The following is a 561,584-nucleotide window of genomic DNA, read 5'->3' on the forward strand; positions in this document are numbered from 1 at the left end:
TTCTTGTGGAATTATTTTGGTCTGACATCCCATAAAAAAGTGGCAAATGTGTCCTTTAAATATGTAATGTAATATTTATTTGACAGACATGCGTATGTCTGTGCAGTTTGCTTTGTGGTGCAGGACACGAGTGGAGCTGTTGACCTGTCGAGGAGTTGCAGGTCAGCCAGCCAGACAGCCATTACTCATAAATGTGGCTGCTTAAAGACGGATTGACCTTTTTTTCCCTTAAAAAGCCACACAAGTCGTCTCCATTAAGTGTGCACTGTCCTGATTTTTTTTCTTGCCTCTGTAGTCACTATGCTTACCACATTTTTTCAATCTTCCTGAATATTCCCTGATTGCTGTATAATTTCCTGTTTGTACTTTTTTGTGTACGTTCCAGTTAGCTGAGATAGATGTACCAAATTCTATATACTATTCCATATTCTATATAACCTTTGTAGCTGTATTCAATTATTTTGGTTCTTTTATGTAACTCACTGTAAAATTATGTTTGAAATCACTTTTTTTCCATCAGTTGCACATTTTTTTTGTGTAATATAAACGTAAAGCATCATTAGTTATGAATCAATCAAAAAGGATATATTGGATGCCAGCAGATAGGGAGATTTGCTTTGTTGCTCAAGCAGCTTTTTAGCATAAAAAATAAAAAAGCATGGTTTACAGAACAAAAGTAAAGTATTCTAAAAGTAGCAAAAAATGAATTTTATTACAACTGTAGCAAACTTTTGTGTGAATTATTGCAAAGAGTTTCATTAACAGTGCATGTTACAAAATAATTGTTCTAAAAAACGGCTCTTGTTGATAAAGTTGTTCCCTCTAAGAAACATTCACAAGCAGGACGGCATCAAACTTCAGGTGCACCTCAGTTATTTTCTTTCCTCTGTTTTCCCAGCTTGACTTGTCTCATGCAGCTCCATTCCCCACATGCCTTTGCAATTACTTGGCACAAGTGCACGGCCACAACGCTGTGGCCTTCAGCAGAGGCAAACGAATGTTTTGGCTCCCCAGTAACCTGCATCACCACAGGTTTTAATATCAACAGTTGTAAGGTGTTTATTGAACTAAAACACATCATTTTCTATGCATGCGTATGTGTGTGAGCTGTGTGTCACCCCAGGAACCTTGAGTCACGAATAAATTGACAGTTTTTAACATTGACCTTTTTGAGGAACCAAAGCTGTGTCATTCCTGGAAATACCAAATATAGCTTCAAAGGATCAAATTTGAAAGATGTTAGTTTGCTATTTGCTAATATAAAACTAAACAGTTTATTTTTAAAAGGGTAATGCGTTTAGGCTGAGAGGACGACAATCCATGCCAAAAAGAACTGTTTTAAAAGACTGACTTTGATGAAAACTGTGCATTTAACATGTTCTTGTAGCATTTCTCTCGTGATGGAAGGCATTTATGAAGAAAATGAAGCTCAAATTGTATTTATTTATCTTTATTCATATCGTTGTAAATTAGGAGGACTGTGGGACTGTGGGAGAAAAGCCAAGAATCCAGATCACACCTGGGATTCAAACTATGGCCTTCTCATTGTGAGAGAGGTGAGAGTGCTAACCACTGCACCACCATGGACCCCGAAAACTGATGCTTCCAGTGAGATTTAGGTAGAGCTTTAGATTGGCAAGGAACAACAGGGTTTTTTTTTTGCTATTGCACAAGGTCCATCTCTTTTCCAATTGAAAACATAGAAATGCAATTCTGCCCTGTGCAATTCTCCACAATACGTCTTTCATTTCCCATGAAAGTGAAGCTGTATCATGTTGAAGGTTGACAGACCAGAACAGTCAGGAGCTCCAGCTGAAGCAGAATAATTTTTCTCAATGACGCCCACATGGAGATGCTATCGGAGTTTGAGAAGTCTGCTTGGTCTCTCTCCTCACGTCTGCAGTCCGCACACAACAGCAGGTATAGTAGCGGAGTGTGTTGGAGTGCTGTGGAGGGAAGTGGGGAACAGTGTCTGTGATTGTGACTGTATGGCCCCACAGCTGCCCTGGGAGTCCAAATCTCCCCTACAGCGCATGTTTTTGAGTGGGGGCTTTTTTTCTGTAGATCCTGTGTCAAATACGACCATTGAAGGTTTTTTTTCAATGTGCCTCATTTAGTTTGATGAACATTCAGAAAATGGGTCAAAAGGACTAAAACACTTAGAAAAAAAACTCCTACTAAAGCAATAAATGCATGAAGAAAAATAAAAACCACACAATAAATAACATGATGGGATAAAGTTCAGATTTAGCACAAGAAGCATTTCTGTAAGATGTAAACCAACCATAAACACCAGGATGTTGTAGTATTGCTACTATGTGTGCTTTTTAGAGGTGGGAGGGTGATGTTTTTTCAGCGAGCAACCAAGGCAGATGGGTGGAGTAAATTGGACCACTGGGGAATGTGAAATGCTTCAAAGGGGGCTGAAGCTGTTAGGAGAGTCAGGAAGGATTGAAATATAGCTGCTTTTTTTCAGAGCGGCTGTAGAGAGCTTGACTTGAGCCACAGGTAAAACTGGAACGATTGACTCTGAGAGGATATTTTTCTGCAAAATGATTTGCTGATGCCGTATGAAGAAAGACTCTAAAATAAGAGTGCAACAGGGACCATGGCATCCTCAGCTCTGACCAGTCTCTCAATGATGAGTCTGCTCAGCCTCAGTTACCTGACCTGGGACCTGATGAGCCCTAACCAGCTGGAAAACACACCAGATCAAAGTTTTAATGACCGAGCTTCTGGTGTTCAACCTCCTCACATCATTTTTATCATGACTGATGACCAGGGGTTCAATGATATTGGTTATCACAGCTCAGACATCAAGACACCGACGCTGGATAAACTGGCTGCAAAAGGGGTCAAATTAGAGAACTACTACATCCAGCCCATCTGCACACCGTCTCGAAGTCAGTTCATCACCGGCAGGTAAACTGTTTCAACTGTTATTTCTCTAAACTATTCACTGTTTTATCACTTTCACTTGTACAAAAGATATTGTTAACTAGGGAGATGATTTTCTAAATGTATCCAAAATTCGTCTGTCTATTTAAGTAAACAAGAGGGTTTTATTTCAAAAAGCAGTTATTAAATCAAACATTGTTAAACAACACTAAGAAATATGGAGAAAAACTTGCACAAATGCAAAATACTGGATCAAACACAAATTCAACTAAAAATGTATTGACTTGGTTACAGGAAAAACAAGTAATGCAAAATTGATTTTTTTTAGTTAAAAATTAGTTGTATTCCCCCAAATTCAAAGTAAATCATAAGTTAAAATATACAACATTAAAATAAATGTAAAATATCTAGTTTTTTTTGTGGTGCACAAAGATTCAGTAAGTAATAACTTCAAATATGATTTCTCTTTGTTAAAATTCTAATGTCATTCATTTAGAATTGCAGCAGCACATTTTTAAATAAAAGTGGATGTAAGAAACTAGTGGAGGAAGCATCCTAAATGCAAGAGACTGGGCTAATGACAGAAACTTTACAATAAAAAAAAAACAACAAAAACCTAAAGACCGAATCCAATGAAAATGGGGTTTCTGGTGTTTTGAACATGTTCGTGTACCATTTTTACTGATGATAAAGGACAGATATGAAGAAAAATTAAAGGGCCAATATTGTGTTATTCTCAAGCCTTTTATAGTAAACAATATCCATGTTCATGATAATTTTTTAGCTTTGGGACCCAAAAGAACGAATTTTTGGTATAAATATTGGTTATTTTCCCAAGTTCTTTTTACTTTACTCTCAACTTCGCTCCTAGGGGGCGCTGCCCATTTCATGATGTAAACCTGCTTGACGGCCTCAGTAGCGTCGAAAACAAATAACATCCAAACTTTTGCAAAAATGGATGTGCATATTGTGCAAATAAAAGAAAAGAGATTTTGACTAACACTGCTCCACAGAGAAAGTGTTAGCCTGTGGGCGGTACTGGCCGTGCAGACTCTTCCTAGAAGTGGCTGTGCCTCACTCGTCGACATCACCTTGTGATGACCTGCTTGTTTATGAAGTGATGTGTTTTCATGGATTGGGAGGGCTGATGCTCGGAGCGCAGGTTTTTAGAGGAATACTCAGAAATGTGTGAACCAATCAACACACCACTTTAGGGTTTCTTTTCGTGAGGAATGAAAATTATAATACACTTAAAAGCTCCAACAATTTATTGTGTCCTTTAAGGCCCTTAAAGCTTAAAATTGCATTTCTGTGTATTTCCTTATTCAAATAGTTGTGATGCAGGAGCAGAGCAAAAAAATGCAATTGAAATTGGCGGGGCTTAAGCTCCATGCTCTGCTCTAGATTCACGAACGTCTTTTTTTTCCTTGTCCGAGCTGGCATCTGGCTAAAAACTGTATTGCAGGACAGCTCCTATTTGTTTACCATTACACCAGTAATTTTAGGTTAGGTTGTGTTGGGCTGTAAGCTAGCAATAGAGAGTGTAAACAAAGGGATGATGGGAAACAAATGAAGGCTTAATCTGTGCCAACTGTACCACCCACAACTCAGAGGTGGATTTCTAATGAACTGCTGCTGCTCTGCAGAAAATTTTTATTTTGGCTAAAAACAGTATAATCATAATTAAAAAAGACAGCAGAAAATGCTTTGAAAATAGATTTAAAGATGATTGGAGTGGGACTTAAAACATTTTTCAAAACAATTAAAACACTTTGGTCATCAAATCCTAAAGAAATATTTAGTGTTTTTTTAAATTCATGCTGATAAAGCCCCCATTTGAGTTACTCCAGTCATTACAGATATGTTTTAGCCGAAAAAATCATGCATTCAGATGTTTGTGTATGATTCCACAGGTACCAAATCCACACTGGTCTCCAGCACTCCATTATTCGGCCCCGCCAGCCCAACTGCTTGCCCTTTGACCAGGTTACCCTCCCTCAGAGGCTTCAGCAGCTTGGTTACTCCACTCACATGGTGGGCAAGTGGCACCTGGGCTTCTACAAGAAGGAATGTCTGCCTACTCGCCGGGGGTTTGACACATATTTTGGCTCCTTAACGGGCAGCGTGAACTACTACACCTATAGCTCCTGTGACGGTCCGGAGCTATGTGGCTTTGACCTCCATGAAGGGGAGTCGGTTGCCTGGGATCAGGGAGGCAAATACTCCACACATCTGTTTACGCAGAGAGTCCGTAAGATCCTGGCAAGACATGATCCTCAGTCTCAGCCACTCTTCATCTTCCTCTCCTTCCAAGCCGTCCACAGTCCTCTACAGTCTCCAAAGGAGTACATCTGTCCGTACAGCGGGCTGGAGAACGTTGCACGCAGGAAGTATGCTGCAATGGTTTCAACTGTAGATGAGGCTGTCCGGAACATAACCTATGCGCTTCGCAAGTACGGATACTACCAGAACAGTGTTCTAATTTTCTCCACTGACAACGGTGGCCAGCCTTTGTCCGGTGGAAGTAACTGGCCGCTCAGAGGACGAAAAGGTACCTACTGGGAGGGAGGTATTCGAGGTCTTGGATTTGTCCACAGTCCTCTTCTGAAGAAGAGGAAGCGGGTGAGCAAAGCTTTGGTTCATATCACTGACTGGTATCCCACACTTGTGGGATTAGCGGGTGGGAATGAGTCTATGACTGATGGCCTGGATGGATATAATGTTTGGGAGGCCATAAGTGAAGGGAAGGAGTCACCAAGATTAGAGATCCTCCACAACATTGACCCCCTCTTTAACCATGCTCGAAGTGGCTCCCTGCAGCAAGGATTTGGGATTTGGAATACCGCCGTTCAGGCTTCCATTCGAATGGGAGACTGGAAGCTCCTGACAGGAAACCCTGGACATGGAGACTGGATCCCCCCACAGGTTCTTCCAGGTTTTCCAAACAGGTGGTGGAACCTGGAACGTAACATGGAACCTCAAAAATCAGTGTGGCTTTTCAACATCTCAGAAGACCCCTATGAGCGATTTGATTTGTCAGAGCAAAGACCAGACGTTGTAAAACAGCTGTTAGCGAGACTTGCGTACTACAACAGAACCGCAGTGCCTGTGAGGTTTCCTTCAGAGGACCCTCGGGCAGACCCCCACTTAAATGGGGGGGCCTGGGTGCCCTGGGTGGCAGATAAAATGGAAGAGATTGAATCGACTGTTTACCTGAGGAAAAACACAAACTGGAAGAAGAAACCTAGTTTGTACAAACGCAGATCATTGTTCAGGAGACTAAACATTCTTTCCAACAGAATATAGGACGAACAAGACTTTCAGATTCATTTAGGTCAGAAAACTTGTGAGTAATATCAAAGTATAATAATAAGGATATCGTCACTGTGAAACTGATCAGCTGTCACCAAGCTGTAGATGAATTTCCTGTTTTCTTGCATCTAATCAAATAAAAAGTGACTTTTAATCCACCAAAGTTGATGGAAACCATACAAATTTGTAATATTCTATTTTAAAAACGGGTAGAAAAAAGAACAAACAAACATATTCCATTCAGACTGTAAAGGATCTTCTGAATGTTAAATTCAATCGTGTTCTTGTTAAAGGGAGTAGCACTTTTCAAAGATCATTCAAATGGAGAATGAAGCTCTTGATTCAAATCTCGTCATCACTTGAAAAACCATATACCAGTACATTTTTTATACCTTTTTTGCTTATTAAATACTCTGCTGTGATCTTAAGTATGTCCGACACATTTGACACTTACTTTGTATTTATTTGATCTTCAAATAAAATATCTTAAAATTTGGAAGTTTCAGAAAAAAACAGAGGCAAATCAACATTAAAAAAAAATAAATGAAGCAACTATTTTTGGGGGTTCTATTGCCCCATCTCCCTTGTAGCTCCACTGAACACAAAAGAAAAACAATAATGTGTTTATAACTTTTGAACCAATTCTAGAATTTAGCTCTAAATTTGTCTGAAAGCTTTAATTACACCTTGTTTTACATTTTTGGGGGCTAATTTATCTGGGAACATCTCTTTAATAGTGTTGAATAATACAGACATTTAATCAGACATAAAATAGTAATAACAGATGTGGAATATAAATGCAGGCTCAATCAATTTCCTGTCCAACATTTATAAGTCTATTACTTTTGTGTTATTTTTATAAAAGAAAAAAATGAATCGTAAACGGTTGAGATAAACACTGGCTCAGAAATCTATAGCTTGGGATTTTCCATGTCCATTCCTTATATTGAAAAATGTTTCACACATACAATTTCACATATTTTGCCATAAGACATTTACCTTATTATACCATTAACACTTTTTACATAATTTCTTTTTTTCACTTGATGGCTGTCAGGTTTCACTTGCAATTGAACTGAAACATACAATCGATTCAAGGGGGATCAAAATAAACGGACTTCAGAAAAACAAAATTATAAACTTATGTGCAAACTTATGTGCTTTGGGTTTTTCAATCCTCTTGATACAATTTGTGAAACGTACCACTCTGCCTCCTAAAACTGCAAGCAACCAGGCATGTTTGCACAAAGTAAATCAGGTTCTTTTTATGTCCTTGATTCAAAGTGAAACTTCACCATAACAGTCACAGCGAAGCAGAGCATCTCAAAAATCGCTCAAATTGGCACTTCCATTCTTTATGGCAAGGAAGATGCAAATTTAAGATGAAACCAATGTTGTGAATTTGTTTCTGTCTTATGTTTAAACATGTGGATGTGTTGCTGGCAGGATAACAACCGAAATGAGTTGCTTTAAAAAAGCCAAGAAAAATCTCTCCCTGCTTGAGAATGAGATCCTCCCAAGGATTGTGGTTTGTTTGAAAGAGAAGTGAAACGGTTGATTTTATTTCCGTTTTGTTTTGCACAAGCCAGCGTAGTTTTACCACACCTTTACTTGTTCCTGTCTACGTGTTGGGCAACTCGAAAGCTGAGCTTTGTAGCTCATACATCTCTTGTTTTCATCTGCACACACACATTTATTTTTTACAGCCTTCTAATATCAAACCAGATCAACAGAGAAGAATGAAGCAGTTCCTTCTTTTTGCCCTGTTAGCCGGAGCAACACACGGTAAGATTATCCACATTAAAAACTGAAAATGTAAACAAGATAATTGATATGATCTTTTTATTGCTCTTTTTGATCAAACCTTTTTTCAGCGTTTTTCCCACCTGCTGAGACAACGTGTATCTTCATAGAAACCGTAATTACTTGCTCTCCCATTGTTGGGGGGTCTGTGTACATCCAGCTGATGTCCAATGCCAGCAGCTACATGCTGCGTTTTGACAAGAACACCACTCGTATCTTAACGCTGAAAAAGGGAAATGTGAAAATACACGACGACTACAGGGACAGAACAGAATTTTTCATCAACAATGGAACATTCAAGATCACAGAGATGAAGAAGGATGATTCAGGTTTATACACGGCAAAGATCTACAGCAGTGATGGAGCCCACCTGAAAGACTTCAGCTTTGCCCTGGAAGTCAAAGGCAGGTATTCATGTTTTCACTAAAATCTTACCTTGGAATGAGTTGAAATTGTAAGAATTTATATTAAATAAAACTCTTATGCCTTAGTCGCACACACCCACACGGGGGTTGTGGGAACGTTTTGACTTAGGAGGGGTTGCATCTTAAAGGGTGCGCAGCTGTGTCTTGCTGTTCCCCTGTGGCCCATGTGGCCACGTCAAGGGACGTCATCAGTATGGAACTTAACAGAGTTGTGTGTGTGGTGAGTCTATCGTACAGTATTTTTAGTGATGTTACACAAAATTATGAGGTACATGTGATGCTGTAGTATAGTGCCTTCACTTCCACACTATGCAATTGTTGCACTCACAGGGTGTGCAGGTGATATGTATCCTATAAATATGTAATTTGTAGGGTGTTCACACAAACTTCACTCGGATTTTCTCATTTTTCTTATTTCTAACAGTCAGGCTGAAAGCAAGGAGTCCGGACTAATCATTTGATCGGCACCCTTGTGCAGTGCAAAGGTTTCGGGGCAGTAAAAAAAGAAAATCCTGCATCCCTCCTACCCTTACTTACCTTACATGTTGTTTAAGTGTTTGCTACAACATGTAGCCTGGAGCATGCCTGTAGACAGAAATGTGCATTACTCTACGGGTTCACCAAGTAGTCTACGATCTTAAAATTTCGTATCTCCCCTGTAAGGGCAGTTGTGACTAAGGCATAAGTAAGATACTTTTCAATTCAATTCAATTCAATTCAATTTTATTTCTATAGCCCAAATTCACAACAACAGTCGTCTCGATTGACTGGTGCAAGACATCACCTTTTGCCTGCAGAAACATTAAACACATATGAGAGTTACTACAAAAAAAATGTAGTATGATAAATATATTGCTAATGTGCATGTAAAGCAAGACACCCTTTCCAACCATTAATAGGAGGTGTGAATAGGTGGTTATTGTGGTACAGGAACTGGCAGTAGCCTAGACGCATTAAGAAATAACAACCAGGCCACTGACCTGTTTTTTTCACTGATGCTGTTAAGGAGATTATACAGAGAAAGCAGAGACGTGTATTTTATGACAAGTAAGGTTGACAGCATGTTGTTTACTGAGAAAGATATTTCAGTCAATGGTTTGAAAAGGTTTTTGTAAGTTTACTGGTGGACAAAAATTATTTAAAAGCAAAGATCAAGTATGTAAAATAATTAAAACTATATAATATGTTGTGATCTGTTTTTATTTTGGTATAGATAACATCTATAAGATCCTGATCATATGCCTCATTCCCTTGGGTGCTCTCCTGTTGGTAGTGTGCTGTATAGTGTGCTGTTGCTGCATGTTCAGGAAATTGAAGTCAGGTAAGATGCAATGTGCTCGTCTGCAAAGAAAAAAATGAACAAAAGGCCTCCATTTTAATGCAACCAATTCACTTCAATCATTTTGTTTTAGGTAGAACTGAAGAACAGTCAGAGCTTGGACTTAAATGAAGCTGGAGGACCACAATCTTCAGAAAACTGAACCACAGACTCAAACAGCAAACAAGACCTTGTTTTTAATTCAAATGTTGTTCCATAGTTGAGGTTAGAAACCTACTCTGATGTAAATAGCATTTTTGGTGTTTCTAGCTTGTAGATGTGAAATTTCTCAGATGATAGAGGACAAACTGTAAATAAAGACAGTTTACAATTTCATATCTGAGTATTTGGTAAATGGTAAATGGCGTATATTTATATAGCGCTTTCTACCTTCTTACGTAGGCCCAAAGCGCTTTACAGTCACAGACTCATTCACCCATGCACACACACATTCACACAGTGATGGCGGCTCCGCTGCCGAACACTGGCGCCAACCTCCCACCAGAGGCAAGGTGGGGTTCAGTGTCTTGCCCAAGGACACTTTGACATATGGGCGTGCAAGGCGGGACTCGAACCTGCAATCTTACGATCATGGGTTGTTAAACAGGGGCAGATGAAAAAAATGTTGGAAAAAGCTTGTAGTTGCTACGTAGATACAAAAATCAACAGGCCACAAGTTCACTCTATTCTGATGCATCCACTTGCAGACAAATAGATCCATGTACCGGTACGTCGTCATTTCCTCGTTTGAGCTGGCATGTGGCGCGAAACTGTTCGATTGCATAACTCCAATATTGCTCAGCCTTTTGTTGCATTGATAATGTTAGTTTGGGGGTGTGAGGGGCAGTAAATGAGTGGAGAAGGTTATGCAAACAGATGGATAATGGGAAGTGGGGAAGTGGCTTATTCCACGCCAACACTCACAGGTCAGAGGCGAGTTCATATTGAACTCCTATGAACTTTAGGACATTAAAACTATGACCTAGAAAAAGTTAGATATTGCCTAAAAACAACATAATCATAATTAAAAAGACAATCAGTGAATCTTTAAGCATTTTCTACCCAGTATCATTGATTTTTTAAAGATGGCAATGAAGAACCTGTAATTATATATTTTTTGTCGTTTTTTTTTATTCTTCACTAAATGTATTTATAACCCGTTGACCTGTTTTTTTGTAGATTCCTTGTGGTAGATTTTGTAATTTTGAGATTCAGGTAAAGTTTGATTCTGTTATGATCAAAAACAATCAGCACTTTATTTAGGACATGCTTTGATGTTTTTCTCATGAAAAAAATCTTTGTGGGGAAAGAAAAGCACTGTTTCAATTCCTTCATAGATCAGAGCGAAAGGTAAAAAACTTGCTCAATATAAATGCTCAACCTCAACCGACCTTCTTTGCTTTCGTTTTCACTCTTTGTATTTGTGAAATGTTCTAGTTTTGAAGGCCTTTTGGTTTTACTGCACTGTTTTCTCCTCACTGATGGATGCCTTCAAAAGCCATTGTTCATGTTGTTCCTTTCTTACAGTTTCCTGAAAGTTCTGCCTCTTCTAAGCAAACAAGAAAACAAGCACAAAGGGATCTGATAAAAAAAAAAAACACTGATATGATGGGACAACTTCAAAGATTGCACATGAGTGTATCAACAGGTCACCTACTATTTTTTTGTGGAGTGAATTTTACAGATGCAGAGGAGAATTTAGAAAAATCCATTTGGTTTGTGTTTGTAAAGATTCTTTGGTTCAGACACAGATATCAAACTTTGCAGGTGCTCAGCTTCAGCTCAGTGTTTAATTGTAGTGATAGGTTGTTAACCAGCAACTGACCACACTCTGGCTTGGCTTGGGGGGGTGGTCCCTTTGCCTGTGCTGGGGGGGGTTGGGGGGGGCGCTGCTTGGGGGGGGGCCCAGCGGCGCGAGATGGGCTTCCCGTCTACACCTGGGGCTGGGATCGGCCCTTCCCTGGCTCTGGGGCGGGACGGGACAACCCTCTTGGGGCCCCCGGTCGCTCTGGGTGTCATCCGCTTCGGCTGCGGGGTCTGGGGTTCGGGTGGGGTGGGGGTCTTGTCGGCCCTGTCCTGTGGGGGGGCATTCTGGAGGAGGGGGGGGGGGCACTATTGGTACGGGGCAGGGGGGGTTGACGGGTCGGGGTCTCCGCTGAGGCCATCGGCGGTTTCCCCGGCCGGTTCGCTGCCTCGGTCCCGTCGAGGCCTGACCAGAGCTCTTCTAGGGCCGGCGTTTGGGGGTGGGGGCCTGGGCTTGCTCCGGGGGGGGCCGGCGCTTTCTGGCTCCCCTCTCTCTGTGTGGGGGTGGTGGTGCTGGGCCTGGGGTGTCTGCGCCTCCGGGGTGGGGCCCCGGGGCTGGGTGGGCCTGGCCCCCTTGCTGGAGGGGGGGGCGGGGGACGGCTGTTTGACCACCGGGGGACAGTCTATCATCTGTCCCCAACTTACCCCCTTCCTCATATAACCTCATAATAGGGTGAGGGGGTGGGGGGCTTAGCCTGCGATGAGCCTTGGGGGGGGTTTACTAGGCAGTGGCCCCCCTCCTGTGGTTGCCGTATGGAGGGGGCCCCCCCTCTTTCGGTTTTATTTGCACCTTAGACATGTAGGGCCCTTGGTAGGGGGGGTGCTTGGACATCACTGCCAGCAAGCAGCGGATGTCCTCCTAGCACCCTACCTGCCAATTTTAACCGCACCTTAGACATTTAGGGCCCCTTGGTGGGGAGGGTGAGGGGACATCACTGTGAGTAATCAGGAGATGTCCCCTTAGTGCCCTACCCGCCAATTTTAACCGCACCCCCCTTAGTACACACACCCCTCCCCCCTCAATATATACATCCCAACATAAACACACACACATGCACACACACACCCTTTCAAACACACATACACGCACACACATTTTGCAAGGAAGGTGGGACCTGGGTCCGTCTGTCCCCTGCCTCTTCCCTGGTGGGGGGTACGGGCCCCTTTGCAGCGGCGGCCGTGTCCCCGGGGTGCTGGCTTCCTGGGCCCGGCGGTGCTCTCTCCGCGCGGTGGGGGGGTTCACATTACATCTGAGCCGGGGGTGTCTGGTCCCTGGGGGGTGGGTTCTGGTCCTTGCTCCTGGGTGCTGGGCCCCGCCAAATTTCAAACTGTGGCCGAGCCTGGTCGGGCCATATTTACAACACCCCTTGTGGGCCCTCTTTTTTCCCCGGGGTTCCCCCCTCCTGGGCGGGGGCGGCGGGCCCCTGCCTCGCTCCTCCCTGGACCAACCGTGGGCCGGGCGGGTGGTTGCCTGGAGTGAGGAGCGGGTCTCCCTTGGGGGGTCCTGGCTCGTACCTGGGGTTGGGGCGGGGGGATGCCCGGAACTCCTGGGTGGTGGTGGGGTGCTCGTTTGGGGCTGTGGGCGTCCTTCTCCGGTGGGGCCCTGCGTTGGGTTCTCCCGGCGCGGCGGGGGGGCTGCTCTCCTGGTTGGGCTGGGGCGGCGCTCTCTTTCCCTCCGTGCGTCCCTGGCCTCTGGCTCTGGGGGCCTTGCGGCGGCCCTGCTGGCCCTGGCCTGGGTGGCGGTCTTGGTCGCCCGGGCGGCGGTTGTTCCCTGCCGGTTCCCGTGTGGCGTTGGGGGGATTCCGGCTGCGGCTGCCGCTGCTGCTGCGGTGGGGGTCTTGGGGTGGGGATGGCTGGGCACTCTCCCTCCTTCTTTTCACGTTCCACCATCCATTTTAGAAGAACATAAACACTCACCTGAGCTCTGGTGTTAGCTCACCTTTGCACTAACAGTTTGCATGACTGAATGACTGAAATATTTCACACTAGTTGGTTTTAAGGCATAAGTATGCGTGTGAACACTATCTGTTTTGTGTACATGTCGACAGGTGGACATTTTTGCAGCTAGCAGGTGTGTTTATAACATTTGAGTGTGTGTGTGGACAGGCTCCGCCCCTTTTTTTTTTTTTTTCTACATTTGAACCTTACCATAATGATTAACAACCAGTAAACTTGTTGCTTTATGCTGCTTCATGGTCTTATTCCCCTTCCCCTCCTATTATCACCCCCTACCCCCCCTCTCTCTAACGTCCCTCTCTCTTCTTCCCCTCTTTCCTTTTCCGTCCGGTCCAACACCAAAGATTTTCAGACATGATTGAAATTAATAAAGTTTGGCCTCAATTACAAAAGGGGTTTATTCAGACACACCTTTGGTTTGTCTGAAGATTAATAACCCCTCTTGTTAAATTAAAATATGTCCAACACAAGAGGCCCTCAGCTCTCATCTGTCTGCCCAGCTGTTGGACAGGACAATTTAAAAAAATAAAAAAATAAACAAAAAAAAAACCAGCAACTGACCACAGCGTGTTTTCTTCCTTTTTCACCTCGTTCCACTTTAATAAAGCCAACAGTAGCTGTGAAAAAGCATGTTAACTGCATTATCTGTCATGGACTGGGGTGTATTAGTGTTGTCAAGTCTGAAGTCTTGCCCATTTTGAACCGAACTGAGACAATTGAGTGACATCTGTGGAGACTGTGCGGCCGTTTTTAGTTTAGAAGATGATTAGTTGGTGAAAATTCAATTCAATTCAATTCAATTCAATTCAATTCAATTCAATTCAACTTTATTTGTATAGCCCAAAATCACAACAACAGTCGTCTCGATGGGCTTCGAAGTAAAACATGAACTCAAAAGGATCACGAATACAAAGAGTTCAATAGGAAAATACTAAAATGAACTAACAAACTGACTAAGCTATACTGGCATCCCTGCCCTTAGATCCCCCTTCGCGGTAAGGAAAAACTCCCAAAAAAACCGGATTCCAGAAAAAACGAAGAAACCTCAGGGGTGCCCACATGAAGGAGGGATCCTCCCCCAGGACGGACAGGCGATTTACCAGAACTCTTAGAGAAGAATTAACTTATCTAAATCTACAACTACATATATAAAAGTCCAGCAGACGAGCTTCATCCAGCCGTGGTTGTGGGGACAGTCAGGGGCGTGAGTCGAGCCGGAGACAGGAACCACAGCCAGGTGTAGGAGCAGGAGCAAAGGCGAGGTAAACGGTCAGGAACTGGAGCACGGATGAACCAACTGGAATCTGGAAGCACTCCCACTCCCCAGGAGCGGAGAGGAAAAGAGGGACAATACATGAATCGCACTGTACCAGACAGAGGGATGGAGAACTAAATGATAATTATGATCAAGAATAGAGGCGAGGAAGGGTAGAAGTAAAAAAGGAAAGAGGACAGAACCCCAGTGCACCATAGTTACCCCAGCTTCAACTTCTAGCAGCCTTTTAAAAGAAATAGTTATTAAGTTTAATTTAAACAAATTAACATTAAGTTAAATAATCTCTGAATACTAACTAGAATGACAGTAAGCCTGTCCAAAGAGGAATGTTTTAAGTCTAACTTTGAATGTAGAAACTGAGTCGGCCTCTCTTACATGAGCTGGGAGTTTATTCCATAAGACAGGGGCTTGGTGACTAAACGCTCTACCTCCAACTGTACTTTTACTAATTCTAGGAACCACATGAAAAGTGGGCAGAATTTTCCACAGTATTCTAATTTTCTGAAATCCTGCTTCATAGGTTTTATGAGGTGGACCCCCAATGTATGTTAAAACATAAACAAATAAAGACTTAAAATCAATTTAACAGTATAGGCCCTGAATCCATGTTCTTTGAAAGTTCTATTTTTTGAATGGAATTATGGAAGTGAATACATTTTCCATGATACTTAATTGTTGGAAAGGGTCTGTATTTAGAAAATCGGATATACCGGGCTCCAAAAACACACCGGAAAGACCTTTTTATCCTGCAGGAAACAACATCTGTACCAACCAACGAGGATGTTAGGACTCTGACCATAGAACACATTGGCAATAGCTACTTATAGTTATATCTGTAGCAATGGGAATCTTGTTTCCCTCTTCCAACTATTTTCAGAAGTATGATGTGTTTCAAAATTGAAATTGGCTCGTGAGAAGGCTGGGAGCACGTGATGCTGTAGTATCGCGAGAGCCGACGAGAGGAGTGTGGTGAGTTTACTTGGCGGCGCGTAAGTTGTGAACAAACATTTTTGATTTATTTAATTACACCGCCATATTTAAATAATCCAGAAAGTTTAAAAAATAAAAATCTGAAAAAGTTTGTCAAGCATTTGCCAGCCTGGATGACCTGGAGGACCTGGAGGATCTGGAGAATTACATCGACGAGTGTTTCAATACCTGCCTCATGAAGAAATCCAACACCGCCACTCCGTCCACCAAACGCAACCGTCCCGAAGACTCCCCGGGGGCTGTCTCCTCTCCAGGCAGCAACATGAGTGATATCCTGGATTCAATTGATAAAAGGCTCTCCAGCCTTGATTGCCGTTTAAATCTGCTGGAGATCCTCCATAAGGAATTCCAAGGTCTGCGAGAGTCTCTGGAGTTCAGCCAACAGCAGGTGCAGGAGCTCGCAGCGGAGAACCAGGCCCTCAGAGAGACCGTGAAGATCTTGGGCCACGACACCGCCCGTCTCTCTGAGGAAAACCGATCCATCAAGGAAACCCTCCTGGATCTTCAGGCGAGGAGCATGAGGGACAATCTAGTGTTCGCAGGGATTCCAGAAGAGGCAGGGGAAGTCCCGGAGAACATTGTTAAGTCCTTTATAGAGGTCCACCTGAAACTCCCCAAGGAAGAAGTCCAGAAGATCTCCTTCCACAGGGTTCACCGGCTCGGAGGAAAAAGGCCGGACAATCAGCGTCCCCGTCCTATTGTTGCTAAATTTGAACATTATAAACAAAAGATGCAGGTAAAAAGCAGAGGGCGCGAGCTGAAAGACACACATTACAGCGTGAATGATCAGTTTCCAGGCGAGATCCTCCGCCGTCGGAAAATCCTCTTCCCGCTGAGGAGGAAGCACCTGTCTGCTGGAGCACACGCGGTGGTTGCTGTTGATAAACTTTTTGTGAATGGCAAGCTGTTCCGGGACCCAGAGGTAACACCCTGGCTGTGCTGAAGGCTTTCAGAGGCGCACTGACATCTGCGCTGCCCAGAAGAAACCCGCAAACTTATTTAATTGAATAGGAAATAATCGGATCATCAATAATCCACACCTCTCAGGAAAAGTGTTTTTTCTTTCTCTCACATTCATGTTTCTGTTGTTGTTTCGTTGTTTTTGTTTTTTGTTCTTTCTCTTTCCCTCTCTCTTTTCTCTTGTCCCCCCCCCTTCCCATGTCCTCATATGTGAATCAGGTAAAGTCAACGCAACCACGGTGAGTATTTATTTATGCACGGAACGGGCGCGCGCGCATACTAGCGCGCATAAGAGCATGCACACGCGATCCCGCACACACACGTTGATAAACTGCAAAAACCTCACTTAGGCTCACACAGGACGCACGCAACATGCAGCTCATAGCCAAGACACGTTCACCCACAACGCACAGCGCTTGTCAGTGTAGCAGGAACGCACAGCGTGCACGCGCACACGGACGGGCACACGCACTATTTAGCCTTGCACTCTCCCGGTTAGAACAGCTATGAACAGTCTTAACATCGTTAGCTGGAATGTGCGTGGACTTGGTTCTGGGCCAAAGAGATTGAAAGTGTTAAATCACCTGAATGATCTTAAAGCAGATATAGCTCTGCTGCAGGAGACCCATTTATCATTATCAGCTGGTCATCTCCTGTGCTGTTCCCAGTATCCAGCTATGTATTCTGCCAGTTTCAACTCCAAACAAAGAGGGGTTGCAGTTTTGATTAATAAAAATGTTACATTTACTCATAAGGATACAGTTACTGACCCAGAAGGCAGATTTGTAATCATTAATATATCCATTCAGAATAAGGACTTTTGTATAGTGAGTATTTATGGTCCTAATGTTGACGACTCTTCCTTCTTTCACAGATTCTTCACCTCACTCTCAGTTCACTCTGACTCCACAATCATTATAGGAGGAGACGTCAACCTTGTTTTGGACCCTGAACTTGACAGACTCAGCACGGCAGCAAACCAGCGTACATGGCAGTCTGCAAGTATTCTAAAGCAGTACATGAATGATCTGGGTCTCTGCGACGCTTGGCGCTCATGTCATCCAAGCACTAAGGGGTTCACCTTTTTTTCTCCAGTTCACCATTCACAATCTCGTTTAGATTATTTATTAGTCAGTAACTCCCTTTTGAAAGAAATTAAAAGTTCCAACATTCATCCAATTATTATCAGTGACCATGCACCAGTTTCTGTTACTATTTCAAGGGAAGTACCCAGACCCTCGGGTTCAACCTGGAGGTTTAATACGTCTCTGTTAAAAGACCAGGAATTTATTGAATTCTTTAAAAAAGAGTGGGCAACCTTCTTAGAATTCAACGATACTTCCGAAATATCACCAAGTATTCTTTGGGAAGCAGCAAAAGCAGTCATGAGAGGGAAAATCATCTCTTATTCAACGCATAAAAACGCAAGGAGAAAGCAGATTTATTAGAATTAGGAAATAAAATAAAAACTCTGGAGACTGCTTATGCTGCTTCTGCACAGGAACACATACTGGGGGACCTGAAAAATTTAAAGCTGCAGTTAAATGACATCATCAATAAACAAACACAATTCCAGATACAAAGGCTTCGACTGGAAAGATATGAAAACTCAAATAAATCTGGCAAATTTCTAGCTAATCAGCTTAAAATTAATAAAGAAAAATCAACAATCACTTCGATTATGGACCAAACAGGGAATGTCACCCATGACCCGGTAAAAATTAATAATGCGTTTAAAGACTTTTATCAAAACTTATACACTCCACAGATCAATCCATCAGAACAAAGCATCAACTCATTTCTCAACAATATAAACCTGCCCAAGTTAAACGAAGATCAAATCACAAATTTAGACTCTCCGCTCTCGTTGTCTGAGCTTCATGAAGCTCTGTTACGTATGCCTAATGGTAAAGCACCAGGGCCTGACGGCTTTCCTGCAGAGTTTTATAAGGAATTCTGGGAACAACTGGCACCAACGTTTTATAAAACGGTAAAATTTATCAATGAAAGCCAATCTCTACCACCTAACATGAACTCTGCCAACATTATCCTTCTTCTAAAACCAGACAAAGACCCCACGAGTCCTTCAAGCTATCGCCCCATTTCTTTAATTAATGCAGATGTAAAAATTATCTGCAAAGCACTAGCACAGAGAATAGAAAAAGTCACTCCTCACATAATTGACTTTGATCAAACTGGATTCATCAAAGGCAGACACTCGGATGACAATGTCCGCAGACTCGTTAACATAATAGACTTTGCCACCATCAAAAACCAGGAAATGACTATACTATCACTGGATGCTGAAAAAGCCTTTGATAGAGTAAATTGGAAGTTCCTCATTGCTGCCCTCCATAAGTTTGGGTTTGGAGAATCATTCATCAATTGGATCAAAATATTATATCACAACCCCAATGCATCAGTTAGAACTAATAAACAGACTTCCAACAGGTTTTTTCTTGGAAGAGGAACTAGACAGGGTTGCCCACTCTCCCCCTCGCTTTTTGCAATATTTATTGAGCCTCTAGCTGCAGCAATAAGACAGAATGAGAGTATTAAAGGAATTAAAACCAAACACAGCCATCATAAAATTAGTCTCTATGCAGATGACATATTACTGTTTTTAAGTAATATACATTCTGTAAATGAAACGGCAACAATCATTAATGAATTCTCTTCTATATCAGACTATTCCATTAATTGGAATAAATCTGTTTTATTACCACTGAACAGTAATGCGGAGCAAGGACTCACAATACCAGTTAAATCAGGCAATATAAAATATCTAGGTATTTATTTTTCCCCCAAAATATCAGAACTGGTGCTGCTAAACTACACCCCATTACTGAAAAACATACAGGACGACCTAACACGCTGGACCAACCTGCCTTTGTCCCTTATGGGCAAGGTAGCCACGGTTAAAATGAAAATCTTACCCAAAGTTAATTATCTCTTCTCAATGATTCCCACACAACCGCCATTAAAATGGTTCAAAACATTAGACTCATCCATATCAAGCTTTCTATGGAACAATAAACCTGCAAGAATTAGTCTAAAAACTTTAAAATCTGCAAAAAGCTGTGGAGGATTAGAATTACCTAACTTCCACAATTACTTTCTTGCAAATAGATTACAATACATCTTAAAATGGTTAAAAAATAATCCAGAAACCAACTCATGGTTAGACTTGGAACAGGCGTTATGTGGAAAGATCAACCTGTCAGATCTTCCATTTATTAGTCAAATAGTTAAAAAACAGGATTGTTTTCAAAGTATTAATATAAACACGACTTTAACAGCCTGGTGGGAATTTCTCAAAATATCAAAATCATCAATTCTACCGTGCAAAATGACACCCATCTGGAACAACCCGGACATCCTTATTAACAAAAAAATGATTCACTTCCCAGCTTGGCAAGCAGGGGGCATAAAACAACTAGAGCACATAATTATTGATAGAAGATTCATAACTCCCCAGGAACTTCAAGACAAACATGGAATATATAACTTCTTGGAATATCAGCAACTTAAATCAATTATTACTAAAAAGTTTAAATACAGAGACAACGATTTAAAGCTACCAGATGTAGTTACCACTCTGATCAATTTCTCAATGAATAAAACTCTCTCCAAAATATACAAACTTTTATGTAATTTAGATAACAATATTTCACTTCCGACAACAAAATGGGATGCGGATTTGAGCATCAGCACAGATGAAAGTTTTTGGTCAGAACTTTGTCTAAACACCTTTAAAATGACAAAAAATCCAAATCTGCAGCTAATCCATTTCAAAACTCTTCACAGAATTTACTACACTGGACAGAGGATGTTCAAGATGGGTCTCAGTAACTCAGACATTTGTCAGCACTGTGACAGTAATCTACCCGACAATTACATGCATGCACTATGGTTCTGCACGCCTGTCCAGGCTCTCTGGCAGCAGGTATGTGCCGATCTATCAGTCTGGCTTAAGGTTTCAATCACAGCTTCACCGTCACTTTGTGTGCTTGGTGACATGAGTGCCATCGATGTAGAAGGAGGATTAGGCTCTATCATTTTCATAACTCTTTGCATTGCTAAAAAAACTATTTTAATAAATTGGAAAAGCAAAAAAAATATAAATATAAGTCAACACAGAAATCTGCTGCTTGATCATATCAGCTTGGAAAAAATGTCAGCCCAAAGTTCAAGTAACTTTGAAAGAATTCGGTCTCTCTGGTCTCCCATAGCTAACTCCGTGACTTAGGGGGTGGGGGGGGCATGGTCGTCGCTGCTCCTTGCCCTTCTGCCGTGGGCCGGGGTGGGGGTCGGGGCCTCCGGTGCCTGGCCGGGGGTGGTGGGGGCTCCGTTGGTCGGGGGGTCGGGTCCGGCGCCTGGGTGGGGCGGCCTGGGGCGCTGCGTGGTCCTCTGGGCTTGGGTGTGGGGGTGCGTGGTGGGGGGGGTGGGGTGGTGGTCTGGCTTGGCTTGGGGGGGTGGTCCCTTTGCCTGTGCTGGGGGGGGTTGGCGGGGGGCGCTGCTCGGGGGGGGGGGCCCAGCGGCGCTGGATGGGCTTCCCGTCTACACCTGGGGCTGGGATCGGCCCTTCCCTGGCTCTGGGGCGGGACGGGACAACCCTCTTGGGGCCCCCGGTCGCTCTGGGTGTCATCCGCTTCGGCTGCGGGGTCTGGGGGTGGGGTGGGGTGGGGGTCTTGTCGGCCCTGTCCTGTGGGGGGGCATTCTGGGGGAGGGGGGGGCCACTATTGGTACGGGGCAGGGGGGGTTGACGGGTCGGGGTCTCCGCTGAGGCCATCGGCGGTTTCCCCGGCCGGTTCGCTGCCTCGGTCCCGTCGAGGCCTGACCAGAGCTCTTCTAGGGCCGGCGTTTGGGGGTGGGGGCCTGGGCTTGCTCCGGGGGGGGGCGGCGCTTTCTGGCTCCCCTCTCTCTGTGTGGGGGTGGTGGTGCTGGGCCTGGGGTGTCTGCGCCTCCGGGGGTGGGGCCCCGGGGCTGGGTGGGCCTGGCCCCCTTGCTGGGGGGGGGGGCGGGGGACGGCTGTTTGACCACCGGGGGACAGTCTATCATCTGTCCCCAACTTACCCCCTTCCTCATATAACCTCATAATAGGGTGAGGGGGTGGGGGGCTTAGCCTGCGATGAGCCTTGGGGGGGGGGGTTTACTAGGCAGTGACACCCCCCTCCTGTGGTTGCCGTATGGAGTGGGCCCCCCCTCTTTCGGTTTTATTTGCACCTTAGACATGTAGGGCCCTTGGTAGGGGGGGTGCTTGGACATCACTGCCAGCAAGCAGCGGATGTCCTCCTAGCACCCTACCCGCCAATTTTAACCGCACCTTAGACATTTAGGGCCCCTTGGTGGGGAGGGTGAGGGGACGTCACTGTGAGTAATCAGGAGACGTCCCCTTAGTGCCCTACCCACCAATTTTAACCACACCCCCCTTAGTACACACACCCCTCCCCCCTCAATATATACATCCCAACATAAACACACACACATGCACACACACACTCTCTCAAACACACATACACGCACACACATTTTGCAAGGAAGGTGGGACCTAGGACCATCTGTCCCCTGCCTCTTCCCTGGTGGGGGGTACGGGCCCCTTTGCAACGGCGGCTGTGTCCCCGGGGTGCTGGCTTCCTGGGCCCGGCAGTGCTCTCTCCGCGCGGTGGGGGGGTTCACATTACATCTGAGCCGGGGGTGTTCGTGTCCCTGGGGGGTGGGTTCTGGTCCTTGCTCCTGAGTGCTGGGCCCCGCCAAATTTCCAACTGTGGCCGAGCCTGGTCGGGCCATATTTACAACACCCCTTGTGGGCCCTCTTTTTTCCCCGGGGTTCCCCCCTCCTGGGCGGGGGCGGCGGGCCCCTGCCTCGCTCCTCCCTGGACCAACCGTTGGCCGGGCGGATGGCTGCCTGGAGTGCGGAGTGGGTCTCCCTTGGGGGGTCCTGGCCCGTACCTGGGGTTGGGGCGGGGGGATGCCCGGAACTCCTGGGTGGTGGTGGGGTGCTCGTCTGGGGCTGTGGGCGTCCTTCTCCGGTGGGGCCCTGCGTTGGGTTCTCCCGGCGCGGCGGGGGGGGCTGCTCTCCTGGTTGGGCTGGGGCGGCGCCCTCTTTCCCTCCGTGCCTCCCTGCTCTCTGGCTCTGGGGGCCTTGCGGCGGCCCTGCTGGCCCTGGCCTGGGTGGCGGGCTTGGTCGCCCGGGCGGCGGTTGTTCCCTGCCGGTTCCCGTGTGGTGTTGGGGGGAATCCGGCTGCCGCTGCTGGTGCGGTGGGGGTCTTGGGGTGGGGATGGCTGGGCACTCTCCCTCCTTCTTTTCACGTTCCACCATCCATTTTAGAAGAACATAAACACTCACCTGAGCACAGGTGTCAGCTCAACAGACTGAATGACTGAAATATTTCACACTAGTTGGTTTTAAGGCATAAGTATGCGTGTGAACACTATCTGTTTTGTGTACATGTCGACAGGTGGACATTTTTGCAACTAACAGGTGTGTTTATAACATTTGAGTGTGTGTGTGGACAGGCTCCGCCCTTATTTTTTGTTTTTTTTTTTACATTTGAACCTTACCATAATGATTAACAACCAGTAAACTTGTTGCTTTATGCTGCTTCATGGTCTTATCCCCCTTCCCCTCCTATTATCACCCCCTACCCCCCCTCTCTCTAACGTCCCTCTTTCTTCTTCCCCTCTTTCCTTTTCCGTCCGGTCCAACACCAAAGATTTTCAGACATGTTTGAAATTAATAAAGTTTGGCCTCAATTACAAAAGGGGTTTATTCAGACATACCTTTGGTTTGTCTGAAGATTAATAACCCCTCTTGTTAAAGTAAAATATGTCCAACCCAAGAGGCCCTCAGCTCTCATCTGTCTGCCTAGCTGTTGGACAGGACAAGTTAGAAAAAAAAAAAAAAAAAAAAAAAAAAAAAAAAAAAGAAATTGGCTTAATTAATGGATAAAACTTTAACACTCTGTTGTTTAAATGTGTAGTATTATCTATGCTCTGGTTTAGTTTTGATGTATTTTGTGTAACTCTGTACACACATCCGTATCACAGACAAACCAGCTGCTCTAACCACTGAGAAACAGTCACTCTATCTCTATAATTTGTGTGATGTAATGTTTTTACTAAAAATCACAAGTTGCATGTCCTGAATATCTTTTTTTATGCATAAAGGGAGGCAGTGCTGGTGGTGGGGCTGTGGTTCAAAGGTAGACCGATCAACTTCTGATTAGAAACTCACTGGTTCAGTTCCCGCTCTGCCTGCCCACATGCCAAAGTGGGCTTGGGGAAACCGATGATGATGATTGGTCGTGGTGGTCTGGTAAGTGCCACCAAAAACAATTTAAAAAAAAGAGCAAACATTTGTCCACTTTTAGACGAGTATGTGAGTGTTATCAACAAGTCTGTTAGCAAAAATACTAGTTTCACATTTGTCGTGTGCCTGTTGCTTTTTTTCTATCACGTGTTTTTGGCCTTGAATAGACATTTTGTAGAAGAAGTCATTGCATAGCAGATATGTTCAAGTTTAGAAGCAGCTTCAGATAAGCAGATGCTGATAAGTAAATGGACAAATGTGGTCAAACAGCAACTAGAAGTCTCACGACTTGCTTTTATTTCAAAAACTTTGATGTGTGACCCAAGAAATATAAATTTCTTGATTTGGTTTTTGATTGACCCTTTGGGGAAACTAAAGTAATGATGATGGGATTGTCTTTTAAACATATGGTTTTTTGTTTGTTTTTTAATAATATAACTTTTCAAATGGTCAACACAATAGGTCAGATTAATAGTAAAGTATAGTTTACATCATAGTTTAAAAACATTAAACATTAGACATAAATGACCAAGACATTAGATCCCAGAAATGTGTGTTAATCACAAAAAACTTTCTTTGATAAAAATTGCTTTGCAGGCATTTAGTAATTCTCAGAAGTCTCCTCCCCATTTTTCAGTCACTTTTTTTGTCCCAGCGATCAGTTGGTCACTAGTTTTCTTCTGAGGTCGATAACTGTCAGCACATTTCACAGTGTTGAAGGACACATTCACATTCCTTAAAACAACAACGGTAAACAGCTGTCGCTGTTAAACTCTGGTGAGTAAAGAGACATGAAAACTGAAAGCTGGACCATGTTGCTGTATGATGTATATTTAAATCTGTTTTTCCTTTATAGATTTTTTTTCACAGCAGTTTAACAAATATTTGTTTGTTTTAAGCATATTACACTTGATTTCTAAAAATCTTAATTGAAAAGAAACCGAAAGCTATCGATTTACAATTGATGTTAACTTCGTAAGCAGTTTTGATACTTTACCTGGGAACAAAAATCATTAATGCAGGTGTTGTTCAGACAGGTTTGTCAACAGTTTCTTAATTTTTCAGCAAAGAAGAACCTCGCATGAAACAGACCCTTGAGAAACGAGGAATTTAATCTAGAATAATGGGCTTAACTGGAACTAATTCATCTCTATTCATTTGAAATTGCACCATTTGAAATTATTTTTCTGATTTACAATCACACTAGATTTTTTATATTCTTGTTTTTAATCTTTAAGTTATGTGACAGTTACAGATAATGTGAAAAATCTGTCACATCAGCATAAGAAAGATTGAAAAAGCTATAATATATGTAATAAATGTTTGAAATGCATGAAGGCTAACTTTCAGTTATGCATAATAACCCACATGGCGTGCTGCTATCAGGTCTTTATGTCTGTCTATTAGACACATGATTGTTTCTTAAAAAGTCAGTATTTTTTATTTTACTTCAGGAATACAAAATGATTGATCTGTGCAGGATGACTTTTTGACTAAATTATGATCTCTTCTATTTTTAAACCTGCAGATTTCACACTGGAAATTGTTTTTCTTCTCTGGCTCATCAGTTACAGAATATAAGTGTAAATTACCATTTGGTAACAAAATGAAACATATTTTTGGATTGCTAACAATACTACTTGGAACATCTTATGGTAAGTCCTTTCCATTAGTGTTGAAAATGATCCATTCCTGTGAACCGCAAACTGCAGAAATTATATTAGATAACCTTGATATTAACGTTGGTGATGGAAATTTACTCAATTATTAATACAAAAATGTCTGTTGAACTAAACATCATTACTAAATAACTGTAAGCTGTATCATTTGGGAATATAAAAGAATATAAAAGTTCAGTTCAGTGACATCTTACTGTTTTTTAACAGGTTTGATTAACGTTAACAACACTTTCAACGGGTCTCAGACACCTAAACTGGCGGTTGAGACAAACAAGACTCATTGGACCGAAGCAAAATCAAGGGTCCCACCTACAGAAGCACACAGAGGTAAAGAGTTAGAGTCACTGTCAACAGTCTTAACACATCACACATCTTTAAAGAAAAATGTAACTTCAAACCCAGCGGAGTCTCTAAATGATATAAAAAAATCCACTGGAGTGAGGACAGCATAAGTGCATGATGCAAACTTGACATTTTTCGATTAGTATGAAACATTTTGTTTATCACTTTACATTTTTAAAATATATATATAAATCAACTTGAAATCAAGAGACACTACATCAAAGTTTACATATTTAAAAGAAGATTTAGTCCCAAGCATTGTTGTTGAAATGTTCTTTTTCCTCTTAAAGACTTTCTACACAGATCAACAGACATTTTGTCTTTGTTTTAGGTGTTATATTTATATTGGGATTTAAAAAAAAAAACTCCAAATGTGAAGATTTTTTAACTATCCGAATTTCCAGGTGTGGTGACCTACTGTGATGGCAGACAGAATGGAGCTCAGTGTTATGGAGCTTTGGGAGGAACTGTTTCTCTCCAGCTGATGGACGACTTCTCCCAAATACATATATACCAGTTGTTAGCTAAAAACATGAATTTACTACAAGTAAGAAAATCTAGACCACTTGAGATGCAAAACAGAACTTCATTTTTTCCCTCTAATGGAACATTTTGGATCCATAACCTGAGCAGGAGTGACAGTGGTGAATATAGACTTCAAACATTTGATTCAAATGGAACATTGGCAGAACCTCGCACCTTATGGTTGTTAATACAAGGTAAATATATCATTTAATATTTAATAGATCATTGTACATCCAAAATCTGGCTGTATGTGGACAATCTACGCAATAAGTGTCAAAGTTAGTGTTTAGTTTTTCCACATCTCTGCTCTTCATCAGAAAGATTGTGAATAAAGGTGTGTGTTCTTCTCAGCTCCTGTGTCCTCCGTCTCGCTGGTCTCTGAGTGTTTGTCTCAGGGAGAGATGAAGGTGTCCTGCTCCTCTGAGGGAGGGGACAGTCCTCAGTACAGGTGGACTCTGAATGGAAAGTCACTGACAGAAGCTGAGCTGCTTTCTGGAAACAAGCAGACAAACATCATCACTTTGAAACAACACGTCTCAGGACGTCTGGTCTGCTCCTCCTGGAACCACGTCAGCTCTGCTTCTAATGCGACATACATCTGTACCTGTGGTGAGTTAGAGGAATAAAAAACATAACAGTCAACAAATTGATTGCTGTAATCATTTTGTTTATGGATTATTTTGCTTTCTCACAGGCTTCATTCCTATTAACTGCACCAAAAGGACTCTGTGCTTTGAACCAGCAAAAAGCCCACCAACAGAGAAGGACAGAACTGTGGGTAAGGAGTCGGACACCAAAAACCTTTTTCAAATTACATCACACATATTTCAAATTAAACACAACAGAATCTCTTCTTATCAGCTGAACCAAAGTCCAGACCAGCATTATTGCAATTTTTGTGGTGCAGGGGTAGAGCGGTCAACCTCAGATCAGATGATTGCATGTTCAGTTCTCAACTTTCCCACCTATGTCTCCTCGGGCAAAACACATAAACTCCCATTGCTCCCATTGGTGGTTGGAGGTTGGCGCCAGTGTTCGGCAGCCCAGCCAGTGTGTGAATGTGTGCGTGCATGGGTGAATGGGACTGTGACTGTAAAGTGCTTTGGGCCTTTAAGGAAGCTAGTAAAGTGCGAAACAAGTACCCACCACATACCATTTTAATGCTAATTAAACATTGATAGATGTTACATTGGTAACTACTTAAGTCTTCTTTATAATTTAAATACTTTTTCTTGGTCGTTGATCTAACATTTTGTGTCGTCTTTGTGTCTCTAGTTCACGCAGATCCGTCCGTGCTGAGATGCAGTCTGATGTTTCTGTTTTCTGTTGTTTCCTTTGTTGGAATCGGCGTCTATTTCAAGTGGAAGAAGATTAAATCTGAGAAAGCTGAACAGTTTGCTGCAAGACACAGAAGAACGCTTTCACAGCGTTTCTTAACAAGTGTACAGGTTCTGTACGATAACATTCAACCAAAATCATAATCTAGTATCACATTCAAGTTAAATGTTCTACACAAAGTTTATGACTTCTATGACATGACTGTAACTATACTGTACAAGCAGAGTAAAGTCATTGTTTTTAATATGATTCCTAATAGACTTAAGAGCAAAATGTTTTCATCGCTACCATCTTAACACCTTGGTTCTCATACAAATATACATTTGTAACTTCTGTTTTGTAAATATTTTAAGCTTATTCTTCAAAAATGTGTGATTTAATTTGGAAAACCTTGATGACATTTTTGTATGTGCTGGTTTCCAAAACATTTGGTGTACTTTTTTACTATGGCTTTATGCAGCCAGCTTAACGTGGCATTGAAACTAAAAGTGGGTGTTGAAAAATAAAATATTTGTAACTGTTAATTCAAAACTTACATTTTAAACCACAAATTACATTCAATAAAATGAATATGCCATTCAAGTCCAACTTATTCTGCATTTTTAGTCGATTGCTTTCTCTTCTTACGCTTTTTAACGCTATTTTTACTCCCAAATCTTTTGTTTTTCAATGCCAAGTTTTTGTTTCAATTCTATGTTAAGCTAATGTCATTGTAAGCCCAGATTTCACACACTTAATATTAATATGACAATAAAACTCAAAAATAAATGTTTTGTTCTTAGCATACATGTTCACGCATGTGACGGAGCGGCTCCGTCTCTCGGGCTGAGCGAACACCGTGAGCACACATACACACACACACCCACACATGTTGGTGCGCGCGTCCACGTCACAATCAAACATTTCGCTGTGAAACCATAGTTTCTTACAATTCACCTTTCATTTTTACAGTTTAGACCTCGGGTGCACACTTGGTCATCAGTAGTTTTAAGCATACACGTGCTGGTTTGCGGCGCCTTCCGTCCGTGAAACCCGGGTTCGACTCCGGGCTGCTCCCTGTTCCCTTCTCTACCTCTGCCGGTTCCAAGCCCGGTTTGAGAAGGTTGCGTCAGGAAGGGCATCCGGCGTAAAACATTGCCAAATTTACCATGCGACTTGTTCGCTGTGGCGACCCCTGATGGGAGAAGCCGAAAGTGGAAGAGAATACATAGAACCGCTTACTCACGGCAGCCCAGCAGCAGCTCAGCAGCAGCGGCGTCTTAGCCACGCCCCCTCCGTTGACAGCCAAACCGAGGGATTTGTTTTTTTTGTTTATATATTGTTGTAAATCTTAGGAAACAGCTGTTCCTAATTTATCTTGTTTTTGTTTCTCGTTTTTTCTTTGTATAATTTAAGTTGAATTATTTGTGGCTGAAGTTAATGTGATGGACATTATTTAATTATTGAAGGAAATATGAAATGTTTTGAGAATAACTTTCTTTACAATTTTCTAAGTAAAAGGCCTAATTATGTGGGAGTGGCAAGAGGTACATAAGAAGGCGCCTCACTCTCACAATGGCAGAGGAAGCCTCACTCTCATCATTGCAGAGGGACTGAGAGGTTGAGAGAGAAATGGGCAGAAGGAGTGCCATTCAAATTCACAATTGAAGGTGATATGATCTGAAGTCAGATGAATTTATGTTGTTTTACTTTCATTCCTGCTTTATTTTTGTGTGTCTCCCAAAGACTCTATTAAAAAGGGTCAAAACCCTATGAAATCTCTCCTGGCTTGCCTACCAGTTTTTGTTTTTGCATTTTTTCTGAATTTCTTGAGAGAACCCCGCGACATTTGGTGTCAGAAGTGGGATGGCAAGCCGTAAAAGGAGGATTCAGCTTCCAAAACGAAGGAGTGGATTACGGTCCCAGAAAGACTCCCAGCATCCTGAGGCAACTGTGGACCAAGCTTGGGAAACAGCACCATCTACGCCATCTGAAGAAGAAATGGAGGCACCTCCAAAGCCAGGTCCCTCTGGTACTTCAGGGAGTGACATGCTGACCATTATGAGGGATTTCTTGACTGCTCAGCAAAAGAGAGAAGAAGAGCTTGTGGCTTCACTTCACCGCCTGAGCGGATCCCTCCAAAGTAAAGTGCAGCAACCGCACATCAAAGCTCCGTGCAAATCAAAGAGCAAAGGACCATGAACCCCCAGTACATCTACAGCAAGCAGCCCAAGGTATACTCTACCAACTCCAGCATCACGTCGTTTGCCGGACACTGAGACGTCATCACCTGGCTCAGAAGACTCTGACAGCACTGCACATCCTAGGGGTCTTTTTTCCGATCCAAAAATTCCCCCTTACCAGATGGGGGAAGACATTGAAAACTATCTGATGCGCTTTGAACGCATCGCTAAAACATGGAAATGGCCGAAAAAAGAGTGGGCATGTCGTTTGGTTCCACTGCTGTCTGGTAAAGCCCTGGAAGCCTACACAGCAATGGATGAAGACCGAGCCCACTGCTATAAAGACTTGAGAGCAGCACTGTTGGCTAAGTTTGACATTTCACCAGAGACTTATAGGCAGCAGTTCCGCTCAACATCTGTGCCGCATGGTAAAAACCCGACAGAAACCTACCATCGCCTGAAGTCTCTCTATCGCCGTTGGATCCAGCCGGAGCGGCACACCAAGGAACAGATAGGGGAGGTCATCATCTTGGAGCAACTACTGCGGGTGTTACCAGCTGATGTCAGGACCTGGGTGAAGGAGCATGAGCCGACAGAGGGGATCGCAGCAGCAAAGTTGGCTGTCCAGTACCTCAACGCCAGGAGAGGAGGGCCAACTCTACGCTCCATGGGGGTAACATCTCAACCAGCCCAGCTGTTTCAGCAAAGACTGTCGAGGAGGGAGAACGCTCCAGACGCTCCAGGTACCACCAATAAGGCAGCAGGCCAACGATCATCTGGTAAGGACATTGTGTGCTTCTATTGTCAGCAACCAGGACACAAAGCTTCAGTGTGTCCCATTCGGAAATCTAAGGTCACTGGTGCATGTTATCCACCTAGACCTAGGGGTGAGCACCCTGATGGTAAAGACTTTAAAGGTCAGAAATATATTGATGTGACTGTTAATGGACAACTGATCACTGCTATGTTGGACACTGGAAGCTTCATCTCATTGATAAAGCGCAGTTTGGTGCCAACGGGGGCTCTGGATTATAGCCAGAAAACAGACATTCTTTGTGTTCATGGGGATAAGCATCTTTATCCTAAAGCTGAATTAACTGTATGTATTGATGCTCAGGCCTATCTATTAACGTTTGCCGTGGTAGACAATTTACCTGTAGATGTTATTCTCGGATGTGATTTACCTGTGCTCATGGACTTGCTGAAAAAAACAACTGAGCCACTGAACATAATGAAAACCCACGGTGAAGTTGATGTGAAAATTTCTGGGGCTGTACTCACTCGAGCCCAAGCTAAAGCTAATGTGCAACATTTGCCTGATTTTGATTTTGATGACAGCCTTTTTGAGGGTGGTAAAATTAGGCTAAGGAAATCTCGCTCCCAAAAACGTTTCGAGAAAAAACTAAACTTAATGAGCCCAGAGGCAACAGATTTTGTGGGGATGAAACACGGGAATATTTCTGATTTACAAAAGGAGGATAAAGATTTGAAACCTCTGTTTGCTAAAGTCACACAAAGTAATGACAAACTCTTTGTGGAGAAGTCACAGTTTATTGTTGACAACAATGTCCTATATATGGCTGAGGGTGAACAAAGGCGTCTTGTTGTACCTGTTATTTGTAGGCCACTTGTTATGCAGCTCGCTCACACCGTTCCATGGGCAGGACATTTAGGTCGTCATAAAACATACCTTAGAGCAGCATCTCGTTTCTACTGGCCTTCTATGTATACAGATATACAGAAGTATTGTGCCGCATGTCCTACCTGTCAGAAAACATGTCCAACCCGAAAATCAAACAGAGTCTTACTCCAACCACTTCCTGTTATATCCACTCCACTCCGAAGGATTGCCATGGATATAGTCGGCCCACTTGTTAAAAGTAGTAGTGGCCACGAATATATCCTTGTTGTCTGTGACTATGCAACCAGATTTCCTGAAGCCTTCCCACTGCGCACCAGCACTGCTCCCACTGTTGTCCGAGCCTTGGTTCAACTGTTTTCCAGAGTGGGGATCCCAGATGAGATCTTGACCGACCAGGGGACTAACTTTACTTCCCGGCTGATGCAGCTCTTCTACAAACACCTTGGAATCTCTGGTATTCGAACTACACCGTATCACCCACAAACGGATGGTTTGGTGGAGAGGTTCAATCAGACACTCAAAAAGATGCTGCAGAAGTTTGTGGATGACACAGGTAAAGACTGGGATCGCTGGTTGCCAGTTCTTCTGTTTGCCTACAGAGAAGTTCCTCAAGCCTCCACAGGATTTTCCCCTTTTGAGCTCCTGTACGGGTGGGATGTCCAAGGGCCGTTGGATCTACTCCGGAAGAGTTGGGAGGCTCCGTCTACCACGCCTGCAGGCAAAGGGGTAATACAATTTGTGTTGGAGATGAGAGAACGACTACAGAGGTATCAAGAGGAGGCAGAAGTCAACCTGCGTGAGGCCCAAAGGAAACAAAAGACTTGGTATGACCAACAGGCCCGTAACCGTGAGTTTCAACCTGGGCAGAAGGTTCTTCTTCTTCTCCCTTCCTCAACTCATAAGTTGTTGACTAAATGGCAGGGGCCATATGTCATTACTCGGAAGATGGGTCCGGTCACCTATGAAGTTCACCACCCTGAAAAGAAAAAGTCAAAACAAACATACCACATCAATCTGCTGAAAGAATGGAGGGAAAACCCAGGTCCGACTCCTACGAGAGCCATGCTGGTGAGAAAAATCAACTCCGAAGAGGACAGCGATGAAGATACTAGCTCTGGTGGTTCAGCCGGTCTGGCACACCTCCCACCCAAACAAGCAACAGAACTGACTGAACTGTTCAAAGATGTTTCCTCACTGTTTGCAGATAAACCTGGAATGACCTGCTTGATTGAACATATCATCAGACTGAAGAATGGGCTTCCGATCCGCCAACGTCCGTACAGAGTTCCACAGCAACTGGTGAGCAAACTTCAAGATGAAATAGAACAGATGTTGAGGCTTGGGGTGATCGAGCCTTCCAATTCAGAGTGGTGTAGCCCAATGGTCATTGCCTTCAAGAAGGATGGTTCTCTGCACATCTGTATTGATTTCAGGAAACTCAACTCCATCTCTGAGTTTGACACCTATCCCATGCCCAGAATAGATGACCTGCTAGAGAAGATTGGACCTGCAGAATACATCACTACCCTTGACCTGTGCAAAGGGTATTGGCAAGTCCCTCTGGAGAAGACGAGTCGACCGTACACTGCATTCCAAACACCTGCAGGGTTATTTCAGTTTACTGTTATGCCCTTTGGTTTGCATGGTGCCCCAGCCACCTTCCAGAGGTTGATGGACAGAGTGCTACAGGGATGTGGCCACTGCAGTGCAGCATACCTTGATGATGTGGTAATCTACAGCAAAACATGGACAGAGCACATGCAACATCTCTCCTTGGTTCTAGGACGCATTCAAGAGGCTGGCTTAACACTTAACCCTTCCAAGTGCAGATGGGCCCAGCGAGAGACCGAATACCTTGGGTACCATCTTGGAGGAGGAGAAGTGCGTCCACAAGTGGATAAAGTGGAGTCGATCCGAAACTGTCCTAGACCAAAAACCAAGAAGGAAGTGCGATCATTCCTAGGACTGGTTGGCTGGTACAGGCGTTTTGTTCCACAATTTGCAACCATGGCAGCTCCACTTACATCTTTAACTAAGAAGGACCAAAAGAACCCAGTTCAGTGGACAGAGGAGTGTGAAAAAGCATTCACAACACTGAAAGCCTGTCTGTGTTCATCACCGGTCCTGCGAAGTCCCGACTTCAACCAAAGATTTCTGGTGCAGGTGGATGCTTCGGCCGTCGGCCTGGGAGCGGTGCTGGTCCAGGGGGAGCCAGGAGATGAACATCCAATATTGTTCCTTAGTCGTAAGCTTCAACCACGAGAAACCCGATATTCTACTGTTGAAAAGGAAGGTCTTGCAATTAAATGGGCATTAGAGAGTTTGCGATATTATCTGCTAGGTAGAGAATTTGACCTAGAAACAGATCACAGGGCCCTCACCTGGATAAATTCGATGAAAGATCATAACAGTCGTCTCACACGTTGGTACCTATCACTTCAACCCTACCGATTTGTTGTGCGACATCGATCTGGCCCCACCAATGTAGTTGCAGATTTTCTCTCCAGGTTGCCGAACATCGACAACCTCCCAGAGGGGAGGGATGATGTGACGGAGCGGCTCCGTCTCTCGGGCTGAGCGAACACCGTGAGCACACATACACACACACACCCACACATGTTGGTGCGCGCGTCCACGTCACAATCAAACATTTCGCTGTGAAACCATAGTTTCTTACAATTCACCTTTCATTTTTACAGTTTAGACCTCGGGTGCACACTTGGTCATCAGTAGTTTTAAGCATACACATACATAGAACCGCTTACTCACGGCAGCCCAGCAGCAGCTCAGCAGCAGCGGCGTCTTAGCCACGCCCCCTCCGTTGACAGCCAAACCGAGGGATTTGTTTTTTTTGTTTATATATTGTTGTAAATCTTAGGAAACAGCTGTTCCTAATTTATCTTGTTTTTGTTTCTCGTTTTTTCTTTGTATAATTTAAGTTGAATTATTTGTGGCTGAAGTTAATGTGATGGACATTATTTAATTATTGAAGGAAATATGAAATGTTTTGAGAATAACTTTCTTTACAATTTTCTAAGTAAAAAGCCTAATTATGTGGGAGTGGCAAGAGGTACATAAGAAGGCGCCTCACTCTCATCATTGCAGAGGGACTGAGAGGTTGAGAGAGAAATGGGCAGAAGGAGTGCCATTCAAATTCACAATTGAAGGTGATATGATCTGAAGTCAGATGAATTTATGTTGTTTTACTTTCATCCCTGCTTTATTTTTGTGTGTCTCCCAAAGACTCTATTAAAAAGGGTCAAAACCCTATGAAATCTCTCCTGGCTTGCCTACCAGTTTTTGTTTTTGCATTTTTTCTGAATTTCTTGAGAGAACCCCGCGACACGCATGACAGAGAAGTTTTGTGGACTCAGTGCACAACAAGTGTGCAAATGACATAAAACACACAACAACCAAGCAGGAGAACTGAATGAAACAACGTAACAAGTTTCACCACATGGGCAACCAAACAAAGTCACCAATGCATACAACCAGAGCAAAAAGCACACTGACAATATGCATTGTAAACACACACAAGGTAATGTCACAGGGGAGTACTGCTGCTGGTACAGCAGGACTGATCCCAAACAAGCCCATCAATATGTTATGGTTCAGATAGCAATGCCTCATCTTGGTCCAGGACAGTGGTCTACAACATTAACCCCAAAAGAGCCTTTCAAGTTATTAGCAAGTTCCTTTCAAAATAAAATACACTCTGCATTAAATAAAATCCTCCTACCTCAGCAGATTTACTGGTACTAGAATTTACAATGCAAGAAAGTCAAACATGGTGTTTTTTTTTTTTTAAATATGAGTTTTATGTGCCTTCATCTTTCTTATACTAACAAATGTAAACATCACAACATTTGTCTAGAAGCATTTTTTTCAAGTTAACAACATAATCTAAAAAGAATAAATTAAAAATGATAAATCACTCTGAAAGTAAGCTAAACCTTTTACCATCATTTTGCTCAGTTTTCTGACACGTAAACATAAATTACTAATCTTAATTAATTTAAAACAAATTAACCAAAACTACAAACATATGATTTTCAGAATATTTGCATAAATGCAAACATTCTGAATAAACCATAGGTTGCAAGCAGGTTGGAATGGCTGTGTGATATGTGGCAAATGAGAGTCAGGAAGAATGAAAGGGAAGGTGACGAAGACTGTGGGGACAGCAGCAACGTTGCTGGTTTATGAGAAAGAGACAGGAAGCAGAGCTGAAGATATTGAGGTTTTTGTTATCCAATCTACTGCTTAAGTTTGTTTTTCTCAGGGTTGGCTCTGCTATAAAGTTGACTGCTGGGACCGTTCTTTTAATCTATCCAAACAACTAACGAGAATTAAAATGTACCACAGTGAAATAAAGTCAAGAGAACTCGACAGCTACGGATCAATTTCTGGGTTATGAGCGCCCTTTAGTGTCCAATGTTTGTCCTACTAAAGGTAATGGTCAAAGGTCTTTACATTTTTATTTTGTCAAACACATCACCCTACATGCTTGATTAAAGATAACTCAATGTCTTTATGTGAATTAGGACTATGAAAATGCAATAAAGCTACAATTTTTAAGTTGCGGGATTTGTGTTGAATCATCCAAAAAAATTACAATAAAAGAAAATCAAACATGCCAAATACTTAAGCACTGCACTGAGCTCAGTGTGAAGTATTGTTTATATCACTCTGACCCAGTCATCAACAACTCACAAAAAATGTGATTTTAGCACTATTACAAAACCTTCTGACAGAAAAAAATAATCTACATTCCTTACACAAAGTGATAGTCACAACACTGATGTGTAAATGTCACAGAAGAAAATCAGCAACAGGTTCTCTTAGATAAAACCAGAATTCTTTGGTTCCCTTTAAGGGATTACAATAAATTTACAATGCCCGTTTTCTTCTCATTAAATTGATCACCTCTAAACGAGAAAACTTACAAACATAACTTTACATTTATTTTGATACATTTAATTACATTCATTCTAAACATGAAGTGCTGATACAAACGTCCATTTGACGAGACAAAACTATTGCACAAACAAGAGGTTAAATATGCTTAATAATCTAGAGTCTTAAAAGAGGAAGTGACATCACAACTAACAAGTCTCTTATAATTGGTGCTTCATTTAGTCAGTTGATAAGGATTTCATATGACAGACATCTTCAACACCTCCCTGATGCAGGCAGTGGTCCCCACCTGCCTGAAAACCGCCACCATCATTCCAATACCCAAATCATCCACAGTGACAGGTCTGAATGACTATCGGCCGGTTGCCCTGACACCGATAGTCATGAAATGTTTCGAAAAACTGGTCATGACCCGCATCACAGAATCCATCAACATCACCAAGGACCTGCACCAATACGCATACAGGTCAAACCGATCCACAGAGGACGCCATCTCCTCTGTGGTCCACACAACCCTCACCCACCTAGAGAACAAGAACGCGTACGTTCGACTGCTCTTCGTGGACTTCACATCAGCTTTTAACACCATCATCCCGCAGACCCTCACCCAAAAACTACACACACTTGGACTGAACCCCACTCTGTGCAACTGGGTCTTGGACTTCCTGACAGACAGACCGCAGTCTGTAAAAATCCGCAACGTCTCCTCCTCCCCGATCACCCTCAGCACGGGCTCCCCCCAGGGCTGTGTGCTGAGCCTCCTCCTGTTCACCCTGCTGACGCACGACTGCACAGCGAATAACCCCAGCTGTCTGATCGTGAAGTTTGCGGATGACACAGCTGTGGTTGGACGCATCACCAACAACGATGAGTCCGACTACAGGCAGGAGGTGGAACATCTGGAGAGCTGGTGCAGAGACAACAACCTCTGCATCAATGGGAAGAAGACCAAGGAGATGATCGTGGATTTTAGGATGGACAGATGCCCCCCTCCCCCCATTCACATCGGAGGGGACGCGGTGGAAGTGGTTTCCAGCTTCAGGTATCTGGGCGTGCACATCTCCAGCGACCTCACCTGGAGCACCAACACCTCCTGCCTGGTCAAGAAGGCACACCAGCGCCTTTATTTCCTGAGGAGGCTCAAGCGAGCTGGGATGGGGATCCCAGTCCTGACCTCCTTCTACAGGTGTGTGGTGGAGAGCGTCATGACATCCTGCATCACGGTGTGGCACGGCAGCTGCTCTGCGGCAGAGAGGAAAGCTCTGCAACGAGTGACCAAAGCTGCACAGAGGACTGTGGGCTGCAGCCTGCCGTCCACCACTGACATCTATACGACCAGATGCAGGAAATTGGCCTCTCGCATCCTGAAAGACCCCACTCATCCCTCACACCCTCTGTTCTCCCTGCTCCCCTCAGGCAGGAGACTGAGGAGCATAAAGAGCAGGACCACCAGACTGAGGAACAGTTTCTTTCCTGAAGCAGTCAGACTGCTGAACTCCGGTTGATCACTGCACCCCCCCCCCCCTCTCTATGGACAACAAGCTAATTCCCAAGTGCAATATCACAGGGCTGTGCAATACTTAACATAATATACTGTGCAATTTGAAAAATACTTCTGTGCAATACTCATCAGGAACCACACCATAACAGACTGATATCTCACTGACATTATTATTGATATATATTATTTATGTCTGAATGTAAACGGCTGGCCCGGGACCAGAGAGCCTAATTTCGTTTTATCATGATAAAATGACAATAAAGTTTTCCTGATTCCTGATTCCTGATAAAAAAATGTATCAAACCAAAAGATAACATTGATTTGCTGAATCTGTTGTTTTATAGACAGAACTCTGAGTATAATAATAAAATCAAAATTAAAAATTTACTTTTGCATGGTTTGGTTGAATGTTGATGTACAGTGCTTGTTCATTTTCATAGAAATGATCTGAAAACATTCTTCTGTGTCTTGCAGCAAACTGTTCAGCTTTCTCAGATTTGATCTTCTTCCACTTGAAATAGACGCAGATTCCCACAAAGGAAACAACAGAAAACAGAAACATCAGACTGCATCTCAGCACGGACGGACCTGTGTGAACTAGAGACACAAAGACGACACAATATGTTAGACCCATGACCAAGAAAATGATTGAAATGATGAGATACTTATTTTGAAAAAGACAGGATTTATATGTGCAATACACTATATACTCATGAAAGTAAAATCCTTAATTGCCTCATATTTATTTTTATTCTCTAATAACAGTGTAAATAAATATGGACTCTTTTAAAATATTATACATATTTTCACAGGTAAAACCTTGTTCCAGTTTTACCTTCATGCTGGACTTTGGTCCAACAGTTTATAACAAAATCATTTGCAGACTCTGCTGTGTTTGAGTTTACTGATTGGTTAACAAATGTGTGATGGAAGAAGTTTATTGGTGACTCTGACTCCTTACCCACAGTGATCTGTGTCTCTGTTGGTGAGACTGTTGTCGGTGGTTCAACACACAGAGTGTTGTTTTCCTGAAACACCCACTTTGATATCTTCGTCCCATTAAAGGTGCAGTTTATGTAAATGAAACCTGTGAGAAAACAAAGTATATGATGTACAGAGTAATCTCAACTTTTCAAAGTTTTTATTCCTCTAACTCACCACAGTTATTGATGTTTATCTCTTTAGAAGCAGAGCTGACGTGGTTCCAGGAGGAGCAGACCAGACGTCCTGAGACGTGTTGTTTCAAAGTGATGATGTTTGTCTGCTTGTTTCCAGAAAGCAGCTCAGCTTCTGTCAGTGACTTTCCATTCAGAGTCCACTTGTACTGAGGACTGTCCCCTCCCTCAGAGGAGCAGGACACCTTCATCTCTCCCTGAGACAAACACTCAGAGACCAGCGAGACGGAGGACACAGGAGCTGAGAAGAACACACACCTTTATTCACAATCTTCCTGATGAAGAGCAGAGATGTGGAAAAACTAAACACTAACTTTGACACTTATTGTGTAGATTGTCCACATGCAGTCAGATTTTTTGTATAAATATCACTTCAAATATCAGCTGATAAAAACATATTTACCTTGAACTAATAACTGTAGGGTGTGGTTTTCTGCCATTTTTCCATTTTAATCAAATGTTTGAAGTCTATATTCACCACTGTCATTCCTGCTCAGGTTATGGATCCAAAATGTTCCATTAGAGGGAATAAATGAAGATCTGTTTCTCATTTTAATCACAAGTGATCTATATTTTCCTCCTGATAGTACATTGTCTATTTTAGTTCTCAACAGGTATCTGGGTATTTGTGAGAAGTTGTCCATCAGCTGGAGAGAAACAGTTCCTCCCATAACACTGAGTTCCATTCTGTCTGCCATCACAGTGGGTCACCAAACCTGGAAGATTTGAAAGTTAAGAAAGAAAAAAACAACATATTATACATAATAGCTATTTAAAGTGAGATCACAACACAGTTATATAAATCTAAATGTAAACATTATCAGGTTAAAAGTCTGTTAAAGTTTAGTTTAGTTAATTTTTTTTGCTTCAGTCTAGTGAATCATATAAATAAAAAAGATCATATAATAAAATAGGAAGAAAACATATTAAATCAGAAAAATACAAGCAGTTTTATGTATCTGTTTCTGGATTGATTAATGGATTTTAATTCGATGACTATTAGCATTTGGTTAGTAATTACCTTGAACTGATAACTGTAGGATGCGGTCTTCTGTTATTCTTCCATATGAATCAAATGTTGTAAGTCTATATTGACAACTGTCATTCCTGCTCAGGTTATGGATCCAGAATGTTCCATTAGAGGGGAAAAATGAAGATCTGTCTTGAATATAAAGTGGTTTATCTTTTCCTCCTGATAGTACCATGAACAATTCGTATCTGGGTATTTGTGAGAAGTTGTCCATCAGCTGGAGAGAAACAGTTCCTCCCAAAGCTCCATAACACTGAGCTCCATTCTTTCTGCCATCACAGTGGGTCACCACACCTGGAAGATTTTTAAGTTTCAAAAAATAAATTAAAATTATGCACATCATCGTTATTTAAAACAAGACCACAACATAGTTCTATCAGAAACCAGACATCAAGATACAGTATATGGAAGAAAAGTCTGTCAGACTGATCTGTACCATTTTTCCTGATCTTTTAAGTAAAGATTGTCATCATCAACTATGAAACTAACAGTTTAAATCATACCATGATAATGCTTGAAGATTTGAAGTTTGAATTGATACATGGCTTTCATTTTTTTGACTAGTAGTACTTGGTCAATAGAGCTCCTAGAAGAATTTACAGTCTCTGGATTTTATATTAAAAGAAATATCTGTTTTCTTAAATTAATCCATAATAAATCATAAAAAATCTTAATGTAAGCAATAAAGGACAGAATTTGATGAGTAAAGAACAGCAGACGAGAACTCACCATCAGTGACTGTGATCAGCATCAGCAACAGTCCGATCACAGATGTCATTTCTGCACAGTTCAGTCTGTCGACTCTCCTTAAGCTTTTCTCAGACTTTTCCTGAAACCAGAAATATTTATATTTTACTCTGCACAATCTGCAGAGATTCCTTTCAGTGAGGCTGCTGGAGGTGTGAACACTTTGACCAGACAAAATTATTGCTGTAGCTCCATTTTTTTCCCTTCCTCTTTTAGATTGTTGGCAGACAGCAACTGCTGAAAGGGAGAGACAGAAAAAACCCATATTGGAAGAGAAACAGCTTTTGAGGTCATTTGTTGCAATATTGTATCCCTTTCATTGCTGCCGAGCGACACCACCAGAAAACTAAAAAACAAATAAAAGAAGGACTCTAAGACATAGGAAACAGAGACATGTATTTTAAGAAAATATTCAAATCCTATTGATATAAAAAAAGAGGGTTTCAAAGGCCTATTTTAAAATAGGAAATTTACAACACAAGGATAAGTAGACAGATGCTTATATGTATATATATATATATATATATATATATATATATATATATATATATATATATATATATATATATATATATATATATATATATATATATATATATATATATATACATATATGTATAAAAAAATCATTGTTTTTGAAAGCTGAAAAAAGTTTTTGGAAGCAAAAAAACAGTTTTTGAAAGTCAATATTTGTGTTGAAAGCGCAAACATATTTTTTTAAAAGAAAATATTTTTTTTGGAAAGCAACTATTTAATATTTTTATTCTACTTTGAAAGTTTTGTTTGCAATGTCTTGGCATATATCACTTCATAGTTTAGAGCGGCCAAAAAAATAACAACACAAACTACTCCCACCGCACAATTCCTAATTTTGTTATTTGTAATTGCAACAAACCAAAAACTAGTTTAACAAATAATATAATTACAAGGAGCTTCACCTCTTACCTCAGTCACAGCCCGCAGCAGCCTGCCCTCATACTTTCTCATTGCCAGTTCACAGGGATTTGTCTACTCGTTGTAGGGTTCTTCTAGTTGAGACAATTTAGTGTTTCTGATCCAGTTATGTTCTCAATCATCTGAACCTGGGAAAACCTTAAGTGGCCGCAACAGTACCCACCGTATCCTTTCAGTTTTGCACTCAGTTGGGTGGACAACCTTTAGGCAAAAGCACATAAGAAGAAATGCCTTAAGTAACATCAACCGCCCATTATTATTTAACCCTGTCATGCAAAAACCCATATCCCATAATCAGACTGCTCTTGTGAAAGCGTTTCGTCCCACCCTGTCCTTGTGTAGCAATTCTGTCAACAGCTTGTTAGCCAGCAGTATTTACTGTTCTCTAAGGTCAATGCCCAGCAGAGAGACTCTTCAAATAAAAAACGATAAGATGCAGCAGTCATCCGAAATTAATGTGAAATAAGGTGAAAATAATCCTTTTTATTATACTGTTGATGCAAAAAAAGAACAGAACACAAAAGAAAAGCATCTCACACAAAATTTTAACAATTTAAGTTGAACAACAACAAACCTATCCTGCACAAAACAGGAACAAAAAGGACAGAATCAAAGGAACTCAAAATAAAGATATATTAAAACAAGAATGAGTAAAGAGATAGAAAAGGAGAGAAAAAGCTGAGGGAGGGAAAGAGCCAGGCTGAGGGGAATTCAGCTGAGGGGCCATTGCTCATTTTGGAGAGTCACAGTTATCAAACATTTTCTTTAGATGTTTTCAAATGCATTTTTTAAACTCTTTAAACAATAGAGACTAAAACTCTGCTCAAACCTTACATTAAAACATAACAAAAGAGAATTCACAAAACATTACTGAGATCATATCTAATTGTGATAAACCGTCTTGCAGAAAACAGTGTGCGGTCTCACATTGTCCTGACTATTTTCACCAGGGTCTGTTTTAGTACCATGAAGTAGAAAAACTGTTTCTTTACAGAGAAAGTATTTAAAGTATAACTTTTGAGGTGCATTTCCTTTGGTTTATTAACTCCAAGGTCATCTGGATCCAACAAGTGAACCCGGATGCTGCTGCTGCCCAGTGGTGGACTCAGCAGTTTGGGGGCCCCAGGCGAAAAATAACTAGGGGCCCTCTGCAGCGATTGAATTATAATTTTTTTTTAAGAAGCAATGGGGTAAAAGTTCTTCCAAATCTTTTTGGCTATCTGTCAAGGTTTTTTTATGACAAAGTAAAAAAATAATGAGTGTGGAATTTATTTTGGAGAAGTTTTAATTCTTCAGCTCTGCTCCCCAAGTACTTTGGAGGACCGAAACAGAAGAGTGGAGAGGCGGTGCTAAAATGTGTGTCGCCATGGCGTTTGGCTGCATATGCCTTGCTCTATATGTGTTCAAGTAGTCTCACTAGCGTCATTACAGCTTGGGCATTGTGCTCACTTTTTTAGGCAAGTCCTAATGAGCATTTTTGTGAAACTGAAACAATATACCTCTCCTGATTCATAGATGGAGAGGCGTGTCCTGCCCGGCCCACCCTATGGTGCTGGAGGGGCAGAAATGGGTAATTTTGAGAATATTTCTTTATTTTTCTTATTGATTCCATTCCAAAGTGTACTGTTTTATTCCATCATACACATATTTGTTTCTTTCACCTTCTTTAGTAAAATCTGATAGAGCATGGAATGCAAATACATTAATAAAGCAACTGCATCAGTGAGGCAAATGCAGCCAAACACTGTGGGGACAAACGTATCAGCTCCGCTTCTCTACTCTGCTGATGTTTCGGAGTGCCCACCACTACACGGTGGCAGCAGCTGCACTTGGATTCAACCCTCAAAAATGATCCAGCTCAATACTTTTCTGGATAAAAAGAAACACTGACAAACTAAAACATTTGAAAAATAAATGTTATCTAAGGTGGTGCAAAAGAAAATAAAAAAAGCTCTGTAATGTTCATCATAGATACTCTTCAACTTTGACTTCAACTCCTTAAAACTTTGTAGTGCCTCCTTAGACTGAATGGATACATCAGAGGACCATTTTAGATGTTTTAGAGACAAATCTAATCAAACGTTGTTTATTTATTTAAAATGAAGGGAAGCAGATTGAGCTGGTTTGGACACACCGAGAGGAGGAACAGTGTTGGGAAGACGAAAGAGAAGGTTCCCTGGTGGTAAAAGGAGGACATGCAGGTGTTTGTTGTGAGCGAGGACGATGGAGAGGAGAGGTGGATGATTCACAGTGGCGCCCCCTAGAGGAAGCAGCTGATAGACAAAAAAAGAATAACTTTATTCTTTACTCTTTCGCTTCAACACGAGTCATTTAAAAATGCCAAATGGGGGTAAAATGCTTTTTCTTAAAGCCTCTCTAAAATAAGTTTTAGTGCAGTAAAGAAAATGTAACCCTGATCCTCACACATTAAATTAAAAGAAGCGATTTGCAAACAATGATCATTAAAATTTAACAGCTGGGTTGCTTCAACCTAAAACTAATCTAAAGCTCAGTTTGGTCTCACTAAGTAACTAAACAAAGTCACAAAAAGGCAGACCATGTTGCAGTTTACTTATACACATTTTGCTGTTTCATGTTCTTTTAATTTAAGACAAAACGTGTGAATGTTACTATTTTACGTTTCAGAGCCCCCCAAAAAAACTTTCACAGAGCGAAACAAGTAAACTACAAACCCCATGTTTATGAATGCATTCTGAAAGTAAATGGTATATGTCTCGCTCGAAATGTCATCAAAATAAAGATTAGTCCTCAAAATATTTTGTTTTGTTGGATTTTCCACCGAAAAATGAACGAGCATCCGCCATATTTTTTGTTCACGGCACGCAAAACCTCAAAAGTAACGTGATCATGAGAAGGCTCATGGAAAATGAATAGGAAAATGAAACATATCCATCTCACAATTTAGGGGGTCGTTACTGTAGAAGTACTACGTTTTTCCATGTGGACAAACTGCAGGTTTGGGGACGAGACTGGGTTGTTTAAGAAGTAAAATACTACATATGTGTGAAATGGACGAAAAAAATCTGTTTTCATAAAAAGGCTGACATTATTTTGCTTACTGACTCTCAACTTTTCTCATGAACACTTTGCATGTTTAAATTGTACAAATTGTTTGTCACAAATTGTTTGGCCTTGTCATGTAGTTTATAAAATTAACCTAAATGATATTGTTAATAAAAATAAGTTTCTATAACTGAACTAAAATGAAGACAATAAATTCTCTTGGCATGTGAAGAACTGTTTTCATCAAAATCTTTTCAGAAGCAGTTTGTTTTTGCAATTCTTATGTTGATAGTTCATGACTGCACAGTTTGTGTGAAACTTTATTTCATTCAGTTTGATGATATCCTTCATCCATCTCTTTTTTAGACTCGGTTAATCCTGTATTGGGGTCAAAAGGATGCCTAACCAGCTACTGGACAAACGACAGGTACACACTGGATGATTTGGCAGTGCATCGGAAGGCGGAACTTTGTCCCATTTAGAAACTTGCCCTTTAATCTTTGCTGTTACTCAACTTTTAATTTGTTAAAGATCAAGTGTGCACTTCTGATTCAACCCTCTGCTTATCAATACAGACCCCTTTTTGTTGTTTTGTTGGCCATACTATAAGGACCCCATAAAACTAAACCTGAATGACCAGAAGTGTTAACATGTGTCACAAAAAAGAAAAAAGTTTGATGAGGAAACAAAAGCTGCTTTTTATGAAGATGCAGATAACTTTGATCCTTTTTCAGAACCAGCAAAACATTATCTTACTTGACCTTTTGACTGAGAAAGGAAGCGGTTTGTCACTTTTTTTTTTCTGCACTCTTCAAGGATGTGTGTTCGCAAACACTAAATAAAGGAGATCAATGTTCTGCCATAAGAATATGGATTAAAATGTGCATCTTTTTGTTTTTGTTACAGCAGTTTTCAATTATCAGTGTTCTTTGATTGAACATTTCATCAGACTACAGTCAGTAAAACAAAGCAAACGAGACAATTTACTCGTCTCTCTATGACGTTTTTTCCTGCAAGTTATTTTTTGTTTTCACATTATGTCCTGCTACTTTCTAACTATAGTGACTATAGTTTCTAATGTTAAATTCAAATTTTGAGGTCTCAAAAGCTGTTTTATTTTAAATATAGAATCTCTATCTCTTATCAGGATTTTTCTGCTGACGATGAACTGGGGAGGTAAAACTGAGGTCAATCTCTTTCTTCCTGTCAGCCACCCTCCCCCCCCAAAAAAAAAACCAAAAAAAAAAAAAACCAAAAAAACGGAGTATAGCGAAAATCTGTCTGGACGGTGTGTTCACACCATCACCTCCAACAGCCTTGCTGAAAGGACTCACTGCAGATAAATATAAATAATTCTGGTTTCAGTAAAAGTCTGAGAAAAGCTTAAGGAGAGTCGACAGACTGAACTGTGCAGAAATGACAGCTGTGATGGGACTGTTGCTGATGCTGATCACAGTCACTGAAGGTGAGTTGATCATCCCATTCTTTTCTTTATTTCCATTATTAGATAATGCGTTATTAATCACATTCAGTAAAAAACATTTAAAAAAATGATGAACTTTTTTTATTTAAAACCACTTGCTTCCAGTCTCTTTAGGAATCTTTCTTGACCCAAACAACAAAACTCATAAAATCCAAATTAGTGGTTTGCACCAAAATCAACAAATGTATGTGCAATTTCATTACTTCTGAGTCATGACTATCTTTAATTTGAAAAACTGTTGAATCATTCCCTCAACAGAAATCAAAATCATTTATTGTCATTACAATTGTAATTGCAACAAGATTCGAGCAGCTGAAAACAGACAGAGGATGTCAGTTGTTCAAAAACGAAGTAGAGAGTGTGCTAATATATAGATGTACATGGATGCAACTGTGCAAAATGCAGTTTATAAGTAGAAACTGGTAAAGGTAATGTATATAAAAAAATGAAATAGAATAAAGAAAAACAAAAATAGTACACTAAGGAGTAACAGGTAAAAGTCCAATTGCAACCAGGGTACAGAATCTGGGACTTGGGTGTGGTGTGCTTATGTTTAAAGGTGTTAAATGGGTGACAGAAAAAGCCTTGTTCTGATGGACTGTTAGCATCTGCCGGAGTTTCATCTATTATTGCAAATAATAGATCCATCTGTGTCTTTGTTTTCCTTGTCCGAGCTTGCATCTGACTCAAAATTGTGCAACTGGAGAGCTCCAATATTGCTCGCCATTTTTGTGGCACTGGAGTGTTGGGGTTGTGAGGGGCTGTAATCCAGCGAGAGACTGTGTAAACACACGGATAATGGGAAACGGGGGCAGTCTTATTCCACTCCAAATGCTATGCCCACAATTCAGGGGCAAATTTTTAATGAACTACTGCCTCTCTGCCAAAACTATGTCCTGGAAAATGACACAGTTTTTTAAAATTTTGGCCAAGAACAGCATAATCATGATTCCAGTATAAGACCACTGGAAAAACTTTAATAGTGGATCAAAAATATACCATCTGCTGTACTGAAGATTTTCCACAGACCTTTTCTTGATATTTGGTTTTATATAGACATAAAAAATGAAATAGACAGGTTTTTTATAGAACAGCGGTGTGATCTTTTTTTTTTCTGACTTCCAGGTGTGGTGACCCACTGTGATGGCAGACAGAGTTCAGTTCAGTGTTATGGAGCTTTGGGAGGAACTGTTTCTCTCCAACTGATGGACGACTTCTCACAAATAAAAAAAATGAGGAAGTGGCTGATACCAAGTACATGGTTGTAATATATAGAGGAAAAGATCAAAAATATTCTCATGAAATGCAGAACAGTTCTTCATTTTTCCCCAGTAATATGACAGTTTTGATCCACAATCTGAGCAGAACTGACAGTGGTGAATGCACACTTACAAGCTATAACTCAGATGGACTTCAATTATCAACCCAGACCATAGACTTGTGTGTTCAAGGTAAATGTTTTTTTCACTTTTAAAACATATTCAAACATCAGTCCTATTAGTCGGCCAGCAAGGTCAAGAGGGCAGCAGCCAAAGCAACGGTGTGCAGATCTCCTCAAAAACTTTCTCTAGTTCAGTCAGTGGAACTCCAAGTTGCTTTCAGACTAACCAATGTCACAGAGATAGTCAAGGTGCCCCTATGTGGCACCATGTGTATACCTTTGTGACCTTGTATGGTGGTAGGGGACAGTGCCTCTGCACTGGAAAACCAGAGAAGGCTCTTCTTTTACGAGGAGATCAGCTTCCCAGGAAAAGCAATCTACAGGGTACTGAGAGGGGAGAATTAAGATAGTCGTTGAACCTCTGACTATGAAAGCAACAGTGTAGTGTAGAACGGTGTTATGCCGCCAATTCATGTATGTCGCTAATTTGCAACATACCATTATATCCCAGATTGCACTGAATTTAACATCACCTAAGAACAAAAAGAACATTGGATAATATGTTTTTATGGAATTGGTAATAATTAAGGCACGACGGGGATACAGTTATTTAACTGCTCTGCTCTTCATCAGAAAGATTGTGAATAAAGGTGTGTGTTCTTCTCAGCTCCTGTGTCCTCCGTCTCGCTGGTCTCTGAGTGTTTGTCTCAGGGAGAGATGAAGGTGTCCTGCTCCTCTGAGGGAGGGGATAGTCCTCAGTACAGGTGGACTCTGAATGGAAAGTCACTGACAGAAGCTGAGCTGCTTTCTGGAAACAAGCAGACAAACATCATCACTTTGAAACAACACGTCTCAGGACGTCTGAACTGCTCCTCCTGGAACCACGTCAGTTCTGCTTCTAAAGAGATAAACATCAATAACTGTGGTGAGTTAAAGGAATAAAAACTTTGAAAAGTTGTGATTACTCTGAACATCATATACTTTGTTTTCTCACAGGTTTCATTTACATAAACTGCACATTTAATGGGATGAAGATATCAAAGTGGGTGTTTAAGGAAAATGACACTCTGTGTGTTGAACCAACAACATCACCAACAGAGACACAAAGCACTGTGGGTAAGGAGTCGGAGGGCCATTATTCTCCATCCTTCACACATTTGTTAACCAATAAGTAAATGTGGACAAGCTTGAAGGTAAATCAAATTCTTCCAAATTAAAATATAATTTAGGCCATATTAAAACAGTAAACAAAATGTATTAATACTCTGTAACAATGGTGTCCAGACTGCATGGTGGCAAAGTGGTTAGCATCCTTGCTTTATGGAGAAGGCTCTGGTTAAAATTCCATCAGTGGCCTTTCTGTGTGGAGTTTGCATGTTTACCTCTAGTAAGTTTTGTGCAGCCACTCTGGATTCTCACAAAGTCCAAAAACATGCTTCATATATTAACTGGGGACTCTCAGTTGTCTCTTAGCGTGAAAAAGCCAGTTTGTATTGCACACATAAATCTAGTCTTCCTCAATGCAGAATACTATAAATAGAATCTCCTTTGTAATTTAAAAACGTTTTCTTGGTCATGGATCTAACATATTGTGTCGTTTTTATGTCTCTAGTTCACACAGATCCGTCCGTGCTGAAATGCAGTCTGATGTTTCTGTTTTCTGTTGTTTCCTTTGCTGGAATCGGCGTCTATTTCAAGTGGAAGAAGATCAAATCTGAGAAAGCTGAAAAGTTTGCTGCAAGACACAGAAGAAAGTTTTCCGAGCATTTCTATGAAAATGAACAAGCACTGTACAGTAACATTCAACCAAAATCATGGAAACATTTCAGTGGAGAAGCTTGATTTGTATGGATCATTTTGATGAAAACATAGCGTTTTCCAAACTGATTTTAGGATTGCATGATGTGGAGGAAATTACATTGATTGTACAAAATATGCAAGCAAAGACAGGCAGATCAGTCTTTCAGGCTCCTTGATGTAAAACTTGAGATGAAGCTCAGTGTGAAGTATTGTTTGTGCCCCTCTGCCTTTATTACCTAGCTGTGTATTTGGACCTGAGCTTCTGTTACCTGACTCTGTGTCTGACTTTGTTTGCCTGCCACCTGCATCGACTCTCAACTGGATCTTAACTATCCCGTTTTTCCTCTGATGATCTCATGCCTGTTATTAACCGCTGCCTGTCTGAGCCTGATTTATCTTTGTGGACTTTTAGCTGAGCTAATAAACCTGCTGCATTGGAATCAGCCGTCTGCCTGTTTTTGTGACAGTATTGTTCATTTTAATCCAGAGAATTCTAGTTTTTTCAAAGAAAACCTGTGGGAGATTTTTTTTGTGCTAATGTTTGCACATCATGGTTCCGACTCTTCAGTAAAAATGGTGCTGCACCAAAGTCAATGACTGTCAGTTACTGTAAAGAATGTACAAGATGTTTTTCAGAGTCAGAAGGTTCTCTAAAACTACAGAAACCACATTTTGTATGAATTACTAATGACTTTCTCCTCAAACCTTTTATTTAAATGGGGATTAAAGGCGGCAAATGCATGACAGCATTAAAAATAAATAAATAAATATACAAAATGTGAAATGAGACAGGAGGACAGGCTAGTAGGTGGGGATCCCCCAGTTTACCATGGGAGTCCATGGGGGTGACAGAAATAAAAAAACTGAATAAATGAAGCCTCAGAGACAGAAATCCTTGCTGTGAAACTTTTGTATGTAGGTCCTCTGATTTCCTTTTCTTTTTCTTTATGTTATATATTGTGAATTTCACTGTTAGAACATTAGAACATGGGAAAACCTCTGCAGTAACTTTCTGTTTTGGTTTCCTTTGTTTTAATGCTTGAACCAGGTCACAACCACTGAATGTACATAGGAACTGGCCTGAAAGACCCCTCCCACTGGGGTTCAAAATAAGCACCTGCTGATGCCAAAAAGCCAAAATCCCATAGACTTCTATTAGGAAATAAACAGCCATTTCTCAGTAATTCTACTTGTTAGAATAATTATTCTTTAACACGTTTTTGTTAATCCTAATTTTTTCAATTTTTTTTATTGTATTCAGAAAAATATTTGAAACACAAGAGGCCTTCAGATCTTAACTGTTTGCTTAGCTGTTGGATAGAACAAGTTAGGGGGGAAAACAAAACAAAAAACTGATCACTTTCTTTTCTTCCTCTATCTTAAGTCAGACGCTTTTTTGTTTCTCCTTTATCACACCCAAGCCTTCTCTCTTTTTAAATGCACAAAAAAAGAAGTCTATGTCTATCCTTTGTAAAAACATTGCAGCAGTTCCTCATATTGACTAGTTTCACTATCTTTGAATTCTTTGTTAGACTGATGCGTCTCAACCTAAATCTGAAAGACTTTCAGTCGGGGTTTAGACCCCACCACAGTACGGAAACTGCACTAGTTAGAGTCTCTATTGACTTGTTATTGGCCTCAGAAAAGGGACTACTTTCTATTCTGGTCCTGTTAGACCTCATTGCAGCCTTTGATACTATCGACCACGGTATTTTACTCCATAGATTAGAGCAGGACATAGGGATCAGAGGATCTGCTCCCCAGTGGTTTAAATCCTATCTGTTCGATAGGTATCAGTTCGTTAATGTAAATGGACATTCCTCTCAGTGCACTCGAGTTAACTATGGAGTCCCACAGGGCTCAGTCTTAGGACCCATCCTGTTTACGCTTTATATGCTACCCTATGAAACATAATCAGGAAACACAGAATTAATTTTCATTGTTATGCCGACGATACGCAGTTGTATTTATCCATGAAGCCTGACCAGAATGACCAGATAGAGAAACTGAACACCTGCATCAGTGACATCTAGACCTGGATGACAATTTATTACCTCCTCTTGAACCCAGAAAAAACGGAGGTCATTCTACTAGGTCCTAAAAACCTCAGAGATGCTCTGTCTGTTCAGATAGTCTCCCTGGATGGCATAAGTATAGCCCCAAATTCCACAGTTAGAAACCTTGGGGTTTTATCTGACCAGGACTTATCATTTAAGGCTCACATATCTCAGGCGTGTAGAACTGCCTTTTTTCACCTGCAGAATATTGCTAAGATCAGAAATATACTTTCTAAGAGTGATGCTGAAAAACTCATCCATGCATTTGTTACGTCGAGGCTGGATTACTGTAACTCCTTGTTAGCAGCGTGTCCCAAGAGTTCCTTAAGAAGTCTCCAGCTTGTTCAGAACGCAGCAGCTAGATTATTAGCAGGAACTAGCAGAAGAGATCACATCACTCTTGTGTTAGTTTCGCTCCATTTTTTCCCAGTTGATTCTAGAATCAAGTTCAAAATCCTCCTGTTAACCTATAAGGCCTTACATGGAATGGCCCCATCCTATATTAAGGACCTCATAATCCCTTACCATCCAATAAGAACACTTCGCTCGCAAAATGCAGGACTGCTTGTGGTTCCTAGAATTAGTAAAAGTACGGTTGGAGGTAGGGCGTTTAGCCACCAAGCCCCTGTCTTATGGAATAAGCTCCCAGCTCATGTAAGAGAGGCAGATTCAGTTTCTACATTCAAAGCTAGACTGAAAACATTCCTCTTTGCACAGGCTTCTTGTCAGACTAGTTAGCATTCAGAGATTATTTAACTTAATGTTTATGTGTCTAAATTAAACTTAATAACAATAACTATTTGTTTTAAAAGGCTGCTAGAAGTTGAAGCTGGGGTAACTATGGTGCACTGGGGTTCTGTCCTCTTTCCTGTTTTTACTTCTACCCTTCCTCTCCTCTATTCTTGATCATCATTTATCATTTAGTTCTCCATCCCTCTGTCTGGTACAGTGCAATTCATGTATTGTCCCTCTTTTCCTCTCCCCTCCTGGGGAGTGGGAGTGCTTCCAGACTCCAGTTGGCTCATCTGTGCTCCTGTTCCTGACCGTTTACCTCGCCTTTGCTCCCGCTCCTACACCTGGCTGTGGATCCTGCCTCTGGCTCATCTCTGGCTCGTCTCTGCTCTGTACCTGACCGAGTACCTCCTCTCTGCTCCTGCTCCTACACCTGGCTGTGGTTCCTGTCTCCGGCTCGACTCGCACCTTTGACTGTCCCCCCAACCACAGCTGGATATAGATCGTCTGCTGGACTTTATATATGTAGTTGTAGATTTAGATAAGTTAATTCTTCCCTCCTTCATGTGGGCACCCCTGGGGTTTCTTCGTTTTTTCTGGAATCCGTTTTTTTTAGGAGTTTTTCCTTACCGCGAAGGGGGGTCTAAGGGCAGGGATGCCAGTATAGCTTAGTCAGTTTGTTAGTTCATTTTAGTATTTTCCTATTGAACTCTTTGTATTCGTGATCCTTTTGAGTTCATGTTTTACTTCGAAGCCCATCGAGATGACTGTTGTTGTGATTTTGGGCTATACAAATAAAATTGAATTGAATTGAAACACAGAAAAACGTCTAATTTGGTTTAAAATGTACTTTTGTTTCCAGCAAACATTGTCTGACCATTTCATTCAGTTTTTATGAAGAGTAGCAATTTTAAAACACTTTATTTGTCAAACAATTGAACATTTTTAAGAAATCCCTGCTCCATGTTAAAATAATTGCAGAATTTTTTCCAAGCATGTTTGCATGTCCTGAGTCGTAGATTTTATCTTTTTCTATTATCACACTGTGCTTAAAACAACATGCCAGTTAGTTTTTTTTGTTTTCTACACCTTTCTAAATAGGATTACTAAAAGTGGATGCAAAACTTCATGACACTTCCTTTCTCCCTGTCAGTGTAAAAAATGTGTAGAACGAGCCTTTGTCTGGTCAGTGTTCACACCAACAGCCTCGTGGACCTGAGCTTCTGTTGTATGAACTGTGTTCATACAGCTGATGAGTGATGTCTCAGGACTGAAATCCTTTATGTTGTGAGACTTTTGTATACAACTTGTCATGTTTCGTCAGTCTTATCTTATGTCCTGAGTTGTGCACTTTCAGTCAATGTCTGTCACCTGTGTTGTCTCGTGTTGCACTTCCTGTTTTTAGTCTTTTAGCCTGTTTTAGTCTTCCCTGATTGTTTCCACCTGTGTTTCCCTTACTTATGTCTTAAATAGTCAGAGTCTCCCCTTGTCCTGTGCCAGTTTGTCTGGTTGTATCCTGCCATAGCAATCAGGTTAAGGCTTGTAACCCTTGTGCTATCCTAGGCACTTTAACATTGGGACTTGGGTCATCTAGACCCACTAGACAGTGCTCTGAACCTTTTTTCTTCAATGATTTGTGATCTTCACTGGTGTCCATGGATTACATGAAATCTTTCCACCTTTGTCATGGTAGGGAGAACACATCCATATAAGGGTGGGGTCATCTAAGATAGCACAAGGGTTAAACTCTGCATCTGAGTTCTGTCCTGACACATCCTCTTAATTTATGTCCATTTTCTTTAGCAAATGTTGGGTTCCATTGTGAGAACATAAGAATCTGAGTTAAACTCTCTTCTAATGTCATGTTTTCGTTTCTAGCATTTGAACTAGGTTGTGTTAAAGTGCATGCGTTGCTCTCCATCAGTCCAAAGAAAGAGAAGAATTTACATAGTTCAAGAACGCTCAGGAGGAGTGGCTTGTTGTTAAAAAGAGAACCGGTTACAGCTGTCAGGGTAGGAGTCTGAGTGGAGAAACAGACGTTGGTTAACCTTTGTGGAGCAATTTTTGTGCTCCGTTCTTGCATTAAAATCAAGAATACTTTCACCTTGGCGCCTCTGCTCAATTATTTCCTGACGGGACCCACGACACAGTCCAGTTCACTTATTACTAAATTCAGCTTCTGTCTTTGGCTTTTAGGGATTACGTTGTAGTCTGTTGGTTTATGATCCAGAAAGTTTGAGTTTTTTTCCTTGTTTTTTGGGGGAGTTTTGACATAAAAAGTATTGCATTGTGATCAGATATTCCAATTAGAAAATGATAAGTTTCTCATTTTTCAGGCTTGTTGGTAATGATAAAATAAATTATAGTGAGGGAGGTTAGTCTGATAGACTTATTTATAAGATGAATAAATCTGAAATGATTGGTTATATGCTTAAGGTTTTAACCTCTTTCTTGTGGTCACATATAGTTATAAGCTTTTTGATTTCCTGCTATTGGCTTTGAACAGTAAAAAGATATTTTTTGAGAGTGAAATGTTAACACCAACAGATTCTAATTGAGCCTCTTGAGGTGATTCTGTTTCAGCACATTTAACATGATAAAATACCACCTCCTTTTCCTCCCACTCAATCTTTTTTACCTGTTTTCAATCAATCTTTCCAAACATCCAATTACTTGGTTCAAATCATTAGACTCATTCATTTCCCAATTCCTTTGGGAAGGTAAACCACCAAGGATCAGTTTGAAAACTATTCAAAAACCCAAACTTAGAGGACGACTCGGCCTACCAAACTTCCAGGACTACTACTCCACGAACAGATTGTTTTATGTCCATAAATGGCTTAATCCTGGTGTGTTAGATGAATCTTGGCCACATATAGAACAAAATCTCTGTGATAACCTAGATATTTCTAATTTACCTTTTTTCAATTCTAAAATTAAACACAAATGCTTCAGAAGTTTAAACATCAGCTCATCTCTAACAGCCTGGTGGGCGTTTCTTAAAAAAAACAACCTCACATTATTTCAATGTAAACTCACCCACATTTGCAATAACCCTGACATTTTAATTAACAAAAACATGATTCATTTTGCTTCATAGAAGAAAAAAGGGATCCACCAGTTTCAGCATATAATTCAGTAAATCATGAGTTTTAAGTCTTTAAATTTGCTCAATCATGTCTGCAAATGTTAAAAACTTTTGTAAATCAGTGCTCCAAAAAAAAACCCACACGAAATGAATTGATAAATTATGAAAATATAATCAGAATTCTGTTCAAATCGGAATAATTAGCTTAAAGCTAAATTAGCAAAAGTAGTTTAGTGGAACCAAACAAAGCAAAAGGGTTAAAGCTTTTGAAGAAACTCTAAAATATAGTTTTTAAAATGTCTTCCACTGGCATTGCAGAAATTCAGTTGAAATATCAGACATGTATTTTTAACAAAAGATGATTTAAGATCACTTAAAATTAGACCAAGTATAGTTAAGTGTCATTTTCTCCACTTTGGGTGAAACTGAAACTGTTTGCAGCTCTGTGCTAATTCAAAAAAGAATTTCTTACATTTTGTTACTCCTTAACTAGTTATTTCCTCCTGTCTTTTAGGAATATGAAGGAGAGCAGGAAGATGATTGTAATGGAGACATTCACATCTGTGACAAATATATTAATAGTCCTTTTAAAACACTCAGGGAAAAACACCTGCTGGTTTTACACAATCAAGAACATTTCAACATGTTTTATTTCAACTTCTGGCCTGAACTTCTTTTTACAGATGATTTTTGTTAGAAATGTTGAAAAAATAAACATGTTTTTTAATAAAGCTACCAAACCTACATCAGTTCAATCTGTGTTCACCAAAGCTAAAAACAGCATGAAAAAGAGGAAAGAACTTGTGACACAGAAATGACTAAACTTGATGAAATCTGTAGACAAATGAGTCTGTTGTAACCGTCTTTGTCTTTCTAAATTGTTTGTGTTCTGAGTGAAGTTTGTGCGTTTTCTTTGTCTCATGGGGTCAGAAGTGGCTGTTTGGTGAGCTTCCTTCTTTCTTCAAGAAGTCTGGTGGGTCATTCAGTTCCGTTTTCAGCTCTGATCGCTGCCGAAAAATGGAAGCCGTGGTCCGACTGTTGTTGCTGTTAGTAGGAGTCGCTCAGGGTGAGTCAATGTTTTGAAGTTTTATCTGACAGAAACTGAGTTTCTCTATCAAAAGTTTAAAAACTAGAGAACTCTTGTATTTTGCTTTTTCCAGCTTAGAATTATTTGAACTACAAATATAGAACGTTTACTGCGACTGCACAAGTGTGACATAAACATCAAAAGCCCAAACTCTGAAAAGTGCTTCTGTCACAAACAAAAGAACATCAATTTAGACTAAACAGTTGAAAACTAAAATTCTAAAACATTTGAAAGGATTTGCTGTATGTATTTATGTGGTCCCACATTACATAGAAACATTGAAACTAATAACGGTACTTTTTCCTTTTTAGGTACAGAGACTTTCTGTGATTCAAGACAGGATAAAGTTCAGTGTTATGGAGCTGATGGTGGAACTGTGTTCATACAGCTGATCAACAAAGACACAGAGACAGACAATAAATTTGAATGGAAGAAGGATAACTTGGTATTACTTAAAGGGAAAAAAAATTCCATACTATCTAATGAATTGGAGAACAGATCTTCATTTTTTTTCAACAATGGAACATTTATGATTAAAAACCTGAGTAAAAGTGACAGCGGTGAATATGAACTCACACTGTATAACTCAGAGGGAAAGATTATCAAAAAACGGTCTACAAGGTTAACTGTTAATGGTGAGTTCCTACATTTTTGCATAAATTGTTTTTAAAGATCTTAATCTCATTATATTGTGAGTGAACAAAGTAAAAAAATCTCAAGTCAGTTTTTATGTTTGACACCAAATAGATGCAGAAACAAACTGTTATGTTTTATTGGTTTCTAAATTTTATTTTTGCTTCGCTGTGGGTTTATTTTGAAAATATTACCCCAAACTCAAAAGTACTCCTGTGTCATCTTGGCTACAGTGAACTTGTTTTTAACTTTAATGCTGATTACTTGTCTTCCAAGAACACATATTTCTGTTGCAGTTCTTTATTTGTTTTGTCTTCCAAATAGAAAGGAATCCACTGTCCATCCTGGCTGTCTTGCTTTCACTTCTGTTAATCTGCTTAATTGCTGGAACTGTTGTCATCTGTGTCTTGAAAAAAAACAAAAACAAAGGTATGAAGCTCATCTTTTATTTCATTTTGGTCATTTCACTTTTTCATTTTTTTAAATGAATAGAATATAATACTGTTAGATTTTAATTGAGTAAAAGTCATTTAAATGAACAAATTGTAACATTTTCTCTTCAATCACAGGTGATCATCAAATAATCTATGCTGAAGTTCAGATGAAGCAGCAGCAGAAGAAGAGGAGCGTCTCTGAAAAGTTAGAAGTGGAGGTGGAGTACAGTGAAGTGAAGTTTGCAGAGCGCCCTCATCAGACTGAGCCTGCAAATTATGAAGCGTAAGCAGATCGTGGTTTCAGATGAAGCTAAAGAAGAGTTCATTAAAGGTCAAATGAACAGCGGAGTCAGTGGAAAAGATTCCCTGGACTCCCGTGTTGATTTGTGGTTTTCTATTGCAGGTTCAAAGGAGATTCAAGTTGAGGAAGATGAAGAGATCCGCAGGATCTTCCTAAAAGATGCACTTTGATCTGTTTGTATGCAGCTGCCCTGATTTTCTCTTCTTTTTCTCTATATTAATGTGGGTTACATTGAGAGAACATGAGAATGTGAGGAAACTGCTGTAATTTCTTCCTTTGGCTTCTTTTTGTTCAGTGCTTGATATATGGGCCTCGAAATAAGACATCTTAAAAGCTATTCTATGTTATTTAAAGATGGTATTGTTTGTTTTTCATCATTTCTCAGTAACACAAAGCAGCAAATTGATCAAAAGAACCACATGATCCACAAAATGGAAAAACAAGCTCTGTTTGTGATGAACAAAGGAAAACGTTTGGAAGCTTCTTGATAACAGCTCACATACTCACTTACATATGTTTTAAAGTTATAGAAAAGAAACCCAGACTCTTAAACTTTAAATGATTGCAAAAAAGGATAATATGAATTTAATAAAACATAAGCAGGACCATCACTTCTTCTGTCTGGACAAAGTCAGTCAAAGTTGTTCCAAACTGAAACTTAACTCAAACTCAGTTTGTTGTCTCTAAGAAAAATCAACAAAACTGCAAAAATTCACATCCTGAATGTGATTCAGAGGCAACCAATTAAAAAATTGAAGCCATCGTTCTCCAGATTCCTTAGTTTCATATTCTTTTGATCAAGAAAGTAGACAGAAAAGCACACTACAGATGTGAGACTGAAAAAAAAACTCAACTGTTTTCTATACTGTTAGTTATTTGTGTTTCATTTGCTTGTTGACTTTCTGTTTTTTGCACCTGGATGCTAAGCATGTTCTTTCTAGTTGTGACATGTACAAAGTCCCTAATCTATTAATTAGCATGTTGTTTAACCAACATCAAGGATGGACACGTCATTAGCCTTTCAGAAGCAGTTTGTCTTTGTATTTTCTTTGCTGATGGTTCAGTGCTGTGCAGCATTTGTGAGGATAGAATTTTACGTTGTTTGATTATTTTGCTCTTTTTGAAAATTCTCTTTTTTGCAGATGCACAATTTATAAAGTAACAAATAAAAATTTGTAGAAAAAGAAAAACGTGTGTGTCCTTTTTATTCATAACGAACCAGTTTGGATTAGTCTCTGCTTATCAACATAGACCACATTTTTGGGTCAAACTAGACTTGGATAAATTGTGTGTACAATGAAAGAACGTTACAAAAAGAAAGAACAGTTTTTTTTTGAAGAAGAGGCAGAAACTTGTTCAGAAGCAGCAACATGTCATCTTAATTGGCATTTAGAAAGGAAGCAGTTTATCTTTTTTCACCATCAAGTCATTATGTCTTACCGATAACTTACCGTGCTGCACTTGTTAAGGAAATGTGTTCACACAAACTAAAACGCAAAGATCAGTGTTTTGCACACTGACATAAAAATAATGATTAAAATGTGAAGTTTTTCTGGTTTGATACTAGAAGAAAGAAAACCAAATGAATCCTGACCCTGTTTGGAGCAAAGACTTGATGATACTTGTAGATCTTCTTGGCTTTAAACCAAAGAGTTTCAAAAATCAGACATTTTGGGTTTAACGTGTAATTTTTCTTTTGCAACAGTTACAAACATTGTGAATCACACTTGTTAGCTGGGACTTATCCTTCATCTTTATGATTCTAAGATTCTAAAGCCAAAAATGTTTTCAGAAGCTGAAAATGCAACCACAAGGGGGCACAAATCAGTGCATTCATGTCCTCAAGCAGCAAAATGGGAAAAATAAACCCTCCTAATGAGCATATTAATACTTTCCACAGTCACAAACATTTACTACTAATTTTGGAGAGTTTGATCCTAACGTGACCCACAGGTGATGCTTAAACGTTACTATAACCTTATTAAGCCTTAAACTGTCTTTAATCTAACAATGTTTTAGCAGGTTATGTACAGGAGGCCAAAATACTAATAAAATGCAATAGATTAACAGAACTCACACAAACACACTATTTAAATTGAGTTCTTATCTATTTTTTGTAAATAATCTCATTATCTCATCATATTCTCTGGTCATTTTTCCAACACATTTAAAATAAAAGTTTGACACACTGTATTGATCTAAAGTTTGAAGATTTTTTCAGCTTAATTCATGAAATTGGATTATTTTTACCAAAGTTTCTGCATATCTTGAGGTGTGGGGTTTATTCTCTCCTTTTAATTTAACTACTTGTTAAACTACTCGGTAAATTCTTTATTTGTTTTACATATTCCTTTTCAGATTTTTTTTATTTTTTATTTCTGTCACCTGGAAGCTTCTCCATAGTTTCAATAGTTAAAACTCAATTTGAAATGTTTTAAAATTTAGAATATTTCCATCTGTCCCTCTCATCAGGCATTTTCTGCTGACAACCAAAAGGGGAAGTAAAACTCAGATCACTTCCTTTCTTCCTGTCAGTCTAAAAAAAGGAGTAGAGTGAACCTTCGTCTGGTCAAAGTGTTCACACCGTCACCTCCAACAGCATCACTGAAAGGACTCACTGCAGATTGTTCAGAGTAAAATATAAATATTTTTGGTTTCAGGAAAAGTCTGAGAAAAGCTTAAGGAGAGTCGACAGACTGAACTGTGCAGAAATGACATTTGTGATCGGACTGTTGCTGATGCTGATCACAGTCACTGATGGTGAGTTGATCATCTCATTCCGGATTATTTATTATTATGATTTATGATTTGTTATTGGTTGTATTTAGCAAAAAACATTCTTAAAGAGCAAACGTTTCTTTTATTTTAAAAATCCTGGGACTTCCATTTCATCAAGAGCCTCTTTTGACCAAAAACTAACAGTTGTAAAATTGAAGTTAATTTTTCAACCCTAAAATAGATAAACATGCATTACTACTTTATGAATTTATATATTTGCTTTACAGATCTTTTTATTTGAGTGATTCAGTCAACAAATTCAAAGAGTAACTAACTAGAAATTTTTTTAACAGACTTTTAATCTGTTTATGTTTATATTTAGATTTATGTATAACTGTGCTGTGATCTTACTTTAAATAGCTATAATGTATAATATTTTGTTTTTTCTTTCTTAACTTTCAAATCTTCCAGGTGTGGTGACCCACTGTGATGGCAGACAGAATGGAGCTCAGTGTTATGGAGCTTTGGGAGGAACTGTTTCTCTGCAGCTGATGGACGACTTCTCAGGAATACATAGATACCAGCTGAAAGCTAAAAACGTGAATGTACTATCAGGAAGAAAAGATAAACCACCTGATATTAAAATGAACGATACATTTTCATTTCTTCCCTCTAATGGAAAATTTTGGATCCATAACCTGAGCAGGAATGACAGTGGTGAATATAGACTGATAATATTTGATTCAAATGGAAAACAGACAAAAATCCACACCCTACAATTATCAGTTCAAGGTAAATATGTTTTTATCAGCTGATATTTTAAGTGATAGTTATACAAAAATATCTGACTGTATGTGGACAATCTACACAATAAGTGTCAAAGTTAGTGTTTAGTTTTTCCACATCTCTGCTCTTCATCAGAAAGATTGTGAATAAAGGTGTGTGTTCTTCTCAGCTCCTGTGTCCTCAGTCTTGCTGGTCCCTGAGTGTTTGTCTCAGGGAGAGATGAAGGTGTCCTGCTCCTCTGAGGGAGGGGACAGTCCTCAGTACAGGTGGACTCTGAATGGAAAGTCACTGACAGAAGCTGAGCTGCTTTCTGGAAACAAGCAGACAAACATCATCACTTTGAAACAACACGTCTCAGGACGTCTGGTCTGCTCCTCCTGGAACCACGTCAGTTCTGCTTCTAAAGAGATAAACATCACTAACTGTGGTGAGTTAAAGGAATAAAAACTTTGAAAAGTTGAGATTACTCTGTACATCATATACTTTGTTTTCTCACAGGTTTCATTTACATAAACTGCACTTTTAATGGGACGAAGATATCAAAGTGGGTATTTAAGGAAAATAACACTCTGTGTGTTGAACCAACAACAGTCTCACCAACAGAGGCACAAAGCACTGTGGGTAAGGATTCAGGGTCACTAACAACCTCTCCTTTTAACACAGCCTACAATCAAACTGTGAGTCCAGGCACAGAGGAGCCTTGGTACATTTGTAAGTGAAATATTTCTCTGCTGTAGGTGATTCATGAAGTTCCTCTTGTTTTTATTTTTTTAAAGTAAAATATTTCCTATTTTCTGACTCTAACCTGCTTGTTTGAACAATTTTTCACTTCAACAGCTTATCTACCCATTCTAGTTGGTGTTCTGTCTGCTCTATTAATCTTATTACTAGTTGGAATTGCAATGATTTGTACCAGGAAGAAAAAACCCATTGGAAAAGGTATAAATCAACACTGTTATTTCTTTTTGGATGTCTGATTCCACATAAATATATATATGTGTGTGTGCTCCTCAGGAGAGGTGGGGGATCAAGAACTCATTTACGCTGATGTCAGGATTGTGAAACAGCAGAGCAAAAAACAGACGCGACCACAACCACGTGAGGACGTGGATGTGGAGTACGGCCAGGTCAAGTTCAGGGAGCGACCTCAGCACATGGACACTGCTGCAGATGTGTGCGTTTATGCAATGGTCCAAAAAAGACAGGGGACCTGAGAGGGAGAAGGAGGGAAAGCAGCAGATGATTTTGCCTTTGAGTGGATGAATTTTGTTGCTTGTAGCTTTATGAACCTTTTTTTTTAAAAGATTTTTTGTGCTTTCAGAGCAAGTTTGTATGCAGAAGAGGGACACTTTTCTGTTTAATTATTAGGATGTTTTTATTGTGTTTATTTTTTCTATTTTATACAATTAAACTTCAACTTGTCTTTATATTTAAAAGCGTTTTTAAAAGGTATTTTTAATACATAAAAAGAAAAATAGATGCATAGTTTGCACATAAATTACACTCAACCTTTTGCACATTTTTTCCTAATTTTTAGAAACGATTGTCTCTTGAGAAATCATCCTCTAAAGTGGAGGATTTAGCTTGTTCCTCTGACAGCTCTGGCTTTGTTTCTTTTTGAACAGATCTCAAAATGTTGCAACCACAGTATTAGTTCATTCTTAAGTAAAAATAACCCAAACGCATTGAGCTCATCTTTTCTGACCCCAAATATATTGACGCCAGTGAGCTCAGAAATCTATTGACTGAGGAGGAGAATTACTTTTTAAAAGATGCTGTGTTGCTCCCAAGCTCTTTATATTTTGTGAAATAGGAGCCAGTAAGCAAAAACAAAGCTAGTGTCAAATTCTGCAGCTTCATGTTGAATTGAAAAAATAATTAGCAGGCTGACTGATGATGGGGGGAGTGCTGTATTTGTGATCTTCTATCATCAAGTCAAGTTTTCTATTTTAGTCTTTGCAACTTCCTGTGGAAAGTGTTTGCATGCTGATGATAGATATTAGATCAGTCTAATCAGGTTTTATTATGTATTTTATTAAATGAAGTACAGTTTGCAGTTTTTGCAGATTTTCATATTTGTAGTTTGTAAAAAATCAAATAAACAGAGAGCTTTGATCTTTTTTTAAACTAAATGTTTTTAAATTGACTCATGTTTTGGGGTCAAACTATTTTTAGTTGGTGAATAAGAAAATAATGTGCTAAAATATGCCATTTATCATTTAAAATATGTCAGAAAATATTCCCTCCCGATTCAGATTTTAGAAAATAAAATCTTTTAGTCTTTACTTCACCTCCCTGTAATGATCTACCTTACAGATTGCTGCATCTTGTAAAACATCATATAAACCATTACATTTTAACTCATAAAGTGAATAACAAAACCACAGCATAATCTTGGATCTGGCTCTGACACCAGCAAAAATAATCGAAATATTTTTAATGCTTTTTGTTTTGTGTTCTGAGTAAAAGGGAGTCCCATCAAATTTCCTGTCTTGTTGATAAATTTAAAGCTTCTAAGAATTCGCTTGAACCCGTTTAAATAGAAAAACTGTTCATTGTGAAAATAATTCATTAGAAATTCAATTTGATGGGTTAAAGATGAAAGAAAGAAAATGAAAAAATGATTATCCAACACTTCCGATTCAGTTTCTGCAACATTTTGGGGTTCTGATGCTTGTATAAAAATGTACTTGCTATGATTACTTTTGAATGTTTAAAGATATTTATACTGTTATGATTTTTACTTAACATATATCAGACATTTTTCTTTCTGCTTTTTTACGTCCTGCTATGCAGAACTGCATTTTTACAGGGTTGACTCATTTCTAAACAAAGGTTACTGAAGACGGTTGGTGTGATAGTTTGTGGTTAAATTTTAACAGCAATACAGAGCGTTCAAAGTGCCATAAAATACATTTATGATGGGCTGCTTGGTAGGATTGTCCTGACATAACTAGTTTTTCGGTGATCAGGCACACACTAGTATTCAGTGCTTTACCTTTTTAACAGCTTAGATACTTTTTTTGTGAGTACTTGTGTTTTACGTTTTGTGTGAGAGGCTGAAAATCCTGAGAGGCAGTTTTACCCCAACAAGTTTGAGTTGCAATCAAACCTTCATTCTTGACTCTTAAAGCCATGTGATATCAAATGCTGTGATGTATTTTATTTGGCTTATTTTACTCTGTAAAGCATCAATTCAATAAAAATTTTTTTAAAAACTGTTCACATTTTGGTGATTAAATAAAAGAATGCACAGATGGATCCAGAACACAGAGGAAAATGTATTTTTACAGTAATGAGGCAAAGACTGCATAAAGCAGGAATTGCATAACATTGGAAATTAAAAATAAATAAAGGAAATGGTCTCTTTTTTTCTCTCACACTGAAATTTTTCCGATCATCTTTCAAAGTTTGAAATCATCTTATTTCCATAGCTTAATCTGCACTTTCTTGTTCCTCTTTTGCTTTTTATATGTATTGAAAACAGACCAGCTGGCCAAATGTTTTCTTATAATATTTGAGTGAGCACTGACTGGGCAGAAGGAGCCGCAAAGACAAGGGATCTTCTCTTTTTCGCTAAAATCCCACACAAAGGCTTGTGACAGGCTGATTTAGACATTTCATGGCTGTCTGACAGAAAGTCACATGCTGGATGGTTGAGCAATGTTGCATGCCTTGTGGAACATTGCTCAATTCTGAACTTTTTTGTTCCAACATGACTATTTTTACAACAAGCTGGTCTAAATTTGCATTGCCACAGATATAACCTGTCTCCTAAAATCTGAAACCTTTTTAAAAGATAAAATATTGTTTTTTGCTCAAATCTACTGGATTGCATTTTTTATTATATATATGTATGTATATCTGAGCGCTCTTGCCTCACAGCAAGAAGGCCCCCAGTTCAAGTCCCGGCTGGGGGACATGAAAAAACACAACATTAATGGGGGACCTTTCTGTGTGGAGTTTGCATGTTCTCCCCGTGCATGTGTGGGTTTTCTCCGGGATCTCCAGCTTCCTCCCACCGTCCAAAAACATGTTTCATAGGTTGATTGGCAACTCTAAATAGACCGTGAGTGTGAGCACGAATGGATGTGTGATTGAGGATATTTTACCCTGCGACAGACTGGTGACCAGTCCAGGGCATCCCTTGCTTTCACCCAAGTGGCCGGGATAGGCTCCAGAAACCCCGTGACCCCGAAAGGGAATAAACGGTAAAGAAGATGAATGAATATATGTATATCCAATATAATAGAAAAAAGAGCTTTAAAACTGAGAACCATGCCTCTTTTTAAAAAATTTTTCAGCTTTCCATCTCAGTTTGAACTCTAATGACATCAGGATTAAGACTGGATCATTTCTGTATAAATTGTTCGCAGAAGGAGCCACCAGTTTGATTGTGTTTGGTAAAAATCAATCAATCAATTTATTATTTGTATAGGACTTTTTAAGCAGAAGCAACCAAAGTGCGTAACATAAAATCACATAAAATGATACGATAAAGAATCAATGAAAGCAATAAAAAAATAAAACAGTATAAGAATAAAATTGACAAGCTGACCCACTAAATTCGCTCACTGGAGTTGAAAGCCTAGCAAAAAAGATGAGTTTTTAAAAGTGACTTAAAATTACTGACGGTTCTGGCAGACCTCACAGAGATGGGGAGAGCATTCCAGAGTTTAGGACCTGCAACTGAAAAGGCTCTGTCTCCCCGAGTCACAGAGTCCTGGGAACCATTAAAAGCATTTGATCTTCAGATCTTAGGATCATGGACGATAAGCATATAACAGCTCAGAGAGATACAGCGATGCCAGACCATTCAGACATTTAAAAACCAAAAGTAAAATCTTAAATGTGGTCCTAAAAGACACAGGCAGCCAGTGAAGAGAGCGTAAAAGTGGAGTGATATGCTCACACCGTTTGGTCCCCGTTAACAGGCGGCCCGCCGAATTCTGAACCAGCTGGAGACGGCGGAGCAGAGACTGGTCAATACCACTGTAGAGAGGGTAGTCCAGTCTGGAGAAGATTAAAGCATGAATCACCTGTTCCACAGCATGAGGGGGTACATATGGCTTAACTTTGCTTATTAGCCTCAAGTGATAAAAACTAGACTGGACTACTGCACTGACCTGCCTGTCAAATTTAAAATGCCTGTCAAGGTTTACCCCAAGATTCCTAATAAAAGGAGCATCTGAGGGGTCCAGGGGGCCAGCAGCAATACAGCAGCCTGTCAGGAAGTCTGTCTTTCCATAAACGAACACCTCTGTCTTGTTTTTGTTCAGACAGAGGAAGTTCAGCTCCATCCAGGATTTGATTTCTGCCAAGCACTTCTGTAAATTGCCCAGACCCTCAGCTCCTCCAGACTTTGAGGGAACATAGATCTGGATGTCGGCATAGCAGTGGAAGGAAAACATTATATTTCCTAAAAATGGACCCCAGTGGCAGCAGATAGAGCGAGAATAAAATAGGGCCTAAAACTGAGCCCTGGGGTTCTCCATGCTTGAGGGGAGCTTCTGGAGAAGAGTACTGTCCTCCTTGGACAGAAAAACTCCTGCCACATAAATACGACTTGAACCAACTGATTGCTGTGCCCTACACACAGACAGAGTGCTCCAGTCGGGATAATAAAACACTGTGATCCACTGTGTCGAAAGCAGCAGTAAGATCTAAAAGAATTAAAACAGTGGAGGCCCCAGAATACACAACTAAAAGAAGGTCATTACACACCCTGTGCAGAGCGGTTTCAGTGCTATGACAGGATTTAAAACCAGACTGAAACTTCTCAGAGATATCATGTTTTGTTAGATGGTCCTGTAATTGAAAATAAACCACCTTCTCTAGAATTTTTGAAAGAAAACATAACTTTGAAATCGGCCTAAAGTTTGAAAGAAAATTAGGGTCCAAGTTATGCTTTTTCAAAAGGGGCTGCACAACAGCATGAAAGAAAAATGTAACAAGAAAAATGTTTTTCAACAAAAAGCCAAATATAAACCCCTTATAAACTTTTAAACAGACAAACAATAAAAGTCATATCTGTTAAGAATCTGTGGAGATTCAAACAAAAAACTGAAATGGTTCATGAATGCTCTTTAACTCTGATCAGTGCAACTTGTAGAGCTCTGCATTGGAAAAGTCAGCTGGTGCAGCATTAATGAACCATGTTGCTGCAAATAATTTGTTTTCTGAAGAACTTACAACAAAACAATATTTACATAATCAGAAACTGTTCAGGTTTGCCAATCCATCTAGTACTTTTCAGATTTGATATCTGACACCATGTTGCTGCTGGGACTGGGGGCAGCGTGAGCGTCGGCGTGTCCACCCAGCACAGGTGGAGTCGGAGTCGTTGTGGAGGCCTGCTGGGAATGCTGCAGTTTTTTCCTGGTCATCTTCCTCTCTTTGGCACGTCTGTTCTGAAACCAGATCTTCACCTGTAGCACACAAACAGGATGGGGGATGACGGGAAGGTGTTGATGAAGTCAATATTTAAAATTTGCCCAATAACATTTAAGAAACTGTGAGTTTTTTGTGTGTGAATACTTTCACTCACTGACTTGTCGAACTTTGTTTAAATAACCTTAAACTGACTGAAAACAATGGGGGGTTGGAGGTATTACACGCAATCATCAGTTTGGGTTATTTGAGGGAAAAAAAATAGCAACAATGCGTGCTTTGTAACAGGAACGTACGCTGAGTCATTTACCTTTTTGGATGATGAATAGAGCTACAAAGGTTTTATTAAAAGAACACAATACAGTCATACTTCATCTGCACAAGCAAATCAAATTCTCAATTGATATTTTTATATTTAAAAAAATACTGTATAGAGAATAAACACTGAACTTGAATATTATAACAATATTATGTAATAGTAATGCATTTTATTTAACCCTTGTGCTATCTTAGATGACCCCATCCTTACATTGATGTGTTCTTCCTACCATAACAAAGGTGGATAAAGGTGGAAAGATTTCATGTAATTCATGGACACCATCACAAATCATTGAAGAAAAAAAGGTTCAGAGCACTGTCTATAGTAGTGGCTCTAGATCAGTGTTTTTCAACCTTTTTTGAGCCACACTTAACCTTGACAAAAATCTCGTGGCACACCAGCATCCAAAAAAAAAAAAAAAGCAGAAACTCATAGTCTGTATTGATCTACAGCCGCCTCCCCCAACCTCGCGTGCATTGTTGTTATAATTGTGGCAGAAAAAGCAGGAAGTTGCAGTTGTTTTTTCTAAAAGATGAAATAAAAGTTAAGTTAGAAAAATTTAAAAACTGTTTTATGTGTGTTTGTTGTGGTTTCAAATCGTTTAACAAGGAAGACTCATTGCGCACCGAGGCGCTGTCCCTTTAACCCAATGCATTATGGGAGATGTCACTTCTTCTGTCTGCACAAAGTCAGTCAAAGTTGTTCCAAACTGAAACTTAACTCAAACTCAGTTTGTTGTCTCTAAGAAAAATCAACAAAACTGCAAAAATTCACATCCTGAATGTGATTCAGAGGCAACCAATTAAAAAATTGAAGCCATCGTTCTCCAGATTCCTTAGTTTCATATTCTTTTGATCAAGAAAGTAGACAGAAAAGCACACTACAGATGTGAGACTGAAAAAAAAACTCAACTGTTTTCTATACTGTTAGTTATTTGTGTTTCATTTGCTTGTTGACTTTCTGTTTTTTGCACCTGGATGCTAAGCATGTTCTTTCTAGTTGTGACATGTACAAAGTCCCTGATCTATTAATTAGCATGTTGTTTAACCAACATCAAGGATGGACACGTCATTAGCCTTTCAGAAGCAGTTTGTCTTTGTATTTTCTTTGCTGATGGTTCAGTGCTGTGCAGCATTTGTGAGGATAGAATTTTACTTTGTTTAATTTTTTTGCTCTTTTTGAAATTTCTCTTTTTTGCAGATGCACAATTTATAAAGTAACAAATAAAAATTTGTAGAAAAAGAAAAACGTGTGTGTCCTTTTTATTCATAACGAACCAGTTTGGATTAGTCTCTGCTTATCAACATAGACCACATTTTTGGGTCAAACTAGACTTGGATAAATTGTGTGTACAATGAAAGAACGTTACAAAAAGAAACAACAGTTTTTTTTGAAGAAGAGGCAGAAACTTGTTCAGAAGCAGCAACATGTCATCTTAATTGGCATTTAGAAAGGAAGCAGTTTATCTTTTTTCACCATCAAGTCATTATGTCTTACCGATAACTTACCGTGCTGCACTTGTTAAGGAAATGTGTTCACACAAACTAAAACGCAAAGATCAGTGTTTTGCACACTGACATAAAAATAATGATTAAAATGTGAAGTTTTTCTGGTTTAATACTAGAAGAAAGAAAACCAAATGAATCCTGACCCTGTTTGGAGCAAAGACTTGATGATACTTGTAGATCTTCTTGGCTTTAAACCAAAGAGTTTCAAAAATCAGACATTTTGGGTTTAACGTGTAATTTTTCTTTTGCAACAGTTAAAAACATTGTGAATCACACTTGTTAGCTGGGACTTATCCTTCATCTTTATGATTCTAAGATTCTAAAGCCAAAAATGTTTTCAGAAGCTGAAAATGCAACCACAAGGGGGCACAATTCAGTGCATTCATGTCCTCAAGCAGCAAAATGGGAAAAATAAACCCTCCTAATGAGCATATTAATACTTTCCACAGTCACAAACATTTACTACTAATTTTGGAGAGTTTGATCCTAACGTGACCCACAGGTGATGCTTAAACGTTACTATAACCTTATTAAGCCTTAAACTGTCTTTAATCTAACAATGTTTTAGCAGGTTATGTACAGGAGGCCAAAATACTAATAAAATGCAATAGATTAACAGAACTCACACAAACACACTATTTAAATTAAGTTCTTATCTATTTTTTTGTAAATAATCTCATTATCTCATCATATTCTCTGGTCATTTTTCCAACACATTTAAAATAAAAGTTTGACACACTGTATTGATCTAAAGTTTGAAGATTTTTTCAGCTTAATTCATGAAATTGGATTATTTTTACCAAAGTTTCTGCATATCTTGAGGTGTGGGGTTTATTCTCTCCTTTTAATTTAACTACTTGTTAAACTACTCGGTAAATTCTTTATTTGTTTTACATATTCCTTTTCAGATTTTTTTTATTTTTTTATTTCTGTCACCTGGAAGCTTCTCCATAGTTTCAATAGTTAAAACTCAATTTGAAATGTTTTAAAATTTAGAATATTTCCATCTGTCCCTCTCATCAGGCATTTTCTGCTGACAACCAAAAGGGGAAGTAAAACTCAGATCACTTCCTTTCTTCCTGTCAGTCTAAAAAAAGGAGTAGAGTGAACCTTCGTCTGGTCAAAGTGTTCACACCGTCACCTCCAACAGCATCACTGAAAAGACTCACTGCAGATTGTTCAGAGTAAAATATAAATATTTTTGGTTTCAGTAAAAGTCTGAGAAAAGCTTAAGGAGAGTCGACAGACTGAACTGTGCAGAAATGACATTTGTGATCGGACTGTTGCTGATGCTGATCACAGTCACTGATGGTGAGTTGATCATCTCATTCCGGATTATTTATTATTATGATTTATGATTTGTTATTGGTTGTATTTAGCAAAAAACATTCTTAAAGAGCAAACGTTTCTTTTATTTTAAAAATCCTGGGACTTCCATTTCATCAAGAGCCTCTTTAGACCAAAAACTAACAGTTGTAAAATTGAAGTTAATTTTTCAAACCTAAAATAGATAAACATGCATTACTACTTTATGAATTTATATATTTGCTTTACAGATCTTTTTATTTCAGTGATTCAGTCAACAAATTCAAAGAATAACTAACTAGAAATTTTTTTAACAGACTTTTAATCTGTTTATGTTTATATTTAGATTTATGTATAACTGTGCTGTGATCTTACTTTAAATAGCTATAATGTATAATATTTTGTTTTTTCTTTCTTAACTTTCAAATCTTCCAGGTGTGGTGACCCACTGTGATGGCAGACAGAATGGAACTCAGTGTTATGGAGCTTTGGGAGGAACTGTTTCTCTCCAGCTGATGGACCACTTCTCCCAAAAACATTTATACCAGTTGTTAGCTAAAAACATGAATTTACTACAAGTTAGAAAATCTAGACCACTAGAGATGCAAAACAGAACTTCATTTTTTCCCTCTAATGGAACATTTTGGATCCATAACCTGAGCAGGAGTGACAGTGGTGAATATAGACTTCAAACATTTGATTCAAATGGAACATTGGCAGAACCTCGCACCTTATGGTTGTTAATACAAGGTAAATATATCATTTAATATTTAATAGATCATTGTACATCCAAAATCTGGCTGTATGTGGACAATCTACACAATAAGTGTCAAAGTTAGTGTTTAGTTTTTCCACATCTCTGCTATTCATCAGAAAGATTGTGAATAAAGGTGTGTGTTCTTCTCAGCTCCTGTGTCCTCCGTCTCGCTGGTCTCTGAGTGTTTGTCTCAGGGAGCGATGAAGGTGTCCTGCTCCTCTGAGGGAGGGGACAGTCCTCAGTACAGGTGGACTCTGAATGGAAAGTCACTGACAGAAGCTGAGCTGCTTTCTGGAAACAAGCAGACAAACATCATCACTTTGAAACAACACGTCTCAGGACGTCTGGTCTGCTCCTCCTGGAACCACGTCAGCTCTGTTTCTAATTCGACAAACATCTGTACCTGTGGTGAGTTAGAGGAATAAAAAACATAACAGTCAACAAATTGATTGCTGTAATCATTTTGTTTATGGATTATTTTGCTTTCTCACAGGCTTCATTCCTATTAACTGCACCAAAAGGACTCTGTGCTTTGAACCAGCAAAAAGCCCACCAACAGAGAAGGACAGAACTGTGGGTAAGGAGTCGGACACCAAAAACCTTTTTCAAATTACATCACACATATTTCAAATTAAACACAACAGAATCTCTTCTTATCAGCTGAACCAAAGTCCAGACCAGCATTATTGCAATTTTTGTGGTGCAGGGGTAGAGCGGTCAACCTCAGATCAGAAGATTGCATGTTCAGTTCTCAACTTTCCCACCTATGTCTCCTCGGGCAAAACACATAAACTCCCATTGCTCCCATTGGTGGTTGGAGGTTGGCGCCAGTGTTCGGCAGCCCAGCCAGTGTGTGAATGTGTGCGTGCATGGGTGAATGGGACTGTGACTGTAAAGTGCTTTGGGCCTTTAAGGAAGCTAGTAAAGTGCGAAACAAGTACCCACCACATACCATTTTAATGCTAATTAAACATCGATAGATGTTACATTGGTAACTACTTAAGTCTTCTTTATAATTTAAATACTTTTTCTTGGTTGTTGATCTAACATTTTGTGTCGTCTTTGTGTCTCTAGTTCACGCAGATCCGTCCGTGCTGAGATGCAGTCTGATGTTTCTGTTTTCTGTTGTTTCCTTTGTTGGAATCGGCGTCTATTTCAAGTGGAAGAAGATTAAATCTGAGAAAGCTGAACAGTTTGCTGCAAGACACAGAAGAACGCTTTCACAGCGTTTCTTAACAAGTGTACAGGTTCTGTACGATAACATTCAACCAAAATCATAATCTAGTATCACATTCAAGTTAAATGTTCTACACAAAGTTTATGACTTCTATGACATGACTGTAACTATACTGTACAAGCAGAGTAAAGTCATTGTTTTTAATATGATTCCTAATAGACTTAAGAGCAAAATGTTTTCATCGCTACCATCTTAACACCTTGGTTCTCATACAAATATACATTTGTAACTTCTGTTTTGTAAATATTTTAAGCTTATTCTTCAAAAATGTGTGATTTAATTTGGAAAACCTTGATGACATTTTTGTATGTGCTGGTTTCCAAAACATTTGGTGTACTTTTTTACTATGGCTTTATGCAGCCAGCTTAACGCGGCATTGAAACTAAAAGTGGGTGTTGAAAAATAAAATATTTGTAACTGTTAATTCAAAACTTACATTTTAAACCACAAATTACATTCAATAAAATGAATATGCCATTCAAGTCCAACTTATTCTGCATTTTTAGTCGATTGCTTTCTCTTCTTACGCTTTTTAACGCTATTTTTACTCCCAAATCTTTTGTTTTTCAATGCCAAGTTTTTGTTTCAATTCTATGTTAAGCAAATGTCATTGTAAGCCCAGATTTCACACACTTAATATTAATATGACAATAAAACTCAAAAATAAATGTTTTGTTCTTAGCATACATGTTCACGCATGTGACGGAGCGGCTCCGTCTCTCGGGCTGAGCGAACACCGTGAGCACACATACACACACACACCCACACATGTTGGTGCGCGCGTCCACGTCACAATCAAACATTTCGCTGTGAAACCATAGTTTCTTACAATTCACCTTTCATTTTTACAGTTTAGACCTCGGGTGCACACTTGGTCATCAGTAGTTTTAAGCATACACGTGCTGGTTTGCGGCGCCTTCCGTCCGTGAAACCCGGGTTCGACTCCGGGCTGCTCCCTGTTCCCTTCTCTACCTCTGCCGGTTCCAAGCCCGGTTTGAGAAGGTTGCGTCAGGAAGGGCATCCGGCGTAAAACATTGCCAAATTTACCATGCAACTTGTTCGCTGTGGCGACCCCTGATGGGAGAAGCCGAAAGTGGAAGAGAATACATAGAACCGCTTACTCACGGCAGCAAATACGAGTTGTTTACTAAAAACGTGAAAGTACTAACAGGAAGAAAAGATAGACCACCTAATATTAAAATGAACGATACATTTTCATTTCTTCCCTCTAATGGAACATTTTGGATCCATAACCTGAGCAGGAATGACAGTGGTGAATATAGACTGATAATATTTGATTCAAATGGAAAACAGACAAAAATCCACACCCTACAATTATCAGTTCAAGGTAAATATGTTTTTATCAGCTGATATTTTAAGTGATAGTTATACAAAAATATCTGACTGTATGTGGACAATCTACACAATAAGTGTCAAAGTTAGTGTTTAGTTTTTCCACATCTCTGCTCTTCATCAGAAAGATTGTGAATAAAGGTGTGTGTTCTTCTCAGCTCCTGTGTCCTCCGTCTCGCTGGTCTCTGAGTGTTTGTCTCAGGGAGAGATGAAGGTGTCCTGCTCCTCTGAGGGACGGGGCAGTCCTCAGTACAGGTGGACTCTGAATGGAAAGTCACTGACAGAAGCTGAGCTGCTTTCTGGAAACAAGCAGACAAACATCATCACTTTGAAACAACACGTCTCAGGACGTCTGGTCTGCTCCTCCTGGAACCACGTCAGCTCTGCTTCTAAAGAGATAAACATCAATAACTGTGGTGAGTTAGAGGAATAAAAACTTTGAAAAGTTGAGATTACTCTGTACATCATATACTTTGTTTTCTCACAGGTTTCATTTACATAAACTGCACTTTTAATGGGACGAAGATATCAAAGTGGGTGTTTAAGGAAAATAACACTCTGTGTGTTGAACCAACAACATCACCAACAGAAGCACAAAGCACTGTGGGTAAGGAGTCAGGGTCACTAACAACCTCTACTTTTAACACAGCCTACAATCAAAATGTAACTCACGGCACAGAGGAGCCTTGGTACATTTGTAAGTGAAATATTTCTCTGCTGTAGGTGATTCATGAAGTACCTTTTGTTTTTATTTTTTTAAAGTAAAATATTTCCTATTTTCTGACTCTAACCTGCTTGTTTGAACAATTTTTCACTTCAACAGCTTATCTACCCATTCTAGTTGGTGTTCTGTCTGCTCTATTAATCTTATTACTAGTTGGAATTGCAATGATTTGTACCAGGAAGAAAAAACCCATTGGAAAAGGTATAAATCAACACTGTTATTTCTTTTTGGATGTCTGATTCCACATAAATATATATATGTGTGTGTGCTCCTCAGGAGAGGTGGGGGATCAAGAACTCATTTACGCTGATGTCAGGATTGTGAAACAGCAGAGCAAAAAACAGACGCGACCACAACCACGTGAGGACGTGGATGTGGAGTACGGCCAGGTCAAGTTCAGGGAGCGACCTCAGCACATGGACACTGCTGCAGATGTGTGCGTTTATGCAATGGTCCAAAAAAGACAGGGGACCTGAGAGGGAGAAGGAGGGAAAGCAGCAGATGATTTTGCCTTTGAGTGGATGAATTTTGTTGCTTGTAGCTTTATGAACCTTTTTTTTTAAAAGATTTTTTGTGCTTTCAGAGCAAGTTATTATGCAGAAGAGGGACACTTTTCTGTTTAATTATTAGGATGTTTTTATTGTGTTTATTTTTTCTATTTTATACAATTAAACCTCAACTTGTCTTTATATTTAAAAGCGTTTTTAAAAGGTATTTTTAATACATAAAAAGAAAAATAGATGCATAGTTTGCACATAAATTACACTCAACCTTTTGCACATTTTTTCCTAATTTTTAGAAACGATTGTCTCTTGAGAAATCATCCTCTAAAGTGGAGGATTTAGCTTGTTCCTCTGACAGCTCTGGCTTTGTTTCTTTTTGAACAGATCTCAAAATGTTGCAACCACAGTATTAGTTCATTCTTAAGTAAAAATAACCCAAACGCATTGAGCTCATCTTTTCTGACCCCAAATATATTGACGCCAGTGAGCTCAGAAATCTATTGACTGAGGAGGAGAATTACTTTTTAAAAGATGCTGTGTTGCTCCCAAGCTCTTTATATTTTGTGAAATAGGAGCCAGTAAGCAAAAACAAAGCTAGTGTCAAATTCTGCAGCTTCATGTTGAATTGAAAAAATAATTAGCAGGCTGACTGATGATGGGGGGATGCTGTATTTGTGATCTTCTATCATCAAGTCAAGTTTTCTATTTTAGTCTTTGCAACTTCCTGTGGAAAGTGTTTGCATGCTGATGATAGATATTAGATCAGTCTAATCAGGTTTTATTATGTATTTTATTAAATGAAGTACAGTTTGCAGTTTTTGCAGATTTTCATATTTGTAGTTTGTAAAAAATCAAATAAACAGAGAGCTTTGATCTTTTTTTAAACTAAATGTTTTTAAATTGACTCATGTTTTGGGGTCAAACTATTTTTAGTTGGTGAATAAGAAAATAATGTGCTAAAATATGCCATTTATCATTTAAAATATGTCAGAAAATATTCCCTCCCGATTCAGATTTTAGAAAATAAAATCTTTTAGTCTTTACTTCACCTCCCTGTAATGATCTACCTTACAGATTGCTGCATCTTGTAAAACATCATATAAACCATTACATTTTAACTCATAAAGTGAATAACAAAACCACAGCATAATCTTGGATCTGGCTCTGACACCAGCAAAAATAATCGAAATATTTTTAATGCTTTTTGTTTTGTGTTCTGAGTAAAAGGGAGTCCCATCAAATTTCCTGTCTTGTTGATAAATTTAAAGCTTCTAAGAATTCGCTTGAACCCGTTTAAATAGAAAAACTGTTCATTGTGAAAATAATTCATTAGAAATTCAATTTGATGGGTTAAAGATGAAAGAAAGAAAATGAAAAAATGATTATCCAACACTTCCGATTCAGTTTCTGCAACATTTTGGGGTTCTGATGCTTGTATAAAAATGTACTTGCTATGATTACTTTTGAATGTTTAAAGATATTTATACTGTTATGATTTTTACTTAACATATATCAGACATTTTTCTTTCTGCTTTTTTACGTCCTGCTATGCAGAACTGCATTTTTACAGGGTTGACTCATTTCTAAACAAAGGTTACTGAAGACGGTTGGTGTGATAGTTTGTGGTTAAATTTTAACAGCAATACAGAGCGTTCAAAGTGCCATAAAATACATTTATGATGGGCTGCTTGGTAGGATTGTCCTGACATAACTAGTTTTTCGGTGATCAGGCACACACTAGTATTCAGTGCTTTACCTTTTTAACAGCTTAGATACTTTTTTTGTGAGTACTTGTGTTTTACGTTTTGTGTGAGAGGCTGAAAATCCTGAGAGGCAGATGTAGTGTAAACTGCCCAAAAGGGCAGAAAGACTAGCGTCTCTGAGCTTCATTGTTTTGTTCACTTTTTCCACGGTCTGATACCCGATTCTGTGGAAAGCTACACTGCTATAGACGAGCTTTAGCTGGTATTTTTGTTAGAACTGAGCGACTTTATGAGCTAAATTGGAACGAGGAAATGAAGGCTTTAACCACTTCTGATTGGTCAGACTGCTGACATGTGATTAAGCCTTCAAGAATGATTGGTGGAGATGGTTAACACTAGAACGCCCAGGATTTTTCACTCCCCCTGCAGCGTCCAGAGCACAGCCAAATGGCTGGGTGGCTCGAAATGACTAAAGGCCTGTTCACACCGGGACGAATTTCGCCGGCGATTTTCGCCGACGTTTAACGCCTCGTGACTAAACAAAGGGCACCAATGTGAGTGTGCACACCGAGGCGAAAAAACGCCAAGCGCCAAAGCGTCAAAAAAAAAAAACGCCTCGGGTTCGTTTTTTTTTTCCGACGCGTCGCGTCGAAATCTATTCGACCAATGAGAATGGCGCTTTTGCACACGTGTCTGGAGCTTCTGAAGTTACAGTAAAACACAACTTGGGGGCGCTCAAACACAAAACTGCCTTGCTGAGCCCACATACCAGCGAAGAAGTTAGACGCCAAGTAGTGTCTACACTGCCGCGAAGAAATAATGACGGACATTCTTAAATATCCCCGAACCAAGTACCAGTTGGAGCTACTGATGCTTGAAATATTCATGTTTTCTTTGTATGATTCTGACAAGCGCGTAAATACTTGCTCTCTTCTTCTGAGTGAAAAGCGACTTTAAGAATCGTAAAGTTGCGCAGCGCCACCTTGTGTACAGGAGTATTTCTGTTTACATTAAGCGCCATCTAATGTCAGGGAAGGAAATTGCATGTTCGCTCGCCTCATCGGCAGCGAAAATCGCCTGGGTGTGAACACAAAAGACGTGGCGAAAAACGCTGGCGAATAACGCCTGGCGAATATTCGTCCCGGTGTGTACGGGCCTTAATTCAACAGCCTTCATTAGCCACCTTTCATTTGTAAATGCAGCACCAACTACCTGATCATCTGGATGAAGACATGTCCTAGCTAACCACATTCTTTACTCAGATCAGGGTGGGGGAGGTTTTTTCTGCTTCAAAAGAGCCTCCAAGCTCTGACAAACTTTGACTCCCAGTTTGTCAACTGAAAAACCAAGATGCCTTATTTTTACTACCCTGAGCAGACATTGAAAATGATCCTGGAGCAAGTCAACCCATTTGACTCTGAGGGAGAGGAGATATTCCTTCAGCTGGACTCAGACTGATATTTCTTTTGATAAGATTTCATGAACATCTTGTTCTCATTTGCTGATTCTAGCAGTTGTCTATCCATTTATTTTCTGTCCCTGCTCATCCTGGTCAGGATCACAGGGGTCTGCTGGAGCACATCCCAGCTAGTCACAAGCAACTGGGGAGGGGTACACCCTGGATGGGTCACCAGTCCATTGCAGGGCCACATAGATGAATAACTAGGCACACTCACATACACACCTATGAGAAATTTAGTCATTTAATTTAACCACATGTTTCTTGGACTGGGGAGGGAAAGGAGGCCTATTTGACATGTTTTGGAATTTATAGTTTCGACTAGAATTCAACAAAAAAAATTAAAATAAAAAGGGGAAACAACATATATCTTTACATTGCTGAAGGTTTTCATTGCTCAGACCTCAGAAATCAGATCACATTGCCTCTCCATCACAGCACAATTGAATGTTACACTGCTGAGGAAGAGCCTACTGCTTTGGTCAGAAGTACGGTGTCGACTCGCTTACAGAGTTTCCTGTGTTTCATCACTCTGGACATGCTTCAGACTATTAGGGACTGTACTGTTCAGCATGAACGTCAGACAGAAGATGACAGCTGGTTCATGGCCCTCCCTGAACTAATGGGGTTCATTGCCATCCTCCTTGTGAGGGGGGGATAAAACTTCCATCCATGCAAAACGCAAGATGCAAGATCGTTGGCGAAAATGGGAAATCCACTGATCTAAAAAAACTATAGTCAGAAACCACTTGAAAGATATCATGCGCCATTTACACTTTGATGTCAAGGGCACGTGCATGGAACAAGTTGGGACTGACAGGTTTCCTGCAATCTCCAATGTTTGTGGGTTTGTTGTTGCCTACTGCATCAAACTTTCAACCCAGGCAAAATTCACTGAGAGCTTCCAGAATCAGTAAACAACCTTGTTGATTGCTACAAGTATACCATGTGGCAAATGCAGAAAGGAGATTTTGAGGCAGTACCAAGTATGTGCAGACAAGTAGTGGGTTGAAGATATGACTTTGACCACGTGATTTGTTTGCTTGAACATTTCAGTATTATGTCGGTAAAGAAGTGTCTCTTGTGCATGAACAATAAATCTCATCCAAAAAAGAAACACCAAACTGTGGTGACCTCTTACTAGAAGTGACAATAAATATATAGTGAAATAGTGGGAAATAGTGAAAACTTGCGCAGCAACTTGGCTTGTCCTTTTTGCATGCCAATAGAACAACCTGTTAGGGTAGAAGAACAATTGTTAGGGTAGAAGATGTCCATGATAGAGTGAGGTGGAAAAGGATGATTCGCTGTGGCGACCCCTGATGGGAAAAGCCGAAAGAGAAAGAAGAGAACAACCTAATGGCTGTGCTGTTCATGTGCAAACTATGTTGAAGGCTGCTCTTTGGGCATGTAAATTTTGACTAATACAGCCACTTGGCTGTCCCTTGGACATTGTAGGTAGAAAAGCCAAATGGCTGCCCTACGGACGTTCTAGTGTTAAAGGGGCGGGACTTTTCCCGCAAACAGCTTTACTTGCAGCTAAATCGCGGTACAACGTAAAATCGCTCGCTAAGTAGTTAGTCCAACTGGTGTTACCGTAGGTCAGTGGTTCCCAAACTTTTCCTGCAGGGCCCCCCTTTCTGAAGATTAGAATATTTTCGAGCCCCCCCACACTGACACAAACATACAAATCCTTTGTTTCTAAACTCCACCGCGCCCCCCTGCAGTACCTCGGGGCGCGCCCCCCAGTTTGGGAACCACTGCCGTAGGGTGACGTCATCATTGGTCGAAGGACCCCGAGAACATCCGGCAGCACGAGTTGATCCGGTACCCACACCGTCATTCTTATCAAAATGTCTTTAATAGAATCAAATAAACACAAAGAAAAAATAATTTTATGATCTTTCATATTCCTAATTTTTCAGTGTTTTATCAGGGCCTGTGTGGATGAACAAAGAGCTGATATCCTAGAGATGGGTAATGTTTTTAGATTAGTTAATGAGGGCAATTTCCCACAGCACACTTGACCATCTCCCACAGCACACTAGTGTGCCGCGGCACACTGGTTGAAAAACACTGCTCTAGATGACCCAACTCCCAATGTTAAAGTGCCTAGGATAGCACAAGGGTTACCAGCGCCTTTCAAAACACTCAAGGATATCGTACAAAAAAAAAATCACAATAAAATTACTTAAATAAAAATGTTAATAACACGATAAATAAATGGACATCTTAATTAAAGGTTATGAGTCTGGATTAAAAATTGGTAAAGGAGTCAAAGGAGGCAATGATGTGATGGAAGTAAGGTGTTCTGGTGGAGAATACGAATAACTCTTGCATGCATTACACTATAAAAAGGTACAGGCATGTTCATAAAATGTTGGGAGTAACTTGTTTCAAAAGAAAAGTATTGCACCAACAATTGCATTGTGTATATTCTTGTAACATTTTACTCACTACGTGTTTAGTAACTTTCATATTACCACACATTTCCCGCCTTAAATGGAATTTTATATAGCTGCAAGCCCCAATCTTTCACAGAGGTACTGGCTTTGTTTTTCTGGTCCTGGTTATTTAAGACACACCGTTGGTGCAGGAGTTCCCTCTTGAATTTAAATGAGCCAAGAGTTTTTTTTGTTTCTTTGTTAAATAGATCTCATGAGTGTTGCGACAAAAGCTGTTTCAATATCCACCTTAAGCAATATCTGTGCCCACAGAGATACATGGTGTTGGGCGATAAACCATCATATCTATCCATTTTATCAAGAAAGATGTGGATCTATAGTTTTTGACCGCCCCTTACTTAAACGCTATGGGGATAACATCTGACCAAATCATTCTTGCCATTTCTTGTGCAAGAAATGCCATACTGTTCTATAATGACTTTTTTTAGAACTTGTTTCCAATAAGGTTAAATTTTTGAGAAAAAAAATGCTATCTTGTGTTGTGTTTTGTTAATATTTCACACTTTAATAATTCACTTTCCACATATATCTGTATGTGAATGAAATGCTTGTCACGTAAAAAGAAGAACTAGTTTCTGGTTTCATTATAGGTTAAAAAAAAGACGGAACCAAAACTGCAAAGAAAAGATGTGTTGTGAAGATGATAAATGGGAAGAATGTTCAAAGTAAGGAAATATGAAGTTTTTGTTTGACAGACATTATACAAAGCAGAGGATTTTTCAGCTAAAGTACATGTACAGTTTCCAATGTGGTTTCCTGATAACACATAAACAAATTTCAGACAGGAAGCCAATAAGTTGTGGCTAAAAGTAACTTCATGATGTAGCGGTTATACTGAAACTCCTTCTCCAGTTCTAGTCGCTGGTGGTCCGTGTACACCACCCTGTACTTGTCTTTAGTCCGAGTCTTTCCTCCTGCATTACAATAACAAATACATATAATTATTAGGAAAAGGAAAATCTAAGTTTGAATGATCAAATCCTCTTTTTTTGGACTGCAACAACGGTTGTCATGGCTGTGCACCCACCCAATAGACAGAGAGAGTGGGGAGAGCTCAGAATGAGTGGCCTCAACTATTTATTTAGATTAGCTTTTTTTATTTAAACATGCTGTAATAAAAAGCATTCAGGGAAATTGATTGAGCCCGGAAATCTGCATTAGAAATATTGTTAGGGTAGTAAATCTTTGGCTTGAATTGGAAACCATCTTTCATTCCAACAGAATTTCCACGCTTCAGAGCCACGACCGGAGAAACCGACTGTGGCCGGCCGTTGAGAAGCCAGGAGGAAGAACAAGCTGCCGTTCTTTGTTGGAGAACGTGCCTTTGTTAACGGCAAAGAAATCCTGCCACCTTTTATTTTTATTGTTATTTTATTTTTTTAACTTGTCCTGTCCAACAGCTGGGCAAACAGATGAGAGTTGAAGGCCTCTTGTGTTGGACATATTTTACTTTAACAACAGGGGTTATGAATCTTCTGACAAACCAGAGGTATGTCTGAATAAACCCCTTTTGTAATCAAGGCCAAACTTTATTCATTTTAATCATATATGAAAATGTGTTGGACCGAACACAAAAGGAAAGGAGGGAATAACAGAGAGGGATGTTAGAGAGGGGAGGGGGTAGGAGGGTGATAATTGGGGAGGGGGGACACCATGAAGCAGCATAAAGCAACAAGTTTCTGGATGGTTATAATCATTATTGTGAGGTTCAGATGTACTACAAGTCTATAAGGGCGGGGCCTGTCCACTCATACACTCAAATGTTATAAACATACCTGTTGGCTCCAAAAACGTTCACATGTCAACATGTACACAATACAAATAATGTTCCCACACGCATACCTAGTACTAGTGTAAAATATTTCATTCAATCACACAAAATATTAGTGCAAAGGTGAGCTAACACCTGTGCGCAAGTGAGTGTTTATGTTCTTCTGAAGTGGATGATGGAATGTAAAAAGAAGGAGGGAGAGTGCCCAGCCACCCCCACACCAGCAGCAGCGAGAGCAGGGAGGCATAGGGGGAGAGAAAGTGCAAGCTCCAGCCCAGCCAGGAGAGCAGCCCCCCCGCCGCACCGGGAGGGCCCAACGCGGGACCCCGCCCCAGAAGAGTGCCCACAGCCCCAGACAAGCACCTCATCACCACCCAGGAGTTCTGGGAATCCCACCACCCAAACCCCAGGTACGAGTCAGGAACCCCCAAGGGTGATCCGCCCCACGTTCCAGGCAGCCACCCACCCGGCCCACGGTTGGTCCAGGAGAGAGTAAGGCAGGGGCCAGCCGCCCCCGTCCAGGAGGAGGACACCCAGGGTAGGAGGAGGAGCCCAGGAAGTGTTTTAAACATGGCCCGACCAGGCTTGCCCACAGTTGGAAATTTGTCAAGGCCCAACCCTCAAGGGCAAGGACCAGAACCCACACCACAGGGACACGGACACCCCCAGGCTCAGATGTGATGTGATGTGATCCCCGGCTCTTGGTCTTGCCAGAGAACTCAGGGATCCCTCTCCCTGCGTGGAAAGAGGGCTGCTGGGCCCAGGAAGCCAGCACCCAAGGGACACGACCGCCGTTGCAGAGGGCCCAATACCAGGGATGTTGTAGGGGACAGAGGATCCGAGGTCCCACCTTCCTTGTGAAAGGCATGTGCGTGTGTTTGTGAGGGTGTGTGAGTGCATGTATGTGTGTTTGTATTGGAGTGTGTATTTTAGGGGTAAAAGGTGTGTGTACTAAGGGGGTGCAGTTAAAATTGGCGGGTAGGGCACTGAGGGGACATCTCCAGATTACTCACAGTGATGTCCAAGCACCCCCCCACCAAGGGTCCTACATGTCTAAAGTGCAATAAAAACTCAGAGGGGGAAGGGGGGGTCCTAATTGCAGGCTGAACCCCCATCACCCTATTAAGAGATTATATGAGGAAGGGGGTAAGTCGGGGACTGCTGGTAGACTGTCCCCCGGTGGTCAAACAGCCCCCCCCCCGAGCAAGCCCATGCCCCCGCCCCCAGGCACTGGCCCTTGGAGAGCTCTGTCTCTTGGTCCTCGGTTCTCACTGCCAACCAGCCTCAGCGGAGACCCCAACCCGTTAAACCTCCACGGTCCTGTGCCGATAGTGGGCCCTCCACCTCTCCCATGGAGACCCCCCTACCCCCCACGACAGGGCCAACAGTCATTGTCAGTTCAGGTAGCACTGCTGTTGGACCAGTAAAGTCAAAACTTGAATGATTGCTTTGTGCTTGGGAGGACGTTTTGTTCGTTAGCCTTGATATCTCTTCCTCTAATTTCTTGCTTGCAGTCTGAAAAATCAGCTTTAAAGCTGCATGCTGCTCTTTCAGACTGGTTTAGGCAGCTGCATCTTGATTGGTATCATCACTAACTTTCGTTTAGCTGTCTCTTTCACTTCATTTGCATGTTTAATTAAGCGGTCCAAATATGTATGTGCTACCTCCTCATCTTCATTTTCCATTGCAGTGTCAACTGCTTGACTAATCAGCGTATGCTTTGTTTTTCAGTTGAGATTTTTGCTTGAAAACACCCCTCTTGCAGTTGGTCCAGCTTTAGCTGCAGCAGAACTTCACTCAGCTGGTCCTGTAGTTCCTCCAACTCCATCTTTGTGTGTTGTCCTCCGATCTCTGCTCTTCAACAGCACAGCTGATCCCATTTCCGAAACCAGTGTTTGTAGCACACTTGAAAGGATGACCCGGACAAATGTTTTTTTTTTTAAGTTAGCTTTTAGTGAGCAGCTGGAACACAAGCAGCACACAGTCAATTTCTGTCTCCGAGTCCCATTAAACAGGCTCAGCAGCTCTTCTGGCCCGCTCCATAAAGGAAATCTCCCCCTTGTGGTGAGACAGAAGAACTGCTGTACATTCTTCAGTAAGCTGAGTGCTGTTCTATAATCATGAGCCTCACTGATAACATTATAAAAGATATACCCAAAATATATGGGGGTGTATGACAAATTTGGCAACATTTATAAATTTGGCAACATTTATTTCTTACCCCTACAAAAATATACAGGATAGACAATATACTGAGCCCTTGATCTGTCATGGATAAAATAATTAATATCTTGCTCCCACGAAATAATATCTCGTTCCTAAGCAATAATTAAGATGTGCGAACCAAATTATATCTTGTTGCCACAAAATAATATTCTGTTACCACCCATCAATTTGTGTGAACGAAATAAATATTAACGACATAAGTCATTCAAAAACACGGATGTGAGCAATATTTGGATTTCCAGTAGATACCTTCACATTTCTGTCTGTGTGTGTCTCATTACATTGCATGGAAGACTCGGATTATGTTTAGAGATTAAATGTATTTATTTTATAAAGCACAGAAGCATGGGTAATCACGTTTTCATGTCTGGATTCATTCACATACGCACTCCATCCTGCTGAAAAAGCTGCTTTCTGCAGCACCCTCCGTGTGTCTGTGGCCCACATTTGTACAAGAGGGGAAAAATAAAAACAAGAATGATCGATATATTATTATAACCTCAATGAAAATAAGAAAAATATTATAAGATTTTGGGATGCCCAAGCTTGCTGCTTCGCCACATCGGACATAGCTCCTACGAGCTCCGGCCCGCCGTGGAGCTCTTTTGATGTCATGCCGGCATTCAGGCAGCCGGCTGGCCGGTAGACATACAGGCAGCGGATATTGTAGTTAAGGGTCAAATAGTAATAATGATATTCAGGACTTGTCTTTTATTAACATACTCTTTACCAGTCAATTTACATCTGAAGGCTAGTAGGCTAAATGCTATATGTAGCCTACTGTATCATCCCATTTCAAAAGTCATACACTAGACATTATTTTAAAATGTGGGATCTCAGTCTCCAATGTAACATGTATTGATTTTATCATGTCTGACCATAAGTGTGTTTCATTTTCTCCAGAGCCAAGTGGTAATCCTCCTCAGTCTAAGCCTAATTTCAAAATTGCCCCTTTTAGGTTGAGGAAAGTCCAAAATAGATCCTTGCCTTGGATAACTGACAGTATTCGCAACTTGGAAAAAAATTCTGTCACAGAGCTGATAGCAAGTGGAACACTTCTAAATCAACTGTGGACATGGAAATCCTGAAACATCACATGAATAATTTTAACTGTCAAATGAAAAAGACAAGATCAAACTATTTCTTGCAATTAGTAGATGCTAATAGAAATAATCTCAGGGTACTTTTTACGGTCAGAAATCAGATAAGTGAAACCCCACCTACTAGCAATTTACCAACTTTCCCAATAATCTGTGAGCAATTTGCAAATCATTTTATTAACAAGATAAATAACATTAGGTCCCAGATATCCATTACCAGATCTTGGTGACCTCCTATTCTGCCGACTCCAATTCAATTCAATTCAATTCAATTTTATTTGTATAGCCCAAAATCACAACAACAGTCGTCTCGATGGGCTTCGAAGTAAAACATGAACTCAAAAGGATCATGAATACAAAGAGTTCAATAGGAAAATACAAAAATTAACAAACAAACTGACTAAGCTATACTGGCATCCCTGCCCTTAGACCCCCCTTCGCGGTAAGGAAAAACTCCCAAAAAAACCGGATTCCGGAAAAAACGAAGAAACCTCAGGGGTGCCCACATGAAGGAGGGATCCTCCCCCAGGACGGACAGGCGATGTACCAGAACTCTTAGAGAAGAATTAACTTATCTAAATCTACGACTACATATTTAAAGTCCAGCAGACGAGCTTCATCCAGTCGTGGTTGTGGGGACAGTCAAAGGCGCGAGTCGTGCTGAGAAAGGAACCACAGCCAGGTGTAGGAGCAGGAGCAGAGACGAGGTACTCGGTCAGGCACAGAGCAGAGACGAGCCAGAGATGAGCCAGAGGCAGGATCCACAGCCAGGTGTAGGAGCGGGAGCAAAGGCGAGGTAAACGGTCAGGAACAGGAGCACAGATGAGCCAACTGGAGTCTGGAAGCACTCCCACTCCCCAGGAGGGGAGAGGAAAAGAGGGACAATACATGAATCCCACTGCACCAAACAGAGGCATGGAGAACTAAATGATAAATGATGATCAAGAATAGAGGAGAGGAAGGGTAGAAGTAGAAGATAAAAGAGGACAGAACCCCGGAGCACCATAGTTACCCCAGCTTCAACTTCTAGCAGCCTTTTATGACAAATAGTTATTGTTATTAAGTTTAATTTAGACACATTAACATTAAGTTAAATAATCTCTGAATGCTAACTAGTCTGACAATAAGCCTGTGCAAAGAGGAATGTTTCAGTCTAACTTTGAATGTAGAAACTGAATCTGCCTCTCTTACATGAGCTGGGAGTTTATTCCATAAGACAGGGGCTTGGTGGCTAAACGCTCTACCTCCAACCGTACTTTTACTAATTCTAGGAACCACAAGCAGTCCTGCATTTTGCGAGCGAAGTGTTCTCATTGGATGGTAAGGGACTATGAGGTCCTTAATATAGGACGGGGCCATTCCATGTAAGGCCTTGTAGGTTAACAGGAGGATCTTGAACTTGATTCTGGAATCAACTGGGAGCCAATGGAGCGAAACTAACACAGGAGTGATGTGATCTCTTCTGCTGGTTCCAGCTAACAATCTAGCTGCTGCGTTCTGAACAAGCTGGAGACTTCTTAAGGAACTCTTAGGACACGCTGCTAACAAGGAGTTACAGTAATCCAGCCTCGACGTAACAAATGCATGGATGAGTTTTTCAGCATCACTCTTAGAAAGTATATTTCTGATCTTAGCAATATTCCGCAGGTGAAAAAAGGCAGTTCTGCACGCCTGAGATATGTGAGCCTTAAATGATAAATCCTGGTCAAGTAAAACCCCAAGGTTTCTAACTGTGGAATTGGGGGCTATACTTATGCCATCCAGGGAGACTATCTGAGCAGACAGAGCATCTCTGAGGTTTTTAGGACCAAGTATAATGACCTCAGTTTTTTCTGGGTTCAAGAGGAGGTAATTAATTGTCATCCAGGTCTTGATGTCACTGATGCAGGCGTTCAGTTTCTCTATCTGGTCATTCTGGTCAGGCTTCATGGATAAATACAACTGCGTATCGTCGGCATAACAATGAAAATTAATGCTGTGTTTCCTGATTATGTTTCCTAGGGGTAGCATATAAAGCGTAAACAGGATCGGTCCCAAGACTGAGCCCTGTGGGACTCCATAGTTGACTCGAGTGCACTGAGAGGAATGGCCATTTACATTAACGAACTGATACCTATCGGACAGATAGGATTTAAACCACTGGAGAGCAGATCCTCTGATCCCTATGTCCTGCTCTAATCTATGGAGTAAAATACCGTGGTCGATAGTGTCAAAGGCTGCACTGAGGTCCAACAGGACCAGAATAGAAAGTAGTCCCTTTTCTGAGGCCAATAACAAGTCATTAGAGACTCTAACTAGTGCAGTTTCCGTACTGTGGTGAGGTCTAAACCCCGACTGAAAGTCTTCAAAGTGGCTGTTGTCCTGTAGGTGGCAGTAAAGCTGCTTAACTACAACTCTTTCTAGGATTTTAGAAATAAAGGGCAAGTTTGATATTGGTCTATAGTTGGCCAAGATGCTAGGATCCAAACTGGGCTTTTTCAGAAGAGGTTTAACAACTGCATATTTAAAAGACTGTGGCACGTAACCCGTTTCCAGAGAGGCATTTATCATTGTTAATATGGGATCATTAATTAGGGGAAAAGTTTCTTTAAAAAGTCTAGTGGGAATTGGGTCTAACAGACACGTTGAGGATTTGGAGGACGTAATAATTGATGTTATTTCCGCTTGATCCACAGCAGTGAAGCAGTCTAATGTTACAGAGGTTTCTATGGATGCCTCCACTTCTACCGCTTCAGCCTGCTCTGGGCTGATAGTAGGAATAACTTGATTTAACTTATGTCTAATATTTGAGATTTTACTGTCGAAAAATGTAAGAAAATCATCAGAGCTGAGAGAAACAGGAACATGTGGTTCTACTGAGCTCTGACAGGGAGTTAATTTAGCAATAGTGCTAAAAAGAAATCTTGGATTATTTCCATTCTCTGATATTAAGGTTGAATAGTACTGGCTTCTAGCTCTACGCAGGGCTTTTTTATAATTTAAAAGGCTATGTTTCCAGGTATTCAGAGACTGCTCTGAACCGGAGCGGCGCCATTCCCTTTCCAACTTACGGGTTTCTTGTTTAAGAGAACGAGTTTCAGCGTTAAACCACGGTGCTACTCGGTTTTGTCTGACGAACTTAGGTTTCAAGGGGGCAACAACATCGAGTGTACTCCTGAGAGCTTGTAAGGCATCATTAACAAAGTGGTCATTTATATTAGGACTGATAATATGGGAGCTGGTCTCAGAGTATTTTCTCAGAATATCACTAAGTACTGGCTGAACTGTGTGTTTAAACTCAGACACAGAACGGTCAGTTAAGGTTCTTCTAAGCTGTTTCTTATTCACTGGAGCAGAAGGATGTTCCAGTGTAAACTGGAAGGTAATCAGAAAGTGATCAGAAATGATGGGGTTAAGAGGAAGGACACTCAGCTGGCTGATCTCTATACCATAGGTTAGAACAAGGTCCAGGGTGTGCTTATGACAGTGAGTGGGTTCATTCACACTTTGGGTGAAACCAACATCATCTAATAAAGCTGCAAAAGCCTTTCCTAGGCAGTCACTGGGGTCATCAACATGAATATTAAAATCCCCTAATATTATAGTTTGATCAGAATCTAAGACAATAGTCGATAGGAAGTCGGAAAACTCAGTTAAAAATTCTGAATATGGGCCGGGGGGGCGATAAATAATTATGAGTAAAACAGGCTTTGGAGTTTTCCTGTTTGGGTGACTTAAAGACAATGTGATGTTTTCAAATGAATTATAAGCATTTTTAACTTTAGGGCTGAGAAGTAAGCTAGACTGTGATATTACTGCCAAACCCCCTCCTTTCCCTGAAATCCTGGATTTCTGATAGTTAGCATAAGTGGGGGGGGGTTGCTTCATTCAATCTAACATAGTCATCCTGATGGAGCCAAGTTTCTGTTAAGGCTAAAAGACTAAGGTTTCTATCAGTAATTAACTCGTTGACTAAGAGGGACTTGGAGGAAATGGATCTAATGTTTAATAAACCGCATTTAATGACATCATGATTCTGCTTGTGAGAACTGCTGTCTGTCACTTTTAAGTTTCTATGACGCGCTCCTTTCATTTGTCTTTCAGCATATAAGCTAAAGCTCGAACCTGCTTGACTTTCCCTGCATGGGTTTTGCACCGGCACTAACCCTAAGGGAGGCTCAGAGGAGCGTTTTCCACTACTGTACATTCTTCAGTAAGCTGAGTGCTGTTCTATAATCATGAGCATCACTGATTACATGATAACATGATAAAAGATAACATACCAAAATATATGGGTGTGTTACAAATTTGGCAACATTTATTTCTTACCCTTACATATGCTGTTCAGACAATATACTGAGCCCTTGACCTGACATGGATAAAATAATAAATATCTCGTTCCCACAAATTAATATCTTGCTCCAACAAAATAATATCACGTTCCCAAGCAATAATTAAGTAGTGCGAACCAATTTGTATCTTGTTGCCACAAAATAATATTCCGTTCCCACCCATTAATTAATTTGTGCGAATGAAATAATTATTCACGACATAAGTCATTCATAAACATGGATGTGAGCAATATTTGGATTTCCAGCAGATACCTCCACATTTCTGTCTGTGTGTCTCATTACATTGCATGGAAGATATTTAGAGATCAAATGTATTTATTTTAAAAAGGACAGAAGCATCGGTGATCACGTTTTCATGTCTGGATTCATTCACATACATACATGGATTCGTACACATACATCCTGCTGCAAAAGCCGCTTTCTGCCGCTACCTCCCTGTCTCTGTGACCCACATTTGTTCTAGAGGGGAAAAATAAAAACAAGAATGATCGATATATTGTTGTCTCAACCAAAATAAGAAAAATATCATAAGATTTAGGATGCCCAAGTTTGCTGCTTCGCCACATCGGTCGAATCTCCTACGAGCTCCGGCCCGCCGTGGAGCTTTTTTACTTGTCATGCAGGCATTCGGGCAGCCGGCTGGCCGGTAGACAGACAGCCAGCTGATATTGTAGTTAAGGGTCAAATAGAAATAATGATATTCAGGACTTGTCTTTTATTAACATACTCTTTACCAGTCAATTTACATCTGAAGGCTTGTAGGCTAAATGCTATATATGTAGCCTACTATATCATCCCATTTCAAAAGTCATACACTAGACATTACTTTGACATGTGGGATCTCAGTCTCCAATGTAACATGTATTGATTTTATCATGTCTGGCCATAAGTGGATTTTATTTTCTCTAGAGCTAAATGATAATCCTCCTCAGTCTAAGCCTAATTTCATTTACTCGTGTCTTCAACTCATCTACTGCGGCAAAATTTGGAAATGTTTTCTTGGCCCCTTGGGTTTTAAATCCTAAAGCAAACAGTATTTAATCAAATTTAAAGTCCTACACCAAATTGCCCCTTTCAGGTTGAGAAAAGTCCAAAATAGATCCTTGCCTTGGATAACTGACAGTATTCGCAACTTGGAAAAAATCTGTCACAGAGCTGAGAGCAAGTGGAAAGCTTCTAAATCAACTGTGGACATGGAAATCCTGAAACATCACATGAATAATTTTAACTGTCAAATGAAAAAGACAAGATTAGACTATTTCTCGCAATTAATAGAAGCTAATAGAAGTAATCCCAGGGTAATTTTTAAGGTCAGAAATCAGATAAGTGAAACCCCACCTACTAGCAATTTACCGACTTTCCCAGTAATCTGTGCACAATTTGCAAATCATTTTATTAACAAGATTAATAACATTAGGTCCCAGATATCCATCATCAGATCTTGGTGACCTCCTATTCAGCCAAATCCACCTGTGAGGCCCACAGTGGTCTTTGAAGCTTTTCAGTCAATCTCCCTCAACACTCTTTCTGAGACTGTTCATAAAATGAAACCATCCCATTGCTCTCTGGACATTATGCCAGTTAGATATTTTAAAGACATAGATGGATCCGTTAGCTCCCACATATACTGTTCCTAATGAACACATCTCTTTCAACTGTAGCTGAATCATAGTGGCTATGATTCGGGCAACTCAGGCAGGCTTTTACTTAGGGCACTCCCCTAGGGTGGGTCAGTTAATCAACTCACCTGTGCAGCATCCTATTTAAGTCCAGGTGTGTAAGTTGTTCATCCTTCTTTACTGCAGCACTGCTTTCTTTGCCCCACCCTCCTCCCCGGCTTACACCTGTGAGCTCCGTTAGGGGTAGTTATTACCCAAAAGTTTATGGAAATTTGTCTCTTGGAATTGCACGGAGTTCTATGCCAAACTAAAGTGAAATGGAAAGTGAAATGCAAAGTTAAAGGAAAGTGAAATGCAAAGTTAAAGGAAAGTGAAATGCTAACTTGAAGGAAAGTGAAATGCTAACTTGAAGGAAAGTGAAATGCTAACTTGAAGGAATGGAAAATGCTTACTTGGAGGAAAGTGAATCCTAACTTAAAGGAAGGTGAATGTCAAAGAATGTGAAAGCAACAAAGTATGTGAAAGCAAACTAAAAGATGTGAAAAATAAATATTATTACTACTGCAAGAGTTGTCTGACTGAAATGAATGACCTTTTAATTGCTGCGTACTCTGGAAAATTATCCATTTTAGTTCTTTTAGATCTCAGTGCAGCATTTGATACAGATGACCTCTCAATTTTGTTACATCTGAAATCTTGGGTTGGTTTTTCTGTCACAGTTCTTAACTGGTTTTATTCTTATTCATCTGACAGGTTTTTTACACAAATGTACCAATTTATACTTCATATACAAATGTATGCTGATGATTCATTAATATGTATGCATGCACTTGGAAATAAAGCATATTTGTTGACCTTAACCTTCCATTTATTATATGACAGCGTAAATACAAACAGCAAATACTTTCAAATGTTGCAAATTATTTAATTTTTCAACTATTATCAAACTTTATTATTTCATTGTTCATCACTGTCAGAAAGATGGTGTAACCCTTGTGCTATCCTAAGCACTTTAACATTGGGAATTGGGTCATCTAGACCCACTAGACAGTGCTCTGAACCTTTTTTCTTCAATGAGTTGTGAACCTCACTGGTGTCCATGGATTACATGAAATCTCTCCACCTTTATCCACCTTTGTCATGGTAGGAAGAACATATCAATGCAAGGATGGGGTCATCTAAGATAGCACAAGGGTTAAGCAATCATTGTGGTTTTGTTGGAACATTGACTCACAAAAGTTTCAAATCTTTGCAGATATAATTCAGCAAATTTAGAAACATAAAATCTTTGATAAAAAAAATTCCACAAAGAGGCTTTGGAAGAATCTATTCATTTTTATTTAGCATCAGCAGTTCTTCTGACATCCTATTATATTTTTTTTTCTATTTATTTAAGAAAATTGAAAATGTCCGTGTCCTGACATTAGGATATTAAAATATATCTTGTTCCCACAGATTAATATCTCGTTCGCATGAAATACTATTCCGTTCCCACAAGATACTATTGCGTTCCCTCGAAATACTATTCCGTTCCCTCGAAATGATTAAGTCGTGCGAACGCAATAATTAATCCGTTCGAACGCAATAATTGTTTACGTCATAAGTCATTCACGCGGATATGCTCTCTTTACGCCGCCGCTTTGCAGCCAATCATTGGCCAATCACCATGTCCCTGTAACCGAGGTGTAACAAGACCAATGATTGGCCGCTAAGCATGCTAGGAAACGTGACGTACTGCTATGGTTGTTATGCTACGAGCCAAAGGTAAGTGCATTAGGTGAAGCAGCCAGCTTAATATGATATTTTTCAGATTTTCATCGAGACAATAACAGATCGACCATTCTTGCTTTTATTTTTACCCCTATTGAATGCTCACAGAGACACGGAAGTAGCGGCAGGAAGCGGCTTTTGCAGCAAGATGACGGAAGGCATACCATCAGGATGATGTGAATGAACGTGAATACGATGGATGCTTTTGTGCTTTTTAAGATAAATAAATTTGTTCTTTAAACATCCTCCGTGTCTTCAATGCAATGTAATGAGACACAGACAGACAGAAATGTGAAGGTATCTGCTGTAAATCTATGACGTAAATTAATAACAGGACAAATGATCGGCTAGTTAGCATGTAGCCTAATAGTCTTCGAATGTAAAGGGACTGACTGCTAAAGTTAATAAAAGACAAGTCCTGAATATTATTATTCCTATTGGACCCTAAACTAGCTCAGCTGTCTGTCAATAGACCTGCCAGTTGCCCAAATGCCGGCATACATCAAAGAGCTCTGCGGCGGAGCTAGTAGTAGCCTAGCAGGAGCTATCGTATGACAAAGCAGCCTAGTTATCATAAATCTTTTGATATTTTTCTTATATTCATTGAGACAGTAATAAAGTGATCATTTTTGTTTTTTATGTTCCTTTTTTGAACGAATGTGGGTCACAGAGACACGGAAGTTACCGCTGAAAGCGGCTTTTGCTGGCGTACAGAGAGCATATCTGCGTGAATGACTTATGACGTGAATAATTATTGCGTTCGCACGAGTTAATCATTTCGAGGGAACGGAATAGTATTTTGAGGGAACGGAATAGTATTTCGTGCGAACGAGATAATAATCTGTGGGAACAGGATTTTAATCTGTGGGAACAAGATATATTTAAATATCTTAATGTCAGGACACGGGCTCCATAGTTTTGAATAGTCAGACGTGAGATAATAGCTTCACTGAAAAATATCTACATGATAATTCACCACTAGAGGGCGCCCACACTGCAAAAAACAGTCATAATTTTCAGGACTTCCTGACTTTCTTTAATGGATCATTCTGGTACCATTTATTTAGTGGTTTGTTGTTGGGATCCATAAAGAGATTCTCAACAAGAAGTGATTCAGTCCCAGCAGTCACATTTGCAGCACTGAGAAAATTAAACTCCAGCAGCAGAAAGAGTTTTCAACCCTTGTGCTATCCTAGGCACTTTAACATTGGGAGTTGGGTCATCTATACCCACTAGACAGTGCACTGAACCTTTTTTCTTCAATGATTTGTGATCTTCACTGGTATCTATGGATTACATGAATTCCTCTTCACCTATATCCACCATTGTCATGGTAGGGAGAACACGTCAATGTAAGGGTGGGGTCATCTAAGATAGCACAAGGGTTAAGTGTAACAATATTGTCTGGATATCTCCACAAATACAAACAAAGAATGGTTAATGCAGACAAGATGATAACATGTTGAAACCTGTGATCTTTTGTTGTGGAAACCATGATACAAACTTTATTTTTTTGGCTTTTATAAAAACATTTACAACAAACAAATTTTACTGACGAAAAAAAAAAAATTACAAGCATTTTTCCACATGAAACATCCAACACAGACATGCATCTTTACCTTAAATGACAGGGCCTACTTAAAAAACATGCACTTTGTCAACTGGAACTGTTACCAAAACCATTTTTTTCTTTGTTTCTCTTTGTTATTTTAGATTACATAAAAAATCAGGCATTTGTCTGGTCATAGTCATTCATTACAAACAATTATTTCCTCTATGCAAACTGTAAAGTTCTCTCAATATAAAGGAGCAAAAGCAAAGTTGAAATCAGAATGTGTTGAAGTACAGGATAAACTATGTATAAAAGACAAAAAAAAGCGCATTAAGAAAACCTGAATTAAAAAAAACCTCAACATTACTTTCAGTCATAACATCTTCTAAAACATAAAAAAATGCTGTACAAGTTACAAATATATTTACATAAGATGTAGTAATTAGAAAATAAAGCTAAAAAGATTTTTCATATTTAACAGCACTAAACCTAAAGACTGATCTTCCTGTATTTGTTTGCATAATATTTACAGTCAATGACATTTCATATATGTCATGAAAGTTTAAAAACAGATCAGAAATCTCAGAAGGTATGGAAATTCATTAAAATGTGTTTTTATTGATATTGTCCAGACAAATCCAGCTTTTCCTCTTGGATGTTACCATGATTTTGGTTAAACAGTGTTAAACTTTACAGTGTTTGTTCATTTTCATAGAAATCCTCTGAAAACTTTGTTCTGTTTCTTGCAGCAAACTGTTCAGCTTTCTCATATTTGATCTTCTTCCACTTGAAATAGACGCCGATTCCAACAAAGGAAACAACAGAAAACAGAAACGTCAGACTGCATCTCAGCATGGACGGATATGTGTGAACTAGAAACACAAAGACGACACAATATGTTAGATCAACGACCAAGGAAATTATTGAAATGATGAGATTCTACTTTATAAGTACAGATAATGTAATGTTGCTGTAAAAACTGAAATTAGGTTTTGAATCATAAGTGTTCCATTTAAAAAAAAATGTAAAGTATGTCTCTGTGTCTTCGTTGATCAGCTGTATGAACACAGTTCCACCATCAGCTCCATAACACTGAGCTTTATAATGTCTAGAATCACAGAAATGTCTAAACCTGAAGAAAAGCATCTTTGTTTAAAATTAAGAGATTCTGCGTTTGGTAAATTAAGGAAGACTGGGTTGTAATGTGCAATAAACTAAAAACAAACCAAAGTGAATTTTCTTAATACTTTGTAAAAATGTCTGTTTCTCTGATCCATTCATAACAGATTATAAAAAAATGTTTACTCTTTCAAGATATGACATAATATCTTCAGTTTTAACTTCATGTTGGACTTTGGTTAAATAGTTTATAAGAATATAATTTGCAGATTTTGCTGTGTTTGAATTTACTGATTGGTTAACAAATATGTGATGGATAAATGCTGTTAGTGACTCTGACTCCTTACCCATAATGCTTTGCGTCTCTGTTGTTGGTTCAACACACAAAGTGTTGTTTTCCTGAAACACCCACTTTGATATCTTCGTCCCATTAAAGGTGCAGTTTATGTAAATGAAACCTGTGAGAAAACAAAGTGTATGATGTACAGAGTAATCACAACTTTTCAAAGTTTTTATTCCTCTAACTCACCACAGTTAGTGATGTTTATCTCTTTAGAAGCAGAACTGACGTGGTTCCAGGAGGAGCAGACCAGACGTCCTGAGACGTGTTGTTTCAAAGTGATGATGTTTGTCTGCTTGTTTCCAGAAAGCAGCTCAGCTTCTGTCAGTGACTTTCCATTCAGAGTCCACCTGTACTGAGGACTGTCCCCTCCCTCAGAGGAGCAGGACACCTTCATCGCTCCCTGAGACAAACACTCAGAGACCAGCGAGACGGAGGACACAGGAGCTGAGAAGAACACACACCTTTATTCACAATCTTTCTGATGAAGAGCTGAGATGTGGAAAAACTAAACACTAACTTTGACACTTATTGTGTAGATTGTCCACATACAGTCAGATATTTTTGTATATATATCACTTCAAATATCATCTGATAAAAACATATTTACCTTGAACTAATAACTGTAAGATGTGGTTTTCTGTCATTCTTCCATTTGAATCAAATATTTGAAGTCTATATTCACCACTGTCATTCCTGCTCAGTTTATGGATCCAAAATGTTCCATTAAAAGGAATAAATGAAAATGTATCTTTCATTATTATCACAGGTGGTGTATTTTTTCTTCCTGATAGTACATTCACGTTTTTAGCTTTCAGCTGGTATTTATATATTCCTGAGAAGTCGTCCATCAGCTGGAGAGAAACAGCTCTACTCAGATTCTACTTTAAAAGTACAGATAATGTTGGAGTCCAACATAAAAACTGAAATTACGTTTTTAATCATAAATGTTCCATTATTGAAAAGAAAACACAGTTCCACCATCAGCTCTATAACACTGAACTTTATCCTGTCTAGAATCACAGAAACTATTTACGTAAAAGAAGCATCTTTGTTTAAAATTAAGAGATTTTGCGTTTAGGGATATTAAGGAAGACTGGGTTGAAATGTGCAATACACACAGAGTGTGGTTTTCCTTAAACACCCACTTTGATATCTTCGTCCCATTAAAGGTGCAGTTTATGTAAATGAAACCTGTGAGAAAACAAAGTGTATGATGTTCAGAGTAATCACAACTTTTCAAAGTTTTTATTCCTCTAACTTGTTGTGATATTATGCAATGACTTATGTTGACCACTAGGTGGCTCACCGGTTGGTAGTAAAAGTGGTGATATAGAAGAAGAAAGTGGCATGGTGGATGTCACACAACGTGGCTAATAAAAGAAGTGACTGAAAGCTAACTGCCTCTTCATCATTTTGGAAACACGAACATTACATGGTACCAGGAGTAAAACTTAAAGGACGACATGGATTTGAAACCACCGGAGAGTTTGAAACTGACGGGAAATGTCGACGAGAACTGGCGCACCTTCGAGCAGCAATTCCAGCTGTATGTTGCAACAATGGAACTCGAAACGAAGCCAGATGCTAGAAAGGTAGCGTTACTGCTAACGATAGCAGGGCCACAGGCCATTGAAATATTCAACACGTTCGTGTTCGACAATCCTGGTGATGAAGAAAAGTTGGATGTTGTTATGGGCAGATTCGACGCGCACTGTTCTCCGAAGAAGAACGAGACGTACGAGAGATACGTGTTTCGGTCGCGGACACAGAGGGGACAAGAGCCGTTTGATAGCTTCCTGACCGACCTCCGTTTAAAAGTGCAGTCCTGTGATTTCGGGACTCTGAAGGACTCCATGATTCGGGACCAGATTGTTTTCGGCGTGGAGAATAACAAGATCAGAGAGAGGCTGCTTCGAGAGACTGAACTGACGCTGCCGGGGGCCATTAAGATTTGCCAGGCCAGTGAGTTGTCCCACAAACATGTAAAGACGTTTAATGAGATGTCTGCGGTCGCCTCAGCGCAGGTGAGCGACGGTGCTGCAGCGGTCGGAGCGGTGACGTTTCAGCGGAAAAGACGCATGCAGACCCGACCTGCACAGCAGCAGCAGGAGGAGTTCAGCTGCAGGACATGCGGTTCGCAGCACAAGCCCAGACAGTGTCCAGCTTTTGGTAAGCAATGCTCCAACTGCCAAGGCAAGAACCATTTCGCCAAGCAGTGTTTCTCCAAACGAAAAGAGGGAAGGAAAGGAAAGACTGTAAACTTAATTGAAGAGCCAGAGCTAGGTGACACTTTCTTTGTTGGAATGGTAAATTGTGAAAATGAACAAGAAAATAATCCACTCAAGGAAAATAATGTCACTAAAGAGGATAAATGGTTAGCTCCACTAATGATAAATGGGACTGAAGTCACTATGAGATTGGACACGGGTGCAAAAGCAAATCTCATCAACATGGCTGACATAAACGCAATGCAAAATAAACCAGAAATAAAGAGGAAAAGTTGTGGACTGAAAGATTACAATGGGCAGCCAATTAAATGTTTGGCACATGCAGACTGAGTGTGTCAGTGAAAGGAAAAGTGCACCACCTATTCTTCTTTGTTGTGAATGAGGGGACGTGAATCACTTCTTGGTGACAGAGCTTGTGAAGAATTGGGACTTGGGGGGTGACCAAGATGGCGCTCTGAACAGTCGTGTTTGGCTGAGCTCTGCAAACCTAACTGTTTTTTGTAATAATACACGGTGAGCAAAGACCCTTTCTTGATTTTTTTTTTACCTCTTTACAATTTCTTTATACTTTTTGCATAGTTCTCAAAGCAATATGAGCAAAGCCGAGAAGAGAAAGACGGAACTCAAGAAATCGCTAGCGAGTGTTGGCTCTGTTAGCAAACCTGCTAACGTTAGCCAACCTGCAAAGCCGTCTGCGTCGAGTAAGACTACTGATGCTAAAGTCAAATTAATTGACTCAATGCATGACTACATGGAGGCAGTTTCGGAACCATTCCTAATGGAAGAAGAAGACTTCCCTGCTCTTCCCTGCACACCCACTGCTTCCCCAGCTGGTAAGCTGAGAAAAGTCACAGAAACGGAGACAGAGGCTGTTCTTTCTCAACTCTCGTCACTTACACAATTGATAAACTCGAGGTCAGACCAGTGGCGGTTTTTGATATGGGCGATGTGGGCGGTCGCCCAGGGCGGCAATACATAGGGGGCGGCATTTGCCGTGCCTGAGGCGTTACACATAATGTGCTACATACTATATTCGAAGAGGAAGCTTAGAGCTTTTAATTTGAAAATGCTTCAGCAACCGACGCTTAATGCTGTTAGTTTGACACATCAGACTCTTAAGAATGTCTTCCTCCTATTTGCTCTTCACACTTATGGTGCAAAAAAAAAACAAAAAAAAAAAAAAAATACCTCAGAGTGAAACAACGTAAAACAGGCACATGAAAAGGAATTAGGCAGAACAAACATCCGTGCTCAACCCAATAGACCTTTTTCACACTTCCGCATTTTTCGACCGGAAATACGTCAATGACGTGTAAAACAACTTCCTGTTAGCGTAGCAGCAGATATGAAGAATGGCAGAGTCGAAGAGTTGCAGTCTCTGTTGCGTTCCAGGCTGTTCGTCTTCCAACCAAAAACAGCCTTACCTTTCATTTCATTATTTTCCTGTGGATCCAAACCTGAAACCCAAATGGATATAGGCGATCCGAAGAGATGAAGGGCATAGTTTTAATGTAAACACAGGTAGCACCCTCTGCTGCCGGCACTTACTAACTTCGCTCCGGGATTGTGGTGCGGCTGCGTCGTTCGTCGCCTGAAGAGTGGTGTTGCCCCGAGTATTTTCCCTTGGAACAACTTTACTGATCCTTTGAGAAGGGAGTCAGAATATGACAGAACCTCAAACGTCAGGCTATGCAGCTAAGCTGTGAAGATACTAGCGACATGGTGGCTAAGCTAAGACAGTAAAGATGGATCACGACTACGTGACACACCCACCTGCAGGTAAGGTTGTTCATAATGTGTTTGGTTAACGTTAGTCAACTATGTGTACCGTTATTGGATACATGCATTTCTACCTGAACAAATTAATATTTATAATAAAAGATGTTCATGCTCTCACCTATTTTAATTACATGTATTTAATCACTTTTGAGCATTTTGTCATTTTGTAATTTCCTTAACAAAAATAAATGAAATGTATTTGTAATTAAATACTTAACATACTTTTCAAAACATGATTACTGTGTTGTGTTGAAAGGTAGCATTAATATATTAAGACTGATTTTTAATTTCTTTATCTTCACAGGTGCTCTGGATGAGGCTTTGGATTACATCCATGACTTAGAAGCCAAGTTCCTTTGCTGGAGCCAGGAGACGATGTCATGGCGGACAAAAGTTCCTCGTTCAAGACCTCCTAACTGACATTGGATCTAAGATCATCATTCCACCTTTTAAGCTTTCAGCTCAATTCAGCAAGGAGGAAACAGAACAAACCGCAGCCATCACCCGCCTCAGAATTATGGTGGAAAGAGTGATCAGTAGGATAAAGTCCTTTCACATCAGGAACTCTCTGTGCCGCTCACACTGATGGGCAGTGTGAATCAGATCTGGCTTAACCGCCGTGTTTTGGCAAATTATCATGGACTTTTTTGTTTTGAAGAGTGAATTAATGTTTGGTATGTAAATAATGTATAATGTGCAAATAGTATGGAAAAATTTAGTGTTTCCACATATTCTTAAAATCTAATTAAATATAATTGTTATATTCGTAATATTTTTCTGTTGAAATGTGACTGACTACGCAAAAAAATTAGATGAACAAATAAAACAATTTTGGTCAAAATTGTGCCTCGTTTAATTTTTTGGTATGCAAATAACATCAAACATTTACAATAAAAAATAACATTACAGATCAACAGTAAGACAGAAGGCTGAACTGATTGTTAAAGACAAGTGTAATTTAAGGTATGCATTCATGCATTTGCCACAATATATATCCAAGTTCTCTTTCATTCCATCTCAGAAACCCATCCAACCCAGCCATGAGAGGTTGGGGCTGCACCTGGCATAATCTGCTTCCAGATGCCATCATATGGATCTGGCTGTGGTCCTACACAAGAGAAACACAACACACAAAAGTTAGACATAAGTGCATAACTACATTTCAATTTAATTCATTATATCTGCTGTAACCATAATTTGGTTAGTCATAAGATTAAAAAAAAAAAAAACTTAACTTGCTCACAAAGCAACAAAAAGTTAATCACCTGTATGCCTTGTACAGTGTGGACCTCTGACCGTCCCTGCCAACTGTTTTGGGTTTTTGCACCATCAGCTCACTAACCGGTTCAGGATGGATTCCCTTATAAGTAAAAGGCAGAAAGCAATTAAAGTCTGTAGTAACTACTTGGGGTGTTTTTATAATAATTTAGAGTTGTTATGGATACACATACGTTCTTAAAAAATAATGACAATATGATCACAAACCCACCTGTGCCATCTTTGCAAGCCACTCGTGCAGGCCAGGGGGGTGGAGCAGCCTGCAGACCCAGCTGTGAATAATGTGCGGTCTGGAACAGGATGGCAACTATGTGATTGCAAAATCCTTTAGCAGCCACACAACTGCAGACGAAAGCTTTCAGGTTGGCACTTTCTGCGTCCAGTGATATCTAGACACAATAAATTATATAGGTTAAAATTAGGACATACTTATGTTGCTACATCAATGTTCAGAATGACATGAAACTATAACTGTCAATAGGGTGACCAGATTTGAGTTTGTAAAAAAGAGGAGTGAAGTGAGTTTGTGAGATATTTCATCGAGAGTAATTGGTGTTCAGAGCTGCATACATGAAGCAAATATAATTACATTTCATCTATGTTCAATGTTATTTTATTATATAAGTATCAAAAGAGAGGACATGTCCAGGAAAAGAGGACTTCTGCTCACCATACTTTCAGAAAAATAATACTAGTAAGTGAAGAAAGTGCCGCAACCGCAGCAAAATGAACACGCATACGGGCAACTTAACATTTCTTATTTACAGCTTCACCAAATTTTTGGGTGTTATGTTAATCTCATGCCTTTTCACTTAAACATACACACAACATATTCACTGCGATGCCTTATATTACAAATTAATAACACCAGGATTTACAGTTGACGTAAACACACAGAGTTACCGGTGATGCGGCTATGGCTAAAGCTAGCTGAAGCTTACCTTGGTAATGGTGGATAAACTCTTCGTGGACGAATTTATATCCCATGTCCAATTTGTTTCCTTTAGTGGACGATTGCATCTTCACACTCTTCATCACATCGGTGCTGGTGAACTTCGGAACACAACTCAGGCTCTTCGAAAACACTCTAGGCTCTGCCATTCCTCCGCCAGCGAAGCACAAACCGGAACTAGGTTTACACGTTGATGACGTACTTCCGGTTTTTGCGAAAAAGGTCTATTTCGAAGAAAGCAGGCAATGGAGATTATTTCCCACAAGTCTTTGCTCCGACACAGCAGACCCGATGCGCACGTGACCACCGCCCTCTGCTGCAAGACGCTTGCGGCCACACCTCTTTGCGGTAGTCTTTGGAACATAAGTCAAAAAACTCGAGAGGGGAGCGCAGCTCGCCGGTGGCTGGCTGAATCACACTAACAGGTGATTGTCAGATAGAAAAGGACTCCCAATCAACTCTGAGCCGCAGCTGCGCCTCCCCTCATAGAGACGGAGCCGCGTGTGTCAGAGGGAAAGGGAGGGGGAGGGGGGATGAGCGCAGACCATTTTTTTAGGATTCAGTTTTTTTGGAGGATTTCTACTGTTGGTGTTGCACAAATTTAGGGAAATGCCAAATATTTTTGGAGTAATCCCACTGATGAGTTCTATGATTTAGTCTTTAATGTTTTATAAGACCTAAACATATTAATCACAATAAGTTTTATTTTTTAGATCTAATCCCTCTGATATGTTTCACAAAGACACACACAGGACGTCACACATTAAGAAATTATTGCTAAAAATGAAGCAGGAGTCCAGCTCTAAAAAAAAAATGCTCAAAAAAATGATGAAAGAGCAACAAAAATGGAATTATTTGATATGTAATTTCTTATTAATATTTCCAGGCTTTCTTTGTTTTGTCCTGCAGCATGTTCATATTTGTATAATTTTGACAGAATATATTTCTATGGAGAACAAAATATTACAAGTTATTTAAGGTTTAACTTGAGTTATTCTGGATTAATGTTCCTGTTTTTATTCATATTTATGTTCAAAAATTTCAGTTTAAAAGGTTTAAAAGTTTAGCTTTAGTGTGTTCAGTAAATGTTTATCTTCTTCGGCCCAAAACCTTAAGCGTGTTTTTAACTTAGGCCCCCTGTGTGACTGAGTTTGACCCCCGCTGTAATACGAGTCTAGAAAATTCATGCATTTTTTGAGTAAAATGGCTAAATAGAGGATAGGGAACACAACAGGATGTTGTCAAATTTTGTATGTGTGCAGGGGGGGGGGGGGGGGGGGGGGGCACTGGTGGGGTTACTCGCCCAGGGAGTAAGTTAGTGTAGAGCCGCCACTGGGTCAGACACTCTGGAAAAGTTAATTAGCGGCAACTCCAGAGAGATCTCTGAGATGAAAAAAGCTGTGCAGGAGAACTCCATGCAAATCTCAGCTGTAAAAGACTCCGTTGATGTTGTTTGCACTGAGATCAGTGACATGAAGAACAGAGTGGTCCACGCTGAGGCACAACTGGAGAAATATAAAACAATCGTGGAAACACAGGAAAAAAGGATCTCCCAGCTGGAAAGCTACTCCCGCCGCTGGAATCTGAAACTTCGCGGTTTGGCTGAGAAAGAAAATCAGAACGTGCGGCAAGAAGTGATCCAGATCTGCCAGTCTGTTCTACCGGAGGCGAAAGACAAACTCCCCGATGTTGTGGATACGGTACACAGACTCGGCCCGAAGAGACCGAACAACAACCAACCGAGAGGGATCATCATCCAGTTCACTGCGAGGATTCACCGCGATGCTGTCTGGCGCGCTGCAAAGAAATCTGCCTTCCTGAAAGAACACAACCTGAGGATGGCGGAGGATCTGTCTGCTGAGGACCGCGAACGGAGAAACCGACTGTGGCCGGCCGTGGAGAAAGCCAGGAGGGAGAACAAGCTGGCGTTCTTTGTTGGAGGACGTGCCTTTGTGAATGGTAAAGAAATCCTGCCGCCTTAACGAAGGCTGCAGATGTGGAAGCTGGATCTGAACGTTTTTTGCTATTTTCCACATTTATCAAAAATGATACTGTTGCTTAAAATTTGATTTTATTTGAGCTCATAAGCTATTGCATTCAAGCTGCTACTTTTTATTTTAATTTTTATCTTGCTTTAATTTTGTTTTTGATATAACATTATAATGTTATTTTAAGTATTACACTATACTTAAATGTGAATTAAGTAGCAGCATTGTGGGTTTTATTTTTATTTATTTTTTTCTTAAAATATTTACTCTTATGAGTAAGATGGGACTAATAACGCCCATCACTTTGGTGTTATTTCATAAGCAAATAATTATTGTTAGGGTCTTAGTTCACAGCGCTTTAGTATTGGTTTGCAGGTTCTTATCCTCTTTCTGTTCCTAAGCGACCAAAAATCCTTAACTCAACTTCTTTTTTCTTCTTCTTTGGTCTAAATATCTTTTGTTTTTGTTCTTTTTTTCTATTTCAACTTTATGTCTTTATCCATTATTTCTTTAAATGCGAGAGGTTTAAGAAACAATGTTAAACGTAAAGCCATTTTTTTGTTTTGTAAGCAGTTTAATTCAGATTTTTGTTTTATCCAAGAGTCCCACTCAACTGAACAAGACAAATCCTTCTGGAGGTCACAGTGGGGAAATGATGTGTGGATGTCACATGGTACAGAGCGAGCTGCTGGTGTCTGCATTCTCAAAAACAGATTCAATGGAAAAGTTTTGCTATCTGACAGCGATAAAGATGGTCATTACATTTTTATGATACTTGAAGTAGCCCATTCCGTCTTTATTCTAGTCAACGTGTACGGGTTCAACTCCCGAACAGAAAATAATCTTCTCTTCAATAGACTAGAAACACGTTTATAAACACATTTATATTTAAATACCCAAAGTCTTTTATAATATTTGGAGGGGATTTTAACACAGTTTTTGATAATTCTATGGATAGATGGCCTCCCAGGAGTCCAGACTCTAACTCTCCTATAAAGTTGTTTGCACAAAATTTAGATTTAATTGATTCTTGGAGAGACTCGCATCCAAACCAAAGAGCTTATACATGGTGTAACAAATCACAGACCAGACACTCACGCATTGATTTCTGGCTTACTTCTAAAGACTTAAAAAATGTTAAAACAGATATTCATGCCACACCGCTTTCAGACCACAAAACAATTCATCTAACCGTCCCTTTGTCGAGCTCCTCTGGCACCAAAGCTTCATACTGGAAGTTAAACGGCACCATTCTTGAGCATCTGGAGGTGATTTCTGAAACTCATCGCTTAATAAAACTTTATTGGAACAAAGCACTAGCTGAACACTCATTCTGTAATAATTGGGAACTTTTGAAATACGAACTTGGTAAATTTTTTAGAAAATATAGCTCTGACTTAACAAAAAAAAGAAGAGCTGTTGAGACAGATGTAATACAGAAGATTGCTCTTCTTACATCTAAGCCAACAGATGTCCTAGATGAAACGGATAAAACAGCTTTAATAGACTTACAACACAAGTTAGATGACATTTATAAGCGCAAAGCAGAAGGAGCGTTTATCCGATCTAGGAGAAGGTGGATTGAAGAAGGAGAGCAGAACTCTGCCTATTTTTTCAGGCTAGAGAAATACCAGTCCAATAGCAATTCTGTTTCACAATTAAATATTAATGGGGTCATTTCTGATGATAGAAGTACCATAGCAAAATATTGTTCTGATTTTTATAGTAAACTCTATTCTTCCAACTATTGTTCAACATCTGCCCTTACCTTTCTTAACACTGTCAATAATATTACTCCAGTGAGTGAAGCGGACAGAGTCTGCTGTGATGATGTCATCTCTTTGAATGAGGTTACAGATGCTATAAAATATCTGAAAATAAATAAATCTCCTGGAACAGACGGCCTTACTGCCGAGTTCTATAAACAGTTTTCTGACAATTTAGCCCCATTTTTATTAAAAGTTTTTGAAGAAAGCATTAACAAGGGTGCACTCCCTCCCACGTTATCTCAGGGACTGATTACCTTGATCCCTAAACCGAGAAAGGATCCTCTTTCCTTAGATAACTGGCGACCAATCACCTTATTGAATTGTGATTATAAGATATTGGCTTTGATTCTTGCAAATAGAATAAAGCCAGTCTTAGATACAATTATTGATGAAAATCAGTCTGGGTTTATGCAGAATCGTCATATCTCAAACAATATTAGATTAATTTTAGACATACTAGATTACTCAGAACTCGTGCAGGATGACAGTCTCATTCTTTTTCTAGACTTTTATAAAGCCTTTGATTCTTTAGAACACAATTTTATTATTGCTGCTTTAAATAAATTTGGTTTTGGTCAATTCTTCTGCAATGCTGTTCAAACTTTATATGTCAATAGTAATAGTTCTATAAAACTCGCCAGCGGAACTTCTCCTAGATTCTTCTTGAAACGTGGGGTAAGGCAGGGATGCCCCTTGTCAGTCTATCTGTTTCTTCTTTCTGTTCAACTCCTTAACCTACATATCAAACTCAGCCCATTAAAAGGTTTAATTGTGGCTGAGAGGGAAATATTCATAAGTCAACTAGCAGATGACACTGCTCTCTTTCTCCGAGACGCTTCACAAGTAGCTGTGGCGATTAATATCATCCAGTCCTTTTCTAAAGCTTCAGGACTTACCCTTAATTTAAATAAATGTGAAATTCTGCCTGTTAAAAACTGTTTGCTTACATCTATCCAAGGTATTCCTGTAAAAACATCTGTTACGTACCTTGGTATTCAAATCACTAAAGATATGCAATCCAGATGTTCTATAAATTTCTCTCCAATAATAGATAAAACCAAAAAAACCCTAAACCAATGGCTGCAAAGAGATTTGTCTTTGAAGGGCAGAGTTCTGCTTACGAAAGCAGAAGGAATCTCTCGTTTGACGTATGCAGCTCAATCTCTACAGGTTAATAACACAGTCTGCAATACAATTAATAGAATATTATATAACTTTCTATGGAGAAATAAAACTCACTATATCAGAAAATCTGTTATTTTAAATACCTCTGATAAAGGCGGTTTAAATTGTATTGATTTTACTGCCCTTAACAATACACTCAAGGTAATCTGGATTAAGAAATATCTTAATAACTCCACATCTATCTGGAACTTTATTCCACATTTTGTATTTTCAAAGGTAGGAGGCCTTAACTTCCTGCTGTGCTGTAACTATAGTATTCCAAAAATCCCTTTGAAACTGTCAAATTTTCATCAACAGGTTCTCTTAGCCTGGGCTCTGATCTACAAACACAACTTTTCTCCACAGAGTTGTATTATCTGGAATAACTGTAATATTGTCTATAAAAGGAAAACTCTGTTTTTAAATAATTGGTTTAATAATGGTATAATTTTCCTCAATCAATTATTCAAAGAACCTGGATTATTATATAACTACTCAGATTTCACAAAGCAGTATAAAGTACCAATAACTCCCAAAGAATTTGCAGTAGTGTTTGATGCCGTCCCATCTGGGCTTTGCATGTTATTCAGGGGTTTCTACAGCGCTCCGCCTCTGACTCTTCATCCTCCTGATGTGCTCAAATCTCCTCTGGGTAATTTCTGCTTCACTTCCGCTAAACAGTTGAACTCAAAAATCAGAGCTTTGTTTCAAGATAATTTAGTTTCTGTTCCATCAGCTATCTTTTATTGGGCTAATTTCACTTCTAACATTGATTGGAAAAAAGTCTGGTCTTTACCACAAAAATACTTCTTAACAAATAAAGTCAAAGAAATCTTTTTAAACTCCTACACAGATTTTATCCAGCAAAGCATTATTTAACTAAATTTAAGGCTGACATAAACACCAGTTGTACTTTCTGCCAGAAACAACCTGAAACCTGCTCTCATTTATTCTGGTCTTGTGAATTTACATACAGATTTTGGAAAAACATTCACAAATTTATCACCGATTCTATTTTTGCTGACATACAACTTTATTATAAAAACATACTTTTTGGTTTTCATAGCTTTGATGTCAAAGACCGTGATGCTTTCTTTTGTGTAAACATGGTATTATTTATCGCTAAATTTCATATACACAAAAGAAAATTTTCCAATAAAAAACCGGATTTCTTTGTGTTCAAACTGGAACTGCAGCATTATTTAAACTTAATTTCTGCTTCAAAAAATACAAAAGCTCAAAAAACAATTAGCATCTGTAAATCTTTTGGACTGCTGACATAGATTTACTCTCGCATTTTCTCTTTTCTCTTTATTTTTTTGTTTCTTTTTATTTCTTATTCCCTTTTGTGTTTATTATTAATAATTAGTATTTTTTAAAGAATGCAACATGTTTGTTCTGTATTCAGAATTCTATTGTACATTATATGTGCATAATTGTTGTATTTTCTTGTTTTGTAAGTTGCAATTGTTCAATAAAAAAAAAAAAAAAAAAAAAAAAAAAAAAAAAGCTGAGGTTATCAACTTCCTTAGCCTCAAACTTATCGTGGGAGCTAGCATAACCTGCTTTCTGGAATACCCCCCTGGTGGTAAAAGTACGGTGGCCCAGAAGGGTCACAACACAACACATTAACTTTATACACAACACACTAACTTTACACACAACACATTAACTTTACACACAACACATTAACTTTACACACAACACATTAACTTTATACACAACACATTAACTTTACACACAACACATTAACTTTATACACAACACATTAACTTTACACACAACACATTAACTCACAACACAACACAATAACTCACAACACAACACAATAACTCACAACACAACACATTAACTCACAACACAACACAATAACTCACAACACAACACATTAACTCACAACACAACACATTAACTCATGGCCCAGAAGGGTCACAACACAACACATTAACTTACCTCACAACACATTAACTCACAACGGAAGTAAAGCAGCAATTGAAGTGCTTTTATTCTGAAATTTCTACTGGGCTGAGCAGCTAACTACCTAACAGAAAGTAATGTCACAGTGAGCTGTGGAGGGAGCTGCACGCGCGCTCCTCTCCTCTCCTTTTTCCGCTCCGTCCTCTCACACAGGCACGTGCAGTCCCCAACACACACGCACACACAGGACGGAGCGGAAAAAAGGAGAGGAGCGCGCTTGCAGCTCCCTCCACAGCTCACTGTGACATTACTTTCTGTTAGGTAGTTAGCTGCTCAGCCCAGTAGAAATTTCAGAATAAAAGCACTTCAATTGCTGCTTTACTTCCGTTGTGAGTTAATGTGTTGTGAGGTAAGTTAATGTGTTGTGTTGTGACCCTTCTGGGCCACCGTATAAAAGGAGGACATGCAGGTGTTTTTTTTTTTTTTTTTTTTTTTTTAATTGAACAATTGCAACATACAAAACAAGAGAATACAACAATTATGCACATATAATGTACAATAAAATTCTGAATACAGAACAAACATGTTGCATTCTTTAAAAAATACTAATTATTAATAATAAACACAAAAGGGAATAAGAAATAAAAAGAAACAAAAAAATAAAGAGAAAAGAGAAAATGCGAGAGTAAATCTATGTCAGCAGTCCAAAAGATTTACAGATGCTAATTGTTTTTTGAGCTTTTGTATTTTTTGAAGCAGAAATTAAGTTTAAATAACGCTGCAGTTCCAGTTTGAACACAAAGAAATCCGGTTTTTTATTGGAAAATTTTCTTTTGTGTATATGAAATTTAGCGATAAATAATACCATGTTTACACAAAAGAAAGCATCACGGTCTTTGACATCAAAGCTATGAAAACCAAAAAGTATGTTTTTATAATAAAGTTGTATGTCAGCAAAAATAGAATCGGTGATAAATTTGTGAATGTTTTTCCAAAATCTGTATGTAAAATCACAAGACCAGAATAAATGAGAGCAGGTTTCAGGTTGTTTCTGGCAGAAAGTACAACTGGTGTTTATGTCAGCCTTAAATTTAGTTAAATAATGCTTTGCTGGATAAAATCTGTGTAGGAGTTTAAAAGAGATTTCTTTGACTTTATTTGTTAAGAAGTATTTTTGTGGTAAAGACCAGACTTTTTTCCAATCAATGTTAGAAGTGAAATTAGCCCAATAAAAGATAGCTGATGGAACAGAAACTAAATTATCTTGAAACAAAGCTCTGATTTTTGAGTTCAACTGTTTAGCGGAAGTGAAGCAGAAATTACCCAGAGGAGATTTGAGCACATCAGGAGGATGAAGAGTCAGAGGCGGAGCGCTGTAGAAACCCCTGAATAACATGCAAAGCCCAGATGGGAACATGCAGGTGTTTGTTGTGAGCGATGACGCTGGAGAGGAGAGGTGGATGATTCACAGTGACGCCCCCTAGAGGAAGCAGCTGATAGACAAAAAAACGAACTTTATTCTTTACTCTTTCGCTTCAACACGAGTCATTTAAAAATGCCAAATGGGGGTAAAATGCTTTTTCTTAAAGCCTCTCTAAAATAAGTTTTAGTGCAGTAAAGAAAATTTAACCCTGATCCTCACACATTAAATTAAAAGAAGCGATTTGCAAACAATGATCATTAAAATTTAACAGCTGTGTTGCTTCAACCTAAAACTAATCTAAAGCTCAGTTAGGTCTCACTAAGTAACTAAAAAAAGTCACAAAAAGGCAGACCATGTTGCAGTTTACTTATACACATTTTGCTGTTTCATGTTCTTTTAATTTAAGACAAAACGTGTAAACGTTACTATTTTACATTTCAGAGCCCCCCAAAAAAACTTTCGCAGAGCGAAACAAGTAAACTACAAACTGTATGTTTATGAATGCATTCTGAAAGTAAATGGTATATGTCTCGCTCGAAATGTCATCAAAATAAAGATTAGTCCTCAAAATATCTTGTTTTGTTGGATTTTCCACCGAAAAATGAACGAGCATCCGCCATATTTTTTGTTCACGGCACGCAAAACCATAAAAGTAACGTGATCATGAGAAGGCTCATAGAAAATGAATAGGAAAATGGAACATATCCATCTCACAATTTAGGGGGTCGTTACTGTAGAAGTACTACGTTTTTCCATGTGGACAAACTGCACGTTTGGGGACGAGACTGGGTTGTTTAAAAAGTAAAATACTACATATGTGTGAAATGGAGGAAAAAAATCTGTTTTCATATAAAGGCTGACATTATTTTGCTCACTGACTCTCAGCTTTTCTCATGAACACTTTGCATGTTTAAATTGTACAAATTGTTTGTCACAAATTGTTTGGCCTTGTCATGTAGTTTATAAAATTAACCTAAATTATATTGTTAATAAAAATACGTTTCTATAACTGAACTAAAATTCATTCATTTTCTGTACCGCTTTGTCCCTTTCGGGGTCACGGGGCTGCCGGAGCCTATCCCGGCCACTTGGGCATAGGCAGGGGATGCCCTGGACAGGTCGCCAGTCTGTCGCAGGGTAGAATGTCCACAATCACACACCCATGCACTCTCACACTCACACCTATGGACAATTTAGAGTTGTCAATTCACCTATGAAGCATGTTTTTGGACAGTGGGAGGAAGCCGGAGATCCCAGAGAAAACCCACGCATGCACGGGGAGAACATGCAAACTCCACACAGAAAGGTCCCCAATTGATGTATTTTTCATGTCCCCCAGCTGGGACTTGAACCAGGGGCCTTCTTGCTGTGAGGCAAGAGCACTAACCACTGCACCACCGTGCAGCCTGAACTAAACTGAAGACAATAAATTCTCTTGGCATGTGAAGAACTGTTTTCATCAAAATCCTTTCAGAAGCAGTTTGTTTTTGCAATTCTTATGTTGATAGTTCATGACTGCACAGTTTGTGTGAAACTTTATTTCATTCAGTTTGATGATATCCTTCATCCATCTCTTTTCTAGACTCGGTTAATCCTGTATTGGGGTCAAAATGATGCCTAACCAGCTACTGGACAACCGACAGGTACACACTGGATGATTTGGCAGTCCATCGGAAGGCGGAACTTTGTCCCATTTAGAAACTTGCCCTTTAATCTTTGCTGTTACTCAACTTTTAATTTGTTAAAGATCAAGTGTGCACTTCTGATTCAACCCTCTGCTTATCAATACAGACCCCTTTTTGTTGTTTTGTTGGCCATATTATAAGGACCCCATAAAACTAAACCTGAATGACCAGAAGTGTTAACATGTGTCACAAAAAAGAAAAAAGTTTGATGAGGAAACAAAAGCTGCTTTTTATGAAGATGCAGATAACTTTGATCCTTTTTCAGAACCAGCAAAACATTATCTTACTTGACCTTTTGACTGAGAAAGGAAGCGGTTTGTAATTTTTTTTTTTTTCTGCACTCTTCAAGGATGTGTGTTCGCAAACAGTAAATCAAGGAGATCAATGTTTTGCCATAAGAATATGGATTAAAATGTGTATCTTTTTGTTTTTGTTACAGCAGTTTTCAATTATCAGTGTTCTTTGATTGAACATTTCATCAGACTACAGTCAGTAAAACAAAGCAAACGAGACAATTTACTCCTCTCTCTATGACGTTTTTTCCTGCAAGTTATTTTTTGTTTTCACATTATGTCCTGCTACTTTCTAACTATAGTGACTATAGTTTCTACAGTTAAATTCAAATTTTGAGGTCTCAAAAGCTGTTTTATTTTAAATATAGAATCTCTATCTCTTATCAGGATTTTTCTGCTGTCGATGAACTGGGGAGGTAAAACTCAGGTCAATCTCTTTCCTCCTGTCAGCCAACCCCCCCCCCCCCCCCCCCCAAAAAAAAACAACCCCCCCCCCCAAGAAAAAACGGAATATAGCGAAAATCTGTCTGGACGCTGTGTTCACACTATCACCTCCAACAGCCTTGCTGAAAGGACTCACTGCAGATATATATAAATATTTCTGGTTTCAGTAAAAGTCTGAGAAAAGCTTAAGGAGAGTCGACAGACTGAACTGTGCAGAAATGACAGCTGTGATGGGACTGTTGCTGATGCTGATCACAGTCACTGAAGGTGAGTTGATCATCCCATTCTTTTCTTTATTTCCATTATTAGATAACACGTTATTAATCACATTTAGTAAAAAACATTTAAAATAATGATGAACTTTTTTTATTTAAAACCACTTGCTTCCAGTCTCTTTAGGAATCTTTCTTGACCCAAACAACAAAACTCATAAAATCCAAATTAGTGGTTTGCACCAAAATCAACAAATGTATGTGCAATGTCATTACTTCTGAGTCATGACTATCTTTAATTTGTAAAACTATTGAATCATTCCCTCAACAGAAATCAAAATCATTTATTGTCATTACAATTGTAAATTGCAACAAGATCCGAGCAGCTCAAAACAGACGGAGGATGTCAGTTGTTCAAAAACGAGGTAGAGAGTGTGCTAATATATAGATGTACATGGATGCAACTGTGCAAAATGCAGTTTATAAATAGAAACTGGTAAAGGTAATGTATATAAAAAAATGAAATAGAATAAAGAAAAACAAAAATAGTACACTAAGGAGTAACAGGTAAAAGTCCAATTGCAACCAGGGTACAGAATCTGGGACTTGGGTGTGGTGTGCTTATGTTTAAAGGTGTTAAATGGGTGACAGAAAAAGCCTTGTTCTGATGGACTGTTAGCATCTGCCGGAGTTCCATCTATTATTGAAAATAATAGATCCATCTGTGTCTTTTGTTTTCCTTGTCCGAGCTTGCATCTGACTCAAAATTGTGCAACTGGAGAGCTCTAATATTGCTCGCCATTTTTGTGGCACTGGAGTGTTGGGGTTGTGAGGGGCTGTAATCCAGCGAGAGACTGTGTGAACACACGGATAATGGGAAATGGGGGCAGTCTTATTCCACTCCAAATGCTATGCCCACAATTCAGGGGCAAATTTTTAATGAGCTACTGCCTCTCTGCCAAAACTATGTCCTGGAAAATGACACAGTTTTTTAAAATTTTGGCCAAGAACAGCATAATCATGATTCCAGTATAAGACCACTGGAAAAACTTTAATAGTGGATCAAAAATATACCATCTGCTGTACTGAAGATTTTCCACAGACCTTTTCTTGATATTTGGTTTTATATAGACATAAAAAATGAAATAGACAGGTTTTTTATAGAACAGCGGTGTGATCTTTTTTTTTTCTGACTTCCAGGTGTGGTGACCCACTGTGATGGCAGACAGAGTTCAGTTCAGTGTTATGGAGCTTTGGGAGGAACTGTTTCTCTCCAACTGATGGACGACTTCTCACAAATAAAAAAAAATGAGGAAGTGGCTGATACCAAGTACATGGTTGTAATATATAGAGGAAAAGATAAAAAATATTCTCATGAAATGCAGAACAGTTCTTCATTTTTCCCCAGTAATATGACAGTTTTGATCCACAATCTGAGCAGAACTGACAGTGGTGAATGCACACTTACAAGCTATAACTCAGATGGACTTCAATTATCAACCCAGACCATAGACTTGTGTGTTCAAGGTAAATGTTTTTTTCACTTTTAAAACATATTCAAACATCAGTCCTATTAGTCGGCCAGCAAGGTCAAGAGGGCAGCAGCCAAAGCAACGGTGTGCAGATCTCCTCAAAAACTTTCTCTAGTTCAGTCAGTGGAACTCCAAGTTGCTTTCAGACTAACCAATGTCACAGAGATAGTCAAGGTGCCCCTATGTGGCACCATGTGTATACCTTTGTGACCTTGTATGGTGGTAGGGGACAGTGCCTCTGCACTGGAAAACCAGAGAAGGCTCTTCTTTTACGAGGAGATCAGCTTCCCAGGAAAAGCAATCTACAGGGTACTGAGAGGGGAGAATTAAGATAGTCGTTGAACCTCTGACTATGAAAGCAACAGTGTAGTGTAGAACGGTGTTATGCCGCCAATTCATGTATGTCGCTAATTTGCAACATACCATTATATCCCAGATTGCACTGAATTTAACATCACCTAAGAACAAAAAGAACATTGGATAATATGTTTTTATGGAATTGGTAATAATTAAGGCACGACGGGGATACAGTTATTTAACTGCTCTGCTCTTCATCAGAAAGATTGTGAATAAAGGTGTGTGTTCTTCTCAGCTCCTGTGTCCTCCGTCTCGCTGGTCTCTGAGTGTTTGTCTCAGGGAGAGATGAAGGTGTCCTGCTCCTCTGAGGGAGGGGATAGTCCTCAGTACAGGTGGACTCTGAATGGAAAGTCACTGACAGAAGCTGAGCTGCTTTCTGGAAACAAGCAGACAAACATCATCACTTTGAAACAACACGTCTCAGGACGTCTGAACTGCTCCTCCTGGAACCACGTCAGTTCTGCTTCTAAAGAGATAAACATCAATAACTGTGGTGAGTTAGAGGAATAAAAACTTTGAAAAGTTGTGATTACTCTGAACATCATATACTTTGTTTTCTCACAGGTTTCATTTACATAAACTGCACATTTAATGGGATGAAGATATCAAAGTGGGTGTTTAAGGAAAATGACACTCTGTGTGTTGAACCAACAACATCACCAACAGAGACACAAAGCACTGTGGGTAAGGAGTCGGAGGGCCATTATTCTCCATCCTTCACACATTTGTTAACCAATAAGTAAATGTGGACAAGCTTGAAGGTAAATCAAATTCTTCCAAATTAAAATATAATTTAGGCCATATTAAAACAGTAAACAAAATGTATTAATACTCTGTAACAATGGTGTCCAGACTGCATGGTGGCAAAGTGGTTAGCATCCTTGCTTTATGGAGAAGGCTCTGGTTAAAATTCCATCAGTGGCCTTTCTGTGTGGAGTTTGCATGTTTACCTCTAGTAAGTTTTGTGCAGCCACTCTGGATTCTCACAAAGTCCAAAAACATGCTTCATATATTAACTGGGGACTCTCAGTTGTCTCTTAGCGTGAAAAAGCCAGTTTGTATTGCACACATAAATCTAGTCTTCCTCAATGCAGAATACTATAAATAGAATCTCCTTTGTAATTTAAAAACGTTTTTTTGGTCATGGATCTAACATATTGTGTCGTTTTTATGTCTCTAGTTCACACAGATCCGTCCGTGCTGAAATGCAGTCTGATGTTTCTGTTTTCTGTTGTTTCCTTTGCTGGAATCGGCGTCTATTTCAAGTGGAAGAAGATCAAATCTGAGAAAGCTGAAAAGTTTGCTGCAAGACACAGAAGAAAGTTTTCCGAGCATTTCTATGAAAATGAACAAGCACTGTACAGTAACATTCAACCAAAATCATGGAAACATTTCAGTGGAGAAGCTTGATTTGTATGGATCATTTTGATGAAAACATAGCGTTTTCCAAACTGATTTTAGGATTGCATGATGTGGAGGAAATTACATTGATTGTACAAAATATGCAAGCAAAGACAGGCAGATCAGTCTTTCAGGCTCCTTGATGTAAAACTTGAGATGAAGCTCAGTGTGAAGTATTGTTTGTGCCCCTCTGCCTTTATTACCTAGCTGTGTATTTGGACCTGAGCTTCTGTTACCTGACTCTGTGTCTGACTTTGTTTGCCTGCCACCTGCATCGACTCTCAACTGGATCTTAACTATCCCGTTTTTCCTCTGATGATCTCATGCCTGTTATTAACCGCTGCCTGTCTGAGCCTGATTTATCTTTGTGGACTTTTAGCTGAGCTAATAAACCTGCTGCATTGGAATCAGCCGTCTGCCTGTTTTTGTGACAGTATTGTTCATTTTAATCCAGAGAATTCTAGTTTTTTCAAAGAAAACCTGTGGGAGATTTTTTTTGTGCTAATGTTTGCACATCATGGTTCCGACTCTTCAGTAAAAATGGTGCTGCACCAAAGTCAATGACTGTCAGTTACTGTAAAGAATGTACAAGATGTTTTTCAGAGTCAGAAGGTTCTCTAAAACTACAGAAACCACATTTTGTATGAATTACTAATGACTTTCTCCTCAAACCTTTTATTTAAATGGGGATTAAAGGCGGCAAATGCATGACAGCATTAAAAATAAATAAATAAATATACAAAATGTGAAATGAGACAGGAGGACAGGCTAGTAGGTGGGGATCCCCCAGTTTACCATGGGAGTCCATGGGGGTGACAGAAATAAAAAAACTGAATAAATGAAGCCTCAGAGACAGAAATCCTTGCTGTGAAACTTTTGTATGTAGGTCCTCTGATTTCCTTTTCTTTTTCTTTATGTTATATATTGTGAATTTCACTGTTAGAACATTAGAACATGGGAAAACCTCTGCAGTAACTTTCTGTTTTGGTTTCCTTTGTTTTAATGCTTGAACCAGGTCACAACCACTGAATGTACATAGGAACTGGCCTGAAAGACCCCTCCCACTGGGGTTCAAAATAAGCACCTGCTGATGCCAAAAAGCCAAAATCCCATAGACTTCTATTAGGAAATAAACAGCCATTTCTCAGTAATTCTACTTGTTAGAATAATTATTCTTTAACACGTTTTTGTTAATCCTAATTTTTTCAATTTTTTTTATTGTATTCAGAAAAATATTTGAAACACAAGAGGCCTTCAGATCTTAACTGTTTGCTTAGCTGTTGGATAGAACAAGTTAGGGGGGAAAACAAAACAAAAAACTGATCACTTTCTTTTCTTCCTCTATCTTAAGTCAGACGCTTTTTTGTTTCTCCTTTATCACACCCAAGCCTTCTCTCTTTTTAAATGCACAAAAAAAGAAGTCTATGTCTATCCTTTGTAAAAACATTGCAGCAGTTCCTCATATTGACTAGTTTCACTATCTTTGAATTCTTTGTTAGACTGATGCGTCTCAACCTAAATCTGAAAGACTTTCAGTCGGGGTTTAGACCCCACCACAGTACGGAAACTGCACTAGTTAGAGTCTCTATTGACTTGTTATTGGCCTCAGAAAAGGGACTACTTTCTATTCTGGTCCTGTTAGACCTCATTGCAGCCTTTGATACTATCGACCACGGTATTTTACTCCATAGATTAGAGCAGGACATAGGGATCAGAGGATCTGCTCCCCAGTGGTTTAAATCCTATCTGTTCGATAGGTATCAGTTCGTTAATGTAAATGGACATTCCTCTCAGTGCACTCGAGTTAACTATGGAGTCCCACAGGGCTCAGTCTTAGGACCCATCCTGTTTACGCTTTATATGCTACCCTATGAAACATAATCAGGAAACACAGAATTAATTTTCATTGTTATGCCGACGATACGCAGTTGTATTTATCCATGAAGCCTGACCAGAATGACCAGATAGAGAAACTGAACACCTGCATCAGTGACATCTAGACCTGGATGACAATTTATTACCTCCTCTTGAACCCAGAAAAAACGGAGGTCATTCTACTAGGTCCTAAAAACCTCAGAGATGCTCTGTCTGTTCAGATAGTCTCCCTGGATGGCATAAGTATAGCCCCAAATTCCACAGTTAGAAACCTTGGGGTTTTATCTGACCAGGACTTATCATTTAAGGCTCACATATCTCAGGCGTGTAGAACTGCCTTTTTTCACCTGCAGAATATTGCTAAGATCAGAAATATACTTTCTAAGAGTGATGCTGAAAAACTCATCCATGCATTTGTTACGTCGAGGCTGGATTACTGTAACTCCTTGTTAGCAGCGTGTCCTAAGAGTTCCTTAAGAAGTCTCCAGCTTGTTCAGAACGCAGCAGCTAGATTGTTAGCTGGAACTAGCAGAAGAGATCACATCACTCCTGTGTTAGTTTCGCTCCATTGGCTCCCAGTTGATTCCAGAATCAAGTTCAAGATCCTCCTGTTAACCTATAAGGCCTTACATGGAATGGCCCCATCCTATATTAAGGACCTCATAATCCCTTACCATCCAATAAGAACACTTCGCTCGCAAAATGCAGGACTGCTTGTGGTTCCTAGAATTAGTAAAAGTACGGTTGGAGGTAGGGCGTTTAGCCACCAAGCCCCTGTCTTATGGAATAAGCTCCCAGCTCATGTAAGAGAGGCAGATTCAGTTTCTACATTCAAAGCTAGACTGAAAACATTCCTCTTTGCACAGGCTTCTTGTCAGACTAGTTAGCATTCAGAGATTATTTAACTTAATGTTTATGTGTCTAAATTAAACTTAATAACAATAACTATTTGTTTTAAAAGGCTGCTAGAAGTTGAAGCTGGGGTAACTATGGTGCACTGGGGTTCTGTCCTCTTTCCTGTTTTTACTTCTACCCTTCCTCTCCTCTATTCTTGATCATCATTTATCATTTAGTTCTCCATCCCTCTGTCTGGTACAGTGCAATTCATGTATTGTCCCTCTTTTCCTCTCCCCTCCTGGGGAGTGGGAGTGCTTCCAGACTCCAGTTGGCTCATCTGTGCTCCTGTTCCTGACCGTTTACCTCGCCTTTGCTCCCGCTCCTACACCTGGCTGTGGATCCTGCCTCTGGCTCATCTCTGGCTCGTCTCTGCTCTGTACCTGACCGAGTACCTCCTCTCTGCTCCTGCTCCTACACCTGGCTGTGGTTCCTGTCTCCGGCTCGACTCGCACCTTTGACTGTCCCCCCAACCACAGCTGGATATAGATCGTCTGCTGGACTTTATATATGTAGTTGTAGATTTAGATAAGTTAATTCTTCCCTCCTTCATGTGGGCACCCCTGGGGTTTCTTCGTTTTTTCTGGAATCCGTTTTTTTTAGGAGTTTTTCCTTACCGCGAAGGGGGGTCTAAGGGCAGGGATGCCAGTATAGCTTAGTCAGTTTGTTAGTTCATTTTAGTATTTTCCTATTGAACTCTTTGTATTCGTGATCCTTTTGAGTTCATGTTTTACTTCGAAGCCCATCGAGATGACTGTTGTTGTGATTTTGGGCTATACAAATAAAATTGAATTGAATTGAAACACAGAAAAACGTCTAATTTGGTTTAAAATGTACTTTTGTTTCCAGCAAACATTGTCTGACCATTTCATTCAGTTTTTATGAAGAGTAGCAATTTTAAAACACTTTATTTGTCAAACAATTGAACATTTTTAAGAAATCCCTGCTCCATGTTAAAATAATTGCAGAATTTTTTCCAAGCATGTTTGCATGTCCTGAGTCGTAGATTTTATCTTTTTCTATTATCACACTGTGCTTAAAACAACATGCCAGTTAGTTTTTTTTGTTTTCTACACCTTTCTAAATAGGATTACTAAAAGTGGATGCAAAACTTCATGACACTTCCTTTCTCCCTGTCAGTGTAAAAAATGTGTAGAACGAGCCTTTGTCTGGTCAGTGTTCACACCAACAGCCTCGTGGACCTGAGCTTCTGTTGTATGAACTGTGTTCATACAGCTGATGAGTGATGTCTCAGGACTGAAATCCTTTATGTTGTGAGACTTTTGTATACAACTTGTCATGTTTCGTCAGTCTTATCTTATGTCCTGAGTTGTGCACTTTCAGTCAATGTCTGTCACCTGTGTTGTCTCGTGTTGCACTTCCTGTTTTTAGTCTTTTAGCCTGTTTTAGTCTTCCCTGATTGTTTCCACCTGTGTTTCCCTTACTTATGTCTTAAATAGTCAGAGTCTCCCCTTGTCCTGTGCCAGTTTGTCTGGTTGTATCCTGCCATAGCAATCAGGTTAAGGCTTGTAACCCTTGTGCTATCCTAGGCACTTTAACATTGGGACTTGGGTCATCTAGACCCACTAGACAGTGCTCTGAACCTTTTTTCTTCAATGATTTGTGATCTTCACTGGTGTCCATGGATTACATGAAATCTTTCCACCTTTGTCATGGTAGGGAGAACACATCCATATAAGGGTGGGGTCATCTAAGATAGCACAAGGGTTAAACTCTGCATCTGAGTTCTGTCCTGACACATCCTCTTAATTTATGTCCATTTTCTTTAGCAAATGTTGGGTTCCATTGTGAGAACATAAGAATCTGAGTTAAACTCTCTTCTAATGTCATGTTTTCGTTTCTAGCATTTGAACTAGGTTGTGTTAAAGTGCATGCGTTGCTCTCCATCAGTCCAAAGAAAGAGAAGAATTTACATAGTTCAAGAACGCTCAGGAGGAGTGGCTTGTTGTTAAAAAGAGAACCGGTTACAGCTGTCAGGGTAGGAGTCTGAGTGGAGAAACAGACGTTGGTTAACCTTTGTGGAGCAATTTTTGTGCTCCGTTCTTGCATTAAAATCAAGAATACTTTCACCTTGGCGCCTCTGCTCAATTATTTCCTGACGGGACCCACGACACAGTCCAGTTCACTTATTACTAAATTCAGCTTCTGTCTTTGGCTTTTAGGGATTACGTTGTAGTCTGTTGGTTTATGATCCAGAAAGTTTGAGTTTTTTTCCTTGTTTTTTGGGGGAGTTTTGACATAAAAAGTATTGCATTGTGATCAGATATTCCAATTAGAAAATGATAAGTTTCTCATTTTTCAGGCTTGTTGGTAATGATAAAATAAATTATAGTGAGGGAGGTTAGTCTGATAGACTTATTTATAAGATGAATAAATCTGAAATGATTGGTTATATGCTTAAGGTTTTAACCTCTTTCTTGTGGTCACATATAGTTATAAGCTTTTTGATTTCCTGCTATTGGCTTTGAACAGTAAAAAGATATTTTTTGAGAGTGAAATGTTAACACCAACAGATTCTAATTGAGCCTCTTGAGGTGATTCTGTTTCAGCACATTTAACATGATAAAATACCACCTCCTTTTCCTCCCACTCAATCTTTTTTACCTGTTTTCAATCAATCTTTCCAAACATCCAATTACTTGGTTCAAATCATTAGACTCATTCATTTCCCAATTCCTTTGGGAAGGTAAACCACCAAGGATCAGTTTGAAAACTATTCAAAAACCCAAACTTAGAGGACGACTCGGCCTACCAAACTTCCAGGACTACTACTCCACGAACAGATTGTTTTATGTCCATAAATGGCTTAATCCTGGTGTGTTAGATGAATCTTGGCCACATATAGAACAAAATCTCTGTGATAACCTAGATATTTCTAATTTACCTTTTTTCAATTCTAAAATTAAACACAAATGCTTCAGAAGTTTAAACATCAGCTCATCTCTAACAGCCTGGTGGGCGTTTCTTAAAAAAAACAACCTCACATTATTTCAATGTAAACTCACCCACATTTGCAATAACCCTGACATTTTAATTAACAAAAACATTATTCATTTTGCTTCATAGAAGAAAAAAGGGATCCACCAGTTTCAGCATATAATTCAGTAAATCATGAGTTTTAAGTCTTTAAATTTGCTAAATCATGTCTGCAAATGTTAAAAACTTTTGTAAATCAGTGCTCCAAAAAAAAACCCACACGAAATGAATTGATAAATTATGAAAATATAATCAGACTTCTGTTCAAATCGGAATAATTAGCTTAAAGCTAAATTAGCAAAAGTAGTTTAGTGGAACCAAACAAAGCAAAAGGGTTAAAGCTTTTGAAGAAACTCTAAAATATAGTTTTTAAAATGTCTTCCACTGGCATTGCAGAAATTCAGTTGAAATATCAGACATGTATTTTTAACAAAAGATGATTTAAGATCACTTAAAATTAGACCAAGTATAGTTAAGTGTCATTTTCTCCACTTTGGGTGAAACTGAAACTGTTTGCAGCTCTGTGCTAATTCAAAAAAGAATTTCTTACATTTTGTTACTCCTTAACTAGTTATTTCCTCCTGTCTTTTAGGAATATGAAGGAGAGCAGGAAGATGATTGTAATGGAGACATTCACATCTGTGACAAATATATTAATAGTCCTTTTAAAACACTCAGGGAAAAACACCTGCTGGTTTTACACAATCAAGAACATTTCAACATGTTTTATTTCAACTTCTGGCCTGAACTTCTTTTTACAGATGATTTTTGTTAGAAATGTTGAAAAAATAAACATGTTTTTTAATAAAGCTACCAAACCTACATCAGTTCAATCTGTGTTCACCAAAGCTAAAAACAGCATGAAAAAGAGGAAAGAACTTGTGACACAGAAATGACTAAACTTGATGAAATCTGTAGACAAATGAGTCTGTTGTAACCGTCTTTGTCTTTCTAAATTGTTTGTGTTCTGAGTGAAGTTTGTGCGTTTTCTTTGTCTCATGGGGTCAGAAGTGGCTGTTTGGTGAGCTTCCTTCTTTCTTCAAGAAGTCTGGTGGGTCATTCAGTTCCGTTTTCAGCTCTGATCGCTGCCGAAAAATGGAAGCCGTGGTCCGACTGTTGTTGCTGTTAGTAGGAGTCGCTCAGGGTGAGTCAATGTTTTGAAGTTTTATCTGACAGAAACTGAGTTTCTCTATCAAAAGTTTAAAAACTAGAGAACTCTTGTATTTTGCTTTTTCCAGCTTAGAATTATTTGAACTACAAATATAGAACGTTTACTGCGACTGCACAAGTGTGACATAAACTTAAAAAGCCCAAACTCTGAAAAGTGCTTCTGTCACAAACAAAAGAACATCAATTTAGACTAAACAGTTGAAAACTAAAATTCTAAAACATTTGAAAGGATTTGCTGTATGTATTTATGTGGTCCCACATTACATAGAAACATTGAAACTAATAACGGTACTTTTTCCTTTTTAGGTACAGAGACTTTCTGTGATTCAAGACAGGATAAAGTTCAGTGTTATGGAGCTGATGGTGGAACTGTGTTCATACAGCTGATCAACAAAGACACAGAGACAGACAATAAATTTGAATGGAAGAAGGATAACTTGGTATTACTTAAAGGGAAAAAAAATTCCATACTATCTAATGAATTGGAGAACAGATCTTCATTTTTTTTCAACAATGGAACATTTATGATTAAAAACCTGAGTAAAAGTGACAGCGGTGAATATGAACTCACACTGTATAACTCAGAGGGAAAGATTATCAAAAAACGGTCTACAAGGTTAACTGTTAATGGTGAGTTCCTACATTTTTGCATAAATTGTTTTTAAAGATCTTAATCTCATTATATTGTGAGTGAACAAAGTAAAAAAATCTCAAGTCAGTTTTTATGTTTGACACCAAATAGATGCAGAAACAAACTGTTATGTTTTATTGGTTTCTAAATTTTATTTTTGCTTCGCTGTGGGTTTATTTTGAAAATATTACCCCAAACTCAAAAGTACTCCTGTGTCATCTTGGCTACAGTGAACTTGTTTTTAACTTTAATGCTGATTACTTGTCTTCCAAGAACACATATTTCTGTTGCAGTTCTTTATTTGTTTTGTCTTCCAAATAGAAAGGAATCCACTGTCCATCCTGGCTGTCTTGCTTTCACTTCTGTTAATCTGCTTAATTGCTGGAACTGTTGTCATCTGTGTCTTGAAAAAAAACAAAAACAAAGGTATGAAGCTCATCTTTTATTTCATTTTGGTCATTTCACTTTTTCATTTTTTTAAATGAATAGAATATAATACTGTTAGATTTTAATTGAGTAAAAGTCATTTAAATGAACAAATTGTAACATTTTCTCTTCAATCACAGGTGATCATCAAATAATCTATGCTGAAGTTCAGATGAAGCAGCAGCAGAAGAAGAGGAGCGTCTCTGAAAAGTTAGAAGTGGAGGTGGAGTACAGTGAAGTGAAGTTTGCAGAGCGCCCTCATCAGACTGAGCCTGCAAATTATGAAGCGTAAGCAGATCGTGGTTTCAGATGAAGCTAAAGAAGAGTTCATTAAAGGTCAAATGAACAGCGGAGTCAGTGGAAAAGATTCCCTGGACTCCCGTGTTGATTTGTGGTTTTCTATTGCAGGTTCAAAGGAGATTCAAGTTGAGGAAGATGAAGAGATCCGCAGGATCTTCCTAAAAGATGCACTTTGATCTGTTTGTATGCAGCTGCCCTGATTTTCTCTTCTTTTTCTCTATATTAATGTGGGTTACATTGAGAGAACATGAGAATGTGAGGAAACTGCTGTAATTTCTTCCTTTGGCTTCTTTTTGTTCAGTGCTTGATATATGGGCCTCGAAATAAGACATCTTAAAAGCTATTCTATGTTATTTAAAGATGGTATTGTTTGTTTTTCATCATTTCTCAGTAACACAAAGCAGCAAATTGATCAAAAGAACCACATGATCCACAAAATGGAAAAACAAGCTCTGTTTGTGATGAACAAAGGAAAACGTTTGGAAGCTTCTTGATAACAGCTCACATACTCACTTACATATGTTTTAAAGTTATAGAAAAGAAACCCAGACTCTTAAACTTTAAATGATTGCAAAAAAGGATAATATGAATTTAATAAAACATAAGCAGGACCATCACTTCTTCTGTCTGGACAAAGTCAGTCAAAGTTGTTCCAAACTGAAACTTAACTCAAACTCAGTTTGTTGTCTCTAAGAAAAATCAACAAAACTGCAAAAATTCACATCCTGAATGTGATTCAGAGGCAACCAATTAAAAAATTGAAGCCATCGTTCTCCAGATTCCTTAGTTTCATATTCTTTTGATCAAGAAAGTAGACAGAAAAGCACACTACAGATGTGAGACTGAAAAAAAAACTCAACTGTTTTCTATACTGTTAGTTATTTGTGTTTCATTTGCTTGTTGACTTTCTGTTTTTTGCACCTGGATGCTAAGCATGTTCTTTCTAGTTGTGACATGTACAAAGTCCCTAATCTATTAATTAGCATGTTGTTTAACCAACATCAAGGATGGACACGTCATTAGCCTTTCAGAAGCAGTTTGTCTTTGTATTTTCTTTGCTGATGGTTCAGTGCTGTGCAGCATTTGTGAGGATAGAATTTTACGTTGTTTGATTATTTTGCTCTTTTTGAAAATTCTCTTTTTTGCAGATGCACAATTTATAAAGTAACAAATAAAAATTTGTAGAAAAAGAAAAACGTGTGTGTCCTTTTTATTCATAACGAACCAGTTTGGATTAGTCTCTGCTTATCAACATAGACCACATTTTTGGGTCAAACTAGACTTGGATAAATTGTGTGTACAATGAAAGAACGTTACAAAAAGAAAGAACAGTTTTTTTTTGAAGAAGAGGCAGAAACTTGTTCAGAAGCAGCAACATGTCATCTTAATTGGCATTTAGAAAGGAAGCAGTTTATCTTTTTTCACCATCAAGTCATTATGTCTTACCGATAACTTACCGTGCTGCACTTGTTAAGGAAATGTGTTCACACAAACTAAAACGCAAAGATCAGTGTTTTGCACACTGACATAAAAATAATGATTAAAATGTGAAGTTTTTCTGGTTTAATACTAGAAGAAAGAAAACCAAATGAATCCTGACCCTGTTTGGAGCAAAGACTTGATGATACTTGTAGATCTTCTTGGCTTTAAACCAAAGAGTTTCAAAAATCAGACATTTTGGGTTTAACGTGTAATTTTTCTTTTGCAACAGTTAAAAACATTGTGAATCACACTTGTTAGCTGGGACTTATCCTTCATCTTTATGATTCTAAGATTCTAAAGCCAAAAATGTTTTCAGAAGCTGAAAATGCAACCACAAGGGGGCACAATTCAGTGCATTCATGTCCTCAAGCAGCAAAATGGGAAAAATAAACCCTCCTAATGAGCATATTAATACTTTCCACAGTCACAAACATTTACTACTAATTTTGGAGAGTTTGATCCTAACGTGACCCACAGGTGATGCTTAAACGTTACTATAACCTTATTAAGCCTTAAACTGTCTTTAATCTAACAATGTTTTAGCAGGTTATGTACAGGAGGCCAAAATACTAATAAAATGCAATAGATTAACAGAACTCACACAAACACACTATTTAAATTAAGTTCTTATCTATTTTTTTGTAAATAATCTCATTATCTCATCATATTCTCTGGTCATTTTTCCAACACATTTAAAATAAAAGTTTGACACACTGTATTGATCTAAAGTTTGAAGATTTTTTCAGCTTAATTCATGAAATTGGATTATTTTTACCAAAGTTTCTGCATATCTTGAGGTGTGGGGTTTATTCTCTCCTTTTAATTTAACTACTTGTTAAACTACTCGGTAAATTCTTTATTTGTTTTACATATTCCTTTTCAGATTTTTTTTATTTTTTTATTTCTGTCACCTGGAAGCTTCTCCATAGTTTCAATAGTTAAAACTCAATTTGAAATGTTTTAAAATTTAGAATATTTCCATCTGTCCCTCTCATCAGGCATTTTCTGCTGACAACCAAAAGGGGAAGTAAAACTCAGATCACTTCCTTTCTTCCTGTCAGTCTAAAAAAAGGAGTAGAGTGAACCTTCGTCTGGTCAAAGTGTTCACACCGTCACCTCCAACAGCATCACTGAAAAGACTCACTGCAGATTGTTCAGAGTAAAATATAAATATTTTTGGTTTCAGTAAAAGTCTGAGAAAAGCTTAAGGAGAGTCGACAGACTGAACTGTGCAGAAATGACATTTGTGATCGGACTGTTGCTGATGCTGATCACAGTCACTGATGGTGAGTTGATCATCTCATTCCGGATTATTTATTATTATGATTTATGATTTGTTATTGGTTGTATTTAGCAAAAAACATTCTTAAAGAGCAAACGTTTCTTTTATTTTAAAAATCCTGGGACTTCCATTTCATCAAGAGCCTCTTTAGACCAAAAACTAACAGTTGTAAAATTGAAGTTAATTTTTCAAACCTAAAATAGATAAACATGCATTACTACTTTATGAATTTATATATTTGCTTTACAGATCTTTTTATTTCAGTGATTCAGTCAACAAATTCAAAGAATAACTAACTAGAAATTTTTTTAACAGACTTTTAATCTGTTTATGTTTATATTTAGATTTATGTATAACTGTGCTGTGATCTTACTTTAAATAGCTATAATGTATAATATTTTGTTTTTTCTTTCTTAACTTTCAAATCTTCCAGGTGTGGTGACCCACTGTGATGGCAGACAGAATGGAACTCAGTGTTATGGAGCTTTGGGAGGAACTGTTTCTCTCCAGCTGATGGACCACTTCTCCCAAAAACATTTATACCAGTTGTTAGCTAAAAACATGAATTTACTACAAGTTAGAAAATCTAGACCACTAGAGATGCAAAACAGAACTTCATTTTTTCCCTCTAATGGAACATTTTGGATCCATAACCTGAGCAGGAGTGACAGTGGTGAATATAGACTTCAAACATTTGATTCAAATGGAACATTGGCAGAACCTCGCACCTTATGGTTGTTAATACAAGGTAAATATATCATTTAATATTTAATAGATCATTGTACATCCAAAATCTGGCTGTATGTGGACAATCTACACAATAAGTGTCAAAGTTAGTGTTTAGTTTTTCCACATCTCTGCTATTCATCAGAAAGATTGTGAATAAAGGTGTGTGTTCTTCTCAGCTCCTGTGTCCTCCGTCTCGCTGGTCTCTGAGTGTTTGTCTCAGGGAGCGATGAAGGTGTCCTGCTCCTCTGAGGGAGGGGACAGTCCTCAGTACAGGTGGACTCTGAATGGAAAGTCACTGACAGAAGCTGAGCTGCTTTCTGGAAACAAGCAGACAAACATCATCACTTTGAAACAACACGTCTCAGGACGTCTGGTCTGCTCCTCCTGGAACCACGTCAGCTCTGTTTCTAATTCGACAAACATCTGTACCTGTGGTGAGTTAGAGGAATAAAAAACATAACAGTCAACAAATTGATTGCTGTAATCATTTTGTTTATGGATTATTTTGCTTTCTCACAGGCTTCATTCCTATTAACTGCACCAAAAGGACTCTGTGCTTTGAACCAGCAAAAAGCCCACCAACAGAGAAGGACAGAACTGTGGGTAAGGAGTCGGACACCAAAAACCTTTTTCAAATTACATCACACATATTTCAAATTAAACACAACAGAATCTCTTCTTATCAGCTGAACCAAAGTCCAGACCAGCATTATTGCAATTTTTGTGGTGCAGGGGTAGAGCGGTCAACCTCAGATCAGAAGATTGCATGTTCAGTTCTCAACTTTCCCACCTATGTCTCCTCGGGCAAAACACATAAACTCCCATTGCTCCCATTGGTGGTTGGAGGTTGGCGCCAGTGTTCGGCAGCCCAGCCAGTGTGTGAATGTGTGCGTGCATGGGTGAATGGGACTGTGACTGTAAAGTGCTTTGGGCCTTTAAGGAAGCTAGTAAAGTGCGAAACAAGTACCCACCACATACCATTTTAATGCTAATTAAACATCGATAGATGTTACATTGGTAACTACTTAAGTCTTCTTTATAATTTAAATACTTTTTCTTGGTCGTTGATCTAACATTTTGTGTCGTCTTTGTGTCTCTAGTTCACGCAGATCCGTCCGTGCTGAGATGCAGTCTGATGTTTCTGTTTTCTGTTGTTTCCTTTGTTGGAATCGGCGTCTATTTCAAGTGGAAGAAGATTAAATCTGAGAAAGCTGAACAGTTTGCTGCAAGACACAGAAGAACGCTTTCACAGCGTTTCTTAACAAGTGTACAGGTTCTGTACGATAACATTCAACCAAAATCATAATCTAGTATCACATTCAAGTTAAATGTTCTACACAAAGTTTATGACTTCTATGACATGACTGTAACTATACTGTACAAGCAGAGTAAAGTCATTGTTTTTAATATGATTCCTAATAGACTTAAGAGCAAAATGTTTTCATCGCTACCATCTTAACACCTTGGTTCTCATACAAATATACATTTGTAACTTCTGTTTTGTAAATATTTTAAGCTTATTCTTCAAAAATGTGTGATTTAATTTGGAAAACCTTGATGACATTTTTGTATGTGCTGGTTTCCAAAACATTTGGTGTACTTTTTTACTATGGCTTTATGCAGCCAGCTTAACGCGGCATTGAAACTAAAAGTGGGTGTTGAAAAATAAAATATTTGTAACTGTTAATTCAAAACTTACATTTTAAACCACAAATTACATTCAATAAAATGAATATGCCATTCAAGTCCAACTTATTCTGCATTTTTAGTCGATTGCTTTCTCTTCTTACGCTTTTTAACGCTATTTTTACTCCCAAATCTTTTGTTTTTCAATGCCAAGTTTTTGTTTCAATTCTATGTTAAGCAAATGTCATTGTAAGCCCAGATTTCACACACTTAATATTAATATGACAATAAAACTCAAAAATAAATGTTTTGTTCTTAGCATACATGTTCACGCATGTGACGGAGCGGCTCCGTCTCTCGGGCTGAGCGAACACCGTGAGCACACATACACACACACACCCACACATGTTGGTGCGCGCGTCCACGTCACAATCAAACATTTCGCTGTGAAACCATAGTTTCTTACAATTCACCTTTCATTTTTACAGTTTAGACCTCGGGTGCACACTTGGTCATCAGTAGTTTTAAGCATACACGTGCTGGTTTGCGGCGCCTTCCGTCCGTGAAACCCGGGTTCGACTCCGGGCTGCTCCCTGTTCCCTTCTCTACCTCTGCCGGTTCCAAGCCCGGTTTGAGAAGGTTGCGTCAGGAAGGGCATCCGGCGTAAAACATTGCCAAATTTACCATGCAACTTGTTCGCTGTGGCGACCCCTGATGGGAGAAGCCGAAAGTGGAAGAGAATACATAGAACCGCTTACTCACGGCAGCAAATACGAGTTGTTTACTAAAAACGTGAAAGTACTAACAGGAAGAAAAGATAGACCACCTAATATTAAAATGAACGATACATTTTCATTTCTTCCCTCTAATGGAACATTTTGGATCCATAACCTGAGCAGGAATGACAGTGGTGAATATAGACTGATAATATTTGATTCAAATGGAAAACAGACAAAAATCCACACCCTACAATTATCAGTTCAAGGTAAATATGTTTTTATCAGCTGATATTTTAAGTGATAGTTATACAAAAATATCTGACTGTATGTGGACAATCTACACAATAAGTGTCAAAGTTAGTGTTTAGTTTTTCCACATCTCTGCTCTTCATCAGAAAGATTGTGAATAAAGGTGTGTGTTCTTCTCAGCTCCTGTGTCCTCCGTCTCGCTGGTCTCTGAGTGTTTGTCTCAGGGAGAGATGAAGGTGTCCTGCTCCTCTGAGGGACGGGGCAGTCCTCAGTACAGGTGGACTCTGAATGGAAAGTCACTGACAGAAGCTGAGCTGCTTTCTGGAAACAAGCAGACAAACATCATCACTTTGAAACAACACGTCTCAGGACGTCTGGTCTGCTCCTCCTGGAACCACGTCAGCTCTGCTTCTAAAGAGATAAACATCAATAACTGTGGTGAGTTAGAGGAATAAAAACTTTGAAAAGTTGAGATTACTCTGTACATCATATACTTTGTTTTCTCACAGGTTTCATTTACATAAACTGCACTTTTAATGGGACGAAGATATCAAAGTGGGTGTTTAAGGAAAATAACACTCTGTGTGTTGAACCAACAACATCACCAACAGAAGCACAAAGCACTGTGGGTAAGGAGTCAGGGTCACTAACAACCTCTACTTTTAACACAGCCTACAATCAAAATGTAACTCACGGCACAGAGGAGCCTTGGTACATTTGTAAGTGAAATATTTCTCTGCTGTAGGTGATTCATGAAGTACCTTTTGTTTTTATTTTTTTAAAGTAAAATATTTCCTATTTTCTGACTCTAACCTGCTTGTTTGAACAATTTTTCACTTCAACAGCTTATCTACCCATTCTAGTTGGTGTTCTGTCTGCTCTATTAATCTTATTACTAGTTGGAATTGCAATGATTTGTACCAGGAAGAAAAAACCCATTGGAAAAGGTATAAATCAACACTGTTATTTCTTTTTGGATGTCTGATTCCACATAAATATATATATGTGTGTGTGCTCCTCAGGAGAGGTGGGGGATCAAGAACTCATTTACGCTGATGTCAGGATTGTGAAACAGCAGAGCAAAAAACAGACGCGACCACAACCACGTGAGGACGTGGATGTGGAGTACGGCCAGGTCAAGTTCAGGGAGCGACCTCAGCACATGGACACTGCTGCAGATGTGTGCGTTTATGCAATGGTCCAAAAAAGACAGGGGACCTGAGAGGGAGAAGGAGGGAAAGCAGCAGATGATTTTGCCTTTGAGTGGATGAATTTTGTTGCTTGTAGCTTTATGAACCTTTTTTTTTAAAAGATTTTTTGTGCTTTCAGAGCAAGTTATTATGCAGAAGAGGGACACTTTTCTGTTTAATTATTAGGATGTTTTTATTGTGTTTATTTTTTCTATTTTATACAATTAAACCTCAACTTGTCTTTATATTTAAAAGCGTTTTTAAAAGGTATTTTTAATACATAAAAAGAAAAATAGATGCATAGTTTGCACATAAATTACACTCAACCTTTTGCACATTTTTTCCTAATTTTTAGAAACGATTGTCTCTTGAGAAATCATCCTCTAAAGTGGAGGATTTAGCTTGTTCCTCTGACAGCTCTGGCTTTGTTTCTTTTTGAACAGATCTCAAAATGTTGCAACCACAGTATTAGTTCATTCTTAAGTAAAAATAACCCAAACGCATTGAGCTCATCTTTTCTGACCCCAAATATATTGACGCCAGTGAGCTCAGAAATCTATTGACTGAGGAGGAGAATTACTTTTTAAAAGATGCTGTGTTGCTCCCAAGCTCTTTATATTTTGTGAAATAGGAGCCAGTAAGCAAAAACAAAGCTAGTGTCAAATTCTGCAGCTTCATGTTGAATTGAAAAAATAATTAGCAGGCTGACTGATGATGGGGGGATGCTGTATTTGTGATCTTCTATCATCAAGTCAAGTTTTCTATTTTAGTCTTTGCAACTTCCTGTGGAAAGTGTTTGCATGCTGATGATAGATATTAGATCAGTCTAATCAGGTTTTATTATGTATTTTATTAAATGAAGTACAGTTTGCAGTTTTTGCAGATTTTCATATTTGTAGTTTGTAAAAAATCAAATAAACAGAGAGCTTTGATCTTTTTTTAAACTAAATGTTTTTAAATTGACTCATGTTTTGGGGTCAAACTATTTTTAGTTGGTGAATAAGAAAATAATGTGCTAAAATATGCCATTTATCATTTAAAATATGTCAGAAAATATTCCCTCCCGATTCAGATTTTAGAAAATAAAATCTTTTAGTCTTTACTTCACCTCCCTGTAATGATCTACCTTACAGATTGCTGCATCTTGTAAAACATCATATAAACCATTACATTTTAACTCATAAAGTGAATAACAAAACCACAGCATAATCTTGGATCTGGCTCTGACACCAGCAAAAATAATCGAAATATTTTTAATGCTTTTTGTTTTGTGTTCTGAGTAAAAGGGAGTCCCATCAAATTTCCTGTCTTGTTGATAAATTTAAAGCTTCTAAGAATTCGCTTGAACCCGTTTAAATAGAAAAACTGTTCATTGTGAAAATAATTCATTAGAAATTCAATTTGATGGGTTAAAGATGAAAGAAAGAAAATGAAAAAATGATTATCCAACACTTCCGATTCAGTTTCTGCAACATTTTGGGGTTCTGATGCTTGTATAAAAATGTACTTGCTATGATTACTTTTGAATGTTTAAAGATATTTATACTGTTATGATTTTTACTTAACATATATCAGACATTTTTCTTTCTGCTTTTTTACGTCCTGCTATGCAGAACTGCATTTTTACAGGGTTGACTCATTTCTAAACAAAGGTTACTGAAGACGGTTGGTGTGATAGTTTGTGGTTAAATTTTAACAGCAATACAGAGCGTTCAAAGTGCCATAAAATACATTTATGATGGGCTGCTTGGTAGGATTGTCCTGACATAACTAGTTTTTCGGTGATCAGGCACACACTAGTATTCAGTGCTTTACCTTTTTAACAGCTTAGATACTTTTTTTGTGAGTACTTGTGTTTTACGTTTTGTGTGAGAGGCTGAAAATCCTGAGAGGCAGATGTAGTGTAAACTGCCCAAAAGGGCAGAAAGACTAGCGTCTCTGAGCTTCATTGTTTTGTTCACTTTTTCCACGGTCTGATACCCGATTCTGTGGAAAGCTACACTGCTATAGACGAGCTTTAGCTGGTATTTTTGTTAGAACTGAGCGACTTTATGAGCTAAATTGGAACGAGGAAATGAAGGCTTTAACCACTTCTGATTGGTCAGACTGCTGACATGTGATTAAGCCTTCAAGAATGATTGGTGGAGATGGTTAACACTAGAACGCCCAGGATTTTTCACTCCCCCTGCAGCGTCCAGAGCACAGCCAAATGGCTGGGTGGCTCGAAATGACTAAAGGCCTGTTCACACCGGGACGAATTTCGCCGGCGATTTTCGCCGACGTTTAACGCCTCGTGACTAAACAAAGGGCACCAATGTGAGTGTGCACACCGAGGCGAAAAAACGCCAAGCGCCAAAGCGTCAAAAAAAAAAAACGCCTCGGGTTCGTTTTTTTTTTCCGACGCGTCGCGTCGAAATCTATTCGACCAATGAGAATGGCGCTTTTGCACACGTGTCTGGAGCTTCTGAAGTTACAGTAAAACACAACTTGGGGGCGCTCAAACACAAAACTGCCTTGCTGAGCCCACATACCAGCGAAGAAGTTAGACGCCAAGTAGTGTCTACACTGCCGCGAAGAAATAATGACGGACATTCTTAAATATCCCCGAACCAAGTACCAGTTGGAGCTACTGATGCTTGAAATATTCATGTTTTCTTTGTATGATTCTGACAAGCGCGTAAATACTTGCTCTCTTCTTCTGAGTGAAAAGCGACTTTAAGAATCGTAAAGTTGCGCAGCGCCACCTTGTGTACAGGAGTATTTCTGTTTACATTAAGCGCCATCTAATGTCAGGGAAGGAAATTGCATGTTCGCTCGCCTCATCGGCAGCGAAAATCGCCTGGGTGTGAACACAAAAGACGTGGCGAAAAACGCTGGCGAATAACGCCTGGCGAATATTCGTCCCGGTGTGTACGGGCCTTAATTCAACAGCCTTCATTAGCCACCTTTCATTTGTAAATGCAGCACCAACTACCTGATCATCTGGATGAAGACATGTCCTAGCTAACCACATTCTTTACTCAGATCAGGGTGGGGGAGGTTTTTTCTGCTTCAAAAGAGCCTCCAAGCTCTGACAAACTTTGACTCCCAGTTTGTCAACTGAAAAACCAAGATGCCTTATTTTTACTACCCTGAGCAGACATTGAAAATGATCCTGGAGCAAGTCAACCCATTTGACTCTGAGGGAGAGGAGATATTCCTTCAGCTGGACTCAGACTGATATTTCTTTTGATAAGATTTCATGAACATCTTGTTCTCATTTGCTGATTCTAGCAGTTGTCTATCCATTTATTTTCTGTCCCTGCTCATCCTGGTCAGGATCACAGGGGTCTGCTGGAGCACATCCCAGCTAGTCACAAGCAACTGGGGAGGGGTACACCCTGGATGGGTCACCAGTCCATTGCAGGGCCACATAGATGAATAACTAGGCACACTCACATACACACCTATGAGAAATTTAGTCATTTAATTTAACCACATGTTTCTTGGACTGGGGAGGGAAAGGAGGCCTATTTGACATGTTTTGGAATTTATAGTTTCGACTAGAATTCAACAAAAAAAATTAAAATAAAAAGGGGAAACAACATATATCTTTACATTGCTGAAGGTTTTCATTGCTCAGACCTCAGAAATCAGATCACATTGCCTCTCCATCACAGCACAATTGAATGTTACACTGCTGAGGAAGAGCCTACTGCTTTGGTCAGAAGTACGGTGTCGACTCGCTTACAGAGTTTCCTGTGTTTCATCACTCTGGACATGCTTCAGACTATTAGGGACTGTACTGTTCAGCATGAACGTCAGACAGAAGATGACAGCTGGTTCATGGCCCTCCCTGAACTAATGGGGTTCATTGCCATCCTCCTTGTGAGGGGGGGATAAAACTTCCATCCATGCAAAACGCAAGATGCAAGATCGTTGGCGAAAATGGGAAATCCACTGATCTAAAAAAACTATAGTCAGAAACCACTTGAAAGATATCATGCGCCATTTACACTTTGATGTCAAGGGCACGTGCATGGAACAAGTTGGGACTGACAGGTTTCCTGCAATCTCCAATGTTTGTGGGTTTGTTGTTGCCTACTGCATCAAACTTTCAACCCAGGCAAAATTCACTGAGAGCTTCCAGAATCAGTAAACAACCTTGTTGATTGCTACAAGTATACCATGTGGCAAATGCAGAAAGGAGATTTTGAGGCAGTACCAAGTATGTGCAGACAAGTAGTGGGTTGAAGATATGACTTTGACCACGTGATTTGTTTGCTTGAACATTTCAGTATTATGTCGGTAAAGAAGTGTCTCTTGTGCATGAACAATAAATCTCATCCAAAAAAGAAACACCAAACTGTGGTGACCTCTTACTAGAAGTGACAATAAATATATAGTGAAATAGTGGGAAATAGTGAAAACTTGCGCAGCAACTTGGCTTGTCCTTTTTGCATGCCAATAGAACAACCTGTTAGGGTAGAAGAACAATTGTTAGGGTAGAAGATGTCCATGATAGAGTGAGGTGGAAAAGGATGATTCGCTGTGGCGACCCCTGATGGGAAAAGCCGAAAGAGAAAGAAGAGAACAACCTAATGGCTGTGCTGTTCATGTGCAAACTATGTTGAAGGCTGCTCTTTGGGCATGTAAATTTTGACTAATACAGCCACTTGGCTGTCCCTTGGACATTGTAGGTAGAAAAGCCAAATGGCTGCCCTACGGACGTTCTAGTGTTAAAGGGGCGGGACTTTTCCCGCAAACAGCTTTACTTGCAGCTAAATCGCGGTACAACGTAAAATCGCTCGCTAAGTAGTTAGTCCAACTGGTGTTACCGTAGGTCAGTGGTTCCCAAACTTTTCCTGCAGGGCCCCCCTTTCTGAAGATTAGAATATTTTCGAGCCCCCCCACACTGACACAAACATACAAATCCTTTGTTTCTAAACTCCACCGCGCCCCCCTGCAGTACCTCGGGGCGCGCCCCCCAGTTTGGGAACCACTGCCGTAGGGTGACGTCATCATTGGTCGAAGGACCCCGAGAACATCCGGCAGCACGAGTTGATCCGGTACCCACACCGTCATTCTTATCAAAATGTCTTTAATAGAATCAAATAAACACAAAGAAAAAATAATTTTATGATCTTTCATATTCCTAATTTTTCAGTGTTTTATCAGGGCCTGTGTGGATGAACAAAGAGCTGATATCCTAGAGATGGGTAATGTTTTTAGATTAGTTAATGAGGGCAATTTCCCACAGCACACTTGACCATCTCCCACAGCACACTAGTGTGCCGCGGCACACTGGTTGAAAAACACTGCTCTAGATGACCCAACTCCCAATGTTAAAGTGCCTAGGATAGCACAAGGGTTACCAGCGCCTTTCAAAACACTCAAGGATATCGTACAAAAAAAAAATCACAATAAAATTACTTAAATAAAAATGTTAATAACACGATAAATAAATGGACATCTTAATTAAAGGTTATGAGTCTGGATTAAAAATTGGTAAAGGAGTCAAAGGAGGCAATGATGTGATGGAAGTAAGGTGTTCTGGTGGAGAATACGAATAACTCTTGCATGCATTACACTATAAAAAGGTACAGGCATGTTCATAAAATGTTGGGAGTAACTTGTTTCAAAAGAAAAGTATTGCACCAACAATTGCATTGTGTATATTCTTGTAACATTTTACTCACTACGTGTTTAGTAACTTTCATATTACCACACATTTCCCGCCTTAAATGGAATTTTATATAGCTGCAAGCCCCAATCTTTCACAGAGGTACTGGCTTTGTTTTTCTGGTCCTGGTTATTTAAGACACACCGTTGGTGCAGGAGTTCCCTCTTGAATTTAAATGAGCCAAGAGTTTTTTTTGTTTCTTTGTTAAATAGATCTCATGAGTGTTGCGACAAAAGCTGTTTCAATATCCACCTTAAGCAATATCTGTGCCCACAGAGATACATGGTGTTGGGCGATAAACCATCATATCTATCCATTTTATCAAGAAAGATGTGGATCTATAGTTTTTGACCGCCCCTTACTTAAACGCTATGGGGATAACATCTGACCAAATCATTCTTGCCATTTCTTGTGCAAGAAATGCCATACTGTTCTATAATGACTTTTTTTAGAACTTGTTTCCAATAAGGTTAAATTTTTGAGAAAAAAAATGCTATCTTGTGTTGTGTTTTGTTAATATTTCACACTTTAATAATTCACTTTCCACATATATCTGTATGTGAATGAAATGCTTGTCACGTAAAAAGAAGAACTAGTTTCTGGTTTCATTATAGGTTAAAAAAAAGACGGAACCAAAACTGCAAAGAAAAGATGTGTTGTGAAGATGATAAATGGGAAGAATGTTCAAAGTAAGGAAATATGAAGTTTTTGTTTGACAGACATTATACAAAGCAGAGGATTTTTCAGCTAAAGTACATGTACAGTTTCCAATGTGGTTTCCTGATAACACATAAACAAATTTCAGACAGGAAGCCAATAAGTTGTGGCTAAAAGTAACTTCATGATGTAGCGGTTATACTGAAACTCCTTCTCCAGTTCTAGTCGCTGGTGGTCCGTGTACACCACCCTGTACTTGTCTTTAGTCCGAGTCTTTCCTCCTGCATTACAATAACAAATACATATAATTATTAGGAAAAGGAAAATCTAAGTTTGAATGATCAAATCCTCTTTTTTTGGACTGCAACAACGGTTGTCATGGCTGTGCACCCACCCAATAGACAGAGAGAGTGGGGAGAGCTCAGAATGAGTGGCCTCAACTATTTATTTAGATTAGCTTTTTTTATTTAAACATGCTGTAATAAAAAGCATTCAGGGAAATTGATTGAGCCCGGAAATCTGCATTAGAAATATTGTTAGGGTAGTAAATCTTTGGCTTGAATTGGAAACCATCTTTCATTCCAACAGAATTTCCACGCTTCAGAGCCACGACCGGAGAAACCGACTGTGGCCGGCCGTTGAGAAGCCAGGAGGAAGAACAAGCTGCCGTTCTTTGTTGGAGAACGTGCCTTTGTTAACGGCAAAGAAATCCTGCCACCTTTTATTTTTATTGTTATTTTATTTTTTTAACTTGTCCTGTCCAACAGCTGGGCAAACAGATGAGAGTTGAAGGCCTCTTGTGTTGGACATATTTTACTTTAACAACAGGGGTTATGAATCTTCTGACAAACCAGAGGTATGTCTGAATAAACCCCTTTTGTAATCAAGGCCAAACTTTATTCATTTTAATCATATATGAAAATGTGTTGGACCGAACACAAAAGGAAAGGAGGGAATAACAGAGAGGGATGTTAGAGAGGGGAGGGGGTAGGAGGGTGATAATTGGGGAGGGGGGACACCATGAAGCAGCATAAAGCAACAAGTTTCTGGATGGTTATAATCATTATTGTGAGGTTCAGATGTACTACAAGTCTATAAGGGCGGGGCCTGTCCACTCATACACTCAAATGTTATAAACATACCTGTTGGCTCCAAAAACGTTCACATGTCAACATGTACACAATACAAATAATGTTCCCACACGCATACCTAGTACTAGTGTAAAATATTTCATTCAATCACACAAAATATTAGTGCAAAGGTGAGCTAACACCTGTGCGCAAGTGAGTGTTTATGTTCTTCTGAAGTGGATGATGGAATGTAAAAAGAAGGAGGGAGAGTGCCCAGCCACCCCCACACCAGCAGCAGCGAGAGCAGGGAGGCATAGGGGGAGAGAAAGTGCAAGCTCCAGCCCAGCCAGGAGAGCAGCCCCCCCGCCGCACCGGGAGGGCCCAACGCGGGACCCCGCCCCAGAAGAGTGCCCACAGCCCCAGACAAGCACCTCATCACCACCCAGGAGTTCTGGGAATCCCACCACCCAAACCCCAGGTACGAGTCAGGAACCCCCAAGGGTGATCCGCCCCACGTTCCAGGCAGCCACCCACCCGGCCCACGGTTGGTCCAGGAGAGAGTAAGGCAGGGGCCAGCCGCCCCCGTCCAGGAGGAGGACACCCAGGGTAGGAGGAGGAGCCCAGGAAGTGTTTTAAACATGGCCCGACCAGGCTTGCCCACAGTTGGAAATTTGTCAAGGCCCAACCCTCAAGGGCAAGGACCAGAACCCACACCACAGGGACACGGACACCCCCAGGCTCAGATGTGATGTGATGTGATCCCCGGCTCTTGGTCTTGCCAGAGAACTCAGGGATCCCTCTCCCTGCGTGGAAAGAGGGCTGCTGGGCCCAGGAAGCCAGCACCCAAGGGACACGACCGCCGTTGCAGAGGGCCCAATACCAGGGATGTTGTAGGGGACAGAGGATCCGAGGTCCCACCTTCCTTGTGAAAGGCATGTGCGTGTGTTTGTGAGGGTGTGTGAGTGCATGTATGTGTGTTTGTATTGGAGTGTGTATTTTAGGGGTAAAAGGTGTGTGTACTAAGGGGGTGCAGTTAAAATTGGCGGGTAGGGCACTGAGGGGACATCTCCAGATTACTCACAGTGATGTCCAAGCACCCCCCCACCAAGGGTCCTACATGTCTAAAGTGCAATAAAAACTCAGAGGGGGAAGGGGGGGTCCTAATTGCAGGCTGAACCCCCATCACCCTATTAAGAGATTATATGAGGAAGGGGGTAAGTCGGGGACTGCTGGTAGACTGTCCCCCGGTGGTCAAACAGCCCCCCCCCCGAGCAAGCCCATGCCCCCGCCCCCAGGCACTGGCCCTTGGAGAGCTCTGTCTCTTGGTCCTCGGTTCTCACTGCCAACCAGCCTCAGCGGAGACCCCAACCCGTTAAACCTCCACGGTCCTGTGCCGATAGTGGGCCCTCCACCTCTCCCATGGAGACCCCCCTACCCCCCACGACAGGGCCAACAGTCATTGTCAGTTCAGGTAGCACTGCTGTTGGACCAGTAAAGTCAAAACTTGAATGATTGCTTTGTGCTTGGGAGGACGTTTTGTTCGTTAGCCTTGATATCTCTTCCTCTAATTTCTTGCTTGCAGTCTGAAAAATCAGCTTTAAAGCTGCATGCTGCTCTTTCAGACTGGTTTAGGCAGCTGCATCTTGATTGGTATCATCACTAACTTTCGTTTAGCTGTCTCTTTCACTTCATTTGCATGTTTAATTAAGCGGTCCAAATATGTATGTGCTACCTCCTCATCTTCATTTTCCATTGCAGTGTCAACTGCTTGACTAATCAGCGTATGCTTTGTTTTTCAGTTGAGATTTTTGCTTGAAAACACCCCTCTTGCAGTTGGTCCAGCTTTAGCTGCAGCAGAACTTCACTCAGCTGGTCCTGTAGTTCCTCCAACTCCATCTTTGTGTGTTGTCCTCCGATCTCTGCTCTTCAACAGCACAGCTGATCCCATTTCCGAAACCAGTGTTTGTAGCACACTTGAAAGGATGACCCGGACAAATGTTTTTTTTTTTAAGTTAGCTTTTAGTGAGCAGCTGGAACACAAGCAGCACACAGTCAATTTCTGTCTCCGAGTCCCATTAAACAGGCTCAGCAGCTCTTCTGGCCCGCTCCATAAAGGAAATCTCCCCCTTGTGGTGAGACAGAAGAACTGCTGTACATTCTTCAGTAAGCTGAGTGCTGTTCTATAATCATGAGCCTCACTGATAACATTATAAAAGATATACCCAAAATATATGGGGGTGTATGACAAATTTGGCAACATTTATAAATTTGGCAACATTTATTTCTTACCCCTACAAAAATATACAGGATAGACAATATACTGAGCCCTTGATCTGTCATGGATAAAATAATTAATATCTTGCTCCCACGAAATAATATCTCGTTCCTAAGCAATAATTAAGATGTGCGAACCAAATTATATCTTGTTGCCACAAAATAATATTCTGTTACCACCCATCAATTTGTGTGAACGAAATAAATATTAACGACATAAGTCATTCAAAAACACGGATGTGAGCAATATTTGGATTTCCAGTAGATACCTTCACATTTCTGTCTGTGTGTGTCTCATTACATTGCATGGAAGACTCGGATTATGTTTAGAGATTAAATGTATTTATTTTATAAAGCACAGAAGCATGGGTAATCACGTTTTCATGTCTGGATTCATTCACATACGCACTCCATCCTGCTGAAAAAGCTGCTTTCTGCAGCACCCTCCGTGTGTCTGTGGCCCACATTTGTACAAGAGGGGAAAAATAAAAACAAGAATGATCGATATATTATTATAACCTCAATGAAAATAAGAAAAATATTATAAGATTTTGGGATGCCCAAGCTTGCTGCTTCGCCACATCGGACATAGCTCCTACGAGCTCCGGCCCGCCGTGGAGCTCTTTTGATGTCATGCCGGCATTCAGGCAGCCGGCTGGCCGGTAGACATACAGGCAGCGGATATTGTAGTTAAGGGTCAAATAGTAATAATGATATTCAGGACTTGTCTTTTATTAACATACTCTTTACCAGTCAATTTACATCTGAAGGCTAGTAGGCTAAATGCTATATGTAGCCTACTGTATCATCCCATTTCAAAAGTCATACACTAGACATTATTTTAAAATGTGGGATCTCAGTCTCCAATGTAACATGTATTGATTTTATCATGTCTGACCATAAGTGTGTTTCATTTTCTCCAGAGCCAAGTGGTAATCCTCCTCAGTCTAAGCCTAATTTCAAAATTGCCCCTTTTAGGTTGAGGAAAGTCCAAAATAGATCCTTGCCTTGGATAACTGACAGTATTCGCAACTTGGAAAAAAATTCTGTCACAGAGCTGATAGCAAGTGGAACACTTCTAAATCAACTGTGGACATGGAAATCCTGAAACATCACATGAATAATTTTAACTGTCAAATGAAAAAGACAAGATCAAACTATTTCTTGCAATTAGTAGATGCTAATAGAAATAATCTCAGGGTACTTTTTACGGTCAGAAATCAGATAAGTGAAACCCCACCTACTAGCAATTTACCAACTTTCCCAATAATCTGTGAGCAATTTGCAAATCATTTTATTAACAAGATAAATAACATTAGGTCCCAGATATCCATTACCAGATCTTGGTGACCTCCTATTCTGCCGACTCCAATTCAATTCAATTCAATTCAATTTTATTTGTATAGCCCAAAATCACAACAACAGTCGTCTCGATGGGCTTCGAAGTAAAACATGAACTCAAAAGGATCATGAATACAAAGAGTTCAATAGGAAAATACAAAAATTAACAAACAAACTGACTAAGCTATACTGGCATCCCTGCCCTTAGACCCCCCTTCGCGGTAAGGAAAAACTCCCAAAAAAACCGGATTCCGGAAAAAACGAAGAAACCTCAGGGGTGCCCACATGAAGGAGGGATCCTCCCCCAGGACGGACAGGCGATGTACCAGAACTCTTAGAGAAGAATTAACTTATCTAAATCTACGACTACATATTTAAAGTCCAGCAGACGAGCTTCATCCAGTCGTGGTTGTGGGGACAGTCAAAGGCGCGAGTCGTGCTGAGAAAGGAACCACAGCCAGGTGTAGGAGCAGGAGCAGAGACGAGGTACTCGGTCAGGCACAGAGCAGAGACGAGCCAGAGATGAGCCAGAGGCAGGATCCACAGCCAGGTGTAGGAGCGGGAGCAAAGGCGAGGTAAACGGTCAGGAACAGGAGCACAGATGAGCCAACTGGAGTCTGGAAGCACTCCCACTCCCCAGGAGGGGAGAGGAAAAGAGGGACAATACATGAATCCCACTGCACCAAACAGAGGCATGGAGAACTAAATGATAAATGATGATCAAGAATAGAGGAGAGGAAGGGTAGAAGTAGAAGATAAAAGAGGACAGAACCCCGGAGCACCATAGTTACCCCAGCTTCAACTTCTAGCAGCCTTTTATGACAAATAGTTATTGTTATTAAGTTTAATTTAGACACATTAACATTAAGTTAAATAATCTCTGAATGCTAACTAGTCTGACAATAAGCCTGTGCAAAGAGGAATGTTTCAGTCTAACTTTGAATGTAGAAACTGAATCTGCCTCTCTTACATGAGCTGGGAGTTTATTCCATAAGACAGGGGCTTGGTGGCTAAACGCTCTACCTCCAACCGTACTTTTACTAATTCTAGGAACCACAAGCAGTCCTGCATTTTGCGAGCGAAGTGTTCTCATTGGATGGTAAGGGACTATGAGGTCCTTAATATAGGACGGGGCCATTCCATGTAAGGCCTTGTAGGTTAACAGGAGGATCTTGAACTTGATTCTGGAATCAACTGGGAGCCAATGGAGCGAAACTAACACAGGAGTGATGTGATCTCTTCTGCTGGTTCCAGCTAACAATCTAGCTGCTGCGTTCTGAACAAGCTGGAGACTTCTTAAGGAACTCTTAGGACACGCTGCTAACAAGGAGTTACAGTAATCCAGCCTCGACGTAACAAATGCATGGATGAGTTTTTCAGCATCACTCTTAGAAAGTATATTTCTGATCTTAGCAATATTCCGCAGGTGAAAAAAGGCAGTTCTGCACGCCTGAGATATGTGAGCCTTAAATGATAAATCCTGGTCAAGTAAAACCCCAAGGTTTCTAACTGTGGAATTGGGGGCTATACTTATGCCATCCAGGGAGACTATCTGAGCAGACAGAGCATCTCTGAGGTTTTTAGGACCAAGTATAATGACCTCAGTTTTTTCTGGGTTCAAGAGGAGGTAATTAATTGTCATCCAGGTCTTGATGTCACTGATGCAGGCGTTCAGTTTCTCTATCTGGTCATTCTGGTCAGGCTTCATGGATAAATACAACTGTGTATCGTCGGCATAACAATGAAAATTAATGCTGTGTTTCCTGATTATGTTTCCTAGGGGTAGCATATAAAGCGTAAACAGGATCGGTCCCAAGACTGAGCCCTGTGGGACTCCATAGTTGACTCGAGTGCACTGAGAGGAATGGCCATTTACATTAACGAACTGATACCTATCGGACAGATAGGATTTAAACCACTGGAGAGCAGATCCTCTGATCCCTATGTCCTGCTCTAATCTATGGAGTAAAATACCGTGGTCGATAGTGTCAAAGGCTGCACTGAGGTCCAACAGGACCAGAATAGAAAGTAGTCCCTTTTCTGAGGCCAATAACAAGTCATTAGAGACTCTAACTAGTGCAGTTTCCGTACTGTGGTGAGGTCTAAACCCCGACTGAAAGTCTTCAAAGTGGCTGTTGTCCTGTAGGTGGCAGTAAAGCTGCTTAACTACAACTCTTTCTAGGATTTTAGAAATAAAGGGCAAGTTTGATATTGGTCTATAGTTGGCCAAGATGCTAGGATCCAAACTGGGCTTTTTCAGAAGAGGTTTAACAACTGCATATTTAAAAGACTGTGGCACGTAACCCGTTTCCAGAGAGGCATTTATCATTGTTAATATGGGATCATTAATTAGGGGAAAAGTTTCTTTAAAAAGTCTAGTGGGAATTGGGTCTAACAGACACGTTGAGGATTTGGAGGACGTAATAATTGATGTTATTTCCGCTTGATCCACAGCAGTGAAGCAGTCTAATGTTACAGAGGTTTCTATGGATGCCTCCACTTCTACCGCTTCAGCCTGCTCTGGGCTGATAGTAGGAATAACTTGATTTAACTTATGTCTAATATTTGAGATTTTACTGTCGAAAAATGTAAGAAAATCATCAGAGCTGAGAGAAACAGGAACATGTGGTTCTACTGAGCTCTGAATGTGAGTTAATTTAGCTATAGTGCTAAAAAGAAATCTTGGATTATTTCCATTCTCTGATATTAAGGTTGAATAGTACTGGCTTCTAGCTCTACGCAGGGCTTTTTTATAATTTAAAAGGCTATGTTTCCAGGTATTCAGAGACTGCTCTGAACCGGAGCGGCGCCATTCCCTTTCCAACTTACGGGTTTCTTGTTTAAGAGAACGAGTTTCAGCGTTAAACCACGGTGCTACTCGGTTTTGTCTGACGAACTTAGGTTTCAAGGGGGCAACAACATCGAGTGTACTCCTGAGAGCTTGTAAGGCATCATTAACAAAGTGGTCATTTATATTAGGACTGATAATATGGGAGCTGGTCTCAGAGTATTTTCTCAGAATATCACTAAGTACTGGCTGAACTGTGTGTTTAAACTCAGACACAGAACGGTCAGTTAAGGTTCTTCTAAGCTGTTTCTTATTCACTGGAGCAGAAGGATGTTCCAGTGTAAACTGGAAGGTAATCAGAAAGTGATCAGAAATGATGGGGTTAAGAGGAAGGACACTCAGCTGGCTGATCTCTATACCATAGGTTAGAACAAGGTCCAGGGTGTGCTTATGACAGTGAGTGGGTTCATTCACACTTTGGGTGAAACCAACATCATCTAATAAAGCTGCAAAAGCCTTTCCTAGGCAGTCACTGGGGTCATCAACATGAATATTAAAATCCCCTAATATTATAGTTTGATCAGAATCTAAGACAATAGTCGATAGGAAGTCGGAAAACTCAGTTAAAAATTCTGAATATGGGCCGGGGGGGCGATAAATAATTATGAGTAAAACAGGCTTTGGAGTTTTCCTGTTTGGGTGACTTAAAGACAATGTGATGTTTTCAAATGAATTATAAGCATTTTTAACTTTAGGGCTGAGAAGTAAGCTAGACTGTGATATTACTGCCAAACCCCCTCCTTTCCCTGAAATCCTGGATTTCTGATAGTTAGCATAAGTGGGGGGGGGTTGCTTCATTCAATCTAACATAGTCATCCTGATGGAGCCAAGTTTCTGTTAAGGCTAAAAGACTAAGGTTTCTATCAGTAATTAACTCGTTGACTAAGAGGGACTTGGAGGAAATGGATCTAATGTTTAATAAACCGCATTTAATGACATCATGATTCTGCTTGTGAGAACTGCTGTCTGTCACTTTTAAGTTTCTATGACGCGCTCCTTTCATTTGTCTTTCAGCATATAAGCTAAAGCTCGAACCTGCTTGACTTTCCCTGCATGGGTTTTGCACCGGCACTAACCCTAAGGGAGGCTCAGAGGAGCGTTTTCCACTACTGTACATTCTTCAGTAGGCTGAGTGCTGTTCTATAATCATGAGCATCACTGATTACATGATAACATGATAAAAGATAACATACCAAAATATATGGGTGTGTTACAAATTTGGCAACATTTATTTCTTACCCTTACATATGCTGTTCAGACAATATACTGAGCCCTTGACCTGACATGGATAAAATAATAAATATCTCGTTCCCACAAATTAATATCTTGCTCCAACAAAATAATATCACGTTCCCAAGCAATAATTAAGTAGTGCGAACCAATTTGTATCTTGTTGCCACAAAATAATATTCCGTTCCCACCCATTAATTAATTTGTGCGAATGAAATAATTATTCACGACATAAGTCATTCATAAACATGGATGTGAGCAATATTTGGATTTCCAGCAGATACCTCCACATTTCTGTCTGTGTGTCTCATTACATTGCATGGAAGATATTTAGAGATCAAATGTATTTATTTTAAAAAGGACAGAAGCATCGGTGATCACGTTTTCATGTCTGGATTCATTCACATACATACATGGATTCGTACACATACATCCTGCTGCAAAAGCCGCTTTCTGCCGCTACCTCCCTGTCTCTGTGACCCACATTTGTTCTAGAGGGGAAAAATAAAAACAAGAATGATCGATATATTGTTGTCTCAACCAAAATAAGAAAAATATCATAAGATTTAGGATGCCCAAGTTTGCTGCTTCGCCACATCGGTCGAATCTCCTACGAGCTCCGGCCCGCCGTGGAGCTTTTTTACTTGTCATGCAGGCATTCGGGCAGCCGGCTGGCCGGTAGACAGACAGCCAGCTGATATTGTAGTTAAGGGTCAAATAGAAATAATGATATTCAGGACTTGTCTTTTATTAACATACTCTTTACCAGTCAATTTACATCTGAAGGCTTGTAGGCTAAATGCTATATATGTAGCCTACTATATCATCCCATTTCAAAAGTCATACACTAGACATTACTTTGACATGTGGGATCTCAGTCTCCAATGTAACATGTATTGATTTTATCATGTCTGGCCATAAGTGGATTTTATTTTCTCTAGAGCTAAATGATAATCCTCCTCAGTCTAAGCCTAATTTCATTTACTCGTGTCTTCAACTCATCTACTGCGGCAAAATTTGGAAATGTTTTCTTGGCCCCTTGGGTTTTAAATCCTAAAGCAAACAGTATTTAATCAAATTTAAAGTCCTACACCAAATTGCCCCTTTCAGGTTGAGAAAAGTCCAAAATAGATCCTTGCCTTGGATAACTGACAGTATTCGCAACTTGGAAAAAATCTGTCACAGAGCTGAGAGCAAGTGGAAAGCTTCTAAATCAACTGTGGACATGGAAATCCTGAAACATCACATGAATAATTTTAACTGTCAAATGAAAAAGACAAGATTAGACTATTTCTCGCAATTAATAGAAGCTAATAGAAGTAATCCCAGGGTAATTTTTAAGGTCAGAAATCAGATAAGTGAAACCCCACCTACTAGCAATTTACCGACTTTCCCAGTAATCTGTGCACAATTTGCAAATCATTTTATTAACAAGATTAATAACATTAGGTCCCAGATATCCATCATCAGATCTTGGTGACCTCCTATTCAGCCAAATCCACCTGTGAGGCCCACAGTGGTCTTTGAAGCTTTTCAGTCAATCTCCCTCAACACTCTTTCTGAGACTGTTCATAAAATGAAACCATCCCATTGCTCTCTGGACATTATGCCAGTTAGATATTTTAAAGACATAGATGGATCCGTTAGCTCCCACATATACTGTTCCTAATGAACACATCTCTTTCAACTGTAGCTGAATCATAGTGGCTATGATTCGGGCAACTCAGGCAGGCTTTTACTTAGGGCACTCCCCTAGGGTGGGTCAGTTAATCAACTCACCTGTGCAGCATCCTATTTAAGTCCAGGTGTGTAAGTTGTTCATCCTTCTTTACTGCAGCACTGCTTTCTTTGCCCCACCCTCCTCCCCGGCTTACACCTGTGAGCTCCGTTAGGGGTAGTTATTACCCAAAAGTTTATGGAAATTTGTCTCTTGGAATTGCACGGAGTTCTATGCCAAACTAAAGTGAAATGGAAAGTGAAATGCAAAGTTAAAGGAAAGTGAAATGCAAAGTTAAAGGAAAGTGAAATGCTAACTTGAAGGAAAGTGAAATGCTAACTTGAAGGAAAGTGAAATGCTAACTTGAAGGAATGGAAAATGCTTACTTGGAGGAAAGTGAATCCTAACTTAAAGGAAGGTGAATGTCAAAGAATGTGAAAGCAACAAAGTATGTGAAAGCAAACTAAAAGATGTGAAAAATAAATATTATTACTACTGCAAGAGTTGTCTGACTGAAATGAATGACCTTTTAATTGCTGCGTACTCTGGAAAATTATCCATTTTAGTTCTTTTAGATCTCAGTGCAGCATTTGATACAGATGACCTCTCAATTTTGTTACATCTGAAATCTTGGGTTGGTTTTTCTGTCACAGTTCTTAACTGGTTTTATTCTTATTCATCTGACAGGTTTTTTACACAAATGTACCAATTTATACTTCATATACAAATGTATGCTGATGATTCATTAATATGTATGCATGCACTTGGAAATAAAGCATATTTGTTGACCTTAACCTTCCATTTATTATATGACAGCGTAAATACAAACAGCAAATACTTTCAAATGTTGCAAATTATTTAATTTTTCAACTATTATCAAACTTTATTATTTCATTGTTCATCACTGTCAGAAAGATGGTGTAACCCTTGTGCTATCCTAAGCACTTTAACATTGGGAATTGGGTCATCTAGACCCACTAGACAGTGCTCTGAACCTTTTTTCTTCAATGAGTTGTGAACCTCACTGGTGTCCATGGATTACATGAAATCTCTCCACCTTTATCCACCTTTGTCATGGTAGGAAGAACATATCAATGCAAGGATGGGGTCATCTAAGATAGCACAAGGGTTAAGCAATCATTGTGGTTTTGTTGGAACATTGACTCACAAAAGTTTCAAATCTTTGCAGATATAATTCAGCAAATTTAGAAACATAAAATCTTTGATAAAAAAAATTCCACAAAGAGGCTTTGGAAGAATCTATTCATTTTTATTTAGCATCAGCAGTTCTTCTGACATCCTATTATATTTTTTTTTCTATTTATTTAAGAAAATTGAAAATGTCCGTGTCCTGACATTAGGATATTAAAATATATCTTGTTCCCACAGATTAATATCTCGTTCGCATGAAATACTATTCCGTTCCCACAAGATACTATTGCGTTCCCTCGAAATACTATTCCGTTCCCTCGAAATGATTAAGTCGTGCGAACGCAATAATTAATCCGTTCGAACGCAATAATTGTTTACGTCATAAGTCATTCACGCGGATATGCTCTCTTTACGCCGCCGCTTTGCAGCCAATCATTGGCCAATCACCATGTCCCTGTAACCGAGGTGTAACAAGACCAATGATTGGCCGCTAAGCATGCTAGGAAACGTGACGTACTGCTATGGTTGTTATGCTACGAGCCAAAGGTAAGTGCATTAGGTGAAGCAGCCAGCTTAATATGATATTTTTCAGATTTTCATCGAGACAATAACAGATCGACCATTCTTGCTTTTATTTTTACCCCTATTGAATGCTCACAGAGACACGGAAGTAGCGGCAGGAAGCGGCTTTTGCAGCAAGATGACGGAAGGCATACCATCAGGATGATGTGAATGAACGTGAATACGATGGATGCTTTTGTGCTTTTTAAGATAAATAAATTTGTTCTTTAAACATCCTCCGTGTCTTCAATGCAATGTAATGAGACACAGACAGACAGAAATGTGAAGGTATCTGCTGTAAATCTATGACGTAAATTAATAACAGGACAAATGATCGGCTAGTTAGCATGTAGCCTAATAGTCTTCGAATGTAAAGGGACTGACTGCTAAAGTTAATAAAAGACAAGTCCTGAATATTATTATTCCTATTGGACCCTAAACTAGCTCAGCTGTCTGTCAATAGACCTGCCAGTTGCCCAAATGCCGGCATACATCAAAGAGCTCTGCGGCGGAGCTAGTAGTAGCCTAGCAGGAGCTATCGTATGACAAAGCAGCCTAGTTATCATAAATCTTTTGATATTTTTCTTATATTCATTGAGACAGTAATAAAGTGATCATTTTTGTTTTTTATGTTCCTTTTTTGAACGAATGTGGGTCACAGAGACACGGAAGTTACCGCTGAAAGCGGCTTTTGCTGGCGTACAGAGAGCATATCTGCGTGAATGACTTATGACGTGAATAATTATTGCGTTCGCACGAGTTAATCATTTCGAGGGAACGGAATAGTATTTTGAGGGAACGGAATAGTATTTCGTGCGAACGAGATAATAATCTGTGGGAACAGGATTTTAATCTGTGGGAACAAGATATATTTAAATATCTTAATGTCAGGACACGGGCTCCATAGTTTTGAATAGTCAGACGTGAGATAATAGCTTCACTGAAAAATATCTACATGATAATTCACCACTAGAGGGCGCCCACACTGCAAAAAACAGTCATAATTTTCAGGACTTCCTGACTTTCTTTAATGGATCATTCTGGTACCATTTATTTAGTGGTTTGTTGTTGGGATCCATAAAGAGATTCTCAACAAGAAGTGATTCAGTCCCAGCAGTCACATTTGCAGCACTGAGAAAATTAAACTCCAGCAGCAGAAAGAGTTTTCAACCCTTGTGCTATCCTAGGCACTTTAACATTGGGAGTTGGGTCATCTATACCCACTAGACAGTGCACTGAACCTTTTTTCTTCAATGATTTGTGATCTTCACTGGTATCTATGGATTACATGAATTCCTCTTCACCTATATCCACCATTGTCATGGTAGGGAGAACACGTCAATGTAAGGGTGGGGTCATCTAAGATAGCACAAGGGTTAAGTGTAACAATATTGTCTGGATATCTCCACAAATACAAACAAAGAATGGTTAATGCAGACAAGATGATAACATGTTGAAACCTGTGATCTTTTGTTGTGGAAACCATGATACAAACTTTATTTTTTTGGCTTTTATAAAAACATTTACAACAAACAAATTTTACTGACGAAAAAAAAAAAATTACAAGCATTTTTCCACATGAAACATCCAACACAGACATGCATCTTTACCTTAAATGACAGGGCCTACTTAAAAAACATGCACTTTGTCAACTGGAACTGTTACCAAAACCATTTTTTTCTTTGTTTCTCTTTGTTATTTTAGATTACATAAAAAATCAGGCATTTGTCTGGTCATAGTCATTCATTACAAACAATTATTTCCTCTATGCAAACTGTAAAGTTCTCTCAATATAAAGGAGCAAAAGCAAAGTTGAAATCAGAATGTGTTGAAGTACAGGATAAACTATGTATAAAAGACAAAAAAAAGCGCATTAAGAAAACCTGAATTAAAAAAAACCTCAACATTACTTTCAGTCATAACATCTTCTAAAACATAAAAAAATGCTGTACAAGTTACAAATATATTTACATAAGATGTAGTAATTAGAAAATAAAGCTAAAAAGATTTTTCATATTTAACAGCACTAAACCTAAAGACTGATCTTCCTGTATTTGTTTGCATAATATTTACAGTCAATGACATTTCATATATGTCATGAAAGTTTAAAAACAGATCAGAAATCTCAGAAGGTATGGAAATTCATTAAAATGTGTTTTTATTGATATTGTCCAGACAAATCCAGCTTTTCCTCTTGGATGTTACCATGATTTTGGTTAAACAGTGTTAAACTTTACAGTGTTTGTTCATTTTCATAGAAATCCTCTGAAAACTTTGTTCTGTTTCTTGCAGCAAACTGTTCAGCTTTCTCATATTTGATCTTCTTCCACTTGAAATAGACGCCGATTCCAACAAAGGAAACAACAGAAAACAGAAACGTCAGACTGCATCTCAGCATGGACGGATATGTGTGAACTAGAAACACAAAGACGACACAATATGTTAGATCAACGACCAAGGAAATTATTGAAATGATGAGATTCTACTTTATAAGTACAGATAATGTAATGTTGCTGTAAAAACTGAAATTAGGTTTTGAATCATAAGTGTTCCATTTAAAAAAAAATGTAAAGTATGTCTCTGTGTCTTCGTTGATCAGCTGTATGAACACAGTTCCACCATCAGCTCCATAACACTGAGCTTTATAATGTCTAGAATCACAGAAATGTCTAAACCTGAAGAAAAGCATCTTTGTTTAAAATTAAGAGATTCTGCGTTTGGTAAATTAAGGAAGACTGGGTTGTAATGTGCAATAAACTAAAAACAAACCAAAGTGAATTTTCTTAATACTTTGTAAAAATGTCTGTTTCTCTGATCCATTCATAACAGATTATAAAAAAATGTTTACTCTTTCAAGATATGACATAATATCTTCAGTTTTAACTTCATGTTGGACTTTGGTTAAATAGTTTATAAGAATATAATTTGCAGATTTTGCTGTGTTTGAATTTACTGATTGGTTAACAAATATGTGATGGATAAATGCTGTTAGTGACTCTGACTCCTTACCCATAATGCTTTGCGTCTCTGTTGTTGGTTCAACACACAAAGTGTTGTTTTCCTGAAACACCCACTTTGATATCTTCGTCCCATTAAAGGTGCAGTTTATGTAAATGAAACCTGTGAGAAAACAAAGTGTATGATGTACAGAGTAATCACAACTTTTCAAAGTTTTTATTCCTCTAACTCACCACAGTTAGTGATGTTTATCTCTTTAGAAGCAGAACTGACGTGGTTCCAGGAGGAGCAGACCAGACGTCCTGAGACGTGTTGTTTCAAAGTGATGATGTTTGTCTGCTTGTTTCCAGAAAGCAGCTCAGCTTCTGTCAGTGACTTTCCATTCAGAGTCCACCTGTACTGAGGACTGTCCCCTCCCTCAGAGGAGCAGGACACCTTCATCGCTCCCTGAGACAAACACTCAGAGACCAGCGAGACGGAGGACACAGGAGCTGAGAAGAACACACACCTTTATTCACAATCTTTCTGATGAAGAGCTGAGATGTGGAAAAACTAAACACTAACTTTGACACTTATTGTGTAGATTGTCCACATACAGTCAGATATTTTTGTATATATATCACTTCAAATATCATCTGATAAAAACATATTTACCTTGAACTAATAACTGTAAGATGTGGTTTTCTGTCATTCTTCCATTTGAATCAAATATTTGAAGTCTATATTCACCACTGTCATTCCTGCTCAGTTTATGGATCCAAAATGTTCCATTAAAAGGAATAAATGAAAATGTATCTTTCATTATTATCACAGGTGGTGTATTTTTTCTTCCTGATAGTACATTCACGTTTTTAGCTTTCAGCTGGTATTTATATATTCCTGAGAAGTCGTCCATCAGCTGGAGAGAAACAGCTCTACTCAGATTCTACTTTAAAAGTACAGATAATGTTGGAGTCCAACATAAAAACTGAAATTACGTTTTTAATCATAAATGTTCCATTATTGAAAAGAAAACACAGTTCCACCATCAGCTCTATAACACTGAACTTTATCCTGTCTAGAATCACAGAAACTATTTACGTAAAAGAAGCATCTTTGTTTAAAATTAAGAGATTTTGCGTTTAGGGATATTAAGGAAGACTGGGTTGAAATGTGCAATACACACAGAGTGTGGTTTTCCTTAAACACCCACTTTGATATCTTCGTCCCATTAAAGGTGCAGTTTATGTAAATGAAACCTGTGAGAAAACAAAGTGTATGATGTTCAGAGTAATCACAACTTTTCAAAGTTTTTATTCCTCTAACTTGTTGTGATATTATGCAATGACTTATGTTGACCACTAGGTGGCTCACCGGTTGGTAGTAAAAGTGGTGATATAGAAGAAGAAAGTGGCATGGTGGATGTCACACAACGTGGCTAATAAAAGAAGTGACTGAAAGCTAACTGCCTCTTCATCATTTTGGAAACACGAACATTACATGGTACCAGGAGTAAAACTTAAAGGACGACATGGATTTGAAACCACCGGAGAGTTTGAAACTGACGGGAAATGTCGACGAGAACTGGCGCACCTTCGAGCAGCAATTCCAGCTGTATGTTGCAACAATGGAACTCGAAACGAAGCCAGATGCTAGAAAGGTAGCGTTACTGCTAACGATAGCAGGGCCACAGGCCATTGAAATATTCAACACGTTCGTGTTCGACAATCCTGGTGATGAAGAAAAGTTGGATGTTGTTATGGGCAGATTCGACGCGCACTGTTCTCCGAAGAAGAACGAGACGTACGAGAGATACGTGTTTCGGTCGCGGACACAGAGGGGACAAGAGCCGTTTGATAGCTTCCTGACCGACCTCCGTTTAAAAGTGCAGTCCTGTGATTTCGGGACTCTGAAGGACTCCATGATTCGGGACCAGATTGTTTTCGGCGTGGAGAATAACAAGATCAGAGAGAGGCTGCTTCGAGAGACTGAACTGACGCTGCCGGGGGCCATTAAGATTTGCCAGGCCAGTGAGTTGTCCCACAAACATGTAAAGACGTTTAATGAGATGTCTGCGGTCGCCTCAGCGCAGGTGAGCGACGGTGCTGCAGCGGTCGGAGCGGTGACGTTTCAGCGGAAAAGACGCATGCAGACCCGACCTGCACAGCAGCAGCAGGAGGAGTTCAGCTGCAGGACATGCGGTTCGCAGCACAAGCCCAGACAGTGTCCAGCTTTTGGTAAGCAATGCTCCAACTGCCAAGGCAAGAACCATTTCGCCAAGCAGTGTTTCTCCAAACGAAAAGAGGGAAGGAAAGGAAAGACTGTAAACTTAATTGAAGAGCCAGAGCTAGGTGACACTTTCTTTGTTGGAATGGTAAATTGTGAAAATGAACAAGAAAATAATCCACTCAAGGAAAATAATGTCACTAAAGAGGATAAATGGTTAGCTCCACTAATGATAAATGGGACTGAAGTCACTATGAGATTGGACACGGGTGCAAAAGCAAATCTCATCAACATGGCTGACATAAACGCAATGCAAAATAAACCAGAAATAAAGAGGAAAAGTTGTGGACTGAAAGATTACAATGGGCAGCCAATTAAATGTTTGGCACATGCAGACTGAGTGTGTCAGTGAAAGGAAAAGTCCACCACCTATTCTTCTTTGTTGTGAATGAGGGGACGTGAATCACTTCTTGGTGACAGAGCTTGTGAAGAATTGGGACTTGGGGGGTGACCAAGATGGCGCTCTGAACAGTCGTGTTTGGCTGAGCTCTGCAAACCTAACTGTTTTTTGTAATAATACACGGTGAGCAAAGACCCTTTCTTGATTTTTTTTTTACCTCTTTACAATTTCTTTATACTTTTTGCATAGTTCTCAAAGCAATATGAGCAAAGCCGAGAAGAGAAAGACGGAACTCAAGAAATCGCTAGCGAGTGTTGGCTCTGTTAGCAAACCTGCTAACGTTAGCCAACCTGCAAAGCCGTCTGCGTCGAGTAAGACTACTGATGCTAAAGTCAAATTAATTGACTCAATGCATGACTACATGGAGGCAGTTTCGGAACCATTCCTAATGGAAGAAGAAGACTTCCCTGCTCTTCCCTGCACACCCACTGCTTCCCCAGCTGGTAAGCTGAGAAAAGTCACAGAAACGGAGACAGAGGCTGTTCTTTCTCAACTCTCGTCACTTACACAATTGATAAACTCGAGGTCAGACCAGTGGCGGTTTTTGATATGGGCGATGTGGGCGGTCGCCCAGGGCGGCAATACATAGGGGGCGGCATTTGCCGTGCCTGAGGCGTTACACATAATGTGCTACATACTATATTCGAAGAGGAAGCTTAGAGCTTTTAATTTGAAAATGCTTCAGCAACCGACGCTTAATGCTGTTAGTTTGACACATCAGACTCTTAAGAATGTCTTCCTCCTATTTGCTCTTCACACTTATGGTGCAAAAAAAAAACAAAAAAAAAAAAAAAATACCTCAGAGTGAAACAACGTAAAACAGGCACATGAAAAGGAATTAGGCAGAACAAACATCCGTGCTCAACCCAATAGACCTTTTTCACACTTCCGCATTTTTCGACCGGAAATACGTCAATGACGTGTAAAACAACTTCCTGTTAGCGTAGCAGCAGATATGAAGAATGGCAGAGTCGAAGAGTTGCAGTCTCTGTTGCGTTCCAGGCTGTTCGTCTTCCAACCAAAAACAGCCTTACCTTTCATTTCATTATTTTCCTGTGGATCCAAACCTGAAACCCAAATGGATATAGGCGATCCGAAGAGATGAAGGGCATAGTTTTAATGTAAACACAGGTAGCACCCTCTGCTGCCGGCACTTACTAACTTCGCTCCGGGATTGTGGTGCGGCTGCGTCGTTCGTCGCCTGAAGAGTGGTGTTGCCCCGAGTATTTTCCCTTGGAACAACTTTACTGATCCTTTGAGAAGGGAGTCAGAATATGACAGAACCTCAAACGTCAGGCTATGCAGCTAAGCTGTGAAGATACTAGCGACATGGTGGCTAAGCTAAGACAGTAAAGATGGATCACGACTACGTGACACACCCACCTGCAGGTAAGGTTGTTCATAATGTGTTTGGTTAACGTTAGTCAACTATGTGTACCGTTATTGGATACATGCATTTCTACCTGAACAAATTAATATTTATAATAAAAGATGTTCATGCTCTCACCTATTTTAATTACATGTATTTAATCACTTTTGAGCATTTTGTCATTTTGTAATTTCCTTAACAAAAATAAATGAAATGTATTTGTAATTAAATACTTAACATACTTTTCAAAACATGATTACTGTGTTGTGTTGAAAGGTAGCATTAATATATTAAGACTGATTTTTAATTTCTTTATCTTCACAGGTGCTCTGGATGAGGCTTTGGATTACATCCATGACTTAGAAGCCAAGTTCCTTTGCTGGAGCCAGGAGACGATGTCATGGCGGACAAAAGTTCCTCGTTCAAGACCTCCTAACTGACATTGGATCTAAGATCATCATTCCACCTTTTAAGCTTTCAGCTCAATTCAGCAAGGAGGAAACAGAACAAACCGCAGCCATCACCCGCCTCAGAATTATGGTGGAAAGAGTGATCAGTAGGATAAAGTCCTTTCACATCAGGAACTCTCTGTGCCGCTCACACTGATGGGCAGTGTGAATCAGATCTGGCTTAACCGCCGTGTTTTGGCAAATTATCATGGACTTTTTTGTTTTGAAGAGTGAATTAATGTTTGGTATGTAAATAATGTATAATGTGCAAATAGTATGGAAAAATTTAGTGTTTCCACATATTCTTAAAATCTAATTAAATATAATTGTTATATTCGTAATATTTTTCTGTTGAAATGTGACTGACTACGCAAAAAAATTAGATGAACAAATAAAACAATTTTGGTCAAAATTGTGCCTCGTTTAATTTTTTGGTATGCAAATAACATCAAACATTTACAATAAAAAATAACATTACAGATCAACAGTAAGACAGAAGGCTGAACTGATTGTTAAAGACAAGTGTAATTTAAGGTATGCATTCATGCATTTGCCACAATATATATCCAAGTTCTCTTTCATTCCATCTCAGAAACCCATCCAACCCAGCCATGAGAGGTTGGGGCTGCACCTGGCATAATCTGCTTCCAGATGCCATCATATGGATCTGGCTGTGGTCCTACACAAGAGAAACACAACACACAAAAGTTAGACATAAGTGCATAACTACATTTCAATTTAATTCATTATATCTGCTGTAACCATAATTTGGTTAGTCATAAGATTAAAAAAAAAAAAAACTTAACTTGCTCACAAAGCAACAAAAAGTTAATCACCTGTATGCCTTGTACAGTGTGGACCTCTGACCGTCCCTGCCAACTGTTTTGGGTTTTTGCACCATCAGCTCACTAACCGGTTCAGGATGGATTCCCTTATAAGTAAAAGGCAGAAAGCAATTAAAGTCTGTAGTAACTACTTGGGGTGTTTTTATAATAATTTAGAGTTGTTATGGATACACATACGTTCTTAAAAAATAATGACAATATGATCACAAACCCACCTGTGCCATCTTTGCAAGCCACTCGTGCAGGCCAGGGGGGTGGAGCAGCCTGCAGACCCAGCTGTGAATAATGTGCGGTCTGGAACAGGATGGCAACTATGTGATTGCAAAATCCTTTAGCAGCCACACAACTGCAGACGAAAGCTTTCAGGTTGGCACTTTCTGCGTCCAGTGATATCTAGACACAATAAATTATATAGGTTAAAATTAGGACATACTTATGTTGCTACATCAATGTTCAGAATGACATGAAACTATAACTGTCAATAGGGTGACCAGATTTGAGTTTGTAAAAAAGAGGAGTGAAGTGAGTTTGTGAGATATTTCATCGAGAGTAATTGGTGTTCAGAGCTGCATACATGAAGCAAATATAATTACATTTCATCTATGTTCAATGTTATTTTATTATATAAGTATCAAAAGAGAGGACATGTCCAGGAAAAGAGGACTTCTGCTCACCATACTTTCAGAAAAATAATACTAGTAAGTGAAGAAAGTGCCGCAACCGCAGCAAAATGAACACGCATACGGGCAACTTAACATTTCTTATTTACAGCTTCACCAAATTTTTGGGTGTTATGTTAATCTCATGCCTTTTCACTTAAACATACACACAACATATTCACTGCGATGCCTTATATTACAAATTAATAACACCAGGATTTACAGTTGACGTAAACACACAGAGTTACCGGTGATGCGGCTATGGCTAAAGCTAGCTGAAGCTTACCTTGGTAATGGTGGATAAACTCTTCGTGGACGAATTTATATCCCATGTCCAATTTGTTTCCTTTAGTGGACGATTGCATCTTCACACTCTTCATCACATCGGTGCTGGTGAACTTCGGAACACAACTCAGGCTCTTCGAAAACACTCTAGGCTCTGCCATTCTCCGCCAGCGAAGCACAAACCGGAACTAGGTTTACACGTTGATGACGTACTTCCGGTTTTTGCGAAAAAGGTCTATTTCGAAGAAAGCAGGCAATGGAGATTATTTCCCACAAGTCTTTGCTCCGACACAGCAGACCCGATGCGCACGTGACCACCGCCCTCTGCTGCAAGACGCTTGCGGCCACACCTCTTTGCGGTAGTCTTTGGAACATAAGTCAAAAAACTCGAGAGGGGAGCGCAGCTCGCCGGTGGCTGGCTGAATCACACTAACAGGTGATTGTCAGATAGAAAAGGACTCCCAATCAACTCTGAGCCGCAGCTGCGCCTCCCCTCATAGAGACGGAGCCGCGTGTGTCAGAGGGAAAGGGAGGGGGAGGGGGGATGAGCGCAGACCATTTTTTTAGGATTCAGTTTTTTTGGAGGATTTCTACTGTTGGTGTTGCACAAATTTAGGGAAATGCCAAATATTTTTGGAGTAATCCCACTGATGAGTTCTATGATTTAGTCTTTAATGTTTTATAAGACCTAAACATATTAATCACAATAAGTTTTATTTTTTAGATCTAATCCCTCTGATATGTTTCACAAAGACACACACAGGACGTCACACATTAAGAAATTATTGCTAAAAATGAAGCAGGAGTCCAGCTCTAAAAAAAAAATGCTCAAAAAAATGATGAAAGAGCAACAAAAATGGAATTATTTGATATGTAATTTCTTATTAATATTTCCAGGCTTTCTTTGTTTTGTCCTGCAGCATGTTCATATTTGTATAATTTTGACAGAATATATTTCTATGGAGAACAAAATATTACAAGTTATTTAAGGTTTAACTTGAGTTATTCTGGATTAATGTTCCTGTTTTTATTCATATTTATGTTCAAAAATTTCAGTTTAAAAGGTTTAAAAGTTTAGCTTTAGTGTGTTCAGTAAATGTTTATCTTCTTCGGCCCAAAACCTTAAGCGTGTTTTTAACTTAGGCCCCCTGTGTGACTGAGTTTGACCCCCGCTGTAATACGAGTCTAGAAAATTCATGCATTTTTTGAGTAAAATGGCTAAATAGAGGATAGGGAACACAACAGGATGTTGTCAAATTTTGTATGTGTGCAGGGGGGGGGGGGGGGGGGGGGGGGGCACTGGTGGGGTTACTCGCCCAGGGAGTAAGTTAGTGTAGAGCCGCCACTGGGTCAGACACTCTGGAAAAGTTAATTAGCGGCAACTCCAGAGAGATCTCTGAGATGAAAAAAGCTGTGCAGGAGAACTCCATGCAAATCTCAGCTGTAAAAGACTCCGTTGATGTTGTTTGCACTGAGATCAGTGACATGAAGAACAGAGTGGTCCACGCTGAGGCACAACTGGAGAAATATAAAACAATCGTGGAAACACAGGAAAAAAGGATCTCCCAGCTGGAAAGCTACTCCCGCCGCTGGAATCTGAAACTTCGCGGTTTGGCTGAGAAAGAAAATCAGAACGTGCGGCAAGAAGTGATCCAGATCTGCCAGTCTGTTCTACCGGAGGCGAAAGACAAACTCCCCGATGTTGTGGATACGGTACACAGACTCGGCCCGAAGAGACCGAACAACAACCAACCGAGAGGGATCATCATCCAGTTCACTGCGAGGATTCACCGCGATGCTGTCTGGCGCGCTGCAAAGAAATCTGCCTTCCTGAAAGAACACAACCTGAGGATGGCGGAGGATCTGTCTGCTGAGGACCGCGAACGGAGAAACCGACTGTGGCCGGCCGTGGAGAAAGCCAGGAGGGAGAACAAGCTGGCGTTCTTTGTTGGAGGACGTGCCTTTGTGAATGGTAAAGAAATCCTGCCGCCTTAACGAAGGCTGCAGATGTGGAAGCTGGATCTGAACGTTTTTTGCTATTTTCCACATTTATCAAAAATGATACTGTTGCTTAAAATTTGATTTTATTTGAGCTCATAAGCTATTGCATTCAAGCTGCTACTTTTTATTTTAATTTTTATCTTGCTTTAATTTTGTTTTTGATATAACATTATAATGTTATTTTAAGTATTACACTATACTTAAATGTGAATTAAGTAGCAGCATTGTGGGTTTTATTTTTATTTATTTTTTTCTTAAAATATTTACTCTTATGAGTAAGATGGGACTAATAACGCCCATCACTTTGGTGTTATTTCATAAGCAAATAATTATTGTTAGGGTCTTAGTTCACAGCGCTTTAGTATTGGTTTGCAGGTTCTTATCCTCTTTCTGTTCCTAAGCGACCAAAAATCCTTAACTCAACTTCTTTTTTCTTCTTCTTTGGTCTAAATATCTTTTGTTTTTGTTCTTTTTTTCTATTTCAACTTTATGTCTTTATCCATTATTTCTTTAAATGCGAGAGGTTTAAGAAACAATGTTAAACGTAAAGCCATTTTTTTGTTTTGTAAGCAGTTTAATTCAGATTTTTGTTTTATCCAAGAGTCCCACTCAACTGAACAAGACAAATCCTTCTGGAGGTCACAGTGGGGAAATGATGTGTGGATGTCACATGGTACAGAGCGAGCTGCTGGTGTCTGCATTCTCAAAAACAGATTCAATGGAAAAGTTTTGCTATCTGACAGCGATAAAGATGGTCATTACATTTTTATGATACTTGAAGTAGCCCATTCCGTCTTTATTCTAGTCAACGTGTACGGGTTCAACTCCCGAACAGAAAATAATCTTCTCTTCAATAGACTAGAAACACGTTTATAAACACATTTATATTTAAATACCCAAAGTCTTTTATAATATTTGGAGGGGATTTTAACACAGTTTTTGATAATTCTATGGATAGATGGCCTCCCAGGAGTCCAGACTCTAACTCTCCTATAAAGTTGTTTGCACAAAATTTAGATTTAATTGATTCTTGGAGAGACTCGCATCCAAACCAAAGAGCTTATACATGGTGTAACAAATCACAGACCAGACACTCACGCATTGATTTCTGGCTTACTTCTAAAGACTTAAAAAATGTTAAAACAGATATTCATGCCACACCGCTTTCAGACCACAAAACAATTCATCTAACCGTCCCTTTGTCGAGCTCCTCTGGCACCAAAGCTTCATACTGGAAGTTAAACGGCACCATTCTTGAGCATCTGGAGGTGATTTCTGAAACTCATCGCTTAATAAAACTTTATTGGAACAAAGCACTAGCTGAACACTCATTCTGTAATAATTGGGAACTTTTGAAATACGAACTTGGTAAATTTTTTAGAAAATATAGCTCTGACTTAACAAAAAAAAGAAGAGCTGTTGAGACAGATGTAATACAGAAGATTGCTCTTCTTACATCTAAGCCAACAGATGTCCTAGATGAAACGGATAAAACAGCTTTAATAGACTTACAACACAAGTTAGATGACATTTATAAGCGCAAAGCAGAAGGAGCGTTTATCCGATCTAGGAGAAGGTGGATTGAAGAAGGAGAGCAGAACTCTGCCTATTTTTTCAGGCTAGAGAAATACCAGTCCAATAGCAATTCTGTTTCACAATTAAATATTAATGGGGTCATTTCTGATGATAGAAGTACCATAGCAAAATATTGTTCTGATTTTTATAGTAAACTCTATTCTTCCAACTATTGTTCAACATCTGCCCTTACCTTTCTTAACACTGTCAATAATATTACTCCAGTGAGTGAAGCGGACAGAGTCTGCTGTGATGATGTCATCTCTTTGAATGAGGTTACAGATGCTATAAAATATCTGAAAATAAATAAATCTCCTGGAACAGACGGCCTTACTGCCGAGTTCTATAAACAGTTTTCTGACAATTTAGCCCCATTTTTATTAAAAGTTTTTGAAGAAAGCATTAACAAGGGTGCACTCCCTCCCACGTTATCTCAGGGACTGATTACCTTGATCCCTAAACCGAGAAAGGATCCTCTTTCCTTAGATAACTGGCGACCAATCACCTTATTGAATTGTGATTATAAGATATTGGCTTTGATTCTTGCAAATAGAATAAAGCCAGTCTTAGATACAATTATTGATGAAAATCAGTCTGGGTTTATGCAGAATCGTCATATCTCAAACAATATTAGATTAATTTTAGACATACTAGATTACTCAGAACTCGTGCAGGATGACAGTCTCATTCTTTTTCTAGACTTTTATAAAGCCTTTGATTCTTTAGAACACAATTTTATTATTGCTGCTTTAAATAAATTTGGTTTTGGTCAATTCTTCTGCAATGCTGTTCAAACTTTATATGTCAATAGTAATAGTTCTATAAAACTCGCCAGCGGAACTTCTCCTAGATTCTTCTTGAAACGTGGGGTAAGGCAGGGATGCCCCTTGTCAGTCTATCTGTTTCTTCTTTCTGTTCAACTCCTTAACCTACATATCAAACTCAGCCCATTAAAAGGTTTAATTGTGGCTGAGAGGGAAATATTCATAAGTCAACTAGCAGATGACACTGCTCTCTTTCTCCGAGACGCTTCACAAGTAGCTGTGGCGATTAATATCATCCAGTCCTTTTCTAAAGCTTCAGGACTTACCCTTAATTTAAATAAATGTGAAATTCTGCCTGTTAAAAACTGTTTGCTTACATCTATCCAAGGTATTCCTGTAAAAACATCTGTTACGTACCTTGGTATTCAAATCACTAAAGATATGCAATCCAGATGTTCTATAAATTTCTCTCCAATAATAGATAAAACCAAAAAAACCCTAAACCAATGGCTGCAAAGAGATTTGTCTTTGAAGGGCAGAGTTCTGCTTACGAAAGCAGAAGGAATCTCTCGTTTGACGTATGCAGCTCAATCTCTACAGGTTAATAACACAGTCTGCAATACAATTAATAGAATATTATATAACTTTCTATGGAGAAATAAAACTCACTATATCAGAAAATCTGTTATTTTAAATACCTCTGATAAAGGCGGTTTAAATTGTATTGATTTTACTGCCCTTAACAATACACTCAAGGTAATCTGGATTAAGAAATATCTTAATAACTCCACATCTATCTGGAACTTTATTCCACATTTTGTATTTTCAAAGGTAGGAGGCCTTAACTTCCTGCTGTGCTGTAACTATAGTATTCCAAAAATCCCTTTGAAACTGTCAAATTTTCATCAACAGGTTCTCTTAGCCTGGGCTCTGATCTACAAACACAACTTTTCTCCACAGAGTTGTATTATCTGGAATAACTGTAATATTGTCTATAAAAGGAAAACTCTGTTTTTAAATAATTGGTTTAATAATGGTATAATTTTCCTCAATCAATTATTCAAAGAACCTGGATTATTATATAACTACTCAGATTTCACAAAGCAGTATAAAGTACCAATAACTCCCAAAGAATTTGCAGTAGTGTTTGATGCCGTCCCATCTGGGCTTTGCATGTTATTCAGGGGTTTCTACAGCGCTCCGCCTCTGACTCTTCATCCTCCTGATGTGCTCAAATCTCCTCTGGGTAATTTCTGCTTCACTTCCGCTAAACAGTTGAACTCAAAAATCAGAGCTTTGTTTCAAGATAATTTAGTTTCTGTTCCATCAGCTATCTTTTATTGGGCTAATTTCACTTCTAACATTGATTGGAAAAAAGTCTGGTCTTTACCACAAAAATACTTCTTAACAAATAAAGTCAAAGAAATCTTTTTAAACTCCTACACAGATTTTATCCAGCAAAGCATTATTTAACTAAATTTAAGGCTGACATAAACACCAGTTGTACTTTCTGCCAGAAACAACCTGAAACCTGCTCTCATTTATTCTGGTCTTGTGAATTTACATACAGATTTTGGAAAAACATTCACAAATTTATCACCGATTCTATTTTTGCTGACATACAACTTTATTATAAAAACATACTTTTTGGTTTTCATAGCTTTGATGTCAAAGACCGTGATGCTTTCTTTTGTGTAAACATGGTATTATTTATCGCTAAATTTCATATACACAAAAGAAAATTTTCCAATAAAAAACCGGATTTCTTTGTGTTCAAACTGGAACTGCAGCATTATTTAAACTTAATTTCTGCTTCAAAAAATACAAAAGCTCAAAAAACAATTAGCATCTGTAAATCTTTTGGACTGCTGACATAGATTTACTCTCGCATTTTCTCTTTTCTCTTTATTTTTTTGTTTCTTTTTATTTCTTATTCCCTTTTGTGTTTATTATTAATAATTAGTATTTTTTAAAGAATGCAACATGTTTGTTCTGTATTCAGAATTCTATTGTACATTATATGTGCATAATTGTTGTATTTTCTTGTTTTGTAAGTTGCAATTGTTCAATAAAAAAAAAAAAAAAAAAAAAAAAAAAAAAAAAGCTGAGGTTATCAACTTCCTTAGCCTCAAACTTATCGTGGGAGCTAGCATAACCTGCTTTCTGGAATACCCCCCTGGTGGTAAAAGTACGGTGGCCCAGAAGGGTCACAACACAACACATTAACTTTATACACAACACACTAACTTTACACACAACACATTAACTTTACACACAACACATTAACTTTACACACAACACATTAACTTTATACACAACACATTAACTTTACACACAACACATTAACTTTATACACAACACATTAACTTTACACACAACACATTAACTCACAACACAACACAATAACTCACAACACAACACAATAACTCACAACACAACACATTAACTCACAACACAACACAATAACTCACAACACAACACATTAACTCACAACACAACACATTAACTCATGGCCCAGAAGGGTCACAACACAACACATTAACTTACCTCACAACACATTAACTCACAACGGAAGTAAAGCAGCAATTGAAGTGCTTTTATTCTGAAATTTCTACTGGGCTGAGCAGCTAACTACCTAACAGAAAGTAATGTCACAGTGAGCTGTGGAGGGAGCTGCACGCGCGCTCCTCTCCTCTCCTTTTTCCGCTCCGTCCTCTCACACAGGCACGTGCAGTCCCCAACACACACGCACACACAGGACGGAGCGGAAAAAAGGAGAGGAGCGCGCTTGCAGCTCCCTCCACAGCTCACTGTGACATTACTTTCTGTTAGGTAGTTAGCTGCTCAGCCCAGTAGAAATTTCAGAATAAAAGCACTTCAATTGCTGCTTTACTTCCGTTGTGAGTTAATGTGTTGTGAGGTAAGTTAATGTGTTGTGTTGTGACCCTTCTGGGCCACCGTATAAAAGGAGGACATGCAGGTGTTTTTTTTTTTTTTTTTTTTTTTTTAATTGAACAATTGCAACATACAAAACAAGAGAATACAACAATTATGCACATATAATGTACAATAAAATTCTGAATACAGAACAAACATGTTGCATTCTTTAAAAAATACTAATTATTAATAATAAACACAAAAGGGAATAAGAAATAAAAAGAAACAAAAAAATAAAGAGAAAAGAGAAAATGCGAGAGTAAATCTATGTCAGCAGTCCAAAAGATTTACAGATGCTAATTGTTTTTTGAGCTTTTGTATTTTTTGAAGCAGAAATTAAGTTTAAATAACGCTGCAGTTCCAGTTTGAACACAAAGAAATCCGGTTTTTTATTGGAAAATTTTCTTTTGTGTATATGAAATTTAGCGATAAATAATACCATGTTTACACAAAAGAAAGCATCACGGTCTTTGACATCAAAGCTATGAAAACCAAAAAGTATGTTTTTATAATAAAGTTGTATGTCAGCAAAAATAGAATCGGTGATAAATTTGTGAATGTTTTTCCAAAATCTGTATGTAAAATCACAAGACCAGAATAAATGAGAGCAGGTTTCAGGTTGTTTCTGGCAGAAAGTACAACTGGTGTTTATGTCAGCCTTAAATTTAGTTAAATAATGCTTTGCTGGATAAAATCTGTGTAGGAGTTTAAAAGAGATTTCTTTGACTTTATTTGTTAAGAAGTATTTTTGTGGTAAAGACCAGACTTTTTTCCAATCAATGTTAGAAGTGAAATTAGCCCAATAAAAGATAGCTGATGGAACAGAAACTAAATTATCTTGAAACAAAGCTCTGATTTTTGAGTTCAACTGTTTAGCGGAAGTGAAGCAGAAATTACCCAGAGGAGATTTGAGCACATCAGGAGGATGAAGAGTCAGAGGCGGAGCGCTGTAGAAACCCCTGAATAACATGCAAAGCCCAGATGGGAACATGCAGGTGTTTGTTGTGAGCGATGACGCTGGAGAGGAGAGGTGGATGATTCACAGTGACGCCCCCTAGAGGAAGCAGCTGATAGACAAAAAAACGAACTTTATTCTTTACTCTTTCGCTTCAACACGAGTCATTTAAAAATGCCAAATGGGGGTAAAATGCTTTTTCTTAAAGCCTCTCTAAAATAAGTTTTAGTGCAGTAAAGAAAATTTAACCCTGATCCTCACACATTAAATTAAAAGAAGCGATTTGCAAACAATGATCATTAAAATTTAACAGCTGTGTTGCTTCAACCTAAAACTAATCTAAAGCTCAGTTAGGTCTCACTAAGTAACTAAAAAAAGTCACAAAAAGGCAGACCATGTTGCAGTTTACTTATACACATTTTGCTGTTTCATGTTCTTTTAATTTAAGACAAAACGTGTAAACGTTACTATTTTACATTTCAGAGCCCCCCAAAAAAACTTTCGCAGAGCGAAACAAGTAAACTACAAACTGTATGTTTATGAATGCATTCTGAAAGTAAATGGTATATGTCTCGCTCGAAATGTCATCAAAATAAAGATTAGTCCTCAAAATATCTTGTTTTGTTGGATTTTCCACCGAAAAATGAACGAGCATCCGCCATATTTTTTGTTCACGGCACGCAAAACCATAAAAGTAACGTGATCATGAGAAGGCTCATAGAAAATGAATAGGAAAATGGAACATATCCATCTCACAATTTAGGGGGTCGTTACTGTAGAAGTACTACGTTTTTCCATGTGGACAAACTGCACGTTTGGGGACGAGACTGGGTTGTTTAAAAAGTAAAATACTACATATGTGTGAAATGGAGGAAAAAAATCTGTTTTCATATAAAGGCTGACATTATTTTGCTCACTGACTCTCAGCTTTTCTCATGAACACTTTGCATGTTTAAATTGTACAAATTGTTTGTCACAAATTGTTTGGCCTTGTCATGTAGTTTATAAAATTAACCTAAATTATATTGTTAATAAAAATACGTTTCTATAACTGAACTAAAATTCATTCATTTTCTGTACCGCTTTGTCCCTTTCGGGGTCACGGGGCTGCCGGAGCCTATCCCGGCCACTTGGGCATAGGCAGGGGATGCCCTGGACAGGTCGCCAGTCTGTCGCAGGGTAGAATGTCCACAATCACACACCCATGCACTCTCACACTCACACCTATGGACAATTTAGAGTTGTCAATTCACCTATGAAGCATGTTTTTGGACAGTGGGAGGAAGCCGGAGATCCCAGAGAAAACCCACGCATGCACGGGGAGAACATGCAAACTCCACACAGAAAGGTCCCCAATTGATGTATTTTTCATGTCCCCCAGCTGGGACTTGAACCAGGGGCCTTCTTGCTGTGAGGCAAGAGCACTAACCACTGCACCACCGTGCAGCCTGAACTAAACTGAAGACAATAAATTCTCTTGGCATGTGAAGAACTGTTTTCATCAAAATCCTTTCAGAAGCAGTTTGTTTTTGCAATTCTTATGTTGATAGTTCATGACTGCACAGTTTGTGTGAAACTTTATTTCATTCAGTTTGATGATATCCTTCATCCATCTCTTTTCTAGACTCGGTTAATCCTGTATTGGGGTCAAAATGATGCCTAACCAGCTACTGGACAACCGACAGGTACACACTGGATGATTTGGCAGTCCATCGGAAGGCGGAACTTTGTCCCATTTAGAAACTTGCCCTTTAATCTTTGCTGTTACTCAACTTTTAATTTGTTAAAGATCAAGTGTGCACTTCTGATTCAACCCTCTGCTTATCAATACAGACCCCTTTTTGTTGTTTTGTTGGCCATATTATAAGGACCCCATAAAACTAAACCTGAATGACCAGAAGTGTTAACATGTGTCACAAAAAAGAAAAAAGTTTGATGAGGAAACAAAAGCTGCTTTTTATGAAGATGCAGATAACTTTGATCCTTTTTCAGAACCAGCAAAACATTATCTTACTTGACCTTTTGACTGAGAAAGGAAGCGGTTTGTAATTTTTTTTTTTTTCTGCACTCTTCAAGGATGTGTGTTCGCAAACAGTAAATCAAGGAGATCAATGTTTTGCCATAAGAATATGGATTAAAATGTGTATCTTTTTGTTTTTGTTACAGCAGTTTTCAATTATCAGTGTTCTTTGATTGAACATTTCATCAGACTACAGTCAGTAAAACAAAGCAAACGAGACAATTTACTCCTCTCTCTATGACGTTTTTTCCTGCAAGTTATTTTTTGTTTTCACATTATGTCCTGCTACTTTCTAACTATAGTGACTATAGTTTCTACAGTTAAATTCAAATTTTGAGGTCTCAAAAGCTGTTTTATTTTAAATATAGAATCTCTATCTCTTATCAGGATTTTTCTGCTGTCGATGAACTGGGGAGGTAAAACTCAGGTCAATCTCTTTCCTCCTGTCAGCCAACCCCCCCCCCCCCCCCCCCCAAAAAAAAACAACCCCCCCCCCCAAGAAAAAACGGAATATAGCGAAAATCTGTCTGGACGCTGTGTTCACACTATCACCTCCAACAGCCTTGCTGAAAGGACTCACTGCAGATAAATATAAATAATTCTGGTTTCAGTAAAAGTCTGAGAAAAGCTTAAGGAGAGTCGACAGACTGAACTGTGCAGAAATGACAGCTGTGATGGGACTGTTGCTGATGCTGATCACAGTCACTGAAGGTGAGTTGATCATCCCATTCTTTTCTTTATTTCCATTATTAGATAACACGTTATTAATCACATTTAGTAAAAAACATTTAAAATAATGATGAACTTTTTTTATTTAAAACCACTTGCTTCCAGTCTCTTTAGGAATCTTTCTTGACCCAAACAACAAAACTCATAAAATCCAAATTAGTGGTTTGCACCAAAATCAACAAATGTATGTGCAATGTCATTACTTCTGAGTCATGACTATCTTTAATTTGTAAAACTATTGAATCATTCCCTCAACAGAAATCAAAATCATTTATTGTCATTACAATTGTAAATTGCAACAAGATCCGAGCAGCTCAAAACAGACGGAGGATGTCAGTTGTTCAAAAACGAGGTAGAGAGTGTGCTAATATATAGATGTACATGGATGCAACTGTGCAAAATGCAGTTTATAAATAGAAACTGGTAAAGGTAATGTATATAAAAAAATGAAATAGAATAAAGAAAAACAAAAATAGTACACTAAGGAGTAACAGGTAAAAGTCCAATTGCAACCAGGGTACAGAATCTGGGACTTGGGTGTGGTGTGCTTATGTTTAAAGGTGTTAAATGGGTGACAGAAAAAGCCTTGTTCTGATGGACTGTTAGCATCTGCCGGAGTTCCATCTATTATTGAAAATAATAGATCCATCTGTGTCTTTTGTTTTCCTTGTCCGAGCTTGCATCTGACTCAAAATTGTGCAACTGGAGAGCTCTAATATTGCTCGCCATTTTTGTGGCACTGGAGTGTTGGGGTTGTGAGGGGCTGTAATCCAGCGAGAGACTGTGTGAACACACGGATAATGGGAAATGGGGGCAGTCTTATTCCACTCCAAATGCTATGCCCACAATTCAGGGGCAAATTTTTAATGAGCTACTGCCTCTCTGCCAAAACTATGTCCTGGAAAATGACACAGTTTTTTAAAATTTTGGCCAAGAACAGCATAATCATGATTCCAGTATAAGACCACTGGAAAAACTTTAATAGTGGATCAAAAATATACCATCTGCTGTACTGAAGATTTTCCACAGACCTTTTCTTGATATTTGGTTTTATATAGACATAAAAAATGAAATAGACAGGTTTTTTATAGAACAGCGGTGTGATCTTTTTTTTTTCTGACTTCCAGGTGTGGTGACCCACTGTGATGGCAGACAGAGTTCAGTTCAGTGTTATGGAGCTTTGGGAGGAACTGTTTCTCTCCAACTGATGGACGACTTCTCACAAATAAAAAAAAATGAGGAAGTGGCTGATACCAAGTACATGGTTGTAATATATAGAGGAAAAGATCAAAAATATTCTCATGAAATGCAGAACAGATCTTCATTTTTTCCCAGTAATATGACAGTTTTGATCCACAATCTGAGCAGAACTGACAGTGGTGAATGCACACTTACAAGCTATAACTCAGATGGACTTCAATTATCAACCCAGACCATAGACTTGTGTGTTCAAGGTAAATGTTTTTTTCACTTTTAAAACATATTCAAACATCAGTCCTATTAGTCGGCCAGCAAGGTCAAGAGGGCAGCAGCCAAAGCAAAGGTGTGCAGATCTCCTCAAAAACTTTCTGTAGTTCAGTCAGTGGAACTCCAAGTTGCTTTCAGACTAACCAATGTCACAGAGATAGTCAAGGTGCCCCTATGTGGCACCATGTGTATACCTTTGTGACCTTGTATGGTGGTAGGGGACAGTGCCTCTGCACTGGAAAACCAGAGAAGGCTCTTCTTTTACGAGGAGATCAGCTTCCCAGGAAAAGCAATCTACAGGGTACTGAGAGGGGAGAATTAAGATAGTCGTTGAACCTCTGACTATGAAAGCAACAGTGTAGTGTAGAACGGTGTTATGCCGCCAATTCATGTATGTCGATAATTTGCAACATACCATTATATCCCAGATTGCACTGAATTTAACATCACCTAAGAACAAAAAGAACATTGGATAATATGTTTTTATGGAATTGATGATAATTCAAGCACGACGGGGATACAGTTATTTAACTGCTCTGCTCTTCATCAGAAAGATTGTGAATAAAGGTGTGTGTTCTTCTCAGCTCCTGTGTCCTCCGTCTCGCTGGTCTCTGAGTGTTTGTCTCAGGGAGAGATGAAGGTGTCTTGCTCCTCTGAGGGAGGGGATAGTCCTCAGTACAGGCGGACTCTGAATGGAAAGTCACTGACAGAAGCTGAGCTGCTTTCTGGAAACAAGCAGACAAACATCATCACTTTGAAACAACACGTCGACGTCTGGTCTGCTCCTCCTGGAACCACGTCAGCTCTGCTTCTAAAGAGATAAACATCACTAACTGTGGTGAGTTAGAGGAATAAAAACTTTGAAAAGTTGTGATTACTCTGTACATCATATACTTTGTTTTCTCACAGGTTTCATTTACATAAACTGCACCTTTAATGGGACGAAGATATCAAAGTGGGTGTTTAAGGAAAATAACACTGTGTGTTGAACCAACAACAGTCCCACCAACAGAGGCACAAAGCACTGTGGGTAAGGAGTCAGAGGACCATTATTGTCCATCCTTCACACATTTGTTAACCAATAAGTAAATGTGGACCAGCTTGAAGGTAAATCCGATTCTTCCAAATTAAAATATAATTTAGACCATATTAAAACAGTAAACAAAATTTATTAATACTCTGTAACAATGGTGTCCAGACTGCATGGTGGCATAGCGGTTAGCATCCTTGCTTTATGGAGAAGGCTCTGGTTAAAATTCCATTTGTGGCCTTTCTGTGTGGAGTTTGCATGTTTACCTCTAGTAAGTTTTGTGCAGCCACTCTGGATTCTCACAAAGTCCAAAAACATGCTTCATATGTTAACCTGGGACTCTCAGTTATCTCTTAGTGGGAAAAAAACTGGTTTGTATTGCACACAAATCTAGTCTTCCTCAATGCAGAATACTAAAAACAGAATCTCCTTTGTAATTTAAAAACTTTTCTTGGTAATGGATCTAACATATTGTGTCGTCTTTATGTCTCTAGTTCACACAGATCTGTCCGTGCTGAGATGCAGTCTGATGTTTCTGTTTTCTGTTGTGTCCTTTGTTGGAATCGGCGTCTATTTCGAGTGGAAGAAGATCAAATCTGAGAAAGCTGAACAGTTTGCTGCAAGAAACAGAAGAAAGTTTTCAGAGCATTTCTATGAAAATGAACAAGCACTGTACAGCAACATTCAACCAAAATCATGGAAACATTTCAATGGAGAAGCTTGATTTGTACGGATCATTTTGATGAAAACATATAACGTTTTCCAAACTGATTTTAGGATTGCATGATGTGGAGGAAATTACATTGATTGTAAAAAATATGCAAACAAAGACAGGCAGATCAGTCTTTCAGGCTCCTTGATGTAAAACTTGAGATGAAGCTCAGTGTGAAGTATTGTTTGTCCCCTCTGCCTTCATTACCTAGCTGTGTATTTGGACCTGAGCTTCTGTTACCTGACTCTGTGTCTGACTTTGTTTGCCTGCCACCTGCATCGACTCTCAACTGGATCTTAACTATCCCGTTTTTCCTCTGATGATCTCATGCCTGTTATTAACCCCTGCCTGTCTGAGCCTTATTTAGCTTTGTGGACTTTTAGCTGAGCTAATAATAATAATAATAATGTTAGAACATTAGAACGTGGGAAAACCTCTGCTGTAAATTTCTGTTTTGGTTTCCTTTGTTTCAATGCTTGAACCAGGTCACAACCACTGAATGTACATAGGGATTGGCCTGAAAGAACCTTCCCCTGGGGTTCAAAATAACAAGTACCTGCTGATGCCAAGAAGCCAAAATCCCATAGACTTCTATTAGGAAATAAACAGCCATTTCTCAGTAATTCTACTTGTCAGAATAATTATTCTTTTACACGTGTTTGTTAATCCTAATTTTTTTTTTTTTTTATTGTATTCAGAAAAATATTTGCAACACAAGAGGCCTTAAGATCTTAACTGTTTGCTTAGCTGTTGGATATAACAAGTTAGGGGGGAAAACAAAACACAAAACGGATCACTTTCTTTTCTTCCTCTATCTTGAGTCAGACGCTTTTTTGTTTCTCCTTTATCACACCCAAGCCTTCTCTCTTTTTAAATGCACAAAAAGTGAAGTCTTTGTCTATCTTTTGTAAAACGATGCAGCAGTTCCTCATATTGACTAGTTTCACTATCTTTGAAGTCTTTGTAAGACGTAAATCTGAAACACAGAAAAACGTCTAATTTGGTTTAAATTGTACATTTGTTTCCAGCAAACATTCTCTGACCATTTCATTCAGTTTTTATGAAGAGTAGCAATTTTAAAACACTTTATTTGTCAAACAATTGAAATTTTTTAAGAAATCCCTGATCCAAGTTAAGATACCGGTAATTGCAGAATTTGTTCCAAGCGTGTTTGCATGTCTTAAGTCGTAGATTTTATCTTTTTCTATTATCACACTGTGCTTAAAACAACATGCCAGTTAGTTTTGTTTTTTTACATCTTTCTAAATCTTTCTAAAAAGGAACACTAAAAGTGGATGCAAAACTTCATGACACTTCCTTTCTCCCTGTCAGTCTAAAAAATTTGTACAACGAACCTTTGTCCGGTCTAAGTGTTCAGACCAAAAGCCTCATTGAAAGGACTCACTGCAGATTGTCCAGAGAAAATATGAATATTTTGGATTTCAGGAAAAGTCTGATAAAAGCTTCAGCAGAATCAACAGACTGAACTGTAATTATAAAACCATTTCTTGTAAGGCTCAGTAGTGAAAGAAAGCACTTCTCAATCTTGTGTTGAGAAAACACGTTCATGCTGATGGTTAAACTGACCACTACAGAGAAATGGAAGCTGTGGTTTTAACTGTTGCTGCAATTACGTAATGTGAGCTGAAGTTTTAAAGAGTTATCTGACAGAATTAATATTTTTTTATTTCCTTAACTAAAGCTTAAAAACTGAAAACGTGTTGTCCTCATTCATCTATTTTCCAAAGCCACCTAATCCCTTTGGGGTCATGGGTCACCAGACTGTTGCAGGGTCTTTCTGTTATTAAAGACAGGAGCTGAAGGTGAAACTGTGTTCATACAGCTGATGAGTGACGTCTCAGAGACTGAAATCCTTTATGTTGTGAGACTTTTGTGTACAGCTTGTAATGTTTCGTCAGTCTTGTCTTATGTCCTGAGTTGTACATTTTCAGTCAATGTCTGTCACCTGTGTTGTCTCGTGTTGCACTTCCAGGTTTATTTTGAAACACTAACTCTCCTCTTGTTTCAGGCCTTGTTACTTCCTGCCCTTGTCTGTGCAGGTGTGACTGTTTTAGTCTTCCCTGATTGTTTCCACCTTTGTTTCCCTTCTTTATGTCTTAAATAGTCCGAGTCTCCCCTTGTCCTGTGCCAGTTTGTTTGGTTGTATCCTGTGCCATAGCCATTGCAATCAGGATAATGCTCTTGTGCAATCCTAGGCACTTTAACATTGGGAGTTGGGTCATCTAGACCAGTGTTCAACCTTTTTTTAGCCACGGCACACTTTAACCTTGACAAAAATTCCGCGGCACACCAGCATCCAAAAAAAAATAAAAAAAAGGCAGAAATTCATGGTCTGTATTGATCGACACCCCCCCCCCCCCCCCCCCCCCCGCAATCTCACGTGCATTTTTGTGATAATTGTGGCCGAAAAAGCAAGCAGGAAGTTGCGGCTGTTTTTTCTAAGAGATGAAATAAAAGTTAAATTAGAAAATTTAGAAACTGTTTGTTTGTTGTGGTTTCAAGACGTTTAACAAGTACCAAGGACGACTCATTGTGCGCTGGGATACTGGCCCTTTAAGCCAATGCATCATGGGAGATGTAGTGTGAAAACTGCCTAAAAAGGGCAGAAAGACTAGCGTCTCTGAGCTTCATTGTTTTGTTCACTTGTTCCACGGTCTGACACTGGACTCTGTGGAAAGCTACACCACTAAAGACGAGCTTTAGCTAGTATTTCTGTTAGAACTGAGCGACTTTATCAGCAGAATTAAGAACAAGGAAGTGAAGACCTTAAGCACTTCTGATTGGTCAGACTGATGACATGTGATTAAGCCTTCAAGAATGATTGGCGGAGACAGTTAAAGGGGCGGGACTTTTCCTTACACAGTTATAGCTGCAGGTAAATCGCGGTACCGTCATTCTTATCAAAATGTATTTAATAGAATTAAATAAACACAAAGAAAAAGTAATTTTAAGATCTTTTATATTCCTAACTACTCTGTTTTATCAGGGCCTGTTTGGATGAACACAGAGCTGATTTCCTGGAGATGGAAATTGTTTTTAGATCAGTTAAGGGCTATTTCCCACGGCACACTTGACCATCACCCACGGCACACTAGTGTGCCGCGGCACACTGGTTGAAAAACACTGATCTAGACCCACTAGACAATGCGCTGAACCTTTTTTCTTCAATGATTTGTGATCTTCACTGGTGTCCATGGATTACAAGAAATCTTTCCACCTTTATCCACCTTTGTCATGGTAGGGAGAACATGTCAATGTAAGGGTGGGGTCATCGAACATAGCACAAGGGTTAAACACTGCATCTGAGTTCTGTTCTGACACAGCTGCTCTTAATTTATGTCCATTTTCTTTAGTAAATTTTGGGTTCCATTGTGAGAACATAAGAATGTGAGTTAAACTCTCTTCTAATGTCATGCTTTGGTTTCTAGCATTTGAACTAGGTTGTGTTAAAGTGCATTATGAAGAAAAATAAAAAAATCTTAAAGAGGAAAGAAAAGCTGCTTTCGCACAGGTTCCATACACAAACATAAATGTACCTTGGTTATATGTAGTCTTTAATCTGTCTTTTTTGCAAAATCAATTGATCACTTACCGTCACTTTATTAGGTACAATTTGGTAGCAGGGTGGACCCCCTTTTGCCTTCAGAACTGCTTTAATCCTTGGCATAGATTCAATAAGGTACTGGAAACATTCCTCTGAGAATTTGGTCCATATTGACATGACAGCATCACACAGTTGCTGCAGATTTGTTGACTGCACATCCATGATGCCAATCTCCCGTTCCACCACATCCCAAAGGTTCTCTATTGGGTTGGGATCTAGTGACTCTGGAGAACATTTGAGTCCAGTGAACTCATTGTCATGTTCAAGAAACCAGTCTGACATGATTCCAGATTTATGACATGGCATAAAGCTGGAAGGGATGGACATGGTCAGCAACCATACTCAAGTAGGCTGTGACGTTGTAACCATGCTCAATTGGTGCCACCCTGAACCACTGATTCAAAGCAGGTTGGATCCATGCTTTCATGTTAAATCCAAATTCTGAGCTTACCATCCAAATGTTGCTGCAGAAATGAAGACTTATCAGACAAGACCACGTTTTTCCAATCTTTTATTGTCCAGTTTTGGTGAGTCTGTGTGAACGGTAGCCTCTGTTCTAAGTTGACAGGAGCGGCACCCGGTGTGGTCTTCTGCTGCTCTGGTCCATCTGCCTCAAGGATGGACGTGTTGTGCATTCAGAGATGCTCTTCTCCAGACCTCGGTTGTAACCAGTGGTCATTTGAGTTACTGTTGTCTATCAGCTGGAACCACACTGGCCTTTCTCCTCTGACCTCTGGCATCAAACAAGGCATTTCCACCCACAGAAGTGCCGCTAACTGGATATTTTGAAAATGAACAAACACTGTAAAGTAATTTTGAACCAAAACCATGGTAACATCCAAGAAGAAATGACCTCTATGAAATACCAATGACTGGAAATATTATGCAAGCAAATACAGGAAAATCAGTCTTTAGGTTTCTCACTGTTAAATATAAAAAAATTTCTTAGTTTTATTTTCTTTTTTTTTTTTTTAACTTGTCCTGTCCAACAGCTAGGCAAACAGATGAGAGCTGAGGGCCTCTTGTGTTGGACATATTTTATTTTAACAAGAGGGGTTATTCATCTTCAGACAAACCAAAGGTATGTCTGAATAAACCCCTTTTGTAATTGAGGCCAAACTTTATTAATTTCAATCATGTTTGAAAATCTTTGGTGTTGGACCGGACGGAAAAGGAAAGAGGGGAAGAAGAGAGAGGGACGTTAGAGAGAGGGGGGGGTAGGAGGGTGATAATCGGAGGGGAAAGGGGGTAAGACCATGAAGCAGCATAGAGCAGACAGACTTACTGGTTGTTTATCGTTACGGTACGGTTCAAATGTAGTACAAAAAGGGCGGGGCCTGTTCACACACACTCAAATATTATCAACACACCTGCTAGCCGCAAAAATGTCCACATGTCAACATGCACACAAAACAGATAGTGTTCACGAACGCATACCTATGCCTTTAAACCAACTAGTGTGAAATCTTTCATTCATTCAATCATGCAAACTATTACTGCAAAGGTGAGCCAACACCTGTGCTCAGGTGAGTGTTTATGTTCTTCTAAAATGGATGGTGGAATGTGAAAAGAAGGAGGAGGAGCGCCCAGCCACCCCCACACCCACACCCCCGCCGCAGCAGCAGCGGCAGCCGGAATTCCCCCAACGCCACACGGGAACAGGCAGGGAACAACCGCCCCCCGGGCGACCAAGACCGCCACCCAGGCCAGGGCCAGCAGGACCGCCGCGAGGCCCCCAGAGCCAGAGAGCAGGGAGGCGCAGAGGGAAAGAGAGCGCCGCCCCAGCCCAGCCAGGAAAGCAGCCCCCCGCCGCGCCGGAAGAGCCCAACGCTTAGTTTTATTTTCTTATTACTACATTTTATGTAAATATATTTGTAACTTGGAAAGCTTTTTTTATGTTTTAGAAGATGTTTTGAATGTAAAGAATGTTGATAATTCTACTCCTAATATGTTTTTTTTGTCTTTTTTTATATAGATTATCCTTTACTTGTACATATTCTGATTTCACCTTTGCTTTTGCTTCTTCGTTTTTTTTTTTCCAAAATAAAAATTATATTGAGAGAACTGCACAGTTTTCATAGAAGAAATCGTTTTTTGATTGACCCAGACCAGACAAATGCTTGATTTATTAAGTCTTTTTATTAAGTCTAGTGCTTTTCAAAAAGCCACAAAGTAAAGTCTGTATTATGGTTTCTACAACAGAAGATCACAGGTTTCAACATGTTACGATCACATGTCTGCATAAACCATTCTTTGTTTATATTTGGAGAGATATCCAGACAATATTGTTCCACATAAATACTCTTTCTGCTGCTGGAGTTTGTTTTTCTTTGTGCGGTCTGTGCTGTAAATGTGACTGCTGGGACTGAATAACTTCCTGTTGAGAATCTCTTTATGCATCCCAACAACAAACCAGTAAATAAACGGTACCAGAAATATGAGGTACCATGTAGGACATTATTCAGAATTAGCATTCATAAACACATATGAAAACTCTCACACACACTAGTGAAATGCTTGTATACATACAACTGAAAATATATTCATTCACATACACATGTGAAAATCCTCTCACACACACTACCGAAATCCTCTCACACACACTACCGAAATCCTCACACACACACAACTGAAATCCTCTCACACAAACTACCGAAATCCTCTCACACACACTACTGAAATCCTCTCACACACACTACCGAAATCCTCTCACACACACTACCGAAAATACTCTCACACACACTACCGAAAATGCTCTCACACACACTACCGAAAATGCTCTCACACACACTACCAAAATCCTCTCACACACACTACCGAAAATGCTCTCACACACACTACCGAAATCCTCTCACACACACTACCGAAAATGCTCTCACACACACTACTGAAATCCTCTCACACACACTACCGAAATCCTCTCACACACACTACCGAAAATGCTCTCACACACACTACCGAAATCCTCTCACACACACTACCGAAAATGCTCTCACACACACTACCGAAAATGCTCTCACACACACTACCGAAAATGCTCTCACACACACTACCGAAATCCTCTCACACACACTACCGAAAATGCTCTCACACACACTACTGAAATCCTCTCACACACACTACCGAAAATTCTCTCACACACACTACCGAAATCCTCTCACACACACTACCGAAAATGCTCTCACACACACTACCGAAAATGCTTTCACACACACTACCGAAATCCTCTCACACACACTACCGAAAATGCTCTCACACACACTACCGAAAATGCTCTCACACACACTACTGAAATCCTCTCACACTCACTACCGAAAATGCTCTCACACACACTACCGAAAATGCTCTCACACACACTATTGAAATCCTCTCACACTCACTACCGAAAATGCTCTCACACCACTGAAATCCTCTCACACACACTACCGAAATCCTCACACACACACTACAGAAATCCTCTCACACACACTACTGAAATCTTCTCACGCTCACTACCGAAAATCCTCTCACACACACTACTGAAAATGCTCTCACACACACTACCGAAATCCTCTCACACACACTACCGAAAATGCTCTCACACACACTACTGAAGTCCTCTCACACACACTACCGAAATCCTCTCACACACACTACATAAATCCTCTCATACACACTACCGAAAATGCTCTCAAACACACTACAGAAATCCTCTCACACACACTATCGAAAATGCTCTCACACACACTACCGAAAATGCTCTCACACACACTACCGAAAATCCTCTCACACACACTACCGAAATCCTCTCACACACACTACCGAAAATGTTCTCACACACACTATTGAAATCCTCTCACGCTCACTACCGAAAATCCTCTCACGCACACTACCGAAATCCTCTCACACACACTACCGAAATCCTCACACACACACAACTGAAATCCTCTCACACAAACTACCGAAATCCTCTCACACACACTACTGAAATCCTCTCACACACACTACCGAAATCCTCTCACACACACTACCGAAAATACTCTCACACACACTACCGAAAATGCTCTCACACACACTACCGAAAATGCTCTCACACACACTACCAAAATCCTCTCACACACACTACCGAAAATGCTCTCACACACACTACCGAAATCCTCTCACACACACTACCGAAAATGCTCTCACACACACTACTGAAATCCTCTCACACACACTACCGAAATCCTCTCACACACTACTGAAATCCTCTCACACACACTACCGAAAATGCTCTCACACACACTACCGAAATCCTCTCACACACACTACCGAAAATGCTCTCACACACACTACCGAAAATGCTTTCACACACACTACCGAAATCCTCTCACACACACTACTGAAATCCTCTCACACTCACTACCGAAAATGCTCTCACACACACTACCGAAAATGCTCTCACACACACTATTGAAATCCTCTCACACTCACTACCGAAAATGCTCTCACACCACTGAAATCCTCTCACACACACTACCGAAATCCTCACACACACACTACAGAAATCCTCTCACACACACTACTGAAATCTTCTCACGCTCACTACCGAAAATCCTCTCACACACACTACCGAAAATGCTCTCACACACACTACCGAAATCCTCTCACACACACTACCGAAAATGCTCTCACACACACTACTGAAGTCCTCTCACACACACTACCGAAATCCTCTCACACACACTACATAAATCCTCTCATACACACTACCGAAAATGCTCTCACACACACTACAGAAATCCTCTCACGCACACTACCGAAATCCTCTCACACACACTACCGAAATCCTCACACACACACAACTGAAATCCTCTCACACAAACTACCGAAATCCTCTCACACACACTACTGAAATCCTCTCACACACACTACCGAAATCTTCTCACGCTCACTACCGAAAATCCTCTCACACACACTACCGAAAATGCTCTCACACACACTATCGAAAATGCTCTCACACACACTACCGAAAATGCTCTCACACACACTACCGAAAAATCCTCTCACACACACTACCGAAATCCTCTCACACACACTACCGAAAATGTTCTCACACACACTATTGAAATCCTCTCACGCTCACTACCGAAAATCCTCTCACGCACACTACCGAAATCCTCTCACACACACTACCGAAATCCTCACACACACACAACTGAAATCCTCTCACACAAACTACCGAAATCCTCTCACACACACTACTGAAATCCTCTCACACACACTACCGAAATCCTCTCACACACACTACCGAAAATACTCTCACACACACTACCGAAAATGCTCTCACACACACTACCGAAAATGCTCTCACACACACTACCAAAATCCTCTCACACACACTACCGAAAATGCTCTCACACACACTACCGAAATCCTCTCACACACACTACCGAAAATGCTCTCACACACACTACTGAAATCCTCTCACACACACAACCGAAATCCTCTCACACACTACTGAAATCCTCTCACACACACTACCGAAAATGCTCTCACACACACTACCGAAATCCTCTCACACACACTACCGAAAATGCTCTCACACACACTACCGAAAATGCTTTCACACACACTACCGAAATCCTCTCACACACACTACTGAAATCCTCTCACACTCACTACCGAAAATGCTCTCACACACACTACCGAAAATGCTCTCACACACACTATTGAAATCCTCTCACACTCACTACCGAAAATGCTCTCACACCACTGAAATCCTCTCACACACACTACCGAAATCCTCACACACACACTACAGAAATCCTCTCACACACACTACTGAAATCTTCTCACGCTCACTACCGAAAATCCTCTCACACACACTACCGAAAATGCTCTCACACACACTACCGAAATCCTCTCACACACACTACCGAAAATGCTCTCACACACACTACTGAAGTCCTCTCACACACACTACCGAAATCCTCTCACACACACTACATAAATCCTCTCATACACACCACCGAAAATGCTCTCACACACACTACAGAAATCCTCTCACACACACTATCGAAAATGCTCTCACACACACTACCGAAATCCTCTCACACACACTACCGAAAATCCTCTCACACACACTACCGAAATCCTCTCACACACACTACCGAAAATGTTCTCACACACACTATTGAAATCCTCTCACGCTCACTACCGAAAATCCTCTCACGCACACTACCGAAAATGCTCTCACACACACTACTGAAATCCTCTCACACACACTACTGAAATCCTCTCACACACACTACTGAAATCCTCTCACACATACTTCTGAAAATTTCGATAGAAACGGAAGGCATTTCAGTAGAAACGGAAGTTGGCTGATTATCGCGAGATTTAACGGCAGTCAAAAGCGTTGCTATGGTTATGTGTATCAGCAGCCTAAAACAACTCGGACCAAAGTAAAAACTTTAAACTATAATAGATTGTTTGCACCGTTGGTCCTGATGACGTACCTGTGGAGGTATGGAAGTGCTTAGGAGAGACAGCAGTGGAATTTCTAACAAGGTTGTTCAATAGGATTTTAGAGAGTGAGAAGATGCCTGAGGAATGGAGGAGAAGCGTTCTGGTCCCGATCTTTAAAAACAAGGGTGACATGCAGAACTGCAGCAACTATAGAGGAATAAAGTTGATGAGCCACACAATGAAGCTGTGGGAAAGAGTAGTGGAAGCCAGGCTTAGGAAGAAGGTGGAGATTTGTGAGCAGCAGTATGGTTTCATGCCCCGTAAGAGCACCACTGATGCCATTTTTGCTTTGAGAATGTTGATGGAAAAGTACAGAGAAGGTCAGAAGGAGCTGCATTGTGTGTTCGTAGATTTAGAGAAGGCGTATGACAGGGTGCCGAGGGAGGAGCTGTGGTACTGTATGAGGTCGTCTGGAGTGGCAGAGAAGTATGTCAGAGTAGTTCAGGACATGTATGAGAGAAGTATGACGGTGGTGAGATGTGCTGTAGGTCAGACAGAGGAGTTCAAGGTGGAGGTGGGACTACACCAAGGATCAGCTTTGAGTCCTTTTTTGTTTGCTATGCTGATGGACAGGCTGACAGACGAGGTAAGACAGGAATCTCCCTGGACAATGATGTTTGCGGATGACATTGTAATTTGCAGTGAGAGTAGAGAGCAGGTGGAGGAACAGCTAGAGAGGTGGAGGTTTGCTCTGGAAAGAAGAGGCATGAAGGTCAGTCGTAGTAAGACAGAATACATGTGTCTGAACGAGGTGGATCAAGGTAGAAGCGTTAGGTTACAGGGGACTGAGGTGAAGAAGGTGCAGGAGTTTAAGTACTTGGGGTCAACAGTTCAGTGTGATGGGGAGTGTGGAAAAGAGGTGAAGAGGCGAGTGCAGGCAGGTTGGAGCGGTTGGAGGAAAGTGTCAGGAGTGTTGTGTGACAGAAGAGTGCCAGCAAGACTCAAAGGAAAGGTGTACAAGACAGTGGCGAGACCAGCTCTGCTCTATGGGTTAGAGACGGTAGCAATGAGACAGAGACAAGAGGCTGAGATGGAGGTAGCGGAGATGAAGATGTTGAGGTTCTCCTTAGGAGTGACCAGGTTAGACAGGATAAGGAACGAGTACATCAGAGGGACGGCTCATGTTGCCTGTGTTAGCGACAAAGTCAGAGAAGCCAGACTGAGATGGTTTGGACATGTTCAGAGGAGGGATAGTGGATATATTGGTAGAAGGATGTTGGAGATGGAGCTGCCTGGCAGGAGGGCAAGAGGACGGCCAAAGAGGAGGTATATGGATGTCTTAACAGAGGACATGAAGTTGGCTAACGTTAGGGTAGAAGATGTCCATGACAGAGTGAGGTGGAAAAGGATGATTCGCTGTGGCGACCCCTGATGGGAAAAGCCGAAAGAGAAAGAAGAAGATTGTTTGCACCTGAGGGAAAACTGGTCTGGGTGACATTTTTGTTTTTCTTTTATACATTTTTATTTTCGACTTCCAGAGTCCACTCCGCGTCATGAGCGGGGTCAGCGGACTGCTCCACCAACACATCCATCATGTTCTGAGAAAGATGTGCAGATAACACTTACAATGAACAGTCATACCTAAAGGCTTAGAAACAGGTAAACAATGCGCCTGTAATCGCAGCTACAGTTGCAAAACGTCCTGGAATCTTTTACTACCACATTATCACACTGATACGGATTATACCGTAACTGGAGATAGTACCCCGTTAACTACACAGCTGTCAAAACACGGGCTGTGTCCGAATCCCTTCCCTTATCCCTAACTACTAAAACCCTATATAGTGCAGTACTATATAGTTCTCTATAAAGTTCTCTGAATTTTGAAAGCAATGCGGACACCCATGCTCACTACTTTTTTCTTTCGGGTGTTGTTTATAAGGCGCTTGACACGAAAACAAAGCATTACCGCCACCACCTGCTCTGGAGGCAAACTACTTCTATTTAACGGGGAGAATGACACCTATTTGTCAGAGTAAAAACACAAAATATGAACATTTTACGAAGACTATTTACAAATCTGCTGTGTTCTGATCATGGAAAACGTGGCTGATTTATAAATAATTAACTTACAAACACATTGGTGTTGATTTAATGTATTTGTTCATAATTAAACCCCCAAGTTATTAGTCCATGCCAATATTTATTTTTTATTTTTGTGCCACTGAACGATTAACGGGCTCTTGTGAGGAGACATGTTTTTCTGCAGTTTTCTTACACCTTACTGAAAATGGCTTTGAATATGAATCTGTCCATGGTCCCGTTGGCAATAATTCAACCGTTTTCGTGAGATCAAACCGAAAACAAGCAGATATGCAGCAACACAGGGCGGCAAGGAGAAGCAGACGTCTCAGAAGATTTTGTCTGGATGCTCTGGCCAGATACGAACAACTTGTGAGTTAAACCCTAACCCTAACTTAAAGTTTTTTTTTAGTTAAACTTAAGCAGTTGTTGCTAATCGTGCTCAAGGTTAGAGTTTAACATTCTTTTTCCAACATTGGATTATGAGTCGTATAGTCTAATTACATGAAACACTTGTGAGTTCAAAGTTTAGTATTTTATATTCAGAGTCAAACCATATCACTTGTTTTATAAAAAAAATACTTTCATTTTTAAACATTTAAATGAAAATCCAAAAACCCGGCCCAAAAAAAACACGGGATTTTCCAGTATTCATAAATATTTCATAAACTAAAATGTAAGACATCAAAATAAATAGAAACATTCAAAAAATTACATTTAATTTCCTCAATGGAATAATTAATGTTATATCTTCGGAGTCTTCCACGTCTGAGAGGATTTCGGTAGTGTGTGTGAGAGGATTTCGGTAGTGAGTGTGAGAGGATTTCGGTAGTGTGTGTGAGAGGATTTTTTGGTAGTGTGTGTGAGAGGATTTCGGTAGTGAGTGTGAGAGGATTTCGGTAGTGTGTGTGAGAGGATTTCGGTAGTGAGTGTGAGAGGATTTTCGGTAGTGTGTGTGAGAGGAATTTGGTAGTGAGTGTGAGAGGATTTCGGTAGTGTGTGTGAGAGGATTTCGGTAGTGAGTGTGAGAGGATTTCGGTAGTGAGTGTGAGAGGATTTCGGTAGTGTGTGTGAGAGCATTTTCACATGTGTATGTGAATGAATATATTTTCAGTTGTATGTATACAAGCATTTCACTAGTGTGTGTGAGAGATTTCCTATGTGTTTATGAATGTTAATTCTGAATAATGTCCTACACGGCACCTCATACAGAAAGTTCCATGAAAGAAAGACAGGAAGTCTTGACAGAATCATTATTGTGTTTGTAGTGTGGGCGCTCTCTAGCGGTGAATTCTAATGTAAAAACTCTTCAGTTGAGCTTTTATCTCAGTTTTTTTTTCTCCTTTTCATCAAACAGATAGTTCAAAGGAATTTAAATATAAGTTCTTGTTTATAGATTCTTCTCTGCAGTTTGCCAAATGAGAAACGTGTTCATTGCCTTAACATGTGATCACACAACAGGAACAAACAAAATATAAATTTAACTTACATTTTTTTCTCGCTCCATGTTTCTAAAACAAACATGAATGCATAGAGACTTTTCTATAGCTTTTGAAAAAACATTGCACCACCTTCTCTAATTGACTATATAGTCTTTGAAGTTTTGTCAGATTGATGTATCTCTAAGTGAAAACTAAGTCCAGATGACAGCCCCTAAACCTACAACTATGATCTATAAGGGAAGCTGAAACACAGAGAAACTTTCCTTTTTGGTTTTTACACTAGAAGTCCCAAGGAGCAGCGATTTGGCTTTTCTACCTATAAAACCCACAGGGCAGCGAATTGGCTGGAAGACTTTTAGCTAATGTCCTAAATCAGCTGTGAACAGCTGCTTTCCTTATGTAAATAAGGCAGTAACTGGCGCAGGTGAGTCCATGTTACATCACTTCAATAAAGCTTTGTCATCTTAGGGAGAGATCAACCCTCGTGGTTTTTTCCTTCACTGAGACTTATTTATAAAAATAGTACAACAAAAGACATTTTTACACATATTTGCAAGTAATTAAAAATGTCAGTGAGAACATTTCACCAACCAATCACAATCCTGGCACTTTCACTGTATCTCTCTTCTGCATTTGCCACATGTGTATCAGCATCATCAACACATCACTTACAGGCATAATTGCTCTTGCACTGATGCTTTACCTGACGCATGGCTCTGTTTCTAGGGCTAAGTATGGAAGGTTGTTGTCAAACAAATTTTTCTTTTTGTTCCTTCTTTACACCCACATGAAAGTTAGCCAACTCTCTTGCAAGCTCCACCAGGAAGATATGGGAGGGCATTGCAAATGTAGTTGGATTTCAAATCGCAAGCAACCCAAAACCTGATCACAGAATTCCCAGGCTTTGTGCCAATGTATTCCAGGAAACAGCAGCTAGTCTTGGATGAGAAAAGCATCCACATCAACACATCAATAGTAATATGTCGTCCAGGATTGTAGGATGTAATGCAGTTGGATCTCTACACACCAGAAATTGCTGCAAACTTATCAGTCTTTGCTTGGTCACTGTGGGTGGACCTGTCATGAAAGTGTAGGTGTCGCACTATGTCTGGACGCGGTTACGGGACATAGTTCCAATGATCTGTGGGTTTCTCAGGCTTGCTGACAACCAGTCATGTAGTAACTTGGTAAGCCCCGGCAAGATGACAATTGCAATGAACCATGAACCAATCAACATGCTCTGTTTGCTGTGCATGTTGAATAGTCCATTCTTGAATGCTATGAAGTATTTCAAGAGTGATGAAACAGAGGAAGCTCTGAAGGCGACTTGTCATTCACTCTCCCCCATACAAACAAGCAAACAACCCCACCCCACACTCCCCGCACATTCCTCAGGTAATGGCCACATTTGCAAATTAAATTAGCTAATTTTAGCCAAGATATTAGCCAGCTAGCATCTTCTTGGCTAAATGAGGTCTAGAAATGTCTGGGACTTCTAGCGTTAATAAAATGTACTGTTGTGTTCAGTAAACAATCTCTGACCATTTAGTCCTACCCATATGAACAGTACAAATTTGAAAACACTTTATTAGTATGAACATTCTTCAATTCTACAAATCTTCATCCTAATTAACATAATTGCATACTTTTCCCCTGACATGTAGAAGGAGGGGGAGAACCTTCTTGAATGTGGTTTGGCAAAAACCAAATTGCAACACGTGAAGCTCTCCCTGCTTCTAAACTGTTAAGTCTAATGGTAGTCCAGGTTTTTGCACAGACTATTGTAAGGTCAATACAGTTATGGCTGCAGATTCTCTTCCACCGGCTCGCGCTTCCTTTAGCTTGAATTAGACAGTTTTTCTATTTCTCCAGTGTGATACCCAAGCCTTTTCTCTTCTTAAATGCCCATACTTGCACAAAAATGTAGTCTGTGTTATCTTTTATAAAAAAATATTGCATCACTACCGATATGAAGCTAAAACACAGAAAAAAAATCCCTATTTGTTTTGAAATGTACTTTTGTCCTCAGCAAACATTCTCTGACCATTTTGTTCTATAAATATAAACAGTTAAAAATTATGCAACACTTTATGTGAGAAATCTTCATTCTAATTAACGTAATTGCATAAATTTCTCCGAAATAATTGCATGTATTTAGTCGGAGATTTTTATTTTCTTATATTACCAAACTGTGTGTGTTTAAACAACATGGCTGTTAGTTCCTTGCATCTCTCTTTCTTTCTTAATAAGACGTCTAAAAGTGGAAGCAAAAACTGAGATCACTTCCTTTCTTCCTGTCTGTCTAAAAAACTGTTTCACAAAGACACACAGAACATCACACACCAAGCAGAAATGAACTTATTGCTAAAAATCATGCCAGGAGTCCAGCTCTAACAAAATGATTTAATTTATGTCTAATTATTAATATTTCCAGGTTTTGTCTGTTTTGTTCCACAGCATGTTCATATTTGTATTATTTTGACAGAATTTATTTTTATGGAGAGCAAAATATTATATGTTATTTAAGGTTTAACATAATTTATTCTGGATCAATATTCCTGTTTTTATTCATATTTATGTTAAAAAAGTAACTTTTTAAAAGGTTGAAAAGTTTAGCTTTAGTGTGTTCAGTATTTATTTAGCTTGTTCGGCACACAGCTCAAAGCATGTTTTGGATTTAGACCCCCTGTGCGATTGAGTTTGACACCCCTTTAATACGAGTTTATAATATTCATGCATTTTTTTGTGTAAAACTGCTAAATAAAGATAGAGAACACAAAAGGATATCGTCAAATTTGTATGTGTGTGCCACTGTTAAGTGCTTGTTTGGAGAAATTAAAGTGAGTTAATTTGGTTAATAATATTTTGTGGTCAACAGTTTTAAAATCCAACACAACCACCCTCATCCAAAAACTTCTTTGTTTTTTCAAGAAATATACTAACTGTAAATTCAGTCGAATAGTGGCTACAAAATCCAAACTACATTGGACGCAATGGATTATGACATTGTTGAAATGTTCAGTTATATGTTGTACCACCAATTTCTCTATTTTTTTTAAAACTACAGGAAGCATGTAGATTGGCCTCTACTTGTGATTGTCATCCATCTTGTATTACAACTAAAACTTCTGGGGATGAGAATGATAACCAATTATCAGAAAAACCTAAAAAATCAATAATAGAACTAAATCAATTAACAAGGATTCAGTTTGTTGTGTCTAAGATGCCAGACTTTGAATGTTTAGGTTTCAACCGAGTAAATCACGAGTTTTAGGTTTTTAAATTTACTAAATTATGTCTGCAAATGTTGTAAATCAGTTCTCCAACAAAACCACAAAATTAAATGATAAATTATGAAAATAGAATCACAATTCTGTTTAAATCTGAGTAATTTGCTTAAAGCTTAAGTAGTTCAGTGGAACCCAACAAAGAAAAAATCCAAGCTAAAAACAGCATGAAAAAGAGGAAAGAACTTGTGACACAGTAATGACTAAACTTGCAGAAATCTGTAGAAAATGAGACTGTTGTAACCGTCTTTTGTCTTTCTAAATTGTTTGTGTTCTGAGTGAAGTTTGTGCGTTTTCTTTGTCTCATTGGGTCAGAAGTGGCTGTTTGGTGAGCTTCCTTCTTTCTTCAAGAAATCTGGTGGGTCATTCAGTTCCGTTTTCAGCTCTGATGACTGCAGAAAAATGGAAGCCGTGGTCAGACTGTTGTTGCTGTTAGTAGGAGTCGCTCAGGGTGAGTCAATGTTTCGAAGTTTTATCTGACAGAAACTGTATTTCCTCATCTAAAGTTTGAAAACCGGAGAACTCTTGTGTTTTGCTTTTTCCAGCTTAGAATTAGCTGAACAACAAGTATAAAAACGTTTACTGCGACTGCACAAGTGTGACATAAACTTCAAAAACCCAAACTCTGAAAAGTGCTTGTCACAAACAAAAGAACATCAATTCAGACAAAACAGTTGAAAACTAAAATTCTAAATCATTTTAAAGGATTTGCTGTATGTATTTATGTGGTCCCATATTACATAGAAACATTAAAAGTAATAAAGATACTTTTTCTTTTCATTTACAGAGACTATGTGATTTAAGACAGGATAAAGCTCAGTGTTATGGAGCTGATGGTGGAACTGTGTTCATACAGCTGATCAACGAAGACATAGAGACATACAATAAATTTGAATGGAAGAAGGATGACTTGGTATTACTTAGAGGGAAAAGAAATTCCATAATATCTAATCAATTGGAGAACAGATCTTCATTTTTTTTCAACAATGGAACATTTATGATTAAGAACTTGAGTAAAACTGACAGCGGTGAATATGAACTCACATTGTCAAACTCAGGCGGAAAGATTACAGAAAAACGGACCTGGTTAACTGTTAATGGTGAGTTGTTGAAACTGTTTCCCAGTTTCTTTTGTTGATGTCTGAGATTTTTATGTCGCCTCGTCCAGCCTTCTTGGATTCCTGTAGTCCATCGTAGTGTCAGCTTTTCTCTGTGCCCAGTCTGTTGAATGCAACAAAGTGATTTTGGACACCCAAATGACATATTATGCCCACAGGCTCGTACCTGTGTAAACAAACAAAATGGTAAAATCCAGTATAAAAAATACATATAGAAAAATTATTGAAAATTAAATTTCCACCAAAATTTCAGGAACAGGAAGCACCCTCTAAAGGCGAAACTTGGCCAAAAAACAGTTTTTAACACATACAAACAGTTTACGTAGTTGTGAAGAAAATTGTTTTATTATCATTGTTTAAATGTATTTGTTTAAATGTATTTGTCTAAATGTTGACTCAGATTCACCTTTTTACCTTTTTAGACAGCTTTGTGTGTCTGTTCATTTGCTTCTCATCCCAATCCTAGCAAGGATGGGGGGGGGGGTTACGACACACTGTCCTGAGTTGATAAGGAATACTGTTTAAAGTTAGAATCCACCAAAAGGGGTCATTATACGACAGCCCCTAATTATCTTTTCTCTTTGTCTTGAAATTGTGAATTCTTAATAAAGGCAGCACGAGGAGAAGCAGACCTTTGAGAACAGAAGTGTGGTGGACCTTTTCTGTCACACTTGTTCTTCTCCCTCGTACATGAGAAACTTGATTCTTGTTGTGGTTTGTTGTTTATAATTTTGTTTTTCTATAATGTCTAGATGCATTTATCTGACAGTAGTCATAACAATAATTTTACTAATTATTTCAGAGCTCAACATAAAATTAAATGGGGTGCAACTATTTTAATGAATGTTTTAATCAAACAGTGCCACACTGAAAATCAACTGCAGCGCACTCTCAATAAGGCGATTTGGCGCTGTTGACAACCACACATTGTTTTCTATTAGTAAGATTGTCTTTTTTCAAGTCAATTGCTTGTTTGGAGAAATTAAAGTGAGTTAATTTTGTGAAAAAATATATTTTTTCAAATTCCATCTTTACTTCTAAAAAAACTGCCCCAACAAAAGCCTTCCATGGCCTTGGGATTACAGCAGGGGTCGGGAACGTTTTTGGCCAAGAGAGCCATAACGCCACATATTTTTAAATGTAATTTCGAAAGAGCCATACAATAATGTAGTGTCCCTTTCACACACTGAGGCACGGAGACTAACCTCTTTTAAAGTTCTTTATTTTGGTTACTGTAGACCTGCAACAAACGCCGTACAATTAATTCAGCCACTCCTGAATCTCTCCCGCTGAGACGAGAGCGCTTCTCCCAACTTTATATTCCCCTGCTCCCGCCCTCCTATTTCCCTTATTCCAATTCAATGGATGAGCCAATGAGCGTTTAGATCCCGCCCACTATCACTGATTGACAGATAGACCCATTCTTCTGAAAAAGCTCTTCATGAAATAAATAAGTCATTCTTAAAAACAGCAACATGAAATAAAAACAAAGCTACTTTGGAAAATATTGATTTTGAAATCCAAGGTTCTGAAAAAAGACAGAATTATAATAATGTTCCACATGAATAAAATGAATATTTTAAAATGCTGTTTTAAAATAATGAAAAGGTTTTTAAAGCAAAATGAAATATATTGAATAATATAATGGCTAATTTAAAATCAGTGTGCAGGTTTTTCCCAATTTCATGATCTCTTTATATATTTATAAGAGATTTATTGGTTGATTGTGTTTTTGCATGAGGTTATATTTATTTATTTAATTAAATATTTATTTATTTAATTATGAACAGTATAGGACTCCATACCACCCAGTCCAAGTCAGTAAGCAACAATATATTTAAAACTAAATATACAAATGAATGTGTGCATTTGATGTAATTTCAACATTTTTAAAGTACAATTAGTCTGTGGATTCTTTTTAATAACACTGTTATGCTGTTGCTAATAAATGATGAGTATTTCTCGTCGTAGTTTTGCTGACTGTCTAGTCTGGTTGATACGTGCCGTGGTGAGTTTCTGCTTCATACAGGCGTTGAGACTTTAAACATGAACTTAGGTTGGTCTGAATGTTCTGTAGATGTGAGAAAGACTGCTCACATGCAGACGCGGAGCCAAACACATACTCACACGCTGCAGTGAGTGACGGGCAGCGGGTTTTACGTTTTTACAATCCCTTCACTCCCAATCCCCTTCACTTCAACTACCCCTGGCTGCAGCCTGCAGAATTGCACAACATATTGGAATGCTGAAACCAATGAGTTATATCACTAGAGGAGACACACCCGCTTTAGAAGCCTGGCCGACGGTGGCGGAGCACGACGCCATCTTGGTGAGGTCGACGACGCCCACATGACAATGATTTCTATTGCTTTTAGTGGTGTCTAAGTAGCTTTTATATACTATATATATTTTTACATTTATATATATTTATACAAATATGTAAATGTATTATATTTAAATGTATAATATATATATATAGATACATCATTTGTTGTTGTTAAAGAAGAGAAACAGTCAGCCTTAAAAGCTCAAACTTTAATGAAAATGCATTGTTGCAGGACTTCTTACAAATAAAAAAAATATTACAAAGAATTTTTAAAAATAATTTCTAAACATTTAGAAGTTTTAGACCTCATTGACATGTAATTTAAATTATTTAGAAAAACCCAACAATAGGTCAATAATAATAATAATAATAATAAATCAATAGTCAGTCAATGCAAACAATAAATAATAACAATAAATAAATAATAAGTCAATAAATAATAAAAAAATAAGTCTATTAATAATAATAATAATAATAATAATAATGATAATAAAAATAAATATTCAAAAGAAGTCCAAAAGTGAACAATAGATTTACCCTAAAAAACAACAACAACAACAAAGAAAAACAATAGATTTATACTGATTCATGTGAGTGATCAATTTGTGTAACACAGATGTTATGCTGTCGGGTTTCAAGCAAACAGTCTGGCCTCTCATCAAAATGTGTTTCCACAAATGTTTTGAACATATCCAGACTGTATTACTAGTTGGTACCACAGTGATCAATCTGGGTTAGCTTTTTTGATAGCTAAGATCCACTTTTTCCTTAAGTCTGAATCCATTGGAAACCTGCAAGAAAAGTTCAGTCACTGAGTCAGAAATGTATAAATCTATATTACTATAATAGCCTAGTATGCTGTATACAGGTTTAGCAAAATAAAGTTTACATTTATGTCGACAGCAAATTATCCGTACATCATGCAGCATGCTGATAATAGCCCTGCAGCATCATGCATGTCAACATGTGTATGATTAATGAAGCCCCTGCAGCATTAAAAGAAAAACATTATAGTACTTACCTGTGAAATGATATACCTTCCTACTTCGTGGACTCAGTTCTCTGATTTTGGCCGTTGAAATGAAACGAAATGAACTGGTATTATGCAAAAAATGTGTTCACATGCATGCACTGCAGTAGTAACTTGACCTCACCAAGATGGCGGTGCTCTCCTCCCATTAGGAACCACGTGATGTCTCCTCTAGTGATATAACTCATTGGCTGAAACGCTGAGGAATGTGAACACGCTGTGGAATGTTAACCCCGCCCATGCTGAGCCTGTCTTCTTCTTTGGTTTTACAAGTTTCCATGTGCAATATTGCCACCTACCGGTTTATAAGGAGTTTTTCCTTACCGTGAAGGGGGGTCTAAGGGCAGTGATATCAGTTTAGTTTAGTCTGTTTTGTTAAAGTTTAGTATTATCCTAATACATTCTTTGTATTTATGATCCCTTTTTCATTGTATGTTTACCTTACAATTACCGGTATGAAGCCCATTGAGACGTCTGTAGTTCGAATTTGCGCTAAATTAAAAAAAAAATATTTAATTGAATTAGAGAATTTATACATGTGTAATTTATACAGTGATTGCTGTCTTCTTATGGCTTTTACAAGTTTCCATGTGAGTCTTTATTTTTAATCTTCCACAACTCGGGTTTCTTATGGGGTTCCACAAGGATCCGTTCTAGGACCACTATTGTTCTCTCTGTATCTGTTACCCTTAAGGCCCGTACACACTGGGACGAATATTCGCCAGGCGTTATTCGCCAGCGTTTTTCGCCACGTTTTTTGTGTTCACACCCAGGCAATTTTCGCTGACGATGAGCCGAGCGAACATGCAATTTCATTCCCTGACATTAGATGGCGCTTAATGTAAACAGAAATACTCCTGTACACAAGGTGGCGCTGCGCAACTTTACGCTTCTTAAAGTCGCTTTTCACTCAGAAGAAGAGAGCAAGTATTTACGCGCTTGTCAGAATAATACAAAGATAACATGAATATTTCAAGGTTCGGGGATATTATAGAATGTCCGTCATTATTTCTTCGCGGCAGTGTAGACGCTACTTGGCGTCTATCTTCTTCGCTGGTATGTGTGCTCAGCAAGGCAGTTTTGTGTTTGAACGCCCCCAAGTTGTGTTTTACTGTAACTTCAGAAGCTCCAGACACGTGTGCAAAAGCGCCATTCTCATTGGTCGAATAGATTTCGACGCGAGGCGTCAAAAAAAAAAAACGAACCCGAGGCGTTTTTTTTTTGACGCTTTGAAGCGTGCCGTTTTTTCGCGTCGGTGTGCACACTCTCATTGGTGCCCTTTGCTTAGTCACGAGTCATCCCGGTGTGAACGGGCCTGTAGGGTCAATCTTGAGGAAGCACGGCATTTCTTTTCACTTGTATGCAGATGACAGCCAGATCTATCTGCCCTTAAAAAAGAAGGATGATCTCTCCATGAAGCAGCTCCTGTCTTGTCTTCAGGACATTAAGGACTGGTTGGCCCTTAGCTTTCTGAGTTTTAATGAAAATAAAACAGAAGTTTTAGTTTTTGGACCGAGTGATTTTAGTGAACCTTCCCAAGTTGATTTGGGTCCCTTGACTAACTTTTTAAAAACAAATGTTTCTAATCTGGGTTTTAAACTGGACAGTCATTTTAAACTGGATCAGCAGATAAGCTCAGTGGTGAAGTCAAGCTTTTTTCATCTTCGGCAACTTGCCAAGGTAAAACCCTTTTTAACAGCTGCACATCTTGAAACAGTAATCCACGCGTTCATCACGTCCCGGCTGGATTACTATAATTCTCTTTATTTGAGACTCAGCCAGTCGTCTCTCTCACGTCTCCAACGTGTTCAAAATGCAGCTGCCCGTCTTCTGGTTGGAGGACGTAAGAGAGACCACATCACGCCAATTTTAGCATCACTCCACTGGCTGCCTGTGCATTTTAGAGTTCACTTTAAGATTCTTTTATTGTTTTTAAATCTTTACATGGTCTGTCCCCGCTGTACCTCTCTGAACTTCTCTCTCCTTACTCATCAGCCCGGTACCTCAGATCAGCTGATCAGCTGCTTCTGGAGGTACCGAGGTCCAAACGGAAGCTCAGAGGGGACAGAGCTTTTGCTGTTGCTGCTCCAAAGCTTTGGAACTCTCTGCCACTGTCCATAAGAGAAGCTCCATCACTGTCCATTTTTAAAACCCGCCTGAAAACCCATTTTTATGCTCTGGCTTTTAATTCAACATGAGACTTCTTTTATTGCTGTGTTGCTGTACTGGTTTTATTGTTTTTATCTCTCTCTATTTAATCTGCTGTTTTAAGATGTTTTAGTGTTTGTTTTCTTCATTTCACTTGTTCAGCACTTTGTGTCGGCTGCTGCTGATTGAAAGTGCTATATAAATAAAGATGAGTTGAGTTGAGTTGAGTTGTATTAGGGAGTTAAAAAATTTTGTCTGTCTGGGGCTGTGGGCGTCCTTCTCCGGTGGGGCCCTGCGTTGGGTTCTCCCGGCGCGGCGGGGGGGCTGTTCTCCTGGTTGGGCTGGGGCGGCCCTCTCTTTCCCTCTGCACCTCCCTGCTCTCTGGCTCTGGGGGCCTTGCGGCGGTCCTGCTGGCCCTGGCCTGGGTGGCGGGCTTGGTCGCCCGGGCGGCGGTTGTTCCCTGCCGGTTTCCGTGTGGCGTTGGGGGGATTCCGGCTGCCGCTGCTGCTGCGGTGGGGGTCTTGGGGTGGGGATGGCTGGGCGCTCTCCCTTCTTCTTTACACATTCCACCATCCATTTTAGAAGAACATGAGCACTCACCTGAGCACGGGTGTTGGCTCACCTTTGCACTGGCGGTTTGCGTGACTGAATGACTGAAATGTTTCACACTAGTTGGTTTTAAGGCATAAGTATGCGTGTGAGCACTATCTGTTTTGTGTACATGTCGACAGATGGACATTTTTGCAGCTAGCAGGTGTGTTTGACACTTGGGTGTGTGTCTGGACAGGCTCCGCCCTTTTTGTACTGCATTTGAGCCTTACCATGGTGATTAACAACCAGTAAACTTGTTGCTTTATGCTGCTTCATGGTCTTATCTCCCTTCCCCTCCTACTATCACCCTCCTTCCCCCCCTCTCTCTAACGTCCCTCTCTCTTCTTCCCCTCTTTCCTTTTCCGTCCGGTCCAACACCAAAGATCTTCAAACATGTTTGAAATTAATAAAGTTTGGCCTCAATTACAAAAGGGGTTTATTCAGACATACCTTTGGTTTGTCTGAAGATTAATAACCCCTCTTGTTAAAGTAAAATATGTCCAACACAAGAGGCCCTCAGCTCTCATCTGTCTGCCCAGCTGTTGGACAGGACAAGTTAAAAAAAAAAAAAAAAAAAAAAAATTTTGTCTGGCCTCACGGGCACAAAAAAATAACTCATTGGATGAACTCAATTTAAATGTGGGCAGGATTTCCATCCAATAAATATGAGTAACCCCACCTCAAAGAAAATTATTCCATGTAACGAAATATAATTGAGTTAGTCAAACTCAATTTTATCAAGAAAGGCAAGGGAAAAAAACCATGCAACAACAGTCTGAAACCAACCTCAAACTCAGAACCTCTGTATGTTAAACCTGCTAACTAATCCACTGAGCTAACACTATTGTGACAACATAAAGCCACCGGTATAATCAAATAGATTCATTATTTACATAAATGAGGCTCGTCGTGTATCGTCTTATTGAGAAGCCGAGTTGAAACGATTTCATGCCACAGTTCGTTTTTTACGTGGAAAAAACGAACCAAAGTTTTCACTTTTGAAAAGTCGATGGATTTGAAGGACCAAAAGTCATGCCAGGCATTAGACAAAGGAGTTGAACATTTTAACAGTTGAATGGTTAAAATAGGTGAAAAATTGTAACCGTAAGACGGCAAAATAAATAAATAAAGAGAAACAGGAAAACAGCATTCAACAGCATGCCCCTTACTTGAACTCAATTATTTTGGATAACTGGAGATATAGGGGAAACTATTAATACATTTTGTGTTAGGTCACCTAAATGTAGATACATTCTTTTAAAATAAATATTTTTAAATAAAACAAACAGAATTTTATTGTGTTACATGAAAGAGGGGCTTGAATCATTTTTTTGAGTTTACATAAAAAAAACATTGCACCATTCAAATTTTCCTACCTACGACGGACTTTTAGGGCCACGGTGAGGAAAGAAAATTCAGGCCAACATGACGAGATTAAAGTCGTCATGTCGACTTTAATCTCGTCATGACGAGAAAAAACTCGACACAAAAAAAATGACGAAAAAAACTCGACACAAAGTTTCGAGAAAAAACTCGTCGTGTCGAGATAAAAGTTGCAATGTTGCGCGCGAGAGAAAAAAACTCCTAAATTTAAGAGATTATTGTGGAAGTGAGCATGCAGAGCAGCAGGTGAACGCCGTGCAGCAGGCGTTGGCCAGAATTTCTTTTCCTCACCGCGGCCCTAAAACTCCGTCGTACCTACCCTCTGTTCTCTTTCTTCCTCATACAATTACCAATGACACAAAATGTTCTCCACTGATTATTCCCCTTTCCTGCAATCACAACTGCACTGATGAAGGTGAATAAAATGCACGGGCTCAACGTGGGCTGGGTTAACATTCCACAGCAGACGGGCTCAATGTGGGCGGGGTTAACATTCCACAGCGAGTTCACATTCCTCAGCGTTCCTGCATTCCACTATGTTGAGCAATTCTGCAGGCTGCAGCCAGGGCTTACTCATTCACTTTGCTGCGCCTGCCTATCCCCACAACCCCGCACCCTCTGCTTTCTTCCTCACACATCCCGTCCCCGCAACTGTGCGCTCTTTCTCAGAGACGGGAGTACGCAGTTTTAGGCACGGCAATTCATAGGTTTCCGGCTGGTACAAACTCTGTGAAATAATAGATAATAGTAAAGTGATAGTGCTGGCGCAGATTTTTCTCTCCAAGCACTGCTACTACAGCAAGCCTCTGGCAACACATCGCGCCCGAGAAGGACTGGTCTAATGAAAAAAAAAAAAAAAGTATAATTACGGTAAAGATCATTTGTCTGCGAGCCACACGTGACCATCAAAAGAGCCATATATGGCTTGCGAGCCATAGGTTCCTGACCCCTGGGTTAGAGTGTCTGTTTTGTGACGTGGAAGGTCGTGTCACACCAAAGACTTTACCAATAGGATCCAATAGGACCCAATGCCTCCCTACTACTAACACTCAGCATTGGACTGGTTCCCAAATGCGGCTCCTCTGCAGTTCACCGCTGTCCCAAGGGATGGATCAAATATGGAGAAATAGAGTCAACTTTTTATTTATTTATTTTAAATCCAAAACCCCCCCCTTTTTTTTCAAAGCTGAATAGTGGCTACAAAATCCAAACTGCATAGGATGCAATGGATTGTGACATAGTTCAAATGTTCAGTTGTATGTTGTACCACCAATTTTTCTATTCTTTTGGAAAGTACATGGAGCATATAGATTGGCCTGTACTTGAGTGTCATTTTTAGGCTCCAGTTTAAAATATTGGGCTAACCACACCCACTTTTCATGTCAGTGGGACTTCTGTGTGTTTAATTGACAAATTTACCAAATGGGTTAGTGGCTTAATAAGTATCGCTTTATGTTCTTACACAAAGTTGGTGTCAAGATTGTACTTATCCTTAGCTATAGAATTATTTAATGAGCCAAAAATGCCAGAGTCCTGAACAACAACCCCACCATGATTCCTCCTTTTCACACACAGCATAGTGTAGTCCTAAATGTACCGTCCTCCTGGCAACCTCCAAACCCAGACTCGTCCACCAGATTGCTAGATGGAAAAGCGTGACTCATCACTCCAGAGAAGGTGTCTTCACTGCTCTAGAGACCAGTGGTGGCGTGCTTTTCCCCACTGCATCCGACGCTTTGCATTGAAATTGGTGATGTGTGGGTTGGATGCAGCTGATCGGCCCTGAAACCCATTCCATGAAGTTCTCTGCATTCGGACTTGGGCTAATCTGAAGGTCACTTGAAATTTGGAGCTCTGTAATAATGGACTGTGCAGAAAGCTGGTGACTTCTTTGCATTACGGTTCTGCTGAGCCCTCCCCATCAGTTTACATGGTCTACCACTTCATGGCTGAGTTGCTGCTGTTCACAAATTCTTCCATTTTGTTCTAATAGAGCTGACAGTTCACTGTGGAAGATTTAGGAGTGAGGAAACTTCTCCACTGGATTAGTTGCACAGGTGGCATCCTATTACAGTTCCAATGCTGGAATTCACTGAGCTCCTGAGAGCGGATCATTCTTTCACAAATGTTTGTGAAAACAGTCTGAATGCCTTAGTGTTTGATTTTATACACCTGTGACCAGACCAAGTGATTAACACAGCTGATTCTGATTATTTGAATGGGTGAGAAAATACGTTTGGTTATATTGTGTGTGTTGTAATCTTGTTTTGCAACTAAGTTTCTGGAAATGAGAGTGATAACCAAGTTTCAGAATAACCCATAAAATCAATATTGAAATCAATTAACAAGGGATCAATTTGTTCTGTCTTTGATGCCAGACTTTGTTCGTTTAGGTGTCCACCAAGTAAATCATGAGTTTTAAGTTTTTAAATTTGCTAAATTATGTCTGCAAATGTTAGAAACTTTTGTAAATCAGTACTCCAAAAAAAAACACAAACTGAAATGATAAATTATGAAAATAAAAGCAGATTTTTTTTCAAATCTGAGTAATTTGCTTAAAGCTAAATTGGCTAAAGTAGTTTAGTGGAACCAAACAAAAAACAGGTTAAAGCTTTTGATGAAAATCTAAAATACAGTTTTTAAAATGTCTTCCACTGGTGTTGCAGAAATTCAGTTGAAATACCAGAGATGTATTTTTACCTAAAGATCATCTTTAGATAACTTAAAATTAGACCCAGTATAGTTAAGTGCTTGTCTTTTTCTCCACTTTGGGTGAAGCTGAAACAGTTCGCAGCTCTGTGCTAACTCAAAAAAGAATTTCTTATATATTTTTTTTACTCCTTAATTCATTATTTCCTCTTTTCTTTTAGGAATATGAAGGAGAGCAGGAAGATGATTATAATGGAGATATTACAATCTGTGACAGAGACGTTATAATTAATAGTTCATTTAAAACATTCTGAAAAAGAGAAAAAACACCTGCTGGTTTCAACACTATCAAGAACATTTCAACATGTTTTGTTTCAGCTGCTGGCCTGAACTGCTGATTTACAGATGATTTTTGTTAGAAACGTTAAAAAAATGAACAGTTTTTTTAACAAAACTACTAAACCTACATCAGTTCCATCTCTGTGTTAACCAGACGTGTTAAGAACGTGTGACACAGTAATGACTAAACTTGATGAAATCTGTAGAAAATGAGTCTGTTGTAACCATCTGGCTTTCTAAATTGTTTGTGTTCTGAGTGAAGTTTGTGCGTTTTCTTTGTCTCATGGGGTCAGAAGTGGCTGTTTGGTGAGCTTCCTTCTTTCTTCAAGAAGTCTGGTGGGTCATTCAGTTCCGTTTTCAGCTTTGATCGCTGCAGAAAAATGGAAGCCGTGGTAGGACTGTTGTTGCTGTTAGTAGGAGTCGCTCAGGGTGAGTCAACGTTTTGAAGTTTTATCTGACAGAAACTGTATTTCCTCATCTAAAGTTTAAAAACTGGAGAACTCTTGTGTTTTGCTTTTATCAGCTTAGAATTAGCTGAACAACAAGTATAGAATATTTACTGCAACTCCACAATTGTGAAATAAACTTAAAAAGCCCAAACTCTGAAAAGTGCTTCTGTCACAAACAAAAGAGCATAAATTTAGACTTAGCAGTTGAACACTAAAATTCAGAAACATTTTAAAGGATTTGCTGTATTTATCTATGTGGCCCCAAATTAAATAGAAACATTAAAACTAATGAAGATACTTTTTTTTCAGGTACAGAGACTTTCTGTGATTCAAGACAGGATAAAGCTCAGTGTTATGGAGCTGATGGTGGAACTGTGTTCATACAGCTGATCAACGAAGACACAGAGACAGACAATAGATTTGAATGGAAGAAGGATGACTTGGTATTACTTAAAGGGAAAAGAAATTCCATAATATCTAATCAATTGGAGAACAGATCTTCATTTTTTTTCAACAATGGAACATTTATGATTAAAAACCTGAGTAAAAGTGACAGCGGTGAATATGAACTCACAATGTTTAACTCAGACGGAAAGATTACAGAAAAACGGACCACCTGGTTAACTGTTAATGGTGAGTTGTTGCATTTTTGCATTAATTCTATTTAAATATCTTAATCTCTTTATATTGTGAGTGAATGTAAAGTAAAAACATTTCATGTCAGTTTTTATGTTTGACACCAAACAGATGCAGAAACAAACTGTAATGTGATTCATGATTTATTGGTTTCTAAATTGTACTTTTGCTTCGCTGTGGGTTTATTTTGAGAATATTACCCCAAACTTAAAAGTACTCCTGTGTCATCTTGGCTACAGTGAACTTGGTTTTAACTTTAATGCTGATTACTTGTCTTCCAAGAACACATATTTCTGTTGCAGTTCTTTATTTGTTTTGTCTTCCAAATAGAAAGGAATCCACTGTCCATCCTGGCTGTTTTGCTTTCACTTCTGTTAATCTGCTTAATTGCTGGAACTGTTGTCATCTGTGTTTTGAAAAAAAACAAAAACAAAGGTATGAAGCTCACCTTTTCTTTCATTTTTGTCATTTCACTTTTCAATTTTTTTAAATAAATAGAATATAATACTGTTAGATTTTAATTGAGTAGAAGTCATTTAAATGAACAAATTGTAACATTTTCTCTTCAATCACAGGTGATCATCAAATAATCTATGCTGAAGTTCAGATGAAGCAGCAGCAGAAGAAGAGGAGCGTCTCTGAAAAGTTAGAAGTGGAGGTGGAGTACAGTCAAGTGAAGTTTGCAGAGCGCCCACGTCAGACTGAGCCTACAAATTATGAAGTGTAAGCAGATCGTGGTTTCAGATGAAGCTAATGAAAGGTTCATTAAAGGTCAAATGAACAGAAAGTTTGAATGGGCTCATATTTCTTCAGTCAGTGGAAAAGATTCCCTAGACTGGAGTGTTGATTTGTGGTTTTCTGTTGCAGGTTCAAAGGAGATTCAAGTTGAGTGAGATGAAGAGATCTGCAGGATCTTCCTAAAAGATGCACTTTGATCTGTTTGTATGCTGCTGCCCTGATTTTCTTTTCTTTTTCTCTATATTAATGTGGGTTACATTGTGAGAATGTGAGGAAACTGCTGCTTCCTTTGGCTTCTTTTTGTACTGCGCTTGATCTATGGGCCTCGAAATAAGACGTCTTTAAGGCTATCCTTCGTTTTTCATCATTTCTCAGCAACACAAAGCAACAAATTGATTAAAATTACCACATGATCCACAAAATGGAAAAACAAGTTCTGTATGTGATGAACAAAGGAGAACGTTTGGAGGCTGCTTGATAACAGCTCACATACTCACTAACATATTTTTTAATGTAATAGAAAAGAAACCCAGACTCTTAAACTTATATGATTGCAAAAAAGGATAATATGAATTTAATAAAACATAAGGAGGACCATCACTTCTTCTGTCTGGACAAAGTCAGTCAAAGTTGTTTCAAACTGAAACTTAACTCAAACTCAGTTTGTTCTCACTAAGAAAATCATCAAAACTGCAAAATTCAAATTCACAGCCTGAATGTGATTCAGATGCAACCAATTAAAAAATTGAAGCCATTGTTCTACAGATTCCTTACTTTCTTATTCTATTGATCAAGAAAGTAGACAGAAAAGCACACTACAGATGTGAGACTGAAAAAAAACCCTCAACTGTTTTCTATTGTAAGTTATTTGTGTTTCATTTGCTTGTTGACTTTTTGTTTTTTGCACCTGGATGCTCAGCATGTTCTTTCCAGTTGTGACATGTACAAAGTCCCTGATCTATGAACTAGCATGTTGTTTAACCAACATCAAGGATGGAGACGACAACAGCCTTTCAGAAGCAGTTTGTCTTTGTATTTTCTGTGCTGATGGTTCAGTGCTGTGCAGCATTTGTCAGAATAAAATTATACGTTGTTTGATTATTCTGCCCTTTTTGATATGTTTCTTCTTTGCTGATGCACAATTTATAAGGTAACAAATAAAAAACGTGTGTCCTTTTTATTTATACTCAACCAGTTTGGATTTGTCTATGCTAATCAATATAGACCGCATTTTTGGGTCAAACTAAACTTGTATGAATTGTTGTGTTAAAATGTGTCAGATGATACAATGAGAGAAAGTTACAAAAAGAAAGAAAAGTTTATTTTGAAGAAGAGGCAAAATCCTGTTCAGAACCAGCAACATGTTATCTTAATTGGCCTTTACAAAGGAAGCAGTTTATCTTTTTTTCACCATCAAGTCATGATGTCATAACTTACTGTGCTGCACTTGTTAAGGAAATGTGTTCACGAAAGATCAGTGTCCTGCACACTGACATAAAAATAATGATTAAAATGTGTAGTTTTTCTGGTTATAGAAGAAAGAAAATTAAATATATTCTGACCCTGTTTGGAACAAAGACTTTATGATACTTGTGGATATTCTTGGCTTTAAAGCAAAGAGTTTAAAAAATCAGACATTTTGGGTTTAACGTTTAATTTTTCTTTTGCAACAGTTACAAACATTGTGGATCACACTTGTTAGTTGGCATACATCTTTATATTTATGATTTTAAGATTCTAAAGCCAAAATGTTTTCAGAATCTAAAAATGCAACCACAAGGGGGCACAATTCAGTTCATTCATGTGCTCAAAGCAGCCATATGGAACAAATCCACCCTCCTAATGAGCATGTTAATACTTTCCACAGGCACAAACATTTACTACTAATTTTGGAGAGTTTGATCCTAACGTGACCCACAGGTGATGCTTAAACGTTACTATAACCTTATTAAGCCTTAAACTGTCTTTAACACAACAAAGTTTTAGCAAGTTATGTGCAGGAGGCCAAAATTCCTTTAAAATGCAATAGATTAATAGAACTCACACAAGCGCACTATTTAAATTAAGTTTTTATCTATTGTTTTGTAAAAACATCTCATTATCTCATCATATTCTCTGGTCGTTTTTCCAAAACATTTAAAATAAAAGTTTGAGACACTGCATTGATCTGAAGATTTTTTTAATCTTAATTCATGAAATTGGATTATTTTTTACCAAAGTTTCTGTATATTTTGAGGTGTGGGGTTTATTCTCTCCTTTTAATTTAACTACTTATTAAACTACATGGTAAATTCTTTATTTGTTCTACAGATTCCTTTTCAGATTTTTTTCATTTTTTATTTCTGTCACCTGGAAGCCTTTCCATAGTTTCAATAGTTAAAACTCAATAATTAAAGTCTCAAATGCTGTTTTTAAATGTAAAATATTTCCATCTGTCCTTCTCATCAGGTATTTTCTGCTGACAACCAAAAGGGGAAGTAAAACTCAGATCGCTGCCTTTCTTCCTGTCAGTCTAAAAAAAGGAGTAGAGTGAACCTTCGTCTGGTCAAAGTGTTCACACCGTCACCTCCAACAGCATCACTGAAAGGACTCACTGCAGATTGTTCAGAGTATAATATAAATATTTCTGGTTTCTGGAAAAGTCTGAGAAAAGCTTAAGGAGAGTCGACAGACTGAACTGTGCAGAAATGACATCTGTGATCGGACTGTTGCTGATGCTGATCACAGTCACTGATGGTGAGTTGATCATCTCATTCCTGATTATTTATTATTATGATTTATTATTGGTTGTATTTAGCAAAAAACATTCTTAAAAAGCAAACATTTCTTTTGTTTTAAAAATCCTGGGACTTCCATCTCATCAAGAACCTCTTTTGACCAAAAACTAACAGTTGTAAAATTGAAGTTAATTTTTCAACCCTAAAATAGATACATTACATACATTACTACTTTATGAATTAATATATTTGCTTCACTGATCTTTGTATTTGAGTGATTCAGTCAACAAAATCAAAGAGTAACTAACTAGAAAATAATTTTTTAACAGACTTTTAATCTGATTATATTTATATTTAGATTTATGTATAACTGTGCTGTGATCTTACTTTAAATAGCTATAATGTGCAATATTTTGATTTTTCTTTCTTAACTTTCAAATCTTCCAGGTGTGGTGACCCACTGTGATGGCAGACAGAATGGAGCTCAGTGTTATGGAGCTTTGGGAGGAACTGTTTCTCTCCAGCTGATGGACGACTTCTCAGGAATATATAGATACCAGCTGAAAGCTAAAAACGTGAATGTACTATCAGGAAGAAATAATACACCACCTGTGATTATAATGAAAGACAGATCTTCATTTATTCCCTCTAATGGAACATTTTGGATCCATAACCTGAGCAGGAATGACAGTGGTGAATATGAACTTCAAACATTTGATTCAAATGGAAAACAGACAGAAAACCGCACCCTACAGTTATTAGTTCAAGGTAAATATGTTTTTATCAGCTGATATTTGAAGTGATGTTTATACAAAAAATTTGACTGTATGTGGACAATCTACACAATAAGTGTCAAAGTTAGTGTTTAGTTTTTCCACATCTCTGCTCTTCATCAGGAAGATTGTGAATAAAGGTGTGTGTTCTTCTCAGCTCCTGTGTCCTCCATCTCGCTGGTCTCTGAGTGTTTGTCTCAGGGAGAGATGAAGGTGTCCTGCTCCTCTGAGGGAGGGGACAGTCCTCAGTACAGGTGGACTCTGAATGGAAAGTCACTGACAGAAGCTGAGCTGCTTTCTGGAAACAAGCAGACAAACATCATCACTTTGAAACAACACGTCTCAGGACGTCTGGTCTGCTCCTCCTGGAACCACGTCAGCTCTGCTTCTAAAGAGATAAACATCACTAACTGTGGTGAGTTAGAGGAATAAAAACTTTGAAAATTTGTGATTACTCTGAACATCATATACTTTGTTTTCTCACAGGTTTCATTTACATAAACTGCACCTTTAATGGGACGAAGATATCAAAGTGGGTGTTTCAGGAAAACAACACTCTGTGTGTTGAACCAACAACAGTCCCACCAACAGAGGCACAAAGCACTGTGGGTAAGGAGTCAGGGTCACTAACAACCTCTCCTTTTAACACAGCCTACAATCAAACTGTAACTCACGGCACAGAGGAGCCTTGGTACATTTGTAAGTGAAATATTTCTCTGCTGTAGGTGATTCATGAAGTACCTTTTGTTTTTCTTTCTTCTTTTTTTTCAAAATATTCCCTATTTTCTGACTCTAACCTGCTTGTTTGAACCATTTTTCACTTCAACAGGGCATCTTCCCATTCTAGCTGGTGTTCTGTCTGCTCTATTAATCTTCTTACTAGTTGGAATCGCAATGATTTGTACCAGGAAGAAAAAACCCATTGTAAAAGGTATAAATCAACACTTTTATTTCTTTTTGGATGTCTGATTCCACATAAATATAAATATGTGTGTGTGCTCCTCAGCAGAGGTAGGGGATCAAGAGCTCATCTACGCTGATGTCAGGATTGTGAATCAGCAGAGCAAAAAACAGACGCGAAAGCCTTGTGAGGATGTGGATGTGGAGTACGGCCAGGTCAAGTTCAGGGAGCGACCTCAGCACATGGACACTGCTGCAGATGGGTGCGTTTATGCAATGGTCCAAAAAAGACAGGGGACCTGAGAGGCTAAAAAGAACTGCACTACTGCAGCAGAAGGAAGGAAAGCAGCAGATGATTTTGCCTTTGTGTGGATGAATTTTGTTGCTTGTAGCTTTATGAAGCTTTTTTTTTTAAAGATTTTTTGTGCTTTCAGAGCAAGTTATTATGCAGAAGAGGGACACTTTTCTGTTTAATTATTAGGATGTTTTTGATGTGTTTATTTTTTCTATTTTATACATTTAAACTTCAACTTGTCTTTATATTTGAAAAGCGTTTTTAAAAAGTATTTTTAACATATAAAAATAAAAATAGATGCATAGGTTGCACATAAATTACACTCAACTTTTTGCACCTTTTTCCCTAATTTTTAAGAAACGATTGTCTCTTGAGAAATCATCCTCTAAAGTGGAGGATTTAGCTTGTTCCTCTGACAGCTCTGGCTTTGTTTCTTTTTAAACCGATCTTAAAATGTTGCAACAGTATTAGTATTAGTTCATTCTTAAGTAAAAATAACCCGAACGCATTGAGTTCATCTATTCTGACCCCAAATATATTGACATCAGTGAGGTCAGGAATCTATTGACTGAGGAGGAGAATTACTTTTTTAAAAGACGCTGTGTTGCTCACAAACTCTTTATATTTTGTTAAGTAGAAGCTAGTAAGCAGAAACAAAGCTAGTCTACAATTCTGCAGCTTTATGTTGAATTGAAAAAACAATGAGCAGGCTGACTGATGATGGGGGGAGTGCTGTGTTTGTGATCTTCTATCATCAAGTCAAGTTTTCTATTTTAGTCTGTGCGACTTCCTTTGGAAAGTGTTTGTATGCTGATGAGAGAGATTAGATCAAGTCTAATCAGGTTTGAATTTGAATTTTTTTAAAGTAAATGAAGTACAGTTTGCAGTTTTGTGAGGAAAACATGGTAGATTTTTATATTTGTAGTTTGTGAAAAGTCAAACAAACAGAGAGCTTTGATCTTTTTTTTAAACTAAATGTTTTTAAATTGACTCATGTTTTGGGGTCAAACTATTTTTATTTGGTGAATAAGAAAATAGTGTGTTAAAATATGCCATTTATCATTTAAAATATGTCAGAAAATATTCCCTCAGGATTCAGATTTTAGAAAATAAGCTCTTTGAGTCTTTACTTCACCTCCCTGTAATGATCTACCTTAAAGATTGCTGCATCTTGTAAAACAGCATATAAACCATTACATTTTAACTCATGAAGTGAATAACAAAACCACAGCATAATCCTGGATCTGGCTCTGACACCAGCAAAAATAATCAAAATATGTTTAATGCTTTTTGTAGTGTGTTTTAGTAAAAGGGAGTCCCATCAGATTTCCTGTCTTGTTGATAAATTTAAACCTTCTAAGAATTTGCTTGAACCCGTTTAAACAGAAAAACTGTTCATTGTGCAAATAATTCATTAGAAATACAATTTGATGGGTTAAAGATGAAAATAAGAAAATGAAAAAATGATTATTCAACACTTCTGAGTCAGTTTCTGCATCACTTTGGGGTTCTGATACTTGTATAAAATGTACTCTCTATAATTACGGTCCTTTTGAATGTTTACAGATATTTATACTGCTATGATTTTTACTTAATATATATGAGACATTTTTCTCTCTGCCTTTCTGCTATGCAGAATTGCATTTTTACAGGATTGACTCATTTCTAAACAAAGATTACTGAAGACGGTTGGTGTGATAGTTTGTGGTTAAATTTTAACAGCTATACAGAGCATTCAAAGCGCCATAAAATACATTTATGATCGGCAGCTTGGTAGGATTGTCATGACATAACTAGTTTTTCGGTGATCCGGCACACGCTAGTATTCAGTGCTTTACCTTTTTAATAGCTTAGATACTTTTTTTGTGTGTACTTGTGTTTTACATTTTGTGTGAGAGGCTGAAAATCCTGAGAGGCAGTTGCACCCTGACAAGGCTGAGTTGCAATCAAACCTTCATTCTTGACTGTTAAAGCCAGGTGATATCAAATGCTGTGATGCATTTCATTTGGCTTATTTTACTCTGTAAAGCATCAATTCAATAAAAAATTTTTTTTTAAAACCGTTCACATTTTGGTGATTATATAAAAGAATGCACAGAGGAACACAGAGGAAAATGTATTTTTACAGTAATGAGGCAAAGACTGCATAAAGCAGGAATTGTATAACATTGGAAATTTAAAAAAATAAAGGAAATGGTCTCTTTTTTTTTCTCACACTGAACTTTTTCCGATTATCTTTCAAAGTTTGAAATCAGCTCATTTTCCATAGCTTAGTCTGCACTTTCTTGTTCCTCTTTTGCTTTATATATGTATTGAAAACAGACCAGCTGGCCAAATGTTTTCCTATAATGTTTGAGTGAGCACTGACTGAGCAGAAGGAGACCACAAAGACAAGGGATCTTCTCTTTTTCGCTAAAATCCCACACAAATGCTTGTGACAGGACTGATTTAGACATTTCATGGCTGTCTGACAGAAAATCACATGCTGGATAGTTGAGCAATGTTGCATGCCTTGTGGAACATTGCTCAATTCTGAACTTTTTGTTCCAACATGACCATTTTTAAAACAAGCTGCTCTCAATTTGCATTGCCAAAGACATAACCTGTCTCCTAAAATCTGAAACCTGAAAATATTGTTTTTTGCTCAAATCTACTGGATTGCATTTGTTTTATTATGTATATCCAATACAAATCAGAATAATAGAAAAAGAGCTTTAACCCTTGTGCTGTCTTAGATGACCCCACCCTTACTTTGACATGTTATTCCTACCATGACAAAGGTGGATAAAGGTGGAAAGATTTCATGTAATCCATGGACACCAGTGAAGATCACAAATCATTGAAGAAAAAAGGTTCAGAGCACTGTCTAGTGGGTCTAGATGACCCAACTCCCAATGTTAAAATGCCTAGGATAGCACAAGGGTTAAAAAGTGAGAACCATGCCTCTTTTTTAGTTTTTTTCAGCTTTCCATCTCAGTTTGAACTCTAAAGACGTCAGGATTAAGACTAGATCATTTTTGCATAAATCGTTTGCAGAAGGAGCCACCAGTTTGATGGTGTTTGGTAAAAATGAAAGAAAAATGCAACAAGAATTTTTTTTTCACCAAAAAGCCAAATATAAACCCCTTAATATATATATATATATAAAAAGAAAAATAGGAAAAACTTTCAAAAAGACAAACAATAAAAGTCACATCTGTTAAGAATCTGCATAGATTGAAACAAAAAACTGAAATGGTTCATGAATGCTCTTTAACTCTGATCAGTGCAACTTGTAGAGCTCTGCATTGGAAAAGTCAGCCGGTGCAGCATTAATGCACCATGTTGCTGCGAATGATTTGTTTTCTAGAGAACTTACAACAAAAAAATATTTACATAATCAGAAACTGTTAAGGTTTGCCAATCCATCTAGTACTCCTCAGATTTGATATCTGACACCATGTTGCTGCTGTGACTGGGGGCAGCGTGAGCGTCGGCGTGTCCACCCAGCACAGGAGGAGTCGGAGTCGTCGTGGAGGCCTGCTGGGAATGCTGCAGTTTTTTCCTGGTCATCTTCCTCTCTTTGGCACGTCTGTTCTGAAACCAGATCTTCACCTGTAGAACACAAACAGGATAGGTTCAGGTGTTGATGAAGTCAATATTCAAAATTTGCCCAATAACGTTTTTCTTCTATGAGTTCCTCTTTGGTTATTTTAAAGAAGAAACTGTGGGTGTTTTGTGTGAATACGTTCACTCTCTGACTTGTCGTACCTTTGTTTAAATAACCGAAAACTGACTGAAAATAATGGGGGGTTGGAGGTATTGCACACAAACATCAGTTTGGGTTATTTGAGACAAGAAAATAGCAACAACAACAATTGGTACGCTTAGTCATTTACCTTTTTGGATGTAGAGCTACAAAGGTTTTGTTAAAAGAACACAATACAGTCATACTTTTCTGCACAAGCAAATCAAATTCTCAATTGTTATTTTTATATTTAAAAAAAATACTGAATAGAGAATAAATACTGAACTTGAATATAATAATAGTAATAATAATACGTAATAGTAATGCATTTTATTTAAAAGCGCCTTTCATAACACTCAAGGACATCGTACAAAAAACCCCCACAATAAAATCACTTAAATAAAAATCTTAAAAACACAATAAATAAATTGACATCTTAATTAAAGGTTTTGAGTCAGGATTAAAAAATAGAAAAGGAGTCAAAGGAGGCAATGATGTGATGGAAGTAAGGAGTTCTGGTAGAGAATATGAATTACTATTGCATGCATTACACTCTTAAAAGGTACAGGCTTGTTCACAAAGTGTTGGGAGTAACTTATTTCAAAAGAAAAGTATTGCACTAACTATTGCATTGTGTATATTCTTGTAACGTTTTACTCACTATGTGTTTAGTAACTCTCATATTACCACACGTTTCCCGCCTTAAATGGAAGTTTTTAAAGCAGTGAGATTGTGAGAATAAAATACCACAAAGTAAACCTTGATTGGTTTGTGTGTGAGGATTTCCCCTTAGATCTGTTTTCAGTTATGTTTTTGCGTTTTATATTCTGCTTTTAGGTTTTGTCTTTTCCTCTGTGTCACATTCTCAACTGGTTTCATTTTATGATTATCCACAGCTGTCTTCAGTTAAGTCAATCACCTTTAGTGTATTTTAGTGTCTGACTTTCTCTATAGCTTTGTCAGGTTATATGCTGTCGTCTTTTTTGTTACTCTATTTGTTTGAGGCAAATTGCAGCCATTTAAAACTGCTTTATTTTAAATAGTACTGCACTTTATTTGAGTCTTTTTGAGGAACACTGGCATCAGGTTCTCTATTTGGTCTCTCATTTCTCTCTTTTGTTGATGTAGATTGTCTATGTTTAATTTTATTGACAAAAATGACTAAAGCTGAAGGTTGCTCATGCTTCATGTGCTTCAGTTTACTAAAAATTAACAATTTTATTAACAAACAATTTTCAACAATACGACATTTCATCTAAATATGAAATGTTTTGCATTACAACATTCACTTTACGTAGTTATATTTTACTTCCGCAGTCATTTGGATGAAAATAACTTCAAAGTAATGCAGGAGTCATGTAAAGCAATAGTGATGAGAGTACTTTGTCATTTGGAACAACCACAGCTAACCCTTCATGCCTAATAGTTTGAAAGTAATTTGCACAGCGGTTTTTCTAACTCCCAATATTCTATCAACATCATACAAACATTTCAGAAAGGCTTTAGATACTAGTACTACTTCACAAAATATTTTTCCATCTTTTATACATTAATGATGTTTGCAGAGCCTGGCGATCAGTCCAGGATGAACCCTCTTTGCCCAACAGTAGCTGGGATAGGCTCCAGCATCCCTGTGACCCCGAAAGGGATTGGTTTAGAAATTGAATGGATAGGTGGATGGATGATCTCATTAGATCAGTAGGTAAATTCTTCCTCCAGTCTTTAATTTTTAAATACCATGTGAAAGAAATTGTTTTATTATTATCATTGTTTAAATGTGTTTGTTTAAATGTATGTTTAAATGTTAACTCAGATTGACCTTTTTACCTTTTTATAAAACAGTTGTGTGTTTGTTCATCTGCTTCTCATCCCCAGCTAGGAAGAGGGGGTTTTACGACACACTGTCCTGAGCTGATAAGGAATACTGTTTGAAGTTAGAATCCACCAAATGGGTCATTATATGACACCCCATAATGAACCTTTCTCTTTGTCTGGAAATTGTAACCTCCTACTTGAAGTCTTAATGAAAGTAGCACAGGGAGAGGCAGAACCTTTGAGAAGAGAAGCGTGGTGGATGTTTTCTGTCACACTGGCTTCTTCTCCCTCGTGCATGAGAAACTTAATTCTTGTTGTTGTCTGTTGTTTCTAATTGTGTTTTTCTTTAATGTCCGGATGCATTTATCTGACATACCCCCAATCTTTCACAGAGTTACTGGCTTTGTTTCTCAGGTCCTGGTTATTTAAAACACACCGTTGGTAAAGGTGGTCCCTCTTGAATTTAAATGAGCCAAGAGCTGTCTTTTTGTTCTTTTAAATAGATCTCATGAGGGTTGCGACAAAAGCTGTTTCAATATCCACTTTAAGCAATATCTGTGCCCACAGAGAAAATGGAGTTGGTCAATAAACCATCATATCCATTTTATGAACCCAATGAATCTCTTTTGGGGTTGTGAGATTGCTGAAGCCAACCCAGCTACCTTTGGGTGAAAGTGGGGTGCAGGTTGCCAGTCTGTAACATGCATCATATTGTGAAATTGTGAAATTGTGCAATGAGAAAGGTGTACGTCTATTAGTTTTTGACCGCCCCTTACTTAAACGCTATGGGATAACATCTGACCAAGTCATTCTTGCCATTTCTTGTGCAAGAAATGCCATACTGTTCTATAATGACTTTTCTTAAAGCATGTTTCCAATAAGGCTACATTTTTTAACAAAAATTGCTGTCTTGTGTTGTGTTTTGTTAATATTTCACACTTTAATAATTCACTTTGTACGGATATCTGTATGTGAATGAAATGCTTGTCACGTGAAAAGAGGAACTAGTTTCATTTTAGGTTAAAAAAAAAAGACGGAACCAAAACTGCAAAGAAAAGACGTGGTGTAAATATGGTAAATGGGAAGAATGTTCAAAATAAGGAAATGTGAAGGTTTTGTTTGACAGACATTGTACAAAACAGATGAATTTTCAGCTGAAGTACATGTGCAGTTTGCAATATGGTTTCCTGACAACACATAAACAAATTTCAGACAGGAAGCCAATAAGTTGTTGCTTAAAGTAACTTTATGATGTAGCGGTTATACTGAAACTCCTTCTCCAGTTTTAGTCGCTGGTGGTCCGTGTACACCACCCCGTGCTTGTCTTTAGTCCGAGTCTTTCCTCCTGCATTACAATAACAAATACATATAATTATTAGGAAAAGGAAAATCTAAGTTTGAATTATCAAATCCCTTTTTTTTGACTGCAACAATGGTTTTCATGGCTGTGCACCCACCCAATAGACAGAGAGGGTGGGGAGAGCTCAGAGTGGCCTCCACTAATTAGATTTTTTTTGTTTTTTTTTAAACATACTTTAATAAAAAGCATTCAGGGAAATTGATTGAGCCTGGAAATCTGCATTAGAAATATTGTAAGGGTAGTAAATCTTTGGCTTGAATTGGAAACCATCTTTCATTCCAACAGAATTTCTACGCTTCAGAACCGCGACCGGAGAAACCGACTGTGGCCGGCCGTTGAGAAGCCAGGAGGGAGAACAAGCTGGCGTTTGTTGTTGGAGGACGTGCCTTTGTTAACGGCAAAGAAATCCTTCCACCTTTTATTTTAATTTTTTAACTTGTCCTGCCCAACAGCTGGGCAAACAGATGAGAGCTGAATGCCTCTTGTGTTGGACATATTTTATTTTAACAACAGGGGTTATTAATCTTCTGACAAACCAGAGGTATGTCTGAATAAACCCCTTTTGTAATCGAGGCCAAACTTTATTCATTTTAATCATATTTGAAAATCTTTTGTGTTGGACCGGACGGAAAAGGAAAGGAGGGAATAAGAGAGAGGGATGTTAGAGAGGGCGGGGTAGGAGGGTGATTATAGGGGGGGGGGGGGGGTAAACCATGGAGCAGCATAAAGCAACAAATTGCTGGATGTTTATCATTACAGTGAGGTTCAGATGTACTACAAGTCTATAAAGGTGTCCACCCACACATTCAAATGCCACAAACATACCTGTTGGCTCCAAAAACGTTCACGTCAACATGAACACAATGCAAATAATGTTCCCACACACGTACTTCAAACCAACTAGTGTGAAATATTTCATTCAATCACGCAAAATATTAGTGCAAAGTTGAGCTAACACCTGTGCTCAAGTGAGTGTTTATGCTCCTCTAAAATGGATGATGGAATGTGAAAAGAAGGAGGAAGAGTGCCCAGCCATCCCCACACCAAGACCCCCACCGCAGCAGCAGCGAGAGCAGGGAGGCATGGGGGGACAGAAAGTGCAAGCTCCAGCCCAACCAGGAGAGCAGCCCCCCCCAGGAGGGCCCAATGTGGGACCCCGCCCCAGAAGAGCGCCCACAGCCCCAGACGAGCACCTCATCACCATCCAGGAGTTCTGGGTATCCCCCCACCCAAACCCCAGGTACGAGTCAGGACCACCAAAGGAGACCCGGCCCACGCCCCAGGCAGCCATCCATCTGGCCCACGGTTGGTCCAGGAAGGAGCAAGGCAGTGTCGGTTCTGATATCTGACTGATATCCAGTCGGTTCTCACTGCCAACTGGTGCTGCAGTTCCTCCAACTCCATCTTTGTGTGTCGTCCTCCAATCTCCTCTCTTCAACAGCACAGCTGATCCCACTTCTGAAACCAGTGTTTGTAGCACACCTGAAAGGATGACCCGGACAAATCTTGTTGTTTTTTTTTTTTTAAGTCAGCCTTCAGTGAGCAGCTGGAACACAAACAGCACACAGTCAACTTCTGTCTCCGTGTCTCAGTCAACAGGCTCAGCTGCTCTTCTGGCCCGCTCCATAAAGGAAATCTCCCCCTTGTGGTGAGACAGACGAACTACTGTACATTCTTCAGTAGGCTGAGTGCTGTTCTATAATCATGAGCATCACTGATTACATGATAACATGATAAAAGATAACATACCAAAATATATGGGTGTGTTACAAATTTGGCAACATTTATTTCTTACCCTTACATATGCTGTTCAGACAATATACTGAGCCCTTGACCTGACATGGATAAAATAATAAATATCTCGTTCCCACAAATTAATATCTTGCTCCAACAAAATAATATCACGTTCCCAAGCAATAATTAAGTTGTGCGAACCAATTTGTATCTTGTTGCCACAAAATAATATTCCGTTCCCACCCATTAATTAATTTGTGCGAATGAAATAATTATTCACGACATAAGTCATTCATAAACATGGATGTGAGCAATATTTGGATTTCCAGCAGATACCTTCACATTTCTGTCTGTGTGTCTCATTACATTGCATGGAAGATATTTAGAGATCAAATGTATTTATTTTAAAAAGGACAGAAGCATCGGTGATCAAGTTTTCATGTCTGGATTCATTCACATACATACATGGATTCGTACACATACATCCTGCTGCAAAAACCGCTTTCTGCCGCTACCTCCGTGTCTCTGTGACCCACATTTGTTCTAGAGGGGAAAAATAAAAACAAGAATGATCGATATATTGTTGTCTCAACCAAAATAAGAAAAATATCATAAGATTTAGGATGCCCAAGTTTGCTGCTTCGCCACATCGGTCATATCTCCTACGAGCTCCGGCCCGCCGTGGAGCTTTTTTGCTTGTCATGCCGGCATTCGAGCAGCCGGCTGGCCAGTAGACAGACAGCCAGCGGGTATTGTAGTTAAGGGTCAAATAGAAATAATGATATTCAGGACTTGTCTTTTATCAACATACTCTTTAGCAGTTGCTTTACATCTGAAGGCTTGTAGGCTAAATGCTATATATGTAGCCTACTATATCATCCCATTTCAAAAGTCATACACTAGACATTACTTTAACATGTGGGATCTCAGTCTCCAATGTAACATGTATTGATTTTATCATGTCTGGCCATAAGTGCATTTTATTTTCTCTAGAGCTAAATGATAATCCTCCTCAGTCTAAGCCTAATTTCATTTACTTGTGTCTTCAACTCATCTACTGCGGCAAAATTTGGAAATGTTTTCTTGGCCCCTTGGGTTTTAAATCCTGAAGCAAACAGTATTTAATCAAATTTTAACTCCTAGACCAGGGGTCGGCAACCCATCGTTTCGGAGCCACGTGTGGCTCTTTCATCCATCTGTTGTGGCTCCCTGTGACTTTGGAAAATAATGAGTATTTTATAATAATTAAATTTTATTTTAGTATGTTCATTTTTCATGGCATTTCAAAGGCGCTGCTGGCTCCGCACGAAGCGCGAGCCACGTAAAAAACAGCTTCGTAATGAGCTCGTATTTATCGGGCGAGACCTGAATATGGTGTCAAAATAGAGCCTAAAGTATTGCGCATCAAAACAGTAAAACCGCGCGTCAAAACCCCAAATCTGCGAATCAAAATGCATAAATTGAGAACCAAAACCCACAATTTGCAACCAAAAGCCTTTCCCCAAAGCACAATCCTATTTCTCAGCTGCCGATTTGTTTTCTCGCCATTCTGAAATCCTGTTTTTGAGTTGCAGTTTTATTTTGAAATTGTCTTTTTGAGTTGCGCTTTTATTTTTTGAGTTGCGCTTTTATTTTTTGCGGTTTTGATTCTAAAACCTGTCGACGCGTAAAAACAGTGTCATGTCAGTCAAGGGGAGGGGAGGCGGGACATCCCTGATATCCAGAAGCTCATTGGCTGCCGAATAAGACCGAGTCTTACGTCAACAGACCAGTTTAGAATGTGCCGGTAAGTTTCTCATGTTTTTTCATATCTTTTACCATATTAAAAGATCAAACTTGTACTTTATTTAACCAGAGGACGCCAGCACAGTCAGATGAGAAGCTCCACCAGTAGCTGCTAGAGAAAAAAGATGTTAGAAAGTTAGATGTTGCATGAAAAACTATCACCATAGTTCTCCTGTGTTAGCATGCTATCTAGCTCAATGCTAGCGGGGTTTCCAGCTCTTCTCATGACTTTTATGGATTAAACAAAGTCCATTTTTTACCACAGTGTCAGGATCGGTCATGTAAACCTGGGAATAATTGCCCGTGGATTGTCACTATGGTTAATCAAATATGTTATAACCTATAAGGTTTCTCAATATTTTTCAGGGTTTACAGACAGAGGGAATTATTGAACAGAGAAACAATATTGCTGTGCCATATTATTCAAAATGTATGCGTCTGCACTATGCAGACTGGCAGAAGTCCGGTATTCGAGTGAATCAGAGCAGAGTAAATTGTAGGAGACCAGCAAAAACGTGCTTTATTCCACTTAAAATTATTCCAGTATTAGACATCAATAGAATTATTAGTATATTTAATTGGGTGGTGGTTTTAAAATTGACTATTGCTGTATCTCTGTTTTCTATAAGGGCCATTGTTATGCATGCCATAACAAAAAAGGGAGGAATACTGAGGCAGCTACGACGTGGATGTCTACAACTTCTTTAAGGTAATGAAAACAATTTTAATCTTATTTTTTCTCTTCTTTTTTTGGTTAATTAACTTTGCTGTTTTTGTTTCTTTCCAGATGCAGGCCCCAAAGACGTCCCAGTGTGATGCAAAGGCTGTCCAGCAGGCTCACAGACATCTCCTGAGAGATGAGAGAAGCCTTTAAAATAGTTGTCCATTTTGACCATGATTGCATTGACAACATGCCCAGGCACAATGTCTGCTTCCCATTTCTTAGTGCCTGTACGAAAACAGTGACTTTTCCACCTCAAGTCTTTTAAGGAGTTTTAAAAACAGTTATTTTAATTTCTCTGAATTGTGGTTCAGAATTTCACAGAATCTAATGCACTTGACTCTGTGTTTCAAAGATCTTTGCAAAACCATCAGTCTTTTGTACAAAACACATTCAATGGTCAAACATTAAAAAATGAAGCTTTACAAAATACTAGTGTTGATTATTAGCCATTTATTTTCTTAAGGGGTGCAGTATTTTGTAAGGCAGATGAGATCTGTTCACATTGTTAGTTTTTGTTACATCCTGCTGTGAAGACATGCATAGATCAGTACATAAAAGTTAATGTCTTGGCCATGGTTTTCTGATGTCCCACAAGGGTTGAACAGGTCTGAGAGGAGAGAGGACAGCCACAGAGGGAACAACAACTCCAACAGTTTCCTGCTCTGCCTGGTTTAAGTTAGTCTGTCATCGTCCAATGTCCACAGCATCCTGCACACAAAGAAAAATGTATTTAAGAAAGTTAAAATATATAATATAATATGTATATACACACACAAAGAGAAAGAAGAAGATGTATATACACACACACACACACCTTAATTGATACTCAGTAGCTGCATATTGTGAAGGGTAACTTCCTGTGTTAACCTGCAATCTTTAAGGTTGAGAATAAAATTATTTTGGAATACAGTTCAGAATCAGAAAAACTTTATTGATCCCACCTGTGGGAAGTTTGCTCTGGTACCTCAAATAAAAATTGTGTTTCTTAATTGTCTTTCTTTTATTTATTTATTTTAAATAGGGATTAACTTGATCCCAAACTAGGAAAGGTGTCACTTTCTTGCAGCAATATGTTGCTTTGTTGTTCAATCCATCTGTGTAAGTAATCCCTAAGGAAATATTGAAAAACCTTATATATACATGAATGTACTTCTTAAAAAACTATTTGATTAACCATAGTGACAATCCACGGGCAATTATTCCCAGGTTGACATGACTGATCCTGACACTGTGGTAAAAAATGGATTTTGTTCAATCCATAAAAGTCATGAGAAGAGCTGGAAACCCCGCTAGCATTGAGCTAGCTAGCATGCTAACACAGGAGAACAATGGTGATAGTTTTTCAAGCAACATCTAACTTTCTAACATCTTTTTTCTCTAGCAGCTACTGGTGGAGCTTCTCATCTGACTGTGCTGGCGTCCTCTGGTTAAATAAAGTACAAGTTTGATCGTTTCATATAGTAAAAGATTTGAAAAACATGAAAAACTTACCGGCACATTCTAAACTGGTCTGTTGACGTAAGACTCGGTCTTATTCGGCAGCCAATGAGCTTCTGGATATCAGGGATGTCCCGCCTCCCCTCCCCTTGACTGACATGTCGCTGTTTTTACGTGTCGACAGGTTTTAGAATCAAAACCGCAAAAAATAAAAGCGCGACTCAAAAAATAAAAGCGCAACTCAAAAAGACAATTTCAAAATAAAACTGCAACTCAAAAACAGGATTTCAGAATGGCGAGGAAACAAATTGGCAGCTGAGAAATAGGATTGTGCTTTGCGGAAAGGCTTTTGGTTGCAAATTGTGGGTTTTGGTCTCAATTTATGCATTTTGATTCGCAGATTTGGGGTTTTGATGCGCGGTTTTACTGTTTTGATGCGCAATACTTTAGGCTCTATTTTGACACCATATTAAACGCACCGCAGCGGCTACAAAGTTATCAAAACAAGTTGCTCGGTGGCCGCTGGTGCATTCACGGGATTCGATCGCTATGGTGTCAAAATAGAGCCTAAAGTATACTACCTGCAGAGCTGACAGCAGGAGGAGACACGCGGGGCGGCTCCATTAAACACTCCGATCTTCTGCCGGGAACTTGACGTGCCGTGGTGCAGAGACCAACTCGCTGATGACAGAGAGTTTGCGCCAGTGTTGCCAGATAGTCACAGTTTTCCAGCCCAAAAGTCAGCTAAAAACCGCCAGACCCAGCCAAAAACCGCCCAACACATCTTTTGTTGATGTTTTTTTTTCGTACTGGACTGATTTAGCAAAATAAAAGATTTTTCTAAATAAAAGAAAGTTCAGACTAATAATAAAATGTGTACAATATTGAATATTGTACACATAGAGGGTACAATAGAGGGATAGAGTGGGTCATTTGCTTAACCCACTCTATCCCCGCTATAACCTGCGTCCGGCTCTTTCATCCTTGTGCTGCGCTGGAGCGCCACGACTATCGTTTCATCCTGTTATGACCGTATTTTGCGCTCTCTGTGTAGAATACACTGAGGAGCGCGGGGGAAACAAATCTCAGCTGCAGAGGATGTGAACAGGTGAACAGGTAGAGAGGAAAAGCAGGTGGAGAGGCAGAGGAGGGGCTTTGGCTTCAAACTCTGTCAGAGAGATGCAAACACGGGCATCAGATTGAGACGCAGCTTTCACTGCAGGAGTTGAAGTTGACTTTCTCTGGGATGATTTTATGAACTCAAACATGGAAACATGATTACCAAGTAGAACTCTTCAAAATAATAAACCTGATCTCTCCACATTCTCCGTGTCTACCATGCATTGATAAACACATCGCTCCATGCAGCGATCAGACCAGAACCAGTAGCTCCTCCCACACGCGGCCGCGGTATCGTCTTTTAAAGAACATAATGTGCATTTGCAGCGACGTATGCTTCAGACGATGTCCGATTGGCCAATCTACATGTCAATCAAGTCCCTTACTTCTCAGTGAGGATTTTGATTGGCTGGTGGATTTTAAAGAAGTACTTTTTTTTTTTAAAATCTTTTCTGGCCCGCGATCTACACTCATGTCATTGAAGGTCGACCGGTAGATCGCGATCGACGTAATGAGCACCTTTGAATAATATATACATGCATAATATATATAATGATGTCAAAACGGGTTGTGGCTCCGAGTGCTTTCTTTTTTATTAGGGGCGGTCCCAAATGGCTCTTTGAGTACAAAAGGTTGCCGACCCCTGTCCTAGACCAAATTGCCCCTTTCAGGTTGAGAAAAGTCCAAAATAGATCCTTGCCTTGGATAACTGAAAGTATTCGCAACTTGGAAAAAATCTGTCACAGAGCTGAGAGCAAGTGGAAAGCTTCTAAATCAACTGTGGACATGGAAATCCTGAAACATCACATGAATAATTTTAACTGTCAAATGAAAAAGACAAGATTAGACTATTTCTCGCAATTAATAGAAACTAATAGAAGTAATCCCAGGGTAATTTTTAAGGTCAGAAATCAGATAAGTGAAACCCCACCTACTAGCAATTTACCGACTTTCCCAGTAATCTGTGCACAATTTGCAAATCATTTTATTAACAAGATTAATAACATTAGGTCCCAAATATCCATCATCAGATCTTGGTGACCTCCTATTCAGCCAAATCCACCTGTGAGGCCCACAGTGGTCTTTGAAGCTTTTCAGTCAATCTCCCTCAACACTCTTTCTGAGACTGTTCATAAAATGAAACCATCCCATTGCTCTCTGGACATTATGCCAGTTAGATATTTTAAAGACATAGATGGATCCGTTAGCTCCCACATACTGTTCCTAATGAACACATCTCTTTCAACTGTAGCTGAATCATAGTGGCTATGATTCAGCCACTACTGAAAACACCCTCTTTGGACCCAAGTTGCTTGGAGCATTACAGACCAATTTCAAAATTGCCTTTTTTGGCTAAGATCCTGGAAAAGCTAGTTGCTGAACAGATAATTTCCTTTTTAAATAAAAATAAATTATTTGAGACCCTTCAATCTGGTTTTAAGGCCAACCACAGCACAGAAACTGCCTTACTGAGAGTAGTGAGCGACCTTGGGAGCATTTCGGGCAGGCAACTCAGGCAGGCTTTTACTTAGGCCACTCCCCTAGGGTGGGTCAGTTGATCAACTCACCTATGCAGCATCCTATTTAAGTCCAGGTGTGTAAGTTGTTCATCCTTCTTTACTGCAGCACTGCGTTTTCTTCAACACCTGGTCTGGTTTCCGCTGTGTGGGCTTTCATTCGGTGCTGGCTTTGTTGTGGTGGCTCTTTGTTTGGTTTCTTTTCTGTTGAAGCTTTGCACATTTACTAGTTTAACCTGCATTTGGATTGGTCAGTTATGGACTTGTCTCTTCTGTGAGCGTAACAAAGTGGCATTTGTTGCTGGTGTGTGTCAACTTGTGTCCACTCAATTTTCCTGTTTTTCTGCTCCCCTGCTTCCTCACCAGGGCATGTTTGGTCAAATGTTTGTTAAGTGCTTGGCAGCCATTTTGAAAGTTCAGCTGAAACCATTTTGAAAGGGGTGTTCAGCTGTTAACCCCGCATCCCTTCGGTACTGGTTTGATCCAATTGGGGCAAGGCTATGTAAGCAGGGGTGTTTGCTCAGTAGGGGGAGTTGTTATTGAGAACGCATTGGACTGTGAAAATACACAAGTAGATATATAAATAAATTAAACAAAACTGTTGGCTCCAAACAACCAAGACCCAGACTGGTCACTGTAACACGGCCGCTTCTGCTCTTCCTTCGCAGTGTGATTAAAACATAAATAATTAGTAAATAAAAAAGTTGAGTCAGCCCTAAGGAGGCCTCTCACGCGTTTTTAGGTTTGACGCGATTGTGTGAGAACTGCCGTCGCCTCGGTTACTCCATTTGTGGGGGGGGTTCTTCAGCATCTTCTTCCTCGTGATCCGTCCAGTTTTGTTTTGCTCTTTGGCTGACCTTGCCATCTCTATGATTTATTCCACCGGACGCAGTGCATGGCTGGGGAAGGCTGATTTTGCTGATGCTCCCTTTGTTCTGCCTCTCCATTCCTCCCGGTGGCGTCTTCTGGCTTAGGTGGGTTATGTGTCAGTTTCCTTCGGCTGTTGTGTATGTCATGTTTTTGACTTGAATTCTCAGAAACCATGTGCTGGACTTAGTGTAATTCTATTGGGCCCCCTTTGTTTTGAATTTTTTTTTTCAAGTGTTTCTCTGTTCTTTTTTCGTCGTCACCAGTCTTTGCGGCTTCGTGGTTGCAACTCCTTTTTTGGATCTCGGTTTCTGCTTTTTTTAAGGAATGCGTATGATTCTCTGCCCGTCTGGATTTATTTCTGCATGAATCTCTGGTTTGTGATGCATGCCTCTCTGCCTCTCTGTGATCTCTCGCGTTTGTGCGGCACGTTATTTATCCCATCTTGGAGGTCAGATATGAATCGGTCGCTACTGGGCCCAACGTGTTTTGCTGTGTGCATCCTTCCCTACCGTCATCCGTTCATCTTGTTTTCTCGTTCTGAGTAGTTCCTTCCTGGGCCCCCGTGTTCCTGTTGTTCTGGATTTTTCTGTTTTGCTTTTCTGGTCTCTAATTCTGTGCGATTAGCGTGGTTTTGTTATAACGATGTTTGTTTCAGGTCTTCGGTCTCCCTCCACTTGTTTGTGGCTCCACCCTCTTTTGGGGGAGAGAAAAAATGTATGAAGATTTGTTTTACTAATGTCCGACCGCCTGAAAATGTTTGGTTGCTAATCCAAACGTTCAGCTCTAATGGTTCATCAACGGCTCATGTGGTCCTGAGAGAATTCAGCCGTGGAGATTATTACAAAGCTTATTTCAAGCGTGCGATAATAAATAGTAATGTGCCATCATTGAACATAGTTTAATGTTTAAATAAATTGTATTACGAGCTAAATTCCTGGCTGTGGAATTTTTCACTGATGCTCTCTAGCTTAAGTTTCAAGAGTAAAAACTTTTTGTTGCAAACCAATCCTCAGTCTGCCCTGCTTTTAAGCATATGACACTCTACTAAGAGTATCTCTTTTTCAGACTTATTGTTAACCACCTCTAAATGCATGAGGTTCAGCCATTTTTAAATACTATCAGACTCTATGATCTCTCTTCAATTTCAAAATTTCTTCATTATGGTTTCCAGGCACCCCTTTGCCATTAACTTTATGTTATACATGCTTTTGTTGTCTACCTATTATGAACCAATGATGTCAAGTATGTAACCTCAAATCTAGCCGAGCCGCTGTCCATGCTACGTGGGATGGCGACCTTCCTCATCTACGTAATATCCTTGGACCTTGGTTATCCTTCTATTCGCCTGCTCCTCTGTGGCCTTCCTAAGGTGCGGAAATGAATAAAGGTTGCTCCGGAAATGAATAAAGGTTACTTCTCTCTTACTATTGGTGCATATATAAAAATATATATTTTGCTGATATATTACGTGCAGGTTCCATATAGACTGTCTTTCTTGTTGGAATCTGTGCTAATGGCTTTCTATGGTACTATGAATACACAGATAGAACCTTCTCTTTAAAGCTCACTACTTGATATCTCTTTCTCAGAGTTGTTCTTAAAAGGACTTTATTCCCTTTCATCTTAAGCTTTCTAACCTAATCAGGTCTATATTATGTATGTATTCATTACCAAGACTAATACTGCTTTGTCTATCTATGCATCGCTTCCTGAGCCTGTGACCCATACTCCCCGGTCAGCAATTCAGTTTCTGGAGGATGACGTCAAGCCCTCGACGAAGTCGGATGGTTTCCTAGTTCCAAAGTCTCTGCTCGTCCTGCAGCCCCCTTGCAGATTGTTGCCCCTTCACCTTGATCTGGATATGCAACGACGACTGCATTCCACGCACCTACTCTGCACTGAAGTGATGGGGTGGTAAACCTCTTCAGAGTTTCAATGAGTTATCTTACTTGAATCAACTGATATGTTAGTATCAGAATGGCATACAAAATCTCAGATAAGATTTTATTGAAAACTTTGCAGGGTGGAAGCCTCAAAATTAGGACGTTCTGAACGGTGTTACGAAATGCTTGTAGCCCGAAATTCAAGGTTACTTAGGCTCGTATCTTATGAGCCGGATGGAAGCATAAAAATTATAGCGTTAAGCTCGTTCATAGTTCTCAGATGGAAGCTTTTAAATTTAGGACATCACTTAAGCTTTATTATATTATTCCAGTGGAAGCTTCAGACTTGTATGTTAAGTTGTGCCGTCTACTTGCCGCTATACTCGAAACGGAGTGGCCCAACGGTCTTTGGTGCCGGGTCACATATAGCAGAACCCCCAGATAGTGTGTTCCCTTCTTGGCTTCTGTACTCGAATGGGAGCGGCCCAACGGTCAATGGTGCCGGGTCACACATAGCAGACTCAATAAATAGTATGTTCCCTTCTTGGCATTCTATTCGAATGGGAGCGGCCCAATGGTACCGGGTCACACATAGCAGACTCAATAAATAGTATGTTCCCTTCGTGGCGCTGTACTCGAATGGGAGCGGCCCAACAGTCAATGGTGCCGGGTCACACATAGCAGATCCACTAGATAGCGTGTTCCCTTCTTGGCGCCGTACTAGAACGGGAGCGGCCCAACGGTCAAAGGTGCCGGGTCACACATAGCAGATCCACTAGATAGTGTGTTCCCTTCTTGGCGCTGTACTCGAATGGGAGCGGCCCAACGGTCAAAGGTGCCGGGTCACACACAGCAGTCATACTTGTAAGTCTGAATATGGAATGCCTCTGAAACACACTTCATCTGATTACATTCTGATATACATTTAATTTCTTTCCAACCTTGATTAAATTAGTGTTGGGGGTAGTTATTACCCAAAAGTTTATGGAAATTTGTCTCTTGGAATTGCACAGAGTTCTATGCCAAACTATTGGAAAGTGAAATGCAAAGTTGAAGGAAAGCGAAATGCTAACTTGAAGGAAAGCGAAATGCTAACTTGAAGGAATGTGAAATGCTTACTCGGAGGAATGCGAAATGCTTACTCGGAGGAAAGTGAATGCTAACTTAAAGGAAAGTGAATGTCAAAGAATGTGAAAGCAACAAAGTATGTGAAAGCAAACTAAAAGATGTGAAAAAATCAATATTATTACTACTGCAAGAGTTGTCTGACTGAAGTGAGCGACCTTGGGAGCATTTCGGGCAGGCAACTCAGGCAGGCTTTTACTTAGGCCACTCCCCTAGGGTGGGTCAGTTAATCAACTCACCTGTGCAGCATCCTATTTAAGTCCAGGTGTGTAAGTTGTTCATCCTTCTTTACTGCAGCACTGCTTTCTTTGCCCCACCCTCCTCCCCGGCTTCCACCTGTGAGCTCCGTTAGGGGTAGTTATTACCCAAAAGTTTATGGAAATTTGTCTCTTGGAATTGCACGGAGTTTTATGCCAAACTAAAGGAAAGTGAAATGCAAAGTTAAAGGAAAGTGAAATGTTAACTTGAAGGAAAGTGAAATGCTAACTTGAAGGAATGCAAAATGCTTACTCGGAGGAAAGTGAATGCTAACTTAAAGGAAGGTGAATGTCAAAGAATGTGAAAGCAACAAAGTATGTGAAAGCAAACTAAAAGATGTGAAAAAATAAATATTATTACTACTGCAAGAGTTGTCTGACTGAAATGAATGACCTTTTAATTGCTGCGGACTCTGGAAAATTATCCATTTTAGTTCTTTTAGATCTCAGTGCAGCATTTGATACAGATGACCTCTCAATTTTGTTACATCTGTCAATTTTGTTACAATCTTGGGTTGGTTTTTCTGTCACAGTTCTTAACTGGTTTTATTCTTATTCATCTGACAGGTTTTTTACACAAATGTACCAATTTACACTTCAAATACAAATGTATGCTGATGATTCATTAATATGTATGCATGCACCTGGAAATAAAGCACATTTGTTGACCTTAACCTTCTATTTATTATAGGACAGCATAAATACAAACAGCAAATACTTTCAAATGTTGCAAATTATTTAATTTTTCAACTATTATCAAACTTTATTATTTCATTGTTCATCACTGTCAGAAAGATGGTGTAACCCTTGTGCTATCCTAAGCACTTTAACATTGGGAATTGGGTCATCTAGACCCACTAGACAGTGCTCTGAACCTTTTTTCTTCTTTTTTTTTTTTTTTTTTTTTTTAAACTTTGTCTTTATTGAACGTTTTCAGTTGACAGCATTTACATACACGGGTCAGCAACCACAACAAACAGAACAGACACAACAAACTGCAATTGGGCTGTTTTTCTTATTGTTATTACATTTTTTTTTTTTTTTTTTTTTTTTAAACTTACACGAAATCCTCTGAACTTTTTATTGGTTTTCCATATAGTTGTACCATTTTTGCCATTTTTTTTTTTGAAAATGGAAACTTTAATTTGAGTAGAAATGTCAATTTTTCCACTGAGTAAATAGTCCATATGATCTTCAACCAGTCATCTTTTCCAGGGGGCTCCACTTTGTGCCATTTTTTTGTTATCGTTTTCTTGCTTGCCAAGAGTAATATCCTTACTAGGTAAACATCTTCATTCAGTACAGAGTCTTCAATATTACCCAGATACAGAGTTGTAAACTCGTTTGGCAGGTGATATCCAATAACATTTTTTATGACAGTTGTTACATCATTCCAAAAAGATAGTAGTTTAGGACATGACCAGAAAATATGAGTATGATTCCCATCTTGACTCCCACATTGTCTCCAGCAAGCCTGTAGAGTTTTTAGTTGTCTGCTTTTGATTTGGGGCGTTATAAAATACCGTGTGAGATTCTTCCATGCAAATTCCTTCCATATTTGATAGCTGGTAGAAGAGCACTGTGTGAGACACATTTTAAACCAGTCTTCTTCTGTAATCTTTTGATTAAGCTCAGATTCCCATTTACTTTTAATGTAAAATGATGAACTTTTCCTGTTTTCAATAAAACAACGGTAAAAAGATGAAATAACCCTTGTTTTACTGTTTTTATAAGCGTCTAATATTACTTTAGTTATACTGTATCTTTTTTTAGGTTCTAGGTTAGGTTTAATTTCCCTTGTATAAAAGTCCTGAATTTGTAGATATCTAAACAAATCTTGATTTCCCAATCCAAATTTATTTTTTAATTCCCTAAAGCTAAGTAGATTTCCGTCTTTTGTAATAGAGTACCATGCAGTTATGCCATTGTCTATCCAGTGTCTAAATGTTGAATCATATCGGTTTGGTTGAAATTTTGGATCATAAGCAATCCAACTGAGTATTTTTATTTCCTTTTGCAGTTTGTATTCTTTAACTACTTTTTCCCATAGTTTTATTGTAAAGGATGTAATTAAGTCAACATTACTTTGGTTATAGTCAGTCTGTTTAACGTCACCTAAAATTGTTTGTATTGGTATGTTTAAGATTTTAATCTCTATTTCTTTCCACCTTGCTTCATATTCTGGTACACACCAACAGACTAATGGTCTCAGCTGTGCTGCATAAAAATATTCTTTGAGATTTGGTAATGCCAACCCCCCTCTGTCTTTTGATAACTGAAGGGTGGAAAACCTTATCCTAGGCTTTTTTCCATTCCAAATGAATCTAGATATATTTTTATTCCATAAATTAAACTTATGCTGTGGTATTCTTACTGGTAAAGCCTGGAATAGGTAAAGAAATCGTGGGGTGATATTCATTTTAATTATTTTTACTCTAGAGCTGAGATCTAAGGGGTAAGTAGTCCATTTTTGCAGATCTTTTTGCATGTTTTGTTCAATCGGATCAAAATTTGTTTCATATAGTTTGTCAATCTCTTTAGTAAGAATGACACCCAGATATTTTATTCTCTTACTTTCCCATTTCAAATTGTAACTTTCTTTAATCTGTTTAGATGGGGAGTAGTTTAGTGTAAGAATTTGGGTTTTATCTATATTAATTTTATATCCGGAATAGTGACCAAATACTTTCAAAAAGTCCATCAGTATAGGAAGCTCGTTGGCTGGGTTCTTGAGAAAAATTATTATGTCATCTGCAAAAAGGCCAATTATGTGCTTTGTGTTGCTTATCTCTATTCCTTCTAGGGCATCGCCTTGTCTTGTGCCCCTTTCTAATTTAATTCTATTTGACAGATTTCCATTTACTTTTATTCTTGCTGTTGGGGCTTGGTATAATGCTTTAATAATTTTAATAGAATTCTCCTCAAATCCAAATTTTTTAAGGACCAAGTATAAAAATTCCCAGCTAACACTGTCAAAGGCCTTTTCTGCATCTAGGCTAATAAGTGCAGATTTAATTCCCTTCGTTTGTACATGGTTAATGATATGTAGACTTTTCCTAATATTGTCTTGTGTCTGGCGTCCTTTAATGAAACCTGTCTGGTCTTCTTCTATTAGATCAGATACAAAAAGTTCAAATCTTTTGCATAATATTGATGTATATATTTTAAAGTCTACATTCAAAACAGAAATTGGTCTGAAGTTTTTGCATAATTTTGAATCCTTCCCTTCCTTAGGGATAAGAGAAACCACTGCTTCCTGCCATGAAGGGGGGATATTTCCTTCCTTTAAAGTCCAATTAAGACATCTGAGTAGTAAAGGTGACAGGTCACTTTCAAACAGCTTATATATTTCAGAAGGGAACCCATCACTACCGGGTGTCTTGCAGGTCTTTAATTTTCCAATAGCTAATCTAATTTCTTCTGCCCTAATTTCTGATTGTACTACTTTGTTTTGCATTTCTCCTATTGATGGTAAATCCAGTGAGTTAAGAAAGCTGGTTACATTGTCTGCACTTGCTAGTGGGGGCTTTGAATATAAATCTTTGTAGAAATTCTGAAAAATTTCTAGTATTTCCTCTGGATCATCTGTTAATTTGTCTGTTTCAGGTTTTTTGATACTAGTTACTGTATTATTAGATTGTTGTTTTCTTAATCGTCTTGCTAACAATTTGTTTGCCTTTGGGCCGGAATCATGGTACATTTGTCTAATAAATCTTGTTTTCTTTTCAATTTCTTCACTTAAAATGTCTTTTATTTCTGTCCTTAGTGTTTTAATTTGTTGCAGGATGGTTTGAGATTGACTTTGCTTGTGTTGTTTTTCTAAGTTGTTTAAAATTGCCACTTTCTGGTTGTATTTATCCTTTTTTTCTTTATTTTGTGCTGATGTAATGGCAATTAAATTTCCTCTCAAGACTGCTTTTAACGTATCCCACAGAATATTGGGGTTTACCTCACCATTGTCATTTTCTTCAATGAATCTTTTAATTGTGTTTTTTATTTGTTCCTTCACAGTTTCCTTATTTAAAATTCATATGTTTAACTCCACAAAGTATTTATCTTTTTCCTGTCTATATTAATTGTTAAAAAGACCGGGCTATGGTCAGAGACATTCGTTGTACCAATTTCACAAGCTTTCACTCGATATTTATCCCATGTGTTCATTAAAAAATAGTCAATTCTAGAATAAACCGAGTGTGACCCAGAATAGTATTTATAGTCTTTTTCTAATGGATGTATTTCTCTCCAGACATCAATAACTCCCATTTCCTCTAGAGTTGTGTTGATAAATCCTGCCAAAGGTTTATGCTGGTTCCGAGCACTTGTAGTGTCTAGGCTCTTCAGAGTTACATTTAAGTCTCCCCCGCATATCAATATGCCTTCTGCCTCATGTGCAATTACGTCAAATAAAGATTTTTAAAATGTTTTTTTACTTCCAGGGGGGGCATATATGTTTATCATTGTGATTAGTTCGTTTAGCAATTTCCCTTTAACCATTACGTATCTTCCACCTTTGTCTTTTATCTCTTTACTACATTCAAATTGTATGGAATTCGTTATAAGAATAGCGACTCCTCTTTTCTTGTTTGATTCATTGGAGCTATAAAAAGTGTTTCTGTATCCCATTTGTTTAAACTTGTTGTGTTCTTGATCATTTAGCTTTGTCTCTTGTAGAAATAATATCTGTGCATTTTCTTTCTTTAACATTGAGATGACTTTTTTCCTTTCAATGGGATTATTTAGACCATTCACATTAAGTGTAACCATTTTTATATTACAACCCATTGCTTTGTTTCTTCCAAAACTTGATGTACAGCCCAAGAACATTGAACAAAAGGCCAGAACTTGCAGCCCAAAAAGAAAAAAAAACACATTTCTGAAACAAATTTAGCTTCCAAAAGTGGAATGAACACACGCCATTCCCTTCCCCTATTGGTGGGAGGGGGGGGTTCCTCGCGTGTAAGGAGGGCCCCTCAGTAGTGGTGAGAAAAAATCTTTCACCTAAACCTACTAGTCCAATTTCCATCATATGGGTAAATATTCCCAACAGCACAAATTATGATATGAGGAGGAAGACTATATATGTTGAAAAAAAGGGAAAGGACTTAACTTAATATTCATTTGTAACTTTTAAGACGTAGCTCGTCCAAATTCCTGGAGTTTCTCCTTTGCGCGCCGGGCTACTCCATTTCCGCTTTTCTCGCCTGGTCGTTGCCATGGAAATCCATGAAGCAGCCGCTCCTGCATGACGTCATCTTTAGTGTTGTCCGGTGTGGGGAGCTCCACCGTAAATCCTCTTCTTCTCAAATCCTCTGCCGCTTCCCGTGCAGATTCATAAACTCTCATTCCAGAGTCCCAGTGAATTCTCATCTTGGTGAAAGGGGTCTGGAAACGGACCCCCTTTTCCTTAAGCGCTTTTTTGACTCCGCTGTATTTTTTGCGCCTTTGGACCACCTCCGTCGGGTAATCATGATCGAAGATAAGCCGTCTCCCCTCCACCTCGATTTTCTTCTGCCAGGCTGCTTTGAGGACCGATTCTTTGGTAGTGAATTGGAGAAAATTGACTATCATGGACCTCGGTGGTGCGCCGCGGCTTGGCTTTTGAGTGAGCGCTCGGTGGGCACGTTGTATCTGAAAGCTGGTTTCTGGAGGCAGGGAGAGCGTCTCCATGAGGAGTTTCGTAACATAGTCTATCGCTGAGCTTTTTTCCTCGTCCTCCGGTATTCCAAATATTCGTATGTTGTTACGTCTGCTTCTTCCCTCAATGTCCGTGAGCCGCTCTTTTAATATTTTTTGTTGCTTCAGAGATTTAGAGAGGGCATCTTTCACATCCATGTTCCAGGATTCGATTTGCGCGATGCGTTGTTCAGCGTCGGCAATTTGGGTTCCGTGCGTTTGAAGGGTTTTATTGTTTGTCGCCAGTTGTTGGTAGATTTCTTGTTTCAATTCGGTGATTTCCTTCTTGACATCCTCTGTAACTTGCTCCTTCAAAGAGATCATGTCTTGTTTCATGTCAGCTCTTAGGTCACGGATTTCTTTGCTAATGGAGTCCAGTCCACAACGCATGGTTTCAGCTAGCTGGTTAGCACCAGCACGTTCGTCTCCGTCTTCTTTGGCTTTATCTACATTTCTTCCCTTCATCTGGTCTTGTCTTTTCATTTTTCCTCTGGTTTCGACTCCTCCTTTCATTGAGTGCTTATCTTCGTTTGTTAATAGTGGATTCTGAGGAGTCTATTTTCCTGTTTTGTTGGGAGCATCGAATTACGCCGGCGACCCGTCCGCCATCTTGTCAGCATGCGGTTTATTTCTTACTTCTGAACCTTTTTTCTTCAATGATTTGTGAACCTCACTGGTGTCCATGGATTACATGAAATCTTTCCACCTTTATCCACCTTTGTCATGGTAGGAAGAACATGTCAATGCAAGGATGGGGTCATCTAAGATAGCACAAGGGTTAAGCAATCATTGTGGTTTTGTTGGAACATTGACTCAAAAAAGTTTCAAATCTTTGCAGATATAATTCAGCAAATTTAGAAACATAAAATCTTTGATAAAAAAAATTCCACAAAGAGGCTTTGGAAGAATCTATTCATTTTTATTTAGCATCAGCAGTTCTTCTGACATCCTATTACATTTTTTTTTACTATTTATTTAAGAAAATTGAAATGTTGGCTGTTTGTACGGAGCCCGTGTGTTGTGTTCAGCTATTGTTATAGCACGTGACGCCACTAGGCGGAGCAGTGAGCAGGAGTTACGACTGAGGAAGGAGAAGAAGAAGGGAGTGTGGAGTTGAGCTGCTGCATGTTGTAGTGAGTTGAAGCTGAAAATAAAGTCCAGAAACAAGATCCGTTTTGTGGATGATTTCTGCCGCCGGCTACACAACAAATTGGCGACGAGGCGAACCTACAAGCATAGTCTGCAGTGAAAAAAGATGGCTTCAAATGTGCCGTTTCCAGACGTTTTTATGCCGTGCCCGGGAGAACCGATTATGCCGTTCAAGACGTGGATTCGGATGTTTGAAAATTATCTTCTAGTCATCAATGCCGGTGGAGATGCATGGCCAGAGATAAGACTACGTGCCTTACTACTACACTGTCTGGGCTCCGAAGGACAGCGGATTTTCCACACATTACCAGAGACAGGTACCACGCTAGCTACAGCCATTGCCGCGCTTCGCGCGCATTTTACGCCTACAGTAAACGTGGTCGTGGAACGCCACACCTTCAGAAAGAGAGTGCAGGGTGCTCAAGAACCCATATCTGCAAAAATTGACTGTCTAAATACAAGAAATTTAGACTTATTTTTAGATTATATTGTCTTAAAACAAGTGAAATTATCTGCCAGTGGGGTAAGATAATTTCACTTGATAAGATATCTTAAAATAAGAAAAAATATCTTGGCTTTTAGAAAGAGAGAAACAACTCAAAATTAGTAGTAAAATACTCATTTCAAGCACTATTTTTTAGGTAAAAAAGTCTCAAAACTAGTTTATAAATTCTTCTTTGACAGTTGTTTATTACTCACTTTGAGTAAAAAGACCCTAAAACTAGATAACCGTAAGAAGATATGCTTTTAATTCAAGAGTTATTATACTAGAATTGAGACTTATTGCTAGCTGAATTAAAGCTAGTATTGTGTAATTACTAGCTTTTGTAGCTCAAACCAAGACAAGAAAAATACAAGCATACAGGATTAGTATACTTAACAATATTTATTTATATTGCTTTTTTCAAAATTGCTTTGAATACACTGTTAACATAGAATACTTCTGCTTCTACAAATACAAAGAACTGCTTGAAGCATTTCAACATAAAATTTAACATAGGTTTACAGCTAAATCTTAATGAACGCTGATGCAGGCCATACTAGTAAATAATCTGAGGTTAAGAGAAATAAGAAAAAGAGTGTCTCTGGTTAACATCACCAAACAAGGCATTCATTTCTCACCGTGAGAGCTCTACCACTCAGTAAAAACGTTTCACTCTGCCAAAACTTTTTTTATGAACTTGTGGTGTCCCGCTCGTGAATATTGTCCTTCAATATTTCTGTCTGACTGACAAAGTAGGGTTGCCACAAACTTGGGATGGGTAAGATGGAAGGTGTAGTGGTAAGCCAACAGATAAAACAACCTATGGCCAAGATCTTCTTTGGCAAAGGTGGTGATGGGAGTTTCTCCACTTGCCACGAGACAGCAGGACCCATCAAAGAGCAACACCGGGCTGGAGAAAGATCTCTTCTCCAGGTATTTGGCAGGATCATCTGTTGGCTAAAGATAAAAATAATTAGGGTAAAACAGTTTATGTTGTAACTTTTACTAAAAATGTTTTGTTAGTAATAATGAAACATCACTAGGGTCGTATTTGCCATTTTGAAAATTAATATAATTTTTGTAGATGCTTGTATTTAGGCTTTTTTGACAACTATCATCCCTGTGCCAAAGAAACCATCACCATCCTGCTTCAATGACTACCGCCCCATAGCACTAACGCCCATCATCATGAAGTGCTTTGAAAGGCTAGTCATGTCACACATCAAGTCCACTCTTCCCCCCACCCTGGACCCCTTCCAGTTTGCATACCGACCCAAACGATCGACAGAGGACGCCATTTGTTCTGCTCTCCATCCAGCTCTCACCCACTTAGACAAAAAGGACGCATATGTGAGAATGCTGTTCATAGACTTCAGCTCCGCATTTAACACAATAATACCACAGCAACTCATTTGCAAACTGGACAAGCTGGGTGTTAACACCCCCATCTGCAACTGGCTACTGGACTTCCTCAGCCAAAGACCACAAACAGTACGAGCCGGCAACAACACCTCAAACACAATCATTCTCAACACCGGGGCACCCCAAGGCTGTGTGCTTAGTCCGCTGCTCTTCACCCTGCTGACACATGACTGCACAACAACCCACAGCACAAACCACCTTGTGAAATTTGCAGACGACACAACCCTGGTGGGTCTCATCACCAAGGGCGATGAGACCAACTACAGGGAAGAGGTGGATCTGCTGACAAAATGGTGCAGAGACAATAACCTCCTGCTAAATGTCGGCAAGACAAAGGAGATTGTTGTCAACTTTCAGAGGGGCCACACTCAACACCTGCCACTGATCATTGATGGTACTGCTGTGGAGAGAGTGAGCAGCACAAAATTCCTGGGGGTTCACATCAGTGAGGACCTCTCCTGGACCGCCCACACCACATCATTGGCAAAGAAAGGACAACAACGTCTCTACTTCCTGCGGAAACTAAAAAGATCAGGTGCTTCACCAGCCATCATGACCACATTCTACAGAGGAACCATCGAGAGCATCCTCTCCAGCTGCATCACTGTGTGGGGGGGCAGCTGTACACACAGCAACAGGAAAGCCCTGCAGCGCATAGTCAACACAGCCAGGAGAATCATTGGAACACCACTCCTCTCCCTGCAGGACTTATACATCACCCGCCTCACCCGAAAAACACTAACAATAATCAAGGATGCACACCACCCTGCACACAACCTGTTCAGCCTTCTGCCCTCAGGGAGGAGGTACAGGAGTCTCTGCTCCCGGACCACTAAACTCAGAAACAGTTTCACACACCAGGCCATCAGGATGCTAAACACCCTCTCCCCTCTCCACCTACCCACCACCCATATCCCCCCATGAACAGTGCTCAAACGAACCCCCCCCCCCCGCTGCCTTGAGACACTGCCTTAAGTGCACTCGCACTTTTATGGCAAATTGCCTATGTTGTATATTCAGTGATGAAAGTCAGGTAAGGAAAAAATCCCTGAACTTTTCTTTGAGCGATATGGCGGGCACAGAGCGAAATTTTGGAAAAATACGTGGTCTTAGATGCATTCTGGTGCATTCTGGCAGCTAGTTATTCACTTCTTTATCAAGAAACTAAGACTAATTGGAGCATCATGATTTGTCATTCAAACCATGGATATATGGAGAGTCGAACCCCTAGTTTGACTCTCCATTAAGGACTTGCTGGTCCTAAAAAAGAATTTGGAAAATTGCTCAAAGTAACACAATCCTACAATCTACGCTTTTCCTTAAAGCTACAAAACATACAATTGCTAAAATATAGTAACATCAAAGCCCCAAATGGCAAAAAGAACACCAGTAACTATGATATTCTATGAAAATACCTCAGTTATTTATACATTATTTCTGCTTTAGAAATGACTGATGTACATATCCACTTGCACTGTTTTCTCAAACTATAATTACATCAAAATATGGGATCTGCTTTAAACTTTAATTCTATAACATAATACATCAATTCTTTAACACCAATACTAAGTAATCTGGGAAATATCAAAACAAACATACAAACTAAGCTAAACATTGTAAACATTATTTTTTAAGGGAGTGCGGGTCCAAACCATCAAATACTTATAATTAATGTCAACTATACTGAACTAAATCATGGTAATTAGGAAATACAAATAAATTAGATAGAGAAATTTATTCAAAATAAAAACTGAAACTCAAAACTAAAATTGAAATTATTTCAAAATGTGGTTTTGAGATTATTTTACACAAAAAAGTATTTGACCTACACTACCTTAAAAATCTTTTTTTTCCAGCCAAGACCACTTCAATTTGTTTTTTATCGTCTTCTCACAACTGAGGTCGTGACCACGCTCAATAATGACGATGCCTGCCATTATTTTAACACAAATTTGATCGCAAACTCTTCAGATGTGTTTGTGAAAGTTTAGCGTGGGTCCGCCAGTTTTGGTCTCAAGGGAAGCAAGTCACGCTGACCACGTGGTGCAGACAGAGCCAATCAGACCCGTCGACGCATCCGAAAGCAACTAAAACGTCCCGTCATTGGTCAATTAGGCCGGGAAGACGAGAGATGGCCACGACCATAGAGGAAGCGATCTGCGGAGAAATATAGAAAATAAAGCTAAAATTAGCTGATTTCAGACCATTTTTTAATCCGGAAAGCGATTTGTCCGTAGAGATCAGGTCTTTATTTCCCGGAAAGTACGTTCGGTTTGCTCAAAAACCCGGATTTCCGGGAATTCCCGGAAGACTTTCATCACTGTATATTGTAAATTGTATCTTTTTCTTTCTTTTTACTTATTTATTTTATTCTAAACGTATACTTTGTTTTTATTTTTCTTCTACTGAACAGACACGAAAGAGTAAGAAACGGATTTTCGATTCATTGTATGTGATGCACATGTGAAGAATTGACAATAAAGTTGACTTTGACTTTTTAGGTGTCATTAACACCATTTTGCATATCTAGTGGCAGAAAAAAAAAACAGAAATAAATGCTGGGATCCTCACATTATTCCTTCCAGTCTCTACCCACAGTTATTACAGACCATCAGAGACAAACAAAAATCAAGCACAAAATCAAAGTTTCAAATGGGAACAAAAACTCACCTCTAGAACATGCAGCAATGCTTCACTAGCATGTGCCAGTTTCTTAAGGGGTGAAGTTGGAGATGGGAAAAGCGTTGGGAGTGCTCTGAAGAGTGCAACGTTGTGTTCAACTAAAATAGAACAATATAATAGAATAACTCAGTTATTAACTTCATTTTCAGCTTAATGTTGAGTTTACATTAAATTGAATATCAGTTTGCATAATAACAACGCAATTCTGACCAACACCTCTGAAAACATTATGCAAAAAAAGACAGTAAAATGAGTTACCTCCACTTAAGTTCATGGGAGGCTTCAACACTTTTTTCCAAACTCTGTAAAACTGCACTAGTGAGCAGAAGTCTTCCCATCTGTCCTGTACTTGACATCTGAATTTGCCGTTTCCCATATCCTGGATCCACCGCAGCTCCTCCATCACATAAAACACAAGTAACATACAAAAATGCCTCCTTAGTAAAGATGGGCGGTGGGGGGAACAACCAATCAAAAACACAAGTAAATTGCTTACATGATGAAGCTCCTTGAAACATGGATATGCCTCCAGAATCTTTGTAGGTCTATCATCTTCTTTTAGGACATCACTTTCAATGAAGGCTTTTCTTGACTGAAATCCGAGGTCAAGGATCTGGCAGACAGCATCTTGGTTTGGTTTTGGTTCTCTATACATCTATCGAGGCTATCCGTTTCTGCCAAAATGAAAAATAAAAATCAGTGAAGATATCAGACATATTCTGAATTATACAATGGGTTTTAGCCGACATGAACTGTTATACTTCCATTATTTATTAGAGCAACATAAATGAGAAAGCATCTTACACTGCTGTATATAAAAGCTTGTTTACAATGTAAATGTAAACAACAATAGCTGTAATGTCTCAATATCAATATCCAATGGTATAAGGATAATTAAGGTAGGTCAAAAAAATAAGAAAAGGTAAAGCATTTTAAGTGATCACATAGAGGGCATAATTTTATTCCTGAAGGAAACAGCAAAACAACAACATATTTGCGATCTGAATCAAAGATACGAGTTCTTAGTGTCATAACCTTCTCATAACTTGTCTAATCCAAGTAAGGGAGGTATCATTGCAAAGCTAGTCAGAGAACTACATGAATTAAGGTTGATATCAAATCCATTTTTACTTCATTATCAACAAATAATAAGTAATTACGAATATAACCAAAAAGATTGTACAGTTCAATTAAGCTAAACAGATGCTGTGAGGCAGAGTAAACACTGAAATCTTCTTCATGGCATATATGTTTATAAAATGATCCATTTTTAGCTGACCAAAAAAACCTTTGGAAACAGATATCCTATTTACACTATTTTCCTTTTACATTTTAACTTTTCAAGTTATAAGAGAGATTCCAGACTCGTTTCCTGGGTTTGAACTATCATGTGGCTCTATGTGTAAAAATACTTTGAAGTACTTTCAAAAGTCATTATTGATTTTTATAAATAAATAAAACAATAATAAAACTGCTGTTTTATTTATTTATTATTTTATACCACAATCCAATAGTATTTCATTAAGCTACGTTTGCTCCTTTATGTTTGTAGACATTGGTTGCAGCCTATCAGTTTACTCAAAACCTGTCACATGACCTCATGTCCCAGCATTCACTTCTTGGACGGAGCCTTGCAAACGGGGGGAACAGCACCTGCTCGCTTTTGATTACTGATTAAATTTCCGGGAGGTGAAGATAACTACAACAAAAAATATTAGCCTGCATGTATAGTACGCACTGATCTAGTGACGCTCATTCATAAAACGGAGAAAACACTGCAGCCTCGCGTTCCTCTAAATGGAAGAAATTCTGGTGGCTAAGCTAGGTCATACGAACATGCCTAGAAGAGACGGAATGCCGCTCTGCTACTGGCTGCCTCGTCACACTTGTCGACTAGCTTGGATACCTAGCTGTCATTAGGCTTCGGGGAACAATATTTGTTCACATTGAGTGAAGTAATAATATTTAATAAAATAAAAATAGTCTCAGAAAAACTTACCGAACAGGCTATCAGAAGGGTCTGGTTCAAAGTGGCTGCTGCTTTTCCCTCTCTTTCCAACCGTCAGGACAGGCGCAACCAAATGACTTGAGGGGGGTGGGGGTGAGAGGGTTACCGCAAAACATGTACCTTTGTCCACAAAGTTGTATGATGTAATTAGAAGATATTATACACACTACTTTAAAACTCACCTCTATTATTGTTGTATGGTAATACTAGGGAAAATAAATTTTGTGTTATTTATGAAACCCTCCCGTCCCCCCATTCCCTTCTTAGCTGGTATTGACCGCAGGAGGAAAAGGAGTACCGTATGTTCATGTTATTTCAGACTTTGAGATAGTCCAGATTGTTTTTGCACCCGTTTTACCAATGCAGAGCGTATTAAGACTTACAAATCTGATTGAACAGCATCTGAAACGATTTAAGCCATTGTTTCCTTAGAAAACTGTAATTCCTAAGCAACACTGCCTTTGCATCTCCCTGTTAAAATTATTTATCTTGGTTGTTTAGACATATGTGTATTATGTTTGAGTCAAAGCACATTTTTTAAACAATGGTCATCTAAACTAAACTTCAGAAATGTCTGTTAATCACTTGTCAACCATAATCAGCTTTTTGAATGCTGTCAAAATGATATCAGCACAGAGCATCCCATATATTTTTACATGAGAAGGAGTTGGGCCTTGTCTCAGAAATAATTAATTTGGAACACATTACAGGAAAGATTGGAAGGTTTTGTGACAGTTGTGTTCTGTTACTGATTTGCACAAGGGTTATCCCTTTTTCTATCTATCTTAGATGACCCCCCCCCCCCCCCCTTCCATTGACATGTTCTCCCTACCATGACAAAGGTGGAAAGATTTCATGTTATCCATGGACACCAGTGAAGATCAAAAATCATTGAAGAAAAAAGGTTCAGAGCACTGTCTAGTGGGTCTAGATGACCCAACTCCTAATGTTAAAGTGCCTAGGATAGCACAAGGGTTACAGAACAGGTATAGCAATATTACTTTTCTTAACAGCTTTGTTGCTGTTGCAGTGTTCAAGTCCACATGTTACTAGGTCTTGAAACAAGTCTTTACAGCTAAAAGTGGTCACAAAATAAAAATTCAAGCCTCTGCGAGTAATTTATCTTGTTGTACATGTAAAATGACTAATTTTAGCCTTTATAAAACTAAGTAAGAAATAAAAGACTAATAATCTTGTAACAAGATTAATAATCTAATGAATTCTTCTCTTGCATAGTAAATTATTCTTAAAACAAGTTTTAAATGATTATTGGACTAAATTTAAGATTAAAATTCTAGGTTAGAAACTTCATTTTTGCAGTGTTGCTGCCCTAAGAGAACTTGCTTCAACATGTGACTTTGCTAATGCGGATGATATGATTCGGGACCAGCTGGTGGAGCATGTTGCTGACCCCCGCATCAGAGAACGGCTCCTGCTTAAAACTAACTTGACGCTAGCAGATGCTATCACGTTAGCCACTCAAGCTGAGTCCGTTAATGAACAAGCTAGGTCAATGGCGGGTATCCAGCAGGCACCTGTGCAAGTTGTAACTACACAGAAATCAGCATGCAGGCGTAGACAGCCACGCCAACATTTTCCTGCAAAGCACGTACAGAAATCTAATTCTACCCCTTCTACACGCACATGCTTCCGATGTGGATCTGAGAAACACTTGGCTAACTCAAGTGAATGCCAAGCAACCAAAGCAACCTGCAGAAACTGTAACAAAAGAGGCCATTTTGCACGAGTGTGCAGATCTTTGCAGACACATACAGTTAAAGAAGTTGAATTACCAGAGTACACACTTCTGTTGGTGGACAGATCAGTCACTTCAGGTGGAATACAAGTTACAGTGAACATCAAAGTGGCTGAAAGCTCACAGTCGATGAAACTGACTGTGGATACGGGTGCTGCCGTCTCCATCTTGCCACTCTGCATATATGAGGAAAAGTTCAAGGGCGCTCCGCTTCATCAGCCCACTGTTCAACTGGTGACCTACTCCCGAACATCTATTCCAGTGATAGGCTGCATGGAGGCAATTGTGCGCATACAGAACCTTGAAAAACCTGCAACATTTCACATTGTGGACTCTGGAACTGCACTCATGGGGAGAGACTTAATAGCTGCTTTCAATCTGCGCATTGAGGGCAACGCTGCATACTTGCCATCCACACATTTTCTGTCTTTACCCTCTGCTGCTCTAATGGAATGCTCTGTGTCTCAGCCAGCTGCCCCTGCAACCCTTGGATGTGCTGTTGGTTTCATACACAAGGTGAAGGTGCTGCAAACGGCTGTTCCGGTGCGTCAAAAATTGAGACGCCTTCCCTTTTCTGTGCGGTCTGCTGTGTCAGAGGAGCTGAACCGCCTCCTCTCAGCTGGTGTGATTGAGCGCATTGATGCTTCTCCCTGGGTCTCGCCAATAGTGGTCACACAAAGGAAAAATGGAAAAATCCGAATGTGTGTGGACCTGCGAGAGCCTAACAAAGCCATTGTGGTGGACAGTTTTCCTCTTCCTCACATGGAGGAATTACTCTCAGCGCTAACAGGTGCAACACTATTCTCAACCATCGATCTGGAGAGCGCATACCACCAAGTTTTGCTGCACCCTGACAGCAGGGATTTAACTGCTTTCATCACCCATGAGGGACTGTTCAGGTTCTGCAGGGTTCCTTATGGTCTTGCCTCAGCCCCATCAGCTTTTCAAAAGCTAATGGCGACAGTGCTGCATGGAGTGCCAAATGTACAGTTCTACCTCGATGACATAATATGCTACGGGCGCACAGCACATGAACATGATGCTGCCCTAGAGACAGTCCGACAGAAACTCAAAACAGCAGGCTTGCAGCTTAATGACAAGAAATGCCACTTTCGACAGACGAGCCTGAAGTTCCTGGGACATCTAGTAACCGCTGAGGGAATAAAACCAGACACGGAGCACCTGCAGGCCATCACACAGGCCCCTGCTCCATCAGATGCTGTGAGCCTTCGCTCATTCCTGGGAATGCTATCCTGGTATGGAAAATTTATTCCTAATTATGCTACAGTGGTGGAGCCTCTTCGAGCCTGTCTACGTCAAGGCACACAGTTTGTATGGACTGAAGAGGCACAGCGATGCTTTCTAACTGTAAAACGTCTACTCCTAGAAAGCCCTGCGCTAGCCTTGTTTAACCCTGAGCTACCAACCATAATCTCCACTGATGCATCTGATTATGGTGTGGGTGCTGTATTCTCCCAGCTGCAACCGGACAACACTGAAAGAACTGTTGCATTTGCATCAAGGACATTGTCATCCACTGAAAGGAAATACTCCACAGTGGAAAAAGAAGCTCTTGCGTGTGTCTGGGCTGTAGAAAAATGGCGGACATACCTGTGGGGACGAAAATTCACACTGCGCACAGACCATCAGGCCCTCACAACGCTTCTGACTACAAAAGGAGCTGATCGAGCAGGGATGCGCATTGCAAGATGGTCTGCACGCCTTCTCAGCTTCACATATGACGTCGTGTACAGAGCGGGGCCTCTGAACCAAACAGCTGACTGCCTTTCACGGTTACCTCTGCCAGCCGCTTCTTTTCCTCCTGAGGACTCAGAACCTGAGTTGGTGGCTTTACTAGCTACAACTCCTGTGTCCGTGACAGCCAAAGAGTTTGAAGATGCTTCATCTTCTTGCCCCGAGCTTTCCTCCTTGCGTGTGCAGGTGCAACAGCGGTGGCCACGATCTGCTAAATCAGTAAGTCCTGTTTTGCAACCCTATTTCAAAATAAGGCATGAGTTAAGTGTGCAAGACAGCCTGGTGTTTCGGGGATCCCGTTTAGTGGTGCCAATTTCCCTCCGCTCCACACTTGTGGCCCTTGCTCATGAAGGTCATCAGGGTGTGGTGCGAACAAAACAACGTCTGAGGGACCTGTATTGGTTCCCTGGTATGGATGCATTAGTGCTTTCCCAAGTGACCGAATGCTCCTTGTGCCAACAAACTGACAAATCTGCCAAAGTTTTTCAGGCCCCACTACAACCGGTGCCCCTGCCAGAGGGTCCCTGGGAAAAGCTAGGCCTGCATTGTCGGACCCTTTGAATCTGCTACATGGGACTGTAAGTTTGCAATCACTCTTACTGACTATTATTCAAAATGGCCTGAAGTTGCCTTTGCTCCTTCCGTGAACTCTGAAACTGTGATCCAAATTCTTAGTGGACTTTTCAGTCGCTATGGCAACCCAGAGTGTTTGGTCACAGATAACGGACCGCAGTTCACATCTGCTTCATTCTCCTCTTTTCTGCGCGACAAAGGAATTAAGCACACAAGATCATCTGTGTACCACCCTTCTTCTAATGGTGCAGTAGAACGATTTAACAGAGTGTTTAAAGGTTGGATTCAAGCTGCGATCATCCAAAACAAACCTTGGAAAAGTGCAACATCCTCTTCTCTTCAAGCTTACCGTGCTACGCCACATGCCATGACTGGTGTGTCACCATTTGAGCTAATGCACGGACGCAAAATGAGGACAACACTAAACATTCTTCCTCCTCCACCACTGGAACAGCCTGCTGTCGACCTACGTCACAGAGTGTCACTCCGCCAAAGTCACGTGAGGCAGTATTGTGATGCTAAAAGAGGTGCTCGCACTCCTCTCTTCAGAGCAGGTGACAAAGTGCGTGTACGGAAACCTGTTCACGTGCAGAAAGGTCAGCGTCAATTCTCTGCTCCCATCAGGATCAAACAGCAGGTGGGCCCAAGCACTTACATCTTAGATGATGGAAGGGCCTGGCATGCTTCCCACTTGGCTTCAGTACCAAACAGGCTGCCTGTATGCCCTTCACCACCAGAGGCCGGTACTGAAAGGGTTGAAATGGAGCCTAATCAAGATCATCAAGCCCTAAATCGCCCTGTCAGATCACATAAGCCACCAGGTTGGCTTAAGGACTTTGTAATGTAAAAAAAAAAAAAAAAAAAAAATCTACATATGTTCAATTGTTGTGAATTGATTCTTACTTGCTCTTTATTCTGTGAGTAATGACATTACTTGAAATATGCTGTTGATGCACAAAGGAAATTGCATTAAGAATTAAATTCAGGGATTTTTGTGACAGCACAGGTTATCCTTAAGTAAGGGGGGGATGTTGTGTTCAGCTATTGTTATAGCACGTGACGCCACTAGGCGGAGCAGTGAGCAGGAGTTACGACTGAGGAAGGAGAAGAAGAAGGGAGTGTGGAGTTGAGCTGCTGCATGTTGTAGTGAGTTGAAGCTGAAAATAAAGTCCAGAAACAAGATCCGTTTTGTGGATGATTTCTGCCGCCGGCTACACAACACCGTGTCCTGACATTAGGATATTAAAATATATCTTGTTCCCACAGATTAATATCTTGTTCCCACAGATTATTATCTCGTTCGCATGAAATACTATTCCGTTCCCACAAGATACTATTGCGTTCCCTCGAAATTCTATTCCCTTCCCTCAAAATACTATTCCGTTCCCTCGAAATGATTAACTCGTGCGAACGCAATAATTAATCAGTTCGAACGCAATAATTGTTTACGTCATAAGTCATTCACGCGGATATGCTCTCTGTACGCCGCCGCTTTGCAGCCAATCATTGGCCAATCACCATGTCCCTGTAACCGAGGTGTAACAACAAGACCAATGATTGGCCGCTAAGCATGCTAGGAAACGTGACGTACTGCTATTGTTGTTATGCTACGAGCTAAAGGTAAGTGCATTAGGTGAAGCAGCCAGCTTAATATGATATTTTTCAGATTTTCATCGAGACAATAACAGATCGACCATTCTTGCTTTTATTTTTACCCCTATTGAATGCTCACAGAGACACGGAAGTAGCGGCAGGAAGCGGCTTTTGCAGCAAGATGACGGAAGGCGTACCATCAGGATGATGTGAATGAACGTGAATACGATGGATGCTTTTGTGCTTTTTAAGATAAATAAATTTGTTCTTTAAACATCCTCCGTGTCTTCAATGCAATGTAATGAGACACAGACAGACAGAAATGTGAAGGTTTCTGCTGTAAATCTATGACCTAAATTAATAACAGGATAAATGATCGGCTAGTTAGTTAGCATGTAGCCTAATAGTCTTCGAATGTAAAGGGACTGACTGCTAAAGTTAATAAAAGACAAGTCCTGAATATTATTATTCTTATTGGACCCTAAACTACAATATCAGCTGTCTGTCAACCGACCAGCCAGTTGCCCAAATGCCGGCATAGATCAAAGAGCTCTGCGGCAGAGCTGTAGTAGCCTAGCAGGAGCTATCGTATGACAAAGCAGCCTAGTTATCATAAATCTTTTGATATTTTTCTTATATTCATTGAGACAGTAATAAAGTGATCATTTTTGTTTTTTATGTTCCTTTTTTGAACGAATGTGGGTCACAGAGACACGGAAATTACCGCTGAAAGCGGCTTTTGCCGGCGTACAGAGAGCATATCTGCGTGAATGACTTATGACGTGAATAATTATTGCGTTCGAACGGATTAATTATTGCGTTCGCACGAGTTAATCATTTTGAGGGAACGGAATAGTATTTTGATGGAACGGAATAGTATTTCGAGGGAACGCAATAGTATCTTGTGGGAACGGAATAGTATTTCTTGCGAACGAGATAATAATCTGTGGGAACAAGATTTTAATCTGTGGGAACAAGATATATTTAAATATCTTAATGTCAGGACACGGGCTCCATAGTTTTGAATAGTCAGACGTGAGATAAAAGCTTCACTGAAAAATATTTACATGATAATTCACCACTAGAGGGCGCCCACACTGCAAAAAACAGTCATAATTATCAGGACTTCCTGACTTTCTTTAATGGATCATTCTGGTACCATTTATTTAGTGGTTTGTTGTTGGGATCCATAAAGAGATTCTCAACAAGAAGTGATTCAGTCCCAGCAGTCACATTTGCAGCACTGAGAAAAACAAACTCCAGCAGCAGAAAGAGTTTTCAACCCTTGTGCTATCCTAGGCACTTTAACATTGGGAGTTGGGTCATCTATACCCACTAGACAGTGCACTGAACCTTTTTTCTTCAATGATTTGTGATCTTCACTGGTATCTATGGATTACATGAATTCCTCTTCACCTTTATCCACCATTGTCATGGTAGGGAGAACACGTCAATGTAAGGGTGGGGTCATCTAAGATAGCACAAGGGTTAAGTGTAACAATATTGTCTGGATATCTCCACAAATACAAACAAAGAATGGTTAATGCAGACAAGATGATAACATGTTGAAACCTGTGATCTTTTGTTGTGGAAACCATGATACAAACCTTATTTTTTTGGCTTTTATAAAAACATTTACAACAAACAAATTTTACTGACGAAAAAAAAAATTTACAAACATTTTTCCACATGAAACATCCAACACAGACATGCATCTTTACCTTAAATGACAGGGACTACTTAAAAAACATGCACTTTGTCAAATGGAACTGTTACCAAAACCATTTTTTTCTTTGTTTCTCTTTATTATTTTAGATTACATAAAAAATCAGGCATTTGTCTGGTCATAGTCATTCATTACAAACAATTATTTCCTCTATGCAAACTGTAAAGTTCTCTCAATATAAAGGAGCAAAAGCAAAGTTGAAATCAGAATGTGTCGAAGTAGAGGATAATCTATGTATAAAAGACAAAAAAAAGCGCATTAAGAAAACTTGAATTAAAAAAAACCTTAACATTATTTTCAGTCATAATATCTTCTAAAACATAAAAAAATGCTGTACAAGTTACAAATATATTTACATAAGATTTAGTAATTAGAAAATAAAGCCAAAAAGATTTTTCATATTTAACAGCACTAAACCTAAAGACTGATCTTCCTGTATTTGTTTGCATAATATTTACAGTCAATGACATTTCATATATGTCATGAAAGTTTAAAAACAGATCAGAAATCTCAGAAGGTATGGAAATTCATTAAAATGTGTTTTTATTGATATTGTCGAGACAAATCCAGCTTTTCATGTTACGATGATTTTGGTTAAACAGTGTTAAACTTTACAGTGTTTGTTCATTTTCATAGAAATCCTCTGAAAACTTTGTTCTGTTTCTTGCAGCAAACTGTTCAGCTTTCTCATATTTGATCTTCTTCCACTTGAAATAGACGCCAATTCCAACAAAGGAAACAACAGAAAACAGAAACATCAGACTGCATCTCAGCATGGACGGATATGTGTGAACTAGAGACACAAAGACGACACAATATGTTATATCAACGACCAAGGAAATTATTGAAATGATGAGATTCTACTTTAAAAGTACAGATAATGTAATGTTGCTGTCCAAAATTAAAAAGTGAAATTAGGTTTTGAATCATAAATGTTCCATTTAAAAAAAATGAAGATCTGTTCTCTAATCTGTTAAATATTTTTTCCCCTTTGAGAAATATCAAGTTATCCTTCCTTCATTCAAATGTAAAGTATGTCTCTGTGTCTTTGTTGATCAGCTGTATGAACACAGTTCCACCATCAGCTCCATAACACTGAGCTTTATAATGTCTAGAATCACAGAAATGTCTAAACCTGAAGAAAAGCATCTTTGTTTAAAATTAAGAGATTCTGCGTTTGGTAAATTAAGGAAGACTGGGTTGTAATGTGCAGTAAACTAAAAACAAACCAAAGTGAATTTTCTTAATACTTTGTAAAAATGTCTGTTTCTCTGATCCATTCATAACAAAGTATAAAAAAATGTTTACTCTTTCAAGATATGACATAATATCTTCAGTTTTAACTTCATGTTGGACTTTGGTCAAATAGTTTATAAGAATATAATTTGCAGATTTTGCTGTGTTTGAATTTACTGATTGGTTAACAAATATGTGATGGATAAATGCTGTTAGTGACTCTGACTCCTTACCCATAATGCTTTGCGTCTCTGTTGTTGGTTCAACACACAGAGTGTTGTTTTCCTGAAACACCCACTTTGATATCTTCGTCCCATTAAAGGTGCAGTTTATGTAAATGAAACCTGTGAGAAAACAAAGTGTATGATGTTCAGAGTAATCACAACTTTTCAAAGTTTTTATTCCTCTAACTTGTTGTGATATCATGCAATGACTTATGTTGACCACTAGGTGGCTCTACCGGTTGGTAGTAAAAGTGGTGATATAGAAGAAGAAAGTGGCATGGTGGATGTCGCACAACGTGGCTAATAAAAGAAGTGACTGGAAGCTAACTGCCTCTTCATCATTTTGGAAACACGAACATTACATGGTACCAGGAGTAAAACTTAAAGGACGACATGGATTTGAAACCACCGGAGAGTTTGAAACTGACGGGAAATGTCGACGAGAACTGGCGCACCTTCAAGCAGCAATTCCAGCTGTATGTTGCAGCAATGGGACTCGAAACGAAGCCAGATGCTAGAAAGGTAGCGTTACTGCTAACGATAGCAGGGCCACAGGCCATTGAAATATTCAACACGTTCGTGTTCGACAATCCTGGTGATGAAGAAAAGTTGGATGTTGTTATGGGCAGATTCGACGCGCACTGTTCTCCGAAGAAGAACGAGACGTACGAGAGATACGTGTTTCGGTCGCGGACACAGAGGGGACAAGAGCCGTTTGATAGCTTCCTGACCGACCTCCGTTTAAAAGTGCAGTCCTGTGATTTCGGGACTCTGAAGGACTCCATGATTCGGGACCAGATTGTTTTCGGCGTGGAGAATAACAAGATCAGAGAGAGGCTGCTTCGAGAGACTGAACTGACGCTGCCGGGGGCCATTAAGATTTGCCAGGCCAGTGAGTTGTCCCACAAACATGTAAAGACGTTTAATGAGATGTCTGCGGTCGCCTCAGCGCAGGTGAGCGACGGTGCTGCAGCGGTCGGAGCGGTGACGTTTCAGCGGAAAAGACGCATGCAGACCCGACCTGCACAGCAGCAGCAGGAGGAGTTCAGCTGCAGGACATGCGGTTCGCAGCACAAGCCCAGACAGTGTCCAGCTTTTGGTAAGCAATGCTCCAACTGCCAAGGCAAGAACCATTTCGCCAAGCAGTGTTTCTCCAAACGAAAAGAGGGAAGGAAAGGAAAGACTGTAAACTTAATTGAAGAGCCAGAGCTAGGTGACACTTTCTTTGTTGGAATGGTAAATTGTGAAAATGAACAAGAAAATAATCCACTCAAGGAAAATAATGTCACTAAAGAGGATAAATGGTTAGCTCCACTAATGATAAATGGGACTGAAGTCACTATGAGATTGGACACGGGTGCAAAAGCAAATCTCATCAACATGGCTGACATAAACGCAATGCAAAATAAACCAGAAATAAAGAGGAAAAGTTGTGGACTGAAAGATGACAATGGGCAGCCAATTAAATGTTTGGCACATGCAGACTGAGTGTGTCAGTGAAAGGAAAAGTGCACCACCTGTTCTTCTTTGTTGTGAATGAGGGACGTGAATCACTTCTTGGTGACAGAGCTTGTGAAGAATTGGGACTTGTGAAAAGGATATACAGAATCATCCCAACCACAAGCCCAGTAAAGGACTCTGTGGAAGCAATAGTCCAGAAGTTCTCAGATGTGTTTAAGGGTTTTGGTGTTTTGCCCTTCACCTATAAAATACAGTTGAAGGACGATGCTCAACCAGTAGTGCATGCAGCACGCAGAGTTCCGGCTCCATTGAAAGAAGGCCTAAAGAAAGAGTTGGACAGAATGATCAGATTAGGAGTAATCAAGAAGGTGAACGAACCAACAGACTGGGTCAACTCAATGGTCATCACAAAGAAAAAGAATGGAGAGCTGAGAATATGTTTGGACCCTAAAGACCTAAATGAGAGCATAAAACGAGAACACTACCAAATACCCACACGTGAGGAAATCATCAGTGAAATGTCAGGTGCCCAATATTTTACAAAGCTTGATGCCTCACAAGGTTTCTGGCAGCTGAAGCTGGATGAAAGCAGCACAAAGTACTGCACTTTTAACACTCCCTTTGGACGCCACTGCTTTCTCAGACTGCCATTTGGAATAAAGTCAGCACCTGAAATCTTTCACTGAGCGATGGAACAGATCATCGAGAATTTGGAAGGAGTTCGAGTCTACATTGATGACATCATCATATGGGGGTCCTCAGCTGAAGAACACAATGAGAGACTTTGCAGAGTGATGGATCGTATACAAAGTTATGGACTAAAACTTAACAAAAACAAATGTGAGTTTGGTGTGGAAGAAATACTCTTTCTTGGAGATAAACTGTCAGCAAGTGGTGTTCAACCAGATCAAGACAAAATACAGGCAATACAGAACATGCCAAAACCCACAGACAAGACAGGAGTGTTACGCATCATGGGAATGGTCAACTTTATAGGCAAATTCATTCCCAACCTAACATCAACGACATCATGCATGCGTGAGCTTCTGCACAAGGAGAGTGAATTTAAATGGACAGTTAGACATGAGCGTGAGTGGCAGCAACTTAAGAACACGCTGACCACTGCACCAGTGTTGTCATTTTATGACCACACCAAGAAGATAAAACTGTCAACAGATTCTTCCAAAGATGGCATCGGTGCTGTTTTACTCCAGGCTGAGGGTGAGCACTGGAAACCAGTTGCATATGCTTCAAGGGCTATGACCGAAGCTGAATGCCGATACGCACAGATCGAGAAAGAATGCTTGGGACTAGCATATGGTCTGGAACGGTTTCATAACTATGTGTACGGCTTACCATCTTTCATAGCTGAGACTGATCATCGACCACTGGTTTCCATCATCTAAAAGAACCTGAATGAGATGTCTCCAAGGATACAGCGGTTAATGATGAAGATGCAGAGGTACGATTTTGATCTGATTTATACTCCAGGGAAAAATCTGATCCTCGCTGACGCTCTATCCAGGGCACCTGCTGGCAAAAGTGTGAGTGCAACAGAGGAGGACATCCAGTGTCATGTGAACATGGTGTCGACTGCACTGCCTGTGTCTGACACAAAGTCAAGACAAATAGCGGAAGCTACAGCAGAGGATGTGCAGCTACAGCATGTCATGAGGAACATGGATGAAGGATGGCCAGTTGGTGCAAGTCCACAATTTTACCACGTCAAAGGTGAACTTAGTGTTGTGGATGGCTTGCTTTTAAAAAGGGGCAGGATTGTGATCCCGCAGGCTTTGAGAATGGACATGTTACACAGAATACATGAGGATCATCTCGACATTGAAAAGTGCAAAAGGAGGGCGAGAGAGTCAGTTTTCTGGCCTGGAATCAACAATGACATTGAAACATTCATAAGCAAATGTGAAACATGCCAGAAACACAGGAGCAAGCAGAGCAAAGAGCCTATGGTGGTATCTGAGTTACCAGTAGCCCCATGGCATAAAGTTGGAATGGATTTGTTTCATCTCAGAGGCAAGGACTATCTAGTGGTAATAGATTACTACTCAAACTTTCCTGAGATGGCGTTATTAACAAACTCATCTTCAAACTGTGTCATAACTCATGCAAAATCAATCTTTGCCAGGCATGGGATTCCACACATTGTGATAAGCGACAATGGCCCATGCTTCAACAGCAAAGAATGGCAGCAGTTTGCTGAGCAGTATGATTTTAAACATATAACATCAAGTCCGCATTATCCACAGTCAAATGGACAAGCAGAAAAAGGGGTTCACATTCTGAAGCACCTCTTAAAGAAAGCGGCTGACAGCAACTCTGATCCATATTTGGCTTTATTGAGCTACAGAGCATCACCTCTTCAGAGCGGTCTGTCACCAGCTGAACTACTGATGAAGCGGAAACTGAGAACCACCTTACCAAACCATCTGAGCGGCACATCAAAGGAAAATAATACCGCACGGATTGAACATAAACTACGACAGCAGAAGATGAGGCAGAAATCATTCTACGACAGGACAACAAAACATCTTCCTCCCTTGACAACCAACAACTCTGTCAGAATTGAGGATGCTGATGGATGGAGTACCAGAGCAACTGTTCTGAAAGAAGTCACTCCACGATCATATACTGTGAAAACAAATGATGGACAAATCCTCAGACGCAACCATCTGTTGAAAACACCTCAAGAGAGTGTTGGTGAGCTCAGTGTGACCTGTGATGAACCTCAAGTGATTCCTAAACCTGTGATGGACAATGACACTGCCGCGCACACTCCAACTCCTGAGTTGAGAAGATCCTCAAGAGAAATTAGGAAACCTGACAGATTGAACTTGTGAGAAAGAACTTTCAATGACATACATGGTCATTTGTTGAACAAATGTATGTTGGTGTATGTTAAGGGTGGTTAGTTTTTTTTTGCAAAAGTAATTATCACTGTTGTGATGTTTTGATAATTTCTGGGTTTGCATTTTACCTCTGAAAAAGGGGGATGTTGTGATATTATGCAATGACTTATGTTGACCACTAGGTGGCTCACCGGTTGGTAGTAAAAGTGGTGATATAGAAGAAGAAAGTGGCATGGTGGATGTCGCACAACGTGGCTAATAAAAGAAGTGACTGGAAGCTAACTGCCTCTTCATCATTTTGGAAACACGAACATTACATAACTCACCACAGTTAGTGATGTTTATCTCTTTAGAAGCAGAGCTGACGTGGTTCCAGGAGGAGCAGACCAGACGTCCTGAGACGTGTTGTTTCAAAGTGATGATGTTTGTCTGCTTGTTTCCAGAAAGCAGCTCAGCTTCTGTCAGTGACTTTCCATTCAGAGTCCACTTGTACTGAGGACTGTCCCCTCCCTCAGAGGAGCAGGACTCCTTCATCTCTCCCTGAGACAAACACTCAGAGACCAGCGAGACGGAGGACACAGGAGCTGAGAAGAACACACACCTTTATTCACAATCTTTCTGATGAAGAGCAGAGATGTGGAAAAACTAAACACCAACTTTGACACTTATTGTGTAGATTGTCCACATACAGTCAAATTTTTTGTATAAACATCACTTCAAATATCAGCTGATAAAAACATATTTACCTTGAACTAATAACTGTAGGGTGCGGTTTTCTGTCTGTTTTCCATTTGAATCAAATGTTTGAAGTTTATATTCACCACTGTCATTCCTGCTCAGGTTATGGATCCAAAATGTTCCATTAGAGGGAATAAATGAAGATCTGTCTTTCATTATAATCACTGGTGGTGTATTATTTCTTCCTGATAGTACTTTCACGTTTTTAGCTTTCAGCTGGTATCTATATATTCCTGAGAAGTCGTCCATCAGCTGGAGAGAAACGGTTCCTCCCAAAGCTCCATAACACTGAGTTCCATTCTGTCTGCCATCACAGTGGGTCACCACACCTGGAAGATTTGAAGCTTAAGAAAGAAAAAACAGAAGAGTTCCTTCTTTTTTAGTACTTCTTTGATTTTGTTGACTGAATCTTTTAAACAAAAAGACATATAAAGCAAATATTCATAATGAAGTAATGCATTTTAGTATTAAAAAAATTAACTTCAATTTAACATCTGTTAGTATTTAGTCGAAAGAGGTTCTTGATAAAACTGCAGACCCAGTCTTTTTAAAATAAAAGAAATATTTGCTTTTTTAAAAATGTTTTTTACTAAATCAGATCAAACATAAATCAAACACTAATCTGAGAAAAGCCACTGAAAAAAGCCTTTCCTACTGCTCTTTCACCTGGCTGTGGATCCTGTCTCCGGCTTGAGTCCCACCCCTGACTGTACCCCCAACTCCATCTGGATGAAGCTCGTCTGCTGGACTTTAAATGTGTAGTTGTAGAGTTAGATAAATTAATTCTTCTCTATGAGTTTTGGTAAATTGCCTGTCCGTCCTGGGGGAGGATCCCTCCTTCATGTGGGCACCCCTGACGTTTTGTTGTTTTTCCGGAATCTGTTTTTTTAGGTGTTTTTCCTTACTGCGAAGGGGGGTCTAAGGGCAGGGATGCCAGTATAGCTTAAAAATAAGCATAAAATTGAATTTAATTAAATTGAAAAAAGAAGTAATTAAGGAAAGAACATTAGACAGGAATGAGATGATCAACTCACCATCAGTGACTGTGATCAGCATCAGCAACAGTCCGATCACAGATGTCATTTCTGCACAGTTCAGTCTGTCGACTCTCCTTAAGCTTTTGTCAGACTTTTACTGAAACCAGAAATATTTATAATTTACTCTGAAAAATCTGCAGTGAGTCCTTTCAGTGATGCTGTTGGAGGTGACGGTGTAAACACTTTGACCAGACAAAGGTTCGCACTACTCCTTTTTGTAGACTGACAAGAAAGGAAGTGATCTGAGTTTTAGCTTCCACTTTTAGATGTCTTCTATAGAAAGTGAGAGAGAGAACAAAGAACAAACAGACATGTTGTTTTGAACACGCACAGTTTGGAAATAAAAGAAGATCAAAACTATGACTAAAGACATCCTATTATTTACGGGGATTCATGCAGTTTTATTAATTAGATTTGATTTAACTCTGAACAATCTGCAGTGAGTCCTTTCAGTGATACTGTTGGAGGTGACTGTGTGAACACTTTGACCAGACAAAGGTTCACTCTACTCCTTTTTTTAGACTGACAGGAAGAAAGGCAGTGATCTAAGTTTTACTTCCCCTTTTGGTTTCCAGCAAAAAAAACCTGATGAGAGGGACAGATGGAAATATTCTAAATTTTAAAACAGCATTTGAGGCATGAAGAATTGAGTTTAGACAAGTAGTTAAATTCTTCTTTCTCTTTCGGCTTTTCCCATCAGGGGTCGCCACAGCGAATCATCCTTTTCCACCTCACTCTATCATGAACATCTTCTACCCTAACATTAGCCAACTTCATGTCATCTGTTAAGACATCTACATATCTCCTCTTTGGCCGTTATCTTGCCCTCCTGCCAGGCAGCTCCATCTCCAACATCCATCTACCAATATATCCACTATCCCTCCTCTGAACATGTCCAAACCATCTCAGTCTGGCTTCTCTGACTTTGTCGCTAACACAGGCAACATGAGCCGTCCCTCTGATGTACTCGTTCCTTATCCTGTCTAACCTGGTCACTCCTAAGGAGAACCTCAACATCTTCATCTCCGCTACCTCCATATCAGCCTTTTGTCTCTGTCTCACTGCTACCGTCTCTAACCCATAGAGCAGGGCTGGTCTCACCACTGTCTTGTACACCTTTCCTTTGAGTCTTGCTGACACTCTACTGTCACACAACACTCCTGACAAGTAGTTAAATTAAAAGGAGAGAATAAACTCCACAACTCAATATATGCAGAAACTTTGGTGAAAAATAATCCAACTTCATGAATTAAGATAAAAGATCTTCAACCTTCAGATCAATACAGTGTCTCAAACTTTTATTTTAAATGTGTCAGAAAAACGACCAGAGAATATGATGAGATAATGAAAAGTTTTTTAAAAAAAATAGATAAAGACTACATTTTAATTGTGTGTGTGAGAGTTCTGTTCATCTGTTGCATTAAGTATTTGGCCTCCTGTACATAACCTGCTAAAACTTTGTTGGATTAAAGACAGTTTAAGACTTAACAAGGTTATACAGGGCTCCAGACTAACTTTTTTCACTAGGAGCACAGTGGCCCCTAACTGACAACTTTAGGAGCACAACCAGAAAATTTAGGGGCGCATACCGTAAATCAACATGCTAACCAAATCTACTGATTTCCACTGTATTACGAATAAATACTTTAATAATAGAAGCAAAAATTACAATGTGCTGTTTCAAACAATACTTAAATGTATGTAAATATTAGGGGATGGAAATTCATGTTGGCGGCACCAAATAGGTGCAGCCAAGATGCACAATAATTTGAGATCACCCAGATGGACGCAACGCTGCACAGATCACCTGGTGTGAGACATATATTTTTGTTTTTGCTCTAACATCACCTGTCAATCAAAACAAAAATATCACCAGAAAGGGGCGGAAGCAAGACCCCAGCCTGAGCGAATGCAGCTGGAAATTTAGTACTGAACTGACTGAAAGCTGCCCTACAGACTACAAAACAATGCATGATGCGTCCTGATGGGTTTTTTGTAGTTCACTGATCAATTAAAATAATTAAAATACCAACTGATTAAAAAAAGGCTACATCCATTACAAAACCTTAAAATAATTATAAAAGATGTGATATCACAGATCATACTGAGGGGGAGAGGCATATTAAAACTAAATTGAATGTTAAGGACAACTCCTAATTCCTGTTCTTCAGTCTCGCTGCAGCTTCACCTTCATGCCCCCCCCCCCCCCCCCCCCCCCCAGGGCGCTGGATCATCTCAAACACGTCTATCGCTGCATTTTCCCCACGTGTTTTAAGTGCGTCTAAGACTAAATCGTGTTGTCGCTCACACGTGTTTAAAGTTCAAGCCCCGTTAGCTGTCACGCATGTAGGTGTGGGACATTTATGCTCAGCTGACCATCTCCCGCGGGAGCGGTGTGCTGCCGTAACAGCCCTGCATGATGAGAACCGCGGTTTGCTTCGCGAGTTTGAGACCCCTGCTGTAGTTCTGTCACAGGTACACTAGCTGCAGGTCGGAAGAACGAATCAATAGTTCGCTTGCTCATAGCTCAGACGCACATATCAGGTTGTGATGATATTTTTCCTCAGTTTCCTTCCCACAGATGTTTACGCGCGCTCGATTATCTCTAGGCCCCTCCCCCTCCACGCATTTTAGCCACTTGCAGTGACTTTCCCTATTCTTCTCACACGCATTGGCCGCCTCAGGCATCACTCAATGACACGCGAGTGTGTGCTCGCGTGTGCTCCAGTCTCATGAGTATTCGCGCGAGTGTGTGTTTCTGTCTGCGTGCGTGTGCGCTCGCGTCTCATTGATGATTTCATTGCTCATTTCATCGATCGTTGACGTGCCCCTTCCACATTTAATGTATAAAAAATACGGATGGTGGGGGAGGCAAATTTACTGGTCGCACATGTGCGACTGGATGTAAAATTCAGTCGCACACTCTCAAATTTTGGTCGCAAAATGCGACCAATTGGTCGCAGTCTGGAGCCCTGTTATAGTAACGTTAAGATGGGTCACGTTAAGATCAAGCTCTCCAAAATCTGTAGTAAATTTTTGTGACTGTGGAAAGTATTAATATGCTCATTAGGAGGGTTTATTTTTCCCAAATTGCTGCTTGAGCACATGAATGCACTGAATTGTGCCCCCTTGTGGTTGAATTTTTAGCTTCTGAAAACATTTTGGCTTCAGAATCTTAAAATCAGAAATATAAAGACCTATCGCAACTCACAAGTGTGATCCACAATGTTTGTAACTGTTGCAAGAAAAAAATTACACATTAAACCCAAAATGATTTTTGAAACTCTTTGCTTTAATGCCAAGAAGATCCACAAGTATCATCAAGTCTTTGTTCCAAACAGGGTCAGGATTCTTTTAATTTTCTTTCTTCTAGTATTAAACAACAAAAACTCCACATTTTAATCATTATCTTTATGTCAGTGTGCAGGACACTGATCTTTGTGTTTTAGTTTTTGTGAACACATTCCTTAAGAAGTGCAGCACAGTAAGTTATGACATCATGACTTGATGGTGAAAAAAAGATAAACTGCTTCCTTTCTAAAGGCCAATTAAGATAACATGTTGCTGGTTCTGAACAAGTTTCTGCCTCTTCTTCAAAATAAACTTTTTCTTTCTTTTTGTAACTTTCTATCATTGTATCTTCTGACACATTTTAACACCACAATTCATCCAAGTTTAGTTTGACCAAAAAATGTAGTCTATATTGATTAGCAAAGACTAATCCAAACAGGTTTATTATAAATCCAAAGGACACACACATTTTTTCTTTTTTGACAAACTTTTATTTGTGACTTTTTAAATTGTGCTTCCGGAAAGATCACAAGAGAAATTTCAAAAGGGTAATATTATCTAACAAAGTCAAATGTTATTCTTGCAAATGCTGCACAGCACTGAACCATCAGCACAGAAAATACAAAGACAAACTGCTTCTGAAAAGCTGTTGACGTGTCCATCTTTTTTTTTTTTTTTTTTTTTCTTAACTTGTCCTGTCCAACAGCTGGGCAGGCAGATGAGAGCTGACGGCCTCTTGTGTTGGACATATTTTACTTTAACAAGAGGGGTGACGTGTCCATCTTTGATGTTGGTTAAACAACATACTAATTCATAGATCAGGGACTTTGTACATGTCACAACTGGAAATAACATGCTAAGCCTCCAGGCGCAAAAAACAAAAAGTCAATAATCACACGAAACACAAATAACTTACAGATATATAAAACAGTTCAGGATTTTGTTTTTTTCTTCAGTCTCACATCTGTAGTGTGCTTCTCTGTCTACTTTCTTAATCAAAAGAATATGTAAGTAAGGAATCTGTAGAACAATTTTTAAATTTTTAAATTGGTTGCAGGTGAATCACATTCAGGGTGTAAATTTGAATTTTTACAGTTTTGTTGATTTTCTTAGTGACAACAAACTGAGTTTGAGTTAATTTTCAGTTTGAAACAACTTTGACTGACCTCTTCCAGACAGAAGTGGTGGTCATCCTTATCTTTTTTTATTAAATTCTTATTATTTTTTTTTTAATAATAACACATAACACTAACACATATGTTAGTGAGTATGTGAGCTGTTATCAAGAAGCCTCCAAACATTCTCCTTTGTTTATCACATACAGAGCTTGTTCTTCCATTTTGTGGATCATGTGGTTCTTTTAATCAATTTGCACCATTTCTATGCTTTGTGTCACTGAGAAATGATGAAAAACAAACATCATAATCTTTGATGGCAAAGTCTCTGTCTTAATCCTGCTAGCCCTGAGGGCTGCCTTTGATACTGTTGATTATGGGATCCTTTTGCACAGACTCCAAGACTGGGTTGGCATCTCTGGATCTGCCCTAAGTTGGCTTATCTAGAAGGCAGGAAATACTTTGTTGAAATTGGGAGTTGAGTCTCAGACTACATGGCCTTGACTTGTGGTGTGCCCCAGGGATCAATCCTGGGACCCCTTCTGTTCAACCTCTACATGCTGCCACTAGGGCAGTTAATGCACAGTAATAACATATCTTATCACAACTATGCAGATGATACTCAGATCTACGTGGCACTGACAACAGGTGAATATGGGCCGGTGGATTCACTCAGCCACTGCCTCCAACAGATCAGTGCGTGGATGCATAACAACTTTCTCCAGCTAAACTCAAACAAGACTGAAGTTGTTATTTTTGGCCCACAGAAACAAAGAGAAAGTGTCAGCAGCTACCTTCATTCTCTGTCTCTTAAACCCTCAAATCAAGTCAGAATCATGGACCCTGACCTGAACTTTAACAGCCATATCAAGTCAGTAACATCAGCGGCATTTTACCATCTGAAAAACATTGCCAAAATCAAAAACATGATGTCAAAGCCAGACCTGGAGATACTTATTCATGCATTTGTCTCCAGTAGGTTAGACTACTGTAACGGCCTGCTCACCGGCCTCTCCAAACGAGCTGTAAAACAGCTTCAGTACATCCAGAATGCTGCTGCTCGAGTCCTGACCAGATATGGAACAGAGAAAGATATGGAACAGCCTCCCTGAAGTCGAAAGACAGGCCTCTTCTGTGTTCATATTCAAAACTAGACTTAAAACATTTCTGTTTAGCCGTGTATATGACTGAAAGGTCCTATCTGCACTTTTCTTTCCTTCCTTTTTAAAAAATAAAAAATTGATAAAAATTAATGCATTTTTCTGTTTTGTGAAGCACGTTGAATTACTTTGTCTACGAATTGTGCTATACAAATAAACTTGCCTTGCCTAAATAACATAAAATAGCCTTTAAGACATCTTATGTTGAGGCCAGTTTCAAGCACAGAACCAAAGGAAGAAATTACAGCAGTTTCCTCACATTGTCATGTTCTTAATGTAACCCCATTAGCATAGAGAAAAAAGAAAAGAAAATCAGGGCAGCTGCATACAAACAGATCAAAGTGCATCTTTTAGGAAGATCCTGCCATGATATTCGAGGCTTTGAGACAGACCCAGATGCTGGAACCCGGAAGGAACACAGGAGAGTTATGAGGTAAGTAATTTGATTAATTTAGTTCTTGTGGGTGATCTCCCAGAGGTGATATCTTCGGCTCGAGACTGCAGGTAGGAGGCAGCAAGGCGAGGCATGGCTGGAGGGCTTCTGCGGAGGCTGAGAGGGCATGAATGGCAGGTGAGGAGAGCGTGGACAGAACAGGTGGTTCCGGAGGAAATCCCAGGTAGCACTCGTGATGATTGAGTCCTGGAAGCGAGGCATAGATAAATTACTAAACAGGATTAAATTTCTTGGCATAAACTTGAGAGACTAAGCAAGCACCATGGAGGAGCAACGAACTGGCAACGAATACTGGCTGTGGATCTCCTTAAGAAAGCAGCAGGGCTAATGAGGTGCAGCTGGGAATCCTCCAGAGCAGAGCAGAGTGGCTGACGAGGTGAGTGGCAACAGCTGGGAATCCTCCAGAGCAGAGCAGAGAGGGGTGGGGCTGACAGAGACACCATGACAGTATCCCCCCCCCCAACGACCGCCACCGGGCAGTCCAGGACGCCGGTCCGGGTGGGCACGATAGAAATCCGAGATGAGGGAATGGTCCAGAATCATGGAACGGGAGATCTACGAACGTTCCTCTGGACCATATCCCTCCCAATCCACCAAGAACTGGTAGCCACGACCACGGCGCCGGACGTCCAAAATCCGACTGACCGTGTATGCCGGAGCGCCATCAATGACCCGGGCGGGCGGTGGGGAAGCGGATGGCGGGCACAGAGGGCTCTCGTGAACGGGCTTGATCTGTGAAATGTGAAACGTGGGATGTACCTTGAGAGCCGAGAGCAGCTTGGGGCGGACACAGGTGGGGTTGATTATCCGGTCATTGGCGTAGGGTCCTATAAATCGGGGGGCCAGTTTGCGGGAGGTAGCCTGAATGGGAATGTACTTCGACGAGAGCCAGATCCTTTGACGAGGATGGTAGATGGGCCCTGGTCTGGTGCCAAATCTGCTGGCACTGCTGGAGATGGAGCTGGACCGAGGGCACTGCCAGATCGAATTCCTGTGACGGAAACAGAGGTGGTGAGTACCCAAGGGAGGCCTCGAAGGGAGACATCCCTGTAGCAGAGGAGGGATGATTGTTGTGAGCATACTCCACCCAAACCAGAAACTTGGACCAATCCGTGCTGTTCTGAGCGGTCAGGCAATGGAGTGCCGCCTCCAATTTCTGATTTGCCCTCTCCGCCTGACTGTTAGATTGTGGATGATAGCCAGAGGTTAGACTGACCGTGGCGCCAAGAGAGTTGCAGAATGCTTTCCAAACCTGGGAAGTGAATTGTGGGCCCCGATCGGAAACTATGTCTGAGGGTATTCCATGTTGACGAAAAACTTGGTCTACTAGTATTTCAGCAGTCTCTGTGGCAGTGGGTAGTTGAGGGAGGGGAATGAAACGGGCGGCTTTGGAAAAACGGTCAATGATGGTGAAGATGACCGTGTGACCCTGAGACGGAGGTAATCCGGTGACGAAGTTGACCGCTATATGGGACCATAGTCGGCTAGGAGTAGATAGGGGCTTCAGATGACCAGCAGGAGGTGAATTAGAGGTCTTGGAACGGGCGCAGGTAGTACAAGCAGCCATGTACTCACGAAGGTCCCCTTCCATAGATGGCCAAAAAAAAGTCTCTTAATTAGAGAGAGTGTCCTACGAATGCCCCCATGACATGCAATTAATGAGGAGTGACTCCAAGTTATGACGTCTGACCTGAGTGAAGTAGGCACGTAGAGAGTTCCAGGTGGACATGGAGGGTGGTCGGGTTCCTCACCTTGGCCCTGCAGGACCTTAGATTCGATGTCCCAGGTGAGGTTCCCTACAATGCAAGTGGGGGAAAAATAGTTGATTGAGAGTCAGAATTAGTGTGATTGTACTTTCTGGAGAGAGCGTCCGGTTTTACATTACGGCTGCCAGGACGGTAAGTGATTATGAAGTCAAACCGGTCGAAAAACAGACACCAGCGGGCTTGGCGAGCGTTGAGACGTTTGGCAGATCGTAGGTATGCCAAGTTTTTGTGGTCTGTCCATACTATAAATGGATGTTCAGCCCCCTCCAGCCAGTGTCGCCACTCTTCCAAAGCCAGTTTTATTGCCAGTAATTCAAGATTGCCCACATCGTAATTTTGTTCAGCGGGGTTGAGTTTCCGGAAGAAGTGTGTTGAGGGTTTGAGTTTCCCTGACGAGGCTTCCCTTTGAGACAGGACAGCCCCGACGCCTGAATCCGACGCATCCACCTCCACAATAAATTGTCTATGGACATCAGGTTGAATGAGTATGGAGGCGGAAACGAAGAGTTGTTTAAGCTTTTTGAAAGCACCGTCGGCGTCAGGGTTCCAAGTATAAGGCTTGAGAATGGAAGTGAGTTGGGTGAGAGGGGTGGCAATAGAACTGTAATTGTGGATGAAGCGCCTATAGAAGTTTGCGAAACCAAGAAATTGTTGTTATTTCTTTCGTGAATCCAGCACCTCCCATTTAGCAACTGCTGCTAATTTGGCTGGATCGGGTCGAATACTGCCACTTTTGATGATGTATCCCAAAAAGGGAATCAAGGATACATGGAATTCGCATTTTTCAGCTTTGACGAATAGCTGATTTTCGAGGAGTCTTTCAAGAACGAGGCGGACATGATGTTTATGTTGGGCGAGATCACAGGAGCAAATGAGAATATCGTCTAGATAGATAAAAGCAAAATGGTTGAGGAAATCTCGTAAGACGTCGTTAACCAGCCTTTGAAATATGGCTGGGGCATTAGTGAGTCCAAAGGGCATTACTTGGTACTCGTAGTGACCGAGTGGGGTGTTATTCATTCATACAGTAACTAATCAAACTTAAAATAATTAGACATATTAATAAATATTGCTTGAAAGGGAGTGGAAGGAAGCGAATTTATATAATCCCACCCCGTTATACTATAACCATTTTATTACATGATTTATCAATATCCGGTTCCCAGTTTTTATCAGACAGAATAAAAAATCATAAGATATCGATAAAGCACATGAAAAAATGATGAATTACTTAAGTATTACGTCAAAAATAACTATCTTAGAAATCAACATGGCAAATGCAGATCAGTCATCTGAAATATATGCAGATTATGTTACTTATAAAAGCCATTCATATGAATAAAACATAATACTGTATCAGTAAAGTAGACACAACACTGTTTCAGGAATTTTCATAGCAAAATTTCATCAAGTATCAAAAGTTAAAAACGTGCAAAATTATGCTACATTAGGAAAGATTTTTGAATCAATTTATCAATTTTTGGAGAAAGTGAAGTAATATCATTAAAAGTCAATCAATTTAACAATTTTCAATAAGTGATTAATCATTTGTCTTCCTTTTTTTAATATTTTTTTTTGTATTTTTATTTTTATTTTTTATAATAAAGTAATGCGGTAGGGGAAAAGTAAAAAGGGTCCATAACTGTCGATTGTCCAAGGTTGGTATTTCTTCTTTTACTGATAACAGCTGATCTTCTGGGTTTGAACAGAGTTTGTTCTCTTCGATGTTATGACTGCAGACATTAGATTCAGGTCCATATCCTTCTTCAGCTGATATCAGCGACGGTGAAAGTTGAGGTCAAGTTGTCTGCAGGTCAGAACTCTGCTGTTATTCAGGTTACGTCAGACATACAGAGAAAGTGATGAATCCACGTGTCATATTTCTTGAAATTATTTGGCTCTTTGGTTTATTCCTCCATGTTGTTTCAGACGACCGTGATTAAACACTTTTCAAAGTCTTTCATGGTGTTCACAACCAGAACCTTGGACCGGTCCTCCGGACCGAGTGGTTTGACGTAAATCCTGCAGCCTTTAACCCAAGTGTTCTCAATCTGCTTACGCTTCCTGAGAAGCCGTGCATGGTTTGAGATTTCAGCATTCCCTCTGGTCAGATGGTCGTTCAGATAAGCAGCCGAACCTTTCAGGTGTTTCCTTTGGGTCATGAAAGCTAGCTTGTGTTTGTGATTCACAAACCTGATGAGGATCGCTGGTTTATCCGTCTCCTTTCTCCTGGGGAGCAGGTGGCAGGTCTCGATGGTATTGAGATCTAGGGAAATCCCTTTAGATGTGAGAAATGAATGTATTTGCTGCTCCAAAGACACTGCACCGATCTCCGTATTAGCACTGCTAGCTATGCTAGCGCTAGCATTAGCAGTGTTGGCTCCTGCTGCATCCAGCTTCGCTCAAGACTTGATTGGTACTCCAGTGAGAATGACATTATTCATCCTTACTTGCTGTTCCACATCGTCCAGTCTTTTCTCCAGAATCTCGACCCGGTTTTCTCGCTGCTCGTTTTGAGCCCGAAATTTTCGGAACTCTTCCATCATTTCCCAAAGTGGCGTTAGCTTAGCCGACACTTGTTCCATAAAACTTTTCAGCGTTTCTTGAATAATGTCAAGAGTCTTTTTGAGGTCTTCGTATTCCTGGGGTTTCTTCTGGGGCATGGTCAGCTCTCTTTTTTGGGGAAAATCAACCTTTTAAGTAATTTGAAGATAGTAGTATTCGCAGAGAGGCACGCCACGCGTCCTGCTGTGTAACCCGGAACCGGAACTTCTGGAAAGTTCCGGAAAGTCTGTCTCTATGTCTTCTTTATCAGCTGTATGAACACAGTTCCACCATCAGCTCCATAACACTGAGCTTTATCCTGTCTTGAATCACAGAAACTCTCTGTACCTGAAAAAAAGTATCTTGATTAGTTTTAATGTTTTATTTTGTGTAGAACAACAAAAATACAGCAAATCCTTTAAAATGTTTCAGAATTTTAGTTTTCAGCTGTTTAGTCTAAATTGATGTTCTTTTGTTTGTGACAGAAGCACTTTCAGAGTTTGGGCTTTTGAAGTGTAGGTCACACTTGTGCAGTCGCAGTAAACGTTGGAAAAAGCAAAACACAATAGTTCTCCAGTTTTCAAACTTTAAATGAAGAAATACAGAATCTGTCAGATAAAACTTCAAAACGTTTGTAGGAAAGAAATCTTCGCTTTTCAGTTCTTTCCGTACATGCGTGTTCGATAGTCGAGAGTGGTAAAGCAAACAAGGATTCAACCGGATTAAAAATACACGAAGTTTATTTCCCTGACAATAGTTCTAGAGCACAGATTAAACATTAATGCATATATATCTGGATTCTCAAGTAAAGATCTACTGACGCACAAGTTACATGCGAATTACTCGTAGATTTTCCTAAGAACAATGGAAAACTTTAAAACCAGTCTTTTTAAGATGTGTTTGAATCTCCGCCTTCCGGAAAGATCATGGTCGCTGGATCTCCGCCCCTGGTCGCTCTGATTCGTCAGCTGATAGCCCGCCTGCTTCCTCTGGCCAATAGCTGACGATTGCCAACTTCAGATGCGCTCCGCCTCTCGGGGGCCCGTTTTACCGGCGCACACAGTCCGATGATCAAAAGAGTCCCCATCTGGTCAGAGTAAATCATTCCTGGACAACCCAAGGTTCCTTTACCGGTATCCAGAGCAAAGGTCAGCTCCAACCTCTACATGAGAACACGAATCTGAACACTTTCCCAAGGATAAGGTGTTCAACCCAGATAGTAGAAATGTAGTCCATGACATATTTATTGCATCTCTGGAAACTCCTAGATTTGCACAAAGAAGTCCTAGTTGCTGCTGCAACTACAAAGCACAAGTGAAGGTCACTGGAGAATAAGTCCTGATGAGTTCAAAATGAGTTCACTTCACACTAAAGATAAAGCTATAACATAATGAAGAATAAGATATTAAAACATACATTTTCTACACGTTGAATCACCCTGAGCGACCACGGCTTCCATTTTTCTGCAGCGATCAGAGCTGAAAACGGAAATAAAGACACACCAGACTTCTTGAAGAAAGAAGGAAGCTCAACAAACAGCCACTTCTAACCCAATGAGACGAAGAAAACGCAAACTTCACTCAGAACACAAACAATTTAGAAAGACAAAGACGGTTACAACAGACTCATTTTCTACAGATTTCATCAAGTTTAGTCATTACTGTGTCACAAGTTCTCAACACGTCTGGTGAACACAGATGGAACTGATGTAGGTTTGGCATATTTGTTAAAAAACTATTCATTTTTTCAACATTTCTAACAAAAATCCTCTGTAAAGCAGCAGTTCAGGCCAGCAGCTGAACCAAAACATGTTGAAATGTTCTTGATAGTGTTGAAACCAGGTGTTTTTTTTCCAGAGTGTTTTAATGAACTATTAATTATAACGTCTCTGTCACAGATTGTAATGTCTCCATTACAATCATTTTCCTGCTCTCCTTCATATTCCTAAAAGAAAGGAGGAAATAATGAATTAAGAAGTAAAAAAAATAAAACACATTTTTTTTTAAATTAGCACAGAGCTGCAAAAAATTTCAGTTTCACCCAAAGTGGAGAAAATGAAAAGCACTTAACGATACTGGGTCTAATTTTAAGAGATCTAAAATCATCTTTTATGAAGAATACATCTCTGGTATTTCAACTGAATTTCTGCAACACCAGTGGAAGACATTTTAAAAACTTTATTTTCGAGTTTCATCAAAAGCTTTAACCTTTTTTTTGTTTGACTAAACTACTTTAGCTAATAAAAGAAAGGTCAGAATATACGTGACTTCGCTCATGCTTTATCGCAAACACTAAGCTCTGTACTTAAACGTTGTCCCAACTCACTAGCAAATGAAAAGGTAGCACAAAGGGATCCGTTTGTAGAGGGCTTGATTGATCCTTCTTTGAGAAGAGAGCTTCTTAGATATGTCAGAGCTCATCCTGACTCATCTCGGATAGAAGTGCAAGAAGAAGCTTACTTTTGGTTCTCAGAAGATCTGACAGCAGGCACAAGAGGAGTGAAGAGCAAAATGAAGTCTGGTACAGTGATCCCTCGCTATAACACGGTTTACTTTTCACGGTTTCGCTACTTCACGGATTTGCAGCGTGCATTGTGTTCTGCATTCTGATTGGCTAAAAAGCCACTCTGCTTCTTCTCTACCTGTGCGTCAATAACGTTGAGTTAATATGTACACGTACGTAAAACAGCTTGCCAAATTTACATTATGTACTTGCAAATTCTATTGATGTTGGCATGTCGGAGTATAAGGATGTTTTTGCGAAGAAGAAAAAAGAGCGACACCAACTGCCGATCACTATGTTCTTCTCCCGAACAAACACACCTGCAACTGCACCGCGGGCTTTAAAAGAAGAAAAATCTGCAGAGCGGAGTCAGGATGCAGCGGCTCAGTCTGAATTTAGAGCAGTTAAATACACCCGAGTCACTATTTGTGCGACTGTACTTTGTATTTTTTCATAATCATCATTTTATATTTTCTCCCGTTTAATCCAATTAAGCGGGTTGCGATGGGCAGGGCTAATCTCCGCGATTTGACGCCTTCTGTTCACATTGATGATTAGAATTATTATTTGACAGTACAGAACAGAAGTTATTTGTTAAAAAACGTTTCTAAAGTACTTTGATTTGTTAAACAAATGCTTGAGCCTATAAAATGGTTTGTTCTTTCTTTTCAATGTATAATAGAGTATTTAATTGTATCATAATTGTAAAAAAAAATAGAGGTTTCTACTTCACGGTTTTTGACTATCACGGGCTCTTTCTGGAACGTAACCCCCGCGAAAAACAAGGGTTTACTGTAGTTCCATTTATGCAGATGCACAATGTACAGCTGTAAATGCTCACAAGAAACTAGTGCATTTGGACAGTGTCAGAACGGGTTTTCCGAACCAAGGGCAGATCAGCACATCCCAACAGTGTATGAAGAAGTCTGTCTCTCTAGATAATGTTGTGAAGCTTCTTGCAGAACAAGGAAAAGTTATAAATGAAGTTGCCAAGGCTGTAAAGGATTTGACTACTCACAACCAAAAATGAGTCCCAGTAGCAGGTAGGGCTCAGGCTGCACTGAATTTCACTGCCGATGGTAAACAAATATGCTACATATGTCAAACTGCAGGTCATATTGCACGACAGTGTCCACAGAGAAGGAACATAGCTACAGAGAACCCTTCAGTACACGGGCAGTCAAGTGAGTACCATCACAGATTACATTTTCAGAAAGAAAATGTTTGGGATGACAATTCCATTCTTTCCACTGCTACTTGGCCAAAGATAAGTGCTGAAAATGGTCTTGAGATTCCATATCAGGATTGTGTTGAAATACGGGTTGAGACAATGGGTTTAAAGATCCCAAATTGTGTTTTCTTAGTTTTAAAAGCCCTAATCTTGCCACTGGGTCAGGAGATTGTATAATTGGCATGAATATCATAAGCAAATGTCAACAACTGATTACAAAAGAATTTGACACTGCCATTGGGGGCTCTTTGGACTCAGGCTGGAGAAGTGTTTCCAGAAAATTCAGACGTGTACTGTTAAAAAAAAGAGAATTGTCAGAATTTCAGGTAGAGAAAAGGTACATGTTCCAGCTGCTTCGATGGCAACAATCATGGTTAAGGGTCACTTGGATGAGGTACACAGAACCAGTCAGCTGATAATTGAGCCTGCAAAGACACCTCCTCCACCAGATGTGACCCTTATTCCAGCTCTAGTAAACAGAAAAAGTCATATTTTGCCAGTCAAGATTGTTAACTTTTCATCTGAAGATGTGTGGTTATGCCCAAGAACCAGGCTGGGTATTATCTCTGTAGTTGAAAGTGTGGAAAGTGACAAGACTTGTGATGTTAAATTTCATCTCATCTCTGCAGATGTGGAGCAAGTCTTTGTTGCTTCTCGGCATGCAACAACAGTAAAGTGCAATCAGTCTTAGACAACTTGGACATGGGGGGCACTGATGAAGAGCGAGCTGCTCTACATGCATTACTGACTCAGTATGTTGATGTTTTGTGGATGATGATGATGATTTGGGTTTTACTAAAAAAAAAGTAAAGCATGAAATTAAGTTGGATGATGATGTACCAGTGACACAACCATGTAGACATTTTCCACCCTACCAGTATAAGGAAGTTCAGGAGCACAATTTAACACTGTTGAAAAAAGGTATCATCCAGGAGAGTGAGAGTTCATATGCCTCACCTATGGTGGTGGTACGGAAAAAAGATGGTAGCATACGTCTTTGTGTAGACTATCGCAAACTGAATCTGAAAACTAAAAAGAAAGATGCATTCCCATTGCCACGGATTGACAAGAGTTTTGATGCTCCAAAAGGCCCCAAATACTTTTCTACCACTGACCTCACAAGTGGCTACCTCCAGGTGGCAAGTGATGAGCATGACAGACATAAAACTTCTTTCACAACACCATTCGGGCTTTTTGAGTACCTGCATATGCTAATGGGTGTTTGCAATGGTCCTGCAACCTTTCAACAGTTAATGCAGGCTGCTATGGGTGACTTGATGTTTGAAATGATGCTCGTATATCTTGATGATATCCTGGTGTATTCTCCCTCATTTCAATCTCACCTAGAAAGACTTGAGATGATGTTTAAGCGCCTTAAACATACAGGCCTTAAAGTGAAGTGGGAGAAGTGCAATTTTCTTCAGAAAGAGAGATTTTTAGGACACCATATTTCTGCAGATGGAACTGCAACAGATCCATCTAAAATAAATGCAGTTGGGGCGGCGCTCTCTTTCCCTCCGCGCCTCCCTGCTCTCGGGCTCTGGGGGCCTCGCGGCGGTCCTGCTGTCCCTGGCCTGGGTGGCGGTCTTGGTCGCCCGGGGGGCGGTTGTTCCCTGCCTGTTCCCGTGTGGCGTTGGGGGAATTCCGGCTGCCGCTGCTGCTGCGGCGGGGGTCTGGGTGTGGGGGTGGCTGGGCGCTCCTCCTCCTTCTTTTCACATTCCACCATCCATTTTAGAAGAACATAAACACTCACCTGAGCACAGGTGTTAGCTCACCTTTGCACTAATAGTTTGCATGATTGAATGAATTAAAGATTTCACACTAGTTGGTTTAAAGGCATAGGTATGCGTTCGTGAACACTATCTGTTTTGTGTACATGTTGACATGTGAACATTTTTTGCAGCTAGCAGGTGTGTTGATAATATTTGAGTGTGTGTGAACAGGCCCCGCCCTTTTTGTACTACATTCGAACTGTACCGTAATGATAAACAGCCAGTAAACCTGTCTGCTCTATGCTGCTTCATGGTCTTACCACCCCCCTATCACTACCCCCCCCCCCCCTCTGACATCCCTCCCTCTTCTTCCCTTCTTTCCTTTTCCGTCCGGTCCAACACCAAAGATTTTCAATCATGGTTGAAATGAATAAAGTTTGGCCTCAATTACAAAAGGGGTTTATTCAGTCATACCTTTGGTTTGTCTGAAGATTAATAACCCCTCTTGTTAAAGTAAAATATGTCCAAAACAAGAGGTTTTCAGCTCTAATCTGCCTGCCCAGCTGTTGGACAGGACAAGTAAAAAAAAAAAAAAAAGAATAAAATAAAATAAAATAAATGCAGTTAAGGAATGGCCTGTGCCATGCAGTGTGAAGGAATTGCAGTCTTTTTTGGGCCTCTGTAGTTACTACAGAGGGTATCAATTCCTCAATTCTCTATTCTTTTCTCTGCCATATGCTTGCAGATAGTGTCATTGTGCACGTTGACAGTCCAGTGCTACGTCCATCACTTGCATGGTTATCTGTATTCCCTCTGAGTAAAGCATGTTAACATAGTTTAAACCTCCTAGTTCACGTATGGTACAGTAACCTTAACATAACACTTTAATCATCCCCTCTACAAAATAAAGCATACTGTCTCTTTTCAGTATAGAAACAACACTTAAACATTACAAAATAAAAGGATTTGTTGTCTTACTGGAAATGAACATCTGAACTAAACTAATTCTAACTTAGCTGTCACGTTAATCTTAAATCTTTAATAGAACATTTCAGTCAGACGCCATAACAGGCTGTCCTAACTGATGTTAAGTAAACCTTAACTTTGGCTTTTTCATTCTGAAAGGATACTTTCTTTCCTCAGCAAGTGTCGGTTGGACCTCTTCTTGATCACTGCTTTCTGTTTCAGGCTGACTGAGACTGGCACCATTAGAACATTCATCTTCTTGTATCTCAATGTCCTCATGAAGGCCTCCCCCCCTCATTCTGTGGTTCATTCTCATCTTGATATTCAGCTGCGGTGTTTCCTTGATCAGTTGGAGGTTCCACTTCACACTGACGCTCCTGATGATCTGTTGGCCATCCTGTGATTCCTGTCCAGTCATCATCATCCCCTGAACTGTCCTCTTGCTCTGTTTGTGGAGCTCTTCCCTTGTTGTTTCTGGGTCTGTTTTTGCTTTTGAAGCATGGCCAGCAGCGCTCCACCTTACCGTTCCCCTGAGGACAGTATGGTGTAGTCCTCGACCCTTTTCTTCCACTGTGTTGCTGTAGTTTTTCAAACAGCTTATTTTCAAACTCCCTGCCCTGGGGCCTCATTTATAAAACTTTGCATAGGATTTGCGTCAGAAGTGGCGTACGGATGAAACATAGGACGTGTGTACGCACAGTAATATTTGGATTTACAAAACTGTGCGCACGCACATCCTACGCATCTTTCCCTTAATAAATCACAACTAATTCTAAATGCAGCGCAGCTTTTGCGGCTTCATGACACGCCCATAGTTGCCCATAAATAGTCTGTAAAACGCCCACAAATGAATATTCATTGACTGCGAAACAATGGCAAACACCGAGAGGAAATGAAAAAAACGTAACTTCACTCAATGTGAAGTAGAAGTTATTGTTGGCGAGGTGGAAAAGAGGAGAAAAGTGTTGTTTGGAGGGCACAGTGTGGGCATTACTAATGCCAAAAAGGCACGTGAGCGGCAAACGCCGTTAATGCTATAGCCTCACAACCTCGGACCGTGGCCCAAATAAAAATGAAATGGTCAGACATCGAAGTCGAGGCAAAAAAACGCCTAGCGCTGCATCGCCAGAGGGTGTCTGCCACGGGGGGGGGGGGGGGGGGGGGGGGGGGGGGGGGGGCACCGGAGCTGACCCCTTTTGATGAGAGACTGGCGGCAATTATTGGGGAATCCCTTTTAAGTGGAGTGGTGACTGAGGCGCAGGGGGAACACCGACGCGCCAGATGCACCGGGTGACACCCCCCCAAAAGCTCCAACAGGACGGCTCGAGGAAGTCTGAACCGGCTCAAAAGCCACTCGTCCTCGTTTGCCAGCAAGTCTTCTTGCTGTCTAATGATCCGTTCACTCCGAATTCTTCCATTTGCCACATCTTCTAAGAGCGCAAGATCAGCCATTGTGCGTCATTACGCATTGTGATGGGGCATTTTATTTCCATCCATTTAATTGTATCTGACAAGCTACAGATGTTGGTAATAATCGACGTGGAAATGGGAAATTGATCAGCTCAAATGTAATTTCTTGTTGCTTTCTGAATGGTTGAGACATATGCCATACATTGTTTTATCAAAAATAAAACAAACTAAAGGCATATGCATGAATACCATAATTCCGTAGCTTATGAAGAAATGTTTTACTATGAAAACAACTTTCCCCAGTGGACAATTAATGCATCTCTCTCTATCTATCCATCTGTCTCTCTAATTGCACCTATATGTGCTCCGCCAGTCGGACACATTGACGGGAATATCAGTTTTGTACATTATTTTGTTCTGTTAACTATATTATTTATGAAGATGAATCACACAACAGGCCAATATTGCAGAACATATTTCACTTTTCTTTTTGCAAATATGTGTTCATTTGAATTTCTGTTGTAATTTTCGTTTGATATTTTTTATTTGTTTCACTGCTGATCGATCAAACGGGTGTTCGTGTAGGCTGTTAATTGTAAGACTTGCTTTGTGAAGTCTTCATGTTATTTATGAGAGGCAGGATTGTCATTTTCACTTTCACGTGTTTCTTCCATCTGCCGACGGTGTCGCCGTTTCTCATTTCAGCCGTTTTTGTGCGTACGCCTGGGTCAGAGCTTGCGTGAAGGACCGCACATTTTCCCGTCAAGTTTGCTTTTTATAAATCTCAATTATTGCGTAGAGAGAAGCGTACACCTTCTTTTGTGTGTGCGCAACGTTTATAAATGAGGCCCCTAGTTGTGATGAAGGCGGGTGGGAAAGCCAAATCTCATGACAAAATCTCCAAATATTTTTTCTGCTGCTGTTTTGGCACTCTTGTTTCTGCTGGGGTAAGCCTGGGCGAACCGGATAAAGTGGTCCATCACGACCAGCATGTATTCATATCCTCCATTACATTTCTCCAAATGTAAGGGAGGATATGAATACATGCTTACATGCTGCAAGTGTAAATGGGTAGGTGGTAGTAATGTTGATGAGGAGCCCTCTCGTTGGCTTATTGGGGCACTTGTTTTTTTCAGACAGCTGCATCCCCGAGTTACATAGTGCTCAATGTCCTTCTGCATGTGGGGCCAGTAAAAACGGTCTTGGATGAGGGTCAGAACTCTCTCAACACCTAAATGGCCCATGTCCTCATGCAGTTCTTTGTAAATTAGCCTGTGAAATATCTTAGGCAGTAGTAACTGTGAGCGGTTGGATGTTTTCCTATACAACAGTAGCCCCTTTTTGTCCACATCCAGTTTCTGCTTTTGTTGTTTAAGAGCACCTATTCCTTTATTGTGAGCATGTGTTCCACCTTTTGGCCACTGATTGGTTGTGAAAAACTTAAGGCATCTCAAAAATTACAGGATCCTCCTGCTGTGCCTGTCTGAGGTCTGCTTTAGGAATCTCCAGCACTGACATCCAGGCCTCCTTCTGAACCTCTGTTATTGCTGTTGAGATGGTCAGAGGGCACAACCAAGGCTCACCTTCTTCCAGCTGATCTGCTAAAGATTCACTCACGCTGTTTCTTTCATCCGGTGTCTTGGTACAGGTTTGGATGGAATGGTCTATGTCTAGGGGCATGCGTGACAGATTATAATCATCTCTGTTGGCTCTCCCTGCTTTCCTACTTAATAGTGAACTGAAAATCGGCTAGTTCAGCCACCCATCGGTGTGTGGTGGCATTCAGATTGGCTGTTGTGAGTACATATGTGAGTGGATTAAAGTTAAAGTCCCACTATCTGTCACACACCTAGGTGTGTGAAATTTGCTCTCCGCATTTGACCCAACTCCTGGGTTTTAGAATGATCTTTCAGACAGGTTAAGGCAGCTGCATCTTGACTGGGATCATCACTAACTTTCATTTGGTTGTCTCTTTCTTTCACTTCATTTGCATGTTTAATTAAGCGGTCCAAATATGTATGTGCTACCTCCTCATCTGCATTTTCTATTGCAGTATCAACTGCTTGACTAATAGCTCTGATCAGCATATCTTTTCTTTTTTCTTTCTCAGTTGAGATTTTGGCTTGAAAACACACGTCTTGCAGTTGGTCCAGCTTTAGCTTCAGCAGAACTTCACTCAGCTGGTCCTGCAGTTCCTCCAACTCGATCTTTGTGTGTTGTCCTCCAATCTCCACTATATAACAGCACAGCTGATCCCACTTCTGACACCAGTTTTTGTTGTATACTTGAAAGGAAATGTGTATTTTTTTAAGTTAGCTTTTAGTGAGCAGCTGGAACACAAACAGCACATAGTCAACTTCTGTTTCCGTGTCTCAGTCAACAGGCTCAGCTGCTCTTCTGGCCTGCTCCATAAAGGAAATCTCCCCCTTGTGGTGAGACAGAAGAACTGCTGTAATTTCTTCAGAAAACTGAGTGCTGTTCTATAATCATGTGTTACGGTTTCTGTTTCTTTGCCCTTGTGGTTTGTTTCCTTTTTGTTCTGTGATGTTTTGAGTTTCACTTCCTGTTTTATTTTGTAGGGTTTCCTGTTTCGTTGTTTTGAGTTTTACCTTGCCCCATCAGTCCTGAGTGTTTCCACCTGTGTCTTGTTGCCTTGTATGTATTTAAGTCCTGTCTTTCCCTTCCTCCTGTGCTGGTCCATATTGTATTTTTCCCCGGTTTCGAGCTTAGTGCATTTTTAGAGTGTTTCGAGTTTCTAGCCTGCCGTATGCAGTGGTTTTGGTTTTGTCTTTAGTTTTGTTATTAAAACCCCGTTCTCCTGCAACCTCCTGCCTCCTCTCCTTCTCTGCACCTGGGTACTTCCCTTACCCCCCATTACATCATGAGCATAACATGATAACATAATGAAAGATAACATGCCAAAATATATTGGGGTATGTGACAAATTTGGTAACATTTATAAATTTGGCAACATTTATTTCTTTACCCTACAAAAATATACAGGATAGGCAATATACTGAGCCCGTGACCTGACATGGATAAAATAATAAATATCTTGTTCCCACAAATTAATATCTTGCTCCCACAAAATAATATCTCGTTCCCAAGCAATAATTAACTTTTGCGAACAAAATAATATCTTGCTTTCACAAAATAGTATTCTGTTCCCACCCATCAATTAATTTGTGCGAACGAAATAATTATTCACGACATAAGTCATTCATAAACATGGATGTGAGCAATATTTGGATTTCCAGTAGATACCTTCACATTTCTTTCTGTGTGTCTCATTAAATTTCATGGAAGATATTTAGAGATCAAATGTATTTATTTTATAAAGCACAGAAGCATCGGTAATCAAGTTTTCATGTCTGGATTCATTCACATACGCACTCCATCCTGCTGCAAAAGCCGCTTTCTGCCGCACCCTCCGTGTCTCTGTGGCCCACATTTGTTCAATAGGGGAAAAATAAAAACAAGAATGATCAATTTATATTGTCTCGATGAAAATAAGAAAAATATCATAAGATATAGGATGCCCAGGCTTGCTGCTTTGCCACATCGGACATAGCTCCTACGAGCTCCGGCCCGCCGTGGAGCTCTTTTACTTGTCATGCCGGCATTCGGGCAGCCGGCTGGCCGGTAGACAGACAGCCAGCGGGTATTGTAGTTAAGGGTCAAATAGGAATAATGATATTGAGGACTTGTCTTTTATTAACATACTCTTTACCAGTCAATTTACATCTGAAGGCTAGTAGGCTAAACGCTACATATGTAGCCTACTATATCATCCCATTTCAAAATGGGAATTATTCACTAGACATTAGCCGCGGTTACATGAGCAAAATATCTTGATCGGATGAATGGTCTGATTTAAATTCAACCGTGCACATGGGCCCAGAAAACCTTTTTCCGATTAGAACAAACGTTCACATGGTCACACTTTCGGTCGGAAGAAATCATTTGGGCATGTGCAGTATAGTTTTAAAAAGTCCCGGAAGAGAAAATAGGTCCCGCCGTAAAAAAACCTTTGCCATCATATACATTTTATGCAGCAGCTCGGTAATATATGAGACGATCTTCCAAACATGCTTTTATTAATGTTATGAATATTATGAAGCGCCTGTTCGCTCATCATTTTATTTTTAATCCGTGTGGTCAGTGCTTTTTTGTGGAAGAACGGAGCTCACAGGAGGGGCTAACAACACATGCCCTAACAACATTAGCCTTGTGTGATGAACACTCATGCGGGATATGCCACAATCTGCATCTTGGCTGAACGTAAATATGTGGGAATAACATCAGCCTTTATTTTGTCGGGACACGACTGGAAACACAAATCCACGTCATTGTTTGAACGGTTTCTAAGGACTGAGCGGCTTTTTATGCTTTGAAAAGTTCAAATAACTCCCCAAAGCCGCTGTGTGAGCTGGAAGTCCAAGCTCTGCTCGGACACACACAGTTCTCCTGAGTCCGGCAGCCGCTAACCGAGAGCGGCGGGACGGATCGCAGTCACACACACAAACAAACAACAACACGCACACGTAATAAAGCATCCTAATTATAAATTATAATTATAAAAGAGATAACAGAAACAGACGTTAAAAACATAATTGGCTCAATAAATAATTTTAAAGCTAAGGATTAGTACAATCTTGACACCAACTTTGTGTAAGAACAAAGAGATTCTCATTAAGCCACTAACACATTTGGTAAATTTGTCAATTAAACACCCAGAAGTCCCACTTGTTAGGAACTGGTGATGGAGGACCCAAAATGCAGGAGACCAAGCTTGGTGACAGGAAATAAAACATTTAATAAACAAACTAAAACATGCCAAAACTATGGGGAGACAAACCAGTGACAAAACAGAGCAGATGACCTGATAACAATGAACAGAAACCAAATAGGCTGAAGGTAATTAACTGAACTGAAGACAGCTGTGGATCATGAACTTGAAATTGGAGTGACTGACAAAGAGAAAACCAAAAACATGACCAAGAACAAAACCACAGGATCCTTACACCACTAACATGAAAAGTGAGTGTGGTTAGCCCAATATTTTAAACTGGAGCCTAAAAAAGGGAGTTGTTTCAACACCCAAATTATGAAAATATTACCATTGATCAGAGGTAGAGTACTTATTGTAAAAGAGATAACAGAAACAGAAGTTATAAACATTATTGGATCATTTCATAGAAGAAGGAATACCAACAATTTAACCATCATCAAAGAAAGAGTATTTATGTGTAATAATATTGTCTGGATATCTCCACAAATATAAACAAAGAATGATTAATGCAGACATAATCATAGCATGTTGAAACCTGTGATCTTTTGTTGTAGAAACAATAATACAGATTTTATTTTGTGGCTTTTATAAAAAAAACATTTAGCACAAACAAATTTTACTGACTAGGAAAATAAATAAATAAATAAAATAGAAACATGTTTCCACATGAAAAATCTAACACAGACACACACCTTTACCTTAAATGTCAGGGACTAAATTAAAAAATGTGCACTTTGTGAACTGTTTCTTTATTATATTTTAAAGGACTTAATAAATCAAGCATTTCTCTGGTCATAGTCATTCATTACAAAAAATAATTTCTTCTATGCAAACTCTTCAGATCTCTCAAAATTATTTTATTTTAGAAAAAAACAAAAGAATCAAAAGCAAGGACAAAATCAGAATATGTCTAAGAAGAGGTGAATCTAGATATAAAAGACACTTTAAGAAAACCTGAAAAAAAAAAAAACCTTCAACTTTACAGTGTCACCATGTTGTAAAACATAAAACAAATTACAAATATATTTCCATAAAATGTAGTAATTAGTCAATGATGCTAAAAAGATTCTTTTTATTTTACAGCAATAAACCTAAAGACTGATCTTCCTGTATTTGCTTGCATAATATTTACAGTTGATGGTTTTTCATAGATGTTATGAAAGTTTAAAAACAGATCAGAATTCTCTGAATGTATGGAAATTCATTAAAATGTGTTTTTATTGATATTGTACAGGCAAATCCAGCTTTTCCTCTTGGATGTTACCATGGTTTTGGTTCAACGTCACTTTACAGTGTTTGTTCATTTTCAGAGAAATCCTCTGAAAACTTTCTTCTGTTTCTTGCAGCAAACTGTTCAGCTTTCTCATATTTGATCTTCTTCCACTTGAAATAGACGCCGATTCCAACAAAGGAAACAACAGAAAACAGAAACATCAGACTGCATCTCAGCACGGACGGATCTGTGTGAACTAGAGACACAAAGACGACACAATGTTAGATCCATGACCAAAAAAAAGATTGAAATGATGAGATTCTACTTTATAAGTACACATAATGTGATGTTGGTGTCCAACATAAAAAATGAAATTAGGTTTTTAATCATAAATGTTCCATTATTGAAGAAAAAAACACAGTTCCACCATCAGCTCCCAAAACACTGGACTTTATCTTGTCTAGAATAACAGAAACTCTCTTTACGTAAAAGAAGCATCTTTGTTTAAAATTAAGAGATTCTGCGTTTGGTAAATTAAGGAGGACTGGGTTGTAATGTGCAATAAACTAAAAACAAACCAAAGTGAATTTTCTTAATACTTTGTATAAATGTCTGTTTTTCTGATCCATTCATAACAAAGTATAAAAAATGTTTACTCTTTTAAGATGTGACATAATATCTTCAGTTTTAACTTCATGTTGGACTTTTGTCAAATAGTTTATAAGAATATAATTTGCAGATTTTGCTGTGTTTGAATTTACTGATTGGTTAAATAAAAAGGTGATGGATGAATGCTGTCAGTGACTCTGACTCCTTACCCATAATGCTTTGTGCCTCTGTTGTTGATTCAACACACAAAGTGTTGTTTTCCTGAAACACCCACTTTGATATCTTTGTCCCATTAAAGGTGCAGTTTATGTAAATGAAACCTGTGAGATAACAAAGTGTATGATGTTCAGAGTAATCACACCTTTTCAAAGTTTTTATTCCTCTAACTCACCACAGGTACAGATGTTTGTTGCATTAGAAGCAGAGCTGACGTGGTTCCAGGAGGAGCAGACCAGACGTCCTGAGACGTGTTGTTTCAAAGTGATGATGTTTGTCTGCTTGTTTCCAGAAAGCAGCTCAGCTTCTGTCAGTGACTTTCCATTCAGAGTCCACCTGTACTGAGGACTGTCCCCTCCCTCAGAGGAGCAGGACTCCTTCATCTCTCCCTGAGACAAACACTCAGAGACCAGCGAGACGGAGGACACAGGAGCTGAGAAGAACACACACCTTTAGTCACAATCTTTCTGATGAAGAGCTGAGATGTGGAAAAAATAAACACTAACTTCGACACTTTTTGTGTAGATTGTCCACATACAGTCAGATATTTTTGTATATCACTTCAAATATCACCTGATAAAAACATTTACCCTGAACTAATAACTGTAGGGTGCGGTTTTCTGTCAGTTTTCCATTTGAATCAAATGTTTGAAGTCTATATTCACCACTGTCATTCCTGCTCAGGTTATGGATCCAAAATGTTCCATTAGAGGGAAGAAATGAAGATCTGTCCTTTCTCATAATCACAGGTTGTTGTTTTTTTCCTCCTGATAGTACAGTCACGTTTTTAGCTTTCACCTGGTATCTATGTATTCCTGAGAAGTCGTCCATCAGCTGGAGAGAAACAGTTCCTCCCAAAGCTCCATAACACTGAGCTCCATTCTGTCTGCCATCACAGTGGGTCACCACACCTGGAAGATTTGAAAGTTAAGAAAGAAGAAACAAATATTGCACATTATAGCTATTTAAAGAAATATCACAGCACAGTTATACATAAATCTAAATATAAATATAAACAAATAAAAAGTCTGTTAAAGAGTTACTTCTAGTGACTCTTTGATTTTGTTGACTGAATCATTTAAATAAAAAGATCTGTACATCAAATATATAAATTCATAATATAGTAATGCTGTGGGGTATTTAGGGTGAGGTGTATAATTATGTTCAGTTTGTTATCCTGTTTCTAGCTCTTTTTGTCTCCTGGGTTTTTTCTTTGCAGTTACTTTTCTCTTCCACCTGTCATCTTATTGGCTACCCCTGTGTTCACTCATGTCATCAGTCCACCTGTGGATAAAGTCTGTGTGTTTCCTCCACTCATTATGAGATTGTTTTGTTTTGCCTCTCGAGTCTACTGAGAATTCTAGCCTTGGTCATCAGTCAGTTCAGTGCTGAATTAAAGACTTTGCTTCTGCATTCCTGCATCCTTTGTGTCCACAACCGGATCCTGACAAATGCATGTTTATCTATTTTAGGACTGATAAATTAACTTCAATTTTACAACTGTTGGTCTAAAGAGTTTCTTGATGAAACTGCACTCCCACGATTTTTAAAATAAAAGAAATGTTTCCTTTTTAAAAATGTGTTTTTTTTTTACTAATTATAACCAGTAATAAATAATTCAAAAATCTTAATGAAGGTAAAAGGACAGAATTAGATGAGTAAAGAGCAGCAGACAAGAATGAGATGATCAACTCACCATCAGTGACTGTGATCAGCATCAGCAACAGTCCGATCACAGATGTCATTTCTGCACAGTTCAGTCTGTCGACTCTCCTTAAGCATTTCTCAGACTTTTACTGAAACCAGAAATATTTAGATTTTACTCAGAACAATCTGCAGTGAGTCCTTTCAGTGATACTGTTGGAGGTGACGGTGTGAACACTTTGACCAGACGAAGGTTCACTCTACTCCTTTTTTTAGACTGACAGGAAGAAAGGAAGTGATCTGAGTTTTAGCTTCCACTTTTAGACGTCTTATTGAAAAAGATAGAGAGAACAAGGAACTAACAGGCATGTTTTTTTAAACACGCAAAGTTTGGTAATAAAAGAAGATAAAATTTATGACTGGAGACATGCAATTTTTTACAGGGATTCATGCAGTTTTATTAATTAGATTAGATTTTACTCTGAACAATCTGCAGAGAGTCCTTTCAGTGATGCTGTTGGAGGTGACAGTGTGAACACTTTGACCAGACGAAGGTTCACTCTACTCCTTTATTTAGACTGACAGGAAGAAAGGAAGTGATCCAAGTTTTACTTCCCCTTTTGGTTTCTAGCAGAAAATACCTGATGAGAAGGACAGATGGAAATATTCTACGTTTAAAAACAGCATTTGAGACTTTAAGAATTGAGCATTAACAACTGAAACTATGGGGAAGCTTCCAGGCGAGAGAAATATATAAAAAAAATGTTTATCTGAAAAGAAATCTGTAAAACAAATAAAGAATTTACATGCATGCTTTTTTTAGACACGTTGTTAAATTTCAAAGGAGAGAACCCCACAACTCAAGATATGCAGAAACTTTAGTGAAAATCCAACTTCATGAATTAAAAAAAAAAAAATTCAACCTTTAGATCAATACAGTGTCTCAAACTTTTACTTTAAATGTGTCGGAAAAACGACCAGAGAATATGATGAGATAATGAGATTATTTACAAAAAATAGGTAAAAACTCTATTTATATAGTATGTGAGAGAGTTCTACTCATCTGTTGCATTTTAGAAGCACATTTCTTTTCTTCACTGTATTTATCCCACAAAGGGAAATTCTTCTCTGCATTTGACCCATCCCCTTGGGGAGCGGTGAGCTGCAGCCAAACCACGCTTGGGAGGCGGTAGTGTTAAGGGTCTTGCCTTAGGACCCTCACTGGGTGATGATAACTGCTCACCATTGATATGGTAAATGCCCTGAAGACCATTGCTCATTCCCCTCTGGGAATTGAACTCTGGTTTCCTGCATGGTAGCTTCCCACCTTACCAACCGAGCTACCCAGCCACATAACTTACTTAAAGAGAGTTTAAGGCTTAATAAGGTTAGAGTAACGTTTTAGCATCATCTGTGGGTCACGTTAGGATCAAACTCTCCAAAATTAGCAGGAAATGTTTGTGCCTGTAGAAAGCATTAATATGCTCATTAGGAGGGTGGATTTGTTCCATATGGCTGCTTGAGCACATGAATGCACTGAATTGTGCCCCCCTGTGGTTGCATTTTCAGCTTCTGAAAACATTTTGGCTTTAGAATCTTAGAATCATAAAGATAAAGGATAAGTCCCAACTAACAAGTGTGATTCACAATGTCTGTAACTGTTGCAGTAGAAAAAGTACACATTAATCCCAACATATCTGATTTTTGAAACTCTTTGGTTTAAAGCCAAGAAGATCCACAAGTATCATCAAGTCTTTGTTCCAAACAGGGTCAGGATTCATTTAGTTTTCTTTCTTCTATTATTAAACCAGAAAAACTCCACATATTAATCATTATTTTAGTGTACAGATCACTGATCTTTGTGTTTTAGTTTGTTTGAACACATTTCCTTAACAAGTGCAGCACAGTAAGTTATGACATCATGACTTGATGGTGAAAAAAGATAAACTGCTTCCTTTCTAAAGGCCAATTAAAATAACATGTTGCTGATTCTGAACAAGTTTCTGCCTCTTCTTCAAAATAAACTTTTCTTTCTTCTCCTAACTTTCTTTCATTGAATCTTCCGACACATTTTAACACCACAATTCATCCAGGTTTAGTTTGACCCAAAAAAGTGGTCTATGTTGATTAGCAGAGACTAATCCAAACAGCTTCATCATAAATTAAAAATGACATGGACAAGGACGCGTTTTCTTTTCTTCTCTGACTTTTTAAATTGTGCATCTGCAAAGGTCACAAGAGATTTTTAAAAAAGGGCAGAATTTTCATAAACAAAGTCGAATGTTATCCTCACAAATGCTGCACAGCACTGAACCTTCAGCACAGAAAATACAAAGACAAACTGCTTCTGAAAGGCTGTTGACGTGTCCATCCTTGATTTTGGTTAAACAACATGCTAATTCATAGATCAGGGACTTTGTACATGTCACAACTGGAAAGAACATGCTGAGCATCCAGGTGCAAAAAACAAAAAGTCAACAAGCAAATGAAAAACAAATAACTTACAGTAGAAAACAGTTGATGATTTGGGTTTGGTTTTTTTTTCTTCAGTCTCACATCTGTAGTGTGCTTTTCTGTCTACTTCCTTAATCAAAAGAATATGAAACTAAGGAATCTGTTTTTTAATTGAATCGGTTGGTTCAAAAGGGGCCCAAGTCCACAACTTATCAAAATAGAGATATTATGTGTTCTATGGTCTTCAAGGGAAAGGCTATCTGATTATGTCCATTGAAATGTATTGACTATGCTTGACATTCAAAATGCATGAGAGGCCCAATTCCTGGACTCAGGCCTCTTTCGCATGGGTTTAGCTTTATCCCATAGATGGCAGATCAAGTTATCCAATATGGCAGAGCCCCTGTTTAATTCAAGAAGGGCCCAAGTCCAGACACTTAAGTTTGCTAGTCCTCTAAAATTATAAAAGTGAGATGCTTCATATTATAGTATTTGTAAGCTATTAACTGGTGCTAAATATTAATAATTTGGTGTAGCCTCCCTTTAAGATATGCAATTAAAATAATTTCCTGGAAAAACAAACCTCTTGGACTTGGGCCCCTTTTGAACTAACCGATTCAATTTGTTGCAGCTGATTCACAGTCAGGCTGTGAACTGGAATTGTGCCGTTTTGATGATTTTCTTAGTGAGATCAAGCTGAGTTTGAGTTTAGTTTCAGTTTGGAACAACTTTTACTAACTTTGCAGACAGAAGAAGTGATGCTCCTCCTTATTTTTTATTAAATTCTCATGATCTTTTTTTTGGCAAACGTTTAGAGAGTAGGGGTCTGGGTTTCTTTTCTATTACTTTAAATATAACATATTTTAGTTAGTATGTGCAAATTCTAATTCTAAGCTGGAAAAAGCAAAATACAAGAGTTCTCCAGTTTTTAAACTTTAGATGAGGAAATACAGATTCTGTCAGATAAAACTTCAAAACATTGTGCGACTCCTACTAACAGCAACAACACTCGGACCACGGCTTCCATTTTTCTGCAGCGATCAGAGCTGAAAACGGAACTGAATGACCCACCAGACTTCTTGAAGAAAGAAGGAAGCTCACCAAACAGCCACTTCTGACATGAGACAAAGAAAACGCACAAACTTCACTCAGAACACAAACAATTTAGAAATAAAAAGACGATTACAACAGACTCATTTTTCTACAAATTTCATTAAGTTTAGTCATTACTGTTCCTCTTTGTCATGCTCTTAACACGTCTGGTTAACACAGAGAAAAACTGATGTAGGTTTGGTAGATTTGTAAAAAAGTAAAAAAAAAGCTGTTCATTTTTTCAACATTTCTAACAAAATCATCTGTAAAGCAGAAGTTCAGGCCAGCAGCTGAAACAAAACATGTTGAAATGTTCTTGATAGTGTTGAAACCAGAAGGTGTTTTTTTCTCTTTTTTCTCTCATTAGCATGTGTCAAATGTGTGTCAAAGAAAAAAACGTGTGAAAGCCCCAGTTTTAAGTTATACAGATTTCACTCATCCTGCAAGTGGACAGGGGCTTGGCGCCATTTTGTATCAGCAGCAAGGTGACAAAAAAGAGTGATTGCATATGCGAGTAGTAGACTCAGTCTTTCCATCGAAGTCAAACAGTGTGAGCTTATATTTTCAGTTTTATTCACGTTTTTAATCATGTATGTTCCATTTTTGTAAAAACAATAAAGATCTGTCCTCTAATAAATTAAATGTTATGGAGATTTTTTCTCTTTGAGAAATATCAAGTTATCCCTTCACCATTCAAATCCAATGTCTGTCTCTGTGTCTTCGTTGATCAGCTGTATGAACACAGTTCCACCATCAGCTCCATAACACTGAGCTTTATCCTGTCTAGAATCACAGAAAGTCTCTGTTTTATTTTGTAGGGTTTCCTTTTTTGTGTTGTATTCAAATTTTACTTTTGGTCCCTATCTGCCCTCATTGTTGTCACCTGTCTTGTGTGTCTGTATATATATTAAGTCCTGTCTTTCCCTTCCTCCTATGCTGGTCCATAGTTTATTGTTCCCCAGTTCCTGTATCTTGTAGTTTTGAGTTTCAAGTTTGCCTGCCTGCTGCAGTGGTGTTTGGTTTAGTTTTTTGAGTTATTAAAGACCTTGTTTAACTGTAACCTCCTGCCTCCTCTTCTCTGCATCTGGGTACTCCCTCAACCCCCACCATTACATCTTCATCCTGATTAACATAATTGCGTAAAGATGTAGAAGGAAGGTGAGTCCCTTCTTGAATGTGGTTTGGCAAAAAACCAGGTTGCAGCACGTGGAGCTCTCCCTGCCTCTAGACTGATAAGTCTGATGGTAGTCCCTGTTTTGTACAGACTATTGTAAGGTCAATACAGTTATGGCTGCAGATTCTCTTCCACCGCCTCATACTTCCTTTAGCTTAAATCAGACAATTTTTCTATTTCTCCTGTGTCATGTCCAAGCCTTTTCTCTTTTTAAATGCCCATACATGCACAACATATATAGTCTGTGTTTATCTTTCATAAAAATATTTCATCACTACCAAGATGAAGCTGAAACTCCAAAGAAAGTCTCTATTTGGTTATTTACTATTATGTTTAAAACATTATCTGACCATTTTGTTCTAGTTCTATTTATGTAAACGGTAAATATTATAAAACACTTTATTTGTCTAAACAAGAAAAAATTGTGAAATTCTTTTACTAAGCTCAGTGAAATCAATACAATTTAAACCGCCTTTACCAGAGGTATTTAAAATAACAGGTTTTCTGAGATACTAAGTTTTATTTTCCCTAAAAGTTTATATAATATTTTATTAATTGCATTGCAGACTGTTATTAACCTGTCAAGATTAAGCTGCATGGGTCAAATGAGAGATCCTTCTGCTTTTGTAAGCAGAACTCTGCCTTTCAGAGATAGATCTCTTTGGAGCCATTGGTGACAGTTTTTTGGAGGGTTTTATCTATTATAGGAGAGACCATTTTTTCGGTATCCAGCTGTTAGTTTGTTGCAGGTCTGGAATCATAAGGGTTGAGTCTAAGCCCCACCCCCTCCTCTCTACCTGTCCACAGCTCTGCAGCTCAAAGTTGTTTTCCCCGTGTGCACCCCCCCCCCCCACCCGTGTTCTACACAGACAGCGAAACATACAGTCATCATAGCAGCAAGTTGACAGGATAGTAGGGGTGCCCTAACGCAAATTCTATTAATTTTACGCAGAAATGGGTGGTTTTAGTTTAAGAAAAATCTGGCTTTGTTTGTGGGGCCCTCATGTGTCCCCTACGAGATCGCCACTGACTGTCTTTTTAGAAGAACTTCCATCCCATAATAGACTCTGGTCGGCGTTCACAGCTCACGCTGCTCTCTTTCTTCTGCCCGCTCGCACTACCAGACAGTGTTAAAGGCACCACGACGACCTTGGAACATGATAGTTATTTTACAAAACCACAGAGAGCCCCAGCACAAAGATGAAAGACCCGCAGGTTGCAGACCCCTGCTCTAGTTGCACTTCGTGCCTCTAAATTTCCAAAGCTTTTTCAGCCTGAATGCCGTTCATTTCTTCATAGTTTCTTAGCTAAGTTTTTGGATGTTGGAGGAAACATCCCTTCTTTAGTGTTCAGCTCTCTCAGAGTTCACAGTTCGCAGTCTTGGTTTAATTTCTCTCCTGTGACAGTGGAGGATGTTCATTTTCTGCTGAAAAGGATCAAACCCTCGTCCTGCCCTCTTGACATATTTCCCATCCCTGTCTTTCTGAAAATGTTCCAGAGTATAAAACAATTATTAAAATGTGGAGTTTTTCTGGTTTGATACTAGAAGAAAGAAAACAAAATGAATCCTGACCCTGTTTGGAACAACGACTTGATGATACTTGTGGATCTTCTTGGCTTTAAAGCAAAGAGTTTTAAAAATCAGACATTTTGAGTTTAATGTGTAATTTTTCTACTGCAACAGTTACAACCATTGTGGATTACACTTGTGAGATAAGACACGTCTTTATATTTACGATTCTAAGATTCTAAAGCCAAAATGTTTTCAGAAGCTGAAAATGCAACCACAAGGGGGCACAATTCAGTGCATTCATGTGCTCAAGGAGCCATATGGAACAAATCCACCCTCCTAATGAGCATATTAATACTTTCCACAGTCACAAACATTTACTACTAATTTTGGAGAGTTTGATGTGACCCAACGGTGATGCTTAAACGTTACTATAACCTTATTAAGCCTTAAACTGTCTTTAACCCAAAAAAGGTTTAGCAAGTTATGTGCAGGAGGCCAAAATACTAATAAAATGCAAAAGATGAATAGAACTCTCTCACATACTATATAAATAGTCTTTATCTATTTTTTGTGAAAACATCTCATTATCTCATCATATTCTCTGGTCGTTTTTCTGACACATTTAAAATAAAAGTTTGAGACACTGTATTGATCTGAAGGTTGAAGGTTTTTTTTTTCATTTATGAAATTGGATTTTTTTTCACCAAAGTTTCTGCATATCTTAAGTTGTCAGCTTTATTATCTCCTTTAAATTTAACTTAGTGTTTAAAAAAGCATGCATGTAAATTCTTTTTTGTTTTTCACATTTTTTTTCTGATTTTTTCTTTTTTCTTTTCTGTCACCTGAAAGCTTCCTCATAGTTTCAATAGTTAAAACTCAATAATTAAAGTCTCAAATTCTGTTTTTCAATGTAGAATATTTCCATCTGTCCCTCTCATCAGGCATTTTCTGCTGACAACCACGAGGGGAAGTAAAACTCAGATCACTTCCTTTCTTCCTGTCAGTCTAAAAAAAGGAGTAGAGTGAACCTTCGTCTGTTCAAAGTCTTCACACTGTCACCTCCAACAGCATCACTGAAAGGACTCTCTGCAGATTGTTCAGAGTAAAATATAAATATTTTTGGTTTCAGTAAAAGTCTGAGAAAAGCTTAAGGAGAGTCGACAGACTGAACTGTGCAGAAATGACATCTGTGATCGGACTGTTGCTGATGCTGATCACAGTCACTGATGGTGAGTTGATCATCTCATTCTTTTCTGGTGTTCTTTACTCATCTAATTCTGTCCCTTGTTGCCTTCATTTAGATTTTTTCATGATGTATTATTTGTTATACTTACTTAAGAACCTCTTTTGATCAAATACTAACAGTTGTAAAATTGAAGTTAATTGATCAACCCTAAAATAGATAAACATGCATTACTACCTTATGAACTTATATATTTGCTTTACAGATCTCTTTATTTAAATGATTCAGTCAACAAAATCAAAGAGTAACTAGAAAAGAAGTAACTCTTTAACAGACTTTTTATTTGTTTATATTTATATTTAGATTCATGTATAACTGTGCTGTGATCTTTCTTTAAACTCTATAATATATAATATTTTGTTTTTTCTTTCTTAACTTTCAAATCTTCCAGGTGTGGTGACCCACTGTGATGGCAGACAGAATGGAGCTCAGTGTTATGGAGCTTTGGGAGGAACTGTTTCTCTCCAGCTGATGGACGACTTCTCAGGAATACATAGATACCAGGTGAAAGCTAAAAACGTGACTGTACTATCAGGAGGAAAAAAACAACAACCTGTGATTATGAGAAAGGACAGATCTTCATTTATTCCCTCTAATGGAACATTTTGGATCCATAACCTGAGCAGGAATGACAGTGGTGAATATAGACTTACAACACATGATTCAAATGGAAAACTGATAGAAAACCGCACCCTACAGTTATTAGTTCAAGGTAAATGTTTTTATCAGCTGATATTTGAAGTGATATTTATACAAAATATCTGACTGTATGTGGACAATCTACACAATAAGTGTCAAAGTTAGTGTTTAGTTTTTCCACATCTCAGCTCTTCATCAGAAAGATTGTGAATAAAGGTGTGTGTTCTTCTCAGCTCCTGTGTCCTCCGTCTCGCTGGTCTCTGAGTGTTTGTCTCAGGGAGAGATGAAGGTGTCCTGCTCCTCTGAGGGAGGGGACAGTCCTCAGTACAGGTGGACTCTGAATGGAAAGTCACTGACAGAAGCTAAGCTGCTTTCTGGAAACAAGCAGACAAACATCATCACTTTGAAACAACACGTCTCAGGACGTCTGGTCTGCTCCTCCTGGAACCACGTCAGCTCTGCTTCTAAAGAGATAAACATCAATAACTGTGGTGAGTTAGAGGAATAAAAACTTTGAAAAGTTTTGATTACTCTGTACATCATATACTTTGTTTTCTCACAGGTTTCATTTACATAGACTGCACCATTAATGGGACGAAGATATCAAAGTGGGTGTTTAAGGAAAATAACACTCTGTGTGTTGAACCAACAACAGAGAAACAAAGCATTATGGGTAAGGAGTCAGGGTCATTAACAACCTCTCCTTTTAACACAGCCTACAATTGAACTGTGAGTCCAGGCACAGAGGAGCCTTGGTACATTTGTAAGTGAAATATTTCTCTGCTGTAGGTGATTCATGAAGTTCCTTTTGTTTTTCTTTCTTCTTTTTTTTCAAAATATTCCCTATTTTCTGACTCTAACCTGCTTGTTTGAACCATTTTTCACTTCAACCGATTATCTTTCCATTCTAGTTGGTGTTCTGTCTGCTCTATTAATCTTCTTACTAGTTGGAATCGCAATGATTTGTACCAGGAAGAAAACACCCATTGTAAAAGGTATAAATCAACACTGTTATTTCTATTTGAATGTCTGATTCCACATAAATATAAATATGTGTGTGCTCCTCAGCAGAGGTAGGCGATCAAGAGCTCATCTACACTGATGTCAGGATTGTGAAACAGCAGAGCAAAAAACTGACACGAAAGCCTTGTGAAGACGTGGATGTGGAGTACGGCCAGGTCAAGTTCAGGGAGCGACCTCAGCACATGGACACTGCTGCAGATGTTTACGCAATGGTCCAAAAAAGACAGGGGACCTGAGAGGCTAAAAAGAACTGCATTACTGCAGCAGAAGGAGGGAAAGCAGCAGGAGAAGATTTTGCTTTTGTGTAGAGGAATTTAATATAGAGAAAAAAAAACCCACAAAACCTGTTTTTGTTGCTTGTAGCTTTATGAAGTTTTTTCATTTCTTTAACATTTTTGTGCTCTCAGTGCATGTTTGTATGCAGCAGGGACACTTTTCTGTTTAATTATAAGGATTTTTTATCCATTTTTAGTACTATTTTATACAATAAATATTCACCTTGTCTGTATATTTAAAAGATTTTTAAAAGTATTTTTAATACATTAGAAGAAAAATAGATGCATAGGTTGCACATAAATTACACTCAACTTTTTGCCCTTGTTCTCCTCATTTTTAGAAAGGTTTGTCTCTTGAGAAATAATCCTCTAAAGTTGAGGATTTAGCTTGTTCCTCTGACACCTTCTGCGTTGTTTCTTGTTAAACCGATCTCAAAATATTCAGTGTTGCAACCACAGTATTAGTTCATTCTTAAGTAAAAAAACAAAACCCCAAAAGGATTAAGCTCATTTATTTTGACCCCTAATATATTGATGTCAGTGAGCTCAGAAATCTATTGACTGAGGAGGAGAATTACTTTTTTAAAAGACGCTGTGTTGCTCACAAACTCTTCTTTTATTAGATGGGAGCCTGTAAGCAGAAAACAAAGCTAGTCTACAATTCTGCAGCTTTATGTTGAATTGAAAAAACAATTAGCAGTCTGACTGATGATGGGGGGAGTGCTGTGTTTGTGATCTTCTATCATCAAGTCAAGTTTTCTATTTTAGTCTGTGCGGCTTCCTTTGGAAAGTGTTTGTATGCTGATAATAGAGATTAGATCAAGTCTAATCAGGTTTGAATTTTTTAAAGTAAATGAAGTACAGTTTGCAGTTTTTTGAGTGAAACATGGCAGATTTTTATATTTGTAGTTTGTAAAAAGCCAAATAAACAGAGAGCTTTGATCTTTTTTTAAACTAAATGTTTTTGATTGACTCATGTTTTAAGGTCAAACTATTTTTAGTTGGTGCATAAGAAAATAGTGTGTTAAAATATGCCATTTATCATTTAAAATATGTCAGAAAATGTTCTCTCCAGATTCAGATTTTAGAAAAAAAGCTCTTTCAGTCTTTACTTCACCTCCCTGTAATGATCTACCTTAAAGATTGCTGCATCTTGTAAAACGGCATATAAACCATTACATTTTAACTCATGAAGTGAATAACAAAACCACAGCATAATCCTGGATCTGGCTCTGACACCAGCAAAAATAATCAAAATATGTTTACAGTAAACCCTTGTTTTTCGCGGGGGTTACGTTCCAGAAAGAGCCCGTGATAGTCAAAAACCGTGAAGTAGAAACCTCTATTTTTTTTAACAATTATTATACAATTAAATACTCTCTTATACATAGAAAAGAAAGAACAAACCATTTTACAGGCTCAAGCATTTGTTTCACAAATCAAAGTACTTTAAAAAAGTTTTTTTTTTCCAACAAATAACTTCTGTACTGTACTGTCAAATAATAATTTGAATCATCGATGTAAACAGAAGGCTTCAAATCGCGGAGATTAGCCCCGCCCACCGCGACCCGAGAGTAATTGAATTAAACGGGAGAAAATGTAAAATGATCATGAAAAAAATACAAAGTACAAACGGACAAATAGTGGCTCAGGTTTCACTGCTCTTCAGTCTGAGAAGCTGCAGTGTTTTCTCCTTCTCAAGCCCGCGGTGCAGCTGTGTGTGTTTGTTCGGGAGAAGAACATAGTGATTGACAGTTGTTGTCGCTCTTTTTCTATGGGTTTTAGAGAAACTTGAAATTGCAAGATGATTTGCATGTACGTAATTTGGAAAGCATATTTACGTACGTGTGCATATTAAACTGCAACATTATTGACGCACAGGTAGAGAAGAAGCGGAGTGACTTTTTTAGCCAATCAGAATGCAGAACACAATGCACGATGCAAATCCGTGAAGTAGCGAAACCGTGAAAAGTAAACCGCGTTATAGCAAGGGATCACTGTAATGCTTTTTGTAGTGTGTTCTGAGTAAAAGGAAGTCCCATCAGATTTCCTGTCTTGTTGATAAATTTAAAGCTTCTAGGAATTTGCTTGAACCCGTTTAAACAGAAAAACTGTTCATTGTGCAAATAATTCATTAGAATTTCAATTTGATGGGTTAAAGATGAAAATAAGAAAATGAAAAAATGGTTATCCAACACTTCCGAGTCAGTTTCTGCGACACTTTGGGGTTCTGATACTTATATAAAATGTACTTTCTGTAATTACTTTTGAATATTTAAAGATATTTATAATGCTGTGATTTTTACTTAACATATATCAGACATTTTTCTTTCTGCTTTTTTACGTTCTGCTATGCAGAATTGCATTTTTACAGGATTGACTAAACAAAGGTTACTGAAGACAGTTGGTGTGATAGTTTGTGGTTAAATTTTAACAGCAATAGAGAGCATTCAAGGCGCCATAAAATGCATTTATGATCGGCGGCTTGCTAGGATTGTCCTGACATAACTAGTTTTTCGGTGATCCGGCACACGCTAGTATTCAATGCTTTACCTTTTTAACAGCTTAGTGAATTTTTTTTGTGCGTATTGTGTTTTACATTTTGTGTGAGAGGCTGAAAATCCAAGAAGCAGTTTTACCCCAACAAGGCTGAGTTGCAATCAAACCTTCATTCTTGACTCTTAAAGCCAGGTGATATTTTACCACAGATGCGACTCTTTCATGTGACGTGGCTCTGCTCTGCCAAAGCTGGTAAACTGTGAGAGACGAGGTCATGAGTTTGCTTTTCAAGTGGAAGCAGTTTTCTGGTAAAACGACTTATGAACAAGAAGATGAAATAAAGTAATAAATACTGTGATGTATTTTATTTGGGTTATTTTACTCTGTAAAGCATCAATTCAATAAAATGTTTTTTAAAAACGTTCACATTTTTTTGGTAATATGAAAGAATGCAGCTCTGAGCCACACAAACATGACATGACAGCTTTGTCTGCATTTCCTTCTTCCTCTTTTCCTTTTTATGTACAGTATAGACCAAAAGTTTGGACACACCTCATTCAAAGAGTTTTCTTTATTTTCATGAATATGAAAATTGTAGATTCACACAGAAGGCATCAAAACTATGAATTAACACATGTGGAATTATATACATAACAAAATAAGTGTGAAACAACTGAAAATATGTCATATTCTAGGTTTTGAGTTGTTTCACAGTTTTCTGTTATGGATATAATTCCACATGTGTTAATTCACAGTTTTGATGCCTTCAGTGTGAATCTACAAATTTCATAATTATAAAAATAAAGAAAACTCTTTGAATGAGAAGTTGTCAAAACATTTGGTCTTTAATGTATGTATTAAAAACAGACCAGCTGGCCAAATGTTTCTCTTTTATGTTTGAGTGAGCACTGACTGAGCAGAAGGAGACTGCAAAGACAAGGGATCTTCTCTTTTTAGCTAAAATCCCACATAAAGTCTCGTGACAGGACTGATTTAGACATTGAGTGGCTGTACTGGACTGCATTTTTTTATTATATATCTATACAATACAAATCAGAATAATAGAAAAAGAGCTTTAAAAGGTGAGAACCATGCCTCTTTTTTAATTTTGTTTCAGCTTTAGATTTCAGTTTGAACTCTAAAGACGTCAGGATTAATAATGGATCATTTCTGCATGAATTGTTTGCAGAAAGAGCCACCGGTTTGATTGTGTTTGGTAAAAATAATAGAAAAATGCAACAAAAAATATTTTTTTAATCAAAAAGCCAGATATTAAACCCCTTTATATTAAAAAAATAGAAAAACAGGAAAAACTTTCAACCAGACAAACAATAAAAGTCATATCTGTTAAGAATCTGCATAGATTGAAACAAAAAACTGAAATGGTTCATGAATGCTCTTTAACTCTGATCAGTGCAACTTGTAGAGCTCTGCATTGGAAAAGTCAGCCGGTGCAGCATTAATGCACCATGTTGCTGCGAATGATTTGCTTTCTAGAGAACTTACAACAAAACAATATTTACATAATCAGAAACTGTTCAGGTTTGCCAATCCATCTAGTACTCCTCAGATTTGATATCTGACACCATGTTGCTGCTGGGACTGGGGGCAGCGTGCGCATCGGTGTGTCCACCCAGCACAGGTGGAGTCGGAGTCGTCGTGGAGGCCTGCTGGGAATGCTGCAGTTTTTTCCTGGTCATCTTCCTCTCTTTGGCACGTCTGTTCTGAAACCAGATCTTCACCTGTAGCACACAAATGGGATGGGGGATGATGGGAAGGTGTTGATGAAGTCATTATTTAAAATTTGCCCAATAACGTTTGTTCTATGAGTCCCTCTTTGGTTATTTTAAAGAAGAAACTGTCAGGTTTTTTGTGTGTGAATACTTTCACTTACTGACTTGTCGTAACTTTGTTCAAATAACCTTAAACTGACTGAAAATAATGGGGGGTTGGAGGTATTACACGCAAACATCAGTTTGGGTTATCTGAGGCAAAAAAATAGCAACAATGAGTGCATTGTAACAGGAACGTACACTGAGTCATTTACCTTTTTGGAAGATGAATAGAGCTACAAAGGTTTTGTTAAAAGAACACAATACAGTCATACTTCTCTGCACAAGCAAATCAAATTCTCAATTGTTATTTTTATATTTAATAAAATACTGTGTAGGGAATAAATACTGAACTTGAATATAATAATATTAATAATACGTAATAGTAATGCATTTTATTTAAAGGCGCCTTTCATAACACTCAAGGACATCATACAAATTCAAAAGTAAAACACACTAAAATCACTTAAAAATGTTAAAAACACAATAAATAAATTGACATCTTAATTAAAGGTTATAAGTCAGGATTTAAAAATTGAAAAGGAGTCAAAGGAGGTACTGATGAAGAAGTTCTGGTAGAGAATATGAATAACTCTTGCATGCATTACACCAGTGTTTTTCAACCAGTGTTAACTGATCTAAAAACATTACCCATCTCCAGGATATCAGCTCTTTGTTCATCCATAAAACTGAGTAGTTAGGAATATGAAAGATCGTAAAATACTTTTTTCTTTGTGTTTATTTGATTCTATTAAAGACATTTTAATAAGAATGACGGTACTGCGCTTTAGCCGTAGCTACAGCCTTTTTCGGAAAAGTCCCGCCCCTTTAACTATCTCCACCAGTCATTCTTGGAGGCTTAATTAAAGATCATCAGTCATGCAGGATCCGGTATCAGACCGTGGAATAAGTGAACAAAACAATGAGACTAAGTCTGTCTGGGTCCGGCTGCTGTTTCGCACTACATCTCACATGATGCATTAGGTTAAAATGACAGCGTCTCAGCGCACAATGAGTCTTCCTTGTTAAATGTCTTGAAACCACAACAAACACACATCAAACAGTTTTTTAATCTTCTAATTTAACTTTTATTACATCTTTTAGGAAAAAACTGCTGCAGCTTCCAGCTTTTTCTGCCAAGTTGCAGCCACAATTATCACAAAAATACACGTGAGATTGTGGAGGGGCTGTAGATCAATACAGACTATACGTTTTTTTTAATTTTCGGATGTTGGTGTCCCGCGGGATTTTTGTCAGGGTTTAAGTGTGCCGTGGCTCAAAGAAGGTTGAAAAACACTGCATTACACTATAAAAAGGTACAGGCATGTTTATAAATTGTTGGGAGTAACTTATTTCAAAAGAAAAGTATTGCACTAACTATTGCATTGTGTATATTCTTGTAACATTTTACTCATACGTCTTTAGTAACTCTCATTTTAAATGGAATTTTTTAAAGCAGTGAGATTGTGAAATGTTACCAAATAAAAAAAACACAAAGTTAACTTTGATTGGCTTGTCTGTGAGGATTTCCCCTTAAATCTGTTTTCAGTTATGTTTTTGCGTTTTATATTCTGCTTTTGGGTTTTGTCTTTTCCTCCGTGTCACATTCTCAACTGGTTTCATTTTATGATTATCCACAGCCAACCAGAGTCCGCCCGTTCCTCTCTCTTGCCAGCACAGAGGTGCTATGACAGAGGTGCATGCTTTTATTTTCAGTTGTTTAGATTATTGCAATGCCCTGCTCTCTGGCTTACCAAAAATGTCACTTTCAAACTTACAACTTCTGCAGAACTCAGCGACACGAGTTTTGACAAGGACCAGGGGACAGGACCACATTACACCCATTTTAAAATCACCGCATTGGCTCCCTGTGCATTTCAGGATTGATTTTAAGATTCTTTTAATAGTTTATAAATGTTTTAATTGTCTTGGGCCTTCTTATTTAGACAATGTCATTTTAAAGTATGAGCCCCCGCGGACCCTGAGGTCCTCTGGCACGGGCCTCTTATTTGTTCCTAAGGTGAGGACCAAAACACACGGTGAGGCCGGTGAGGACCTCAGGGCTGCAGGGTCTATAGAAGTTTTTAAGGAGAGGTTCAAGACCCACCTTTTTAATCTGGATTTTACATGACTTTGGTAAATGCTTCATTATTTTAGTCATTATCGATTTATTGATTTATCTATTTGCTCTACTTAATACATTTTTTAAGTTATTTTTTTATTTTATAAGGACTATTATCATGATTTTTATGTTTTTAATATACTACCCTTTTTATTTTTATTATATTTATGATATTTACGGTTATGTTTTAATCATTTAACTTGTTTATTTTTAATTATTATTATTGTTACATCTTATGTTATTTTTTTAATGTTAACTTATCATAATTTATATTCTGATGTTTCATAATCCAGAGTTTCCTCTCTGGGATCCATTGTTCTGGGGCACTACCAGCTCCACCTGTAGGGGGTGCTGCTGCAGCAGTGCTTGTTTTCATTGGGCCGGCTGGGGTCCCGCTCTGTGGTCTTATAGCCATGGAGTGGGCCTCAGGCTCCTTTGTGTTGGGCAGGCACTGTGTTAATGACCCCTGGTGTCGGGCTGGGCCTTGGAATAAATGGATCCCCGTTATATCATTTCCTCACAGCAGCACCAAGCCAGACCTTTTCTTTAAGCTGCAGTTCTTCATTTTTGTTCAGGGTTCTACTGGGGGAACTGGGTGTCTAGAGGGAGGAATCTGGTGAGGGAGGGGTCCCATCTGTGTGTGATTGTCCTGTGTTTTCTGTTAAAAACATTTTCATGTTTTATGACTTTTTATCTGCTTTCATGTTAAGTGCTTGGTGTTTTAACCAAAATAAAAGGCGCTGTACAAATCAATAAAATTTGAAGTTTGAAATTGTCTGCAGTTAACTCAATCATCTTTAGTGTATTTTAGTGTCTGATTTTCTCTCCAGCTTTCTCAGGTTAAATGCTGTTTTGTTTGTTTGTTACTCTATTTGTTTGAGGCAAGTTGCAGCCAGTGAAACCCGCTTTTTTTTAAAATAGTGTTGCACTTTGAGTCTTTCCAAGGAAAACTGGCATCAGGTTCTCTATTTGGTCTCTCATTTCTCTCTTTTGTTAATGTAGATTGTCTATTTTTTTTTTTTGACAAAAATGACTAAAGCTGAAGGTTGCTCATGCTTCTTGTGCTTCATTTTACTAAAAATGAACAATATTATTAATAATCAGTATTCAACAATACTACTTTTCATCTAAATATAAAATGTTTAGCATCACAACAGTCACTTTACGCAGTTATGTTTTACTTCTGCAGGCATTAGGATGAAAATAACTTGAAAGTAATGCAGGAGTCATGTAGAGCAATAGAGTGATGAGAGTACTTTGTCATTTGGAACAACCACAACCAGCCCTTCACAATGCCTAATAGTTTGAAAGTAATTTGCACAACACTTTTTATAACACCCAATATTCTATCAACATCACACAAACATTTCAGAAAGGCTTTAGATACGAGCTCACAAAATATTTTCAGTCCAGGAGGAACCCTCTTTGGCCAACAGTAGCTGGGATAGGCTCCAGCATCCCTATGACCCCCGAAAGGGATTGGTTTAGAAATTGAATGGATAGGTGGATGGATGATTTTGTTAGATCAATAGTTACATTCTTCCTCTGGTCTTGTATTTTTAAATACCCCCAATCTTTCTAGCTGCTACCAGCTACTTTCTTACAGTAGCTGGAGCCAACCCAGCTACTGTTGGGTGAAAATGGGGTGCAGGTTGACAGTCTGTAACATGCATCATACTGTGCAATTGTGAAATTGTGCAATGAGAAAGATGTGCGTCTATTAGTTTTTAACTTCCCCTTACTTAAACGGTGTGGAGATAACATCTGACCAAGTCATTCTTGCCATTTCTTGTGCAAGACATGCCATACTGTTCTATAAGGACTTTTCTAAAAACATGTTTCCAATAAGGCTAAAATTTTGAACAACTTCACACTTTAATAATTCACTTTGTACGGATATCTGTATGTGAATGAAATGCTTGTCATGTAAAAAGAGGAACTAGTTTCATTTTAGGTTAAAAAAAAAACGGAACCAAAACTGCAAAGAAAAGACGTGGTGTGAAGATGGTAAACGGAAAAAATGTTCAAAATAAGGAAATGTGAATTTTTTTTTTGACAGAGATTATAAAAAACAGATGAATTTTCAGCTAAAGTACATATGCAGTTCGCAATGTGGTTTCCTGACAACACATAACAAATTTTAGACAGGGGGCCAATAAGTTGTGGCTTAAAGTTACTATAACCCTTGTGCTATGTTATATGACCCCACCCGTACTTTGACGTGTTCTCCCTACCATGACAAAGGTGGATAAAGGTGGAAAGATTTCATGTAATCCATGGACACCAGTGAAGATCACAAATCATTGAAGAAAAAAGGGTCAGTGCACTGTCTAGTGGGTCTAGATGACCCAACTCCCAATGTAAAGGTGCCTAGGATAGATAGCACAAGGGTTAAGCCACTTTGTATGTTGAATTTTTCAAGAACCTTAAAAAAGAACGTACAAATCAGATGTCAATAATGAAAAATGCATTTCCCTAAACCATCTTTGATCAGAAAACCAACATTTCTGACCATTTCTTTATCTTCATACTCACTTACAGTCAACTCCAGTTGGTTTGTGTATCTTATCTAGTTTTATGCATTACTCCATTCTTTTTTTAACATTCGTCCTTCTACTTCCTTCATGTGGCTCCTCTCACCTGTCTCTCAGAGAGGCTGAGGGCCAGTGACAGTTCCGATTTCCTCCTCATGGTGATGTAGCGGTTATACTGAAACTCCTTCTCCAGCTCTAGTCGCTGGTGGTCCGTGTACACCACCCTGTACTTGTCTTTAGTCCGAGTTTTCCCTCCTGCATTACAATGACAAATAAATGCAATTATTAGGAAAAGGAAAATCTAAGTTTGAATGATCATGTCGTTTTTTTTGGACTAACTTCCTGTGGTGCAAACAGGCACTCATGAGTCACCTGCAGTTGAAAAAATACGTCTGGTGCCACGTTCAAGTTCAGGCGCCACTTAATTCCTCATTAACTCTATCAATCACGCTAAATTTAACTGATGTAAAGACTCCCCTGTGCATTGCAACAGTGCTTCTCCTTATCACGTTGAGTGCTGTTGACATAGGTGTTTACACAGGCAGCTATTCATTGACACAAATGTTCAAGTACACACACTCACCGTGACAGTCATCGATTTTAAGGTTTAACCACGTGACTGCATCGATCAAGGCAAAGCGCACACACAAAGATGAGGGCTTGTCTTTAGACATTTGGTTTACCTTCTCCAGAGTCCCTGTGCTGCCATGTTATCTATCCGGTTTGTCATGGCTGTGCACCCACCCAGTAGAGAGAAAGGGTGGGGAGAGCTCAGACTCAGCGGCCTCCACTATTTAGATTTGCTTTTTTTTATATTAAACATGCTGCCGGAAAAAGCAGCTTTAGGAGTGTTTATGGTCAGCTGCTGTCTAGGAAAATGGGCTTTAGCATGTCTCTCATCATTTCCAACAGCACTTAGTCTTGTTAGAGCACTGAAAACATGTTCTACACCAAAGTGTTGATGTTAAAGAATGCGTCAGAAGTGATAAGCCCCGTGCATAGAAGGACGTGCTCTTAAACTGACTCTCAAAGAGAGTATGATTGTGAAACAATATTGTTCAGGAGTCAAAACAGTGTCCAGACAGAAATCCTTTTAACACTAAAATTATTTAAAAGGTAAAAATGTGAGAAAGAATCAGCCATGTATATAGTATGCACTCACATATTCATTCATTGTCCTTCCATTTTATTTTTATTTTTTGTCTTTCTTCTTGGTATTTGTTACTCTCTTAAAACATTTAGGTTTTATCCTTAACCCCATTGTTTAGTTATTCATGTTGAAATACATTAAAACTATTTTTGGGGTTATTTGTTTCATTTTAACAGATTCTTTTTTCCCTGAGTTTTTTTTCTGTGTTGAAATAACCCAGAAAAAGGTTAACCTCTGCTTTGGATTAAAAACTTGGGTTATTTCCACCTCTATGGAGTTTTAAGTTTATAATAATACAGCTATTAAAGCATAAGAAGCAGTATTCCTTGATATCTTGTGCTAATCATTAATAAAAAAGGAGAAGGGGTTGGGTTTAATAAGCATTATCTTCTTCCACATTCCTTTACTTACGTTTTGTTTTAACTTTTCTACACATTCTTGTGTAGAAATAATGTAGAATCGGAGAATGTCAGGTTTACAGGTGAGTCGTACCTGACGCGCTCTGCCTGATGGCCTCAGGTGATCTCCTGGAGCTGAAGGGCTCCTGCGCACAGAGGAAGTTGTAGGGGGTGAGGGAGCCCCCTCCAGGGGGCGAGGGCGCGCCGCCCAGCTCCTGGGAGGTGAAGCTGGCCTGCAGGGCGCTCGGGCTGGACCCCGGGAAGCTGTAGGGGTACTCCTCCCGGTGCGCGTACGCGGGGTTCCAGGTGCCTGCGGTCGGGTCAATGACTCCCGGGACGTGGTGGTGGTGGTGGTGGTACCCGGTGAAGTCATACGCGGGCGGAAGGTACTGACTGTTCAGCGACAGCGTCTGAGCCGGGTGTCTCACCGACTGGGAGTTGGGGTACATGCTGGAGTCCTCGGTGTCGTTCCAGGGAGGGATGGAGAATCAGAGCCGCTGAAGCATGATGATGTGGCCTTGTGTTTGGCCCCGCTGTTGTCCCCCTTCGGTTTCAGGTTGAGGCTTATGACTGCCGGGCTACCTGCTCACTAACAACACACCTTTATGGATTTACTGCCAAGGAGTTCAAAAGTATCATCGTGACGTCACGGTTCACCTGAGTCCCATTTGCTGGCTCATCTTGGAGCCGGCAGGTCAATGACCTTACCCCACCTCACCTGCCCTCACGCACCATTCTGATAAAACTGAAGGCTTGACACCCACTTATGCAAGCACATTTGCACTTATACTAGATTAGATACAAATATCTTTAAAAACAAAACAAAAAAAACAGTCTGGATGGTGTTTTAAAATAATTTTCCTTCAAGTTTCCCGCTCTTTAGGACAAATCTATAATTGTGACAGCCTAAACATGTGTCTTGTGTTATAAAATTCACAACTAGATACAGTTTGCATTCAAAATTTTATGTTTTATGTTACAGAAAGACTCATTTTACCAACAAAAATACAAAAAATGAAGCCTGAGTTGATTTAATGCCCCATAAAAATGCATTTCTATACATTTAAGTCAAATTTTTTTGTGCAAAAATAGCAATATTTCATTTGTCTCAAACAATTACAAAAGTGCAATGCTATTTTTTAAATTCCTCTATAATAAGGTTTATTCATTTTTGTGCAAATAAAAAACTATTCCTAATACAAATTTAGCCTAATATGTTGTACATTTTTATGTAGATACAACACTTTTAATTTAAGAAATAAATTCAATTTTCCCAGTGAGTTTAATGGAAAAATAAAAGCAGGCTTAGTAGATCACATATTGCAATACTTGATATTACCACACAAGGTCAGTAGAGAGCTGAAAACTGCCTTCAGTTCAGAGGTGAGATGTTTAAATGTATACATTCTAACAGGGTTTGAGTCTTTTAAGGATGACATAACTTCCTGGGCTTATTATTGGCTATCGCTCTAACTGATAAAAAACACCAATGAGGTTCTTAAGTGAGGTTGAAGTAGTATGTCTTCATTGAGCTCTTTTCCTGTCATTAAAACACAGCTTTGTGTTTTTAGTTACATAGCCTAATGTCCATACTGCTGATGATGTTTATGTTCAGGTCACTAAGCCTGTGTATAAGTTAATGTACGTCTGAAGCAAAGAAATACTCATGAAATATTCAACGCTATATCGGACCATCACAACAGCATTAGCCGTTAGCAATAAGTAATGGGCATGAAAGTGGTAGTGGCCTGAACACTGAATAAAGTGCAGCTTAACATCACTGATATTATCCATCATCTAAAGCTGGATGGACATAGGTAATGGCCACTCAGAAAAACCAATGGGTAGAAAATATACCACATCTTTCAGCTCCATCATTCTCTCTCCTGGTGTTTTTTTTAACTATTTTTTGCTGATGACACACAGTTCTCATCTTTTATTACGTCACGTCATTATGCATATTTTCTTGTTTCGCAGACATCTATGCTTGAAGAAAAACAGTTAAACAGCCTCATTAAAAGCAGAAGTCATGATCTTCCAAACAGCAAAACTTCATGTTTAACATGGAATTTTCATTTCATATTTTGCAAGAAGTCCTGCAATATTCCCTCAAATGAAAATCCTGTTTTTGGTGTTTTTAACTTGGTGTTGAAGCGTTTTTTTCACCATGGAGGACATACAGTAAAAAAAGAAAATCAAGCTTAAAATTGCATTTCTGAGTATTTCTTTATTCAGATTGTTGTGAATCAGGAGCAGACAAAAAACATTGTTGGAAAACGCTAGTAGTGATACAGAAAGCAAATTTGTGAGGAAATCCTGTGGCTCTGCAGAAATTATGTCCATCGCAGATTTTTTTAATTGTAGCTTAAAAGGGCATACTAAACATTAAAAGACCACTGAGAATGATTTTAACAAAAAATAAAAGATTTTGATTGATAAACTTTACAAAAAACATTTTTCTTCCTCGCCCCCAACATTAATACCTCTTCAATATCAGTAGAATACACCCCACCACCCTCGAAGCAGGTACTTCTCAGCTCTTGCCATTATTAGTGCAATGCTCTTCAAATAGAATCAGGTCTTCTCAGATGATCCAAAATGCTGCAGCATCCGTAGTTTTGAATTATCAGTCGCTAAAACTAAACGTTTCACTTCTGTTCACATCTATGCACAGGTTTCTATCTGCCAAAAATGTTCATTAGAGCTGATTAAACCTCAAAGACATTCCCTGTACCATGCTGCAAAGGATGACAGGCAAGTGAGTTTAGCTCTGTGATCCCACAGATACCGTCTCTATACACGTACTGTATTTAAAAAAATAAAGACTGACTTCAAGTTTTTGTATATTAAGATTAAAAAAGAAAACTCAATCCACTCGTTGTCTTTTACAGCTAAGGCAGTTTAACATTGTTTGTGTAGACTCTGTCTCAGCTTTTGTTTGTTATGTACTTCATTTGTTTGTCGCTTTGGTTAAAAGTGTAGGCTTAACTACTGAATGTAAAGATAAAAAAATATGGACAAATATTTAGCAACAGGAGCACAAACTCTGAACTGTATTATTTAGAAAAGTAAAATAAAAAAACGTTAAAAACTACAAATGTAAAATGTTTTCATTTATAATGAAAATAAAGTTAGGTTACAAAAACGGACTCGTATCTTTTTAAAATATTTTTCAGGGAAATAAAAGATTTTCTGCAGCAAATCTTTTAACAACAAACATCAAAATGGTAAGAAGTAAAAAATTAAAATTAGGCTTCTAAATTAGGTGCATTGAAGGAAAAGTTCAGAAAATAATAAAATCAATATATATACCTAAGCTGAGTTGTCGTAGCTATTATGAATTATGCCAAAAAGGACAATACTACAGGAAATGAAGGTAAACAGTTCTTCAAGTCTAAATCTTACATGTGAGACAATTTCTTTATTTTAAAACTGCAAATGAACCACAACTGAAACTGAAAAGGATAGTTGAATACTAATGTTGCTGTCTTTTCTTGAGTCAGCAGTGTTTTGCTGCAGTGGATGCAGGCAGAGAAGAAACTCCTGAGCTGTTCCATCTGTGGATTGGAGTGATTTGTTACAACTGATCTGAGCTCTCAGATCTGTCCTGATGCTCCAGCAGGTTTGAGGTCTGGACTGTGACCGGGCAGATTTGGCTTCAAGAGTCTTTCGTCCGTTTGTTGTTTTTGTTGGCTGTGACCAAAAGCAACAACAACAAATCTGAGCTGGGTGATAAAAGTCCACATTATTTCATGACAAAGCAGGATGCACAAAGTAACTTGCATTAAAGTTTACTAGAACAGAACAAATAACTCTCTCTCCTGTTTTTATTGTTCCTTCAGTCTAAATGTGTCAGATTCATTCAAAAGCATTTTAAATAATCAATGTTTTTTCACGCACAGCAAAGAAAACATTTTTTTTTTACTTTAATGTTGCCTTATGCAGACTCATTTTAAGAAACTTAATCTGATATCTAACGTTCTAGTTTCTAAATTTAGAAATTACGTTGCATACAGTAGACTTTGCATGTTGCTGCCGGTGATGAAATCTTTATCTGTTCAGTAAAATGGCAAAGTAAAATCATCAAAGCTTCTGAATCCTTATCTTTAAACTGAACTATCCTAGACAGTTTAGCCTCTTGATGGGTTTTTCATTTCCTTTTGCTTTGTTTTGCTTCCTTTTTTGGAGTTTCCATTTGTTTTAGAGCGATAGCACTTGTGCCTTTACAAAAACAAACAGATTAAATATTTTCCACATAGACAATTTTCCTTCATTTTGAGAAATTAGCTGAAGATGGGAGAAAGCATTCTGTAATGTTTTTGTTTTTACAGAAAAATAAAGCACAAACCAAAAAAAAACAAACTCATGTTCCCCTCACTATTACAGAAGAATTAAATCAACAACTAAATAAGAACAGCCACACTACGCACTGGTTTGTGCACTTGCAAAATGTTCTAAATGTTGCTGCAACAAATGGAAAACTACACAAACTTTAACCGCAAAGACTGCTTTTTCACAGTGAAAGTTTAAGTGTAAATTAAAATTTCATCATATGAATTTTCTCAAAGTAAGTTTTGCTTCATTGACTTATTTTCATTGGGGACCAAAAGAGAATGTTCACACTGAGCTGTTTGGTACACACCAGAATTCCTTCCTTCTATTAACTGGCTTTGTTTAGCATGAGTGACAGCTACCCTGAAAAGTCTGAGGTAGTCTGGACAAGGAAACTCTGGCCTGCACGAGTGCTTAGCCTTTCTCACAAGTGAACCCTGGTGTAGTTTACTTAGTGTAAACGCACATGTACTCTTCAACAGTCAATGATTTTAGCATCATTACAGGCATTGGAATAAAACAGTTGGCAACTTTCTGCTTATTATAGGAAGAACAAATAGAAGTTTGATGTTTTCCTGTGTTCCATGCCTGTGTTCTTACTCCAGAGTGACATGTTTTAAAGCTACATTCACACGCCCATGGTAACGTGTGTTCTAGCGGCCACTTCCAATGAAAACACTTTCTAAATGTGTGTTAATGCGCGATTCGGGCCTCTACATTCAAAACTCAGGCATTCACGTGTAGCTACGCATATTTTTAAGACTTTTATTTTTAAGACTTTTTAAGACATATTTTTAAGACTTCCAGATCTACTTACAAAACGTGTAGCCATCAAACATGGGTCAAAGGTCAAAGCAGGTTGAACTTTGACCAGTCAGGGACTAGGTTTTGATAGGGATTTTTGGATGGCATCCCTTTTAACTCACAGGAGTGCCAACCATTTGAAAAGTGATCACAGAGGAGAAATGATTAATTGTGGTTTGTGTCTGGCTGGAATTCTATGACACCAGGTTTTCAAATGTTGGAATAGAGCTGTGAAAGGAAAAGCCTGGATTCCCCAGATTTGCACCGCTTCAACATTTCGCACCTCTTCCAACTGTAGGTGGTGGACACGTGCTAGTAAACCGTAGAAAAAAGAAAACAAGAAGCCCCTCCCTGCTAGTCCAGTGTGAAAAACATGGGCTAAACACGCGTTCAAAAATGCGCATTTATTGAGCGTTTCACCGCGTAGCTTCCCATTTCTCAGGCTGTGAGCGGAGCAGTTCAGCCACTCTTCACTAGTTCAGATAGACTCAGCATTGTTGGGGCTGAATATTTTGGACTCCACTTGGTGAAGAGGTTCACTAAGCACGGCTGCCACATATAGAGCAATAAACAGCCTCTTTGTGGCTTTGCTGTAACATTCCATGGCAACAACATGCTAAAATTGGACAAGACAGTAAATGCAAAAAAATTTTTTTAAAAAGTCCATAGATTCAGTTTCCTGTTTTGCGCTGCGCTTTGGTTCAGGATGTTTATACAAATCACAGAACATTAAATGTGACTCTATGGTAATTTTTGTTTCTGTTTTTTTTACCTGCATTTTCCTTACAAAGTAAATACTAAACATGTGTTACGTTCATCTGAATTGATCTATAGTAACTGTTAATTATATGTAGAAAAAAATTAAAAAGAGACTCTCCTGTGTGTTGCTCCCCTCCTATCTAATAACTGGGGTTGCACTGACTCTCTAATTATTTCTTGCACAGCTTTTAGATTTACTGGTACAATTAGAGGAGACCACATTACCGTTCAGTTTGGCCCCTGTTCCCTCCCCTCCGTCTGCCTTTCCCCCAGTTGCTTGTTAGAGGAAAGAGACTTTGTCAGCGATGGGGTTCATCCCTTCATATCCTGGGAAAGAGAAAAATTAGGAAGCGAGCCAGCATTTAGGACATAATGTGCGCATGCATGTCTTTGAAAGAAGATGGGATGAAAGAGCAGGCAGAAGGGGTGAAGGCAGGGGGAGATGCTGACTTATTTCATGTGGCACATGTGAACAAACTAAGGAAATAAAAGTGACATATAAAGGAGTATTAAAAAAAATCTGAGTCTTTAGCTACTTTTCCAACTTCTGAGAAACTTCAATGTCTGCTTCCAAAGCTCTGAGTTCTGCCAAAACGTTTTTTTTCTCCTGCCTAAACCTCTCACTCTTTCTCTTCGTTTTCACTGTGTTTGTTGTTTCATGGAAGGGTTTGACGCGGTCCAGATTGCTGTTGCCAATGGAGATGGTCTCAGTTCACCTACAGCCTCTCCATTCATAAACAAATCGCTCTAGCTTGGGATCTCTGCGCTGTTACCTAAGAACAACAAGCAGAACTCGTTCATTGTTTTGGAGCTTTTGCACGTCTTTGTCCCCTCGTTTTCCCTAAACTTGCTTCTATTGCCTTTTTAAGTTTTTTTTTTTTTTTTTTTTCCCCACTTTGTTGACTCCTCCGTCTCCCTCCTCTCTCTGCTCACTCCGCTCCAGCTGGGCCGGACCACTGACGCTGCTCAGGGAAGGGGTTGGTGTCCGCATGTCTTCATTGGGAACATTTCTTTTAAAACTTACACCACTCTTCTCTTTCTGAGTGGCGGGCAAGCTTTGTGTGAAAGAGGAGAGACACCCCCATGGTGCTGTGATTTGACTAAACAAACAGCCAGGCTCAGAGCAGCGCCTCCTCTCAACAGACTCCTGGGACAGCAGAGATTACCCCCAGACTCTGGACATCTGAGGGATCTGAGCATTTGAAGCAGCAGCGCCTGTGGAGACAAGCAGCTTCAAATTTGTTCCTGCAACCTTCTTGAACAGGGAGGGGAACTCATCTGTGCCTCCAGAACAGCTCTGAAGGTAAGAAACATCACTTCTCCAACACTCTAAAGTGTTGAACTTACACTTATTCTCAGAGGAAGAGAAAACTTTGTGAATTCTGTGACAAAGAACATGCACTTCATCCTGAATTTACCTCCATTTGCTTATCTTTCATTTAGTAGGCTGATAAGAACTAAACTTGCAGTCTGTTTCATGCCACAGTTTGGTCGTTAGTTATTTGTTGAGCCTCTGTGCTGGTTCTGTTTGCTGCCCGCATGTTTAAATGTGTACACACAAGCATTACAACGTGTCAGAGTGTTTGCAAACTGTTCAAACATCAACAAAGAGCTGGTCTGCATCTCTGCACACAGACACCTTTCTACTCTATACAACCTACAACCTGAAGTATGTTTATCTTCCCGCTGAGAAAAGAAAAGAAAAAAAGGTTTGACACTGCGTCCCACGGTTCCTGACAGATGCACCCACACCGACACACATCCAGCTTTACATCTCTGCTTGTTTGTATGCACACCACTTTGTCCATTACTGCTAAAGAGCTTGTTTATACAGCCCTCTTCAGTCACCCCGAGTGAACTGATGGTCCTCCCTTGTGAATGGCCCTAACAGAATCAATCTTCTCTGCACAGCCACACAGAAAAGCTGAGTGTTGATATCAGACCTGGCATCCGTCACTGTCACCCGCTTCCTCTTTTTTTACTGCATGGATTCAATCTTGCTCAAACTGAACATATCTTGATGCTTCTGTCACTTGTGGGCCAACAGCTCTGTGAAGGGGACACAGATGAAGTTTTTACGACATGGACTGAGTTACACTGTTGCAGTGTGAGCTGCTTTGTGGCTCAGACTCTGAGTTCAGCATGTGTTTTGCACCTGAAAGTCCAGTTATGGAATGAATAGATCTAATTTGGCAGCAGTTGTAATCACATTATTGATGTTTTTCCATCTCTTCCCCATGATGTGGCAGTTTGTGTTTTGCTGTTTTTATTCTGACCGATGAACAGCAGTAAAACTACAGGCTTTTAGCAGAAACTTGAAATACTGCTCTCATTTCATCCTCTCTTGCCAACATTTTCCCGGAACAAGTTTCAACATTTGTTTTTTTTCCATGACTTTACAAAGTTTAAAGCCTTTTTCTGAACAGCCGGGGCTTTCCTCCCGGTGTGTCAGGCTGCTGGTATGTAGAGCAGCCCTGATGCAGCTCCTTTCCTACTAGCCTGGGCCTAATCCTTTGTCATCAGCTGTTTCCTGGCTCTCTGCATGCCAGCCGCTGTGGGAAAATGTGTTTCACATTATGACCATGCATTAAAACATGCCAGCAGTCCCAGTCGGCTCACATGTGCTCTGCAATGCCGACATGTAACATTCTGAGCTCAGCGGCAGATTTGGACATCAGCTGGACTGGTTGTGATTTATGCCCTGTTCCTCAGGCTGCCCTGCAACCAGAGGGAGCTGAATGAGTTGGACTTCTCATCACCTCAGCTTTTAGAAACGAATGTTCGCTTTCCCTGTCTCATTTCCTCTGGTGATTCACGTTTAGTGATTTGATTTCTTAGCTGAGCTGTTTCACTGTCAGGGGACGAGCGCTGGTCTTGAATTAAGAAGTGCATCAACTTATTGTTGCTGCAGTGAAGCATCTTGTTTGGCTGCCTTTCCATCTGGTCCCCTCCTGGTTCATTCCGTTGCTCCCTCTCACCCACACAGCAGAGCTGACAGGCAGCTGCATCTCGTCTTCAGTCAGGAAGCACAGTCACTCCTGCTGGACCAGTCATTGAGGAAACATTTCTTTTATTGCATATTTTTTTTCTTCTTGCTTTAGGACATTTGGTTGCCGTCTAACCATGAAACAAAGTCTTTTCAAGTCAACAAAGCTCTGATGAACAGGTTTTGACCTTCTTTACATGTGAAAAATGTCACAGAAATGTTTTTTGTGTAAATTCTTTTTATTGATTTGAGGAATTTTAGTAAAGGTAGAACAGTTTCCAAAAAACAGATACCTTTAAACTAAGGCAGGTGTACACATTAAATATTGCTGTGATTAAGGCCTGACTCCTATCATCATTTGGTCTAATGTAAAATTGTTCCCAGTGGTCTGATTATGCCCTTTTTAACCAAAATTCTTTTTAAAAAGTGTTCTTTTCTAGGACATAGTTTCTGCAAAGCAGTAGTAGATCATTGAAATTTGCCTCTGACTTGTGGGTGGGGCCCTTATTGCAGAATGAGCGCACACCTTCTCCCCGTCATACACCTGTTTGCCCGCTCTCCTGCTAGTTTACAGCCCCTCACAACCCCAACCTAACATTACAGGTGCAACAGAACAAGTGAGCAATATTGGATCTATACAGTCGTACATTCTTTAACTGGATGTCAGCTCGGACGAGGAAAATAATGGATTTAGTCATCTATAAGTGGATGCATCGGAATGGAGCGGAGGAGGTAGCTTGTAACTTCTATGTTACACCTACACCTGCTCCTGATTCACAACCATTTGAATGAAAAAATACTCAAAAATCGAATTTTAAGCTTAATATATGTCCTCCATCGTGAGAAAAATGTTGCAAGAACATGTTAAAAAGACCAAAAACACAGTTTTTAGTGGAGGGGGTCTTTAAAGCAGCTCAGCAAATAAATGAGAAATAGGTGTAGAAAAAAGGCACAACTTTTTTATTGGGATTGGTTCATTTTGGTCTGACTCCAAAACTTCTCCAGAGTCCAGAAAGTAGATGTGATAGTAAATAAACAAACAGCCAGATTGTTTAGTTTACTTTTACAGATTGATCATGTGGTAAGAAACACAGCAAGTCTGTCTGTGTTTTTGTAAGACAAGCTGTTCTGTGATCGATAGCTTGTCCAGCTCAACAAGCTTGTTAGTGCCGTACTCCAGGAAAAGCTAAGCGTAATTTACTTGACGAGGTCTAAATAAGGTTTGGATTTTTGTACTTTTTGCCATGTCACTGAACTTGAGGGTTGTGCTTTTAAAAGCTCTAAAACATGTGTTAACACCAAACATCAGTCTTCTCTGATATGTCGTTTTCATAAATCTTCAACAGTTAGATGGAAGTCAAGTTCAGGGCGCCTCCTGCTCCTCCCTCACGTTCCTGTCCTCACTGCCTCCCAAACACATTAGAGTCCTTTGAATGTTGATGCGAAACCCAGCAGAAGCCCAGCGTTTCAACAGCATTAAAGGTGGTTTCTGTTGTGGTTCTCTGGTTATGGCATGAGATGAGGTCAGCCGGGAGCAAAACCACTCTTGTTTTGTTCAGAGAGGCTCGGCATCATTGTGGCTGAATATTCTGGAATCTGGCTGGTTAAAGCCCATGCAGGCTTTTAAACGTGCAGGAAAACACAGGAACAAAAGAGAACAAGTGATGCCTTTTTATGTTAAAACCAGGCATGTATTAAGTGTATATGTGTAATGTTTATGCTTTGATTGCAAAGTTGTTTTTTCCGCTCTTACCCCCACCTCATCTTGTTCCTGGTCATGGGGGTGCCGGGGAATGGTCCAGCTGTCAACGAACAGAGACGAGGAGTAATTCACCCCACACAGGTCACCAAAACAAAGCAGACACATGGCTGTTTTTAACTGTTTTGTCACCATTATTGTCTGGAAATTTGATGTTTTTTCAGTCAAAAACTAGTATAAGACTAAAATTTAAAGCCTGACAAAAGCTAGTTGCTTGTGTTTTGTTCTTTCTTTGTTTTTTTTTTGTTTTTTTAAATGATGTTTATTGAGATCCTCATTGTCCCTCTGAATTTACAACGTAAGACGCAAAACAATTTTCCTGTAGGAAGTTTGTCCAAGGGTCTAAGGGTCCAAAGGCAGGGAATTCTATGAATTCTATGCATTTATGATCCTTTTTGATTGTATGTTTACCTTACAATTACCGATACGAAGCCCGCTGAGACAACTGTTGTTGTGACTTTGAGCTATATAAATAAAATTGAATTGAATACATCTATGCAGATGCACTGCATGTGAATGAGTCTTTTCTTTATTTCTCTTAAGGCTAAAGTGACAGGATGCAGGATTGCTTAGACTAGCTTTTAGTTCTGCACAAACTGCACATTTTTTGTGTCCCAACAGAGGCCAATTCAACCTGGCTGAGTATAAAGTACTTTTTTTATAATTTAAGTTTCCAAAAGAGTCAAAATGACATAATTGAAATGATACCGAAACGTTGCCACATCTAAGACTGCCACTCCACAGACGCCCCTTTAGACCCCCACCCCTCACCCTACCACCACCACCACTACAAACAGCATTTACAAGTCTGTTTGAAAGGGAGCAAACTAAAGTCTTCTGTTTCCTGAACATGTGTTCCTTCAACGTGACTATAGAGTCACTTTGGCTTCTAAGATCAGACCTCACACAAGCTTTTTTCCACTTGTTGAACAGAAAGACACTAAATTTATGGACAGGAATGACAGCAGATCCTCTTTTAGTGCTGATAATGCAAACTTGAGTTGGCTTCAGTGAAGCATCAGCCTCTTGAGTTACAATCGAAAGCATTTTTGTTTGACACAGAACCTCGGAGAGTTCAGCGTCCAGCTGGGTCGCTGTGAAATCCAGCTGGGGGGGGGGTCATGCAATATAGTCTATTAAGTATATTTCACTCTAAAAGAACAATATCAAAGTGAGTAAAATTAGTAATTTAGAGAAGAATAATTAGTATAAACGACTACAAATGTTACTTTAATGATCCCTCAAAGACTTTCTGCTTTTGTGGGAAATTAAGGCTTTTGGTGTATACATTTGATTGCAATGTGTCTAAAAAAATACTTGAAAAAGTGTTTTAAATCATTGAATGGACTCAAAAATTATTCCATTTTAAGTTTATTGCACAAACACAAGATAAAAACAGTATTATTGTATGTATTTACTGGAAGAGATCCTTAAGATTTAATTCCTTATTTTGACTCCACAGTCTGATATGGCTGTTATCTCACTTTACTGACTCTGAAATTCTTTATTTTTTTCTGTTGTTTTACTTAGAGATAAAATGTGCTTTAAAAGATCAAATATAACACGAGTTGGTGCCAGTTTATCAAGAGCAAATGTTTTTACTGAAAAGCAAAAACACTTCATTTAATATTACTCACCAGTCAAAAGATTTTACAGTCCTGACCATATTAACACAGCAGTTTAAGTTTTATAATGGACCACTCCCTGGAATAAATACACAGCTTTATTCCTGTAAACCAGTAGTACATTAGAAGAAAACTTCCTTGGACTAATAGACATGTAAAAAAACACAAATTGATAGAAGAATGAGCAGTAAAAAAAAAGTTTGTTTCCCTTGTAAATATCATATCATCATATGTGACCTTTCTAGTACCATGTTGCCCTTATAAATATCAGGGCAACATGGTATAAGAAAGGTCACATAACAAGAAAAAACCTCCCAAGAACTGATAAAACATATTATATGAGCGTTTTTCCCCTCTCTCAGGTAATCTAAAGATAAAATTGATAAAAGACAACATCAAATATTTTCCAAACAGTAAACTGGTTAATGAGATTACAACTGAACAGCTGTTTTAAATTGAAATATTTCTGATTGTTCTGACAAGAATAAAGTAGAATAGAATAGAATAGAATAGAATAGAATAGAATAGAATAGAATAGAATAGAATAGAATAGAATAGAATATACTTTAACGTAATTGCCAGCAGCAGTTAAATTGTGGCTGGTTCTAAAAGCAGCGGTGCACATTGCAATTGTGAGTAAGAAAAAAACAAAACAAAGAAAAACCAGCACATGACATAAGGAATCTTAAAAATGCAAGAAGCACAATAATAAAATACAGATGATCCAATATAAATGAACAACTTAAAAGAAGAATTCATAAACATTTCTGCACTTTCTAATTAGCAAGAGATAAATAAAATTAATTTTTATTTACTGCATTTTTGCTCCAATTTTCAGAAAGATAATATAAAGAATTATTATTGGAACTCTCTAATGTTTCCACTTTCATCAAACAGAGTTTTGTAAAATTGCTTTGGCTGCTTTTAAAGACTTCTCACCACAGACTTCTAATGTTTTTTCAGCAGACTCGCACACATTCCCTTATTTTACATGAGACATGGACGTGGTTGTAGTTTTTCTTGGACCTTAGGAGAGTCATTCTTTGGGGCAGCACTGATGCAAATGACTTTATCCTGTTTGTAGACTTTGTTGGCACTGTAGCTTTGGAGTGGGAACAGTGCGTGATCGCTCAGCTGCTGAGGAGCCAGAAGGTTTTTTCCTCTTGGGGGGGATGCTGACTTCAAAATGAGTGATAAAAAAGGAGGTTTGTTTTAGCAGAGACACTCTGGGTCATTTTTTTCCCACAGAGCTCGCCAAGCTCCTGCTGTTCTGAGACACATCATAAAGACCTGTCATTCCTCTAAACACTGAAATCCAAAGAGATGGGATCCTGTCAACAAATTCCATCTTTTTAAAAATGCCGGATGAAGAGGAGACGAGGTCAGAATCAGCCCTGTGTTGGCCTTTAAGTGCTTGGAAAGAAGTGACCGCTGAATTACAGATGTTTGTTTTGCAGAGCTCAGCTTCCTGATGTTTTCATGGAGTAAACATAACTGTCAGACTGACTCTGGACCCGTGTCTCACACCACACTTTGATGTGGTATTTCCATTAAAGTATATTCCATGCTTTACACTGTTTAGTTTTCCCCCCCTTCTTTGGAGAATTGCTCTGATTGGCCTTTATTTTACCATATAATTACAGGTTTTGTTTTGATGCTGAGTTCTTATTCTTCATCACGTCTGACTCGAAGTTTACATCGTTTCTGTGCAGCTTGTTATCTGGAGATGTTTTTGTCCGTCTTTGTAAGAGTTTCTATGCAGTTTTTCTTTTTTTCTTTTTGCATAAAGGTTTGGTTAGTGGTTGTCTTGGTCCGTTGTGTCAGGGATGCATCACACTCACACAGGGCCAGAAAATTCCCCCATGCAGGAAGTGAATCCTCTCCAGCTGCACTTGGAGACTTTTCTCTTTCTATAATAGATTTCTTTTCTCCTCCCACTCCTTCTCTCTTTTCTCTTTGCCCCGGTACACTCAAGAAAACAATTAGTTTGAAATGTGACTCATAAATCAGTTCCCACTTTATCGAGTTCTGCTTTATCACTGCCAGATGTTGGTAAAACAGACAGACTATATGCAGATAATCCCAGGAGTGGGATTACACACTCGAGCTGCATCCTGAGGCAGAGTGTGGGCCGCGTGCACCCCGCCGAGGTCGACTTTAGCATTCTTCCTCATTAGCGGGTGACACTTTGAGCGTAGCAGGGATGTTTACGGAGAGCGGGAAGGGTCAGTCAGCCACCAGATTCCCAGCATCTACGGGAAACCTCATGCGGAGTGATAACAGTTTATCCGGCAGTGCGATTACTGTGCCATCACTGACATAAACGCTGTTTGTTTCTCTCAGACCTCTGAGATTACAGGGGCAATGCAGGTCCCTGTTTCAGAGACAGAAAAGAAAACAATAAACATCTTGGTTGGAGAAATGCTTTTGAGATTTGTTAAGGCTCTTTGCAATTGTGAGGTGAGTCACTTCATTTATACAAACTGTGGGATGGGTTTTTACAGTAAATCTGACAGGGGTCCCAAATCATTTTTACTAGTTAACCAAATATTTTAGTCTTTTTTTATTGAAAAGGGCTATTTTAGATAGTTGTTTCAGTGGTTTTTTTTTGTAAAGGTTTCTATTTGGTTTAGAAACTTATACAATTTTGTTCTGTGCCCAAAGATCCACTCCAAAGAAAATAGAGTTTTTGGAGTTTTAAACATATTCTTGTAGCATTTTCTTCATGATGGAGGACATAAATAAAGAAAATGAATCTCAAATTTCCATTTCTGCTTATTTCTTTATTCAAATTCTTGTGAATTAGGTGCAGACTTTTGTCTTTTGGAAAAAGCTAGCAGCGGTGACGTAGAAGCTACTTGTAGAAAACCAAATCCATGCATATCTTAATTTTCCACGTCTGAGCTGGTATCTGGCTAAAATCTTTACAGCTGGATAGTTCCAATATTGCTCCCCATTTTTGTAGCACCAGTAATGTTAGATTTGGGTTGTCAGGGGTTGTAAGATAAGGGGAGAGCTTGAAAACAGATGGATGACGGGAAATGGGGTGGGCGTACAACTTCAGAGGTGAATTGCTGATGAACTCCTGCTGCTCCACAGAAGCTATGTCCTAGTAAACAACACAGATTTTTTTTCAATTTTGGCCGAAAATGACATAATCAAAATTAAAATACCACTGGGGACACTTTTAGAATAGATCAAACAATGACTGGAGTTTGACTTTAAAAACATGCACAATTTTAGTGCAAGATTGCCCTTTTAGAAGAAATCTATTCATAGTCCCTTACTCCTCCTTGGTCAACATGAACCCTTATCATATTTCAGTAACAAAATATTTTTCCCCCCATCCATGATATGCTTTTTTTTTACTGTTTGAGGCTGTCTAATCTTAGATACACATCCTGCAGTAGCCCTTACCGCCGCACTTTGGCCTGTTTTCAGAGCAGCCAGTAAAAACATGATTTGTCGGCTTTCAAGCTGAAAGACGACACATGCTTTGGTGTCACTTCGTCTGATGCTCCAAGTCTTCATCGCTGACTCTTACCGGATTCAGCTGTGTGCTGATGTATGTCTTCCTGAGTCGACGGGCCCTTGTCGTTTGCTGCTCAGGCCCCCAGGGATGGAGTAACCCCACCGCTTCTGCCTCCGTCACCAGCAGTTTCCCAAGTGTATCCGTGGTCCTGGGAAAGTTTCAGAGGAAAACTGTGGGAACGTGAACTGTACACAGTCACCAGTGACAGAAAGGGGGGAAAGGAGGTCGTTCTGTTTCTTTTTGTGTGTTTGAAGAAGCGAGGGCTGTAAATGTAACATGTGTCTCTACACACTTTGCATTTAAGTGCACGTGTGTGTGAGTTAACTTTTCCTGCTTACTTTCTTGTTCTCCATCTATCTGTGTCTTCACCTCTTTATTGAAACCAGGAGTCAAAAAAGGAAATGAGCCAGTCATGTTTTTGGAGCAGCTTGAGAGCTTTGAGCTTTCGTTGTGGGAGCGGAAGTACCAAAGGCTGCTAAGTTAGTGTAACAACATAAAGATTTGGGTTCATTAGAAAAATTTCCAAACTCATCTTATCAGATCTGCAAGCAGATATTTATAACAGATGGAGAAAGTTTGAAGAGATTTATTGTCACAGAAAGGGGGAAACAAAACTTCAGAACATGTTTACAAAACGCCTCAAAATAGCGAAATGTCCCAAAATAGAGGCAGTTAAACTGACATACAATCTCCCCCCAAAAAATTCTAGGTGAAATTTCTCAACACGTTTCACAATTTTTCCACTACTCACTCCCTCTCTTCCTCCTCCACCCTCGCGCTTCCCAAGACATGCTCTTCCGCCCTCTTTTTATTTCCCACCCTCTTGCGTTCAGGCCTGTGATCCATCCTTAACTGTTTCCAGACGTCTGTGCGCTGAAGGCCTTAACCCCATCTAAAACATAACAACAACCCCACCACCACCACTCCCCTTGTTTGCCTTTTTTTTTTTTGGCTTTTCCAGCAAATCTGCAGCATAAAGGTTTGAAGTATTGATGAGACAATGGGGATTTTTGCTCAACTTTAACCTCTATTGATGCCAAACTCTGTTGCGGCTTTGACGTCAGAGAAAAAGTTATCCTAAAGGTATTAAAAAGAAACAATTCAGAGTTGCAAAAGCACTCTTGCTGGCAGAGGATTAGGTGAATGTCCCGATTTTCACTTTTGTTTACCACGAAACCAATTAATGGCTCAGCAAGACTCTAGAATAGCTTGGACGCAGCATTGTTAGCAGTGAGCGCACTGCAAAGCTGCACACAGTGACCCGTTTGTTTGTGGGCAGAGTGTTGGCGAACCAGAAACAAAAAGAGACAGACATTGTTGCTCTGTGCTGGTGCAGTGAAGCGTCAAACACCTTCACAGTGAACTGCACCTCTGATTCTGTCTGCCAGCCAAGAGCCATGAAAAGAACAGCTTCAGTTCTGATTTTATGGTGGTATTTCCATCAGCAGAGTGTCATTTTCTTTCACGCCTTTTGATTACAAACATGTTGCTTTGGTTTTAACATACGTGCAATACAAAATCTGACAAGGTTTTTTTTTTAAATAATAAAATATTAATTATTGTAAAGCAGCTGGGTTGGGTCCCAGTGACCCCGGATGGGATTCAGAAAATAGATGGATGGAATTTATAAAGTATGTTTCAGATTTTGCAATTGGTGTTTGTTGGGTAAATTAAAAAGGAAACACTGGGTTTTGTCCTTTTTTACAGGACACATGGGTTCAAAGGCGTTCACTATGAGGCGGCTGACCACACGCCAGCTGACAGTTATATTTACAGGTGAGATAAACATTAACATCGACTCTTTTTGTGTGGCGTTTGTGAGGCAATCTTTAATTCATGTGTATGTTCACATGTCACAAAACAGGTAGATGGCTGAGCTAATAAACCTGCTGTCAATTGCAGCAGCTTTATTAGCTCAGCTAAAAGTCCACAAAGCTAAATCAGGGTCAGATATGGAAACAACCCTCAGTGATGAAGACAACAATACTTCGCACTGAATGAGGCTCAGTACAGTGCTTAAGAATACTGTGAGTGATTTGCAAAAGAAAAAGTCAGCTGTGTGGCATCCAGAAACTGTGTAGTGGTGTTGCTGGGAGATGAAGTACATTAGAACCCTGGAGACGGTTCCCGCCGGTGACCAGAGGGGGAGACAGAGCTCTGACCTCTGACACATGTATAACCTATTTGTATTATAATCTGGACCATACAATTGCTCACAATTTATGTTTTCATTAAATGTGCAAACCTTCAACTAAAAGGTTTGTAGAACTAAAAAATTTGAATTAACATTTTATTTAGAGTAGAAGAAATAATTTAAACCCTTCTGAAACAAAATCATATTTTTTTTGTTAACTTGAAGATTGGGCACTTCTTTGAAGTAAGGACCAACTTCAAACTGACCTATGTCATTCTGAACACATCCATCAGCAACACTGCATCCTTATCCTCCCACTCATCTGCTGCAGACAACTCGTGCTCTAAGATGGAAGAAGATTCGACTCACATTGTTGATTTAACCTCTGACCTCCTGCTGTCATCTCCTTGACCTCTTCATCTTTTGTTGTGCAAACTGCAGCCTGGCTGTATTTCTGCTCTGGAGCGCGCTGTCTGGAGGTCACACCTGATGAAAAAGAGATCGTCCTGGCTAAAGGCTCTGAGCTAACGCTCACGTGCTCCGGCTTAATGGAGACAACCTGGGAGTATAAGAAGGACGACGTACCCTACTTTCAGGTTGAGAAAGATCAAGAAAGTCATCAAAGCTATCAGAGTGTAAATAGCGGCGTGTTCTCCAGTGTTCTCACCCTGCTAAAAGTGAGCTGGCAGCACACTGGGGTGTATCAGTGCATTAATCGGCACACTAAGGAAACCAAGGAGGTGGCTGTGTTTGTTGCAGGTGGGGCTTGGCTTGTTTAACTTTGAATGAACTGATTTTGAGTCACTATTAACATGTTGTAGGACATTTAATAAACATGCTTGTGTTTATGCTTCAGACCCTGAGGTGTGGTTTGTGAGGAGTGACCACGGCATGGTACCCAAAAGTGAGGAAACCATCATCCCATGCATGGTCACCAACCCAAACATCAGCGTCACGCTGCATGAGAAAAGCTCTCACTCGCCCATCAACGGGCTGTATGTTCCCACTGAGGGGTTCAAAGCACCCCTGGAGGCAAGGACATATTTCTGTCGTGGCAAGCTGAACGGCAAGGTGAAAGACTCTCAAGACTTCCATGTCTTCAGCATTTTTGGTAAGTGTAAAGGTCACCTGAGCTCCTACACAGACATGGAATCTAAGTAGTTCATTATTTTTAAGGCTTATCATAGCTGAATAACTGAATGCACTTTCCTCAGTCCAAGAGACCTTTGAAACCTATGTCAACGCTTCAAAGACGGTCCTGAAGCAGGGAGAGCCTCTGACTGTAAACTGCACCGTGCACGGGGTTGAACTGGTGAATTTTTCCTGGGATACTCCCAGCGGTGAGGTGAGTAGGAGTGGTGCAGAACAAGCATGTTTTGTTCAGCTTCTCCCCTGGTGATTCTTCATGGCTGAGCCAGAATTATATCAAGATGTGGAGACGCGCCCCAGATTCAATTGTCTTGTGAAACTGAGCTCACAGCTCAGTTCCAGTTTGACTTTTTGAGACATTTTTAGCGCCATCCACATCTGTTTGTGATTGTGTTCATTAGAGAGGTACAAGTGTCTTCTAAATTTTGCAGATTGATCCTGCTATTATCATGCTTCAGGCTAGGTGAAAAGTAGAAGTTACCTGCCTTCTGTTAGATTTTTGGGGTACTCCTAAATGAAGATATGACTCCATAAAGATTTGCCATCTAATAAGGCCAATTCTCTGCGCAAACATGGATTTTTTTTTCTCTTTTAGCTCGAGGAAGTTGATCCCCTGACTGAATTTCTGTCATCCATAACCATGCGCTCCTACCTGATGTTCCCTGGCACCACGGTGGCGCACAGTGGAACCTATGTATGCCATGCTCACGAACTCGTTCAAGACCAGGAGGCCAGCGCCAGCATCGACATCACAGTCTTTGGTTAGGACACACACACTACTAAAACAAACCAATGATGTGCACATTATTATGGTGGCTGAGAGGAGACAGTTTATTATATCAGCCATAGCAGGTTGAGGTGGGAGAACAGCTATTTAAAGGAACTTAAAGTCAGGTTCTTTATTTTCGTAGAAAGTGTGGGATAAACCTTCGACACGGTGATACTTTGAAAAACAGAGCTTTAACTCAGCAGCTATATATTTATTTCCCCCCCAAGTGAAAGAGTGTTTGTGTAAAAGAGATTCAACTTCAAACACAATCGCACAGCAAGTCAGCGATTTTAAAAACAGCCCGTTTGGAGCCAATAAAAGCAGAATTGCTTGTGCTTGAGCTTTTCTCTTCCATGGTCTGGCTCTTGACCCTCACTGGGACCATGAATGCTTACTCTGTCTGCAGTTAGGTGTGTCATGTTTAGGAAACCTTTAACCCAACCTGGCAGGTTCAATATCAACAGCAGAAGAGAATCGTTTTTAGTGGGGAAGCTGTCTGGACAAAAAGTGCCACAAAAATACTTTTCAAACAATAAAAATTGTCCAGGATGAAAACTTTTTGTTTGACTTGCAAGTTTTGGTTTGACAAATGAAAGCAAATAGAAATGTATGGCAAATTGATGTGTGAAGGTCCCCTAAATTTGCCAAGCTGTTGAATTATTTCCAAATATGACATCTTAGAGGTTTGTGAAAAAAACACAACCGTGTCTGATAAAAGAAGAACCTAAGATGTTAGTTATCGATACAGACGTTATGAACTTTATTGAACTATTTCAAAACATGTTGTAGTTTCTCTGTCTGTTTATGAAGTTTCAAAAATATACGCCTTCAGAAACATTAGACCAAACTCAAATATTTGTCTGGTTAAAACAACTGGGCCTAAATGTTTTGCTAGTTCCTTTAATATGCATAATTCGGTCAGACAAAAGAATTTAAATGAATATATTTTTGTTACTTCAGGTCGAGTAGAGTGGATTCATTGTCTCCTAAGAAGCCAAAGAAAGTCTCATGCATACTCTTATTGTGAGTTTTAACGTGTGATTGCACTAAATATGCTGTGTTGCTGATGAGATTTTTTTTCTCTTACCAGAAAAAGGTTTTGTGGATGTGAAGCCAGCTCAGTCAAAAAACATTTCCACCAAAGTACAGGAGAATGTCGAACTGCGAGTGGAAATCACTGCCTACCCGCCTCCTCAGATTCTGTGGGCCAAAGATGGCGCCACCATCAAAGGAGACAAAAGCATCACCATTAGACAAGTGAATGAGATCAGGTAGATCGTCCAGCTTGAATGATCAGCTGTTTCAAAAATTCACCACAAATCCACAGACCAACACTTTGAGTTGTTTCTGTTTAAGCAATTAGCACAGGACCTGTGAGTCTTTCAGTCAGTAGATGCGTGCAGCTTATGTCAGTCAGCACCATGCAAAGCCTCCACAGAGAGAAACACAATTCCCTCCATAGGGCCGGACTCCATCTTTCAACGCACATGAACCATAAACACAAAACGCCTGTCACAACTCTCAAAGGACTTCTAGACAAATGCCAAACAAGAAAAGACTTTTAAAATAAAGGTTAAAAAACTAATGATCTAACTGAAACATCAAACACAGGCCTCAGTAGACAGATTCAAAACAGCAAGTAAATGGCCCAACATCATAGTGAACCTTATTGGATTTTGTCAGAGTAACAGATCTGGCATTCTTTTCAATTATTAACCACATATTTACACCATCAGAACTTCATTTGACTTTTTTAAAGTTAAAAAGACAAGATTTTCAACACAAGATTAAGAAAAAGAGAATTCATGTTATTAAGATGTTTGTTGCTCAATTACATGTAATCAGAAGGAGGTAAAAATAATTAAGATTCTGTTTCATTCTCTTGTGCATCAGGTACGTCACCATTCTCACGTTGGTGAGGGTGAGGATGGAGCAGAAAGGACTCTACACTGTCCTCATTAGAAATGGGGATGACTCAAAGGAAGTGGCCTTTGACCTGGAAGTACATGGTAGGTAGACTTGTCCAAAAACCATCTGTCTTGTTTTTTTTTTTTTTAGTAATTTTTTCAGTTGTGAAATATTAGATTAAAACATAAAAACTAAAGTCCAGTTGTAACAATTTTGTCTGATTTGGGCTGATTCAAACATGTTAGGACTATAACAAGCAAAGATAACTCAAGATATTTTCTTTTCCCTTTTTTTATATATTGTAATTTGGCCCCTTTAGGCCGCCATTGATAATTGTCACTTTACAAATGAACTGATTTAAAGTTGGCAAAAACAATTTGTATAAATGTATTTCCTGGGTCTAGTCTACTTCACTATCCTTTATTGACTACTGCAATGCTTATCTAATTCTACTTTTCTTGGTGTGTCTTAGTTCCCTCTCAGATTAAAGATCTGTCTGATCACCACCTGCCAGCGAACAGACACTTGGTGACCTGCACCGCAGAGGGGGTCCCAACTCCGACCATACAGTGGTACAGCTGTGACAGCATGCTGAAGTGAGTGCCACCCCTCCTTCCTGAGATGCTGCAGTGTCAACACTAGAGGGCTGACTAAACACACACATTTATTCAACATTCAGAGCATCAGCTTTAGCTTTGCTCTCCTCTGCTGCAGATGTTGTGATTTGAGTGCTGATCCAGTGTTCTGCTGCAGGTGTAGTAACCAAACATCAGCATGGCAGCCGCTGGTCCCACATTCAGAGGAGCTGAGCATCCAGACCAATGTGAGCTACAGCCAGGCACGAAAACTGAGTCGAGTGCGCAGCCAAGTGACCTTCCTCAAGCCCCAGCAGGTCACAGTTCGCTGTGAGACCACCAACCAAGCCGGACTCACCGACCGGAGAGACATCAAACTGGTGTCTAGCAGTAGGTGTTCTGACAACCACTCAGAATGGTGTATTTTTCATTACAGTGAGACCTCAACGCAATTTTGATAGTCTGTTATTGTTAAAATGTTGTCCATAAAATGTTATTCTGTAGTTGTCTTTACAAAAAAAAAGCTAAATAATTTATTGCGTCATTTGATGTTAAATAGAAGACATGCTAATATTAAGTTATTGTTTGTAGAATTTGGTACAAACTACCGTGTACTATCACAAACATTTATTTACTACTATTTTCTTTAACTCAGTAAAGTAGTATTAAAACAAATGTTTAGCCTCATGTCTGCAGAGTTTGAATCATATTGGTTTATTGTTTTCTCCTAAAATGCCATGTCCATGTCCTTTGCAGCACTCTTCTCCCAGGTGACTGTATTAGCTGCTGTTTTGGCATTAGTGGTCATCATTATTATGTCCATCATCATCCTCATTGCTGTATGGAGGAAGGTAAGAAAACACCTTTGTGGAAATAAAAGTGAATTTAAAGACAATACTAGAAAAAACATTGAACTTGATGATATTCTTTTCCTTGATGTTCCTCAGAAACCTCGCTATGAAATCAGATGGAAAGTCATTGAATCTGTGAGTCAGGATGGCCACGAGTACATCTATGTGGATCCCATCCACCTGCCCTATGACCTGGCCTGGGAAATGCGCAGAGACAACCTGGTTCTGGGTAAGTCAGAATAAGACAGGTGTGGATATTGGGAGGAAGTTGGATTTATGACAAAATGTAGGTTTCTTTAGTCTTTGTCAAAACCTTTTATCTACTAGTTAAATTATTTTTTTATCCAGCCTGAGTGCAGTTATTCAGTATAAACAATGAAAGAGTCCATTTAAGAGGTCTTCTACATCAGAAACAGCTCCACTCTTGTTGTTGTACAAAATACAGGTTCAGGTCAACCTGAATGTACATGAAAAAAAATGAACAGACAGGAAGTCTTTAAAGTCCCACTCTGTTTAAAATCTGTTTTTGATGTTTTAACACGTTCTTGTGGCTTTTTTTCTCATGATGGCGGTCACAAATAAAGAAAATTAAGCTTAAAATTACATTTCTGAGGTATTTCTGTAGTTAAATCATGAAGCCGGAGCAGACGCAAATACGCAGTTGGTAAAAAAGCTTATTTGTGATGTTGAAAATACACTTGGCGGGCCACAAGCTCCCTGCTTCGCCATGTTGAGGGGAAGGGGGGTTGGGGTTGCTTTGTGCCAACAGTCCTGTCTACAACTTCGAAGGAACTGTTGTGCTCTGCAGAAAATGACACAGATGTGTAGAAAATGACACAGATTTTTTTATTTTGGTCAAAAACAACATAATCATAATGAAAAGACCACTGGGAACGCTTTTACAAAAGATCAAAAGTTAATAAAAATGGGTCTTTAATGGCAAACTACAGAATATTCACCTTCAAAATAAAATTCCATGTTCACTTCAAGCTAACCTCAAAAGTTAGCTGTAAGGTCAGTGCATCATCAGACTACGCTTCTCAAAAGATGAACTACAAGTGGAGTAAAAAGAATTGGTTAAAGCTTCATTCTACAGCTGTGTGCCCAGGCCTTTGCTTGTTGTTCCTCAGAGGTGAACAAACAGAATCAGTCACAATTAAAGTGTTGTTTTCTGGGTCGTTTTGGTGCCATTGGTGACAACAACAAAAAAACCAAAAGTTTAAAGTTGTCTCACTGTTTTCCTCTCTAACCAGATGACATTTAATTCATGTCCTCATTAATAATGTCTGCCTTTATCGTTGGCTGGAAATAAGCTTCAAGCCTCACTTTGCTTTGGTCAACGGCAGAAATGACACAGATAAGCAAAAGAAGCGGCTTTCTTGTTTTGCCACTAATGTGCTCTTCGCTCTGGCTCCACCTCTCTGAGCTTTTCTTTGTCTCTCAGGTCGCACTCTTGGATCAGGAGCGTTTGGCAGGGTGGTCGAGGCAACCGCATACGGTCTCACGCACTCCCAGTCCAGCACAAAGGTGGCAGTGAAAATGCTGAAATGTAAGCATAAAAACGCAAGACAAGTCCATGTGCGTGATTTACGTGAACAACCAGAGACCCCTGCATGGCTGTCAAAAAAATCTTGACAGCGGGGTCGTATCCCTGCAACCTCAGGCAGAGCTGCGGCCCGCTGAGCTTTAGTTTGACTGCCAGGCCAATTCAAGCTGCTGACCACAGATCATTGAGCAATTTGGCAATAACAGTGTGTCCTGCTCTCACTTCTACTGTTCTCATTTCATCTACTATACCCTTCTTTGTGCAGCCACTGCTAGGAGGAGTGAGACTCAGGCTCTCATGTCAGAACTGAAGATCATGAGCCACCTTGGTCCTCATCTCAACATTGTCAACTTGCTCGGAGCTTGTACCAAACATGGTAAGAATCATAGCAAGCCCTATTTTTGCAATGAAATCACAGCCATTTAGAGATTTCTAGAAGAGTTTAATCATAGAAAAGTGTGTTTCTGAGTTAGTTCTTTAAGATAAGGCTATCATTTGATCTGTACAGAGGCTACACTGGGGAGGATTATATTCATGATAAGGAGCTTGAATCTTGTTTGCTAGAGCTGGATAATATCATAACCAACAGTTATGGGTTCTTGTGGAAGATAAAATTAATAATGTTTTAGTAACTAAAAACTGTCATGCTGAGGTTGTACACGCTGTGCTTTTCGCATTTATCAGCCGCATTACTTTCCTCGGGCTCCATTTTATTTTTAAGTAAATAGACACCCCTTCCCATTTTTTCTGTTCATGTTTAAGTTTGGGTTCCTCATTCTTTGAGAGGTTTGGACAGCCTCTCCTTTGTCCAAATACTTTAATATAGTATTGCCTCAATCTTTTACTGTTGAATTTTTAAGTTTTAAAACTTTTGGCGGCAGAAAATAATTCGAAAAACCCGTCAATAATAAATTGTAATTCAATAAGAGCTCTTGTATCTCATAAAATGGTGGAAATTTTGTTTTTGTTTAGAACAAATGTTTATTTTGTAACATATAGTATAACTGCTTTCTAATAGGGATTCCACAAACATACTATTTGATCATAACAAATGTATTTGATAAGCTACAAAATATTCACCAAAATAAAAGTCTAATTTGACCTCCGTTCTGTTTGCTGTTTGCTCCAAGTGCTACATGGTCCATCAACAGGCTGAAGATTTGTGGGTAAAATAAAAGCTAATCAATAAATAAAAATATTTATACTTCTGGCAAAAGATTATTTATTTTTACCGTTAATTAACAGTTAATGGTTGCTGTTAATTTACCCATTTTAATTGGAAATGACAAAAAGTTATAATACAATTAACTGCAGAGAAGAATCTCAGCTTTATTTTTATTTGAACAAAAAGTGACATGCCCAGAATTTTCCATGCAGTTTCATATTATGTCCTCATTATAAATAGCATTGCTAATAGGCAATTTTCTGCTCTTTTTCATAAATCTGTGTATGTTCTTTGTCACCACATGCAGGCCCTCTCTATCTGGTGACCGAGTACTGTCGCTATGGTGATTTGGTGGATTACCTGCACAGGAACAAACACACCTTCCTGCAGTACTACGCCGAGAAGAACCAGTACGACGACTGCCTCATTTCTAGAGGAAGCACCCCTCTCAGTCAGAGAAAAGGGTAAGGGGGGCAGAAAAACATATGAGATGTTTTATAAAACAGACTTTTTCCTTGGAATCCTGTCTCATTCCAAGAAACTGCTGCAGATGGATTTATGAAGTAGACAAATGGAGCCTGTTACAGATGTACAGATGTTTCACATGAGGAGGCACTACAATGCATATTTAGATATAGGTCAGTTAAGACTTTTTTTCCTTGCTTTTCTCTCGTCTTCAGCTATGTGTCCTTCGGCAGTGAGAGCGATGGAGGCTACATGGACATGAGCAAAGATGAGCCGTCAATCTACGTGCCCATGCAGGAGCAGATAGACACCATCAAATATGCTGACATCCAGCCTTCTCCATACGAGTCCCCCTACCAGCAGGACCTCTACCAAGATCAAGGTTTGCCCCGGCTGCTGTTAGATTTATGTCTGCTAAGTTAAGACAACTGTTGAATGTTGGTAAGAATCAATTTTCCATTTATGTAGGAGTGAATGAGGATGACAAACAAAGCATGACAAACACAGGAAACAAAGAAAATCAGAGAGATATGTGTGAAAAATAGGATGTGAGGCCACGTACTGCTGCTTTCAGAACTAGAAGTTCTAAACTCAGCTGTTTTTATGGATTAAACACGGATATGTGTGTTTTATTATGCTTTAGCAGAAAAATACAGAATTTTTCCTAGAATGTTGCAAGTTTTTTGGATGAAAAACGTATTCCTTCCTCACCTGTGTGTCTTTTCACCTCATTTTCTCCAGGAAGCACCAGCCTGGACTTAGTGATCAGTGATTGTGCCAGCCTCACCTATGAAGACCTTCTAGGTTTCAGCTATCAGGTGGCAAAGGGGATGGAGTTTCTCGCCTCCAAAAATGTAAGCTATCAAACAATCATCTTTCCGCTTCCGCCACCAACGTATCCCTTTATTTTGTTTTAAACCATTATTTTGAAAAAGTTAGTTTCAAACATGACTTGTATTTATTCGAGGAAAGAGGAAGAATAACTCAATTTACTTTTTTTCCAATGCAGTGCGTCCATCGTGACCTGGCTGCCAGGAACGTGTTGATCTGTGAAGGCAAGCTGGTGAAGATTTGCGACTTTGGCCTGGCCAGAGACATAATGCATGATTCCAATTACATCTCCAAAGGAAGCGTAAGTCGTAATGTAATGTGTGCTACTCTGCCAAAATGAAATGGTTCTCCAGCAAAACAGCATTTTAACAAATAAGATATAAATGGTTATTACACAACAGTCAGAAAGAAGCAAAGTGGAATCTTTTAACCCTCCTGACTGTGAAAAAATGAGGTTCTTTATCATCTAAGCTGCAGTGTATTTCTCTTTCTTTTAGACCTTCCTGCCCCTGAAGTGGATGGCACCAGAAAGCATTTTTCATAATTTGTACACCACCCTGAGTGATGTGTGGTCATACGGCATACTCCTTTGGGAAATTTTCACTCTGGGTGAGTCCGACCACACGTTCATAAAGCGCACACTATTTGTACCCTCAAACAAAGTTTTCATGCATGCAGGGGATTTACACATAGCTTTTAAATAAACTTCCCATTTGATCAATTTTTAAGTGTTGAACTCAAATAATAACAAAAAACAGTGCTCCAAATGTTCCAAGTCCATGTCTGACCAAGAACATACCAGTTAGTTTAAAGACCCAAAATCCTGTTAGCTACAGTCAAGCTTTTACATTTCTCTTGCTCTAGGAAATGTATTTTTTTTCTTTTAATCCACAATAGATCTAAGGAAGCTACCATGAAACAAAGGAGACAGTTTAGTGCATTTCAACCATTAACTCCAGTCATAAAAAAACAAACTTACAATCCAGCCTCTGTAAGTGACAAAGAGTCTCTGTTTGCTTGTTGGAAGTCAGCTTTCATTTGGACTTTTATCATATTTTTCCTATAGATTTACATGTGTATAAAATGTCTTGTTGCATGTGTCCAAATGTTCACCTTTAATAACTAATTATTTTAAATTTTGAATACATTTTTTTTTATATAATGAAAATCCAAGTACTTTTAAAACATACTGGGAAAAGTGGTCATTTCTTTAAACTACACATTTGGGATTGATTATATTTGACAGAAGTCAGACTTTGTAGTTTCAAAAAAGGGTTCCTAAGTTCTGGCATAGCTTAAAACCATTCTTGTTCTTCCTTAGGAGGAACCCCCTACCCAGATTTGCCCATGAACGAACTGTTCTACAACGCACTGAAAAGAGGATACCGCATGGCCAAACCTCCCCATGCTTCAGATGAAGTGTGAGTTTTTGTCAGTTGTTAAACGTAGAACTTTTTATGCCTACAAATTATACCAAAAAAAATTACGTTTGTGACGCAGGTATGAAATCATGAAGAAGTGCTGGGATGAAAAGTTTGAGAAGAGGCCTGAGTTCTCCTTGTTGGTTCACAACGTGGGAAACATGCTGACAGACAGCTATAAGAAGGTATTGAATCCATGCTAATCCACTTAACATCAGTTATTGCTCTAATATTCACTTCTGAATCTCTAACTCTGTTGCTTTACTTTGCTTCTCGTTAAAATGCTTTAAACATAAAAAAGTGCTCAGTTAAAGACCCACTTGTGGCATTTTTCTGATAATGGATTACATGCTGTATATAAAGTAAATTAAGCTTAAAATTGCATTTCTGAGTATTTATGTATTCCACTTGTTGTGAATCAGTGTGTTGTGAATTAAAAGCAGACGCAAAATGCCACTGAAAAAGCTTGTAAGAGGGGCACACAAATAACTTTGGCAAGACTTAAGCTCCCTGCTCTGCTCCTTTCTGATGCATCCAGTCGTAGACAACTAGATCCATGTACATGTTTGTTTTCAGCTGGAATATGGCTTAAATGTACAGCGACTTAACTCTGATTTTGCTCGCCATTTTTTTCCCCGCTGGTAATGTTAGATTGGGGTTGTGAGGGGCTGTTAGCTAGCAGGAGAGAGTATAAAAAGATAGATGATGGGTAGAAGGTAGGCCTTATCCATGCCAAAATTTAGAACCTTTTTTTAAAGCAGTGAGGAGAAAACTGCTTTTGTCAGTTTGAGTGCTTTTTTTGTAACAGTCTGGAGAGTTCCTGATGTACCTGGAGATGTTATAGAAATACAACAAATAAAGTTTTTGTGTCAGTGCACATCTGCTGCAAATGCCTTCCAGAGCTGATATCCCCAAAATGAATGCTGCATTTGAGGTTCTTAATTACTGTTGCGACCCATTTGGCAAAGCTGGAACGAAGACATTTGAGGAGCTGCTTTTATGAGATCAGTGCCTAAAGCTCCTTCCATGTTCACCGCTTTCATCAGGCTGATGGAAACTTAACATGATGCTGTCATTTTAAAATCTCCGCATCTTCATCCTATCAGATCTAAAAATATACAGAATTGTTCTTGTTTTGACCCAATTATATACTTTTTTTAGAATTTAATAATCCACTTCTGCAATCCAATTCTGGGACAGCCTCTTGTTTGTTGGTCCACTCATTTATTTAAAATACAATATCCAAACTATAAGTAGACTATTACTTAACTACTATTAGTTAAGTAATTACTAGTAGTAAACTGCTATAAGTAAAAATAGAGTAAACTTTAGAAGGACTCAGCAGCTTTTGCCACATTATTCTGCTTAGCAAGCATTTCTTCCAAAAACAGAGATACAGCCAAGTGAACGAGAACTTCCTGAAGAGTGACCACCCGGCAGTGGCCCGCACCAAACCCCGCCGGACCTCGCCCTTTCCCGTCGCTGACCCCACATTTGGCTCCCTGTCTCCTGTTGCCTTCTCCTCCTCTCCCGGTCCCACAGCCAACAACCAGAGCCAGAGGCCTGGAGAGCGCAGGCACGAAGCAGACGGGCAGGAAGTCGTAACTTCATATAATGAGTACATCATTCCCATCCCGGACCCCAAACCAGAGGAAGCTTTCGGCAGCATGCCGTCAGAAAGCCCTGAAAGGTACCGGACCGCTGCAAACACTCTGCAGATGTGTGTCAAAAACATGGGGCTGCAGGGGCGATGAAAATGTGTTTGCTTTTGTCTGCCACACACCCACTCATCCAGATGTTGAACTGACACAGTAGTTTATTATAAAAGCTTCATAGAGATGTATTTTTATAACTTAAATAAACACAGGACCAGGCAGGGACTTAAATCTACAAAAACTGCTTTTTTTTAAACACAGTAGACCAAACTTCATTTTTGTGTTTGTTTTGTTCACTAAGCCTTTCTAACCCCAAACCTTGCTTCCTTGTTTGAGGTCGGGTGGGATTTGAAGCCAAAACTCATGTTTTGAGCTCAATTGGTTCGTTTTCTGATGAATGGCCACTGTGACGCCTCAGAACTGCACTTTAGTAAATCACTACAATAAGACCTCCCACATTGATCATAATAATTCTAAATTTGCATCAACAATTTTACACAAAAGTCATTGAGAAAACATGTTTATGTAACAAAATGTTCTTTGAAAATGGTTTAAGTTAAAAGAAGAGCTAAAATAAATTATTTGGATACTGACAAAGAGGACAGCCATGTCCAAGAGCCGGAATCTTAATAATTAGTTTACTTGTGACAAGATTGTTTGCAACAGTGCTGGTCAGCTGATCTGATTGCTTTCAGATGTTAAGTAAGGCCTGCTCTGCCTGCTAAGAAAAGACAGTTTTTATGTTGGTAAATAGAAAAAAAAGAAAAGGCATCAAAGCAATGTTGCAGTAAATCTATGTGCTTCATCACATCCTAATCTGTCTTTTTGCCGTCAGCTCTCTGGCTGCAGAGGAAGAGGAGACTGACTCCATGTCGCAGGACACAGCTGAGACTCTTCCAGAGGATGAGCGCCTGGAGGACACCAGCGAAAGGGATGCTTTGCTGGGCTCCTCGGCGACCCCCGAGGTAGAAGACAGCTTCCTGTAGCCGTGCGTTCAAACCCAGAGACAACACAGCGCCTTTATTTTTCCCTTTTTCTTCACGGGAGGAAAAAAAACCTCAAATGTAGCAGAACTGAGAGGAAGAAGGAAATGTCTGTAGATCTGTGTAGCACTAAAAGAGGCATCTCTTCAAGTTAGGTACAGTTACTTAGTACGGTGGCACCTTGCTGACAGCTCAATACTGAATAAACATGGCACTCTCACCTACCTATAATGTTAGCCTAAACAGAATAGAGATTTTTCAGTGTACATTTAATTTTAAACCTTTGCCACATTATTAAAAAAAAGCCTATTCTTTTTATATTTTAAGATGAAATTTAGCTTCCAAATGATGCAAATAACTTTTTAGGTGAGCAATTATTTTATTTTGTATTTTTTTAACAGGAACAGAACAAAACATTCAAAACACTTTTTTTTCTAAATTTAATTACCACAGATTGCATTTTTAAATCATTGTTTAGGGTCAGTTTTTGGGTTTTCTCTCCTGGGTACTATCAGCAAATTTACTCTCTGTGTCGAATGTTTGTAAAATATCATGCATAGGACTTGAAGTACAGATTTATTTCCCTGTGCACTGTTTTAAAGTGAGATGTACTTTTTATGTAGCTCCACAAACTACAGTGTTTCCATATGTGAACTTTGTATAGCATCTTGCAATGGGGTTGTCTTTTGTGTAGAAATAATTCCTAGTTGTGTGCCAGTTGCACTTTATATAGAAAAAAAAAATGGACACACGGTATGTTAAAGAAATATAAGTTCCACTCTGAAATATAGAGCCACTACAGCATGACTGTGACTGTTACCATGTCCAGGATATCCTTTGTGAGAAAAGGTGACTCTCAATCAATGCAGCATATCACTGCCTTAGCACAAGATGGCACACAAGAGTGCCTTTGTATTGACTTTTGACTTGCAGCTACACAAAGTATGAAGGGCTACCAGACAGCTGTGCACATGTTATGCTCGTAGTCGTCCTTTGCCTTGGGTAACATACACATTAGTGCTTTCATCACCTGAAACTACACCTTTTCATTTCTGCTGAACCTTCAAAATTCACCGCACGATGTCATCGTCACAAGCTACGGTACCAAAGCTCTTTTTAACGTTTACAAATGTATTTTTGTATTTGTCGTTTTATAAATGTGTCAATAAATGCGTACTATCAACAATTCCTTGTGGAAAATTGAATTCTTCATGACTCCTAAATTAACTTTTTCTGCAGCAACACCATGTCTCCCGGCTCTAAAAACTCATGAAGCTAAATATTTCTTAATGATATTCACTCTCTAACACAGTTAAGGTCTTGTCCACAAATTCTGTCTGAATCCAATTAGAATCTTTTTTTTAAAGTTTGGTTATGCAGTGTACAAGGATCTGTTTGTCTTCATTTATTTTGAACATGTTAAAATATAGGACAAAAACTCCTTACACTTAATAAATACTGACATAAAAATTCATTTTAAAGTATCTGGTTTTTAAGAACTCCCAACAACTCTCAACAACCTGCTTACAGTCAGACTGTTCTCACCTTGTCCTGGCAGCCATGTCACTATGCAAAATTGACACTAGTTTATTTATTTGCTGAGCGTGATTTGCTAGCCCCGCCTCCCCATTACACAGAGCCCCCTCCTTCCTCCTCTCTCCACCACTTGCTCTATGATGTTTGCAGTGTGACTTCTGCATTCAGGAGACTGAAAACAAGCAGGAGGAAGAATAGGAACAGAGACGTGGAAGAAGGCCTCCGCTCTGGATGCTGGGAGCTTTCAAACTGCATCTCGCTGTCAAGCTATAAGCATCTGTTGGTGAGAATAGTTCAACTGATTTCGTTTTTATTGTGCCAAATGAGAACTTGGTGTTTTCTGTGAGAAAACATGACAATGCTGGTCTAAATGGTAAAAAAAAAAAAAAAGGAATCAGACAGAAAAGTTTCAGCCCTGTTTGACTTTGGATCTGCAGAACTGAAGCTGATCCAGGATGCGGCCCTACCTCACGCTGTTGTTGTTGATGGTGGTGCCTGCTACTTCAGGTAAGCAAGATTTCCCCTGCTTTTCTTCCATCCTTTCTTTTTTGGGCGCAATTCTTCTAAATCCAATTGTGCTTCCACAGTCTCAAATCAGTGAATGAGAACTTACCAGAATGACAAAATCAGTACGACTAGCAGGACTAAAAACAAACCTGTAAACCTTGGATTCTATTGTTGTTGTGGATGATTTCCTTCACACCACACCAAACCAATTAGTTATGTAACACTCCACTGATGTTTTAATTGCGACTTCTTGAGTGGCTCACTTTACAGCCGTGACAAACACCTCCAATAACTAACATCGTCATGACTTGCTTGGAGGGTCCTTCCTGAGATGTGTTTTTTCTTTTTCCTGTCTAATTTCATCAATTATGAACTGTCTGCTGATCAGCAAACATACTGGTTTATCTTATTTCCATTAGAGCATGTAAAATCTGGTGCTGATGTTCGAAATAGAGTGAAAACCCTTTTGCAGCCCATGGGATGAGTTTCACCTTAAAAAATAACTTCAAAATAGGACAAAAAAAAGCCAGTGTCATCCTAAACAAAATACATAGATGGAAACCACAAACATACCTATATGGTATTTTGCAAAAATCCAGCCATATATATATATAGTGGTTTCCATCATAGCATAGCATTATAACTTGTGCAAGATCTTTTGCTTTTGTTAATTTGCAGAAAAAATAAAGAAACAAAGAATTGGAAGTTTTGAAAAAATAGTATGAGTTATTATGAGGTTGAATAAGTTAAAAGCTCAAACACCACATTGCTGATTAGCACAAAATGTTGTTTAATTCCCAGTTTCACTGAGGTGTATTGCGGTGAGGAGAAAAACATGCTGAATGTGGAATCTCAGTTCTGCTTCAAACACAGTCCAAAAGGCCTTCATGGAAAGTTTTTGAACTTCTGCTGCAAAGTTTTTATGGAAAGTTTGATTTGTGCATGTTAACGAAGCAAAGTCCCTTTACTATCAGTACAACTAAAAGGCTAATGCACACTCTTAGTGTACAGCACTCTTGATTAATCATTTTAAAGCCAAAAAGAACAGTACTGTTTTCTTTTTTAGCAGAAAACCTTGAATTTCCTGAGGGACTTCCTCCTTTTCAACAATGCCTTCCTAGAAAATGTATACTATCTTTCTCTTCCACCTCAAATCTGTGAATCGTGTATTGTTTTAATTTGGGGAATAGGTTTTAGAAAATAATCCACCATTAACTTTTTTCCCTGGCTTGAAGCAGGTACATCCTATTTTCTGGTTTCATTTAAGTAATAACAATGAAAAAAAGAAGAATCAGAAAAGGGATTTAATTGTTAAAATTAGAAAACATCAAGTGTGTTTATTTGTTGTTGTTTTTTCCCCTCAGTGGAACGGAGGCGTCCTGTGATCAAACTGAATTCTCGGTTGGTGGGGAGCACTGAAGTGGTGATAAAAACTGGGAACATTCTAGATTTGAGATGTGAAGGTAATGAACCGGTGAACTGGCAACCCAGACTTGCCAAACACAAACGCTACGTGTCCCGGGGCAGTGGGAATGTCCGCACCTTCAAGGTGGATCGCGCCACTGCAGAATTCACTGGAACGTACAAATGCTTCTATGCTGCCAAATCCCAATACTCCAACCTGACCTCCTGGGTACACGTCTATGTGAAAGGTGAGTGAGGTCAAAAGACTGCAGTCAATTTCTGTTGTCCATCTCACATGATTACATTGTCGTGTTTCCTGATTCGTTCAGATCCAAACCGGGTGTTCTGGACCAGCAGCACATCTCTAAGAGTGGTGAAGAAGGAGGGGGAAGATTATCTGCTGCCCTGCCTGCTCACTGACCCCTCAGCTACAGAGCTGGGCCTCAGGATGGACAACGGCACCAGCGTCCCGCCAGGAATGAACTTTACCATCAACAGGTACCAAGGCATCCTCATCCACAGCCTCCACCCCAACTTTAACGCGGACTACGTCTGCACAGCCAGGCTCAATGGAGTGGAGAAGACCTCGAAGGCCTTTTCCATCAATGTTATTCAGAGTGAGACCTTTTTTGGCTTTGATTTACAGCAAACTGAACAAACATTTTAATTATATGTGCCTCTATTCCAACACTCACATGTCTTTGCCCTATTTTAGGGCTTCGAATCCCTCCGTACGTCTTCCTGGAACAAGAAGAATATATACGAATTGTCGGGGAAGAAATTAGGATTCCCTGCACGACACACAATCCCAACTTCTACTACAATGTCACTTGGAAGTACACTACCAAATCAGTAAGTGCAAAACATTTATTAGGCTTCAATGCATTTATTTCCCAGTTTCTTAGTCAGATTTCATTTCTTATATACTTCCAGAACCCAAAAATAGAAGAGAAGGTTCGCTCCAATGGGGAGAATCGCCTGGACATAGAGAGCATACTGAGCATTACTGCAGTGGACCTTGCAGACACAGGAAACATCTCCTGTGTTGGTACTAATGAAGCTGGAGTGAACAGTTCAACCACATACCTGTTAGTTGTGGGTAAGTTATGCTCCTCTTGGCATGAATTAAGTAATCTATCAAGTGCTGATACATCCAGAACATCCCTTACAGTGAGCACTGTTCTTGTCTCGAACAGACAAACCCTACATCAGGCTGTCACCCCAGCTGTCACCCAAACTGGCTCACCAGGGTCTATCAGTGGAGGTGAATGAAGGAGAAGATCTCGAGCTGGGCGTGCTCATTGAAGCCTATCCTCGTATTACAGAGCACCAATGGCACACCCCTACATCCCCCAACACACACACACAGGAACACAAGTTCATCCGATACAACAACAGGTACAGACACAAGGCTCAAAGACAGGCTAGTGCTTTCAGAAGTTCAAAAATGGAGCCAATCAAGTGTATTCTGTAAAGGGAAGCAGCTCTAGATTGGAGAAGTAATGTTAGGGTATTTTGAGTAAATTTGACCAGGGACAAGAAGGTCAGCGTATCTCCGCTGAGGTCAGAACAGCAAGAGGGAAGAGCTCTGTTCTGTTTTTAACTGTTGACGCTGCGATGATACATCGCTGTCTGTATTGAAACCCTAGAATTAGTCTGCTCTGTTTCTACAGATGGTTCTGTTTTTCCAGTAATATAAATCCCTTTTCATTACTTATTTTAGATACCAAGCTACCTTGCAGCTGAAGAGAATGAACATACATGAGCAAGGAGAGTACACCTTTAACGCCCGCAGCAAGTTGGCCAACGCGTCTATCACATTTCAAGTTCAGATGTACCGTAAGTTGCACAGATCACAGCTTTTTGTAAAAGTAAGTTTCATTAAAAGATATATATGATTTGCAGAGAGACCTGTTGCTGTGGTGCGATGGGAAAATGTAACCACGCTGACTTGCACTTCTTTCGGGTACCCGGCTCCGAGAATCATCTGGTATCAGTGTTTGGGAATAAGACCCACGTAAGCACAACCCCCACCCTGCAATCCAACAGCCTTCTTCATGTTCAACAGTGAGGTAATATTAGGCACCCATGTTCCTTTTTTTTTGTCTCCTGACTGTGTGGTGTGGTGAGACAGGTGCAATGAAAACACCACAGGCTTGCAGTTGGCGATCCCCCTCCAGGCTCCCACTGTTGAGGTTCAGAGGGAAGAGTATGGGGCTGTGGAAGTGGAGAGCATCCTCACTGTGGGGCCGTCCAGCCAGAGGATGACAGTTGAATGCGTGGCTTTTAACGTTGTTGGCGTGAGCAGGGACACCTTTGCTATGGAGGTCTCTGGTGAGCATTGCATCTTGTATTTCTTCTTCAAATTTTCAGGTTAATCGAGATAATGTATGAGGAATTTTTACACAAATCTGTCTCTGATTGGACAGACAAACTGTTTACTTCCACCCTGACCGGAGCAGCAGGTGTTCTGGCAATCTTTCTCATTCTGCTGGTTGTATTGCTTTACAAGTACAAGCAGGTGAGCTCTGTTCTGAGTGATATGAATATTAGATATGAACTCAAAGACAAAATGAGGACATTTTGTTTCACTTCACTGGCTTATTATTTGAGTTTGTGCTTCAGAAACCCAGGTATGAGATTCGTTGGAGGATTATAGAGGCTAGAGATGGCAACAACTACACCTTCATTGACCCGACACAAATGCCCTACAATGACAAGTGGGAGTTTCCAAGAGACAAGCTCAAACTAGGTTTGAAACATGCTAACGACATTCACTGCATAGTTCTTTATGCTTATATAAATTGATTCTTTCTAGTAGTAAATATACCCTTTTCTGTGACAGGGAAGATCCTGGGTGCTGGAGCGTTTGGGAAGGTTGTTGAGGCCACAGCTTATGGTCTGGGAAAGGATGACAACGCGATGCGTGTAGCTGTGAAAATGTTAAAAAGTATGTTTTTTTATTTGTTCAATTAGAAAATGAATGTTTCTAAATAGAGAACTGCAACATGAAGTCCTACCTGACAACAGTTACACTGTTTTTACTGTGATTCTGCAGCCAGTGCGCACTCAGATGAAAGGGAGGCTCTAATGTCTGAGCTCAAGATCCTCAGCCACCTTGGGCATCACAAGAATATAGTCAATCTACTCGGAGCTTGCACCTACGGAGGTCAGACAGCAAGGACATGGTTCAGAAAATGTGTCCAGTCTGTACAAAATCAAGTCATACTAAGCGATTTCCACGTTTAACCGCGCGTAACACAGCGTGATTCCTCCTCAGGACCTGTTCTTGTGATAACTGAGTACTGCAGCCTTGGCGACCTCCTGAACTTTCTTCGCCTGAAGGCAGAGACATTTGCAAATTTTGTTTTGAATGTCCCCGATGTGGAGGAGAGCTCAATCGACTACAAGAATGTCTGCAGTCAGAAACAGTTTATTAGAAGGTACATTTTCAAATGTGCTGAGAAATATCTTCTGTGTGATGTTCATGTCGACTCGATTACACAGTTGAATTTGCCCAACAGTGACAGCGGGATTTCCAGTTCAGCCTCCAGCAGTTACCTGGAGATGAGGCCCTGCCTGCTGCCGAACACAGACTTGTCACAAGGTACGCTCAGCATCAGGGCTGAAATGATGCAGCTGCTGAGAGCCCTTTTCTGCCTCTTACCCTGAAACTTTTTCTTACCAGAAGTTTGTCCAGAGTCAGAATGTGAGGAAAGTGGCGAGTGGCCGCTGGACATGGATGACCTGCTGAGATTCTCATATCAAGTTGCTCAAGGCCTTCAGTTTTTGGCCGAAAAAAATGTAAGGGCCTTTACTTCTACCTTCCTTCTGTTGTGGAGAATTCATGAACCTCTTATAAGTGTATTTCTAATTTTAATTGTATTTGGTTTGCTTTTATGTCCAGTGCATTCACAGAGATGTAGCAGCAAGAAATGTCCTCCTTACCAGCCACAGAGAGGCAAAGATTTGTGACTTTGGCCTGGCGAGGGACATCATGAATGACTCCAACTATGTGGTGAAAGGCAACGTAAGCCATAAAGAATATGAAAGCCATCTTTTTTGAGATGCAATTAAATTTTAAAAAGCATATTTTTTATGTGAAAGGCCCGTCTGCCTGTGAAGTGGATGGCTCCAGAAAGCATCTTTGACTGCATCTACACTGTCCAGAGTGACGTCTGGTCTTACGGCATCCTCCTGTGGGAGATCTTCTCTTTAGGTATCAAAGTATGAACTTGCCATTTGTGCACTCTTTTATTCATGCCTGCATATGAAGATGTTAATACAATGGTTTTTATTGTAGGCAAAAGCCCTTATCCAAGCATGGCGGTGGACTCCAGGTTCTACAAGATGGTAAAGTGTGGCTACCAGATGCCTCAGCCAGACTTTGCTCCACCTGAAATGTGAGCTTTCAGCAGTTTTAGGTCCAGATCATCTTATCCTCTTCATTTCCACCTTAAATGGGTTTCACTGTGGTCATCAGGTGACTCTCAGCAGGTTTTTTTTTAGAGAGACAGTTACTTTCTGGCACCTAAATTACTTGACATTTTACGGTATTGGGATTTCAAGTACTGATGAAAACGTTTGGCTTTCATTGAAAAGGTTAAGGTGATTGTCGGTTCTGACTTGATTCCGACATCAGATAATGAATCAGCCCAAACAAAGACTCCTTCATCTGCAGCTATCTGACATCTCAATTTCCTAACTCATGAAAAACCTCAGGATGCGCTCCCATTGTTGCCGATTTTAAACCGATCGTATTGGGTGAACTGATTCCAAACGAAAAGTTTAAAAAAGAACACATGTATTGACTAAACAAATGTTTTGTTTTAAAAGAGAAAAAAAAACTCTTAAGGCACTAAATCTTCAGTGTGTGCTCTAATTTACTGTGGCTGTCACACCGCCCAGAATAACTCTGCTGTGGAAATGGAAGGGACTGAATCTGAGTCAGGGTCTAATCATTCGTTGTCCTGCTGTGAGTCAGGCCTCGGTTCTGCCTGTTAGCCACATGATCTCGAGGCTGGGATGCCATGTAACTGCTATTTCACGCCAACAAAATGGGACTGCAGGGGCAGCGCTTCTTATGATCTCCCCCATCAATCTGCGTCACAGCCTCCATAAGTCTCTCATTATTTACTTCATTTTTATTTTTTTGATTTTTCACTCTTAGACCAGTTGAAAGTAGATCCAGCGCCTTAGACATGAACTCCCACTATGTGATTTGTTTGTTGTGCTCTGATTTTATCTGAGAGATTAGCTGAGTGTGGTTCACTTTTTTCCAGGTATGAGATCATGAGGATGTGCTGGAACCTGGAACCTACGGAGCGCCCGACTTTTAGCAAAATCAGTCAGATGATTGAGCAGCAGCTTGGTGGCCAGCTTGAGCCGGGTCAGGTGAATTGTTACACCCAATTTTTTATGTTTTTAATTCCTGGTCAGAACTGCGGGGGAAAAATCACAATAAAAAATCAGTGGTTCTCCTTTGCAAGAAAACTGCTTTTATACCCAGAACACTATAAAATAATTTGTTTGAACCAATTCATTTTACTTTTTCGCCCCCTAAAGTCGTTTTTTTAAGTTTATTTTTTTATTCCTGGTCTGAGCTCATCAAAAATCCCGATTAACAAAACAATAATTCTATTTTGCAAGAAAACTGGTTTTATACTCAGAAGACTATAAAAAAATTTTGGGTTGAACAAATTCCTTTGAATTTTTTGCCCCCTAAATTATTTTAGCACCCAGGTTCAGTTTTGCATGTCATGGTGTCTCATTCATCCAGTATCCAAGAAACAAAACAGCAACTTCCTAATTAAAGAAAGCTGCATGTAACCCCTTGTGCTATCCTAGGCACTTTACCATTGGGAGTTGGGTCATCTAGACCCACTAGACAGTGCTCTGAACCTTTTTTCTTCAATGATTGGTGAACCTCACTGGTGTCCATGGATTACATGAAATCTTTCCACCTTTATCCACCTTTGTCATGGTAGGGAGAACACGTCAATGTAAGGGTGGGGTCATCTAAGATAGCACAAGGGTTAATTTGTGAGATCCTTCCAAACACGCTCTAAAATATTTTTGGTTGAATAAATTCAATAATTTAACTTTTTTGCTCCCTAGCAAAAAAAAAAAACATAAAAATATCTATGTCTTCTACTATCGCAATTCCACCAGATTAATTCTTCTTCTCTACAGGTAATGTACCAGAATATGCAGCAGCAGGTCACTGAGGGTGAGGAGTGTGATGAGCTCAAGTGCTACAACATCCCCTGTGACCAGTCTTGTGACAATGAGGAAGAGGAGCAGCTTTTAATGAAGACTAACAACTATCAGTTTTGCTGAGGCAAGCAACAATAAGATAGCAAGTCCATCGATCGCTGATCAATCAGTAAAGTGGGATTAGATTAGTTTGCAGCTTTGCAGAGCAGCAGGCCTTCATCATCACAGCTGTTTTTCCCCTTTCTTTCCCTGCTGTGCCTGCTCTGCAGACAGACAAGCGGCAAAGCATGTGACTCATTGACGAGAGCTTGCCGTGTCAAACGTCAGCTGCAGACACATAAGGAGGAAACTTGCAAACAAGCCCAAAACATTTAAAATTCTGCCCTAAAAATCATATGTTTCAAATAGCTTTTCCACATCTCTGTCTTTTGCATCCCCTCTTTTCATTTTCACTATCAAATTACCAACGGATCATGACAAACTTTAATCATAGAGTCTTGTTTTTGTGGTGATATAAGTGTCAGCAGGTTCACTTCCTTCTCATCCCTTCTTTTCACATGCAGTTTCCCACAGGAAGGCGTTCAGTGCACACACAAAAAACTGGTTTCTAAGCTAGTTTTGTTTCTTTGTTTCTTGTATTTACCATGTAAAGTACAAATGGCCCCACCTCCCCAGATTTAAACATGCTTAAGCCAGCATAGAGAAAACCAAAACTGTGACTTTAACAATAGCGTTGTTGTCTTTTTTTCTCTATGGACGCCTTTCATTGCTTTCTTGTAGCAACACAACAGCAGTGGCTGTCAGCGGAAAGCAACATGTGATTGTTCTGCTTCAATCTAATCAATTTATGGTGTGCAGTGTGGTTTCAGAGCCGGGAATGCTACTGAACTAAACAGGGAGGTCTGTGGAGTCATGCTGGACCAGATGAACTATATGTCATGTTTGACAATGTGAATGTTTTTACTCTTTATTGGGAGGCAAAGTTTAATCCTCATATATTTTTGTAGCATTAGTTAATTTTAGGAATGTGGTGTTCAGATGTAAGCTTTTCCATTGTCTGTATGTAGCAGTCAGCCTACACTGCCAATTGAATGAATCTTGGAATGATATAAGCTACATGTGAGACTCAGATAAGAAATGATTTCAGGCATTTTGTTGGCGCTTAGATCCAAATAAAGCGAGACTGATGTGTCGAATACTGTAAAAAGGCTTTCACATAAATAGGCGTGCTGTTTATTTTCACTAAAACTTTGGAATTTATAGTACATCCATTTTTAATGTTAGTCCTTTCACCTTATTTTGTGTTTGTGTAAGTCTATCCAAATAATGAAATCAATGTTAAGGTACTGAATAAAAAAAACAGATTACACAAAAGGCTATTAAGCTTTTGTGTTCTTTTTATTCCATTCTTCCTGTTTTTTTGATGGTCATCTTCTAAATTGCATTTCCTCTCAGATTTCCCACAGTCTCTGAAAATATTGCCCAACTTCTCTTTTAGGGAAGTGTAATTTAAACACTGTCTCGATCTTTTTCCTCATCTGTCTTCTTTCAAAACTAGATCATAGTTTTCTTTTCAGGATTATCTAAAAATAATTAGGTGCAAAACTTAATTAGAAGTAAAAAAAAAAAAAACAGTTTTCCCCAGGTTCAGTGAAGGTTTAAGTCCATCTACTTTTTCTTTGCAGAGCTGCTAAAAACGCAGGTTCGGACTGAATTCTTTTGCTGAATTTGTTGTGCCAAAACGGGTCACATGAAGTGTTGGTGATCTCATTAGTAAAGCTCACACCAACATTCTTGTTGGTGATGTTTATTGTTCACCTCGTGCAAGGGACATATTTTCTAGAAGCTAAAAATAGGCAAAGTTCTTCAAAGATGTGCTGCCTTCCAAAATAATCAAATACAATCAAAAGGTTTGATAAAATGTCATGAAAGAGATTCACTCTGACTTAAAATCAACCAATTTTCTTGAAATTCCTAAACATAATGCAACTTAGGAGATAAAATAAAGCAAATAAATCAACATAATTGATGACATCCTGGCGGTTAAGCTTGGATTTTTCTGTTATCTTTAACCGTTGCTGCAAGAAAACAAGAGAGAATAGAAACTAGAATCATCAGAAACCAGGCGGTTGAACTTTGTAATTTATGAAGGGATGAAGATTTAATTACAGACTGTCAGCTTAAACAACATGTCATGGGGAACACTGTAGCTTCCTTATTTCAGCTTTCATGTCCTATTGTCCCCATCATTTGTCTCACTGATATTTACAGTTTCTTCAGAAGTCTTAAACGAAAATGGGAGAATTTTTGGCTGAAATTACTTTGAAAAATTTCCAGTTAATGATTTTTAAACGGTTGCTTAAACAAAATAAATGTACTCAATTCTAAAATGCATGGAGACACTTTATGGTGCTGTCACAATTTCTCATTTGATCAAATTATATCATATTTTGTTAACCCTTGTGCTATCCTAGGCACTTTGACATTGGGAGTTGGGTCATCTAGACCCACTAGACAGTGCTCTGAACCTTTTTTCTTCAATGATTTGTGATCCTCACTGGTGTCCATGGATTACATGAAATCTTTCCACCTTTATCCACCTTTGTCATGGTAGGGAGAACACGTCAATGTAAGGGTGGGGTCATCCAAGATAGCACAAGGGTTAATCAAGTTCCCATTGTACAAACTGAAGATTTTAACCCTTTTTGTGTTGATTATATTGACACAAGACCACTTAGACAAAAAAAAAACACTTTTAATAGTTTGGATTAAAGTACGACATTCTTAAGTAAAACTTCTGCTTTTAATCTATATTTCAGTCAGACAACTCATGCAGTAAAGAAGATTTATTTCCATAATTCTTTTAGTTTGGCAATAAGCGCCGTTCAGATTCATAAAACAAAGATCTCCATAGAAAACTTTGGGTATTAAACTACCCCTAACGGAGCTCACAGGTGGAAGCTGGGGAGGAGGGTGGGGCGGCGAACGCAGAGCTCAGGGAAATGGATGAAAAGGGGTTGGAACACACACCTTGAACCTAAGTAGGATGTTGAACAGGTGAGTTGATTAGACTGAACCGTCCGCAGTGAGGAGTAACCAGGAAAAACGCACTGCTCGAGCTGCCTGCCTGAAAGACTCCCAAGGTCGTTCATTTATCCCTTGTGCTATCCTAGGCACTTTAACATTGGGAGTTGGGTCATCTGGACCCACTAGACAGTGCGCTGAACCTTTTTCTTCAATGTTTCTTGATCTTCACTGGTGTCCATGGATTACATGAAATCATATTCACCTTTATCCACCTTTGTCATGGTAGGGAGAACATGTCAATGGTCATCTTGACCCCATAAGATAGCACAAGGGGTTAAGGGTACAGAGAGATTAAAAAGGACAGAGTATAATATTGTGAAAACAATTAAACAGGTTTGTTTTTACCTCAGTTTTACTATAAGGCTAATTTGACATTAATATAATGCTGCTGTCTAAGAGAGAAGAGTCTTGGTAAGAGCTGTTTTCATTATACTTTTAGTGTTTTTTTTAATGTTCAGAGTTTTAAAACTTTCTAAATATTTGGAATGAATGTCTAAACATTCAACTTTACAAGATTCCCATCTTGCTGCATGTAGATGCAGCCTTCAGGCTGATTTTTCTACGTCTTTAAACACCCAGTCTCAACAAAGAAGTACTTTTTTGTCCGTATAAGTACCTGAAAAAGACATTTTACAGTCATTTCAGCTCACATTAGCGCACAAAGGCCCGTTTCTCCTCACCGAGCTGTGACAGTTTTTGAGTGATTCATATTTGCGAGAAAATAAATAAATCAGACTGAATTGGTGTTGAAGGAATGTTGCACCGACTCCCAACAAATCTGGTCCAAAATTAGCCCTGTGCCAACACGAAGGCTGTGTAAATGTTGCACAACAGCGACAGCCCCAGAATGGCAGATTGTTGTTTTGGTCTTCAGGGTTTGGGTTTTCTCACATTTTTCATGCCGTCTGACACATTGAAACGAAATCAACAAAAGTTCAATGCGAGTTCAAGATGCTTGTAAGGCCCATTATCGGGGATTTGCTTTGATAGTTTTCAACGAGATTGAGTTAGCCCGGCAAAAGATTGATGTGATATGACCTGTGAGATTAAGGATCCATGGAATACAGTTTAAGACACTTTAACCCAAAAATCAACCCTACTCACATCCACCATTTTTAAAATATGTTTACATTTCACAACAAAGCATATTTGAGTATATTTGATATTTGCATATTTTTGTAAACCCATGCAGAAACTCCACACTTTTGTTTCTTCTGGATCTAATGAAAAGCTGCCCTTGTGTTGGACGGTGTGCCTCCAATCAACTTATCAGAAGGTTCTAATGTGATCTTGATAAGATGGAATTCTCCAAACCATTGAGAATCACATTCCAGGAAGTCTGACGAGACAACTTTTCAAAGGAAAAAGAAAACTTAGTTCAATATTTCACAAATAAATAGGTTTCTTTTATCACATCTAAAATATGATTAAACTTCTTTTTGGTTTCCATTAACAATGTTTTAACTTCATATTGCAATAATATCTTTTTTTTTCATTAAAGGCTAATTAATCCACATTAAATACAACAGCTAGTTTATTCCAAAAAGGCATTATAGATGAAATAAAAACATTCTTTCCCACATTGTTCAGTAAAATCAACATTTATTACTACAGTTAGATATCACTAAAAAATGTATAGCCAAAAAAATCCAGCTCAGTAAAAAAGCTATTTTATAGTTAGTAAAAAATCTTTCCTACAGTCGCAGAGAAAATAACCACACTATCTTATTAACTTATAGCAATCATTTTATTTTAGTTTTTAAATTTACAATTCATTTTGACTTAAAGGCCTAAATCAGGGGTCTGCATGACCCTACCCTTACATTGACGTGTTCTCCCTACCATGACAAAGGTGGATAAAGGTGGAAAGATTTCATGTAATCCATGGACACCAGTGAGGATCACAAATCATTGAAGAAAAAAGGTTCAGAGCACTGTCTAGTGGGTCTAGATGACCCAACTCCCAATGTTAAAGTGCCTAGGATAGCACAAGGGTTAAAGAGGCATTCGGGTCCATTTTTTCACCAAGTACAACCCAATAATTGTCTTTCTTTGCCCTTTAGAAAAATAAAACACTGTTTTTTATTTATGTTACTACAATGATAAATATGAATGAAATTGTGTTTTTGTGGCATAAATAAGACATAAACATAACGAGTAAACAGCCTTTTTTTTAATTTTGTTATGGTTTATAACTTTTGACAGATTTGCATGACTTCCTTTCAAAATAAAAGCCCCCCGTTCCCATAGTACCATCTTCTAGCAGAAAATGTAGTAGAAGGCCATGTTTTGTCAGCAGTGAATTTAAAAAACTAAAAACTGCTTATTTTACTGTTTGTGATGCATTTAAGCCTGAAAAGTGTAAATTTAACTGTAATTAAATCAGAGCTAGTTAATTGACCCTTACCAGATTTGTAGGACCATGGCGTATGTGAAATCCTAGAATTTTGTTTGAAAATAGAACATCTGCCTTGTAATTCTGACTTCCAATTGATTTTCTGGGGTACACGCCATGGAAAAATCTGTAGAAATGTTTCAGTATAACTTTGATAAAACAAGAAGCCGCACCACTTGATGGATTATGGGAGCTTTGTGGGCACTGTAGTCAGGAGCCCGGCGGGGTAACATACTGTGCTTCAACGGTTTGCAAATGAGCTGAATAAAGTTTGACTTATCTGAATCTTTTGTTTTGCTTAGTCTTAAAACTACATTACTTTTTAAAATAAAATTTAAAAAAACGTTTTCGTTTTCTTTAACCAGAGAGCCACAATGGAGCGGTAAAAGAGCCAAATGTGGTTCCAGAGGCTCTGGTTGCAGACTCCTGTAGTAAATCCTTGATAGAAGTCTTGGCATAATATCCTAAAAAGCACGATTTTCCCATCAGAATCTTTACAATTAAGAGTTTCTGACCTCGCTGTAATCGTTTCGCAGAAAGCTGCTTCCATTTGCTCACCATTGTGAAAGTTTCATGTATCTGCTTTTAAACTTCTTGCATCAGCTCTTTTTTTGTCTTTATTATACTACTCTTCATGCAATTTTTACAGCGCCATAGAAACATTCAGCTATTTTCACTCATCCAGAACAACCTTCATGAGTCTCGGAGCCTTCCTCCTCAGTCTGCCCCTCCATCCCCTTTACTTCTTCCTTTGTGTTGATCTGTGCCACGCCCAGTCGGTACAAAGAGTCTCTGATCACCACCTCTCCAGGCTGGCAGGCTTTCAGTACATGGGTAATTTGCTGGCTGACAATATCTTTACTGCTGAGGTAGTCCACCAGCCGGTTGTAAAGATAGTAATACGCCGGGTTGTTGAAAAGGATTTGGTTTGGCTTGTCTTTTTCAGCCGTCGCATTTTCCTCCACTTTTGCTGTCACAGCCTCAGACACTGCATGGATGTACGGCTCCAGCTGTCTGCACAGGGCCATGGAGTGGTGCTCTGCAGGAGGAAGCTTCTGGTTTGCTCCGGGAGGGGGATGAACCGTCCAACATGAGGAAGATTTGGTGATGGGGTGCGTCTGCTGACTCTCCAACGACAATGAGAGGTCAGTATGGTATGTCTGCTCCTGCAGCTCCTCACATGATACACACTGAAGAGAAGAGGTTTCACAATAAACGACACTGACCCACACTAAAGGAAAATAAAGAGTGGAGATGTTTCATTTTCTTACCAAAATAGATTTACAAAAAAGGAATTAAAGTTCTTCACTTAAATTTTTGGTACCACACTAATTTCACTATGTTGTGTTTCACAGCACATCAGCTTTTATTTTAAGGTTTATGTTGGATCTATTTGGCTGAAATTTGATTGTTTATTATTTTTCATGAATGTCAGTCAGTCTTTGGTCATGCGGCTGGTATGGCCCCCTATTGGTCAGATGCATCATGGGAGCTGCCGTGTCTTTTTATTGGCACTTTCTTTTTGGATTTAGAACTTGGGAGGCACGGCAGCACATTAACCTCAGACCGTGTTATTGTCATGTTAAGGAAGTGTTTTTGCCTTTGAAATGTATTTTTGGGGTTTGTACTTTGCACTTTTCACTGTTTAACTAAGTGCAAGAAAATACATTTCATAAACTGAAGAACAACGACTTTTTTCATTATGAAGCACAGTTCCTGCTCCCCAAGTTACCAGGACTTATTTTTATTTATTATAAGTTTATTTAAAGCATAAAAAATGACATTAAATTATTTGTAAACAAGTAAAAGGAGGAGTTGGAAAATATTGTCAGTGTGAAACTAAATCCTCACCTCTGGCTTTTCAAACGGGTCACAGAAGCTCCCCTGGTTCCTGCCCCACATCTGGGTTGCCATATTTGGGTACTGTAAGTCGGTGCAGAGAGCTACCTCATGAGCACAGTCACAGACGTAGACTGGAGGCCAGAACCGGGACGACAGCAGCAGGTCAACGTGGTCACGGGCCGTTTCTCCTCGCACTAAATACTTGGAGGAAGATACCACCTGGCGACAGAGAAAGAGGAGAACAGGTGAAATTGAAAATCTCAGTGACTTTTTTTTTTAATCTATTAGCTAATATAAATATGATCATGTGTTTTCATTGTAAAGGTCATTGGAGGCACACTGGAGAAAAGAATGTACTGGTACTCTCCAGCAATAAGATAAAGTCTTCCCATAGTTTATATTGACCTTGATGGGGATTTGCAGGAAAATCACAACAGGTCTAAACTATTTAGCAAATGAAGACTCTTAAAGAAGCAAAGACATGTTTAGTATCCACCTGAGAAGAGACAAGGCGGCTCTTTTTACCTTGTGAGGGCAGACCTTGGACAGTTTGCCAGCAGTGAGATGGGAGGACGGCTGTGCAGCCGAGGGGAGGCCAGAATACACACGCGTGTAGAAGTTGACGAGAGAAGCCAGCAGCTCTTTCTGAACAGAGACAGAAAGCATCAACAAAAACACGAACGTGGGAAGAAACAATAAGCCAGATTTTATGGTTCTGATTGTTGGTAGAGGTAAAAATTCTAATTTTAATAAAGCTTTTCTACCCCTCACTACTCCACTGAAATAACATCATTTTGATTTTGCACATTTATATGGAAGAGTTTTTCTTAGCTATAAAACAACAGAAATGTTTCTTACTCCAAACATGATGTTTACTACAAGGGGCAGTGAATGCAGTTTGCTTTATTAGACATAAGACAAGGCAGTGATTTTTGTTTTTTTTAATTTGCCAAAGACAGTCTTCTTACATGAAGGAATGTTTTTTTTTAAATGATGGGAAGTCTGCAATAAATGTTCAGAGTGAGCCATCTTATTTGTAATAAATAGTGTTGTCACAGTTTTATAGTTTGAGGGGGAAATGTGTTCTTCGTTTATGTTTCATTTGGAATTAGGATTAACCTGAAACATTTGTGAAACAAATGAAATGATTTCACTAAAGTCCCAAACAATCTGTCATGAGTTTAGGTTTCTGTGAACAGAGAAGAAGCAGGTCCCGCCTCTAAAAAGTTAGCAAAGATAGTGACATGTTACATTAATCTGAAGGGACTTTCAGTCGGGGGAGGAAAACGTCTCTCTGTGTGCAAACAGAGCGAAAAGAGCTAAAAGGATCAGTTATGAATGCATGCACACATTTCAAACCAATGCAAACCTAAAGGTTTGCATTGGTTTGAAATGTGTGCATGCATTCAATATTTTAATGTTGGAGTAAAGACTTGGTAGATATTATCTGATGTGACAAATGTGGTTTGAATGCACAGTTACAGACCAATGAAGCAGGACTGACTTAAAGACTCGTCTTCATCCACACACCTTGGTGCAGCCCGGTGAGACGCTGATCCCACAGCGCTCCAGAATCCCTCTCAGCTCGTCTTCATTATGATCCTCAATCTTGTCTAGTCTCAGTAGACCATCATGAATGAGACGGACCAACACTGACGGATCTCCTGAAACACGATGAGAAAGGTTTCGTTAGAGTCCACATGAATGCATCCGAATCCGACATCTGAAACCAAACTATGGGGGGGGGGTCACTCGAGGCCATTTCCATGCTTTCTCTAAAACTCACTGGTTCCAAATAGAGCAGATGGGTCACAGCAGCCACTCGTACCTGACGGCTGCTCCGTTTGGGACAGAAGCTTGTCCTTCTCTGTGTTGATGACTGTTAGGTTCCTCATCAGCGGTGGGATGAAGGGAGCGATGATGGAAGCATCCACGCGTGTGATCGGGATGTCAGCGGGGAAAGCTGCCTGCTCTATGGCCTCACTCTCCATGGTCAGCCAGAAATCATCCACAAGAACCTCATCTGGAGCTAAAAACGTGGGCCACGTAAACTGAGCAGACACAAAAGCACGGTCTTCAGAACAAAACCACACTGCAAGCAGTCAGATGAGAGAATGTTTAAAGAATAGTTTACAAAGTAGAAATATTTTTCATTCATGTTTTTAGCCCTACACTGACGATTTCACCTCAGTGGGATTGTTTAGTTCCACCAAAGATCCATCACCTCCACACTCTTGAGCTCCAGGACGTTGCTCGTATCCCTCTGAGAAATCTCAATCTTCGGAGCGACTCCACAAACGCCGCAGATCATGTCGTTGTAATCTCGTACTGTGAGACTCTCAAAGGCCCAGTATCCACTCAGGAGAAGCTCTTGAATTTGAGAAGAGTCTTCCAGGCACAAGTTGTGAACTGAGACAAAGAAACAAGACAGTAGGAAGAAAATAAAACTAAGCCAGCAAAAGAGCTGCAGACTAAAACAAATGTAATAAAAAAGATGTTTTTACAGAGTGTGAGTCAGTTCTTACTGGTATGATTTGGGTTGTGGTCCAATGCTGTTGCAGCCGCCTGAGAGGGGGACTGGCCCTGCTTCAGGCTATTCCTAATCTTCAGGAACAGGTTTATACTTACAAGTAGTCTGTTTCCAACGTTAAATAAACCTGTCATACAGCAACAACACATTGATTTGTTAAAATTGTAAAGAAACGGTTGATTCTTCATTTAAAACCTGCAAATGATTCAACGAAATAAAGTAAACCCCCCCCTGATATTTTAATGTAAGGAGAAGATGCTGAGCTAACATGATTGCTGAATGTCAGCAAACCTCTGAGAGTTTTTACCGGGATGCAGGTCTGTGAAGCTGTGCAGGGCCAAACACTGCGGGTTGAGACACACTTTGACGTGCAGAGTGACGGCCTGCAGCAGTTTATCCGTGAGCAGCCAGCAGTCCTCCGACTCTGCGATGGTTCTGAAACCCACACAGACCGCCCATAACAACAGCACACGTTAAAGACCCACCACCATGAAAACTGTGTTTTTTACATGTTCTTGTGGCATTTCTCTGATGAAGGAGGGCATATAGAAAGAACATTGAGAACAAATTTGCATTTCTGAGTATTTCTTTTTATCCAAATCATGGTGAATCAGGAGCAGACGAAAAACCGTTGATGGAAAAAGATTATTTGTGAGGCAGAAAATATGCCGGACAGACCACAAGATCCCTGCTCCACAACTGGGAGGGGAAGGGGGGGCGGGGTTGCTCCATACCAACAGTCCTGCCCACAACTTAGAGGCAAATTTCTAATGAACTACTGCCACCCAGTAGAAACTACATCCTGGGCAAAAAGCAGCATAATCATAATAATAACAAAATAAAAAAACATAGGAACACTTATAAAATAGATCAAAAGATGATCAGAGAGGGAGTTTAAGAAAAAATAAACAGAATGACACCAAGAACGGGCGAAACAGAATGCAGGAGCAAGGGAAGCTCACCTCTTTCCTCCTTTGAAAAGGGGGTAGTTACACAGACCACAGTGAGTCGCTGCTGACTCATACATTTGAGGCCAGCCGGACTCCAGCAGGGTTTTAGTGTCTGTACCATCCTCCCCGTTACCCCTTTCTAGCAAGATAACCTTCAGATCATTCAGCTCCTCAATGAGGGAAAGTGTTTCCTGAAGGTCAGAGTCACTCTCAGGAATTTGAAGGGAGGTACGCAGGAGCTGCACGGTATTTTGTCGCTGGATTTCTATCTGGCCAGGGGTCAGGGGCTTATATGGGTCCAGCAAAGTCTCAGACTGAGAGGAGGCAAAAAAAAAAGAAGAAGAATTAATAAGTGAAATTTAGACCAAAAAAAAAAAATCACACAAATGTCTTACAATCAACTGATCATCACCCAAATAAAAATATACAACAATTGGGACTTTTAGTAAAAGAAATTAGCCAAATTCTGACCACAAAAACTCTTTAATGTGGTGAGAGAAAGAAAAATACAAAATAACAGCAGAACAGCAGATTATTCTGGCTTGGAAAAAAAATCTGAAAATCGTAACATATAGACATTTGGGGTGGAGCTTTGAAAAAAAAAAAAAAAATCCCAAACTCTCTGAATTTGTGAGGCCGTGTGCTTAAAGGTGTCCTTCACCTTTTTCGCTTTGCTTTTCTTCTGTGTCAGCTCACAGTCACACTTTGGACACTTTGCAGGTTTGTGTCTGTTCTTATACATATAATCACACGCTGGATTCCTACAGCGACCTCTGCCTCGAGCTGTGGACAGACCCAGGTCCTGAGTGAAAAGACAGGAGGGGAAGAACATTAAAGTCAGAACGATGTGATGGTAAAGAGAAAGCAGAATAAGTGGAAGGTTTACTAACGAAGCTTGAAACTGTGCGTGGTTCCAAAGGCACGACGGACAAGATGTTCAGTCCTCCGTCCTTCAGCGAAGACACAAGCTGCCTTTTGCCTGCTGAGTTCTAAAGGACAGACGTCCAAGTAAGTAAAAAGTGAGATTAAACGTCAACTTCTATGTTTTTATCTGTGAGTGGGCAAAGGTTAACCTGGTTAGCTGTGGTTGGTGGAACTGGCTGGCCGAGCTGCTTCAGAGTGCTGGGTTTGAGGCCCGAGAGGTTATCTTGAGGAGCTGTTGCTAAAAAGGTGAACCACATCACACCAGAGGACCAAAACCTCAGAAACATCTCATCTTTTTAATTTTTTTAAAGCATTCTGCATGTGGCCTATCAGTAACCCAACAAACATGCTTTACTGCTAAAAAGATGGCAAAAAAAGAAAAGATAGAGTCAAAAGTCAGTGGTACCAAGTGACGATTTATCGTGAAACTTTCCTTTGTCTGCGGGAACAGTAAAGATCTGAATCAGAGTCCCACCTAAAACACAAAGCAATTTACAGCTCATTCTTGTTAGGGGTTAACTGAAACAAATGTTTTCTGGACTCTTTTTGTATAGTTTCACCTGTGTTATAAGGAGCGGGGAGGATGGGTCTGACTGGTCGCTTCTGCACAATAGAGGAGCTCCTGTTCTGTCTGGGAGGAATCGGGACTTTGGGCCTGGCTTTCACTTTTCTGTAGAACAACAAGAAGCAACGTATTATCATTTGGACTTTTAAAAGAAGAAATGAAAAAGGTAGCTGAAGTTTTTTCTATACTTTTATATTGAGTAATGATCTGACAAATTTCCAAATGCACAGTCAGCTTGATCATAAATGAATCTCTACACTAATGAAAAAGCTGAAAGATTTACTGCATTTGAGTCTGGAGCTCAGTGCTGCTGCCCCCTGGTGGCGATTCGGTTGAGGGTTGTTTTTTGGAGCTCCGCTGACTTTTGCTTTCCTCACTGTTCCCGCTGGTTTTGGTTCTGCCGGCATAAGCGCTCCCTTCCTGATCCGCTCCTTTGCTGCTCTTCTCGGGCTGATGTTCACCTGCACGACCCACCTGCAGCACAGCAGCCTCTTTGTTTCCTGTCCTCTTTGTCAGAAAGAACAATGAGACACACAAATGCACTTAAATAGATAATCATTGGACACTTACAGCAGGCGTCCACTTTCCACCTAAAAAGCTCCCACATTCAGGACACGCGGAAGGCTTGTGACGGGTGACGTACACGAACGAGCAGCCCGGGTTTGGACACCTCCCTCGACCTCTCCTGGTGTATGTCTTCACAGACTGCAGAACAGAAAAAAACAAATACAGATTCAGCTTCTATCGGGACAAAAGTACATAATTTTCTTTTTCTCAAAAAGTGTCTACCATCGACTCTATTGGCTTGACTGTCTGCTCTGATTTGGTTCCTACTGAGATCATCATCACTGGATGCACAGAACCAGCATCTTCTAAACACTTGGGCTCCAGGAGTTTCTTAAAAAAAAGAATAAAAAAAGGAAGAAATTAGTTGACTGTAAGCCCAGATTTACCACCTAAAAACATTTGATCCCATCTGGCAGAAAGGCCTTACCTGTGTGGGTAGGACTGTGACCACCTGTGTAGCTTCCCCCTGGTTGTAGCAGCTGTCCATAAGCTGGGCCTCATTTCCTTTGAGGGCCACTCCACCCACTGTGAAGTCAGCAAAGCCCTATGAGACATAGATGTCTGTCGGTGAAGTAGTTCGGATTGAAAAGAAGAAGAATCTCGTAAAAGGAAGGTGAAGTAAGGTACTGCAGCGGTTTCCTCTGTAGCCTCTTCAGTGACAATGTGATGCTCAGTTAGTTCCACCTCCGGAGATAGAAACTGGACCTCTGAGGTGACAGAGGTGGAGGGCGAGCAGGCTTCAGGAACATTCTCCGATTTAACTGACAGACCGCCTCCTGGCTGATGAGTTAAGGAATTGCCGTTGGGTAACAGAAAGCAAGTGGCTCTGGGTAGGATTTTGCGAAAGCCTGGTAGATGTTTACAGGAACTCTGAGATAACTGTAGGGAATAAAAACAAAAAAAATGTTCAAACTGTCCATGGCTTCCTCCTATATTCATGAAACTGATGACTCCAACATAAAAAAGTGGCACAAGCTGATCTCCTAAGGCACATTGATGCATGAATCCAGCAAAAGGAAGTGTTGAGAGCATAGAAATGGGTTTTTAGAAGTCTGACGCTAATGCTGAGAAACATGTTTTTATTGATCCAGTGGGATATTTGAACTTTTTGAGATTCTAAATGTGAAGATTTGATCATTTATAAGCCTAACTAAAATATTTCAACCTACATGTAGCGACTATGTTCAACCAGTGTCACTGAAACAATATTGCCCTTTTTTCAGATAAACTAGTCAGCAAAGCATTATTTCAACAAGGTCTCTGAAATAAACAGCAAACTGTATCAAAGAACTCTCAGAACAACTGAGGACAAAATGACTTTGGCTAAAGATGAGCTTTTCTTACATATGCTAACATCAGAAGAGTGGATTCATGTATTTGAATTAATCTAAGGGTTACTAGAATCAATATTGTTTAATCTGAGCAGTCTCATAAAAATCTAAACTATTTAAAGAAATAAAAGAATTTGTCCCTACAGTGCTTCAAATCATACACAATTAAACTTGTATTTTTAGAAAATGACATGAAGACACAAGTTCAATGTTTGTTTTCAGGGTTGGAAAACAACAAGTTAATGTACTTAGTAACATTTACATGAATAATACCAAAGGTTTTTCCTTGGAGTCATCTTTCTGCATCTCACGCTGACATTTTTGGAATGCAGCCCTGCTTCTCTCTCTGAGCTCTCTTTTTATTATGTTTGCCAAATACCAAGATGACGACATTTCAATGGGCAGATTTGTCTGAAACTATTAGTTTACGCTTTGAACATGTGTGTGCTTAAAAGACGATTTAAAAATTAAAAAGGAAATTGATTTATGTTCATTTGTTGTCCACTTGAGTCAGAAAAATAACACCATTATTGGCTTTAAATCTAAACTGAATGGAAAAGACAAAGGTTTTGCAATTATTTTAACTTTCATGTTGCATAATATACTTTTAGTCATGAGTAGTACTTTTAATCTTGTGTAGTTCTCTTTTATAATTTGCTCTGTGAAATTATCTTTAAAACGGTTTTTTGAGGCAATGCTTGATAGAAATCTTTTTAGTACAATCCAAGCTTCTTTTTTTTACAGATATTTTTCATTAGAGTACACAACAATTCCACAATGAACCTGAAACTGTCATAACATCTCACATCTGAGTGGTAGATTTGGTCGTTTTATACTGTAAAAATTAGATCAAACACCTTTGATCTAATGTTTGATAACACAAGATCAACCATGCAGAGAAATATAAAAAAATGGATAGAACCACAAACAAAGCAAAGACAATGTAAAAAATGTCTAAAAACCAGAAAAAACGTTCCAGGGATTTATTCTAACGAGTATCACAATTATGTGTTATAACTCTTATATTGTTTGTTTTAAACCAAAAATGTCAATGCTAAAGACTTTTTGAAACCTCCACGTCCATTTGGAATGAAAACTTTCAATGGGGGAGTCGGTGTCATTACTACATCATTGTTAACAGCCAATGTGTTGGTGACTTCCTAGACCACTGAAGGGTCAAGAAATATTTCTATTCAATTTTCACTGAAATGACACTGATGGATTCATGTAAAAGGGTGTGGATGCAGCGCACCGATTCAACGCCGTCCTTCTCCATCTTGGCTTTCTCAAGATAATAACTTCTCTCCGACACACTGAGTCTTTTCCAGCCTTCGCTAATCCGCTTGTTGACCTCCGATTGTGGCAGGTTTGGAGATTCAAGCTGCATAATTTGATGAATGTCAAAGTAGTAGAGCAGGTAGGCAGACCTGGACCAGATAACACATTTAACATCGACTATTACCACAAGAAACATGTATTTTTCCTTTATAATAGCTGTATTTTAGCTTCAAACAGTAATTGTCCATAACTGACCTTGGTTTCTTTGGTTTCTCAACATTGACTTCTTGGTGTGTGCTAGTCCTCTTCTTTGGAGTGGTCCCCTTTGTTTGAGTGGAAGTGACTTCCTCAGTCACTTCCACAACTTCTGACACTTCCATTTTGTCCATGGCTTCCTGAATCAGCATAAAATGAGATGTAATACAGAACTTCCACAAACTAACTTGTCTCACAAAAAACTCCATCACCCTATAAAGAAAAGCCTAATAATAACAGCAGTTTATTAAAATTATAGGATATTACTTCATGGTGTGCAAGAATCACTAAATGATGTATAGTATGTATAGTAAATATATTAAAAAGATTGTTATTAGAAATAGTGCAATGTAAGTAGAGCAGCCAGATATCTTAAGTTAGAAGACACAAATAAAACCAAATATTTAAATTAAAACTGGACGATCTGAACCTTGAACAGAAAAAAGTTGGAAATAATATGACAGAAAATGCAGCTGCCATCTTGTTTAGTCTAGGGCTTAGAGGGGAAATTACACCAAACGGACTGCCTCTTAATGTTTTCGTCTACTTCGAGGTTATACCTAAACGTTTAATGGCGTGTTTTTATACTGCTTACGACCGACAGGTATCCAATGAAATTCTTTCTTATTGGCGACTTACCTACCATGGCCCGAGGCTCGAGAAACGGCTCGTAACAAACACTGAAACACGACGAAAAGATCGGATATTCAGTCCAATGTAAATAACGCCTTATATTGTCTTTGTTTCTATTGAAAAACGTAAAAACTCGTCTGTATCAATGTATTTAGCGGAAACTGAACCCTTTCTTTCCGTCAAGTGCCAATCAGAATATGGCGGATTGTTGTCATGTTCTTCAACCAATCACATGTCGTGATGGATGAGAACTGACGAATCACGGACGACGTTTTTGCCACGTGAAGCCGCTATGGTGTCTCGTGAGTGCTGTTCGTGTGCTCGTCTATTTCTGGCCACATGGTGGCGTAGTTTCCCCTTTTTCAAATCCTCTTTTGGTTTTTGTAAAAATGAAAACTTGGACAGAAAATGTGGATTTTGAATCACAAGAGCAGCTAGAAACAGACTAGACTCAAGTGTTATCCTTTGAACTTTTTTTTACAACAACTGATGACAAATTATTAATTAAACGTGCTTTAAATTATTAAAGCAAATAAAAAAAGATATCCAGAATTTCAATGAAGTAGAAGTAAATTCAAGAACCTTAAAAAAAAATCCAACAAGCATATTTTCTGGTTTTTGTTTCTTTTAACTTAAAAGGTTTTTGTGTTAAAAGGTAAAGAGAGATAAATCAATAGAAAAAAAGAGCAGAATGAAGAAAACAATCTCATGAACATCACCCCTTTGTTACATTTGATTTTTCCCTGAGTTAAAAAAAATTACATTACATGAAGCTAAAATGATAAATAAAACATCTAAATAGTATCTATTGAAAATATAACAATGCATAGGCTAAGTTATGAGTCTGTTACAACTGCAACAATAAATTGTTTATGATTTCCACAGGAAATGTTTAATGTGTCTGCCTTACCAATACTTTGTAACTACCGGTAACTGCTCCTGCAGGTTCAACTAAGTCACACTGTCGTGACACACTAATAGCTGTAAAAAAAAAAGACTGCAAAAGGTATTTGTACATTTGTGATCAGTTTGTTTTTTCTTAGGTTACTTCATTATTACTATATTTTAAAGACAGACACTGCAGTCTCACAAAGGTATGAATGTATACTGTCATTTGTCCAATGCACTGTTAAAGCTGCAGCTTCCCTGCTGAGTTTCACTCTCCATTACTTAATCAGCTTTTGCTGTCTTCATTTCATATTCCTGGCATGATTATAGGCCATACCTGAAAATTTATATTTTTAATATTTTCTCATGAATAATATATGTTTCTATGTGTTTGTTGACTATCCATCCCGTTTGTGGTAATTTTAGAGGAAAAAGGAGAGAGGTGGATAAAACACTTTAAAACACTAAATAAAATAACACGTTTTGTTTTAACCCTGAAAAACCCACGGGGTCAAATTAGGGCACTGTTTTTTGTAAATTAAATTTTTAAATTGTTTTTCTATTTTTCTTTTTATGTAGTTATTTTTTACATTTAATTTATTTATCAATTCATTTATTTGGCCTCTATAAATACTGCCTCCCAAAATGTACTTGTACATTTTTTGTTTGTAAACAAAAACAAAAAGTCAAATTACCTTTAAAGCCCAAAATAAAATAGTTCTTGGGTTCTCCGAAAATGACAAACACATATACATTTTTTGTGTAGTTTCCTGTCTATCAGCCCTAAAATACAATCAATTATTAAAATTGTGTTTATTCTAATTTTTTTCTTTCTTTTTTTTTTTAAATCAGACCAAACTAATCGCGCTGAACAACCGAACAGCCTTGTTAATCGAATACCGATCAGAGAACTCTGGCAAACATGGCGAATGACAAGGTGAGTGTCGGCTATTCTGTCTGTTTAAAGTTCTTTTTCACAGCCATGGGGTTTATTGGGCGTATCGGATCTGTTTCCTCCGCTAGCAAAAGTAGCTAGAAGTGGTAAAAAAGAAAAAAAAACACAACGGTATAGAGTTAGCATAGATTAGCTCCAGAAGAAGAATCTAAAGGGTTTCTTTCTAGATTCTGTCCGGCCTGACTTATAATTAATTTCGGTAACTATCGCAAAAACATTTGGAACTGTCGTAATTATCCAAAAGGCTGAGCCGGATGGGTTTTTATACATCAGATGCTCTTCATGTTAGTACCACCATCTTCTCCGCCCCTTAGTTTGTTGTCCATTTAACAAAGTGCTTTCATTGTAGGATCCTCTGAAACAGTTAAAAGATCTAACACAGCTCAAGAGTCAGTTGGAGGAAATCCAGAAGCGAGTAGAGCAGGAGGTCTCTGCTGGAATACCCCAGGTAAGTTCATGCAGGTCCTCCATCAAAGCTTGTTCTTTTAAAACACTTTCTGCAGCTGTCAGGCAGTGCGTTGCTATGGTAACTGAAGGTGTATTCTCTGACTCTTGAAGGGAGGCTCTGTGGTTGGATCTCCTCTGCTGAAGGGCTTCGTCGCTGGCTATGTGGTGGCCAAGCTGCGCTCCTCTGCCATCCTAGGACTACTGCTGGGAACGCTCACCGGCGTTTATGCAGCTCAGAACTATCAGGTGCCCAACATTGAAATGACCATCAGAGAGTACATGAACAGCCTGAAAAAAGGACCCAAATAATTGGGATTGACGTATGTTTTATTCATTTTTTTTAAAAAATTTTTGACTGGCCTTAATCTGACACGAGGACATGTTGTCGTTCCTGCTGGCTTGAGACAAGACTCCATTCAAGATTTTGATCTTTGGTTGGATTATAGTTACAAACTTTTACTGGAATTTCTCTTAGGACTCAAATTTACTTTTTTGTACTTGGTTTCAGTTGAATGTTGTTACCTTTTTTTTGACATTTCCATTATCAACACACTGTTCAAAGCATTGTGCCTACAACATTTCTCTAGGTTTTTTAGACTTTACCAGAGCAGCTATTTGAAGTCAGAGTTCTGTGCCATCATATGTGTATTTCTCTCTTAGTTAAAGTTGGGTTTAATAATATTTTCAAGGATTAAAAACACAAAAAGTTCATGTTTAACACTGATGTGCTGCTGTGTTGAGGATGATTGTGATCCAGAACGTGGGGGTCAGTTCCCCAGCACGTATTAAAGCGCCGCGGTTGAACAGGATAAAGTGGGGGGTCCTCTTGGGGCTCATGGTCCTTATTTATGGCTCCCACGCACCACTCATCACCCTCACCAAGGTAGACGGTCGCGTCCCCTTCAGTGCCTCCTCCTGCGTCCTCATGATTGAGTTGGTGAAGCTCTTCATCTCTCTGCTTAGTCTTTTGCTGGCTGGAGGTACATCTGCCCTGCTTGGACCTCCGGATCTTCTCACTGTGGCTCCCTATGCCGTCCCAGCTGCACTTTATGCCCTAAACAACAATTTGGTTGTTTTAATGCAGGCCTACATGGATCCCAGCTCATTCCAGATACTCTCCAACCTTAAAATAGCCTCAACAGCGCTGCTGTACTCCCTCTGTCTGAGAAAGCGACTGCGGCCTGTTCAGTGGTTAGGCCTGGGGCTCCTTGTGGCTGCAGGGGTATCTCACAGTTACAACACCCTGGATCTGGTGGACCCTGAAGGGGCCGAGGCTGAGGAGAGTTCCAGGCTTCATATCACAGCTTGGGGCCTTTTTCTTGTGTTTGTTTACTGCTGTGTGTCAGGATTGGCAGCTGTTTACACCGAAAGGGTCCTGAAGAGCCAAAGGTTGCCCCTTAGCCTGCAGAATTTCTACCTCTATGTGTTCGGGGTGAGCATCAACGGGCTGTCGTCTTTCTCGTCTTCAACAAGCGACAAAAGCTTCCTGGAGGGTTTCTCGGGGAAGGTTTGGGTCATCGTAGCGGGGCAAGCAGCTAACGGGCTCCTGATGTCTGTGGTACTCAAGCACGGCAGCGGGATCACCAGGCTGTTCGTCATCGCCTCCTCCATGCTCGTGAACGCTCTGCTGTCGTGGGCCGTGTTAGGTTTGCAGCTTTCCACATCTTTCCTGCTGCCTGTCTCTCTGATTGGATTGGCAGCTTATCTATACTACAGATAGCATGTGAAAGTTCAAGGATAAGGCTCCACCCACTCAGAACATTTCTGACCTGCTTCATTGTTTTTGACAGACTTTCAAAATAAAGTTTCTGCCTTTTTTTTTTTTTATCAAGTGTTGAACTTTTTGAATCTATCAAAGGATGTTTTGTCTTTTAGTTGATGACTGATCATGTTTTGATTCAAGTATTAAAAACTTTATGATAATATTGCAACAAATGTGTGATATAAATGAATATTCTGTGAGTTACAGATGTTCAGAGTGTTTATTCTTTTTGTAATTAAAAACTCTGCAAGGCCATGTGTCATAAAATAAAAATACTTGACCAATAAATTGTCAACAGTGTATTTATTCAGCAACATCAAACAGCAGATTAGTCATTGCTGCTGGGAAGTTACATGAATTATAGGATCCCCTCTTGCTGCTAGAGCATCTTTTATCTCTCCTAGTGCTGGGAAAAGAACAATAAAAAAAGGGGGTAAACGTTCTCTTCTGTTAGAGCCACATGTCCATAAGAAGCACACGCTGACCTTTACGAAGGTGTTGGTTGTCAGCTTGCAGCTGCTGGTTTTGAGCAGACAAATAAACAGCATCGTGCACAGCTTCCAGCAGCACGCCTCTGTACCTGCTCTCTGAAAGCTTCCTCTGCTCCTCACACACCTGACGAAACATCCGAAACACCTAGAGAGCACAAAATCAACTTAAGACATTCATTCTTACATCCTGAAAAATGTTGTAAAATGTCATCAAAGTGAAGAATAACTTCTTTATTTCACTTATTTGTTTCTATTTTTAGACTTTCTGACCACCTAAACTGCATCCAACCAGCAAAATATTCTTGTTTTGCATGACATCGTTTAGAAACAAAATCTCTTTAAGATTTTAAATCTTTATTGAAAATTGAAGGTTCTAAATTTCTATCAGTGTCTTTCATGCAATTTGTTATGTGGGAAAACTTTAGAAATATATTTTGGCCTGTTTATCTGAGCCTTTTGCATGCGACAAATACATATTAAACTTGAGTATTCAATGTAAATGACACTGAAATAAAACTTAATGAACATCTCCAATGAAAATTGCGTTTTTGAGGATATGTATAGCGGTATATAGAAAATTAACCTGAAAATTGCATTTCAGGGTATTTCTTTATTCAAATTGTTTTGAATCCGGAGCAGACAAAAAAATGTAGTTGGAAAAAGCTTCTAGTTGTTACGTAGAAACTACTACAACGAGCCACAAACTCTCTGCTCCTCCCGGTTCTGATGCATCCACTTCTAGAATACTAGATCTGACTCAAACCTGTACGGCTGGATAGCTCCAATATTGCTCACCGTTTATGTTACACACCCGTAATGTTAGGTCGGAGTTGTGAGGGGCTGTGAGCTAGCTGGAGAGCATTTAGATGGATTTCGGAAAGTAGTGGCAGGTCTTACACCTGGCCAACAGTCCCACCCACAATTCAGAGAAGAATTTCTGATGAAATCCTGCCGGTCTGCAGAAACTAAGTCCTACAAAAAACGACACAAGTTTTTGGATTTTGGCTAAAAACGGCATAATCATAATATAAAGACCACTGGGAACACTTTTGCAATAGACCAACATTCGATTGGAGTGGGACTTTAAAGGGATGAGGATAACATACGTTTGAAAAATTTCACAATCTATACAAAATCTTTAAGGTTTATTCACACATGGCAGTTGATTTTCTTCATAATTATTGAAAACAAAGTGACAAAAAACCCATTTGGGGTGTTTCTACTCTAGATTTACCAGTCTTTTTTGGGGGGGGTTAAAAGCTGCTGTGTGAGTTGGTCAGCAAGAATGAAAAATATCCCAATATCCTGTGGAAACATATTAAATGTGCAACAATATTTCCTCACAGCACCAAAAGCCCCCACCTGCAGGCTCTCCTCCTTCAGACACTGCAGCTCTGTTTGGTGTCGGTCATGTTGATCCTCCAGGTCTCTCTCAGCCTGCTGGGCCTCAGCACGCAGGGCCTCTATCTGCAGCACCAGAACCTGCCTCTCCCTGCTCAGAACCTGCAGCTCTCTCATAGGACTCTCCTGCTGCCACAATTAAGCCATAAAATACAAAAAAAAAAGAAGATTTGTGATGGAAAATAACATGGCTTTCACTTGTCACTCTAAACCAAGCCTCGGGCTAGTTTAAACGAACTCAGCATCCTCAGCTGAGACAGAGATCAAGCAGATTGTTGAACAGTGGTGCATCTCACTCTCACCGGTAGTTGCTCTAGTGCCAAGTCTCTTTCCATCTTCTCCACCTCCTCCTGAATTAATCTTCCATGATCCTCCTTAAGTTGCCTCCTCCGCTGCTGCGCTTCGTTGTGTTCCAACTGAGACTAATCATTAAATTGGCAGAATAAACGTCTTAGTGCGCGTTGCCCACTCTTCCATTCCGAAATCCTATTTTGATACTGAAATGAGTGTCGAGTCAGCTTTTTGAGTTCATCAAACCCCAACCCACACGTTATGCTGCCTACAAAAAAGTTGCTCCAGGAGCAGAAATTGTAGCATTTTCAGATAATTGAAGTGCGGGAAATAGAATTGTTGAAGATCATGATCGCACAGCACCAGACCCTCAAGAATATTTCAAAAGGACTTTCAGAAGAGAAAATAACTTGATCCTCTCATCTATTTGTCACAACACTTAGATGTATGGCATTTAATATCATTTGCTCCACAGCTAATATTATAAAGTAAAATGACTTTGGCATTTTGGAGGTTTATTTAAAAAAGTCAAGTATGGTTTCATGCCCCGTAAGAGCACCACTGATGCCATTTTTGCTTTGAGAATGTTGATGGAAAAGTACAGAGATGGTCAGAAGGAGCTGCATTGTGTGTTCGTAGATTTAGAGAAGGCGTATGACAGGGTGCCGAGGGAGGAGCTGTGGTACTGTATGAGGTCGTCTGGAGTGGCAGAGAAGTATGTCAGAGTAGTTCAGGACATGTATGAGAGAAGTATGACGGTGGTGAGATGTGCTGTAGGTCAGACAGAGGAGTTCAAGGTGGAGGTGGGACTACACCAAGGATCAGCTTTGAGTCCTTTTTTGTTTGCTATGCTGATGGACAGGCTGACAGACGAGGTAAGACAGGAATCTCCCTGGACAATGATGTTTGCGGATGACATTGTAATTTGCAGTGAGAGTAGAGAGCAGGTGGAGGAACAGCTAGAGAGGTGGAGGTTTGCTCTGGAAAGAAGAGGTATGAAGGTCAGTCGTAGTAAGACAGAATACATGTGTCTGAACGAGAGGGATCAAGGTAGAAGCGTTAGGTTACAGGGGACTGAGGTGAAGAAGGTGCAGGAGTTGAAGTACTTGGGGTCAACAGTTCAGTGTGATGGGGATTGTGGAAAAGAGGTGAAGAGGCGAGTGCAGGCAGGTTGGAGCGGTTGGAGGAAAGTGTCAGGAGTGTTGTGTGACAGAAGAGTGCCAGCAAGACTCAAAGGAAAGGTGTACAAGACAGTGGTGAGACCAGCTCTGCTCTATGGGTTAGAGACGGTAGCAGTGAGACAGAGACAAAAGGCTGATATGGAGGTAGCGGAGATGAAGATGTTGAGGTTCTCCTTAGGAGTGACCAGGTTAGACAGGATAAGGAACGAGTACATCAGAGGGACGGCTCATGTTGCCTGTGTTAGCGACAAAGTCAGAGAAGCCAGACTGAGATGGTTTGGACATGTTCAGAGGAGGGATAGTGGATATATTGGTAGAAGGATGTTGGAGATGGAGCTGCCTGGCCGGAGGGCAAGAGGACGACCAAAGAGGAGATATTTGGATGTCTTAACAGAGGACATGAAGTTGGCTAATGTTAGGGTAGAAGATGTTCATGATAGAGTGAGGTGGAAAAGGATGATTCGCTGTGGCGACCCCTGATGGGAAAAGCCGAAAGAGAAAGAAGATTTAAAAAAGTCAAGTTAGACAAGCTTATAAGAAAGAAAACTAAAAAGAAAAAATTCAATTTAATTTTAATGATGGTGTTTTTGAGGGGGAAAGGAGACACATGTTGGTCAAAATCTACAATATAGTCTGTAAAACAATGGATTATAATGTTTTCAGATGAATCTTAACTCCAAAAAGCAAAAGTGAATTTCCAGATGATGTTCTTTACTTGTGGAGGAAGCTGATTTTGTGCTCCTACGGCTTCCTTCCTCAGCGTCTCTTCTCTGAGAATCTCCTTCAGCTGCTTCATTCTCATCACTCTCTCCTGGATTTTCTCTATACTTCCTTTCCCATCTGAGAGCATCAGAAACATACAGCTTTCTGGGTAAGCTTTTAGGGCAAATCTAAACTTGTGAACATCTGGGTTTTTACCTTTAATATGTTCCTCCATTTCCTGTCTCAGTTGGTCCTGAAGGCGTTTCACTGTTTGTGTGATCTCTGTGTGGTCAGTGGGATGACCTCTAGACAACAGCTGATTCATTTTTGAGGGGTTGTAGCACTGCTGAAATAATGAACACAAACAATCTGGGGAAAAAAATGCCCTTCAGATTTGAAATATCAAAATGAGGGAGAACCCTTGAACAATCAAAACCTTGAATTGGATTTTTATCCTCTCAGATTCCTCTTTCCTTTTTCCCCAGGATTGATTTTTAACAGCCTGTTGCAAAGATCACAAAGCCGTTTTCAGGTTTTAATTTAAGAAAGACTTCATGTTACGCTAATCTGCCTTTTAGCTCATCAAAATGAGGGACCTGTAGGATTTGGGTCAGCTCAGCCAGCTTGTAAATGTTGGAAACTTCTCCCTCTCTCCGTGACAAAATGGTGTTTTGAAGATCAAGGATCTGCTCACGGATCTCCCGCTCAGCTGCTTTAGGACTCCAGCATCCTGTGGAGCTTTTAGTTACCAGTCTGCTGGTTTTCTGCGCCAAATCCAAAGCAGCGGGGGTTTCATCATCCAGAAGACCTACCAGGAAAACATCTGATGTCATATTTACCCTATATTCAACACCTTCATTCATTTCTTTGGAGAATTTACCTGCTGGATTAATGCAGTAAATTAGAAACGTTCGGTTATTTCCCGTTAAAGCCTCTTTGAGGAGGAAAAGTAGGAGGTTATCGTTGACTGCATCTGCAGAATGGATTTGGTCCATAGTCTTCACTAGTGGGTTTAACCTGGAAAAACAGAGATTGACATTTAATCTATTCAAAACTAATCAATATTTGCAATAACCTAATCCTTCACTTAGAAAATACAACTGATTTTTGGTAGAAACAAAAATCCTTTGGAGAATATTTGAAACCAGGGCTGGGGGAGACTTGATTGATGTTTCATTTTCCAAATATTTATGCTTGTGAGAAGAAAATTCCCTGAGAGTTACGCAAATATGTATATTTATATCACATTCGATAAAACAGTGATTTGCTTCCCCTCCATGTCCGCCAATAGCTGTGTAATTTTCATAAGCATCCGCAGTCCATGCCTTCCTGAAAATCTGAGGAAGAGTATGGTGGGTCTTTGTGGGAGACAGGCCTGGTGGTTCATTCACCATTAAAGTCATGCTGCATGAACATTATCTTGATTTATGACGCTTACTTTGTCATCATTTGTCAGCACAATAGCCCATATGTTTTCCACAGACAGTGGCCCAGTGATCAAACACTCACATTCCAGAAAGCAAATGTTGAGCAGACCTCTCCCTCCCAGAAGAACTCCATTTTGCTTTCAATATATAAACAAATAATTACTCACCCTTAATTCAAAACTTTCTTACTGTATAATTGAAAATCTTTTTTTTTTCTTCTTCAAACTGTGGTTGTTTTTTTTGGAACAATCAAAAAAATCTATTTCAGAGGAAATCTGCATGAGTAATTCCTGCTGATGTAGCTGCCTCATTCCTGAGGGTCTCTTCTGGTGCAAACTCATTTCACTGAAGGATTCTTGCTGCCCTCTCTGTCCTCTGACCCGTTTCGTAAGCTGATTTTTATCAGGTCCCACTTTGATTCTCTTATTCAGAAATTAATTGAAATTCTACTTAAGGGGAAAGGGAGAGACCCAGCTCACATATCCTGTTCAAACCTGTGACCTGTCCTAAAAAGACTTTAATGACTTGTCTGTAGTTCAATCAGCTTCTAATAAGATATATCTGACTCCAAATTGATACCTTGCGCTCCTTTAACACAATCCTGATATATAACTGTGCTTGAATGCAATGAATGCATTAGGAAATGTTAAAAGGTCAACTGCGCTCTGAGCAGAGGAAAACAACTGATGATTTGGCGGACACTGGTGGCGTTTGTCATTCTGAGGTCCTTTGGCTCCTGTCACTGACCCTCTGAGGTCAGTCCTGCTGGCTCCTCCTGCCAGGTGGAACAGCTGCAGCCGGCTGCGGCAGACATCCGACTCCTCTGACTCCTCCTGCTCCGGATGGAGTTTCCGTTCCAGGAGCACTGAGAACAGGGCGCTGCAGCTGACAAAGGACAAAGAGAAATGAAGCAAAAAAAGCTGACGTGACAATTTAATTGAAAGTTTGAAAAACAGACTTCCTCAAAATCTGGCCCCGGCTTCTTCTTCTTTCGGCTGCTCCCTTTAATCAAGGGTCTCAACTACTAATGACTCCCTCTAACTAACTATATCCTCTGCATCCTCCTCACGCAATACAACTACCTTCGTGTCCTCCTCCATTACGTCCATGAACCCCATTGTTGGTCTTCCTTAAGTCCTCCTTCCTAGTACCTCCAAGCTCATCCTCCTTTTACCAAAAGTTTCCCTACCTTCCTCCACCTGTTTCAATGCTTCTACATGCCTCTTCAATTCTTTCCCACATACTTTATATTTCTGGACTGTTGACCCCAAGTACCTTAAGTTCTTCATCTTCTTCACCTTTGTACCCTGTAACCTCACCATTCAACTCGAGTTCCTTTCATTTACACATAAAAGCTCCCTCTTGCTGCTCTTGACCTTCATTCCTCTCCTTCCTGGAGCAAACTTGCATCTGTCTAGATGTTTCTCCTCCTGTTCTCACTACATATTACAATGTCATCTGCAAACATCCTGATCCACAGAGATTCCTGTCTAACCTCACCTGTCATTATGCCCATCACAACAGTAAACAAAAAGAAGCTTAAAGCTGATCCCTGGTGCAATCCTAACTTCATCATGAACTTCTCTGTCACCCCTGCAGCAAATCTCACCACTGTCTTCCAGCTCTCATTCATGTCCTGAGCAGCTCTAGCATACCTCGCTGATACTCCAGACATTATCATACAAACCACAGCTCCTCTCTCTGTATCTCTGTATCTCTAGATCCACAGGACACGGTGTAGCACCCATCTTCTCTGTTCTCCCCCAGCGGCAATCCTCAAATCAAATGTTGTATCTGTTATTTTACCTTGGAATGAAACCCTACCATAGCTCGGACTATTTCCCATAACTTCTTCATTTGATTCATCGGCTTTGTAGTTTCCACAACTCTTGTTCTTAAAAAGGGGCACCAGAACACATGTCTATTCCTCAGGCATCGTCTCACTCTTCATATTCTTGTTAAACACTCAGTCAGAAACTGTGCTACCCCTTTTTCCCAGGTATGTTGTCAGGACCAAGGGCTTTTCCACTCTTCGTCCTCTTCAATATCTTCTTCGCCTCACCCTTTCTGGTCTTTGCTACTACCTGCTCCACAACGGATCCTGGATCTCTTCATCCATCTACCTCACATCCCACTTGGGGAGCATAACCCCTCCCAACATTCAGCATTACACTTTGAACGTTTAACTTCAGACTCGTCACCATCTCTGTTTTTAATTCTACGCTGCCTAAACCCACCTGGCTTTAATGAATGCCATAGTAGGGTCTTTGCAAAAAGAAATGATGAGCAGAAGCAGATGTGTTTAAGCAGGATAGCATTGTAAACAGACAAGAGTGTGTCCTGAGGAGCACCTCTCTGACACCCTCTTCACCTCCACAACATTGTCTTCTTTCCATCATTAGAACATCTTGAGCCCTGGTCTCAATACATAGCCCTTGCTTTTTTTTTTTGTGCTGAAGGCTCTTCCTGACAAACCTGGATTCAGAACAGCACACAGAAATGTTGGATTGTACCCCCTTGTGGTTACTTAACATGATCACAACCATTTTTTTTTAACCTACCGGTTGGAAACAGCACCAGAGTTGGTTTTCATTGCCTCCATGCATGTTTCATACAGAGCATATGCCTCTTCTGCAGAACACACGCTCACCTCACTTAAACCTCCCACAAAACTAGGGAAAAGGAGAAACATGCATCATTTAATTTACTGTATGATCCTAAACATTAGCTTTCTTAACCTTCCAAGGACCGGGTGTGTCAGAGGCTGCAAAGTCTGGTTGTTGTGGTTGAAGAGATCAACTGTACTGCCATCTGGAAAAAACTGGAATTGGGGAAAAAAAAGTCTCCTATGTTATAAAGACTACTGAGACTATTTGTGGCCGTGCAATTACAGAATGATTTACCTGAAGAAATGACACAGACACAAAAAAGTCATCTGTCATGTGTGATGTCATACAGCTAAACAGGTTTGTCAGAATCTGAAACAATCAGGATTGGAAAGAAAATTACAAGGAAATGGACATGTTTTTAAAGAACAGTACAAGCTGGTTTTTAGTTTCACCTTTCTCAGAAGACTGTTGTTGTTTAGAGCCTGGACCATCTCTGTGGAAGCTCCACATGCCAGCAGCGACGCATTAAACCCACTCAGCATGGACTCACTTAGAGTCTGCAGGAGTGCAGAGTGGAGGAGCTGCAGATCAGGGGTCACATTTGAACTTTTGAAGCCCAACAAAATGTTGTCACTTTCCAAAAAATGTGCAAGCTTTGAACTCCAAGTGAATGTTTTCATCAGAGGGCAGACAGAAACTGCTTTTACCTCAATGTTCTCAGCAGTTACCGCCTTATCAAACGTGAAGGACTTTCTGTCCTGATGGGAAACCGAAATGTTTAGGAGCTTGACAAAAAGAAAAAGAAACTCATCTGCAGGAAGTTTCTGTGTTTTACCTCAGCTTTAGTTGGCTTGTACTCAACTCCACAGCCGTCCTCACTTATAATTAAACTCTCTAAAAAAATTACCACATTTAATTTACAACAAAACCAGTGAATTTGTATATTTTTACATTCATTTTACCTGAACTTGCAGTGAGTACAACTTCCACTTTCACGCTCTGAGCTCCCTCGTCTATCTGTTAGACAGAGGAGGTCATTATCACATTCTCACACAAACCTGCCATGACTCCATATTCCCACTGTTTGCACAAGAAGCTCCAAACAATACTCTTAGAAAACACATACTCACTGCAGCGTTTGTGTTCATGGCGGCTGTCATCTGTGTAATTCCTGCCACTGCTGGATTTCTTTCCGGTCAAATATTAATGAGCTGGAATCTACTTTCACTGCTACAGTGGATCAAATTACATCTTTAAAATGATCAAAAATTCACGGGTAATACATGCTTAATGCCCCTTTTTTCTGCAGAAAACGTTAAACAGAGGTAAACTGATCCAACAGGATTTGCTTAAATGTTATGCTGGTTTTGTTTTGGGTACACTGCAAGAGATGTTTCTTTAATTCCAACATTACAACAAATAAAATATGTGTTTTCAATTATCAGTTTCATGGTATGAACTCCTCTAAATCTATTTACTATTAATACAGTTGTTGAATTTAAAGTACTGGTTTTATAAAATATGACATTTCAAGTCATGAAAAGCTTGCTCATTAAACAAACACCCCAATTTTAGATTTTGATTATCATTGTTGATGATCAAGTTGGAGTTTATGCAGTCTTACTTCTGTTACCAACACTTGTTGTTTGCAGAACAAAGTATATGTCACATGGACCTATGTAACAGGCAGAATAAATAAATAAAAAATATTTTAAATTGCTGCTCTATTGTTTTGATCGTATTACATCTCTTTTTTTTATTATTCTTTATGTTTATGTGGAGGTGGTCTTTGTCACAAGAACAGGCGGCTGGTTCCAATTGCAGCAGGTTCATTAGCTCAGCTAAAAGTCCACAAAGCTAAATCAGGGAAGTCAGGAAACAGAAGATAAGGTCCAAATGCACCACTAATGTAATGCCAGTGGAGTGACACAAACAATACTTCACACTAAGCCTCACTAAGTGTAGTGCTTAACCCTTGTGCCATCCTAGGCACTTTAACATTGGGAGTTGGTGTGGTACCTATTAGGTTAATATCACGGGAAGAATCACTCCACTTGCCTATGAATGTTTTCTGTCTTTAATCCTCTTACTATTCAGTTATTGATTGTTTATGCATAGAACGACCAGTAGGGGGCGAACGCGGCTTGTTTCACTCATTCGAGTAAATGCTCTCAATGAGGAAACAGCTCGTCTCGTTTTCCTTCTTTCTCCTTTCAGGTAATTATTAATTTGTTTAGAATATGTCTTGAATATAAACTGTCAGTTTGTTTTTGAAAGCGTCACAGAAATGCTTAACATGCTTTTTTGGTTAGTTGATGTTTGAGTGGAGAAAGATACGTTTGCTTGCTCAGTTTTCAAGCACGCGGCTGAATAGCGTGCACCTGCCATTTTGAATGCAGCGACACAGAAGTTAAAATGTTTAGCCATGTTTACTTGTAAGCTATGTTTAATATTTTAAAGTGCTTGAAAATATAATTCATTCGAGTAAATGCTCTCAATGAGGAAACAGCTCGTCTCGTTTTCCTTCTTTCTCCTTTCAGGAGAGTAACATTTTGGAGGCACCGCTGGGATGTGCAGCGCGAGGGTTTTCCCCCGACCGTGTGTGGAGCTCTTTTGCTAATCATCCCGAAAAACTACCCAGTCGAAGGCTTAAAGGACGTCAGACAGCAACCACTTGGAGTAACAGATGCCAGTTAAGTCCTTTACTACAAAAAGATCAGAAATAAGATGGAATCTGAACTGGAAAAACTGCATTTGGAAATCATAGGGGCACTATATCAATTGAGTGTGGAGCAGTTGGTCAAAGTATGTGAAGAACTTCAGATTTCTGGGCCTACAAAGGAACATGTTGCTGACAGAACTCGTACTCAACTAATCTACCATGTTATAAAACACCTTGATATTATTGAGTTGTCCAAACTGGAAGATGAGGGCATGTCAGATTTACTCCATGTAAAAGACATCATAGAAACAGTACAAATGGGTCAAGAAACCAAAGAGGATGACTCCCTTAACAATGCTGAGCGGGAGAAACTCCAAAGAGAGCTAGAGGCACTCAAGTTGACATTAAAAGAAAAGGAAAAAGCAATCCAGAGTTTAAGTACCAACACCACTTCCCCAGCCTATACTAAACCTCCCATGAAATCCACCATGCAAATATCAGCTGATGGCCTCACATGGCGTAAAGACTTTAAAATATCAGGCCAAATTGGCGAGCCAGGGCAAAAAGATCGACTGACATTCTCTAGTCTGGCAAGACAGATTGAAAACGGGCTTACTAAAGGGTACTCGGAAACAGATATTATTGATGCTGTCATTCGTGCCATCTCTCCAGGCATGCAATTAAGAAGCTATTTAGAGGGTAAAGAAAACCTAAGCCTCCCAGCCCTTCGCAGGATCCTTAGATCCCACTACCAAGAGAGAGGAGCTACAGATCTGTACAAACAATTAACATCAGAGTCGCAGAACAGCAAGGAAACTCCACAGAACTTCTTGATCAGAGCAATGGACTTGAGGCAAAAGATACTGTTTGCTTCTCAAGAGGCTGAATCAGGCTTAAAGTATGACCCAGTCCTCGTCCAGAGTTTGTTCATGCACACCGTGTTAACTGGACTCTTAAGTGATAACATCAAAAGTGACCTACAGCCGTACCTCTCAAACACTGATACATCAGATGAGACTCTGCTAGAGAAACTTAACTTAGCATGTGCCAATGAAAAAGAAAGGCAGGAAAAAAAGAAGCACTTTTCCCCACGAGCAGCAAGTGTCAGTACTGTGCAGTCCTGTGAAACTTCTTTGGAAAGGAAACAAATCCCCCAGAATTTCAACACCATTCCACCAAGTTTAGCTTCTGAAATAAAAGAAATACGCTCTGAAATGGTCCTGCTGAAAGATCTAAAGGCAGAGGTTTCTAAAATTATGGAAACCATTCAAAAGAATGTAGCCCCACTGCACCCAACCCAAAACACAGAAAGTTCTAACACACCACTCTCATGCTCAGTGATGCAGACTCCACAATATGGGACAGAAGCAAATCCCACTCAATTTCACCAATTGCAGACACCTGCAACTATACAGAACTACAGACCCACCTTTAGCTCTGGGAGGATGCGAGGCACAGCTCAGTTTCAGCAACGGTTTGCCCCACAACAGTTTTATTCAACATCTCGAGCCAGACGCAAATGTTATGGTTGTGAACAGACAGGAGAGGAATTTTGTCAACACTGTTTTCGATGTGGAAGTGCTGAACATTTCAGGGCAGGTTGTAAAGCAAGAATGATGTCAAAACCACCTAATCAGGGTTCTTTAAACTGAGGAAGGTTGCTCCTGTGGGACACCGAGCGACCACCATCTTAAATATGTCCCAGATTTGTGCCAGTTGTGAAGCTAAAGACAGAAACTTATTTAAATGTCGTTCAGTGTGTCGGTCTGTTGTTTATTGTTCAAAAACATGTCAGACAGCTCATTGGGACACACACAAGAAAAACTGTAAGCCCTACATGTGTCCAGATGTTAAGAAAACTGCAACCAGGTTCTGTGAGAAGCTTGAATGCAAAGGAAAAACAGAGGTAAAAAACACAAAGTCAGTGAAGGAACTGGTTGGCAAGAAATGTCTTATTAGGTGTTTCTTAAATGATCAGATGACCCAGGCTCTTTGGGACACAGGCTCACAGGTTTGTGCCATAGATGAAGGATGGAAGGAAAATCACTTACCTGACCTAGATTTGAGGGATGTATTAGAGTTACTTGATCCGCTTCAATCTTTGCATCTTGAAGCAGCTAATGGAACAGATATGCCATTTATTGGCTGGGTGGAAGTATCTTTTAAGCTTACTGCAGACGATAGTGAGCTGTTGATTCCTATATTGGTATTGAGGGGTAGACAACAACAGCATCCTATTATTGGTTTTAATGTCATTGAACACTTTGTGCAGCACAGTCAAGCAGAGGATGCCCTTTCTAATGAGAAGGAAAAGCTGGTTAAGTCAGTTAGATTTGCATTTCCTCACCTCAGAAACAAAAAGGCACAAGCATTTATTGATGCAGTAAAAGTAGGACAGACATGTGAATATTCTGTGAGGACAGTAAAAGAGAGGATTACTGTCCCAAAATGCAGCTCAGTGGAAGTTGAGTGTAGAGTACGGATTCCCCCGGTTAGGGAAGAACACATTTTGGTTTTTGAGCCCCATGACAACCCGCAGTGGCCAGAAGGGTTAGAGTTTTGTGATACAGTGGTTTTGTTGAAGGCCGGGTCTACTCCAAAAATTGTCATCAGTGTACAAAACCCCACAGGTCATGACATTATATTGCCTGGCAAAACTTCCGTCGGGGTAGTACAGTCAGTACAGTCAGTTTACCCAGTTGACATATTTAATCAGCAGCACACACCCGCAGTCACTGTTCATCATATTCAAACTGAAATATCTGAGAAAGCCACCCCTTCACAAGAACAATGGGACCCACCAGTTAATCTAACTCACTTGAATGATCAACAGAGGCAGGTTGTTTGTCAAATGTTGAGAGAGGAGTCAGAGTCATTTTCTAAAACAGATGATGACATTGGATGTATACCTAGTCTTCAAATGAAAATTTCCCTTAAGGATGCAGAGCCAGTGTCAAAAATGTATCTCTCAGTTCCAAAACCCTTGTACAAAGAAATGAAAGACTACCTGGAGGACTTAATTGCACAAGGCTGGGTTGAAAAGTCCTCATCTCCTTATTCTTCCCCAGTTGTGTGTGTGAGGAAAAAGGATGGCACACTACGCCTGTGCATTGATTATAGGGAGCTCAATAGGAAAACTCACCCAGATCGCCACCCTATACCAAGAGTACAGGACATGATGGACAATTTAGGAGGCAATAGACTGTTCTCACTACTTGATCAAGGTAAAGCTTACCACCAAGGCTTTGTTGAACGGGATAGTCGGCACCTAACAGCTTTTGTAACACCTTGGGGCCTTTATGAATGGGTACGGATTCCATTTGGACTAATGAACGCCCCTGCTGCATTTCAACGCTGCATGGAAGAATGTTTAGAAGGCCTCAGGGATGAAATATGTGTGCCCTATCTTGATGACATTCTTGTATTCAGCAGGACATTTGAGGATCACGTTGATCATGTCAGGCAGGTCCTGCAGAGACTGAGAGAACATGGGATAAAACTGAAACCCAAGAAGTGTGACTTGTTCAAAGCTGAGGTGCGCTACTTGGGACGGATTGTATCAGCTGAAGGAAACAAAATGGACCCTGCTGACACAGCTGCAGTAAGAGCATTAAAACACAAGAAACCCCATAATGTTGGTGAGTTAAGAGCTATGTTAGGACTACTGAGCTATTACAGGCAATACATCAAAAACTTCTCACGAATTGCCAGCTCTTTGTATGACCTGCTAAAAGCACCTACAGAAACGGCTGTGCAGCCGAGGAACAAAGACAAATGGCGAACAAAACAAAACAAGACAATCCCATCTAACACACCCATTGACTGGACTTCAGCACATCAGTCAGTCCTCGAACAACTGATAGACTGTTTGACAACACCCCCTGTTCTAGGCTTCCCAGACTTTTCTCAGCCTTTCATCTTACATACAGATGCATCAAATAAAGGACTGGGGGCTGTCCTGTATCAAAGACAGGATGGAAAGCTACGCGTGATTGCATATGGCTCACGCACCTTGACTGCAGCAGAAAAGAATTACCATCTACATTCAGGGAAATTAGAATTTTTAGCATTAAAATGGGCAGTCACTGAAAAATTTAGAGACTATTTGTATTACGCTCCAAGCTTCACAGTCTACAGTGACAACAATCCCCTTACTTATGTTCTGTCCACTGCCAAACTAAATGCAACAGGATGCAGATGGGTCGCAGAACTTGCAGATTTCCATTTTACAGTTAAATACCGTCCTGGAAAAGAAAACATAGACGCTGACAGTTTATCCCGAATGCCCTTGGACATGGAAGTCTTCATGGAAGAATGCTCACAAGAAATGCTTTACGATGTTATTGGAGCTACTACTGAAGCAGTGGAAAATCAGGACATTTGCAGTGCAGTATGGTCTATGGGACTTAGCTCCACAACAACAACACCTACGGACAAGTCTATCACCCAACTGACCATTGATCAAATTAACGCAGATCAGAGAAAAGATCAAATCATTGGAGTCATAATTCACCATAAACTGGCAGGACAAAAACCAACAAGTTCACAGTTAAAAGGACTCAGCCCAAAAGTTACGTGCCTCCTGAGAGAATGGGATAAACTTCACATTGATGAGACTGGAGTTTTGTATCGGAAAACACTGAACAGGAAACAGCTGGTGTTACCAGAAAAACACAAAAACAAAGTTTTACAGGAACTTCATAATGAAATGGGTCATCAGGGTGTGGACAGGACCACTTCTCTAGTCAGAGACAGATTCTACTGGCCTCACATGCAAAAGGACATTGAAGACTATGTCATGAGGAAATGTGTGTGCCTTAAACAGAAGAAACCCCAACATGAGACAAAAGCACCAATCACAAACATTGTAACCACTCACCCTTTTGAGTTGGTCTCACTTGATTTCTTGCACCTTGATAAATGCTCAGGTGGTTATGAGTACATTCTCATAATTATTGATCATTTTACTCGCTTTGCCCAGGCTTATGCCACAACTTCAAAATCAGGCAAAACAGCTGCAGATAAATTGTTCAATGATTATGCACTGCGATTTGGATTTCCCACCAGAATTCACCATGACCAAGGTGGTGAATTTGAGAATCAGCTATTCTCACAACTAAACAAGTACTGTGGTGTTACAGGTTCACGAACTACTCCCTACCACCCTCAGGGGAATGGCCAGGTTGAGAGGTTTAATCGAACTTTACTTCAGATGTTGAGAACACTCACAGACAAGCAAAAAAGTAATTGGAAAGAGTCTCTGAACAAATTGATCTTTGCTTACAACTGTACTCGAAGCGAGGTGACGGGTTTCTCCCCCTTTTACTTGTTGTATGGACGCTCTCCGCGCCTCCCCATAGATGCACTCTTTGGTTTGAATCCCAAACAAGGTGACAGTGACCGCCATTGCTATGTGAAAAAATGGAAACAAGGTATGGAAGAGGCATGTGAGATTGCCAGAGACAGTGCCCAGAAAGCTGCCTCAAAAAGTAAGCGCAACTACAAGAGTAACATTAAGATCCCAACACTTCGACCAGGTGATCGAGTTTTGATCAGAAACCTAACACCTCGTGGTGGTCCAGGCAAGTTGAGAAATTATTGGGAAGACATTGTCCATACAGTTGTCCGGCAAATAAATGAGGATGTTCCTGTATATGAACTCAAACCTGAAAAAGGTCCAAAGAAGTCAAGAATCTTACACAGAAACCTTCTTTTGCCTTGTGACTCTTTACCAGCAGATTTTCCTGTTCTATCACACCCAAAGAGAAGAAATGTGCAGAAACGTGAGGACAACAAGGCGTCAAGTGAGGATGATTCTGAGGATGAGGAGAACTACTACCCAGCACCTCTTGAGCCAGGTGAAACTTACTGTGATCAATCTGAGCTCACACCTGAAGTTTGTGATCCTACACCTGAGAACTCAGAACACATACACCAAACGGGGAACACACTGCCTGTACTTGAGGAGGAACCGGAAAGGGCTGGTGGAACCCAACACTGCTCAGACACAGAAGATAGTATTTCTTCACCCCCTGCTTTGATTGATTGTGGTGAGGAAAGACATCAAAGACCTCAGCGATCTCACAGACGGCCGAAAGTTTTCACGTATGACACTCTTGGTACTCCAGCATGCCACAAAATAGGGACACATTCATGTTCCTGGATGAGCTGGAATATGCCTCAATTGAACACTGTTCCCACATATTATCAGCTTACTCCCTATGGATACTAAAGAGTCAAGAAGGACTATGCACATTAAACTAAATGTTAAAAACTGCAAGTAAAAAAAAAAAAAAAAAAAAAAAAAAAAAAAAAGAGTTCCATGTTACGTTACTATGACTGTATTTTACACTGTTGTTGAGCAATAGACAATGTCTCGGCATTGGGTACTATTACTGTATGGTTTTCTTGATTGAGAATACTAAAATGGCTATTACATGAAAAATAGTTCTCAATGAGAAGTGTTTTTGACTGTGTTTTTTTTCTAAGTAGATTTGAATGGTTTTTAAGAAACTGTTTTGTGTACATTGAATTAATGTTGAGGACAACATTTTCTTTGTGTGGGAGTGTGTGGTACCTATTAGGTTAATATCACGGGAAGAATCACTCCACTTGCCTATGAATGTTTTCTGTCTTTAATCCTCTTACTATTCAGTTATTGATTGTTTATGCATAGAACGACCAGTAGGGGGCGAACGCGGCTTGTTTCACTCATTCGAGTAAATGCTCTCAATGAGGAAACAGCTCGTCTCGTTTTCCTTCTTTCTCCTTTCAGGTAATTATTAATTTGTTTAGAATATGTCTTGAATATAAACTGTCAGTTTGTTTTTGAAAGCGTCACAGAAATGCTTAACATGCTTTTTTGGTTAGTTGATGTTTGAGTGGAGAAAGATACGTTTGCTTGCTCAGTTTTCAAGCACGCGGCTGAATAGCGTGCACCTGCCATTTTGAATGCAGCGACACAGAAGTTAAAATGTTTAGCCATGTTTACTTGTAAGCTATGTTTAATATTTTAAAGTGCTTGAAAATATAATTCATTCGAGTAAATGCTCTCAATGAGGAAACAGCTCGTCTCGTTTTCCTTCTTTCTCCTTTCAGGAGAGTAACATTGGGTCATCTAGACCCACTAGACAGTGCGCTGAACCTTTTTTTGTCAATGATTTGTGATCTTCACTGGTGTCCATGGATTACATGAAATCTTTCCACCTTTATCCACCTTTGTCATGGTAGGGAGAACATGTCAATGTAGGGGTGGGGTCATCTAAAATAGCACAAGGGTTAAGCATGCTGTGGTTGATTGAATGAATCAGATTGAAGGTCAGGTGTGCTGCATTTATAACGTTTGTTCACCCTAACTTGGTTTGTATGTGAGCTTTTATAAAAAGAATAAATAAAAAAAATAATAATAAAAAAAGAGGCACACACATTATTAAAAGTATTACTGTTTTTTGTTTTTTCGGTCTTGTATGTGTGTTTGATATTAATAATTGTTTATTGTGCAAGTGACTGTGAATTTCTGTAAATTGAAAAATGTACAATAAAGTTTATTGGAAAAAAAACAAAGATGTGCTGCATCCAGGAAGTGTGCGCTGGGGTTGCTGGGAGATGTAGTGTATTAAGAACACGGAAGATGGGTACCGATGGTGACCAGAGGGGGACACAGCTCAGACTTCTGACAGTCTTCTTAAAAGCCTTTAGGCTTCTTCCACTTCCCTGCACATCAGCTTGTTATTTAAGTAAACGCATGTCTAATTTTATGTTTTGTTTTCTTTGTATACTATGTCATGATTAGCATGTACATTTCTTTTATTTTTGCTAAATAACTTGAAATAAAACCTTTACGGGAGCTTTTTTATCATAAACAATCACACTATGACCATCTTTATTTTAACACCTTTAAAGAAAAGTTAATCAAATTATTAAGTCTGTACTTTGAATGTGGGGCTTTTAGATCAAGTTCATCACACTTCCTCTTCTCTTATGTTTGAGTGGGACTAGTTAAAGTCCTGAAAGCCATTTTAAGCACAAAAACCCAATTTTAATATGTTTTAAAAGAAATCAATTACACTCAAAAGCCTTTTTCTTTTTTTTTAATGTAAATTAAATGGACACACCAGGAAAAAGCCTTTTAAAAGTGACAGAAGACGTAAAAAGAACCGAGGCGTTTCAGGCTTGCAATGATTTGATTCGAAGCAGACAGCAAACTTTAAAATCAGGTGATAAGATGGACAGGTGGCTTACAGGTGATTTGAACTGCAAAGTTGTCAGATCTGCATCAGATTTACAATAACAGAGTATAAAGTTCTGCAAAGACTGGATAAGAAGAAGAAGAAACTCCTCACTTCGGCTCGGCTCTGCTTCATTTACTTATCTGCAAAAAGACAAAACGTCATGAATTACAATTATGGGTTTTTGCAAATGCAAGATAATCCATACACACAAACAAATACCCTTTTTCTCATCATCAAGAAAGGTCCTCTGCATCAGTCTGGGTTGAACCATCATGCGATAAGGAGCCAAGCCTAGAATCATATAAAAGATAAAAATATTGAGTCATTGATTTGACTTCCTGTCAGCCTATCTCAACAGTTGAAGCCCTTCTTATTACCTCGGCGACAGTCAGGGCGTCCGCGCATGGTGGTTCCCTCGATGGGGTTGCCAGACTCGTCCACACACCAGCAGTATCCAGTGGCGTGCCAGCACTGCATGGCCTTGTATTTGCCCTGCTCATCACACTGAGGCTTGTATGTGCCGATCTTGCTGATGGTGTCCGGTGCTGCCTCCAGCTGGCATTTGGTCTTGATCATAGATGCTGTTAAAACATTGGAGCTTCCTGTCAGTGTGTTAATGCTGAAATCTGCTCCATAGTACATAATTCAGGACGTTTGGGACATGCAATCAGCTGGTTCAAATCTTGATGTCTGCATATTGTTACATTCTCACAGTACAAGAGAACCAGATGGATAACAAAAGGAGGTAAATCCTGGAGTAACCTGGCTGAGGAGTTGGAGCAGGAGGCTGCTTCTGGGCCATCTGGAAGATCAGCCAATAGCGCATCCAAGTCTCAAAAGTCTGCGGGGGGAAAACGCAAAAAAAAACAACATAACAATGTTTCATTTTTGACTCCTACATAGTTTTTTGTCTGCCTATGAAGGATTAGGAAGCTTTACCTGCCACTCGCTCTCATTGACCTGCTGCCTCAGGGTCTCCAGGTTGGCCTGGAAGGTCTCATTGAACTTTGGCAGACTGAAATCCTGCCAGGTGAATAGCAAGGCTTTAGCTCCAAGAACAACTCAAAGCAACACATCAAGAAGTGGTTAAGTGACACTCACCTGCATGAGATCCATCAGCTGCTTCTCCACGCTGACCACAGCTGTGTTCTGCAATTTCTGGAGGACGAGGAAAATCATTATTTTTAGTCATTCGATAAATCAATATTTGTACATAACGACACAGTCAGAGGTTTGGGAATAAGCTCACAGTCAAAGGAGTCTTGGCGTCTTCACTGAAGTCTGACACCAGAGGCAGGCTGTTCATTGGCATGGCCATCCTCGCTGGAGCAACGGCTGCAAAGCAACAAAGCAATCCGAAAAAGGCAACAGAAAAAAATTAAAAACAGCAGTTAAAACATTTAATAACACGCAAAATACTTGATAATTTCACAAAAGTCAACAGATGTTTTAATCCGTTGTTGCATTAAAAGTATGACAAAGTAGCAAAAAAAAAAAAAAACGAGGGCTTTAGAAGTCTAATGAATATTGCATTTTTACATTATATTTGACAAGGATCTGAGTGAAAAATAATTCTCTTGCTGCATCTAGTTTGATTAATGCCAGCAAACAGCATTGAGTGTGGGACGTTCTTCCATATGTTTGTAATATTCCAGGTGTAAAAGCTTGAGATTTCGAGATTTTCTTTTTTTAATCTAAACCAAAAAATAAAAAACATGAACAATTTTTTTATTTGATCTTTGCTTTTTTATTCTTCTAGTCTTGTTGAACAAAAATGTGTTTTTTCTATCCAGGTATAGGAAGTGGTTCAGCTTGTTTTTTTAGATATCAAAATAAAACTTAAATAAAAACTGTTTTTTATAAGAAATCTATATATAATGGTTGCTATATAGTTAATTGAAATAATTTATTTAAAAAAAGCAATACATTGAGTTTATTTGATACTTGGCTGTCCTTGTAAGTGTTCAATCTGCAAAGTTATAAAAAAAAATGTATCCTGTTTTCATTTCAATATCAAAAATAAAAAAAACAATAAACGGGAATTTCTTGATAAACCAAAAGAGGACTTTTCATTTCTTGGTCTGACCACAAGGAACATTTCTTTAGAACTAGCTTTCACTTCCCTCTACATGTTTCACTTTTACGACAAATGATAACAAGGACACATTCTTATTAAAAATGCAACATATAGTTCTATAGAAAGCAGCCCCCTTTTTTACCCTGGGATGCTCGTGTGAGTTGTTTCCCCATTCTCTCAGAGCTCTTCTGAAGGGTGTGGATCTGCTGCTTCTGGTTGAACACCATGTAGGCAGTGAAAACCTGGCTGGCCAGCAGCAGACATGCCAATGTGGTCAGGCCGGCAATCTTGAAGGCACGGCTGTTGGAGCCCCTGCAGGAAAACAAAAGAAAAGTCACTTACAAAGCATCAAATAACAGAAAAGAGACTGTAATTCTAACCAAAAACGTAGACGCAGCAACAGGAATAAGGAAACCGCTTCATTATAAAACCAAGGATATTGCCTTTTCACTCATTTCTTTAACTGAAGTGACTTTCAGAGATAATTATAAAGAATGATGCAATAGAAAGTTGAAATAAGGCAGATATGTCTCATTTTTAAAGCAATTCTGTAGGAATTTTTTTCTCTCAAGGTCGTTTAGTAAGTGTTTTCTTTTCCACTGCACTGGTATAAACCACAAATTTCTGTTTTGAGATCTCCAAAAATACATGTGTACTAAAAATTTGAAAATAAATAAAAACAAAACAAAAGCAACAAAATTGAATTTAAAAAAATTAGATCATTTTTTTTTATTAAAACTGTCATGCAGAAGTCTTTTTTTTTAACTTTTCCTAGACCATAACACAGTTTCCAGTTGATTTAAATCCACTGATTTAAATATTATTTTCCTGTTGTGTCACAATTGACCCCTAAAATAATCATGTGACTAAATTATGTATAACTAAAACCATTACTACTTCGAATTTTAATCACATTAGTTCAATGTGTGTCTACAAAACAAAACCAAGCGTTACAGCCAATAGCAAGGGAGCGTCACTAGTTGCTAGGCAGACGTCTTCTTCCAGAAACAGGGAAGTACCAACTTAAAGTCCATTTGAGACACACATGAAACAATAAAACATAAATATTAACATTATAACATTGTAAAAAAATAATGAAATAATAACTTTACTTTCCAAAACGTTACAATTTAGAAAAAAAGTTTCTTAGAATTTTTTTATAATAAAGAAAAAAGGATGCAACTTAAACTTAGGACAAAAATTATTCGTACAAGTTAGTTCTATTTCTAATGTAAATAAGTATATAATGAGATAAGCATCGTACACTAGCAGTTTTTTTTTCGCCTTCTTAGCTTAAGTACTTCACTTCAAGTGTATGTTTTCAGTTGTTCTCCTCACCCTCTGTGCACCACACGGTGGATGAGGTTCTCCTCGCTGCCGGACACATCCTCTGCTGCCAGGGAAGCATCTTCTGCAGTGTTGGCCATCTTCAGCGCCTCTCTGCTTCTTCTTCTTCTAACTATAAATCTGGGAGAACTATGAAGCTCTCTTACATAAATTCTCTTCAGAATGAGAATCAAGAACCAATCAGGTTGTAGAGGACAGAAAAAAGTACCTCTTAAAAAAACAAAAAGGATTTCCTGAAGGCAGCGAGGAGAGCTCTGATTGGTGCGTCGATGTTGTCATCTGTTGATAGAGGCAGACAACCAGAGGGATGAAATGTTCAGTGTTTTTGGTTTGCTTCTTATATTTATTTATTTTTTAAATTATAATTTATTTTATTTTAGTGAATAATTATTTGCACTTTCTATTGTTTGGCCCTGGATAAGTTTAACCATCCTGATTGTCTCTGCTTGAATACAAGAACAGAAGTTAAGCAATTATGTATGTTGATTACACTAAATAGGTACAAGATTTTAGAGTAGAAAGTATTTTTGTCAAGTTTTATTTTATTTTTTTAAAGATTTATAGAGCGGGTCAGTTTACCCAGAGCACAACAGGAGGGTTAACTAAAAGTGCTTCTCAGAGTGACCATAAAACAATAATACAAAATATATAAAGAAATAATATTATTTAGCCCAAAATATTTTTTTTTTCTTACAATCTCTTAACATACTTTCCCTTTTTTTAAGATGGAAAGTTACTGTGTGAAGTGAAAGCACTTTTTTTGTCAGACTAGAGGAAGGTTCTAGAAATCTGCACTGACAAAGTGCTACTGCTGGTTCACTGACACTGCTGGTGCACTTACACTTACACAGACACATATTTTTTGAATATTACACAAGAGTGTAAAAAGGGCAGAGAGTTAACTCTCAATTGAAACCTTAAGAAATGACATAGCTACTTCCAACACAGCAGTTCTCATTTGGCTGGATTTACAACAGATTAAAGTCAGATCATCCAAATTACTCCCACCCATCTGTGAAACTGATTTCAAAAGTATTTTTTGAGGACTAAATTTGGTTTAAGTGTGTTAAAATGAGTACACCATGAGTTCATCTGTCAAAATAAAGTGCAATGAGAAGGTTTATGGTTAAAATTAGCTCAATACAAAACAAAGAAAATGTTCAAAACTTCTGTCCTGTTTGGAGAAAGTTGCACTAAAACACACAATAATAGGTTGACACCAACTGATGACAGTTTAGTTTCCCTAATAGGATAAATAAAGGAAGCGCCCAGCAGTTGATATGTGGGGAGAAGTACACTAGCAACAAGTTAGGGAAATTGTGATAAATGCAATGGATGCCATGTACACAAATGTTTTGTTTCACTTTATTCAATTTTGGGATAGGGAGGTAATGGTTTTGTGTTGATAGACACACCTCACTTTGTGGTTTTCTCACCGTGTACAGCATGCCTTACTTACTATTTATTACTTATTAAATCCTTTTTAATGTTGCATCAATAAAAAAACAAAAAGATTTTGCCAGTAAGTCATTCAAGTTCATCATTCAAACAGCCATAAATACATGACGTCGCTTAACAGACAAGCAGCGCCACCTGGCCAAAGCGTGCCTTCGGGTTGGTATAAGGCAGTCAGATGTTGTTCTCTGATGAGCATCAGCTCACCTTGCACAGGTCATCAGTGTTGCTGGAGAAGGCGAGGTGAATGATACGCAGAGGTCAACATGGTCCCCAGGACAGGCATCACCAACTGATTCAGTTATTGTAGATGGTCCAGTCACTGCATGTTCTTACCTAAGAGACGTCATAGAACCATCACCACCCCTTAATTCCACCAGCACAACTCCAACTTTCTGTTTGTGGATGATAATGCTCCACCAAATGGTGCCAGAATTGTCACAGCTCGTCCTCAGGAAGTGGAAGTGCCACTTATGGTATGGCCAGAAATGACCTCTGACCTGAACCCCATGGGCAATGTCTGCGACCAGCTGCAGCAGAGACTGGATGATTGTACCCAACCCCAAGTGACCTGACAGAACTCCATGTAGCACTTGTGGAAGAGTGGAACCAAAGAACATCATCATGATGTTGCTGTCAAGCCGTCATTGCACCACATGGTGGAAATACCTGCTATTGACATGGTTAATTTTTGGTTGTTTAGGGCAATCTTCATTATTTTCCTAATTTTTGTAGCAATTCGGTAAATATTAACTTAATGAAAATGGCGTTTCTTCTTATTCCTCATTAGAATCAAAGGGAGCTTTTAGATCTTTCATTAAAATGGAGACCAAATGGGAAAAGTGCTTATTTAAGTAACAATATCTCGAATTTATTGTGAGTAGCGTAATTTCTGACTATTATACACCTGTAAACAGACATTTTTGATATCACTGATCCTCATTAAGTGTTTTCTCTCAGTTGAAAACTCAAGAAATTCCATAGGTACTTCCTGCACGGCAGTTCTCAATGTGACTATCCAAATGTTTGTAATCACTCCCTTCTATCTGGGAATCTGATTTAAAATGTACTTTTTAAGGACTACATTTGGTTCAGATGTATTTAAATAAAATTGAATTTATCTGTCAACAGCACTTGATGACATCCGCTCATGGCTAAAAGCTGTAGTTACCTAAAAGGCTAAATAAACTAAGTACCCAGCAGTCATAATATACGACAATGTAAATCTTTTCTAAATGAAGTATTTCAGCCTCTGCGGTTTGTGGGGATTTGCTCACTCAGCAGTTTGGACTGTTAACAAAAGCAGACAGACCCTTCAGTGAAATAAATGGATTTGAATCCAGGTACCAAACAAGGCAAAGCTGGATTTTAACACTTCCTTCCGTCATTTGGCACAATTTATATTAATCATAGTGTGCTCCGTTATGTTGTTTGGTCACCTATGTAATCACAAAATTCCAAATTTTCCTTAAAAAAAAAAACAACTTTTTTTTTAACCAAAAACATTTAAAAAGTGGCTTTTCTTTTTCAATTGACAACCTTTTAAATCAGTTTGGGGAAAAAAAAGAGCTGAAAAAGAGCCCAACTACTGAAAAATACAGTGGTGTTTAATTTGCAAATTAAAAAGCACCAACAATATTAGTTACACTGTAAAAATTATAGACAACAATTACAAATCTTTATCATAAAGTCCAGGAGATTAGTACCATCATCGCCGCTATGTGTTATCGCGTAATACTTCATATGGACAGACTCAGTACCCTTTGTACAGCGGTTGGCAGTGAGAGGACATGAGGAACTACTCCGAGCGACACCTCTGCATGACGAAAGAATCCAAACTCCCCTCAGTGCAGCACTGATGTTTTCACACGACGAGAACCGATGGCGCGGAAACCCGGACACATTCAATAATTTAGGTCTACTGAGGGTTTTTGCTTTATGTACATTACAAAGTCAGGAGATGAACATCAACATGTGCATCATTATTATATCGGAACAACGTATAAAACTATTGCAGTAAGAGCAGCTTCTTGTTATATACGCTTGACATCTAGTTGAAGTGGTGACATGTTATCCAACATCCATAGGTGTGTCACTGGGCATACTATTGGTTGGCCTGGTAGCAATTTTTTTTTTAATAAAATACCCCCCAAACTTCTCCCCTCTTTGAGATTAAAAGTCCTGTAAGGAATGAAATAAAAAACTAAAATGAAATATACAGTTTGGACAAAAACTGAAAACAGACCTAGAAATGCACAATCCTCGCCTGTACACTATCTGAATCTGAAGGTTCAGAGAGCTCATTTAACATACAGTAGCTAGCTTATGATCATCTTCACAGATTGTAGCGGAAGCTGTTAAGTTAGTGTGCTTTCCAGGTACCTGTACGCTCAGTCGAGTGCTCATGTGCTTCCCACGTCCATCCCCAAGTTTGAGCTCATGCCCGCACAGTGGTCATAAAACTGACTGAAGAGCGGGTTGAGCCATAACGGTATAAATAAATGCACTGTTGATTCCTTATAAGTGAAAACAATGCAGTTAAAGATGGTTAGGTTTGGTGCATTCTATAAGTATGCATTCCCATCAGGATTATAGAAATGTTAAATCAGAGGAAAGATAAAAGAAGAACCCTCAAATGTCCATGGTGGTGATACCTTGATGAAGATTCTGTCCTGGCACTTGTTATACAATAACTAGGTTCTACCAAGGCCTATCATGTGAGGCTACAGGACGCAGCCTGAGTCCAGATGTCACGTCTTTCACCCAATTCCCATACAAACGATTGCATTAAAAGAAGTTTTTGTCTGTCCTTCAGGTCGTCACCCGACAAAAGGACATTGTGTTGACCATGGTAACATGTTCACTCGTCTGTCACTCGTTTTCAAGAACTGAGTCTTCAAAGTTCCTTTCTGGAGTTTCCAGCAGCAGGTTCTTGGGATGAGATAAAGTTAGATTAACGAGAACATGACAGGGATTATCAAACACTAGAGGTTTCTTCGTGTCCGTCTCCAAGTCCTCCCAGTGATGAATATTCATGTTTCTTGAACACCACCTTTGCGCTCTGAGCTCTAGTTTGGCATTGCATCTTGAAGCCTCCGTAGATTGCAGTCTCTGTCAGAACAACTTGGGATCTGAACGCCTGCAGAGCAAAGCAGCGACGCATCGAGGGGAGCAGTGGGCCGTCCCTCTGCCGGGGCTGCTACCTGCTGTGCACCAGCTCTTCCCGGAGCCAGCTGGGCAGAGGCTGACCCATCCTGTAGAGCAGCTTCGACAGCTCAATGTTGTGATCCCTGTAGTACTCCCTGAGGAACACCTGGGACTGAAGGAGATCAACAAGTAAAATGAAAAAAGATGCAGGAAACTCAAATATGACAGTTTGGAAAACATATGAAAACTGGTCATACCTCAGGATCCATGTCGGGGTACCTGCGTCCTTTACTTTTTCCTAAACACTTGGTCTTCCCTCCTTCCAGCAGCTGACACCAGAATCCTTTCTTGGGGTCAAAACTGCAAATAAATACAAAAATATACCGTGACCTAAAAATGCCATGGTAAAAAGCCCCGTGTGGCAAAATGAATTCTGCTCTTGGTATCACAGCAAAAGCAAAAATGTTGGGTTTTAGGGTTCAAATGTACATTTACAAAATTTTTTGAACCTGTAAAAAAGCAATACATCACATTTTTGAATGAAACATTGCAAAACTTACGCTAAAATCTTGTGGTAGTTAATGACGTTGGTGAGACCAAGAAACTTCTGGATCTTGTCCATGACTGAAGCAGGTTCAGTCTTCAGCATCTGTCCGTCCAAAACTAACAACTACAAACACAAAAGACAAAAACAATATAAATTCCGGTAGATAAAGAATTTCATAATTAAAAAAGGCGAAAGAAAAATTTCAGATTATTATAATGAAACAACAGGACACCAATGTATACAGACACAAAAAGATAATATAAAAATGATCAACTTTTATTTTGCCTGGAGTAGAGAAACGACCCGCAATTCTTTTAATTTTGTTTGATCTTTTTGAATCAACTACATTTTGTTTACTTTACTTTACTTATGGACAAAAATTACCATAGAAATGTGTGTACATTAGGAAAATAAATATGAAAATGTCTATAGATGCAAAACAATGAGCTAGAAATATAGAATGGATTTGTAAGGTACTATTCCAAAAAATAAAAGTATAATTTTAGTATCTTGCAAATGTTTTAATACTTTTTTACTTTATTAAAAAACTGATTTTTATGTTAAAAAGTAAAAAAATAAATAAATCATTCCATTCACTTAAACAATTGTTGTGGTCAGTGTCTTTATATAAAAGCACAAGTATTTCATTGCAGGGGATAATTATACGCTTAAACGAATAAAAGTGGCTACTTATCTATTTAGCCCAAGAGAACTCTGATTTAATGAGAGCGTACAAAAACTAAGCATCTCCAGAATCTGCACCCACAATTCCTCCCTGCGTACTCATGCAGCTTACAAATGTGTGCAGACTGCAGCATTAAGGGCTACCTTTTCCCTACCAGAGCGTTCCTAAAGGGCAACGCTCGTCCACCAAGGTCAGCGGGTTTTCAAATATTCTATGAAAGTAGTATAAAAGAGAGAATAAGCCTCCCACATCACAAACTTCTTGCCATGAATCATAAAATACCATCTAAAGATTTCTCTTCCTACTTCAATATGAGGACATTTAGGACACTGACAGATTCATGGACATCTTTTTTTTTTAATTGTGATTTTATTAATGTTCACAAAGGTAAAAATGCACATTTAACTGTTTGTCATAAAGGCTTCATCGCTTTTGCCGTGACATTAAATCCTGATTAAAATGTTATTCTGTCAGGGCTTAAAATGTCATATTTTTATTCTCATTTCGATGGAATGGCCTTCAAAGTTGATATAAATTAAACCTTTAGTTTTACTGAGTGAAACCACAAATATTTGCTTTAATTTGACAGATTCTTTATGACGAAACTTTCAGTCTGTTCCAGGAATTTAAAGCAGAAATGATTCTGAAATGTAACGTTATAAAACACAATTATCACTTTAATTTAAATTATGTGACTGCAAAGAATTGTGGGACTAATTAATGTCCAGATCCAGTACTGTAGCACATAATTGGGGAATCGTTTGAACTGTTGCCCCCTTAGATATTCTGGGTCACTTCATTCAGTCATACTTTTTTTTGGTTCAAAAAAAGCTAAATTGTCTTAAACCGTTTTTTGTTGTTGCACTGCTGCAGAACACTGGTGAATGTATATTTATGTAGCGCTTTTCTACCTTCCTTGAAGCCCCAAAGCGATTTACAGTCACAGACACTTGTGACACATGCGTGGGCAGGGTGGGAACTGAGCCTGTGATGCTCTGATTAGAGGTCGACCGCTTCACCTCTGCACCAGAACATTGTCTTGAGACAGATCTTTGAAGATGGAACGTCAAACTGAAACTGATAATACCTGGCTAGAATGGTAGAAATTGAGCCAGCGCTCCAGGTGGATGGAGTACCAGCCGGGAACCAGACATCGATTTTGGAGAACTCGGAGTTTAACCGGAGCGTTGCGGGCCGCCGTGATGACCTCATGGAACGAGTACTTTAAAGCCACTGGGTCATCATGGGCTCTTTGGTGCTGAGAGCAGATGGACAAGCAGAAAAAAGTCAAACCCGTGGGGAGGCTGCAGGAGCTTATCTGACAATGTGAAAGAAATGGGGCTTCCTGCGACGGACCTGGTACCAAGAGTATGCTCGGTCCGCTGGGTTGATGAGAATGGTGATGATCTTGGCTTTGGGGAGGAGAGCTGCAGCCCTCTGAGCGGTCACCTCAGAGTCAAAGTAGTTGGCACTCTTCTCAAAGTAATAGTCGGAACTGGTGTTGGATGGCAGAGGGAAGTACTCCATATACCTACACACAACAAACACAAAATGTATAAACAAGTATGAATAAATATTATTTTCATGTCTAAACATCAAATTAACCCTTTTAGGAAAATGTGCATCCTTTTACAACAGATAAGTTACACCTAATATTCAAATTAAAAGAATCAGTCCGAAAATAAAGAGTCACAGAAGAAAACTTTCTCAGATATCAGATTTTTCTGAACAACCACAGCATGAGGAGAGTCTCAGTCATCTCACCAGTCAATGCCTCTGTGATAGTTGTGTCCATTAAAAAACTGGATCTCTTCAAACGTCTCTTTACTGGGATAGTTGCTGGTCAGATCTGGGTGCATGCCAAGAAACAGGTAGAGTGCCGTTGTTCCTGTGAGAGGAGCCAGAACCAAAGGGGTTTGAGTCCAAAATCAAGACATTTACAGGTTATGTAATATTTAGGCATAAAAGTCTGAATTATTGCAAACACAGAGTAAGAGACCACTGGAAACTTCTCACTTAACCATTTTTACATCTGTCCTGCAGAGGGTGTTGAAGCTCTGCATCTTACCCGTCTTCTGTGGCCCGATGACCAGCAGCTTGGGGAATCTGTCACATGTTTTCTCTTTGGACCAAATGTCCTTGTGCCTTTTGTCTTCACAAGGATCCTAAAGCACCCCAAAAAAAACGATATAGGCTTTACCAAGAAGCAGTGAAAACAAAACGAGACCCATCTTTAATGGCGCGTTTGAGGATTTCGGCATCCAGTCTGGAACTGAGACGGGAGAGAGTCTGTGGGGACGGATCTCAGCTTCAGTGTCTCACCTGCCAGAGGGGGTCTCTCTCAGAGGGGAACAGGCTGAAATACTTTTGAGCCAGCTGGATGGGAGGGAGGGTCTGCATCTTCAGGTTGGTCCACGTTTTGATGAACATCACCAGGCTCTTGAAAGTGTACAGACCGAGCCGGTCGTTCCCGTAGTTCGACAGATGGGTCATGAAGATACTGATCTGTGGAGCCAAAAAGAAACCACTACAATGAAGATCCAATAAAAGAAACAAAGATCTAAGTTTTTGAAAATCTTTAGCCTAGAAAATGACCAAAGATGTTTTGATAACTCAATATTTTCCTGCTTTGATTTCAGAGAACGATGAGACAAATCTCCATTGTTTCTTATAGCGAACTGAACATTAAGGTCTTGTTTCTGGGTCCAACCACACGCTGGGTTCTTCATGTACTCTCAAAGTGCTTTTAGAGGCAAAAATGTAGGATGACACTGCAGGAGATCCACATTTTGAAGTACCTTCTATAGAAAAAACACAACCCCTAATAATTCTAAAGGTTTTTTCTAATATAATTAAGTGAAAAAGAAGAAAGTTTGTTTTTGTTTCATTTCTATGTCTCTTTTAAAAACATTTTTCTGAGGAAAAAGGAAGCACGATGCTCACATCACTGAGTGAGTCACCGATAAGTCATTGTCCTGCCCCACGTTTAAATTTTGATCATCTAGATGAAACTCGGAGCAAAGCGGCGGTGCGTGGGCGAGCGTCTGACTCACGGGGTTCAGGAGGACGGTGAGGAAAAGTTCCCCCCCGTTGATGAGCTTGTCCAGCTCATTTGGGCTGCCCGGGTAGTCTTTGTAGAAGATGGTGTGGGTGAAGAGGCCGCACGTCTGCCTGGGCAGCACCTGCAACACCAGCAACACGTTAGGTAAATACAAACACAGGTATCACAGGAGAGGAAAAAGACAGAAAAAAGAAACAAAACAAAAAAAAGCTATCATCGGCACTCCACTGAGAGCAGAGCAGAGCTGTCAGCTCCCCACGCTGTTCACTCACAATAACATTCATATTATGCAGCTCATCTAGCCAAAGTAAACCTCTTATTCACGCTGAGTCTATATGGAAATTCATGGAAACAGGCTTGAGTGTCTGGGGATCTGAATATCAGCCGCCGGTAAGCACTGGAGACTGTCCATTCAGAAAGCGCTATCTCAAGGATGGTAACAGAGCGGTGGGACTCCACAGGCCAACAAAACGGCAGACTAAAAAGAGGAAGGACCGACTGAAGCAGCTTTGTTTCTTTATCGGTGCTGAAGGTCATCCTGGGAAAGGAATGGAGACAGGTTTTTCTTTTCTTCCCTTTTGAGCCTCTCAAATTCAGTTTATTCTAATTTAATTTTGCCCTCTTAACTGTGCTATTCAGCACCTACGAAAGCTATTAAGCTGAATAAAGATTTTTGGAGTGTTGACATTTCAGAGATTGCTTATGTGCAGACAATTTCTTCACCGCTGCCAGATGTCAGTCTTCGTTTTGCAGCCGAGGCCTGCGAGACGGCGCGGCTCAGACAGGTGTCTCATGCAAGACTGCCTCTCATGACTACATTATCATCTCTTACTCCATAGATGAACATTACAGCCCAGCTGGACGGACACCACAAATGCCTTCTGAAGGACGTCAGCCGCCTCACTGATGTATGGTAAATGGAAATAATATTCTGCTCGTCCTCTTTAGGGGAAAGACTAAAGAATAACAGATGTGGCAAGGACTGCTGGGAAAACCAACAAAGAAGAATACTCTGGGTGAAGGAGGGAAAAGCACAAAGACGTGGGAGGAGAAAGATGGAGGAGAAGACAGCAGACAGAGAAACATGCCAGAGGTGGGAGAAGAAGACCTTGAATTGATATCTGGGAATAAATCGAAACATGTTCTTACGCTAATGCCGCTGTGAATAAAACCTCGCCGGAAGCGCGCCGGCTTCAGATGTGGGTACTCCTCTGTGCTGGTCACCTTGATTCCCCACACTTTCTTCCAGGCGTCGTACAGCTGCATGTGTACGGGGTAGACGCCCGAGTGGTGGGGAGCAACGGCGTAACCCATGTTAGTGGGGATCCCGTGCTCCTGGAGGAGAAATCAAGCAAAGAAGACAGTGAAGCAAAAAATGTCTATATTTTACTGAAAGGCCTTTTTTAAAAATGTATTTTTTTTATTACGGGCAGTATTTCCATAATCTAAAATAGTAAAAACGTAGTTTTACTCTTGACGCCTCAATTTATTTCCAGCTATGAAAAAATAATTTCATTTATGTTTTTCCTTTCAAGTAAAAGCTAAATTAAGGTAATTTAGGGGCCCATTACCGTAGTATGATGCATATTTGCATTAATAGAAACCACTGGGTGTGTGTGTTGCTTTAAATAAAAGGAAATAATTTGGGAAAGAAACCAAGAAAAAAATTGGGTATTTATTGATAATTATATTTTTAACAATGGCTTCCAAAGTTCTGGTTTCTGAAAATCTACAGGAAGTGATGCGTATGGCAAAACAGGAAATGTATTTATAAGGAATTTCTTAAAGATTGAAAGATTTTTAAAGCACTATAAGGTTTTTAAAAAAATTAAAGCCATAAAACTTTAACCAAACTTGCTTACTTTGTTTTGCCAAAAAAGATTTCTTAATCAAAACTAATTAATAAAAGTTAATAAAAAATTACATTTGAATTCTTCAGTAACATGTTTATGAAGGAATAAAACTGACATTTTATTTCTCCAGTAAGACATTATGAAGTGTTTTAGCTGCACGTCTAACAGAGCTTTTGCCTTCAGTTTTAAAGACAAATCACCTGGAAATGTAACACTTGTTATAATAAGTGACTACATCTATTAGAGTTCAAAAAATATGTTTTGAAAAGCCTCATCCATTGGAATAATACTGTCTTCAATTATTGTTCAGGTGGAGATGGCTCTGATCACAGTTCACTCAAACGCTTGGAAGTGACCTTTGGGCCCGGAGACTCACCGTGGCAAATTTCTTGTTGAGCAACATTTGTTCGGCCAACACGGACTGGTTGTGGAAAAGATGAGGCTGCATGTGGCTCCACATGTGAGGAAACCACCAGAAATCTTTCACGTGGGAAAGCAGAAGGTCGTCCCCAAGATCCTCCTCATCAGATCCTGAGCGCAGCAGGGATGATGGGGCAAGTCAGTCAAAAAAATGAAGTCAAGCAATAGAAAAACGAAAAAACGAGGGAAAAACAAATGTTGGCAACAACGCATTCAAAGGAGATAACAGTTGGGGTGTGACAGGGAGAAGAAGGAAAGAGAAGAAAGTATCCTTGCAAACTTTACATTTTCACCTCTGTTGAGGTCTTACTAACGGCTGCCGCTTACCAGCGTGAAAGAATTTTCCTGAGAAGCCAAGATTGAAGGTGAAGTTGGGCACATGGGTGCGCAGCTCCCTCTGTGCCTCCAGCAGGGCCTGAAGCAGCGGGAGGAAAGGAGAATGAGTCAACAGATGATGGGCTCAAACTGATGTTGGACTTGGTTAATGAGGAGAAGTGAAGATGCAGGCGGGCGCGTGCCCGCATACGTCTCCTCATTTGGCAAGTTTCTCTCTGTAAACATCCAACATCCACTCCCAGATGTCTCACATCTCTCCCTCATTCTGTTTGATATTTCGCCCTCCTCAGATTCGGGTGTTTGTTTCATTTGATCTTGCTGCTGGATGAGGCTCCTCGTGCACACACACACACAGACACACACGTTTCTCCATCTTGTCGGTGTGTTATTTGTCACTAAAAGCTTGCTGTTGCTCTGCTGGTGAGTCTTGATGTCTATTCCATAACTTTTCTAATACTCCATGCCTGCACATGTGGGGCCTGAAGGGATGCAAGCGAGGAGCTCTTCAACATTCTTTGTATTTCTCTGAGTCCCTGAAATATTCATTGCTGTGGAATTTCTCTTACAGCTGTGGGGCCTGTCACCCTTGAAAAGTCTACAGGGACATTCAGGAGGAGAAGAGGAGCAAGAAGAAGGGCTTGTCTGTATGACTGACAGATGGCTGTATATGACATGCCTACTGTGAGACATCAGGCGCTTATTATTGTAATGGCAACTTCGTCGATAAGTAGATAAGGCGTCTCCCTAGGAAACTCACCTTCACATCCGGCACTTTCATGCGGGTGCCCTCCTTTCCCACAAAGATGTCATCTATATCCACGAGGATGTAACGCTCGAGGGACAACGAGAGCCTCTTCCCAGTCAGAAAGGCCACAGCATCCACAAACACCAGCTTGTGCAGCCAAAAGTTCAAGTTGTTGCCAAACAGAACCCTCTGGATCCCGTCGTGGAGCCCCAGGTCCTGCACCACGGACGGGAGCATAGCAGCATTTTGCCCCATGGATGCAACGCTTTCAGCCGACTGGGTTTTCGCCAGCAGCACGGGCTCATATGTAGAGTGGTTGGACTGAAACACGGTCCAGTCGTCGCCGGGAAGAGGCCCTGGCAGGGCCTGCCCGGCTCGTGTGATGAACAGAAGTGGGGACTTGGGATTGACTGTGCAGTCCTTCAGACCCAAGTTGGAGTGAAGAAAGAGCGGGAAACCTTTCAGCTGTGCGCTGAGCAGACTGTTTTCATTGGCCTGATGAACAGGGACAGACAGCAGAGAAATGACACAGATTAATCACACGCACCGCATTGATGAAGACAGAGAAGTATTGGATATAATTCCTCGATTCCTCCAGTCATGGGTGAAATAAGGAATGTCAGGCCTACTCAGATGTGAAGGCAAGAGGCAGCTCCTACCTGCTATTCTCAATCTGCTACACTTGTGGCTGGCAGTCAAATGAAAAACCTCCTGCAGTTCTTAGACTGAGGAGGTCATACAGCAATTTCCTTCACCAAAGCTGTTATTCTCCCATTCTCACCTTTTCTTTCCACTTTGGCTGAGTTTTTTTTTTTGACAAGACCTCACCACTTTGAAGGGGTGTTGATTATGGTATCATAAAGACAGCCCTGACACGCATTGTGTGGCAGCTAGGAGTTACTGATGTGCAAACTCCAGCCTTGGAACATAGTTTGCTTTTGACATCAATTGATCATTAATGTTGTCTGATTTCGCCTCCATCAGCTGCTGATGTTGGAACAACTGTAAACTTTCAAAGCAAACTCATTGCAACCCAGAGATTGTGGCGGGGCCTTTGTTTTTCTCACCAATCATCAGTTCATTAAGTAAGTGGTGGTTCAAATGAGAAGCTATTAGATTCAAGTGGCCTTAAACTCTTTTGTACTGCGCGTATCAATGTGACTAAATATCCCTAGAAAGAAACTGAAAAGAATAAAAACTAAGGACCCGAGGATTTGCTTTCCCAACGATTTGGTTCAAGCTTCAATTTTTGGGTCATGGTTTTGTTTCGGTTCGATATATGATTTGTGAATTACAAAACAAAGACAACAAAACACTTAAAAAATAATAATCAAGTACTGTCATGTGAACTGTCTTTTTACTGTTGTTTATTGTATGTGGTTGTGTGTTTTGCTATCTATCTATCTATCTATCTATCTATCTATCTATCTATCTATCTATCTATCAACCATATCTACCCATCTATTTATTTTCAAAGTGTTTCAAAAAAAAGCTGTGTCGTTTATGTTGTGAGCAGAACTGTTGGCATGGAGCAAGCCCGCCCCCCCTTCCCCTTCCTGTTAATGAGAGCTCTCTGTTTACACTCTCTCCTTCTAGCAACAGAAATGTTGAGCAATATCAGAGTTATCCAGCTCAGTTTGGACCCAGATGCCAACTGGGATGAGAACAACAAAGACGTACATGGATCTATTTGTCTACAGATACTATATCAATATTCAGCGGAGCAGGGAGCTTGTGGCCTGTCTACGTCGCAGCTACAAGCTTTTTTAAACCAGCATATTTTTGTCTGCTTCTGATTCACAACAATTTAAATGAAGAAAGACTAAGAAATACATTTTCAATCTTAATTTTCTTTATATATGTCGTTAATCATCAGAAAAGTACTAACCATGATTCTCATTGGCGTGGCTCCGTTAGAGAAAAATAAAAACGGTAATACTAAGGGTACTGTTTTTACTCCCCTCTCTAAGAATATTGGTCATGCAAAGCTTGTCTGTATCTGTCTGCGTTTATAAGGCAATGTGAGATAAATCTTCCATCAATAATGTATGAATATACTTTAAACTTGTACATATCTGTGTGCAGACTATTTGTTAGTGTATATATGTGAAAAACAAGTCATGCAATTTACTTATGACACTCTTATGTTGTGGTATTATCGACTACCTCGGCCAGAGACATCTCCCCACTCTCTCCCTCTCTTTTCCTCGTCCGTCCAGTCCAACAAGGAATGCATATAAATATAATTATTATAAAGAAAGTTTAGCTTCAAGTACAAAAGGGATTTATACAAATATACACTCTTTGTCTGAAGAACCATAAACTCCTGTTGTTACAGTAAAATCTCTCCAAAAAAAAGAGATCTTCAGCTCTAATCTGCTTACTCAGCTGTTGGACAGGACAAGTAAAAAAAACTAATGAATATAGCCTCAAGACTTTGCCTACTACAAATAATTTAAATAAAAACATTATTTGTTCTTTGATTGCTGTAAAATTCTGGGGAGCTTGTTTGCAATAAATACAACCCCTCTACAGTTGACAAAAGCACAGCCTTGTTGTTTTTTTACAGCCTTTTTTGTGTGTTCAACAGGAATACTCTATACAGTTGATGCCCCTTGTGTCTCTCAAATAAATCCCAGCCAACCTTTTGTGACAGCAATAGCGAGACAATTCTACGGGGGAATCTGAAGAAGTGGTTTCTTGTTCAAGTCTTATGTAAAGACGAGCACAGCGAAAGCAAATCAGATGTGAAGCCGCTCTTTGTTTTACAGCTGGAGTCTCAAGACTCTAAATAGAAACAATGCATCTGTCGCTGCAGCTGATGTCTGATACGGATTTTAACCAAAAAAAAAAAAAGTCAAAATTTCATTAGCAACATCTGAATCCTTAGCAACTAATGTCAGAATATGTGTAATCAGGTTTGAATTGAATCCTAAATCCAAAAGGTGCCTTCAAATAAACTTGACACTGCATTTGAGTTTTTAAATAATCTGAAATCGTTGCTCCTTATTAGCCAACATTAAATCCATGCTGACACAGATACGGATTACTTGATAATCCTGCAGATATAGTTGTGGGCACGATTCAGAGAGCATGGCCACATTGTTGTTACATAGAGTCTTTAGGATGCATGGTCTTCTCCTTCTTTTACTCTCAATAAGTGAGAAATCCCAGCGGACTAACTTTCATCTCCACCGCCGGACATCTCTGCACCACCATCAGTGCATCCTCGCTTCTCTCTATATTCCTTCCCTGGCTCAGATAGGGTGATTAAAACCATAAGACCTCAAAACTCGCCTCAGGCAAACAGGGACCTCAGGGATTACTGACAGAGAGGAGAGGGAGAATAAGAAATATAGAGCGGGAAAAAAAGACGAGGCGAAGAACTGAAGAGCTGGAGACAAGCTGACAAAAATCAAAGAAAACATGGAACGCTGAATTAACAGCCTGTTTAAAGAGGACCTGAGGATGCCAGATTAGACCAACCACATTTGAATACAAAACAAAACAAAGAAATCTAGAAGAGACTGATATGAAACCAGACAGGTCTTTCAAGCTCAGTTAATCCCATCTCTTTTGAGACAGTGGAGCCAGATGGACAGGGCAGAAGGTGTGAGTGAGAAGGGAGAGGGAGGCAGGAGGGGGGAGGGAGGCATGGGAGCATGGTGATGTCCTAACCTTGAAGAAGCCGATGATGCCCACGCCGTACTCCACACAGTATTTGTCCAGGAGCTCCCGGTTCCAGGCGTCCAGGTTGACGTACTTCAGAATGTTCTCATAGATCACGAGTGTAAAACGGCCCCTCTCTTTGTCCGTCAGCGTGGGCATGTCCCCTTTACCGGGAGAGATCTCCGTCCGATACTTGAACCGGCCAGACTCCAATATGGCCACGATTTCCTGCCCCAGTTGAGAGTATTGGCTTTCCACAAACACCAAAACCACCGGGTCTGTCCTGGTCCCCCCAGGGTCCATGCCCGGCCCCCCGGGCATGCTTCGCAGAGGCAGCAGCCGAGATGGACTGATCCTGGGGTTGTCTGAGCTGGCCGAAGCCCCCTCGGCCAGAGACATGCCCCCTCCCAATGGCTCTGGCTCTCGCTTGACGCCATACAGGAAGTAGGAGAAGATGAAGACGCTGATCGCGCAAAAGATGAAGAGTAAAAGCAGGGAGGTCTGCAAAGAGAGGAGGCGGACCAGCCTACGTATGCGTGTCACGCATCCCAGCATCGTCTCGGGCCGCACTGCTCCGCCCCTCCGGTCCAGCAACACGCCGTGGGGGTCAATCTCTCGGAGTGGGCAGGGAAAAAAAAGTCTGATGCAGCTAAGAAGGAACGGTTCACAGCAACGATGCTACTCCTAAGATGCTAAATATAAACAGCATCGAGGTAGCAGCTGCAGCCGCTGCAGAAGGAAGAAACGCGGCGGTCATGTCGGCTCTCTTTCATGTTGCATCGCTGCTTATGTCACCATGGCAAAGCAATGGGGAGGCCTTGGACTGCTGGTCCACGCTTGTTCCTCAGAGGGATCGCAGCTGGGCCCAGTCACTGATGGGAAGAGATGATGGAAGGCTGCCTCACGCGTCCATCACATGGAGCTGTCGGCCGTATCCACGCTCGATATAGCTTCCCTCTGCTGATGGGAGAATAATCTCGGGAGGAAATTAAGGCCGTCCAGGTCATCTCAGCGGCATCGTTCCATCGGGATTGGATCTCCGGACCCTAAGAAAAAGAAAGTAAGAATTATCCAGCAGCACCGCATGAGTTCCCCACACAGCAGACAGCATATAGAGCTTTTTTTGTGTGGGTTCAATGGTGTGTAGGAGTGGCGTGTCTATTGCCAATGCTAACGCGTTAAAAGTTCCCCTTTTTTTCACCTCCTCAAAAGTGAGCTGCCAATTCTCCCCATACAGACCTAACATCGCATTGTGCTAACCTAAAAAAAAAACATTTATAGAGGAAGAAAATGTCCTCGGTCATGCAGCTTCCACATAATCAATATGCAGAATGTGAGTGACAACAAAGCTCTAGAGCTAGCTAATACACGATTCACTCTGCTGGCGCTGTGCGACTCCACACAAGTGAAGCCATCACCCATGGGTACTCTTTGCCTCCATTTCTCTAAACCCCCTCATAGCGCCAAGACCAAATGCAGGCTGATGGAAGGGAAACAGTCCAAGAGCAGAGGCGTAGATAACAGCGGCAGACAGAGCTGGCAACAATAGCACCCTTTCCCCTCAGAGGAAATCCTTCAGTAAACCCAATATAGATTTCCATACCCTCTGGAGGCCTGACACAAAATCCAAGCCCTTCAGTCTATCTCCATCAAACAAAGTGTGAGAGGACCAGGAAGCAGCATGAGGGGGGAGCTAGTCCCTTCACAAAAACATAATTTCTCCATTTAGTGCACTGGTGAGGGAAATGAGACAGTGTCATTACTTTTGCATGGAAATCCTGAGGATGGAAAGCCATTCCAGCAGAGAATGGAACAGAAACATTAGAGACATCCTCCTTCAACCAAAAGGTTGTCTGACCACGTCAAGATCGGAACCAGTGACGGCCGATTCCACACTTTTTAAGATTTGATACACTACTAATTACTTATCGTGGAAAATATCTGATTCCAAATACGGATACTGATTACTGGTAATTTCATATCGGTTAATTTTCATTCCCAAGCAAATTATTTGTTATCCTAAATACAATTAAAAACTGGGTAATTTACACCATTGTTGAGGAGCAAGCTGGGCTTAGACTCTCCCTACTGCTGCAAGTGTAACAGTGAAATAGGTACTTATGCACACATGCTGTGGAAATGTAGTGGGATACAAAAATACTGGATTGAAATTAAGAAGGAGGTGAAAATACTGTTGGGATATGGTGTGGAACTCTCAATCTTTCAGTGTGTTCTTGGCACTAAAGTGAATGGCACTACGTACAAACACAACGCCAAACTGGTTGAAATTCTTCTGTTTGTAGCAAGAAAAACTATTCTGAAATTCTGGATTTCCAAGGACGTTCCGACCATGGAGGACCGGTACACAGAGGTACTGAGGATTCTTCCTCTGGAAAGATTAACGCATACCCTTCATGACAACATTGAGGAGTTCAACAAAGTCTGGCAACCAGTTCTGGATAAGACTAATCTTTCTTTGGATTGAACTCTGTTCTGGTGAAATGTGAAAAAAATACAAAAAAAAACCCTGTCTTTTGCCACTGGTGATGAAGGTTGATTGGTGATTCGTTCTTTTTATTTATTTATTTATTTTTATTATTTTATTTTTTAAACTGCTGCCTGTTTATGTTAGGTTGTGATATTAAAAAGAAAATATGGGTTTGTAAACATCTTGATGTTCTTTTTTTCATGTTTGACTGTTTTCACTACCCAAATAAAAAGAAAAAAGAAAAATAAAACTGGCTAATAGCTTTAATTTACAAGGTTAATAATACACACTTTCTGAAATCACCTACTCTTGCAGTGCTGTTGCTTAATTAACGGAACAGCTCAATATGCTGATAACCAAAAATATCTACAAAAGACACAAACTTCAACTTCAACTACCCTGCGCTCATTTCCCATCATCCCTTTTTTTACACTCTCTCCTGCTAGCTTACAGCTCCTCACAACCTATGTAGTTGTCTACAGGTGGACGCGTCAGAATGAAGCTGAGCAGCGTCCCATGATTTTTTTGTTCTTAACAATTGCAAGCTTTTTTAAACAGCTCCTGATTCACCACTAATTGAATAAAGAAGTAATTTTCCTTTTAATGTTCTTTGTATCTGTCCTTAATAATAAGAAAAAAAGGCTACAAGAACATGTTTCAAACACAATTATTATTGGAGTGGGTTTTTAACAAAGTCGATATCAACATTTTTAATGTGCAGGTCTCTACAGTGTATTTTGATAACTTAGTATCGATGCTCCCATTGCTAATCAGTGGAACACAAAGGGACAAAATAGTTGCATTACTGACCAGGATTTTACTATTAATGCCATAAATAAACGTTCAATTAAAGAGGAGGAAAATTGAAAAAAGAAAAAGAACTTAAAGATGCTGCTGGTGCTCATTAAGATCATCCTTCCATCGGTTAAACGTTCATTACTCTAAAAGTGTGACGCAGAAAACAAAGCTCTCGGTTTCCCCCTTTCATTCAAAAGAAGCCTTAGAGCTGGTACATAACTCTGCTCCCTCCATTCTTCCCAGCCAAGCTTAACAGGATGCCTTAAATCTCCCTGCAAACGCAGCGGCAGAAATCACACTTCCTCTCCTCTGAGTTGCGTCCAACTTTGTCTTCACAGGGATGCAGAGTCTAATGTAAAGAGAGGCCGTGAAAAAAGAAAAAAAAGAAAAAAAAACAGTGGGTGTTTTTCGGAGAATGCATCACAGAAACCGACGGTGCTGGTCGCACTGAGATACCCAGTGTACCTTATTTGTTCATTTCTGAGGGAGCTGAGCTTCGTGCCACGGCATATCTGAGCGTGATTAGCCACAGGAAGCAGCTCCTGCTGGAAACGCAAAGGCAGAAGGCGAGACAAGAGCAACAACTTTTAAGATGACCGAGGACAAGCAGCTGGTTTTTCTTGACGGACTTTTTCAAGAAAATGTGAAAAATGCACATAATTTATTCGCTTTTCTTTGAAAGGATGCAGTAATGATCCACTGTTTGGAAAAAAACGAGGAAAGGAAAAAGAATATATATATAGTGACAATGCTTCATTAGTATTTGCATTATCTTGTAAATTAGATAAAATTGCCACAAATCTCCCAATAGAGAAACTCAAATCTACAAAATGAAAATCAATTTTGCCGAATAGTTCAGTCCAAAACCCACCGTTAAGCAAAAGTAGCACTTTTTGGAACATCCTGGAGATTATGTGTACAACCAAATACACAACAACAAAAGCTGTGTTAGAGTGGCAGCAACATGGCGAGATGTTTAAGTTTAACTATGAAGGATCAAAAAAAAAACAAGGGTCTTGCTTGTACCCTGCCCTGAAAACGGTCTTTGTTTTATTTATCTCCAGTTAATGAGTAATCATCCTCCAGACATGCTATCTCTGGCCGACGGCGGCGGGGGACACAATGAGCTCTGCTGCGACTCTAATGACCCCGCTGACATGACTTGGGTGCAGCATTAACAGCAACAAGACACACACGGCGAGTAAAGCCTCAGAAAGCCGCGCTTCTTGCCCAATTCACAGTGGAGTCGACTGCCTCCCGATGTTGACCTTCAGACTCCGCAAAGGAGGGGGGGGTGTGAGGAAGGAGGCCCGACGGGTGGAGGGGTAAATGAGGGGGAAACCTTAAGGCTTTGAGTGTGAAGCAGCGATATCAAGTTGACTAAGTGAGCAAATTTGTTAGATCACACACACACACACACAAAAATCTATACATGTTAGTCTGAGAGTAAGTCTGTCCTAGAGCTAAGGTTGGAAAAACATTTGCTTCTGACGATCAGGAAGACTGTGCAGCAACTGAACTGAATAGAGACTAATGGATCTCAAATGTCTACATCATTCAAGGTACCCTTCCTCTGCTGCCCTTGGATTGAAAAAAGAAAAGAAAAAAACATTCCCTCTGTATCTCTGTGGTCTCCTTTCTCCAAAATAATCCATGCAAAAATGCAGAGAGGGCAAAAAGGAAACATGAATATTTCATACTTTGAAATGAGAGGTATGACCAGCAGACATTTTTAAAAAGGTAAGGACTATCCAGTAATTTAAAGATACAGAAAGGCGGTACTATTAACAAAGATCTAAGAAGCATTATGATTGTATACTACAGTTCTCACTTGAAGCCCCACCCCGATAAATATCATGTTTTTCATGTTCAATATGTTCTTGTGGCATTTTTTCTGAAAATGGGGGACATATATTAAGAAAATTAATCTAAAAATTGCATTTCTGAGTATTTCTTCATTCAAATTATTGGGTATCAGGCGCAGAGTAAAAAAAAAAGGCTGTTCGGCAAACCACAAGCTCCCTGCTCTGCTCCCTTCTGATGCATCCACTTGTAGAGGACTAGATCCATGAGTCTTTGTTTTCCTGCATCTGGTGCAGCTGGATAGCTCCAATTCAGCTCCCTATTTTATGGTGATGTTGGATTGGAGTTGTGAGGGGCTGTAAGCTAGCAGGAGAAAATGTAAACAGAATGGGTGATGGGAAGTGGGGGTGGGTTTACACTGCGCCAACAGACCCGCCCTCAACTCAAAGATGAGTGGACTACTGCTGCTGGGTAAACTATGTTCTAGAAAACGAAACAGTTTTTTTTTTAAATTAGGCTAAAAACAGCATAATCATATTTAAAAGACCACTGGAAACGCTTTAAAATAAATCCAAAGATGATCGGTGTCTTTAAGAGGACTTAGTGGGAAGGGACCGGTCCAACAATGACATACCTGGAGGGGAAAGAAATAAACCCTCAAGGGTGACCATCAATCTCCCAGCATTGGAAAATTTCAATTAAAATAGCCCCCCTCATTATTTTACAGCAGCTGAGGAGGGGGGGGGGGGGGGACTGAATTGAGAGCATAAACAATAGCATGTGACTGCCTGGAGGACAGACGAATGCTTTTTGTCAGGGTGGGTGGCCACTTAAACCTGCTCGCTCCACATCACGGGAAGCGGGCCAGAACCATACTGCTAGATTAATGAGTGGTGAAGAGGAGCAGGGGGACAGAGGCTGGTCCTCAGCTGTAACAACTCTCAGGATAAACAACACTGCAGTTTCCATATGTAGCCTCCCAAACATGTTCTTGCCCCCCCCATGCACTGCTGTTGGACTTTGTTTAAAGTGTGAATAAGACTAAGTGGCCCTGGGATTTGTGCGTGGAGTCGCTACATTAACACCATCAGCTGGAGTCGGACTACACTTAGCTGATCAACTGGAAGAAAACTTTTTAAAGGATAGCCGACCCCCCCCAGACCCCCAGGATTTAACAGAACTTCCCTTCCACCTTCTCTACTCCTGCTGTTGTTTCTCTCTCCAATCTGCCTCATTGCTGCTGACTGACATAAAAATAAAAGATGACCCTTGGTGTTCGCCCGCCACGGGCTTTGGCAACCACACGTTCTCCATGGAAACGCTGTAGATGTTCACGGGCATGGAAACTGAAGAGAAAGAAGGCCAGTAATCCATAAAACACGTTATCAAAAGCCTGCTGTTGTCAGTTTTCTCTCTTGGTCTGTGCAATGATGGGGAATTACAATTCAAGCTGTATTAGCATGAATGACTTAAAAATAAAACATTTTGCTCCAACAACCAAGACTCACAGAACATAAAATCTGTTTCATACAATCTGAGAAGATGTTTCTATAGGGGCATGGGTCAAGGTTAGATGGAGAAGAAAGACAAATGTAATCCCTAATCTGTAATCCTGTTCATCTTGACACTGCAAATGTGCATATGGCAGCTCTGCTATTGTGTTGCCTTGAAGAGATTAACAAATGAGGCACAATAGAGTGACTGCAATTTAAAAAACTTGGAAAAGAGGTAAAAACTGAGATTACTCTTTACTCTCTGTTGTGTTTTTGTGCTAAATTCATTGGAGTCGTTTAGAGGATGACAAGCAACAACCTCATTTCCATTTCAGATGCACCGACTCTCCACAATAACAGGCTCTCCGACAAGCTGCAGGAATCAAAATAAAAGCATGGGCTCTGGATTTGCATACCGGCTCTCAACCCCTTAAAAAAAACACACACAGCGCACACATTTTTAAAGCACGTCAAAGTGTACAAACAACTAAATCAGAAGAGAAAAGACGAGACCTGAAATAAGTCACCATTTTTTCAGAATCAAAGTGAAATTTAACGTCCATTTTGCACATATATTTGAGATGATTAGAGGCCATGAAAGAGGTGCCATATCATCACTCAAGCTCCCATCTTCCATCCTCCAGACGATCCGAATGCACGAGCAGCCGGTTTGATTTGAGCTGCAAACATTTGCAGCGGCACCGCCCTCCCCTCTCCATCTCATCAATTCATTTCCATGCCACCGCATGAAGGACAGGAGACTCGCGAGGGGGAAATGTAGTTCTGCTATCTAATGCTCCAGAAAGTGACTTTCACACAATTTCCCCAACCCAAACCATGTGCCTGAATTATCACATCATTTCTCAGCAACTCAATTTTCTGTCCCCAAGACTGAGGCAATTTCACATGAGAGAGAGGAAAAAAAAAAAATAGCCTTTTCCTCACTTCAGCTATGCTCCTCCAATTACATCTCAAGGCCCACTTGACGACCGCAGTTCCAGCACTGTTGTAATTGAAATGATTGCAATGTTATTCTTTGACACACTAATGGGACAAAGAGCGCAAGAATCATCTTCAAATATAGACAAGCGGGCGCATTCTTCTTGTAGGAGCAATCATGGACAGAATGGGAGGACAGGAAAAGTCTGTTCAAGGACAATTAAACAAAACTCTGTACACCAAAACTGCATTCAAATTTCAGCAAAGGGACATGGTACAGACTCTGCCCTTAGACTTTCATGAAATAGATGGCCCTTCAGATAACACCTCTAGGCACAGTCATCACGCTGTGGCTACACATTTGAATTATGTGGGAGTGTGTGATTACACAGGGTGCTGGGAATTAAACACACATGACACTGTAGAGGTAGTCCAATAGGGGTAGAACGTTTCGTTTGAACGATTCGATTCAGGTAATGATTTGTGGTTGTCGACACGATTTATAGTCGATAACGGTTCACTTTGAACGACCTAAAATTAATCTTTAGCCAAAAATTCAACCAGTGTGACTCAGAGAGAAATACCTGGTACTGACAGTGCAGGTGAAGTTTTCCAGATTCCTTGTATTCCTTGCAAGATAATCAAGTGTAAATTAAATGTGTGTACAAACAAACAATCATAATAACCATTGAGGGACCATTTTTAGAACATTCTACAACACTGTAAGGTCACATGTCTTTGCTAAATTCAAAGTGTTTCGACAAATTGGACTGGAATGATGGACTGATCATTTTATGTTGCTTTCGCACGTGTGTTGTCCGCTGTGATGCACTTATCATTTTTACATTATAGTAAAATAAATCTACAATACCTCAATCCAAATGGTATTTTCCAATATATCAATATAATCAACTTCTTTCATTTCAAATCAATTTTATAACTGCATAGGTCGATTTGATTCACAACTTGCCTCAGACAGATCGATCTGGTTGGATCATAGGAACATAAATCAATTCATCGACTACTTTGATAAACCGTTACACACCTATAGTCAAATCATAACCTTTGTGCTATCTTATGACCCCACCCTTACATTGACGTGTTCTCCCTACCATGACAAAGGTGGAAAGATTTCATGTAGTCCATGGACACCAGTGAGGTTTACAAATCATTGAAGAAAAAAGGTTCAGAGCACTGTCTAGTGGGTCTAGATGACCCAACTCCCAATGTTAAAGTGCCTAGGATAGCACAAGGGTTACACATTCCAAGTCCTTCTTGACTTCTGATCTCAAACATGAATCTGTATAAAGAAGGTAAATGTGAAAACCGGCTGATCATATTTGAAGATGGCAACCCGGAGAAAAACTGGCGGTGTGGAGATGGAGCCAGAAGAAGATGGAATAAAGAGCAAACCAAAGAATTTTGCTAGTTCCATACTCGAACACACATACACCGTGATCCTGCAGAACTTTTTTTAAAGTAGACACTCTGTGGCCCATTTATCAGAACCACCAAGATGGACAGGCTTACAGTTATTGTATGAAGGGCGGCGTCTGAATGAACCAAAGTCTAATGATTTAATTACACTGTAGACTAATTCAGACAATGATCACATAAGAGGAGGGGCTGATTAATTCAAATGGACAGAAATAATTGACCTCCCTTCGGAGACGGGACTTAATTTTTGACTGACACTGCAGACTATTAGGCAGCAGGCGCGAGATGACTGATCCAACCGAGTAAGTCACTGGAATAAATTAGAATTTCTTTCACCTCGTTCCCTTAAAAAAATATATAAACGTAAGACATCATGCATATGGATGTCCTCTGCAGGGAGGAAATTATGGAGGTGACATGTTTATGTGTGGAAATTACAGGGTGGACGCCCACACTCTTTCAGCAAAGAAAGAAAAGAAAAGCCACTTCAGAGTGGAAAAAGAGGAGCGCACTCTATTGGATTTGTGAGGGTGGAGAAAGGCTGGTGGCTCCTCGGACAGGCGGCGTGAGGCGGAGGGAGGTGGTGGCAGCGGGAGGAAGGGGTTGGTCATTTATCATTTTTGTCAGTTCTGCTCGAAAAATGTGTGTGTGGAGGGGGGGGGGGGGGGGTTCTTTGATATAAATTGAGTGTAGGTGGAATCAATGTGGCGTTGGAGGTGAAAGCGGGGAGGGATGAGGGAGCTAGATCAATGCTGGTGGGAGTGACCGCTTGCTCCCATTGTTTATCCACTGTCATCTCTGCACACAGCTGAAGGACAGGGGGGGAGCACGGCGGGCAGCACAATCTCTCCGCTGGGACAGAAAATTGGTGATGCCCCCCCCTCCTTATGAACATAATACACATCAGTCAAAGGTGAAAGTCAAACTGCTCCTGTGTGTCATGGGAGCTGAGGGAGTTTCGAGAAGAAGGGGCGACTAATACGTTGTTGCCCTTCAAAATAGTTTCTGTTAATTCGGTTGAAATCACTAATAAAGAGATCTGAAGAGCATCAGGATGAAGCGCAGCTGCAAAGAAAACAAACCAGTTGGCTTTGGGTTAAAAAGAAAACGCTGCTGATCAATAAAAACTCTTACGCTGATCTCTAAACAGAGAAGGAAATGATCAAACCAATACTAAAATCCCTGGCGTGGCTCTGACGGGCTGCGGCGTAATCTGTACGTCTCATCTGCTCCATCGATTAAGGAAAAACAACCAAGTCAAGGACGCGTCCCGCGCTGGGAAATGGATAAGTACAACTCGTGGTCATGAAACGTCGCTGAGGAGCATTCAAGAAGCCGCCCGGTGAAATTAACCAAACCTCAAACTCAAGGGAGCCTTTCTTCTCCTTTTCCACGTTCACACCTCCTCCTTCCATCTTCCTGCTTCCACGTTCTGATAAGAAACGGCCCGCACTGATCTGTATGTGATTCGCACAGCAGAAGTGAGTTCCCAGGAGAATATCACAGCGCGGAGGAAAAGCTGACACAAGAAATGAGATTCTGTTGTGCTGCCCATATTTTTGCCTGCAAGATCAAACCGATAAGATTCTCTTCCCCCCCCTGCATGAAAAGCACACTTATAATCATCTACTTGCTTTCAAAGTACAATCAAGAACAGCAGATAAATGGATGGAGGAGGAAATCTGTGTACAGCGCGCCTTACATAAACAAAGAGAGCGCGCTCGACGATGCCCCCCTACAGGTAACGGCAGGGGATCAAGAGTGTAAAAACTTAATGCAAAAAGAAAAAAAATAAGACAGTCTTATGTCTGACTAATGGTAATAAACCCAATTACAGCCTCGGTTGTTGGCCCAATCATGAAATCCCATTATACTACTGGCGAGGTTTTGAGTTTTTTTGTTCAACTGAAGCTTTATCTCTTTCTTTTTTCCCTTACGACTGCTATTATAGCGAAGTAAGTAGGGCTGGGTTCATGGCCCACTTTTTTGACAGTAACACAACCCCATGTGTTTCTCCTACAATCTCTGAGCTTTAAGACACAATTTGAAAACACACAAACGTAAATCTAATGAGTCCTAATTTTCTACAACGCAGAGAAACAGAGAAGAACAATCTCAGGTTTTTCTTCAAATGAATAATAGCAAAACCAAAAGAAAAATGAACAAATGGGATAAAAGAAATCACCAAGAAAATCTCCAAATTATTCGTAGGTTTTAGGTTATACACCTAATGGTGTGTTGAAAGACGTGACAGCTTCATGTCATGTTAAAGACTCTTACATGCAGCAAATGCCAGAGAGCAGGGTGGATGATGTAGACCAGACGCCACTTTCAAAATAAAGTTCCTGTGCCTCTATTAAAGCTTTAGATTTCAGCAAATTTACAGAGAGAGAAGATGGAAGTCGTTTTACCACATGTCCTCCAGTCACCATGTTGGAGTCCACACATCTGTCGCACCGGGAGTCAGCAGATAACATTAAACTTGCATTTCATTACACTAAGAGCATCTGTGCAATTTTGCAAAGGGCCTAAAAGCAGGGCTTTCCACGCAGCCGACTACTCGCTCATTTAAAGCCAGCCGGTAAACTAAGCCGGTGCAAAGCAAACAGAGCCCCAAGATAAGCAAAAGTTCATGTATCAAATCAATGTTCTTCACTAAGCGACACACAATATTGCACAGAAGTCACAGGCAAGTGTCACCTCACACATCCTCCAATGAGATATGGTAATTCCTCTTCAATATTTTAATAGCTGAATGACTTCATACTACGCTTAGAGAAACGTGTGATTGAAATAATACATTGCAAGCTTATTTTTAATCATACAAATGTTTAATGTACACTTAATATTGAGAACATGTTAGCTAGGGTGCAGTGTAGGAGGGACCCAAATATGTCTGATCCCAAATCAAGAAAAAACATTTATATTTATAAGATTTGTCAGCAAGTTTGTTTTAACAATCAATATTGATACTCTCAATCATCACTAACATGTGAATTTTCCTTTTTGGGAAAGAGAAGTTATAGAAGTTGAGAAAGCAGAGATTGCTTTCTGGCAGGTCTGCTTTCCCCAAATGGTTTTCTAGTATTCCCTCGGCGATGCCGTTGGCCGCCATCATCTCTTCGGTGTTAACTTTCCGGCTTCAGATCTTCACTAAAGTACTCTACCTGTGGCCGGCAGAGCTGCTTTTCTCTCCTCTGCTCCTCCCGGAGCAGAGTGTGAGGCATGCGTGGGTGTCACAGAACTGACAGGTCTATCTGGGCTCTGTCTACTGTGCTGGCTATTCCCATTTCCCCTCTTCACTACCGCCTTTACAGCTGCTGTGTATCCAACTGTGACACCACACACACAAATGCACACACACACACCCCCATACACACACACACACACACACACACATATACACATATATATATATACATATATATATATATCAGTTTACAGAAGGGGGCAGTCAGGGAAGTGCACATGGTCAAGCTTTCAGACGCTAAATGAATTGTGTAGACACTTTCTAACCAAGCTATGTTTCATTATTCTTTTCAAGACATTGAGAGGAGACTTAGGGCAGCTTAGAAAAAAGAGGGGAGGGTTTGTATTCGCGTCAGAGGGGAAGGCAACATGTCTTTTTAACACTGAAAAGCTGCTGCTCTGAGTTATGGATTAAATGCCACTGTGGAGCATCTCACCCAGACACACATTCCTCCTGACAGTTTATTGGCGTCCACGTAAATGCTTGCTCCAGTGTGGACACTTAAGTCCGAATGTGTCTATGCAAATCAGCAGGGATTAAAGTCCCACCCCCATCATCTTTAAATCCATTTTAAAAGAGTCTCCAGTGGTTTTTTAACTATAATTATTCGGTTTTTAGCTAAAATTGGCTTTTTAGGACATAATTTCTGCAGAGCGGCAGGAGTTCATTAGAAACTCACCTCTGACTTGTTGACTGATAGTGCAGAGTAAGCATGCCCCCCTTCCCGTCATCCCTTTGTTTACACGCTCTCCCACTAGCTTGTGTTCTGCCATCGAAGCTTCTGCAGCACCGCTACAAGCTTTTTCTACCTGCCTTTTTCCACCTCCTCCTGATTCCCAAAGGTTTGACTAAAAAAAGATTTAGAAATGCAAGTTTATTCTTAATTTTCTTTATAGATGTCCTCCATCATGAGAACAATACCACGAGAACATGTTAGAAGTACCAACAACTGGATTAAAGGCTCTATAAATTTAAGGAAATTAAATTAAAATATGACAACTTCAAATCTTAGTCCCTAAAATCTCAATTCTGCCTTTTGCCAGTCGTCCAGAACAGGCCGGCAGCTACCAGAGTCAAAGCAGTCAGGCACACGCCGTCACCATAAACCCTATGTAACACATTTCTCATTTGTTACGCCTCTCAGCCATTTGCTCTTCTGAGCACACTAACGGCCATTTCCAGTCTGTCTCACACACACACAATCCATCTGAACAGCCACACAGACTGGCAACACCCCCCCCCCCCCCCCCCCGCTAGCTATAGCAGGTGTGCCTTCATGGTGGGGGAGGAGGAAGATGATCCAGTCGTGAAGACTCCACTTAAGACATCCGTTGTCCCACTGCCATCCTTCACCTCCTGAGGGGAAACTTCCAATCAGGTCGGCAGATCGATAAACCCCGGCCTCAGGATATGAGGCTTGAAAGCTAACTAGAAGCACTTCAGGAAAGGGGGGGATCTGTATTGATTACAAAAGAGTTAATAAGACCTTGTGTGTGGGCAAGAATTTTCTTTTTCTGAGACAGAAAATGCACACCCCGCTCATGTCCCCGATACAAACTGTAGCGGCATGGCGAACGGTCGATTCTGAGATGCATTAGGGTGAGTGTGTGTGTAAAGGTAACAGGGTTTTCACCAAATTTGATTTGATTTTCATTTGCAATTCTGAATTGGTGGTTTTCCTGACAGCAGCTGCAAAAAGTCACAGTCTCCAAAAGAAAAAAAAGAAGATGCTAACAATACTTGGATTTCGGCGCTACTTTTGGTGTAATAAAGCTTTATTAAATGAAACCTCATAGCATAAATGTGAAACCACATTTTGGCAGCAAACGGGTGAACATGCCTTAAATTTTATGATCTTGCCACGGTGCTCAAACCTTTTTAACATGCTTGCACCATCACTTGCAAAAGCATGTACTTTGACCATACAACTAAAAGGAGTTTCCTTTCGCTTCAAGCTTTCCTCTGCATTAGTAGGATACATTTTTCAACCAAAATTCATCATAAAAATGGCCCAAATTGGATTTACAAGTGTGCAGTTGGAAGTCGCATTAAAGCAGGTGGCGTGACGCAGCAGAAGCCGTTTACACACAGAATAAATTGTCATCACAACGTGCACAAACACAGCTGTACCAGATGTGTGCAAGTGCAGGACTGTAATTCTGACAATTTTTGATTCCTCCACTTGTACTGATTTAAAGGTAAGAAAATGCAGCTGAATTAAATTTAGACATATGTGGCTGCACATGTAATCATAAAAATGCATTATTTCAATTAAAATACAAAGTTCTAGCTCACATTCTCAACATTGTGTTTTTTTTTTTTTTTTACCTAACGCCACACAAAAAAGATAAAATAATGCTGAATGAAAAGGCTGCAGTAGCACATCTGTCGGCTTGTAACATAGGTGCCATGTTAAATCAGGGCAAACTGACCATAAAAGAAGCAAAAGGGTACATCTTTTATCTTCAGTGTCAGTAAAAATATGGAGTGCATGTGGGTTCAGAATATCAGGACAACTTTGCTCCGGTATCAATTATTTAGCATGGCCTTTTCCAACACTTTAATTATAAATCAGAGTTAGAATAACAAAGGCTGGGGGTGCTAAGTGTGTTCCTGCTTACAAAGGCACAGGCAATGAATCCGGATGGGGGGAACTTTACCCTTTAGGTGAGGGCTGGATGGAGCGAAGCCGGCCTTCATGCTGCTTCGCCCAAGTGTCAAACTGTCATCTATTATGTGTCCACCTAACCCGCTGTGTGATCAGAGATCAAACGGTTAACTGAAACTCTAGCCTATGGCTCGGAGCTTACATTATTCAACAGCTTGTTGCAACAGCCTGTTCCCTGATCTCCCACACAGGGAGACAGAGCTGGAAACTCCAGGGAGGGGAATGCTGGGGACCAATATTCGGATTAAGGAAGAGAAGCTAGGAGGGAGGGGAAGAGACGAAAGATGGAAGGGAATAAGAGGATGGACCCTGAGGGATAGTGGAGGGGGGGGGGGGGGGGGGGACAAAACAAAAAAGAGTGGGTGGAGGGTGCTTAGCAAGATGAAAAGAGTTATTCAGAAAAGAAAGGATGAGAAGGTGTTGAAAGACAGAGAGCACACACAGGTGGATAAACGGGTCAACAGAGGGAGGCTATGGGTGCAAATCTGCACACTGCCGAACTTCTCCTTTAGCTGCATAAAAGTCTGGCATGTCCAAAGTCCGGCCAATGGGCCAAATGCAGCCTGTGTCCAAATTTCCCGCCTCCTATTCATAAAATCAATGATATTCGGCCCTCAGCACTTTCTAAAAACTATATGCAAAAAAATATGTTTCAGCCATTGTAAACCTTTGGCAACACATTTTAGCTCAACAGCAAAAAAATAAATAAAAAATTCGGTAAAGGTCGACAGGGAGGGCCACCGCTTCCAGAGAAAGGAGAAGTTTCCATGTCAAAAGACTGGCATTGGCTGTTTTCATGGAGTTCAATATCAAGAGAGACTAGCAGACAAGACATGCTAACTATGACAAACTAACTGGGAATGAACAGTGTGAAAAAACAAATTGACAGTCATTTGGGTAAAAAAAAACACATTTAGATGAGTTTGTTTTCTATGTGAACAAATAAAAAGTATGCCATTGCAATCAAAAGTTTGTTCAATAGTTCATTTGCATGTAAAGTTATTAAAATAATTCAAAGGATGTCAGTCAGGCTGAATACTAAGCCCTCAAACATCTTCACCTCCCCAAATCCGGCCCCCTCTGCAAAAACTTTGAAACCCCCTGATCTAAGCAATCTTAAGCTATACATCAAATTTCCCAGCTTAGCTGTTCATTTTGTCAGAGGCTAAGCAGCAACACTAGTAATCTGTAAAATAGTTCCAATCTTAAAATGTTCCCATCTGCCTTCTTTAACAACATTTGTATTCAGAATTGAACCTTCCAGTTTGAAATCAGATAACACTCTCCGCTGGATTTATTAGACTCCTCGGGAACAGTGGCCCTTCCTCTCTCAGAGATACACAGCAAAGAAAAACAACATCCATCAGTAAAGCAGTGAACTGACAGAGATCACATTTTGGGAGCGCCCTGTTTACAGTCCCAGACTCACGTCGCTGCTCAGTGAGTGGGCTCCTTTGTTCATTAATTGATTGGTCTCCCCGGCTGGGCCTCAGTAACTAGGTTACACAGATCTATGAGGGGGGGGAAAAAAAAAAAAAAAAACAGCAAGATCCCCCCCTTCCCGTCCCCACCCCGTTGGATTTCTGAGGATAGACGGAAGGCGAAAATCCAAGCGTTAATATTACTAATGGAGTGAGGACGGCAGTGACTGAAACTGCCCCCATTTAATTAGAGTAAAGCAGCTGAGAGGGAGGGAGGCTTCAGAGGGATGCTGGGATTTCTTTTACATTAGCAGCACCATCGCATCCCACTAAAAAGTGAAGTGACACCAGGCTGGAACAGTAACTACAGTGCTGACCTCTAACCTCATATCTATTCGCTCACTGTCAGAGGAGGGGGGGGGGGGGGGGGGGGGGGGCTTCCCTTAAAACAATAGAGGCGGTTCAAGGAGAGTGCAGAGGTGGTCACAAGACGTTTGTTCTAAATGAAGCACTGGGCCTTCTGTGCCGTGTCATTCAATAAAACCATAGGTCACACATTTGGAATCTGCTGACCTTTGGGGAACCTTCAGCCGTCAGAAATTTGATGCACTGGTTTTGCTGTAATGTGAGGGGAAGAAAAGTCCAATGCTTTTTTATGTCAAGTTACATTTTTGCTTTCTGTCTCCCCATCCTCCATTTGCGATTTGAGATTTTTTGGAGTCTGATTGAACCTAGAATATGGCTTGACTGCAATTCTCAGTATTTTTGGATTGACCAACATTAGAAATGTTACCTTAGTGTGAAATTTAAAGGTCTTTATTAGTCATAAACTGTCCCAGATAACAGCCCCCCTCCCTTTTCGTCTGAATCAATAAGCTCCTGCAAGCTACTAAGCAATGATTATGTTTACAATATCCAAATATTATTCAGACTAATTTGTTCATTAACAGAAACAGGTTTATTCTGACTAAACTGCTTCCAAGCATTCTGTTAATATCACACTGTCAAGGCTCAATGGCGTCAGTGTGAGGCACATTGAGAACACTTATCAGATGCGGTTTTACATCCCATTCTGACCTCAATATTGGAAGTTTAAACAAACAGACACGTTTAATTCTTTTTGCAGGTGGAGCCATGATGCTAATAAGATCTCGATTAAGGTCTAGATCACCCAGGAGAGCGCAGACAGAAGTTCAGAGTTCATGAAGACAGACCAGGGAGGCATTTTTGCTAAAACTTTTTAAATAAGAGGAGTGCTTCTGTGCCTTCTTTGACACTTGGGATTTTAAATAACTTCTGAATGAATTCCCGTGTAATCCGGACTGCGACTCATTTAGGATGCGAGTTTATTTGATATAAAATGAAACTAAATGTATCTACTATCTTGATACCTTAACATGAAGAAGAAATGATGTTTACTGAGTACTTGTGAGTCAAGTCCCTTTGCAACAAACTGCATGCTATATTTATATTTAAAGTCCCACTCTGATCCTCCTTTGGGATCGTTTCAAAGCATTCGCAGGGGTCTTTTTCCTAGGATTATGCCGTTTTTACCTAAAATTTAAAACCGGTGTCGTTTTTTAGGACATGGTTTCCGCCGAACGGCAGTAGTTCACTCGAAATTTGCCTCAGAGTTGTGGGCAGGAGTGCTGGAGGGGTTTAAGCCCACCCCCACTTCCAATCACCTGTCGGTTTACAGCCACCTCACAATTCCAAGCTCACATTAGTGGTGCAACATAAATGGCGAGCATTGCTGGAGCTGTACAATCGTACAGTTTTGAGCCAGATACCAGGTCAGACGAGAAAAACAAAGACGTACACGTCGTCTACAAGTGGATGCATCAGAATATATCAGAGCACGGAGCTTGTGGGGCGGCAAATTGTAGCTTTTATGTCCCAACTGGATCATTTTTTCGTCTGCTCCTGATTCCAAACCATTTGAATAAAGAAATAGTCAGAAATGCAATTTTAAGCTTTGTCTGTTTTAGATATTTTCTCTATCATCAGAAAAATGCACCATAAAAAAAACACAGGTTTCATCAGAGTGGGTCTTAAAGGCTTCAACGAAAGGATATTTAGTCATTTTAAGAAAAGTTATAATAAAAAAACTATAGATCCATGAAGTTCAGGTAGCTAAGCCCCTATCAACTCTCCTGTACATTTATTTAAAGAAATGTGTATTTTAAAGTCTGATTATAGTATTTGACCATGTAAATAAAATGGAAATAGCTTTTTTCTACACACAAACTCAGTTGACACCAATTCTTAAACATTCCATTATGTATATGGCAGACAGAAAATTAGAATAAGCTATTTTAGATGAAAAAAGATAACTTTACACCTTACAACTTTTTGTGAGGACCTATAATAATTTTTTTTTAATAATAATGATGATAGCATTTTGATTAAAAAGGAAAGATGGGGAAAAATAAAGAAAAAAAAACAAAGAACAAATACCCAAAAGGGAGTGAAAAGAGGTAAAATAGTGTGAGAATGTGTATAAGGTCTGTACATAAAAAAGACCCACTTTTGCTTGTTTGATTCCAGCAGCATTGCATTAGACATATCTGGACGGGTTTTTGAAAGCTCAGACCCTGTCTACGTCAATCACTGGTAATTCAATCTTTTCACCTTTAAAGAGCTTTTCAACAAAAAGGATCGACTTCAAAAGGAGATCACAAAGGGATAACCGTCCTATAATTTAATTCGGTTGGAGCAAAAGACGACTTTTAGTGATGCAAAAATATTTTTTGCAGACTGATGCATTCACATAATGTAGTCAAATATTTGAAGAAATTCGGCTCACTTTATTTTCAAATATTCAAGCTCAGAGCTTAAAGCAGCTGGAAAATATATAAAAATAAAAGGATCACACCCAGCTGTAAACAGTACAGACCTCAGACAAACTGCCGTGTCTATAAAAACTCAAATCACATTTTACAGTCTTTAAAAAAAAAATTAATAAATAAAAAAACTACTTGAAAGGACTTTCAGGGAAGGTCTGGATATTTTTCCTTTCAGTGAATTAATAGGTAGATTAATGTCTACTGGCAGTCATTCAAAAATTGTTTGTGCAAACAAATGAATGCAGTGACATGGAACGAGCCACATTTAGACTGTAGGCTCTTGAAAACCTCTGCAAACAGTAAACACCCAGCTCTGTAAATCTTTCAGTAAAAGATTCACTCGCCCTTCCTGTCTGCGTAGACGCTAACAGCTGGAGAACTCAGCTTCTGCGTTTACTCTGCATATCACAACAAACACCTTCCTCCTATGCGGAGAACGTAAAAAGATGTTGAGAACTTGTGGTTCCATCCTGAGGCCAAACAGGATTCAGGTGACAGAACTACCCTCCACTTCCAGACAGATGAGCACCACCACAAAAGCAGGCGGTGCGAGGTCTGATGGTGGTCAGTGTTGGGGATGAATGATGTGGATGTCACTGCCAATGTGCCGGCATTAGAAAGAAAATCAAAGGGGGCTAAAGGCAGCCTTTGAAAGAACCCAATCAAGAGTATGACTTTGCAGAAAATTTCGCTGGCGTAGTAATTCTCTACCCAAGTGCTGTGTGACAGCTCACAACACCATATTAATATATTATTGGATCCATCCTCCCCCTCGAGCGATGGAGTCATAATGCATTAAGAACTCCAGGGAGGCAGAAGACCCTGAGCGGCAGAACGTTTGACTACTTCTCATGAGAGATGACTGGAGGTCACAAAAGGCCGCAGCAGTGGAGTTGAGGTTAATATTGCTTTGTCGGGAAAATGGAAAAATGGAAAAATGGGAAAAAAAAAGACAGATGAAAAATAAATAAATCCGAAACATATTACTTAAATTCATTTGGACTCCAAGCTACTTGCTTTGAAAACTGCAAAGAAGCTGCTGACCCCCTCCTGACAGCTCCTCCAGTGGTCTTGTCTTCATTATTAATTCATTACCTTTGACTTTCTAGTAGCAAAAGCTGAAAGTTTGCCTTCAATCAGAGTCAAAGAACCCCAATCAGTCAAGAGCTCCCCACATATTTTCCTTGGGCAGCAAGCAGCAGCTATGTGTGCGGCTTCAATTCAATTTCGGCCTCATCAGAATAGGAATTCTCTGAAAAGATAACATGTGGATCGGTAATGAATGTTGAAACTTTCCCACTGTGTTCCATATCAGACACGACATGCAGTTGGGCAAAAAATGAAAAACAAAGAAAAGCAGAGTTCTGGCTTTTTTGCAGTACTTTTTGATAGATGTCCCTTCGGTTGCCTCACCATAAGCAAATGTAATTAGCCGTGTTTTGTCCCTTGATGGTTTCACCATTTCCCCTCACTGAGCAGATTATCCACCACCACACTAATATCGGCCTCTACATCAACACAATTAGGTGACGAGTGAAATGCGAGGCATGTCCTCACATCTCCAGAGCTTCATTAGAGCACGCAGAAAGATCACTTGATGACAGACACACTGCTGTGTCTGCAGGTTTGAGACGCACTTGAGCAGGTGTATTTAGCAACCCTGTTGATTGTGGGGGTTTGTTCTAGTTCAAACAAATCGGCCATATTTTTATTGGCAGGAGAGGTTATAAAAACAAGTATGAAAGGTGTCTTCAATTAAACTCAACTACAAACAAATGTACTTGAGTTGGGGGTTAATTAGGATGTGTAACCATTAACGGCTTAGTCACAAATGTCCCTATGGGTAGATACAGGGTGTCTGTCTGTGGGACAAAAATGGGCCTGTACAGGGCACGCAGGTGGTCCACAAAAATAGATTGTTTGGTGAGCCTGTAGGGCAAAAATCCATTGACTTTTTGTCTACAGGCATGCTGTACATGACAGGTCGTAGTAAACAACTATACAACAGGCTAGGATAAAGTAGGAGTGAAGTAGGTAAGACGCAGGCGTATTGTTTAGGATTTTTATTTTTTTCGACCCCCCCCCCCCCCTCCCAATCCTGCGGAGAGCACAAGGGGCCCGAAGTTCACGTGATTAGTACATTTACTTTGCGTGCACCATATAGATTTCCCCATATTTGCAGCTGTAAGGGCAGTTGTGACTAATGCTTTACTATGACAACAGTGTAACACAAGGGCACCATGGGGTATACTTATATAGCGCTTTTCTACCTTGTTAGAAACCCCAAACCGCTTTTACAGTCACAGCCCCATTCCCCCACACAAACATACATTTATACACTGCTAGAGCGACCTATAACCACCAGGAGCAATGCAGGGTTCAGTGCCTTACTTTGACACAAGGCAGGAACTGAACATGCGATCTGCCAATTAGAAGTTGGCTGCCCTACTTCTGCACCATGGCCGCCACGATACGACAATGTCACCCATACATCAGTGCGTGCAACTTACATTAGCTCACAAAAACTTCACGTACACTTACCACAAGCTCAATAACTGTACCTTTCATTTACAACGAGCCTCAAGGGAAATGTAAGACCCACCTGTGCACCTTAAGATGCAGCCGCTCTTTTCTATGACCCTCCATGGACCCAGACAACCCAATAACCTGGAGCACCTGTATAGGTCCCCTGTACACTATACCTTGATAAAATATACTCTTAAAAACTAAGAACAAATGCGTGACATTAATGCCGTCCACAGAAATATAGAGTATTGTCTTTAAGCACAAAAGTATGGTAATGTTATCTCAAAGACATTGTTCACCTGAAAGAAAGATAAGTGATAGACTTTCAGATGTTTATCAAATGAGCTATTGCTGGGTCTGTTTTCTATTCTGCTCTGATCTTCCTGGGTTGTTAAAAAAAGTCCAAATATTGTCCAGAAAAAAAAACTAGGACTGCAGTCTGACATGAAGTCTGGAGAAGATAATCTATTGTTTGAAATAGATCCCAGATGCTTAGCACTGTTGCATACTTTAGCTATAAATTGTAATTCACTTTTTGGCCTTCATATCAGCTCTCAACCGCCAAGCCACCCTCAAGTGCATTCTCTGGGAGAAGCTGAACTTCTGGGACCTTAAGGGTGTGTTTCTTTTTCTCCTGTTGCACACATTTAGAACAATAAATTAAAAGTCTGTCACTAACAAATTCATGGAACGAAGGCAACAAAGCCAAAAAAAACGAAGCAAAACTAAAAGACAACAAAAACGTGTCGACAAAGAATGACTATTTCAACGAAGATAAAATTGAACGGAGCAGTTGTCATGTTATAAACAATGGTGGTGGGTTATTTCCAGAGGAAACATAAAAACCAAGATTGGATGTTCTATCTTTTTCACTCTACATATTATCAAACATATTTACTGATGATTTTACTCATTTAGGGCCATTTTCAAAGGCCTTACCAGTAGAAGCTGATTACAACATTAACAAGCAAAGCAAAACAAAAGCTGACAGTTCAAACTCTGGCTGGATTATTATGTCAGACTTAATTTGACAACATTTTGGTTACAACATTGTCATGTCAGCCCTAAAACAGTGTAACACTAAAGCATTACATTTTTTGACTACGGTAGGTACTATCGCCCTGCGTCTCCTGCAGAGCGAGTTCAAGTGTTAATACCTGACAAAGACTATCTGATACCATGCCATTACTTAAATTAAGAAAAAACTGACCAAAAGTACTTTCAATATTTGTATTTAGTATTTCTATTTCCTGAATGCCTTAATATGTACAAATTCTGTTCATTTTAAGTGATACATTACAATTTTCTAAAGCATTTTGATTGCAAAATCGCTCAGATAGGTATTTGGTGTTTGCATACGAAAGGGACACATGTATTTCTGCATACTTGCGTTTATTAACGGAAAATCTTGGTGCTACATGGTTGTATTTTTGTTTATTGAGTGTGCTCTTCTATTTGTACTAAGCAGCTGACGAAGGAACACATTAGTTGGAAAAATATGAAAAGAAAATAAGAATCTTGAAATGCACACTCTTTATATTCAAGAGCAAACAGTTTCTTACTGGAATTTAGTCCCAATGTCCGGGTTTTAGTCCAGGGTTTGAAGTCATGCGGAAACCATTCCATCCCTTTACAGTCTTTCTAAAGTGCAGTTGTGAGTTTCAAGAAATGAACGCCCACGAAGAAACGCGCCATGGTTTCAGTTTTGCTTTGTCAGTACGCGATGACAGACCTGTTAGGCATGACAACCACCAAGCAGAAAAGCAGGCAGGTTTTTGACAGGCTCCTTCACTTTACTGTCAGAGTAGATGAGCTCACAGCGCCGTGTATTCCCACCAGGTCAGACCAAAACTTCACAAGCATCTGGTGCCCAGTTCTGCCGTTGAACCATTTTGTTCCACTTTCCGGGACTCCTTGCCCCAAAGCAGACACCACCACATCACAACAAAGTCATCTGGTGCCCAGTCAGCTCCCATCTGTCAGCGTGTTTAACCTCACTGTAAACAAAGATTTGTGGCATGCGAGCAGCATCCAAACAGCTCAGACTTTCCATCTAACCTAATGGTTGAGTGGAAACTATTAGTGCATGGCTACAGATATGGATCTTCTCCATTTCAAATCAGTGTAGTACAGGCAGACTGAGCATGGCTGATGGTATCTACTCTCCATTTTGAACTGCTGAGGTGGAAAGAACTGTAATAGTGCTGACCTCAGGTTGAGCTTCTGGCAACTCCAAGCACACCACTCCAGTGATCCACAGCAGAGCTGTGTCTGCTCAGTCTGCTGCCTCGTCCATCCTGGGTGGTAGCAGGATGGTGTGTGTGTCGCTGTGTGTGTTTTACACCTGTTCTTGTGTGTGTGCAGGACTAATGTTTGCAAACCACACAGCACAGACACAGCTGGGTCAGGCTGGAGACATGGAATGACAGCAATATGAATGAGTTTTGCTTAGCCAGGTTTGTTCAGTTTTAGTCTGAGAGTGCGGCTTCCAGTGGGGTCTGTTGGGAAGGTCAGGCGGGGTCACCGCTGCAGACCGGGCCCCAACAGCACCAGGCGTGCATTACTCACTGACGAGCGCGGCCAAAGGCTCCGAGAAGAAGAACTAAACTAAAGAGACTTTGGTGCAAGCCTGTAAACATAAACAGAACCCTACCCCCTCTGTGAAAAGTCAAGTGGTAGGACATGTGTGTTGAATCCAGCACAGGTGTTTAGACCGTTCCGTGCACTCGGCTGGACATTTGTGTTTGTTTTCTCTTCCTAGTGGCCCATCCCAACTCTCAGCTGCAGCTTGAACCAAACTCATCAGCTATGGGTATGACATAATAGAGATTCTCCTTTTTTTAAAGTCCCAATCCAATCATCGTTTGATCTACATTCTAAGCATTCCAAGTGGTAGTTTAATTAAGATTATGTCATTTTTTAGCCAAAACCAAAAAACCTGTGTCGTTTTCTAGGACATAGGCCGAATCAGAATAGCTTCCCTACCCCTACGGCTCCTCTCTATTGCTCTAATTATAGGGGTATTCGAAGCTTTAGTGGTATCCCAAAGTGTTTTTTAACGTAGATGACCGGCAAATTTTGATGACGTCATCGAGTCGTAGAAACAGCCAAATTTAGACACAATTTTTTCGATATCTCTCTGCTTGGAGGGATATATGCGGGGATGGGGAGAAGTCACATGGCATGGGGAAGCAATTCGGATTTGGCCATAGTTTCCGCAGAGCAGCAGTGGTTCATTAGATACTCAGCTGCGAGTTGTGGGCGGGGCTGTTGGTGTGACTGTTCATCCGTTTACATTAATGCCCCTTACAACCCTATTTATGACATTACCGGTGCACCCGAGCAATATCAGCCATACAGTTTTGAACCGGTTCTGACAAAGAAACTTAAGATGTACATGGATCTAGTCATCTACAAGTGAATGCATCAGAATGGAGCAGAGCTGGGAGCTTGTGGCCTGTCGTAGTAGCTTCTACGTCACACTTAATAGGCCTTTTCCAATTTTTTGGGTCCACTACTTATTCACAAAGATTTGAAAAAAGAAATAACCAGAAATGCATTTTTTTTTAGCTTAATTGTCCTTATATAGGTCCTCAATCATGACAAAAATGTCACAAGAACATGTCAAAAACCCTAGTTTCATCTGATCGGGTTTTTTAGAGCTGTGGAACTTGAGTTTAAACCTGGTGAGGAAAATGTAGAGTGACACCCCATAACAATATTGCAGCCATACAATAAGCACGCCTTGTGTATTCCCTTTTCGTCTTCATCGTCTCCCTCTGATCTAACACAGCAAAGCAGCATTTGAAGCTGGGGAAGGCTCTGGCTTTGCTGTTGAGTCCTCATAAGACATCTGTGACAGGGATAAAAGAGCTGGAGGGGAACTGAGCAAGACGTGACTTTACCACAATCTTTCCTGCTGCTTTCCTCTCTAGCTGAAGCTTCTCTGCTGACGTCACTCCTGGAAGCTCTCCTTTGTTGAGCGACACCCTAAAGGTGCACTCGGGGGAGAGGTTGGGGAAAAAACTTCATGCCCCGTCTCCCCTGCGAGTGTGACAGGGTGAGGTAATGGCTCGTTAACTTCTCAGTGACCTCTAAGTTTAATGACGTCCCATCAGCGCTGGTTACTTTCACACAGCCTGATTTGATGGTTTGGTAACCCAGCGGCCTCCCCAGGTGGCCTGCCTCGGAGGTGGTTCATGCCGGTTAATATCTGCCCAACATAACTGTCACCCAGACCACCCCCCGCCTGACTGCCCCTCCTCAAACTCGGCTCCCATTTCGCCCAGCCACCCTCTGTGTCATTGTCTGACGCCTCCCCCCGAGAGCCATGTTTGCTTTCTTTATTTCTCTCATCTTTTCGAATTCCAGAATCCATTTTTTTTTAACCTATAGGCATGGTGGATGATGGCTAGAGATGGTGTAGCAAATTAAATTTGCTCTCCTTTTTTTCTTTTACCTCTTTTCCTTTCCCTGCAGACTCGGGCAAAATGGAACACTGAAAGAAGAAAGGGAGTGACAAAGCTGAAGGAAAAAAGGAAGAAAAAAAAGACCATTTCCCATGTATTACGGTCTCTTTCCTGAGGGTCTAGAGTGGTGTAATACTAACACCTTCATGCTTTTCTCCCTCTTTAATTTCCTTTTACTGGCTCTCTTTCGCTGCTGCTCCTCTTCACACACAGCCTAACCTGAAGGTCTCTTGCTCTAGCTACTACTGCCAGCTGAGTCTGACCCACTTTATTAGTTTGGCTCTAGTAAATCATTAATCGAGGTTATCTAACTGTTCCTGTAATGATTCTGCAGTGACTTGTGTGTCAGAGACTTTTCTGTGTTTGTAACCGGCGGAGCTGAGTCTACACGCTTCACCTCCTTCACATTTGCACTCCATCATAACATCTCACCAAAAAAAAAAAAAAAAAAAAACATTGTTCTTCAAGCTAGACTATATGTTTAATAGGTGTGCTGTGCACTGTAATATGTCATTGTGTCAGAGCACAATACAAGAACTAAGTGCCCTGAATGCAAATTAATCTTGCGGGATGGCAGAAGCTGAATAGAGTGTGGTTTTTTTTGGGGAGGGGGGGGGGAGAAGGGAGGGACAGAAGGAGGGCTAATAGTGGCAACAGAGAAGAGAGGGAGAGAAAAGAGCATGTGAGGAAAAGGAGGAGGAGGAGGGGGTGTGAGATGTAGTCATAGCCAGGCCCATTCATCATGCATTGCCTGCTGGGATGCGCTGGGGTCAGTCCTGCACAACACAATTACAGCCTGTTCTGGTGTGTTTTGCTCGGCACCACTCTGTTCCGACTATCTTTTGTTAGGTTTTCTCTGTTCTCGCTCTGCTTCCCAGTTTGCTTGCATGTTTTTTTTTTTTTTTAATTCCCCTCTGCTCCAATATTTTTTGTGCCTGCGCAGTAGAACACTTCATCTATTTTTTTTTGTCTGTTGCTGATTGAGCCATCATTAAAGAAATCTTTTGGACAAAAGGATCTCAATTAGCTGCACATTTGTTCTTTGTGTTTTTTGACTCATCATTACTAGGCCTTCCTTTATCCACGCATGTATCAAAAGGCACGACCTGTAATTTAAACAACCGACATGCCTGAATATAGAATTGTAAAATGCTAGGAAGTGTACGGTTTATACTGCTGCCTGTCTGGTAACCCCTTTCATGTCTGCATACAGTGTATTTCCAGCCAGCTGTAAATATCTGCTGTTTGATCCATCATGTGCAGTCATACAGATATCTCCGTCTTCCTGTCTTATGGGGAAGAAAATCTTGCCTTGGCAGGAGGCCTGAGGTGGTCTACATGGAAATATTACAGGAAGGTCTGTCGATAACGTCCATCTGAAGGCTGATTGGGATGTCTTTGTCAACACAAACACCTTTTGATTCTGCCACTTCAGCAATAAATAACTCAAAAATGTATTTTCATCACAATGTCAGCCCGTGAAATGCATGTATTTCAAAAGGACGGCGTAAACTACAATAAATACATTTAAAGTTTACACACATGCTAAAACAACTAAATTCCTTCTACGGCCATCTTTTGATCTATTTTTAAAGCGTTCCCAGGGTTTTTTATGATGAAATTATGATGAAATTATGATGAAATTATGATTGTGCCATTTTTAGCCAAATTAAAAAAACCTGTGTCGTTTTTTTAGGACGTAGTTTCTGCAGGAGTTCATCAGAAATTCGCCTCTGAGTTGTGGGCGGGACCGTAGCGTGGATCAACCCCTGAGCGCTCAGAGCGGGAGGCTTGTGGCCTGCTCAGTGTATTTCTTACGCCAAAACTGCAATGTTTTTCCAACAGCCTTTTTTTTTTCCAGCTGCCCCTGATTCACAAAAAAAACAATCATTTAGAAATGCAGTTTTGAGTTTAATTTCTTTTCTTTTTATCGATGAAAAATGCCACAAGAACATGTTAAAAACATCGGAGCGGGTCTTTAACAAATCAAATACAGCCCTTTGTACATTTGACCGATCAAACAGATCCCTCCACGTTGTTGACCAATCGGATGGAGCCCTTTTATACAAGATGTGCGTCTCCTATGTTGACGAGGGTCATTTAGAATATGATTTTCAAACTGTTGGTAATGATAGTTTTGGTTGTTTTGCCATTTCTTCATATACCACATTAATTAATCATTAATATCGTGCATTGCAAGTTTTCCTCATATCGTGCAGCCGTAGTATAGACTCTACTGTAAAAACAAACTGCTTCACTGGACAATGACATAAGCAGTCTGTGCATTAAGATAACCATAGTTGAGAAAATGCAGTACTGGGCATACTGCGCTGTACTGTAAATTTAGCATCGACTAAAGTAAACGGCTGATTATCGGGCTCAGTTAGCTGCTGTGAGCTTCACTCCAAGCTTTCAGTATTTTAGGATTTGTCAGTTTCATCACCTAAATACAGTTGTCGGATTTTTAGTTTTGAAGGTAAAAATGGAATTGATTTTTTCTCCCCCAGAAAATTGATTTATGTGCTTAGAGTAAAAAAATTCCAGCATTGATGACATGCCAGGAAAAGAGCTGAATCTGTGCTGTGGGTAAATTATGTTTACTAACCTCAAAAACCAACAACAAATATCTCAATGCCTGATAAGTCAGTCTCCAGTTAAAGCTGATAAAGAAAACGATAGCAATCAACCATCGGAGATAACAAAGCTACAAGTCCTTCACTTTGGTCTGCAAACCTTGTTGTGGCTGACTCTGCAGATCTCTCCAATCTTTTCTCTGCGCTGCAGAACATCTGTCCACACACAGCTGGAGAAAGCTCAGGCCAATTTCCCCAATTACTTTTTTGTTTTTAAACAAGAGTCTTCGTCTGTGATTTCTGAAGGAACTTACATGGAACTGAGGATGCTGTTGTTTCAGTGAATCTTTCAAACTGGTGACGTGACGATGCTCAGATTTAGCTTCATGTGCTTTATTTTTTTGATTAAAGGCTTTAGAGCACAATCCACTTTGTTATTCCACCTGCTTTTAAAGCCATTATTTAAATAGCAAATTAGTTCTAGAATGTAAAAGCATGAAGAAAAACACCACAAAACTCATTCAAATTCTAGTAAAGACAACTGCAATTTTGCAAACATGCACTAAATGCAATATTTGCAGTAACAGAGGGATTTGTAGTTATTTCTCTGTTTTTCAGTTTGATAAATAACTTGGCACGCGTTACAACAATCACTTCTAATATTAAGCATGAATCACATGCAGCACACAGAAGGACAGCTGTTCTGACCCGTATCTATTGCTGCAATTGCATTTAAAAGCTTGAACAAATTGAAATTGAAGCATTTGTTTCCCAGCTCATTATACAGCCATGTGCCAATCAGTAACTGACATCTATTTAAAAAGAGAACTATCAAGGCAATTAAATTACCATTTATATATTTATATCTACACACATGTATATTTCAGCTTGAGAGCTGACTACTATTAGTTCAAAAACGGTGGCATTAGAAAGCAAAACACAGAGTCCCTGTCACTTTCTTCAGAGCGTCTGAAGCTGGGAATCTGTCTTTGGGTGTAGCAGTGACAGCGGCTTCAGTGCTGTCACTGATTCAGCTCACAGTTATCCAGCCTCCACATCTTTATTTATACTAACATCTTCAAATCATTTGCTGCAACAAAAAGAGAAGTTTGAACTCTTCTGCTTTGCTGTTCACAGTAAATTCTTGTCAGCAACAACAGAATTTTCTCTTAACCTCTCTTCTGGTCAGCATTTGTGGAAGTAGCTTACTGAAAGGTTAAGGCGATGGAGGACCACGTCTCCTATTTAGTGGAATATTAAGCATAAAGTATGAAACGGAAACAAGACCATCTAGCAGAAAAAAGACAGAGCTCCTCTGAAAGCCAGCAACCAGACACATCTGGATTAAAATGACACGAGAACACTAACAACTTCAAAATAAAGCTAAACTGAAAAATGCATAAAAATCCACATTTATTCAAAAATGAGGATATAACAACATGTCTTTAAAAATAAAAGGAACACTTCAGTGATTCTCGGGTTGACTTTGACTGCATGTAAAAAGACTTTTGTCATCTTCCCATAATGCATTTCTCACAAAGGGCTCGGCTTTTTCCATTCGCATCAGCTGGAAGCCGTTTGCAACAACGCTGCATTCAGGTCGAGGCATTCACGGGCAAGGGTGTGCATGCTTTGACACTGGCTGAGGGTGTGTGTGTGTGTGTGTGTGTGTGTGTGGTATCTGCGATGCATTCAAACATTTAAAAGAAGGCATCAGGCAACAGTACAAACATGGCCCCGCCCCGCCCCTCCACCACCTGTTTTCCTCTTTAGAAGTTCACATCCCTGAACTCTGAGTCCAGCAATATGAGCTTAAAGTCCACCGTGTAGGAACTGAGAGAAGCAAACTAAATGATAAAATAGATCAACTTGTGCTTTGTTAACCAAAAAACAAAGATTCTTCTCAGCCTTAAAAACAAAAAAATAAATGAAACCCCTAAATAGGAAAAGTGTGGGGGGGTGTAATCGTATCCGATGACTGATAGCACTTATGATGAAGACGGGGTTAGAATATCCTGCAGTGAAGTGGTGCGTTCCCATTACTGCATCTCTCCATCTCTGAAAATGGCTTCATTAACAGGCCAGTGCAGAGAGCTGGCTCGCCGAGTGCATGAGCGCGCCGTACCCTGAGGGTCCATCGAAATGGCTGAGGTGAAGTCCATTAACACCCGACAGCTTGTTTTTTGACCACTAAATAAAACAGGGCATTTTTCTGTGTCTTGCAGTAAAAATAGCCTTTAGCTGAAGGGCTAAAGTGCACGCAGTTCTGAAAACTGAACCGAGAGTAGAAAATCGTACAAGAACCGATCCGAAGGGAGGTGGAAGTTGAAAAATTACACAGGGGTCAAGGTCTTATCATCATGTGACTGTGATTTTTATTTTTTACTGACAAGCTTCAATCAGAACTGGTGTGGAAGTGGGAGAAAAAAAAAACTTTAACCCTTGTGCTATCCTAGGCACTTTAACGCTGGGAGTTGGGTCATCTAGACCCACTAAAAAGTGCACTGAACCTTTTTTCTTCAATGATTTATGATCTTCACTGGTGTCCATGGATTACATGAAATCTTTCCACCTTTATCCACCTTTGTCATGGTAGGGAGAACACGTCAATGTAAGGGTGGGGTCATCTAAGATAGCACAAGGGTTAAGAATGTCACCAGTGGAGGAAATAGTCCTTGATCTATGCTGATTCTGTACATTTACCCAACCCAAGTGAATGGGTAGGACTGGGCATCAAACTCAAACACAACATTTCCCTCAATAAAAAGGCAAATACATTTACCATATTTTCTGCACTATGCAGGGCACTTAAAAGACTATTTTTTTTCTAAGAGCAACTTTACATATGGATTCATTCTGGTTGTGTTTACTGATGTCTAAGCTGTTTTGAGAGGTACACGGCGGTCTATCAAAATGTCCGTTTTTTTTTGTTTTTTTTTAATTTGCAAACAAGGTGGCGTTTTATTGTAAAAACGGTAACGTGGCTAACATGCAGCGGTGTTTTTTCCATGATACTACTAACAAGGTTGGGAGTTTGTGTACCGGTAGTCACACTAATGTTTGTTCTAGTGGTATCAGAGGTTGGGTTTACAGGTATTGTAAATACGTTAACGTGGCTATCATGTAGCGTGTACCAAACAAGTTCTAGAATTATAATGAACGCAGTTAATAAAGTCTGTCTCACTAAATGCACCTTTTAGTTAGGTGCATCTTATACATGTCTGCTGGTGCGCCTTATAATCCGGTGCACCCTATAATGTGGAAAATATGGTACATAAATTCATTACATAAAGTCCATTTCTTGATTGTTCAGTGATTTTCCATCTCTCACTGTTTAACCAAACCTACCATTAGGATGAAACTGTCCATTTGTTTCTAGGTAGGCATACCTTAAAAGTCAGCAAATGATCAAATACTTCTTTCAGTTACTATTCATGACTGAAACCGTGAACCAAAATAGTGGAAGGAGGAAATGGCTGTGTTAAAAGGAGAAGCAATAAAGAAAAAAAACAAGATGTCTTGTCTTGCTGTAAATCCATATCTCGTATAACTTCCCGCTCTCCTGGCCCACTTACTGACCCTACGAGAAACCAGAGCCGGCCAGCTCTGGGCCTATGACATAGCTCTTCCTTTCCCAACACTTATGACCCAGTCACCTGATGAAACGCTACACCCCAGTTACCATTATTTGTCTGGATACTGGAGCCTGTGGAATGTATCAGATTCCTGCCTCAGGGGGGGTGGGTGTGCACCTTAGGAACATGGTCCGGCCACAGATAGCCTCTCCTGTTCTCATCTCTGTTTCCATTCAGCAAAATTCCACCAGAGGCCAGCAGGATTTAACCACCCCACCCCCCCTCCTTTTTTTTTAAGGCACTTTAAATTCTGACACATATCTCTTCATAGGACAGAGAGAAGTTCTCAGCACTGTTTCACAGCTGCCGTCTTTGCCCGCCCATGAAATAAAACTTCCATTCTCCATTGGTGATGGCAGGACACTAAAAAAAAAAATCAGCTTTAGTAAAAAAAAAAAAAAGGTACACTACATAAATCTTAACAAGAATACCATTAACTTCTGTGCAACAAAGGTGCAACCCCTCCCCAAAACAAAGCAACGATTATGCCGTGCAGTCCTCCAACCTGTATAGAGTATCTATGAGTCACTGGTCTGCGTAATTCAGTCAAGGGAATTATGACAGTGGAAAATCATTTCCTTCAGCCGCGGATAGGAGGCCATGGCTAATCGTTCAGTAATCTGATCTGCCTGCATACTGTAGCCTTCAGCTGCGCAGCTAGCCTAGCCAGGCAGTCACACATGTGGACACCCCCGGTGCCTGCCAACTGTCTAATGGAGCCCAGCACCATTCGAGAAGCGACTCTCTGGGTTTTTCCTGAGGATTACAGCCCGCATCATATGGTTTGCTAAAACTAGGTTTTGCTGAGCTGCCTACTATGCATTTTTCCTTTGACCCTTCATAACCTTCGCCGCGTAAAAATGCAACATAATTCTACGTAGAGTTGGCGTAATAAACTCAAAATCCCAAGGCAGTGAGGAAACATCCGATTGTGCGCATCTACAGGAAGTCCAATTCCAATGGGAGATTGTAGTATTTAGTGAAGTAAGTCATTACTTTATGAAAATGAAGCAGCACTGGGGCACAAAGCAAGGCTTATATCCACTAAAAAAAAAAAAAGGACAGAAAAAAGTTGGGGGTGCTCAAGTTTTGGAAAGATGCCTGGCTTTAGCTCCACTCTAAAGAGAGGTCTGCTCCCCACACACTGAGAGTGCCTACAAGGGGCAGTGACATGGAAAACTACAAGAGCTGGCATGTTGTGAGCCCTGTAGCTCCCAACAATTACTCTGTGTGGCTTTAAACGTGATGGTAGAGTTACTCCACACCATTATGTTGACATCCTCCTCTAGGTGGAGATAACAATAAGGCACTCAGGGCTCCACTAGGCAAACAATGAGTTCCGGCAACCAGTCCGATCGTCCCTCATCCTGAAAAAAGGGCTGCTTGGTGACACGATTTGTCAGAGTTCCTGTGCTTTTATCGGCCTTGGCGCGCAGGTATTGCATCCCCAGATGTGTCTGAAGCGAGGAGATGCTAGTGCATGATCAAATGGACGCAGCGACACGCTGGCAGCTGAAAGCCGCCCGATCACAGCGCGTTTGGCCAGATGGAGGTTTAGAACAACCAGACAAACAGTTGGCGTGGATAAACAGAACACAACTTAAGATTCAGCAAATTTAATAAGCATGCAACAGCAACCATCATGCTTTTTTTTTTTTTTGCTCTTCCCCTCCTCCTCTTAATATGTAATCTTCAAATGGAATAAGCCCTATATTTTTCAATCAGCAAAATGCAAGCTGGAACATGTGGCAACTAGAGGCTTATGGGTAACAATACTATGAAGCACCGGTCAGATAAACCTCATGAAGCCGGCATGCAGCTGAAGGAATGTGCTCTGCAAAAGTCCTTGTGACTTTGCCAAATCCATTTCCAGCATGAGTCAATGTTCTCTGTAATCTCTTATTCAGCTAGGAGCACCCCAAGGTAAACCATATCAGGCAGGTCTGGACTGTCCCCCCTACACAAACCTTCCACTGTTTATATTACTGAACATCTGCAGCTCTTAGTAGAGACAGACCTTTGCTCTACCAACAAAGGAGCAGCAAAACTGGCCTCGCGCGTACAGGAAGACACTGCTCCAATCTCGCAACAAACAGCCAATTAAAACCGCCGAATCCCATCGTCCTACTTTTCCCTCAAAAGAAGTTTGGAGAATCCCGCGTCGTGGGATGCTCTCCCACCCAGGAGGGCTGCCCGTGTTTGAGGCGGTTCAGAAAAAAAATACGCCTGACTGTTAAAACCTTCGTAAATAATAAGCCAGTAAGGGATTACTGCAGGTCATAATAATCCGACGCGTCGTATCACAACACGGAGCCTGTTACCACAGCTGAGAGCCAAATCCCACTCAATCGTTTATAAAAGATTGTGTTGGGAGCCATTGCATTCCACTTCTAGTCTTTTGTCCGCCTCTTGTCATGTGTGGACTTGCAGAATGAAGTGAAAGACGAATCATCCTTTCATTTGGATTTGCACACACTCGTTGGCTTCTTTTTTTTTTTTAAATTAGACGCGCCGGGGGGGAAAGCAAGGATTATTTTATTGTTACCCCTGAGTTGTTTTGAGTCACTTACTTGAAACGAGCATATCCACGGCGTTAAACGCACCGCAGCGGCTACAAAGTTATCAAAACAAGTTGCTCGGTGGCCGCTGGTGCATTCACGGGATTCGATCGCGGTACTCCGCCGTGAAAATCTCGGTGCAAACCGGCTGCAGCTCTAGCTTCTGCCGGGCACTAAACTTCGAGCAGTGAACGCATCCTTTCATTTTTCGCGTCAGAGCCAGGCTAAATATGAACGCTGCCTCTGGGGCTTTTTGTTTTATCTTCAGTCGAGGGGAGTCAGGCATTGGCCTCAGCCTCGCGCGAGCCAGACAGCGAACACGAGCCCGGCCTGGGAGAGCGCGCGGCGGGGCTCCGCGGTACCAAACACAGGCGAAAAGCAGCGCCAGCACACTTGTTTTTGTGTCGACGTACTCACCTCGTTTTAGCAGATTTCGGACGCTCTCGAGCCGGCTGGAAGGAAAGCGGCGCTGGATTTCGAAGAGTGAACAGAAAAGGGTCTCGGCTCGCTGTTGTCCTTAATGTGGAAGCGGCACGGCCGACTCGGCTGGGAGAAAGCTGGAAATGTGAGGAAGCCCCTCTCCTTCTGCAGCGTTGTGCACCCAGCAGTGGCCCATAACTGTCAACAGGTGGCGCCAAAGCGACACTTTTTTTTCTTATGCGCATGCATGCATGTTGAAGTCCTCAATATTTCTTGGGCTTATCTGCATCCCTGCTCCACGGTGCTGGGATTAAAGGGACCTTGATCTTCTGTTCGCTAATACTCTTGAACCAATTTTCTTGTGAAGTGATGCTCAAATTATCTTAACAGATTTCTTTCAAAAATGTCATTGAAAAGTAGCTGTTTGATTTGCTTTTAACAATTTTTTTTGGGGGGGGGGGGGTATCGTGATTTATTTATAGATAAGAAATTACTTTACAGGCATACATTATGGCAAATGAAGCGTCACAAAATATGCCTCTGGTTACAGATGATCTTATAACAGAATATACAGTTCTTTTCGGGGGGTTTTAATCAAAAATATAAAGAAAGCTTGGAGTATAAAACTAATACAGACAAATTCAGAAACAGCCCCACTGTAGAGTTGAGGCATTAGCAACAAAGAACAGCAAAGACACCTACAAATCCACTGGCCTTGTGACTCATGAGGTTGGTCATTTTGATCTCTAATTAGCTAAATTTGAGACAAAGCTTTCCTTCAAAGCAGTTTGGCCATCTCAGTCTTTTCACATGATAGAAAGGACGGGGTCACATGACTCATTAAGATATGGAAGGTGATGCCCTGAGGGGGAGTTTCCTGTGGTGATCTTTTCAGGGATGTTCTTGACGGACTCTGCTGGCCAAGCAGAGAAAGAAAACAAAAGGTTAAAGCGGATGGAAATTTCCATTCAGCGCCTTACTGTGGAAGCACAAGCACATGGTATGCCCCTGATTTACAACCAAAAGTCCATGAACCTCTAAAAGCACATCCCAAAACGGAGGGTCAATATAGTTGTTTTTAACTTACATGTGGCCTGAAAGAGCTCTGCAGACCAGTTAAGTGGGCCTGCATCTAATCTCTGCTCTGTGAATCCACAATCTGACCTGTGAAGTTAAATAAACATTCAGGATTTAAAACCCACTCGTAATCTTCAGCATCCTTCGCCTCACTAATTGGAATTTCACACAACAAAGACACCATGGCCTGAATTGGACCAGGTAAACGGGTAAACTCTAACTGGACAATTGGCTTTCACAAGCTCCCATACACCTGCCAATCAGCCAGCCTGTCACTTCTTCCGTCTCTGGAAATGACACAAACTCAGGCGGCGCAAACTGTTGGGACTCACAGTTTTTCATAAACCTAAAACACTTTACATCACCTTTTTGCATTTATCATAGATTTATGATCAAATGAAAAATAAATAAATTAAAAAATATATTAGATTATTTAGCAATACATTAAATTAATCATGTGTTTATGAGGAAAACTACATGTGTTTAAACTTCTGATAAAACATACCATTTTTGTTGCATAGCTCCTCTACAGAAGTTAGATTTTTTTCCTTCAGACGGAGCAGGTCATGGACATGGATTAGGTCTAATCCGGAGTCCGTAATCAGGTTAACAAGTAACTAAAAAAAAAAAAACTATTAACCTTTAGTTCCAGAATAGAAATAAGTTCATGGTCTTTAAAAGCAATAGCATTAAATATTGTTCCTGAAATAATAAAAGCTTTTTTAGGATAACAACAACTGTTTTAACAAAGCATTCATTATGCTTTGCTGAAACATTTTCTACTTTTAGATAGATAGATAGATAGATAGATAGATAGATAGATAGATAGATAGATAGATAGATAGATAGATAGATAGATAGATAGATAGATAGATAGATAGATAGATAGATAGATAGATAGATAGATAGATAGATAGATAGATAGATAGATAGATAGATAGATAGATAGATAGATAGATAGATAAGTTAAGGTTAAGTTAATTAGTACTTACAACTGATTACTAAACTTTACTCACACAAATGTTAAGAGCGCAAGAATATTTTCGAAACAGAATGAACAAAATTTTGTGACGCTTGTAAAAACTTGTTATCCTATTTAAACAAAACTGTTGTTTTTTCGGGTGACATCAGATAGTTGAAAGTAAAGATCTTAAATTGTCAACACTGGCACACCATATTACTGTCAACACGTCAAACCAGTCCAACTCGATCCATTCCATTGAGGGTTTGATCACTAACAGTTTCTGGTGAAAGAGCGACACCCACAGGCAAGTCTAGGACCTGCAGCGCGGTGCATTGTGAGTTGTCGTTGTCGGCCCGGTTCTCCTCTCATTCAGCAAAATGGCGACTTCTCTTGGATCCAACACCTACAACCGACAAAACTGGGAAGACGCGGTATGTTGAATTGCTTTTATAGTTTAAGTCTAAATGTGTAAAGAGACCACACATCAATTTTATCACATTTCAAGAATACTATTACCCAAAAGCCTCTTTGATGTGTAACAAGGTAGCTTCCCGCTAAGTAGCATAGGCTAATGCTAATGCGGGAAGCATGGTAGCTAGCTACTGTTCTTCGTATCGTTACAGTAATTGTAAGTCTTTAAATCCCTTAATGGGTCAGGCAAACACAGATTGTGGATCGTTGGCAGCTAGTATCATCCATTTCCAAAAGTCCAAACAGATTTATCAACCTAAACGAGGCTCGGCATGTATGCTAATTTACGTTAGCTTTAGCTGCCTTACGATGCTGAAGTCATGTTGGTTGAAATGTCATATTTGTAAGACCGACTCAGCATAATGTCAGTCAAAAACAATTATTTTAGAAAAGTTTAAAGAATAAAGTATGTAGAATAATCAGAGTTTTAAACAATAGACCTGTTTGTTGATCTCAAACCATGATGTTGCAACCTCGTCATCACGAATATTAAGAATTCATGTATTTTTTTTCGCAATTGCTGTTACAGGTTTCCTGTTTGATTCCGTAACAGTACTTCTTCTCTTGTTTGAGAATAAAATATGAGCTAAAAGATGTCTAAGTAATTGATTCATACCTGACTGGCATTTTTAACGCAGTTAATGCGACACTTAACCAATCCGATGTAAACTGGGCAACTTAATTTAAGTTCCCACTGTGGTCCTAATGTAAATCAAGCAAATGTACAATTGTACCTTTAAATCTTAACACGACTATAAAAGATAAAAAGTGTTTGTGTCTTCCCTTAAAGCATAACACAACCAGACATTTGATTAGTTTTAGTTGAAGCTACAGTCTAAAAACTTTGTAACCCGAATATGTAAGTGATGTTTGAGCCCAATGATCTGCCCATGTTTGGGGTTTTTGGCTGATGCGGTCAGAAGGATGGAAACAGCATCCTTAACCAGATGGAAAAGTGGGTGATGCTGAAAGCTTTACTACCCTCACATGTACATTTGTCAAGCAGAGGCTGAAATGTAACGGTATCCCTTCAGCTTGAATACTAGTAAATGATTAGCTGAGAATTGTTGAATCCACGTTTTCTTGTCTGTTTCAGGATTTTCCGATTTTGTGTCAGACATGCTTGGGGGAGAATCCTTACATCCGTATGGTGAGTAAGTTTCCAGCTGAATTATTTGTAGGTCTTGTTTATGAATTCACATTAATCATATTAGTTGTTTTTTTTTTATATACAGACCAAAGAAAAATATGGAAAAGAATGCAAGGTATGGCTTTCTGTTAATTTTCCTTAGCCTTCAGAAGAATACACAGCTTAAACTTGAAATATTTTATCTTTAAACTGGATTTAAAGTTTTTCTTCTTTCCATTAGATCTGTTCTCGACCCTTCACTGTATTCAGATGGTGCCCGGGGACTCGAATGCGTTTCAAGAAGACAGAAGTCTGCCAGACTTGCAGTAAAATGAAAAATGTTTGTCAGACATGTCTGCTTGATCTAGAGTATGGTGAGTCTCGGGATCTTTCTACTTAAATTTGGATTTGTGTACCCCTTGTGCAGGTCTTATTTGTCAGTGTAACACTTTCTCTTGATGTGTTTTGATTGACAGGTCTGCCTATCCAGGTCCGTGACACAGGCCTCACAGTTAAAGATGAGATTCCTCGCTCGGACGTGAATAAAGAGTATTACACACAGAATATGGAAAGAGAGGTAGATTTCCTTTATGTAATGACTTTTCTCTTCAGTAGCATTGCTTGTTATGACGTATATTATTTTAGGTTGCAGTCATTTCCTTTACTTCCAAATTGTTTTCATATTGAAAAATGCAACACAACTTCCAAAGGTTTCCCAGTTCCTTTGCAGCTCTCAGGAGTCTGTAAATATCACTGCACCGAGAACAGCTTGGAGCATTTTGATCAGAACTGCACATTTATTGTCATTAACGACTCGTCGCATTCACAGATGGCTAATTCCGACGGCACACGGCCTGTAGGCCAACTCGGCAAGGCTACGAGCTCAAGTGATATGTTGCTCAAGCTGGCCAGGACCACGCCATATTACAAGAGGAACCGGCCGCACATCTGCTCCTTTTGGGTGAAGGGAGAGTGTAAGAGAGGCGAAGAATGTCCCTACAGGTGAGGACTAATAGCATCTGTAACCAAAAGACAAAGGTGCTGCTGTTTGGTAGATCTGAAACTGTAATCCATAGTTTTATTTGGTTTAAAAGATAAAAAATATATACCAGCATGTTGTGTGTCTTTGGGTTTTATTCCTGTGTTTGCTGCATTTCAGGCACGAAAAGCCCACCGATCCCGATGATCCTCTGGCTGACCAAAACATCAAGGACCGTTACTATGGCATCAATGACCCGGTCGCTGACAAGCTGCTAAAGCGAGCCTCAACCATGCCCCGACTAGACCCACCAGAGGATAAGTCCATCACCACTCTCTACATAGGCGGTTTGGGAGACAATGTCACGGATGGAGATCTCAAGTAAGGTTTTTTTTTTTTTTTTTTCTGTCTTTGTCACAACAAGAAGTGACAATTTTGATGCCTTTATACTGTGCTTGAATTTCTATGTGTACTCTTGCAGGGGTCACTTCTACCAGTTTGGTGAAATCCGAACCATCACTGTAGTCCAAAGGCAGCAGTGCGCCTTCATCCAGTTTGCCACGCGCCAGGCAGCTGAAATGGCCGCAGAAAAGTCCTTCAACAAACTCATCCTTAACGGACGGAGGCTCACTGTCAAGTGGGGGAGGTACGATGACTCTTGGTTACTGAGGAGGCCGTGCTGTCATTTGCTTGTTAAACGCCAGATGTTCTTAAAAGAGCAAGAGCCTTTCAAACTGCCTTGAGGTGAAGCCACCATCGATGTTACAAGTGTTGGGAAACGGCTGAGTGTGGCGTTTAAAAAGTGGTTATTAGAAACACAGCAGGAGCTTAATTGTAGCACACAGGTTCTTCCCATCTGGGAGATATTCTGTCACCTTTTTTTTTGTCTTTCAAGTCAATCAAAATTCAAACCTGTTTGTCTTTTAGGTCTCAAGCAGCGAGAGGAAAAGATGGTGTCAAAGATGATGAGCTTGGCATCAGACTGGATCCTGTACCTGGACTTCCTGGAGGTAAGTCTTCTCTCACAGGGGGGGTCAGTATTTTATGTGTGCGCACATGCAGTTCAAGTCAGGGGTGTTGGCGCCCCTTTAGGAGGTCAAATCATTTTCCCATAAACATAACCACTTGCTAAAAAAACGATGTCTCTAAGAGCCACTTATTTGGATTTGTAAGATGCTGAGATCCACACGTTACATTTTAGTTTGGGATCTGAGGGTTTTTATGAGAAACTAAACGGTCATCTTACATTTTACTACACTGTTTTTTAAAATAAAGCACATTTGGTTATTTTTTGTTTTCATCAAACAGCAGTTTTCTAAGCGTGTTCCTTCTTCGACACACTTTGATGAAAATGGTGTTTTTAACATTTATCATGTTCATTATTTGGATGATGGAGGACATATTTGAAGAAAATTAAACTCAAAACTGCATTTCTGAGTATTGTTTGTATTCAAATTCGTTGATGATCAGTAGCAGATGAAAAAATGCTGTTGGGGTAAAAATATGTATCTGCGGGGTAGAAAATCCGCTGGGCGGGCAAAAGGCTTCCTGCTCCGAGTCTCAGCCACAAGAATTCAGAATCTGGATTAAGATGCAGCAAGAACATCTTTTTACCGCCTTTAATTCTTCTCTTTGCCAGCGCTGCCTCCACCTCCAGCTTTAGATGAAGAGGGTCATGCCAACTATTTTAACCTGGATCCCAGCTCCGCTCCTGCTGTCATGAACATAGGTTTGCCTCCACCTCCAGGTATCAACCCACCTCCTCCAGGTAAAAACATGGCTTAGACTTACTTCTAAGTGATGCAGAAAGAAAAATGGAAATGGATACTAAAAACCTTCTTTTGCCCACGCAGCTTTTGGTCCTCCAATGTACCACCCTATGGGTCCCATGGCTCCACCTGTGCCCCCTGCTATAACGATGAGACCTCCGGGTGCAATCCACTACCCCTCCCAGGATCCTCAGCGCATGGGTGCTCACGGCGCTCACGGCTCCCGTCACATCACCGAGTGAAGTCCTGCAGTAAACGTTTGTCTCGGTTTCCTCACCATGAACCTGGTCAAGTGTTTTCATGTGACAGCCCCAAACCTGAAGACTTCACATGGATCAGTCCTTCCTTCTGTACACAGCCCCACATGACATCCAATGAATTCATTACCTCAGTATGTCTCAAGAGGAAAAAAGTGGAATAGTACTCCATCACTGTGTAGCTTCTTGCAGTTCTAAATGAACACAAAAGACTTCCAACATGAGTGCTGGCCATGATTACTGTTGTAAAGTTCTTAGGGGTGGACCTGTTCTTGTCTTATTTTGCATAGTGTCACATAGAGCTCGATATGGAGGATTAATTCTAAATCTGTCTCTTTTCTGATTTCTTTTTTTTAAAATAAATTTGATGCAATATTCCACTGCATAATGACTTGGGTTTTTTTTCCTGAGCTCATCATCAAATTGACTCAGCTTTCATCTGTTTGCACCATTTGGTGGATTTGGAAGTCTGGTAAATGAAAATATATTAAACTAGAGTGTAAATTAATAGACAAAGAGACTGCATATTAGTATTGCATGTAAAATGTACTTTAGGAAATACTAGGAATATTCTATTGGAAGTATTTATCCACAAAAAGAAACTCCATCTTCCCCTGCTTACAACTGGTACTCCTTAAGGAAGATTACCCCAGGAAAACGTTTGCTCTTCAACTTCAGCAGTTCAAGCACAAGTGGATTAAAAGAAAACAACTTCAATCTTTGTATGGTAGTTTCAATGTGGATATTTTTCTTAATCTAGAAATTCAGCCATAGTCTGGATATCTTTGTTGTGGGTGTTATCTTTCATAAGATTTTGAGAGTTTTCAAGTACTTATAGACCGGCTCATGATTTCATTTGGATAAACCATGTAGGTTTATAAGGTAAATAAGTTTACAAAGGCAGTTTTATTGCAAATTCCAGAAGTAATGCTGTGTGCAGTAGTCGTGTTTGGAAAGCCATTGGTTATGTGACTTTAAGAAAAAAGTGTTTATAATATTCAATCTTAAATAAGAGCTGACTCATTAAACTAGCAATCCTTATGGTTTTTCATATAAACATATGGATGCTGGTCCACATCCAACAGATCTAATATGGGGCTTCTGTTTTCCTCCAACCCCCGCTTTATGTTCCTAAATTCAACGAAAAACCCAGAAAATCGGCATTTTGTAGTTTCCCAAATAACCACTAGGGGCAGCACCATTTCCAGTTGACCTTTACATTAAAATGTTTAGGGCTATACCAAAAACACATTTCTGTTTTAGGATAACATGTGAGAGAGCTGATTATATTCCAATACACATTTTTAATTTAAAGAGCGAAATTTAAGGGCAGTTTTTTGATCGACAGCTTGGTGGATCCACAAGTGGACATAACAAAAAAATGCTTTGTCCTGGACAATTGCCCACTTTCAGAGCATTGTTGATCTGTTATTGGTATTGAATATAGAAGCCTCTCCTTCTGTTGTCAAGAAAAGAAAATAAAACATTAAAGTTTTGGAAATAAGAATAAAAAAAAACAAAAAAAAACTCTCTTTTAAAACCAGCCACCAGTGGTCAATTTAGGAACTGCAACCTTTGAGTTTGCATCAAATTTAGAAACAGGAAGTGTGGGATTGGCGAATTTATGTCTGTTATTTCCCTGTTTACATACATTTTGGGTGCAACTCTTTAAAATAAACTGAATAAGTCTTTATTTTAAGATAAGGTAGGTTTATCTTATTTGTCTTAAAATAAGATGAATATTTTGCATCAATTGTCTTGAATTTACAAACGGGTAATAATTGCACTAATTAGCAGTTTTCCTTAGCTGTCGACTGTTTTTGTGGGACTGTTTTATATTATAACTGCAACCCAATTTTAAAAGAAACCACATATATATGAAACTTTTTAAATCTGAGAAAAAATACACATATTTAAAATTGCTGCTTTGTTCATACTTTTATGCACAGAAAACTTTGCACCAGGCCCCTGAATATTTTTGCATGATATAAATGGAAGTCTGTGTGGTGTTGACAAAAACACAGAACAGAGGCCATTAACAAAAATATTCTGGAAGCATTGACTGTACATGAGAACTGGACTGAGTGAGTGTGATGTCATCCATAGAAAATGACTTACTTCCCGTCCAACCAAATGAAGTCAAGCCAATTTTTGGTGATACGAACATGGACACGTTAGAGCCAAACAATATCATTTAGCAGTGATTGGTCCAAGTCGGTCTAAAGGGCCGGGACGAATATTCGCCAGGCGTTATTCGCCAGGCATTATTCGCCAGCGTTTTTCGCCACGTTTTTTGTGTTCACACCCAGGCGATTTTCGCTGACGATGAGCCGAGCGAACATGCAATTTCATTCCCTGACATTAGATGGCGCTTAATGTAAAACAGAAATACTCCTGTACACAAGGTGGCGCTGCGCAACTTTATGCTTCTTAAAGTCGCTTTTCACTCAGAAGAAGAGAGCGAGTATTTACGCGCTTGTCAGAATCATACAAAGAAAACATGAACATTTCAAGCACCAGTAGCTCCAACTGGTGCTTGGTTCGGGGATATTTTAGAATTTCCGTCATTATTTCTTCGCGGCAGTGTAGACGCTACTTGGCGTCTATCTTCTTCGCTGGTATATGTGCTCAGAAAGGCAGTTTTGTGTTTGAGCGCCCCCAAGTTGTGTTTTACTGTAGCTCCAGAAGCTCCAGACATGTGTGCAAAAGCGCCGTTCTCATTGGTCGTACAGTTTTCGACGCGGCGCGTCGAACCAAAAAAACGAACCCGAGGCGTTTTTTAAAAAGTGACGCTTTGACGCGTGGCGTTTTTTCGCGTCGGTGTGCACACTCACGTTGGTGCCCTTTGTTTAGTCACGAGGCGTTAAACGTCGGCGAATATTGCGGGCGAAATTCGTCAAGGTGTGTACGGGCCTTAAAGGCCTTAAAGGCCCTTAAAGGCCCGTACACACCGGGACGAATATTCGCCAGGCGTTATTCGCCATCCCTGACATTAGATGGCGCTTAATGTAAAACAGAAAAACTCCTGTACACAAGGTGGCGCTGCGCAACTTTACGCTTCTTAAATTCGCTTTTCACTCAGAAGAAGAGAGCAAGTATTTACGCGTCTATCTTCTTCACTGGAATGTGTGCTCAGAAAGGCAGTTTTGTGTTTGAGCGCCCCCAAGTTGTGTTTTACTGTAACTTCAGAGGCTCCAGACACGTGTGCAGAAGCGCCGTTCTCATTGGTCAAATAGATTTCGACGCGATGGGTCAAAAAAAAAAACGAAACCCGAGGCGCTTTTTTTTTTTACGCTTTGACGCGTGGCGTTTTTTCGCGTCGGTGTGCACACTCTCATTGGTGCCCTTTGTTTAGTCACGAGGCGTTAAACGTCGGCGAAAATCGCCGGCGAAATTCGTCCCGGTGTGAACGGGCCTTAAGACGGCATTTCTATGGGAACCATTCCCACCAATCAGGAATTAATTTGTTGGAAGTCCACACTCCTTCCACTGTCCAGAGGCTGCTTTGCCTCAGGAGAATCTGTTAATCAAATCTTTCGAACATTGAAGGTGGAGGCCAATAGGAAGCACATACTTGCATTGAAGCATCTGATTGGTCAGTTTATTATTTAAAAAAACTTGCAATGAAGAAAATTATATCGTGAAAAATTAAGGACTAGTAAGAACATGTAAAAAAAAAGGTAGAAAGAACCAGAATGGTTACTCTGACAAATTGAATTACTGAGTAATAGCTGTTTATTTCTCAAAAAATATGGGATTTTGTTTTTTTGAAACTAGCGGATACTTCCTATTTGGAACACGAGGGGGAAGGGCTTACTCAGTCCAGTTCTCTTAATGTGTGGAAGATTGGTATTGCCGTTATTCCTATTTGTTCTCCCAAGAGGAAAAAACAGGTATCAACTTTGTAGGAGGAGAGGGCGGGGCTTGAGTCTTTGGCTTATCGACTCGTCGTCTTCATAGTTCATTTGATTCCGGGCTGTAGTTCCCTCCCCATCCCCTGGGAGCTCTGTTGAAGTTGGGCCGTCGACACATGTGGTCCATAGAGACGTTGGGAAGGTTCTGGGACGCCACTGCCTCAAAGGAAATGACTGGGATCACTCTCCTGCTTGCCGTAGAGCCCCCAAATGGCATCGGAGACCTTAAAGAGCAAAAGCATGATCTGAAATCCTGCTCCTTTCTCGTTTTGTGGATAATTTCCACAACATGCGACTCAGATTCATGCAAGAAAAAGCAAAAACAACGGCAGGTGGATTCAGCATGGATCATGCATCTATGCATGTACTTATATCAGCAGTTTGACGACTAGTTGAGCAAATTTCAGTCGAGTCTAGTTATTTCTTAATAACCCCAAGGATGTAAGTCTACCCCCCCCACCACCACCACCACCATGAGGGTACAGTTACAGACTGACCCACAGAATTTGTTTAACCAAAAGTTCCAACAGAGCAATGTTTTGAGTTGCTTGTTCGTCAGTTACCCATCAGTCCAACCTTCACCTTTGCCACATCTGATGAGTTCCTTTGTGCCACATAAAAGACCATTCTTCTTTTGTCCCGAATGCATGTCAAGAAGGTTGTACCCCCCCTCCCCACTCCCCCAGTGGATCGTCTATCAAGGCCAGGGTTCGAAATAGCCACAGTGCTGACAAACTCCAAGGAGGCAAAAGGCAGAGAGACTGGCTTAAATTTCAAACTGTGGAAACATGGAGTGGAGCCGAGGGATGAGATGATGGATAACTTGTTTAGGTCATTCACAGGTCTTTCTTTAGACGGGCCGGCCTCAAACCTAAACTCAAACTCAACTAGATTTATGAGATTTGATTGTTTTTCAGCCAGTTTGGACATATTTACCTGTTAAAACACCTGTAGTTGGCAGGCTGTAGTTTTTGTGGGGGCTGTGGCAGCTGTGTGTTTAGGAGACCCAAAAGCTCCTCATTGCCTCCCAAAGCTTCCCTCCATGGGGAGCAGTAAGATTTGGGGATTATGGTTGTGTTAAACTTCTCATGGGGAATTTCCTTCAAAGGTCCAGAATATCCTAGTGAAAGAAAAGCAACATTTGAGAAACTCTTTTGTGACAAAAAGCTAAAATTACTTTAAATTTGGAATTTTTTCTATAAAATAATCTTGTATTTTCTGTAAAACCAAAAACTTGCATTTCAATGAAAACCATCCTGGATAAAGACACAAGTTAGCAGGCTGCATTTAAGCACACACAGATAAGACATACATATACATCTCTTTGAAGTTGCTGCTGTGTAGAATCAGAATGACAGTAATTAGATCTCAGTGTGAATCCCTAAGAATAAACAGAGCTTAATTCACCAGCAGTCAGAAACTGTAAGCAGTGCCTTTTTGCCAGACCAGATTTAAAACAGCGCCCAGCAAAAACCCTCTCAGATAATTGCTTTCCACCAACTGCCAACTCCCCTGGCTCCGATTATGATAAAACTAATTTGTGTGCTCAGAGCTTTTTTTCATTTTAAAGGTGAGTCTTAACATCACAGAGCATGATAGCAGCTGTTTGTTGCTCAAGCATTCATGTTGTTCAGGCATTGCCCAAGCTCTGACCGTTGTATTACCTGGAGCCAGGACACCGGGACTGCCCTTCTTTGCTACAGTCTTCTGAAGGTTCATGACCAGACTGTGCTTACCGGGGATGGAGACAGCTTGGTTTTCTTTTCCTCCCTGCGGCTGCACCACTGTCTGCTGGGGAGGACTGGCCTCGAGGTGAACCTTACAAACGTGCAGAGGAAAGCTTATTCTTGGCCGTGAAAGTCAAAATGTTGCCTCTCCTTCTTTAGAAATCTGCTGACTTTACAACAGCAAGGATGCCAATGCATGACTTCAAAATCAGATTCAGCTCCCCTTTTCACACCTCTGGAGGTTTAGATCATCTGTGCTTTGTGACTGATGACCATTTCTGCATCTCTAACTGTATTTACTTTGTCTTCAGGTTCTGGTTATCAAATAGAGGGTAATGTATCAAGCCATGGTCAGATACAGCAACCACTCATCTGATGGTTTAAGCCACAATTCTCATCCTCCTAAACTAGTGCAGTGGGCGGAACTACAAATATTTTGTTAATATAACCAATGTTTTGCACCCTTACTAGTCAAAATTAATAAAAAGTGGGATTTCAAAAAAAGTTTTTATTTTGAAAATGCACAAAAAGTCACTGTTTTCATTTTCCGTCTGTTGCCGAGAAAAGAATCCCACCTTGATGACAGGGATCCCCTCAGGAAGTACTGCTCTGGTCTGTCAATGTCATACCAAACCATCCACTAGGGGGCAACAGTGAGTCTGAGGCTGGTTTGAAAGCAAAAGTAACTGAAGCCAAATCAGTGAAAAAAGTTACTGTTGAGAGTAACACAAGCAGGTCTGTCCCATTGACTGTACATGAGAACTGGACTGAGTGAACGTGACGTCACCTATAGAAAATAACTTGTTATAGTTATAACAAAATGAAAAAAACTTTTTTTGCTTTACAGATGTCGACATGTTGGAACCAGACGTCAGTGAGTAGAGTCAGCATGTCTATGGCAACCACTCTTGCCAATCAGGAGTAAGCTTGTTGGAAGGCCACTCCCCTGCCACTGAAAGCAGGTTCTGGAGACATTTCGAACATTCGACTAGACTTTCGAACATTTGATGTGAGACAAAATACTTTTATGGAAGCGTCTGTTTTCGTAGTTCATTACTACACCTGGCTGTGGTTCCTGTCTCCAGCTCGACTTGCGCCCCTGACTGTCCCCCCAACCACGGCTGGATGAAGCTTGTCTGCTGAACTTTAAATATGGAGTTGTAGAGTTAGATAAGGTAATTCTTCTCTAAGAGTTCTGGTAAATCACCTGTCCGTCCTGGGGGAGGATCCCTCCTTCATGTGGGCACCCCTGAGGTTTCTTCGTTTTTTCCGGAATCCGTTTTTTTTAGGAGTTTTTCCTTACCGCGAAGGGGGGTCTAAGGGCAGGGATGCCAGTATAGCTTAGTCAGTTTGTTATTTCATTTTAGTATTTTCCTCTTGAACTCTTTGTATTCATGATCCTTTTGAGTTCATGTTTTACTTCGAAGCCCATCGAGACGACTGTTGTTGTGATTTTGGGCTATACAAATGAAATTGAATTGAATTGAATTGAATTGAATTGAATTGAATTACTTGAAAAACTTGTGCTACGGAAAAAAACAATGAAAAAACAATCAGGATTTTCAAGAACATGTTAAAAACAGGTAGCAGAGCAAGAATGGTTATTTTGACAATTATATCGACTGAGAATTAATTTTCTCAGTAAAAGTTTTTGGTATTTCAGCTTTTTGGAACCAGCAGATACTTCTTATTTCAAACACAATGGGGGAGGAGTCACCTAGTCCAGTTCTGACATACAGTCAATGGTCTGTCCTCATTGATTCCAATGTAAAGCCTGAAATTTACATCTGAAAACAACACACTTGAGTCAGACACAATTTTTACATTTTTAATGGATTTATTATCAATAACTAAAATTATTTAACAAAACTCAACACTTTATTTAATCTTTGAGAGTCGAGATTGCCTTAAGACATAGAATTGTACTTTCGAAAACAATCCTGACCATGCCTGTTCGAACAACTAACAGTTTTTTTTGTCCTTCATTTTCATCTATTTTTGTAAAATTGTCTGGGTTCTGTGCAGCCATGACCAACCAAGATAGTGACAGCTGGGGAGCAGAAAAACTGGCTTTCAAACCAGCTCAAAAGAGAAGCACGGCTGACGTCACATACCCTCTATTTTTAAACTGCAAAGATTCAAAAAGATGATCGCTCCCACCTCCAAAGAGTTCGCTGATTAAAAGACAGCCAGCATGCAGGGGAGACGTTTGGCTCTAGGCCCAATTATCTGAAGTATCAGAAAGGATTTAGCTTCAAAGTGGACGGCACATCATCCAAAACTGCTCTGGACAGAGATGTGAACTTTCACCTAGAATATATGATTATTCATGAACTTTACAAGCCTTGAGAACCATATTAAAAAGTTATTTTAACAGCAGTCATCACCCAACAATCAGTGTTTTTGTGAACTCTCAGGTCTTACATTGGTGTAATGAGGTCCAGAGGTGACGTTCTCCAGAGTGAACTTATCTACTCTCCTCTGTCTCTCCTGAAACATGCGAGAGCCGCGATTGGAGGGAAGGTTGAGCTCCTCCATCATCACGTCTTTTGGAACGCTGATCTTTTTCCCCAGGTTCAGGCCTTTGATGGAACAAATGCTTTGGTAAGTGTTAATAAACGGATGTTATGATACATGTTCTGTGGACGACAATTTTTGTGCATTGTGGCATAGAATCTCATTCTGGGTCTGTGCTTCATGAAATTTAGATGTTACTTCAAAGCAGTTGCTTTCAGAGCAAAGTGATGGTGGTGGTGGGGGGGGGGGGCACTAATGAGAATCATTGGCAAATCATTACGTCTCTGCTGGTCTCCTTGTTTCTGTCAACATTAAGCAGCTGTGGAGGACTGATATGCAAAATCAGAAGTGTGTGCAGCATCCCTAAGTATCCTCTCAGCTTTTGCCCACAGTCTCACGTTGTGTTGTAACACGACACAGCTGTGGGTCTCACATAGCCTCAAGATGATGTCAAGTTGTGTGTAATGTTTGTTGTGCTTCAGAGTCGCACGGGTAACTGGGCATATAAATAGGATCTTTGGATGAAAGGCTTGTGTCAGAAAACGGATGGTCCTTTCACTCGCACACGATAAGTGCTGCGAGAAGGCAGCGCGGATGCCACCCTCCAGGAGACGTCTTTGATCAGCCTGTGTAAAATTCAGTGGTGGGAGTCACATTTTGCTGAGCTTACGAGACTTGGTTTCAAAGGCTCTTTGGCAAACATCACTGTGGAAACAAGCAGTGCTGCTGGGACGGTCCCCCTACTTTGGAGATTATCAATCTGCCTTTGGGATTTCAGAATGTAGTACAGCTGTTTTCGAGCAAGGGAGTCATTCACCCCGAAGTTTGCTTCAGTTTCATCTGACACTCCCAGGTGGGATATTCCACCGTGGGATTGAGTCTTACTCAGTGGTGGAGGCAGAACATTTTTTATGAGGGGCGGGAGGGGGGCAGAAGACTTTGGAAGGGTGGTAAATGAGAAGAACAGAGTGGACAGCCATTACAAAGGAAAGGATAAAAAATATATATTTAAACAGTTTTGTTATTATCATTATTATTTTTAAAACAAAATGGCCGAGATGCTATTACCAATGCTTAAAGAAACTGGTGTTATTGATTTAAAAAAAAAATCTTTGTCAATAATGAAACTATAGACCCAAAAATAGGGGTGGGTGGCAAAGCTTTTTGCTGGTGGAGCATCTACACCCTTTGCCACCCTGTAGCTTCACCCCTGGTCTCACTAAACCTGAAGCAAACGTTTCCTTTATTCACATAGACCACATGTTGGTTGTGTCCATGCATGCATGGATAAAATCAGTGCAGACTCTTACCTCCTCTGGCTTCATTAGCAAGGGCTTGTGCCTGTAACATCCTCTGTTTTGTCACGTCACCCAGGCCCGACTGCATCATCATTATTGTTGTCTTTTGATGAACACATGATAAAACAGTTACTTAGGATTTACATTAAGCTGTAAAAAGTAGAACCAAAATTCACTTCAAATTGTTGGTTTTGACATAAACTTTTGCTAGTTTACATTCCATGCTGTAAAACGGACCACGCCCTGTTTCACGGGCCCCCTTCCCTGAGTCCGTACCTGTGTTTTGAGGCCGAATGTTGCCGGCTCTTGCAGCTGGTCGGGCTTGGTTTTGAGTCTGCTGGACTCTGGAGCTGGGATGCTTCCACACTCAGAGGGAACAGTCTGTATAAAACACATCCCAGGATGCCTTCAGAGCTTACCTCACCAAGTTTTTTTTTAGCAGAGGGGCAAGAGAGTTAGGATGCATTTTAAAGGGGGGTTCTGTAGATGGCCGTGTATGTGTGTGTGTGTGTGTGGGGGTGACTATAAAAAGGTGATTAAGGAAAAGGAGCGAGTACAAGGATTTACATCCTGACCTTGAGTTTTTTTGGACTGGATGGCTTGAGGGGGTACATGTGTGTTAGCGTTTGTGTGTGTGTGTACCAGAAGCAGCTGTCCACTCCAACCAATCCTGTGCAAACACACACATGCAAACGCATGAGCACTTTTATAGGAACAGTTTAAAAATTTATGAGGTAGCTGTGGCTAGAGGTTGTGACTCTTTGCTGGTTTAGAGCTAAATGTTGAACTCCGCTCCAGGATGCTGTTTCAGTTTCTAACAGTTTCAGACCTTTAACACCCTTTAAGACTGTTTTGCACTTGTGCTTGTGCTTAGTACCCAACAAACCACAGAAAAGCTCCTGTTGTGTGTCAACAACATCCTTGATGGCTGTTGATTTGTTTTATTTTGTTTCACCCTTTTAGCAATGACCTTTAGATTTGGAGATTTCATCATGCAGATTTTTTTATTGAATTATCTCCCTGCAAATTGCTCATCTGAGCTCAATGGGAGCTTGGTGGCCCAAAAAAATTGTTAATTGCAATAATCATAATAATAAACACCATAGTTTTTAGTTGGATTAAATATTAATTATCCAGCTCAATGGGGAGCCTACCTGTCTGCAGGGGAGATTCTGTGAAGCCAATAGGAGTCACAGAAAATTATTGATAAATTATAGTTTTGTTTTTGATTTAAGGGGAGTTTCAATTTATTCATCAAATGTTGCAGTCGTCTACAAATGTTCTCCAATGACTTCAATTGGAGATCCAGCTCCTCTTTTTTTTTTACTTAAGCAGCAAATGAGATGCTACAGATACATGTCTTTCTATCTTTAATATTTCTTTGACTTGAAATAATAATGAAAAGGATTATTCAGTTTAAAATACAATGTTTCAATACAAAATTACTTTTTCTAACAACAAAAAAGTCATGGCCACAAAATTGAAAATTCCCAAGCCATGACTAAAGACAGCTACTCAGTGGTTATATGTAAAGGAAACAAGTTTTAGATTTTGAAAAGACTTTGACAGGTAAAACTAAAAAAAAATCTGATTTGCTGTGAAATTTACTGTTGCACTGTAGTATTAATGTTAACACTAATGCAACATCAGTTCCAATTAGCTGACAGAATGACAATATTACACTGAACTTCTAGTCCACTAAAATAATTGTGCCTCTGCAGAAATTAAAAGTACTTAAAAATGTCAACAACAAGGCCTTCTCTGATATGTAGGGAAAATTAGAAAAGTGCGATTTGAGATTTTTTTAGATGTTCTTGTGTTTTGTGAAGAAATGTTGCCCTATTTCCAAAAATGTAATGACCAATATTTAAATATTTAAGCCTTTGTTATTTCTACATTAACTTAATGAGTTTTTCTGTGTTAGAATATGTTTTTTTTAAAGACACACGCCTTTGAAAATTGTGTTTTTAACATGTTCTTGTAGCATTTTTCCATAAAATAAATTCTTAAATTGATTGAACATATGAACAGAATTCTACATTAAGATGGTTTGAAAGGGAAAAAGTGTATTAAATATTAAAGATGTTTTTTGAATTTTGATCATATCTATGTTCCCCACTCCTCCACTAACACATTCACCCACACACAAATGTCATTTAAAGTTTCTGTACCTCTTGGAAATGATAGTTCCATTCTTCTAACTGACGCGCTGTCATTTGCACTTATTGCAGGACAGGCATCTTTCTTTCTTGGGCAGATGGGTTGTCCCAAACCCTGCCGGAGATGAGCACTGGCAGCTGACACAAGAACAATTGAGTGCCATTCATACTGAAGGGCTTTTCTAATAAGAGCACCTTTAAATTGTTTGCCTCGTTGGCCCTCAGATAACACCTCATTGGCGGCATAGCGAGTCGCAGAAAGCAAAAATAGCTAAATTAACTAGAGCTTTTATCTTTTCCTGCTGTGAGCTAAATGCATTAAAATTCATGGCACAGCACTGAAGAAATCATCATTCTGTACTTTTCTCTTTGCCTTTGGGAGGACTGCTGTGAGTCAATCAAATGGGGAGCTGTCTTGACAGTGCTCATTTAAAGCTTGAATCCAGAGAGGAATAATAGATGAGCTGCTGTGCGAGTCAATGAGACTCGATCAAAGAGCCATATGGAGATAATGTATGGAAGCTGGTCAGAGAAAGAGCCGATTTCCCATGGAAATGTTCTATCGCTCATCAGGTAGTGCCCACCATAAAAAAAATCTCATAACTCTCTGCCTGCATGGTAAAATTTGTGAGCGATCTGTTGGTAGTGTTATCTGCAACTTATTTTTTCAACTCAACAGTTTTTAACCATAATTAAACTTCTTCAAAGCTTTTGTGGGAGCCTGCCATGTTTCTTTTTTTTATTATAAGAAAGGAACATCTTTAGTTACAATAGATGAATTTTCACTTTCATTATTACAGAGTGATCACTTTTTGGTTGAAGCCCCAATGTGATGAAAATAGTGTTTTTGGTGATTTTAACATTTTGTTGTGTCATTTTTATCGGAGGACATAGATAAAGAAAATTAGTCTTAAAACTGCATTTCTGAGTATTTTTTAAAATTCAAATCATTGTTAATAAGGAGCAGACAAAAAAAATGCAGCTTTTAAAAAGCTTGTAAGTGTGACGTATGATTTACAGCTGCGAGCCACAAGCTCTCTGCTCCGCTCCATTCTGATGCATCCACTTACAGACAGATAGATCCGTGTATGTCTTCGTTTTCTTCATTCCGGCTGGTGTCTGGCTCAAAGCTGTACGGCTGGATAGCTCCAATGTTGCTCGCCTTTTTTTTTTTTTTTTGCACTGCTAATGCTTGGTTGAGGTTGTGAGGGGCTGTCAGCTAGCGGGAGAGAGTGTCACCAAAGGGATGATGGGAAATGAGTGCAGGGTAACTCTGAATTTTTAATGAACTACTGCGGTCAACACAGGTTTTTTTTATTTTGGGTAAAAACGGTATAATCAACACACACACAAAAACACTGGGAATGCTTTAAAATAAATGAGAAGATGATCGTAATGGGACTTTAAAAAATATATAACCTAACGTGAAAGAGTTTCACTATAAACAGCACACAGTGTTCAAACATGGGTTCAAACAAATACATGCCAATTAAAAAAGTACCGGAATTTAAAAAAAATATACATAACTTTAAAAATCCCGGGAGTAATAACCACTTCATTCTTGACACCATTTCCAAATATATAAAATGTATTTTTTCAGTGTTTTTTCCATTTAAGATAATGCTGAATTTAGTGGAGTCCTGGATTTATTGGTATGTTGCAAGTAAGAAACCTACAACAGGAAGAGGTTAATGGTGATGCACAGTCGGTCAGCCTTCAGACCCGCTTACTGCCCCAAGTCCCCTACAGTGTTGACCTGCCTCCCCTGTTTTTGCTTCTAACTAACTTTACTAGACCTGCGTAACGGCATGAGGAGAACTTTTGACAAAGGAGAAGATCTTTTATTTTCACACTTTGTCTTTAAACAAAAAGCCAAATCTTTGACTTATAATCCTTAACATTCTACCTTGTTGGTATTTTAAATTCACACAAGGAATTTAGGCTTGACCCCCTATTAAAGCTTGCCTGATGCTTGTACTAGGCTTTTAGCTTGACTGCAATAATATACTTAATCTGAATACCAATATATTGATGTTACAGAGATATGGTTGGCACATTTCAATTTATTTGTACCAGTGTATTCAGATAAATCAAATTTTCAAAGCATTAAGTATAATTTAAGATATTTCAGCATGAGCATCAGCATGACACCACTATGTAGTAAGATGTATTTTTTTACTTTCTTTAGGTAAAATGTGCTTATTAGTTATTAAATAGTTGAAAAAAAAATAGTTTTTTTATTTGTCTGCTTCTGAAAAATGAAAAAGTCCACTTTCCTGTTTTTTCAAATGCCAAGCTATTCTTTTGGAAATGCTAAATCCATTAACCTATTTTTTTTAAGTGCTGGAGTTGTGATGTTCTCCTAAAATTTAATAGAAATTCAGTTAATGTTTGCCCCATTGACATTTATTCTGGCCTCCTTTAGACATTAGCTGGACCAAAAAGTGATTGAGAAGAAACTCCTTGATGCTAAAAGGACAAATGATGTGCCAGAGGCCATCATTTTCCTCTGAGAACCCAAAAGGGCCCACGCAGAAACTCACAAAGAAGTACACTAACACACACTTATACAGATTCAGATCTTTATTAAAAGACTGCAGCTGGAAAGTGAAACATTCAAAAAAGCAGCAAGAGCTAAAGTGAATTACAAGGCTTGAAATAAAAGCCCGGGCAGTGAATCAAATCATGGGCCCATTCTCACAGCACTCACCATGCATGAAATGAGCTGCTAATTAGCTTGTAATCAGACAGTGCAGCTCTTGTGGGCCTAATGGGAACCTATTAGCAACTGAGAGTGTTTTTCACAGTCTGCACAACCAAAACATCTCCCTCCATTAGAAAACATTTTGTTTTGCAAGCAAAATGTACTTATGTTGGTATTGATCAAGCTAGGAAAAAGTTTAAATGCCACATTGCATAATTTAGATTATTGATGTTGCTGCAAACTTGCTAATCAGAGCCGTTTTTATTTTATTTCTGACGGTTTCCTCAGTCTTGACATTCATTCAATGCTTATTGGAAATTGGCTCATTCACTGGTTAAATCTTCTCGTTTTATGATTTGCTTTTTTCTCTTTCAAGATGTTTTTAACATGTTCTTGTAACATTTTTCTCATGATGGAGGACACACAGAAAGAAAATCAAGCTTAATATTAAATTTTTTGAGAACTTTTTAATTCAAATCTTTATTTTTCAATCTGGATCGGACAAAAAATCCAGTTGGAAGAAGCTTGTGGCAATGACCTAGATGCTATGGTTGGTGAGCCACAAGCTCCCTGCTCCCATTCCAATGCATCGACTTGTAAAATTGTAAACGGCATACACTTATATAGTCCTTTTCTACCTTCCTCGAAAGCCCAAGGTGTTTTACAGTCACAGTCTCAGTTCCAGTCCTATTCACCCATTCCCACAAACACATTCACACACTGCACCAAGCACTGGCGCAAGCCTTCCACCAGGGGCAGGGTGAGGTTTAGTGTCTTGCCCAAGGTGGGAATCGAACCTAAAACCCTCCAACCAGAGGTCGACCGCTCTACCATACACCACGGCCAACCTGTCGCCACGAGACTAGATCCATGTATGTCTTCATTTTCCTTGGAATCTGGAATCTGTCTCAAAACAGTACAGCTGGATAGCTCTGACATTTCACCATTCATGTTGCTCAGGTAAATAGGTTGGCATTGTGAGGGGCTGTAAGCTAGCAGGAGAGCATGTAAACAAAGGGATGATACCATATGCGCACAGACTTACTGCCACTCTGCAGAAACCATGTCCTAGAAATGACACGTTTTTAGATTTTGCCTGAAACGGCATCGTTATAACTAAAAGATTGCTGGGAACCCTTTTAAAATAGATCACATGATGATTGGATTGGGTCTTTACATTTCTTTGAAGTTTGGAAGGTCTGGGATCTGCTACATTAAAAGCTTTACATTAATAACACAGGACATGTGGTTGTTGGTGAAATTTCACCACAAATGGAAAATGTAATTCATGACCCCTAAACATTTATCTTTGGAGATCAAGGGGCATCAGAAGACATCAGAACAGGTGAAATATATTCCTTTTAAGCCTAATTTTTTATTTCTTTACTTAACTCCTTGCCATCAAAGATTTCACAAGTTATCACTTCAATTCTGTCCTTTATCCTGAGGATACAAATACATATTTGGTGTATAAACTTATTTTTTTTAAAGACCCACTTCAAGTAAAATTGTGTTTTTGTGTTTTAAACATGTTCTTGTAGCATATTTTTCTCACGATGAAGGACATATTTAAAGAAATTAAGATTAAAACTGCATTTGAGAGTATTTCTCTATTAAAATTGTTGTGAATCAGGAGAAGACGTTGGACAAAATTTGCAGTTGTTACACACAAACTAAGGGTGTGAATTGGTGAGCGTCTGGGGATACGATGCGTATCGTGATATACGTCTCACGATACAATACGCTATATACCCATAGACTGTACCAGAACAAATTTTCTCATTTTTTTTAAAGTGTATAAAGAGTATAATTGGAACTTCCCCCTCTGTGAATAGCCGCATAGACAGCCAAATGCAGCATCACAGGCGGGGACCGCTCCACCACAGCTAAGTGGTGATGCAGTTTCCCATCCAGAGCCGCAGTGGCTGAACAGCAGCCGACCCAGAAGGAGAGGTTCCAGCTGAGGAAGCACCGGAAATAAAATGAAAATAAAAATGAGAATGAAAAAGTAAAAATATTGATAAAAACAGTAAAACCTTGAAATAAGGTAAATTAAAATAACGCGTTAAAAATCTAGTTCAAGTTCATTAAACAAGATAAAATGGATAAATAAATACACATAAACATATAAATAAAAGTAGTAAAAAATTAGCTGAAAGCCAGGTTAAAAAGATGGGGCTTTAACCTTTTCTTAAAATCATTAATGCTCTCTGCGGCTCTCAGTTCTTCTGGCAGACTGTTCCATAAACGGAGGCCATAGTGCTGAATTGCAGCCTCTCCATAGGTTTTGGTTTTATAGTCGGAATGGTTAAAAGACCAGTGCCAGAGGATCTCAGGGTCCGCGAGGGTTCATACTTTACTAAAAGATCTGATAAATAAGAAGCCACCAGACCCTTAAGACATTTAAAAACTGTTAAAAGTATCTTAAAATCAATCCCAAAGCATATGGGGAGCCAGTGCAGGGATTTTAAAATTGGAGTGATGTGAGCCCGCCTCCTGGTCTTTGTGAGAACTCGTGCAGCAGGATTTTGGAGAAGCTGAAGGTTCCTAATGTTGGATTTTGGAAGACCAGCAGGAGGGGGGTTGTAATAATCAATATTACTCATAATAAAAGTATCCATTAGCATCTCCATATTAGCAAGAGAGAGTAGTGGGCGGAGTCTAGCCAGATTTCTAAGAAGATAAAAACCAGTTTTAACCACCTGTTTTATGTGGGGGATAAAAGTTAGCTTAGAGTCGAAGATAACACCCAGGTTTCTGACTGTTTCTGAATGACTTAATGAAAGTTCCTGTAGCTTCAGAAACTGTTTCTCCCTCTTGGCTTCAGGACCGATAACTAAAATTTCAGTTTTCTCCTGGTTGAGCTGCAGAAAATTATTTTCCATCCATAATTTCACATCTAAAATACAGTTAAAAAGTGCATCTATTGGTCTTGTGTCATCAGGAGACATAGCTATGTACAGCTGGGTATCATCAGCATAGCTATGAAAACTGATTTGTGGCTCCTGATGACATTCCCCAGAGGAAGTATGTAAATGTTAAAAAGCAAGGGGCCAAGGATGGAACCTTGAGGCACACCACAATTAATTTCGTGGACCCCAGAAAAGTGTGTGTCCATGCTTACCATAAAGTTTCTCTCCATGAGGTACGATTCGAACCACTTGAGAACAGTCCCTGAAAGGCCAAGACTTTTAAGTCTGTTTACAAGAATCAGATGATCAACAGTATCCAAAGCTGCGCTTAGATCTAACAGAACTAGTTCTGAGATCTGACCTGAATCCAAGGTACACCTGACATCATTAACGATTTTTAACAAGGCTGTCTCTGTGCTGTGGTTCGTTCTAAAGCCAGACTGGTTTATCTCAAAAACGTTGTTTTGTAAGAGAAACTCGTTCAGCTGAATTAAAATAAGTTTTTCTAAAACCTTGCTTAAAAATGGCAAGTTGGACACAGGTCTGTAGTTATTAAAAACTGAAGGGTCTAAATTAGTTTTCTTGAGTAACGGTTTCACCACTGCCTTTTTAAAGGCAGCAGGAAAACCCGTCTGTAGAGAGGAGTTCATGATATTTAAAATCTCACTCTCAAAAGATCCGTAAAATGATTTAAAAAATGAAGTAGGGATGGGGGTTTAAAAAACAGGTGATGTAAAACAAGTAATGAAAGCCATGGTTTATTTTTGACAGATATCCTCACCTTCATGGATGAGTCCTGCTTGTCAATTGTACTTTATTTTCCTTCAGGAGGATTTTCTTGCAGCCAAATCTTCTGTGTGCAGATTTTGTTCTTGCTCAACAACTTGCACGCACCCTCTGACATGCTTTCATTGTCCTACATCTTGAGGTTATATATGCACATATATTTATTACATATTTTTATTGGTCATGTAGGGGTGAAACTGGCCTTTAAAGTTTTTTTTATCGTTTGAGACCATTTAAGATGCATAAACAGTGTTTGGAGGAGCTCCAGAGAAAAAATGTCACAGTCATAAAATCACTGGCTTGGATGTAAATTCACTATGAATGTTCATGCATTTGCGGTCTTACTTGCAAGGTTCCTGCTGCTTTGGTTTGCAGGAGTGCACTGCGGGACTGGAATTAATGACAGAGCAATGGAAACACCACAGAGCTTGAAAAGCCCAAAGAAATGAGAGCAAGGAGAAGGTAACTTAACAGAGTGCATGTCAGAATATGCGGTTATAATAATTAAAAGTTATGTTTGAGTTTTCTGTGATTTTCATTTGAGGACTAGCGTGAACAGCTCAGCAGCTCCATCTAAAGGCATCTGGAGGGAAGTGTCTTTTTTGGAACCTAAACAGCATCTTAAAGGAAGAGGCTCAAACTGTCCCCATAGCAACACTGTATTTATTGCATGTAATCAGCAGCTACACCCGTGTACAAACAATTTATGTTGAACAGGCAACACTTCAATTCACTCTCAATTAAAAGATAAAAACTATCTATCATTTTCATAACTCTTTGCATTGCTAAAAAAACTATTTTAATAAATTGGAAAAGCAAAAAAAATATAAATATAAGTCAACACAGAAATCTGCTGCTTGATCATATCAGCTTGGAAAAAATGTCAGCCCAAAGTTCAAGTAACTTTGAAAGAATTCGGTCTCTCTGGTCTCCCATAGCTAACTCCGTGACTTAGGGGGTGGGGGGGGCATGGTCGTCGCTGCTCCTTGCCCTTCTGCCGTGGGCCGGGGTGGGGGTCGGGGCCTCCGGTGCCTGGCCGGGGGTGGTGGGGGCTCCGTTGGTCGGGGGGTCGGGTCCGGCGCCTGGGTGGGGCGGCCTGGGGCGCTGCGTGGTCCTCTGGGCTTGGGTGTGGGGGTGCGTGGTGGGGGGGGTGGGGTGGTGGTCTGGCTTGGCTTGGGGGGGTGGTCCCTTTGCCTGTGCTGGGGGGGGTTGGCGGGGGCGCTGCTCGGGGGGGGGGGCCCAGCGGCGCTGGATGGGCTTCCCGTCTACACCTGGGGCTGGGATCGGCCCTTCCCTGGCTCTGGGGCGGGACGGGACAACCCTCTTGGGGCCCCCGGTCGCTCTGGGTGTCATCCGCTTCGGCTGCGGGGTCTGGGGGTGGGGTGGGGTGGGGGTCTTGTCGGCCCTGTCCTGTGGGGGGGCATTCTGGGGGAGGGGGGGGGGGCACTATTGGTACGGGGCAGGGGGGGTTGACGGGTCGGGGTCTCCGCTGAGGCCATCGGCGGTTTCCCCGGCCGGTTGGCTGCCTCGGTCCCGTCGAGGCCTGACCAGAGCTCTTCTAGGGCCGGCGTTTGGGGGTGGGGGCCTGGGCTTGCTCCGGGGGGGGGCGGCGCCTTCTGGCTCCCCTCTCTCTGTGTGGGGGTGGTGGTGCTGGGCCTGGGGTGTCTGCGCCTCCGGGGGTGGGGCCCCGGGGCTGGGTGGGCCTGGCCCCCTTGCTGGGGGGGGGGGCGGGGGACGGCTGTTTGACCACCGGGGGACAGTCTATCATCTGTCCCCAACTTACCCCCTTCCTCATATAACCTCATAACAGGGTGAGGGGGTGGGGGGCTTAGCCTGCGATGAGCCTTGGGGGGGGGGTTTACTAGGCAGTGACCCCCCTCCTATGGTTGCCGTATGGAGTGGGCCCCCCCTCTTTCGGTTTTATTTGCACCTTAGACATGTAGGGCCCTTGGTAGGGGGGGTGCTTGGACATCACTGCCAGCAAGCAGCGGATGTCCTCCTAGCACCCTACCCGCCAATTTTAACCGCACCTTAGACATTTAGGGCCCCTTGGTGGGGAGGGTGAGGGGACGTCACTGTGAGTAATCAGGAGACGTCCCCTTAGTGCCCTACCCGCCAATTTTAACCGCACCCCCCTTAGTACACACACCCCTCCCCCCTCAATATATACATCCCAACATAAACACACACACATGCACACACACACTCTCTCAAACACACATACACGCACACACATTTTGCAAGGAAGGTGGGACCTAGGACCATCTGTCCCCTGCCTCTTCCCTGGTGGGGGGTACGGGCCCCCTTTGCAACGGCGGCTGTGTCCCCGGGGTGCTGGCTTCCTGGGCCCGGCGGTGCTCTCTCCGCGCGGTGGGGGGGTTCACATTACATCTGAGCCGGGGGTGTTCGTGTCCCTGGGGGGTGGGTTCTGGTCCTTGCTCCTGAGTGCTGGGCCCCGCCAAATTTCCAACTGTGGCCGAGCCTGGTCGGGCCATATTTACAACACCCCTTGTGGGCCCTCTTTTTTCCCCGGGGTTCCCCCCTCCTGGGCGGGGGCGGCGGGCCCCTGCCTCGCTCCTCCCTGGACCAACCGTTGGCCGGGCGGATGGCTGCCTGGAGTGCGGAGTGGGTCTCCCTTGGGGGGTCCTGGCCCGTACCTGGGGTTGGGGCGGGGGGATGCCCGGAACTCCTGGGTGGTGGTGGGGTGCTCGTCTGGGGCTGTGGGCGTCCTTCTCCGGTGGGGCCCTGCGTTGGGTTCTCCCGGCGCGGCGGGGGGGCTGCTCTCCTGGTTGGGCTGGGGCGGCGCCCTCTTTCCCTCCGTGCCTCCCTGCTCTCTGGCTCTGGGGGCCTTGCGGCGGCCCTGCTGGCCCTGGCCTGGGTGGCGGGCTTGGTCGCCCGGGCGGCGGTTGCTCCCTGCCGGTTCCCGTGTGGTGTTGGGGGGAATCCGGCTGCCGCTGCTGGTGCGGTGGGGGTCTTGGGGTGGGGATGGCTGGGCACTCTCCCTCCTTCTTTTCACGTTCCACCATCCATTTTAGAAGAACATAAACACTCACCTGAGCACAGGTGTCAGCTCAACAGACTGAATGACTGAAATATTTCACACTAGTTGGTTTTAAGGCATAAGTATGCGTGTGAACACTATCTGTTTTGTGTACATGTCGACAGGTGGACATTTTTGCAACTAACAAGTGTGTTTATAACATTTGAGTGTGTGTGTGGACAGGCTCCGCCCTTTTTTTTTTTGTTTTTTTTTTTACATTTGAACCTTACCATAATGATTAACAACCAGTAAACTTGTTGCTTTATGCTGCTTCATGGTCTTATCCCCTTTCCCCTCCTATTATCACCCCCTACCCCCCCTCTCTCTAACGTCCCTCTTTCTTCTTCCCCTCTTTCCTTTTCCGTCCGGTCCAACACCAAAGATTTTCAGACATGTTTGAAATTAATAAAGTTTGGCCTCAATTACAAAAGGGGTTTATTCAGACATACCTTTGGTTTGTCTGAAGATTAATAACCCCTCTTGTTAAAGTAAAATATGTCCAACCCAAGAGGCCCTCAGCTCTCATCTGTCTGCCTAGCTGTTGGACAGGACAAGTTAAGAAAAAAAAAAAAAAAAAAAAAAAAAAAAAAAAAAAAGATAAAAACTAAAATGTCAACACTTTCTGCAACACCACTTATAAATGGAGACAAATAAAAAGACTATTAATTATTTGAGTGAAAGAAAAGACTTCTCAAAATCTACGCTATGTTGTCACTGCATGAGGCAGAGATCAATGCTTTGAACTTTTTTGGCATCATTCACACTGTCTGAATCCTAAATGCACATACGATTATACCAACTCATGTTGTTTTGCCTTCAAGGATTAAGCACACTTACATTGCCTATCTAACAATCACAACATGCTTGCTGATTTTCTGTTTTATCAGCAGGCACAACTCCCTCACTGTATGATCAAGGATGGTGCCTGCAGAGTCACTCCCGGATGTTTATCAGGCAGCTGATTACAGCTGGCAATCTTCAGAACGCCAGAGTGACTAATTTTTCATCTTGGATTTGTGTCATTAGAGACTTTGTTCTTGAATTCATCTTTGATCAGGTTTTTTTTTAAAGTGAAGACTGAAAAAAAAAGAAAAACGTCATTGGAAATGAAGGGAGAAGTACGGTCTCTCATCAGATTAGCTTTTCTTTCCTTTTTTAATCACAGATTCCTTATTCTTTCCTCTGTCTCCAAGTGTTCCCATTGGTAACAGGGGGAGAACAAAGATGATAACTAATTAATTCTCTGTCATCCTATCAAAATCAAGCCGTACCCCAGAGGAGCTGATAGGTGGAGAAAATCCCTTTTTATTAGTTGTTGCAGATTTCTTTCATTTTTAGGCTGCTAATCTTCACAAGTCTGTTCACCTTAATTATTATAATTTGGCCTACAGAGTTTTTGGAAGGTAGGGACCCCAACTGGGATGACACACTGTTGTAGTTTAACACTCAGAACATGCCTTTGGTTGTTTTTTGCTAAACTGCCCAGGTTATTTCTTGGTTTTCTGTTCAGTGATTAGCTCTGTCACAGCAATGCTTCAATGTATAATTTTAAAAGTCAATTGTTTTTCTCAGCTTCAAATGGGAGGCTTTGGTGAACTGGTGGGTTCAGGACTGTAATAAATAGTGAGTGCACTATGTGATTATACATTTGGTCCAGTGCATGTGGGGGAAAATTTATAAAACTTTTACTTCCTCTCAATCCCTTTCAGATATTTCTTGTACTTTTTATTTATTTTGTCTTATCTTTCCATTTAAAGTATTTTCAACATGAAATATTATCATCATCAACCCTGCCTTCACTCAACTGTAGCTGGGATAGACTCCAGCAGCCCTGTGACTGCAAAAAGAATCGAGCAGATTTGGAAAATGTACAGATGGGCTCAGACATTTGAAAACACCTGCAAATGTTCTCATATTTCAGAGTTCCAAAAGTTTGCCTCAAAACACTTTAAGTTTTCCTCATGTGAGACTTCAATTATTAACCTCCATCAAGACAAATTTAAATCTATGTTTACCTGGCTTTAATTTGAAATCAAGGTAATGCATTAAAAAACGTGTTAACACCTGCCAAAGGCCCTTTCATTCCATTAAAGGTTGAACTTTTATCCAGACATGTTGAAAACTGGGCATTGGAACCTCAACTGGATGTAACATGTATAACCTAGTGTGTTTCAATGCAAATCTTTGTGGTTAGAAGAGAAAGAAGGGTTTATTTGTAGTCATGTTGCTGTGAAGAGTTTGACTGATGGATTGATAGAGTGGAAACAAGTGAGAAGCTGTTGTACTTTGGAAAATCTCAAATTATATGAAAATTCCCAGACTAATGTTGTGTCCGGACATGTGGAATCAGGTGAGCTGTGAACTCAGAGTCCTTGGTGCTTAATAATTTAAACCTTTGAATGCAAAAAATGCCCCCCCCCCAAAAAAAAATATAAAATCACAAATGCCAAAACTAAACTGCAAAATACAAACATTTTTGATATGTACTTAACAAATAACTGCAAGTTTCACTAAGAGCCTTATTGCCTAGAGTGTTTTATTATCATAATGACATTTTCTCAGTCTAATTCCTTCATCCCTGAAGTCTCAATCATATGCCAGCTTATTGTTTTCCAATGATCAACAATAGCCAAAACCAAAAGATCACCCGTCATCTAAGGGAAAATAAAGGTTATAGACCTTTTGTTAACATGTGTGCACATTCAATATTTTTGCCATTAAAAAGCTCAATGTTCATATTTTTGCATGTTGTAAACATTTTTATTGAACACTTAGATTGCACGCGCTTTCATATTTGATTGCATTTCACATCAACTCAACATGGCAACTCAAACATTAACTTAAAAAAACAACAATAATTGTTTTTGTTTTTATTTTAGGCTTTTAAAGGGGTAGCAGTTGTGGTCTGTGTGATCACCCTGCTTTCCCTTAATGCAGGCTAAAATCAATATCAAATCAATATGTGGCAATGGAACTGAATCCATTTGTAATTTTTTCTCCTGGTCTAATCAAATGACATTCCCCACTGACTGGTTGTCAGATGAGCTGTGCTTATAGGTGGCGTCCTCGGGATCCAGGCTGCATTCGTTTCCCGTGTTGGAGTCTTTCTGCGATGAACTGATGCTGAAATGAAAGCAGAAGGCGTAGAAGAAGGCCAGCAGGAGCAGGAGGCAGACAACACAGAACACAATGACAATCAGGATGGTGTGCACTTCCATGTGGCGGCTCTCCTGTGGGAGAAAAGCGGCTGTGGTCAGAAGGCAGAAGGCGGTTGGTGTAGCACTGTGATCAGTGGCTAAGTTTGGCTTCACGGAGGTCAGTTGGGTGACTTCCTGCATGATGGGAGGATGAGTCTCCTCAGAGGGTAAAGGAGAGTTGACCAATCCCTAAAAAAAGAACATTTTCAGAGATACATTATGAAACCAGATGAATGCAACTTAAAAATGATTTACAAAAGTAACAAAAAAAGTAAATATGAGAAAAATTCTGATTTTTTTTTAGTAACAACATAATAAAACTGTGGTTACATCTTTTCACGTTTTTAATTATGGTGAATTTTTGTTGGTTCATTTTATTCTTACCTGCTGTGAGTGATTGCAGTCCTGCTGTCCAGCCTGGGTGCAGGATCCAGGGTTTGTGTGGTGAAGCTTAGGAAACTGACAGAAATGGAGGACAAGAGAGGGAGGGCTCGCCTGAAGAAGAGAGGTGATTGAAGGACCACGACTAACTGGGAGAGTTGCTATGGCAACTCATGCTGAGGGGCCACTGGCATAAGAGTGACATCACATCATCCTAAACGTGTGTTTAGCACCAACAGAGATAATTGGACGTTAGGCACATCTTTACTGTTTAGACTCCAGGTAATGCTGCAGTTAGACTTGAATAAAGGAAAAAAATCAGCTTCTAATTTCATGAGCTGTGACGAGAAGAACCAAAGGTCTGGATTGCATCCTTCTAAATATCTATCTGTTGGTAAAAATAAATAAATAACTAAATACATAAATAACTAAATAAAACTGAGTCTTGTGCCGTGAGGATGATGCAGGCTCATCTCCTCCTCCTTCTCCTGCATCAGGGCTGCCTGGTTTCCCTTAAACCACCACAATTATCCTTGTTTCACAACTCCAAATTGGTTCAGTGCCTCCTGCTGTCTCCCATGAAAGAAACCAAACTCCAAAAAATGTTTCAGGACTTGCTCCTAATGTTAGTTGCCATAGTGATGACTCAATCACTTACCCAGTTTTTTGGCTTTTTTTTTTACTAAGATCTGGCAAGCAAAGCAAAAGGTTTTGTTTTTCTTTTTTCTTTCCTTTTTTTTTTTTTACAGAAGCACTCGTAAAGACGGGGTAGAAAAAAAAGATATGAATGTTCATTTGTATGATTTAATGTGGAAAAGCACAGAATGGGAAAGTGGACAGAATAAAGCCTGATAGATGATGGGATTTTAGAGTGCTTTCAGGTGGTTAATTACAGCTTCACATGACTGAAACAAAGGATCCATTAAATCCAACTGCAGCTAAGCAGAGCCAAAATGGAGATTAAATATAAGGGCTTAGTATAGACAAAAGCCAAGCGAAAGAAAGCAAACGTGTGAGTAATGATCACTTAAACTGTAGAGTGTCTGACAGTTCCCGCGCAGACACCAGCCAACAAAGAAGAATCTCTCAAAATGAAGAAAATTAGAAGTAATATTGTGCAAACCATTAGATTTTATATTTATTATTAAATGAGCATTTCTGCTAAAAAGAAACAAGCAGTATCTGTATACCAAGTTCCTAATTCCTGTTCCTAATGAATGCACTGTCGGCTGTGAACATCAAAATTTGACATTTTGTTTTTATGTGAGCACGTGTAGCTTGCTGTTCAGTTGGTCTCTCTCTCTCAAGAGAATTTCAGTGCTTGTTATTATGGACGGGACAGTGACTGCTGCTGAGGAGCAGATTTGGTTCAGAGTTGCTGTTTTACTGGGTAGCAGTATGTGTCTTCTGCCCTCTACAGCTCTAGCTGGATAACTGATGACTTAAAGGCCCTTCCCAAAATATTAGAATATCATGGAAAAGTGTATTCATTTTTACAACTCCACTCAAAATTACTGATTGATTTCAAAAAAATTTTTTTCACATACTGTAAAATAGGGTTCCAGCTCATAAAACCCAAGAAAACAGGATTTCAGAAAATAGGAATACTGTGGAGAAATCTGAATTTTTTTCTCAGTTTAAGCAAAAAATAAAAAAATAAAGATTATGATCACATTAAATCAATCAAGTTAAAGTGTTTTCAAATTGATATATCTTATATCTTCAATCCTTGACTAGTGTGGACCATGACAGGTTGTACGTTAAGTGGCCACTCAAATATCAGCGAAAACCTGATCGCACAGAAATTCATTCGACTTTGAAACGAGGAAACATAACAGCAGTAATTACTAATTATTATTTTATTGATGACACTTTCAACACTCACAATGAACGCACACACAGTAACACTGTCTAGGGAAAGTCAAACTGCTACACACCCAGCTTTATTTGACCATATTTTAAAGTAAAGTATTGCATTGGGATTGGAGAGAACAAAACAAATGATAAACAAAACACACATTTACATGATTTCTAACTCATGTTTTACACCTGAAATATTCATTTGTGTCAGCTACCCTTGCAAAACAGTCATAAAAATGTCACACATTGTAAAAACAAAATTGTTGTTAAATTCTATGAGGTGGTGGATGGGGGTGGGGGTGGGGGTGGGTGGGGTGGGGTGGGGTTGCAGGTGACATCTGCTGATTTTTGGAGGAGAAACCCGGGTTTTATCCATTCAATGCGACGCCTTAGACTCCTTTCAGTCTCGTTTGGGGTGGTGGCTCACTTCTTCCTGTTCACGATGTTGTTGCAAATCCAATTCATGCCATCCTGTTCATGAAGAGGACACAAGAGCAAATCAATTAATTAAAAAAATTAACAGAAAAGCTAACATTCCATTTAAAGATCCACTCCGATCATCTTTTGATTTGGTGTAAAAGTATTCCCAGTGGACTTTTAATTAGGATTTTTATCCCAGATCAAAAAAATCTGTGTCGATTTCTAGGACATAGTTTATGCAGAGCGGCAGTAGTTCATTAGAAATTGAGTTGTGGGTGAACTTTTGACACGGAGTAACCCTGCCCCCTTCTTATAATCTATGTGTTCACATGCTTTAATGGTAGTTTACAGCCCCTCACACCCCAACCTAACATCACCTGTGCATCACCTGTGCATCACCTCATCAATCAGAGCTATCCAGCTGTACATTTTTTAATTCCAGATGCCTACTCGGACGAGGAAAACAAAGACGTACATGGATCTGGTCATCTACAGGTGGATGCATTCGAATGGAGCTGAGCTTGACCCTTGTCCCTTGCCATAGTAACTTCTACATTATTGCTAAAAGCTTTTTCAAATGGCATTTTTTGTCTGCTCCTGGTTCACAACAAATGCAATTTTAAGCTTAAATTTCTTTATATAAGTCCTCCATCATCAGAGAAATGCCACAAGAACATGTTAAAAACACCAAAAACATGATTTTCAATGGAGAGGATCTTCAACAACTAGTAGAATGGTGTAAGTGTGGGAAGGCCAGGCTTGTTTCTGACCTGAACGCCCTCCCCAGACATGGCTGAGCAGGCCTGAATCTGCCACTCCCGGTCCCGGTATGTGTGCAGGTTGAGTCCCTCAGCGATCTCACTGGCTGGTGATGCTGTGGCCAGATCTTGCTTGTTAGCAAAGATGAGAACAGGAACACCCTTTAGGTTCTCCTCATCAATCAGCTCAGACAGCTCCTGCGCAGACAGCAAAGATGACAAAACATGCAAACTTCACCATGTGATCAAAATACAGCAGAACGGGATTTTGGGGTCTATTTGCTTCTTCTTGGAATTTTTAGAATAAAACTTTTATTGTGGCAAATTGTCAGACAATGTCAAATCTACTATTTACGTCTAAATGATACATTTCTGCACATGCTTGTATTCATTTCCTGAAATATTTCTGGCAAATGCAAGGACTCATCTTCATGTTCCATTCTGTTAAAAAAACTGCATCATAAAAAAGAAATGTGTGCAAATATAACTATTAAAATAAAGTTTCAACTCAAATACCATAGGGGTTTACACAACTTTATTGTAACAGTAAGATCTGTCCAACACAAGAGGCTCTAAGCTCTTTTATTTTTGCTCAGCTGCTGATAAAAAAAAGAAACCATGTAATAAAAACTCAAGAGTTTTCAGAAGCATTTAAATGTTTTTAACTTAAGCATAAAGTGTAACGTTTAAGAAAATATTTACATGAATAAATCCAGAAAATTCAAAGGGTCAACGTAATTTATGTTGGAGTTCGTCGCTTTATAATGATCAAAATTTTTATTTGTTTATTTCATTTTACATGTTGACACAACACAATGACAGAATTCTCACTTTCATTAAAACAGGACACATGTTCGTCAGGCAATGGTTTTCTTCATATAAAGAAATGTGTTTTTTGAATGATGTCATAAAAGTTTTCTGAAAAATAAGCTGGAAAGTTAGAAATACAGGAGTAAATTGAGAGGATTTTGTTTAGAAGATGTGTTTCTTTAGTTCTTTTTTCCTTAAGATATGTTTTGCATTTTCAGGTTTTTTAGTTTCACCACAGTCACATCACTCCAAATTTAATCAACTTCATTAACCCTCAACCTTATTTAAGGTCATGGTTTTCAGTTACTGACTGTCAGATCATCTTGTCTTAACCCGTTTGACAGAATCTGTTCAGCGGCTTAATTTGCTCTCCTTACTGTGGGCATTTTTTTGGGTGCTTTTTTCATGTTTATTTATATAATTTAGTTTTTGTTCCCTGGCAAAAATCCCTAATGTAGAGTGTGTATTTGAAATATTGATTTGATATTCATCATGATGTGCAGAAAATATTTCCAGTCAGAAAGTCTTCTCACACTCACCAGCCCGGTCTCCTCAAACCGCTTTTTGTCAGCACTATCAATGACATAAATCTACAAGAGAAGAAACGTCTGTTAAAACATATTTTTCAGAAATAAGTTTTCATTTTGTCCACTTTATGTATCTCTAATTTCTTTTTTGAGTGTTCAGTGAAATTTTAACTTTACTGTCGGAGGTATTTTAAAGCTGAAAAGGACCTAAGGTGAGTAAAAACGACTTACCAAGAGGTCTGTGTTTTCCAGATATTTTTTCCAGAAGGGCCTGATCTTCCTTTGCCCTCCTATGTCCCAAACGTTGAGCTTCATGCCATGAGAGGCCACGCTCTTTATGTTAAAACCCTGGAGTCACCAAAAAAAACAAAATCATATTAAAATTTAAATCTAAAACCAGAGGAATTTAAGGGTTTCATCAAACAGCCACAGATGAAAAGCACATTTGTTGTTCAACAACTTCAGAAAAACACAGAAATGATCTGTTGAATGTTTCGAGGAATACATCTGCCAGTTTTCAACTTTGGTTGGTGTCTATGTTACACAAAGAGGGTCTGGCATGTCTTTCTGAAAACTAGGGCCTGAATCAAGACCTTGTTTATGTCTATGAATGGACGTCAGTTGCGGTTCAGAAGCATTTTAAACTGTTTTTGGTGTTCTGCCGTGCAGGCCCAGATTTAGACTATGAGGGGAGCAAGTGTAGGTACGCTGAGAGTTTGGGGTGTCATTTCCCTCCGAGTCACTAAAATGCATAGAAAGCCACTCTGTCATCATATTAGTTTATCTATCCATATAACTGTGTCTTATAAGCTTTATGCTGAATGTTCTTCCTGACACTACTCTCTATATTTACCAGGTTGGGGACAGGCACATGCAGAACAATGGTTTGTGGCCTGTTGAAGCTGAGTTTATCTTTTCTATTTATGTCTGTCTCCATCTTTCTTTTCGTCTATCCTTACATTTTTTTTGTGTCTTTCATTTTATTTTTTGTTGAGGTTTGTGTGTGGGTGTGTATAGGTGTGTGTGTGGGTGGGGGGTGGGGCATTGCCCCCCTTGCCCATGCCTGAATCCGGCCTTGCTGCTGTGTGACATTTAACCCAACCTTAATCTACATTTGACTGAAATGTTAAGGACGATATGAGGCATACAAGTCGAGGTTAAAAACCCAACAAGTCCTTTTCTAGGAAGTGAGTTAAGTCAGAACACAACCCGTACTTTTAGTGTTTATGAGGACGTAGTCATGGTGTTAATCTGTTGCCGGTTTTCATAACGCATCTGTGTTTCAGTCTGCAAAGTTGTATAAGTACTTTATCCTGAGGGGCAAACGAGGAGAAAATCTGAGGATCAGCCGAAGTGTATAGACTAATGTGTCAAGTCTTATTTAACTTCATGGTGACTATTGCCACATCCTCTCTGCCTGATTAGCCGTCACACTCGTCCTGGACCTGGCAGTAGATCAATTCGTTTCTTGGAAGGGTGTCAGAATATGAATTAGCGACAACTACACCAGAGCAAGATGTTAAAAATGAGACCTCTGCATGAACAATGGACTCTTTCGAGAAACTGTGTGGCGAGCATGCAAATCAGGCCACGGTTTATGTTCAGATCAAAGGTTAATTAATGGAGTGATCTGACATCCTCACATTGTTGTTCCTCATTTGAATGATCTGACCGAGTGTAGGAAAAGGCCAAGGATTCTGGGTCACTGTATCATAACTCTTCATTCTAAACCAGAGAACAAAGAACTATAATGACAAACTCACACAAAAGACATTCATTCATGGATGGATTCTGCCAGAGATAGACTCAATTTTTTTATTTTATTCTACTGGCTACTGGATGGTTCTACATCTTGAGCCTCCTCCCACCTGAGTCGGTGTGATGGTGTTCACATCTTCAGAGGCGAGGCTTTTCAGCAGGGTGGTCTTACCCGCATTGTCCAAACCCAGAAGCACTATCCTGACCTCCTGCTCTGTTGATCCTTTCAGTTTCTCTATGACAGAGAGTAAGCCCTGCAGGAGGCGTCAAAAAGAAGGGAGGTCAGGCGAAGTGGCAACTCAAACATTGAACCGTCCACACGAAGGAGGAAACTGTAAGATTTTGAAAAACTTTGCAACACTAGGAAGAGAAATTCAAATCAAGCACAGTTTTATCAAACTAATTTGTGAGATACTTACATTTTTATGCACATATATACATACTTATACTTCTGAGTTTAGCAGCAACAGAATGAAGTTGCATAAGGGGATTATCTTATGACATTATGCTGTTAGAAAACCGTTTAGCTTGTAAAAATCTCTTCCACTCTCATTAGTGTGGATCCTTTTTATTTCTTTCACTCCTGCTCAGAAACCTCAAACATCAAAATGAGACAAACATGGTCTCCATAATAAACCAGAGACAAACCTATTGACCTCTGTTTAAATCAAGATCAAAAAGCAGTCCGGAAGACATTTCTCTGTGTATTTTGCTCCAGCCAATACTGTTCTTTACAGCCACCACCCTCAAGCTCTAAGAATAATTATTTGCTCAATTTAGGCATTGATTAGAGATCCATTCATATAATAGTTCCCCGCTTAATGTGATTAACCCGACGGGTTGCACAACCACAGACAGCAAAACTATTGAAAAAAGGCAGTGGAGCTTTAAACATTTGGCTAAAAACAACAGATTCTGCACTGATTAACTGAGTGTTTTACATCTCCAAGAGAGTCATGGATGGGAATAATCCCAGCTGTTGCTTTGCGTTGATTTAATCTCAGGGAATTGACATAATCCATGCCATCTGAGGTGTACAGAAAATTCTGTAAAACCACTTATTGGGTTTCAGTCCTGCCTTTGTAGACCACAAACACTTGTAGCTTCACATTTGGCTTCATAAATCCTCCTGATGTAGATCAGGTCACTTACCTTTTGAGCTTCTCCCATGTTGGTGTCTGTCCTATCACCTGGTCCAAGTGCTGCAGCTACATTCTCCAGTGATTCTCTCACATGAATGAGTCCGCAAAGGTCAGATATCCAAAAAAAGTCAACCACCAAAGGCCACCGACCTTCTCTGTGAACTAGTATGGGCGAGGTGCTGTGTATGTATGTGGTTATGTCTACCTGGGCGCCAATTGCTTCTTAGGGTTAGCGAGCAGGAAGAGGGGGGAAGGGTAGAATGGGACTGGGATTAAGAGGCCAGAATTAGCCATAGCCACCCATACAAGGGCCACTCCAACCTCCCTCTCCTTGGTCCATCCCTCCATCTCCACTTTGCTGGTGGCTTTACCTGGATTATCTCTTAGCCACCTGCTATAGGAGGAAGCAAAATAAACAGTCGTTCCTCTTCCCTCACAGATAAAAGGGAGTTGCGCCATATGGCTGAGAGAAAAAGAATCCTGTGGATGCAAAGCGCACGGAAAACCTGCACATGCATACATCAAAGGATTATATCATAGTGTTACACCGGGGAAGTAGATCTGTTTTCATTAGTCAGTTCTAAGATCCCATTTATAACCCACTCTTGGAGATGAGTGGATGGAATTATTGCTCCATATATCCATTTCAGGCCAGCCGGTGTTAAGCTGCTCTGCGTGGTGTGTGCTGCTGTGAGTAGAGCATTCAGCAGGATTAGTTTGAGAATCTCCATCCAGCCTCCAGATTAAAACATTTCTTGCATCTTTTTTTATTTACCAAGCCAGACGAAAAACTAAAATAATACAGCATTACATCATGAAAAAAAGCTTATGGAATACACATGGCAAAGATTTAGGCTCACACACGATGAAATGATTTCTTATTTTTGGTTAAATAAAACAGCAGAGAATTAGAAACAACATAGAGACCAAATGTTTTATTTTTTTCTTTCTTCAGTGTCATCTTTGAGGGGAGGCTGCTTGGCGAGCATTCTGCTCAGCCTGGGCCCTCTGCTTCATCCTCTCCTTGTGTTGAGCTGTTGAGAGGAAGAGGAGCGTCTCAGATGACAATCACACTCATTATGCTGTTAGGATGACGTGGTGGTTTAAAGTCATCCATACTCAGATTAACTTCAGTTTAGTAAGGAAAAAAACATCAGGAAACAACCCAGATCTACTGATGCTAACATGATCTATTGACCAAAATCTAACAAGCTTATTTTTTTTCTGAACCAATCTAGATTTGACAACAAAACCAGTGGGATTTGTGACAGATTACAAAACTGTTTTCATTCAACAACTGACTCTCCTTGAATAATCTAAGTAAAAAAGATTAGAAAACAAATGAAAATGCATACTTTAAACAAAAGAAAAGAAAAAAAATGAGTAAATGAGTAAATTCCTTCATAAAATTTTCAAAATGTGAACAAAATTGAAATTAACCAGTATGTAATATAATAAAAAATAACATTTTATTTTGTAAATTTACTGCTTTAGCTTAACGTTTTGTCATTTGTGTTACAGATTGGTACTTCCTCTATGTTTACCTAGTCTCTTTTACTTATCACACTTGTGTCCTATTATTTTTTACTTTTTTATTAACTACATTTAATTTTAATTTGAACAAACACCCCTCCTGTCTGTGTTTGGTTCTCATTTGTTTTGTTTGTTAGGGTTTTCTCCTTTCTGTGTTGTCTTTCAGTTTCTGTTCTTTAGCCTTAGTAAGCACACTAAGTTTTATCAAGCTACTTCTGTATTTAGATCCTTTATTTATCTCTTTACAACGTATAGCGACAAAAATATTGAAATTAAAAGCATTAAAAATCCAATTTGTTGGTGGTTAACTACACCTCTATAGATACGTTTTACAAAAATATAAAATGTCCAACTTCTATATTGTTTTTTGTGCTTTTTTTTTCTACTACACTATTTATCATTTATTTAATGCTTTTGATTCAAGCTGGATTTTTTTTTAGTTAGTTCAAACTTGAATTGCCTTGTTTTTTCAATGCTTTTTTAGCCAGCTCTCACAGATATTTTAATCAAACTTTAATGGTTTTCTGTCTAACTGCCTCTGTTCTCCTTTAGCTTTGGTTTTTTATTACCTTCCCTGTTGATATTTCAGATTATCCCGTTAAGGGATCACCACAGGTGGTTTAGCAGAGAGTTTTTATGGCGGATGCTCTTCCTGACACAACCCTGGATAAGGCACAGGGATAGGCAGGAGCCTAAGGACCCTAAGAACTGGATTTTGGCTCATTGCATGTCCTGGGAAGCAAACCATGGTTTCATGTGTGAGGAAACAGTCCCACACCCAGCCAACTGAGCTATCCAGCAGCTCTTTGTTACCTTTCCTATTCTGGGTTTAACTCTGTACCGAGATTACTTAAACTCCCAATACTTTTGAGCTTTACTTGCCTCCTGAACATAAGATTTATACATGTAGACAGGCAGTTGTCTATATTATGTACCAAACCCATTAATAAGACATCAGCATGCATCTTTGTAAAGGTTTAACCCGGTCACAAATTTATGAGACATTAATTAAAAAGATAGAAATTGAATACGCAGCAAGCTTTTAAAATGTTTTTAAAATATGAACTCATGCTGACTTTGTATTTTTTGTTTATATAACTGCGCTTTAAAATCGAAGTTAAAAAATAAAGACTAACCGTTATCTCTCTTCAGCTTGATCTTCATAACCACTCCCATTATGACGATTAAGGCCAAAGCTGCAACTCCACAGATGACTATGATGATCACGGAGTTGTCTGGATAACGCCATGCACGCCGTTATAAGGACAAGAAAAAAGGTGGCTAATTAGAGAGATAAATTGGTGTGGCATTTAAGTACTTGTTATTCAAACTTTATACATTCATTTAAAGTTGATAATAGGCAGGGTAAAAGAAGTACCTACATACCATTTACTTTGACAGTTAGAGCTTCAGACTGGCAAGAATCCACTTTGCAGCTGTAATTACCATTCTTAACAGTAAGAACCTTCTTCAAAACAAGCTTGTCTTGACTTTGGTCTTTGCTTCGGTCTTTGTCGTCAAAGTCTTTGTTGTTAAACAACCATACGACTTTCCAATCTGGCTCAGACAAGTTATAGTTACACATCATTGTGATGTCTGCTCCCTCCTGCACATCCAATTCGGTGCTGTTGATACACAACTCAAAGACTGACAAAAAGAGCAAACATTTAGAATACACATGACAGAAATGCATAGACATAATTACATTTTCTCATTTGTATGTAATTACTTAAAAATGTGCCTGTTTATTTTTAGCATTATTCCACAACACCTGACTGTTTTCTAACAGTCTACAGTGAGGCAAAAAAGTATTGGTCAGCCTTTGATTCTGCAAGTCGTCACACTTAAAAAGATTCATGGTTCAAGTACTTCCTTGTGACTGCAAGGGCGATTCAATTGCATTGAGAAAAGACGAGTTTGGCTTGAGTTGTTCATCATAGATGCATTTCACATGTGAGTGACAGAATTTAAAAATGAATCCAATCACGTTGCTTGATTTCAAACGAATTTATAAGAATATCTGTTTAATAAATAAAGTTTATCTCAATACTTTGTAATGTAACTCCAGTTGACAATGATAGAGGTCAAAGGTTTCCTGTAGGTCTTCACCAGGTTTCCTCACATTGTAACTGTTGTTTTGGTCCACTCTTCCATGAAGATCTTCTCAAGAGCTGTGGGGTTTTGGGGCTACTGCTGTTCAAAGACTGGCTAGACCACTCCAGAACCTTGAAATACTTTTTTATGTAGCCACTCCTTCGTTGTCATGGTGATGTGCTTGGAATCAGTGTTGGTTTGTTACTGTAGTTCCTGCTCTCTTCAGGTTATTGACCAGTTCCCCTGTGTAGTTCAGAGTCGTCTCCTCACCGTTCTCAAGATCATTTGTACCCCACCAGGAGAGGTCTTGCTTTGAGCCCCGGGGAGAGGAGAATGTCAGTGATCTTGTATTTCTTCCATTTTCTAATAATTGCTCCAACAGCTGTACTCTTCTCTCCAAGCTGCTTGGTTATTGCAGATTGGTTCATTCCAGTCTTCTTCAAGTCTATAATCTTGACCCTGGTGTCCTTTACAGCTCTTTGGTCTTGGTGAATAGGTTGCAGTGTAATTGTTTAAGGGTGTAGACAGGTGCCTTTAAACAACTATCCAGTTCAAATAGGAGTCAACAATACAGGTAACCAGAGGAAGGTGAGCATCTTTAAAAGGTCAGCGAGGAACAGAATTCTTGCTTGTTTGTAGGAACTAAATACAAATTAATTTTTGGTCCATCATACAATTGAATTATTTCAATATCAAATAATGATATTTCCAGGAAGTTGTTTTTTACATCCTGTCTCTTACAGTTTGTGTGTTTCTATGATGAGGATTTTAGACCAAACTGATCTTTTTAAGTGAGACAACTAAAAGACGTGGTGACTGACAAATATTTGTTTTTCGCCCTTCTGTATGGCACAACAGAAATATACTAACCTTCACACAGAGAGTTATTTTCACAATATTCCAAAAAAAACTAAAAATGAATACATTTCTATCTACAAACTTGAACTGCGATGACAGACAAAAGCAATGCACTTTGCTGTTATCTTCTGTATTTCTCACCTTTTGTTGTGTTACATGTCTTACATTTGGATGTGCCAGCTGACAAAACCGCACCTTAAATAAGAGATATTTAATAAATAATGTAAAAGTAAATATTTACTGAGACTATGAAAAATACTTGAGCATACTTGCAAAATAAGGATTTTTTTTTTACCAAAAAGAAGCTGAACAAGTAGGAGGTAAAACAGCATCTCTGTGCTCACCACGCCCTGCAAGGGAAAATGATGAGCAATACTGAATGTACACAGACATAAAAGCTCAGGAATGTCAATAACATTTTATTAGAATTAAAATACATTTGATATGTTTTCATTTTACCTGAGTTGCTGCTCAACCTGTGAACTCGTGTGACGATCTGGTCTGCTTTGCTGAGACTAACCATCTTTGCATTAGAGAGAAAAAAATGTGGGCAGAGCTGATTATAAACACTGATAGCAATGCAAATGAATAATTTTACAGAACTCCACAGAACAAACACCAACACAGTTTGTGTATGCTGAAAGAAAATTTGACAGCCAAAGGTGTGTTTCGCTGCTACATCAGTGAACCTTTTTACAGCCCTAAATCGCATTGCAATTTATGTTGCTTAAGCTCAAAAAGTCAAGCTAAGGTTTGAAAGGAGTCCAGAGACTAATCTGATGACTCCCACAGGATGAGCATGAGTTAAGTTTTAAGGTCAAAATGCTAAAAAAAACAACACAACTGTTAACTCCCCACAGAAACAGGCACATGTAAAGTGAGAGGGAAACATGCAAAGTCAGACACAGACCGGGGCCTATTAAGGTTCTTTCAGGAAGACGTGTTTACTATGCAAACTACCTCCTGAACACAGTATGACAAAAAAGTCAAAGAAGAGAAAAACAACAAAAGTTAGAGGATTCATGCAAAAACTGTCAAATGCATTTCGAATGAAGCTCATTTATCACAATTAATTCACACAGTGGCCGCTAGAGGGTGCTGCTGATTATCATTTTCTTAATGTTAAACCACTCAGCACTTGAACCAGCTTAAAAACCTTAACACAAAATAACCACAAAGACAGACTTTGGTCAGTGTAGTGACAACTATTCTAGATGTGAGGGTTTGCACCTTTTTTTTCCGAACCCATGTACTATTTTCTATATAAACTAAACTATAAAAATCTGGTCCAAAACATCTAACCCACCTACTTAAAAAAGATTATGGCAGCAAGAATGCAACAAAGTATTGTGTATTAAATTTCTTTCTTACTAAAAACTGTTTGCAATTAAATAATAGGTTTTGAACTGACTTAACTCTAATTATGCTATTTTTTTAAATCAATTTATGAGATAATTTTCACTCAAAATGTTTCCATATAAGCTGATTTTACAAAAAAAAAGAAAAATTGATTTGGGCACATTTTCAGTGTTTAAGGAACATTTTGGAACTTCATTAATCAATGAGTTATAATGCTTTTCTGTGCTGCCAGAGGCTGGGATCCTTTTTATATGATACATCATTGTATTTACTTAATTGTGGTTTTTTAAATTGAGTTTTTGAATATGTTGGCTTTATTTTCATGCAATGGCAGAACTCCTAAAACCTTTGGATGTTTAAAAATGATTAATAAGCAATTTCTTTCTGTGAGGATGTTACTTTTCTATGAGAGGACAGTATTGGTGCAAAACATACAATACAGTATACATACAATTGCATGAAAATTATTTTAAAAAAATGCTGCTGGTGAGAGTACTATATACTGCTAAAGAATTGATCACTTTCATAGACAAAATGAAAAAGGTCATAGCATCTTAAAACCCTCACTCATTCACACATTATTAGAAGGGTCAATGCCCATACAGGAAGCAAACTTCCACTGAGAGCAACACCAAGATAAATTCTCAGACATGTTTTAACACTGAGGTAAATGTCAGTCTGGCCACTTTAGAAATGTTTTGTGCTTTTGCGTTAAATTGTTTTTTTATGTATTCCTCTTTTCTTCAGATATTTACATATATTTGCTGCATGTGAAGTCATTTGTGTCATGTTTTTTTACTTGGTAGAACTTACTAAGTAGAGGTAGAACTTCTCTTCTCTCCATCAGAATAACTCACAAAGGCATGTCACCCCACTGCCCCTTTCCTGCTTCCTCTTCAAGAGCTTAAAACAGGGGGTACAGAAAGAAAAGCAGAGATCAGGACAGTTTGGACTTCATAAACTGCTCCTTATTTTTATTTTTAACTCTAACTTGTTCTGTCCGACAGCTGAGCAAACAGATGATAGCTGAAGGCCTCTAGTGTTGGACATATTTGACTGTCACAATAGGAGGTTAAGAATCTTCTGACACACAATGTGTATATTTGTATAAATACCTTTTGTTTTTCAAGTTAAACTTTATAAAAAAAATTGTATAATTTTTGTTGGACCGGATGGAAAAGAAAAAGAGGGAGGAAGAAAGAGGGCTGCTGGGGGGGGGGGGGGGGGGGGCACAAAAGAAAGGGAGAAAGGGGGGGGGGGTCAGAAAATGGATGGATGGATTACAGAAAGGGGGGGGGGGGTGGAGTTATGAAACAACAACTTACTGGAAGTTTATAATCATCACTGGGGCGCCTCCTCGCTTGTTATTATTTTTTTGCAGCCATCATTATTCAGGTCACCACTGACACATTCAATATAAAATAGTGAATAGTTTGTCTTTTCTCAAGTTAATTTGTATTTTTATTAATGTCCCAAAATTCCTGCAAATTTTAGGATTTTTACAAACATCCATAAAATATATTGCTCTCATATATGCAAACATATGAAACTGCTCTAGAAAACACCACTAACATTCTCTAATTTAATCTTTAACACATTCCTGTTTGAAAATAAAAATGTCCCGTAAACACAACGCAGCTTTGTCTTGGGTTTAAAATAGCAAACAGGTACTAATTATGTCATTAAATAAAAAAAAAATAGTAAAAAAAATGAATTTATTAATCAATACAATGCCGTCTCTGCACTGCAGTTACCTGAAAGCTAACCGACGTACCTGAAAAATAAATAAAAAATAAATAACCGACGTACCTGCATTAGCTCCAGTGCGCATGACTGGATTCCTAAACACACCTGTGGCCATCAACGGATTTAACCCCCTCCCCCCCACTGTTGTTTTGCGTCTTTTGCATGAAAATGGTGGCTTTTAGCGGACTTTATCAGCGGTTGTTCCGTTTGGCAAACGGTTCAGCAAAGAGGCAGTCTTTAAAGAAGTGCAGGAAGTGGTGTCATACGAATTCAGGCATCATGATCATGAAACACGAACAGGTACGTTTTTCTATGTAAAAATGCTTATTGAAAAAAATAAAATAAATTCATTCCTCCATTTTTGTTGTTTTTATCTTTATCTTTTTTTAAAATTTGTTTTTATCTTTATCTTTGGTGGGACTGAAAGGTGATCTCCACTGCCAGAGAAACAGCCATGATCTCATTTGTCTCTGCACTGCCTTCATTATCATGACTTAAAAAATAGCAGTTGTGCAAATGTGCACCAAGAACTTATATAATTGAATTTCTCAAGATGCTTCATCATAGTAACCATACTTCCTCTTTTGTGGCTCGTTGCTATGGCAAGACTTCCCTTTCAGGCAGGAAGTGACAGGAAGACCAAAGTGATGAATTTGAAGTGTTGGTATGAGAGGTTTGCATCAAGTCTGGGTGGAGCACTCTGCTGTGGCCCTTCGATAGTGTAAGACGCTTTAGTCCTCAAGCTGCGGCCATGGCTAAGAACTGCAACACTTTAGGGATTCCAGTCAGCCAAATGGTAAGTTGGGGTCAATCTTTGTCCTTGAGATCGTCCTGTAGGTATTCTTGAATAATGGAATGTGGATTCCAGTTTTGATCATCGCTATATCTTAATTATGGTTTTTAATAACTGAATTCCTTAAGTTTTTGCGTCTTTTGGACGCTTTGTGTCAGGCTTTTGCCTTTGCCGATTCCCACATGAGGCGTACTTCATTCCAAAGTATCAAAGGGGCGATGGAGCAGTTGTCCGTGTTGGCTGGTGTTGCCTGTTGCCACTTTGTTGGCATTTCCAGGACCAGTCATCCTGCGTGGCTACAGTTGGTAGCTGCTAAAAACAGACAAAGCCTTCCTGAGCCAAAAACAAACCATGTCTGTCAACCAATATGTTGTGTGTGGGCTGAGCTGGCTTGCACATGCTCTTTGTGAGACCGTCATGATTCTTGGGAAGAGGTATGAGAAGCATCTTTAGATATATTGAATGAAGTATAAAGCCTTGGCTATTGCTTTAGTTTAACGGAGTTGTCGTTTTTTTTTTCTTCTTAAATGAGCTGTAGAGCACCACGAAAAATTTGAAGACATCCCGCCCACTTTTGACTTTATATGGCCAACGTAGCCTAGAAATGTTCCTCACAATTGAAGTTTACACATTGACATTTATCACCTCAGGTTTGCTTGTTAAAGGGTGTCCTAAAGGGCAGCCATTGTGTCGTACAACGGTTGACTCTGATCGGGAGATTGCAGGTTCGCTTTCCGCCCTGATTGCCCAAATGTTGAAGTGTCCTTGGGCAAGACACTGAACCCCTCAGTGGTCATAGGGTGGTGCCATCAGTATGTGCATGTGGGTGTTCAAAGGTAAATGGGACCGTGACTGTAAATATGCTTTGAGCTTACTAAGAATATAGTAGTAATAATAAATAAAAAAGCATTTTATTTAAAAGCACCTTTCACGTTCAAATTAAAAAAGAAAACACCATAAATCACTTTAACAAAATGTATAAAAACAACAAAATAAATAAGTAAATAATAAAGCGCTAAATTAGTATATACCATTTAAAGGATGGATTGGTGGCTTACTGTTAAAAACTTTCTGCTTGGTTTACCCAAATACATTTATTAAGGCTTCCGTTAAGTTATTTTTTGTTGGTATATTAGTTCATACTGATAACAAACAAGACCAGTACATTTTTTATATTTAGTATATTAGAAACTAACAAAAAACTAGATGGGAAGCATTTTTTTGTATATATGACTATATAAAGTATTCAACCAGCTTTGTTATTTTTGGGAAATCCATTCGGTCATTCGTATACTTGGACAAAAGCAGTTGTTGACTTAAGCTGACAGTTTTTGCGGACTGTACCATTACAACACCTTTAGCACTCGTGTCACTCACTTTTATAAAAAGGTCACACTTTAATTTCTTGGTGTTTTTTTTCAAAATTTCTAAAGCAAAGAACGACTGGGTGGAGACTTTTTCAAGTAAGACGTCCTTTTTGCAACACATTGTTGCGACATGGAGCACGTTTCATGATTCACTGTTGAAATCTAACTGGTTAAAAAAGGTAAAGACTATCTGATGCAGAAGTCAGGCTTTGTAAGATGCCGCAAAACAGAGTTGAAGTGTGAGACTTCAAAAATGGTCTTTTCTGATGTATTTCAAATAGCTGTTTGCCTTGTTTTCCTTAAAAATGATGATCAATCCTCCTAATGACCTCAGTAAAGCAAAATTCAAAAAAACATTAAATTTAATAATTGTTGTTTCAGGAAGTAAAGAGCTATAAGAAAATAATTTTGTTGAAAAGTCTATCAGCCACACAAGAAAATGTTGTTACCAGAATCCTGCAGTTCTGTTATAACTTTAGATAACGACCAAAAAAACCACCTTTTGTTATTCAACACATCTGTCTCTCAATTGTGATAAAAGTGCAACAACCCCTTATCAGATTTGTCCCATCTGAAAACCCTATAGAGAGATGCTTAGCTTGTCTAAGAAGGCCTCTTTATGTGCTAAAAAAACAGAGAAAGAAAAGTCTGCTGCCCCTTCAGAATCGACAAATATTGTTTCTAACTTTTATATTTGAAGAGTAAATCTGGAGTTCTCTCAAATTATAAGAAGAAAGTCAAAAACAGTCAAAAAGAAAAGCTCTAAGATGAAGATTTAAAGTGCAGTCTTGGTATGTCGCCAAGCTGTCAGGGTCGTGTTCAGACACGACTGTCCACACAGGTTTTTTCGTGGTGCAGCCGGCTCCCATCAAAGGGCTCAAATAAAAAAAAAAACAAAAAAAAAAACGCACTTTTGCAAGAAGTGACTTTTGTGATGTCTGAAAGCTGAATGAAAGCTGCTGCCGTCAGCGCTGTGACCGCTTCCTGTGAAAACTGTCTTGACTGAGCGCACTACGGATACAGAGGGGAGGAGAAAAAGCAACAACAAAAAACCCTGCAGCTGTTCACCTCCGAAACACAATCTGCAGCACAAAATAGTTCTTAATGACAGTTCATTATGACACTACGTCTGAATTTGCTTTAGAATTAATCATTTTCCGGTATGAGTTTTTTTTTTTAACTTAACTATGGCAGATATGGATAAAATGTGGACACTTTCAATAAAGAGCATTCTACTATATTGTGTTTTTGCATACATTTTGTTTTTGAAGCCTCCTGACTTGTTCCTCTTTGTGTTCACAGAGCCAGGCAGTGTCAGATGGAGGTAAGGCTGAATAGGCGGCACACACAAAAAACCCGTTGGGATTGTGCATGCCAGGCTCGTACAATCCCAACATGTTTGTGCATGAAAGTATCCGATTCAGTCTAGTTCTTGCTGTTTCGCTCTGGAAACTGATAAAGAAGTGAGCTTATGACTGTGTTGTAGAGCTGAACATGTCCGCGCGCGGTTGTGGAGGCAGCAGCTCCAGCCTTCCAGGGACTCCCGGCGGAGACGTGGGCCCTGCCAACAGCGTGCTGAGCTGGGCCGTCTCGTTTGAGAAGCTGTTGGAGGATCCCTGTGGGGTCAGATACTTTACAGTGAGTTACGCTTAGGAAACTGCAAATGTTTTTTGTGTGCTTTTCCCAAAGGTTTCCTACTAAATGTGTCCATATTTTTCTGTGTGTTTGTCTGCAGGGCTTTCTAAAGTCAGAAGTGAGTGCGGAAAACATTTTATTCTGGCAGGAATGTGAGAAGTTCAGGAAGATTCCAGCAACCTCCTTGGAAAAGGTTCAACCCTTCAAATCCGTCTTTTTGGGATGTAAATCTATTTATCTTGGTGCCGTATGTCTAATGCCCTTTAATTATATCTTTACATAAATTAAATGACTTTTTCTATTTTTGTTCTTGTCAGGGGTTTTTAATCAGTTTTGTTTGATGACTTTCCACTTCATCTGTGGAGTCATTTTTCTATTTTGGTCATGATTTTAGTTGCAGTATAAGTAATAGCTGTTGGGGAAAAACATGATCACTTTGTGTTAATGATCAGCTTCCTGAAAGATAAATTAAGCATTAAAAACTTTCGTTTTTACCAGTTTACAGGGAAAACGTGTGTGTCTGGGTTTGGGGGAGGTGGGAGGAGCTTTTACTGATGTTCATAGAAATGTTCATTCCCAGAAAGAATTTAGAAAAATTGCCTGTATTAATAATTTATTTTTTGTCATTCTTTGTTTTAAGTTCCAGTAAATGTTTCCATGAAAATTTGAAGTATGATCTGTCTTGGATTCCAGCTCAAAGTAGAAGCGCGCTCCATCTACAAAACGTACCTGTCTGACAGTGCGCCCTACTCGGTAAACATTGATGACACTGCCAAGATAGAAGAAAAAGACCTGGAGCAGCCAACACCTGACATGTTTAACAAAGCTCAGACACAGGTGAGCATTGTTCATACTTTTACTTTTGATCCAATGTTTTTCTCCAGCTTTGAGCTTTTTTATGCTGCTTTGATCAGATCTTCAAGCTGATGAAGATGGACAGCTATAGGCGCTTCGTGCGCTCTCCTCTGTACCAACGCTGCACCTTGGCGAGTGTCGAAGGGAAACTTTTGCCTCAACTCTCTTCAGAGCCCGCCCGCATGGGATCATGGGAGGAAATAATCAACAGTAGCCCCTTAAATGACAAAAAGGTAGTGGGATTAGGAGGGAACAATGGAAAATGCATGTTCCTGAATGCTTGTAATGTTAATATAAGTATAATTTGTCCTTTAAAGAGCAAGAAAACTGATTCCAACAGCTTGCCAAGTAGGACTTTACAACAGTCAAGGGAATCAGTGGGAGGTAAGACCTGTCACAGGGCTGATCTTGGGTTTCTTAGGTTTCCTGTGTCTTTAAGTTTCAGTTACTTGTCACATCTGTCCGTAAAGATGCTTCCAATGTCCTTCAGATCCACGGAGAGAGCCATACTTGTCAACCAGCAGTGTGGAGCTTGGCTCCCTCTGCAGGCAGATGGAGGTCAGTGTTAAGTTATTTATTTATTTGACACAACATATTGAGCTTTCTAATATTTATGACATGTTGTCTGAACACTTACTGGAGCATTCAGGGGAAACGCTGTTGGGGCATTTTGCTTTTAAAAATAAAAATGTGGCCCCACTATTAAACACCACTTTTTTCAGTTTTTAGTATCTGTTCCAATGATGTCTCTTAATATATTTTTATTTTTAGCTGTAATAAAGTAACTTTAATGATTTATACAGTCAGGACATGACATTATGTAACGTATAAAATACTAATAAATGAGCCTCGAAAAGCTGTAAAATCTGGTTTGTAGCCCTATCATCAGGTGATAAATTTGTCATATTTTTAGGCTTTAATCCCTTTGCATCTGTGTTTTAGAATGGACGTCTGAGTCCCCGTTTCTCTGAGCAGAGCGGTGGGACTCGTGCTGGTTCCGATGGGGGTTATTGCTGCGTCTACCTACCAGATGGCAGCGCCTCGCTGGCTCCCACACCCAATGGCCAACTAATCAAAGATATGCTGGCTAGCCTGTGCGAGAAAAGAGGCTTCCCGCTGAATGATGTCATTATTTACCTTAAAGGCAAAGAGAAGGTGAGCTCGTCTGCAGCGCCAACTTTTAACTTTCAGAACAACTCGTTGAACACTAATTTTTCTTTTGTGCCGCACTCTGTTGTGGTTTGCCCTCTTCCTGTTCTAACATCCTCTAACATTCTCTTCTTGACTCATTTCTGTCTTGTTATTTCCTAAAAGTATTTTTAAAGATTTGATGTCTCTCATCATTCATCTGAATGACAACCTGGTTCTTTCTGCAAAACAGCCCTTACTGCTGGACCAGGACTGTTCGGTGCTGAAAGATCAGCAGGTCAATCTGGAGCTCAGGATCAAATTTGCGTAAGTCAACTAGGTTTCTTTATTTTTTTCCTTTTCTCATGTTGGTGCATTTTTTACAATCACATTCGCACAAAAGCATCCAACTCACTGGACCAAATTTCCTTTCATTTATGTATATATGTATATTTTTGTATATTTGTATATTTTTTAATAGATTCCGACTTTGTTTCTGATGGGAAACTATGTGACCCTCATCATGTCATTCATCTTGATCAGTTAAAGCGGAAATGCATGTGTGTTACAGGCTGGAGATTGCTTTCACTGATAAGACGGTGGTTATTATTGCAAAGTCCAAAAAGACGCTGCAGGACGCCCTCTCTGTGGTGATGCAGAAGCACCAACTGAAGCCGCAGGATGCCCTGGTTACTATTGTACGTGTCAGCTGCATTCAAAGTAGGATCAAAGTGTAAAACCTTTGCTCAGCAAGTTACTCAGTTTACAAAATTCAGTTATGAAGAAACTGTATATTTAGGTAATACCTGAATACTTTAAATTTTATTTTAAATAAAGGAGCAAACTCACTTGATTGTTAAACCTAAAATTTTATGTCAGACTCATAATAATTATGCATTGAAATATTCACATTTCTATTTTAGACGAGTCATTTTTATTAAAATGCAAACTAATTTCTTATTGAATCATAATGAAAGAATGATCCTTACTCCTAACCCTGTAGAATCCAAAGATTTGACACAAAATTCAAATGCTTTTGGAAGTAACACACAAAAAAAATTTGCAATGTCATATTTTTAAATTTTAAATTTAAATAGATAGATAAATTTATACGCTGGGTCCAAAAACATGCTTCATAGGTAAATTGGTTACTCTAAATTGTCCCAGGGTGTGAATGTGAATGTGAGTGTGCATGGGTGTGTGATATGTGTGACCCTGCGACAGACTGGCGACCTGTCCAGGATGTCCCCTGCCTTCGCCCACGAGTGGCCGGGATAGGCTCCGGCAACCCTGTGACCCCCGAAAGGGACAAAATGGGTTTAGAAGATGAATGGGTGAATTGGTAAGATTTTGCTCATAACAATGTTAGTTTAAGTTCCAAAAATATAGACACGAGTGTTCAGGAAAAAAAGCACCTTATTTATCCGCTGTGTCAAATTTGATCCACACGTGTTTAACATGGTTTAAAGATTTATCAACAAATTTAGCATTCCTTCAAAACAGCAAGTAGTCATTTAAAAAATGAATAACAATGGATAAGTTTGTCTCACAAAAAGATTTTGAAACGAGCACTAAAAGCCTTTCTCCTGTCCCTAGTGGAATGATCATGAACTCCAGGGCAGAAAACATTGATCAAGTTATGTACGCTGGGTTTTTAAAGACAGTTTGGATCGTTCTAATGAGTGATCCCAACTTTTCTGGGTCTCAGAAATGCTCGTATCATACATGATACAAATGGCTATATAGGGTTTAAAAGCAATGACAAAATGAAACTTTAAATGAAAACGAAACTCTATATAAAATGTTTTAACTATTATATTATCCCCCTTTGGCAAATGTTAAACCCAATTGTAGAAATTCTTCTAGAAAAGAAAAACATAATTGTAAATAAAGCTTCTTTCCAACTCTCTTGCATGTCTCTATTATGCAGTCTTATGCATAACAGACCTAAACTTCAAAATGGTTTATAAGTAAAAAGAAAACTGTTTGCAATCTTTAAACAGGAAATATGTGACCACAACAGTTAGAATGCCATGTTGCATGGTATTTATGTAGAAACCTAAAATTTGAGGTCAATAACATCTTAAATGTGCCTTCATGAGACTTTACAGAACTGCATTTCCTCCATTGAGAACATTGCGGTTCTCCGTCTGAACCCTGCATCCTCTGTCGCTGTGTGTTTCAGGTTGGAAGTGATGAGCCCGTAAGCATGAACAGCTCTGTGTACAGACTGGCCAATAAGACGCTCCGACTCGACAAAATCAAAGGTTAACACACTTGACCTTTTTAAGAACAAGCCACTGATTGGCTTTAACATGGGTCGGGCCGAAATGTGTTTACATTTCAGTCAATGCACTGTGTGGCTCAGTAAAAGGATCCATCAGTCAGCATGAAAACAAATGCCATTCAAATGGAAATGAAATCAGATAAAGGTGCTCCTCTGCTTTGCATCAGCTCTTTAATCAATGGTTGATCCACTGACCGTTCTCTATCCTGTCTGCTGCTGTGTGGGCTCCTCTGGTCATCACATTCTAATGTCTCCTAAAAGGCTCAGCTTGTGGCTCTCTTTGTAGCTCAGGGGGAGAGTCTTTACACTCTCCACTTAAGTGCCCTGGTTTCTGCGCATCACTGTCTGCATGCCCCACTGACTGAATCTTTTTGTGTGTATTTGTGTTTAGTCTTCATCTCTTTCTTCCTGTCTCTGGTTTTGACATGTCTTAGTTTATTTGAATTGTTTATAGCTGTGTCACTTTCAGTTCACTCACCAGTCGCTTCAAGTCCAGTACTGACTTCAATTCACATCAGAGGGGTGCGCTTCAGCTTCCTTTTCGACATTTTGACTTATGTGGATTTTTTTTTTTTTAAGCTACCAGATCTGTCTTTTAAATAATTAGTTTTTCTGTGTTTATAGGTAAAGACCAGGCCAACAATTTCAGAGGAAGTTTTTCTCCTACTTTACAGGTAAGGCAGCACTCCTGTTGTTTCTGTTTCCATTTGGTTCATAACTCCTATAGTTGCTTCAATGTTCTATTTATTTTTTTATGGTTCTTCCAGTTTGCTCAACAAATGGAACATTAAAAGAGTTGGTGATCTAAACTTTAAAAAATATAGAAAAATAAAAGTCTTGGTTTACCTGCTCGTCAATTGATTTCCCAATAGAACATGTGAAAAATACAATGCGTTCATCTGACATGGCAAAATGGTAAAATCGGTCAAACACCAATATAGTTATTTATTTAAATAAAAATAATGTTATAAAAATAAATTTTTTATCTTGTAAAAACTGATTGGATTTTAGAACAATCAGATTTTTATTTTTCCCAATAAAGTCCCACTCCAATGATCTTTAATCCAATTTGAAAGCGTTCCCAGAGGACTTTAAATTAAGATTATGCCATTATTTTAGCCGTAATAACAAAAACTGTGCTGTTTTCTAGGACATAGTTTCTGCAGAGTGCCAGTAGTTAAACAGAAATTCGCCTCTGAGTTGTGGGTGGGACCGTTGGCACGGAGTAAGCTTCCCCTTCCCGTTGCTGAGAGATATCCGTTCACCCGTTTTCCCACTAGCTTACAGCCCCTCACATCCTTATATTTCTGCTGCAACAAAAATGGTGAAATGTTGGAGATGTCCAGATGTACAGTTTTGAGCCAGATGCCACCTCGGATGAAGAAAACAAAGGCGTACATGGATCTATTTGTCTGCAAGCGGTTGCATTGGAATGGAGCAGAGCAGTGAGATTGTAGCCTGCCATAAAAGCTTTTACATCACACCTACAAGCTTTTCCAAGCGGAATCGTTTCGTCAGCTCCCGATTCACTATCACTTAAATAAAAAATACTCAGAAATGCAATTTAAGCTTAATTTTCTTTATATATGTCCTCCATCAGTAGAAAAATGCTCTAAGAACATGTTAAAAACACCATTTTCATTGGAGTGGGACTTTAAACAGCTACATAAATAGCAATATCCCCTGTATAATCAATTTTGTTACTAATGTTCAATATATTTCCAAAGCCGAATTACTGTTTATGTTTTATGAAAGCAAACTTCTACATAACATAAATATGTAACTGTGTTTATTTAAAAAAATACATGAGTATTTTTGATGGGATTGGAAGTTTTTTGGGGGATTCAAGGAAGAAAATACTCTATAGAAAGTTTTTTTTCTTCTTCATAGGTTTACATATTTGCCATAAATGTTGCCTTGGGGATTGTTCAGCACCAACTAAAATATAGATTGTTGCTCATCCTTAACCTATACAGTATACTTCAGCAGCAAAGCTCTGCATGTGTTGTGTTTGTGTAATGTGTGCCAACATATATCAGGGAGGATCCGTGAATGCAGGTCTGGACTCTCGCTCATCGCTTCACACAGACAAAGTCAGGGGATCGTCCAAACCCAGAAAGAACAGAGAAATGGATGGTAGGACACTTGATCAGGCCCAATGCATCTAGATATAATTTAGCAATTTAGCAAATAGAAACATGAGTTTTTTGTGACAAACTAAGGGTATAACAGATGTTGAAATGTGCAGAAATGTTCTACTAATTTTGTGGGAAAACAGAAAAATAATAAAGGTAAATCTTTGTGAAACTACTGTAGTTTATGTGACATGTGTTTTTGTCACTTTGTTTCTGGTTGTTTGGAATAGTGTTTAACACTTGTTTCTATTTATTTGAATGGACTAAACATGCACATCTCCTATAAAAAACACTGACTTTTCAAAATTTGAAGGTTTTTGGCTGTGAATACTGAAACCCTATTTTTTCCAACATGGCATCTGGGTTTCTTCAGGGTTCCTGGACATGCTGACTAAGGCTCAGTGCTGCAGGGTCGAAGACCAGAGAGGCCTTCTCACCAAGGAGCAGCTTGAGGTTCCTCTGTTCCTGCAGGTCCCCTCAAATGAGGGACAAGATGCTTCCGGCGAGACCGGCTCTACTGCCACCGACTCCAAAACAGAATCCGTGGCAGGCGCAGAAACTTCTGCCTTAGTTGAATCAAAACCCAAAGACGTGAGGGAAACAACAGTTTGACATAGCCTTCATGTGGAACATGGACAGTGGCATGATCCAAAAATATTTTGGACTTATCTCTCTCTAATGCTTAGGATCTTGTCAAAATGAAAGAAAAAGATTTGTTCAAATGCACTTTTTGTACCTGTTACTGAATAAGCTCTGAGACTGCAGTTGGCTTCGATACTTGTGCCTGATGACCTGGCCTTTTAAAGGCACTGGACAGAGACCAATACGGCAAGCAGTTAGTGTCTTTTAGAAACACTACAGATCGTTGACAGGAGAAAGTTTGCCCTGAATTCCACAATGGATTTCATATGTATGACAGAAAGATGAGCTAAAGCTTAAAATATTCGTATTTGACTCGTCAAATCTTCTTATCAGTGGCTTTTCACAATCTGAATTTATATTTTATAATGTGAACTCTAAGCTAAAGGGAAACTGAGAGGGTCAAGAAGGTTTTAAAGTGTTTTGCATGATTGTTTTTGAAAATCTTATTACCGTCGTTTTTCTTTGGTTTAAATTGTGTGTGCAATTTTACTGTTTATTTCTGGCCCCTTGTGTGTTTAGCTTAGTGTTGTGTGAAGCCGAGATCGAGTTTTGCTTTTTCAGCATCTGAAACCATTGTGGTTTGAATGGAACCTCACAGGGATCTGTCGATGTATGTCTGGACTTTGTTCCTAAGGTGTTATCTGAAGAACTTGTTTCTTGAAATATTTGCTGCACGTGATGTCTTCAGTCCCTAGCGAAGATGCTTTTAAATTTTTCTTTTTTACATTATTTATGTCCTCTGAGATCCTACCATGTAATCAGATCATTTTGTAACATGATGCTGGTCATTGCAGCGTTCTGATTGGGTTCTGAGGATCGGTTTGCAGCCAATGACTTTCTTCATCTGTCTGAAGACTTGTTGCTGAATTGGGACTTGCATTCCTGCGTCTTAGGTCATCATGTGGGTTTCAAAGATTAGATGAGTCATAAGTGATTTCATTTCCATGGTTGATGTGAGCCACAGTATTTGATGATGCGTGGATTATAAACTCCCCCACATTTTCAAATCGGCTTCTACATGTTTTTTTTTTTGTTTTTTTTGCTTTTAATTATTAGTAAAAGAAATAAATGTTAATGTGGTGTGATATTTTAGCCCAGAGATTTGTCGTAACACACCTGGTGTGTGTGCATGCGTGTGTGTCTCCATCCATGCGCGCGCGTTGCGTCGGTGGGGCTATGAATGGGCAGAGAGGGGTGTTCTCTCCAAGGCACCGTCACGGCAGTGAGATGAGTGCTATCTACTCCACTGCACGTCTGCCGTTCTGAGGAGAAGAAAAGAGACGGAGGAAAAAGAGGTGAGCATCTTAATTCAGCCCCGGCTTCTAATGTATGTTATTCGTAGGCGCTGCCGTTGTGCTTGTTCAGTGGTTAAATGTGGTCGCCAGCCCCGTTTACCCCCCTTTTCCTCCTCCCACCTGTCATAGAGGGCTTTATTGCTTGATGGCATGTCTTGTTATGAGCCACATATTCATATTCACGCCTTGGAAAAATCTTATTTGTCTTTTGTGTTACCATTTCAGCTTTCAGTCCGAGCTCAGCCTCCTGCACTTAAGAGCCTATATTGGGATACATAACAGGCTTTAAATAAAATAAGTGTTTTCCTTCCTGGCTTTACCTTTTCCTAAATCCTGCAGATAAATTGCAAACCAGCCCATCAAATGATTGCATGCACATGAGGGAGAGATGCTGCAGGGAAGGACAAAATCTGTCAGTGATGGAGCAGCCCTGTCAAGTCTTGACTCGGTTTCCAGGTGCGATGCGAGCGGCTCAGCTGCGAGTCAGACAGGGAGCAGCTGTGTAGGTGGAGGGGACCTTCACCCTGCTGAGGAGGAAGGATGGGTTTGGAGTGTCACACCTGAAGGCAACAAAGCAGATGGATCCTCTTCATCAGTTAAACACAGAAAGTCTTCCAATCTTTGAGATCTTCCTTTTTTTTTTACATATTACAACCTTGGAGCTCTGAGCTCCACCTATCACATACTGTGTAGATATACTGCACACATCTTAAGATTTATAGAAGCCCTTTTATTGGTGGGGTGGGGCACTGGTGTCATCACAGAGTGGATCAGGACACGCAAAGAAGCAGAATATTGTTAAGCTGTGCTGCCTTCTGCTAAGAAGAGAAGGAAACCCGGCATGATGAAGTGTCTGAGGACACCGCTGGAAAAAAACCCAAACTTTGCACACAAAACTCAATGTGTTTGTCATTTAGCTTCTTATCTGCTCCAGCGGTTCCTCTAGAGTCATGCTGTCATGGAGCAGATTTTCTTGTTATTGGACCCTTATTGGCCTTCAGAATTGCCTTTATCCCTTGGCCTAGATTCAACAAGGTACTGTTGAATCTCAGAGTTTGGTCCATATTGACATGACAGCATCACATAGTTAGATTTGTTGGCTACACATTTATGATGCCAATCTCCCGTTCCACCACATCCCAAAGGTTCTCTAATGGGTTGAGATCTGGTGACTGTGGAGAACATGAGTCCAGTGAACTCGTTGTCATTTTCAAGAAACCAGTCTGACAGGATTCGAGCTTTATGACATGGCATCTTATCCTACTAGTAGTAGCCATTAGACGATGGTACACTGTGGTCAGAAAGGGATGGACATGGTCAGCAACAATACTCAGGAAAGGCTGTGGTGTTGGAACCATTCTCAATTATTATTAAGGGGCCCAAGTGTGTAAAGAAAAAAGTCCCCACACCATTATACCACCACCACCAGCCTGAATCTTTGATACAAGGCAAGATGGATCCATGCTTTCATGTTGTTGATGCTCAAAATGTCGCAGCAGAAATCAAGACTCATCAGACAAGGTTTTTCCATCTTCTGTTGTCCAGATTTGGTAAGACTGTGTGAACGGTAGCCTCAGTTCTAAGCTGACAGGAGTTGCACCCGGTGTGGTCTTCTGCTGCTGTAGTCCATCTGCCTCAAGGTTGGACGTATTGTGCATTCAGAGATGTTCTTCTGCAGACCTCGGTTGGAACCAGTGGTTATTTGAGTTACTGTTGTCTTTCCATCAGCTGGAACCAGTCTGGCCATTCTCCTCTGAACTCTGACATCAACAAGGCATTTCTGCCCACAGAACTGTCACTTACTGGATATTTTTTCTTTTTCAGACCATTCTCTGTAGAGCCTAGAAATGGTTGTGGGTGAAATCCCACTAGATCAGCAGTTTCTGAAATACTCAGACCAGCCCGTCTGGCACCAACAACCATGACAGCAGGTCAAAGTCACTTTAATCACCTTTCTTCCCGATACTGATACTCAGTTTGAACTGCAGCAGATCATCTTGACCATGTTTACATGCATTGATTGCTGCCATGTGATTGGCTGATTAAAATTTTGTGTTAACGAGCAGTTGGACAGGTGTGCCCCCGTTAGTGTATATCCGGTGTTTAGATATAGAAAGAATGCCACAGAGAAGACAGCAGTCTGAATTTACATGCTTTTATTTTACTTAAGGACACTTTTTTCATAGCCACAAAACTTTTAGCTGAAAGGTGATTGTCTTTGTGGCCCTCAATGCAACCTCACTTGTTTCATGCTTCAAATACAATGGAAGTTAGGGGGGGATACAGACCAAAGTTCTCCTAGAAGTCATTCCCCTTAGTGAGCTGTTCAGACAGAGCCCTTAGATCTTCTGACATAATCTCTCTGCAGGCTTTAATGCACAATTTGGACAGAGTGCGAGGGTTCAGTAGTCCATTTCTTCCCCTCTGGGTGTTTAAACTAAACGTTGAATGCAAAAACAAAGCAAAGAAAAAAGCCAGAGAGGCACTGCTGGGCCAGTAAGTTCCTGTACCCATCAGAGGAGTTCTCTCCGTAATCAAATGTGGTTCTACCATGACCGCTGACGTCAAGTCTTCACAGTGGGTGAGGCGGCGCCATTCATTCTTTATGAGCTCAGGGCTGACTTCTTCCTGCCGAGCAGCAGGGTGGCACACCATCTCCCACCAATCTGAACGGCTTTACGTGTTATTTTCTTTAGACATCACACTGCAAGTGGAATTATAAAAGCTATAAAGCAATTGTTTTAGTGTAAAGTGCGTCAGTACTTCCTGTATTATCCCGTGCCTTTGAAATGAGCACAGTGCTCGCTGCTTTTTCAATCAATCAATTTTTTATGTTAAGTGAACATTTCCTGTGTTTTCAGGTTGATCAGTCACTTATATACGTATTCTGAGTCAGTCACTAATGAAACATATCAACTCCAACCACCAAGTTTTAGCCTAATGGATAATTAAGTGACCTGCCAGGATGAAATTACATAGAATAATTGACATTATGGGCTATTAGTCATGTCACTAAAAATAACCATGTTGAGTAGATTTGCCGTTTAAGGGTTTTTCTGAAATGATTTTAAAAACCACAAAAGGAAGGGGCTATAAACATTTCTTCTATTAATGTTGCAAAGAAAATGACAGGCCTATATTTAATTTTGCCTTAATTAAGCTCATAGCATCTATCATTTCTTTCTAATGGACAACACCACTGGACCATCTCCATGAAGCCCTACCCATGCCGGCTATTTTACATTTCCCCTGTGCCTATGACAGCTGGAGTAATCAACGGGGAGATGTGGGGTTGTTGGACTGTAGAACAGTATCAGTCTCCTGGACATTCATCCAAAGCCCAGAGGTGTTTTCGCCCCCAGCCTCCGGGACTCCTGACGCCAGCTGTGCCTCTGGCTGCGAGTGCTGAATGATATTCAAGCCTTTGCTTTATTCGACAGGCATGCATAACTGCATCCTCTGCGCTTTATCCTTCTTTTTTGTTTTTCATCACCTATAAGCTTCTTTAAACCATTTAAATTTGCACTGAGATTTGTTTTTTGTGAAAAGACTTAATGAAATTAGTTTAATCTAAATCTCACATTAAGTCTTAATTAAGAATATGAATCATCAAATGAGCTGGTTTGAATTCTTTTATTCAGCAAGTTTCTTAATTAGAAATAAAAAACATGCACATTCACAAAACATGTATTTAATATTCTCACTTGTGTTGTGAATATGTGTATGTACATACCGGTACTTTTGATATAAACAAGTGGTCAAGTCGCACCTTTTTTTTGTTCTCCATCTTTTAAATGTTTAGACTCAACAATTTGTCAATAATCTCCCAAAAATTGTTACCTATTTTTTTTCCTTTGAGCAAAAAAATTTAATTTCTTTGGTAGAAAAACCAGCAGCATAAAAAAAAAAGGCAAATTGTGTCTCTTCCATCTGAATTTAACTTGATCTTGCCTGCAGCACCTCCTGTTCAGCACAACATATTTCTCTGTGTTCCTATTCTTGGCTTATTTCTTAATGCTATAAAAACTGTAAAAAGGCAGATGGTTGAAAATTTTCTTTAGCAGTTTTATTTCAAAACTGCAGCAGAGGTTAAGTGAAATCCAACCACATGCAATTTCCTGATGCAAAATTTAAACTTTTTCGCTCTAAACATGAGATGACACATAGAACAGATATAATGTCCTTGAACAGGTATACAAAACTTTAAATTGAGGTTATGTGATGTCTGACAAAAGCCCGTTTGAAAGTTAGACAATTATCTTCTATTAGGTCACCATAGAGCTTTGTAAAAGGAGCCATGAATTTCTTCACGTAGATGTTGTTCATAGATGTTACTATCCATCCATCTTCTAAAATCCTTTTTGGTGTTAAAGAGTTGCTGGAGGCTATTCCAGCTACTGTTGGGAGAAGGTGGGCCACACCCTGGACAGTTTGCCAAACACTTTAGGGACCATTCAGAGACTAAATATTATTAAATGTCAAAAGTTCAGTTCGCAACTGTGTGTCATATAGATTTTGGAGTCCCAGTTCAAGTCCAGAAAAGGAAAGGCGTCCTCTATCAAGTATTTAAATCATGGTACGCATCAAAGCTGGATGGACCAGATTCGCCACCTAGTGAGAACAGCCTGTAACTGCATGTTCTTCTACACAACTGGTCTTTGTGAAAGGTTTATTCTTTGGTTTTGTAGAGATAAATCAAACCTGTGTGACCCTGCAGAGCTCTGCTCAGCCTAAGAAGTTAGAAAACTGCATCCTAAACATTTTAAGTGCAGCTCCATCATTTATTCATTTTATCTCTCCTAACTTTACAGTTCCTCGAGCAGAATTTGAAAAAAAGAGTAAAAGTGATTCATCGAGAAGGAGTATAAGGACCAAGTCCTCCCATCAGTCATGGAGCAGAAGACAAATGAGGTGTGTAAACGCTTGGCGCTTATAACATCTGAATCATTCAAGCCCTGTCTAACAGTATCCTCTCCTCCTCCAGACTCCCTCCAACACCTCCCCTCAGAAGCACATGAGGAACAGGTCTAAATCCACGGAGGAAGTGCAGCAGTCGAAGAAGGTGGGCGATTTACCCTAACCCTCCCTTTCTAAGATCAGACCTCCTGTGACACTGCTGTCTTTTTTCATAGGCTTTCTCCTCACAAACCTCTCTGCCTGGCAGGCCAGAGCTGGATAAAGTGAAGGTGAGTTTTGTTCGCCGCATTTTTGCACTTCGAAATGGAGAACTGCTTCTTCTAAAGTAGATTCTGCACTCTTGAATCACACTCTGAAGTGACTGTAGTCATGAAACAGTGGCAAATGCAAAGCCTTCGTGTTTCCTCCCTGTCCTGTAGGAGTGTCCAGACGGCTCTGACGCATCCTTGTCCTCCACCGAAGCACTGAAATGATGAACAAAGCTGTTCCAGTTGACGTCAAGCTGCAGTGTTGTCATAAACTGAAAGTGTATATACAAGAAATGCAGGGCCACCAACAGCAAGAAAAGAAAACAATCAATGTGTCAATTTGTGAGGTGAAGTGAACACAACCAGTGTGAATCTATTTCATGTAAAGTACACAACCCCTCTGCAAAAGTGGTGTCACTGTGGACTAAGTGCTGTGCATGAGCCATGTGAATATGAAGTGACAATAAAGTTAACCTAAAGCGAACACATCTTTATTGTGTTTTCATTCAGTCTAAAGAAATAATTCTAATTTCAGGTTTAAAGCCCCACACAGATCATCTTTTTATTTATTTATTGAATATTTGTTTGAACTGGGACAGTGCACATTAATGAACATTGTCAACTGCAAACAGTAAAAAACACAAGTAATAACGAGATATTAATTTGTGGGAACAAGATATACTTTATTTTTTCCATGTCAGGACACGGGCTCCGTATAATAACCATAATAATAAGCGTGAGATTAAAATTATTCTAAAAATCAGGTTTCAGAACTGGAAAAAAGCATTTTAACGTTTATTTTTGTTTTTGTTTTTTTATAGCACAGAAGAAGCATAGATGAGTCGAATCCTTTAAGGACAGCCATGTGAGACATTTTAATTTCTTTTTTTCATGACTATTGAGAGAACCCTCTGGGCATTTTCGGTAAATAAGATTATAGAAGTGCAACTGTCTTCAGGGGGACAATCTAATAAAGGTTTTCTATTGTTTTGTGAGTTTTATGTGCACCGTCTGACTTGAATTGCAGTCGTTCTTCTTCACCTTTAACAAGCAAGTTAATGATTTCTCATTTAAAATACATTTTGGGTTGTTTTAGAGCAGCTCAGCCAGTTGACTCAGCTGCTGCTGTAAAAAACAAGAGTCTTTCCAAATGATTATGTCTTGGCCTAATTACAATCCAGCTCCTTTCTATCAACACATTCCGGCTTACTTTTTGTTCCTGTTTTTCCTCCTTTCATACACAGATTTGAGTGCATGTGAGTCACAGCCTCAGGGGTTTCTGAAATAGTTTATTTTCAAAAACTAACCCCCTGTTTGAATAAAAGGAAACATTAAATGTCTCTGTGCTCCACCTTTGAGCTGGAATGACGACCAAACCATCAATATTTAGACAGTATGCAGTTTTTTTTGGCCCCACCCCGATGACCGTTTCATATTAAACATTTTAAAGTGTAAAACTACCACTTTCTGATAACTCGGCATGAATCTTAATAATTAGTATGTTTTCAGGAGTTGTTCTTGTAAAATTTACAATTTTTAACTCCTATTTGTCGTTCATGTCTTCAATTTGTTATTTTGAGCATAAGAAACTACCGGTATGTGATAAAATATGATAAAACCGTTTATTGTACACAACTCAAACATTCTAAACTGGTTAACAATGTTATGCAGTCAAAATAAGTGAAATAACAAATAATATTGTAAAAATAAGGAAATATTTTATCTCTATGCTTCAAAGCCTTCCAATATTTAAAGACTAGAGTCTAAATGCTTTATAGAACCCATAAATAAAAGAAGAATAGTAAAATATTCATCAGTAGGGATATTATTTGTAACATTAAGGCCTCTTTTTACCACTCAAAGTACCCAAACGTGGCTAGTGTTCTGTGTATAAAATCCATATTTTTTATGACACAAAGCTTGGATGTGTTTCTCATCTGTGGCATTAAGGCAGCAGCCTGAGGTTCAGCCTGCGCAGCAATATAGTTGGAGCACAGCTCCCAGCTCTCATAACAGCTTTGAAAATAACAAGTTCATTAAGGGGGAGGTTATGAAGTTCTTCTTTTCTGAGTTCATGGCTGCTAGTCTGAGGTCAGCAGGTTTGGCTGATTTGCTTGAGAGCGCTGCTGATGTGACAAAACTGAAGCTTGGATAATTTTTTACTGCGGCTCTCCTCCTCGGGCTGATCGGTCCCACGGTGCGGAGGACTTCCCCTTTGGGTGGTGGAGAGTTCTGGTAAATGTGCATGCATGTGTGTTTGCACTTTCTGGAGATTTCCACGATGGCTCATTTGCAGTTGCAACGCAATGTGAACATCCTGCACACCCTACATGTGTGGAACAGTCCCTGCCCAATCTGAAACTTCTATTCAGAGATAAAACAGAAAGAAAGCACTAGACAGCCAGCATTCCTTTGCATTTGCCACTAGATGTCAGATTTCTCCTGCTATTAAATCCTAAAGATGCATCAGTAGGAGTGATGAATCACCTCAAATAGGTCATTTTGTAATCCTTGCTTTGGCCCCAGATCAGGAGAAAGCAAGCATCAATCATTAGCATCCAAAGTAATGCATCATTAACTTTCTTTTTTGAGTGTTACTGATTTACAGTGTTGTCTCTGATGATGAAGCAAATTAATAGTCAGGGGTTTAGGTGTTCCCCCTGACACCACAGCACCTGATTTTATATTTAAAGGTGTGTTTGATGCCCTGCCCCTCACACAGAGTTTTATCCCAAACGGTAAGAATCTGTTTTATTTATTGTCATTAAAGAAATATATACATTTTTGGCTTTTAAAATGTATTTTCTGATGATTTTCCTATTTCAGTTGATGCTTTCTAAAATAAGGAAAATACATTCCATAAAAAAAGAGACAGCACAGAGATTTTTCTCCTCCCCAACAGTCGTTTTTATTTTTACTCTTCATCAAAAGAAGTCAGTCTAGCAACCCCTCACTGAAGCATAAATGGCTCAAAATGACATGCTTTAAGGAAACCCTTAAATCAAAAAGCAGAAAATTTGAGTTGCAATTTGTCAAACTGATTCGCATGCTGCCGCCTGATGTGAGGATCACTCCGTATTGTCAGCACCGGCACAAAACCCGAATAGGATCTGAATGAGAGTTTGCTCATCAGTGAGCCGTGAAAGTGTTTCCCACATGCTGCCGCACACAGAGAGACGTACGTATGGTAAAAAGGGTCCCTCGGCAGATCAGAACCTGCAGGAGGATGCCAGGCACAATGCTAATGATGCAGCGACTGTAATTGCTGTAATTTTGCCCGCTGTAATTACTTCCATCCTCTTTGCTTTTAAGGGATACTTTCATATTCCCTCATCCATTGAAGTCTTGAAGTTATTGCAAAGTGACTGATGTAAGAGAGAGGGGGAAAAGCATTAAAAGGAAGGATGTAAAAAAATCATTGAAAGGAATTCTTAAGAGCAGACTTGCAGCTGTAGGAAGTGAAGGATCAGCTGTATCTGTGCTGATGTTTTCTTACTGATTCTGACATAATTCGTTATGCACGATCAATCTGACTTTAAATCTGCCACTTTAGCTCAACGTGAGTCTCTTTTTGCTCTCAGTGTTTTTTTTTTTGGAGAAGTTCTTGTGTAGATGCACACTGGTCCGCTCTTCTTTTAACTACTGCAGGTGGCTGATAAACAAATATTCGCTCATCTTTCCCCTCCACAGCGATGTCATCCTGGGATTTTAATTACTTTCATAGCCCTCAAAGCCCCATATGTCCTCTCACACTCTGGCTATAGTGTCTTCTGGACAGAGTGCAGGGCTCAAAGACCGTGATAACAAAAACGGCCATCGTTTTCTCCTTGAAATGCCATCTCTTTCCATTCTATAAGAGAACTTTTTCACTATTTTGCTTTTCTTTTTTTAAAATCAGGCTTGAGGATGCACACTTCCCGGCATCCAAAGCCCAGGCTGGACGAAGACACGGAGTCCGGCATCGGCTCCACCCTTGACCTCACAAGCAGCAGCAAGGGTGACGGCAAACATACAAATCAGCCCTTTGGTTCACCTTCGTTCAGAGCGGCAGACAGACTTCCCAGAGAGAACGGTACAAGATGGTCATCAATAGGAGTATCTTACTTTCATCTCAAGGAGTGGCAGCTGGTTTGATTTCCTTTGAAAAGACTAATTATAACTGCAGAAGCCGAGCCAAAGGCTTATCGGACAAGGACATGCTTAAAAAAAAAAAAGACACAGCCGTAGTGTGACCATGTGGCCATACTGTCCCGCAGTGGTGTCTGGCTGCACTCGGGTAATGGTGCATGGAAGATGGCTTTGTTCTCTGCATGTGGCTCAAGTTATCACTCTCACCCAGAACCCAGAATGCAGAGAATAAAAGAAAAATGCAGCTGCGTGAAAAATTCCAGATTTCGGTGCCATTACTCCTTGAGCATTGTGCTGTTTTATCTACAACCTTCTACCTGTTTTGATTTTTTTTTTTTTTTTTTACAGAAGCCCCCCCTCAGACCTCAGAAGTGAGTCCACACAAGATCAAACAGCTCCTTATCAACTTATCCAAGGTCCCTCTTCTCTTCATCCTTCTCTTCTTCTTTATTTGCTCCCTGGACACTCTGAGCTCTGCCTTCCAGTTGGCAGGGGGTAAGTGTAATTCTCACTGCTCACCCACTGTGTCGATCATCACTCAGTGAGTTGATGTTTGACAAATAAGCTATAGCCACAGAGGAGCAACCTTTGCTGCTCCCCTTAGTCCCTCTGGGTGATGTACTGGGAAGCTTCATCTGTGACCTTCATAAATTTGGGGAAACAAGCATTTGGAGTCATGTTTAACATTGCTCATGGCAACCTTTTCATCCCCCGGTCTTTTTTTCTGTCCCTGTGTGTTTCTGTGTATGTGGGTGGCATATTTAACCAGGTAAAGTGGCAGGGGACATTTTCAAGGACAATGCGGTGCTGTCCAACCCCGTGGCTGGCCTGGTGGTGGGGATTCTGGTTACTGTGCTCGTTCAGAGCTCATCAACCTCCACCTCCATTGTTGTCAGCCTGGTGGCCTCCGGATGTGAGTAGGCGCGTTCGAGTTTTATATAAAAATGTCAGCATATTTCATAGTTTAAATAAGGTTTTGAGGTTGAAAGAAGGCATCCGAGCCAGCATCATCTAGTCTGTGTTCAGCGCGCTTAATCCTTTCATTCTTGTGTGTCTCAGCAGACTATCATTACCCATGAATAGATACAGCAATAAATACGAAAACCTTGATAAATCAATTAGGAGCAAATAGTCGATGCTGAATCTTTGATGGCAGCAACAAATAAATATTTTGATTCTGACAGCCTGGCTGTTTAAGTAATCACTGACTGTATTATCTAGAGAAGCTACCGTAAATTCTTATCCTTTTTTCTCCCATGATGTAAAAGATTAATTTAGTAAATAGAAATGACACTGAATGGACAAACGTTTACTAAGATTTTGAAGAATTTAAAGCTGCTTTTTGCTCTGTAATAGTGAGATCTTTGTTCTTGTTATTCTTCATTTAATTTGCAGCGAATTTCTAATAGCTTAATCAAAATTTCGTGTGATCCACCATGTGATGACAAAAGGTCAAACATATCACATCAGCAAGTCAGATTCTCTTCATGCAAAAGTAAAAAGGTTTAACTTCAACACAAAAGTAGGCAGGTTAACTTTCTGAATTTTATTACAGTTTTTGCCTCTTTAAATGACAATCCTACTGCACTTGGATTGATTTTTTATACACAGCATTTTTAAATTTTGAATTAGAAGCTAAATTATTGACCATTTCAATAGCAAGCCGCTATTGAATCTTTGACTTTAGAGGAGCTTTACTGTCAGGATTGTTTGTTTCGCATGTTTTGACATTTTTAGAAAGATCAGGAAGACAACCAACACAAGGCTAAAATAATGCATTAACCTCTTAAGACTTGAACAAATATTTGAGCGAACTCTCAACACACGTAGACACAACGTCTCAGAAGTTTACTGTGGTAAAATAACCGAACATGTGATGTCCACACATGCGGACGCCAGGTCTATAGACGTTAAAGTTGTTCTAGTGCAAACTGATGAGTCCTGTGACTGTACACTTTGATCAGCTCTCTATACAATCACAGAGCTTTCTCTGTATCTGCTCGCCAAGTGTGAAATGTCCTGGCCAGAAAGACCATTGTTCTCGCAGAACAAACGTTTGGCTCCCTGCAGAGTTTAAACCTTAGTTGTCTATTAGTGCAGATTAAAGAAGCAGCTGAACCGTCAACTCTTTCATTTCCTCTTTATTAGTAATTAATATAAAAGTAAAGGTAGAATCATTATTTTACCTTATACTTATAATAAGACCTTAAAAGACTTTCTATTCATTCTATTTAAGACCAACATTACGGAAATATTCCCAGAGCAAACCGATATTTAAATGTCTAAAACTGTGAAAGTAAACATGCAGCTATGACTGAGTTTAAAGGGTAACGCTGACGCCACTGGAGCTATTTATGGTTGTATTACATTTTCACAGGTTTCCTAAATAAAAATGCACATGTTGATGTCACATGAACACAGAGAGCCAAAATATTGAGCACTTTCATGCCTCTGTATCAGCTGCAGCGGTAATGGATGTCTGTGGGTCCATCAGTGTTGGTATTTATTTTTTGTACAGCCAAAACAGCTTCTGAAAAATGTAAAACGCTGGCGCACATTTGTTTGGAAAATGATTTTCCCTTTAGCTCTGAAATAAAAATCATGCAATAATTATGACAGCAGTTTGCACAAATGTTGCGTTGATTGTGCAATTGTGACATTTAGTCTCCAGATGGCTAAATAATGATTTCATATAGACATTTAAAAGTATAACAAGTTATATTTGAGCATTTTGATAAATATTTATATATATATTTTGAAAAAAAGGTCTGATAACCCCTTGACACCTCTTTGGCTCCAGACTTACCTTCATTTTGCATCTACTTGAAAGAAAAAACACGAGTGAAATGTATTTTTCAATCCTGAAAATAAATTCAGGCGTCTATGAGTTAAAGAGTGTAGATTAAAAATATTTTTGATACTTCCAGTTCAGATTAAACTTTGCAGAAAACATCAAAAATTAAGGTAAATAATTTTTTTTATTAATTTATTAATTTTTTAAATTTTTTTGTTGAAAGGAATCATTTCAAAAGTGTTTGCACACTAACTTATAATCAGGGTATTTTTGTTACAGATCAAACTACATGCTCAAATAAATGAGTAATGAAAAATGTCTGATGCATAAATAGGTTTCTGAAACTTCTGAGCACAAAAAATGCTAACAATACATTAATGCTGCAATGAAAGTGTTTACTTTTAGTGGCATATTTATATAGACTGCATTAAAAAAAGAGATGTCCTTGTTCAAAACTGACCTGGGAAACCTAAGATATGTGGCATTAATAAGTAATAAAAAAGGATTAAGACTTTTACATGTTCCACGTTTTTCTTCTGAAAGGAAGCATTAGTGTGAAGAAGCTATTTGTGAGGCCTTTTTTTTAAATGGGAAAGCACAGCATAAAAAAACATAAACATATAGTACAGACCAAAAGTTAGGACACACCTTCCCATTCATTTAAAGGAGAGGGTGTGTCCAAACTTTTGGTCTGTACTGTATTTCTTCATGAAGTGGGTTCGGGATGCTATATCAATGAGGGCACATGCAACATTAACCCCTCCTGTGAGAGTGCTTCCTCTGGTTTTAAAACCGCAATCACCACTCGTCTATTCAACCTCAAGTCAGCTCCAAAACACTCCACGCCGTGCATATCAATTATACGTGGAGGACATGTATACATTGTCTGTTGCAGTTAGCTTATTTACTATGCATGAGGATAGACACAATGATCTTATTATGTAAAACAAAACCTTCTGTTTCGTCTTCTCCTAGTGCTAGAAGTGAAGTCGGCAGTTCCAGTCATCATGGGGTCCAATATTGGCACTTCTGTCACAAACACCATAGTGGCCATGATGCAAGCTGCAGAGAGAAATGAGTTTCAGCGGTGAGTGAGGAGTGTGGTAAGGCAGAGAACAGACAACAGAGGAGCAGGGAGGATGGAAATGAATCAGTCCAGTGGTAAGTAGGTAGAAAAAAAAATGGAAGACGGAATGATAAAAGTAATGAAAGTCACAGGGCACAAAGCGAGGGGGGATGATGAGAAAGCATTGGTAGTTGTTTGCTGGCTCTCACTGTTAACCTCTGTTTCAGTGTAATTTCAAAATCGTGATAATAATGGCATCAGTCCAAATTGACTACAGCAGTAAATATCTGGTATAACTCTAGGCTCAACAGATGGCATATTATTTTACAATTTTTTAAATAAACATATTTAAATATATTAATGTTTTGGACTCAGTCAACAATGAAAACCTTCACTGGAGTTCAAAATCAGAGTAGTCCAGGCCTAAAAATCATAGTTAGGATCAATTACTTTGAGTAAATGATCACGTTTATTGGTGGCTGACCTCAAAGAACATAATTCTCTTGACCTGTCACAGCGCCTTTGCTGGAGCAACCATCCATGACTGCTTCAACTGGCTGTCGGTCCTGTTCCTGCTGCCTCTGGAGGCGGTGAGTGGGTTGATGACCCGGCTGTCCCACCTCCTGGTTAGCATCTTACAAATCCAGTCAGGAGAAGATGCCCCCGAGCTTCTAAAGGTCATCACTGAGCCAGTAACAACACTCATCATACAGGTAAACATGACAGCTAGGCAGCATTTTCTCAATATCCTACTTTGTAAAATTGTCCTTCAAAATGCAATCATGGAGAGACACATTGCTGCGACAACAATCTAGCCATTTTCTACATTCCCCCTTTTCTTAATTAGGGTCACAGAGGCCTGCTTTACCCTCTGTGGCCTGTGGGAGATAGAGTCATTCTACCAGTATCTCCTTAAAATGAGGAGAATGTCATGACTTGTAGGATGGACAGGCCCAGATAATGAAACCCAGAATGAGGACACAGGTAGGTAAGAGGTAAGTAAGAGTTTTTATTTTTCTTCCAGGAGAGATGGTAGTGGCTTGGAATGAGGCTGATGAGGACTGCGGCTTGAGGCGTGGCTGGAGGTAATAACGCGGCTTTGCAGAGTGTGTAGTTTCCACAGGTACGCAGGAGGGCACGATCTGACTTCCGAACAGGTGACACTTGGAGGCTGGAATCCTGAGACAAGGGGAATAATATTGGCGTCGAGACAAGACTAAGTTTTGAAAACATGAGCAAGACTGAGACCAGGTTTAGTCACCATAAGGGGCAACGAACTGGCGATGAATACTGGAGCTGGATCTCCTTTAGAGCTGCAGCGGTTGATGAGGTGGATTGGTAACAGCTAGTGGAGTCAGGAGCACAGCAGGAGGGGGAGGGGCAGGAGACTGACAGGCACCATAACAGAGAAAGGGCTAATCTCTGACATAACTATGGCATCCCAAATTCAGAACTTTGAAATAATCACACGTACCATCTATCTCAAAATCTCTGAATATTGTTTTTACAAACAATTAAGGTTTGCCCTTTAGCATTATTGCAACAATGTCACTTCTAAATTTAAAATTCCATTCCGATCATCTTTTGATCTTTTGTAAAAGCATTCCCAGTAGTCTTTTAATTATGATTAAGCAATTTTTAGCCAAAAATCAAATACTTGGGGATGTTTTCTCCAGGACATAGTGTCTGCAGAGCGGTAGCAGTTCCTTAGAAATTCACTTCTAAGTTGTGGGCGGGTATGTTGGCGTGGAGTAAGCCTTCCTATCATCCCTTTGTTCACATGCCGTCCTGCTAGCTTACAGCCCCTCCCAACTTTTGGAATTGTAGATTCGAACGGCTAAAAAATGGCAAATGCACTACAGTACATGGCACACTATGTAGTGAGGAGAAAAGGAATTTGGACACAACTTGAGAGAGACTTAAATTTCAACACTTTTGGATGTGGTGCTAATCATCTATCTGTTACAAAACACAAGAGATTGTTTCTTTTTTATTAAACAAACAAGTATATTAAGTTAAGTTAAAGATATGGCGTGATACATTTTTCCTCTGGAATTAAACTCCAAATTTAAAAAAAACATCTTTGCTTGGACCAAGGAGACCCCAACCCTAACTAACCCTAACTCTGCTAAAATTAGCACATTGCAGCTTTAAATTTCTTTATTTCAACCCAATTATAGGACGTTTAAAAATGTTGCCGACAATTTTTCTAAATATTTATCCGACTGCAATGTAACTTTAAATACAGGTTAATTTAAACCACCAGATAAAAACAGTTTTATAATTGTAAGAATAGGCGTTCAGGTAAAACATCAGTGCATTTATTCACATTGCATGCACCTTAAACTCTGTGGTAAAGCCTTGTCAAATGGGTAAAATAATTAGGAATCTTTTCTCATCCCATTATTTTACTATGATTTAAAACAATTTCTTGTTTTTCTCTTAGCTAGAGAAATGTGTGATCACAGGGATTGCCATGGGAAATGAGGGCATGAGGAACAAGAGCCTGGTGAAGGAATGGTGCCAGGTAATCATTCTATTGTGCCATTCTTTCCTGCACATTTTGTCTCACATGCAGCATTTGAAGATTAAAGTCAAACCTTTTCCTCATCCTTACCTATGGCTTCTTTCTTTCTTTGTTTCTTTCTAGTCTGCTGGCAATGGGAGCTTTGACAACTGTGGAAGTAACGATTTTCCATCGTCGTCACGTGTTAAATGCAAGTAACATCAGTGTTTTGACGTTTTAGAAGATAAAAATGAAGTGAAAAAAAATCTCAAAATCTGTGTTTTTGTTTTCTTTGTAGGTAAACATCTGTTTGCATCCACTGAGTTGTCAGACCTCACGGTGGGTCTTATTCTCCTGGCTGCTTCTCTGGTGGTCCTCTGCTCATGTCTGCTACTTCTAGTCAAGCTGCTTAACTCTCTTCTTAAAGGCCAAGTAGCAAAGGTCATCCATAAAGTCATTAACACAGGTGAGTTAATGAAGTGAGCAGCAGAAAGTCAGTAGTGCCATTAGAAGTACTAAACCTCAAAACATCATTTGGTAAGAGTCAAGCGTTGTTTAGACTGTGCAACAGTTTTTTAATACTTATCTTTTAATTATATCCTGACAGACCTGCCTTATCCCTTTGGGTGGCTGGCAGGATACGTTGCCATGTTTGTGGGTGCAGGCATCACATTTGTGGTCCAAAGCAGCTCTGTTTTTACTTCAGCCATGACTCCACTTGTAGGTGAGTAAAGTGCTTTGTTTGACCGTAAACAACAAGTTCAGTTTTGCTTTTTTTCCTCCAACATAATTTACCTTCTATTACACATTTATTCAAATTGTTCTGAGGTTGAACAGAAATTGAGGTTATTTAATAAAAACAAATATTTGTGTCTTTTTCTGTGTGATCCAAGAATCAACAGGCTTCTAAACTGATTTAAAATGTAAGAAATAAGCTTCTCTAAACATTTTTGATACATACTTTCAAAAAAAAGCTTTAAAACATTTTTTTATTGAAAAAAAAGGTTTGTTGAAACAAAAATGTCAAACTTTTCTGAAAAAGTGAGAGCTTTGTACAAATCTCAACGTAATGAAATAATCAATATCTATAGAAGAATTTACTATTTCTGTTCTGAGATAATAATCTTTAGGAGATGAGAACGATTTGATTCCAAGTAAATAAGCCTTTTCAAACCTCAAGCTACGTTCCAATCAAAAGTCCATGTACACATGCGTTAATACTCAATTTAGACTTCCACATTCAAAACTCTCCCTTTCACACACTGCTATGCAAGTTTTTACAGCCGTGTTTGGGCCCTACATACAAACACGGGGCCATTGAATGTGCGTTGCAAGTTAGACCAGGTTAAATTTCAACCAATCACGGACTCGGATTTGCTAGTGATGTATGGATGGCGTCCTTTTTAATTCATGAAAGTGTCAATGGTTTGAACATTGATCATGCAGAAGTAATTAATAATTGCGGTTCGTGCCCGACTGTAATTCTATGACACCAAGTCTTTCATTTATCGGATTAGAGCTGATAAAGGAGAAAAAAAAGCTTCAACATTTCGCACCAAGCCTCTGCCAACTGTAGGTGGCAGGCATGTGCTAGTAAACTGTAGAAAAAGAGGAAGCCCGTCCCTGCTTGTTCAGTGTGAACACCATGGATTACACATTCAAGAACACGCGTTTAATGTGTTCTTTAACGCTTGTCACTTGCCCGATGGGTGTCCATAGCTTGAAAAAGCCATACGTTTAGGTATAAATGCCTTTAAAACAAAAACTTCTTTAATTCATGAGCATGTTTTTGTTGCATTCAGGCCTCTGCTGATTCTCACTTTAGGATTTCTTGGATTGGGGTTTTTCAAATCCTCTTGGCAAATTCTTTGTTTTATTTTTCAATCTTTATTGTTATTTATTATAGACAGCAGATTTTATTTAAAGTGATGCCTCTTTGGGTATAACTTCTAACACCACATTGCAATCATGATTTTGCAGCTAAAGTTGTTCTTTTTTTTAATCTCCAGTTTCTGCTGGGTGTAGTGGTCAAAGCAAAGGTGCCATATAACGTTCTGGGGTTATTCTTCAATGTGGCCAGTTTAAAGGCCTACGGTTTCATTTCAGTGCAGGCCTTCATGGAGGTTATTGCTTACAATATCTTATTAAACTAGGCTCTGGCCATGCTGATAATTTGTTCTTGGTAAAGAAAAAAACTGTGCAAAGGTTGCTTCAGACAAGTTTATTGCCTGAATTCTGCTTCAGGTATTTCAACCTGGAATCCATGCAATTATTGCATTGTTGGACATTGGTGATGAACCATGGTTCCAAAGAAAAAAGAAAAAGCATATAGCTGAAATTAATAGCACTGGGGTTGCAGTGTCGCTCTGATCCAGCAACCCACAAGGTTCTGCACCAAACTATGGGTGATGCCACAACCCCCCAACAGACGTCTTCTATAATTGTTTTAAATCTTTCAAATCAAATAGAACTGTATTACATTCGTTATGTAACTAATAATTTTTGTTCATGTTTTCAATGGCAAAGTGCCTAAATTTAATGTTGACTAATGGTTTGTCTCCTTTCTGGACCATACCAAATAAGGATGTAAGTTTGTGTAGGTCTTCTAAATGGCTCTGTGAAGTTTTTGAGAAGACATTGCATAACATATGTTTTGTAATACCAGATAATAGAAGCATGCAAAATCAGTGATGAGTGACTCACCAGCCTGCTACACAGTTATAAATGTAAGATCAGAATCATTTTGTAATTAACCAAGCTTGAAATTGAAAAAAGCTACACACTGTTTTGAGAAAAGAGGGCCATTAATATTACTTAATAAATGATAATATGTACGGCATATTGACTTTAGACTCCCTTAGAAACTCTGTTTTTAAAGGCTTTAGATTAGAGCAAACGACGCATAAACATCAATTGTAGAACTGAGCAGAATGGGTTTTGTCAAACTTGTTTGCAGAGTTTATGATAATATTTTCTGCTGTCTTCTCCTCCAGGCATTGGTGTCATCAGTCTGGAGAGGGCCTATCCTCTCACCCTCGGCTCTAACATTGGCACCACCGCCACTGCTCTGCTGGCAGCTCTGGCTAGTCCTGGGAATAAACTAGCAGCTGCAATACAGGTAACCTGTTTTTTTGTGTTTTTTGTTTTTTGGGGGTGGGTGGGTGGGGGGGGAGGTGCTTGTGACGCTTTTGTAAAGGCTAAATTTCGACCCTGTTGCTATGGTTTTTATTGCTGGTAAAATGTGGACCACTTCTTTGGTAAATATAAATATCTGTTTTCACCTCCGAGAAGAAAAGCATTTCTACAGAATTCTATAGAGCTCTGCTCCAATGCTGACACTCTGCATCTCTGTTTTTCTTTTTAGATTGCTCTCTGTCACCTCTTCTTTAACATTTTTGGTATCCTGCTGTGGTATCCTATCCCCTTCATGCGCTTACCCATAAAGATGGCTCGTGTCCTGGGGGAGCGGACTGCCAAATACCGCTGGTTTGCAGTCTTATACCTGCTTCTCTGTTTCTTGGTCTTTCCATCAATAGTGCTGGGCCTCTCCTTGGCTGGCTGGCGGGTTATGGCTGGTGTTGGAGGTCCTTTTCTGGGAATCACCATCTTCATTACCACCATAAATGTAATGCAGACTTGCAGTCCTCGTCATCTGCCCACCAAGCTCCAAAACTGGGACTTCCTGCCTAAGTGGATGCACTCTCTGAAGCCGCTTGACCGCTTGATTACCAAGGCAACTGTCTGCTGCAGAGTAGCATGTGAGGAGGGTCAAGATGAGGAAAAAGAGGAGCCCATCTTAGCAGATCCAGCACCTGTTGGTGTGGAGGAAAAGCCCTCTCAAAGGACAGAACAGCTAGCATACTGTAATCCAGTGCTGGACTGCCTTGATGAGAAGAGTCCAGGCGTGCTGGTTTTTAAACTACGAGGGTTAGAAAGGTGCAACAGCACTCCACTGTGAAAAAAAAGATGCTTTAAAGTCCACAAAAGGTTCACAAATTGTTGAGTACTCAAAAAGCTTTGGAAAAAAAAGTCAGGAAAAAGGATTTCTAGATGTCATTCCATTACCCCTGAGATGTATTAAACATCTCTACAGCAGAAAGTATAGAAAGTGGCAGAAAGTATAGACCTGAGATGAAAGTTTTTTTTGTCTAAAAACCTTGTTATTGATGCTCAACTTTGAAGAGAAACACAAAACAAGATATGTTCTGTGCTTCATAGAGAGCTTTGAGATTCACATCAGTTGAGTAAATACGAGCTATGAGTAAATTAGGTGAGCCAAGCATTCTTCTTTTAGCCATCACTTTTATTTACAGAAAATGCAGTAGTGTGGACGTAAGTGACATTTTCATCTGAAACTTTACCAATAACAAGGTTTGGAACTTCTGAGCCACACATTTTTTCATCAGCCAATTTCTACTAACCTTTGAGCATTATTGTGAAAAATCTAACAGACAGAAGCTGTTTCTTGTGCTAAATGTCTTGTGAAAAATGTGCAGAATTGCTGATGCATTAAAGTTGCTTTCACACTGGGATAACCCCATGGACTCCATTCCATTGGAAGAGGATGCAGGAAAATATAACAGCTTATTGCAGTTCTCTACATGTTTTCCAACTGCCATTGAAGCTCCTTATTTGCTAAATACACCAGATCCAGGTAATCAGATGAGGAATACAATCCAGTAGGATGCTGGGCCTTGAGACCTCGAGTCTAAGACCCCTGATGGTTTGATATTTTCAATGGCAAACCATGGATGAATTGCACAGAGTCACATAAACCACTTTTGGCTCGTTTCCACTGATTCCACACTGGGGTTCACAGACACCTGTATCGAGGTCTTGTTTTCAGACCTGAGTTAACTTGCTTTGTATGCATCTGAATCCAGGTGAGCCTTCACAACGGCCAACTGAACAATGAGGTGAAATTAGCTCAAATGTGCCCGTGTAAATATTGAGTTCAAATGGTAAAATCGTGTACTTATACAGCGTGTTTCTACTTTGCTTAAAGGCCTGAAGCGCTTTACAGTCACAGTGCAATTCACGCACTTGTGTCAACTTTTAACCACCTGGAGCAATGTGAGGTTCAGTATTTTGCCCAAAGACACATTTGCGGGCAAGGCAGAAAATAACTCTTTGATCCTCTGCTCAGAGGTCAACCGCTTTTCCTCTGCACCACAGCCGCTTCCTAGATATAAAACATTTGTAGCCTACTGTAGCTTCTGTGGTATAACAGGGGTTGAACAGGTTTCCCTTAAACAGGTTTAAGTTATTGGTTAATTCTAATTAATTTGAATTTCTTACCAGTTTGGGGCTTGACCAGTTTCTTACCAGTTTGGGGCTTGAAATGATAAATCGTTGCCGTTGAAAGATTAATTAGTTTCACTGGAAACGTATACATTTTGACTGTCAGGATATGGGGGGCAGGAGAGCAGGTAGGACCCAGACGCAGAGGCAGGAGGCACACGGTTCCAAGGCAAGAGGGTTTAATTGCAAACAAAAGGCGCTGCAGAGCAGGATAACCAAACAAACCTAAACTTACTGTGGCGTGGCATGAAACATGGCAGAAGACTTGCATGGAAGAGACGTTACGACGTTACGGACATTACATGAGAGACATTACGACGTTCAGAGATATTAAGACATTACTGGACCAGCACAAGAGGAAGGCAGAGACAAGACTTAAATACAGACAGGAATGACAAGACACAGGTGAACATGATCAGGGCAGATTGGGACAGAGGAAGTAAAACTCAAGACATGACAAGACAGGACAGGAAACAGAACCAAACATGACAGAACAAGAAATAAAGCACAAACCAAGACAAAAGAAACCCAAACCATGACATTGACGTCAGTATTTCTGTTGTCAATTTTGGTTAGAATTATCCTGGAAGTGGTTGGAGGGCGTTATAAGCCAAAAAAACAGCAAATGACTTTTATGTCAATTTTCAACTTTAATTAAATAGTTTTGAGTTATTTAGTTAGTTTAAGAAAGCTTTTTTATGTAAAACTATAAAACCCCCACATTTCACCTAGAACTGGTGCCTCTTTCACAACACCCGACTGCAGATTTTAGCAAAAATTAAACAATTACACCAGTTTCCAGCTATAAAACCAAAACCAAATATTAGGGAATGAAAGCAGGTTTGCATTAACTGACTTTGGAAAGCCATGGTGAATAGATTAAATAATAATAATAGAAAAATCTAGAAACTGAAGGTGTTGTTTCCTTGAACCACTCTCTTTCACGTAATCACAAACCCATCTAACATGATTTTATTAAAGGTTCCAGATGTTTTTTGTTCAAGACTAATCTCCAGAAATGAGAGTTGATTGCCAAACAAAGTTATTATGATGACTTTAAAAAATTTTTTGTCTCTTCAGAATAAATACCGAGTTTATCCATTAAGATAATCACTCTGGGCAATGATCCGTCACTGCACAAATGCTCAGCTGTGCGTAGAATGGGCTTATATAATTGTGAGTCGAAACCATAAGCATGATTACTAAATCTTAATTTTTTGCTGGTATATTTAGGCCTGTCGGGAAATGGATTTGTTTATTCTGGCCTCTAATTTTCTTAAAAAACAGATAGAGAGCAGAGCGCTCCCCCCCCTCAAAGTTTAACAAAACAACTGCGTGAGCAAGAAGACAAATGCTTGCTCATTATGTCAGAATATTTTGCATTCATTGCTCATGCAAGTGTTGGTGGGTGACTGAATCCACACAGACACTGGAAGACATGGAAATCTTCACATTAGCTTCTTGTTGTTACGCACAGGGACCTGTGTGAAGCCTGCATGTTTGTAGTTTTGCTGGTGTGGGCTCACTAAGTGGGCGAGCGTGCACACTTGGAGGTGCTGCTGAATGTGTGAATATGTTGCTGTGCTCCGTGTTGTTGTACAGCAATTTATTGCGTCTTTAAGGAATCTTGACTCTCGGATCTCTCTCAAAAAAAAAAAAAAAAAATCGAGAGACTGGAGTCGAAAACTCCTCCACTTTTGAGGTGACGGTTCAGGCAACAACATGCTCAAGAGCTCAGGATGAAAGCGGGATGATCAATATTCAAAACCAGGACAGGGAGCTGCCACAACAACCTTCGACGCCGCACCTACCTCTTTGCCTTTCTAAATCAAAAGCAGCCCATTCCATCCATACATAGAATTCTAACCCATATGTTTGATCACTTATCTACAGTTTGTAGTGTCTCTAAGCTGCAGCAGGTGTTTTTATTTGTTCAAGAGGTATTAAATCCTATAAACTGTTGCTTCCCTTGTGTTCCCTCGCTCTGCATTGTTTTCTGTTACTGTGAAAACCCGGCAGGTCATCGTATCCAACAGAGATTGAAGAGATTTATGGGTGTCTTCGGCTCTGGAGGCAGAGCAATCATCTGTCAACTGGAAGGTTGCCGGTTTGATCTCTGGCCTCCAATTTGCATCGTCATTTGCATGACACAGAACTCCACTGAGAATTCATCAGAACGTTTGAGTGTGAACTCAAATCCAAATGGATTTTTGTAGCAAGTTAACCCAACCAGGAGAGCTCAATGCACATAGAATGAAAGGACATTTCCCCATCTTTAGGGTTTTTTTTAAGAATAGAAAAAAGGAAAAGAACACTAACATTAAGAAGAATATTACAAGAAATAAGTAAAATGATAAATGATCAGTCCACAAAGCAAGTGATTTACTTCTAACAAGAAATCTTGTAATAAGATTTTAGAATCTAGAAGAAAAGACTTCTACACAACCATTCAAAAGGAAAAAAACAAGCTAAAAAAAAGTTTAAATTACGCAAATTTGAATTTTGTACAATTTAATGATACGTTTTTCTTTTTTGCTAATTCTAAGCAATGGTTGGAATTTTTTGAGTTTGTATGTACTTAACAGTAGTTTATTTTGATTACAGGGACATAAAGCTAGAAATAAAAAGTGGAAATTACTAATTTTAGAACACAATGTAAACAAAATGAGAAATCGATCTTAAATCTAGGTTGCCAATCTTAATAAATCCTCATCAAATCTAAAACTTGCACTTATTCTCAGAGCTTAGGTCAACCTTTTTGTTCCTAAATAGTGACAATAAACACCAGTCTAACTAGTCTATATATATTGAACTTTAAAATAACATCCCTACTGTTCAACCAAATATGAAAGTGTAATTAGGTTGTTTGCGTCTTAAATCAGGTTTTTTGTACTATTAAGTGTTTGGAGCAAAATAATTTTGAGTCATTTTATTAATAATTTTTCTTATTTCTAGGTCCTATACTTAATGAGACAAAAATTTCATGACTGTGCTGATTTTTAACTTGAAAAGTGTAGAGCAAAGAGAAGTGTTAACAACAAAAACCTGGTAAAATATCTTCGACGTTTAAAAGCAAAGTTTTTAAATCTTTGCAAGGATCAAATAGTTTGAGGTTTAAAAGGGATTTTTATTTTATACCGGTGCAATGAGAGAAACTAGTTTTATCAAAGAGGAAAAACCTCTAGCCTGTCCATCATCCTCAATGATCCATTGATTGATTGAATGATCCATTAATTCATTAGTGAACAATGCAGGCATTTACATGGGGGGACTTACTAAAAATCAGCAAATTAAAAAAAAAAGGGCAGCTCACTAATTAGCACCTTTGTTTCACACTTGAAAGTACTCCTAATTGTATTTTAAGACGTTTTTCTCTCAGTAGCTAAAGTTGTTAATTATTAAATTAAGGCCCTTTTTTGCTTAAATATGTAGTAAAAACTAATTCTCAATTGATTTGGGATTATAGAAAATTATGTTTTTAACCACTTGTCTAATCATAGTTTTGTCCTTTTTCTAATATGGATTGTTGGAAATCAGAATTTCAGAGCTGCAATAGGAGCACTTATGATGTATTTTTTTTATCCTAATCATTGGAGCAGATCATTCCAGAATCATCTACACATGTGTCCGATTAGATAAGGTACATCTGTGTGTAATGGAACCGTGGGGCTACATTCTGAATATAAACCTTTGCTTTCAGTGCTTAACCTTATACACTAATAGATCTGCATGCCTGCACATACAAACTCAGAATCAGACTGCAAAGTATGTGGAAGAATAAATCAAAATGTATTAAGGTTGTGGTGAAGGTAACACAGCAGAGAAAGGTGAAAGCTCAAGTGCTGCTGTGCAGTCCTGGCCACTTCCCATGACTCTCGCCACAGGGAATGATATTAAATGTCCAAAGATGTCCAGAATTTCAATTACCTTTCCATATGGGGACCTAATTACCACTGAAACCTTTCATACCTTGATGTCTTAATAACTGCAATATTACTAAAAGTGCTTTCTTGTTCTACCGCCACAATTTACTCAGAGGCCAAAAAGTGGAAAAAGTCCATTGTGAGGGTCAGAAAAGGTCACACCTTTTAACTTCAATTTCAGGCAGTTTTCATGAAAGTCTGCAAAGTTCCCACAAGGTAAATCAGCTTACAAAACTGGTTAAACATTTGTCATTTTGACAAGTCAAGTTGGAGGAAAGGAGGAGTTTGAACAGCTCAAGTCTCTCCTGCCTTTACATACTTTGAGGGAGCAGAAAAACATAAATGAGTTTGAAAACAGAAGTTTAGACTCAGCTCAGTATTCAGCTCCCATCAGCAGGAACAGATTTGTCAAGAATAACCATTTGGTTAGCGCCACAGAGGGCATGAACGAGACAGGCAAAACAACAACGGAACATCTGTTATTAGACAACGATAGGAAAAATAATTGCTGTCAAAAGGATGTGAAAAAAAGTTTCTAAAACAGAAGAGTTTTGTCAAAAAACATTCAAATATTCCCAAATTTTCTAAGATCTCCGTCTATTTTTCAACATCAAATACACGTTTTGTTAAGGAGCCTGTGATCTGACATGGGTAAAAAAGATTCGAATCCGTTCCCTCAAAATGTAAATTCAATTCCTTGAAATAATTACTATGTAAATGTAAACTTCTGTGCTGCGGAGCACAGGAAATCCATTTCACCCTACTAGGGGAGGAATACTCAGCCCTACGTCTCTATGGCTCCCCCTTAAAAAACAATTTTGGACACCTCTAAAGCTCCAAAATGCCCCTGCAGTTGGAGGAATATGAAAGAACTTTAGGGGTAGAAAATGAATTTGGATTTTGGTTTCATGGAGCCAGCAGGTACTTCCTAATTGGAAGACCAGAGGGGCGGAGCCACTTTGTCCAGATCTTATGTACAGTCAATAGTAGTACTACAATGAAATTGTTTTAAAAAAAAACATTTTCATATTGTCATTTTAATTTTGTCTATGGGTCTGAAAGAGTTAAGTGTTTTTAATGGAAGGTTGTGCCTGAAAGGTCAAGAGACAAAAACAAAAACAAATGGTCACGATCTTCAATAAAGGGCAGCACAAAGAAAGACCCATATTTGAATGTTAAACAAAACAAAAATGTACGTGTCTCAGCTCTCCTTCAACAGCCTCACTCGATATTTTGTTCCACAGAACAAAACCGCCCTCCTCCCCACATGACAAAAATGGCTTCAACATAGCTGTTTTGAATGTAAATGGCTTCCCATCTCCTTCAGCAGTTTTCCTACTACAGTTTTTTTTCTTTTACATTTTTGCTTCAGGCTCTATAAAAGAGAGAGCTCTCTTCAAACAGAACCTTTCCAGTAGATCTCATGACATTTGTTAAAAAGTTAACCTATATGAATAGGGTGGTTGGAGTTTTTCTGGTGTTTCATTCTGTTTTGCTTTGTGTCAGGAGATCCATTTCCCCCACAGAGACTTTTTTTCTTCCTGGCTGTCAATCACAGTTCCTTCATGTCTCGTGCTCCAAAAAGTGCCCCTGTTCAACCTCTACAGCAAAGCGACAGAGGTTCCGTCTGAATGAGGCTCGTACATGTGTTTTATAAGGTTGACAGCCTTTCTTTAGTTGTGCAAAATTGTAAATTAAAACCACATTTCCTCTGCGTATAGTCAGATAAGGCAGTAGCTGTCACACAATCCCTAGGCGCACTGATGTGCTGCATCTTCCGGGAGCCATTGCCTCAGTCTAATGGTGCCAAGATCTGATAAGATGTAAAAAAAAAAAGAAAAAAAAAAAACTGTGTCTGTGTGTTCCTGCTCAGCATGCCTCTTGATTCTTTGGCAGTTGGACAAATTAAAACGCATCCTCTTCTACATCCTCCCAACTTAGCATTTGGTGATTCCCCCGAAAACACCCGTGGGGCCCTCACACATCCCTTCCCTCTACTGGGAGAGAGTTAAGAGGAGACAAGGAAGTAGTTCAAAAGATAGAACCTGCAGGAGATGGTGTTAGGCTGAGCTGAAACGAGCTTTTGAATGGCTTTGAAGCTATTTGTTTGCATACTGTTAATGCAAAGATCATGCTTTCCAAGAAGGATGCAATCGACCTCATTTGAAGATGGTTAAAACAATACTTCAAACTGTGCAAAATGTCATTTCTCGTGTATTTTTTCTTTTAATTACAAAAAAAAATGGTTCCAATAAGCCTTTGACACCAGAGATGTCGTCAGCGACAGATAACACGTGACCAGTGAGAATCAGCTGATTCTGACGTGGAAAAAAAGCGTCTTTTTTTCCTGTTGGCTTTGTACCAGTATGCATCACATTACTAATATAAAGTTCTGCAATGCTGCTTTTCTCCACTTCAGAATCTGCTGGAATTAAGTGAACTGCGTGAAGTTTCAATAGCCCAAAGAATGTAAACACTGGAGCTCTGGTGTAAACGGGTTGATGCAAAGAAGAAGGGAAATATTGGGTGTGTGTTTCCTCGGTTTATTTTGTATTTTTGAATTATACCTTATCTATCTCAAAACATATACAGCACATTGTTGTGATTTTTCTCATTCCCTCCAGGATTTTTTTTGGTTTGTGTGCTGGACTGCAAGAAATGCCAAATATAACAATGCAATGGGAAAAAAAAGAATAATTTTGTGAGGCATTTCAAAAAGCCACAATAAGACCCTGGCACCCATCTCCTGCAAAACCATGCATGCTTGTAAACAGGAAGGAAAATAAATCAAAAAATAACCAAGAAATAGCAGAAATATAATAATAAAAAACATAAACTCAAAATCCAAAGATTGCCAACGATCTGTCTTCTATTTTGGAAATTCTGCCCAAAGCTATTTCTTGTGCTGTCATAATGACATTTAGCATGGAAACGCCACTGAACGTTAAGTAGAAAACTGAACATGTTGCAGCCACAAAAACACAAACTAGGCTCTGACATTCCAACAAATCCCAGCAGGTTTTTCTCAGCCCTGCTTTATCGTAGCTTCAATAACAAAGAAAACATTCCATATTTTCCGATTCCATCATAGCTCAACGTGATGCATCCCAGCTTTCTCGCTACAATACTGACATCTTCTATTATTAATAAACGGAAGAGGCTTTTACAAATATAAATGTGACTGTGATAATATTGTAAATTCAAAGAACGAGCTGCTACACCTTGTATTCAGACGACACAGCTGTGGTTTGCCAGCGGCAACTGGTTAACCCTGAAAACATCAAAAGAGGAAGAGCAGCTTAGCAGATATTTTGAAATCTGCTCCTCCTGCACCATTACCTTCTTCAACTTTTAACTTTTGTGTAGAAGACGTTTGACTGACAGCGTGAACTTAGCTTAAAAACAAACAGCAGCCATCACTGGGATTTAGATTTATTCAAAGAATCTAATGTGACAGTTTACCAAAAGAGCAATTTTTAAAACTTTTTCAGTTATTTTATCTCAGACTGATTTGTTTTCTTCTTCAGTGATAGTGGCTTTATTTAGATCAAATTTACACCAATACTTATTTAGCAACATTGAGTTGGGACCTGGGCTACATGTTGTTGTGGTGGTTAGTGCTCCCATCACACAGCGACAAGGCCATGGTTGAAGTCCCAGCTGGGTCCTCTATGTCCTTTGTCCCATAGTCCAAAAATATGCTTCGTGGTTAATTGCTGATTCTAAATTCTTCCTTAAGAGTGAATGTGTCTGATTTTTGTGGCCCTGTCCCGGTTGAACCCTGCCTTCGTCCGACAGTAGCTGGGAGAGGCCCCAGAAACCGCATGACCTCGAAAGGGATTAGGCGGGTTCAGAAAGAAGGCTGAATTCAGTTGGGAACTATAAGGGAAAATGAAGTGTCTTAAGAAGCAGGACGACATTTTTATTCAAACTTCCGTCATTTGTAAAAGTGCTTCCTGGTGTGGCTAAAATGGCATTTAATGAAGCCATGCATTAGAAAAGTCTAACTGGCTAAAATTAGTGCAAATCTTTTATTTCATGACCAAGGTTGCCTAAAAGTGCTGCACAAAAAAACCCATCTACATTGAGCTTTATCAATTACAAATATTTTACTCATATTAAGTCCTTACTATTCTTGTAAAGACAGATTGTCTGTGTAAATTCAGCCATAAAAGCTGACTAACAGATTACATGGATGGATTTTCTGTGTCATCTTAATCCCAGTAGGGTTAAAGACATTTTAAAAATACAGGAGAGTACCCAAGGTAGAAAAAAAAAACACCTTTATGAAGCTGTTTGCTTTTAGCATAAGTATATTCAGCATTAATAGATTCGTAGTGTCGGCTGATTGTTTGCAGAATCATTTCTGAGAGTCACGCTAAAATGGAAATGTGTAAGGGCTTTGCAGCAACCAAACAATTTCCCGTTTTGACAAAAGCAGCGCCTTGCTGCCTGCTTCGACTTCAAACAACTGCAGTCGTCTGGACCAGTTTTTGTCAGAGCTGAAATGATTTTAGCTCCAAAAGCACAGAAAGAAAGAGCCTCCATTCCTCCTTGATGTTCTGCATCAGCAGTAACTCAGTGTGATACAGATCTGAGATGAAAGTATCGAGCAGATGTGACGCAAACACAGCAAAGCCTCAGCACCACACTACTGCAGCGACTTTCACTGAGTTCTGTTGGCTTTGGAGGACTTTTTTTATTTACCAGAGAGGCTGCATCTTTACCAGAAACAGAAAGAGTCAACATCTGCTTAATCTTTTTAGCTGTTTATCATTGTCGACCAAAGGAAAACAACAGGCATACAAGTTTGGGGCTGGCAGAGAAAACTGATATTTGGTTAGTAAAAACATGTACAGCCTCAAAACGGGGCAACATTTTATTGCCATTAACAGCATTCAATTTATATTAGCAGTCTAAAAGTGAACTCCTGAGATTATAGTTTATTTTAGAAATATAACTTCTCTGCACATAACAAATGAAGTGTTGATGATTGTAACACACCTTGTTCAAAAACTTCAATTAGGTCTACATTGAAATGTCAAAATATGATTTATAGAACTGCTTCCTGGGGTTTTAGTCCATCACAGTCAGAGTAACACGAGCAATTTAGACTTCCGTAGCGATATTCCTATGTCGGTTCTGCTTTAAAGGCAGCCTTTATACTGTGAGTATCCTATTTTGTCAAAGTGCCCTTATTCAGTTTAGTAAAACAAGAGATTCTTGAGTTGTAATTAGAGTATCCATATTTGTACATAGAAATTTTGACAAAGCTATAATTTGGACAGTAGAACTTGTCAGTGAGTAATCATAAAAGCATCAGGAAGCACCAAGTCAAGCTTTCAAAAAAAAAAAGTTCCCTTTGAAACCCCTGATGTGGTCTGTTCCCAGCTGTTTCCGTGTGTCCTCTGCGGTGAACTAGACTTTTTCCACAACCTTTAGTTTATTTCGTGACCAGAGGTTATGGCTGAATTCTCTTTGACTGATTTTATTTTTTATTTTTTTGTGGACAGTCTTTTGTAATCACATGCACATGCGCACAAGTAAGCAAACACACACATGGATAGACACACAAAAACGAACACCAAATGAGCCATCACGATGTTGGGAAGGAAGCAGGAGTTTGTTTCTCCTCCAGGGATGTGAAGCAGAGCTGAATCATCACTTGACATCCAAAGTTCCACCCTAAAACACACAAACGTGCATTTGTTTTGACTATCAACAAAGAAACACAAAAAATTCTCTCACACAGATGCAATCAAATCCTTAATTATATTTTATTGTTGCTCCCCAAACCACATTTATTTCAGTTTTGGGGTTACGTGGAAATCAAAAATGATCTACCAGTGAAGCAAAAACCTCAAATTTAAAAAGTCACTTCAATAAGAATTGTGTTTTGGTGTTCTTAACATGTTCTTGTTCCATGTTCCTCAGGATGGAGAACACATATAAAGCTAGAGCAGATTTTGAGAACCTACTGTATTTTTAAAAACATTGATTGTGTATATTACTCCCCCAAAGCGACGGGTAACAGAAAAAACTTTTTTTTACATTGATTTTGTCTTGATTGGGTAGTTAAAGGGTTGAAATGGTATTTCTGTGTATCTCTTTATAGTTGTGATGAATAAATGCAGTTTGAAAAAAATTGTACGGCGGGCCACAAGATCCCTGCTCTGCCCCATTCTGATGCATCCACCTGTAAATGGCTGCACGTTTCGTACATAGTGCCTGAAAACTGACTAAAAAGCTTGTAGCGATGCGTGAACCTAAGAGTTTTGAACGTGGGAGCTGAAATGCGCATACATGTGCTTTTACAAAGACTTTTCTCTAGAAGTGGTTGCTTGAACGCATGTTGCCAAGGTCGACGAGAACGTAGCATTAGGTTGGGGGTGTGAAGGGGTGTAAGCTAGTGGGAGAGCGTGTTAACAGACAGCTCTCAGTTATCGGTGACGCTATGCACCTCACAACCCCCCACAACGTCTACTGCTGCTCTGCAGAAACTTTCACAGATTTTTTGATCATCAGGATAATCATTATTAAAAGTCCTCTGGGACGCTTTTAAAATAGCTAAAAAAAATGAGCAGAGTGGGACTTTAATAAAAGAAAAGAAAAAAAAAAACACTTTTTCCCTGCTTAGACTAAAACAGATTTCAGGACAAATTCACCAATATCATTATTATCACACAAATATACCTTTGAAGGAAAACTTGTTGATTTGAAGGAAGCTTAGCCCCACATCACAATGAAGTCAACCGTGACACCTCCCACTGCTTCTCTGCCGACGCTGACTCTGCACTGTGAGCTGCTGTCCCACTTTCTGTTTAAAGCTGAGGCCATCCATAGAATCATCTTCAAAGAATCAATTCAAAAACATTTTAATGGGGTTTAGAGGCAGTTAATACTATTCATTTCAGTTCAAGTCACTTCGATTCCATAAAGCTTTCTTGATTCCACAAAAAGAAAATGAATCGCTACCGTTTAAAATTCAGTCCTTGTACATTGATCTTCCTTCTTACAAACATGATCTCTTGAACTGAAGACACAGTTGTTTCAACACTACATTACCCAGAGGATGTGCAGTGATGTTCCAAACCTGATGCAACATTTATCTTTGCTCAGCAAACTCCCGAAACTTCTGCAGCGCTGCTTTCTTTGTCAGTTGTTCACTTGTTCAGGGTTTGATGCTGCAAACTCAGCAGAAGACTCCATAAAAAACGAAAATCACTTTCCACTGCAGGTCATAAAAATATACAATATATAACTGTTTGGCAATTTTACAGCCATTAAACTTCCATGTTGAGCAGACAAGCCATAAAATCACGTCAGACAAGGTCAAAGCCAAAGTTTTATATAGGAATATCAACAACTTAGCTTTCCTGCCTCATATAAACAAATCTCACACCTGCAAACCATGTATCATTCAGCAAGAGAAATTGCCTCATTAGGTTTTATAATGTGGGAAATTTCTTTCTATGGCTTAAATCTTGCTCAAAAATATGTTTTGCTTTTTTTTTTTCTGGAGCAGGACATGGCCTGGATACATGCTGAATGGTTTGCTTTTTACTTTCTGCTGCCCTCTTTGGCCTCAGGTGTTCCAGTTCTGCGATTTGGAAAATCAAATATATCATGACTAATAATAATAATAAAGCTGCTCTTTTATGGATTTCCTTTGGTTTCTGGTGTTGGTCAGGTCTGCAGATAAAGTGTTTGATTCAGCTGAAAGTCCATTTTTGCCGGGAAATTTACCACAATAAATAAACATTTTATATTCATTTTCATTTCATGAACAAAATAGCTTCCTAAAGCCAACTCGGCATGTAGCTGTTTTATGAATCCTTTCGTGTGAGTTGCAGTGACGGATTGCTAAGATGAGGAAGGTGAACCCTGTCTTTTTTTTTTTTAAATCTAATGGTGACTGGGATCCACTCCAGCCCCTATGTGACCCTGAACAGGCTGGAGCATGTTTCAAATCAGATGGATGGAAAGTTGCTCAGCTGTTTCAAAAATGCTATTTTATTATTTTTCATCAAAGATTATTTAGTTTGATACCACAACTTGGTTAAAAAAACGGAGAATGTCTGGCTCTTAAGCTACATTCACTCACATGTTCAAGCGGTAACTTGCAATGAAAAATCTACATAAACCCGCGTTAATGTACATTTTGGGCATCTGCGTTCAAAACTCTCTTGTTCACGTATAGCTACTCAAGTTTTTACAATCTTTTTCGGACTCTACGTACAAAAGCATCCATTGAATGCTTGTTGTAAGTTAAACCAAGTCAAACTTTGACCAGTCAGAGACTCCGATTTGGTAGTGATGTATTAATGGCGTCCTTTTTAATTAATGGAAGGACCAATGGTCTGAAAATTGATCATGACAGAAGAAACTAATAATTGCGGTTGTTTCCCTACCCCTTTGGCTCCTCACTATTGCTCCAGTTGTAGGGGCATTTAAAGCTTTAGCTGTGTCCTAAAGGTTGTTTTTGAGGAGGGGCAGTAGTGACTTAGGGCTGACTATAACTCCCCTGGAGGGTGATGTGCAAGAGCTGCACTAATGTGGATGACCGGTGACTACTGATGACGCCATTAAGCGGTAGTAACATCCGAATTTGAAGACACTATTTTTTCCGTATTCCTCCATTTGGAGGGATAAATGTAGGGATAAGGAGAAGCCATAGGGGTAAGGAAGCAGTTTTGTCTTTAATATATTGGAAAAGAGCTGTGGAAGAAAAACCCTGGGGCAAAATTTACAAGATTTGCACTGCTTTGACATTTTACACCAAGCCTCTTCTAAGTGTAGGTGGCGGCCATGCACTAGTAAACAGTCAAAAAAGAAGAATAAGCCCCTCTATGGTTGTTCAGTGTGAACACCATTGGCTATACGTCAAAGAACCCCCATTTAACATAATTACATGCCCAGTGTTCGTAGCTTTAGGAGTTTCTACAAATTATTTTTCACAAAGTTAGAAAATGCCTTAGCAGTGACAGGTCTCATTAAATCAATACAAAATGTATTTTTTCTTAAATCAATCTTCTCCTGATATTCAGGATTTTGCTCAAACTTTTATGTGAGCAGTCTACTTTTAACACTACAGCTCTTCAGGTGCTTGTGGTTCTATTTAATCATACTAAAACTGACCATCACGTATATTCCCAGATGCGATAGCATATGCTGCAGAAAAAAGAATAAAATAATCTGAACTGACTGACTGATCCTCACATTCTAGAGTCGCTGCATGACTGGGTTGTTGTTTTTAGCCTCAGATAAGTGACGTGCTTCATACCATAGCAAGCTAAACTAAATGAGTCCACATGTATTTCTAATTGAAAAATGTGGCCGATCACAACAGGAGGGCAAGCTGCAAACTGCTCCAGATGATTGACGCCGCTTTTGCAGAGTCAAGGGAAAGGTGCGGCCAGCGTGAGCACGCTGCAAGTCACTTCAACAGTTTTCGTTGTGATTGCATGTTTGCCGTCAATGCCTCACATAACAGGGACAGAAAGATATTCAAGCGCTCTTGATTTGTTGACAGAAAGTGGAATTGCTGTGTGAAAGCAACAGTTGCTCTACTATGGATTAACAAAATAACAATAAAAGATGGAGGGTAATTTGCCAGCCTTTTTATGCCATTACAGTTAGAGCAAGCCCCACACAGAAAAGAGTGCAGAAGAGGAGCCGAGACAGGGGGATAATTTACTTTGCATGGTTGGACTTAAAATAATATTTCCCATCAAGATAATAATGTTAATGTCATATAGTTGTGTTGCTGCCCCCACTTTATTGTAAATGAAGACAGGCTGGAGACAGGTCACAGCTGCCTGTGTGTCTGTGATTTTCCTGCATAGATGCAAAAAGACAGATGGAGGGAGATATGTGAGCTTTTCAGTCCAAGCATGATGCTGTTTTTGGGTCCTTCTCTTCCTGTTGTTGACAGCTTTTTGGCAGCCATTTCTTGACGTGGAATAAAATATATTTAGCCAAAACAGAGCAGCCCAGATGCCACGGATGATTTTATTCAAGCTAAAAGAGAAATTATTTTGTGTTGATAAAAATTAACTTTCTACATAAATATCTTATATAGCAGATTCCAATTAATTTTTGGTACATTTGTGCCTCAAGCATTCGGCTCTGTGGTTCAATCTTTATGAATACTTGAGAATCAACGCTGTCATGTTGGAGCCAATTTTTGACAAATGAGAATTAACTCGCTGAAATAAAAATCCCCCCAAACAAAGCTTTTTTCTGCAAACCATTTAATTTTGAAATTTCCTCATAAAGTCAAAGTTAGCACTCTTATATCTGCACAGGCAGAATTGTTATTAAAGAACAACAGAGACTGCAATCTAATTTTTCCTACAGTAAAATCCATGCTTTTCCTTCTTGTTGGTAAAATTTAGTGAAATCTTCCTTTTTTTTAATGTATTTATATGCTTTCTGTATAACTGCTTTATTGTGTTCACGGTGATTTAAATGTGTAATATTTTAATTTATAATCCAAGATAATTAGATTAAAAATATGTTTATTTCCTCCACCCAAAATTAGTGCTCTGCCTCTTTATGTCTGTTCAAGCTCTTCTCAAATTTTATCAAAACAAGTTACCGTAACCCACATGGGGGCAAAGAGTTTCCCCCAAAAGCACCCAGTCCTGGCTTGTGGTCAATTTGATTACATGCTATTATGTTCATAAATAAAAGGCTTTTTAGCAGAATTTTAACTCTGTGAACTCACTATTTCCAGACTGTTATCTGCCTGAAGGAAATATCTTAGAAATAGGAGACAGAATAACATGTTGAGTTGAAAATGTCAAAAGACAGAATTCAGGATGAACAGAGTTTCACTGATGAAGATTTAAAGAAGATCAACGCTCCTTTAGAATTTATCCACTGCAACCATACACAACAATGGAAAGTTGACATACTTCTTCCACTTTCGGCTTCTCCCATCAGGGGTCGCCACAGCGAACAAGTCGCATGGTAAATTTGGCAATGTTTTACGCTGGATGCCCTTCCTGACGCAACCTTCTCAAACCGGGCTTGGAACCGGCAGAGGTAGAGAAGGGAACAGGGAGCAGCCCGGAGTTGAACCCAGGTTTCACGGATGGAGGGCGCCGCAAACCAGCACGAGCTAAACTGGCTCCCTATGGAAAGTTGACATAGACGTGCACAAAAGCACAAGATTCTTCGAGTGTTTTCTGGCTCTTTGTAATAAACATTCTGCCACTGAATGTGTGTTGCAAGACAAACCAGGTCGAACTTTGACCAATCAGGGACTTGGATTTGGTAGTGACGCATGGACGTTGTCCCTTTGCATTCATGGAAGTGCCAACCATTTAAAAATTAAAAGTAACAGAACTTTGCAAGATTTGCCACGCTTTGACATTACACGCCAAGCCTCTTCCAATTGTAATTGACATGCACTAGTGAACAGTAAAAAAACAAAACAAAAAAAACTGCTCATCTAGTGTGAACACCATGCTGAAAGTGCCTTCAATAATGCGCATCTCAAACTTGCATCATTGACGCGCGTTCGAGCACGTGTGAACGTAGCATTATTGTATCTCTGAAACTAGGTAGTGGATTCTCTGTTTTCCTGTTGGGACAACTAAAAGTTTGGATGTAAATGGAGGTTATTTAAGGTTAGGTGTGGTGATTAATGAGTGTTCCACTACGGCTGTAAGAGAATTAATGACAGTCAATAAAATGTCACAATAAGAGAAGCTGGCCAAACCTGTGTGTGTATGTGGTGTGTGTGTGTAGTGGGCTCATTTACTTTTTACAGTACCAAATTATTTTTGCAAATGCGTCTCTGTTGAAAGGATACATCCATACATTATGGTTGTTTTTTCACATTTGTCAAGCCGACAGATCATGTAATTAATTTATTTTGCATTTCTGAAGTTGTCAAGAGAAGTCCAAGAAATGCATTACCACTAGGACTCAACAACTAATACCCCTACAAATAGTAATTTGTAACACTGTTTGCATCGTTATACGTAGAAAACAGGATCAATCACACAGCTGCTGCAGTAGATTGACTTAGATTAAAGAGGTGTATCATCTGAATGTTAATACTGGAGCAAACTTTTCCAAGTTTAATTAGTGTGAAGCACAACTTTAAGAAAGTTCTGACTTCTTATTGAGTGCAAAGAGAGGACAAGATTACTCGAGAGTTAACTATAAAGAGGCACTAGAATCACATGAAGGAGCTTACTCTTCTCATTTTTGTGATGTTCATAGTACATCCATGAAACATTTTTGGGGGTGCTTGGTGAAGTTAGGCATTGCCATGACAATAGCAGCAAGAGTCATTTCCAGTTTGCCGTCACTTTTCTCAGCACAGTCACAGTGAATATGTGTGAAACCCCATAACAGACCCTGACAAAGAGCAGCCATGCTGGGACATGCGTGCAGTGTGGGTTTGTGAAGAGCTGGGTGAGTTGTCAGCCATACTCACTCGTGACATTCTATAAACCCCACCACCACTGCCACTGCTCCTCTGCTTTTCTCTGACTCTCTCCTAATACCCCCCCCCCCCTCCCTTTTCCCCACCTGTTTTCTTTGAGTGTGCACATGGAGCAGAATGAATCCATTTTAATTGACACGTTCCTGTTGCACAGTGGCCAGGCTATGAGCAGCACGCAGCGCATGAGGGACCTACCTGGTTTGGTTTCTAATGAGGAATGACAATGTCAGGTCTCGCTAGTGTGTGTGTGTTTGTGCCAGCTGCATGTGCATGAAGAGACATCAGATTAGTACTGAAAGAGCCAGTTGTCCCTTGGCAATTTGTGTGCTGAGGTTTGAATAAAGTCTCCTGATTTAATGGTGTTTTTTTATTATTATTATTTTACCGGACAGCAGCGGTTGAAAACATGACTGGCTCAAGCTATATTTCTGGTGGTTTCTAAATTATTCTCTTCAACGTAACTCTTAGCAGATGATCATTTGTTTAAAGACCCACTCAGATGAAAATGCCATTGTTGCTGTTTTTAACATGTTCTTGTGTAATTTTTCATGATGGAGGACATTTATAAACAAAATTAAGAATAAAACTGCATTTCTGAGTATGTCTGTTTTCAATTCATTGTGAATCAGGAGCATATGAACAAGTGCAGTTTGAAAAAGCTTGTAGTTGTGTTGTAGAAGCTGCAATCGGCAGGCTACATACTGATACATCCACTTGGAAACAAATTGGCCAAATCCGAGTTCTTCCTCTACCCCTCTAGCTTCTCCCTTTCCCTCCAATTGTAGGGGCGTTTGAAGGGGTAGAGCTGTCCCAAAAAGTTTTTTGAAGGGAAACCTAAGCGAGGGTGTTTCGTATTGCGCTGTGCTGCGGAGGAGAAATGCATTTCTTTGCGTGGGTGTGCTCTGAAGCGTACAAGTTTACATGTAAATATAAGTAATGACATTTTGTCATTTTAATGAGAAGTTATAAAATTGATGTTGTTTTGTATTTTCCGAGAGCCTATGGGCGATTTAGGATTACGTCATTGAGTGGGAGTGATGTCCGGATTAGAAGACACCATTTTTCTATAAATCTCCATTTTGAGAGTCTTCATAGACATATCTCCATTTGGAGGACTAAATGTAGAGCTAGGGAGAAGCCTTAGGGGTAGGGGAAGAATTAGGATTCGACCACAGATCCATGTACATCTTTGTTTTTCTCATCTGAACTGGTATTTGGCACAAAACTTTACTGCTGGATAGCTCCAATATAGCTAGCAGTTTCTGTTGCTCCACCAATGTCAGGTTGGGCTTGTGAGGTAAAGTAGCGGGAGAAAGTGTAAACAGATGGATCACAAGATGGAGGGGCGGGGATTACTCTGTTCCAGCAGTCCCACCAACTTAAAAAGAGGACAAAGATCCTTATGTGCTCAACTGAGAGCAGGAGTGCTCCCCCTACAGGTGGAAGTAGGGCGCTTTAAAGGCATTCCTGAGGAGGAAAGACTCTGTGAGGTCTGTGAGCTGCAAGTGGTGGAGGATGAATTTCATTTTTATGTAGTTTTATTGTCCTTTGTATGAAAAACAGAGACTTTGTATGTATGAGGTAATAGAAAAGAAATGTCCTGATTTGTTTTGGTTATCTGAAGACAAAATTTTACGTTGGCTTTTTGAAAATGGAATCTTTTGTTTGGAAAATTTTGTGTCAAAGGCATGGACAATAAGAATGGACACTTTGTATTCTGTTAGACTCTGATTAGAGGGATTATTGTATTTTTGTGATGGGGATGTATCTTTATGTATTGTGTATTTTGTCTTTCAGTGTCATATAAGCCCGTGTGGGCTGGGCATATTAGTGCATGACACTTAAATAAATCAAATCAATCAATCAATCAATCAACCCACCCATAACTCTGAGGTACATTTCTAATGAATCATTGCTACTCTGAAGAAACTATGTCCAAAAAAATGTTGCGTTTTTTTATGTATTATTTTGGCTAAAAACAACAAAATCATAATTAAAAGACCACAATAGATCAAGTGGGTCTTTAAGTCAGGAGTTCAAATAATGTTAAAGTCAAGCCAAAACAAACAGAAGTCCCAATCTGGAGGAAAGAATCATGTATTTACAATGGGACACTTTTACATTAACCCTTATGCTATCTTAGATGACCCCACCCTTACATTGACGTGTTCTCCCTACCATGACAAATGTGGAAAGATTTCATGTAATCCATGGACACCAGTGAAGATCACAAATCATTGAAGAAAAAGGTTCAGCGCACTGTCTAGTGGGTCTAGATGACCCAACTCCCAATGTTAAAGTGCCTAGGAGAGCACAAGGGTTACAGAAGTTTGGTGGAGTTGGTTCAAAGAGGTGGCAAATCCACCAAAAACATCCCATCTTGCTTTGTTTTTAGACAAAATCAGAAAAACCTGCTTGCAGTTGCAACAGTTGCTTATTGGTTTGCTGCCTAAATAATCCCTGACTGAGACAGAAATAAAAGGTTGGTGTAGAAACCTGCCAGCACCCGTTTTCTTTTTTTTTAAATACATATATTGAAAGCGAATGCATTGCTTTAAAATCATTCTGTTGTTCACTCTTTTGATTCTCACTGTTGTTATGCCTTAATCTTAAACCCCGGGGCTCACAACTGATCTTCTTTTTGCCCTTCTAGATTTGTTTGCATTCAAACTGGCACTAAATGGCACAAAGGTCACATGCAAGTAGTGTTGTGTCCAGAGTTGTCTGAAGTGGGCTGTAGAGTTGTTGTGAGGTTGCCCTAGTTTAGTGAAGTATGTCTAATCTGAAGTAATTAAAATGTTGAGAGAGATGCTCAAAGCATTACTGTAAAAGAAAAAACTAAATTTTTTCATATCTAAATTTCTTCTAAAAAAGTTACCAGATTTCACACAATGGGAAAATATACAACCAGTGTACTGGTATAAAAACATGGAGAAAGCTTATAGGTACTGTTAGTCTTTATAATAAAATAAAATAATAAGTACAATAATAATAAAATGTCCACTTGTGTGAAATAAAAGTCAATTAAACTCCACAGACCCCTGAATAAAATCATTTTTAAAATTTCCAATGCAAATACAGTTGTGATCAAGATCCTCGTCTTTCGACACGCCCCTACAGACATCCTAGTTTGTTGCAAACTGAATTTACCAACTGATGTTTTAGAAAAGCAATAAAAAGCGTAAACTTCATTGATCAACCCTTTTTATTTAAATCTCTGACTGCTGGATTCATGATTTTATAATCACAAAACAAAAAAAAAACAGAATTTATGTAAAAACCTTTAACACTGCAAAGTCTAAATGCAGAAATTAAAGAAGTTTGGGGTTAAATGCTGACAGCTGTTTAAATCATACCTCACACAAATAGTAACATAAAGTTCAAGTATTTGGAAATGTTGAAGGCAGTCCCCCGACGGTCTATTAAAACGTACTTTAAATTGAGTGTTTTTTGTGGTTTCCTGTTATTAAAGTCAATGAGTGGACAAGCTGGAGAAGATAAGATGCAGTCGTGCAAAGTACATTCTGTTCTATTCAGAAAATTAAACAAATGTATTTGCATAGCATTAAGTGACAGATTGTGACCGTCATTTTTTTTGTAGGTATAAAACAACTGATGGTCAGAAGAACCTGGTGGCTGGCTGTCAGGTAAACCATCTCCCATTTTCCTGCTTATTCGAATGACAAAGCCCTGAGGCTTTTGGGAGAAAGAAAATACCTGACAGAAGTACAGTGCAGTACTCTAAAAACTCTTCTGAATGTCACAGAAAATACCTTGAGGGTGTATGAGTGTTTTTGGTGAATGTCTGATGATTTTTCTCCTGACTGACCAAAAGCAAAACATTTCTTCTTCTTGTTTTCAGAGTCAAGATACAAACTAAAACTATCAATAAAAGATCTGCAAATATTACAAATCTGGGGTTTGGCAAAGACACACTGAGGTCTTCTAAGCTGTCTTTGCTGTATTCTCATGTTTAATTCCACTTGTCTTCTTGTGAGTCTTCAGTTGGAGCCATCTGCATCAGGAGGTCACCGCCTGTGGAGGCTCTTCTCTCATGAGGCTGATGCAGTCAACTCTCCTTTTGATTCGTCTTTCATTGAGGGTTCTGCGTGCCTAGCCTTTTGGTATGGGTTCTGTTGGGAAATCTGGGGGATTTTGAGATAGGAGAGATGGTAGGGAAGGAGTGTACAGGTTCATCTAAAAGAATTAGAGTACAGTATTGTAAAAATCTTCACTATTTTTGTCATATTCTCCTGTGTTTGAGCTGAGCCCGTGTGAACATAGCATATGGCTGTTCCAGAATCTTTACCTTCCTTTGTCTCTTTTTTTTGTCTGTCTATTCACAATATATCATTACGCAAAGACTGATAGATATCAAGTCTGCATTTCTTGTAGTTTTGATGAGTATAGCTTACAGGTAACTCATCCATCCGTCTTTCAAAGGTGACCAAATCTTTTTCACGGTCATGAGTTGCAGGAGCCTATCCCGGCTGACCATTTGGCAAAGGTGGGGTAATAATAGACTGGATTTGGATGCTCAAAGTGCTTATAATTTATGCCCATTTTTCATTCACTCCTGACTCATACTTGGTGATGGTAGCTACTGATGTCACCACAGCGGCCCTGGGGCAGACTGACAGAGGTGTGGTGCCAGTATGCTCCAACCGACCATCACCGAGACATTCATACACACTCACACACCACTGGAGCCACACTGTTGTTGTGCCCAAGAACACAACAACAGTTGACTTGGAGGATTGGGGATCGAACCATCGACCCTTTGATCAACCACCTGAGCCACTGCCACTCAGGAGAGGTTGCACATTCACACTTAGGGACAATTTAGAATCACTTCCTGGAAACGAAAAAAAAATCAAAATCTGTCTTTAACAAATACCATTGTGAAAAGCTTGTACGTTGGAAACTCAGTGTCACACGTTATTCAGTTCATTAAATCAAAACACCGGCAAATATTTTCTAAACCCTTAATACGTCTAGGTCAGTGCTGCACAACCATGGGGAAAACTGTTGACTTCACAGATATCCAGAAGACAGCCATCGACACCCTTCATAAGGAAGATGAGCCGCAGAGGCCTGTACCCAAACATAACGAACAGGAACTTGAGAATGAAGGAAAAATGTGGTGGGAGAAGGGCCAATAGAAGCAGAAAGGATTGCAGCCTTGAGACTATTGTCAGGAATTCAAGAATCAAAGCAACAGAAGAAGACTGAGGCTGGAGTACCAAAAGCAAGCATTCAACATTGGCTCTAAATTCTGTTCTTGTGTCAAGCCAATCTCAAACAGAGACATCATAAGCATCTTGCATGGGCTAGGGAGAAAAATGAAGGTCCCAAAGTTAGGAGGAGGAACAGAGAAGACAACAGTCAAAGCGACATAGGTTTCCACTACAATGTGGTGCCACAAGCTGATCATCTTATTATTATTATTTTTATTTCTTTTACTTGTCCTGTCCAACAGCTGGGCAAACAGATGAGAGCTGAAGGCCTCTTGTGTTGGACATATTTTATTTTAATAACAAGGATTATGAATCTTCTGACAAACCAGAGGTATGTCTGAATAAACCACTTTTGTAATCGAGGCCAAACTTTATTAATTTTAATCATATTTGAAAATCTTTTGTGTTGGACCGGACAGAAAAGGAAAGAAGGGAAGAAGAGAGAGGGACGTTAGAGAGAGGGGGATAGGAGGGTGATTATAGAGTGAAGCAACATAAAGCAACAAGTTGCTGGATGTTTATAATCATTATAGTGAGGTTTAGATGTACTACAAGTCTAAAAGGGCGGGGCCTGTCCACACACACACCCAAAGGCCACAAACATACCTGTTGGCTCCAAGAGTGTTCACATGTCACAAGCTGATCATCTATTGACTGCATGGAAAGAAACATTTCAGAATCCTGAAAACTATGTGCTGAAAACATCAAATTATCTAAATTATTTAAAAAAGGTACTATTTTATTGATCACAAGAATTCCTGTTTGAGCATAAATTGCAAAAAGCAATCATTAAAAAAATATGAATTTAGCAGATGCTTTATTCAATCACAATTTGCCAAAATCCTCCATTGGGGCAGAGCCTGTTTCCCAAGGACACATTAGCTGACAGGGGCTTGAAGAGGAGTCTTTTTGAATTAGTTGTATTTTGTTTTGGGTTGAGTCCTTTTTTGTTGTAATCATTTAAGTCTTAATTTGTTTTTATGTTAGCTCAGTCTGTCCAAGTTAATTCCCTTATAGGTTTGTAAGATCATCTGTTTCATCACACTGAATTGTTTGTTTTAAGTGAAATTCCTTACTATATCTATTCATGATTGACAGAGGTAGAGATAAAATCATGTATAAAAATAAATAAAACTAATAACTATGGCCCTGCTATGGCTGAATTTGCAGTGGAAACCAGTTTTCCGTTGGTAAACATCATGCCTTTTTTCATGCTTGAGCTTATCCTCAAAGCAGGAAAAATCATAGAGAAAGCATTAGTCAGAAATCGTATATATATAAATATATATATATATATATTTTACTTTTATTGGCTGCAAAAGTTGCCTATTAGAGATAATATTAACCCTCAGGGACCTGACTGAAGCCCCGGGCTTTCACATATCCCAGCTCATGCCACATTGGATGTGCTTATCACTGTGTTCACAGTTGGGGAGTGCAGATAAAAGAAGGCAGAGCTTCACCCCTGTTTGGCTGATGTGCTAGTGTTTGTATCCCTACAAAACATTTTATGTTCATTTATTTCAGAAGCTAACAAATACAGTATTTTTAATTATTTATTTTTCATATCATATTTTTTTCTTTTTATATTGTTTCAGAGCAAACAGCTGTGGTTAGTGGACCTCTGTTGAATTTTTGCCTCAGGCTCCCAGATCCTCTGGGAGTAACCTTGAGTGTAAAAGCCCCTTAACTGGATGGATGATCTGACAACCCACTGTGTGATGACCTGACATTTACAGAAATTAGCAAACACATGACTCTGTGTGCCTACAATTATGCACAGAATCATGTGTGCAGCCAAAAGTAAAAATAAATTAAAAAACTGTATTTGATCTGAAGGGTTTTTTACAGTATCTCTGGAGGGTTTATTTAGCTCTCACACAGATGAGATTCTCAGTTAGGTTTAATTTTATTTTTACAGCTAAACTCTGAAAAGCCTTTCCCCTACAGTAGCTGGATAGGCTCCAGCAACCCTGTGAACCTGAACAGGAATGGATGGATGCTGAAAAAGTTACTAAATCTTCAAAGCATACAGAGACATGCTTCAGAACCAGGAAAACTACGCCTACATAACCACCTGCAGTTTTACAAGGAGGGCTAACAAAACCAAAAGCATGAAGATGTTACATGATCAAGTCTTTGGAAGGAAAACACATTCTGGTATTAGCTGCAATGATGAAAACATTAGAAAATTTGGCTCCAGGGTGAAAAACTGCTGCTGCACTTGATAAATCCGAAACTGGTTAATGTTAATTAGGACACATATCTTCCTAATTAAAAATCTGGCAGTGGTTGTTTTTTTAAGAGATCATGTAAAAAGTGAACACTTCCATCATCTATCTTTATTAGGATTTTTCCCTTTACAGTTGTGCGTATTGACATCCTTTTCATGTTAATTAGGAATTAAATAACCTTTTAATAAAATGAACAATTAAACTGAATTAAAAGAAAACAGATGCACTCCTTGTGTTATGATTTCAACAAAGAGAGCTTTTTGGAATGTGAGTTTATTTGTGATGTATGTGATGATGTGAATGAATTACAGTAAGTCCATAATCTTTGGAGGTTAGGCTCTGGCCCAGCGACATCTTGCATTCATGGAGCCATTGATGAATAAGAGCTATGGGGCTGCTGGTGGTTGAGGACAAGACCAGACGAGGGACGGCGCAACTGTTTAGAATACAAAGATCAAACCTGCCATGACTTTCAAATGATATTTTGATTGTGATTGGCTGAGAACAATAGACAAGCAATGTAGGCATTGGTTCCAAGAGAAAACCTTGTTGAAAATAGGTGCAGAGTGATGTAAAACTATTGACTGTATATGAGATTTGGACTAAGTGGTCCCTCACCTCTCACTTTCCAAACAGGAAGTACCTGCTGGCTCCAAGAAGCCAAAATCCAATAGACATCTATAGAGGAAGATACCTGTTCTATTTGTCAGTACATCCATTCTTGCTCTGCTACCATGCATCCATATTCTTCCGCTTATCCGGTACCGGGTCGCAGAGGTAGCAGTCAAGAGACATAGTCTTTCCAGCATGTCCTGGCTCTTCCCCGGGGCCTCCGCCCAATGGGACATGCCCAGCCACTGAATGAAGGCTCATTTCAGCGTCTTGTAGTTTCCTGTGTTTCTGCAACATTTACACTAAATCTTTGTTTTTATAATATCTGATTTTGTTTTCGAAACTCTAGACTGTTTTTTAAACTAAACTAAATAAATTGACTGTTAATCTGAACTTTTAGTAGCCTCACATAATTTGCTTGCATTCAAACTGCTTTTAGTTTGAAAGTAGCTCATCAGTACACTTACGACAGCTTTTGTGCCAAAAGATGGAAACAACTTACTGAGAATAGGTCAAAAAGCTGAAACTACTAAAGAAAAGAACTTTGGAGGTTCTTTATAAATGTGAAATCTAATTTAGTTGGAGCATTTTTAAAAGAAAACAAATTATTATTTAGTTTGGTTTGTTTAGAGTTTGACAATACAACAAAAAAAATCACACAGATATATACAAATTATTTTAGAAATTAAGAAATGCAGTGATTAAAAAACTGAAAAATGTATAAAAATATTCAGAAAATATTCTTTCATAATTTATGTAAACATTAGAGTTTATATATTTTAAAAAAGGACAATACAAAAGGGGGCATTGATCAAATGAAAGTAAAAATATGTTCTGTGCCAGGTATAGCAATTTTAGCTACATTTAACCTGAGAAAGTAAGACCAAATTAAAGCAAAAAAATACAAATTTTTGAAATTCAACAGAGTGGGATGATGTGATGAAAAATAAAAAAGAGCAGATTTACAGAAACAAAAAAGGAGAGCACCTGATCAAAAAAATGCACAGCAAAGCTGAACACAACAGCTTAACAGATATGTAATACTCATTGATTATCTTCTGAACAATTGATCATATTATTCCAGGAATCATTGCTAAACATTGCAAATCAAGTAAATAAAACTGAAATCTTATTGCTTGTCATCAGAAAATGACTCACAATGTTAAACGTTATTACACACCACATTTTGATAGACAAAAATGTGGTACTCATTCTTTGAAAAAGCATTGATTGTTGGACGAGTTTAAAAGTTTTCATTAAAGGACAGGGCAGTCCAGTTCTATGAAATCTGACCCTCTGGCTTTTTTTGGCACTGCACTTTTCATCTTGCAACCTCCGACAGTTACATCACCTGCTTGTTTGGGGGCAGAAATGCCCAAAATGAAAGCTGACCATCTAACATCATAGATCAATACCAACTTCCTCACTATGCCCCACATCTACCCAGAAGACCTTTTTTTTCAAACTTCTTCTTGTTTTTCTGTCAAAAGAAATCCCCACCTCCATGTGTTTTGGTCTGTTTCACATTGGAAATTTTGGAAGAGAGGATCAAACTGCCTGGAAGTTTCATGCAGGTAACATTGGTAGTTTGGAGGGCAGTTGATGAAAAAGAGCATGAAGAAAAACCCCCAGCTGGTCCCATAAGTCATCTATCATGTATAGGTAGGTACCTGCTCCAATTTCTGCTCTTTTGGCTTTGCTTTGTGGACTTGATTTTTTGTGTTATTTTTGTTCCCATAATGCATTACTTTTACCGATCTCTTTGCTTTATTTATGTTTTGTGGTTCATTGATTAGTCTGTTTGCATTTCCTATAAAGTAATTGCACCAGGGTTTACTTGTAAGTAAACTGAGACCTTCATATGTCCCTGTGGATGTCAGTTCACTTGTTTGGTCATCGCCAGAGGTCTGTTGAGCTTTCATATCTGTAGAATAAAGAGTAAAAACTGGTCCGGACCAAACAGCCCAGATGGGAAATTGCCTTAAAGACACCACTGCAACTTTTTACAGTTTGCAGCTCTCCACTTTTTTCGTAATGGTTAGTGAGTGTCAAGCAATGTGTAATTGATATGGAAGGTGTTTACTGTAAGAAGTTTCTAAATAAAAATATTTTTTTTTTATTGCAAACAAAAATAGATTTTTAACAACCAGGAAATCATTTCATTTAGGGTAAAACAAAGTGGCGGTCTAAATTGTGTTATGCTGTATTAATCCAATTATGTTGAGCAGAAGGGAAGCCTTCCTGCATGAGAAGACATGCGTGACCAAAACCTTGCTGAATTGTTGTGACATTGTGACGTAAATGCCTGTGCTGTCTGGTAGCTGAATGAAAGGGGCTGGATACTCGGGCATCAACCTCTGATTAGGGGAGGTGACACAGAGGGGAGAGCCTGTGTAGCCTGCTAAAGGTGGAATGACACTTAATGGAAAAAGGATGGAAAAAGAGAAAGATTAGGATTGCAGTAAAACAGCCATTTTCTGAAAAAGAAAGCGCTTGTTTTAAAGCAATTTAATGCTATCCCATTGGTTCACAATGAAACTATTTAGTCTAAAAACATGGTATCTTTTTGTCATTTAACTTAAAAAGCTATTTTGATTGAATTATCCCACAAAAAGTTTCACAAATATTTTTGTTGGACATGTTAAAGGCAGCAGGACATCATGATGCAAAAAAATCTTATTTCCTTTAATTGATTTAAAGAAGCTGTAATTCCTCTTCAAACCTGGCTTTTAGCAATTAAATTGATTTCTCTTTAAGTTTATTCAACAACCCCCCAGATTATTAGTTACTAAGATGAATTTTGGTCATTTTAAATTCAAGTATTTAAACTTTTTTTGTTGTGTTTATAGAAAGTTTTAATGTCTGCCGTTACAGAATTTAAATTGTATTTTTACCCTAATATACTAATTCCATTTTCCTACCTAAGAATCCATTTATTTTTAATTGTTATAAATGTCATTTCACCTTCAATTTTTTAATCAAACCGAGTCTCTGGACTATACCAAACAGCAGCCTTTCTAATTATTTGAGATTTATGGACTGAAATTTTGTTTTGAAGCACATCTCAACAGCTGGAGGTTTCTCATCATGTTAACAATAAAAATATGTCAAAAAAGTAAACTATAATGTTTTTTTTTTGCATTAGGAAGGCAAGATGTGACAGAGATGTGCATCTGTTTCCATGTAACAGGATTATTTACAGTACACCACAATGTTTATCTCCTCAGAGCCGATTTCTGCTGCACAGCATCCTTTTTCCCGGTGAAGGTGAAGGTTTTTGTCACACTAACTTTTTTCTTTTGTTTTCACCAATGGGCCCCTGTTCTGTGATGATGCATTATGAATGAGTTGGATTGCTTTATACACAATACCTGCAGACGACCGCAATGTCAAAATTTTTTGCGTTTTTCCCCCCCCTTTTGGATTAAATGCATGTTTATCAATCAGGATGTCACTACACCTCCTGGAGATCATCCAAACTACATTTTCCTGCAGGTGTCTTCTATGGTGCTTAAGCCTAAAATGTTGGCCACATAGCAAATAAAACCCCATGAAATGTATTTCTCGATCCATAATTGAAGGAGATCCATGGTTCCATTGTGGTATTCACACTGCAGCAGACACAGACAGACAGAGCGGATGGGATAGAGAATGTTATCCAGAAAGACAGATGGAAAGAAGCTTAAGCGCTTCTTATAATGCAAGACTGTCAAAGGTTATAGACAAAAATATCAATTGGTCTGCATAGTGGAAAGAATTGTTAAGGAAACATGGTGGCTAAAGATAGGGAAGGAAATTAATAGATAAATGTAAAATAATGTCCGTCAGCAAGTCAAAGCCAAATAAGACTTGATCTGAACACAAATGAACGAAAAGACAAACAAAAGGATAACAAGACATTGATTCTAATGTCAAATAGAGGACCCAGCCACTGAAGAATTCATTTTTTTATGGCTGTCTGTGTGTAAAAATATTCCCTGATTGAAACGGAAACTCCACAGTTAGTAGGCTAAAAAATGCATTTGCAACACAAAATGCACATGCAGGTATATGATAGAGTGCTTGTGATAAATTACAATGCGCCACGTCCAAAAGGTAGACAATCTGATGCACAATTACCCTTTGCAGTTCCCTTCAGTGTTTTGCTTTAGTATTATGTAAATGATCATTGCATGAGCATGAATTTATGCAGCATTTTAGCATTACAACACATGGGAATGCTGTTAGTTCCTGCAAATATCTTCATTTTTACCCTTTTCTATTCATCTTCTGCACACAGATCAGAGCTGACAGTATAGCAAGTTACTTTTTTAAACTGACACAATTCACTGTTAGTGTCAAAGAAGCAGACTAAAAAGGAAAATCCCACTGAAGATGGTAAAGAAAAAGGAAACTGGGAACATTTACTTGAAAACAGGAAACATTGCGAGTCCCCTAAAGCTTTTTCCACAGACAAAAGCATCAGAGCTCTGCACACTATAGCACCAATATTTAAAATACAAAAATGAAATAAATATATAATTCACTTTTTATGGAACATTTTTTCAGTCATTGTTCAGCTTATTATATTAATTAAGCTTCTCAAATCAATGTTTAGCTTTCATTTTAAGAAGGTTTACACTTGTTACACTTGTCTCTTGTATATTGTTTACAATAATAGTAACTGAACCCTGAAGCCCCTCCCACAGGAATTTGTCTGTATCAACAATGATGCATTTTTATGTTTCTCTCAGGAAGCTGTTTAAACAGTGAACCATCAACGTGTAACACCATTAGGTCATTTCTGCAAAATGATACGGACACCCCCTTGGTCACAAACCCAAATAACTATTGAAGCATTTACATGTCCAGTGTGATTTACTAAATCTCATACTCAACGTCAACCTTGCAATGTTTTTCTACAGTCTCTGTACCCCCAAGTCACACAATATTTTATGCAAAAAGTGCAGCTGACTTACAATTCCAAAGAAAAGTTTGAAAAGAATTCAGAGAAATGACATTTAAATGTGTTATCATCACGCATAAAACTTTTGGCAAGAATTTGTAAACAAGACGGGGAAGCAGAAAGGACAAATAAATAAAATGTTGAGTTCTGGTGCTGAGCATGCCTTCAAAAATGTTATGATTAAAAAATGTTATTTCTTTAATTAAATTAAAAGTCAAAATTTAACCATTTAACACTGCAAATGTATTCTTCACACATCTGTGGGTAAACTAGAATATTAAAAAGTTTGATGAATATTAAGGTTCTTTTCTAATACGGGAACTTTTTCTACATTGTCTTTGGGCTGCTCCCTTTCAGGGGAGCCACAGAGAATCATCCGCCTCCATCTCCTGCTTTTTCTCTCTGCAACCTCCTCAATCACACCCTCATGTTCTCTTTGACCACATCCATGAACCTCTTTGGGCTTCCTCTGCCTCTTTCCTGGTAGCTCCAAACCTTAGAATCCTTTTACCAGCATCATTACTGTTCCTCCTCTAAACATGTCCAAAAAAATCAATCTGCTTTCATGCACTTATCTCTAAATCCTCTCACATAGCTGGTCCCGCTGACAAATTCCTTTCTGATCCTACCTGTCACTCCCAAAGAGGACTTCAACATCTTCAGCTCTGCTACCTGGAGCTCCGCCTCTGGTCTCTTTCTCTAAGTCTCTTATCCGGCAACATGGTTGCTCTCACCACAGTCATCACCTTTCCTTTCATTCTTGCTGACACTCTTTTGCCACACCTGAAACCTTCCTTCTTCTGTTCCAACTACACATTTCTCTTCTCCTATTTCCAGCACTCTCTGTATCTCAGGACTTTGGACTCTTCATACTTAAAATCCTCCGCCTTCTTCACCTCTGCTCCGTGTCGCCTGAAAACATCATGGTTATAGAGATTCCTGTCAGACCTCATTTATCAGTCTGTCACAACCATGAAGGAGGTCAAAGATGATTCTCTGCGCTGTCCCCCCTCCTCCTGGAGCCCCTCTGTCACACACTGACAGCACACCTCACTGTCCAACAGCTCCCATTAATGTATTTTCCTTCCAGACATCAACTGGATGACATCTAGTGGGCAGGTAAGGAAATGGACACTTTGAATCTTAATAATTTGCCAATTATTTGCAAATAAAATTAAACTTATATACCTTAAAATTACTTTTCACTAAATGCATAGTCAACATATTTGACGCACAATATATTTTTCTTGTTGCACTTGCTGGTTTAAGTGAAGGTGAATTAAAAGGTGGAAAAATAAAACTTTTAAAAATTGAACTCAGTGCCTGTAAGTATTTTTAACCGCCCACAGTATAATTAGGCGTATCTTTGTGATTATTGGTTTGCCTTGTTATACGTAGAGTTCTCTTTAGTTATAGTCTTTTAAGGGCTAGTCTTTTTTCTGGTTTGCTCACATTTTATTTTTTTATACAGATTATTTTCTTTATTAATAGTTTTAGCGGGTGGTAAGGTGTCCAGGGATGCAGTCAACTGAAAAAACTTAAAAAAATCAACTGAAATCAACAAACAGACAGGCTGCTGCACCCAGTGAGCTAAAGTCTCACCAACACATGTGAATGGCACAGCAATGTGGACTCATCACAGCTAATTACTCCAAAGCAAATGAATTATTAAAAAACAAAACCTTTACTTTTGTGTATTTTCCCATTTCTCATGAATATTTTAAAGATCCTTTTAGAGGAACGAACCACTAATTTATAGGACACTTTGACATTCATTTGTAAAGTCACATTTATAAAACCTCTCACATCGACATTTCTTTGGTGTGCCGACCTGCATCTTGATTTATGAGGAAACGGTGCATTAACATCATGTGAAAGTTTAAATAAAAGTAAAACTTGAAAAAATAAAGTAAACTCCCAAGAGAGTCCAAAAACTTGGTGTAAGCAGTGCAATCCTTCCGATAGGTAAAGCATTAATCAAAGATTTGCAGAGCATGTCGTTTCATTTATTTTATTAATAGAACAGGTCAAGCAGAACCACATTATCAATCCAACCATATAATGAAACAAGAGATTTCAGATAGCTTTTTCTTTTCCTTCTTTGCATTCAGGCTGTGTTAGCAAACTGAAGCAAGATGAAAGATCAATGCCAAGTACCCAGCTCTCAACAGCCTTTTCCTCCACCCAAGCACTCACTCAGAATGTGAAAGACTGATGCTTCACAGCAAAATCCAGATACTGATACCTGACTCACAGGTAACACATCAACAAACGCATCTCATTACATACTGTGTGTGTATATATATATCTATATCTATCTATCTATCTATCTATCTATCTATCTATCTATCTATCTATCTATCTATCTATCTATCTATCTATCTATCTATCTATCTATCTATCTATCTATCTATCTATCTATCTATCTATCTATCTATCTATCTATCTATCTATCTATCTATCTATCTATCTATATCTATATCTATATCTATATCTACATCTATCTATATCTATATCTATATCTATATCTATATCTACATCTATCTATATCTATATCTATATCTATATTAATATATATATATATTATATATATATTATCTATCTATCCATATATCCATATATATATATATATATATATATATATATATATATATATATATATATATATATATATATATATATATATATATATATATATATATATATATATATATATATATAGATATAGATATATATATATATATATATATATATATATATATATATATATATATATATATATATATATATATATATATATATATATATATATATATATCTATATCTATATATATATATATATATATGGATAGATAGATAATATATATATATATATATATATATATATATATATATATATATATATATATATATATATATATATATATATATATATATATATATATATATATATATATATATATATATATATATATATATATATATATATATATATATATATACCCTGGAGAAATACCAGGGACTCAGAGAAGAACTGGAGAAAGCCTGGAAAGTGAAGTTGACAGTGGTGCCTGTGGTAATTGGAGCACTCGGTGGCAGTAACCCCCAAGCTGGAGGAGTGGCTACAACAGATACCTGGAAAGACCTCAGTCCAGAAAAGCGCAGTGCTAGGAACAGCTAAGATACTGCAGGACCCTCAAGCTCCCAGGCCTCTGGTAGAGGACCCGAGCTTGGAGGAGAAACCACCCGCGGAGGGTGAGAGGGGCAATTTTATATATATATATATATAAGTTTGGAAACACCTTCTCATTCAAATGAATGAGAGTATGTTTGTGAGGTATGTTTATGTTTATAAAGCTATTAATAAATATGAATTTGACCCACATCTTGTATTTTATTTTGTGAAGTGATTAACCGGGAGATAAATAGAAAAATGAAGGAGAACTGAAGCAGCAGAAAGGGGGCAAAAGTCCTAAAAATAAACAGTCTCTGTGTTTGTGTTGCTCTCTCTGTAGGACTATTTCCTTGGGGTGCCATCAGCAAACTTTCATTACCCTTGTTTTATTTTTCCTCTGCATTTATTTGGATGCCACAGTGGAATTGAGCAACTCCAGTACATGCAGAGAGGCCACTGTCCTGCACAGCTGTTCCTTCTTCAGCAATCGCCTTCAATCAGCTTGTTGCTTTGAGTTATTACTTCCTGTTGCCCTTTGGAGTTTTGCTACACTGTCCATGCAGCAACAAGTTCAAACGCCCTATCCTCCTTCATGGGTGCTTAGGAGAGATGACCAGAAAACAAAACAGTCTCCTTCCTGAGCTCAGATTACTGTGGACGAGTTGTAGATTTGTGAGAACTTGGTTTCTGCAAGTGACCTGAGTGATTTCCTGTTCCTCCAGGGTTTCAGGAAGGGCTAGAGAAGGTGGGGCCGTGCTTATGTGATTAGTCTCGACTTTTATGTCTGCAGTCGCATGGATCGTACAGAATGCAACTTCCCCCATTCAGGCTTTAACAATTAGGTTTTGATTTAAACACTTAAAAAAATGTAAGTGACCTTTATTTCTTATCGTAGGTAAAGATTATTTAAGTGTTTATTGTGAAGATAAAGACACATTCTAAATTTGGCGCTAAGTCTTTCTTGTCTGGACATGGAAAAAAGGGGTGGTGGGATCAAAGGTAGAATGTTTGTAAAATGTTTCCTATCTTTTTTTCCTTCTTTGAGTTACTTCTTGATCTTTTTTACAATCTAATATTGGGGCCACCATGAAAGAAATTAAATCAATATACAGAGATAAAGTTAAGAAAATATGAGAAAATGTATTTTTATAAGGAAAGGTCTTTCATAGCCTACTCAGTCATAATCTGTTTTTTTGTTGTTGTTTTAATTTCTCTTAGTAAACTGCCTTTTGGCTAATAATATTATGGCTTTAGTCTTGTAAAGTGACGAGTAATAACTTATGACATTATAACTTTATTCCTGTCACTTTTTTTAATTTGTTCTCGTATTTTTTATGCCTAAATTCTCATAAATGTTTTGGCATTATTTTATAATGGTACGACTTTATTTTCATTACAAAATTACAACTTCTCCCTCAAAATTTTAAAAGTTTATTTTCATTAAATTGCAACATTTTATTTAAATTTTTTGACTTTTTTATCTCATAATTTTACAACTTTATTCTCGTAAATGTATTTATTAGTTTTAATTTGTATGGGCCCTGCGACAGACTGGCGACCTGTCCAGGGTGTCCCCAGCCTTCGCCCGTAAGTGGCCGGGTTAGATTCCGGCAGCCCCGTGACCCCAAAAGGTCACAAAACGGAAGAAGGTGAATGAATGAATGAATAATTTGTAGGTGACCCTAATATTCGACTATATTTCTCAGTGGTTTTCCTATCTTTTGTTTGTTCTTATTTGGCCTTGTGTGTTTTTTTGGTGTTTTGCTTCCTGTTCTCAGCTGTTTTCTGTGTTGAGGGCACAGTTCCTGTGTGTTCTTTATCTGCATTAATCCAAGTTTCAGTGAAAATGTCTAAATCCTCGTCTCTAGACTGTCTCTCTGTATTAGTATTTTACTCCAGACACCGTACACAACAGCACTTCTACTTGTTTGTAAGAATATCACATTTCAGTTCTAATCCAGGTTTTTTACACTTGCACTTTGTCTAAAAAGAGCTCAGTTCCCGAAAGACTTTCTCCTTACAAAGAACGGTTCTGGGAATAAATCAAAAGGTCTTTTTTTGCTAACTTTGTGGCAGCTTTTCTTTAGAGCAATAATTAAAGATGCAAATTCTAAATATACTCTCTAATTTACTACAGCTGTTACTGAGTAAACTAATGTGCAAAAATTGTGATGTTGCTTTATTTATCCTCTTTTTTTTTAGGCAGCTCTGTAAACAGTAAGGAAAGCAGAGCTTTGTTTTTAGCTCACCAGAAGCTGTTTATTTACTCAGCAGTTGTGGAGCAATATTGTTTTTCTTTGGAATCATGTATCTGATCATTGGATGAATCTTCAGTCCATATTTACTCTTCTGTTTGCTCTCTTTTGATATTGTCTCCTTGGGGAAATTTGTGACTCTTTAATAGCAATAAGCTGTCTTCAGCAGAACACTGCATTTGCAATTTTGTCTTTTCCTTTATTCCTCCGAAACAGGGATCAAACTCGGATGTGAATAACAACAAAAAGCACTCCTTTTTGGCGAGGGAAGCTGCAAAGTCTCATGAATTCTCTGTGAGTTCACGTCTTTCACATCAAAGCAAAAATATTGATCAGCACCTCTGAATAATGAGTGTTTTCTCAAGGTCATAACTAGTTTTATAGAAAGTATACTGTCTCCCAGAGTTAATCCATAAAATATTTCATTTTATACATACAGTAATAGGAACTTGATCCTTTAAGAACAGGAATAAAACCTTGTTATCCTTTTTTTTTTTTTTTTTTTTTTTTACTAGGGCTTAAACACACTCCCATATCCGGGATTAGGAAAGCTGTGGAGCTGCGCCGGCATTTGAACAGTTTCCACTCGATTACGAGGCAGTTACACACACTTCCTGAATGACTCTTTTCAAAACTGTTAAAAATGCCAGAAAACCACATGTGGGAGAATGCAATTATTGTAATGACCAATATCTCTCTCTTGTGTAGAAGTGTGACACACAAATGTGAGCCCCTCACGATGGTTTCTTTTTGTTGTGAATACATGAAAAGTAAAACAATTCCCAAGAACAGACAAAAAGAAAGAAAAATGGCAAAACAGGACTTTTGATCAAAAAACGGTCAGAATTTCCATCATTTTCAACAGGGAGTCCTGGTTTTTAAACAGATGCATGCGGTGCAGTGTACAATCTCCATGTTTTAAAGCTGGAGCCCTTTCCTGTTTCTTAAAAAAGATATTGACTCACTCACTGTACTTGGAAGCCCCTGGCAGATGCAAGCTCTGTCTGGGATATCTGCACCCATCTGATAAATGTGGAGAGGGGTTCTTTAGCCAGCCAAAACTCTGCAGATGATACTTCAGCCGTTTCCTTATAGATGGAAGCATCAGCTTTTTGTTGTTTCAGCAACCTTTTGGAGTGGGTTGAGATTATTTTTTTCGGTTTTGTTTTGGTAACAGATCTCCAAAATGATTTATAAAAATGCATTTATGAGTCTACAGCCACTGTTGCATAATTCTAAACACTATGATACAAGTCTGTTTGTCTATATTTCCCCCCCCTCTTATGCAGCTGTGACACATCTTGATGGCATAATGGGGACATCAGTCTCCTCCCTGTTTTTAGACATCAAAGTTCCCCGTGTGTCACAGGTCATACAGCCGTTAATGGTGTATATGGCTGTGCTTGGAATGGACAAACACATTACAGCGTGTTAAAGGTGGGTGTGTCTTTGCAGTAATATCAAAGAGGAGATGAGCAGCATGCATCCCCATCTGACCTATTTGTTTCAGTGCAAGACTGAGGTGAGCACCAGAATGGACTCAAGTTACATCTTCTTGTTGAGACTTTGAGAGACATGCAAAACACACATGAAGCAGTTGCTGCATTTAGATTAAACATTAGTAAGTAGATGGAAACCAAAAAGCATGTTTTTTTCTGTCTGTAATTCCCCCAGTTCAGGGTAACAGAGTCTGCAGGATCCTGTCCTATCAATGAGAGAAATGTGGGATGAGGCATTCGTTTGTCCATCATTTCAACTAGAAGTAATTTGGCATGAAGCGACACTAGGTGTGCTCCATACTAATCAGAAAAAATGTGTAAGTATGCCGCATTGAAGACGCATTTGGAAAAACTCAAAAGCCAAAACTCAATCATCCTTATCCAGTTAGCGATGTCGCATGGTGCATACCTTTTCCAGTTTCTTCTTAATTTATTTTTTTTAAATTTCATTTTGATTTTTTTGAAATTACCTTTGTTTTCCAAAAGCTATTATTTTTATTTTGGTTTTTTTTATTTTAGAATTTTCTTTCAATTTCAATTTTTTTTCTATTATTTTTATTTGTTTAGTTTAATTGATTGTCTTTGTGCTCTTTGACATATTTTTGTGTGAGTGTTTTGTTACTGATCAGGTCACTAACCAATCCCAGGACCAATGAATAATCCCTTGAGGGTTTAGGGAACTTTCACACTCGGCTAGTCCTGCTGTCTCAGTTGAAATGAGCAGGGAATGCTAAAAAGGGGCTCACCTTTTTTGGGCTCTGGTTTGCTTTGTTTTCTCACAGTCAGATCAAACGGCTGCTCATTTGAGCGTGGAGTTCAGCTTTGATCAGAAAAGAAAGTACAAAAAGAAAGTATTTCTAGTCATCTGACCAACACAAGAGCATTCAACTTCTCACTATATCAGGACATTTCCCACCATTTTTAAAATGGATGGTAACCTACAGCTCCAGTTAACCAGCCAAGCAAAGTGGACTGCTTTTGCAAACTAAACCAGATGCCAACCAAGCAGCTGAGTGTGTCATGGGGGCATGAATAAAGCCAACAGTCATGAGTTTGGACTGTGTAGGCTGCAGTTCAATAAGGTTACATCTCAATAGGTTAGATCTCCATGCCCAACCTATAGATCTAAGATCCTGCAAACAGGGTTCACGGGTTTCTTTCACAGCCTAAAAGACAGAGAGACAGCCGCCAAATTGAAGAGGCAGAGACTGCTGATGATTGACCAAGTCTCAGACAAGAGTCTAAGACAAATCAATAGTCATTGTAAAGAGGGCAAAAAGAAGACTTACATGTTCAGACTAGAAATCTAGCATTCAACTAAATCGATGCTAAAAAGGTCCTTGTGTCTGAAATGATCCCTAACTAGACAGCTTTGCCACCAAACTACTGAGATTCTCTAAATAATTTTGATATTTTGCGTACTTTTTTCGTCACATTGTATCTCATCACATCAGCCAGTTTTAGCCATTTAAATGTATTCATTCGGGTCATTTTCCAGATGGTGAGCCTTCAACTTCTCTTTCATCGAATTAAAATTTTATAAACTTCTGTTCACCCCATTGAAATGAAAGGTTGCTTTGAATTATGGTTTCTTTATGTTGATTCTCCACCATTTTTTGCTCTACAAGTGCACCTTCAACTTTAAAATGTACTCTAAGTGCAACACTGCAGAAATAGGCAGAAGTATATACAGTAATAAGCTTTAGTTTTTGGATTCTAGCTGTTTAAATAAAGGCAAACCTTCCATTATCTCTTAGGTTCATAATGGGAAGAAGTTAAAGTCCAGGATTGGAGGACATCAAACCTAGAATGAGGACAGACCATAAAAAATGAGATGGGTTAACTCTTTGGACACATCATCCATTGATTTGAGTTTATTTAAAGACCTTTTTTTCAGCTCTGTGGTCTTTGTCATTCATGTCAAAAGGGATGTAATTGAACCTCTATTTTTCACGAAACTCATCAAATGGGCGCGACAAACACGCCTGACAGGTGTTAGAATATGGCCACTCAGCCTGTCATGGAGCTGACAGTTCTACAACAATTTGAACACCATTTTGACATCAAATCTAAAAAGAAATTGATGAAGTTCTTAAGTTGTCACCTGCACTCCGTTCATGTTGGATGTAAAATTTAACCACAAAGGTGAAAAAAGGTGTTTGATTTGATTTGATTTAGCGTACTGAAAGTGTATTTCTCAGCATGAGGTTGACATGAGAGAAAACACAAAGGTCATAATGTCATGAAAAAATAAAAAATAAATGGACCAATACTTTGAAAGAAGACTGTCTTTGTTAAATATTTTGGCTTGGTGGGTGTTCCTCTCTAGAGAATGTCTTCTCTAGTTGGGACAAGACCTGGGATATAATTATGCTGTCTCATTAAACTGTTGTGAACATAGTACCAAATGCTGACTGTTTTGGTCTGAAAATCCATGAATACTTCTCTGTAAATTGTCTGTGTAGAAACTCAATTTATTTCAAGAAAATAAAGCTTTGAACCTCCAACTAAAAAGGTTCTGGGGGGGTGTAAGCCAGACATCTTTTAGACCAATGGAAATGAAGAAAGGAACTGCTCAGAATCACAGTGTCAGAAAGTATTTATTGTTCTAAAGTTGGACCTTTTTACATTGCAAGGAAAATGGAATGACTTGATTGTGATCCAGTGGTTACCTATGAAAACTGATGTGGCTCCTCTTATTCTTAAAGTCCCACTTATTATCTTTGATTTATATCAAAAGTGTCCCCAGTGGTCTTTTAATTATGATTGTGCAGTTTGTAGCAAAAATCCCAAAACTTGTGTCGTTTTCTGGGACATTGTTTCTGCAGAGCGGCAGCAGTTCTACTTCCTGTCATCTGTCTTTTATGCCCTCTTCTGCTAGCTTACAGCCTCTTACAAATATGGTGCACTGGGGTTCTGTCCTCTTTTCTCATCTACTTCTACCCTCCCTCTCTTCTCTATTCTTGATCATTATTCATCATTTAGTTCCCTCTGTTTGGTGGATTCATGTATTGTCCCTCTTTCCCTCTCCCATCCTGGGGAGTGGGAATGCTTTCAGATTCCAGTTGGCTCATCCGTGCTCCTGTACCTGACCGTGTACCTCGTCTCTGGCTCGCCTCTACTACTGCTTCTACACCTGGCTGTGGTTCCTGTCTCCAGCTCGACTTGCGCCCCTGACTGTCCCCCCAACTCTGTCTGGATGAAGCTCGTCTGCTGGACTTTATATATGTAGTTGTAGATTTAGATAAGTTCATTCTTCTCTAAGAGTTCTGGTAAATCGCCTGTCCGTTCTGGGGGAGGATCCCTCCTTCATGTGGGCACCCCTGAGGTTTCTTCGTTTTTTTCAGAATCCGTTTTTTTTTGGGAGCTTTTCCTTATTGCGAAGGGGGGTCTAAGGGCAGGGATGCCAGTTTAGCTTAGTCAGTTTGTTAGTTCAATTTAATATTCTCCTATTGAACTCTATGTATTTATGATCCTTTTGATTTTATGTTTTACTTTTTCAATTACCGAAGCCCATCGAGACGAATGTTGTTGTGAATTTGGGCTATATAAATAATATTGAATTGAATTGAACCCCAAAGTAAAATTTGCGGTGCAAAATAAATTGTAGCAATATCAAAACTATCCAACCGTACAGTTTTGAGCCAGGTGCCAACAAGGAAAAAGAAGACGTGCATGGATCTAGTCGTCTACAAGTGGATGCATTAGAGTGGAACGAAGCAGGGAGCTTGTGTTCCACCGATTATAGCTTGTACAACACAGCTACAAACTATTTCAATCTACATTTTTTCATCAGCTCCTGATGCTCAACAATGCTATTTTAAGCCCAATGTTCTTTGTATTTCCTTCATCATGAGAAAAATGCCCGCAATAACATGTTAAAATCACCAAACACACATTTTTTTATTTATTGGAGTGGGTCTTTAAATCAGTCTTCAAGAGATTCAGGAAATGTCTCCTGTTAAGAGAAACTGACTTGTCATACTTTCAGAATATTTTCTTAGAGCCTTATTTATTTGCAAAATATAGACTGTTTAGTAAACATTCACACATATTTTTAATTCAAATCGTGCCAGTTACAAAATTTGAAGCCTAATCCCTTTAATTTCTCTAAAAAGAATCAAACCAAATTTAAAAAAGGTTTCATGGCTAATTTGGAGATTTTTGACTGCAGCAAAACAAAAGTACGCTCCCTGCATTGCTTTATTTCCTGTGGTTCTCATGTCCAATAGTTGCTTTGCTAGCTAATGATGATTTTCTTCTGTTTGTTGCTTTGTGCAGCGTAGAAGACAATGTTCCACAAGTCTGTGTCCTGTGCACAGGTGGTCATGATTAGGCTCTGCAGGCGGCCTTAATGAGCACCTGTGCCTGAATTTAGACCTGCATGCTCACCACAGGTTTACAGAATAACTGACACTGGTATAGAAATTACTTTAATAAAGGGAACTTTTTTGAATGTTTGGTGCTTTATTGACTTTGCCTCTTTGAAATTATTAGATCACCTCGACTTTTCTGGTGTTTTTAACCTCTGCCTAGCTTTAAATTATACTAGCTCATTCATTATTTAGCCAAGTGATGTTTGTGTAGTTTCCTCAAAATATAAAGCATTAAACCTTTACATGGATTTTGTTTAAAATATTTGACTATAGGTAGTTTGTTGGTGTTATCATGTTACTATTTGTTTTATTATTGGCCATTGTAATTCTGCCAATTTTGGACTTTATTTATTTATTTATTTTTTACAATGTTTTAGTTAATTTAGCTTTTATTTGAGTATTGCACAAAAATGTCTGGCAATTTCTGTATTTGTGTTAGCTTCTCCGTCTCTTCGATGTTTTGTTGTGTTTGGGGAAGGGACAGTACAACCTATTAGTTGAATTGTTACATGTTTTAACGTAGGCTCGTGCGGCTAATATACAGGTGCGGCTTGTGTAAGTAAATTATGTTGCAGCCTGTAATCAAGTGCGCTCCATAGCCCGGAATTTACAGTATCTGTTTAGCTTATTTAGTTGGTCTAGCTATTTCAGTGCAAAAAATGTTATTAAAGTCTGTTAAGTCCCACTCCAACTATATTTTTATCTGTTGTTAAATTGTTTCCAGTTTTTTTTTTAACTATGATTATGCTATTTTTAGCTAAGATAAAAAAATTGTAATTTTTTAAGACATATCAGTAGAAGGAATTAGTCAAAATTTGTCTCTGGGTTGTCTCCATTTGACTGTTGGCGCGGAAGTAACCCTCCATTGATGTCCCATCATCCCTTTGTCGACACTTACAGCTTACAGTCCCTAACAACCCCAATCTAACATTGGTGGTAACAAGAATGAAGAGCAATATAGGAGCTATCCAGCCCTACAGTTTTGAGACAGAAGCCAGCTCAGATGAGGAAAATGAAGACAATAGATCTGTTTGTCTGCAAATAGATGCATAAGAATGGAGCAGAGCAGACCAGGGAAACCATTCAGTTGCTGCGTTACAACTGATGGCTTTTTCAAAGCGGATTTTTCACAATTTTAAATTCTTAAATACACATTTTTAATTCTTGTACTCTTTTATTTATGTTCTCCATTATGAGAAAAAAGACACAAGAACACATTAAAAACGCCCAAAAACACGATTTTTCATGGAGTGGGTCTATAAAGTTTTAGACTATTAATAGAAACTTTCTCAGAATCAACTAATTTTCAAAGAAACAGTAATCAAATGCATTTACTACAGAGAATGCACATCCTCCAAGACCTTTTTATTCTTTTCTTGTCCTGTCCAAACAGGTCTCCATCTAGTCTTGCTTGCGTCACCTTCATCTAACCGTCTGTTTTAAAAACCACAGCTTCAAAACAGTTCTAAATGACACTAAAGCCTCCTGGTAATCTGTTCTTTTTGCAAGCATTTATGGTATACGGTATCTATAAGTTTGGAAAAGCAATCTGCTGTTTTCTATTTTTTAAAATACCCTGTGTCATATCTCAAGAATCAGGGCTCTGAGTGATTTGAAGTCCATTCAACAGTTTAAAGGCAATTTAAGGTGCTGCTGTTGATAACACACCTCTAAAAACTAGAAAACGGGTGGATTTTTTGTGGAACAGTTTGAAGTGGCACTTTAAGGATTTTGCACGAACTGTAAAACAAAATGACGAATGATTTTTGTATTACAAATAATGTGTTTCCTTTACTAAATGACATAACTATTTGTTGTTCTTTTACCTTGTAAATGCTTAGTGAGATGAAAACTTAATCTTTTTCATGAAGGGTCTCTCATTATATATAAATACCTAAAAGAAAAATCAGAGAAACAACAAAGAAATTTCTTAATAGGATGAAAATGAAAGAAACAACAACATGAAATTGTAAATAAAAATTGTCTCAAAATCAGAAGGCAACACATTTTTTTCCTTGTTTCATGAATCTGCTTTTTATTCAAATATTCATTTCTGGTGCATTTCATAATGTGTTGATGCATTTTGGAGATTGTTTAGAACTAAGAGATGCAAGATGGCAAACATAAGTGTTTGGTAAATTTGATACTTTTACATTTTGGATTTTGAGATTGATTATATATATGTGGATAAACCCCTCCCACTCATTTTCCTTAGAAAGAAAAGTCCTTCCTAAAAGTTACAGCTCACACGTTTTAGTTGCATGTGGCAGCAAAAGTTTGAGCCAACTATTCTAAATGTTGATTTAGAG

General features: G+C 39.6%; 23 protein-coding genes and 13 long non-coding RNA genes across 82 annotated transcripts; 19 read left to right on the forward strand and 17 right to left on the reverse strand.

Annotated features, from left to right (window-relative positions):
• Positions 1-753: 753 nt before the first annotated feature.
• arsia (arylsulfatase family, member Ia) lies at positions 754-10,092 on the forward strand. Of its 3 annotated transcripts, XM_011480226.4 has the most exons (6): positions 754-1,556; positions 1,782-2,922; positions 4,812-7,995; positions 8,085-8,417; positions 9,652-9,759; positions 9,851-10,092. In XM_011480226.4, the coding sequence occupies exons 2-3, from the start codon at positions 2,609-2,611 to the stop codon at positions 6,202-6,204; spliced, it is 1,707 nt and encodes a 568-aa protein (XP_011478528.1). In that variant the 5' UTR covers positions 754-1,556; positions 1,782-2,608; the 3' UTR covers positions 6,205-7,995; positions 8,085-8,417; positions 9,652-9,759; positions 9,851-10,092. The 3 variants fall into 3 exon arrangements, with proteins under 3 accessions (XP_011478528.1, XP_078810347.1, XP_078810346.1); XM_078954221.1 differs by having other exon boundaries at positions 754-2,922; positions 8,085-8,421; XM_078954220.1 differs by having other exon boundaries at positions 754-2,922.
• A 12,930-nt stretch (positions 10,093-23,022) lies between these two features.
• On the forward strand, positions 23,023-64,810 carry LOC110013392 (uncharacterized). 5 transcript variants are annotated; one of them, XM_078954222.1, is made up of 8 exons: positions 23,023-24,830; positions 25,582-25,708; positions 25,940-26,059; positions 61,275-61,595; positions 61,759-62,016; positions 62,088-62,210; positions 62,427-62,528; positions 62,604-64,810. In XM_078954222.1, exons 2-8 carry the CDS (start codon positions 25,660-25,662, stop codon positions 62,801-62,803), a joined length of 1,173 nt encoding a protein of 390 aa, XP_078810348.1. In that variant the 5' UTR covers positions 23,023-24,830; positions 25,582-25,659; the 3' UTR covers positions 62,804-64,810. The 5 variants fall into 5 exon arrangements, 4 of the variants coding, with proteins under 4 accessions (XP_078810348.1, XP_078810349.1, XP_078810350.1 ...); XM_078954223.1 differs by lacking the exons at positions 61,275-61,595; positions 61,759-62,016; positions 62,088-62,210; positions 62,427-62,528; positions 62,604-64,810 and adding exons at positions 26,479-26,793; positions 26,951-27,208; positions 27,294-27,377; positions 27,875-28,705; XM_078954224.1 differs by lacking the exons at positions 61,275-61,595; positions 61,759-62,016; positions 62,088-62,210; positions 62,427-62,528; positions 62,604-64,810 and adding exons at positions 26,479-26,793; positions 26,951-27,208; positions 27,294-27,377; positions 27,884-28,705.
• LOC105354953 (uncharacterized) lies at positions 38,426-98,544 on the reverse strand. 3 transcript variants are annotated; one of them, XM_011480430.4, is made up of 6 exons: positions 42,057-42,298; positions 41,094-41,193; positions 40,356-40,658; positions 39,318-39,575; positions 39,121-39,246; positions 38,521-38,756 (listed from the first exon to the last, which is right to left on the reverse strand). In XM_011480430.4, exons 1-6 carry the CDS (start codon positions 42,096-42,098, stop codon positions 38,536-38,538), a joined length of 1,050 nt encoding a protein of 349 aa, XP_011478732.1. In that variant the 5' UTR covers positions 42,099-42,298; the 3' UTR covers positions 38,521-38,535. The 3 variants fall into 3 exon arrangements, with proteins under 3 accessions (XP_078810352.1, XP_011478732.1, XP_020562262.1); XM_020706603.3 differs by having other exon boundaries at positions 41,094-41,348; positions 42,057-42,296; XM_078954226.1 differs by lacking the exons at positions 41,094-41,193; positions 42,057-42,298 and adding an exon at positions 97,751-98,544 and having other exon boundaries at positions 38,426-38,756.
• LOC144994960 (uncharacterized) lies at positions 48,070-50,164 on the forward strand. Its single transcript, XR_013658701.1, has 3 exons — positions 48,070-48,878; positions 48,950-49,069; positions 49,566-50,164. It is a non-coding gene; the product is annotated as an uncharacterized LOC144994960 (long non-coding RNA).
• LOC105358351 (uncharacterized) lies at positions 56,560-59,275 on the forward strand. Its single transcript, XR_013658347.1, has 5 exons — positions 56,560-56,696; positions 57,029-57,352; positions 57,675-57,779; positions 57,920-58,067; positions 58,188-59,275. It is a non-coding gene; the product is annotated as an uncharacterized LOC105358351 (long non-coding RNA).
• Positions 70,511-76,575, forward strand: LOC144994880 (uncharacterized). The gene is made up of 6 exons (XM_078954227.1): positions 70,511-71,117; positions 71,547-71,861; positions 72,019-72,276; positions 74,946-75,155; positions 75,282-75,383; positions 75,459-76,575. Exons 1-6 carry the CDS (start codon positions 71,069-71,071, stop codon positions 75,656-75,658), a joined length of 1,134 nt encoding a protein of 377 aa, XP_078810353.1. The 5' UTR covers positions 70,511-71,068; the 3' UTR covers positions 75,659-76,575.
• A 3,435-nt stretch (positions 98,545-101,979) lies between the features above and the next one.
• LOC144994881 (uncharacterized) lies at positions 101,980-103,607 on the reverse strand. Its single transcript, XR_013658560.1, has 4 exons — positions 103,370-103,607; positions 102,640-102,817; positions 102,416-102,510; positions 101,980-102,258 (listed from the first exon to the last, which is right to left on the reverse strand). It is a non-coding gene; the product is annotated as an uncharacterized LOC144994881 (long non-coding RNA).
• Positions 103,608-104,722: 1,115 nt separating this feature from the next.
• Positions 104,723-168,693, forward strand: LOC144994885 (uncharacterized). The gene is made up of 2 exons (XR_013658566.1): positions 104,723-110,352; positions 167,423-168,693. It is a non-coding gene; the product is annotated as an uncharacterized LOC144994885 (long non-coding RNA).
• LOC144994883 (uncharacterized) lies at positions 115,849-117,943 on the forward strand. The gene is made up of 3 exons (XR_013658563.1): positions 115,849-116,657; positions 116,729-116,848; positions 117,345-117,943. It is a non-coding gene; the product is annotated as an uncharacterized LOC144994883 (long non-coding RNA).
• On the forward strand, positions 124,339-127,054 carry LOC144994733 (uncharacterized). Its single transcript, XR_013658348.1, has 5 exons — positions 124,339-124,475; positions 124,808-125,131; positions 125,454-125,558; positions 125,699-125,846; positions 125,967-127,054. It is a non-coding gene; the product is annotated as an uncharacterized LOC144994733 (long non-coding RNA).
• On the forward strand, positions 128,019-134,084 carry LOC111948012 (uncharacterized). 2 transcript variants are annotated; one of them, XR_013658561.1, is made up of 9 exons: positions 128,019-128,626; positions 129,056-129,370; positions 129,528-129,785; positions 129,871-129,954; positions 130,452-131,962; positions 132,126-132,383; positions 132,455-132,664; positions 132,791-132,892; positions 132,968-134,084. XR_013658561.1 is itself a non-coding variant. In XM_078954236.1 (6 exons), the coding sequence occupies exons 1-6, from the start codon at positions 128,578-128,580 to the stop codon at positions 133,165-133,167; spliced, it is 1,134 nt and encodes a 377-aa protein (XP_078810362.1). In that variant the 5' UTR covers positions 128,020-128,577; the 3' UTR covers positions 133,168-134,084. The 2 variants fall into 2 exon arrangements, 1 of the variants encoding a protein (XP_078810362.1); XM_078954236.1 differs by lacking the exons at positions 129,871-129,954; positions 130,452-131,962; positions 132,126-132,383 and having other exon boundaries at positions 128,020-128,626.
• LOC111948016 (pregnancy-specific beta-1-glycoprotein 11-like) lies at positions 152,598-258,044 on the reverse strand. Of its 3 annotated transcripts, XM_078954235.1 has the most exons (7): positions 257,756-258,041; positions 257,388-257,663; positions 256,730-257,065; positions 256,310-256,567; positions 154,839-155,096; positions 154,657-154,767; positions 152,598-154,062 (listed from the first exon to the last, which is right to left on the reverse strand). In XM_078954235.1, the coding sequence occupies exons 3-7, from the start codon at positions 256,968-256,970 to the stop codon at positions 153,881-153,883; spliced, it is 1,050 nt and encodes a 349-aa protein (XP_078810361.1). In that variant the 5' UTR covers positions 256,971-257,065; positions 257,388-257,663; positions 257,756-258,041; the 3' UTR covers positions 152,598-153,880. The 3 variants fall into 3 exon arrangements, with proteins under 3 accessions (XP_078810361.1, XP_078810359.1, XP_078810360.1); XM_078954233.1 differs by lacking the exon at positions 257,388-257,663 and having other exon boundaries at positions 257,756-258,044; XM_078954234.1 differs by lacking the exon at positions 257,388-257,663 and having other exon boundaries at positions 256,730-257,050; positions 257,756-258,042.
• Positions 159,489-161,048, reverse strand: LOC144994882 (uncharacterized). Its single transcript, XR_013658562.1, has 4 exons — positions 160,879-161,048; positions 160,149-160,326; positions 159,925-160,019; positions 159,489-159,767 (listed from the first exon to the last, which is right to left on the reverse strand). It is a non-coding gene; the product is annotated as an uncharacterized LOC144994882 (long non-coding RNA).
• LOC105354907 (uncharacterized) lies at positions 207,765-296,719 on the forward strand. 7 transcript variants are annotated; one of them, XM_078954229.1, is made up of 7 exons: positions 207,765-208,075; positions 208,504-208,824; positions 292,251-292,571; positions 292,732-292,989; positions 293,061-293,171; positions 293,410-293,493; positions 293,570-296,719. In XM_078954229.1, the coding sequence occupies exons 1-7, from the start codon at positions 208,027-208,029 to the stop codon at positions 293,755-293,757; spliced, it is 1,332 nt and encodes a 443-aa protein (XP_078810355.1). In that variant the 5' UTR covers positions 207,765-208,026; the 3' UTR covers positions 293,758-296,719. The 7 variants fall into 7 exon arrangements, with proteins under 7 accessions (XP_078810355.1, XP_078810354.1, XP_078810356.1 ...); XM_078954228.1 differs by having other exon boundaries at positions 207,767-208,075; positions 293,567-296,719; XM_078954230.1 differs by lacking the exons at positions 292,251-292,571; positions 292,732-292,989; positions 293,061-293,171; positions 293,410-293,493; positions 293,570-296,719 and adding exons at positions 208,987-209,244; positions 209,316-209,528; positions 209,659-209,760; positions 209,839-212,089 and having other exon boundaries at positions 207,793-208,075.
• On the forward strand, positions 220,301-221,596 carry LOC110015755 (uncharacterized). Its single transcript, XR_002874000.2, has 3 exons — positions 220,301-220,446; positions 221,075-221,154; positions 221,233-221,596. It is a non-coding gene; the product is annotated as an uncharacterized LOC110015755 (long non-coding RNA).
• On the reverse strand, positions 221,600-223,075 carry LOC144994884 (uncharacterized). Of its 2 annotated transcripts, XR_013658565.1 has the most exons (3): positions 222,661-223,075; positions 221,984-222,043; positions 221,600-221,877 (listed from the first exon to the last, which is right to left on the reverse strand). It is a non-coding gene; the product is annotated as an uncharacterized LOC144994884 (long non-coding RNA). The 2 variants fall into 2 exon arrangements; XR_013658564.1 differs by lacking the exon at positions 221,984-222,043.
• On the reverse strand, positions 237,067-243,575 carry LOC111948014 (uncharacterized). Of its 4 annotated transcripts, none has more exons than XR_013658349.1 (5): positions 242,787-243,575; positions 241,046-241,461; positions 240,776-240,885; positions 239,940-240,262; positions 237,067-237,640 (listed from the first exon to the last, which is right to left on the reverse strand). It is a non-coding gene; the product is annotated as an uncharacterized LOC111948014 (long non-coding RNA). The 4 variants fall into 4 exon arrangements; XR_013658350.1 differs by having other exon boundaries at positions 240,143-240,262; positions 242,787-243,569; XR_013658352.1 differs by lacking the exon at positions 239,940-240,262 and having other exon boundaries at positions 241,046-241,184; positions 241,284-241,461; positions 242,787-243,555.
• LOC105354908 (T-cell surface antigen CD2-like) lies at positions 280,707-284,662 on the reverse strand. 2 transcript variants are annotated; one of them, XM_020706608.3, is made up of 5 exons: positions 284,436-284,662; positions 283,405-283,650; positions 282,915-283,172; positions 282,733-282,843; positions 280,707-282,170 (listed from the first exon to the last, which is right to left on the reverse strand). In XM_020706608.3, the coding sequence occupies exons 1-5, from the start codon at positions 284,482-284,484 to the stop codon at positions 281,989-281,991; spliced, it is 846 nt and encodes a 281-aa protein (XP_020562267.1). In that variant the 5' UTR covers positions 284,485-284,662; the 3' UTR covers positions 280,707-281,988. The 2 variants fall into 2 exon arrangements, with proteins under 2 accessions (XP_020562267.1, XP_020562266.1); XM_020706607.3 differs by having other exon boundaries at positions 281,854-282,170; positions 283,330-283,650; positions 284,436-284,621.
• Positions 296,720-297,311: 592 nt separating the features above from the next.
• On the reverse strand, positions 297,312-304,953 carry cdx1a (caudal type homeobox 1a). The gene is made up of 3 exons (XM_011480233.4): positions 304,426-304,953; positions 302,890-303,038; positions 297,312-298,037 (listed from the first exon to the last, which is right to left on the reverse strand). The coding sequence occupies exons 1-3, from the start codon at positions 304,778-304,780 to the stop codon at positions 297,852-297,854; spliced, it is 690 nt and encodes a 229-aa protein (XP_011478535.1). The 5' UTR covers positions 304,781-304,953; the 3' UTR covers positions 297,312-297,851.
• Positions 304,954-310,955: 6,002 nt separating this feature from the next.
• On the forward strand, positions 310,956-336,766 carry pdgfrb (platelet-derived growth factor receptor, beta polypeptide). Of its 2 annotated transcripts, none has more exons than XM_011480234.3 (23): positions 310,956-311,529; positions 321,836-321,904; positions 322,704-323,021; positions 323,119-323,373; positions 323,477-323,607; positions 324,007-324,172; positions 325,271-325,451; positions 326,074-326,189; positions 326,561-326,684; positions 326,842-327,053; positions 327,420-327,514; positions 327,611-327,743; positions 328,959-329,063; positions 329,326-329,436; positions 330,533-330,689; positions 330,906-331,072; positions 331,432-331,544; positions 331,700-331,822; positions 332,019-332,130; positions 332,843-332,942; positions 333,022-333,127; positions 334,334-334,632; positions 335,433-336,766. In XM_011480234.3, the coding sequence occupies exons 2-23, from the start codon at positions 321,841-321,843 to the stop codon at positions 335,581-335,583; spliced, it is 3,339 nt and encodes a 1,112-aa protein (XP_011478536.1). In that variant the 5' UTR covers positions 310,956-311,529; positions 321,836-321,840; the 3' UTR covers positions 335,584-336,766. The 2 variants fall into 2 exon arrangements, with proteins under 2 accessions (XP_011478536.1, XP_020562272.1); XM_020706613.2 differs by having other exon boundaries at positions 330,924-331,072.
• Positions 336,767-337,237: 471 nt separating this feature from the next.
• Positions 337,238-346,617, forward strand: csf1ra (colony stimulating factor 1 receptor, a). The gene is made up of 22 exons (XM_011480235.4): positions 337,238-337,399; positions 337,554-337,623; positions 338,988-339,275; positions 339,357-339,644; positions 339,743-339,879; positions 339,961-340,126; positions 340,224-340,425; positions 340,751-340,866; positions 340,933-341,044; positions 341,162-341,361; positions 341,457-341,548; positions 341,653-341,779; positions 341,873-341,977; positions 342,086-342,196; positions 342,308-342,470; positions 342,552-342,634; positions 342,716-342,831; positions 342,935-343,057; positions 343,135-343,246; positions 343,331-343,430; positions 344,310-344,421; positions 345,220-346,617. Exons 2-22 carry the CDS (start codon positions 337,572-337,574, stop codon positions 345,364-345,366), a joined length of 2,952 nt encoding a protein of 983 aa, XP_011478537.1. The 5' UTR covers positions 337,238-337,399; positions 337,554-337,571; the 3' UTR covers positions 345,367-346,617.
• Positions 346,618-350,055: 3,438 nt separating this feature from the next.
• hmgxb3 (HMG box domain containing 3) lies at positions 350,056-361,848 on the reverse strand. Of its 14 annotated transcripts, none has more exons than XM_023959222.2 (22): positions 361,611-361,848; positions 360,968-361,107; positions 360,687-360,861; positions 358,731-358,982; positions 358,531-358,647; positions 358,326-358,433; positions 358,107-358,241; positions 357,820-358,010; positions 357,532-357,641; positions 357,378-357,446; positions 357,121-357,209; positions 356,938-357,036; positions 356,709-356,849; positions 356,060-356,361; positions 355,405-355,532; positions 355,093-355,224; positions 354,792-354,976; positions 354,396-354,618; positions 354,098-354,231; positions 353,093-353,212; positions 352,577-352,786; positions 350,056-351,915 (listed from the first exon to the last, which is right to left on the reverse strand). In XM_023959222.2, exons 1-22 carry the CDS (start codon positions 361,611-361,613, stop codon positions 351,403-351,405), a joined length of 3,576 nt encoding a protein of 1,191 aa, XP_023814990.1. In that variant the 5' UTR covers positions 361,614-361,848; the 3' UTR covers positions 350,056-351,402. The 14 variants fall into 14 exon arrangements, with proteins under 14 accessions (XP_023814990.1, XP_078810363.1, XP_023814987.1 ...); XM_078954237.1 differs by having other exon boundaries at positions 357,121-357,206; positions 357,820-358,043; XM_023959219.2 differs by having other exon boundaries at positions 357,820-358,043.
• Positions 361,849-363,302: 1,454 nt separating this feature from the next.
• Positions 363,303-365,940, forward strand: LOC101158033 (SLC35A4 upstream open reading frame protein). Of its 2 annotated transcripts, none has more exons than XM_004073308.5 (3): positions 363,303-363,425; positions 363,793-363,891; positions 364,002-365,940. In XM_004073308.5, exons 1-3 carry the CDS (start codon positions 363,411-363,413, stop codon positions 364,197-364,199), a joined length of 312 nt encoding a protein of 103 aa, XP_004073356.1. In that variant the 5' UTR covers positions 363,303-363,410; the 3' UTR covers positions 364,200-365,940. The 2 variants fall into 2 exon arrangements, with proteins under 2 accessions (XP_004073356.1, XP_023814995.2); XM_023959227.2 differs by lacking the exon at positions 363,303-363,425 and adding an exon at positions 363,507-363,727.
• On the forward strand, positions 364,633-365,940 carry LOC144981202 (putative UDP-sugar transporter protein SLC35A4). Its single transcript, XM_078954247.1, has one exon. It carries the CDS (start codon positions 364,633-364,635, stop codon positions 365,608-365,610), a length of 978 nt encoding a protein of 325 aa, XP_078810373.1. The 3' UTR covers positions 365,611-365,940.
• On the reverse strand, positions 365,941-375,109 carry LOC101158536 (kinesin-like protein unc-104). 2 transcript variants are annotated; one of them, XM_078954245.1, is made up of 18 exons: positions 374,885-375,109; positions 374,717-374,771; positions 374,590-374,648; positions 374,462-374,512; positions 374,207-374,335; positions 374,049-374,123; positions 373,884-373,966; positions 373,707-373,817; positions 371,893-372,030; positions 370,599-370,735; positions 370,315-370,526; positions 370,155-370,220; positions 369,935-370,064; positions 369,732-369,856; positions 367,847-367,966; positions 367,506-367,673; positions 366,138-366,288; positions 365,941-366,058 (listed from the first exon to the last, which is right to left on the reverse strand). In XM_078954245.1, the coding sequence occupies exons 1-18, from the start codon at positions 374,912-374,914 to the stop codon at positions 365,985-365,987; spliced, it is 1,914 nt and encodes a 637-aa protein (XP_078810371.1). In that variant the 5' UTR covers positions 374,915-375,109; the 3' UTR covers positions 365,941-365,984. The 2 variants fall into 2 exon arrangements, with proteins under 2 accessions (XP_078810371.1, XP_078810372.1); XM_078954246.1 differs by having other exon boundaries at positions 367,506-367,670; positions 374,885-375,107.
• Positions 375,110-384,490: 9,381 nt separating this feature from the next.
• Positions 384,491-388,284, reverse strand: cd74a (CD74 molecule, major histocompatibility complex, class II invariant chain a). The gene is made up of 9 exons (XM_004073310.3): positions 388,063-388,284; positions 386,867-387,036; positions 385,897-385,982; positions 385,749-385,805; positions 385,587-385,670; positions 385,410-385,488; positions 385,025-385,228; positions 384,867-384,938; positions 384,491-384,787 (listed from the first exon to the last, which is right to left on the reverse strand). The coding sequence occupies exons 1-9, from the start codon at positions 388,149-388,151 to the stop codon at positions 384,780-384,782; spliced, it is 849 nt and encodes a 282-aa protein (XP_004073358.1). The 5' UTR covers positions 388,152-388,284; the 3' UTR covers positions 384,491-384,779.
• Positions 388,285-391,112: 2,828 nt separating this feature from the next.
• Positions 391,113-439,556, reverse strand: ndst1a (N-deacetylase/N-sulfotransferase (heparan glucosaminyl) 1a). The gene is made up of 15 exons (XM_004073471.5): positions 439,311-439,556; positions 403,999-405,035; positions 400,333-400,815; positions 399,567-399,654; positions 399,196-399,350; positions 398,116-398,301; positions 396,959-397,087; positions 396,228-396,410; positions 395,974-396,070; positions 395,670-395,793; positions 395,262-395,436; positions 394,993-395,163; positions 393,234-393,343; positions 392,931-393,033; positions 391,113-392,845 (listed from the first exon to the last, which is right to left on the reverse strand). The coding sequence occupies exons 2-15, from the start codon at positions 404,542-404,544 to the stop codon at positions 392,726-392,728; spliced, it is 2,670 nt and encodes an 889-aa protein (XP_004073519.1). The 5' UTR covers positions 404,545-405,035; positions 439,311-439,556; the 3' UTR covers positions 391,113-392,725.
• A 542-nt stretch (positions 439,557-440,098) lies between these two features.
• On the reverse strand, positions 440,099-441,775 carry LOC144994886 (uncharacterized). The gene is made up of 4 exons (XR_013658567.1): positions 441,657-441,775; positions 440,896-441,007; positions 440,401-440,477; positions 440,099-440,226 (listed from the first exon to the last, which is right to left on the reverse strand). It is a non-coding gene; the product is annotated as an uncharacterized LOC144994886 (long non-coding RNA).
• On the forward strand, positions 441,616-446,347 carry rbm22 (RNA binding motif protein 22). The gene is made up of 11 exons (XM_004073311.5): positions 441,616-441,785; positions 442,922-442,975; positions 443,061-443,090; positions 443,196-443,328; positions 443,431-443,531; positions 443,784-443,956; positions 444,114-444,314; positions 444,415-444,579; positions 444,861-444,943; positions 445,573-445,701; positions 445,787-446,347. Exons 1-11 carry the CDS (start codon positions 441,732-441,734, stop codon positions 445,942-445,944), a joined length of 1,281 nt encoding a protein of 426 aa, XP_004073359.1. The 5' UTR covers positions 441,616-441,731; the 3' UTR covers positions 445,945-446,347.
• A 1,535-nt stretch (positions 446,348-447,882) lies between these two features.
• Positions 447,883-455,920, reverse strand: LOC101156260 (myozenin-2). Of its 2 annotated transcripts, none has more exons than XM_004073472.4 (6): positions 455,692-455,920; positions 455,428-455,518; positions 454,025-454,182; positions 451,610-451,691; positions 450,810-450,993; positions 447,883-450,097 (listed from the first exon to the last, which is right to left on the reverse strand). In XM_004073472.4, exons 1-6 carry the CDS (start codon positions 455,809-455,811, stop codon positions 449,914-449,916), a joined length of 819 nt encoding a protein of 272 aa, XP_004073520.2. In that variant the 5' UTR covers positions 455,812-455,920; the 3' UTR covers positions 447,883-449,913. The 2 variants fall into 2 exon arrangements, with proteins under 2 accessions (XP_004073520.2, XP_011478545.1); XM_011480243.3 differs by having other exon boundaries at positions 451,538-451,691; positions 455,692-455,847.
• Positions 455,921-469,533: 13,613 nt separating this feature from the next.
• Positions 469,534-470,709, reverse strand: LOC144994889 (uncharacterized). Its single transcript, XR_013658570.1, has 2 exons — positions 470,598-470,709; positions 469,534-470,402 (listed from the first exon to the last, which is right to left on the reverse strand). It is a non-coding gene; the product is annotated as an uncharacterized LOC144994889 (long non-coding RNA).
• Positions 470,710-472,702: 1,993 nt separating this feature from the next.
• On the reverse strand, positions 472,703-478,090 carry arl3l1 (ADP ribosylation factor like GTPase 3, like 1). Its single transcript, XM_004073312.5, has 6 exons — positions 477,880-478,090; positions 476,838-476,981; positions 475,201-475,317; positions 474,982-475,032; positions 473,645-473,830; positions 472,703-472,925 (listed from the first exon to the last, which is right to left on the reverse strand). The coding sequence occupies exons 1-6, from the start codon at positions 477,895-477,897 to the stop codon at positions 472,878-472,880; spliced, it is 564 nt and encodes a 187-aa protein (XP_004073360.2). The 5' UTR covers positions 477,898-478,090; the 3' UTR covers positions 472,703-472,877.
• Positions 478,091-478,612: 522 nt separating this feature from the next.
• Positions 478,613-485,663, reverse strand: LOC144994887 (uncharacterized). Of its 2 annotated transcripts, none has more exons than XM_078954250.1 (8): positions 485,523-485,663; positions 484,527-484,616; positions 482,814-482,877; positions 482,650-482,704; positions 482,496-482,549; positions 480,789-481,049; positions 480,539-480,637; positions 478,613-478,903 (listed from the first exon to the last, which is right to left on the reverse strand). In XM_078954250.1, the coding sequence occupies exons 4-8, from the start codon at positions 482,684-482,686 to the stop codon at positions 478,827-478,829; spliced, it is 528 nt and encodes a 175-aa protein (XP_078810376.1). In that variant the 5' UTR covers positions 482,687-482,704; positions 482,814-482,877; positions 484,527-484,616; positions 485,523-485,663; the 3' UTR covers positions 478,613-478,826. The 2 variants fall into 2 exon arrangements, with proteins under 2 accessions (XP_078810376.1, XP_078810377.1); XM_078954251.1 differs by lacking the exon at positions 485,523-485,663 and adding an exon at positions 485,468-485,518.
• rgs14b (regulator of G protein signaling 14b) lies at positions 485,622-497,386 on the forward strand. 6 transcript variants are annotated; one of them, XR_013658568.1, is made up of 16 exons: positions 485,622-485,759; positions 488,922-488,943; positions 489,106-489,257; positions 489,355-489,447; positions 489,948-490,091; positions 490,169-490,342; positions 490,427-490,493; positions 490,600-490,667; positions 491,052-491,264; positions 491,491-491,564; positions 491,809-491,935; positions 493,423-493,504; positions 493,994-494,046; positions 494,149-494,198; positions 495,564-495,660; positions 496,033-497,386. XR_013658568.1 is itself a non-coding variant. In XM_020706619.3 (15 exons), exons 1-15 carry the CDS (start codon positions 485,622-485,624, stop codon positions 496,269-496,271), a joined length of 1,740 nt encoding a protein of 579 aa, XP_020562278.1. In that variant the 3' UTR covers positions 496,272-497,386. The 6 variants fall into 6 exon arrangements, 5 of the variants coding, with proteins under 5 accessions (XP_020562278.1, XP_078810374.1, XP_078810375.1 ...); XM_020706619.3 differs by lacking the exon at positions 493,994-494,046; XM_078954248.1 differs by lacking the exon at positions 495,564-495,660 and having other exon boundaries at positions 496,033-496,608.
• A 68-nt stretch (positions 497,387-497,454) lies between these two features.
• On the forward strand, positions 497,455-503,245 carry LOC144994888 (uncharacterized). Its single transcript, XR_013658569.1, has 5 exons — positions 497,455-497,596; positions 502,408-502,507; positions 502,581-502,658; positions 502,729-502,782; positions 502,933-503,245. It is a non-coding gene; the product is annotated as an uncharacterized LOC144994888 (long non-coding RNA).
• Positions 503,246-505,362: 2,117 nt separating this feature from the next.
• slc34a1b (solute carrier family 34 member 1b) lies at positions 505,363-517,790 on the forward strand. 2 transcript variants are annotated; one of them, XM_011480247.2, is made up of 12 exons: positions 505,363-505,499; positions 506,660-506,833; positions 507,238-507,384; positions 507,659-507,802; positions 510,659-510,770; positions 511,267-511,462; positions 513,196-513,276; positions 513,400-513,466; positions 513,554-513,721; positions 513,863-513,979; positions 516,249-516,373; positions 516,620-517,790. In XM_011480247.2, the coding sequence occupies exons 2-12, from the start codon at positions 506,668-506,670 to the stop codon at positions 517,211-517,213; spliced, it is 1,917 nt and encodes a 638-aa protein (XP_011478549.1). In that variant the 5' UTR covers positions 505,363-505,499; positions 506,660-506,667; the 3' UTR covers positions 517,214-517,790. The 2 variants fall into 2 exon arrangements, with proteins under 2 accessions (XP_011478549.1, XP_011478550.1); XM_011480248.4 differs by having other exon boundaries at positions 516,792-517,062.
• Positions 517,791-561,584: the final 43,794 nt, after the last annotated feature.

The sequence above is a fragment of the Oryzias latipes genome, chromosome 10 (genome assembly GCF_053564925.1).
Source record: "Oryzias latipes strain Hd-rR chromosome 10, Olatipes_Hd-rR_3.1".
NCBI classification, from domain to species: Eukaryota; Metazoa; Chordata; class Actinopteri; order Beloniformes; family Adrianichthyidae; genus Oryzias; species Oryzias latipes.

Excerpts from the sequence above, each read along its gene's own strand:
- pdgfrb (XM_011480234.3), top strand. The coding sequence starts at position 321,841 with ATGGGTTCAAAGGCGTTCACTATGAGGCGGCTGACCACACGCCAGCTG. Across the intron at positions 323,022-323,118 it reads GGTGGCTGTGTTTGTTGCAG|ACCCTGAGGTGTGGTTTGTG; the intron begins GTGGGGCTTGGC and ends TTTATGCTTCAG. Across the intron at positions 323,374-323,476 it reads CCATGTCTTCAGCATTTTTG|TCCAAGAGACCTTTGAAACC; the intron begins GTAAGTGTAAAG and ends CACTTTCCTCAG.
- LOC110013392 (XM_078954222.1), top strand. The coding sequence starts at position 25,660 with ATGAAACATATTTTTGGATTGCTAACAATACTACTTGGAACATCTTAT. Across the intron at positions 61,596-61,758 it reads CCTACAATTATCAGTTCAAG|CTCCTGTGTCCTCAGTCTTG; the intron begins GTAAATATGTTT and ends TGTTCTTCTCAG. Across the intron at positions 62,529-62,603 it reads GAAAAAACCCATTGGAAAAG|GAGAGGTGGGGGATCAAGAA; the intron begins GTATAAATCAAC and ends TGTGCTCCTCAG.
- LOC144994887 (XM_078954250.1), bottom strand. The coding sequence starts at position 482,686 with ATGCTGTTTTACCTCCTACTTGTTCAGCTTCTTTTTG. Across the intron at positions 482,550-482,649 it reads ACTTGTTCAGCTTCTTTTTG|GTGCGGTTTTGTCAGCTGGC; the intron begins GTAAAAAAAAAA and ends CTCTTATTTAAG. Across the intron at positions 478,904-480,538 it reads CAAGCTGAAGAGAGATAACG|CTCAACACAAGGAGAGGATG; the intron begins GTTAGTCTTTAT and ends TCCTCTCAACAG.
- rgs14b (XM_020706619.3), top strand. The coding sequence starts at position 485,622 with ATGAAAATGGTGGCTTTTAGCGGACTTTATCAGCGGTTGTTCCGTTTG. Across the intron at positions 491,565-491,808 it reads GAGCTCAGGATCAAATTTGC|GCTGGAGATTGCTTTCACTG; the intron begins GTAAGTCAACTA and ends TGTGTGTTACAG. Across the intron at positions 493,505-494,148 it reads CCGACTCGACAAAATCAAAG|GTAAAGACCAGGCCAACAAT; the intron begins GTTAACACACTT and ends CTGTGTTTATAG.
- LOC101158536 (XM_078954245.1), bottom strand. The coding sequence starts at position 374,914 with ATGACAGCCGCCATGAACACAAACGCTGCA. Across the intron at positions 374,649-374,716 it reads TGTACTCACTGCAAGTTCAG|AGAGTTTAATTATAAGTGAG; the intron begins GTAAAATGAATG and ends TAATTTTTTTAG. Across the intron at positions 374,124-374,206 it reads ACAACAGTCTTCTGAGAAAG|ATTCTGACAAACCTGTTTAG; the intron begins GTGAAACTAAAA and ends TGATTGTTTCAG.
- csf1ra (XM_011480235.4), top strand. The coding sequence starts at position 337,572 with ATGCGGCCCTACCTCACGCTGTTGTTGTTGATGGTGGTGCCTGCTACT. Across the intron at positions 337,624-338,987 it reads GGTGGTGCCTGCTACTTCAG|TGGAACGGAGGCGTCCTGTG; the intron begins GTAAGCAAGATT and ends TTTTCCCCTCAG. Across the intron at positions 342,635-342,715 it reads GAACACAGACTTGTCACAAG|AAGTTTGTCCAGAGTCAGAA; the intron begins GTACGCTCAGCA and ends TTTTCTTACCAG.
- ndst1a (XM_004073471.5), bottom strand. The coding sequence starts at position 404,544 with ATGCTGGGATGCGTGACACGCATACGTAGGCTGGTCCGCCTCCTCTCT. Across the intron at positions 400,816-403,998 it reads GCATCATCGGCTTCTTCAAG|GCCAATGAAAACAGTCTGCT; the intron begins GTTAGGACATCA and ends CCTGTTCATCAG. Across the intron at positions 395,164-395,261 it reads GAGCATACTCTTGGTACCAG|CACCAAAGAGCCCATGATGA; the intron begins GTCCGTCGCAGG and ends ATCTGCTCTCAG.
- LOC105354907 (XM_078954228.1), top strand. The coding sequence starts at position 208,027 with ATGACATCTGTGATCGGACTGTTGCTGATGCTGATCACAGTCACTGAT. Across the intron at positions 292,572-292,731 it reads CCTACAGTTATTAGTTCAAG|CTCCTGTGTCCTCCGTCTCG; the intron begins GTAAATGTTTTT and ends TGTTCTTCTCAG. Across the intron at positions 293,172-293,409 it reads AGAGAAACAAAGCATTATGG|TTGGTGTTCTGTCTGCTCTA; the intron begins GTAAGGAGTCAG and ends TTTCCATTCTAG.
- arl3l1 (XM_004073312.5), bottom strand. Across the intron at positions 475,318-476,837 it reads ACACCATCACACCGACTCAG|GGTTTTAACATAAAGAGCGT; the intron begins GTGGGAGGAGGC and ends TGGTGACTCCAG. Across the intron at positions 475,033-475,200 it reads TGGAAAACACAGACCTCTTG|ATTTATGTCATTGATAGTGC; the intron begins GTAAGTCGTTTT and ends CTTCTCTTGTAG.
- rbm22 (XM_004073311.5), top strand. The coding sequence starts at position 441,732 with ATGGCGACTTCTCTTGGATCCAACACCTACAACCGACAAAACTGGGAA. Across the intron at positions 443,091-443,195 it reads AATATGGAAAAGAATGCAAG|ATCTGTTCTCGACCCTTCAC; the intron begins GTATGGCTTTCT and ends TCTTTCCATTAG. Across the intron at positions 444,944-445,572 it reads TGTACCTGGACTTCCTGGAG|CGCTGCCTCCACCTCCAGCT; the intron begins GTAAGTCTTCTC and ends TCTCTTTGCCAG.
- arsia (XM_078954221.1), top strand. The coding sequence starts at position 2,609 with ATGGCATCCTCAGCTCTGACCAGTCTCTCAATGATGAGTCTGCTCAGC. Across the intron at positions 2,923-4,811 it reads AGTCAGTTCATCACCGGCAG|GTACCAAATCCACACTGGTC; the intron begins GTAAACTGTTTC and ends ATGATTCCACAG.
- LOC111948016 (XM_078954233.1), bottom strand. The coding sequence starts at position 257,804 with ATGACATCTGTGATCGGACTGTTGCTGATGCTGATCACAGTCACTGAT. Across the intron at positions 154,768-154,838 it reads GATAAACATCACTAACTGTG|GTTTCATTTACATAAACTGC; the intron begins GTGAGTTAGAGG and ends GTTTTCTCACAG. Across the intron at positions 154,063-154,656 it reads AGAGACGCAAAGCATTATGG|TTCACACATATCCGTCCATG; the intron begins GTAAGGAGTCAG and ends TTGTGTTTCTAG.
- LOC101158033 (XM_023959227.2), top strand. The coding sequence starts at position 363,698 with ATGGGTTTTTATACATCAGATGCTCTTCAT. Across the intron at positions 363,728-363,792 it reads ATACATCAGATGCTCTTCAT|GATCCTCTGAAACAGTTAAA; the intron begins GTTAGTACCACC and ends CTTTCATTGTAG. Across the intron at positions 363,892-364,001 it reads TCTCTGCTGGAATACCCCAG|GGAGGCTCTGTGGTTGGATC; the intron begins GTAAGTTCATGC and ends TGACTCTTGAAG.
- hmgxb3 (XM_023959219.2), bottom strand. Across the intron at positions 358,983-360,686 it reads AGAAGGACGGCGTTGAATCG|TTATCTCAGAGTTCCTGTAA; the intron begins GTGCGCTGCATC and ends TATTCCCTACAG. Across the intron at positions 357,447-357,531 it reads CCCCGCTCCTTATAACACAG|GTGGGACTCTGATTCAGATC; the intron begins GTGAAACTATAC and ends TTTGTGTTTTAG.
- slc34a1b (XM_011480247.2), top strand. The coding sequence starts at position 506,668 with ATGCACACTTCCCGGCATCCAAAGCCCAGGCTGGACGAAGACACGGAG. Across the intron at positions 506,834-507,237 it reads CAGACTTCCCAGAGAGAACG|AAGCCCCCCCTCAGACCTCA; the intron begins GTACAAGATGGT and ends TTTTTTTTACAG. Across the intron at positions 511,463-513,195 it reads TAACAACACTCATCATACAG|CTAGAGAAATGTGTGATCAC; the intron begins GTAAACATGACA and ends TTTTTCTCTTAG.
- LOC144994880 (XM_078954227.1), top strand. The coding sequence starts at position 71,069 with ATGACATTTGTGATCGGACTGTTGCTGATGCTGATCACAGTCACTGAT. Across the intron at positions 71,118-71,546 it reads GCTGATCACAGTCACTGATG|GTGTGGTGACCCACTGTGAT; the intron begins GTGAGTTGATCA and ends CAAATCTTCCAG. Across the intron at positions 71,862-72,018 it reads CTTATGGTTGTTAATACAAG|CTCCTGTGTCCTCCGTCTCG; the intron begins GTAAATATATCA and ends TGTTCTTCTCAG.
- LOC105354908 (XM_020706607.3), bottom strand. The coding sequence starts at position 284,484 with ATGACATCTGTGATCGGACTGTTGCTGATGCTGATCACAGTCACTGAT. Across the intron at positions 283,173-283,329 it reads CCTACAGTTATTAGTTCAGG|CTCCTGTGTCCTCCGTCTCG; the intron begins GTAAATGTTTTT and ends TGTTCTTCTCAG. Across the intron at positions 282,844-282,914 it reads AACAAACATCTGTACCTGTG|GTTTCATTTACATAAACTGC; the intron begins GTGAGTTAGAGG and ends GTTATCTCACAG.
- LOC144981202 (XM_078954247.1), top strand. The coding sequence starts at position 364,633 with ATGATTGTGATCCAGAACGTGGGGGTCAGTTCCCCAGCACGTATTAAA.
- cdx1a (XM_011480233.4), bottom strand. The coding sequence starts at position 304,780 with ATGTACCCCAACTCCCAGTCGGTGAGACACCCGGCTCAGACGCTGTCG. Across the intron at positions 303,039-304,425 it reads CATCAGGCAGAGCGCGTCAG|GAGGGAAAACTCGGACTAAA; the intron begins GTACGACTCACC and ends ATTGTAATGCAG. Across the intron at positions 298,038-302,889 it reads TCAGCCTCTCTGAGAGACAG|GTGAAGATCTGGTTTCAGAA; the intron begins GTGAGAGGAGCC and ends TGTGTGCTACAG.
- LOC111948012 (XM_078954236.1), top strand. The coding sequence starts at position 128,578 with ATGACATTTGTGATCGGACTGTTGCTGATGCTGATCACAGTCACTGAT. Across the intron at positions 129,786-132,454 it reads GACAAACATCTGTACCTGTG|GTTTCATTTACATAAACTGC; the intron begins GTGAGTTAGAGG and ends GTTTTCTCACAG. Across the intron at positions 132,665-132,790 it reads AGAGGAGCCTTGGTACATTT|CTTATCTACCCATTCTAGTT; the intron begins GTAAGTGAAATA and ends TCACTTCAACAG.
- LOC101156260 (XM_011480243.3), bottom strand. The coding sequence starts at position 455,811 with ATGTGTTTTATACAGACTGTTCCCTCTGAGTGTGGAAGCATCCCAGCT. Across the intron at positions 454,183-455,427 it reads TGCTAATGAAGCCAGAGGAG|GCCTGAACCTGGGGAAAAAG; the intron begins GTAAGAGTCTGC and ends GTTCCATCAAAG. Across the intron at positions 451,692-454,024 it reads CTGGACCTCATTACACCAAT|GTTCACCTCGAGGCCAGTCC; the intron begins GTAAGACCTGAG and ends CACGTTTGTAAG.
- cd74a (XM_004073310.3), bottom strand. The coding sequence starts at position 388,151 with ATGGCCAACACTGCAGAAGATGCTTCCCTGGCAGCAGAGGATGTGTCC. Across the intron at positions 385,671-385,748 it reads AGCTGATGGATCTCATGCAG|GATTTCAGTCTGCCAAAGTT; the intron begins GTGAGTGTCACT and ends TTCACCTGGCAG. Across the intron at positions 385,489-385,586 it reads TCAATGAGAGCGAGTGGCAG|ACTTTTGAGACTTGGATGCG; the intron begins GTAAAGCTTCCT and ends TTCCCCCCGCAG.
- LOC105354953 (XM_078954226.1), bottom strand. The coding sequence starts at position 97,991 with ATGGACGACTTCTCAGGAATATATAAATACCAGCTGAAAGCTAAAAAC. Across the intron at positions 39,576-40,355 it reads CCTACAGTTATCAGTTCAAG|CTCCTGTGTCCTCCGTCTCG; the intron begins GTAATTACTAAC and ends TGTTCTTCTCAG. Across the intron at positions 39,247-39,317 it reads GATAAACATCAATAACTGTG|GTTTCATTTACATAAACTGC; the intron begins GTGAGTTAGAGG and ends GTTTTCTCACAG.